The sequence below is a fragment of the Giraffa tippelskirchi genome, chromosome 3 (genome assembly GCF_054371585.1).
Source record: "Giraffa tippelskirchi isolate mGirTip1 chromosome 3, T2T-mGirTip1v1.2.pri, whole genome shotgun sequence".
NCBI classification, from domain to species: domain Eukaryota; kingdom Metazoa; phylum Chordata; class Mammalia; order Artiodactyla; family Giraffidae; genus Giraffa; species Giraffa tippelskirchi.
In genome coordinates this window covers 173,779,407-174,275,647 of record NC_137277.1, presented here as the reverse complement: position 1 = coordinate 174,275,647, position 496,241 = coordinate 173,779,407, and the positions used below count along the sequence as shown (strand labels likewise).

The 496,241-nt window shown below is 40.1% G+C and overlaps 1 protein-coding gene, 2 long non-coding RNA genes and 1 pseudogene across 3 annotated transcripts; all 4 read left to right on the top strand.

Moving 5' to 3' along the window:
- Nucleotides 1-24,198: 24,198 nt before the first annotated feature.
- Nucleotides 24,199-278,915, top strand: PID1 (phosphotyrosine interaction domain containing 1). The gene is made up of 3 exons (XM_081579669.1): nucleotides 24,199-24,491; nucleotides 138,750-138,896; nucleotides 276,771-278,915. Exons 1-3 carry the CDS (start codon nucleotides 24,462-24,464, stop codon nucleotides 277,245-277,247), a joined length of 654 nt encoding a protein of 217 aa, XP_081435795.1. The 5' UTR covers nucleotides 24,199-24,461; the 3' UTR covers nucleotides 277,248-278,915.
- Nucleotides 149,833-171,699, top strand: LOC145541923 (uncharacterized). Its single transcript, XR_014079415.1, has 2 exons — nucleotides 149,833-150,264; nucleotides 169,363-171,699. It is a non-coding gene; the product is annotated as an uncharacterized LOC145541923 (long non-coding RNA).
- A 65,091-nt stretch (nucleotides 278,916-344,006) lies between the features above and the next one.
- LOC145541921 (uncharacterized) lies at nucleotides 344,007-420,213 on the top strand. Its single transcript, XR_014079414.1, has 4 exons — nucleotides 344,007-344,101; nucleotides 352,403-352,943; nucleotides 355,427-355,547; nucleotides 417,955-420,213. It is a non-coding gene; the product is annotated as an uncharacterized LOC145541921 (long non-coding RNA).
- Nucleotides 398,390-408,875, top strand: LOC145542519 (large ribosomal subunit protein eL8-like; annotated as a pseudogene).
- Nucleotides 420,214-496,241: the final 76,028 nt, after the last annotated feature.

Here is a 496,241-nt window from a genome sequence, read left to right as displayed (position 1 = left end):
CTTGGGCTTCCGTGGTGGCTCAGATGTAAAGAATCCACCTGCAATGTGGGAGACCTGGGTTTAATCCCTGGGTTGGGAAGATCCACTGGAGGAGGGCATGGCAACCCGCTCCAGTATTCTTGCCTGGAGAATCCCCAGGGACAGAGGAGCCTGGAGGGCTACAGTCCATGGGGTGGCAAAGAGTGGGACATGACTGAGCCACTAAGCACAGCACAGCAAAACTTTCTCATATCACTTAGTGATTTCTTTTGTCCAGATTTCCATATTCACAGGCAAAGACTGAGCTGTTTTCTGTCTCTGTAGGTTAGCTTGCATTTTCCAGGATTTTATATAAATCAAATCATATAATATGTATTCATTTTTATCTATCTTTTTTCACTTATACTTGTTTTGAGGATCATGTGTGTTGATGCATGTATCAATAATTTGTTCCTTTTTCTTAGTATTAGTCCATTGTATGAATATACTGATGTATCACAATTTGTTTATCCATTAACTTGTTGATGAACATTTGAGTTGTTTCAAATTTTGAGCTATTTGTGGACTTCCCTGGTGGTTTAGTGGTTAAGAATCTGCCAACCAATACAGGGGACATGGGTTTGATCCCTGGTCTGGGAAGATCCCACGTGCTTTGGAGCAACTAAGCCCAGGTGTCCCAACTACTGAGTCCACGTGTTGTGACTACTGAAGCCTGTGTGCCTAGAGTCCACACACCACAAGGGAAGCCATTTGCCATGAGAAGCCCATGCACCGTAATGGAAGAGGAGCCTGCACTTGCTGCAACTAGCGAAAACCCGCAAGCAGCAACGAAGACCCAGTGCAGCCAAAAAATAAATAAAATAAAAATGTACAACATTGTTTTAGCTATTTCAAATACAGCTGCTGTGAACTTTTGTGTACAAGTCTTTCATAGACATACACTTTCTTTTCCCTTGGGTAAATTTCTAGGAGTGGAATGACTGCATCATGTGGTATGTGTTTGTTTAACTTTTTAAGAAACACTTAGACTGTTTCCAAAGTGGCTGCACCATTTGAAATTCCCACCAGCAGCAAGTCAAAATAATTTTTATATACTTCACTTAAATCAATTCATCCAGAATATCACTTCAACATATATCCAGATTTTACTACTGAAATATTTCATTTTTCATACTGTCTTCAAAATCCCATGTATATTTTGAATTTATTTATAGCATATTCCAATCCAAAATAGCCACATTTCAGATGCTTAAAAATCATGTATCTAGTGTTTCTATTGAGCTTCCCTGGTGGCTTAGACGATAAAAAATCTCCCTGCAATGCAGGAGACTCGGGTTTGATTCCTGGGTCGGGAAGATCCCCTGGAGGAGGAAATGGCAACCCACTCTAATATTCTTGTCTGGGAAATCCCATGGATAGAGGAGCCTGGCGGGCTACGGTCCATGGGGTTGCAAAGAGTTGAACACGACTCAGCTACTAAACACAGCACAGCATAGTCAATTTACAGTATTATATTAGTGTCAGGTGGGCAAAATAGTGATTCAAAATTTTTGTAGGATAAACTCCATTAATACATATTATAAGATATTAGCTATATTCTCCCCATCAGCTTTTTACTGAATGCTGTGAGCAGGAAAGTGAGAATGTGAAAGTCATTTAGTTGTGTCCAACTCTTTGCAACCCCATGGACTGTAGCCCACCAGTCTCCTCTGTCCATGGAGTTCTCTAGGCAAGAATACTGGAGTAGGCTGCCATTTCCTTCTCCAGGGGATCTTCCCAACCCAGGGATTGAACCTGGGTCTCCCGCTACAGGTAAATTCTTTACCATCTGAGCCATCAACGAAGTCTGTCTGCTTTGAGCAGAGACTAATTGTTTCCCTAGATCAATGATTTCAGGAAGAATTGCAGAATGGTAATATTCGATCATTCCTTCTTCATTTATTAGCTGAAGTACTTGAAAAACACTTAGCCACATTAACTGTGTGTTTACCACGTGTATAGGTACTCAGAGAAATGCTAGACTCTTTCTCTTTATTTATCAGGTTTTATAATAACAAGTTGGTTTTCTAGTATCCTCCAAAAGCAAATAGTAAAGAACTTTTAAAATATGTATGCTGTCTTTAAAAATATCCTTATAAATTCATAGATTTAAACATGTTTGTTGTGTACTTATTTATCACTGTTAATGCTTTAATTGTCCCACCTTTGGACTTTGGGAGTCTTTCTTGATAAGTTTCTGAGACATTTTGGTACAAATGAAGATTTTTATGATGCCATCCCTGTTTTCTGATTTGATGAGATGTAATAGGTCCCATCACTTCATGGTAGATAGATGGGAAAACAGTGGAAACAGTGGCTGACTTTATTTTATGGGGCTCCAAAATCACTGCAGATGGTGACTGCAGCCATGAAATTAAAAGATGCTTACTCCTTGGAAGGAAAGTTATGACCAACCTAGACAGCATATTAAAGCATTAAAAGCATTAGACAGCATTTAAAAAGCAGAGATATTACTTTGTCAACAAAGGTCCGTCTAGTCAAAGCTATGATCTTTCCAGTAGTCATGTATGGATGTGAGAGTTGGACTATAAAGAAAGCTGAGCGCAGAAGAATTGATGCTTTTGAACTGTGGTGTTGGAGAAGTCTCTTGAGAGTCTCTTGGACTGCAAGGAGATCCAACCAGTCCATCATAAAGGAGATCAGTTCTGGGTGTTCATTGGAGGGACTGATGTTGAAGCTGAAACTCCAATACTTTGGCCACCTCATGCGAAGAGCTGACTCATTTGAAAAGACCCTGATGCTGGGAAAGATTGAAGGCAGGAGGAGAAGGGGACGACAGAGGATGAGATGTTTGGATGGCATCACCGACTCAATGGACATGGGTTTGGGTGAACTCTGGGAGTTGGTGATGGACAGGGAGGCCTGGTGTGCTGAGGTTCATGGGGTTGAAAATAGTTGGACACGACTGAGCGACTGAACTGAACTGAACTAATAGGCTATTTCTGCACATTTCCTTGATCGCGCATTTTTTAAGGTGCTTTGGTTGCTCTAATTAGAAATGGTATTTACAGACTATAATATGGACACTACAGATGTTCATTGCTATTGAGATAGTTATTGTTTCTGGGCATTTTTGGTGGACAAGGCTAGGAAATGTACTTTTTTCACTCAGGAAAACATACATCAAAAGTTAATACAAATTACTTCTAGTTCACATGTAAAAATAACAGGACTTTAACTTAACCTCTTTGATTTTATGTTTGTATCATTTTTTATTATAAAATTCTTGGTTTCCAATGATATTAACATAAGTAATTACTTTTATATAAATACAAAAATTATTAACAATGTCATTCTTATTTAAGATTTCTTTGTAGTACTTTTTGTCTCCAGAATATATCCCACTGGGGATGTCCAGTAAAATCACTTTGTTTTAATGTCACTTGCAATAATTCATCACTATGTGACTGATGTAATATAATTGACTCTTGAACAACATAGGTTTGGACTATGCAGATTCAAATATATGTATGTTTTTTTCAATAAATAAATACTTCAGTATTACATGATCTGTGATCGGTTGAATCTGTGGATGTGAAACTCCAAATACAGAAAATGAAGTGAAAGTCATTCAGTTGTGTCTGACTCTTTGCAACCCCATGGACTATACAGTCCATGGAATTCTCCAGGCCAGAGTACTGGAGTGGGTAGCCTATCACTTCTCCAGCAGATCTTCCTGACCCAGGTATCAAACCAAAGTCCCCTGCTTTGCAGGCAGATTCTTTACCAACTGAGCTATCAGGGAAGACCCCAGGTACAGAAGGCAGAATGTAAATCTGTATGCAGCTTTTTGACTGCATGAGGGTCAGGGCCCTTGACCTCTACATTGTTCAAGGGTCAATTGTACATGGTTTTGTTCATTCTATTTTGCATTTAATATTTGGTAATTGTTTTTTCCATTTTGTCATAATTTTATTTAATAAGTATGTATGTGGAACATTTACATATTTCCAAACTTGTGCTCAGTAGCTCAGTCGTGTCCAACTATTTGTAATTTTTTGGACTGTAGTCTGCCAGGCTCCTCTGTCCATGGAATTCCCCAGGCACGAATATTGGAGTGGGTTACCATTTCCTACTCCAGGGGATATTCCCGACTCAGGGATCAAACCTGTGTCTTCTGCATTGCAGGTGGATACTTCACTGCTGAGCCTTAGAGGAAGCCTAATATATATGGAGAACATTTACATATTTCCAAACTTAGATATGCAAAATAAGACCTCAGTGAAATTTTGCTTATCCTGTCTCTGTTTTGTGGTTTTGTGTGTATTCACTATTCCCTTTTTACATTAAGGGTACCATACTATTTATACTGTTCTTCTCCTTTGTTCTTTTATTTAATAATATATACCAGAGAACTCTACAGCATGTAGAGATAGTCTCCACTACATTTTATGGCTGTATAGTATTGTATAGTGTGGGTGCACCACAGTTTATTAACCTGTCCCTTATTAACTAGTACAACCAATCCCGTATTTACTACTACAAAAATGCTGCAATTAATAGCCTGTGCATAAATCTTAATATTTTCCTGGGGTGTCTTTCCTGGTAGAGGTAGGACTACTAGGTCAAAGGGTATATGCAGAGACAATTTGTTTAGATGTTGCTCAATTCCAACAGAAACGGTTGTGGTTGTGTCATTTGCAATGCCATCAACAAAGCATACGAAGAGTTGCTTCCTCACAATGTCACTAACAGAATATACTGTCAATCCCTTACATGTGGAATCTAAAAAGAAATGATACAAATGAACTTACTTACAAAACAGAAAAAGACACATAGACTTAGAAAATGAACTTACAGTTTCTGGCAAGGTGGGGAAAGATAGGAAGTTTGGGAAGGTTATTTACACACTGCTATATTCAAAATGGATAACCAACAAGGACCTGTCGTATAGCACATGGAACTCTACTCAAAGTTATGTGCCAGCCTGGATGGGAGATGGGTTTGGGGGAGAATGAACGCATGTGTCTGTGTGACGGAGACTCTGCTGTTCACCTGAAACTACCACAACATTGTTAATTGACTATACCCTAACACAAAATAAACAAAGTTTGAAAAAAAAGCTATTCTATTTTGTTTTTATAATAGGTTAGAAATAATATCTTTATCTATTGTTAGTAGCTTTAATTTGATTTTTTCTTATTATAAGCATGGTTGGACATGTCTTCACATCTTAAGAGTTACTTGAACTTCTTTTTCTGTGAAACATTTGTTCATATTTCCTGTCCAATTCTCTTTGGATTTTGGGGCTTTTCCTTTTATTTTATAAGTTCTTTATATAAAAGGGATGTTAACACTTTTCTGTGGTTAATTTTCGCATATATTTTTTAGTTTCTATCTGTCATTTTTACTTTGCTTATGATGTTGTTTGGTGTGACAAAGTTTTAAAACATATATTGTCAAATTTTTCAAAATTTCCTTTTATTGCTTGAATTCTGAATCATAATTAAGTTTTCCTATAATGGAAATTATTCATTTTTTATACCCATATGAATGTTATGTTTTATGTTTAAATATCTCTTGTATTTTTAATTTACCTTGATATACTGTGAAAGAATAAATCCAGTTTGAATCTTTTTCCCGTTGGCTATTAAATGATTCCCAACACTGCTTTTTAAAAAGTTCACTGTTTACCCACTGATTTGAGATACTATTCTATTATAAACTAAATGTCTAAATAGCTTGAGTCTAATTCTGGATTTATTGCTTTGATCTATTGATATTTTTGTCTATTTAAAAGTCTAGACTCTGAAGCATTATAATATGTTTTAATATGTGCTAGATAAAGCTAGACTCATCTCCCTGTTCTTTGTTTTCCCAAAGCTTTCCTGATTAATTTTGGTATTTTTCTCCCAACTTTATAATTAAGAATATATATTTTCCTATATAGTAAATATCAGGGTGGAAATGTAATCCTAAATATTTTATTTCTTGTCCTCAACAAATGGAATAAAAATTAGTATTTTTTTAAAAAGGAGTAAATATAGTTTGAAAATATACAAAACAGCTGTTGTGAAATTAACAGTAGAGTTAAAAAGCAGTGTGTTTGTATTTTTAAAAATCAAGAAAGTAAAAATAAATTAAATAAGTTTCTATAATAACATTTTGAATAAAAAATAAATATTAAGAAAAGCTGAAATCAGAGCACACAGAAGTCAAGCAAATATGCTACTACATTACTACGTATTTATTCACCTATAAGTTTATGATTAAAAAACAGATTTTAGATTAAAGGAAAAAGCAAAGAAAATGATACTGAAATATTAACAATAACAGTGTATAATATATCATCGAAATTTAAGTAATAAAAGTATGAAATTAATATAAGTAGTATCAAATAGAAATAAAATAACTTAAAAAGAGAATTATTTTATGTTGATAAGATTAGAATAAATAGTAAATAAATATGAAGAACGATAACTCTGAAACTATCTTTAAACTATATAGCAGCAAATTTATGTCTTATAAATTGTTTGAAATATGAGGAGAAAAAATGACATAAACATAATAGAAATGGGATATTTTGATTATAAAAGTCATTCTGGAAGATAAAATAAGGACACGTAGAAGTTGAGTAATTTGCAAAGTAAGATTAAAAGGCATATTAAACATTCTACCCCCAAAAGCAAGACTATATTTTTCTAAAGTGTATATAGAGCATTTTCAAAATACAATATTGTAATATTGTCTGAATGTAACAAAATTAAAAATGAAAAAATAATATAAGCTTTAGATATCTTGACAGTTTGTAAACCCCAAATGATTTTCTTATTTAGATTTTTATATAATCATGAAGAATATTCCTGATAAAAATGTATGGAATGCATAAAAATTCTGGCAAGGGATCGGCAAATAAAGGTTGAAGGCTTAATATATGCTAACTTTAGTGATCAATTTTGAAATGTATATGAAGCAGACAATGATATGAGAAAAGCATGTTAACAGATAACTTACAAAGGAAGAACATAACTGCTTTAAAAGAGAAAAAGGATCAACCTCACTTATAACTAAAGAAATGCAAATAATAATAAAGTTTTTCTGTTTGTTTTTAAGTTGTTAATAGAAAGAGCTTAATGGAAATACCCAATGCTAATGATATGATATTCTCATACCTTGTTATTGACTATGTTTTTGCACAATGCTTTTCGAGACAGTTTGGCAATATGTATTGAGTGATAAAAGTATTCATATCTTTAGTGTAATTCTCATTCATGGAGTATTTCCTAAGATTAAAACATGTTGGGAAAGTGGGGGATGATCATTGCACTCTTTCCTGCAGTTACATCAAGGCTGTTTTAGAAATTTCTTAAGCGGAAAAGAGATCCTGGACAGTCACTCAGGAACTGGCTCAGAGGACTATCTGAGGTCAGTGACAAACCACAGAAAGAAAATGAGATCGGATAGTGAGGAGGGAACGGTCGTTGCCAAAGCCGCCTGAGAGACACGGTATGCAGAGTCCTGAGGGTAGAGCAGCCTTCATTGTTGTTCAGCCACTCAGTCCTGTCCGGCTCTTTGCGATCCCACTTTACAACTGCAGCACTCCAGGCTTCACTCTCTCCCGGAATTTGCTCAAACTCATGTCCATTGGGTCGATGACGCCATCCAACCCTCTTATCCTCTGTCGCCCCCTTCTCCTTCTGCCTTCAATCTTTCCCAGCATCAGGGTCTTTTCCAGTGAGTCAGCTCTTCGTATCAGCTGGCCAAAGTATTGGAGCTTCAGCATCAGTCCTTCCAATGAATATTCAGGGTTGATTTCCTTTAGGGTTGACTGGTTGGATCTCCTTGCAGTCCAAGAGACCCTCAAGAGTCTTCTCCAACACCACAGTTCAAAAGCATCAATTCTGTGGTGTTCAGCCTTCTTTATGGTCGAACTCTCACATCCATACATGACTACTGGGAAAACCATAGTTTTGACAATATGAACTTTTGTTGGCAAAGTGATGTCTGTGTTTTTTAATATGCTGTCTAGGTTTGTTATAGCTTTCCTTCCAAGGAGCAAGTATCTTTTAATTTCGTGGCTGCCGTCATTGTCTACAGTGATTTTGGAGCCCAAGAAAATAAAGTCTGTCACTGTTTCCACTTTTTCCCATCTATTTGCCATGAAATGATGGCACTGAATGCTATGATTTTAGCTTTTTGGATGTTGAAGACCCTTAGAATCACCAAAAAGGACTGATGGCCTTCCCAGAGTTTGTAAGGGGTGAAAGCGTTAGTTGCTCAGTCATATCCGACTCTTTGCGACCCCATGGACTGCAGCACGCCAGGCCTCTCTGTCCATCACCAACTCCTGGAGTTTACTCATGTCCATTGAGTCAGTGATGCCATCTAACCATCTCATCCTCTGTCGTCCCCTTCTCCTCCTGCCTTCAATCTTTCCCAGCATCAGGGTCTTTTCAAATGAGTCAGCTCTTGGCATCAGGTGGCCTCTAGGGTGGGTAGCCATTCCTTTTTCCAGGGAATCTTCCCAGCCCAGGGTTCGAACCCAAATCTCCTACATTGCAGGTGGATTCTTTACTATCTGAGCCACCAGGGAAGCCCTTGCAGATGGTAGTCATGAGCATATGCTTTAGAGACAGGTTTGAATCTGGCTAATCAGCTGTGGGATTCTGTGTAAAGGCACTGTGCTCCAATGTTCTCTTTCTTAAAGTAGAGATAAAAACAGTGCCTGGAGTATTGATGAATGAGATAATAATATAATTCAGACATGCCCAGCTCTGTCCCTGGCGCATTCTGATCATGAAGTATATCTTGGTTTTCATTTGTTGTGATACGTCTGCTGAAGATTCTGGAGATCTGGTCCCAGCATATTGCTAGCTGGTAGTTTGGATACATCAGTTAATCTGTCAGAGAGCTGGGCTAGATTATATGATCTCTTAGATCCCTCCAGCTTTAAACTCTATTTATGAGACAATTTGGTGTAGCCTAGTGCCAAAGAGCTTAAACTACGAGAGTCATATACACCTAGGTATAAATAGCAGCTATGTTTATTTCTGGGCTTCCCTGATGGCTCAGGCGGTAAAGAATCTGCCTGCAATGCAAGAGACACAGGAGACACTGGTTCAATCCCTAGATCGGAAAGATCCCCTGGAGAAGGAAATGACAACTCATTCCAGCATTCTTGCCTGAAAAATCCCATGGACAGAAGAGCCTGTCAGGCTACAGTCCAAAGGGTAGCAAAGAGTTGGACACGGCTGAGCGACTAAACACATATTTATTTCTAGCAATGTGATCTGGGGCATAATATTTAAGCCTTCTGTGATTCAGTTTCTCACTTGTAAAATGGGGCTAACAAGAGCACCTACCTCACAGAATTGTTGTGAATATCCTGGGAGATGTTGGATTCAAGGTGCCTAGAAGAATCGCTCGCAAAGCTAAGGGTTCAAAAGAATTAAGTATTGTTATTACGGTTCTAACATGGTTCAAATCCTGCTGCCACTTTGTTTTCTTTTTAGCATTGGTAGGGATTAGAATTATAATAAGCATTCTGATTTCAAATATTCTATCCATTGCCCACACGAATCTATAATTTGTGGTGGAAATTCAAATATTTTATATCTAAATTTCTAGCTACTAGGTAGGTTTAGAATTCTAAACAACCTTCATGTACTTTGATTTTTGGCTCAAAAAAATAAAACTACTGTTCTTAGTGATCATTTCAGAGGCTGAAGGATGTTAAACATCAGTGTTCAGTTCAGTTCAGTTGCTCAGTCGTGTCCGACTCTTTGCGACCCCATGAATTGCAGCACGCCAGGCCTCTCTGTCCATCACCAACTCCCGGAGTCTACCTAAACCCATGTCCATCGAGTCGGTGATGCCATCCAACCATCTCATCCTCTGTCATCCCCGTCTCCTCCCGCCCCCAATCCTACCCAGCATTAGGGTCTTTTCCAATGAGTCAACACTTCGCATGAGGTGGCCAAAGTATTGGAGTTTCAACTTCAACATCAGACCTTCCAATGAACACCCAGGATTGATCTCTTTTAGGATGGATTGATTGGATCTCCTTGCAGTCCAAGGGACTCTCAAGAGTCTTCTCCAACACCACAGTTCAAAAGCATCAATTCTTCGGTGCTCAGCTTTCTTCACTGTCCAACTCTCACATCCATACATGACCACTGGAAAAACCATAGCCTTGACTAGACGGACTTTTGTTGGCAAAGTAATGTCTCTGCTTTTCAATATGCTATCTAGGTTGGTCATAACCTTCCTTCCAAGGAGTAAGCGTCTTTTAATTTCATGGCTGCAATCACCATCAGCAGTGATTCTGGAGCCCAAAAAAATAAAGTCTGACACTGTTTCCACTGTTTCCCCATCTATTTCCCATGAAGTGATGGGAGCAGATGCCATAATCTTAGTTTTCTGAATGTTGAACTTTAAGCCAACTTTTTCACTCTCCTCTTTCACCTTCATCAAGAGGCTCTTTAGTTCTTCTTCACTTTCTGCCATAAGGGTGGTGTCATTCGCATATCTGAGGTTATTGATATTTCTCCTGGCAATCTTGATTCCAGCTTGTGTTTCTTCCAGCCCAGCATTTCTCATGATGTATTCTGCATAGAAGTTAAATAAGCAGGGTGACAGTAGACAGCCTTGACATACTCCTTTTCCTATTTGGAACCAGTCTGTTGTTCCATGTCCAGTTCTAACTGTTGCTTCCTGACCTGCATACAGGTTTCTCAAGAGACAGGTCAGATGGTCTGGTATTCCCATCTCTTTCAGAATTTTCCACAGTTTAATGTGATCCACACAGTCAAAGGCTTTGGCATAGTCAATAAAGCAGAAATAGATGTTTTTCTGGAACTCTCTTGCTTTTTCGATGATCCAGCGGATATTGGCAATTTGATCTCTGGTTCCTCTGCCTTTCTAAAACCAGCTTGAACATCTGGAAGTTCACGGTTCACGTATTGCTGAAGCCTGGCTTGGAGAATTTTGAGCATTACTTTACTAGCATGTGAGATGAGTGCAATTGTGCGGTAGATTGAGCACTCTTTGGCATTGCCTTTCTTTGGGATTGGAACGAAAACTGACCTTTTCCAGTCCTATGGCCACTGCTGAGTTTTCCAAATTTGCGGGCATATCAAGTGCAGCACTTTCACAGCATCACCTTTGAGGATTTGAAATAGCTCAACTGGAATTCCATCACCTCCACTAGCTTTGTTTGTAGTGATGCTTTCTAAGGCCCACTTCACTTCACATTCCAGGATGTCTGGCTCTAGGTGAGTGATCACACCATCATGATTATCTGGGTCGTGAAGATCTTTTTTGTACAGTTCTTCTGTGTATTCTTGCCACCTCTTCTTAATATCTTCTGCTTCTGTTAGGTCCATACCATTTCTGTCCTTTATCGAGCCTATCTTTGCATGAAATGTTCCTTTGGTATCTCTAATTTTCTTGAAGAGATCTCTAGTCTTTCCCAATCTGTTGTTTTCCTCTATTTCTTTGCACTGATCGCTGAGGAAGGCTTTCTTATCTCTCCTTGCTATTCTTTGGAACTCTGCATTCAGATGGGAATATCTTTCCTTTTCTCCTTTGCTTTTCGCTTCTCTTCTCTTCCCAGCTATCTGTAAGGCCTCCTCAGACAGCCATTTTGCTTTTTTGCATTTCTTTTCCATGGGGATTTTCTTGATCTCTGTCTCCTGTACAATGTCACGAACCTCTGTCCATAGTTCATCAGGCACTCTGTCTATCAGGTCTAGTCCCTTATATCTATTTGTCACTTCCACTGCATACTCATAAGGGATTTGATCTAGGTCATACCTGAATGAACTAGTGGTTTTCCCTACTTTCTTCAATTTAAGTCTGAATTTGACAATAAGCAGTTCATGATCCGAGCCACAGTCTGCTCCTGGTCTTGTTTTTGCTGACTGTATAGAGCTTCTCCATCTTTGGCTGCAAAGAACATAATCAATCTGATTTTGGTGTTGACCATCTGGTGATGTCCACGTGTAGAGTCTTCTCTTGTGTTGTTGGAATAGGGTGTTTGCTATTACCAGTGCGTTCTCGTGGCAAAACTCTATTGGCCTTTGCCCTGCTTCATTCTGTACTCCAAGGCCAAACTTGCCTGTTATACCAGGTGTTTCTTGACTTCCTACTTTTGCATTCCAGTCCCCTATAATGAAAATATAGTGATATTTTGTGATAGATGCAAAGTCCGATGCTGTAAAGAGCAATATTGCATAGGAACCTGGAATGTTAGGTCCATGAATCAAGGCAAATTGGAAGTGGTCAAAGAGGAGATGGCAAGAGTGAACGTCGACATTCTAGGAATCAGCGAACTAAGATGGACTGGAATGTGTGAATTTAACTCAGATGACCATTATATCTACTACTGTGGGCAAGAATCCCTTAGAAGAAATGGAGTAGCCATCATGGTCAACAAAAGAGTCCAAAATGCAGTACTTGGATGCAATCTCAAAAACGATAGAATGATCTCTGTTCATTTCCAAGGCAAACCATTCAATATCACGGTAATCCAAGTCTATGCCCCGACCAGTAACGCCGAAGAAGCTGAAGTTGAACGGTTCTATGAAGACCTACAATACCTTCTAGAACTAACACCCAAAAAAGGTGTCCTTTTCATTATAGGGGACTGGAATGCAAAAGTAGGAAGTCAAGAAACATCAGTATGGTCAAGTGTAATAATATTCTTTAGGAAATACTACAGAATAAATGGAAATGGGTTCATGAATTAAAATAATCAGGTGGAATTCCTTTGCAGTGGGACTATGTTTGGAATTAGGCAATTCTAAGGAAACTTGTTGTAACTGATAACACCATGCTTTTAGCACCAAGAGTCCTTGTTTTATGGGATGAGGTTACTTGTTTTAATACCCCATCTGCACTATATCAATATGTTGCAACTAAAATACCTTTAATCTCATTCCATTTACCCTTCCCACCCTGTCCCACCCATATGTACCCTATTTGGAGCTGGAGATCCCTGAATGGCAAATGATGTGGCTACTACTGCTTTAAAAATAGATTTGAATGATGATGGAAAAATCTGAAACAGGCATGGTCTTAAAGAACTCCATTAGTGTTATTGATGTACCACATTATATACTTTAATAGGATCATTAGCCAAAGAAGAGAATAATAAATTTTTAAAGCTGGAACAAAGCTTAGAGGTAAACTAATCCAAATAATTTATTTTACAGATAGGAGAAATGAATCTAGGCGAGCTGAAGTGACTTTTTCAAAGTCACCCAGTGGCAGCAGACCCTACACACGTTGGTATGGATGTCTGAAGACCTTAAACTTTCCTAAATTTCACGATGACATCATAGTGTTCTAATTATAGAATAAGTGACAGATATATATGAAATTTATAAATTAATGGAATATATTGAAGAAAAAAATGTAGGGACTCCCTTTTTCATACTCTTGCCATTATTAATGAACCTCTCCAGGAAAATATCTCAAAATTGTGGAGTGATGGATATCAGCCCTGAAGCTTAGTATTGAAAAGCTCACTAGAGAATGAAACCATAAGAACATTACCACTATATCCCTTAATTCAATGCAAGGTTCTAAAATCTGATTTTTAGCTCCATGGAAAAATTAGATATCAGAGAAGGAAGAAGAAAAAGTTGACTCACTGTAAGTGGTCTGAGAAAAGCCAGCATGACTGCTGACTGTGACAACCTCAGTGGGAACATGACTGAAGCATTTTGCTATTCACTCTTTTTTTTTTTTTTTTATAAATTTATTTATTTTAGTTGGGGGCTAATTACTTTACAATATTGTAATAGTTTTTGCCATACATTGACATGAATCAGCCATGGGTTTACATGTGTTCCCCTTCCTGGACCCCCCACCCACCTCCCTCCCCATCCCATCCTTCTGGATCATCCCATTGCCCCGGCCCTGAGCCCTTGTCACATGCATCGAACATGGAATGGTGTTCTGTTTCACATATGATAATGTACATGTTTCAATGCTATTCTCCCAGAACGTCCCACCCTCACCTTCTCCCTCAGAGTCCATAAAATTGTTCCATGCATCTGTGTCTCTTATTCTGTCTCGCATATAGGGTTATCGTTACCATCTTTCAAATTCCATATATATGCATTAGTATACTGTATTGTTGTTTTCCTTTCTGGCTTACTTCACTCTGTATAATGGGCTCCAGTTTCATCCATCTCAGTAGAACCGATTCAAATGTATTTTTTTTAATGGCTGAGTAATATTCCATTGTGTATATGTACCACAGCTTCCTTATCCATTCGTCTGCTGATGGACATCTAGGTTGCTTCCATGTCCTGGCTATTGTAAACAGTGCTGCGATGAACATTGGGGTACACGCGTCTCTTTCAATTCTGGTTTCCTCGGTGTGTATGCCCAGCAGTGGGATTGCTGGGTCATATGGCAGTTCTATTCCCAGTTTTTTAAGGAATCTCCACACTGTTCTCCATAGTGGCTGTACTAGTTTGCATTCCCACCAACAGTGTAAGAGGGTTCCATTTTCTCCACACCCTCTCCAGCATTTATTGCTTGTAGACTTTTGGATAGCAGCCATTCTGACTGGTGTGAAATGATACCTCATTGTGGTTTTGATTTGCATTTCTCTAATAATGAGTGATGTTGAGCATCTTTTCATGTGTTTGTTAGCCATCTGGTCAACCACTTGTAAAAGAATGAAACTAGAACACTTCCTAACACCGTACACAAAAATAAACTCAAAATGGATTAAAGATCTAAACGTAAGACCAGAAACAATAAAACTCCTAGAGGAAAACATAGGCAAAACACTCTCCGACATAAATCACAGCAGGATCCTCCATGACCCACCTCCCAGAATATTGGAAATAAAAGCAAAAATAAACAAATGGGACCTAATTAAAATTAAAAGCTTTTGCACAACAAAGGAAACTATAAACAAGGTGAAAAGACAGCCTTCAGAATGGGAGAAAATAATAGCAAATGAAGCAACAGACAAACAATTAATATCAAAAATATACAAGCAACTTCTGCAGCTGAATTCCCGAAAAATAAACGACCCAATCAAAAAATGGGCCAAAGAACTAAACAGACATTTCTCCAAAGAAGACATACAGATGGCTATTCACTCTTAAAACTGGACAGAAGAGATCTCAGAGACACCCCTGTGTTTCACATGGGTGCCAAGATCTATTCCTCTCTGCCCCCACATTCATGAGCAGCTCTATATCCTCTTGATAACATAAGTCAATTGCTTCCAAAGCAGAGTAAATCCTACCTTTGACTGCTTATTTCTGGGCATACGGAATCAGAAGTAATTGGACACTAATTGGCTATTGCTTACATTAAAAAAATAAATAAAATCTTTTGAGGTCTAATTTATATAGAATTAAATTCACATGTATTAAGTATACAGCTTGGTGAGTTTTGACTCATCACCACCACAGTCAAGAAATAGAATATTTCATGCAAGAAAAGTCCCCTCATATCCATTTGATTTCTATTACGGATCCCCCACCCCCAACTAGGAAACTACTGATTTTCTACTGTCAATATATGTCTAAAGATAAACTTTGCCTTTATGATATAATGGTGTTTGGTGTGTGACTTCTTTTGCTCTGAAGAACATTTTTTTTTTAACTTTTTATTTTGTACTGGGGCATAGCTGATTAACAAACAATGCCGTGATAGTTATGTGAACAGGGAAGGGACTCAGCCATACATATATGTGTATCCATTCTCTCCCAAACTCTCCTCCCATCCAGGCTGCCATATAACATTGAGCAGAGTTCCCTGTGCTATAACATAGGCCCTTGTTGGTCATCCATTTAAAAAATAGCAGTGTGTGTTTATTCTTTAAGTCAGTGAACATTTTTAAAGCCTCCGTGTTGCTACATGTTCTAGTCATGTGTTGCTTTTTGCTGCTGGAAAGTAGCTCATTATGAGGATAAACCATGATATGTTCAATTGTTTACCTGTTGATTGATATTTGGTTGTTTCTGATTTGACTTAGGATAGATAAAGCTGCTGTGAGCACTTGGGTACAAGTTTTTGTGTGGACATAGGTCTTTATTTTCTTGAGTATATATATATTCAAGAATTGCTGGATCACACGATAAACACATGTTCAACTTTATAAGAAACTGTCAAACTGTTTTCTGAAATGGTCGTGCCATTTTATATCCCCAGCAGAAATGTTGGAGACTTTCTGTGACTCTACTTTTTCCCCTAGATTCTTAAGGTAGAAGCTAAAATAATTGATTCTAGACGTATTTTCCTTTCTAAATAAAAGCCTCCAAGTCTATATATTCCTCTCTTAAGGCTGCATTAGTTGTATGCAACAATTTTGATTGGCTCATTCATGTTCATTGTTCTTTAATTAAAATATTTTAAAAAGTCTTCTGTGATTTCATCTTTGAGGCACACATTATTTAACAGTGTGTAGCTTAATTTCCAAATATCTGTGGATTTTCCAGGCATTTCTCTGTTATTATTTCCAAATTAATTCTGTTGCAGCCAGAGACCATATTCTATACTGTTTCAATTCTTTTAAATTACTGAGGCTTATGTTATGGAGCAGTTTATGAGTATGTGGTCTGTCTAAGTGGGTGAATATTCATGGGTACTTAAAAAGAATGTATATTCTGCATTTGTGGCATGCAGTATCTTATAGAAGTCAATTACGTTAAAATAGTTACTTTGCAGAGTTCAATACATCTTGAGCAAGGAGGGCAGCACTTTGGGTCACGGAATCTGAGAATTCAAGATTTCCAAAGGCATCAATCTGTATTCTCATCTCAAGCATCAGGGGCTCACTCACTCCCAATCAGAGTTGTGAACTACAACACTTTTTGGAGAGGAGAGTTCAAACTTCCTGGAGCTTTACTCTCCACAGAGCTCATTTCTGGGTCTGAGCTTCAGCTTTCTCCACCACTTAGTTGCAACAAGTTTGCATCCCTTAATATGCCGGGAAGGAAGCCCCCTGGCCATGATCACTAGCTGTATTTCTTCGTCTTTCTCCAATGCATCCACAGCACTCAGCAATGACCATTTGATTCCATAATCCTGGGAATTACCGTTTCCCCTAAAACTCTCTAATACCCGAGAGACTGCAGCCCTCAGCACATTCCCTTTCATTTGTATCTCATTCCATTCACTCCAAGTTGTTTTAACAACCACCCAGCGATAGTGCCCAGGGATGACCAGCACTCTGTCTACTGCCATCCAGGGGGTGGTTTGGCTCCCACATCCCCACTGTAGAGTCTGCAAGTGAGTGAGGGGAACAGCTCTGGACAAGGAGAAAGCTTGAACGTGAGGCAGCTGCAACTAAGGCTTTGGCTGATCCAACAGGAGGTGCTGGAATGGCTCTCTGCAATTGTCCCCTGCTGGAGGTCAGTGTGAACGCCACATTGACCCATCACTGGAAGTGGGCTACCTGTGAGGAGGGAACGTATTGGGCAAGTTGCCTCCCTTTGGCTAAAGGCAGTGTCTAGAGGGACTCAGCTGTGGACCATTGGCTCATACTCCCAACCTTGGCCCACCCTCCTTGCTGCCGAGACCATGAACACAGTGATCTTGAAGTGGGGAGGGGTCTGGATGGCACATTAGAATCCCCACTACATCGTTCCTAACAAATCATTCCCAAATGTTGTCTGCACTTCAGAGAGGTCATCGATGATTTCCTGCTCCTTTTCTCTGCCACCTACAACATGACCAATAAGAGAATAGCATTGAAACATGTATATTATCATATGTGAAACAGAACACCATTCCAGGTTCGATGCATGAGACAAATGCTCAGGGCTGGGGCAATGGGATGACCCAGAGGGATGGGATGGGGAGGGAGGTGGGAGGGGGGTTCAGGATGGGGAACACATGCAAACCCATGGCTGATTCATGTCAATGTATGGCAAAAACCACTACAATATTGTAAAGTAATTAGCCCCCAACTAAAATAAATAAATTTATTAATAAAAAACAAAACAAAACACAGAACACAGAGCCATGGTTTCTGCTGCTCTACCTGCAATTCCAGGTAGTTTGTTAAAGGTGAAGATTCAGGTTCCTCTTTATCTCTCTCCCAACTCTCCATCCATAAGATCACTGGCCTGATCTCTGCCACTCCCTGATGATCTCTGAACCTCTGCAGGAAGGGCTGCCTCATCCATCAGAGAGGGTTTTACTTGCAGAAGTGCACCTGGGCTTTGAGTTAAGCAAAGGCCAAGATGGATCCAGGGCTTCCCAGGTGACACAAGTGGTAAAGAACCTGCCTGCCAGTGCAGGAGACATGAGACACGGGTTTGATCCCTGGGTTGGGAAGATACCCTGGAGAAGGAAATGGCAACCCACTCCAGTATTCTTACCTGGTGAATCGATTGACAGAGGAGGCTGGCATGCTACAGTTCATAGGGACACACACACGACTGAAGTAACTTAGCACACACATAAGATGGATCCAGAAGCATCTCTCTTTTCATGAATGTTCTTTTCTAGATAACCTAATTTCTACAAGTTATGGCCAGCACATTTCCTATAGGTTTGAGGACAGCAATTTTTGGCTTTGATGATGAAAGTGGGAAGAAAGAGAGAAAAAATAGAAGCAAAGAAAGACTGGTTTGGTGCGAAATCAGCTCAGATGGAGAAGTGATGAGGTGGGAAGACAGCATAAGCTATCGCTTTACCCCAGTCCTGATGACAGTGTATATCACTGAGGCAGGACTGTGGTCCAGGGCAACAGGGACCCTTAGAAACCAGGCCACAAAGGACAAGAATAGTTGCCTGTTTCTGGGCTAAATGTGGTAGAAACAGATCTGAGCACCATCCTCCATGCCCTTCTCAGCTTCCCCAGGCTCTGGTTGGGAAAGGAACTGTATTCACTCTTCATCTACAAAGATGGGCAGGGTATTATTGACTGAGACTGTGTCTCAGAAAGAAGGAGGAGGACGGTGAAAAAGCAGGTACCTTCATGTTCACTGAAAATTGTGCTTGAAGGACTCTACCTTGATCATTATGTGATTGGAGCTTAGCCCACTTCCTGTCTTCCCATCAGAAAGACTAGAAAAATTAGTAAGGTTCGGCAGCATGGGTCACAGAGTCTGATAACAGGACCTAGCTGTGCACGAGGGAATTTGGAAAGCAAGAGTAAAAGAACAAAAGAAGAAATACGTCTTTTTTCCCTATTGTTTTGCCACACATCGTGTTGGGATCTTTGTTCCCCGACCTGGGATTGAACGTGTGCCCTTTGTAGGGAAGCATGGGGTCTTAACCACAGGACTGCTAGGGAGGTCTCAGGAAAGGTCCTTATGTTAGACTATGAGGCTTCATTTTTGTACCAGCTCTGATAAATCAGTTGTTAGGAGAGACTGAGAAAGATGCGAGGTTTACCAGGAAAGACTAACAGGTATTAGTGATGCTTTCTGAATCAATTATCTACCCCTACCTAACAAGCCACTCCAAAACTTCAGGCTTAAAAAAACAGCCATGTTATTTTTTCACGATTCTGTGGGTCAGCAGTTTGGGCTGGTCTCAGCTGAGTGGTTCTTCTGCTGCTGGTCTCGCCTGAGTCATCCATGTGGCTGCTGTCTTCCTGTGGTGTGATTGAGCTGTTGGCTCACTCTGGTGCTGTCGGTTTGGCTTGGCTTCCCTCTACAAGGTCATCATCTCAAGGAGGCTAGACTGGCTTCTTCCCACCATGATCTCAGGTTCCAAGAGGGTAACAGTGGGAGCTGCAAAGTGTTTTGTGACCCAAGCTTAAAAGTGCCATAGTGTCACTTCTGAATTGTATTGATCAAAGCAAGTCACATATCCAACGCAAATTCAGAGGGGCAGGTAAATTCATTCTCATGATGGGAGAAATGAGCAACCCACACTGCAAAGGGCACGACTTCCGAGGGGAGTGGAATGATTGTGACTGTCTTTGAAAATAATCCACCACCTTTTTATATTTGTTTTTCTTATTTATTTTTGCTACACGACGTGGCTTGTGGGATCTTAGTTCCCCAACCAGAGATTGAACCCAGGTCCTTGGCAGTGAGAGCAACGGAGTCTTAACCACTAAACCACCAGGGAACTTTCACTAATACACTGCTTCTCTAAGTCTGGTCAGAGGATGAGGGGTCCTGAGTAGGGGAATGACAACTCACATACTAGGTACTGACTAGTGCTGCACCATTTGCCTTTTAGCCTAGTTTGCAAAAACTACTGTGAAAGCTTCCTTTTATGGGAGAGAAAGGGCTATCTAAACACCCTTATAAGTACATAAGGACAAGAGCTAGTGGCTCCATCATTATAGGCAGGTTTAAATGTTTTAATGAATTGTTTTTATATTGCTCATCTACAGCTGTTTTGGTGATTTTGAAATCAAGTTAATGATACCAGAAGGACTTTCCAATGCTTGCTCTGCTAAACATAATAAATATCTCTGGCCGTATGATTAAATTAGAAATGGAAGTGAGCTTTAATATGGCTTATCGCTTTCATGTGAAAAACTAAATCAAACAGTTGAAGTCCACAAATATTCCAAGTGGAAATGACTGGACCACAGGAAACACAGGCCACTTCGCCACTTTGTGAGAATTTGATCATTCAGTAACAAAAAGAGAGAGAGAAGTAAGGGGATGAAAACTAAAGTTTTCTGCACAAGTACTATGTCCACGGCATGTTGCATGCATTCACTCATGCATGGCCTCCAATAACTCTTATCATCCTTTTTATAGATGAGAAATCTGAGGTTCACCAAGGCCAGTGACTTGCTAAAAGTTCTCACCAAGGTAGTTCAAAGGCTAAGATTCAGGCCTTATTGTCCTAGGTTCTCTCCAATACTTACTGAAATTGGTACATATTTTCTACTTGTATTAAAATTATATACACTGTAGCTTACTTTCAACAAATCTATTATCACAGCATAAGCATTTTAAAGCTGCAATGTAGATTCATAATTTTCCTCTTCAATGGCTGCATAATATTTTAATGTTTTTGTGATTTGCTGGGTCACAGCTTAATTCACCATCCTTCTGATGGAAAGACATCTAGGTTGCTCATCTTAGGGCTCAGATCATGAACTAAATCTAGACTAAATCTGATTTATAAGAACTTCTGGACGTGGCTGGAATTCTTTTTCTGGACGAAACATTGTGTTTATAATTCATCTTGGCCTTGCTAATTTTTTTTTTTTTTTTTTGGTGTGGTCCTTTTCCTTGGAATGGTATTTATTAATAAGATTAGACCTGCTTAGATAATTACAGGAGATTAAGTACATGAAATTACACACATACCTGTCTGCCTAATATTTCTACTCTCTGCACCAAAACAAATCCTGCTTATTTCAGGAATGATTCCTTGCTCAGAACCAACCTTTTTTTTATTTTCAGACTCACCAGGAGGTCGAGGTGGCTTCTCCCAGAAAGGGGCTGGGAGTGATATGGATGCACATCCTGGCTTTGGCCAGTAGGTGTCTCTGTTTCATTCACCCTCTATTGCAGGTTCCTCCTGAATGGAAAGGCTTGGGAGCAAAACTGATAGAGTTGCCCCATTCCTTTTGCCACCTACCAGGCTCCACTTCCACTCTCATGCCCCTGCCCCAGATTCCTGATTCTTGACATAAAGGTCATTAAAACTAGGGGTGTCCTCTGAATTTAAACACTACTTTACCAAACCCGCTTGCAAAGTGGAACTGGCAACTGAAAACCAAATCAACAGAGCCCCGAAGCCTTTTCTCCTTAAATAGCATCATACTCTGAACTAAAAGCTGTATTACTGAGTCATAACAATTAATTACACTCGGAGGTGAGAAGACAGGATTTAACGGTCTAATGCGATTTGAATGGAGGCCGTTATCTCATCCCACTGCTATTTAAAACAAAGTCACTTTTCCACGGGAGCATCTGCGACCAAGGATGGCTTCAAAGCTTAAGTCGGAAAACATCCCTGGCAATTGAGTGGTTCTGTTTTAGCTTCCTGAGAGGTTTAACAGGCACATTTGGATTTTCTAGATTTTCGTAATGAAGTGCCTCTCTCTCTGCTTTGGGATCTTTATAAAAAAAGAATTAGTCTGGGGAGGTCTATTATTTGCAGCAGGAAATTTCTAGGTGTGGGAAGTGTGCTGGATGAGTTATTGGAAAAGTAAAAATATCATCTCCAAACAGAGAGCACATGACCAAGCATCTGAGATGTATTTCCATGTAGGGCTGACATTCCAACATCTCGTCAGAAAGTAGCTATTGGTAGATCCCGAACAGGTAGCAGGGACTGGGGAAGCAGCTGAGAAAGTCTTTGTGGTTGTCAGGCAGGAGTGGGAGGTCCTGTGGTCATGGGTGGTGACGGAGACCAGCCTTTTAGAAGCATCTCTGTGGCTCTGCTGGCTCTTAGGGCATCGAGGGTCTGCCTGGGTGGGTGGCATCAAGCAGCAACTGTGTGGTTTGGAAGGAGCTGTCTGGGGCCCTGGAAAAGAGCCCTGGATAGGCACTGCCACTGTGTGACTCTCCTCATCGCCTGTTCCCCAGAGCCTGGGAGATGTGTGTTTGTCTCCCTTGGAGAGTCCTGGGAGGGTCTGGTGAACTGAGTGCTCTAATATATGGAAATCACTCTACCTATGCATGACCCTGATGCTGGGAAAGATTGAAGGCAGGAGGAGAAGGCGGCAGCAGAGGGTGAGATGGTTGGATGGCATCACTGACTCGATGGAAATGAATTTAAGCAAACTCTGGGAGATGGTGAAGGAAAGAGGAGCCTGGTGTGCTGCAGTCCATGGGGTCGCAGAGAGTCGTACACGACTTAGCAACTGAACAACAACAACAATGCATGATGATGGGCAGATCCTTCCAGACATGGGGTGTTAGTTTGGACAGTGCCCGAACAGCTCAGGGGCCAGGCTGTGCACATGCAGTGCAATATGCCCTCGAGACCCTTCCCCTGCCAGCCCTCACTGCTTCGTGGGACTCTCCTCTCAGGAGCTTTGGGTCCTCCACAAACATCTCCTGGTCCTTCCCCTCTCTCTGTTGCTTCTGTTCTCAAGCATCTCCTACCACTTCTCCTCCCACCCTCTTCATCAGTCTCCAGACTCTGCTTAGCTTCCCCATCCTGTTCAGCTCTCCCAACCTCCAGCCCCGGAAGGTTGCCCTTCTCCCACGGTGTTTCCCTGGACAGAGCAGGAGCCAGGTAAGCGCTCCAGCCTTCAAGCCACCTTGAAGCCACTCACTGGCTGTGTGACTTGAATGGTCACCTAAACTCTGTGAGCCTCGATTGTTTCATCCAAGTGATGGGAATGTTTGTGCTTGTCTCAGCCAGTTGTCAAGGGCATCGGAGGAGCTGGGTTTCCTTAGGAAAGGGAGTTATTTCAGGGAGGCCAACACCACCCTCCACAGCCTGGAGTTCAGGGTGGCCCTTGGCTTATGTTTGGGTTCACAGAGCTTCCTGAGGGACCTGGCAGATCTCAGAATGGATACAGGATGGGGGACTTCGGGCCGCCTTCCTCCTCCAGGTTACAGGTGCCCCAGTCCTCTGCCTTTCATGTCATCTCTCACCTGGTGGGCCCATCTTTCCCTCCTACTCCAGACACCGCGCAGACCCACCCTCCGCTCCCGCAAGACGCTCTCCTCTCCCTTTCTTCATCCATTAGCCCCGTTTTATTATCTTCGCAACACGTCTCACTCAGCATCTGACCGAGGAGCGCCCTTTCAGGTGTCTTCTCTGCCGTTGACCGTCTTCTCCAACTAGGACGGAGCTTGGGAGAGGAGGAACAATTCTATTCTGTGCCACTGTATTCTCAGAATCTAGCACAAGGGCTGGAGCCTAACAGATGCTCACTTAACTCCAGGGGGAGGCATGAATGGGATTCTGTGGGCACAGTGCCAGTCAAGACCCAGGCTGGTTCAGAGATCCCTGCTGACCGATCGAAAGCCTGGGACCCCCAGAGGAGGGGGGATGACGCGAGTTCTGGCTTCAGGAAGCCCCCTTCTCCCAGGCTCTTCAGTCTCCCAGATCGCATCCCACCCGGGGCTTCCTCGAGGGTCGGGGCGCGGGAGCAGGCTGTGGGTTCTGGCCTGCCCACACCCTCCGCGCCGGGATGCGGGGTGCCCCGCGGCGGGGTATGCGGGCCCCCCGGGCGGGCGCCGGCCCCGGGCATGCTCAGAGCGCGCAGGTCCGGGCGGCGGCGGCGGCGGCGGCGGCGGGGGAGGAGGGAGCGGCCGCCGCCGCCGCCGTGCGCTCGCGGGCCCGGGCGGAGCTGCGCAGTCCTCTCGCAGCTGCGCCAGGACAGCCGGCGAGCGGCCGTGCCCACAAGTTGCCGGCCGCCGAGCGCCGCGCCGCCTCCTCGCGCTCGCAGATCCGAAAGCCCACCCCGCGGCGGTCGCCGGCTGCGGGACGCACCTCCCGCGGACGCCCACCCCAGATGTGAAGCGGAACCGCAGCCCCTCGCCGCCCCCCACGCTGCCGGCGCCCATCGACAGAGTCTTGCCAGCGTCTCCTGTGCCCAACCCCGCGGCTGGAAGATGTGGCAGCCGGCCACTGAGCGCCTGCAGGTAAAGGGCCGCTGGGGGCTGGGGGCCAGCGTGGAGGAGGAGGTGCTCGGACCCAAGCAGCAGAGCACCGCTGCAAGGGTTTGCCCAAAGCGGTCATGAAAGACACAAGGATTAGAACCTGATGCTGTCGGTTTCACCCAGCCGCCGGGTACCAGGTTGGGGTGCTGGGGATGATGAAATCGAAGAAGGCTTAGCTCTGGGCATCACAACTTTTGCCTTGGGGGATATAAGATTGGACTTTCTGACCAGCAATTTTAGATTGCTTTCTACTGACACAATTTACTGGTCTGGGGTTAGGATTTTTGCATCCAGATTATTATTATTATTGTTGTTATTTTTTGTCTCTGGGAAAGACAGAACAAATGATTTGTGAAAGCATTTGTTTGCCAATATAATTTGGAAATACTCAAGCTTGGTTTGGCTTGGTCATGGTATGCTACTTATTCTATTTTATTTTTTCTTATTTGTTGGCCCTCTCGCCTCATCTCCCCTGAACCCAAGCTCCCCCAGATATTTGAAAATCAAAAGTGAAGTTCAGCCAGAAATAGTTATGCCCTGGGGTCATCTCTTTAAAAGTTTTTTTCACTGCTGTCTGCTGAAATGCCAAACTGCCTTTAATTTGGATTCAGGAGCCAGGGAGCTGGGAAGGGGGAGTCAAAGTGAGAAGGTGGGGCGTTGTTTCAGAGAGGGGCTCATTCAGTGACACTTGGAACCCCGAAATCACCCTGACTGTAAGGTCTGACGACTGCTTTCCCTGGAAAATATTCTGCGGAGGAAGGGCAGCTGCCCTGCCAGATAAAATCTACTGAATCCTGCAGTTAAACTTTTGGCAGGCTCAGAGCCACATTGTTTCGTAGTAAACTTTGAAGAAGTGTTTAAGTGGTAAAATACAGCACCGTTGGATGCCGAATGTATCTGAAGTCTTGGGACAGGGAGTCCAGGAGCCCTGGCTGGCTTCGGAGGTTTTCAATGAAAATTCAAAGGGCCAGACTGTCTCTGAGATGCTAGGAGAAGCTAACTAACCTTTGCCTGTGGGTTCTCATGCTGAGGATTAACCTGCAGAGGGCATTGCTTTGAGCAGAAATAGATGCCCCACGACCCCCTTCCAAGCCTCCCTGGGCCCGTCATTTTGGGGAGGGGGTTCATAATAAGAGCTTGAGACTCCAGGCCAATCCCCAAGGGTCTCAAACCCACTGAGCAAGAAAAGAGATCTTTAGCCTTGAAGATGGGGAGGTGGGTGACTGGCTTCCTAACTCCGAGAGTCAACATCAGGCTCTGAACCATTGGCCAGAGGTGATGTAAGTGTATTTCGGGACTGGCATCAGCTGCCAGTTGTACATGTGCGTTTTTCCTTTCGTTCAGGGCAGTGAATTTATGCTAAAGGAAGGAGTGACTGAGCCGAGGTGGAGGGTTTCCCATCTGAGTGAGGAATGGAGCTCTTGGAGAGATGAGGCTAGAATTCCTGCGGGTGGCTTTTATGGCCTGGGCAATCCGTGCCTCTGCAGAGTTTGTGGATTTTTGCCCCTTGAAGTTATTTCTATCGGCGTGTTTCATGTAGGGACTCCTGTGTGCTCCGCAGCACGTGACCCTTGGCGGGGGCTAGCTCTGGCTTGCGTTCTGCATGGCAGTTGTTCCTCGCTAGAAAGGGCCTTCTGGCTCTTCTGTGAAATGTACACACGTGCATTTGGCGTGAGCCTGGTTTATTACAGTGTGCATTTGCAATGCATTCTTGTTTTCCTCTTCAAGGGTCAGATTGAAAGAGCAGGGGGGTTCCACATTTGAAAGCTCAGGTTAAACACGGCTTGTCACTAAGATCAGGTCACCCCTGGAAGGTATTTTTCAACACAGGGCTTAACTTCCTGCTCCCCCAATTTAAATGATCCACCAGGCCTGGTCCTCTTTTTAAAAGTATGTCTCAAACCTTGAGATTATAAAAGTGGAGAAAAACCTTCCTATTCATAGCTTCTTCCCAATAGCAGCTCTGCTGTTCTTTAGAACACAATTTGGATGTTTTTGCTTTTTGCTTCCGGGGGAGGGAGTTGTTGAGGGTGAGGTGGTGAGTGAGTTACTTGTAATAATATTTTATTTACATTCTTTGTGGTTATCTTTGTCACGGGCTCTGTTTGCTGTCTGGGATTTTTTTCTTCCCTTTTTTTTTTTTTCCCCGCCCTTCAAGGCACCACCATATAGCAACGCTGGTTTCTGATTCTTCAGTGAATGGGATGTTTTCCATGACCAGATGTTGTGGCCATGGTGATGGCGATGGAGAGCGTGTTCAATGGGGAAATGATGATGAATCCCAGTTGTTAACAGAGTCGAAACCCCACCCTCCTTACACACATCTTTTTAACTGTCTCATGTAACCTCATGAATTTTTTCCTCATTAATTCTTAATGCAAACATACTAATTTAGATGAGCTTGAGTGAAGAAACTGCTTCACGAAAGTGTTCCCACGGCTTCCTAGCAGGACTAAGGAGTCAATTTCTTGTATCAACACCTGGAAATGGAAGAGGTGAGGGAGCCAAAGGACATCTCCATGAATTGACTTGATTAGTCCCTATGGGTTGACGTCCGTTCAAAGGGTTTGTGGTCCAGGGAGTGTGGCTGGACTTTATTTAAGCTAGAAGGTCACCCTCCAACTAATTTGAGTCCAGTATCCAGCTCTCTTGCTCAGGAAATAGCATCCCCAATCAGAGTGGATTACCGTTATCAAACCCCACTCCTTTGTCAAACAAAATAATGCTGCTACTTTCTGATTTGAGGCTTCACTCTTTGACCCAAATCCAGGACAGGCAAAGGGACCTGTTGCTTCGAGCAGGGCTGAGCGGGGGAATTTCTCATTCAGTCACACAGTTCATCTGCTCCCCTGAATGTTAAAACTTCTGTTAACATCCCACTGGAGCCCTCGCTGGGAGATTCTGCCATTAAAATTATAACAGGATCAAAGGGGATGTGAAGATTTAAATCACCACCTCAACTTTTAGAAATGAATAAATATGAATTCTTCGCTTTTTACCTTCTCCTTTGCACAGCAGACTTTTTTTTTTTTAGAGGGACTCGGGAGAATTATGAATTTTTAAGAAGCTGATTTGAAACAGGCTCTTCTCAGAAAAGTGAAAGGGGACTTTCCAGTAGAAAAAGTATTGGTTTTTTAAAAACAGAGATGAGATTACTTTGGGCCTCGATATATTACAGTTTGCTGGGGTTGCCTGATTATCTTCATTGTCAGGCCAGGTAGATGCATGAACAATGACAGACTCACTGTCCACGCAGGAGTGTGGACTCAGCCATAAGGAATGTGTCTTTGCTCAGAACATCTGACTTCTGTATGCTCCCAGACAGACTTTTTGGAACCCTGGAAAGGTGGAGAGCAGGAGAAAGATGACTGGAGACTGAGTTTGGAACGGAGGAGACCAGGGCATCCTTGCCTGTGGTGTAGTTATTACAAGGACAGAGTGGGATGTGGTAGTAGAAAGGCATGGGAAAAAGTTCTAGCAGATTCTAATTGTGGAGTCTGTGTGTGACCCTCTTCTTATGAGGCAGTCGATAAAGGTTCCAATAGTTTTCCTGTTTTGGCTGATCTTGAACTGTCTTCATGGCAGATTTCCTCGTAGCTCAGTCAATAAAGAATCTGCCTGCAAGGCAGGAGACTCGGGTTCGATTCCTGGGTCAGGAAGATCCCCTGGAGAAGGAAATGGCAACCCACTCCAGTATTCTTGCCTGGAGAATCCCATGGACAGAAGAGCCTGGTGGGCTGCAATCCATGGGGCTGCAAGAGTCGGACACGACTTAGTGACTAACCCACCGTGGCAGATCCAGAAAATACAGAACTTGCATTGATAAAGTTGGCTGTTGTCTCCTCCTTACCATTTTGTTTATTTATTTATTTTCATTCACATTTTGGTCAGTGGCTGTAACTTAGAATCTCCAAAAGTGTGAAATGAGGAAGGGTAGGGAGGAGAAGGCAATGGCACCCCACTCCAGTACTCTTGCCTGGATAATCCCATGGACGGAGGAGCCTGGTGGACTGCAGTCCATGGGGTCGTTAAGAGTTGGACGACTGAGCGACTTCACTTTCACTTTTCCCTTTCATGCACTGGAGAAGGAAATGGCAACCCACTACAGTACTCTTGCCTGGAGAATCCCAGGGACGGCGGAGCCTGGTGGGCTGCCGTCTATGGGGTCGCACAGAGTCGGACACGACTGAAGCGACTTAGCAGCAGCAGCAAGGAGGAAACCAGATCCCGAAGAACCTTTCCTTTGACTTCTTGTTCAACTTTTGGCCGATAGAAAGGTTGGCATTTGTGCCTAAATACCACTTGGAGATTATAGGAGTCAGAGTGCTTTTACCATAGGATCTTCCTGCCCTTTCTGTGCCTTGTCGTATCGGCCTGATCTTGCCTTGATGTGGATCTTCAATTGTTATCAACTTATTTCTCTGTGGTTATCATTTCCACTTTTCCCCAGAGAAAGTAGACAGGAGATCCTTCTAAAAGATCAGCTGGAGCCCACTAGACTGGGTCCATCAGGCAGAGAGAAAACCTTGGTAAATCTGACCCTTTGCCAGGCAGAGAAAATTGACAGGGGAAACCAGAGCGTGGTGGGTTGCGACAATAGGCACTTTTATGGTGCACGTGCTGGGTGTGTGGCACAGCGTTAAAGAGTTTTATTTGAATTATCTAGCTCATTTACTTCCCATAACTGCTTTTATCCCCATTTTATAGATAAAGAAACTGAAAGCCAGAGAGTTCAAATGATCTGGCCAGAGTCCGGAAGCCAGGTGTGAACTGAGCTGGAATTTGAACCAGGAGGTTTAGCTCTGGATCTTCTTAAGCAGTTATTTTTATTATTTGGAAGGATAAGGTGGAGTATGATGCTTACTCGTGTGGGTGCTGTTGTTATTAGTCAGTAGAATGAGTGGTGGTCTTGTTGGCTGAGAGAGGCCACTTTGATATTTCTTGCTGAATCGATGTGGTTACCTGTGTTGACCAAAGGTTACCCCATATTTGGTGGCCCAGATCTCTGGTCGGGAATAAGCTGCTGTGTCGTCCTCAAGCTGTAATTCCTAAGTGCCATTTAAGAGTCTCTTGAGCCGGGGCACATGGCATTTATCCAAACTAGAGACCTAGAAAGCTGGCAATAAAGCCTGATCACGTCTGCAGTCATTCCCCATTGAAGCCAAAAACGGGGAGAAGGGAGGGGGGAGGTCGAAGAGTTCAAGAGCAGTTGCTTAGAAATAAGCAATAGCTGCTCTTACGGACTCACAGGTTTCTCACTAAATCGATCCTACGTTTTGCTATTCTTTTCAACCCTCATAGCTGAGTAAGCGCAGAGCATCTGGCCTTATCCTTCCTAAAGAAAACTTGGCCTTCTCATTAATTTGAGGTCTTGCAGAAGTAAAATGTTATCTTACAGCGTTAGGTCTTTCTCAGAGTTTTGACAAACTAGAGACTTTGAAAGCTGGCGATAAAGCCTGATCACGTCTACAGCCCCCATTTAGACCAGAACTTCTGGGAAGGGAGGGAGGAGGTGGAGAGTTCAAGAGCAAAATCTCTACCAAGTGACTTGCAAAATGCTTGCCTTGGAAAATTAAAAAAAAAAACAACAACTCTCTGCCCTTTGGTTACCCGTTGCCTAATGGGGCTGTTTGATGTTGACTGTCCTGGGTTATCTTGGAGCATTAGGCAACGTTTTGCACTTTGTTTGATGTTCCGGATTGTCCCTCCCTCTTCCCTTGCACTGACTGCATTCCATAAAATGAATTCGTCCTGTAGATCGGATCCTGAAACAGCTGACACTGGCCAGCCCCTTGGCTACTGGCAATCAGGCTTCCTTGTGCAGGGCTATCTGACTCCTCGAATAACAGCAGTTTAGGGACTCGTTAGTGGTCAGCAAATAAAACCAATTCAGAAGCACTCAATAGCTGCAGTGTGCTTCTGCTCAACTACCCCCCTCCTCCCTGCCTGGGGCACAAATCTAAACGAAGGCTTTATATAAGTAGAGCAAGAAGAAATAGTTGAGATGTTTGTCCCAAGACCTCCTTAGAGACTAGTGGAATCTGTTACCATCATTTTATGTTAACTTAAAAAAAAAAAAAAGTTGTGATCCCAATTTAGCTGCTCTCCAGTGATAAAGCATCAGTGCATTCACCAGGTCCAAACCCTCAGGCCAAGAACTGGAAGAGGATGCTGTTAAGGATAAAGCATAGACTTGCTGCGTGCGTTTGGCCTGTTTCAGTGCTGCCAAAGTCACAGTGAGCTCTCTCACTTAGTCCGTCCTGCTGTTACTGGGTGCTTCCTCTTGCTCTTCCATGTCTAGCAGCCTAGGTCTTCTCCTTCTCCCCTCATTTGTTGTAACTGAGGTCTTAATTTGATAAGGGAGGTTCTAGTAGTGAAAAAAAATACCATCTCCTTCTGCTTTTTGAAGCCTCTCTGTTAGTTAGATTGTTTATTACTTGTATCCAACTGACATGGCTACTTAGGGACCAAGATTCAGATTAACCCCTGGTCTCTGTGTCTTACTCATCGTGATGCGTTGAGTCGCTTCCCTTCCCATCAAGATATGTTGAAATCCTAACCCTGGGACCTGTTAGTGTAGCCTTATTTGGAAATCGGGATTGTGCAGATGTAACTGAGTAAAGGTGAGGTCATACTGGGTTAGGGTGAGCCCTAAACTCGATGTCTTTATAAGGAGAGATTTGAAGACACAGAGGAGACTCGACAAAGAGGGCCAAGTGAAGATGGAGGCAGAGGATGGAGTTGTGCTACTGCAAGCCAGTGATCAAACCAGTCCATCCTAAAGGAAATCAACCCTGAATATTCATTGAAAAGACTGATGCTGGAGCCAAAGTTCCAATACTTTGGCCACCTGATGTGAAGAGCTTACTCATTGGAAAAGACCCTGATACTGGGAAAGATTGAGGGGGTAAAGGGGTGACAGAGGATGAGAAGGTTGGATGGCATCACCGACTCAATGGATATGAGTTTGAGCAAGCTCTGGGAGATGGTGAAGAACAGGGAATCCTGGTGCGCTGCAGTCCATAGGGTCGCAGAGAGTTGGACACGGCTTAGCGGCTGAACAACAGCAACAACAAGCCAAGGAAAGCCAAGGCTGGCTGGCAACCACCAGAGGCTCTAAGAGTCAAGCAAAGATTCCTTCCTAGAGCCTTTGGAGGGAGGATGGCCCTACCAACCTCTTGGTTTTGGATTTCCAGCCTCCAGAACTGCCAGAGAGGACATTTCTGTGGTTTTAAGCCATCCAATCTGTGGTGACATGTTATAGCAGCCCTAGGCATCTAATGTGCTAGTACACTCGTGAAACCTGCTGCCTTTTTATTTATTTATTTAGGGCTTCCCCGGTGGCTCAGTGGTAGAGAATCTGCCTGCCAATGCAGGAGACAAAGTTTCGATCCCTGGTTCAGGGGGCTCCCCTGGAGGAGGAAATGGCAATCCACTCCAGTATTCTTGCCTGGGAAATCTCATGGACAGAGGAGACTGGCAGGCTACAGTCCATGGAGTTGCAAAGAGTTGAACATGACTTAGTGAGTAAAAGAGCAACAACAACAACAGCAACAAGAAGGAAACTAACACACTAGTACACTCATGACATGAAACCTGCTGCCTTTGTCTCTGTCTCTGTACTTCCTGAGGCTGAGATGTACCTGACTTTCATAGCCTGGAACTAAATCACTGTGTCTGTATAGCATTTTCTTTTTGTGCAGAGTTTGAATTTGTTTATGGTGGATTTGGAAAATAATAAGAACAGGTATTAGAGGAACAGTTAAATGCCTGCTCCTTTCTTCCTACTGGTTTTCTTCTACTTCTGGTCAACATCCTGGGAAAATGAAGCAAACACCAAGAAGACCATGTGTCTTGAGGGAGGGCCTCTTGGCAGTAACTGTGCTTCAAGAGATAGTTCACTCTGGTACTTAAGATCACGGGCTGGGATGTGGAAGACAGTCCCTTCAGGGCGGATCTCGGTGACAGTTTTCCAGACCGGCAGAACCAAGGGATTTTATTCTCAAAATAATCCATGTTGTTCATCTCTGCAACATCCCTGGTTGGATAGCCAGCCTCTGGGATTTGCCTCTTCCCAACTAGGATGTTATGGGCTTCCCACGTGGCTCAGAGGTGAAGAATCCGCTTGTCACTGCAGGAGATGCGAGAGACCTGGGTTCGATCCCTGGGTCGGCATGCTCTCCTGGAGGAGGGCATGGCAACCCACTCCAGCATTCTTGCCTGGAGAATCTCATGGACAGAGGAGCCTAGCCTGTTGTATAGTCCATCAGGTCGCAGAGTCAGACACAAGTGAAGGACTAACACTAAATGACATTAGGAGTCATCATTCTTGATTTCCTGTGCCACCTCTTCTTTTTCATCTAGTAGCCACGACGGTTGCTGCCTGTGTGCGAAGGGAGAGAGAGGTGCCAGGAGAAAGGGGCTCCTTAATCGTTATCCTTTCTTCACGGTACATCCGTCTTAATCCTTTCATGACAAGCCCTTCCTCATGGTTTCTTTGTAATTGTGGGTCTGAGGATGAACACACAGATTCTGTAGACTCTTCTGCCCACTGTGTGCTTTGATGTGTTTCCATCAGGAACCTGCTTCCCTCAGGTGTGTGTGGCATCCTGGTGTTCAAGTCACCTATGATGCAGGGCAGCAGACACTGCTGTTTACCTTCTGTGTCTTCTGAGAATGTTCCCTGGGCACGGGACTGGGGGCTGTGGGACCATGGTAAGGATGAGGGACTGTGCTTTTTTTTTGCTTGGATTTAACTTCTTGGTACCTTGTCTGTGTATAGTTGCTCAGTTGTGTCTGACTCTTTGTGACCCCATGGACTGTAGCCCATTAGGCTCCTCTGTCCATGGAATTTACCAGGCAAGAATGCTGGAGTGGGTCACCAGTTCCTTTCTCCAGGATATCTTCCCGACCCAGGGATTGAACTTGGGTCCCCGATAGCTCAGTTGGTAAAGAATCCGCCTGCAATGCAGGAGACCCCGGTTCGCTTGCTGGGTCGGGAAGATCCACTGGAGAAGGGATAGGCTACCCACTCCAGTATTCTTGGGCTTCCCTTGTGGCTCAGCTGGTAAAGAATCCACCTGCAATGTGGGAGATGTGGGTTCAATCCCTGGGTTGGGAAGATCCCCTGGAGAAGGGAAAGGCTACCCACTCCGGTGTTCTGGCCTAGAGAATCCCATGGACTGTACAGTCCATGAGGTCACAAAGAGTCAGACACGACTGAGTGACTTTCACTTTCACTGCCACATTATAGGAAGATCCTGCCCAGGGATCACACCTGCAACCCTTACACTGGAAGGTGAAGTCTTAACCATTGGACCACCAGGGAAGTCTCTTGGTCCCTTAATTATTAGTTTCTCAGGGCTGCTGTAACAAAGTACCACAAGCCAGGCAGCTTACGCAGCAGAAATGTATTGTCTCACAGTTCTAGGGGATGGATGTCTCAAATCAGAGTGTGGGGAGCGTTGATTTCTTCTGAGGGCTGTGAGGAAGAATCTTTTCCATGCCTCCCTCCCAGCTTCTGGTGGTTTGCCGGCCATCTTTCCCATTTCTTGGCTTGTGGCAGCATCTCTCCAGGCTTTCACTGCATTCTCTCTGTGTGTTTGTCTCCATGTCAAAATTTCCTTTTTTAATAAAGACACTGATCACATTGGATTGGGGGCCCACCCTAGTCCAGTATGATCTCATTCTAGCTTAACTATTTATATCTGCACTGATGCTATTTCCAAATAAGATCACATTCTGAGCTACTAGGGAATAGGACTTCTACCTATGGAGGGACACAATTTGTGGAATTTATTTTTTGAGTCCCCTTCATGGACTGAAATATTTCACCCTACTTGAACCAACCACCAAAAAAATTAAAAAAAGGTTTTATTCCCAAGCAGTGGTACAGATGTGTGATAGAGTGGAATCTTATACATGTCAAAGTCATGACTACTATTTTAGACTTGATTTGATTAAAAATTGCAAAATAATATTGTCTTAGGGTAATGAGCTAACACACCATAGAAGTATGTGAAGTGTGATCTTGTTCCTTAGTGCTTGGTTATGTCTGATTCTTTGCCACCCCATGGACCATAGCCCACCAGACTCCTCTGTCTATGGAATTCTCCAGGCAAGTATACTGGAGTGGGTTGCCATTTCCTTCTTCAGAGGATCTTCTGGACCTAGGGATCAAACCCAGGTCTCTTGGGTCTCCTGCATTGGAAATGGATTCTGTACCATTGTGCCAGCTGGGAATTCTACCCATGAAGGAGACTCATGTGATCTGTCTGGTAGTTATTTTCCCATAATTTTCTTAGTTTTTATAAACACATGCAAATATATTTTAGATTGGCCAAAAAGTCCATTCAGGTTTTTCCGTAAGATGGTAGATGTTACCTGAATGGACTTTGTGGCCAACCAGTATTTAGTTTTTTTCTGCATGTGTTTAAATAATATAGTCATTATACATATAAAACTCTGTAATTGTTTTCACTTTGCAGGATATTTCTTGGGTATTTCTTTTGGTTAGTCCATGTAGCTCCAACCCATTCCTTTTCCTCCTTGCATAGAATTTTGTGATGGAGCTGGACTATAATTTATTCAGTCTTTCCTATATCAGGCAATATTTGGGTGGCACCCATGTTGGGTTTTTTTCCCATAAATAATATTATAAGGATCTTCCTGCTATCCTTGTGCTTATATTTCTTTAGACAGAACTGCTAAGATTGGAGTTGCTGAATCAAAGAGGCTGTGTGTGTTAAATCTTAGCAACTGTCAAGGAGGGCCTTTTTTGAGAGTTCAGCTTTTTGATCAGAAGTTAATGTGATTTTAACAGAAGCACAAAGAAATAGTTTCCTAGAGAAAGGATAGTCTTTTCAACAAATTATGTGAAACAATCTGTATGCAAAATCGCAAAATCATCGATATCAGCAACAAACCCAAACCTTCAATCCATACCTCAACAGATTGTATACAAAAATTCACCTGAAATGAATCATAGACTCACCTGTACCGTAAAACCATAAAACTTCTAGACAGAAACGGCAGAGAATCTTTGTGACTTTGTATACATCTGTGTAGACAGTACTACAGTCAAGATAATAATCAGATTCATCACACCCAAAGTTTCTTTGTGTTGGGCAAAGATTTCTTAGAACAATAACAAAAACACAGTCAGTTAAAAGTTGGGTAAATTGAACTTAATCAAAATTGAAGACTTCTGTTTTTAAAAGATGTTTGTAAGAGAATGAAAAGATAAGATGCAAACTGGGAGAAAACACTTGCAAATCATATATTTACAATAAAGGGCTTGTATCCAGGATATATAAAGAACTCTCAAAACTCAATACTATAATAAGATAAACAACCCAATTAAAGAAAATGAGCAAATGATTTGAACAAAAAGTTATATGGATAGGAAATCAACACATGAAAAGTCATTAGGGAAATGCAAATTAAAAGCACAATGAGGTAACACTGTTCAACTATAGAATAGCTAAAATTTAAAAAGCTTCAACCAAACTAAATGTTGGCAAGGATATGGAGAAATTGGACCTCTCATGCTCTGCTGGTGGGGATATAGCATGATTGAAAGCAGAATTATAGCTGCCTGAGCCTGGGATGGGAGGAAGGGATTAGAAAAAGGCCGGAGAAAGCTTTTAAAAGTGATGAATGTGCTCAGTGTCTTGGTTACAGTGATGGTTTCATGGGCTTATACATATGTCAAAACTTAGGAACTTGTATAGTTTATTACATGGCATTTATACCTACCCAAAGCTGTTAACATCAATGTGAAATTATCATTGTATGCCAGGCACAGTTCTAGGTGTTGGGAATTAAATAATATATAGTTTCTGCTCTCACCTCTGCAAATTGTCTGTAGTTTTCATTTGCTTTTAATTGAATATTAAAATTCTCACCCATAATGTTACTAATGAACTCTGTATTTTTCTTAGAGTTCTGTCCTCTCCTTTTGAAACATTTCTTCCTTGAGTTCTTGAAATGACATTTTCCATCAATCTCAGTTTGCCCAAGGATCTGAGAGAAACCAGTAGTTGAGCAAGAGAAGAAATCCAGACTGGAAGGTGGAACGTTCAAGGTGATGCCTTGCTGAATCTTCCTCATTCTGGATGGCCCTTTAGCCTCCATCCTACCAGAGATGTACTTCTTACTTCTTTCTAGCAGGTTGGTTCTCCAGCTGACTTTTCCAGCTGCTCCAGTCTTCTGGGCCCTTTTTAGCACTGTATCTCAGCACCTGGCTCCTGATCTAGGGGCCAGTAGACTCAGGAGATTTTGCTATTAAAAGGGTGAATGTCTGGGATGGTGGGTCCTGCTGTCGGCTGGGCCACCTTCTTGCCATCCTTCCTCTCCTGATAGAAAACACAGAGAGAATACATCCTGCAAAACTGTTAGTGTGTTTTGACTCTAGTTGGTGGACGTCATATGCCTAGCAAATATAGGGTCTGGATTTCTTATGGGATGATTCATTTTTCTCAAGAAGATAGCAACTAAAAAAATTTGGATAAGATGCAAAAACTTTACCAAAGGCCACTGAACTTTATTAAAAAAAAAAAAAAACTCTTGAGAAACATTCAGGAAAATAACTTTAGGAAACATTTTTCCCTTCAGGAAAGAAAATTTGAGCAATTTGACTTAATCTCCTAAAGTAAAGGGCAAAGAATATAAGACTTTTTTTTAATAAATATGTAATGAGATCATGCGGCCTTTTGTCCAATCTGAGGTCCTATTGAAGTGATGGGGGCGCTATTTATAATTAATGGGAACAGCAGGCACGAACTGTGAGTCAGGCTCCTGGCAAAACAGGATGGGTGGTCACTCCTGAGTGTGACAGGTAAAATGCCAGATTTCTTCTGTTCCTGTGATCACTCTGGGATGAAGGAAAGATATGAACTGGGTTGGTGAGGGATGGCAGGTGGGTGAGAAAACCAGGCAGAGGGGAGATAGGGAATTGAGGGGATAAAGGATCTGCACACACAAAACAAGGAGGAAAGGGAAGGGGGAGGGCCACACAGGCAGGGAGCCTCGTGTCCCTGGCCCATGTGTGTCCACCGTGAAGGTTAGCTGTCCGTCCTGTGTTTGGTGCAGCTGTTGACTTTGATACCTTGTTCCTTTCAGCAGAGCCATCAGATGCTCACACCGGCTCAGGGATGCCGAATATTTTGGTGGATTATCTGGCTTCCTTGGAAAAGCAATGCTTTGCAGATGAAGAGCCTGGAAGCTTTGCTGTAGGGAAGAAGCTAGATCCAAAGCCGCAGGAGCAGAAGGTTAGGGAGAAATGGGAGGGCGTGAAAGAGTAAGGTTGTCCCTTGGTACATGTGAGGGGTGTTTGTTCCAGAACCTCCTGTGGGTACCAAAATCCATGGATGCTCAAGGCCCTTATATAAGTTGGCACATTATAATGGGCCCTGTGTGTCTGCGGATGCTGAACCGAAAGATACAGATGGCGACTGTATTTCTTTCGGCTACGGGTCAGTCTTCCTCTGACACCTACAAGCTATTAAATAGTAGAAAGACTATTGATAGGGATTTTGGCTTCCCTTGTGACTCAGCTGGTAAAGAATCTCCCTGCAGTGAGGGAGACCTGGGTTCGATCCCTGGGTTGGGAAGATCCTCTGGAGAAGAGAAAGGCTACCCACTCCAGGATTCTGGCCTGGAGAATTCCATGGACTGTATAGTCCATGGGGTTGCAAAGAGGCAGACGCAACTGAGCAACTTTCACTATAGGGTTTTTAATCACAGACCCATGGATACAAATCTCGGCTGCTTCATTTATTAGGGGTTACCTCACAGCTTCTGATTTATACTTTTTTCAACTTTAAAATGGGGTAACAACATTCAGCTCCTGACTGTCACCTGAGATGTAGAAGACACGGTATCTGGCATGTTACTGGGAGTTGGTGAATACTAATTTCTTTCCCTACTTCCGATCCAAGGGAGTACTGGGAATAGCAGTGTAGCATTTTGGAGCCGAGCAGGTAAGTTTGCTGTTTCCCAAAGTGTGTTCCATGAAGCAGACGCTCAGCGAGCTGCTCGTATGAGTCTTGCCACAAAGAGTTCAGTCTCTAGATAGGTTAGGGAGATGCTAGGTGAAGCAGAGGGGGTCTGGTTTGCTCCAGGACTTCTTGTGGCCTTTCAGGTGTCGCTGCCTGGTGAATTTCCATAGAAGAGGAAAAGGTGATGCCTCTGCCAAGGAGCACCCAGCTTCCAGGGCACTTCTATACAGAACTTGAACTTGAAGTTGACAAACTGTGGGCCTGAGGTTTGGCTCTAGTTTACAAAAATGTTTCCTTTGGCCCCTTCAGTGTATATAAAAATTTTACAAATTAGTCTCCAGGATTGAAAAATTATAGGAATTTATATAGAAAACTAGGCTTTCTGATTCTCTCAAAAACTGGGACGGTCCAACCACGCTGGGCCAGGATGCTCCCACAGCGACCACTGACCAGCTACTGCTCCATTGGGCAGAATGTGGCCTCCAGCTCCACCCAGGCCTCAGGGAGCACACCTAGCTAATTCATGTTGCCTGCTGGGTCTTGCAGGTACTGGGCTTGGGGACCCCGATCCAACTTAGCAACTTCATTTGACTGATGGGAGAATTGAATGCCAAATTCACGTACTGTTGGACTCAAGACTAGATCCTTGGTCTCCTCACTCTCAAAGGCCAAGGTAGTAAATAACTGTGTGACTAAGTTCATTTGTTTAACATTCACTTTTCTCCACGGGGCTTCCTAGGTGGTGCTAGTGATAAAGAACCCACCTGCCAGTGCAGGAGAGGTAAGAGACATGGGTTTTGATCCCTGGGTCGGGAAGAGCCCCTGGAGGAGGAAGTGACAACCCACTCCAGTGTTCTTGCCTGGCGAATCCCAGGGACAGAGGAGCCTGGTGGGCTACTAGGGTGGCAAAGGATCGGACAAGACTGAAGTGCCTTAGCACACACATGCACTCTGTTCTCCATTCATCACTCTAGGAGCCCGCCGTCCGCTCAGAAATTGCCCCTGCTCCTCCCATTTTCTGCCCTCTCCCACTTCTGACTAAACACCAATCGCCTTTCCTACATCTCAGGCCTGGCAACTAAGATCCCTCATTGTTGTGGTATTGGCTTTTGAGGGGCATTTTTACTGCTGAAGCAGATTGCCTCCAGGAAAAAAACAAATGGGTAAATTTAGAGGTTGGAGAGTAGTTTTAAATTGAGTGGATTTCCACATTTTCATCACAGATTATCAGCCTACAAAGAACCTTTCAAATGCTATTTTAGGAAACCCAAATTGAAAGACATCCCTAAGGGTGGCAACACCTTTATAATTAAGAGTCCCCTTTGCACCAAAAAGATACCCCAAAGCACCTTGCAGCTGTTTTCTGAACATCCTGGGGGCAGATCTGCTGCTGTTTCCCCTTACCTTCCAGGATTACCACTGTTCTACTTAACTCTTCCCTTTTCCTGCAGTGATAGGGGATTCTGATATTTTAGAATGGAAAGTACCTGAAATTAACTCAGACCAGGGCTTGAGCTAGAAAACAATGAATTAGACCCCCCTCTAAATCAAGACTCTAGTTGGCTCATGAAGTCACAGATGCCCTATGCTTCCTGGTGCCCCAGCTTTACACCATCTATCTCTCTGGGTTAGGCTGTCTAATTATAGGTTGGAGAGAGTTCCCTGTTGATCTTCCAATAAAGGTTTATGAACTGCATTGATAACTATTCTAATAATTATTGCACACTCTAGTCAGACCTAGAGTTAGATCTTTCTCTCTGTCTGCCTATTTATCTAGTTAACTAGTTGTTAACTAATTGTCCTTCTAATTTAATCTATCCTAATTGAATCTAGCAAAAGAAAGGAATGACTTTGGCTGCAGAATACAGAAGTCCTGGCCAATCTACAAGCTCAGAAAATGTAATTACACATGAAATACTTATATTGTTCTGAAAAGGTTGACTTTTACCTAGGAAGGAAAATATCCAAATGATTTCGATGTGTGTATACATATATATATATATATATATATACATACACATGTGTATATATATATGTATGTATGTATATATATAGAGAGAGACCATTTTTAAAGTCTTTATTGAATTTCTTACAATATTGCTTCTGTTTTATGTTTTGGTTTTTATGGCCATGAGTCATGTAGGATCTTAGCTCCCTGACCAGGGATCAGACCCTCACCTCTTGCATTGGGAGCGAGGAATCTTAACCACTGGACTGCCAGGAAAGTCCCTGAAACACTTTTTAATGAAACACAGTTGTACCTTTGAAACATTGAAATAAGACTAAAGTAAAACTACCCTCAAATACCAGTCCTGTCATGAAGGGAGAGAGTTAGCTGTACCTGAAAACCTAGCCTAAGGATAGCTACTGCCACTGAGCCTAAAACTCCTAGCTTTGAGCCTCCTGGCAGCCTAAGTAAGAAAAGAAACATGATGAACTACTTGGCCTGAATTACTTATTACAACAGAATGTACATCAGCTCATCTGGAGCCCCAGACTTTTATTTTTTTAATTGAAGACCCTGGAAATTACCATTGATGCTATCATAACACAGACTATTGGACAATAACATTATTTGTAACTTTTGCTAAAGTTGTCCTTCAGTTCAGTTCAGTTGTTCAGTCATGTCCAACTCTTTGTGACCCCGTGGACTATAGCACGCTAAGCCGCCTTGTCCATCACCAACTCCCAGAGTTTACCCAAACTCATGTCCATTGAGTCGGTGATGCCATCCAACCATCTTATCCTCTGTTGTCCCCTTCTCCTCCTGCCTTCAATCTTTCCCTGCATCAGGGTTTTTTTCCAATGAGTCAGCTCTTTGCATCAGGTGGCCAGAGTATTGGAATTTCAGCTTCAACATCAGTCCTTCCGATGAACACTCAGGACTGATCTCCTTTAGGATGGACTGGTTGGATCTCCTTGCAGTCCAAGGGACTCTCAAGTTGTCCTTAGAAGCTGAAAAAGTAAGCAATTCTGTAGGAATGCTGACTGTTTCTGTAGAAGTGCACCTCTGTGTTTTTTCTGCCCATCTTCATTTCTCATCTGCTGATAACAGCACCCTGATTTTGCTTTTGGGAATTGTTCTTCCCCTGGTCCAGTGGAGGGGACTCATTCAGTTTAGAGAAGCCTGTCAATCAGTGTGCCCTCCTTTCACTGTAGGGTTGATGTGTACCCGTAATGTCTAGATCAATTAATTTCTCCCAGGAGTGGGAATCCAGAGCAGGGTGGTAGAAAGGCTGAAAGCTGCTAATACGATAATTCTGTCCATGGTGATCAGCAGAAACTCTGTTGTCCTCCAGCATGGACTCTGGGGACCCCTTGATACCTGTCCTTTCTGAGCTTGCTCCTTCCAAACTTCTTTTAATCCAGTGTTACTCCAACTATTTATTATTTTTTTCTGGCTGATGAGTTGAAACCACAAAACTCTGATATCAGGTAGATTTTTTCTTGAACCCATGGACTTTAAGTCTTCAAATTCCATTTCACAGAGGTGATGTGTGGAGCAGAGCTTGTGTGTGGAGAAAAGGAAGGGAGCCATGCATGCTTGAAGCATCTCCAGGATACTAACTAGAAGCCCGAGGGTGCACACGTGTGCCTCCTTATGGGTATACCTCTTTGTAAAAGTTGCACTTGCTTGATGAAGAATGGATGCAAATATTCCCCCCACCCCAGAATTTCTTATGCATGTACCCCTGCTTTAATAAGTTATTGTTGTTCAGTTGCTAAGTTGGGTACGACTCTTTGTGACATCATGAACTGCAGCACGCCAGGCTTCCTTGTCCTTCACTGTCTCCCAGAGTTTGTTCAGACTCGTGTCCATTGAGTCAGTGCTAAAGTGGCACTTACTAAATAATCCTAATTATCCTATAATCCTGGTCCACAGCTTCCATGATCTGGCCCATCTCTGGGAAAAGATTTTTGTCCTTGTTGTTTATAAGGGTGTAGCCCTGCTATTGGCATCTGCTATAAATCTTAAGGTTTTTATAACTTGGATGTCATTTTCACCTTCTTGCCAAATCCCTGCACTGAAAAAGCAGAGTGTCATGTTAAGTAATGATGCTTTTACTGCATCCAAAACAAATAAAGTAATTTTGGTACACATCATAAAGTGAATCCCTCTTGTCTCCGAGTCTGGGGTAGAAATGGTGTCAGGGACACAAACAGCTATTTTGGCCAAAATAAACGAAAAGACATGGTCTCAGGCTGTCTGAGCCTCTGTTCTTGAGAAACATTTGTAATTGTTGGTTAAAAATGTGAATGGTTAAGTTCACTCTAGGACAATGTGGATTCTTGAGCCCAGAAAGTTAAATACCTCCAACTTTGGCAGTCCTGACCTTCTGAGTAGAGAATATAGTTCCCTAGTTTTCAGGACCTGCTTTGCCACTTTGATTTAATACAAGGCGGAAATCTTCAAAACAAAGCTCTGGGGATCCAGGAAAAGTTCATCTGGCATCAGTTAGCTCCGGCAGGCCCCGCCCCCTTCCCCACCCCACCCCCTTGTCTTTTCTCTAGGAGCTTGATGCTTTGTAGAAAATGAATAGCTTTGCAAAAGTGCAAATTTGGGAGAGTGTGGTACAACCAAGGAAAATTCAAATCGGCATTCCCCCTGTGGGAATTCGCTGGGGGAGACTGAAATTATATTTAAATATTCATTAAACAGCCAATAGCTGTTTTAGGATGTTGACAGACTGTCTGAATGGTAAAGCTCAAATGGTTTTCTGGAAGTAAAGCGGTCTGGAGAGTGAAGAAAACAGTCTAAAAAGCCTACTAATTGATGTGCCCTGCTCTCTGCTGTGTTCATGGTAAATAGCACAGGCTCGAGGCTGATTTCTGTACTCGTTGGCCCAGAGAACTGGCATTTTTCTTCATCGTGTAGTTGAATGCCCTTGTTGAACAGAGGCTGACCCGTGAGATATGTGTGTGCTGTGAAGAGGAGGGGCTGTGTGCTGGCAGGCTACCTACGAGCAGGGCAAGCATTCAATGAAAACTTGGAGGAAGTCTTTTGGAAATAAAACTTAATTTGCAGGGATCTTAACTTCTCACATGAGGTAGGCCTGCTCTGCGATTTGGGGCCGTATCTGTTTTCTCTCTCTTTTTTTGACCTTCTTTTCTTGCTTTTCTCATCCTCCTTTCCTCACAATTAATAGGAGTGAAGTTCTTTCCATTCCTGAATGTTTTTGAACTCTCTTGCTAACTGCTGAATCTTTAGACACTTTTTATAGCTTTCCCAAGGGGTGAGCATCACCTCTCTTTTCTCCCATCTTCCTGTTTCAGTGACTGAAGGCTCTCAATGGGCTGGAAGTCACAGCTGAATTGGACAGAAAGAAATTTGGCTGTGGCTTCAAAGACCTTGCTTATTTGGGGGAGATTTTTTTCCTTTCTTTTTTTCTTCCCTTCCTTTCTTTTTTGGCTTATGGTTAAGAGGATATTATCTTTGCATTAGATAGTCATCAAACTCATTTCTTGGGTTGTGAATGCAGAGAACAAATGGATTCATTTGGATCTGAGGACTGGGAGAAATTGATACATTGTTGGTTTCTTGTAAAATGCACTAAAAAGTCTATCATGGAACTGAGCAGATGCCTGCCTTTGTTATGCTAAAGAACTGAGGCTATTTATCTTTTTAATTTCAATGATTAGCCCCTCTAAATAGGAAATGTAACTTTCATTTGAAACTGTTAATGCATTATGGTAAATAACAAAATGTGTGCTGGAGAAAATTACTCTTCATCTCTTGCATTTCTGTGGGCATATCAGACTCAGGAGAATTTTTAATATAGCATAACAATTTCTTAAGTGTTAGCATGTTTTTTTTAAAAAAAAAACTTCACGGTATAAATAGGAGCAGAAGCCTGCTTCACAAATTTAAAACTAGATTAAGGTTGGTCAAAGCAGAAGGCAAAGCTATGACTGTGTTACAGCTCACATCCTTGGGGTTCTGAATAGTGGTTGGACAGTGGAATAGATACAACTAAAATGCTCTCATTGGAAAAGACCCTGATACTGGGAAAGACTGAAGGCAAAAATAGAATAGGGCGGCAGAGGATGAGATGGTTAGATAGCATCACCAACTCAATGGACACAAACTCGAACAAACTCCCTCCTCGAGATAGTGGAGGACAGGGAAGCCTGACGTGCTACAGTCAGTCCATGGGACTGCAGAGTCAGACATGACTTAGTAACTGAACAACAACAACAGCAAAATGCTCTTATTATGGATGAATAATTCTTGACCTATGGACCTTGGGTCTCAAGAGGGTCGTGGAATTTTAAGATATCTATGAACCTGGTGTCCTTTATACAGTTGCTATAGCCTCCAAAAATATACCTTGCCAAACATCAACTGCTTTTCAAATCCTGTCTGTTGTATTTAAAGAAATTATTTATTAGAAATCATTATTGATTCATAGTGGCTCTTGGACTTTATGCCTCTTTTCCGTTTGTGGGTACCAAAGTTCTATGTGTGAGTCAGCAGCATTTTGGACTTAAAAAGGATTGTGATACTTGAAAGAGGCAGGCACAGTAGATTTCATGCATACCAATACCAGGGTAAAAATGCCCTGGCCGGCTGAGACTTGTCAGTGCTTCGCCTAATGTCCCTTTCTTACAGAATTTACTTTCAGCAAGTATTTTGTTGTAGTCCTTTAGTCGCTAAGTTGTGTCTGACTCTTGTTATCTCATGGACTCTAGCCCACCAGGCTTCACTCTCCATGGGATTCTCCAGGCAAGAATACAGGAGTGGGTTGCCATGCCCTCCTCCAGGGGATCTTTCCGACCCAGGGATGGAACCTGTGTTTCCTGTGTCTCTGGCGTTGGCAGGGGGTTTCTGTACCACTGAGCTACCTGGGAAACCCTCAACGAATGTTTATTGACCTTTTATTCTTGGGTAAGGAGCTGCGTTAATTGCTAAGGTGGATCTAAAAACTGGTCCTGTGCTCAAGAAGGTTGTAATCAGTTAGATACAAAGTAGGTTGTAATCATACGGGAGCTTCTGCCCTAAGATGCTGTGGCAAAAGATGAAGGCCTTAGTAATCTGTTTTTTGTTTTTTGTTTTTTTGGTATATATTAGGAACATGAGTGCATTCCTTCAAGTCCTACTCAGGAGGATTCTAACATCTCAGGGATGGGGACTATGGCACGTAGTTATCTGTTGCTTGAGAGAGCAGATATTGTCACTGGGCACATTTTTGCCCCAAATTGAGTTGTTCTTGTTGTTGTTCAGTCGCTCAGTTGTGTCTGACTCTTTGTGACCCCATGGACTGCAGCATGCCAGGCTTCCCTGTCCTTGACAGTCTCCCAGAGTTTGCTTAAACTCACGTTGATTGCGTCGGTGATGCCATCCAACCATTTCATCCTCTGTCACCCCTTTCTCCTCCTTCTTTCAATCTTTCCCAGCTCAGGGTCTTTTCCAATGAGTTGGCTCTTCACATCAAGTGGCCAGAGTATTGGAGCTTCAGCTTCAGCATCAGTCCTTCCAATGAATATTCAGGGTTGATTTCCTTTAGAATTGACTGGTTTGATCTCCTTGCAGTCCAGGTGGGTTGGAGTTCTGTTTCTGTGGCCAGAGGGAATTATGGTGAGCAGTGCCCCATCTCTACCACAGGTACTAAGTTTAAACTAACAGCAGATGTGGATGGTGTGGGATCCCCAGATTCTGTTCCTTTTTTGTTTTCCTTAGAACTTTCATGCTTTTCTTCCCCATGGTTTGTTGTGTGTTCCATTGCTCAGTCATGATTGACTCTGAGGCCCCGTGGACTGTGTCCTGCCAGGCTCCTCTGTCCATGGAATTTTCTAGGCAAGAATACTGCAGTGAGTTGCCACTTCTGCTTCAGGGGATCTTCCTGAACCAGGGATTGTCGAACCTGCGTCTCGCATCTCCTGCATTGGCAGGCAGATTCTTTACCACTAGTGCCACCTGGGAAGCCCAGTGGTTTGGTGTAATCACATTGTAGTCCACACAATCCTCTGACTTGAACAATCAGTTGATGTTGGTCTAATGTAGTATCAAATGGTTTTCTAGCCCATCATTCAATAAAAGTGTTTTGTCCAATAGCATGTGCTGAGAATTGCCAAGAATACTAAGAAAGGCTTTGTGAGTAAAATAAAAATCTCATCTAAGTGTTTTGATGTTAAAAGTTTTATGTTTGTTTGAACAGATGCTATTTGGCTAATTTCTTATCTGGGAAACTGTCATTTGGTCAATATTATATATCCCTTTTTGTTCCTCTTTTTACACATTGCATGTGAAAAATTTGTATGGAATGAGGCCAGATGAACTAAAGCGTTAGTAACTAGGCAGAACCTTTTTATTCCTTCCCTTCTGTGGTTGGTGCTTGTAAGAAGTGCCCTTTCCAGGTGCCAAGGAGCTGTGTTGATTCATTGGTTCAAGTCATATACCAGCTTCATCTCCCTCTACATCTTTTAATGTGCCATGGACTATTTTCCACACTTCTATGTGTTTTGATTCTGATGCCTTTGTTACTTGGTGTTGTTTCCTTAGTTCGAAAGGCTGAAACTGCCTCTCTTCTGCCTTTCCTGATCTCCAGTTGCAATGAATCATTCCTTTTTTTTGCACATCCAGTTTGTTCTTATGCCTCAATTATACTCCTTACTTCATTCTAGTTTTTTTAATTAGAATTATTGGTGGATTTCCATCTCCTAAAAGCCTCTAAGCCCTAGATGATGGGGACTAGGTCTTTATTCCTCATTGTATGTCTGATTGCACCTGGCCTAATGCTTGGGATATAAATCTGCAAACACAAGTCCAATGAATGTATTTGTTAAACAGTGCTTTGGTGAATTCGTGGTATTTTATAATTCGTTTGCCATTTCTCTTAATTTCTATTCAAGGAGCATTGACAGGTAGAATGGTATGCATGCGTTTGTAGGTCAGGGAGGATGGTAAGTGTAGAGCTTCACTTTTGTGTTGAAAGAGAGAGAGCCAGGGAAAAGGAGGGAGGAAGGGGAGGAGAGAGGAAGAGGTAGAGAAGCTCTCTTGTATTTCTCTTTTCTATTAATGGAGATGCACACAAGTGTTTGCCTGTATTAAGCTCTTTGGAAAATGTCCTGAATCTCCTTGACATTTAAGTCAAAATATCATACGTTGTATCTATCTTGTACCTAAGTTATTGCCTGCTTACTTTCGGGATATTATCTTTGTTATATTTAATATCTGGAATGCAAGTCAACAGGCAGGGCTATTCATAGTAAATGATAATTACTTGAAAATATAAAGTGTAAAAACTGTCTTGTTTAGCATTACATCTATTTCTTGGTAATTGATCACAGTTATAGACAGGGAAAATTTTCAGGTTGATTGATTTTCTTTATGGAACCAATAGTGAACTCCAGTTGGGCATCATTAAGACACTTGGAGGCCTCCAAGATTGCTAAGCATTTATTGTTTCCTAGGAAGTTCTCAACAAGCTTTTTTCAAAAGACACAGAAGCATAGAATTCAGCTTGGCTTCCATTGGCCAAATATGGTACATGTTGAGCCTCAAAATAATTAACAATTGTTGTGGGTCATGTCCCTGAATAAAATTACACTCTCTGAGGGCATTCTGATGCAAACAAACAAGCAAACAAACAAATAACTAAATAAGCGAGGAAGGAAAGTTCTTCCTTAAAGTAGAGTATCAACTAATAAATAAAGCAGGAATGTTAGAGTTAAAAAAATCACCATTTTGCAACCAGTATAGTAATCATTGGTGCAGGCAACCATCATTAGTGAATGTTGAAACTAGTTGATGGATATTTGATGTGGAATAGGATGTTTACATAGTCTCAAAGATCTCCCCACAGATTATCAACCGAAAAAAGAGAAAATGTAATTTTTCAGAAGAGAAATCGGGACATCACCTCGAACAAATCTCAAAGTTTGCATCATCCAGAATGGAGCAAACCATTATTATGTGATTCTTGATAACACTGCTACTTAAAAACGTGTATGTAGATGAGTACATGAATGTGATTTTTAGTGACTTTGGGGAGCAGTGGTCACTGAATGTCTGAAGCGTTAGGTCAGAGGCTGTCCTGCTCTGCTTCTCACTGCACATCTAGTGCAGAGTCTGGCAGAGGTCGGCAATTCGGAAATATCTGTTTGATGGCTGCTTGCACCCCAGGGCCTGGAATTCCCGCGAACTGTGGAATCTGGATCTTTGCACATGTATTTTGCTATTTTTAGGTTCCTTTGTGGCTGGTTATCGCCTTGTAATAAGTTAGTTGTAGTAGCCAGTGGGTCATAAGCAAAAAGGATCTTTTTATTTAAAACTACCATTACTGTAAAAAAATTATTTATTTATTTGGCTGTGTCAGGCTCAGTAGTTGCTGTGTCGGCTTTAGTTGCTCCAAGGAATGTGGGATCTTACTTCCCTCATCAGGGATTAAACCTGCGTCTCCTGCACTCCAAGTGGATTCTTAACCACTGGACCAGCAGGAAGTCCCAGCAAAGGGATCTTAAAGGGAGGACACCTGCTTCTCTGCCCCTTCTTCCTCTGTTCTGATGGGAATCTGGATGTCCTGGCTGGGGGTTGAGAGGCCCTTTCAGACCATCTTAGGGGAGCCTCGTGCTAAGGATGGTGGAACAGAAAGAGAAGCGTCTAGGATCCTTGATGCCAGGGAGCCCTGTAGCCCGGGGCTTCTTCCTCCAGACCTCATTTATGTGAGAGAGGTGTAAGCGTCTGTCTTGAAACCACTGCTCTTTTGCTTCTTTCATTTGCAGCTGGAGCAAATCCTAAATGATACACTGTACTTTCTAAAAATCATCGCTGTTGAATTTGTGTTCCTCTGTGGAAGTCTGTATTCAGTTTGTCCCATACACGTATTCATGAGAGAAATTCTCTGCCCCCCCCCCTTTTTTTGTTTGTTTTTCTTCCTGTTTTCCCTGAGTGGGATTTTTCTGATTATCATAGGGATTTTCTTTCTGTCTTTGAGTATCTGGGGCTTGGGGTACTTTTCAATGCTGAGGGCACCCTTCTTTTTCCTCCCTCGTGACAAACCTCCGTTTTGCAAATTGCTCGGCTGATCTGAAAAGATTGATCCTGAGGGACTGACTCTCCTAGGAGATCTCTTGTCCTGACACACCCAGCTGGAGACCGGATGTGCTGAGGTAAGAACGTGACAGAATCAGGAAAAGAACAAAAAAAAAGGGGAGGAAATTTTAACTGTTTCCAGTTGCCGAAATCATTTTGCTTCAGTGGAAGGATTCGGAACAGATTTTTAAAGTGCTCCTTCTGCCTGGTGAGTTTTGTTTAGCAAATCTTTGTGCTTTTTGGAATCCACTCATGTTATTACTTGTTCGGTGGACAGTTCTTCCTTTGCAACTCTTTATTGCCACTAAGGTCTCTGGTGCCTTCATTCCCACAGATAATAGATGGGTGTGTGTGCCCACAGCCCAGCGTAAATAGAGGACCTGACTTTCGGCTTGTTTATTGTTCGACTGGTATGTAAGCAATGGGGCTTAACGCCTCAATTATGGGTAGGTGTGTTTCTGTGCATTGAAATTCAGAAACTTGAAAATGAACCCTGTAGCGATATTGGATGGTGTTCAGTTCTTTCTTTTAAAGTATTTATTGTAAAGTTTTACATGCGTAATTTACTTACATTTACTTGAGTAATTCCCATAATAATGTTATTTCATGATCTGGTGGCTCTGTAATTTGCAGCATCCTTTCCTTCTCATGGGTCGGGTTGACTACTGGTGCTCTCTCGCTCACTCGGTTACTCAGTCATGTCCGACTGTTTGCGACCCCGTGGACTGTAGCCCTCCAGGCTCCTCTGTCTGTGGGATTCTCCAGGCAAGAATACTGGAGTGGGTTGCCATTTCCTTCTCCAGGGGATCTTCCCCACTCACAAACCTGCCTCTCTTGCATCTCCTGCATTGGCAAGTAGATTCTTTACCCTGGGCCACCTACTGGTGCCCTGGCTAATATAAATCTGAAAGATAATTGATAATCAGTTGAATATAGAGGATGATATTCGGCATTGCCATGGGCGAGTTCTTCCAGCTCTTTGAACTTCCAGTAACCTAGATAAGAATCAGTGACTGCTGTTGTATGCAAAATTTTATTTTATTCTTACAGAGAGAAAAAAAAGAAGTAACTTATTTCTAGCACATTTTGGTCTGGAAAAGAAAGCAAACAAAACACTGAAGGAAACAACTACTCAAAAAACTGGAGCCAAAATGTAGAGGGGTGCATGATGAGAATAGCTTAAATATTCTCCTGTCTTAAATGAGCCTACTGTGATGGGAACAGGGCACATTTAGGATTTTTCATGTAAATTTCAGCCCCTCTCGGCACTTTGCATATGACCTTGGGGAAGTATGTAAACTTCTGAGACTCAGTTTCCCTATTCAGTAAAATGGATTTAATGATATAGTTCTTCTGAAGGTGAAGTGAGATGGGATATGTAAAAGTGTTTTGTAAACTGTGAAATATGTTCAAGTACTGATACTTTGTAGCAGTCAGCTCAGGCCTCCAGTGCTGGTTTTCCTGGCATGGAGCCCTGTAGTTTGTGATCTGTCGTTGTTGTTGTTTAGTTGCTAAGTCATGTCCAACTCTTTTGTGACCCCGTGGACTATAGCCCGCTAGGCTTCTCTTTCCATGGGATTTCCCAGGCAAGAATACTTGAGTGGGTTGCCATTTCCTTCTCCAGGGGATCTTCCTGACCCAGGGACTGAACCTGAGTCTCCTGCATTGGCAGGCGGATTCTTTACCACTGAGCCACCAGGGAAGCCCAGTTTGTGCTCTAGGTAACAGTAATTGTCAGAACTTTTATGTACTGGGCAAAATTATACTCTGATTAAAATGAGTAGCATTTCCGTATCTTCAGGATTATTTCTGCTGGTGAAAACTTTATGAGATGGAAATTTGGCAAAGTAAAACAGATCTCCTTTTGCCCTTGCACTTAAGCATGTAGAGACAGCTATGGCATTCACCAGGAGGCTTGGGGCATTACAGGAGCATCATATTCACCTTGGCCTTGCTTGGAATAGAGAGAAAGCTTTGTCCAAGAGAGAGGCTTTACGAATTTGTGTGTTCAGAAAACAGAAAAAGCGTAGTGCGAGAGGCTTGGTCATGCAAAAGGGTTTTGAACAACAGTCCATGGGGTCGCAAAGAGTCAGACACGACTGAGAGACTTTCACTTTCTGGTTATGGAACTTTGAAATTTTGCCTGGACGATTTCCCTATTTCTCTAAGCACCAGAGTGACTAATGCTACTGCCAGAAGCAACGCATGGGTTGGGAAGGGTTTTGTAGGGACCCTCTGATGCAAAAGTCTGGGAGGTGAGGCAGTTCAGAGAAAGTGAGAAAAGAAGAGTATATAGCTTTACTTTAAAAAAAATGGAAATTGCTTTTGCTGATTAGACAACACTCTGAGATTCTGAGGATGGAAAGAGAGATTTTGTTTGTGATAAACACATTATTCGGGAATACAAACTACACACCAAATGGTGGAAAGATAATTGGGCTTCTTACAAGAGGTTGAAGACAAAATTTTGATTGTGTTAAAGAATTTTCAAGGATTGAGTTTTTCTTTTCTTTTTTTTAATTTTAATGAGGTGGTCTGTGAAGTTGAAATTTCGGGAAAGAGGGTCATGAATGTTTGTTGAGGAAACAGTCATGCTTGGTAGTTTTGAGGGGCTCCCTGCAGGCAGACTTCATCCCTAGTTCTAGTTTTCACAGCTGGCTGCAGTTGTTTGGATGATATAAGAATCAGGGATATTTGGTTGTGTATTTGGAAAAATTGATGCCAAACTGCTTACAAGTGTGACTGGAAAAAGGCTACAGAGGTTGAAGTGCCCTTGGACCTCACTGAATGCTTGCTTCCCTTCTTTACATTAAAATCCCAAGTCGCATTGAATTAGTGGTTAAATAAAGTTGCACTAATTTTCAATTAGTTGAGAACTAAAACGTAACATATTTTGTTTACACAATGCTGTTTTTTGCTTTATATTATGTTTGTATTAGAAATGAGCGATTTAGTCCCAGAGAAAGTACACGTGGGTCTTTCTGCCAAATTCCAGTGCCAAACATGACTTTCATGATTAAAGTATCTACCGTTCATCCTTGCTTGACAAAAATCAAATTAGGATTTTTTTTTTTTTAAAGCTTTACATGATCTGAAAAGAAAGCGTTATAACTAAAATGTCTAAGAGCTTGGAAAAGTTAAGAGTTACTAAACTGGGCTTTGACCAGTATAGCTGTAACTTTGATTTTGTAAAAGAAAAGGTTTTCTTTCCTCTTGGTATTGGAGACATGCAGATAAAAATGATTGTGATTAATCTAAGTCTCCCTGTTTCTTTCTTTTTTCCTTAATTGTGGTCTTTGGGTGGGAGGATTTGCTGTGAGGGAAATATTTTGTTGCATTCTTATTTTTTGTCTCTCAACTTTAATATTTCAGTGCCACATATCTGCAGAATGCCAGCTATAGAAATGAAAAGATGGTATTCATTTATCAGTGCAACGGATGTTTATTGAACATCTACTATGAGCCAGATACTATTCTGAGCTCACTGTCTTGAGAACGCAATAGACATACAAACATGTCAATTACACTACAGTGCATACCTACGGTAAATACAAACAGAGAGAAGGAAGTTATGAACCCTGTCCTAGACAAGAATGCTTCACAGAGGACGGGATGTAAGCTGTGCAAGAAAGAATAGGCATTTGCTAGGTCAAGAAGATTACCCTAGGCATGGGGAAGAGTGTGTACAGAGCTGTGAACTCAGGCTTGTCGGGACAACAGTGTGAGCACATCTAGTGAGGCTGAGGAGTGGGAGAGAGACTGGGGTAAACGAATGAAGAAGCCAAGGCATAGCTCAGGCTCCATTGAGAATGGCCTTGTATGGGATGTTTATGAGCATAGACTCCAACCTTTAGGCAGTGGGAAACCACTTGGTGGCTAATAGGAGACAAAGGGCTCGGATATATAGGTTTTAGGAACATCATTCTGGTTGTGGTATAGCAAATGAGTTAAAAAACAAGGAAATGAGGACCATATTGGAAATGGTGCAGAAAAAAAGTGGCGTGAAAATATCATGTAAAACAGTGACTCTTGGAGGTGAGGAGGTGGCAGAGGGTTTGAGTGAGAGTTAAAAGGCAGAGTGGGTTGATGGCAGATTGGGGAGGGGAGGGAATGTGAAGGGTGACATTCAGGTTCCTAGCCTGGGTGGCTGAGTAGAAGGTCGAGCGGCATATGGAGCCAGCCGGGTTCTGTCGTAAGAGGAACAGATTTCAGGTGGCAGTGGGTTAGGGTGGGGGCAGCATTACGAGTTTTCCTTTCCCACCTGTAACTAAATATTTCAGCTTGTGGGCATGCCATTTCTGGTTGTTATGTGGAGTGTGCTGAGTCATAGCAAGTGCTGTGAGTTTTGATTTGAGCTGGTCTCTAATTAGGCAGAGCAGGAACATCGTATTTTAGTTGTTGGATTCAGTTTTTTCCCCCACCTTGAGTCCCAAATGCAGAAGTCTCTGCCTTTAAAAATAACATTTACTGGGCAGTAGCTCTGTACCTGCTGTTGTGCTCAAGAGGTGCGTTCGTGCGTGCCAAGTCGCTTCAGTTGTCTGACTCTTGGCTCGAGGGGTACCTGTTATGAATTTTTACAGGTGAGGGAATATGCTTATAGAGGTGAAGAAATTTTCCAAAAGTAGTGAAGATGGAATCAAATCGGGCGTGGAATACATGTAAGCATATTCTTGTATTTGATTCTTGAAAAAATGATAACTTTTGGAAAAAATTGTTCAAGAAATAAAACAAGGACTCTATTTTAACTGTAGCAGATAAACTGTAAGGTATTTTGGTTCTTATTTAGTCATTTATGTTGGTTATTGAAACTTTTCTGCCCATATGGGGGAGATACAGCCTGATTTATGCATGCTGTGCGTTTTGTACTACTTAAAAGTTCACCAACTCTTTAGAAAGATATATAGTGCGAATATCTTTCAGGATTATAATGGAAGAATTGGACACCTTGAAAACCTGTGTTTGCCTGAAGAAGCCTTTCTTTCTATTTGTGCAACGCTCAGATTTCCTGTGACTAGGTAAACAGTACTTATTTAGTCTTTTTCTCCTAGGTAAAACACATTTTTATCCCTTGGTCTGAGGGCAAAACTGAAACAGGCCCAACATGCCTCAGTGTGAAAACCAAGCCTCCACAAGTTCAAGGCTATTAGCTAGTAACTTAACTGAGTTTCAAAGCAAAAATCAACATTCCTGTTAAGATAGAATGGGAATAGAATCCAGAGTCTTAAAATATGTCATCCACCACATTCATTGTAAGATAAAAAATTCTGGCAGGAAAATGTAGCATATAGCCAAGAGAAATAGAAATCAGTAAAAACAGACCCCAGTGATGGTTGGGGCAGAGTGTTGGTTGATCCCCTTTCAGATCAAGTGAAATATTCTAAATAATACCAATAACAACAATTAGTAGTATTCACAAAGAAATAGCAGAACCTAATTTTTACGGCATATTTTTCTGTAGGTCAAATCCTCTGCTTGCTTTATCTCCATTAATTCTCACAATATTCCTGGAATCAGTACTAATGTGATTGCTTTTATAGTAAGTAAATTGTTCAGGGAAAAAGCTGGCTAAGTTCAAGGTGTTTAGTAGGACAGCCAGGGTTATGCTGGTCAGACTAGTTCTAGCAACAGTGTCTTGACCCACTTAGTAATACTACCTGAGACTTCGGACATTGCCCCTCTCCTCCCATCTCTGCCTGTATGTCCCCATGAGGCTAGAGATCTATTTGTAAATGCAAAAAGGGGAGCCAGAGTTCTTGTCTTTGCATGCTTCCGCCTGTCTTACTCATCTGTGACTTACCCCCTCTCCCAAGTTAATAGCCCAAGTCACTTTGATCGAGTTGAGGGAATGTCATACTTTATGCCCTGTGCAAACATTTTTATAGCCTGTTTTCTTTCAAAAGTTTATCTCATTCTGGAAGTAACTAATTCACTGACCTTTTATCTTTGGGCTCTAGTTTGTGGTTTTTGAAGCTTTCCAAGATCAACTGAGCAATGATGTGGTTTGGCAACTTAAACAGTTAATACAGTATCAAGCTGGATGATTTTGAAAGCAATTAATGCTTGAATGAAGTCTTATCCTGCTGAGTTATGGTTTCCCCCCTTTAAAAAAACTTTATTGGATGATTAGAGACAAGCTTTCAAATTCCGTTCCTCATGATTGAGGGATTTATTTTACCTCCAAGATATTTTTGCTTTCTGGACCAGCAAGGAAATAGAGCGTTTTAAAGAAATAAGACAAAAGCATTTTAAATCGAAAGAAAGGGCTCTCTAAATTGAAAGTTAATGTCACCATTTTTAATATGAAAGTAGAAACTTAAATGAACCTTCAAAGTTACTAATTAATTTGATGCTAGCTCCCACCTCTCCCACCATGTAGATTCCGTTTGGTCGAGGAGTCTGAAAGAAGGACATTAATTAAAATTGGAATGATTAATTTTATTATGTGTAAGTCAGAATAAATTAATTCCAGTGTCAGTATAAATTAACTCCAGTGTTAATAATTCCATAGACCTCCTTTCCATGGTTTGCTTCAGTAATTGAGAATTTATCAGAATTTCCTAAGAACTCAGAAATACTTTTGTGTATGTGGGGAGGGGGTGGATATTGCGGGGCACAAGAATGTATAGTGAGTCAAGAAATGTCATTTAATTCCAAATTTTATTTATACTAGAGTATCCTTTAATTTTAGGGATTCCCTGGTGGCTTATCTGATAGCTCAGTTGGTAAAGAAGCTGCCTGCAATGTGGAACACCTGGATTCGACCCCTGGGTTAGGAAGATCCCCTGGAGAAGGGAAAGGCTACCCACTCCATTATTCTTGCCTGGAGAATCCCCATGGACAGAGGAGCACGGAGGGCTACAGTCCATGGGGTTGCAAAGAGTCAAATGCAACTGAGCGACTAAGCACAGCACACAGCAAACAAATGGATAAGACTGTGTTTCAAGAAAACTTCATGTATAACAGCAAATGTGGGTTGTTTTGTTCTGGACGGTAATTTGCTGATCCCTACTCTATAGTAAGAGCTGTAGATTTATCTGGCCTCTAGGACATGGTCTTCTCCCTTTAACCTGTTACCTTCTCCCTTACCTTCTACTCGAAGAGGATGCTTTGTTTTCCTTCTTCTCTCTCTTTATTCAAGCTGTCTGCCTCACTTTAGCATGATTTCTGTTTTGAAAGAGATTATTTATTTTGACCGCATCTGGTCCTATTTGTAGCACATGGGATCTTTCGTTACGGTGCACAAGTTCTAGAGCGCACGGGCTTAATTTCCGTACAGCATGTGGAATCTTAGTCCCCTGATCAGGAATCCCACCTGTGCCCCCTGCATTGGAAGGCAGATTCTTAACTACTAGATCACCAGGAGGTGGCAGTGGTTTGTGGTGGTTTAATTATGGTGTTCCAACTTTTGCGACCCCATGGACTGTAGTCCATCAGGCTTCTATGTCCATGGGACTTCCCAGGCAGGAATACTGGAGTTGTGTTGCCGTTTTCCTTCTCCAGGGAATCTTCCGGACCCAGGGATCAAACCTGGGTTTCCTGCATTGCAGGTAGATTCTTTACCTACTGAGCTACTGGGGAAGCCCAGAACCACCAGGGAAGTTCCCTTAGCATGCTTTCTTATGTGTTCAAGGAAAAGGCTGCGTCTTGAAGGTTCCTAGGTTGTGACAGTGACCTGGCTGGCGCCTCTCTTCCCCACTGATAACCAAGGTTTAGTCAGTTGTTCTATCAGTTTTCTCCATCCTCCTCCAGCATCCTAGGAAGGTCCCTCCTGAAGTTGCACTCCCGGTAGAAACGGGTTAATCTTCTCAGATAAAGGTGGCTGTTTCTTGGTAAGGATAGGGGAACAGTGGTTTTGCTCCTTGACATAACAAGGCTTATGAGAGAAGCATCTCCAGGAATCTCTGACTCATTGCTCCATCTGAAATGGCTTCCCCTGCCCCTCTTAATCCTCTAGAAGCTTTTGGACCTACCATCATGAAACGCTTCCTTTTTCTCCCTTCTCTTTCTCCTGTTACTTGCCTTACTTTGGGGTGAGTTTATGTCAGAGAGGCCTCTGTTCATAAAAGAGGGCCTCTTTCTGCCAAGTGTACCCCTGAAATGACCCCTTCAGTGGCTATTTACATGTACATGGGTTTCTTAAAAGCTGACACACATTACTACTATGTTCATACAGCAAATTGTTTGCAACCTTGTACATGTCATCTTTGTGATGATGTATTGCCACCGGCTCTCATGGAGTCTTGTTTTAAGAGGATATTTAAGCTTTTCCCTCCAAAATACAGGCTTTGGTTTCATTCCATTGAGCATCTACTGAAGAAGACAAAAAAGAGCTATGTATGGCTTTTTGGCTCCATGAACCCCTTTTGTCTTGCTCCCTGGGTGCCTGTTTGTCTTCACCTTGACTCTGTTTTCATGGAGGTCCCTCTGGTCTAGGTTTCCCCAGTGCAGTCACTGTCAGTGAGTTTCCTCGAATGATTTTAATCCCTCATTCCTCTGGCCCATCCATTTGGAGTACCTGATAGGATTACAGCATCGCTGTCATGACCTTCTCCCCTTGCTAAAGAACAAGGCTAATAGGGGTCAGTTATAGAGACATTGCAGGAAGATGATGATGCCAGGGTTCCAGGGGCTAGTTCATGGATTAATATCCGCATGTAAGAAAGAGAAGTGCTCAAAAATTAGCAACAGTCAGTGAAGATAAATCTGAAACATCAAATTAAAAAAATTGTGAACTTACTAGAAAACATCCATCTGGCTGCTGGTGGCTATACTGCATCGTTGTCTCCTACACTATCTCCATGGAAGCTGCAGTCTTTGGGGATCTTGGACAGCAGACTTCAGGACTTCCTGCAGTGTTGCTCCCCTGAGTGTAACTTTCAGGACCACAACCTCTGGGCAGCTCCTCTGCTCTGCCTGCTGCTTCTTTGAGCGAAGTAGTGGCTGTTTTATTTCTCCTCCTTAACTTGGTCTTTTCCGTTCATCTGTTGGAGAGGTTCGCTGCTTCCAAGGGCTTCTCCTGCCACCAGGGTCAATCTTTTGATGTCAAGAGGTTGGGGATAGAGGAGTGTACCTGTGAACTGAGTGGTAAAGCAAAGCAGAGAAAGCTTGTGGGGAGGGTGTTAAGGGTGCGAGGGAGAGGAAAACCTGGAGAGGGTCAGATGTGGGGGACTGGGGAAGCTGTTGATCTGTATGAAATAACAGTATCACGACAAGCATTTCAGCACTTCAAATAAAGCATGGCATATCAGATAACCAGGATCCTGAAAACTGGACTTGCAATCAGTGAAAATGTGAAAATAACTATTAATGTTTATGGAGGGTTGTTATGGGTCAGAACCCATGCTGACTCAAAAGTACCCAAATCTGTTACAATAAAATGACCTTTCAAAATAGGTCCAATAACATGGCCGTCAGAAATTCCAGGGTTGCCTTGCTAGTGCTGTTAGTTTGCTGTTCAGTAAAAGAGATGAGCACGCACCTGTAGACCACTGCCCCCCACCCCCTCCGCCCCTCAAAATGTCTACATTTTAATACCTGAAAGTTGTGAATGTTATATGTATTAGTTCCCTCTTCCTGTTGTAATAGGTTGTCATGCACTTAGTGGCGTAAAACACAGAGTTATTATCTTACTGTCTAAAATGGGTCTCACTGGGCTCAAATTGGGGCTCCCCAGGAGAAGGCACTAGCGACCCACTCCAGTACTCTTGCCTGGAGAATCCCATGGACAGAGTAGCCTGCCAGGCTAGAGTCCATGGGGTCACAAAGAGTTGGACACGACTGAAGCAACTTGGCACGCATGCAACCATGGACTCAAAACAATGCGTAGGGATGAATTTCTTCTGGAGGCTCAAGGGGAGAATCTGTTTCCTTACCTTTTCCAGCATCTTGAGACTCCCCTTGGCTCGTGACTCCTTTCTGTCTTCAAAGCTGGCCACGACCTTCTCATGTTGCATCCCTCTGACCCTGAGTCTTCTTCCTTTCTCTTCCACATTTAAAAGACTCTTGTAATTACATTGAGCCCACCTGGATAATCCAGGATACTCTTTCTGTTTTAAGGTCAGCTGATTAGCAACCTTAATTCCATCTGCAAGTTTAATTCCCCATTGTACTGTAAGGTAACAGTCATACCCAACATTTATGGCACTAGGGACTGGTTTCATGGAAGACTATTTTTCCACAGACCAAAGTTGGGGGGATGTTTTCAGGATGATTCAAGCACATTACATTTATTGTGCACTTTATGTCTATTATTGTTACATCAGCTCCACCACAGATCATCAGGCATTAGTTTTTGGAGATTGGGGACCCCTGAACATATCCACAGGTTCTGGGGATTAGGATGTGGTTATCCTGCAGTGGTTAGGGGCAGATATTATTCTGCCTACATCTGATTACACAGCAAAAGGAACTTTGCAGATGTAGTTAAGGTTGTTGTTCAGTTGCTAAGTCATGTCGAACTTTACGAACTCATGGACTGCAACACGCCAGGTTTCTCTGTCCTCCACTGTCCACTGGAGTTTGCTCAAGTTCATGTCCATTGAGTCTGTGCTGCTTTCTAACCATGTCATCCTCTGCCGCCCTCTTCTCCTTTTGCCTTCAATCTTTCCCAGCATCAGAGTTATGAATCTTAAAACAGGGAGATTGTCCTAGATCGTCCATATGGGCCCAGCTGAATCAAAAGAAACCTTAAAAGTAGGGGACTTTTTCTAGTTGGAGACAGAAAGATGTGGTGGAAAGGAAGGTGTTAAGTGACAAACATGGATTCTGATTCAACTTATACAATGTTGTTGGATGCATCTCTCTGAGTATTTGTTATTTCATCATTTTTTCCCCAGAAACTACAATGGCTTTCTTTCATCTCTCTTGCAAGCCCAAAGTTCAGCTTTAAAATCTAGCAGTCAGAGCTCACCTATCCAATTTTGGATTCTGCACCTGAAGTCCAACCAATCTCCTTGTATTTCTTTGAGAGCCCTTAAGGTGGTGTGCTCTTGCTGTCTTCTCTTAATTACCTGCAAGATAACCTGTCTTGTCTCAAGGCCTCGAATTTTTCCTCATCTTTCAAAGTTAAATTCAAGTTACGTCTTTTCCATGAAGCTCTGGCAGTTCTGGGTAGTTGGTTGATTTCCACCATAGCATTTATATTCTTTGACATATGGTGTTTAGCTTATTAATGAGGCATCATGCCTTATTTTCTGGGTATTTCTTGCATAAGTCTTAGCCTTCCAAAGTATATGCTTCTTGAGAGTAAAGACATTTTTCTGGATCTTCCAACACAGTGTGGCATAGTTCATACTAAATGCGTGTGTGCTGATTGACTAACTGAAATTAATTCTATAAAAATAATCGAGACATATGCTTAGTAGTACAGGTTTCCTCATTGCACAGTAGTCATTACAAATCTCAGATAAGAGGTATTTTTGGTTACTAAGACCTTCCATTTCTCTAACTCTTTTCCATCTTCAACCCCATCTCTGTTACCCCCACATCCACCCTGCCCATGTACATCTAGAACCAGTAAGTGATTCAGACACCCTTTTAATGGCATGATGGCTATACTGTCACCCTCTGAATTTTTCCATATTACATAATTTATTATTCTCATCTTCTCACTCTTCCTGCTTATCTAAAAATCTCTCCTTCCAGCTTTGAACAAGTAATCTTATCAGAATAATCCATAATATCTTATGAAAAACTACTAGGCAATCTTAACCATTCTAGTTTTTTTTTCTTTTGTAAAAAAACTGCAAGGAGATCCAATCAATCCATCCTAAAAGAGATCAATCCTGGGTGTTCATTGGAAGGTCTGATGTTGAAGCTGAAACTCCAATACTTTGGCCACCTCATGAGAAGGGTTGACTCATTGGAAAAGACCCTAATGCTGGGTAGAATTGGGGGCGGGAGGAGAAGGGGACGACAGAGGATGAGATGGTTGGATGGCATCACCGACTCGATGGACATGGGTTTGGGTAGACTCCGGGAGTTGGTGATGGACAGAGAGGCCTGGTGTGCTGCAATTCATGGGGTCGCAAAGAGTCGGACATGACTGAGAGACTGAACTGAACTGAAGAAATTTTATTTTAAAAATTTAAACTGAAGGATTGTGGTTTGTGAAGAAATCCACTGTCTCCTCTTGCCTTACTTGTTCATAAGAGTATCTTGACATTTTCCATCTAAACTCTTACAATTTATGGGTATATAGGGCACACATTTGTTTTAGTGGCCATGTGATGCTATTAAAAAGTGGACTTAATGAGTATATCCTCCAGTCTTGATTCAGAGTAATTTTCTGATGCTTTAGTTTGCATTTCATGTTTCACATACTTTCTTTCCTGTCATCATGACTGTGACTAGAGGCATACACATGTGTGTATGAATATATATATGCACACTTGCATATTTTTGGTGGAGTATAGATGGGAGAGGGTGGGAAGGGCTAAGTTTTGACTTTTCCCATGCACATGCTTAAAGGAGGAGTTTAAAGAAGAGTTGTGGTGGACTTCCCTGGTGGTTCAGTGGTTAAGACTCTGTGCTTCCACTACTGGGGGCCTGGGTTCAATCCCTGGTCAGGGAACTAAGATACTGCATGCCACATGATGCAACTAAAAAAGAGCAGAGGGAAGTGGATTATACATAAGGGGGTTACATAAAATGACACCCCACATCTGGAACATTGAGACACATTGGTGGCAACTCGCATTATGAAAATTTGATTATATTATGAGTCCAAGCTTGTACTGCTCACTGCGCAACAGGTCAATAAGTCAAGAGACAGGTGTTGGGACAAAGAATAGCAACTTTATTCAGAAAATCAACACACTGATGTGGCACTAGTGTCCTAAAGAACCATCTTAACTCAGAATAAAATTCAGGCTTCTTTTCTGTTAAGAGTAAGGGGAAGCAGGAGAGTTCGAGATTAAAGGATAGAAGTGGAGTGCAGGCTTCTTGGAGATACCTGACTTACAAGGGAAGCACAGCACATTTCTTTGTTTGCCTGCCTGCTCATGTAGGCTGGATCCCAAATCTCCTGCAAAAACTTCGAATTGTTAGCAGTCATTTTTGCTCCACCATTCTTCTTGCTGCTTGTTAGCAAGGTTTCTGGGCCAAAAGCGAACTCATCTATAACAAGTAATAGCCATAACTAGCTTGGAACTGTGGGACAGGAGCTCTTTAAGGGAACTTAATGAGCTATTTTGGCATGAGCAACATTTCTCTAATATTTAGCTCTTTATAGACAGAGGAGCCTGGCAGGCTACAGCCCATAGGGTTGCAAAGAGTTGGACATGACTGAGCACGCACGCAAGTAGGGCTAGTGCAATAGAACATATCAGCTAGAGAATGAGGGCAGCAGTTCCAGCATGGTGTTAGTTCTGTTCTTCCTCTGTTACAATTATGGGCAAGAACTGACACATGTTCAGGAACTCAGCTGACAGTGCTTTGGAGCCACATGCATTTGGGTTCATTTCTGGCTCTGCCGTTGACCTCGGGCAGGTTTTCACAGAGTGAGCTCCATTGCCTTCACCTGCAAAATGGGGCTGCTGGGGGAAGGATGGGGGAATGGATAATCAGGCAGTTTGGGATCGACAGGTACACACTGCTATATTTAAAATGGATAACCAACAAGGACCTACTGTATGGCACAGAGAACTCTGCTCAGTGTTATATGGCAGCCTGGATGGGAGGGGAGTTTGGGGGAGAATGGAAACATGTGTATATATGGTTGAATCCCTTTGCTGTGCACCTGAAACTATCACATTGTTAATCAGCTATACCTCAATATAAAATAAACAGAAAAAAAGGCAGTGGCTAGTGCTCACCTTGAAGGGTTAGAAAGACTGTTGCATATCTGCTCCATGTCCTCAGTTGTATTCGACTCTTTGTGACCCCATGGGCTGCAGCTCACCAAACTCCTTTGTGGAATTTTCCAGGTAAGAATTCTGGAGTGGGTTGCCATTTCCTCCTCCAGAGGATCTTCCCGACCTAGGGATTGATTGAACTCAAGTCTCTCGCATCTCCTGCGTTGACAGGCAGGGTCTTACTAGTGCCACCTGGGAAGCCCTACCTGCTCCATGGTGGCTACTAAGTAATTGGCAGACATGATTTGGTGTGTCATATTTGTGTGATGGTGTATCCCAGGATGACTTGATGAGCAAAGGGATCTGCTTTAATTACAGAAGAGGCCCACATGTGGGGCTTAGAGGACAGTTCCTTGTAGACCAGTGGGACAGCTTGTATCTGTTTACTGAGTTCGAGAGACTGTGTGGTTTATTTGAATAGATCTGGTCTGCTCATGGTTTGGCCTCCTTGGCTGCTCCTGGACTGCGAGAGTTTGCCATGACCTGCGAAGCCCTCGAATCCTTTTTAGCCACACAGATGAACTCAGGTGCAGATGTCCTGTGTTGTTCTTGACACTTCGGGGTTGGATTTCTTTTGGGACATTGGTTGGGCTGAGAACACAGTGCCTCATGCAGCTGTGATGTTCCCATTGCCAGGCAGTCCTCATAGTTAAAAAGTTAAGAAGAGTTTACTTGTTTCTAGTATTGTTGGAGAAGGCACTGGCACCCCACTCCAGTACTCTTGCCTGGAAAATCCCATGGACGGAGGAGCCTGGTAGGCTACAGTCCATGGGGTCGCTGAGAGTCGGACACGACTGAGTGACTTCACTTTCATTTTTCCCTTTCATGCACTGGAGAAGGAAATGGCAACCCACTCCAGTATTCTTGCCTGGAGAATCCCAGGGATGGCGGAGCCTGGTGGGCTGCCGTCTATGGGGTCGCACAGAGTCGGACATGACTGAAGCGACTTAGCAGCAGCAGCAGCAGTATTGTCTTATGAGGAGGTACTGATGAGACTTTTCAGCTTAGTAAACATTTCTCAGCGTTACGTGAAACAGAGAGAAACAAATCAAGAGGATTGATAGCTTAATTTATATATATGTCTATATGCACATGAGGGCCTGCATATATATTTATTTATGTTTCTAGAGTGTATATATTTATGCATGGAAAGTATATCCCTTTAGAAATTACAGTGTTGCTCTCTTTTGAAAAGGAGACTTTGATTGGATGTAAAAAATGAAGAAAAATTAACTTTCTTCATCCCCAGTAACGTACATGCCTTCACAAACAAATATTACCAAAGCCCCAGAGACAGCAATAAATTCCTCTTGCTGAATTAAATCCCATTAGGGTCCAAGCTTGTGAGACAAATGTTGAAATTATACAGCTGACAAACCAGATGATTCAGGGGGCTTTATACCAAACGGGCTTAGAGAAGTTATTCACAGAAAACCTTCCAATTGTAAAATAGATAAACAAGCTTTGGGTCTGAGTGGTGTTTAATCGGAGTGTGTGGTGAGAGCCAAGAAGGGTTCATATTGCAAAACACAGGGCTTATTGCAGATTTTCAGCACTTTAAAACATCAGTAATCTCTGCTTCACTGACCAAGGTTTATTATTTTTATCTTTCTTTCATTCTTCCCTCCCTCTCCCACCTCCTCCTTTCTTTCTGATACTGGAGTGCAATATAGTAGCTGTTTTTAGCACCACATTACAATTCCAAACACCTTTATATACCTGTGGATTCGTCAAAAGATCCTTTACTGTATATTAGAAATGATTATTCTCTTTTAGGTTAGCAGCCTTTCCCAGGCCAGGGTTAAACACTGAAGTTACTCCAAGAAGAGTATAAGCAGTAAATTGAAGTATCGGAAACCAACACATTCTTTAAAAAAATATATTTATTTATTTGGCTGCTCCAGGTCTTAGCTGCTGTGCTTGGGATCTTTAGTTGTGCATATGGGATCTAGTTCCCTGACCAGGATTGAACCTGGGCCCCTGGTATTGAGACCACGGAGTCTTAGCCACTGGACCACCAGGGAAGTCCCTCAACACATTTTCAAAAAATAAAATGTTATAGAAACTTATTTCATTGAAGTATAGTTGATTTACAATGCTGTGTTAATTTCTATTGTACATCAAAGTGATTCAGATACATATATATATTTATATGTGTGTGTGTGTTTCCTATTCTTTTCTATTACGGTTTATCACAGGATTTTGAATATAGTTCCCAGTGCTATACAGTACAACATTGTCATTCATCTATCCCATATACAAAATAGTTTGCATCTGCTGGCAGTTGTTTTACTTCATAAAGTCCTAGCAGAGCCTTCTCCCAGTATGCCCTGTGTCTTTACAAAAATCTTAATATGTACCATATGTGTAAATAGAAGAGCTAAATTAACCTTAGTAGATCACCTGGGTGAAGTTCTGTACTAAAACATCTACCTTCAGCCTAGTTCAGATGTGCTCTTTGTAGAATCAGCATGTCATGAGAGAGCACCTGAAGCAGAAGAGGGCTTCTTTTGAAAATTTAAAGGTAAGGGGTTGTTCTACCAGGAAAGAAGATGCATAGAGGAGAAGTCTGGTGGAAGATGACAAAGGATGAGATGGTTGGATGATATCACTGACTCAGTGGAATCTGAGCAAACTTTGGGAGATGGTGGAGGACAGGGGAGCCTGTCGTGCTGAAGTCCATGGGTTCGCATAGTGTTGGACATGACTTAGCGACGACAACAACAACAGGTGGAAGATAAGAGCTCCCCACCTGAAAGTGTGTGGATATCCTGCATTGGAGTTGTCTGTATGGTAGAACATTTTGATATGAGGAAAATTATGCAGTAATTTGGGCTTCCCCTGTGGCTCAGCTGGTAAAGAATCTGCCTGCAATGTGGAGACCTAGGTATGATCCCTGGGTTGGGAAGACCCCCTGGAGAAGGGAAAGGCTACCCACTCCAGTATTCTGGCCAGGAGAATTCCATGGACTATGTATAGTCCATGGGGTTGCAAAGAGTCGGACACGACTGAGTGACTTTCACTTTCATGCAGTAATTTACTTATCACCATGATTTGGCCATAATGTTGCCTTTAAACATTTCTTGTGTTTAGGACAGTGTAAGGCTATCCCATCAACTTACAAGTTGGGGTGAAAATAAACATGATGCACGGCTGCAGAGAATGCAGTATGAAGTCTCGGAGACCTCAGTGCCTTCAAGGGTAGCCTGCTGGCAGCCTTTTGAGGCTAGGGGTGTTGGAGAAATTTTGTGTTCCAGGGCAAAAGTTGGGTTTTGTTATGGGTCGTTCATTCATTCACTCCTCAGCTTCCACCGTGAGTCTCAGTTTTCCTATATACAGAAGTTTAGTGATGACCCTAGGCCATACCAGATAACACTGGGACTAGGATGACAAGGGGAGTCAGCCAACCTTTCTCTGTCATTCCACTTTGATGAGACTTCAAGCCAACTCCCTCAGAGTGACAATGTGGTGTTTCTTTGAGATAAGGTGTATTTCTGGCACCATGTAATGTAAACAACCAAACAAGAGCTACATCCTCTCCTAAAGGAAAATTGTGTTTTTAACAGGCTTCAAAACTCCTGTTCTGTTTAAGCCAAGATATTTATGATGATGAGATTTAAGGCACCAACACATGGTATTTCTATTTATAAAGGGATCTTTCAGTTAAACTCTAAGATCATTTCAGGCAAACATTACCAACATGGTTTTAACAGATCCCTTTTTGTTTAAATATGAAAGAGTGAAAATCTCCATCCACATATGTTTCCTGCAGGTTTATAAATTGTACATATATACACAGAAAGGGAGTATATGCTCATTAAAGAGCATTTTTAAAACAGAAAATGTATCCATATACTTGAGTTCAAAGATATTTGTTAAAGCTCCAGTGTATTGCTATTTGATCTATAATTTCTCATCATACTTTAAAATAGTATCCCATGTTTGCGATATATAGAAGTAGAAGAAGTCAAAGTCGCTCACTTGTGTCTGACTCTTTGCGACCCCATAGACTATACAGTCCATGGAATTCTCTAGGTCAGAATACTGGAGTGGGTAGCCTTTCCCTTCTCCAGGGGATCTTCTCAACCCAAGGATTGAATCCAGGTCTCTCGTATGGTGGGCAGATTCTTTACCAGCTGAGCCACAAGGGAAGTCCAAGAATACTGGAGTGGGTAGCCTATCCCTTCTCCAGCAGATCTTCCTTACCCAGGAATCAAACTGGGATCTTCTGCATTGCAGGTGGATTCTTTACCAACTGAGCTATCAGGGAAGCCCAATAGTGGCTTAAATTGGGATACAATTCCTCATGTAACAAGTGTAGAGGTGAGTGATTGGTGCTATTGGTTTGACTAGCTCCTCAACTATGCCTTCACAATTGCAGGTTTTTTCTGTCTTCCTTTTCTATTGAATTGGGTGTTTTGCCCTTCATCCTTCTGCATTTGCCTCTTGGTTGCAAAATGGCTGCTGCAACTCCAGTCATCATGTTTATATTCAAAGATGAAGAAGGAGCAAAGTGCAGTACCTTTATGAGGAAAATGCAAGGTTTCCCAGCAGTCCCCAGTAGACTTCTCTTTATATCTTATTGGCTGGCCATTGTATCCCAAGCCTGCCAAGTCTATTCAGCATATCCAGCCTCTGAAGAGGAATGTTGTGATAGAGGTGGATGGATAATTACTGCCATCCACATGTCTGCAGTCTCAATACATTGCGATTGCTGCTACTGATCTGCCATCAGTGAAAATGTACCTGTGCACAGAACATGGCATGAAGTAGTTTGACTCAGTGCTCCCCAGTAGAATTTCTTGGGGTGATGAAAATATTCAATAATCTGTACTGTCCAATATGGTAGCTTTTGTCCACATGTGGCTATAGAGCACTTGACATGTCACTATTCTGATGAAGAGGCTGATTTTTAAATTGTGTTGAACTCTGATAAATTTGAATAGTAGTATGACACTTGATTAGCGGCTGCTGTGTAGGTAACACAGTTTGTTCATTAGACTTATTTGAATAATTTTGAGGAGCAGTGTTGACATTTGAAAGATCAAGCCTTTCTGTGGTTGTGATTTTATAACTAAATATTGCAAAGTGATTATTTCTCCATCTGTTTGTCTTTATTTTACATTTATTTATTTTTGCTTTTAAAGTTAGCCCAAAGATCAGTTTCTGTGACTTAGCACAGATTTCTTTGAAAGAAAATTTCTATTCTGGAGATTGCTGTTTTATAGTTAAAAAATATGACACCACTGCAAATTAAAAAAAAAAAAAATCTAAACACCCCGTTTTTGTCCATGTCAGCACTATGGCAGTAACACTGGAACAAAATGATCCTTACTGGGGTGGGGTGGGGGGGGGTGTCTTTCGAACAGTTTGGCTCCTTATTGTCTGCTCTTGTATTACCTGAAAGTGTAGTTTTCCCCCATAAAATGGTCCCAACTTCTGAAATGTGTGAGTTTATTTTGGATTTATTTTTTTCCTGGCAAGTTTCATGAGAAAGAAAGATTAGAGGAGACCAGGGAGGTTTCAGCATTGGGATTCCTCCCGGTTCTGATTCCCTCATAGCCGTGGGTGTTGGTGGAGGTTCTGGCAGCGCTCTTTGGCCAAAGCTCTGATGAGAGAACATGTCCAAGCTGGAAGAGTGCAGACCTCAGATACGCTAACGAGAAACATCACTAGAGCTCAGAGGTCTAACATCTTGGTTGAGTCACGCGGATGGAGGCGGTGTCATCCGTGCTCAGTCTTGGCGGGAGAGAGGACAGCAACATGTCAGCTTAGCCTCCAGCTTAGAATGTTCACTAGCCTTGTAGGTTCAACAGCAATGCATCCTTTGCTTTCTCTTATAGTCAGAACAGGTCTCTGACATGAAATTCTGTGCCCTTAAAGTAACCATTAAACATTCTAGAAAGTTGCAGTCCATGAAATTCTCCAGGCCAGAATTCTGGAGTGGGTAGCCTTTCCCTTCTCTAGGGGATCTTCCCAACCCAGGGATTGAACCAAGGTCTCCCACATTGCAGGCAGATTCTTTAACAGCTGAGACACAAGGGAAGCCCAAGAATACTAGAGTGGGTAGCCTACCCCTTCTCCAGGGGATCTTCCCAGCCCAGGAACAGAAGACTGTTCCCTCCAGGAGACTGGGGTCTCCTGCATTGCAGGCAGATTCTTTACCAACTGAGCTATCAGGGAAGCCCTGGGAAAGTTGAGAAGCTTGAAAAGTGTTTATTTTTAGACTGAGCCACCCTTCTTGCTGGGATGTGGACACTGACTCGTAAGTGTCAGACCTGCAGTCCTTGGAGGACTAGGTGAGTATTGTTGTTTAGTCGCTAAGTCATATCTGACTGTTTGCTATCCCTTAACTGCAGCAAGCCAGGCTTCCCTGTCCTTCACTATCTCCCGGAGTTTGCTCAAATTCATATCCATTGAGTTGGTGATGCTATCTAACCATCTCATCCTCTGCTGCCCTCTTCTGCTTTCGCCTTCAGTCTTTCCCAGCATCAGGGTCTTTTCCAATGAGTCAGGTCTTTGCCTCAGGTGGCCAAAGTATTGGAGCTTCAGCTTCAGCATCTGTCCTTCCAATGAACATTCAGGACTAATATCCTGTAGGACTGACTGGTTTGATCTCCTTGCAGTCCAAGGGACTCAAAAGAGTCTTCTCCAGCACCACAATTCAAAAGTGTCAATTCTTTGATACTCAGCCTTCTTTATGGTCCATTTCTCACATTTGAACATGACTACTAGAAAAACTATAGCTTTGACTACACAGACTTTTGTTGGCAAAGTGATTTCTCTGCTTTTTAATACTGTCTAGATTTGTCATAGCTTTTCTTCCAAGGAGCAAACGTCTTTTAATTTTATGCCTGCAGTGACTGTCTGCAGTGATTTTGGAGCCCAAGAAAATAAAATCTGTCACTGCTTCCACTTTTCCCCTTCAAATATAAGGTTTGCTCATCAGTTAAGATCCCCTGGAGAAGAGAAAGGCTACCCACTCCAGTATTCTGACCTGGAGAATTCCATGGGCTGTATAGTCCATGGGGTTGCAAAGAGTTGGACACGACCAAGTGACTTTCACTGCTACTACTTTCTAGAAAACCTGTTATATCTCAATGAAATGAATAATAATAATGTAGCTGCAAGCCAACAATAAAACCAACTGGGAAAATATTTGCATCACACATGACTGTCAGAAGGTTATATTTTATAACAGATATTTTAACTGGCGCCTAAGAAACACCATGCAGATAAGTGGATGAGGGATATGAATTAGAATTAACACATTAGAATGTGCTTAGTAAACAAATTTGCAAAAAAAAAAAGCTCATTAGTAGTAAAAGAAATTCACATTAAAATAATAATGAGGTGTATTTTACATGCTTCAAATGAATAGTAGTTTTTGTTTGTTTGTTTTTGTTTTTTAAGACCAAAGCTAGGGAAATTATGAGATTGTTGGTTTAGTGGCTATGGAATTTATATGGCTTCTTTGAAAAAGCAATTTGGCAACAATTATAAAGAATCATAAAATTTCCACACTCTTTGACCCAGCAATCCCACTCCTGGGAATTTATCTTCAGGCAATTATTTAAAAGACAATAAAAGCCATGTGTAAAAAAAAAATTCATTGCAGTAATGTTTATATTAGCAAAAAATTGGAAGCCACCTAAAGATTGTAAAACAGGGAAGAATTTCACTAAATTATGGGTCTACACAGCCATCAAATTAACTATGGCAGCTATACAGTAATATAAACGTATTATGATGTTAAGGAATGAAAAACTGTTTTTTCTGTGCCTTTAACTGGAATAAAGTCCATATAGGAATTAGCATTGATAATAAACACAGAAAAACAAAAATAATGGATGTAACATGATGGGGAGGTTAAAAGCTCACGTGAGACCAGCGAACACATGAAATGGTTACAACTGCACGTGGAGTTCTAGGTAGGTGAAATGGAAGTGTCCCAAGATTAAGCTGAATAGGTAAGTGGAAGCCAATTTGGGGAACGTTTCAGATACCATTGTAAAAAGTTTGAGCTTGGTCCTTAGAGGCATTGGAAAGTCATTGAAAAGGTCATAACTGAATCTGTTTGGGGAACTCTGATAGCACCGGCAGCTTCAGAGTGGGAAGGAGGCACTTAAGGAAGGCTTTTCATGGCCTGGGCAGGAGGTCATGAGAGCCTCCAGCAGGCAGGGCAGGAAGGGGATGGAGAAATTTGTCAAGTGCTCAGATGTGGGATGTGGGGGAGAGAGGAGACAAAGAGGATGCTGCCTTCTTAGCTTGGGAGGGGATGCTGTTAAGAGGAGTCGGAACAGAGGTGAGATGCTGGTTCCCTTTTGAAGGTGCTGGGAAGATAGTCATCCTGAGGTGTCCTGCAGTACAGCCATCGGACGGTGGGGATACAGGTCTTATCCTCGGGAGAGAGGGAAGGGTTGGTGGTAGAGCCTGGGCAGGTAGGCTTGTGGGCATAGTTGCCATTGGGAGAGTGGAGGATGTCTGGGGGTGGTTGGTGTGAGGAGGGAGGAGGATGGCTGTGGGCAGAACCCTGGAAAAGTCCGAGGTCTAGAGATGGATGGCAAGGGGGTGGAGGAAGCCGTCAGAGAAGAAACAGTTGGAGGTCCATGTGGAAATAGAACAGGTACAGAGTCCTGGGCTTCCCTGATGGCTCAGAGGGTAAAGAATCTGTCTGCAATGCAGGAGACCTGGGTCGGGAAGATTCCCTGGAGAAGGGAATGGCTACCCACTCCAGTATGGTTGCCTGGAGAATGCCATGGACAGAGGAGCCTGGCGGGCTACAGTCCATGGGCTCCAAAAGAGTCAGATACAACTGAGTGACTGGCACTTTCATGTTCAGCATCCTAAGAAGAAGTGAGTGGATGGTGGGACTAAGAGCTGCAGGTCCAGAAGTTTGAAGCTTCATTGGAGGCTTTTGGTTAGGTCTTTGGATTTTGGACAGAACAGGTTACAGTCAAGCATGGAGAGGGGAAAGGGTGGCGGCAGAACCCAGATTCATGACTTGAAAGTATGTCAGACTTTAAAAGGCTCAGAATTAGAGTTTCCTGGGACTGTGGGTGGGGGTGGGGGGGCATTCCCAGGATGCAAAAATTTCAGTGCTCCAATTGGGAAACTCCCAGGCCAATCAGACAAGTTGGCCACCCAACTTACACAAAAATGTGTCAGCTAAAATGTCTGTTCTCTAAGGGCAAGTGAAGCTGGACGAGGACACCAGATATATACACATAATGCAGTCAAGTAGCGCCACAAGGGAACAAGGCTAGGTTGAGCTGCCAATTTAGTGGGATGGAGAGGAGAGTTTGGGAATATTTTTGAAAATATTTTTGGGTTGAAGCAATCTGGAGAAATTCAGGGAAAAAGAAGTTGTTTTTCTCTTAAATTTTTAGTAAAAAAATCGAGTCAAAGTGGCACAATAAAACCGTAGAAAGGAAAGCGCTGGTGTCAACATTGATAGTTTTACACTAAATGGTTTCCACATTTAAGTTTTCCAATTACTGTTTTATTTATTTAGTTTTAATTTGACACTACAGGGAATAAAACCCTATAACCACACTTCATTAATTTGTATTAATGGGAACATGGTATGCTGTTTGTTAAGTAAAAGCGCTGAGTTTCAAGACAGAGGGCTCGTAAAACCTTGGGCCTGTTGTTGCTCTTGAGATGCCAAGTTGTGTCCGACGCTTTCAAGATCCTGTAGACTGTAGCCCCCCCCACCCCAGGCTCCTCTGTCCATGAGATTTCCCAGGGAAGAATACTGGAGTGGGTTGCCATTTTCTTCTCCAGGGGATCTTCCTGACCCAGAGATAAAACGCGAGTCTACTGTATTGGCAGGAGAAAGGTTCTTTATTACCGAGCCACCAGGCAAGCCGGTAGACCCTTAGTCCTAGAAAAGCCCTAAGTCATCTTCTTGTGGAGCTGACAGTATATATAGAAACACTTTTCTCTGGGCTAGGCCCTGACTGCTGCCGTCTCCTGGGTAGTAGAGTTCTAGACCCTCAGTCTTATTAGGGCTTCCCAACCTCACTGCTTAGCTGATTCCCTGGAGAGCATGGGCCACTGGACTCCTGGCTTCCAAACCCTGTGGACTTGGGGTCAACCTCTGGTTCTCTAGGACTCCTTTTCCTCATTCCTTGTACAGCTGTTTGGTTAACATTAAGTAGAAGGTGTGAAGCAAAGGTATTCCTCTGTCTGGGGCTCGTTTACCTGGCTGTTTGCCACTGGCTAGGTCTGTACAGGCTTCCCAGGTGGCTCAATGGTAAAGAATCCCCCTGCCAATGCAAGAGACACGAGTTCGATCCCTGATCCAGGAAGATCCCCTGGAGGAGAAAACGGCACCCTGTTCCAGTGTTATTTCCTGAAAAACCCCAGGGGCAGAAGAGCCCAGTGGGCTGCAGTTATGTCCGCAAAGAGTTGGGCGTGACTGAGTGTCTGAGCATACACTGAGGTCTGTACAATCATGTGAAATTTCTGGGCCTTAGCTTTCAATGGAAGAGGGGTTTCAAGACGCTGTGTGGGTGGTTCAGCGTCGATCACATATATTAAGTGATTAGTGTGGTGCCTGGCTTCTCTTGTAGCTCAGTCAGTAAAGAATCTGCCTGCAGTGCAGGAGACCTGGGTTCAATTCCTCGGTTGGGAAGATCCCCTGGAGAAGGAAATGGCAACCCACTCCAGTATTCTTACCTGGAGAATCCCATGGACAGAGGAGCTTGGCAGGCTACATATATGGGGTCACAAGAGTGAGACACGACTGAGCAACTGAGCACTGTGCTATTTATTATTGGTAGCGATCCCTGGGTCAGGAAGATTCCCTGAAGAGGGGGATGGCTACCCACTCCAGTATTTTCTGGAGAATTCCATGGGCCAAAGAGCCTGATGGGCTACAGTTCATGGGGTCACAAAGAGTCAGACATGACTGAGTGACTAACACAGCATGACCCAATCACTTGTATGTTAACCACGTGAAGAAGTGAAGTGAAGTCGCTCAGTCGTGTTGGACTCGTTGCGACTCGTTGGACTACATGCTGCCAGGCTCCTCCATCCATTGGATTTTCTAGGCAAGAGTACTGGAGTGGGTTGCCATTTCCCTTATACAGTTCTCTCACCATTTCCTTACCTTTATAAAAAAAAAACCAAAAACTAAACTGGATGATCTGTGGTGTCCTGCCCAGTTCTTGAAGCAATTCAGTTTTCTTAATACTGTTTGAAGCTTGTGCTGAGGTGAATAGTTGTTTGTTTATGTGCTGCCTTGAGAGACTGACTTTAAGGGAAAGTTTCAGTGTAACACATCCTGACATTTGAAAATGAGAATTTAGTTGAGGGAAGAAAGACTTCAAGAAGGCTACAAAGATGGGAGTATGGATCAGATCAGTTTATCAAACTCTAGGAAGATCTGCACAGAGAGCTTCTATTTAGCAAATCAATAGACTCGGCAAATTGGGGGCTTTTCTCCTGTATACCTGCTACCCGTCTTTCTATTGATTAGTGTAGCTCCTTCTCCCATGCTTCTTCTGGTCCTCTGTGCTTTGGACCCTGTTTATCTGTCCAGTCTCTTCTCCCCTGAATCTCAGGACTCCAGGCTTGAAATCTGGACCTGGGTGGGGCCGTCCCCTTTGTCCAGATCCTGGATGTCCAGTCTGTCTGCTCCGCTGTCCTCCAGGACCTGTCTGCACTATCCCACCTTTGGGCAACATTTCTGCTCTCTAGGTAATTACTCACTGTGACCTTGGCCGCTACCCTGCCCTGTTCTGTCACTGCCCAGGCTTCAGCTTGTCTCCACTATTGATCTCAAAAGTATGTGCAGCAAGACGTACCCAGTGATTATAACTCGTACAGCTTGACCCTGCGTGGACCTGGGATAAATGAGAACAAAAGGACAGGTGTGACGTGACTGGAGGGTTCACGATAAGAGGTAGAAGATGAAGCTGTGAAACAGAGCTGGGGCAGGTTTAGAAGGGCCGAGGAACACTGGGATAAGGAGAGAGTCTGGTGGTGACAAGGAATTATTGCAGAATCTGAATGAGTTAGGTCTAAGTTGATGGCATTTGACTGTGAAGAGCTGGGGAAGTAACCACTGATAGTGTCGTGTTGGGTATTTCAGTGTTAGAAGCTTTTGGAGGTCTTGTTGATCAGACCGGTCATGGTTATCCTGGCTCCTCTCCACAAGCCACCAGCCATGCCTTGACCTCCTCCGACTGTCCTGGGGCTCGAGCTGGGTCTTCTCTTTTCTCTAGCAGTCGCCCTGTGTACGGGTGGAGACACCTGTTGCCTTTGCCCCCGCCTCTCTGTCTCCAAGGGAGATTAATGAATCTTGTTCCCTTCAGAGCCAAAGGAGAGGCTTTGAACAGATCAGTTCTGTGTTTCTTCTCGGTACTGGTTTTCTTTCCAGAAAGGCACTATTATTAATTAGAGCAAAACAAACAGAGCAAATCCTAAACAGCTGAGCTTCCTATTTTCAAAGACCCCCTAAACCTCATCAGCATAAAAGAAATTAAATTTTTAGCTTACTTAGTGCAGACGTTTCTTTTGATGGAGTGTTCCGCACTTTGCATTACTGTCTGGAATAGAGTTTTCTGAAGTCATCTCAGAGCTCTGATGAGTTGCCCTGTAGATCTTTGATTCCTGGATAAGAATGAGCTCTGTCCCCAGAAGGCTACTCCAGCAGAGAGGCTGATGGGAAGTGAAGGACATTTGTAGCCAGCCTGTCCCAGCAGGTTCCAAAGGAGTCGGACATCATTTAGTGATTAAACAACAACAAACAACAGCAACTATACAACCACTTCCCTGGACTTCCCTGGTGGCTCAGACAGTAAAGTGTCTGCTTATAATGTGAGAGACCTGGGTGCAATCCCTGGGTCAGGAAGATCTCCTGCAGAAGGAAATGGTATTCTTGCTTGGGAAATCCCATGGATGGAGGAGCCTGGTAGGCTACAGTTCATGGGGTCACAAAGATTCGGACACGACTGAGCGACTTCACTTTCTTTTCTTATACAACCACAGCCCGAAGGTCCATATCCCAGTTGCCTGGGACAAAGTGAAAGTGAAGTCACTCGGTTGTTTGTTTAATCACTAAATCATGTCTGACTCCTTTGGGACCCCATGGACTATAGCCTGCCAGGCTTGTCTGTGCTTGGGTTTCTCCAGGCAAGAATACTGCAGTGGATTGCTGTTGCCTTCTCTAGGGGATCTTCCCGACCCAGGGATTGAACCCAGGTCTCCTGCTTGGGAGGCAGATTCTTTACCACTGAGCTGCCAGGACAGTCTGTTTGCCTTTTTAAAAGTTCAGTCTGTTTGTACTTGAGATCTATACATTTCACTGTGTGTTAGTTATATCTCAGTACAAATTCTAATTTTTAAAAAAGTATCTGTTCACTTTAAAGAACCTTTTTTAAAAACAATAAATTTGAGCTGTCTTTTTCAGAAGATCTTGAAAATCAAAGGGACAGTGACAATAATAATATCGCTTGTTGCTCTGGGTCTGTTTCTTCTTTTGTGTGTGTATGTGTGTGTATCAGTTTCCTCCTTTGAATTGTGGCATGCTAGGTTTTTCTTCTGGGTCTTGCTTCTGGTTGACTTTTCCTTTACAGTGGAATACTATTTAATAAATACTTCATAAAAAAACAAATAAAATAACACAGCAACAAGAGTTTTATTTATTAAAGTTCAGGGACTTGATAACTTGAAGACTACCCACACATTTTTTGGAAAGATCAAAATCAAAGACCTTCCTCCTTAGTTGATAGGATCTCCGTCAGTTGTCTGATCTTCTCTCTGGGTTGTGTGGTTGTTTAGATGCTGATCATATTGATGTGGGATAGTCTGCTACCTTGAGTCCCTGTGTTGCTTTCTCACTCCATCATTTTGGAGCTAAAGCCACAAGAACTCACCAAGGACAAAGATGCTGCTGGTTGGAGTTGAGAAGCAAAGTGGTTGGGATTGAAAAGGAAGGTGGTTGAGTTTGAGAAATAAGGTGGTTGGGGTTGAGAAGTAAGGTGATTTGGGTCGAGAAGTGGCCTGGCAGTATCATGCTTTGAACTTGGAGGAGAAACCATCAGGTGAATACGAGTGTCTGCTGTTCCTACAAGATGCTTATGTGCATGGCCCCTGGGAACTGGACCACACGACAGGCAGCACATTTGCTGTTAGCCATTTTTACAAGTGATCTTTGTATTTTATTCTGCTACTGCTTAGGATCCTATGGGCTGGGTCACAGGACAAGTTTGAAAGGTTTCACCTTTCAAGAGCTCTTCTTCTAAAAGCCATGTGCCAGCTGTCAAGTGACTTCCTGGTGGCTCAGTGGTAAAGAATCTGCCTGCAGGACAGGAGATACAGGAGGCTCGGGTTTGATCCCTTGGTTGGGAAGATCCCTTGGAGGAGGGCATGGCAACCCACTCCCGTGTTCTTGCCTGGAGAATCCTATGGACAGAGGAGCCTGGTGGGCTATAGTCCATGGGATCCCAGAGAGTCAGACACGACTGAAGCGATTGAGTGTGCACACACGCACTGGCTTTCAAAATGAGAAAAACCTGTTCACGAAGGGGGCACACTGTCTTCCACAGGATAAAGGGATGTTTGCTGGCCTCTTCCTGGTGCTCGGTGATTTCCTAACTATGCTAGCAGAGGTGGTTCAGGATGTATTTTCACTGCTTAGAAGTTGTCGTAACAAGGCAGTGTGAATGGGCTGTAAACATTTTAACAGGTTGCAGACGACCGGTATGTTAATTGGAGACCGCAGGTTCAACTTTTTAATTTATACTTTTCTGACTTTATAGTAAGATTTCTCCTCTCATGTCTGTGCACGTATTTGGACTTAGGAAAAAAAGGCATCCCTGGCTAGAAGTCAGCTCTCCATAGTTCGTTTTATAATTCAAGCCTACACCTGTCCATACACATGACCTTGTCATGGGAACACCTGGCAGTGACATGATTGACTGCTGGGTTACATGCCAACAGGGCCCAGGTGCCCCTGCCTGGTCCTTGCTCTGCTCACGATCAAGTGATTTTGTGAGAATAAAGAGACATGCTGTCATCTAGTATATTGATTAAATAAGCATTTCAGACTCTAAGGTAGAGTTACTCTGAACACCACCAAAGCATAAATAACTCATTGGGGAAAATGTAATGCAAATCATTCGACCAACCGTCTGTTTTGTTCAGTTCAAAGTACTTTCATGATCAATAAAAGACAAGCAATCCAGTAGAAAAATGGTCAAAAGACTTAAATAAATAGGGTCACAGAAAGAAAGTATAATTTCTGATAAACATGTAAGAAGATGATCAGCTCATTTAGTTAAAGAACCAGACAATGTAGCAATAGTTGGATCTTCCCCACCCATAGATAGCGGTTACAAAGAAAGATAAAACCCAATGCTCTTAGAGCAGGGGACGCTGGTCACTTTCAGACCCCACTGCTATCTGTATGACTGTAAATTGCTGCTGTGATGGTTTTGGAGGGTTTGGATGATGTGTCCAGAAAAATGAGGCACGGTCTTTTGACAACAACAGTTTCCCTTCCATAAATTGATTTCACGGTCTCCTAATATGTGTCCTTCTCTACACTGATTGTGATAGTAACAATAACCTTCCCAACCTGTGAGAAACAACTTCAGTATCCATATATGATGAGTGAAATTATGGAACTATGATTTAATGGAACACTGTAAAGCTTGGAAGAATAAAAGAGAACAGGAGGAAGAGAGAGAGAGAGGGAGGGAGGAGAGGTGAGGCGAGTGGAAGGGAAGGACAGAGACTGATTGGATGTCCTGTGTGCTGCTGTTATGGGAAAATGTTCACTGTATACTCAGAGAAAAAAGTAAGCTATGAAATAGTTCAGTTCAGTTCAATTATCACATTTATATAAAAAAGAAACAGAAAAGGAGAATCTTCTTATGTTTTAACTGCCTTGAACATTTCTGGAAAGAGCTCCAAAAAAAACACAAAATGTAAGACAAAAATAAAAACCCTGCTGATAGTGATTGACTCTGGGATTTGACGTTAAAGTTCAGAGAAGGAGGAGGGGTCTTTTATATTTCTCTATCTGCCCTTCTGTGTTAATTCAGTTTCCTTTTTTACACTGAGCATGTGGGTATCTTTAGTGATTGGAAAACTGATAAAAAGGCCTCCATTCTTTCTCAGTCATTCTCTGTGTGCTAAGTTGCTTCAGTCGTGTCCGACTCTCTGCAACCCGGTGGACTGTAGCCTGCCAGGCTCCACTGTCTAAGGGATTCTCCAGGCAAGAATATTGGACTGGGTTACCATGCCTTCCTCTAGGGAATCTTCCCAACCTAGGGTTCGAACCCACGTCTCTTATGCCTCCTACGCTGCCAGGCAGGTTCTCTAAAACTTGCACTACCTGGGAAGCCCCGGTCGTTTTCTCTTAATGCCTGAATCCTTCCTCATATTTAGTCCTAGAATTCTATTTTTTTAAGATTCTAAATACTTGTAGACTTTTTTTTTTTTCAGTTGACCAAGGCTTCCAAGGCTCAGCAGGTAAAGAATCTGCCTGCAATGCAGGGGACACGGGGTTCGATTCCGGGTTTGATTCCTGTGTTGGGAAGATCTCCTCCTCCAGGAGGAAATGGCAATCCATTCCAGTATACTTGCCTGGAAAATCCCGTGGACAAAGGAGCCTGGTGGGCTACAGTCCAAAGGGTTGCAAAGAGTGGAACAAAACTGAAGACTAAGCACTCCATAGCCTTAAGATATACTTACTTCTTAAGAAGTGATTATGTTTTGAATGACTTGTCCCGAGGGCTCACTGGGCTTTCCACCACAGGATTGGTTGGGGACAACCCAGCTTGTCTCCTGGGTGAAGGAATCCACTCTGTGGGTTCTCAGTCAAGAACCATGGTCATGAAAGCGGACTCTGAGTCAGGTGAGTTGGGTTTGACTTGGCTCTACCAGCTGCTAGGGAGAAAGCAATGGCAACCCACTCCAGTACTCTTGCCTGGAAAATCCCATGGACGGAGGAGTCCGGTAGGCTGCAGTCCACGGGGTCGCTAAGAGTTGGACACGACTGAGCGACTTCACTTTCACTTTTCACTTTCATGCATTGGAGAAGGAAATGGCAACCCACTCCAGTGTTCTTGCCTGGAGAATCCCAGGGACGGGGGAGCCTGGTGGGCTGCCGTCTATGGGGTTGCACAGAGTCGGACACGACTGATGTGACTTAGCAGCAGCAGCAGCAGCTGCTAGAGATATGTCACTGGGCAGATTATTTAGCCTCTTTCAGTTTCTGTTGTGCATCTGTGAAATGGGGCTATTAATTGTATCTGAATAATGCTGGAAAAAATAATACCAACTGCAAGTCATGCCGCTTACTTCTAAAACACTTAGAAGGAAGCCTGGAAAATAGTTGTCATCACATCAGATATTATTGTTTCATATTATATTTATAGTCATGTCTACCTCCCCTTTCGGAGAAGGCAATGGCAACCCACTCCAGTACTCTTGCCTGGAAAATCCCATGGACGGAGGAGCCTGGTAGGCTGCAGTCCATGGGGTCGCGAAGAGTCGGACACAACTGGGCGACATCACTTTCACTTTTCACTTTCATGCCTTGGAGAAGGAAATGGCAACCCACTCCAGTGTTCTTACCTGGAGAATCCCAGGGACGGCAGAGCCTGGTGGGCTGCCATCTATGGGGTTGCACAGAGTTGGACACGACTAAAGCGACTTAGCAGCAGCAGCAGCTACCTCCCCTTTATTTTCAGTTTTCTTACCTTTAAGATGGCTGAACAGAATGAAATGGAACACCACATCCAGCTCAAAATTTGATACTTAAATATCTGCCTTTCTGGTATGTGTGTGTGTGTATGTATGTTAGTTGCTCAATCGTGTCTGACTCTTTGGGACCCCATGGACTGTACCCCGATAGAGTCCTCTGTTTATGGGATTTTTCCAGGCAAGGATACTAGAGTGAGTTGCCATTTCCTTCTCCAGGGAATCTTCCCAAACCAGGGATCGAACCAGGGTCTCCTGCATTGCAGGCGGATTCTTTACTGCCTGAGCCACCAGGGAAGCCCTTACTCTTTATTAAATCCTATGGGGCTTAAGGTTGTATATAGTTGTTGTGGTGTTTGACAGTAATTTTACTGGCTTGATTTTTTTTGATCAAAGCTGTTTGGCTAGCTTAAGTGATTGGCACATTACATGACTTACAGGTTCCCCCCCCCCCACTGATAAAAATCATATGTGTTCTGTATTTGGTAGTGTCAAGAATGTGTTGTATTGAGGACCAAGAATGGAAAGAAGATAGACTGTCTACCTCTGAGAGGTTTGGGGACATATGACTTGTATAATTTGGGGGGGAGTGGCTGCCCATAAAATGAACTATGTCAGTCAACATGTTACTTGATTGAGAAACTGGTTGGAGGACAATTGTGAGTGATTTGTTATTCTTTCGAGGAACCCTGGAGCTTAAGATGGGAAATTGCCTTTCCCTGAATCAACACTTTCTCTGCCTTTCTGAATTTTTAAGTTTTGCCTTTGTATTTGGCTCAGATCCTCTGAATTTAATTTTTCTAATTAAAAAACGCCAAGCCTGGCAGCGGATGGGTGCTGTAGACAGACATATCCCTTGAGATAGCCTGGGAGCCTGCTGAGCTGAATGAAGGCTGTGCTTGGGGCAGCGGTTGAGCGTGGGGTGGAGGCTGCCCTGTGTGTGTTGGTCTCCCTGGCTTGGCTTATTCATTTCACTCAGTTCTCAGAGATATCCTGGAACCTGGGCATTTTTCCCATGAAGAGTGGAGGCTTAGAGGGGGTCAGTTTTCTTGTCCAAAGTTACAGTGTCGGTGAGTCACAGAGCCTGGATTGGATGGAGTCCAGGTCTTACCTGCTCCTTAACTCATGTGCATTTTTCTCTCTCCCTCTAGTCTCCTTGGTTAACTTCTTTATTTGAAGAACCGCAGAGTAGGTATTAATCTCTTCCTCTGGCATCATTAATTTGTGTTGTTGGTTACAAAGGGAATTAGACTTGAGAGTGAGTTTGGGAAAGGAGCTCAGGGTCATGGGACAGGGGTGAGGGGAGATGTGTATTTACTGGTGGGTCAGCTATGACACACAGGCAAGGAGAATGACTGGGGTGTGGAGGTTAGATATCCTGCTTCTGTCTCACTTGCCTTGCTCTACTTTGAATTAGTAACTGTCCATTTTCTCGTATGTAAACAACAACAGCAAAACATTATATTACCTGTCTAGCAGGGTTTATGTGAAAAGTAAATGGCAAAAGCCTGTAAATGTCCCATATGGTTTTTGGCCAAATGCACGTGCAAACACTCTGCATTCGTGCTCAATCACCTCAGTCATGTCTGACTCTTTGCGACCCTGTGGGCTGTATCCTCTGTCCATGGGATTTTCTGAGCAAGAATACTAGAGTGGGTCACCATTTCCTTCTCTAGGGGATCAGCCCGACCCAGGGATTGAACCTGTGTCTCCTGCGTCTCCTGCACTGCAGGTGGATTCTTTACTGCTGAGCCACCAAGGGAAGTCCCCCTACTCTGCTTAATAAACCTTCAGTGGCATCAGTAGCCCTGAGGTCTAGCCCTTGAAAGAGAAACCTTCTGGAATAGCTCTGTGGCCTGTTCCTATTAGCATTTTTACAGGGTCATCTTTGCATGGAAATAGATATAAAGTAGCCTGTTAGAAAGCACAACTTCTCCAAGTTTAGCCCCCTTTCCAGCTGCAGGAGAACTCAGAGAGCTGCGTAAGGCTGCTTGCCTCCAGTTCTTAGTGATGTTTCCCCAGGAATTACCTCTTTCTGCTATGTGGGAACCTGGGCTGTGTTCTTTGGACAGAGGAGGAAAAAATAAAGGAGTCACATAGCATGTGACAGCAACAAAACATCTCTCTGTGATGGCTGACTACTTAATCTCTAGGTGAACTTTAAAAAGTTGCCTTTTGAAGGGGAATTATCAGTCCGTTCAGTCGCTCAGTCTTGTCCGACTCTTTGCCACCCCATGAACCACAGCACGCCAGGCCTCCCTGTTCATCACCAACTCCCTGAATCGACCCAAACCCATGTCCACTGAGTCGATGATGCCATCCAGCCATCTCATCCTCTGTCATCCCCTTCTCCTCCTGCCCTCAATCTGTCCCAGCATCAGCTAGGAAATGAGTCAGCTCTTCGCATCAGGTGGCCAAAGTATTGGAGTTTCAGTTTCAACATCAGTCCTTCCAATGAACACCCAGGACTGATCTCCTTTAGGATGGACTGGTTGGATCTTCTTGCAATCCAAGGGACTCTCAAGAGTCTTCTCCAACACCACAGTTCAAAAGCATCAATTCTCTGGCACTCAGCTTTCATTACAGTCCAACTCTCACATCCATACATGACCATTGGAAAAACCATAGCCTTGACTAGATGGACTTTGTTGGCAAAGTAATGTCTCTGTTTCTTAATATGCTATCTAAGTTGGTCATAACTTTCCTTCCAAGGAGTAAGCATCTTTTAATTTCATGGCTGCAGTCACCACCTGCAGTGATTTTGGAGCCCAGAAAAATAAAGTCAGCCACTGTTTCCACTGTTTCCCCATCTATTAACCATGAAGTGATGGGACCAGATGCCATGATCTTAGTTTTCTGAATGTTGAGCTTTAAGCCAACTTTTTCACTCTCCTCTTTCACTTTCACCAAGAGGCTCTTTAGTTCTTCTTCACTTTCTGCCATAAGGGTGGCGTCATCTGCATATCTGAGGTTATTGATATCTGTCCCGGCAATCTTTATTCCAGCTTGTGCTTCTTCCAGCCCAGCATTTCTCATGATGTACTCTGCATATAAGTTAAATAAGCAGGGTGACAATATACAGCCTTGACATACTCCTTTTCCTATTTGGAACCAGTCTGTTGTTCCACGTCCAGTTCTAACTGTTGCTTCCTGACCTGCATACAGATTTCTCAGGAGGCAGGTCAGGTGGTCTGGTATTCCCATCTCTTTCAGGAGTTTCCATAGTTTATTGTGATCCACACAGTCAAATGCTTTGGCATAGTCAATAAAGCAGAAATAGATGTTTTTCTGGTACTCTCTTGCTTTTTCGATGATCCATTGGATGTTGGCAATTTGATCTCTGGTTCCTCTGCCTTTTCTAAAACCAGCTTGAACATCTGGAAGTTCACGGTTCACATATTGCTGAAGCCTAGCTTGGAGAATTTTAAGCATTACTTTACTAGCTTGTGAGATGAGTGCAATTGTGCGGTAGTTTGAGCCTTCTTTGGCATTGCCTTTCTTTGGGATTGGAATGAAAACTGACCTTTTCCAGTCCTGTGGCCACTGCTGAGTTTTCCATATTTGCTGGCATATTGAGTGCAGCACTTTCACAGCATCACCTTTGAGGATTTGAAATAGCTCAACTGGAATTCCATCACCTCCACTAGCTTTGTTCGTAGTGATGCTTCCTAAGGCCCACTTGACTTCACATTCCTGGATGTCTGGCTCTAGGTGACTGATCACACCATTGTGATTCTCTGGGTCATGAAGAACTTTTTTGTACAGTTCTTCTGTGTATTCTTGCCACCTCTTCTTAATATCTTCTGCTTCTGTTAGGTCCATACCATTTCTGTCCTTTATTGAGGCCATCTTTGCATGAATTGTTCCCTTGGTATCTCTAATTTGCTTGAAAATATCTCTAGTCTTTCCTATTCTATTGTTTTCCTCTATTTCTTTGCACTGGTCACTGAGGAAGGCTTTCTTATCTCTCCTTGCTATTCTTTGGAACTCTGCATTCAAATGGGTATATCTTTCCTTTTCTCCTTTGCTTTTCACTTCCCGTCTTTTCACAGCTATTTGTAAGGCCTTCTCAGACAGCCATTTTGCTTTTTTGCATTTTTTTTTCTTGGTGATGGTCTTGATTCCTGTCTCCTGTACAATGTCACGAACCTCCATCCATAGTTCATCAGGTTTTCTGTCTATCAGATCTAGTCCTTTAAATCTATTTCTCACTTCCACTGTATAGTCATAAGGCATTTGATTTAGGTCATACCTGAATGGTCTAGTGGTTTTCTCCACTTTCTTCAATTTCAGTCTGAATTTGGCAATAAGGAGTTCACGATCTGAGCCACAGTCAGCTCCTGGTCTTGTTTTGGCTGACTGTATAGAGCTTCTCCATCTTTGGCTGCAAAGAATATAATCAATCTGATTTCAGTGTTGACCATCTGGTGATGTCCATGTGTAGAGTCTTCTCTTGTGTTGTGGGAAGAGGGTGTTTGCTATGACCAGTGCGTTCTGTTAGCAGAACTCTATTAGCCTTTGTCCTGCTCCATTCTGTAGTCTAAGGCCAAATCTGCCTGTTATTCCAGGTGTTTCTTGACTTCCTACTTTTGCATTCCAGTCCCCTATAATGAAAAGGACATCTTTTTTGGGTGTTAGTTCTAGAAGGTCTTGTAGGTCTTCATAGAACTGTTCAACTTCAGCTTCTTCTACCCTGGGCTGGAGGTCAGGGGTGGCGGCCGAGAGGAGCTACCGCACGTCAGAGGTAAAGGGCGGCAGGTGTGCTTTGTTGGAGCAGCCGTGAAGAGAGAACCCGTGCCCGTGGTAAGAGAAACCCAGGTAAGACGGTGGGCACTGAAAGAGGGAATCAGGGGGCAGACAGGCTGAAACTACAGTTACAGACAACTAGCCAATCTGATCACACGGACCACAGCCTTGTCTAACTCAATGAAACTAAGCCATGCTGTGTTGGGCCACCCAAGACAGGTCATGGTGGAGAGATCTGACAGAATGTGGTCCACTGCAGAAGGGAATGGCAAACCACTTCAGTATTCTTGCCTTGAGAACCCCGTGAACAGTATGAAAAGGCAAAAAGATAGGACACTGAAAAATGAACTCCCCAGGTCGGTAGGTGCCCAATATACTACTAGAGATCAGTGGAGAAATAACTACAGAAAGAATGAAGGGATGGAGCCAAAGCAAAAACAACACCCAGTTGTGAATGGGACCGGTGATAGAAGTAAGATTCGATGCTGTAAAGAGCAATATTGCATAGGAGCCTGGGATGTTAGGTCCATGAATTAGGGCAAATTGGAAGTGGTCAAACAGGAGATGACAAAAGTGAACATCGAGTGAATTTAACTCAGATGACCATTATATCTACTACCGTGGGCAGGAATCCCTTAGAAGAAATGGAGTAGCCATCATAGTCAACAAAAGAGTCCGAAATGCAGTACTTGGATGCAATCTCAAATATGACAGAATGATCTCTGTTTGTTTCCAAGGCAAGGGAATTACAAATTTCTCCAAAAGAAACTTCTGGACACCTGATTCAAGGGCATTGAGGACAAATCTATTTTAAACGTAACTTAGGAAGCACACTGGTATAGGAAAAGAAAAATCAAATATGTAGAACTCTTGATATTTCCTCTTTGTTTTCTATTTTTTCCCCCATAATATGCTAATTCTAAGAAAAAGAGATTATGATAAAGGCCTGACTTTAAAACACATATTTAGTTCTTCTCAGGTTGTTACACACTAAGCTAGTTGGACACCTTCTGTATCTGAGAAACTAAAATTAAAATTGGTTCAAAAGTGTGACCTTGAAACTCCCTAAGTTTCTTACTTGTTAGAGGAATCTTCAGTTTAAAAAAAAATGGATTCAACCTCAAGCTGAGAAATATATTCATTTTATTAGAATGTATTATTTTCTTAAAAATTCTGATTAACCAAAATGTGGTAATAGGGTCATACATTTCATTCTGATGCTGTTGGAAAGTATGAATGAAGCTGCCTTATGGTGCTCTCCTTCTTAAAAAGTTACTTTTCTGACAACCTCACCCATCCCAAACCCTAATAGGAGGGTGTGGCCAGAAGCATATGAGAAAGCCCAGTGGCTTCCTGCCTCAAAGCTCATGCGTCGTACTCTGTGGAAGTGATAGCATAGACGTGCATATTGAAAATATAGCTTGATATCATGTGGTTTAGGTGCTTCCCTGGTGGCGCCGTTGGGAAAGAATCTGTCCGCCAATGCAGGAGATGCAAGAGATGTGGGTTTGATTCTTGTGTCAGGAAGATCATCTGGAGTAGGAAATGGCAACCCACTCCAGTATTCTTGCTTGAAAAATTACATGGACATTGAAGCTTGGCAGGCTACAGTCCATGGGATTGCAAAAGAGTCAGGAACAATTTAACGAATAAGGATAAGGATGTGCCTTAGGAACAGAGAATCATACATGTCTCAATAACCCATGAGAGCATTTCTCTACTTAAGCTGAATAGTGCCATTTATGTTCACAGCAGAAGTAAACAAAGTCAGTGAACAACTACATTTTACTTACATACTTTAAGAAAATCTCAAGTATGCAAATAAAGATGTTTGCATACACTTGGCGCTTGGAAACATCAGCTTTGTATTTAGACCACTGTTCTCATAAATGTATTGAATGACTAAGTGAGTGAAGGGCGGAAGAAATACAGACATTTGATTATGCAGAAACCTCATTTCTGAGTACTTACATGAATGAAGTGTTACTTTAATTTTGAATCTAGAAAATTCTTCTTTGCTTAACCCTCAGAATTATGGATGACTTTTCCCCAAACCACACATTTGCTTGTATAATCTCTTTTATATAATCCTATCACTACTCCCCCAACTGCTTACCCTACTTTTGAGGAGAGACTACAACATCACCACAATAAGCAGTTCATTATTGGCAGTCTTATTTGGAAAGGGGTTTTAGAAAATACTAGTTAATGAAATTTTCAGCCAAGGCTGTCTGTGGCCACAAAAAGCATGATTAAATTTTAATTAAAATATACTTAATTAAATCTTATTGGCTGAAAATAAATGGAAAAAGGTATTAATCTTCTTTAACTGTTTTCACGAAAGCCTTTAGATGCCCTGCCTGGAGGGGACTGCCTGGCAGATACAAACCCTGTGTGGAAGGATGGATCTTATTTCCTGACCTACCATGGTTTGGTTCACTGCTGTCTTCTAGCGCCATATTGGCTCATGGTGTCCAGCCATTTTTTTCTCACTTTCCCAACAAATTATCTGCATGTAAATCAAATTATAAGACAAAAAGCAGCATTTTTTGAATTTTATTTAAAATCACTGCAGATGGTGACTGCAGCCATGAAATTAAAAGACGCTTACTCCTTGGAGGGAAATTTATGACCAACCTAGACAGCATATTAAAAAGCAGAGACATTACTTTGTCAACAAAGGTCTGTCTAGTCAAGGCTATGACTTTTCCAGTAGTCGTGTATGGATGTGGGAGCTGGACTATAAAGAAAGCTGAGCACAGCAGAATTGATGCTTTTGAACTGTGGTGTTGGAGAAGACTCTTGAGAGTCCCTTGGACTGCAAGGAAATCCAACCAGTCCATCCTAAAGGAAACCAGTCCTGAATATTCACTGGAAGGACTGATGTTGAAGCTGAAACTCCAATTCTCTGGCCACCTGATGTGAAGAGCTGACTCATTGGAAAAGACCCTGATGCTGGGAAAGATTGAGGGCAGGAGGAGAAGGGGACGACAGAGGATGAGATTGTTGGATGGCATCATTGACTCGATGGACATAGATTTGGGTGGATTCAGGGAGTTGGTGATGGACAGGGAGGCCTGATATGCTGTGCTTCATGGGGTCGCAAAGAGTCAGACACGACTGAGCGACTGAACTGATGTAGCAAAAGGTGTTGGTAAAAGTACATTGAAGCCTTCTGACTTCCCCACTCTGAGTTTTTTTTTTTTGCAAACTCTTCCTTCTAATTTATCAATGTCTATTTTCCCAATCTCTTTCCATGTTTGAAAGTGTGAAAGTGAAAGTGTTAGTTGCTCAGTAGTGTTTGACTCTTTTGGACCCCATGGGCTATAGCCTGCCATGCTCCTCCGTCCGTGGAATTCTCCAAGCAATAATACTGGAGTGGGTTGCCATTCCCTTTTCCAAGGGATCTTCCTGACCCAGGGATAGAATCCAGGTCTTCCCTGATTGCAGGCGGATTCTTTACCTTCTGAGCCAATAGGGAAGCCCATATTTGAACCATTTTTAAAAAGATAATTTATTCCCTTTCTGATACTAGACTTTCTGGGGTGGGGTCATATCAAGTGAAAGAAAGGGCAATAAACAAAAATTTAGGCAAGGAGACTCGATAAAACGTATCACTTTGTTCTTGGGAAATTTTTATGGCTTGAAAAAAAAAGTGTTAACATGAGAAGATTTCCAGGATGTTTGCACATTTTGCTCCGTAGTAACTTTTCCTTAATAGAAATGTTATGATAATCCTGTTTCTAAATCTAATCTGGTTCTGAGGGTTCTGGAAAAGTCATAACTATTGCCCTTAAGCAATTGATAAATAAAAATTGAACTCATCTGAATAGTCATGGAGGGCCTAGCATAAATCAGTATTAAAGATAAGTGTGTCTAGGAGGGAAAAATGAAAGCATTCCACTCATATTTGAAGGGACAGAGGAAGTAGGCCATTTCAAGGAGAATAAAGGATCGTTGTTTTTCCAAGTTAAAGGTGAAGAATCCTAGAGACTGTATTACATAAGTTAGGCTGTGTATGTGTGTGTTAGTCGTTCAGTCACACATCTGACTCTTTGCGACCCCGTGGACTAGCTCACCGGGCTCACCTGTCCATGGGGTTCATGAGGCAAGAATACTGGAGTGGGTTGCCATTTCCTCCTCCAGGGGATCTTCCTAACCCAGGGATTGAACCCGTGTTTCTTGCATTGCAGGCAGTTTCTTTACTGTCTGAGCCCCCAGGAAAGCCCACGTCAGGTTAGGATGCAGTAACCAAAAAGCCCTAAAATAGAAAATGTATAAAACACTGTCGATGTTTGTTTTTCCAGCTCACAGTCCAAAGCCATGTTCCTGGACAGTTCGTGGCTCTCTTCCATGTGGTGATTCAGGGACCCAGGCCTCTTCCATGCTTGGGTTCCACTGCCCTTAGGGCTTTTGTTGTTTACAGAAGTGGAAAGACAGCATAAAGAGACACAGCTGCTTCTTTAGGGTCTTTGCTTGTAAGAGGCACGTGTCAGGAGACTTCCCTGGTAGCCCAGTGGCTGCGGCTCCGTGCTCCCAGTGCAGGGGGCCTGAGTTCAGTCCCTGGTCAGGGAGCCGGATCCCAGACATGCTGCAACTGGAGGGTCCCACGGGCCATGATGAGGATCCAGGATGCCATGTTCTGCAGCCTGGACCTGACATGGCCAAATAAGTGAATAAATAAAATAAATATTAAAATAAAAAAGGAATAAGTATTTTAGAAAAAGAAGTCAAAAAAAAAAAGAAGAAGAAGAAGAGGCATGTATCCTTTCTGCTCACGTTCTGTTGGCTGAAACTCAACCATCAGTTCATTCCTAATTCCAAGGAATGTGGAGAGACGTGGTCCAACCGAGTGCCCAGGAAGGAGAAAAAACATTAGGAGACTCTAATGACAGCCAGCACCTGTGTTACAGAGACTATCTAGGTGGAGACTTGAAAGTGACCAGCCAGTAAGCCACCTTGGCCTTGCTGATGTATTTCCTTTGGTGCTCACGGTGCTTGCAGACGTTTTAAACTGCAGCAAGCACCAAAAGACCAGGAGATTTCATATGAATATATGGCCTTCAGACTCATCTTGGAAAATTTGACTCTGGCAGTGTTTACCTCTATTTTTGCTTCATTCTTGTCTAGAGTTGAGTGGGGGCTCTGCCTCTACAGTGGGCTTGCGTTGTTTCCTTTGCATAGTTCTGGCCACTCTCGGTCACACCCTAAGAAAGCCAAGCACTGATTGCCACTTATCTTCTCATAGCAGACCTGCTTCTCTAATTCCTGCGTCACTCCACAACTGGAAAGTGGAACACTGAATCACAGCCCTAAACTCTGTCTCGGTCTCTCTCTGTCAGTCCCTCTATCTCTCTTCTAACACCTATTTATCTACGTACCTACTACCTGTCATCTACATATATTTCTCTCTTTCTCCATCGCTTTCATTACACTAGATGGATTATAGGTGACACCCACCTATAACTTAAATGTTTGTGTGTTAGTCGCTCAGTTGTATCTGACTCTTTATGACCCCATGGACTTTACCCCACCAGGCTCCTCTGTCCGCAGGATTTTTCAGGCAAGAATACTGGAGTGGGTTGCCATTTCCTTCTCCAGGGGATCTTCCTGACCCAGGGATCGAATCTGGGTTTCCTGCTCTGCAGGCAGATTCTTTACCTTCTGAGCTGTAGGTCTAGTAAATAGTATTCTGTTTGGTTCAGAATGGTTTCAGTGAGTTTATAGAATTGCAAATACTGTTGAGAGGAAGGAAGAAAGGGAGGGAGAAGGGGGAGGAAGAGAAATGAAGGAAACAGTGAAGGGAATGCATTCTATGATTTTGGAAAAGCAAAAAGAAAACTGTTCTAGGTCTCTGCATGAACACTGGGCTGCATTCTGCATACATGTGTTTTATAAGCCCTGTTCTATTCTATTTAAGATTTGCAATAGGAAATGGGATCTTCACCCTCTAAAACTAGTGTGGAGAAATATATGTTTCTTCTTGTGACAGTTGTTACTAGGACCAATTATAGGCACAGATGGGAAGTGGTAAAAGAGCGGAGACATAGCAGTGAGCCGAGAGAAAACCTTCCCGTCTGAACTGGAGTCTCTTTGTGGGGTTTATGAGATGCTGCTCTAGAGAGGCGAGTGACTGGGTAGTGGTGGGGTGCTTGTCTTTCTACTTTGCAAAGCAGTGGTAGAGAAAGCCAGGGTCCAAGGACACCTGGCAGGTCTCGCACACTGAAGTCATGAGCAGGAGGACTCGAGGAAGCCGTCTCCATCACAACCCAGCTGGCGTTGGGATTTAAAAGAGGGAAACATCAGGGACTGAAGCTTGTGATTGCCTCTGATGCAGGTGCAGCTAGAGCTGTGAAGTGGGGATGCTTTCAGACAGGCGAGGGGGGTTCCTGTGAGTTCCTCGTTTGAGCCTATAGATGAGGGTAGTAATGACAACATAGTCACAGCCATAGCAGCTTACTGTTTCCTAAGTAAGCCCTGTTTTAAAAACCCGGTGATAGGTGATCAGGCATGGTAATCAAGGCATCTGGGGCTCTAAAGATGAAGACAGTGTTTTCTAGCCCTTGCTACAGATCGGAATCACTACAGAAGTACTGAATAATACAGAAACCAAGGTTTTATCTCAGACTTGCATGAAAACAACTCTGCCTAGCTGGGAGGAGGCAGAGGACTCTGAATTTTTATCAAGTGATTATTATACAGCCAGGTTGGTGCAGGTCTGACAGTCCGCATCTGAGAACCACTGGGTGAGGTGATTTGCCTCAGGATGCATAGCACATCAATAGCAGATCCAGGTCCAAACTTGGCTGCATCTTTTACTCTAAATTGAGTTCATCTGCTGGAGCTAGGGTTCACTGACTGATAGGTTTAATAAGGTTTGATAATAATCAAAGACAGCAAAAAAAAAAAAAAAAAAGAAACTCATTGTTGACAATTTCCTGTGCTAAAGCAGTGTTCATATGTTTTTATTTCATCCTGTGCTCACACTGCAAGGTATTTTCCATTCACATTTAAAAGATTTTTTTTAATTGGAAGATAATTGGTTTACAACATTGTGTTGGTTCTGCTGTATAAGAATGCAAATCAGTTATAATTACTATCTATCTATCTATCTATATATATCTTCCCTCTCTCTGGAGCCTCCCTCCCCCCTTCCGTTCCACCTCTCTAGGTTATCACAAAGAGTCAGGCTGGGCTCCCTCTGTTACACAGTAGCTTCCCACTAGTTATCTATTTTACACATGATAGTGTGTGTATATCAGTGCTACTTTGCAGATCAGGATACTGAGGCCAAGGGAAATTCAGTGCCGCATTTATGCCCCCATGGTTTTGTTTAATGGTAGAGTAGAATAAAATTCAAAATCAGATCATCAGTAGGGTGACCTCATACCAGTGCCATAGAGGTATTTCTCCAGATTTCTGCCCTTTAAATCTTACTCTAAATTTAATGATGTAAAACATGATTTAATTTTTTCTATTTATTAAGTCAATAATTACATTAGGAATAGGAAAAGCAAAATTAAATAGAAGTGTTTCCATTTCATGTCTTAAGGGGAATCAAGCTATTGGTCTCTCAAGCCTTTATCAAAACGTAGTCATCTCCCACCTTGCTTCTCAAAGGATGGGCCAAGAATGCAATGTCAGGGCCACCTGGGAGCTTGGTAGAAAGCCAGACTATTATCAGGTACCACCCAACACGTGTTGATCCCGCATCTGTGTTTTAACAAGATCCCCAGGAATGCCTGTGCACATAAAGTTTGAGAAATACTTGAACAGTTGCTGGAAACCAGATACCTTACAGGCTTGTCATCTGTCACCACAAATGTGAGAAGTGATGGTTGACAGAGCAGAAGCCTGGGGTTAGACCCTGGAGATGTTTTGTAGGTCGAACTAACGGTACTGATATGGAAAATGAGATGTTTGATTTGGTTGCTTTTGTAGAGCTGTCAGTGTATTTATTAAACTTACAATGTTAGAGTTAAAGTTCAAGAATTAGATCCATTTACCTTGGAACATAAAAACATACAGCAGAGTGCTTCTTATGTATGAGTGTATATCCAGTACTTTTTGATCCTAAAGAGGTTTATTGTTTAAGTTTTGCTGGGAGAACTGGATTTAAGAGACCTGTCAGGACGCAGAGTCTATTTAACTGAAATAATTGTTTTTTGTCCTGATTATTGTTTCTCTATTATTTATACCACTTTCCTGATGACTCTTAGGCAGAATATAATAAACAAAGAAATGCTAAAAGGCCATATTAGTCATCTCTTATTACAGTTGTTAGGGTCTTGGGGTATTGGTAGTTATGCAAGTAATCACTTGTTACCAATATTTATTTCTGTAGGCAATAATTTTTAATTTGTTTTCATGAGGAATGTCCCTAGAGTGTAGCTTACAGAGGAATCTGAGCAATAAAAATCACTTCAACAAATAGTTTTGTATGTACGTGTATATTTGGTCTGAGTAAGGAAAATCTGCATTTCATCCAAAGCACAGAGGATCTATTTCCGCATCAGCCTGATAATGAGGCAGTAATTGGTGTGTAAGCCGTTCATTCTCCAAGTTTTCTCACGGGGCATAATTTGTCTCTTATTTGTCAAGGATGGGTTCTGGGAAACAACGCTGCCATTCATGATGGGCAGAGCAAATGTACTAAAACATTATCATAGCTGGGATTAATGGTCCACTATGGATTTATGTCAGGAATGTTAATGATTTGTTTGTGAATAAGTGGGCCTGTCGCATGCTGAAACAGTGGCCTGCAGAATTGCTGAACGGACAGTTTGCTTGCAGAGGATTCTTGGAGGAAATAAATACTTTTGCATCTCTTAAATTGCTACTGTGAATTGACTTTGGGATTCAAAATGGTGGCATTTACCTTACAAAATTCTGGGCTTGCAGTTGCTAATCTTGTAAATCTAAAGTTTCCTGATATAGCGCAAAGAAAGTGTATCTTTTTAGGATTGAATATAATTTGTTTCTGGTAAAATTTTTGAGAAAATAATGATTTGTTTTAATCTGTCATTAAGCAAAGTCTCAATTTTTTATTTTCTTTATTTTTTGGGGCTCCAAAATCACTGCAGATGGTGATTGCAGCCATGAAATTAAAAGACGCTTACTCCTTGGAAGGAAAGTTATGACCAACCTAGATAGCATATTTAAAAGCAGAGACATTACTTTGGCAACAAAGGTCTGTTTAGTCAAGGCTATGGTTTTTCCAGTAGTCATGTATGGATGTGAGAGTTGGATGGTGAAGAAAGCTGAGCTCTGCAGAATTGATGCTTTTGAACTGTCGTGTTGGAGAAGACTCTTGAGATTCCATTGGACTGCAAGAAGATCCAACCAGTCCATCCTAAAGGAGATCAGTCCTGGGTGTTCATTGGAAGGACTGATGTTGAAGCTGAAACTCCAATACTTTGGCCAACTCATGCAAAGAGTTGACTCATTGGAAAAGACCCTGATGATGGGAAGGATTGGGGGCAGGAGGAGAAGGGGACGACAGAGGACGAGATGGCTGGATGGCATCACTGACTCTATGGACATGGGTTTGGGTAAACTCCGGGAGTTGGTGATGGACAGGGAGGCCTGCTGTGCTGCGATTCATGGGGTCACAGAGAGTCGGACACGACTGAACGACTGAACCGAACTGAACCGAGCAAAATCTCTCCACCACTACCAGCACCCCTACCCTGTCACCAGATTAATGTATTTTTTTTGAAAAGCATGTTAATCTGTGGAAGACATGAATTTGGAGTAGATTTTAATTGGTAGATGAAAGTCAGTTATTGCCAGGCAGAGTTTAGAAAATGAAAAGTAAATCAAGATTATATAATGATTCATATACATACACATAGACAGATATAAAATATATATGTGTGTATGTATAGTATGTATGTGTGATGGAGTGTGTGTGTGGGGGGCTTGCAGTACAAATGTTTGTGATGTAATTTAATGATGTGTATGTTAGCTACTTTTTAAACATCTACTTTTTATGAATGATAATGTTGGCCTTCTCTTAAAAAGAAATTTAAACTTAACTGTTATTCTATTTACATTAAAAAAGATTAATTTCTTCCTTTTGCTTTGGGATAAAACTAGTATAGTCAGGTTTTTCCGACTTGTGTTCAAAGGGTCTTAACTTAAATACCAAGGTAACTTTATAGAAACTTCTGATTGCAATCTGGGAAGTTTCATACCACAAACATGACCTAAATGATATTAACACTTAGGGTCCTATATAATAAAAAGAATGTATCATACTTGTTTCATGAAAGGGACATCTATCTGCATTTGCTAGCCAGAGAGCATCCATAATGATTAACTCCCTTGATCCTTAGAGTAGTCCTAGCTATTCTGTGGTTCTAAAGCTACAGTGTCAAGTCTCAACGTAGGGTTATTTGAGTCCAGATCTCATGTCCTTTCTGTTGCATCACAGAATCAAAATTCATGTAGCCTCTCTCCCCATGTCCCTCTCTCCCCTCTGTATTGCTGTCAGAACTGTCATGGATGAGCTTATCAAATGCTGTTAAATCAAAAGGGTGGGCACCAATGGGCTTCTAAGTATCAGAGAACTCCTTAGCATAAACCCAGTTTATCTGATTCTTCAAGGGGTCCATGATCACCCCAAAGATCATTTTTTTGTATACCAAATCATTAACTTAGTGCACGTCTGGTCATACTGGAGTGGATAAACGTGTGCTCCCTGTTCATTTGTAAGTTGCTCTCATTCCTCTCTAGTAATTTACCCTGTGTGTAAATTATACTCCATCCTGAACTTGCAGCTTGGGTAACATGCAGCAAATATATAGACTTGACCTCTTCTGATCACTGCAAAGTTAATCATCTTAGAAGGGATTGAGAATAGACAAGTGAGTATTGATCAGGGCTCTTTCAGAATTAAGAGAAGAACACGGTTTGTCAAATTTTCAGCTTTGTGAAACCCATTGTAATACTGTAATGGACCTCAATACAGTCTGTTATGTGGCACATGGTTGGATTTGGAATGAGGTTGTTAGCAGAGACATATTAAATCTGAAGGGGATGTGTTGAGCGTCTGTGGTTGACAAGGCATTGTTCACGTGCTTGGCAAGGTGAGGAGGTATGAGTGCTGGGTGGGATACTCGGGGAACTGGGTACATCCATTCATATGTAAATTGTGATTAGGGTTCACCTGTGTGCAGACTCCTTCATATTCCACTGCTCACATTTGCATCCATTGACTGTTAACATGTTAACCACTTCAAGGTAAGAACCCTTCACTAGAAGTACTAAATTTTAGTAGTATAGCATAATGTCTCCGGTATAGAAAGCATCTGTGGTTATATGATTTGTTTCTCTTATATTCATATATCTTAGATTTAGGATTTCCTTTCCTCATCAAATTGACAGATGTGATTATAATAAGACTAATTCTGCAGAAAGTTACAAACCCATTCCATTACCTTGTGGCCCCACCTTCTATATCAGAAATTTTCCACCTGGTTCTATCAACCTCAAGTCTGTTATCCTCTAGGACAATGATTCTTAAGTATTAGAATAACCAGGGGCTTTCATTAAAAATGGAGATGCCTTTCTCCTACTCAGAAATCTTCTGTTGTAACTAGCATCCCAAAGGATGCTGATATAGAATAGGCTCTGTGCATGGAGTCCATAGATGGATAATCGACAAACCTGTGAAATGGTTTTCTAGATTTGGATTTTGTCATTTTTCTGGGGACAGGATCCAAAGTTTTACTTAGATTTTCAAAGGGGTCTGAAATCCAAAAAGAGTTTATAAGCTCTTGTTCTGGTGACTGAAATGAAGGCCATTAATTGTAACCTTGCACTTGTTAGCATTTGAGCTTGGGTGGAATTCATAGGCAGTGAGATGAAATCATACTATAATGGGAAAACTGTAACAAGAAACCATTTTACTTTCAAACAAAAAAAAGGACTACTTCTGGAATACTACTTTATGTACTTTGTCAATAGCACTTAAAATGTAATAATAGTTGATGGCCAGGTGACATTTATGGAAAGGTCAGCTGATGTTATAGATGCAAAAGTACATTATTTATACCTTACCTGAGCCAGGTGAGATGGACTGTGCAGATACCTTATGTTCCTTTAGTAGAACAGGCAACCTGAAACCCCCTTCAGTCAACTGGCCATCCCATCCTACTTCCCCTGGAAGTTTTGAATTCATGGCAAACATCTCATTCATTTTTCACAGGAATAGAATAGTAAGAAGGCATTAATAACTCAGAGCAGACATGGTCTTAGTATGGATGTAATAAACATGTTATCGAAGTAATTGACTTGAATTCTAAGAAAAATTCCACTTTGAGGTTCAAAGAGAGAAGCGACTAAAAGCCAAATTGATGCCTGCTCTGGATTCATGGCTTCATCAGTTCTCTAAGACTTCTTGGTAATGAGGACTTTTTGCAGAGTGGTGATAAGACCCTCATAGTCTTCACACATGTTTTCTCTGCTTCCAGACAATCAAATTAATAGGTAGTTTTTCATTAGGGATTAGGTGCATGTTTTAAGAAATATTTGATGATTGTTCTCTGAAATTATCAGGGTGCTCTCTGTGAGTGAAGATACAAATAATTTAACTACCAGCTTCCTTTCTATGTCTCTTTACATAATGGCAGGTGGCAGAGAGGAAGCACAGGCCTAAAGATACTGTGGGAGCTGCAGTAATGTGGCTTTGGCTGCTTAAGACAGGAAAAATCTATCATCCTCAGAGTCAGAAAAACTGCTGTTGAAGCAGACAGGAGTATGATTTATCGTTGTGTGTCTGCGTGCTAAGTTGCTTCAGTCGTCTGACTCTTTGCGACTCCATGGACTGTAGCCCGCCAGCCTCCTTTGTCCATGGGGATTCTCCAGGAAAGAATACTGGAGTGGGTTGCCATGCCCTGCTTCAAGGGATCTTCCCAACCCAGGGATCAAACCCAGGTCTCCTGCATTGCAGGCAGATTTTTTACTGTCTGAGCCACCAGGGAAGCCTGAGAATACTGAAGTGGGTATCCTCTCTCTTCTCCAGGGGATCTTCCCAGCTCAGGAATCAAACTGGGGTCTTCTGGATTGCAGGCAGATTCTTAACCATCTGAACCACCATACTACAGTAAAAATTAATTAATAATAATAAAAAAGAAATATACAACATACAGAGGACCAGCTCTTCACCAGATAACACACACCAGTTATAAGGCTTCAGACAGGGGAGAGTGCCTTTGTAGCATTTGTATGTACAAGGCCCGTGCTGATGTTAGTTCAGCCATCTGCTCTTTTCTCAGAGCCTGTTTGATAAAAAGGAAAAAATAAAGCTTTGGGATATACTTGCTGGGAACAGCTCTCTGTATGTCTTCACTAGGTTGGCCCCAGTAAAGAAGGGAGAGGCAGGCTGTTTTGCTTACTTGAGAAGGAATTATAATATTGATAGATTCATACCTGGCCAGGGCCTCTCTTTGCACTGGACCCAGCATGAGTTGAGAGAATGAAGCAGTGGAAAAACCACTCAGTTCAATAGCTTTGCAAATAAATCAAATTCCCTTCTCCAAGTTCCTCCTTGTGGTGGGATCTGTGCTTCCTGCCGGAATGAGATCAAGTAGGCATGGGATTCAAGTTGACTTCCTTAAAGTGTTTATGATGGAAATTATATTTGAGTGTATGTGTGTGTAACCATATGTAGGAACATTTTGCTATTTGATTGCAAAGTTATATTTCTTTGATTATGGCATGTGTTTCATTATACAGGCAAGCTCTGACTTGCAAAATACTGAAATACTGTTGGAATACTGTAAGAATCGATTGGCTTTGGTAGAATAATATTCTCATTTTTCACATTAATTTTTTTAATTAGAAATTTCCCTTTCAACTTAAAGGGGTGTATTCCATGGAACTTTAAGCAGATTCTTTCAAACTCAATTGTGGAGATGGTTTTATAGATTTTATAAATCCCAAGCTTCCTTGTGGAAGCATATGCTAATTAACCTCAGTTGTACTTTATGATCTGTCTTTATTTTTTGAAAACATTAATTTCATTGTTTTATAGCCAACCCCCCAAATGTGTATTTATTAAAAGTCTTCTAGGATCCAGGCCCTGCTGTAGGAACCAGAACAATGATATCAATACAACTGTGATGGAAAGCCAGCGAGTTCTTGCTTCCCAGGGACTATTGCTCCCATAGTGGGAGACATGCAGTATGCATACCAACAAAAATGAAAATGTAAATTAATGTAGTGCAATAATATAACCTAATACCTGATGCGAAGAGCTGACTCATTTGAAAAGACCCTGATGCTGGGAAAGATTGAAGACGGGAGGAGAAGGGGACGACAGAGGATGAGATGGCTGGATGGCATCACTGACTCGATGGACATGAGTTTGGGAAAACTCTGGGAGTTGGTGATGGACAGGGAGGCCTGACATGCTGCGGTCCATGGGGTCGCAAAGAGTCAGACACGACTGAGCGACAGGACTGAACTGAACATCAGGAAAATGAAATGAGGTAATGTGATACTTGGTGGGAGCCAGGTTTAGTTCAGGAAGAGATGGGAGGCCTCTTTGAAACTTGTATATGTGTTTATATATGTATATGTTGTCCATGTACAACACACAAAACCAAATTATTTGTATAAACGAAAGAACTAAAAAGTGAGGTTACTACAGAGAAAGGAGGGACAGGGTAGAGGAGCTAGGAATAGAAACTAGAATTTTCTAAATATAGAAAAAGTTAGAACTTTTTAGAAAAATATAGAACTATATAAATATTTTACATAATCATAGATAAGATTAAAGCAGAGTAAAATGTGTATTTTCTAAAAACTAAAGGTAAAATTTAAATGGTGAGATAACTGTATCAAGTTGGTGATTTAACTTCATGGAGAAAAATTACTTAAAATGATTGTAAAACATTTTCATCTTTCTGTCCATCATTAGTGAGCTATAACCAAAAAGAACAAAAAAAATCTGCAGAGATATATTAAAATGTTTTTATTAATCATTTGTTTTACTGATATTTTTATAGTAGTTATATTGGCATTGTTATTCTGAGCTGATTCCATGTGTATATTTATATGTATAATATATACATATGTTTTTACATTAAGTATACATGTATATGTATATACTCATAATACATGTATGAATAATCATTTTTCTAATATTTCTTATTGCACAGTATCCTATACTTTATTACTCATTTACTTTATCTTGCCTGTTCAGTTACACTCACATATATTAATACACAAATAGTAGTATGTATAATATACTTTATTGTATCTATTCTGTGTGTAGAATAGAATAGACCTGGGTTTGATCCCTGTGGGGTAGATCCCCTGGAGGAGGGCATGGCAACCCACTCCAGTATTTTGCCTGGAGAATTCCATGGACCGAACAGCCTGGTGGGCTACAGTCCACGGGGTAGCAAAGAGTCAAATACGACTGAGTGACTAAGCACAGCACCTTCTACGTGTATCATAAAATGAACCAAATTAGCAATTATGTTCATGTCCTTAAGGAACCAAGATTTGAGTAAATACGCATTCCAAGAATTAAATGTAAGCCTTATAATCCTAAATTGGAATTGGAAATATTTCTGTATTTAATGTAATCCTATTTTCATTTCATTGCAAAACTCATGTTTTTTAGTTTTTAATTTCCTTGTTTCTTAGAAGTGATGTCATCATATATGCTATTGAACTTGCAAAATGGTTTTCTAAAATTTTCTTCAAGTTTCTATAGCAAATAGTGTGTGAAAGCTAGGTGATTCTTCTGCTCCACCTCTAAAAACTTCATCTAAGTTTTTAGAATGACATTCTGTTTCTCTTGTTCTAGAATATCTTTGAAAGGTTCTGTGTGGGTTTGTTTTTTAAGAAAAATGTCTAAATCATAAAGATCGAGTTAGTAATAAATCATCTTTGGTCTTTTGTTGCTTTAATTCAATTACTTAGCTTGTATGTGTGTTCTTTTTTTTTTTTTTTAACTTCCTCTGACCTTGAGATTAACTAGCCATTTTGAAATTATGTTTTGAAAACTCAGAAAGTTCAGTATACCCTTGGAATAGCTGTGGGTCTTCCTGAAGCCCAGAGCAACAAATTAAATTTAATTCCCTCTTAGAATTTTCATTAGGTTTTCTGGACCATAGCTCAGAGGCAAGGGACTGGAGATTATTCTTGTTATGCACGGAGGTAATAAGTCCTCTTTGACAGTGTCTTTCCATTTCACAACTTCAATGCCTCTTCACATTATTGCCTGCTCTCTTGGGAGGCCATTTTGAAAATAACATATGGCTTCCCTTTCATTGTGTGAAACCAGTGTTTAATTTGGCTGGGAGAGCAAATTGTACTTGACATCAATTTTACTTGTTTTTATTTCTGGAAGAATGACTGAAAGGTCATTTTCCAATAAAATTATAATATAATTTTATTAAGTGCATTGTATTTATTTATTACATGTTAATTAAGTTCTCATACACATGCACACCTATTCACACGTGACATGAGACATAACAAAACAAAACCCTTGTTTGTACACTCCAGAGACCTGACTCACAAGAGCAGTAACATTATCTTTTGTGTCTACATGGAGTCTGTGACATAGACCAACAATGGCTACAGATTTGCTGCTGTTTCTCCATTGGGAGATTGATTGGGAGGTGGAGTCTAATTCCATCCTTTTTGAATCTGAGTTGACTTTAGTGACTTCACCAACAGAATGTGGCAGAAATGACTTTCTGAGACTTTTGAGGCTGGGTCAGAAGAAGCTTTTCCTGCAGCAGTTTCTGCCCAGGACTTTCTGAACACTCTCTTTGGGAACTCTGAGCCACCAGGTAAGATGTCTGACTACTTTGAGTTCATCCCGGAGAAGTCATGTGCAATAGTTCTAGCCAACTGTCCCACTTGAACCTAGCCTTCTAGCCATCCTTACCAAGGCATCAGGCAAGTGATTGAAGCCTTTCTGATCGACCTGTCCTGAGCCATTTTAGCATCAGGTGGAGCAGACGAATCACCTAGCTGAACCCTGCACAAATTCCTGATCAATCAAATTATGAGATTTATTAAAAAATAAAAAAGGATGTTGTTTTAAACCACTAAATTGTGGAGTAATTTGTTATGCAGTAAAAGGTAACCAGATTAGAATATGTACACTAATCTCTTAAATACTGTTTGAATGTGATGAATCAATAATCTATTGAGGAAGCAGCATGGAAGAACGGATGTGAAAGTCTAAATTCTAATTTTATTCCTAATAACTTGTGTAACTATGAGCAAATTGATCTCTTTGAACTTTACTATTTTTAGATATAAAAAAGAGAATTGTAAAATAATAACAATAAGAATGATTGTTTTTCAACTATATTAACAATTATTATTGTTGAGAGTCCCTTAGACTGCAAAGAGATCAAACCAGTCAATCCTAAAGGAAATCAACCCTAAATATTCATTAGAAGGACTGATGGTGAAGCTGAAGCTCCAATTCTTTGGCCACCTGATGTGAAGAGCCAGCTCATTGGAAAAGACCCTGATGCTGGTAAAGATTGAGAGGAGGAGGAGAAGGGGGCAGCAGAAGATGAGATGGTTAGATAGCATCACCAACTCAATGGACATGAATCTGAGCAAACTCTGGGAGGTAGTGAAGGACAGGGAGGCCTGGTGTGCTGCCGTCCATGAAGTCACAAAGAGTCGGACACGACTGAGCAACTGAACAATAACAACAATAAGAATAGTAAGCCTCAATGTAATAAAAGCAAGTACTTACTGAATGCTATTATACAGGACACTGAAACTGAACTAGGTGTTTTAATGCATTGTTTAATTTATTTCCCGCAGTGATTCTGTAAATTAGAGGTATTATTATTTTATTATTAATGCCAGTTTATGGATGGTAAAATAGACTTCAGGAAATCAGGAAGCTGCTCAAATATCCTCTATAAAATATACTTTTTAACCTCTAGTGTTCTATTGTCCTGTTTCTAAGATTCTTCAAATCATCACCTGCAAATTAATATCCTATTTGTGAGAGGTGAAGAATTTCTTTTTTATTGTACCAAAGTAAATTTCAGAGTTGTAAGGTAAAATCAGTGGTGGAAAGGGAATGCCAGAGTCTTTAGTGCAGTGCATCCCAATGCTGCTTATATACTGGAGCAACAGAAGGAACTAGAAACGCCGAAAGGTTACTCTTTTGGTCTTCAGTCATGTTGTAAGGAAGTCACACTTGAAAGTGTGAGGTACACCTTACAAGTGAAGCATACTGGTTACAGCAGTTGCCATATGCATAGTCCACCAAAATGCATCTTGGCAGAGAGGTTAAAAAAAGGTACTTCAGTGACAGTTGGTGAGCTGTCTTGTGTATAAAAGAACGATGTCTTCATTTTAATTAATAGTAAAATATAAATTGCCCCAACATGCTAAAATTTTTTTTAAATCTTCTATTTTAATGATTTTTCTTTACTTTTATGCTTGTAGTTACAAAGAATATGTGTTCACATGCATTGGAGGAAGGAAGGAGGCAGGGAAAGAAAAGCACTAATATTCATTGGGTAACTTGTCAGGCGTGCTGCTAGGTTCTAGCACCCGTGCTGTTAGCATAGCACATATGCTGTTTCAGGTTTAAATTGTAAAACATTTAGCATTTAAATTTTGGAGATTATTTTGGTTTTCCAAAGCCACAGAGTTAGTAAAAGATGGGACTGGATTTTGAATTTATCTTCTAAATCCTTCTTTCTGCTGTATAAAATGCCTCACTATCTCTTATAAGCCTGCTCTTTAGTTGACGAGATTTATTTTACTTTCATTTGATTTACCAATTCTTTTAAAAATCTTAATCCAATTTAAGAGTGCTGATTCACATACTGCAGGGTGCTCTGAACCTGTTCATTTTGGTTGAAGTATTAAGAGGGTCTAAATATAAGCTCATGAATGAACTTGCTGAGTGGATTGAAAAATACCCCTAAGCCTTTGAGGCCTTAGGTTACAGGGTGTGTATGATCGGTTGGGCTCACATTTATTTTTGGTGAAGATCTCTTTGAGTCACTGGTGGATATTTTGTGTGATTTAGTGGGGATTGCTGCACTGTGCCAGTGAGCCCTGGGGGAGGAACTCGGATGCATAAGACTTTCCTTTCATTCTCTTTAGAGAAAGCGTTCACATCCTTGGAAGATCCCTCTTCTCAGAGGCCTAGGTCAGGTGGCTGACTTACTGCCTACCGGCATTTGATACCTGTCGACAGTTTCCTCTAGCCCAGCTGTTCTGTAATGAGGGCAGTTTTGCCCTCTTCCCAAGAGATACTTGGCAGTGTCTGAAAACAACTGGGAGATGCAACAATTATCCAGTGGGTAGAAGGATGCTGCCAAACATCTCACAACTCTGGGATGTGCCCCGCAGTACCACTTGTCAACAATGCTGAGCTTGAGAAAGTATAGTAGGTTTTCTCAACTCTATTTTTTATTATTTCTCCCTAAGAAGCCTTTCTAGACATCTTCCCCTAATTAAACCCTCCCCAATGAATTTCAATATATTGTACTTTATAATAGTTTATCTACTGTAGTCCCAGGACTTCCCAGGTGGCTCAGTGGTAAAGAATCTGCCTACCAATGAAGGAGACACAGGAGATGCAGGTTCGATCCTTGGGTTGGGAAGATCCTCTGGAGAAGGAAATGACAACCCACTCCAGCATTCTTGCCCAGATAATCCCATGGACAGAGGAGCCTGGTGGGCTGCAGTCCATGGGGTTGTAAAGAGTCAGACGTGACTGAGCATGCGTACACACACTATATTTACATCTGTGCTTTATACATAAAAAGAATAAGTGTTCTTTTCAGCCACCAAAACTAGTTTTTGCCCCTTTGGAGGTGATATGGTTTCCATTGAGAGTGCCTGGCCTAGTGGACCACCTTGGGAACAGAGAGGCTTGTAAAGAACCCAGTTCACAATTAATTCTTGAAGAAAATAGAACAACCCTAAGCAAAACAAACAAAAGTCAATATGACTAGGAAATTAATGGGAATATTTGGAAGCAAAACATCTGCTCAATGCAGTATCATCAACAGTCAACTATGACTTGTAGAAAGGCTCACCAAACAGAGTGCCACTTTCTCTTTCTCCTCGAAATGGGGAAAAGGCCCCCAAATTTCCCTCCACGCAAACAATCTACAGACAGGAACTTCACCTTCATGTTCTCTCTACGTGCCCCTCTCTCCTGGAGTTGGACAATGAGTGGGCATCTCTGCTTTCCCTTGTCCATTCTAGCCATGCTTAGTGACATCTAATAGATGTCTGGCAGTGTGCCAAGTGCTGGGAGTACCATGAGGGCAGAGAGACATGGACCTACTGCTCCTGCAGCCAGGGCTGGAGCCTGGTACTCATCTGGTTGTCATCTGTATGATACAATCAACAGGATTTTGATACCGTATGCCACTCCTGCAGTTTTTACATAACTGTGCTAACTAAAATATATACTCTCTATTGTCATTAAATTGATACACCTTTTTAGGTGATACATTTATTTTAAAAGACATTTATTTCATTGCTTTACATGGGGAAGCAAGAGCACTGCTGTAAATATTTGGAACAATAAAAATTAAAGTGGGAAAAATTAATGAGGTGTTAATGCTTTCTGAAGCCTCTGAACTGGGAGCTGGTACCCTTTGGGCTAAAAAAGGAAGATAAGCCTGGAAGAAAGATGTTCAGGATATACTGGCACCAAACCAAGACTTTCTCCCTGATACTGTGTGAGAGAGAGTTGAAGTGGGCATGACTTTCTTACAAGGTGATTGAATGTTAGGTCATGCTGTGCCTGTGTGCTACCGAAAATCATCTCATGGACTCCAGGGGTCTCTCCTACCTTTTGGGAACACTAGTCCAGCTAAGCCCCCATGGTTCTGTGCCTTTCCCTTTTCTGCTGCTTGACCGTCTTCTCCATGGAGTGTCATCAACAGTCCACTAGAACCAACTGATGTTTCTTACTTCCCTTTGTGCTCCTGGTACCAAGCACCATGCCTGGCGCCCACGGAGCAGCAGCTCCATGTTTATCTGTCACTTGAATGACTGAATGAAGATGTGTGCTCACTGACCGTGCGTGGTCCCAGGTAGTCCATAGGTCAAGTTTGTGTGAAGCAGGGTTGGATCCCACTCCCTGGGTGTGTGATTGGTCAACAGACCTTCAAGTGGATTTCTGCCTCCAACCACCTTTGGTTGAGGGCTACAGTGGTGCAGGAGTAACCTACCCAGCCATACTTGGCCGCTCTGTATCAAGGTCGAGGACATGTGGGTTCATAGATGTGGAGAGGACTTTTGCAGGTTCTTCTCAAGATTTAGGGGTAAGTGGAGAAGGTCAGTCTTGTCTCGTGTGCCTTAGATATATTCTCTTTGTTCTGAGGAGTGCTTGAGAAGCAGTTACCAGTAATTGTCATTGAGAGAAATTGAACGTAGAAGAAAATAGACTTACATAAATGTTTAAAGGACTGCTTACTAACAACCAAAAGGTTTGAGGAGAAGTTGTTTTATATGATCATCTCTTGTTCTAGGATTGACTGTTGTTCAGTCACTCAGTTGTGTCTGATTGTTTGCGACCCCATGAACTGCAGCATGTCAGGCTTCCTGGTCCTTCACTGTCTCCCAGAGTTTGCTCAAATTCATGTCCATCGAGTCAGTGATGCCATCCAACCATCTCGTCCTCTGTCACCACCTTCTCCTCCTGCCTTCAATCTTTCCCAGCATCAGAATCTTTTCCAATGAGTCGACTCTTCTCATCAGGTGGCCAAAGTATTGGAGCTTCAGCATCAGTCCTTCTGATGAATATTCAGGGTTGATTTTCTTTAGGATTGATGGGTTTGATCTCTTTGCAGTCCAAGGGACTCTGCTCTAGGATAAGGATATAGAAATGAATATTTCTTTAACAGAAGAGTCTTCTGAGTGGCGCTGCCTTCCTCTTCTTCCTTTCTTTATTCCTTCTCCTCTCATCCTTCTGCACCTCTACTACTCCCTCCTCTTTCTTTCAGGGGAGAAATATATGCACCCTAAACTCTCCAATCATGAGACTATTTTCCCCATGAGTCAGGCACAGGTAGACCATAGCTGACCACCAGGGAATCAATGGAAGCCGATCATAGAAAGTCAAATCAGGAAGGGTTCAGAGTCAACTCTTAGCATTTCTTTTTTAAAGACGGAGAAATCTGAAGAGAATGATTGACTTATCTCCAGCATACTGCTTGTGGGTTGTGATCCTGTATGTTTTATGATGTATGTGCTGTGTATGAGGTAGGTAGGGTTTTAGGAATTATAGGAATAGGAATGTGAAGGGTAAGAATATTCCCATGGATGGAGCAATACCAGCCTGTTGTTCAGCAAATATTTGTTGAGCCAGTTCACAGGAAGGATGCGGCAGAAGCCTGATTAGAGTGGGTTTAAGAGAGAGTGGCGGAGAAGGCAATGCCACCCCACTCCAGTACTCTTGCCTGGAAAATCCCATGGATGGAGGAGCCTGGTAGGCTACAGTCCATGGGGTCGGTAAGAGTCGGACATGACTGAGCAACTTCACTTTCACTTTTCCCTTTCATGCACTGGAGAAGAAAATGGCAACCCACTCCAGTATTCTTGCCTGGAGAATCCCAGGGACGGAGGAGCCTGGTGGGCTTCCGTCTGTGGGGCTGCACAGAGTCGGACACGACTGAAGTGACTTAGCAGCAGCAGCAGCAGCAAGAGAGAGGGGAAGGAGGGGAACTGGAAAAGAGGGTAAACAAACTTAGTAAACTCAGTTTTTCTTCAGATTGGATTGAGACAAATGGGAAAGCAGCCATTGGGAGCAGGGCCGGGAGAGGTCGGTTCAAGGAGGATTTTTTTTTAAGCTGGAGAAATCTACAGTATTTTTTTCTGCTTTATGGAAATGATCCTGTAGAGAGAAGAACATAAGTGATGAAAGGAAAGAAAGAGTCTAATGTGTCTGAGTGGATAGGAGGGGATGGGATCAGTGAGCAAGTGGACTGATTAACAAGCAACACCTAAGAGTAGGTGGGTATCTATGGCAACGGGAGGCAAGGCAGGGTCTCACAGGACAGATGCTTAGAGATGCTTGCTTCTCTCTGCATCAGCTTTCTAGAGATACAGGAAGTATGTTAGCTTCGTAGGACTACTGTAACAAGGTACCAGGAACCAGAAACTAGTTCCCTAGTTCCCTAGGGAACCAGAGTTAAGAGCATGTATATAGAGAAAGAGAGTTACTGTAAGGAATTGATTCACACAATCGTGGAGGCTGAAAAGCTCCCAGACCTTTGAGCAGCCTACTGGAGACCCTGAAGAGTCCAGCCTGAGTTCTGAGTCCAGTCTGAGGACCAGGATGGTTGAGTGCAAGTTCCAGTCTGAAAGCTGGAAGGCTGGAGACCCAAGGAGAGCTGGTGTTTTAGTTTGTTGCTCAAACACAGGTAAAGTTGAATGTCTTAGCTCAAGATCATCAGGCAGGAGGAATTCCCTCTTACTCCAGGGAGGGTCAGCCTTTTTGTTCTAATTAGGCCTTCACCTGACTGGGTGCTGCCCATCCACGCTGGGAAAACAATGTATTCTACTCAGTCCACCGATTTCAATGTCCTCTCCCCACAGAAACATCAAGAATCTTGTTGGACCAAATACCTGGTCACGTCATGGCCCAGTCATGTTGATACGTAAAAGTAACCACCACAGAGGCTTAAAACAGTAGCAATTCATTCTCTCACAGTTCTGGAAGCTAAAAGTCTGAAATCTGGGTGTGAGCAGGATCAGATTCCTTCCAGCGGTTCTGAGGGAGGGTCTGCTCCAGACCTCTTTGTTTCCTGGCTTCGGGGGTTGCTGGCAATCCTTGGCATGCCTCAGCTTGTACACAGTACTCCAAACTCTGCCTTCATTATCACATGACATAGTCTCATGTGTGTCTCTGTTTGAATTTCCCCCTTAGAACACCAGTCATTGGTTTAGGGGTCACCCTAATCCATAATTGTTGTTGTTCAGTCACTCAGTCATGTCCCACACTTTGTGACCCCATGGACTGCGGCATTCCAGGCTTCCAGAATAACCTCACTTGAATTTGATTATATGTGCAAAGACTCTGTTTCCAAATGAGGTCACATCCACAAGTTCCAGAGGTTAGAACTTCAAGCATAGCTTTTGGAGGGCACAATTCAGCTCATGGTAGGAGGCAAGACACTCAGCTGAGGGTGAGGACAGGGAAAAGGGGAGGTTAAAATAGTCGGATGAGAGAGTGTGTAAATACGGACTTCCCTGGTGGTCCAGTGGTTAAGGCTCTGCACTCCCAGTGCAGGGGGCATGGGCTTGATCCCTGGTTGGGGAACTACGATCCTGCATGTCGCGTGGTACAGCCAAAATTTTTTTAAAATTAAAAAAAAATAAGAAAAGATTAAATACTATATGAGAAATACTTTTAAAAAGAGAGAGTGAGTGCAAAAGTCAATGATTAATGAATTGCAGGCAGTGCTGAGTAGCTCCAGAGAAGGCAGTGGCAACCCACGCCAGTACTCTTGCCTGGAAAATCCCATGGATGGAGGAGCCTGGTAGGCTGCAGTCCATGGGGTCGCTAGGAGTCGGACATGACTGAGTGACTTCCCTTTCACTTTTCACTTTCATGCACTGGAGAAGGAAATGGCAACCCACTCCACTGTTCTTGCCTGGAGAATCCCAGGGACGGGGGAGCCTGGTGGGCTGTCGTCTATGGGGTTGCACAGAGTCGGACACTACTGAAGCGACTTAGCGGCAGCAGTAGCAGCAGCAGCAGCTGAGTAGCTCAAAGTATCTGCTTGTGGTTCATAGTCGTGAGCTCCATGTGAGACCAGCCAGCATGGATGCATGTGTTTTCCCAGCCATGTGCATCTCTGTGTGTGCAGTGTTGACTTGAAAGAAAGTTTATATTTTACCAGAGTTGATTTTCCAAGGGAATTTGATGAAGTGGTCATTAAAGGTGTATAGAAGGGAATTGTTATGATGAATGACCTTGAATATTAAGCTGTAAGGAGAACTGCGAAGACATGAGAAAGTGGATCAGGGGGAACAGGCGACAGATGAATGGGTTGAACTTCCTGTCTAGTTGAAGATGCTGAGAGTCACAGATACTAGTAAGAGATCGCGTTAAGGACTTGGATGTTCAAAATGGAACTATGGGCTGGTGGCCTTTAAGAACCTAAGATTTTAAATACATTTCCTAAAATCACCTATCCCTTGTCCTAGGGAGCCTCTTGTATTACTTTTAACTGTGGTGTTCAGTCTCCTTGCCCTAGGCAAATTCAGAGGGTTATTCATTTTCATTACAATAAGTAATCTGTTCATACAGCTGACACTTGCTCTATTTCTTGTCTTCATCAGTTAGGGGAGAAAATCTCTGGTAAAGTCTACAAAGAGAAATGATGCAGAGTGTCATTTCCAAGCTGATCTATTGCAATTCAATGGTTCAGGACTTCTAAATGTAAAATTAAGATGCTAAGGATGTTGTAATTTATGAGTTGGAATCCTTTGATTATCCGTGGAGGTGTTTTCCTCAGAGGAATATTTGGAGATAAGGCATCAGTCTAAGTTCTTGGCTTCACTGTCATCTTTTGTTATTTTATAATGTGATAGCAAATATGACTCCCAAAAGTATTTCCTGATGGGTAGCTTTGATCTTGTTAGACCCTCCCATCAGGCTCTCATCGACTCCTCATGGATGGTGAAATCCAGTATGTAGTCTTTCTTTACCTGACACATATCTGCTTTTTGCAGCATCGTCTTCTGTTCACCTTTTTGTACCACCTACTCCAGCCAAACAAGACCATCTGCTAGTTTCTAAATATAAGATTTCCTTTCTGCCGCTGGGTTCTTTCTCTTCCTTCCTTGGGTCTGTTGATATCTTATTTGCTCACTTGACCTTCAAGGCCCTGATCAGAGGATGCTTCTTTAATGCAGCTTCCCTTGAGTCTTGTGATTCTCAGACATTAGTGCATGCCAGAATCACCTGGTGAAGTTGCTAGAAGGCAGATTATCCAGCCTCAGCCCCAGAGTTGGGGCATGAGAACCTGCAGTTCCAGTGAGTTCCCAAGTGATGCTGATACTTGGTCTGGAGCCTATACTTTGACAACCACCATGCCAAAGTCTTTTTTAGTTACGTTGACATTTTTTTTTTTTCTACTAAAGCTTTCTTCTGTCACACTGCAAACATAATATTAGCACATAGTAACTGAACAGTGATTATTCGTCTAATGTCCTAATGTCTTCTCTATGCACACAGATTATGCAGGTTGGAAAGACTATGCTGTGCTGAGTCGCTTCAGTCGTGTCTGACTCTCTGCGACCCAATGGGTCATAGCCCACCAGGCTCCTCTCTCTGTGGGATTCTCCAGGCAAGAATACTGGAGTGGGTTGTCATTTCTTCCTCCAGGGGATCTTCCCCACCCGGGGATTGAACCCAAGTCTCTCACATCTCCTACACTGGCAGGTGGGTTCTTTAGCACTAGCACCACTTGGAAGGATTAATCATTTCCAATAAACCACCATGTTTACAATACTCAAAATCATACTGAACATAGTTTAATCTTAGATGAGTCAACTGGCATATCTGCTTCGTTTGATGCATTGCCTAAGGTGTATCCTTATAATTGTCAATCACAATTTTATGGTGCTCTAGAAAAAAAAAAAAATTAGATCATTTGAACTTTCTGTATAAGCTGATAAAGCAGAGATTTCAATGAGGAAGGAGAGTTCAGATTTGGAACGCGTATACTAAGTGCATGTGGATGTAATTAACGTCATTTATTAGAACTACAGGAGGTTTAGCCAGACTCTTTGACCTGGCTCTTGTGTTTGACCTGGTGCAGATTTGGGCTTGTGCTGGGCAGGGAGATGGGCAGGGCAGGTTCTGTGAGAGGCTATCTTGAGGAGAAGAGAGACAAGGTGTCTAGGCAGTGTGGGCTCTTTCTGAGCAAAGGTCATTGTGGTCAAGAAGAAGTCAGCCTGTTTTGTAGCTTTTGTGCTGCTCCATACTAGGGCTAAGTCCAGGACAAACAAATGACCTCCGCACAGCTGCCTTTGCTGAAATCAGCTCAACAGACAGTGTTCTCATACAGCCAGATAAAATCTGGCATTTATCCTGTAGCTAGTGACCTTTGCTTTTAGGAGTTAAAAAAGCTGAGAATCTTTCATGATTGCATTTTATAATAATGTTGCATTAAAGAGAAAATATCATTTTAATAGTTTAGGAATGAGAAGGGATTGGTTTTTTTAAGAGGGATGTTATCATCTGCATGTAAATGGTGTAGAAATTTAAGGGTGTCATACTTTCATCTGCTTTTTTTATTGGAGTATAATTGTTTTCCCATGTTGTGTTAGTTTCTGCTGTTCAGTGAAGTGAATCAGCCATATGTATACATATATCTCCTCCCTCTTGGACCTCCTTCCCGCCCTTACCCCATTGCCACCCCACTAGGTCATCACACAGCACTGGGCTGAGCTTCCTGTGCTTTACAACAGGTTCCCACTAGCTGTCTGGCTTACACGTGGCAGTGTAAGTGTGTCAGTACTAATCTTCCAATCCGTTCTGCCCCCCTTCAACCCTGTGTCCACACGTCCCTTCTCTACGCTTGCTTCTCTATTCCTGTCCTGCAAATAGGTTCATCTGTACCATTTTTCTAGATTCCACATATATGTGTCTCTCCCCATTTATCTTTGGTATTTCCTATTCATCACTCCACTGACTTTAAACTTAGAATGGGAAGCTTTTTCCGCATGAGCTGTAAGATCAGCAGGGTGAGGAGCCCGGACTTTCCGCTTACGTCTTAGAAGAGACGGAAGTGAACAGGTTCTGTTTCTCAAGGCCCCATTGGGCTGATCGGAGCTCTGAGGGGCCCCACTTTGCAGGTTCTGTCTTTGAGGACCACCCATTCTTTGGTCAGTGTTCCACTCCACTCCCTACTTTGCTCTGAGTCATGGGAAGCTTGAGCCTGGGGCTCCTTTCTGGTGTGAACAGGGTGGGAACTCAGAGCCTTAGGCCGAGGACTGGCAGAATTGAGCTCAGGGCAAGAGTTATTGAAGGTCTTGGGACTAAATGGGAAGTGAATTTTCACCTTCTCTTTCCAAACATGTACAAACCAGAGGGGTGAGTGTGTGAATGAGCCAGTGGTTAAAGAGATGACATGCAATTTCTTTGGACAGAGTTTTTGCATCTGACCTTTACAGAGAGGGTCCGGCTTGTAGTTGGGGCCTCAGTCTGTGTAAAGTGTAATTGAGCCTCACCCTGAGTTGACTTGGCTGTTGGTACGGTCAGGGCACATGTCCTGCTGTCCCTCTCCCTTCTGACTCATGCCCAGTACACATGGATGGTTCCACTGCCCTTTCATATCCTTCTCTGATACTGCTAGACCATAAGACAGTCTTCCCTCCTCTGAATTTTTAAAGCGTGTATAGCCTGGACCAGGCTTCCCTGATGGCTCAGATGGTAAAGAGTCTGCCTGCCAATGCAGGAGATGCAGGTTCGATCCCTGGGTTGGGAAGATCCCCTGGAGAAGAAAATGGCAACCTGCTTTAGTATTCTTGCCTGGTGGTGGTTTAGTCTCTAAGTTGTGTTACTCTTGCGACCCCATGGCCTGTAGCCTGCCAGGCTCCTCTGTCCATGGAATTCTCCAGGCAAGAATACTGGAGTGGGTCGCCATTTCCTTCTCCTTTTTATTCTTGCTTGGGAAATCCCATAGACAGAGGAACCTGCAGGACTACAATCCATGGGGTTGCAAAGAGTCACACATGACTGAGAAACTATAGTTTGGCTCTATTTGAAACCAAAATGGTAAAGATTAATTTCAATTTGGGCAATTCAAAATGACTTTGTAAGTAATAAAGTCCATTTACTTGAGTATAGTTAATAAGCATATACACAAAATGAATGGGATATTTTCATCCTGGCCAATTACAAAAGATGAACCATGGAGCTGAAGGCATGATTTCAAGGAGGATTTGAGTAGCTGAGTAAGATGGGTAGACAGTAGAAATTAAAGATGAGAAAACAGAATATCAGCAAAAGAATTACTACCTTTTTTCCTTAAAAAATGAAATGAAGCAAATATGCTAAAACCTTTATATACCACTGTTAATCAAGATGCCGTTTGAGATTATGGCTCACCAGTTTAGGCTGGATAAGAATGAATGACTGCTGGAAGGAGCAGGACACAGAAGGTGGCCCTGTTGTGAGCAGCCACATGCCTGGCCTTCCCCACTGTGACGTTGTAGTCACTCTGCTGAGGTTAGAGCAAAGAAAAAAAAACCATTAGTCATTCAGTTGTGTCCAACTCTTTGTGACTCCATGGACTGTAGCCTGTCAGGCTCCTCTGTCCATGGAAGTCTCCCGGCAAGATTATTGGTGTGGGTCGGCCTTCCCTTTTCCAAAGGACCCTCCTAGCCTGGGGATCAAATCCGGGTCTTCTGCATTGAAGGCAGATTTTTTATCATCTGAGCCACCAGGGAAGCCCAAGGATAGAGAATCTGAGGGGGGAAATCACACCCATAAATTGAAGATCACCTTAAGTAGGAGAGGTTCTGCCTTTCTGCCTTGGCTTCTGATAATATAAAAGCATACTAGTGGACAGATTTGATACAAAAAACCGGTTGGAGAGTCTGATTCTGTGGATATGCAGTTTGAGAAAAAGAGAGAAGTAAGAATGCAGTCCTGGTCTTTGACTTTGATCTCTGCTAGTGGTGGGGCTGAGATAGGTACCCTGGAGAGAGAAGTTTCCTGGAGGAGCCCTGGAGAAGACAAGTAGCCCAGTTTTGGGTGTTTTGACTTTGGCTACATGGAGGATAAATTATTGAACCTCTTCATTCCTTAGTTGTGAATTCTGCAAAGTGAATATAAGCATTTTCTGAGTCATTACACCTCAAATAGCACCTGAAACACAGTTCAGTAAATGTCAGACAAGATGATAATGATGATGTAAGATGTTAGGGCTTTAATTAGGTAGTCATTTTCCCTGGCCTGTCTGATCAACATGTTTTCATACTAATCTTGTATTTATCAGAGGTCAACATTAGCAGTCTGCAGAATTCACCCATCAATAAATAGGTCCCTCATGGAAATAGGTCACTTGGTTTTTCAGACAGATGAAAAGAAGAGATGTTGAAATCAGTGCACTAGGGAAAGGGAAGTAATGTCATGAAGAATTAAGAGAATGAGAAAAACCAAAACGAAACCAAAATCAAAGGAAGGAAAGAAGAAGATAATTCTGGTAATGAATGTCAATAATTATGTATTGATTTGCATTGTAGTTATGGCTAACTTCCCAGCTCTCGCCCTGAGTCAGGACCTGTGCCCTATGAAGTGTTGGCACTATGCATGTCCCCATCTGCAGGTGAGGAGCCTGCATCATGGGAGGTTATGTGAACTCTCAGGTTCATATATCTAGGAAGAGATGGGACCAGGATTCAAATTCAAGTGAACCTCACTGGCACAGAAGTGGAGCTTTTTCAATGCATTCTTGATCTACTGGCACATTCTTCCTAGCTCACACTGAGTTATTTTACTTCCTTTTGCTAATTGCATGATTAAGAAGAAAGCATATGAAAATACCTGTTTTACCAGAGAAATATTTAGGTACATAAAGCTTCTACAGTTCCTGTCTCTTTTTCATGGTTGTGCATGATCAATCGTGTCCAATCCATTGTGACTCCATGGACTGTAGCCCACCAGGCTCCTCTGTCCATGGGGTTTCCCAGGTTAAAATACTGGAGTGGCTTGCCATTTCCTTCTCCAGTAGATCTTCCCAATCCAGGGATAGAACCCACATTTCTTGTGTCTCCTGCAATGGCAGATGGATTCTTTTACCACTGTACCACCTGGGAAGCCCCCTTTTCACAGCAGGATTGAGTAAAACATTAGTTGGTGAAATACTGCATATAGACATCACCTTGCCAACAAAGGTCTGTGTAGTCAAAAATATGGTATTTCCAGTAATCATGTATGGATGTGACAGTTGGACCATGAAGAAGGCTGTGCACTGAAGAATTGATGCTTTCAAATTGTAATGCTGATTAAGACTCTTGAGAGTCCCTTGGACTGCAAGGAGATCAAACCAGTCAATTCTAAAGGAAATCAACCCTGAATATTCATTGGAAGGATTGATGCTGAAGCTGAAGCTCCAAATGCTTTGGCCACCTGATGCGAAGAGCTGACTCACTGGAAAAGACCCTGATGCTGGAAGAGACTGAAGGTAAAAGGAGAAGAGAGTGACAGAGGATGAGATAGTTAGATGGCATCACTGACTCAATGGACATGAATTTGAGCAAACTCTGGGAGATAATTAAGGACAGGGAAACCTGGCATGCTGCAGTTCATGGGGTCACAAAAAGTTGAACAAGACTGAGTGAGCAACAGCAACAGATATAGACATCCTTCAAGGATTATTGGAGTCATGGAGAAGGCAATGGCACCCCACTCCAGTACTCTTGCCTGGAAAATCCCGTGGACAGAGGAGCCTGGTAGGCTGCAGTCCATGGGGTCGCTAAGAGTCGGACACGACGGAGTGACTTCACTTTCACTTTTCCCTTTCATGCACTGGAGAAGGAAATGGCAACCCACTTCAGTACTCTTGCCTGGAGAATCCCAGGGACGGTGGAGCCTGGTGGGCTGCCGTCTATGGGGTTGCACAGAGTCGGACACGACTGAAGCGACTTAGCAGCAGCAGCAGCAGCATGGCTCATCTGTAGACTGTATGCTATAAGAAAAGATCTTGTATTAGCATCATCAGTGTTAAGTATCAACTAAAATTTTTCAAACTTGCCAAAAAGTAGGCTTTTGAATTTGGGGACCTGGTTACCTAATAGAAATAAGATGTAGCACAAGGTGTATTGAAAATGTGTACTGAATCCAGAAACTAAAAAGCATATGTCCCCTGGTCAGAGTCTACTGGGCATGTGACTATGAGCTAAAGGGAGCTCTGAGCCAAATGGAACCAATTAGTGTACCGTTGGCTGTGGACCTCAGGGTGTTTACCAAGCCAGTTCACTGGTGGGAGTCAAGTTTCTTTATCCTTCTTGTTTATAATTTAATTTCCAAATTGTCCTTAAAAAAGGTTGTAGGAACTTTGTCCTAAAGTACAAAAACCTAGATTTTTATGAGCATGCTGAATGAAACTCAGGAAATGAGTTCTAAACTTGTATGCTAAATATGTACCTGCTTTGAATTTGTAGCTTTGATGGTATTATTTTTTGAAGTAAGTGCAGGGAGCTGTGTTATATTTGAGGGGCGTAATGGAAGGCAGTGAGCATGGAGTAGTAAAAGTCATCTTAAGCAATCACAGAATTTCCCTCTCCCCCTAAAAGTCCAGTTGGCATCAGCATGAGATTTTAGGAGAGAAAAATCTTTCCCAAACTCACCTTTTGGCTGCAAAACATTATAGAAAGCCCACTTGAATCAGTTTCTTGAGAGAGGAAATGGATGAAATGTGTGTCATTTGTATCAGGCAGTTGTGATACCATGATTCTTCATGTTGGTCCTGTGAAAATACCTTTTCTAATAACTCTGAATCATAATATTGAATGCCCCGTGTTTAGTATTTGATTGAAGATGGTAAAAGGAGACAATGATAAGAAATGGGCTTATTTGTTTTAGATCAAAAGATAATTTAGGACCAGCAGCCCTCAGAGAGGGATTAGGGTACCAGGAGAGTGAGAGTGGATTAGGATCATTTATTTATTCCTTTCCTTCATCCCTCATTCTGTTGTCCTCCAGAATGAGGGTGAGAACAGTTTGCCCGCCATGTGTAATTGAAAATATGTTCCACTTGATTCTGTCTGTTCTGAACTACTCTTTCAGAGCTGGTGGTTTATTTTCTTTATTACTTGAAGGTATTTATTGTCTTCTTGATTTTTGGAAATGCAATGATGTTGTTGTTCACAGAGACTTGTGATGGTTTCTACTGACAAGCTAATTGACTCATGAACAAGAACAACCTGACTTAAAATAAAAAAAAAATTATATATTGACAAGCAAAGTACGACCTGTAACCGTATTCATGAGTCAGTCACTTAAGCTTATTTACCCAACTTGTTTACCCAGCGTTTGCTTGACTTTCTCAGTGTGCAGCCCAGTCAAAAGTAATGAATAAAAACCTGGTTAAGACTGTGGTGGGAGCCTGTGCAGTGACTTTGCTGTGAGATTTGGGAGCTTGGAGTAGTGTTTACAAGCACTGTGTTCTGGTTATGAGGTGGTGGTGGTTTAGTCGCTCAGTCACATCCAACTCTTGCGACCCTATGGGTCATAGCCCACCAGGCTCCTCTGTCCGTGGGATTCTCCAGGCAAGAATACTGGAGTGGGTTGCCATTTCCTTCTCCAGGGGATCTTCCCAACCCAGAGATTGAACCCTGGTCTCCTGCATTGCAGGCAGATTCTCTACTGATTGAGCTACCAGAGAAGCCCCAGTTCTGTGTTGGTATGTAATATTATTATTTCCAAACTTAGCTGTGTCAAGCAATAGTAACCAATTATTTTGCTTATAAATCTGTAATTTAGGCAGAACTCTGTGGGGTCAGCTGAGGCAGGTCAACTGGGCTGAAGGATTCACTTCAAGATGGCTTATTCGTGTGGCTGGCAAGTTGGTGCTGGTTGTCGGCTAGGAGCAGAGCTAGGTCATGCTGTTTCCTTTCTATGCGTTTCTCTCCTTAAGGCGATTTGATCTTCCTCAGAGCATGGTGGCTGGGTTCCAAGACCTACTGGTGAACAGGCAGCAGCTGGAAGCTGTCAGTCTCTTAAAGGTTGAACTGGAAGGATATAGGCTCTTCCTCTTGAGGTGAGAGGTGTTAAAGAATCTACAGCCATTTTTCACTTACCACAGACTACTTAGCTCTGGCTCTGTGAGCTATGTGCGTTCGTATCTTTTGGCACTTCTCAAGGTGTTTTCCTACCTATATTGTCCTCCCTTCCTTTTTATTTCATGCATTTTCAGTGAGGGCAAAAATTCGTTCTAGAAATGGGGAAAAAACTTAGATATTTATAATGGGAATATCTGTACCACAGAACATAAACAGATGCACAGTATACCTGTGCTACAAAATTTCATGGGCATGAGAGAAGCCATTAGAGAAAGCAAAGTTTAAAAAGGGCTCCTTAGGTGGGCAACTATTTTTTTAAGGTTTTTTTTTTTTTAAATGAACCATTTGTATAGTCTTTATTGAATTTGTTACAATATTGCTTCTGTTTTATGTTCTGGTTTTTTGGCTGTGAGGCATGTGGGATCTAAGCTCCCAGACCAGGGGTCAAACCCACATCTCTTGCTTTGGAAGATAAAGTCTTAACCACTGGACTGCCAGGCAAGTCCCTGGATGGGCGATTATGAAAAACTTTGAGAAACACAGCTTTACTTTCAGCCCAAATTTGTTATCCTCTCTTTTATAAAGCCTATCCTAACCCAGTCCTAGAAAACTCACTTGTTCCCTTTTTATATACTTATAGACATTTTATTTGTGTGTATGCATGTATTTAAACTGATTGTTTTTAAGCTTTTTCTCCCTTACCTAACTATGAACTTCTTCCATGGATATGATCATGTACCAATAAAATGCCTGTAATGGTAAAGAATTCACCTGCCAGTGCAGGAGACATAGATTCAATCCTTACGAGATCCTTGGAAGACCCCCTGGAGAAGGAAATGGCAACCCACTCCAGTATTCTTGCCTGGAAAATCTTATGGACAGAGGAGCCTGGCAGGCTATAGTCTAGGTAGTCGCAGAAGAATTAGGCATGACTTAGTGACTAAACAACAACAATCAGCATTTAGTGAATTAATAAAAATGGACTAAGGGGAAATTAGGTTTTATAATAGTTTGGATTCTTCCAAAAACAGACCCTGAGATTTAAGGGCATATAACCTTTTGGAAAGTTCAGAAAACATTGGTGGGAAGCAGGGAAGTAGGACAGGGAGAGAGAGGAGGCAGTGAACTGTGCCATCAAGCCAGTTATCACATGTGAGCTTAATCCTGCAGGAAAATTCTTAGAACTATTAAAAACAAACAAACAAACACCAAGCCTAAAACTAAACTGAAACAAAAAAGTACCTGCAACTCCGAGTTTAAATCACTTTTAAGGATGGGGTTTTGGGGTATTTATACTCTAGCTTTCATCATTCATTGATTGAGGAATCTCAGGGATGCTCATCCACTGCTCTTGCTTCTTTGGCTTCGGAAAAAGCCCCCGGCAGAGAGAAGCAGGTACTCATGGGGACATCATGGGGCCTCCCAGACATGGTAAGGCCTGAGAGCTAAAGGCAGGGCACCCGAGGGGTAAAGGCATTGTCAGATGTAGGCTTTCTTAGCACTTGGTGACTGAAACAGTAAAAAGAAAGGTGGCAGATGATTTTGTTTGGAATGGGGGAACTCTTACCTTCTCAATGTCAGTTTCCCTGGTTGAAGGGAAGATAAGAAACATGCCTGTCTAATTCAATACTGTATACCCAGCTGAGTCTCTGATTCAGCAAATAGGATTAATAAATAAGTGGCTGAATAAACCAGCACCGGGTTTAAAAAGTGTGTTCTTTATTGTGTTCCAGTTCCAGGGAGGTCAGAGCAGGTAAGGTGCAAGGTGGTAATGAAAGCTGACAAATGTCAGGTGTGGTTTGCTTTCAAGGACTCTGAGAAAACGGACTGACTGCAGGGTAGAATTGCTTCTGGTGGTACCTAGGGCTGCTTATTGAACCAATGGCATTATCATGACTATGTAGCTTAGACTCAAGATTCAGATTCACTGAACTCAGATAAGCCCAGTGCAGGTCTTGCTCACTTTCCTTGTCTTGTCCTAAGACATTTAGCATTATCTTTGGTTCTGGTGCCATGTAAGCAAGTACAGTAAGTCCACTGCATACAAACAAGTTCGGAGAGCTCCAACTTGTTTGTAAGTCCAACAAAATTAGCCTAGATACCCAACGAACATTTACAATCAGCTATTTACTGCTGCTTTTATGCTGGCTTCCAGACAGCCTGGGCTTGAAATAAAGATGCTGTACTCGGTCTATACCGTACTTCAAAGTACACACAAGTATAACCACTTGTAGAGGATGCATGCACATGACAGTGTACACCAGATACATGAACTAACTGACGTGATTGGACATTTGGACACATGTTTGCATCTTTGAAAGTTCCCAATCTGAAGGTTCACTTGGAAGGGACTTACTGTAATAGTGACTGGCAGCAACTAGTGAAATATCTGTCTACATGCTAAGTACCTTCTCTGTCGGTTACAGGATGAACTGTGTCCATCATTCCCTCAGAAAAGATATATGGAAGTCTTAATCCCCATTGACTCAGAATGTGATCATATTTAGAAACAGGGTCTTTGCAGAGGTTATCCAGTTAAAATGAGGTCATTAGGATGGCACCTAATCTGATATGGTGTCCTTCCAAAAAAGAATTCAGACTTGGAGACAGACACATCCAGAGGGAATGTGATGTGAAGACACACAGGGGAGACGGCCACGTGCCTGGATGGATGCGTCTAATAGCCCAGGAAAGTGAGGCTGGCTTTGCTAGAAGCCAGAAAAGGCAAGGAAGGCTTCTCCCCTCCCGCCACCAAAGAGGTACAGCTCTGGCGATGCCTTGATTTGGGGCGATGCCTTGATTTGGGGCTCTTAACTCTAGAATTGTTTGACAGTACATTTCTGTTGTTTCAAGTCACGATAGTTTTTGGTACTTTGTTATGGCAGCCCTAGAGAAGTAGTGTACTTTAGTATACTTTCTTTTCTTTTTTTTTTTGATGAAGACTTTCCTAAACAATTGCCCTCTCCCTCCCTCTCTTCTTCCTACCCTTTGCTTGCTTTCTTAAGTATGCTGCATTGATTGTTGACATTTACTTGTGAATTTCCTGGGGTAAGGAAAGACATTCCATTCCCAAACCATTTGGGAGGATGGCAAAACAAACAAACAAACAAAAAAACCCTTCTTCAGAGTTTGGACCTTTTGGCTGTTACTCAAGGGGAAGTCATTTTCCTCATTGAAATGTTATGCCATCTCTACCAGGACTGGGTGGAGATGAGCCTTTCGTGCTGCTGTAGTTTGGTGAGACTGGCCTGAGAGATGGCTGGCATCTCCTACATGTTGCTTCTCAAGGGGCTGAGGGCAAGGAGCCCTTTCTTCCTGAGGAAGTTTGTGTAAATTTCAGTGACCCAGGTGTGGCCACTAGTTATGGTCCCATGCTGAATGTTGTCAGCATTCTCCACGTGAGGCTGGAGGCTGTCTGGTTGTGGACCTGAACCCGAGCTGATCGCTAGGGTGATTTTCAGAACATGGTGGTCTAGCTGATGGTAGTTGGTGGTGTGGAGTCAAGGAGTGGAAGGGAGTGAAGGGAGATGAGAACAGACTGATTTGGGCATGTGCGTAGTTTGATGGCTTTGTTTTTTAATTCCAGTTATGCTGTTTTTCTTTACTCACTTAATCATTCATTTATTCATCAAATAGTCATTTCATTACTCCTTTTTGCCAGGTGCTTTGCAAGAGACTAGGGTTACAGAGAAGAAGCAACCTTATAAATGTACTTACATTCTGGTGTTATAGGTGGTATGATGAAAGTCCTATTGTACAAGATATGGTTCAGGCATAAAGCAGGTAGAGAGGTCAATTCTACCTGAGCTGGGAGGTGAGGAGTATCCAAAAAGCCTCTATAGATATGATCATAGTTGAGAGAATGGTCAACAAAATATTAGAATTGCTGAAATATGAAGCCGTAAATATCTGAGCTGGAAAGAAATAGGGTGGGAGGAAAGGACCTTTGGAAATGATAGATAATGTTAACACATACTCCCTTGATGTGGATTAATTTTTAGTCCTAAAAAAAAATACAAACTCTGCTGAAGGTATCATGTTTAGCAAATGGATTCTCTGTTCTCTGTAGATGACTCTGCAGCATGATGCTCCCCCCTGCACCATGATCAAAGTGAACTCTGGGTTTGCCAAAGTTCTGGCATGTCACCTTCCTGATGATTTGAAGCCCGGGAACAAAATTATTTTTAGTTTCCTTCCAACCTGCCGAGATAATGTTCAATCCAACATCAACCAAAAAAACATTGTCCTGCAGAGGCATTTTGTCTAGCAAAAATGAAGTGAAAATAAAACTAAATGCATATGGACAAAAATGTGTGTGTGTTCATAACATTTGCTTGTCATGTCCTGAGGAATAGGGTATTCATGACACCAGAAAGCCAAGCATTTCAAATGGGAATGTGTGGGTGCCCCAGGGGCCACACTCAGGGACTGAATGAAGTCCCTTGGGGGAGTATGACAGTCATTGGGATCTTAACTCATAACATTTGGTTTGGTTTCCAAATCTTATGTTGTTTTGTCTGACTTCTTTTCATTCTTTTAAAAGTGTGTTTATGCTGTTTTGTTTTTATTCTCTGCCCTGTGCCCTCATTTGTTGCTTGGGAAGAAGATAAGCCCTCAGGGATGTTTCTGGCTGTGCACTTGTTCTGGTCAGGTTTGTAAAGGCTGCCTTGTGTTTCCCTCACATACACGTGTGTGTCAGAGTGACCTGAGAAGGCAGCCACTCAATCTCTGCCTCACCTATGTAAGTTAATTACCAATAACTTACATTATATGTTACATAAGATTAATGCACGTTGACTTTTCAAATGGTAGAAAATATGCAAATTAACTTAGAGAGCAAAGGAAAGAGAAGACAGTTACATGCAATTCAACAACCTAGAAATGGCTACTTAATACTTTTGTATATATGCTTCCAGATATTTAAAAGTGGCTGTCTATGGGACTTCCTGGATAGTCCACTGGTTAGGACTATGCACTTTCACTGCAGGGGTTGTGGGTTCAACCCCTGGTCAGGGAACTAAGATCCCACATATTGCATGATGCTACCAAAAAATTAAAAAAAAAATTTTTATTAAAAATGATTGTCTAACTATAAATGGCAGAAAATGAGGGAAAAAACTAAAGATAATTTGAGCCATATTAGTTAGTGAAAGTGGAAGTCACTCAGTCGTGTCTTTCTGACCCCATGGACTGTAGCCCACCAGGATCCTCTGTCCATGGGATTCTCCAGGCAAGAATACTGGAATGAGTTGCTGTTCCCTTCTCCAGGGGATCTTTCCAACCCAGAGATTGAACCCAGGTCTCCCACATTGCAGGCAGATTCTTTACCATCTGAGCCACCAGGGAAGCCCATCCTATATTTAGGATCACGATTAAAGCTAGGAGTTTCTGATTCTAAAACCTTCCTTTTACTTTGTGCCTTATACTGTGTATTACAGAATTTAGGCCATTATGCAATTCTGAAAGATGAATTGGTAGCTATCTTGTCAGCTCTGGACAGGAGGGCAGGGGTGCAGGTGTGCAGAAGTGATCCCGAATGACATGCTGGGTTGAGAACTCAACTAGTCATCAGATGACTGGACTTCGAGGCTGGTTGTCTTTGAAGCCTGCAGCTCGGAGTGACCTTGGACGAGTTGCTTCACTTCCCTGGGCATTGTTTTCTTCATCAGTGAAATCAGGGAGCAGATTTAGTTCATGTGGAAGGAATAGTGTGTGTTGCTACCTAGTTCCTCCCACAGAGTTTCTTGGTTCATCTTTCTACATTTGTTTATGAGGGAGGATAGAACCAATGTATCTGTAAGAAGAGGTGTCTGAGGAGGGAGATAGGAAACTGACCACAATCAGATAGTGGTTGGCATTGGTGAAACCATAAATATCAAAGCTGGAAATAAACAGGGAGGGAGGAAAGGGCCTTTGGAAATGAGAGATAAACCTAATATGTACTTCATGACATTTGTGTGGCTTCCCAGGTGGCACAGTGGTAGAGAATCTGCGTGCCAGTGCAGGAGACATAAGAGACACAGGTTTGATCCTTGGGTCAGGAAAGTCCCCTGGAGAAGGGAATGACAACCCACTCCAGTATTCTTGCCTGGAGAATTTCATGGATAGAGGAGCCTAGCAGGCTACAGTCCATGGGGTCGAAAAGAGTCAGACACTACTGAGTGACTGACACTTGCAGATTCATAGAAATGATGTTAGACAACAAGCAAATTCTAGCAATTTTTTTATACCAGTTCAAAATGGGTCTTAAATCAGCAGAGACAATTCGCAACATCAACAATGCATTTGGCCCAGGAACTGCTAATGAATGTACAGCAGTGGTGGCTCAAGAAGTTTTGCAAAGGAGGAGAGACTCTTGAAAATGAGGAGCTATCAGAAAATGGCCGGCTATCAGAAGTTAACGGCGACCAATTGAGAGGGTCATCGAAGCTGATCCTCCTACAGCTACACCAGAAGTTGCCAAAGATCTCAGCGTCAACCTTTCTACAGTCAATTGGCATTTGAAGCAAATCGGAAAGGTGAAAAAGCTCGATAAGTGGGTGCCTCATGAGCTGACCACAAATCAAAAAAATCATTTTGAAGTGTAGTCTTCTCTTACTGTACGCAAAAACAACAAACTATTTCGTGATCAGATTATGATGTGCGATGAAAAGTGAATTTTATATGGACAACTGGTGATGACAAACTCAGTGTTTGGACCGAGAGGAAGCTCCAAAGCACTTTCCAAAGCCAAACTTGCATCAAAAAAAGGGTCATGGTCACCTTTTGGTGGTCTGCTGCTGATCCCATCTACTACAGCTTTCTGATCTGCTTGGGAGCTTCTTCTTGGAAAATTAAAAAACAACAACAACTGTGATTAGTATATTGCAGGCTCTAGAGAGAAAAGTGAAGAACACACAAGAGTGTATGGGGAATTTCACCAAAGAGAAACTGTAAGGAAGAATCAGATGGAACTGTTAAGGAAAACAAGGACAGGAACAAAAACAGCAACACAATGAGAGGGTTGAAGAGGGCCTTTAATGAGCTCATCAGTAGACTCAACACAGCCAGCAGAAGAATAAGGGAACATGAAAATAGGGTATTGTCTTGACTATATTGATTTTCTCTGTTATATTTCATTGATTTTTCCTCTGATCTTTATTATTTGTTTGTTTGTTTTTTTTACTCACTTTTGGGTTTCATTTATTCTTCCCCCCCTTTTTTTCTCTGAAGATTGAAGCTGAATTTATTGAATAGAAAACTTTTGCATTTCTAATCTATTATTATTTCTAATATTTCTAGTATGGACATTTGTGCTATAAAATTTCTCTTAAGGACTATTTTAGTGTCATCCCAGAATTTTTGATATGTTATATTTTCATTTTCATTCAGTTCAAAATAATTTCTACTTGGCTTTTTGATTTATTCTTTCATCCATGGGTTATTTAGAAGTATAATATTTAGTTCCCATATATTTGGAAAAATGTACAGAGATTTTTCTGTTATTTCTTAGTATAACCTGAATTCTAAATTTGTGGAGTTTTTATTTTATAGTTCAGAATTTTGTCTGCCTTGGTAAATGTTTATGTACACTTGACTTACATTGTTTTTTGGTGAAGTGGTTTATAATTATTAATTATGTCAGGTTCGTTGATGCTGTTATTCAAAACTTCTATATCTTTACAGATTTTCTTCCTACTCATTCTATGAATTTTGGAGGGAGAGGTATTGAAATTACCAATCAGATTTGTGTTTTTTATCTATATTGAAATTACCGACCATATTTGTGGTTTCTATCCTTGTGGTCTATGGTTTTTATTTGCTTCTTTATATTTAGAGTGAATTTCTTATAGGCAGCAATAGGGTTGGGTCTTGTTTTTTATTTAATCTCACTATCATATATATCTATCTGTATCTATATCTACCTATCTATCTATCTAACTATATATATATATCTGTGCTGGGAAAGAGTGAAGGCAGGAGGAGAAAGGGATGACAGAGAATGAGATGGTTGGATGGCATCACCAACTCGATGGACATGAGTTTGAGCAAGCTCCAGGAGTTTGTTTTGGACTTCCTGAAGCCTGGTGTGCTGCGGTCCATGGGGTCACAAAAAACTAGACACGATTGAGTGAGTGAACTGAACTGAACTGCTATGAACTTAAAGGCCTAAAAGAAAACTCAGTGACTTGAAGTTCCCTGAAAAGCAAGCCAGGAACAGGCAAAAATGAAAAAGTGGTTCAACCTATCAGGTTGATGCATGGTCACCTGATGCAAAGAGCCAACTAATTGGAACAGTCCCCAATGCTGGGAAAAATTGAAGGCAAAAGGAGAAGGGGGCGGCAGAGGATGAGATGGTTGGATGGCATCACCGACTCAATGGACATGAGTTGGAGCACACTCTGGGAGACAGTGGAGGACAGAGGAGCCTGGTGTGCTGCAGTCCATGGGGTGGCAAAGAGCTGGAAAAGACTTAGTGACTGAACTAGCTGTATCTTTTATTTGGAGTATTTAAACCATTTACATTTTATGTAATTGTTTAATTTTAAACCTATCATGTTATTTGTTTTCTATTTGTCTTATCTTTTTTTTTGGTTAACTCTTTTCTCTATTTATGCTTTCTTTTTTATCTTCTTTATTATTACATATAACTCTTTGGCTGTTTATTTTTCTCATTGCTTCATGGTTTATAGTACACATTTAACTTACCTCAACCTACCTTCAAATGATGTTAAACCATGTAATATATACTGTTGGATCCTTAAAATAGTATACTTACATTTTTACTTTTTCTGACCTTTGTACTAGTGTGGCAATACATCTTACTTTTATGTATGATGAAATCCCATAGCACATTGCTATTATTTTTAATTAAATTGTATAAAATATTATATATCTATTATATAATATAATGGATATATATATATAACAAATATGTTTATGATATTACGTATTTAATTAAATGATCAATTATCTTTGAATGAATTTTAAATTGTAAGAAAGAAACTTATTATCCGTATAGTTACCCTCTTCTGTGCATTCATTCCCTTTCTAGATCTATAGTTTCATCTTTTCTTTTGCTTGACTTTCTTTAACATTTCTTATGGAAAAGTCTCAATGACAATGAATAATTTGGATTTTTTATATCTTTAATATTTCTGCTTAACTTTTAGAATATTTAATATACAGTTTTAATGTCTTTATCTGATCACTATAACATCTCTGCCATTTTTGGTTTATTTTTATTAATTTATTTGTCTCTATTATGGGTTCTGTTTTCCTGCCTTTTTGTATACCTGGTGATTTTTGATTGAATGTTAGACATTTTGAATTTTACCTTGCTGGTTGCTGGATATTTTTGTATTTCTATAAATATTTTTCAACTATTTTTCTGGAATTCAGTTAAATCACTCTAAAGTACTTTGATTGTTTTGGATAATCTTTTAAAGATTTACAGGTGGAATCAGAGTGGTATTTAGTCTAGTGCTGATTATTTCCTACTACCGAGTTTAGACATTGAGTACTCTGCCTGCTGCCCTGTGACTCACAAGTTTTTCCATTCATTGGTGGAAACAGACAATATTGCTAACTGTGTGAGCACCAGCACGTTAATCTCTAGTTCTTTCCAGAGATTTATTTCCTTTTGTTACTTTCCTTTCATGTATATTCTGATTAATACTTAACTATTTAAGGGGATGCTGTGCAGATTTCCAAAGTTCTCTGTATGTGAAGATTTTTCCTTTTTTTTTTTGTCTCCTTGAACTTGCATCTGTGTCAACTTATCAGGGACTCTGCTGGGCCCTGTTTTCTTCCTCCCTGCATGGCAGCCTGCAAACTCCCTAAAGGTGGTGAGCTGGACAATTGTATAATGTATCTCATTTGTTTCACATCTTTCGGGGATCACTGTCCTCTATAGCCTGATATCCAGTGTCCCACAAACTGTTGTTTCATATTTTTTCTAGTTTATTTGGTTGTTTTTAGTGGCATAGTCTATTTGATTCCTGTTACTTGATTGCAAATTAAGTAAAAATATTGTCCTTTAGCACTGTAATTGAATTTAGTGCAATAACATATTAATATCACCATATTTATGGGAATAACTTAGAGAAGAACAGATTTCTAAATGCTTATTCTTGTGTCATACTTATTATGTGGAATGACCAGACAATTTTATTTTCAGTTTTTTTTATTTTTTTAATTGAAGGATAATTGCTTTACAGAATTTTGTGATTTTTCTGTCATACATCAGCAAGAACCATCCATAGGTACACCCATATCCCCTCCCTCTGAGACCTCCCTCCTATCTCCCTCCCCATCCCACCCTTCTAGATTGTATTTCCACTTTACTCTGTCCATACATCTCACCCTCTCCTTCCTCCCCTCCCCCCATGTCCATAGGTCTGTTCTCTATGCCTGTTTCTCCATTGTGCCCTGAAAATTAATTCATCAGTATGATCTTTCTAGATTTCATGGATTTGCATCAGTATACAATATTTATATTTCTCTTTCTGGCTTACTTCACTCTGTATAATAGGATCTAGGTTCGTCCACCTCATTAAAACTGACTTAATTGTGTTCCTTTTTATGGCTGAATAGTATTGCACTGTATATATGTACCACAGCTTCTTTATCCATTTATCTTTCGATGGGCATCTAGGTTGCTGCCATGTTCTAGCTATTTGTAAGTAGTGCTCCAATGAACGTTGGGATATATGAGTCTTTTTCAATTTTGATTTCTTCAGGGTGTATGCCTAGGAGTAGGATTGCTGGGTGATATGATGGTTTCATTCCTAGCTTTTTAAGGAATCTCCATACTGTCTTCCATAGTGGCTGTATCAATTTACATTCCCACCAGCAATCGTAGATGGTTTCCTTTTCTCCACACCCTCTCCAGCATTTATTGTTTGTAGACTTTTTGATGATGGCCATTCTGACTGGTGTGAGGTGGTATCTCATTGTAGTTTTGATTTGCATTTCTCTAATAATGAGCGATGTTGAACATCTTTTCATGTGTTTGTTAGCCATCTGTATATCTTCAGAAATATCTGTTTAGGTCTTTTTCCCACTTTTTGATTGGGTTGTTTGTTTTTCTGGTATTGAGTTGTGTGAGCTGCTTCTATATTTTGGAAATTAATTCTTTGTCAGTTGTTTCATTTGCGATTATTTTCTCCCATTCTGAGGGTTGTCTTTTCGCCTTGTTTGTAGTTTCCTTTGCTGTGCAAAAGCTTTTAAGTTTGATTCGGTCCCACTTGTTTATTTTTGTTTTTATTTCCATTTTTCTAGCAGATGGGTCACAGAGGATCTTGCTTTGATTTATGTCATCGAGTGTTCTATGTTTTCCTATAAGAGTTTTATAGCTTCTGGTCTTACATTTAGGTCTTTAATCCATTTTGAGTTTATTTTTGTATATGGCATTAGAAAGTGTTCTAATTTCATTCTTTTGCATGTAGCTGTTCAGTTTTCCCAGAACCACTTATTAAGGAGGCTATCTTTGCCCCATTGTATATTCTTGCCTCCTTTGTCAAAAATAAGGTACCCATAGGTACATGGGTTTATCTCTGGGCTCTATCTTGTTCCATTGGTCTATATTTCTGTTTTTGTGCCAGTACCTTTCTATCTTGATGACTGTAGCTTTAAAGTATAGTCTGAAGTCAGGAAGGTTGATTCCTCTGGCTCCTCTCTTCTTTCTCAAAACTGCTTTGGCTATTCCGGGTCTTTTGTGTTTTCTTATGAATTGTGAAATTTTTTGTTCTAGTTCTATGAAAAATGCCATTGGCAATTTGATAGAGATTGCATTAAATCTGTAGATTGCATTTGGTAGTATAGGCATTTTCACAATATTGATTCTTTCTACCCAGGAACATGGGATATCTCTCCATCAGTTTATGTCGCAGACAGTTTGACTCATTTATATTATTACTTCTCTCTGTCACCTACTCACACTCTATTAGTTCAGTATTCCTAATTTAAGTATGTGTGTGTGTGCTAGTCGCTCAGTTGTGTCCGACTCTTTGTGACCCCATGGTCTGTACAGCCCACCAGGCTCTTCTGTCCATGGGATTTTTCAGGCAAGGATACTGGAATGGGTTGCCATTTCCTTCTCCAAGGGATCTTCCTGACCCAGGGATCGAACTCAGGTCTCCTCCATCGCAGGCAGATGCTTTACCATCTGAGCTACTAGGGAACAGTTAATTCAGCTATTCTTGAATTTTTTTCTTGAGTGGGTGGAATTTTTGTTCTATGCTCCTAACATTTGTCATTTTTCCCTCAGGGTTTGCAAATTCAAATGTCTATAAGGGTCAAGCAAGTCAAATGTCCTGGAGTAGGAAATGGCAACCCACTCCAGTATTCTTGCCTGGAAAACTCCGTGGACAGAGAAGCCTGGCAGGTTACAGTCCATGGAGTCGCAAAGAGTCGGACACGACTGAGCACACACACACAAGTCAAATGTAGGAGTGAAGTTGGTAAGGCGTAGTCACTGGTGTTTAGTATAGAAGAGAAAGCTGGTATTGGGGGAAGAGGGGACATGGTGAATTGTAGAGGAAAACGCTTGAGTAAATAAGGGCATTTGAAACAACCAGCTGGAGCTAATTGTTGCCCTGAGGGAATGTAAGTTGCTTTTGTTGGTCTTCTGATCTTTTAAGAGAAGTGGAAATGCAAATTTTCATCATTAATAGCTCAGTTTTTTAATACTACTTCAAATTTTAATCATAAAACAGTCTGTGAATCAAATAAAGCTTATTTATAGGCCAAACATGCCTTCAGGCCATGAGCTTGCAACCTCTGTTTAACAGTAAATTGTTTAACTGTTTACATATAGAAAAATAATTCAGAAAATTGCAGAAACTACTTAAGCTAGGGATACAGCACATGTGTATTTGTGTGTATGTATCTCAGATCAATAACAAAATAAAGAAGTGAATACACATATACACACTCCCCTGAGTTAAGTCTTTCACAAGACTTTCACTTTGGGAACTTTCTGCATACTCTGGAACATGAAGTTATTTTTATGTTTCTCCCACATAATCTCTTGAGAAAATCTGTGATGTGTAAAAGAATGCTTCCATAATTAAAAACTGCATGAATAAATATGGGTGTGTGAACATGAGTCTTTTCAGTTAGTTTAATAATAGCTATCACTTTAATAGAGACAGAGAAATTTATGAATATCTGGATGGAGGCCTTTAAGCTGTAACATTTTTTGAATATGGCAGTCACCAGGAAAATTTGCAGCGAGACAGTTCATCCAAATTGATGTATGTCTTTCTTTTCTTAAAATACCAGATTAACACAAATTGCATTAAAAATTAATTCTTGAAGTAAAACAATTTTGTGTATGCCTATTATATTTGATGAGATTATCCAATCCTGCTTTACTTTTAAAAAGAACAAAAAATAATAGATAACAAGACCTTTGCACTAAAATGTGTTTACATGAAAGTTGAATTTAAGTAAAATTATCTTTTATTCACTCATATTATTACTCTTAACCGTCTAACAAATCATTTGCTGTTTATCTAACAAAATATTTTTCTTGTTTTGTGGGGTTTTTTTTGGTGAAAGTGCTAAGATAAATATTTAAAAGCAGAAATCTAAGAATATACATTAAAAATAAGTAAACGATTGTTAGATCTTATTAAAGGACACAAAAGATTATCTCACTTTTTCCATAATTCATATGTGGGGCCTGGTTACACTTTTTTTTTTTAAGACAAGTGGTATACAGTGTAAGGACACTACAGATGAGTTCCAATAATTCTTACAGAACCCTAAAGTATTAAAATGAAATGATGAAATGTGATTATGCGTGGAATGTCAAAGCCCTACTGATTTTTGTATACTTGTACAAATTAACATTTGTTTGGTTTATTGAGTTTTTCCATTAATTCCATTCACCCACTTGTTCCTTGTGGTTCTCTTGAGAACATTTGCAATATTTTTGAAGCTTGATTAGGGCATTACTGAGTCAGTAATTTGCAAGTTAAAACTGACCATTGTAGTCAGCCTTCAAAATGCAAAGATGAACCAGGGATTAAAACCTTTAATGTCTTCCCTCTAATTTGAGTGAAGATAGTGTTCCAGTTATCTTAGAAAAATGAAAAGGCGGGATTTGCCTTTGGAAGAAGTTTTGTATTTTGGATACAGAATCAATACAAAGGTGAGATACACTGGATTTGAATTGGTAAAATATGTAAATCCCTGCCTGCTAAACTGCCAGAGATTAATGTCTGAATAGGAGTAGGAAGCGCCAACTGTAAAATTATACAGGGCATGGCGATTACCCCATCTGCATAATGGGGCTTGATTTAGAGGCTCTATTTTAGGATCCCACATAAAGCACCAAATGTAGAAAGCAGAGCTTTGTTGAATTTGTCCTGGGCAGTGCCCTAATTTTCTACAACACTATTCACTTCCTTTCTTTAAGGATGAATAACGCATTTTCTTTATGGAACCTTGTGCATCCATCATGTGGGAACCATAGCTTTTCTGAACTACTCTATTAGATTGCTCTTGTGTTGCCTTTTTATGATGCTACTAGTTTATGTTATTTGAGGTTGCATTATCTTTACATACTTGTTTGTCTATGCAAAGAACAAGTGATATCATATTTGACTTATAACAAGCATTTTAAAGTTAAAAAATGAGAAAACTGAGGCCCAGGAGGTACAAGGTAATGCAGTTCTATCAGAGCTAGTGATGGCACATGGGTTTTGGCTACTCAGCAAGAATTGAATATCATTGCACACACAGTATTTCACTGTCTCTTGATAGTTGGGATTCATGTTATTTTGGCAGCTCAAAGGGCTTTATCTTAGACATGAATAACCCGAGGACTGTAATACCTTCTCTGGATTGTTATTGGTGCTTGATCATTAAGGCTCAGCCTATTCAAATAACTAACTGCAAGATTCACTATTTTTTTAAGAGATAATGTTGCTATTCATTTATGCAGATTAACATTTTTGAAGTCCTTTTAAAATTTTTGTATCTCCTTTTTATTTTTGCAGATGATTTTTTATTAGAAAGTAACATTTATTGCTGAGACTCTTGGGTTCTGGGGATCAGACACGTAACTCAAGCTCACTTAAGCATAAAAGGCAGTGTATTGGTTTACACTGTCAGTAAGTCCATCACTGGATCTGAGTGTAGATGCAGCTGGATCCAGGGACTCAGCCTTGTCAAGTCTGTGACTCTCCATTTCTGAGTTTTCCTTGTCTCTGTGTGGTATCATTCACAGACTGACCTTGGGGGGAAAGAAGGTCAGCCACAGCTCTGGACTCTTTACTCCAGTTTAGCAGTCCTACATATCAACCTTCCAGAAGATTCTGTTCAGCCAGTCTTGAGTTTCCTCTTAACCAATGCCTTTGGCCAGGGACATGGGGTACTCAGTCAACCTGTGTTACATATTCTTTCCCAGTGTTAGTTCAGTTCAGTTCAGTTGCTCAGTCGTGTCCGGGGGTGGGGAATTGTGATTGGCAGCCCCATTTCACAAAGCAGCATATAGTTGTGGAATTTTTCCCAAGGGAGGGGCAGAAGAGTGTTCTTATCAGAAGCATCTTTAGCTATCACACTTCTACAGATGAAAGTTTACAAGACAGATCCAGAGTTATATACAAATGTTAATTTTTTGTATAAGTGGTAGACTCAATGATTCATCATGTAATCCAGATTTTATTTCTCTCTTTACCTTCATCCTTTCACAGTGGACAAAAAAGACAATGCCATCCAAGTAAAAAAACCACTTTTCAAAAAAAAAAAATAGGAATAATTTTCTCTATTTTAAAGGAATACAGATAGAAAAAGAAGAAGTAAAACTCTCACTGTTTGCAGATGACATGATCCTCTACATAGAAAACCCTAAAGATTCTACTAGAAAATTACTAGAGCTAATCAATGAATATAGTAAAGTTGCAGGATATAAAATTAACACACAGAAATCCCTTGCATTTCTATACTCCAATAATGAGAAAACAGAGAAATTAAGGAAACAATACCATTCACCATTGCAACAAAAAGAATAAAATACTTAGGAATGTATCTACCTAAAGAAACAAAAGACTTATGTATAGAAAACTATAAAACACTGATGAAAGAAATCAAAGAGGACACAAACAGATGGAGAAATATACCATGTTCATGGATTGGAAGAATTAATATAGTGAAAATGAGTATACTACCCAAAGCAATCTGTAGATTCAATGCAATCTCTATTTTACTTTCAAATATTTTGTTAGCCTTTTTCTTTAGCTCTTCTAAGAAACTTCTCATGTAGAATTGTAGCTGTCATTTGATTTAACAGTCTCTACTGATTGTGAAAAACCTTTCAGGAAGAGGCTCTCATTTTATTTCTGCTCCAGCTATGCCTCTCACAGTGCTGGCTGAGTGGGAGTATTGAGTAAAGGTGAATGGTGGAGGTTATACAACAACGTTGTGTTGCATTTGGAATTTGAACTCCATTATTTTCCTATTCACATTTAAAAGTTTATTTTTTTTTTTTTAATGTTTATTTCTTCTGCTTGGCTCCGAGGCAAGTAATCAAGGTGGATGCACATATAACTGTGACTTCCAGTCTCTCCTGTGCCTAGTGATTGAACGGTTTGGTTCTGATAGTAATGACAGTGGGGAAAGAAAGACAGTCTCAGAACTTCTGGGCAGTGTGGTTGTCTAACCCGCAGAAGAATAGGGCCATTAATGCCATCTTCAGGACCTTCCTGTGTGGCAGAAGTCAATCTGAGTTGAGCTGCGGCTTCATGTACCTCTCTTGGAGCCCCAGCAAAATGGCGGCCAGGGTAGAGTGTCCCCACTTGCTCATTATCCCATCTTCTGAACCCCTCTCCCTTTACAGTCTTCATCCTGTGGCTCCAGTTAGTTGTCCACAGAGGCAAACCAACTTCAGCTGTCACTCTCAGTGATCTATGTTTTTCTTCCCAGACCACCTTGCAGCCCCAAATCCACACTCTCTATTGGTTGGGAATCAATTAGGAGCAAAGATGGAAACTTCAGATTAATACAAAGACTTGCAATTTATGCAGTTATCAAGAAGACATCCTTACATTTAAAAAACTGTACATCAATACTCCTTGGGAGAACTGAGTGAAAGTCTTGTTTCCATTTAAAATGAAGGCCTTGTCCTGATACAGATTCCAAAACTTCTACTTCCTTTATATTGAATTGTATGGAAAATGTTTTTGGCAATTTATATTTAGGTGAATGCACTTGTGTATTCAGGCTTCCCTGGTGGCTCAGTGGTAAAGAATCTGCCTGCTAATGCAGGAGATATGGATTTGATCCCTGGGTCAGGAAGATCCCTTGGGGAAGGAAATGGCAACCCACTCCAGTATTCTTGCCTGGGAAATCCCACAGAGGAACCTGGTGGGTACAGTTCATGGGGTTGCAAAAAGAGTCGGACGTGGCTTAACAACTAAATAACGATAGCAACAACTTGTATATTCACTTCTTTCGGTCCTGTGTTTATTTCACAGTCTATAACATGTTCAGAAATGTCAAGTTGGATGAAGTTGTGAGCTGGTATATTCCATGATCCCTGGTAGAGATCATTATTTTTATATTTGAGCTGTGTATTTTTTTTTTTTTTTTCATTTTATTGTCTGAGTTTACCTTCCACACATACTTGGGGGCATCTGTGATGTTTCAGTTGATGTTTTAGGTACTTGGGAGACTTCATTAATTAAAACAGTTTCTACTTATATGGTGCTTATATTCTAGTGGATGGTGGTAGAATAGTAGTAGATGATAGTAGTAGTAGTCTAGTAGATGGTAATAAAACACATTTCATAGTGGTGATAAATAGTGATAATAATAAAGCAGGGGAAGGAAATGGTTATGAGGATTCATGTGTACCAAGCTTAGCTACATAATCTATGGGGCCCAGTGCAAAATGAAAATCAATGTCCTCCATTCAAAATTAGGAAAAAGTGCCATTAAAAGTACTAAAAATAAAGCTTTTTTTCTTTTCTTCCATGAATCTCTCTTTGGAATAATTATGGTGGTTTTTCTTTTTAAAGCTTGCTGTTTAATGGTGTTCTAAGTTTAAAGAAAAATTAACTTTCAAATTATTAACATGAATTTGTCATTCATCATTTGCTGGGCCCAAGTAAATGAGAGGATAATGGGTAGGAAATGAGATTAGAGCTGCTTTGGGCTCCTGAAGCATGCGTGGGCTTGAAGGCCAGAGTAAGGACTTAGAATTTTTCGATGAGAAGAGGGGAAGACTTGGGAATCTTTTGGCAGAAGGCTGACAGCTGATTAGATTTTAGAAGGATTCCCTTAGGCTGCTGTGTGGCAAGGTTGAACGTGGCAGGACTAGGTTGGAAGCTGCTATAATAGACCAAACAAAGATGGTGCCTGAACTGTGCATATAGAAAGACAATGGTGATTAAGTGTGGTTAGATTCTGGGCATATTTCAAAGTTAGTGCCGATAAGAATGGAGAAGGAAATGGCCCCCGTCTCCAGTATTCTTGCCTGGAGAATCCTGTGGACGGAGGAGCCTGGTGGGCTGCCATCTATGGAGTCACACAGAGTCGGACACGACTGAAGTGACTTAGCTGCTGAAGCTGCTGCCAATAAGAATTGAATGTAGACTAGATGTTTACTTCGAGTCCTGGCTTAGACAGCAGATAAAATGGTCTGTTGAGAAGCAGCTAATTTTCTAAAGTTCTACAGCCAAGGCATGACACAAATGGAAAAGGCAGACAATAAAAGTCAAGTTTGTATGTTTTGCATCAGTTCTTTTTCATTATCTCTAGACTTCCTCCAAATAGCTCCTGTAACATCTTCATTTATTTAGCTGATTTTAGCATGGATTACATGTCTAGAATCTCATCCATACATAAGAACCTCTCAGGACAAGGTTCTGGAGAGGCTACCTCTGCCCCATATTTTCATGGCTTAGGAGTGGGTATTGGCTGTCTCCCATAGTTTCATTTTGGTAGTATCCTGACAGATTTTTTCCTTCCATTTTGCTCAAACCTTTTGGCCTGACCGAGTAAAATAGAATTAACAAAACAAAAAGTTTCCTCCTGAGTTTGCTGTGCAATGGCACCTTGTACAATTCCAAATGATTTCACTCTGGCCTTTTTCTTTTTTCCTGCTTTTCAGCACTTTCAGACCATGCTGAAGTCCAAGTTGAATGTCCTAACACTGAAAAAGGAACCTCTGCCAGCAGTCATCTTCCATGAGCCAGAGGCCATCGAGCTGTGCACCACCACACCCCTGATGAAGACCAGGACTCAGAGTGGCTGCAAGGTAGGAGGCTCATGGCCAGCAGGGAACCTGTTGGTGGGACAGACAAGAGGATGCATAGCCTTAAGGCACTTGTTTCATAGTGGTAACTTTTGTAAAGACTGAAGATTTCAAACGACTACCAGAATAAGCTCACTGAGTGATGGTAGTATGAATCTACACCCTGCTTTATTTTTCTTGATGATATAACACTCTTCATCATTTGGTGGTACACACGAAAGACATGAGTTTTACCATGTGTGAATGAAATAGTAATTGCCCCATATTTTCTGTAGCCCTATGGAACGTTAGGCTTGACAAGAAAAATTCTGTCCTTAACGATAATTCCTCCCTTTGTATTTGCAATCTGAATAAAATATATCTTAAAGACCCAAAACCAAAACAAGTTTCTCAATAGTTGTTCTCTCTGAATCCTTTGGGGGTAAATTTACATTTTCATTTTGCCGTAGCTCTTAAAATTTATTCTAGTATTCATGCCTCAGAATCCATTTAAAAAGTGTTTTTTCATTTATGTAAACCATAATGCTGACTTGGAAAGAGAACTAGAAATGAAATACATAATTTTGGTAAGTTTTTGGCTTCTCTCTCACATAGTATTCTTTTTTACATGTGTTGATGAATATAGTCATCGCTCTAGAGGTAACAAAGAAAATATGTCTCATACATATTTTGTCATCAGAACTTTGTTTTGAGTCCTGAAAGTAAATTAAGGGGCGGGAAAATGCATGTTTGCTTGTGGATTTCATTTATAACCTCGTAGTACACTCTTTCCCTTATTGTCTTCTGGGTTAGGGAAGCAGAGATCCATTGATCTTTCTCACCAGAATATTCCATCCCCTCCCCAGTGCTTGCATAGTTGTGGTCAGATTGGAGCAAGCCTGAGTGATGGTATTTGCACAAAACCTCACACATGTCCATTCATCGCACAAATACTCTGGGTGTGCTCAGTGTCTGCCTTGCAGGGGAGATAGTGAGAGCCAGAGCCCCTCCCCAGCCCCAGCATCTTTATGGAGCTTAACTGTTCCTTGGAGGAGGAGAGAGGGAAAAGTACAGACAAACAAACATTGGCTGATGAGAATGTCAGTCTGTGAAGAACTTGTGGAAGTATCTGTTAGGCAGAGGGAGCAGGAGAGCTAATTCCCTGGTCTTGTGCATTTTAAAAAGAGTGGGCCAGTGAACATGGGAAGGTGAGAAAGTTGTGGTTTGTAGTGGAGCCCAGTGAGGGTCCAGGTATAGGGAGCTTTGATACTATGGCAAGGAGTTTAGATTTGGTTTTAATTTCTAGGGAGAAGTAGCAGAGGGATTCAGACAAACGAGTTAAATGACTCCATCTGGCGAAAAAAAAAATTAAACGATAACTCTGCTAAGGTGAGCATCTAGCTTCTCAAAAGCAGTGGCCAGTGGCTCTGCTTCAGCAGGGGAGAGTGGCCCCAAAGAACTGCCTTTGGTCCTCTTGTATGAAGTGCTTTTGGTGAATTGATGATGTGAAGGAATTTTAAAGCTACTCATTAAATTGTAAAGTGATAAGAAATCAAATTAGGTTATATTTCCTTTAGAGATTTCCTGAAGTCTTTTTGAATTCTGTTCCTGTTGGGGACAATGTTCCCTCAAAAGCATGATGAAATCAGTAGGAACAAGTATAAGGAGGAGTTTGGTAAAGTCTGCAGGGCATGTTTAAATGGGAGGGAAAATGCAGCTACAGAATAAAAAGACCTAACAATGCAGTCCCACATACAAAAGAAGGATGGGTGTGTGTGTGTGTGTGTGTGTGTGTGTGTGTGTGTGTGTGTGTGTGTGTGTGTGTGTGTGTGTGTGTGGTGGGGGGAGGGAGAAGGAGGAATATTTGCTAGGATAATATAACATTTCTAATAAGAAATACAGGATTCCAGATTCATGGAGTAATTTTTCTTTCTATGCGTTGCTTTAGATCATGTTCATTTATTTTACTTCTAGAGGGATGTTGAAAAAGACATAGAAGGAATTGAGAAGAGCATGCCAAAGAGAGTGAGAGTTGCCCAGGCATTGGTCTATAGGGCTATTTAGACAAAGAGAAGTCAGCAGTGATTTCAGCTGGGTACAGGGAAGAACTTATGCATTCAAGGTGAAAACCACGTTCCACTGGGCTATAAAAAAATTTATGACCTCTCCAGCCCTAGAAATCTTGAAGAGGAGATTCCAGGTGCAGATAATCATAATCCTAGAATCAGGCATCTGGGCCAACACCTCTTGAGGTACTTTCCAGCTTTTTTATTCTGTTTCAAGGATGAAAACCTCTAATGTATCCTTCTTTAGACTGTGCACTTGAATCTACTTTACATATTTAAATGTTAGCTGCAAATATACTGGAGTTTCAGCCTTTCATTCTCAGGGACAATGTCACCTTTGTGTTCAGAGTCATAGTCTTTGGTTCCAAAACAACAAAACAAAGTTAGATTTTTGAGCCTCGAAATTTTGATTTAAAATCTTCAGACCTCCCCCATTTTTTTTTTTTCAGATCATCCCCAGGAACAAAGTGTAGTGTTTCCTCTCTGATTCTTGTGACTAACTTAGCTCCCCAAATGCCAGCTGCAGAAGGATCTCCCTCCCAAGCTCTGGCCTGCCAGGCATAATGAGCACAATGTAGCCAGGGCCCAGCTGCAGTGCCGGCTTCAGGGACCCTCCTTCCTTCACACAGTGCTGGTTCTTTTTGCCTCACAGCTCTCAAGTTGTGCCTGCATAACTTTAGGTTTGGAGAGGGACAGAGGCAGGAGGAAGCAAAGGAAAGGGGAGTTGCAAATGGATTCTGGTGAGCGAGGTCAAGGCCCTGGCTCTTCTCAGATTTCCCATTTCCCTCTGATCTGTATTCTCCGTGGGTCCTTGGCGGGATGACCCTGCCAGGCTATTCATGTTGCGGGCAGCTGGGTCTTTGTGTATTCTCCTCCCTTGCTGCCACTTTTTTTTTTCTTTTTGGAGTGGAGTTATTTAACTGTACGATCCACTGCATACCATTAGGATGCTTGTTGGAGCTGTTCCGAGTGTCAGATGCTTGTGTCTGATTTTGCAGCGGAGACAATGGCTTATCTTGCCTGCCTTCGCCTGTCTAAACAGTGGGATTCTAGATAGCTCAGGCTTGTTAGCAAACATTTATTTAATTAATAGTCATGGAAACCTACTGTGTGCATGGAATTGTGGAGAAAGGTGTCAAAGTAGGTGCTGTGAGTGAGTAGGTGGCTCAGGGGTAAAGAATCCACCTGCCAGTCTGCCTTCCTGATCCCTGGGTCCAGAAAGATTCCCTGGAGGAGAGAATGTCAACCCACTCCAGCATTCTTACCTGGAAAATCCCATGGTCAGAGGAGCCTGGTGGGCAACAGCGCATAGGGTAGCAAAGGGTCAGACATGACTGAAGTGACTGAGCATGAATGCACTGTCTGCCTTTATTCTGGATTCACCTGGTTATCTTATTCGACACCCCCTCAGCATCTCAGGAAGGAGCCAAGGTCCTGAGCTAGGTCTTGAGGGATGGTCTCCCGAGGGGATGCTCTTCTTGGCCACATCTGGCCTTTGGGAGTTGCCGGTGAACAGAGCTGGTTGAGCATGTGTTTCTTTCCACTCCCTCCCTTTCCATCCCCTGTTGTTGATGCTGAGGGCACCCTTGACTTCATTCTCCAACTTGGTAGCTGTCCAGCTGCCCCATCCCTTTACTCTTCACCTTAGGCCCTGCCAACGTCTCACCTGGGTCTGCTCTCCAGGTGATGCTTTGTTTTCCAAATCTTGCCTCCTCCTGAATGAGGCACTTGGCCTGGCATCTTCTCAATTGTGAGAGCAAGAACAAACTAGTCTCCAGGAAGGAATTAATGATTCATAAACCATGACTGTTTTTACTTTACTCTCTGAGATTTCTGTGTTCTGGAGTGTCAATGGTAGTCCCCTGGCTCTAAGAAAGAATGTGGTTGATTTATAGTTTCGTGAGACAGGGAGGAGAGTTTCTGAACTGAAGGCGTGGCAGGAAGTCCTCAACTTCCTCAACTCCTACCATTTTGCGTACTTGTGAAATGGCCAGTTTGAGAAGTGGACTTGAGCTGTCCTGCTTATCTTATACTGTGCTGTGTGCTGTGCCTAGTTGCTCAGCTGTGTCCAACTCTTTGTGACTCTGTGGGCTGTAGCCCACCAGGCTCCTTTCCTAACTTGAATTTAAACATATTTAAAATTAGCATCATATGTATCTACTTTCTACACATATTTTGTATTTATTGGATCAGTTGTGTATTTCATTAGAAATATAGTCATGTTTTCTCACTTTACACATTAACAGAAGGGAAACACATTGATTATATTAGTATCCTCATCAAATGCATTTTGTAGCCCTTTTTTGGTATAGGTCATTTTGGACATGGGAACCTAAGTATGTCAATTATACAGACTTTCTTTCTGCAAAATAAGTTTCTGATTGCGATACGAAGGTAAAATACAAATAAAATAAAGAATAGTGATATGTGAAGTAAGAGTTGGGCCCTTGGTCTTTATGGTTTTTTTCCCTCCATATTCAGAGTGGATGTTATCTAAGTCTAATTTATTTTCCCTTCATTCTTTCTCATAGTTCCCTGTAAACAAATCAAAGCTCAGTTACTTCTGCTTGTCTCTCCAAATGGAGAAGGGTAAAAGTTGATAGGAGCTTACAGTTTGTTGGTTTGTATCAACAAGCTTTTATTTTTCTGTGATTTTTACTCTTGTTGATTTGCAAATTTTCTGACCTTCTCCTTCCCTCCCTTCCTTCTCCCCTCCTCCCTCCCTTCCTTCCTTATTTTCTTCTCTCATTTCTTCCTTCATCCATAAGAATGTATTGCACACCCTCAGGATGTTCTGTGTATTCATAGGGACACAAAGATAAACAATGGTATTGAAAAGTCTACAAGCAATAAATGCTGGAGAGGGTGTGGAGACAAGGGAACCCTCTTACACTGTTGGTGGGAATGCAAACTAGTACAGCCACTATGGAGAACAGTGTGGAGATTCCTTAAAAAACTGGGAATAGAACTGCCATATGACCCAGCAGTCCCACTGCTGGGCATACACACTGAGGAAACCAGAATTGAAAGAGACACGTGTACCCTAATGTTCATCGCAGCACTGTTTACAATAGCCAGGACATGGAAGCCACCTAGATGTCCCATCAGCAGATGAATGGATAAGGAAGCTGTGGTACATATACACAATGGAATATTACTCAGCCATTAAAAAGAATACATTTGAATCGGTTCTATTGAGATGGATGAAACTGGAGCCCATTATACAGAGTGAAGTAAGCCAGAAAGAAAAACACCAATACAGTATACTAATGCATATATATGGAATTTGAAAGATGGTAACGATAACCCTATATGAGAGACAGAATAAGAGACGCAGATGCATAGAACAGTCTTATGGTCTCTGAGGGAGAAGGTGAGGGTGGGACGTTCTGGGAGAATAGCATTGAAACACGTATATTATCATATGTGAAACAGAACACCATTTCAGGTTCGATGCATGAGACAAATGCTCAGGGCTGGGGCAATGGGATGACCCAGAGGGATGGGATGGGGAGGGAGGTGGGAGGGGGGTTCAGGATGGGGAACACATGTAAACCCATGGCTGATTCATGTCAATGTATGGCAAAAACCACTTCAATATTGTAAAGTAATTAGCCCCCAACTAAAATAAATAAACTTATTAAAAAAAAAAACAAACAATGGTATTGGATGCTTCATGCTGAAATAACAGGAAATGTAATCAAAATTGACTTGATTCATTGACATTGATTTGCTTTTGAATCCGCAAGTTCCAGAAGAAAGGAAGAAGGCAGGAGATGCTAGAGAGGGAACAGAAGTGTCCATTGCAAAAAGTTACCCAGGCTTAATGACCTGCAAGGAGACACATATACTCTGCATGAGGGGTGGTGGTGGTTGATGATAAAGGCAGAGTCCTCAGGTTGCCGAGTAAAGGCTGCTTTTTTCTCCATGTTATAGCCCGTTTTATTTCCTTGGTTTCTAATGGAGGATGTTCCTTTGTAGATAGGATGAGCCTCGGTATGAGTACAGGCTACTCTCTTGGGCTCCTCTCACAAGCAGTCATAAATGGCCATCAGCTGCCACATGGTTTGGCCTTCTGCACTGAGAGGCTTTCATCTTACTGGTGGGGAGGGTGTTCTCATTCACTGGAGAAACTCCCATCCCCCTTTTTAGTCCAGGTTTCTAATTTTGGCAGCCCATTAGTCAAGGTTAGAAAAGAGAAAGAGAGTCAGGATTTCAGAAGTGATCATGGGTTCAAGCTTATGGAATTTGAGATATCTGTGGGACCGCCAGTGGCAACACCCAAAGGGTGCTATATTAAGTGGGTTTGGAGCTTCATGGATGCCTTGAGGATGTCCTTATGGAGGATGGGGATGGGAGAAGAGGAAGGAGTGAGACAGGCCTGCAGAAATACAAACTTACACACATCATCATGCTTGGTTTTTTTTTTTTTTGACTGAAGAGATTATTCATTCAATGACTTTCCTTTGGCAGAATCCGATATGGTGTTCCCATTTTTATGCACACACTCTTTAGGGCTTAAATCCACTATTCAGACCTCTCAGCATGCAATGTACAGGAGAGGGTTTCATGTTGAATTCATTTAATCTAAGACACTACCAGTTATACCACCAAAAAGACAAATGCTGCCACTAATCATTGCATGATGCCATTGACACTAATACGTGTTCATCTTTGGGGTTTTTAAAACGTGAAAAACAACAGCTATCTTAGACTGGGTTAAATATATAAGCACCAGTAACAATAATAACACATTGAGCATGACTGGGTGGACCAAGCACTGTTCTGAGTGCTTTTCATGATTAACACATTTCATCTTCACAAGCATCCAATGAGTAGGGACTATTATATAATCACACAGTTTAAGGATGCGGGAGAGAAAGAAGAATCACTGGGAAAGGAGCACCAAAGGAGCACCAGGAACACAAGAGGACGCTCTCCTCCCCACCGGGCACTGACTCCTCTTCAGTCTTTTCCTCACTTCATCCTGCACACACCTCCCAGGCACTCTCCTCACCACCTTGTTCAGCTCTCAGATACATCAGAAAGAAAAATAGATATAACTCTGGTTATATCAGAGTTATATCAGACAGCTGAAGCCCCTGTATATTGTTTTAGGGTTAATCTCTCTACATATGTTCAAAATACAGGCTACTTATGCTGTGATACTTAGCATGGAGGGATATTTCATTTATGGTTTTAATGTAAACTTCTTGGCTGCAAGTCCCAACTTATGACTTTGAATTCTGTACATTGGTCTTCCCAGTGACAACTGTGGTGACTTCAACAAAGTTCTCCATCCTTCATGAGCTCACTTTTGTTATATGGTGACTAAAATCTTTTTGTCCTGGAAAGTGTCTTTATTTGTGCCAATGAAAGTGTTGAGGATATAGATTATCGTTCTGCAGGAATGCCTGTTGAGTAGAATGGCAGATTTCTTTATGAGGTTCCTCTTTCCCATGATTGATTTGTCCCATTAAGGGTTTCTCTGGGGATCCTTATACCTTCAAACTATTTATTTCCTGCCACCCTCCACACTGTGAGAGCTGTGGCTGAAAATGACCATTTTACTCTAGGGAACCAGATTTGACATTGCAGCTTAACCTTTGTTTAATGTTAAAGATGGTATCTTCCTATATTTCTGAATTTGTAATGTTGCTGCCTGCTTTACTTCTTGCCTTTGAAAACTCTTGGGAAATCAGCAAAGATGTATTAGTGAAAAATGGGAAAATAATCTACATGAAAGAAATTAAAATATTTTTGCTCTACAATACTATGTATAACATGCAGTCATTAAAAAATATTTGTAGAAATTGTACTAATGAGAAAAATGCTCATAATGTATTAAATGAATTTAAAAAGCTGGTTGCAAATTGTTTTTAGATCCTATTTTAGTAAAATAAAGTAAAAATAAAAGAATTATATTCAAATATCCATACTAGAAGGATCACACTAAAATATGAACAGAAATGATCCCTGGATAGTCAGATTATAGGTATAACTTTTGATTTTCTTATTTTTTGCATTTTATAAATTTTCAGCAATGAAAAAATATCACTTTTGTTATTAGTTTTTAAGAATAATTATTAAATTAAGTTAATAATTATTTAAACATTTTAAATAAATTGTTTATTTAATTAAAGAATTAAATAAAAGTAATTAATTGGGGGAGAAGGTCACTTGGAAAATTATCTTTAAGCAACTCCATTCTCCTTTGACCATTTGGAAAAGAGTTCCCTCTAAGTCACCAACTTAGACATTAGTTTCTTCTCTTTGCCCAAGTCAGAATTTCCTTAGCTTCAGGGTAAGTGACATTTTTCCATCTAACGTGTGAATTCTCCGGTGGCAGACTAGTCTGGTGTGTTTGGCATAATAATTGTAAGTCCTACTCATATACATTTGCAAGGATGGAGTGCTTGGTTTCCTCAGAGCTGCTGGGTAGCAACCTTAGTACCTGAAACTGCAGAAATTTATTCTTCACAGTTCAGGAGGTCAGAAGTCCACAATCAGCATCACTGGACAGAAACCACTGTGTTAACAATTTCATGCTCCCTCTGGAGGCTCTGCGGGAAAATCCACTCCTTGCCTCTTCCAATTTATGATGGCAACAGGCATTACTTGGCTTGTGGCCACATCACTCCAGTCTCTGCCTCCATGGCAACACTGCCTTCTCCTCTTCTGCCTGTATCAAATCTCCCTCTACCTTATTAAGACATATGTGGTCAGAAGTAAAACCTACAAGATAATCCAGGATCACCCCCCTCATTTCAAGATTCTTAATGTATTCAAAATTTGCAAAGACTCTTTTTCCTTTTAGAGTAACATTTATAGGTTCTAGAGATTAGGACGTAAATATCTTTGTGTGTGCTCACTCAGTCATGTTTGAATCTTTGTGGCCACATGGACTGTAGCCCACCAGGCTCCTCTGTGGACTTTTCCAGGCAAGAATATGGAGGGGGTTGTCACTTCCCACTCTAGGGGATCTTTCTAACCCAGATATCAAACCCATGTCTCTTGCCTCTCCTACATTGGCAGGTGGATTCCTTACCACTAGCAACACTATAATTCCTCCCTTATAAATGGGGAATTTTAGAAGTGTAAGAACTTATAGGCAAAAATGTAATGCTCAGAGGTATAAGTTGTTTAGGTTAACTTTATTCCCTCTTGGGCCTAAGAAGACTCTTTCACTGAAATTCAGAAAGCTAGTTAAAAAATAGATGAAGAGAGTTAATCCTATATTGGGCCACATTTCTTTGACGTTTTTACTTCCTTAATCAATATTTATGAAAAAGAAGAGATGTCTTAACATTTAAATGAAATCAGATTTTTTAAAGAAACTTGTGAGCATTTGTAATTTGTTATGGTTCAGTGTTGTGAGTATGTTAAATATTGTTTGTTAAAAAAAAAAAAAGTCCACGATTCTGCCACAGGGAGTGAGAACAGTGTTTTTCCTCCATTCCCAACAAAGCTTTAAGGATAATTTTGAAAATGATTCAGAAGCTATCATCAGTATAATGTGTGTGTCTGAGAGAAGTATCTTGTTATGAAGTTATTTTTTCCCTCGTGGTTTCCTCATTAGATGGTTTGTCTTTGAAACAATTTGTTGGTTTAGTTCTGAAAATTTAGCTTAATCATTATGTGAATATAGGGTTCATTTATTCAGAAAACATTTTAATTATTCTGCATGTTTCCTTGGATTAATTCTGTGGATAAAATGTAGTTCCTCTGTGGTGGACTTCATCTGTTAAGGCAAAGTACAGAAGCACCACACAGAAAACCAATTAAGTTGGCAAAAACTCATTAATAATATGCTTTATGGTTTCTTTCCAGCAGCGTTGTACTACTTGTTAGAAATGGTTGCAAGGTTATGATACTTTGTAAAATCTACTTTATACAAATACAATGCTCAAGTATAAGTAGTTAATGTTTAAAAGATGTTCTCATCTTTATATATATTTATATACATTTATATATACATTTTTCCCCTAGTGTTTTATTCACCTTTTACATTGGAGGTGTCTCTAATGAGGAAATGAAATGTTACAGCAACAGTCAACCTGATACTCTAGGGTTAGTTTAATTGATTGTTTGTTAAATGGAAAATGAGTATTAAATAAGGAAGCATTAGACTATACAGTAATGCTTAAAATTCTCCAAGCCAAGCTTCAGCAATATGTGAACTGTGAACTTGCAGATGTTCAAGCTGGTTTTAGAAAAGGCAGAGGAACCAGAGATCAAATTGCCAACATCAGATGGATCATCAAAAAAGCAAGAGAGTTCCAGAAAAACATCTATTTCTGCTTCATTGACTGTGCCAAAGCCTTTGACTGTGTGGATCACAATAAACTGTGGAAAATTCTGAAAGAGATGGGAATACCAGACCACCTGACCTGCCTCTTGAGAAACCTGTATGCAGGTCAGGAAGCAACAGTTAGAACTGGACATGGAACAACAGACTGGTTCCAAATAGGAAAAAGAGTACGTCAAGGCTATATATTGTCACCCTGCTTATTTAACTTATATGCAGAGTACATCATGAGAAACGCTGGGCTGGAAGAAGCACAAGCTGGAATCAAGATTGCCAGGAGAAATATCAATAACCTCAGATATGCAGATGACACCACCCTTATGGCAGAAAGTGAAGAAGAACTAAAGAGCCTCTTGATGAAAGTGAAAGTGGAGAGTGGAAAAAGTTGGCTTAAAGCTAAACATTCAGAAAACTAAGTTCATGGCATCCAGTCCCATCACTTCATGGCAGATAGACGGGGAAACAGTGGAAACAGTGGCTGACTTTAATTTTTTGGGCTCCAAAATCACTGCAGATGGTGACTGCAGCCATGAAATTAAAAGAAGATTACTCCTTGGAAGGAAAGTTTTGACCAACCTAGATAGCATATTAAAAAGCAGAGACATTACTTTGCCAACAAAGGTCCGTCTAGTCAAGGCTATTTTTCTAGTGGTCATGTACGGATGTGAGAGTTGGACTATAAAGAAAGCTGCGCGCTGAAGAATTGATGCTTTTGAACTGTGGTGTTGCAGAAGACTCTTGAGAGTCCCTTGGACTGCAGGGAGATCCAACCAGTCCATCCTAAAGGAGATCAGTCCTGCATGTTCATTGGAAGGACTGATGTTGAAGCTGAAACTCCAATACTATGGCCACCTGATGCGAAGAGCTCACTCATTGGAAAAGACCCTGATGCTGGGAAAGATTGAGGGCAGGAGGAGAAGGGGACGACAGAGGATGAGATGGCTGGATGGGATCATCAACTCGATGGACATGGGTTTGGGTGGACTTAGGGAGTTGGTGATGGACAGGGAAGCCTGGTGTGCTGCGGTTCATGGGGTCGCAAAGAGTCAGACATGACTGAGCGACTGAACTGAACTGAGACTATATAGGTCTTCCCTGGTGGCTCAGTGGTGAAGAAACCACTTATGATGCAACAGATTTGAGTTTGATCCCTGGGTAGGGAAGATCCCCTGAAGAAGGAAATGGCTACCCACTCCAGTATTCTTGCCTGGGAAATCCCCTGGACAGAGGAGCCTGATGGGCTACAGTCCATGGGGTCACAAAAGTCAGACACGACTTAGTGACTTAACCACCACCCAGACTGTATAGACTGTGAATATAATCTCATAAAGCCTTAAATTTCTTTATAAGTGATTTTTTTGCCTTAAATTAAAAATTTTTATCAAAGCATTGTCTATATAGATAAAATGATGACGATGAAAATCTATCATTATATATAATGATATCTATCTATCGTTATAGATAACGATGAAAATGGAACATAAAATATTTTTAACTGCCTTCTTTATCCTTCCCTCACACCCTAGTCCTGTTTAAAAGGAAAATGATAATTATTTCAGCTGTTTGTTCTTATGTTTACCTTCATATTTTACATACTATGTTTTCACCCATTTTAGATATCTTCTGTCTGTTCAGGAAGGTAAAAATTTAGGCTCTAATAACCCTGCCCACTTTCCTTCTTCCATCTTCCTAATATAATTACATCTGAAATTTTAGTTTATTCAAATAGGTGCGTAATAACTAAAACACCCATCATTATACCCTGATTGTATTTAATACATTAAAAAAAATCTTATATTGAAGTACAGTTGTGTTAGTTTCAGGTGTACAGCAAAGTGATTCAGTTATGCATATACATCTATTTATTTTTAGTTCATTTTTCTTTGAATTAAAAATTTACAGGTTTAGAATTAGCATGGTTTGATATGGGCTTCCCAAGTGGCCGAGTGGTAAAGAATCCACCTGCCAGTGCAGGAGACACAGGAGTGGTGGGTTTGATCCCTGGGTCAGGAAGATCCCCTGGAGGAGAAAATCGTACTGTCTGCAGTATTCTTGCCTGAAAAATCCCATGGCCAGAGGAGCCTGGCCGACTACAGGCTATGGGGTCCCACAGAGTAGGATGCAACTGAGCAACTGAGGATACAAACATAATTTGATATACATTTATAGATAATTTTCACCAAATACTGTGTCAGATTTGTCATGTACTTGTTAATATGTTACTCAACTAGTAATTATAGAGGTTCTGTAAATCTTTTTAATCTTCTCGAAGTCTCACCCAGAGTCCTTTGTCCTGCATCAGACTAGACTGTTTGTTTCTGAGCAATCTTCTTGCTGTAAATCTGGGACTTCTCTCTCCTGTGGCAGATATGCTTCTGTTTTCTCCCCTGCTTTTAAGAAATGATACCTTTGCTTTTCTAGAGCACATATTAAGAAATAAAAATCGTGTGCTTTGTATGTCTGAATTTTTTTTTTTTTTATTCTGCCCTCACCTTTTGGAAAATTTGACTGGATATAGAAACATAAATTAGAAATAATTTCAGATTTAAATTGTGAAGGCACTGTCCATTTATTTCTCTGTCTTCTGTGTCTTGGTGTAAAATTTCCACCCCCAACTCATTTAATTGGAAGGTAATGGGTCTTTACAATTTGGAGACCCCTATTTCTTTTCAATTTGGAGACTCTTTTACTTAAGTAAAATTTCTATTTCCTCCCTTAGTTTTGGAGCCATTTGAGAAATAAGAAATAATATAGGTAGATTAGATGAAAATATCAGCTTTATAAAACTTGCTTGGAAGGATGGGGTTTGGATGTGTAGGCTCACTGGGCTTTCTAAAGTTTTTAAATCTTGCTGGAACCTCTGGTATCTTATTCTGTTCTCTCCCATTCACTTTGTTCTTATGACTTAAAAGTGTTCATTATGATCAATTTAGTGGAGTTTGGAGATAATATATACATTCAAGGCCTGCCCACCATCTTTATCTCGAAATCCTCTCTGAATTGTTAGTTCAGTTCAGTTGCTCAATCATGTCCAACTCTTTGCAACTCCATGAACCGCAGCATGCCAGGCCTCCCTGTCCATCACCAACTCCCTAAGTCCTCCCAAACCCCTGTCCATCGAGTCGATGATCCCATCTAGCCATCTCATCCTCTGTTGTCCCCTTCTCCTCCTGCCCTCAATCTTTCCCAGCATCAGGATCTTTTCCATTGAGTCAGCTCTTCGCATCAGGTGGCCAAAGTATTGGAGTTTCAGCTTTAACATCAGTCCTTCCAATGAACACCCAGGACTGATCTCCTTTAGGATGGACTGGTTGGATCTCCCTGCAGTCCAAGGGACTCTCAAGAGTCTTCTGCAACACCACAGTTCAAAAGCATCAATTCTTCAGCACTCAGCTTTCTTTATAGTCCAACTCTCTCATCCGTACATGACCACTGGAAAAACCATAGCCTTGACTAGATGGACCTTTGTTGGCCAAGTAACATCTCTGCTGTTTAATATGCTATCTAGGTTGGTCATAACTTTCCTTCTAAGGAGTAAGCATCTTTTATTGTTAAACCCTCTCTAAATTGCTAATTTAGACTTTCCTTGTTTTATATTTTTATCTAAAACAGAAAGGGTGATTCTTAGCTTACTTTCAGGTTTAAAGAGATATTTATAAAGTACTTTGAACTTTTTCCAAGAGCAGGGCTGTATAAAGTAGCATTGTTATTCAAATACAGCTCCCCTTGATTTGAATGGAAAGGTCAATGAACTACAGACAAAATGGTGGCAAATGAGGTAAAGATGTTAAAGTGGCAATAAATTACCCGAATTATAGAAAGGTCATAAACTGTACTCTTAAATAGGAACAGCTATTTCTTATTACATCTCTGAGTATTTCAACTCCCAATTACCAGAAAGTAAATTATAAAAACCACTGTGACGGCAGGTGCAGATGTGTTCCTTGGTGTGCTGGCTGTTCATTTCTTTGTTTTTACTGAAAATATTATACATTCATTTCTTGGCAGGAGGAACGATGTCTAGGCTTCCGTGCATACTGAGTTCTCTAAGTGAGGCATTAGTCAGATTGGCGTTTATGAGTCACCAGTCATCTTCATAAGCCAAATCCAGGAATTATAAAATAATTTACTCAGGAAGTAATGGGGATAAATGAAGTTTATCCTGGGAAACAGGAAAGCTACCTTGTGAGCTAATGATCCTACTGAAATGAAGTTTTTCCACCCACCATTGATGGATGACTCCGTTGTCTTTAAAACTTGTTTTTGTGACACTTATGAGTGGTGTTAGAATCTAGCTGTAGCTATAGTATATGGTAGGGCAGGAAAGGTGCTGACTACTATCATAGAGACATCTTACTATTAGTCTGTTCATTTGTTTTGTTGTATGTGCTTGGTCGTGTCCGACTCTGTGATCCCATGGGCTGAGACCCACCAGGCTTCTCTGTCTGTGGGGTTTTAAAGGCAGGAATACTGGAGTAGGTTGCCATCCCCTTCTCCAGGGGATTTGACCCATAGATCGAATCTTTGTCTCTTGCTCTACTGTTCATGGTATGGTACAAAGCAAGAATTTACTTTTCTCCTTGAATAGCTTGCCAGTTCATTCAGAGCTCACCTTGCTTGTGTCCTAGTCCCTTGTCTGCTCTCTCTTCCTCATTCTCATTCCAAAGTGACCTGCTGCTACTGCTGCTAAGTCGCTTCAGTCATGTCCGACTCTGTGCAACCTCATAGATGGCAGCCCACCAGACTCCGCCGCCCCTGGGATTCTCCAGGCAAGAACACTGGAGTGGGTTGCCATTTCCTTCTCCAATGCATGTAAGTGAAAAGTGAAAGTGAAGTCGCTTAGTTGTGTCCGACTCTTCGCAACCCCATGGACTGCAGCCTACCAGGCTCCTCCATCCATGCGATTTTCCAGGCAAGAGTACTGGAGTGGGGTGCCATTGCCTTCTCCACCAAAGTGACCTAAAATCCTTTAATTGTTTTTCTCTTCTTTGCAGCCACATCCTCCAAGGGGCCTGGCTTACAGGGAACTTTGGGGGTTAGGAGACAACTACAGTGGGCTTGGTGGCTCGGTGGTAAAGAATCTTCCTGCCAAGCAGTAGATGCAGGTTCTATCCCTAGGTTGGGAAAATCCTCTGGGGGAGGAAATGGCAACCCACTCCAGTATTCTTGCCTAGGAAATCTCATGGGCAGAGGAGCCTGGTGGGCTACAGTCCATGGGGTCGCTAAGAGTCAGATAGGACTGAACAACTAATACTTTCACTTTCTTTCTTTAATTACACTAAATGTAAAACCAAATTTCAGAGGGCTTTGATGACTTCAGTATTGTTTCACTGATCTTTCACATCTAATCAGATCATCAGTTTTCACCCTAGAATGAGGTAACAAAGATTCTATGACAGAAGGGGATGTGTCAGTTCTGTCTCTTTGTTGTGTGTGCATTCTTTTTATATCTTAAATCTGATGTTTATTGGCAGGAATCTCAGCTGGGCTTTGTTAAAACCAGGTTATGAAACCCTTAAATCCATTGAGATGAGCAAATGTAAACAGTAATATTCTCAGTGATCATGACAGTGAGATGGCGCATCAACTCCTTTTCCATGGTCGTCTGCTTTGGAGACTTCGAGTTTGGCCTGTGACACTGGTCATCTGAGATATGCACTGGCCAAAGGTGCCAGTGTCCATTTGTATATTAAGCATGAGCTGTGTTGACTTTATTTAACATTTTTGAAGATAAAATAACTCTAAATAGAAATTCTAACACATCATCCCTAACCTAGGGGATTCTATTCACACTTCTCAGGGTGTACTTTGGAGACAAAGGACCTGGAAAACAGTGGTAAAGACCTTGAGGCTGCTTCTTGGCTTTGCAGGAGACCATGCCGGGATCATTCATTGATACTTGCTATTGTTTCAGGAGGAAAAAGTGATAGGCTGGTGTCAGATACTTAGATTCAGACCAATGCCTTCTTGGGGTCCATGTAGCAGATGAGAAAGTCTAGACCCATCAGGCTGAGTGATGTTCTTAACAAAGGGGTGGAAAATCAGAATTACCATTTCATTTTTTTCATTTCTGGACCAATCCAGTGACACTGCTCTTCCTTACTGTATCATGGGGGAGATAAGAAAAGAAATCATCATCACTCATGTGGATGTTAAAGGCATCCATTGAAATGCAAGCTCATCTTGCTTTGGCCAAGCTCTGAAATTTATTGACACCTAGCAGACAGTTATTATAACCAAGAAGTTCATTAGCTAGGGCAAACTTGGCATTTGTGGATCAAGATGTCTTTTCAGAAAGTAGAAGAGACTTTCTCAATGATGAGGTATTTAGACTTGGGGATATTTTGTTCTTGTGCAATAGATCACAGCACAGGTTTTTGGAATAGAAAGATGCTAAGATCAGCACTATCTAAAATACAGAAAATTCAGGATTCTGTGAAAGAAGCATAATGTTATTTTCATTGTATTTGCAGAATAGATGGGTTCTTCACCTCGCTCATCCATAGTGGTTTGACTCCAGTCTGTAGGTTTCAGTATTTGACTTAATAACTAAAGATTATGCTGTGACTATGAATAAGGTGATATGGGGACATTGCATCCTTTTTACTTTTAATTTTGAACAAAAGTAGGTTAAGTGCCTTGACAATGATGTTGAAGCAAGGTTAAGAATCCATGTATTATGAGGGTATGTTTGGTAGAAAGAGAGCTTCCCTGGTGGCTCAGACAGTAAAGTGTCTGCCTGCAATGCAGGAGACCCAGGTTTGATCCCTGGGTCGGGATGATCTCCTGGAGAAGGAAATGGCAACCCAGTCCAGTACTCTTGCCTGGAAAATCCCATGGACGGAGGAGCCTGGTGGGCTACAGTCCACGGGGTTGCAAAGAGTCTGACATGACTGAGAGACTTCACTTTCACTTTCTTTTGGTATAAAGAAGCTGTCTTTTTTCCTTTTCCCTTTTTCTCTTGCCTTTCTTTTTCTCTTTTCTTTACTCCACCCTTTCTTTCAGTCCTTTTTCTCTGTTATCGCTTTCTTCCTTTTTCCCACTACCCACTTTCCTGCTTCCTTTCTTCCTCCTACACCCTGGAACTCATTTGTCCAGAAGATGCACCAGAAGGGCCTCTGATTTGACAGGTTCACATCACCTTCTCAGCCCAAGCAAATATCTTTGGTCCAGGGATGGAAGGTACCAGACTGGGAACTTTCTTCTGTGATGGAGCTTAACTCAGACTACCTGGACTTCCAAAGGGAATTCGGGTACATTAGGACTGTAGAAAAGGTAAATGGACAGTATGAAACAATAGATCTATGTCTACAGCAAATAGCATCCTTTGTACCGTTATACATGGTGAAACAATGATGGAGAAGAACCTTTGATCTTAGGCCACAGTTGTCTTGTTTCTGATCCAGTTTGAGTTCAGTGATCACCCAATAGTCGAATGAGTATTTAGTGAAATTTGGATATGATGCAGGGAGATAAGCAAGAAGGAGGCTCTTGGCACTATTTTGAAGAGTATGGATTTCAACTGGGTTCTCATGATGGATAGATAGGGAAGAAAAACTGCATGCGAAATCCTAAGAAATTTAGAAGAACATGAGTGAACCTGGCAGATGTTATGCTAAGTGATTAGAAGTCAGACACAAAAGCAAATACTGCATATTTTCACTTATAAGTAACATCTAAACTTTGGCCACCTCATGCGAAGAGTTGACTCTTTGGAAAAGACCCTGATGGTGGGAAGGACTGGGGCAGGTGGAGAAGGGGATGACAGAGGATGAGATGGCTGGATGGCATCACCGACTCGATGGATATGAGTTTGGGTAAACTCCGGGAGTTGGTGATGGATAGGGAGGCCTGGCGTGCTGCGATTCATGGGATCGCAAAGAGTCAGACACGACTGAGTGACTGAACTGAACTAGTCAAACTCATCAAAGAGTCGAATGGTGTTTTCCAGAGTTGGGATGTGGTGGGGGTCATGAGGAGATGCTGGTCAGAGGGTACAAAGTTTCACTTTTGCAAGATGAGTAAATTCTAGGGATCTAATGGCTATCTCTGGGCTTTCCAGGTGGTGCTAGGGGTAAAGAACCAGCCTGTCAATGCAAAAGACCTAAGAGACATGGGTTCAATCCCTGGGTCGGGAAGATATCCTGGAGGAGGGCATGGCAACCCACTCCAATATTCTTGTCTGGATAACCCCATGGACAGAAGAGCCTGGTGGGCTACAATCCTGGGGTACCAAAAAGTCAGACATGACTGAAGCGACTTAGCACACAGTGGTTATCTGCAGTTAACAATATTAGACTTTATTGCCTAGAATTTGCTTAGAGGGTAAATCCTAAGAGTTCTCATTGTTGTTGTTGTTTAGTTGCTAAGTCGTATCCGAGTCTTTGTGACCCCATGGTCTGTAGCCCACCAGGCTTCTCTGTCCATGGGGTTTCCTAGGCAAGTATTCCTGGGTCAGGGGATTTTCCTGACCCAGGAATTGAGCCCATGTCTCCTGCATTGGCAGGCAGATTCTTTACCACTGTTCCCCTAGGGAAGTGTTCTCACCACACCCAAAAAGACAGGCTACATGAGGTGATGAATATGCTGATTAGCATTGTTGTGGTGATCATTTCACATTGTATCCATCTATCAAAGCCTCAAGTTGCATATACCTTAAATATATCCCATAAAATCTTATAGGAAAATTCAAATGAACTTTTTGGCTAACCCCTATATACCATTTTCATTTGTCAATTCTACTTCAATAAAGCTAAAAAAAATGCTTAACAATGTTTTTATAAGTGCTAAGGGTTTTTAGAAGACAACTTGTATACCCACCTCTCTAATCTGTGCACCTGTGATGTGAACATCGCTCCTATTTCCTGGTTCCTTCTGAGGGTCCAGGAGAGCAGCGGGAGTGGGCAGGGGATGGGGACTGCTTTCTGCTCTCGTTTGACAGTGGAGGCAAAAGACCACTTGCTGTCGTTATTCTCTAGGTTTCCAAGAACTTGTTTGCTTTTCTCTAAGCACCTGGTTTCTCATTTTCAGCGCCTGAGTGTCCGATGTTTTCTGCAGGGTGTGGTGTGAAGGAGACCCATGTCCTTTTGTCTCTGGATGTCTGCACAAAGGAAAAGCTTTGTCTGGTGTACTCAGAGAAAGGCTGATGCATTTTCTTGTGTTCCATTGAATTCTCTCCTTTGCTTTCTTCCAGTTTCTCAAACAGAACAATGGAGACCCTGTTCCACGGAACTTTCAATGGCTTTGATGTGTATATATTGATAAGCTAGCTAAGCAAAGTGCTTCATTTATAGAAAGCATAACTCTTGGTTCTGGTCTATGGAGATTCAGTTACCTATGTAATTGATGCAGTTGCATTACGCCTAAGTCCACCTGTTTCATTCATCCCTATGTAGAAGTATCTGGGCGTCTTTACAGTTATTTTGTTCATTTCTGTCTTTCAGCACTTGAAAGTTGATTTACTTTACAGTGTATTGAGTTCAAGCATTTTTTCATTTCTCTGCCTCCATTCAGAAAATATATTTAAGTCATTAACATCTAATGGGATACATCAGACTGAATTTAGTGTCCTTCATTTGAAATTCAGTCCTCAGGTAAGAGATAAATATCATCTTAACTGTTGGAAGTTAACTTAAATATGTTTTGTGGCAAAGAATGATAAAAAAATAAATGATGATGCTTTATTTTCCATTCTCAGGGCTCCCAGCTCTTTTCACTAAAGCACATATGTCACAATTAAGCTACTTGCCATACAAATCTGCGTGGCATGTTTGATAGAAATCATTTAATTTCCTCTATTCTTTTGTTTCTGAGACTTTCTTATATGTTTTAAATGGAGCAACTACTTATGAGGATTCAAAAGAGGGTGCTGCCTTGTGCAGTTTATTTTACTTGAAATTGATGACATATGGAAAGGTTTGTGATTAAAGAAAAAGGATCATGAACTTAATTTATTAAAGCTCTTAGATGTGAAAAGTAATCCCTCGTCTTCCACTTGCAGTTTTTCTTTGCTGTAATGAGCACCTCTTAGCGGTAGGAAATAGCCATTTGTCTTGAGAGAGTTGAATTTTTCTGCTGCATTGACTTTAGTTTGTGACTCATTTATCTAAGAAAAACGTGTTTACCACAAAGACACATGATAATATCTGGCATAGGATGTATGAACCTTCTATTTGATGTTTTCCATCTCTGCAATGTGTAGTTTTAGGTTAAGGTAGGGCTGATAATGTTGGGCGAATATTTGTCTAAATTTTCTAAGGGGTCAAACAGTACCAATCATTTCCTTAGTCAATTTATGCCCCTGAAGTTCAGGATAATCAGCCACTAGATTTAAATCAAAGAGAAAGTGCCAATACTTCATTGATTTTTTTTTAGTGGAGGGTAAATAGTCCATTATCCTTAATTCACATAAAGAAGTAGAAGAAGCTATTTTCACAGGAAGTAAATAGGCTTGGGGGCATTAACATGTGGCCAAGTCCAAGGGTGAGGAATATTAGATTTATGAAATGATTCTCTTTATTAACCAGTGAAATATCAGAAAACTCTGTTACACTAGTTATCCTATTGCTGCATAAAAATGACTCCCAAATGAGTGGCTTAAAGCAGCAAACATTTACTATCTCACAGTTTCTGAGGTTCGAGGATCTGAGCATAGCTTGGCTGACTGTCTCTGCCTCCGGTCCCTCCTGTGGCTGCCGTCAGCGGAGCTGCTGGCTGGCCTGCGATGTTGTCTCAAAGCTCAACTGAGCGAGCTTCCACTTTCAAGGGCACTCAGGTGGTCATCGGCGGGATTCAGTTCCTTCCAGGTGGCTGAACTGAGGGCCACAAGAGCCTCTCCACAGGGCAGCTCTCCAACATGGCGGCTGGCTTCCACATAATGAGTAAGCGAGAGAGCCAGGGGGATGAGCACGACATGAGACAGCATCTTTTTGTAACAAACTTGGAAGTGGTATTTAGAAGCCAGTCACAACTAGATCCAGTCGACACTCAAGGAGAGAGTGAATACTAGGAAGTGAGGATCCTTGGGGGCCCTCTTAGAATCTACTACCACATCTCTGACTACTTTTCAGACCTTATCCCATGAATCAACAAGCATAAATTGAGCTTGCTGTTTACTGTCTAATCATTTGAGTTCTGCATTTCACATAATTACTCTTTTCCTGCTTTAAAACATACCCATCCTTAGCTTCAGCTCTTTGATGCTTGAGTTTCCTTCATTTTCTGAACAGTAATTCATTTAATTGCTATTGTTGTTGTTCAGTTGCTAAGTCGTGTCCGACTCTTTGTGACTCCATAGACTGCAGCATGCCAACCTTCCCCATCCTGTACTATCTCCCAGTAAAGTTGCTCAAACTCATGTCCACTGGAGTAAAAACAAAAAACAAAATAAAAATGAGATGCTTTTCTTGCGGCCGAAGTTCCTTCTTGATTCAATGAGATGCTTTCAATTCCCTGCACTGCTCCTTTGACTCCCACCCTGTTCAGTGTTGCTTTGAGAAGCTAGACCTGCTGGAGACCTGCTGGTTTTTCTGTGGCCATAGATTTTGCTATAATTACACCCTAAGCGTTTTTGTATAGAACTTCTGCATCAGGTGCCACTAAGGACGGTGCCACCTCTTCATAAGACAGTCCATTGTGCTATATATTTGCAGACCACAGAGCTCACAATCTGAAGCTATGAAGTACCGTGGCATTTTGGAAAGTGAAGCTTCCACCAGGGTTGGAGGGAGGTGCTGATGTATTTTAGGATTGACCAAACCCAACAGGAACCACGTTGGAGAGCCCTGTCCAGATCATGAAAAGTAGATATTGGTATATATGGGACTAGCTAGTCACTGCTGACAGCATCAGCTAGATCTCTTTTTCTGTGTATCACAGACAAAAAGTAGGCAATTGGGTAAAGTGCTGACTCTTTGTTAGCTAATGAAATGTTAATGAAAGTTCTGTGCATGAGATATGTCGCTTTGTCAGTGATTCCTGTTCTGTTTGCTTTTTTGGCTTTGTGCTGCGTGTGCTTAGCCGCTCAGTCGTGTCTGACTCTTTGCAGCCCTACGGGCTGTAGCCCGCCAGGCTCCTCTGTCCATGGAGATTCTCCAGACAAGACTACTGGAGTGGGTTGCCATGCCCTCCTCTAGGGGATCTTCCCAACCCAGGAATCGAACCCAGGTCTCCCACATTACAGGGGGATTCTTTACCGTCTGAGCCACCAGGGAAGCCCCATCATGAAAATACATGATTTCTTCATTACCTTGAAGAGACATTTACACTCCCATGTCAATTACAGCATCGTTCACAATGACTAACATGTGGAAACTACCTAGGTGTTCACTGACAGATGAATAAATAGAATGTGATATCTACACACAATGAAATATTATTTAGCCACAAAAAAACAAGGAGGTTCTCTATTTGTGATAGCATGAATGAACCTTGAGGGCGTTATGCTAAGTGAAATAAATCAGAGAAAGACAAATAGTGTATGGTCTCACTTATATGTGAAATCTCATATAAGTGAGAAGCAAAGAGCAGACTCATAGATTCATAGAAGCAAAGAGAAGAATGATTGATAGTTACCGGGGGTTGAGGGCAGAAGAAATGGGAAGATGCTGGCCAAAGAGTACAGACTTTTAGCTATAAAATGAGTAAATTTCAGGGATATAATGTACAGCATGGTGACTTTAGTTAACAATACTCTATTTATACTTGAAAGTTGCTATGAGAAGAGATGTTAAATGTTCTCACCATCACAAAAACAATAACAACATGATAATTATGTGAGATGAAGAATGTGTTAACTCACCTTATTGTGGTAAATATTTCACAATATATACCTGTACAAATCACCACATTGTACACCTGAAACTTACACAGTGTTGCAATTATATCACAGTAAAGCTTGGCAAAAAAGAAAATATGATTTCTGGTTTCAGTCATATATGCATAAATCTTTCTATCTTCTCCTGTGGTGTTCCTTCCCGGCCTCAGTGATCTAGCTAGTGAATTTGGTTGAGTTTGTCTTGTTTGGCAAAAGTAAGAGATTAAGTCTTTACTTTGCCCATGAGATGTTTGTGGACAAAAGATTGAGATTGCTTTGTTCTGTTTTCCTCCTGTTTATTTTTCTGCTGAGAAATAGTGCCTCCTTTAAGATGGGGCATTTCAATGAGGCTGATGGGGTCAGGGCTTTTCTCCTTTCCTAAATGGCAATGTGGATGATTTGTGTCCAGTTAAATCACTAGGTTAGTGCACGTGTAAGCCCATCCCTGGTGGCTCAGTGGTAAAGAATCCACTTGCCAAGCAGAAGATCCAGGTTTGATCCCTGGGTCAGGAAGATCCCCTGGAGAAGGAAATGGCAACCCACTCTAGTATTCTTGCCTGGGAAATCCCATGGACAGAAGAGCCTGGTGGGCTGCAGCCCATGGGGTCACAAAGAATTGGACATGACTTAGGGACAGACTTTTTTTTCCCAAGGCCACAGTCAAGCCATGTAGTTAACCTGGCCTTTTCCCCTGGTGAATGGTTTTTGAAGTGGGAAGTGAATTCTGATTCCACCTCTTAGGAGTTGCTTATCCTGAATCAGCATAATCATCTTAGTCTCTCTTACATCATCTGTAAAATGGGACTAATACTCACCTGGGAAGGTTGCTGTGAAGGTCAAATAAGATAGTGATAGGTATATTGTTCAATATGAGGAATAGAGGCAATATTTTGTAACAACTGTAAATGGAACGTAACCTTTAAAAATTGTGTAAAAAATTAGCTGACTTGTAGACACAGCTGGGGAAGGAAGGGTGGAACAAATTGAGATAGTAACAATGAAACATATACATTACCATATGTAAAATAGATAGCTAGTGGAAAGATGCTGTATAACACAGGGGGTTCAACAAGGTGCTCTGTGACAACCTAGAGGAATGGGAACAGGTGGGAGGTGGGATGTAGGTTCAAGAGGGAGGGAACATATGTCTATTTATGACTGATTCACATTGTTGTATGGCAGAAACCAACACAACATTGTAAAGTAATTTTTAAATTTAATAAAATTCTAAAACATATAAAAAATAAAATACCTTCCTTACAATTGAAGAATGTTTTTTCTTACCAACTAAAATGCTGAAATAAATTATCATGTTAGAATGCAATAAAACTGTGTATTTAAAAATTTTTTTTTTTAAATCAGAGATAGTAATAGCAGATGGCAAATAAAACAGCTATTACTTTCTTACTTTTATTTTTATTTATTTTTAAAATCCCCTCAACTTAGCTCAGATACTTAGAGAGATTCCTTTATTATTTGTTTCATTCTTGACTTTTGTTTTAAACGCACATTATCCAGTTTACCACTTTTACCATTTTAAAGCATATGTTTCAGTGGTGTTTAGTATGTTCACCCTGTTATGACTGTCTAGTTCCAGAACATCGTCATGACCCCAAAGGATGTCTCCTGCCAGCTAAGCCGTCACTCTCGGTCCCCTGTACCCCAGCCCCTGGCAGTCACCAATCCACCTTCTGTCTCCACGAATTTGCCTTGGCTGTATATTTCACACGAATGGAATCATACAGTACGTGGCCTTTTGTGTCTGGCTTCTTTCACTTAGCATCATGTTTTCAAGGTTTCTCAGTTTTATCTCCTGTAGCCGTTTCACCAATGTATCCTGTATATGAGGGGAAATAATTCAACATGTGTGCTCTCTGAATGCTGGGCAAGAGCAGGGTCATCTTAGTAGCAGGATGAGCCATAGGAACCATTGAAACAAAGAGAGAAAAGAACAGTGGGAAGGATGCCAGCAAATTCATTTGTACATCAGCTTATACAGAAATGACTTCCCTTCCCTTAATACCCTTGCCTCCATCTTCCCCTGCTTTGCTGCCTTGCATCTCTTCAAGCCTTTCTCCCCTTCCCAACCCCCTCCTCCTCCCCTCTCTACCTCCCTCCCTCCTTCCCTTCCTTTTGCTCTTGATTCTCCCCTCTTCATTTTCTCCCCTTCTTTGTTTCTTCGTTTCCCTCTTTTGTTCTCTTTGTATAAAGGTAGAACTAAAATAGGTTAGTACTAAAATATTCTGTTGCTGGAGATCTATCCCTAGAGCATAGTAAAAGTAATTAACATTACCCTTTGGAATCAGAAAAAAAGTTCAATAAAAGAGCTTGGTTTTAAAAAAAAAAAAAGGTCACATTTATCTCTTGAAAAGAACATAGCCATGAAAAATCATGCTTCATTGAGTGTTTAATGACAGAATATATATGTGTGCTTGTGTGTGTTCAGTTGCTAAGTTGTGCCTGACTCTTTGTGACCCCATGGACTGTAGCCTGCCGGGCTCCTCTGTCCATGGCAATTTTTTCAGGTGAGAATACTGGAGTGGGTTACCATTTCCTTCTCCAGGGGATCTTCCTGACCCAGGGATAGAACCCAGGTCTTCTACATTGGTAGAAAGCTTCTTTACCACTGAGCCACTTGAGAAGCCCTGACAAATCATATATTTAGAGATAAAAAGACCTTGTTCATACAAAATAGTGCTGCTGTATGTCTCTCAGATTTTTAACAAACCAAATGATTACTACACATAATCTATGTGCATCTTCTAGGAAAAATTAAGGTCATGCAATTGGAACCGTCATTATATCATAATATAGGGCAATTACTGGTGCTTTTATTTTTCCTCTTTGTGGTTTTTTTGTCTTCAGAATTTTCAACAAAGTATATTCGTCACCCTTTGGAATCAGATAAAAAAGGATAATAAAAAATAAGATATAAAAAGATAAAAAAGAACCATAAAGAAGGCTGAGCACTGAAGAATTGATGCTTTCAAATTGTGGTGCTGGAGCAGACTCTTTAGAGTCCCTCAGACAGTAAGGACATCAAACCAGTTAATCCTAAAGGAAATCAACCCTTAATATTTACTGGAAGGAATGATTCTGAAGCTCAAGATCCAATGCTTTGGCGACCTGATATGAAGAGCTGACTCATTTGAAAAGACCCTGATGCTGGGAAAGATCGAAGGCAGGAGGAGAAGGGGTTGACAGAGGATGAGATGGATAGATAGCATCATCGACTCGGTGGACATGAATTTGAGCAAACTCTGGGAGACAGTGAAGGACAGGGAGGCCAGTCCTTCATGCTGCAGTCTATGGGATCACAAAGAGTGGAACACGGCTGAGTGACTGAACAACAACAAAAGGATAACGAACATTGGTATTGAATGTAGCTAGTGATGGCACCCCACTCCAGTACTCTTGCCTGGAAAATCCCATGGATGGAGGAGCCTGATAGGCTGCAGTCCATGGGGTCGCTAAGAGTCGGACACGACTGAGCGACTTCACTTTCACTTTTCACTTTCATGCATTGAAGAAGGAAATGGCAACCCACTCCAGTGTTCTTGCCCGGAGAATCCCAGGGACGAGGGAGCCTGACAGGCTGTCGTCTATGGGGTCGCACAGAGTCGGACACGACTGAAGCGACTTAGCAGCAGTGGAATAACTCCACTCTGGACCATGAAGCCAGAGATCTGTCTTTAGTATAAAGGAGCAGCATTCATTGAATGAAGGCTTTGAGATGGGATGATTTTGTCTCCAGGACTATTTGACAGTATCTGGAGACATCTTTGGCTGTCACAACACAACTGGGAAGGTGTTACTGGAATCCAGTTGTTAGCTAAACATTCTAAATGCACAGGGCGTCCTTCCCCTACTTCCTCACCAACAAAGAATTACCCAGCCCACATGTCAATAGGGCTGAAGAAGAGAAACCTGGTCATTCGTTAGTTCAGATATTTTACATTAGCTCATTGGATTGTGTCAGTAGAAAAAGTCATCATTTGGGTTGTTTTTAGTGGGTATTGAAAATTAATTGACTTTCAAGTAACCCTCCACTGACCTTATTATTTAAGAACTTGAGATGAACTCTTTTCTCTTACACTTGCTGTCTGTATGATTTTTTTTTTTTTTAATCTGGATGTGTATCTCCTAGAGAAGAAGCCTGGCAATATATTTGAGGTTAGCATGTTGATACTTAGGTCACAGAATTCCATGGAAGCAAGGAATAAAGGGGACTGCCACGTAGAGAGTCCTCAAGTCCTGCATAATGAAAGATAATTCTGGCTGAGGGAATAGTGCCACCTACTGAATTGTGTTTGTGTTTTCGACAGGTTCTAATTTATGCAGGTTGATGCCTGGAAGTGTTCCTTTCAATTATTGATCTCCGGCATCTTCTTAAGTAGTTACTGCCAGAGTGTTAAACAATATTTAGTTATTATTGGATCAAGGTGTAATTAGAAACAGCTGTGAGCAATTGTATGCCATCCAGCTTCTGAAGTAGCAAACGAAATTGTACTTGAAGACCTCAGATTGATTACTAGAAATTGTATCTGGCAGTTAAAACAAATCCATCTCCAGTTTGAATGCTACCAGGCAGTTCTCTTTTAGGAAGATAACCAGAAAGGTTAAAAAATGCATTAAATGCACCATTTCCAAATATCATCAAGTTTAAAATAAAGAAATTAAAACATGCAGTGTTTGCTGCAAAAAGTTGTCAACATTTCATCCCTTTTTTCCAAATTTTTGGCTTTGAGCTTTACTTTCTGTATATTTTTAAGTGCCCATTTAAATCTCCTCATCTTTTACCCAAGTAATTTTTAAGAAATTCTACAGTGTAGTGCATATATTTTGATATATCTCTTTAACAACTACATTTTTAGATAATTTGAAAAATTATTTTGAAGTATATATTGAATTGGATGGGTCAGATAATTTGTTACCATGGTGAATCTCTTTATTGAAATTAACTAGTTTGTCTCATAAAATTATATGGCTCCGTGTAATATGTTAATTCTTGCTCCTAATCAAACATTTAATTACATCATGAGCTCAAATTAATTTGTAACTTGAATCTAGAGCTCATTTGTACAAAATTCAAAATGCGTATGTATTGGGGAGATACCAAGAATTTAGCATTTTGTTTCAAAGTTTTAGCAATATATACTGATAGTAAACCTGAGAATTTGTGACAGGTTTCAAGTCCAGAAAAGCATAGAGTGATAATGATGACCAAAAGTTGAATTTCTCGTGTTGATTTATTTATTCTGTGCTGTGGGTTTGAAAGCCAGTTTTATCATGGTGACTGTTCACTCGATTTCTCTGGGAGGGTGACTGACTGCCTGTCACATGAGCACAGAGGGGCCAGTGTGTGAAGGGGACTCCCTCTTCTCGAAGTTGTCGCTTGGAAATGGGGGCTTGTGGTCCTCAGAGAGTTACTGGAGATGTGAATTAAGAAGATGGGAAAGGACCGTGTTCATTTTCTGATCCTTTACTCTCTAAGTGTATCCTTCTGTTCCTGTAGCCAATTTTAAGCTTCCTTGCTGCCAGAAGCGAGTAGTGTATACACCTTTAAAAGGAGATGATCCTACTAGGTGTCGTTAAATGAAAAACAAGCCACCATCTGGATTCCTGGGAAACACAGAAGTTAATACTCAGAGATTGGTTCCAAGAACAATACAGATGTCAGTGTCTCTTGTTTTCTACTAAGACTGCTTAACACCCCTCCAGAGAAGGTTTGCTCCCAGATCTCAAGATAACATTAGTCATCATTACCAGCTTCTCTGCACTGTCTCCTTGAAATTGCTTAACAGTGATTGATTCTGAGTTAGAGAAATATTTCGTACTCCTTTCAACCCAGAATGAGTCTTGTTTCCTCCTTCAGAAAATGTTAAGACCCTTCAAGAGCTGAATTTTGCCTGTTTGACCTTTGTGATTTATTCAGAGCTATGCTGACACCTGAGACCTTGGTTTTTAATTGCTAAATAGGATTAATTAGTGGAATTCATGTCTGGCCTGAGTATTTTATGGTGCCTTTTGGGGGAATGGACATTTTGCCTGCACTATATAGTCTTATAGGAAATAAATCTCTTCTAAGTCTAGCTGCCATGGTCATTTTTGTGTGTGAGGGGGATTCTTTACTCTTTTCTTTTTTTTTGCATAGAGCAACCTGGTCTTTATGTACAGTTTATTTATGCTCAGATGTTAGAGGTTGAATTGTGTCCCTTCTAAACTAATATGCTGCTGCTGCTGCTGCTGCTGCTGTTAAGTTGCTTCAATCGTGTCCGACTCTGTGCGACCCCATAGATGGCAGCCCACCAGGCTCCCCCATCCCTGGGATTCTCCAGGCAAGAACCCTGGAGGGGGTTGCCATTTCCTTCTCCAATGCATGAAAGTGAAAAGTGAAAGTGAAGTCGCTCAGTCGTGTCCAATTCTTAGCGACCCCATGGACTGCAACCTACCAGGCTCCTCCATCCATGGGATTTTCCAGGCAAGAGTACTGGAGTGGGCTGCCATTGCCTTCTCCAAAACTAATATGTAGAAATCCTATTTACCCAGAACCTCTGAATGTGACTTTATTTAGAAATAGGGGAGTGGTTACGGGTAATTAGTTGAAGAGAGGTCATGTCGGAGTGGAGAGATCCTCATCAAATGTGACTACTGACCTTATAAAAAGGGGGAAACTTTGGGCACAAGTATGCACACAAGAAGAACGCCATAATAGGCATAACTGTTATGGACAACAGGATAACTGTTATCCTGCCACAAGCCAAGGAAATTCCAGAACCCAGGCTGGAGATCTGGAACAGACCTTTTCCTGGCACAGTCCTGCTGACAAGTCCTGCTGACAAGACTGGACTTCCAGTCTCTTGAACAGTGGAAGAGTAAACTTCTGTAGTTTAAGCCACTCAGTCCATGGTGCTTCATTACAGCAGCCCCAGGAAACTAATGCACTAAATGTTAGGGGTGTTGTCATTTTCAGTTGAGTTCCGCTACCTTTTATGAGCAAGTTCTTTGTGCTAGAGTTGAGCTAGGTGCCTGTGACACAGAGGGAATTAAGCTTTCCAGGAGCCCTGTCTCCTGAGAGAGGTGGGCAGAAAAGACCTGGGAAGTTTGATATGCCTCTGAATGGACCCAACTTGAGTATATATATATATGAGCTTCCCTGGTGGCTCAGATGGTAAAGAATCTTCCTGCCAATGCAGGGGCCCCAGGTTCAATCCCTGGGTCGAGAAGATCCTCTGGAGAAGGGAATGCAACCCACTCCAGTATTCTTGCCTGGGAAATCCTGGGGACAGAGGAGCCTGGCAGGCTACAGTCCATGGGGTCGCAAAGAGCTGTACGTGGCTGAGTGAGTACTCATGTGTGTGTGTATGTCTAAGTAAGGAAGAAAATAAGGACTTTCCAAAAGGACTGAGTTTCCTTTTCCGGCCTCAGCATCACACAGGCATCACTTTGCCCCTGTCCTATGTGGTTCGCACACTTCTCCTCTCCTGGATGCATGGCTTGGACCCGCACAGTCTATAGGGAAAGTTCTGCCGCCTTGGGCAATGAGGGTACATGTGTGTCTGCAGCATCCCAGATGGGCTTGGGCTGTAAAGCTGCTGGGACGACTTCTTATCCTGCGCTTCATGACATAAGAGTTTCAATTTGTAGTTCAGTCACATTGAAGGCTCAAGTGTACTTTATTTAACGACTTTGAACACCTTTCGGTAAAAGACAACCGACATGTATTTTGGTGATAAAGCTGAGCAGATGCAGGATTGCCAATGGCTACTTAAGAGCAGAGTGTCCTTGAGAAATATTTCCTTCTTTGTGCGACTGCTTCAGTGTCTGGGTGGAGCCTGTCTTTGCTTCTTTGCTCTAATTTGTGTGAGTGATGTTGCTGGTAGGTTGCCATGGTGACTTGAGCCCACTGGGCAGGAGGACAGATTTTCATTATAATGAGTGTGAACACGACAGCCCAACCGTGGGGGCTGCTCTTCTGAGTAGCCACCTCCCGCATTAGCGCATGAGGTCACTGCAAGGGGGTTTGGGGAATAGGATTTGGGGGGCAGATGAGAAAGAGAAGCATTCTGCAGATACATCAGATTGCTGTTAGAAACATACTTGTTAATAATACTCTGCATAAACTACTATCCCAAGATAGTAATGAAAGAACTCTTTCAAAATAGCTGGGATGCAATTTAATCTACTTATGCAGAAAGTAACATATCCAGTTGAGAACCACTGGGTAAGAAAATGAAAATTTAAATATCGATTGCCATGGTGACATTTAAATTTTGGTGTGCAGATGTACCTGTGATTGCCAATATGGGGTTTTCAAAGGATGAACTTCCTATAGAGCCATCATACCTTGGTCGAAATAGTATAAACACAGAGGGTTTTGCAGTCGGGGGACTTGTTTTCAAGTCTCAGTTCTGTACTTACCAAGCTATGCATTCCTGGACCAATCAGTTGCTTTCTCTAAGCCTCAATTTGTTCATCTTCTGAAAATATGATATAAATAACTACCTACCGGCTGTTTGTAAGCATCAGAGATAATGAATATAGAGGCCTGGGAAATAATAGACACTCAATGCATGGTGGTGATTATTATTATTATTATTTTTGTTTTGTTTTTAGTTTAAAAATAAATTGAAGTGAAGGAAAGCTCACAATTCTTTACCTGCAGTGTTCATGAAATATTCATTAAATAGCTTAGGTTTTCCAAGCATTATCATCCTAGAATAAGTCCACTCTGTTCAAATAAAAGCATTCCTTGGCTTTCAACGTTTTTTTTCCTTATCAAAGATTCTCCTTTGAGCAATGAAAGTAATAAATAAGTCCCTTTGCACATTTCAACTTGAAATATTGGGACTTGTACAGTTATACCAGCATCAGAGAGTCTTTCCCTAATTGCTATGATGCAACAGCTAATTGAAGGGAGACAAAGAAACACTACTTGAACCAAGACTTAAAAATACTTTTCAACTTGGGGTTTTAGAGGAAATTTAAAGAAATTGTTGTTGTTTAGTTGTTAAGTCGTGTCTGACTCTTTTGAGGCCCCATTGACTGAGACTTGCTTGACTCCTTCTGTCCATGGGATTTCCCAGGCAAGAATACTAGAGTGGGTTGCCATTTCCTTTTCCAGGGGATCTTCCTGACCCAGAGATCAAAACACATGTCTCCTGCATTGTCAAATGGATTCTTTACCACCGAGCCACCAAGGAAGCCTTTATAGGAATACATTTCCCTAAGCTGGATTTTGCTCTTTATAAGGGTCCTACAATGAGGTTGTAGATGTTGAGTTTCTTTATTGCCTTGTTGGAAACCCCTTTGGCTGTTGAGAATCAGTGAGTGACATTTGGTGGGGAGACTTGGGTGTAAAAGTTCCAATCCATTGACCTGTGGTTGGAAGCTTATTGAGTCATTTAGTCCCTAACAAGATGTGTAACATCGATATCCTGGGGAAGTGGGAGACACAGACAGAACCCCTGACAGCTCTCACCGTAGAGGAGAAACATGTAATCTCATTAATGGAGCCAACACATCTGAAGGAAGTATCCTTTGAGGAAGATGAACTGCATGAAGGCTAGACAAAGCCAAAGAGGATGTACCTGACAGTGTTTTCCAAGAGTTTGAAAGATAGAGAGAGAGAGAAAGAAAGACAGAGAAGCAGGGGGGAAAGGGTACTTAGGGAGTTTGGGATGGACATGTACACACTGCTACATTTAAAATGGGTAACCAACAAGGACCTCCTGTACAGCACAGGGAACTCTGCTCCATGTTATGTGGCAGCCTGGATGGGAGGGGGGCTTGGGGGAAAAAGGATACATGTGTTAGTGTGACTGAGTCCCTTTGCTTTTCACCTGAGACTCTCACAGCATTGTTAATCAGCCATATCCCAATATAAAATAAAAAGTTTAAATTAAAAAAAAGAAATACAGACAGACAAGTACTGCCTCTGGCATATAGGAGTTTTTCAGCCACATGGTGGATGATATTAATTCATTCCACATTCTTTTGATTGAGAACACTGGTTCCCAAAGCTAAAGGGTACAGATTTGTTCTCTAGGGGACACTTGGCAGTGTCTGGAGTCATTTTTGGTCTTCAGGACTGGAGAGGTGTTAATGGCATCTAGTGTGTAGAAGCCAGCGATGTTGTCTGACAGCCTCACATGTGTAGAACAGCCCTGCATCAAAGAATTATCCAATTGAAGAGGTCCATAATGCCAGGGTGAGAAATACTTGGTGTAGGAAAAAAACATACCTTCAGATTGGCCCATGTCCTTCTCCCATACCTCCGCTTAGAATGTCACCTTCTGATGCCTTACTTGGAATTTTAGACACCTTAACTGAAGAGGCAGGTTGTCTAGGCTTGCACTGCTATAGCAAAATACCATAAATTGAGTGGTTTATCCACAATAGAATGCATTTCTCATAGCTTTGGAGGCTGAGAAATCCATGATTAAGGTGCTGGTTTGATATGGCATCTGATGAGGGTTCTTTTCCTGGCTGCAGGTGACTGCCTTCTTGCTGTGTCCTCACCTGGTCCAAAGAGCGAGCCAGCTGTCTGGTCTCTTTTTATAAGGGCACTAGTCTGTTGATGAGGGCCCCAACCTCATGACCTAATTATCTCCCAAATACCCCACCTCTGTATGCCATCACTTTAGGGACCTGATTTCAACATAAGAATTTTGGGGGGAGTACAAACATTCAGTCCCTAACAGGGGTGTCCTAGCTAGTAACTGATAAGTTCTAGCCTCCAACAGAAATAAGCTGGCAGTCATGCTTATTTGTAAGTTTCTTAAAATTCAAGTCAGTTCTGAGTCAGGTCAGTTTTGGAAACTTGCGGGAAAATGGAGGTAGAATAATAATAAGCAGGTATTAAAAAGCAAAGACATTACTTTGTCAACAAAGGTCTGTCTAATCAAGGCTATGGTTTTTCCAGTGGTCATGTATGGACGTGAGAGCTGAGTGATAAAGAAAGCTGAGTGCCAAAGAATTGATGCTTTTGAACTGTGGTGTTGGAGAAGACTCTTGAGAGTCCCTTGGACTGCAAGGAGATCCAACCAGTCCATCCTAAAGGAGATCAGTCCTGGGTGTTCTTTGGAAGGACTGATGTTGAAGCTGAAACTCCAATACTTTGGCCACCTCAAGCGAAGAGCTCACTCATTGGAAAAGACCCTGATGCTGGGAAAGATTGAGGGCAGGAGGAGAAGGGGACGACAGAGGATGAGATGATTGGACGGCATCACCAACTCAATGGACATGGGTTTGGGTGGACTTAGGGTGTTGGTGATGGACAGAGAGGCCTGGCGTGCTGCGGTTCATGGGGTCGGAAAGAGTCGGATACGACTGAGCGACTGAACTGAACTGAACTGACAATTTCTATGCCTATTTGGTAGAACAGAAGACAGAGAGGTTACATCTGAGCAAGGGGACAAAAGCGTCACCAAATCCTTTCCTTTTCCTCCTGGACACACAGCTAGATGACCTTTCCCAGTCTCCTTGCCAGGTGAAGTGAAAGTGAAGTCGCTCAGTCGTGTCCGACTCTTTGCGACCCCTTGGACTGTAGCCTACCAGGCTCCTCTGTCCATGGAATTTTCCAGGCAAGCGTACTGGAGTGGGTTGCCATTTCCTTCTCCAGGGAAGGCAGGTATGTGTCCCATATAACTGAGTCCTGACCACTGAAATGCGGGCAGGAGAGATGTATTCCTTGTCCACGCCTGGCCCATGAAATGTGCAGCGTTCCTCCATTCTCCTTCTTCTCCTGCCATCTGGATGGACAGGCTCCAGATTCCAGGAGGAAGGTGGAGCCACAGGCTGTGGGAGGACCCTGCTGCTTGGAGGACAGCTGTCTGACTGGGAAGCTCCGTCCTGGAGAGTTCCTGGGGCACAAGTGAAACCTTTATTTTGTTGAGCCTCCAAAATGTTGGCTAAATAAGTTATTAGCTTGCTCTGACCAATAATACAGTGAAATAGACAAGCACCAACATGAGGGGGCACCTGGCTTGTAGCTGTCTTTCTGGGACTGTGGAGAAATTCAGCTCAACCAGATGTGCAGACATTCAAAGGGAATGACATTTTCGGAGATGCTGGCGTTTATATTTGCCATGCTGTCTTCAGAATCGTGTTTTAAAATGAAAGTATCTGTTAAGACCTCTTTATCAGTATTTTACACAGTGGATGAAAGCTTATTTATTTCTCAGGCTGTCGTTTTAGTGATTTCAAGTTCCTAAGTCTTGCTCAAAGATTGCTAAATTCTCATATTATCTCCTAAATGCTAAATGTTGCATATGAGTCTGGGATTTCGCTGAGAAATGTGGAATATAAAGATTTTTTTGCCAGACCATCCCCAGTTGGTTGTACATCTCAGGAGCCAAAGCTTATTACTTTCCAAGTTGTAATTTAAACTTGTTAAATTGCCTCCAGACTCATCGTCTTTATGTAGCACAATGGGAAAAACTCAGTGCTTTGACTTCAGATGCATTTTTCTTTTAATTTTCTCTCTCCAAAATCTTAACATCCTTTGGGACTGCATCATCATTGTTTCATAGAAACTTTGAGCATAAGCGTCTTTTTACGAAAACTTCTGTTGTTGTTGTCTTCTGTTTTTTTCTTTTTCTCTTGAGGCAGAGATTTGCTGTTGCATCTGGCACATGGTGCGGCTCTTTTTGAGAGTCTTTCAAACTCATGATGTAAGTCACATTTTAAGATCTTTGTGGGATGACTGTAAGGAGAAATCAGCTTTTGTAACTATGCAGAAAATTGTCCTGGTAAACACATTAGAGTCAGATAATCCCCTGCTGCTCCCTAAATAGCACCCAAAGATTGTGCAGCCTGTAGCCCTCTCAGAACATAGCAGGAACTTTGTTGCTGAGAGACAGAAGGTTCACATTTTGCTCAATATGCTCCATGTATCTCGATGGAGAAAGCCTTTAGCGGTCTACCAGCTGCCCATCTGAAGACCAGCCTCCTATAGGCATACAATGCACATGGGGAAATGAGCTCGGTGTGTTCATAGCAAGTATGGTAAATGCTCAATGGCCCATATTTAAGTATTTAAGAAATGGGATGATTTTCAGCTTAATTGCCTGTTCTCATCCTTTATTTTCATGGAGATGAGGCTCCAAGGTCTGTTTTGAGGGCATGAGGGGAGAAGGAAAGGGAGAGCTGCTTATACGTTTCAGTACTCTGGCAGTTTTTCCTTTGGTGTTTCTTTAAGTTCCAAGAGGCAAAAGAAGGTCAGATCAAGTTTGATTTGCTTTGTCACTTGCCTTGATAATTGATAGAGAATGTTTAAGTGTGTGAAGGAAGGACTGGACCAAAAATGAAAGCTGCTCTTTTTTTTTTTTTGCTGCCTGCATTAGTCAGGATGGGATGTTATACTCTGATGACAAACATTTCTCAAGTGTCAGTAACCAAAACAGAGCAGTTTTATTTCTTACAGCACATATCCACTGGTGGAGCGCTCCGATTCATGACATCTGTAGTCTGAAACCTCAGCTGCTGGAGGCTCCTGCATATCAGTAATGGGCAAGAGAGCATGGGGAACATGTGGATTCTTCAGTGCTTCAGCAAAAGAGAGGCACACATCACTTTTGCTCAGTTTTATTGGCCAGAGCAGGTCTTATAGCCAAAACTAACCTCAGAGAGACAAGGGAAGGCAGATGTCCTGAATACCAGAAGCAGAAACTGGATAGCAGTGAATAGTGGTAATACTTTTTAACAGTTCCACCCTGACAGACGCATTTACATAAATAGACATTTAACCTTAAGCCAATCATGAAATTGGCCCCCAAGGCCAAATGAAGAAGTCTCATGAGAGGAAATTTTAGAAATACTGTTCAGAATAGAAGACATGCAGTTAGATTCTTCTTCCAACTCAGGAATCTTTTTTTTTTTTAATTTACTGAAGTAATATAGTTGCTGTGCAATATTTTATGAGTTACAATTGTAAAATATAATGATTCACAATTTTTAAAGGTTATACTCATTTTATAGTTATTATTATAAAATATTAGCTATATTCCTCATGTTGTATAATACATCCTTATAGCTTACTTTATACATAATAGTTTGTACCTCTTAATCCCCTACCTATATGTTGCCCTCTCCCCACCCCTAACCACTAGTTTTTTAGGTCTGCTACTTTTTTGTTATATTCACTAGTTTGTTCTATGCTTTAGATTTTACATATAAGTGATATCATACAGGGCTTCCCTGGTGGCTCAGATGACAAAGGTATCATGCCGTGTTTACCTTTCTCTGTATGACTTATTTCACTAAGTAGAATATCCTCCAAGTCCATCCATGTTGCTGCAAATGGCAAAATTTCATCCGTTTCTGTAGCTGAGTCGTATTCTATTGCAAAGGAAATTGGTCCTGAATATTCATTGGAAGGACTGATACTGAAACTCCAATACTTCGGCTACCCGATGTGAAGAACTGACTCAGTGGAAAAGACACTGATTCTGGGAAAGATTGAAGGCAGGAGGAGAAGGGGACAACAGAGGATCAGATGGTGAGATGGCATCACTGACTCGATGGACATGAGTTTGAGCAAGCTCAGGGAGTTGGTGATGGACAGGGAAGCTTGGTGTGCTGCAGTCCAGGGGATCACAAGGAGTCAGACACAACTGAGGGACTGAACTGAAATGATTCCACTGTATATATATCTTTAGTCAACAGTTGGTGGAAAAGCATTTTGTTTTAGGGGCTATTCCTCCACCTGAAACTCAGTTATGAGCTAGCGCAGTATAATCTCTGAACTGGGAACATTTAGTGTAGTCATTTCTTTTTAAAAAATAAATTGTTGCGACTCAGACTAAATTTTGATTTTTCTTTTAATTTTTTTTTTTTCTAAAAGGTAGGTCAAATATCAGTGGGAAATGTGTCCACAGATGTGAGACATAGTCACAAGTATCATTTTCAGGGTCTATTTTAAATAAAGACAAATATGAAGCAGAAGAAAAGGACTTTAACATGTAATTATGGAGAATTAAAGGTGATGCTATCAGATTTACTGCCAGATATAACCTCAGTTCTTTCTTGTTCAAAACTGTTTAGAGAATTAAGATAACCTTTAATCAATTTTTTCTTCTTTTGTTACAGTTAAAAAAAAAATTCTTTACCCCAAGTAAGTAAAATGTCAGTTGCCTGGGAGAAGTCAAAAGGAATGCCTCAACTATAAAATAGAGCCATCCCAGGACAGATGGACAGATTATGATAGGAAAATAGATTGCCTAATATCCAACTACTGCAGCTACTAAGAAAAAACAAAACTCCAGATTTCTCTTTTGAAACTCCTCACTGGGTCAAAAAGAAAATAATAAAATTAATTCAGCATGATGTCTGAAGAATAAACATTTCATTTTATTTTGTCTTTGCCCCAGATTTTAATTTAACAAACACATACACAGAAAATCTCTTATGCTATTCTCAAGTATTTCTGTGTTTTATTTATCCTGTAACAGAGCCTGAGAGAAATATGATCTGCCAAGGTAGTGTCCCCAAAGGGCAGTAGATTACCTGGCATTGATCTGCTTTGTTCACTAGCATCATAGAGAAAATACTTGCAAACCAGATAACTGATAAAGGATTTGTATCCAGAATATATAAAGAAATCTTACAACCCTAATAAAAAGAACAAATACCCAATTTTAAAAATGAGTAGATGATTTAAATAGCCATTTCTCCCAAGAATATATATACAAAGGGTCAATATGTACATGAGAAGATGCTCACAGTCTTTCAATGCTAGGGAAATGCAAACCAAAACTATCATACCCCAAACACCTGTCACACCCACTAGAATGGTTAGAATCAAAAAGACAGATGATAACCAGTGTTGATGAGGATTTAGGGAAAGTGAAAACCTTATACACTGCTAGTGGGAATATAAAATGTCACTGCCACTTTGGAAAACATTGACAGTCCCTTAAGCAGTTAAACTAGAGTTGTTAAATCACCTTAAAAAGTTAAAGTAGAGATATTTTTTCACCCAGCAGTGATTTCATTCTTAGGAAACAATATCCAAGAGCAAGAATCCCAAAAGAAATGAAGATGTATGGCCCCAGAAAAACTGGTACACAGATGTTCATAATAGCATTATTCACAACAGTTAAAAAATGCAAATAACCCAAATATTCATCAACTGATGAATGGATAAACAAGATGTGGTATACTCATAAAATGGAAAATTACTCAGCTGTATGAAGAAATGAAGCACTGATACCTGATACGTCATGGATGAACCTTGAAAAGATCCAGCTAAGTGAAAGCAACCAGTCACAAAAGATCATATGTTACATAATTCTATTTATATAAAGTGTCCTAATGGGCAAATCCATGAGACACATAGTACATTACTGTTTGCCTGGGGTTGGGCAAGGGTGGGCAGGTAGTGGGGAGTGACCGCTCAGAGGTACAAGGTTTCTCTTTTGGAGTGATGAAAATGTTCTAAGTTAGATTGTGGTGATGGTTGCACAACTCTGTGAACATACCAAAGCACTGAGCTCTACTTTTTAAATGAGTTAATTGTATGATATGTGAATTGTATCTCAATAAAACTATTTCTATTTTTAAAGTAATTTTGTCCAGCTCCAATACTGAAATATAACCCTGCCTGGGAGGATCTGCTGGCTCAGTAATTTATAATGCTGTACAGTGGGTTCCAAGTTCTGGTTCAAAGTTGTCTACAAGAAAATTGGTAACAGCTTGTGGCTGTTTCAATAATCCCTTTCTAAGTTCCTAACCCTTTCTGTTACACATGGTTCACACTGAGGTGTCTCACTTCTTGATTCAGGACAGAAGGCTGGCTGAATGTTCATAATATTTGCTAATGAACTTGCTCGATGAAGTACAGTATGCGTGTGTGCCAAGTCACTTCAGTCTTGTCCAACTCTTTGTGACCCTATGGACTATAGCCCACCAGGCTCCTCTGTCCATGGAATTTTACAGGCAAGAATAATGGAGTGTGTTGCCATGCCCTTCTCCGGGGGATCTTCCCAACCCAGGGATCGAACCTACATCTCTTACATTTTCTGTATTGGCAAGTGGCTTCTTTACCACTAGTGCTGCCTGGGAAGCCCTGGGAAGTACCGTGTGGAAGCCCTCAAACCTGCCTTCTAATTGTGACCATGGTAGATTTGCTTTGCTTCAATATTCTCTACAAGTGCTGACTGACTGCCTGCTTTACCAGTGACCACAACTGGCAGTGTGATGGTGGAACTACCTAGAGCTTTCTTTAATCTGAGTTCCTTCAGTCTGGGTCTTGGTTTCATGGTAGGGTGACCCATACTCCAGTGATATTCTCCAGGCAAGGTGGCCTTGGAGAAAGGAATTGCAAAACTCATTTAGAGGGAAGAGTAACTTTCTGATTGGAATCTCAGTGGAAAACCATTCAGCCATCACTGTGTGCCTTTGCAGACTCTGTGTGATGCTGTTAGAATTTTCTCTAGCAGAGACATACATAGATATGGCTGTTTAAACCTTTAAGCCTACTAGTAAATGGACTACATTTATTTGAATATTGTAGACACAGAATAAGTTTTGTTGACTTCATTAAAATTGTATATAAACCATTTTTCTTCCATGCTGTGTGAGAGAGACCTGGATTGTTATCAATTATATAAACTTTTTTACTGACTTTTCAGATATAGAAACTATTATCTCAGTAAGAATTTACTGTATAAGGAAAGCAAATACTGGTTCTCTTATAGATGTTTATGAATATTGCATTTTTTAAGAAACAACAGTCCAGCTCCTTCATCATCTTCATTCAGGCCTCTTCTTGATGGGACATTTTTGCAGTCTCGTTCCCTGATCACCTGTCAAAATCTGCAAGGTCCCTGTTACTCTCTATCCTCCATTGTTTTCTCTATAGTCATAATTACTCCTTGTTTGCTTCTGTATTTATTTCTATATTGTTTATCTTCTCCATAGAATGTAAGCCTCATTAGAGCAGGGCCCTTCACATCTTTTTTTGCTGTTCTGTCCCTAGTACCTTGATCAATGTCTGGCTTCTTATTCTTGCTGTTGTTTAGTCACTAAGTTGTGTCTGACTCTTTGTGACCTCGTGGACTGTAGTCCACCAGCTCCTCTGTCCATGGAATTTCCCAGGCAAGAATACTGGAGTGGGTTGCCATTTCCTCCTCCAGAGGATCTTCCCCACCCAGGGACTGAACCCATGTCTCCTGCATTGCAGGCCGATTCTTTTCCACTGAGACGCCAGGGAAGCCCCACTCTATAGGGTCGTGAGAAATAAATGTGGTAATATAGGTAAAAGGTTTGTTATAGAATGCTCTGTTCAAATACTGTCACCATGGCCATAGCACAGACTTTTATGGTAGTTTTATTTCTTTAGAAAATGACTTCATGAATTCCCCAAACCTCCTGTCCAAGGCATTGCTTTTAGTAGCTGAGACTCTGAAAATGATATTCACCCTGGAGTGAAAAAGGTGGTCCAGGTAAAGAAATCAAATTATGTGTAATAAGTTAGAAAGCAACTTGAGAAATAGTCTGCCCCAGCTGGATTTTCTTTTGAGCAGGGAAGTGGAGTTTCATCAAATTGAATAAATACCTGTGTTCAAGACTCTCTTGCTACTGAAATACACCAGATTTCTTTTCATATTTACACTGGTCAAGATCTTGGTTTTTACTGACTCAAAAAAACAACATTCCATTGGCAGAGATCCTACCCTTTTCAGTAGGACTGACACATTTTGCCTTCTGGATATATTTTATTTTGAATCCTTTTATGTTTAATACTTTCCTGCAAAGAAACAGCATGTTAACATTGTTTGAATAGGCCAATAAATGCATAGGTGGCTTTTGATTGCTTTCTCATTTGTGTGGATCAGATAATGGTTTCTCTTTCCTGTTTCTTTTGCTGTTCCAAAGTATTGCCATCATAGCATCTCAAAATATGGGATCAGTGGGATTGCTTTTCCCCTTCATAGAAGAAAGATTGGGATGTGGAGCTATTAAATGACTTACCCTTAGTCTCAAAGCTGGCAATTAACAGAGCTAGGGTTTTTTTCCTTCCCTGTTATGGTACTCATTACAAACTTTTGGCATTCTACTCATTATATACGTTTGTGAATAAGTAGACATAAGGATTCTTTGTTAAGCCTAGAGAAATGGAGAATAACATTCTAGTGCTCCTCGAAAGGGAACTCTCTTACTCTGTTGGTGGGAATGCAAACTGGTACAACCACTATGGAGAACAGTGTTGAGATTCCTTAAAAAACTGGAAATAGAACTGCCATATGACCCAGCAATCCCACTGCTGGGCATACGCACCAAGGAAACCAGAATGGAAAGAGACACATGTACTCCGATGTTCACTGCAGCACAATAGCTAGGACTTGGAAGCAATCGGATGTCCGTCAGCAGACAAATGGATAAGGAAGTTGTGGTCTGTGTACACAATGGAATATTAACTCAGCTATGAAAAAGAATGCACTTGAGTCAGTTCTAATAAGGTGGATGAAACTGGAGCCTATTTTACAGAGTGAAGTAAGTCAGAAAGAGAAACACCAATACAGTATATTAATGCCTATTTATGGAATTTAGAAAGATGGTAATGACAATTGTATATGCAAGGCAGCAAAAGAGACATAGAGGTAAAGAACAGACTTTTGGTCTATGTGGAAGAAGGCGAGGGTGGGATGATTTGAGAGAATAGCATTGAAACAGGTATGTTACCATATGTAAAAGAGATGACCAGTGCAAGTTTGAGGCATGAGGTAGGGCACTCAAAGCCGGTGCTCTGGGACAACCCAGAGGGATGGGGTGGGGAGGGAGGCGGGAGTAGGGGTTCAAGATGGGGGGACATGTGCACCTGTGGCTGATTCATGTTGATGTATGACAACAACCACCACAATATGTAAAGTAATTATCCTCCAATTAAAATAAATAGATTAATTAAAAATATTAATTAGTTAAAATATTCTAGTGCTCCTCTAAAGTAATACTGTGTATTGCCACCAATCCTGAGTGAGGGAGACTTTTCATATGTGTCCTTTTTTTTTTTCTTTTGTTAACCACTGTCTACATTGGGAGGACTAAAACAGATGGATGGTGTGAATGCAAAAGGAAATAGAAAAAGAAAGTGAGCAAATCTCATCTCCTTCCCCTTGAATTGTCCATGTATTTATTTTCTCATCAAGTACTTCCTGAGTGCTTGCTGAGTGCCAGGCTCTGTTTAAGTCACTGAAAATACAAGGGTAAAGAAAATAGAAACTGTTCTAGCCTCCTAGAACTTCCAGTCTATTGACAGGTTGGCAGTGGATCATTAACTATGATTGCAATGAGAAAAAATGCTTGAAAGGAAAATGTGGGGTGTCATGAGCCACCATAACAGAGAATCTCAGCTGAGCATGGGAGTTCAGGAAGTCTCCTAAAGAAATGCCATGAGACAAGACTCCTCTAGGAAGGAGGTGGCAAGTGGTGGAGGCTTGGTGGCAGAGAGGGCGAGAAGAGACCAAGCAAAGACAAGAAGATGCTGAGACAGCAAATGTCTTGACATATTTAAGACACACAGAGCTTGAAATGAGAGAACAAGAGGAGGGAGTTGATAACAATAAGCAGGGAAGAGCCACTAATGATGTTTGGTCTTGCAACAGCCTTGGTGTTGATGCAGAAGATTTTGACCTCTGTTATAGAGCACTGGGAAATTATTTAGAAGCTCTGAGCAGATAGATGAGCATCAACACTCTGGCTCCAGAGAAAGGAAGGATCGGGGAAGGCAGAGCTGTATAGAGACCTGTTAGGAGATTTTGGCAGTAATCCCAGGGAGGAGTAATGTTGGCTTTGACTGGGGGTGGGGCAGTGGAGAGAGACATGATAGATGTGAAGGCAGCCTTGATTGGAGGTGACGCCTGAAGGAGAGGAAAAATTTTGGTGATGACTCCTTGGATTGGGGCATGGGAGGCTTGGGGGTATGAAATGATTCCATTTACTGATAAAAGGATGACTGTAAGAAATTTCTGTGGGGGGACAGCAACATAAATTATCTTTTTGAAGAACTAAAATTGGTATGTGAGCCACTAAAATAGGCATTAATCTTGGCTGTATTGATCCAGGGTTCAAAACAGAGAACTAGACTGAAAATGTACATAGCTGAGCTATGCACGTATAGATGATATGTAAAACCAGGTAAGGGATGAGGTAACCAAAGAGAAACACCAGATGAGAAGAGGAATGGATGCTTGCTGTGTTAAGATGTGCCGTGACAAGCAATCGTGTCAGGTAAGGATTAGGGTAGATGTGGCAGAGTTGTAGGCACTGTTTAGAGATCAGGACAAGAACCTCACAGAGGATACTGAGAACAAGCAACCATGGTTGCAGGCAGGCGCAAAGCCAGGAGGAAGAGATGTGGAAGGCAAAGGAAGATGTGTAAGATGCTGCTGAGGACAGAGGGAGGACGTGGTACCATAGGGAGTGGATAACCCAACTCAAGCTGGCTTGAACACTAAATTGGAAGATTCAGGATCTGACTTTTCTCTAATATCTCAATGTCTCATTTCTAAACTATGTAGAATTTCCCCTACTGAATACTTCTAATGATGAAAATGATTCATTTTTTTGAGTTTCACTTGGAAGCCAGTTGGAAGGTAAAGTGAAATGCATGAAGTGATTAACAACTGAACTCAGTTGATTTGCTTCTGGATTTGGGGCCAGCAGAAAATCCGTGTGGTAACTTGTTATAAATGCTGTTTTGGATTAATAAATTGAAGACCTTGACAAAATAAAATATTGGAAATAGCTTTTCCAGTATCACTGGGGCATGCCTGATATGTCTTTGCTGTGAACTGATGTTCCCGTGGTTTCCTGATAGGTATTTGAGACCTGCCTATGAATAGGGCAGAGTCTGAAATACAGGATTTAGAGGCTTCCCTAGTGTCTAGTTGTTAAGACTCCACATTTCCACTGCAGGGTGCATGGGTTCCATCCCTGGTCGGAGAACTAAGCTGCCATGTGGTGCAGCTGATGAATGAAAAAATAAAATAGAGAACAAGACTTAAGTGAAAGATTATTTAAAATACAGATTAGGAAATGAAACCTCTTGAAGAATTCATGCTATGTATTTCTTCTCCTTAAATTCTACTTTGAAATGGGTGGCTTACAGTAAATTTTTGAAAATGCTCAAATTTGAGGTTGATTTTATAGAACCCCAGGCTTAAGGACTGCACAGTTTAATGGACAATGTAGCTGCTTGTTTTGGTTGATTGGTTGAGTTCATAAAATACAGGACTAGATTCTCAGTTGGATAGAAATTTCAGACATCTGTTACTCTTTCAAAGAATTAAGATGAGTTTAAAATCTAAACTCGGATTTTTTAATCTCTCAATAATAACATGTAAAGGAAGGAGATAACTAAATTTTACATTTCAAGTGAAATTAAGTCTATCATTGACTAAGAATCGGGAGACTTGGTATTTATAGCACCAACAAAAATTTATGGAAAATACACTGTACAAATTCTTAGAGATTCTTAAGACATAAGTCCTGATTTCAGGGACTTCACATTTAAATACGACAATACAAATAATTATAAAACAAGGAGGTAATTTCTATCACAAAAATGGCTTTTAGGAACTCAGAGGAGGAGCCTGGAATGGTGTAGGGAAGGATTTGCAGAGGATGTAACAACGTGAGCTGAGTCACAGTGAATAGTCAGCATGAAGAGTAAAGACTCAGAGGAAGGGGTCATTTGGCATATTTAGCACAAAGTTGCATCTAGGGGAATGGAGTAGGATGTCAAGGTAGAGAGGACCCAGATTCTGAAGGACCTGCAGGCCAAGTTAAGGAGCTATTGAAGGGCTTCACGCAGTTGCTTAGTAGGTAATTTATGCATCATGGAAGGTCATCTGTGACAAGGGTTTGAGTGGGGAGCAGGTCTGGAGGTAGGGAGACTGAAAAAGATGCTACTGCAATGGTCCAGGTTCAGTACAGAGATGCAGTACAAGAGAAAATGAGCAATGGAAAGATGGCTGTGCCTCACAAAAGCATCCCTAAGAAGTGAGAAACAAAGATCCAGGTTATAAATTCAAGTTCATAACTTTTAGAGTTCTCCAGAGAAGAGAGAGAAATTTATTTCAAGGATTTGGCTGACATAGTTGTGGAGGCTGGCAAGTAGGGTGGACCGATAGGCTGGGGACCCAGGGATGCGGTGATGTAGCAAGTTTGAGTCCAAAGGTTCGAATTCCCCTGGCAGAATTCCCTCCTGCTCAGAAAGGCCAGCCTTTTTCTATTCAGACCCTCCACTGACTTAATGAAGCCCGTCCACATCAGGGAGGGTAATCTGCTTTATTCAAAGTCTGCCGATTTAAATGTTGCACACGTACTCGGTCTCTCAGTCATGCCGGACTCTTTTGTGACCCTGTGGACTGTAGCCCACCAGGCTTCTCTGTCCATGAGATTTTATAGGCGAGAATACTGGAGTGAGTTGCCATTCCCTTCTCCAGGGGGCCTTATGGATCCAGGGATCAAACCTGCGTCTCTTGCATCTCGTGCATTGGCAGGCAGATTCTTTAGCACTAGCAATCCCTTCAGGATAATTAGGGAATTTAGGGGCGACATGTATACCATGCTAAATTTCAAATGGATAACCCGTAAGGACTTACTGTGTAGCACAGGGAACTTTGCTCCGTGTTATGTGGGAGCCTGGATGGGAGGGGAGTTTGGAAGAGAATGGATGCTTGTATATATGGCTGAGTTCCTTTGGTGTCTACCTGAAACTATCACAGCATTGTTTATTGGCTGTACTCCAGTATAAAATACAAAGTTTAAAATATGTGTATAAATCCTTTCACAGAAACATCCAGGATAATATTTGATCAAATATCTGGATACCACGTCAGCCAAGTTGACACATAAGATTAACCATCACATTGAAAAAAAGACTTAGGTGATCAATAGGCAAACTGCTTTCCATTTCTATATCCTTTCCCAGTTTTCTCATATAAAATTATGATATTGGACTAGGTACATCTAAGATCCAGTTTAGCTTTGAACCAAATAATTTTATTCTTTTTTTTTGCCACAAAGTTAAGAATATATGTTGCCTAATTCATTCTAAGATTCTAGCATGTTAGCTCCATGAGCTTCCTTTGGTATCTGCATCAGCACATTTATTTGATGCATGAGGAGGTCAGGTGACTTGCTTAATTCATACAAAGAGGTGATCCATTGCTGTCATGTCAGGATGCTATGCTGTGCAGTAGCCATAGTCAGCAAAGTGCACAAAACCAAATTTCTATAGCTTAAATCATGCTTGAAACATGCTAGAAAGTTCTTCTTAAACCCCTCAACTAGGTTCTGCTGGGAAGTCAGATATTAGCATACAGCATTGGATTTGCATGTGGCAGAGATCCTTGGTATGGAGACAGAATCTTCCAGGACCACAGACAAAGGGAAAAATTATTCATGCTATGAGGCTGAATCAACCAATTCTGAGCAGGAAGGTTTCATGTGCAACGGTGGCATCTGTGAGCTGATTTTAGGGACCCCTTGCTCCCCTCCAGTGTGAGGCTGTCAGAGATAGAATAACTCATTTTTCTAAAAAGATGTTAGAAATACTTTCCCCCTTCTCTTTGAGACAAGTGTTTCTAGATGTGAGGTGCATTGATACAGTGAGTATATTACTCAGGAGGTTTAGAAGTGTTAGTTGTAAAACCTAACACTAATGGAAAAATGAATCATCAGAAGCATTTTTTATTGGCAGAGAACCTGGGAAAATGACTAATAGACTCAAAACTTTTTTGTCATTCCCTACCTGCCGAGGGTGAGATTTTGGTTTAATTCTGTTTTGCCGAAAGTATATGTGGACCAATGTGAGATGAGAGCTTTGTATGGAGGAAATAAGTTTTAGCATTGAAATGATAGATGTGAAGCTCTTAACAGGGCTAGTGCACATATTTTAATCAGTTGTTACAGGCCATCCAATGGTTGGAGCAATGTGCAATTCACTGTCATACGACTCTGAAGATTTTAGGACCTTCAAACTCGAATCTTCTCTCTCAATCACAGCTATTTGAGCATAATATTCATCTTTGAAGCTTTTGGCCAACTTTTCTCTTTTCTTGCTAAGCTCCCTAGAATTCTGTCTCTGACATTTTGAGACAATTTTGAGGAAGATAATTTCCAAGTTATTTCAAATTACCTTTCATTCTTATTTTGATGTCATTCAATGTATCATATCATCAAGACTTCAGGCTCACTGCTGCCCTTGGACAGGCTATTTTAAATCTGTTTTACTTCTCGTCAGTATATTCCTTATTAAATGGCTTAAAGGGATTTAAAATAAGTCCATTAAAAATTTTAATCCTCTGTCTCATTTTGGAATATTATTTCTGTTGTTTCATTGACATGGACATGGAGTATTCAGTCTGTGCAGAAAAAAAGATCAGAAAAAGGAATTCATTTTCTGTTAGTTAAGCTGGGATGTAGGGAGTCAAAAGTGGCCCAGTTTGAATTCCTTGGCCTTAATCCCCTATCTTTCCTCTATCCTTTTTATGTTTTTGAAAGGCATATTTCAAATAAATAAACAACACATTAACTGAAGATTTTCTGGGTCAGAAGCTATCACTCTATCACTATATCTTCTTATGATTTAATTTCTGAGACAATAAAAATTCCAGTCTAGTTGGATGTCAGTTTTATAACAGAGACCCATGGGAGGCACCTCAGTACTTTTATTTGAAACTTTTTGTCCGCTTGAAGCCTTCCTGTGCCAATATCTGGAAGGGGTGGCTCTGCCCCCCTGCTGGTCCATGCCGCTCCGCCATCTTTCCTCACTGTGTCCGGCTCCCTCTTGACTGTCCAGGTGAGTCCGGGCGGGGAAGAGGTTGGAGGGGACGCAGAGAGGAGGAGGAGGCTGATGGCATGGACCATCTATCCCCACCGCTCCATTGATGTTACTCCTCACACCCCAGCACGCCTAGACCTTTTCCAGGATGCGATAGGCTAGTCTGTATTTAAGGGTTTTGTTTGTTTGTTTCTTCGCTTTTCAGGGAATATAAATAAGATATAATAGTTAGGAAATTTGGGGAGTAAGATGAAAGATCAAGCCCTACAAAAATGATCAGTGGCCTTATTTGTCTTTAATGTTACATATATATTATATAGTATTATATATTGTCAATAATACTTATGATATTATATAATTATTTTCATTAATAGATGTAGTTTTCCTTATTCATCCCATATAGTTAATGATTTTTTTTCTGTTGTCATCTCTGATTTTTAAAGTTTCTCGACTTTTTAAATTTAAATTTGTTTATTTTTAATTGGAGGAAAATTGCTTTACAATATTGTATTGGTCTCTTCCATACATCAGCATAAATCAGCCATAGGTGTGCATACATGCCGTCTGTCTTGAACCTCCCTCCCGCCGCCCACCCCATCCCAACCCTCTAGGTTGTCACAGAGCGTCAGATTTGAGCCCCCTGTGTCACACAGTAAACTCTCACTGGCTATCTAATTTTGCATATGGTAATATACATGTTTCAATGCTACTCTCTCAATTTGTTCCACCCTCTGCTTCCCCCATTGTGTCCACAAGTCTCAACTTTTTGATTTCAGTTCTTCTGGCTTTTCCCAGTGGCAGGACTCTTCCTCCTTGTCTCTGCCCCTTGAGAATGCCCTCCCCACTGTGGTAGCCTGGGAACTGCTCCTTGGTTCTGCCTCCTGCTCCCTCACTTAACCTTGCCTTCCTCTGGCACAGACCCTGCTGGTCAGATGGGACTGTTATCCTTGTCCTAACCTCTCCCAAGTTTGGCTCTGGAGGCTTGTCTTTCCCAGTAGCGGGTGGGCCGTCATCACTCCCACACCCAACTCTGTCTCCAGGGTCTCCAGGACTGCTGAGTCCCGATTCATCCACCTGGCCAGGAAGGTACTGGAGCATCCCTGGCTCATGCCGTAGGATAAAGAACAAGGATGCAGAGCACAGAACACTGAAGGATCTTGCTGCTGTTGTTACAGATCCTTTAAAGTTGACCTAAGAGTGTTGCTGGGTCCCCAAGGCACTAGGTCTGAGCGTGTCTTGCAGGGTGAGAATCTGGGCTGCTGCCCCAGGTCCTTCCAGAGAGTACAAATGGGTAGAGCATCTCCTCCAGTTACAGAGAAACTAATTGGAGTTCTTATTAATGTGTTTTGTATGATGAGGTGGAGTACTTTAAACAGCTTGGGTATTTTTTAAAGAAAATTGCTTTATAACATAAGGCAGCTGCAGTGAATCTGCTTTCCCCCATGCGTCTCAGTCCTGGCCAGACCATCTCTGCAGCTGCTGTTTACTCACCAGATACAGATCGGTTGGACTTGCTTTGCTCATCTCTTAGACCCCCAGACACCAGGCCTTGCCATGATGTAGTAGATTCCAGGTACCGCATCTGTGTTCTTTGGATGCACATGCTTTGATGAAACATATGAAATATGATTATGTTAAATAATCATAAAAATAGATCGCTCTTCACTTTTCTGTTCATGAGGATTATGCCACTCACATTCCCCCAGTAACTCTCCCTCGGTGGTGATTTTGGGGTTGATATTGATGGAGGTCCTGAATCGCCCACCAGCTCTCGCCTGATGCCTCCTGGGATGGAGACAGTGCACTTGTAGGATTACCGGTGGGAGGTAATTATGCAGTTTGTGACTTCGGACTGGTCCACGTGGGATTCAGCACCACTGCCTCCAGTTCATTAGCATGCCAAGTAGTGTGTGGCTGACACACAGGCTTTTCTGCCTCCCTGACTGCCTGGAAAATTCTGTGTTATTTTTCTGACTCTTGGCCACAAACACACAACTACAGACTGTATTAGAATTCAGAGGTTTCTGCAGCCTGAAGAAGCTTGTGCATGCGTGCCAAGTCACTTCAGTCATGTCCGACTCTCTGTGACTCTATGGCTCCTCTGTCCATGGGGTTCTCCAGGCAAGAATACTGGAGTGGGTTGCCATGCCCTACTCCAGGAAATCTTCCCAACCCAGGGATCGAACTCAAATCTTTTGAGTCTCCTGCGTTGGCTGATGAGGTGTTTTTAACTAGCACCACCTGGGAAAACCAAAGAAGCTTGTATGTGCTCTCAAAGGCCTCCAGTGCCTTATCTAAAGAAAGTCCACAGGATCACCTCAAATAGGTGATTTGGCTGCCAAATTACCACAATAAATTTCATGATTTTTTTTTAGCAGAAAATGATTTTGAGGATTGAGATCCATGTGTACATTTATCCCTATTGAATCACCAAGACCTATAAGTCTTAGTGAGCCTCTTCTCATAGCATTTTATTACATGAATTATTATTAATATTATTGCACTGAATTAACCATGTGATAGGACCTAAAATTTCCAATCTACTGTGTCATCATAAAATGTAATTGATAGAAGTGTTTCTTTTAGAATTGTCCCATTTTATTTTTTCATGTTGTAATAAGGACAGTCACAGTTTCATCTCTCCATTATTGAGTCTGATTTGTGGATTCTCCAGAAAGGAAGGGTTCAGGCTTTTTATTTCCCACCATCAGTAGCAGGAAGATGGACTGCCCATCAATCGTACAGCAGCGCCCTCTGTCGCACTTAAGCCTGGACCACCCAATTCTCTCCACAGACTGGCCTCTAATGCCTGTCCAGCTTCATTTCCATCACTCTCTGACTCCTATTTTGTGCTCCCTGGTTGTTGTTGTTTAGTCACTAAGTAGATTCCTTCATGCTTCCATGTCTTTGCTTATGCTCTTCCCTCTCCCAACTTGCCTCTCCATTGCTGAAATTGATCATGTCTGTTTCCTCTGCTCTGTGCAGGGTGGAGTCATCGTTTGTCACCAGTGCCTTGGTTTCATCTGTCACCCAGAGCATTGTACTCATAGGTGGTGGCCTGAGAGGGTGGTCACCAGCTGAGCTGTCATGAGAGCCTTGGGCTCTTCTAATAAACTGAATTAATAATAGATCAAAGCCACAGCTGAAAAGATAATTAAAAAACATGCTTCTTCTGATCCCTTGGATTTCTGGGTCTAACTCTTTTCTAGGAGTCTAACCCAGTTAGAAATATTACATTCAATAACAGAGTGAAACACATAAACTATTCTTTTGCATTTTTTCTTTCTTTCTTTTTTTTCAAATTTCAAGATTGTGTGCTTTCTTTTGCCACAGTCAAAAGGGCTGAGGAGGGCGAAGCATATGTGAGTGGGTGTGTGTGTTACATGGATTTCTGGCCATTCTTAAGATGGCATAATTTCATGGCCATTGAAAAAGCTGTCAAGTAAATACTGCAGTAGAGGGCATCTCAAATTTTCATGTACCAACCAGACACCTGGGGCTTTTATTAAGAATGCAGATTCGGACTCAGTAGATCTGGCATAGGGCCTGCCGTTGTGCATTTGTAACAAGCTCTCAGGGAATGTTAGTGCTAGCAGCCCGTGGACCGAATTTAGAGTACCAGGCGGTAGCATTCAGAGGATGGTTCAGTATTTTCATCTGGTGGGACTTTTAAAGCAAAATTGTTTCCTTCTGTTTCAAAATGCTCAAGTAAAAAAGCACCAGAGATGATCTGATTATAAGAAACCTGAGCAAAACACGTTTTGTCTCTCTGAGCTCACACAGGGCGTTTTAGAATCTAGGCAAGCTCTTGTCACGTAAACAAGACAGGCAGTGTCCTGATGACTTTCAGCTCTTTTTCCTGGTGGTTGGGTTTAGACTGAGAGGAAACACATCTCACTGTTCTCTCTAGTAAAATTTTACTACGAGTTAGCTGGTCATTTTGAGGCATTCACCAAACCAGTAACTGGCTCCCATTTCTATTGGGTGAGGAATAGAATATTCTCGTAGGAGAAGATCCTTGAGTCCAAATGTTCCGGAAAACCCCTGTGTAATCATTTGTTAGAGCTGCCCTAACAAAGTACCACAAATTTGGTGGCTCCAAGCAACAGAAGTTTTTTCTCTCACAGTTCTGGAAGCCTGAAGTCAAAGTCAAGGTGTCTGTGGAGCCATGAGGCCATGTTCCCCGCAAAGTCTTCAGGAGAGAATGCTTCTTTTCCTCTTCAAACTTCTGGGGACTCCGGGAATTCCTCAGCTTATGGATACATCACTACAGTCTCTCTTTCCATCTTCACATGGCCTTCCTCTCTGTGTGTCTCTTATGAAGACACCAGTCATTGGATTTAGGATACACCCTGAATCCAGGATGTCACTAGGTCATGTCATTGATACCTCTGCAGAGACCCTGTTTTCGAGTAAAATCACATTTCCCTGATGTTGAGGACTGGGACTTGGACATGTATTCTGGGGAGACCCTAGTGGCTCAGACAGTAAAGAATCTTCCTGCAATTCAGGAGACTCGGGTTTGATCCCTGGGTCAGGAAGATCCCCTGGAGAATGGAATGACATCTCACTCCAGTATTCTTGTGTGGAGTATCCCATGGACAGAGGAGCCTGGTGGGCTACAGTCCATTGGGATTGCAGAGAGTCAGACACGACTGAGTGACTAACTTTCACTTTGAGGAGATACTGTTCAATCCACTGTACCCTAGTTTCCTGAATCCATTGTGAAATCAGGACGTGAAGGTTGGTGTGAGAGAATAATACATGCAAACATCCTATTCTGTGCAGAGCAGAGTTGTTGTTTAGTTGCTAAATCACGTCTGACTCTTTGTGACCCCATGGACTGTAGCCCATCAGGCTCCTCTGTCCATGGGATTCTCCAGGCAAGAATACTGGAGTGGCTTGGCCATTTCCTTCTCCAGGACAGAGCAGAGTGGGAGGTGCTTTGTATTGGTGTATTGGAGGAGGGGATTGGAAGATGCTAACACCTTTGTTCCAACCCTCCAAATAATTATAATGATAATTAAAGAAATAGCAATGAACAGGTATTAGATTTTTATATGTGGCAGAGCCTGGGCAAAGAACATTTTAAAAGCATTCATTTAATCATTGCATCTGTGAGATACCTGTCTTTGAATGCTATTACAGATGAATTCCTTCATCTGTAAGCTTTCTTTTAGATAACTCACCTTTGTTTATTTATTTGTTTCTTCCTTTCCCCCTGATCTGTTTCTCTACCTCTGTACAAGCCTCTGTTTTTCCTTTTTATTCTCCCTTCCTGACTGGCCACTGATCAAACTACGTAGCTGTCCAGCTGGCTGTCTGCTGATCTATTATTTTTTGCTGCATCTCATTCCAGAAAGCATGAAGACATTTTTCAAGAATATGGGTTATTAGTGCCTATAAGAAGTCTTGATTTGTCATTTGTTAATTACTTAGACAGCAATATGAATTTAGAAGTCAATGTTGATTAATGTGAAGGTGAAGTATTTCTAAGGTAGTTGAAAAAGATCATTCAATTGATCAAAAATTCAGCACCTATACAGCTTTTCAGTTGCCAGTGGATCACATAGAACATGATGAATTTTTCTCCTTGCATAAAGTAAGGTTCGTATTTCACCACCTTCCTCCCTGGTCAACTAGTTTTACAGGGAATAAGATAGTGGATGTAAAAAAACAAAAGACAACTGTATCATTTCTATAAAGTTTCCTGACGATGTTAATGAATTGTTCCGCTGTTTGCCATCAGAGAGGAGGGAATTCGTCCTCATCTTTCAAAACAATGGCTAGTTAATAAATGAGTTAACAGAGAGAAAATACACGGAGAGCAACCTGCCTTGTAGGTTGCTTCACTGTGTTTTGATATTCGGAGTCCCAGTTGGCCCTGAGGCACCCCTCAGGATTTAGCTCTTTTATTTCAGGCTTCCTTTCAGGATCTGGAATCAGTTAAATTCAGATTTTCCAGAAATCAATATCATTGCATAGATAGGATTCCAAGACTCTAATTGTGTCCACAGAAAGGAATATACTGTCTCTTTGCTGGTGGACAATGAGAAATTAACCAGACTCAAGTGGTTTTAAGTGTCTCCTTTTAAAGATGAGAATATGTATCTTGTGCCAGACTTACTATTGCTGAAATATTTCATCACCAAAAAAATGTGCTACCTCGGGTTTTCAAATTATTTTGGTCCTAACACATGAACTTGAATTTATATGTAGGTAGTAGATCCTCTGGGCTTCCCTGGTGGCTCAGTGGTAAAGAATTCCCCTGCAATGGGGTTCAGTCCTTGAGTGGCGAAGATCCCTTGGAGAAGGAAATGGCAACCCACTCCAATATTCTTGCCTGGGAAATCCAATGGACAGAGGAGCCTGATGGGCTATAGTCCATGGGGTTGCAAAAGAGTCAGACACAACTTAGCAACTAAAACAAAACAGCAAAGTAGATCCTTTGGCAAAATAATGGACAACAGCTTATTTTCTTTAGGTCTTCTTTACTTATCCAACCTACACAACTTCCATCACACAAAAAGAGGGAAGGCATTGTGCAATGTGGTGCTTTTGAATAAACTGGGCTGTGTCTGTCTGGAGCACATCTGGGCTCCACTTCCTACCAGCTCTATGGTTTGGGGCACGTTACTTCCACCATCTGTGCCTCAGTTATCTCATCTGTCAAATGGAGCTGTTTAGAGTCTCCACATTATAGGGTGGAAGGTAAATGGATGGGATGGTTAAATAAGAAAACACATGTGAAATGGTAAGTACAGACTTACCCTAAGGCAGCTCTATCCAATACAAACATGATGGGCTCTTTAAAAAGCAAAAATAATCAGGTGAAAATAATCTTAATAATATATTTTATTTAACCCAATATATTCAAAATATTTTTTATTTCAACTTGTGATCAAAATTATTAATGTGGCATATTACTTTATTTCTGGCTACCAGCCATAGTGATTCTGATTCTCTTGGTCTGGGGTACAGCCCTGGTCTGGGTGTGCATGCAGAGTTCCCTGCTGATTCTAATGTACAGACCAAGAATCGGCCCAGTGTCCAAGGTGAATCACTTTTCCATACCCACAAAATGGACGATGCCATTGACTTTAACAACTTCACAATGTTACTGATAAGAGTTGAATATGATACTGATAATGCAGTATATTTTAAAACATAAAATGCCACAGAAAGGGAAGAGCTTACACTTACTGATAATTATGTCAAAATGAAAAGAGTAAGCAGCCCTCAATGGAATTTCCGTCTGAAGATACCCTAAGAACCTAGGTGGTCTTTCTTTTGATTCCAACTACTCCTGTCTTTTTCTTCAAAAGAGGTGCATTATTTTTTCTTCTGAAACTGATGTTTACTAAGCATTCTTATTGCCAGGTTGGATGCATAATGGACAAAGCGTGTTTTCATAAGTGATGTTCACTATTGGTGAGTGCCAGCTCCATCTGTTCCCTTGCATTCTTTGGGTCACAGTTTCCTTGTCTGTAACTGGGATGATATTCACAAGGCTGGGCTTCTTCATATATGTATATATAGTGTACATGGCTGGGCTTTTTTGAGGACTGGTGTAAGTAATGGACATAAAGCACTTAGCTCAAGGTCTGGCCTCCTTCCCAGGCATTCTGCTGGGTCCTGGACATGAGTGTGATTCTGGGTGACTTGGGGAACAGCAGTCCTTGTAGCAGTGACTAGTGGCACTTGAACAATTACAGTGGCTGGTGAGCATTCACTTCCCAGAGCCCATGCTTCTGGGCCCTCCTCTCTCACACACTGATATAGAAATTCTGTTTTCCTTTCCATAGATGCTATCTCAGGAGATTTGTCCTAATCTGTGTTCAAATGGACTATTTCCTTCTGTCCTGAGGGGACAGATCAGGTTCTGCGTGGCTGAATTGGTTATTCAGCTTTCATCAGCCTGCAGCCAGAAAGAAGCCCTTTGTTGCTGATTGAATCTTCCCTTGGGAGGGCAGGAAACTGTTTGAGTGAAGTGTGCCCAGATCAGATTGGAGTCCAGGCTAAAGGAAATGTCCCCATCTCCCCTGCTTATGGAAATTCCTTCCTATTATTCTAAAACTGAGATAAACAAACAATGATATGGTTCAACACTGTGGGCTTTCTTACACAAAGATAATATCAAAAGCTTGTTTGCTGTTGTTTAGTCGCTAGGTCATGTCCGACCCTTTGCAACCCCGCGGACTGCAGCACTCCAGACTGCCCTGTCCTCCCGTATCTCCTGGAGTTGGCTCAGATTCATGTCCATTCAGTCAGTGATGCTGTCAATCCATCTCCTCCTCTGTTGCCCCCTATTTCTTTTGTCTTCAATCTTTACTAGCATCAGGGTCTTTTCCAATGAGTTCACATCTGATGGCCAGAGTACTGGGGCTTCAGCTTCAGCATCAGCCCTTTCAATGAATATTCAGGGTTGATTTATATATAAAATAGATAGCTAGTGGGAATTTGCTATATGATGCAGGGAGCTCAACCCAGTGCTCTGTAACAACCTAGAGAGGTGGGATAGGGTGGGAGATGGGAGGGAGGTTCAAGAGGGAGGCTGATTCATGTTGATGTATGGCAGAAACTAACACAATATTGTAAGGCAATATCCTCCAACTAAAAATAGACAAATTAAAAAAAAGATGACTGACCAATTAAAAATTGTACGCAGAACATGACTGTTCTGTGGGCCCCGGTGACTCCACAGGTTCTGTTTACTCTTTGGGAACTTAGAGGAGTGTACTTGGTTCTGTGATTCCAGACACATTTGTATCTATGCTACCTGCTACCTGCTAAGTCACCTCAGTCGTGTCCGACTCTGTGTGACCCCATAGATGGCAGCCCAGCAGGCTTCACCGTCCCTGGGATTCTCCAGGCAAGAACACTGGAGTGGGTTGCCATTTCCTTCTCCAATGCATCCAAGTGAAAAGTGAAAGTGAAGTCGCTCAGTCATGTCTGACTCTTAGCGACCCCATGGACTGCAGCCCACCAGGCTCCTCCATCCATGGGATTTTTCAGGCAAGAGTACTGGGGTGGGGTGCCATTGCCTTCTCCGTTTGTATCTATACCTCTCTTTATTTTTCTAGGTGAAGAAATTCAAGTTTATAGAGAGTTGGGGACCCACCTAAAACCTCACGCCCATGATATTTACAGCTGGCATTTGTGGAAGTCCTCCTTAGTCAGGTGGAATGTGAAATGCTTCCTTTCATCCCACCTCTATGAGTTAAGCACTAATATTATACCCATTTTTTTGGTAAGACATTTCTCCCAGGTTCAATACCTAGGAAGCAACAGAGACAAGTTGAAAACCTAAGAATCTCAGCAGGGCATTTCTGAGTGAGCAGAGCCTGTATTGGATTTATCTAAGTAGGAAGTTCACTGTGATAATTAACAATTTCCTGAGTTCAAATCCACAGGGGAAGTGTCATAGGACAGCATATGATTAACTCCTCTAATGAGTGACACAATCAATAATTGCTGTATGAATTCAGACTAACTTAAGTCTAGTTCAGTTCAGTTGCTCAGTTGTGTCCGACTCTTTGCCACCCCATGGACTGCAGCATGCCAGGCTTCTCTGTCCATCACCAGCTCCCAGGGCTTAGTCAAACTCGTGTCCATCGAGTCGGTGATGCCATACAACCACCTCATCCTCTGTCATCCCCTTCTCCTCCCACCTTCAGTCTTTCCCAGCATCAGGGTCTTTTCCAATGAGTCAGCTCTTCGCATCAGGTGGCCAAAGTATTGGAGTTTCAGCTTCAACATCAGTCCTTCCAATGAACACCCAGGACTGATCTCCTTTAGGATGGACTGGTTGGATCTCCTTGCAGTCCAAGGGACTCTCAGCAGTCTTCTCCAACATCACAGTTCAAAAGCATCAATCCTTTAGCACTCAGCTTTCTTTATAGTTCATCTCTCACATCCATACATGACTACTGGAAAAACTATAGCCTTGATTAGACAGACCTTTGTTGGCAAAGTAATGTCTCTGCCTTTTAATATGCTGTCTAGGTTGGTCACAGTTTTTCTCCCAAGGAACAAGCATCTTTTAATTCCATGACTACAGTCACCGTCTGCAGTGATTTTGGAGCCCCCCCAAATAAAATCTGTCACTGTTTCCACTGTTTCCTCATCTATTTGCCATGAAGTGATGGGACCGGATGCCATGATCTTAGTTTTCTGAATGTTGAGTTTTAAGCCAACTTTTTCACTCTCCTCTTTCACTTTCATCAAGAGGCTCTTTAGTTCTTTGCTTTCTGCCATAAGGGTGGCGTCATCTGCATATCTGAGGGTGTTGATATTTCTCCTGGCAATCTTGATTCCAGCTTGTGCTTCATCCAGTCCAGCATTTTGCATAATGTACTCTACATATAAGTTAAATAAGCAGGGTGACAATATAGAGCCTTGACATACTCCTTTCGCAATTTGGAATCAGTCTGCTGTTCCATGTCCAGTTTTACCTGTTGCTTCTTGACTTGCATTCAGATTTCTCAGGAGGCAGGTAAGGTGGCCTGGTATTCCCATCTCTTTAAGAATTTTCCAGTTTGTTGTGATCCACACAGTCAAAGGATTTGGCATAGTCAATAAAGCAGAAGTAGAAGTTTTTCTGGAGTTTTTTTGTTTTTTCAGTGATCCAACGGATGTTGGCAATTTGATCTCTGGTTCCTCTGCCTTTTCCAAATACAGCTTGAATGTCTGGAAGTTCATGGTTCACGTACTGTTGAAGCCTGGCTTGGAGAATTTTGAGCATTGCTTTGCCAGCGTGTGAGATGAGTGTAGTTGTGCGGTAGTTTGCGCATTCTTTGGCATTGCCTTTCTTTGGGATTGGAGTGAAAACTGACCTTTTCCAGTCTTGTGGCCACTGCTGAATTTTCCAAATTTCCTGGCATATCGAGTGCAGCACTTTACCACATCATCTTTTAGAACTTGAAATAGCTCAACTGGAATTCCATCATCTCCATTAGCTTTGTTCATGGTGATGCTTCCTAAGGCCCACCTGACTTCGCATTCCAGGATGTCTGGCTCTAGGTGAGTGATCACACCATCGTGATTATTTGGGTCATGAAGATCTTTTTTGTATAATTCTGTGTATTCTTGCCACCTCTTCTTAATATCTTCTGCTTCTGTTAGGTCCATACCGTTTCTGTCCTTTATTGTGCCCATCTTTACATGAAATGTTCCCTTGGTATCTCTAATTTTCTTGAAGAGATCTCTAGTCTTTCCCATTCTATTGTTTTCCCGTATTTCTTTGCATTGATTACTGAGGAAGGCTTTCTTATGTCTCCTTGCTATTCTTTGGAACTCTGCATTCCAATGGGTATATCTTTCCTTTTCTCCTTTGCCTTTAGCGAGGACTTAGACTTGAGTCTAAGGTATTTTTAAAGATCAGATAAAACATACAGTTGGCTACTCACCACTTCACAACCCTCTATGTTTTCTACCACGAAGTCAGTTCTTAGTCTCTTCTTAGTTATATTTTCATTAATGCTGCTCACATTAAACATTTCTTGACAACATTTGTATCTATAGTGTTGTTTGGTCAAGCAAATTAATAGCGGCTACACAGCAGCATGTGCAAAGGCAGTTCAGGGGAAATCTAGTGAAATGTTGTCTGTAACATAGGCTGGACCAAATTAAGTGAGTGACATTGGCAGAGGACCCATATTCTTTCATTCCTTCATCACAGATGGAGTCCAACTCATTTGGTACCATTGCTTCAGAGGAGGAAGTGGAAGGATAAATTAACCAGCTACCTTGAGGAATTCAGTGTCTTGCAGAAAACATAAATAAGCCAGTTAAGGTAGAGTTTCTTGAACAGGGAAGTAACAAGCCTAGTAAGAAATATCAGTCTCATATAGGAGAGCATCTTGCTGTTTTTGTGATGCCAGGGTGGGTAATATTTTTAGCAGCTGCTGATTCATCAATCTGGGAAGAATTCCTTGGTTTGTACAAGTCCAGCATATTAGTCCAGAGTGCTATCTTGAAACTCCGGTAGTTTGACACAATGAGCCTTTGTTTCTTGCTTCAGGAAAATCCAGTATGGATTGTCCGAGAGGAACTCTTCTCCAAGGTGTAGGGTCTCAGCTCTTGTCATCTGGTTGCTCACTCACCATGCCCAGAGTCCTTGGCTTCCTTCCCTGCGTCCTTTGCATCCGGTTGACAAAGGAGGGGAGAATGTGGACCCTCTGTGTCCTCCTAAAGGTGACTTGCATCAGCTCTATGAACATACATTGCTACAGGGGGCTGGTGACTGTCCTCTAGCAGAGGGCTCAGGTCCAAGACTGGACCCTGATGTTGCTAGGCACCGGAGTCACTCCTGCACCTAGAGTTGTTTTTTTTGTTTTTAATAGACATCTACCATCTCCATAGCATGTACTCCTGTATCCTTTTATGATGAAAAGTAAAGAGTCTCAGCCTTAAAGAGATTAAACTCTGTGAACATATCTGATGAACAAAGTTTATCTTCCCCTGCCTGTCAGACCTGCAGTTTGAACACTGAGGTAACCCCCATCTTCACTGGGTTCCTTGGTGCCTAGGGACTGGATAACATCTCTGCTACAACTACCAGGAACCCAAAGGATCTAGTTCCTGAGAGACGGCATTTCTGCCAATCCCTTAATCAAGTTGCCCTGGAAGCCCATCTGTGTTCCTGGCTGCATGGCGTATGGAAATCAGTTTTGGTGGCTTGCATCCTCCCAGAATGCTCTGCACCTGGTTCTGCCCACCGAGCATCAGTCTTGACTCTGGTTATGTGGTAGATAATTATTCCATGTGTTAACTCCCCTCTTCCATGTAATATAACATATTCACAGGTTAACTCCCCTCTTCCATGTAATATAACATATTCACAGGTTCTGGATTTACAAGTAGCTAATCATCCAACCTTAAAAGAGGAAGATTATTCTGGATTATCCGAGTGAGCCCAATGTAGTCGCTGATGGAGGAGGAAGGAACCCGGCCATGTGTGTGTGTGTGTGTGTGTGTGTGTGTGTGTGTGTGTGTGTGTGTGTGGTTGTGTATTTGTGTGTCTTTAAATATTATTGTTGCCTGTGTCAGAAGCAAGGAGGCAATTGTTTTGTTTTGTTTTAACCTGAGTTGCACTGTGTTATATGTGAGAAGCTTGCTTTTTATTCTTTGGAAAGAGATACACTAGATCATTAGGGAGATATCATTTCCTTTGTAGTTTTCTCATTCCCTTTAAACAAAATGTTGTTCGATATGATAAAAAAAAAACCTATTTTAAGTTGTAAACTACTACATATAAACATTTTATTAAACTGTTAAATATATGCTCTTACTCAACTATTATAATCCTATTGAAACTTACCAAACTATCACAATCCTATTGAAACTGAGTTTGCAGTATAAAATAATTAGAAGAGTATAATGTTCTAGTTTTACAATATAAATTGAGCTCAATTGTCTTTTCCCCAGTTACACTTCTTTCAGTTTGACTCTTTTATGCAATGAGAGGATATCTTGACCAAGAGGCAGGTCTTCTAGAAAGGAACCTCAAATTTTAAGCTTTGATCAGATGGTATGCCCTTTCATGCCACTTCCTCTTGGGCTGAATTTAAACCCACTGTTGGACAGTCGTGTTCAATCAGAATGCCATTCTAAAACAGGATTTAACTTTTACATTAATGTGCTTACTCCAGGCTTCTAATGGAACAGACTCTCTTGCACTTCTCTAAATTTCTTATGTATCTGTTTTTTTTTGGCATGTTTAGTTCAACATTCATGGAATCCTGCAATAAGTTAAGCTACCGGTGCCCTGCCTTCTGCTGTTGAATTTCCTGCCTCAGAATGGCCATGTCAAAACCATTGGGTCCGAATCTGCCCATGTAACATGGTTCATATAAACAACATCTGCTGCCTAATGTGTGGGAAGACAGGAAACCAAGGAGGAACCAGTTCTCTGTTTCTACCCACCCTTTCCCCAACCTATCTGCTTGGTTACTTCTTTTTGAATTAAAATTCAAATTTTCTTCTCTTGCAAACATATATTTTAAGAATTCCTCACCTGGCTTCTAATGTACTGATTATATACATGAAGATTTGGGGAGTGGGTAGGTGGGAGGAGCCTTGAATATCCAGCCTTGAAATGGGAAGGCTGATTTTTAAATGGTGCCCATGGTTGAATGATGATGCAGAAATTGTAGAGACGGAGTTCTGGGTCCTGAGAGTTCCCAGGCATCAGCGAGTTTCCCCAGCACAATCCCAGTGCCCTGGGCAGGAACTGGTCCTTTTGCTGTTTGCTCTGGCAGAAGGAAAATCCTCGGCATCCTTTTAGCATCAGAGAAATGCAGTGGAGCAGAAAGCCAAAAACTGATGGTGGAGATTCAGTTGGAAAGAGGAAGACAAGTGGAAAAAAAATCATCAACATAGTGAGAGCAAATTGCCCCAGGCTGCCAAAGAAAATAGCCTGTTAACTCCTAACTCGCTTTGAATAGGAAAGCTGGTGTCCAAAGCAGGAGGGCTGCTATTGGACAGAATGGAGGAGTGAGCTTTGGAAAGGCAGGTGAACCTGATCTCCTAAAGGGAGAGAATTGAGATCGAGGAGGTGGTTGTAGGAGCTGATAATGAATGGAAATGAGGATGTCACTCCTGCAGGTGAAATTTCACTTAGCCCTTATTACAATCCCAATTTCTTCTCCACCAACCATAGGAAATAGCATTTACTATATGTTTTTTAAAAATTTTAATTTAATTAATTTTTACTGGAGCGTGCGCACTTTACAATGTTGTATTAGTTTCTCCTGAACAACGAAGTGAATCAGCTATATGTAATATGTATATACCCTCCCTCTTGGACCTCCAACCCCCATTCCACCCCTCTAGGTCATCAAGAGCACTGACCTGAGCTCCCTGTATTTTAACCATAAAGAAGATGTTCTTGTGAGAGAAATAGAAAATTCAGGGCACTTATTGGGCACCTACAACTTTAACAAATAGAAACTCCTTGAATGTTTGATGATGGTTTAGATCCTAGTACATTGGACAAGTAGACTTCAGTTAAAGGCTCTGAGAAGTCCAGTCCTAAAGAATGTTTCCCCTTTACAACATTTTCCAAATTTATTTCACCGCAGTAGATCTTTCCCCTTCTTTTAGCTACTGCTTTTTACAGAGGCATTAGCTGGCGAAACAAATTCAGAAGGAATGCTTATCTATAGTTTTCATTTTATAAATAAAGAAATGGGTCAGACTATCCAGTCAGTCCTAAAGGAAATCCACTCTGAATCTTCATGGGAAGGACTGATGCTGAAGCTCCAATACTTTGGCCATCTGATGCAAAGAGCTGACTCATTGGAAAAGACCCTGATGCTGGGAAAGATTGAAGGCAGGAGGAGAAGGGGGAGACAGAGGATGAGATGATTGGATGGAATCATTGACTCAATGGACGTGCGTTTGAGCAAGCTCTGGGAGATGATGAAGGACAGGGAAGCTTGGTGTCCTGCAGTTCACAGGGTCACAAAGAGTCGGACACGACTGAGCGATTGAACAACAACAGCATGTAATTGTCCAAGGTTCCCTATTCTTCAAGGACTGAGCTGAGATTAGAATCCCAGTATTTTGTACAAAACTCGACCATTATTAGCTGTTGGCCTCTGAGATGGATAAGTGCCCAGCCCACAGCAGGAGCACTCTGGGTGACATATAGTGTAGACTCATCCTTCTCTCGGCCCCTTGGAGGATGGTTTTGCATTTTTGTGGGACTTCAAGCTCATGTCTGTGGTAAGAGACCCAAGAGACTGTGGCAGTGTAACAAGAGGTTGACCTCACAGAATTCCTAGTTCACATTTCAGAACGATTCTGATGAATCCCACATTCCATCTAGCTTGCAGCAGAGGTTTTGTTTATTGAAAGCAAATCTGAGGACATCCCATTGTTTCTCCTTTCTGTAGATTCGGACCATTGTGGTTGCAATGCAAGTTCCATTTTCTTCAGTACAAATAGAGTGGACAGCTTTAGGCTTGTTAGGTTGAGAAAGGAAAGAGGAATTTATAAATGTTACAGGAGAAAATTTGATTAGAAGGTTCTTCTACAGAATGGCTTAAAAGAGCCTAAGTAGCCATTACGATTAGTTGAAATCTATTCCTAATTATGCTTGCCTCTTTAAAATACTGTTTTATTTTTTCAGAAGAACTGTATTTGATGTTGCCAACTAAAGAATCCTTTTAGACAGAAAACCTGGGATTCATGTACTATCTGATTCTCATGCTTTAGATGGAGATAATTGGCAAAGAAAGAAAGTTAGTGACTTCCAATTAAAGACATATATTTCCCTTATAACTGCCAAGACAACCCAAGACAGCTATGTTAGCAATGATTTCCCAAGTTAATATGCTCAGTTTTTTTTTTCCTCTTTAAACCTTTTTTTTTTTTTCAGTGTGGATCATTTTTAAAGTCTTTATTGAATTTGTTACAATGTTGCTTCTGTTTTATGTTTTGTTTTTTTGGCCACCAAGCATGTGGAATATTAGCTACCCAACCTCAGATCAAATCTGCATGCTGGTGTTGAAAGGTGAAGTCTTAACCCCTGTACTGCGGGCAAATCCCCTATGCTCAGAGTTTTAGTCAAAATGTTCTAGACCATGATTTATATCTCTCTTGACTTTCTTCCGGAGAAGGCAATGGCACCCCACTCCAGTACTCTTGCCTGGAAAATCTTCAGTGTATTCAGAACTCAGCATGGCCATTTGTGGTGGAGATCATTGGACAGAAGACGTGTGTCACTACTATGATGCTCTCCCACCAAGTCAAACTTGCTTAATTTGAGGTTTTCAGTAAGATACTTATAGATGGGCTAAAGTGTGATCTCACACATAAGGTCAGCAGAGCTTTGTTTTCCTAAACACTTCATGTATTTCTAACTTGAAAGTTCCTTATAGGCTAAATTTTATCTTGTAGCAGTGGTTGGACTTCAAATGCAGCTGTTTTTGTAGAAATGTTTCATTTTTTTAATCAAACCCGATGTGGTTTTAACAAGCTATTTTCACAGCTGAGTTCCCAGTGTTGGAGGTTTATGGTGTGTTTCATATGTTCTTACTTTGCCCTCCCCTTTTGACTTGTTTATTTTTCATGACACATCTGAATGCCTTCTTGTAAGCAGAACTCTCTTCTTGAGATCCAACTGTGGGGTTATTAGTACAAAGGCACGTTACAGGGATCCTTAGCGAGGGGTTAAGAGGCACGGTTCAGAAATTGTTTTCTTTTCTGACCAAACATATGCATGATGTTTTTCTTCCCATGGAGATATAACCCAGACTCGAGTTTCTGAAAGTGTTGAGTACTTAGGACTCCACAGTGCTTTTGATATTACCGGTCTGATTCTCCTTAGAGAGCCTCACATCACTGTCTTTCAGTTGAACCCCTAGGTGGGAAAGAGAATTCTAAAGCTAAAGTTAAGAACTATAAGGCAGTCCTGAGTCAGATGTATAATTGTCAGGCTCTCTTCTTTATGTCATATGGTCAATTTTAGTGAAATTACCCCATGACATGGACCTCAAGCGGGTGAAATTGTGATGTCTTTATTTATGATGTGTTAAGGAAAAATTGCTGAGTGAAGACTCTTTTGAGTGAAGGCTCCAAATTGTCTTCACTCCATTTAGCAAGGATATTGCCGCCAAAACAAATTATTTAGACTAATGCTGACTCTGTCCAAAAAATGCCATCCCCTTTTACTCAATAAAATGGGGCATATGAAGGAATATATTAGCAAGTGTTAGAACTGTGATTTCCTTTCCTAATTCAAATTAGTCACATTTTTTTCCAAAGCAAAAGAAGGAAAAGCCTGGTATTTCCTTAGATCTAGCCTCCAAGTGAATGTCTACTTAAACTTGTAAGAGTAATTCTAATACAAATGTGGCTACTTTGCTTATAGACAAAATTATAGACTTTGCTTACGGACATTGCTCTATTACTCCTATGACTGTTCTCCAACACCATTTGACGTACTTACAGATTTCCCCTGTAAAAGTCACCTATAAGATAAAGCTCGTATAATTTACTTTCTCTTATCTCTTTTTCACCTCAACACTTGGAAATCAAATCAAGTAGAACCAAGTAGATCAGAAAAATCCTGTGATTATCACACGTTTAAGGGTGAGGGTTAACTTTATGGCTGCAAATGAAAGACTTTTTCTGACTGTGCCCATATCCCGAAGAAGCATCTTTTAGTAAAAGACATTTTATAAGTCTATTTGCATTGGGCAAATGTTGGGTGCAGCATGATTGGGGTGTACAGCGTGTGATGTACTGACAGATTCTAATGTCTATAATGAGCATCTTTGTATGAATCATTTCTGATATGAAAAGAAATTTGCTTATCAATGCAAGAAAAACCATTGGTATGTTAATTTTATGCAAGCATGTCTTCACTTTCTGATTTGAGCCTCCCAATAATGGAATCGTAATTGGATTTCTGAAAGACCACGCATAGAAAACATTTTAAAAGGAATTTGTTAATCAGAAATTGCTCCAAATTTGTGGAGTACAAAAATGAAGACATGTAACCTTTGTCTGAAAAAATGCAAGATGGGCAATTTTCCCTAAATGCTGTAATTTGAGGGAAGCTTACCTTCCACAACAATGAAACCTCAGTGTTGCTTTGAATTATACCATTAGAGAATTGGAAAGTTCATCTCTTTGAGTTAAGCCTTTTTCTCTTACCTTGGCCTTGAGGTGCAGAAACCTAAGATAGAGGTAATATAACAAATTGATAATATCTGTATCTTTCAAAATATTTCCCTTTTTTCTTTCTCTATAAGGGGAAACCAAAGTCTTTCTGGGCTTGTGTGATTGAGGGATTAGGGAAGGACACTAAAGAGTAGCTTCACTCACCTTTGATGTAGGAAATGGGAGGGACTTAGAGCTCTGGGATTCACTAGCTGTGTGTCTTTCGCATGTGACTTAATCACTCAGTCATTATTGCCTTTGTCAGTAGGATGCTGTTATTATCACAGTGTGGTGGGGATTTTATCAAACAATATATGTAATGAAATGTGGATAGCATAGCACCTGATTCAAAATAAATGGTCACTGCGCATCTCTTCAGGTTTCCCTCGTGGCTCAGATGGTAAAGAAACTACCTACAGTGCGGGAGACCCGGGTTCAATCTCCGGGTCGGGAAAACCCCCTGGAGAAGGGGATGGCTACCCACTTCAGTATTCTTGCCTTGAGAATTCCATGGATAGAGGAGCCTGGCAGGCTACAGTCCATGGTGTTGCAAAGAGTTGGACACAACTGCGGAACTTTCACTCACTCATGCATCTCTTAAGTCATGGTTCTCTGTTTTTCCATCCTTGTACCATCAGCTTACAGCAGAAACCCTTTGATGATTAAGCACTAAATAAATACATAAATATTAAGACATGAGGCTGAGAGTTGTAAACTCATCCTTGAAATAAGTAGGTAGCAACTTACTAGTAAACTTGTCTGATCAATCTGTCTGTGAAGCAACAGACATTTGTAATGACAAGAAATCAGTATACGCTGGGGTAACAGGCATTATTAACTTTAAGCAGGTTGGATGTGCCTGGGGCTTTCAAGGTTAGATATAATTAGCTACACATGCAGTGGACATTCGGAGAAGGCAATGGCACCCCACTCCAGTACTCTTGCCTGGAAAATCCCACAGACGGAGGAGCCTGGTAGGCTGCAGTCCATGGGGTCGTGAAGAGTGGGACACGACTGAACGACTTTACTTTCACTTTTCACTTTTGTGCATTGGAGAAGGAAATAGCAACCCACTCCAGTATTCTTGCCTAGAGAATCCCAGGGATGGGGGAGCCTGGTGGGCTGCCGTCTGTGGGGTCGCACAGAGTCGGACATGACTGAAGCGACTTAGCAGCAGCAGCAGCAGCAGCAGTGGACATTATGCATCTTTAGTATTTGTTTGTACTAGGTTCATGAAGGACAGTGCAAGTCGTTCCTACTGACATGTGCCAATAAAAATGCAAAAGGATTCCAGCCAAAAGGTTACCATTGTCACTCACTGTGAATATCAGGCTGATGTACAGGTTGTCTGATTAATATAACTCTCCGATAAATTAAGAGAGTTGGTTGGTGTTTCTTGAAAATGTAATAACTCAACGTTTTTTTTAAACTAAACCAACTTCAGGAATATGTCTTTCCTTTTTTTGTGCCTTTATTTTTTAAAATTATATTATTTACTTGTTTTTGGTTGCTCTGGATCTTTGTTGCTGTGAGCAGGCTTTCTCTAGTTGCTGTGAGCTGGGGCTACTCTTCATTGCGATGTGCGGACTTCTCATTGTGGAGGCATCTCTTGTTGTGGAGCACAGGCTTTAGGCACAAGGGTTTGATAGCTTACAGTGAAGGATGTTGGATTCATGATCCCTGAAGAAGATTTAACTTAGGACCAGGGACAAGGCTTGATCGCTCAAGAGCTTTTGTGTAGCAGAGTTTTATTAAAGTATAAAAACGGACAGAGAAAGCTTCTGACATAGACCTCGGAAGGGGATCGGAGAGTGCCCCCCTTGCTAGTCTAAGCAAGGGAGTTATATACTTTTTTAATTGGTTATTACAATGAATCAAAAGAATGTCACAAGGTTGTACAAATTTTACCAGACCCACTCCCACAATTTACATTTTAAGATAACAGGATTAGCCAGAAGGTTTTCAAGAAAGAGAAACTGTCCTCAAGCAGGATACATTGCTGTTATATAATCCTTACTAAGGAATGTAGGGAAAAAAACGTTGTCCTTTTCTCCTCCTTGAGAATTCTAGACCCCCATCTCTTCAAGAGCCCCAGACCCCTTTCTCCTTAGAGACCCCCGACTTCTTATCAACCTGCCTGGGAATTGACTCTCTCAGCTTCAGTAGTTGCACCACATGGGCTCAGGAGTTGTGGCAAAGGGGTTCATTAGCTGTGGTTCTCTGGCTTTAGTTGCCCATGGCATATGAAATCTTCCTTGACCAGGGATAGAACCCATGTCGCCTTCACTGGCAGATGGATTCTTATCCACTGTATCACCAGGAAGGTCCTATTTTAACCACAGGGAGTTTTTGTGATTCTGACTTATAGTAGATTCTCTTACACTTAGTTGTGGCAGTCTAAACACCTGGCTCTTTTTAAATGCAATTGAATGCCATTTTTGCTAGTTAACAATTTGTATGGATTTTAGTACACTTTTTAAAAAAAAAATAATTTAATTCTTATATTCTAGAATAAAAGAGTATACTTTATTCCTAACAAGTCATGTCATATTAATTGTGTCTAACTGGGAGTATGCTTCTTCTTGTATTGTAAGATGTCTAGTAAAATTAATTATTTACAGATACTCATTGTAGAAGAGAAATAATTCTGGAAAGTCCTGCACAGGGCTTTCATCTATGTAAAATGTTTTACAGGAGGAACTGTAGCAGATAATAGAGAGAACGGGTAATTGATACAGAGATGAAGGCATACTAACCAGTTATCAGAGCTTTCAAACCTGGGACATTGTAAAGGGACCTTTGCAAGAGGGTTTGACATTAATGGATGTTATCAGCTCTCTCTTTTACTCCCATCTTTACCCTGATTCCTTGAAAGGTTAAAGCTATTTAGCAGTAACATACTGCCTGGCATGTAGTACCTACTTGATAAATTCTTGTATGGGTGGATCTTGTAATGAATGCATGCATGCATGAATCAGAATCAGTGGTGACAACTCATCAACTGATTTTTCTCCCACTTCAGCCCTGGTTTACCAACATATAGCACTGGGCCACTCAGAAGGATTAACAGCAGAAAACGAAAAGCGCTAAAGTCTTGTAAGTGGAAAACGATCTAATACAGGGGATGAAGTACTGAAAAACTGCTGGAAAGGTTGAAGGAGTGGGATTCAGGAGGCCCCTGGCACTGAGTTCAAGAACACTGATCTAAGATCAGGAAGCTGGACGCTATAAGCCACTGACAGTGTAACTGCCTCTTGACAACCACCTACCCCCCATGAAGTGGAGACAAGAGACACAGTTGAAGAAGCTGGGCCATGATCTCCACCTTTCTTCCAGATGAGAGGATAGAAAGTGCTAGGACCTAATTCTCATGGGTGCCTGACTCAGTGCCTTCCATGTGTTCAAAGATTCAATAAAACTTGGGCTTCCCGGGTGGTTCAGTGGTAAAGAATCCGCCTGCCAATGCAGGTGACATGCATTTGATCCCTGGGTTGGGAAGATCACTTGGAGAAGGAAATGACAACTGACTCCAGTGTTCTTGCCTGGGAAGTTCTATGAACAGAGGAGTCTTGTGGGCTACAGTCCATGGGGTTGCAAGAGTCATACATGACTTAGCAACTAAACAACAGCAACAAAAATGAATTTAATTAATTATTCTACAGATTCCTGGTTTATCTTGCTTGAATGTTTTTTATTGACCCTTTTCTTTCATTTCTAAGTTGACTAATTTAATTAGATATAAAATGGCAAGGAGAAATACACGACCTGTTGTTGTTGTTCAGGCACCTAGTCGTGTACAACTCTTTGCGACCCCATGGATTGCAGCACACTGGGCCTCCCTGTCCCTGACCATCTCCTGGAGTTTGCCCAAGTTCATGTCCATTGCATCGGTGATGCCATCCAGCCATCTCATACTCTGACACCCTCTTTTCCTTCTATCCTCAGTCTTTTCCAGCATCAGGGACTTTTCCAATGAGTCAGTTGTTTGCATCAGATGACCAAAATACTAGAGCTTCACTTTCAGCATCAGTCTTTTCAATTAGTATTCAGGGTTGATTTCCCTTAAGACTGAGTGGTTTGATCAGTCAAAGACTCTCAAGAGTCTTCTGCAGCACCACAGATCGAAGGCATTGATTCTTTGGCACTCTGCCTTCTTTATGGCTCTCAAAACTGTATGTGACCACTGGGAAGACCATAGCCTTGACTATACAGACCTTTGTCGCAGTGTAATATCTCTGCTTTTCAACACACTAGGTTTGTCATAGCTTTCCTGCCAAGAAGCAATCATCTTCTGATTTCATGGCTGCAGTCACCATCCTCAGTGATTTTAGAGCCCAAGAAGAGGAAATCTGTCACTGCCATCACCTTTTCCCCCTCTATTTGCCATGGTAGTGGGGTGGATGCCATGATCTTAGTGTTTTTTTTTAATATTTAGTTTTAAGCTGGCTCTTTCACTTTCCTCCTTCACCATCATCAAGGGGCTCTTTAGTTCCTCTTCACTTTCTGTCATTAGAGTGGTATCATCCACATATCTGGCAATGTTGATGTTTCCTCCCACCTGTCTTGATTCTGGCTTGTAACTCATCCAATCTAGCATTTTCCATCATGTGCTCAGATTAGAGGTTAAACAAACAGGGTGATAGCAGACAGCCCTCTCACACTCCTTTCTCAATTTTGAACCAGTCAGTTGTTCCATACAAGGTTCTAACTGTTGCTTCTTGACCCGTATACAGGTTTCTCAGGAGACAGGTAAGAGGGTCTGGTATTCCTATGCCTTTAAGAGCTTTCCTCAGTTCATTGTGATCCACACAGTCAAAGGCTTTGGCATAGTTGACAAAGCAGAGGTAGATGTTTTTCTGGAATTCCTTAGCTTTCTCTATGATCCAGCAAATGTTGGCAATTTGATCTCTGGTTCCTCTTCCTTTTCTATACCCAGCTTGGACATCTGGAAGTTCCTGGTTCACATAATGCTAGAGCCTAGAATGCAAGATTTTAAGCATGACCTTACTAGCATTGGAGATGATTGCAACTGCCTGATGGTTAGCACAGTCTTTAGTACTATCCTTCTTGGAAACTGGGATGAGGACTGACCTTTTCCAGTCCTGTGGCCACTGCTGGGTCTTCCAGATTTGCTGACATATTGAATGCAACACCTTGATGGCATCATCCTTTAGGGTTTTGAATAGTTCCACTGGAATTCCATTGTATCCACTAGCTTTATTAACAGCAGTGCTTCCTAAGGCCCACTTGACTTCACTTTCCAGAATGTCTGGCTCTGGGTGACTGACCACACCATTGTAGTAATCTGGTTGATTAAGATCTTTTTTGTACAGTTCTTCCGTGTATTCTTTCTATCTCTTCTTCATCTCTTCAGCATCTACTAGGTCTCTACAGTTTCTGTCCTTTATTGTGCCCATCTTTGGGCAAAATACTCCCTTGATATTTCCAATTTTCCTGAAGAGATCTCTAGTTTTTCCCTTTCTGCTGTTTTTTAATTTTATACACGGTTCATTGATTCCTGGTTTGTCTTACTTGAATGTTTTTTATAGACCATGTTCTTTAATTTCTAAGGTGATTAGATGTAAAATAGCAAGAAGAAATAGGAGGCTGATATTTAGATGTTCTGATTGGGAACCACATGAGAAAATTGTGGTCATTGTTTTTATTTTAGAGTGATTTGAACCGAAGCGTCTGGATCGAGTTTGAGCTTTGCATGGTAATTAAAGTTGAGATCAGATTTAACTGGGATGAATTAAATAACAACCTTTGACCAGGAAAGATCAGGAGGAATTGCTCATGTATGTGGCATATTTGAGGTGCAAAGCTATTTCAACCAAATGCATCTTTTATTTACCTAGAGAACCACAATCAAATCTAGATTTTAGCCTCTGGCTCTCCTTTATTTTCCTTCTTTCCAGCCTCTTCCCCTGCTTATCCACCATGGAGTGCTTTACTGCAGTCCACACAGGAATATACCTTTTAGTTGCTGATAATAGATATTTTCCAGCTGGCAAAACAGAAATCACCACTGCACAAATCTATATTGCTTTTCTTTAGAAACAAAAGCTCATTTCCTAGGCAAATGACTGTGAATCAGCTCTCTAGTATTTCAACTATAAAGTGCTATGATATTTGGAAATTAATTATGTATTCCATGAATGTTTAACATTGCAGGTATTAATTAATATGCCCCCTAGCACTTTACAGATTTCATAAAATACAATCTGCTGGAAGAGTTCCCTCGTGTAAAGCATTGGGAAAGCCTTTATGTTTTGACTTAATTAGGGTGACAATAAGAATTGCTCACTCAAGGGAAATGCCAGAGTCTAGGGATCAAGACTGTTCCAATGGCTTGATTATTAGCTTTTCTTTCTAAAGAAGCTCAGTCTTTTTTCCAAGGTTGATACAACTAAAAAAATCTTAATAGAGATTAACCCATAGGGTTTAAGTGATTGAGGACTAAGTGGAATTTTGAGGAACAGGAAATACAAGAATACAGTTTACTCAGTGCCTCTCAAAGTGTATCAAGAAGCCAATGCCTTCAGTCATCTTTAAATAGATGCTTTACAGAGCTTTACTGACATGTAGGATCTAGTTGCCTGACCAGGGATCGAACCTGGGCCCCCTGTATCGGGAGTGCAGAGTCTTAGCCACTGGACCACTAGTTCAGTTAAGTTGCTCAGTCGTGTCCAACTCTTTGCGACCCCATGGACTACAGCACCCCAGGCTTCCCTGTCCATCACCAACTCTTGGAGCTTGCTCAAACTCATGTCCATCGAGTTGGTGATACCATCCAATCATCTTAGCCTCTGTCGTCCCCTTCTACTCCTGCCTTCGATCTTTCCCAGCATCAGGACTGCCAGTGGAATTCCCTAACATGTTACTGGTATCAGCCTAGTAATGGCTGCAGGCAAATAACCAGGAAAAGAGCCATTAATGAGCAGTTATGGCTACTGATGGGATAAAACAGAATGAAGAACTATGAAATCACTTCTCTCTTTGTCCTTCATGCCTTTGTTTACTTTTGTATGTCTTACAGTATGAAATGTGAGTGCTCAGTCCCTCAAGTATGAAAAACAAGGCTTTTTTCCTATCCATCTTCTGTGTGCCAACTTGAACTTAGAATTAAAATGTCAAATGAGCTTTCAAGAGGAAAGGTTAAGAATCTCCTGAGAAACTCATTGGAGTCGCTATTGCCAACAATTTTTTGATCCTAAAGGCAAAATAATTCATTTTGATGGTTCTAACTTTATAATCTACCATATGGCTTATAAATAGGCTTCCCTGGTGGCTCAGATGGTAAAGAATCTGCCCACAGTGCAGTAAACCCGGGTTTGATCCCTGGTTTGGGAAGATCCCCTGGAGAAGGGAATGGGTACTCACTCCAGGATTCTTGCCTGGAGAGTCAACAGAAGAGAATCTGGACAAAGATAAATTCCTGCAATGACAAGAATGCAATCTCAGGCAGTTTCACAGGAAATAGTGAACTGTCTTTTGATAATTACTCAGGAGGGCAGAAGTACAGAGCTCCAGCATATTTGTGGCCTTTTATAAAAAGTTATTTTGTAGTCAATGATAATAAAACACAATTGGAGAAGGAAATGGCAACTCACTCCAGTATTCTTGCCTGGGAAATCCCATGGATGGAGGAGCCTGGTGGGCTACAGTCCTTGTGCAAAGAGTTGGACACGACTGAGTGATTTTACTTTCACTTTACAGTACAGTACCATATAGCCAATTGTGTGAGTTGGGTACCTCGACTAACTTTGTTGGACTTGGGAACAAATTGGCTTTATGAATGTGGTCTCTGAACAGAACTTGTTGGTGTGTGGGGGACTTACTGTAGATGATGTTTAGAACTCCCAGAACTGTTGGCAAGAGCTGTTAGTGAGAAGAACTAGATTCCATCTCTTGGGGTTCAGTTCCTATTCCTGGCTGTTCTCATGGACCTCCTTGAAGGAGGGGACCCCATAGCAACTTCTGCTCTGGGATACCTGTACAGAGCGAGTCTTCACCAACAGCTTCAGAATTCCCCATCTCTCTGTCGTGTGGCAGGCCTTGACCTGACCCTGCACTTCCAGTGGGCTGGCCAGTAAAATGCTACAAAGCAGATGGCTGGCCATGAGGTCAGGATTACCTAAGATGCAAATCTCCATCCTTTCCTTGACTATGCGACAGTGGCCATGTTCCTCACCTTCCCTACTCCACCTTTGGTGGCTGCACAGCTATTCTTAATGACAGATTTAAAATGTAAATAAGGAGTGAAAACTCAACTTTTGAATGTATCTTCGTTGTCAGTTTTGAAGGTCATGAGCCAATTGAGAATCAGGGTGTAAAGGACAAGACTTCTTTATATTCACATTCTTTCAGTTCAGTTCAGTCGCTCAGTCATGTCTGACTCTTTGCGACCCCATGAATTGCAGCACGCCAGGCCTCTCTGTCCATCACCAACTCCTGGAGTCTACCCAAACCCATGTCCATCGAGTCGGTGATGCCATCCAACCATCTCATCCTCTGTCGTCCCCTTCTCCTCCTGCCCCCAATCCTACCCAGCATTAGGGTCTTTTCCAATGAGTCAACCCTTCGCATGAGGTGACCAAAGTATTGGAGTTTCAGCTTCAACATCAGTCCTTCCAATGAACACCCAGGATTGATCTCTTTTAGGATGGATTGATTGGATCTCCTTGCAGTCCAAGGGACTCTCAAAAGTCTTCTCCAACACCACAGTTCAAAAGCATCAATTCTGCGACGCTCAGCTATCTTCACTGTCCAACTCTCACATCCATACATGACCATTGGAAAAACCATAGCCTTGACTAGACGGACTTTTGTTGGCAAAGTAATGTCTCTGCTTTTAAATATGCTATCTAGGTTGGCCATAACCTTCCTTCCAAGGAGTAAGCGTCTTTTAATTTCATGGCTGCAATCATCATCAGCAGTGATTTTGAAGCCCCAAAAAATAAAGTCTGACACTGTTTCCACTGTTTCCCCATCTATTTCCCATGAAGTGATGGGACCAGATGCCATGATCTTAGTTTTCTGAACGTTGAGCTTTAAGCCAACTTTTTCACTCTCCTCTTTCACTTTCATCAAGAGGCTCTTTAGTTCTTCTTCACTTTCTGCCATAAGGGTGGTGTCATCTGCATATCTGAGGTTATTGATATTTCTCCCAGCAATCTTGATTCCAGCTTGTGTTTCTTCCAGCCCAGCGTTTCTCACGATGTACTCTGCATATAAGTTAAATAAGCAGGGTGACAATATACAGCCTTGACAGACTCCTTTTCCTATTTGGAACCAGTCTGTTGTTCCATGGCCAGTTCTAACTGTTGCTTCCTGACCTGCATACAGGTTTCTCAAGAAACAGGTCAGATGGTCTGGTATTCCCATCTCTTTCAGAATTTTCCACAGTTTATTGTGATCCACACAGTCAAAGGCTTTGGCACAGTCAATGAAGCAGAAATAGATGTTTTTCTGGAACTCTCTTGCTTTTTTGATGATCCAGCGGATATTGGCAATTTGATCTCTGGTTCCTCTGCCTTTTCTAAAACCATCTTGAACATCTGGAAGTTCACAGTTCACGTATTGCTGAAGCCTGGATTGGAGAATTTTGAGCGTTACTTTACTAGCATGTGAGATGAGTGCAATTGTGTGGTAGTTTGAACATTCTTTGGCATTGCCTTTCTTTGGGATTGGAACTAAAACTGACCTTTTCCAGTCCTGTGGCCACTGCTGAGTTTTCCACATTTGCTGGCATATCGAGTGCAGCACTTTCACAGCATCACCTTTGAGGATTTGAAATAGCTCAACTGGAATTCCATCACCTCCACTAGCTTTGTTTGTAGTGATGCTTTCTAAGGCCCACTTGACTTCACATTCCAGGATGTCTGGCTCTAGGTGAGTGATCACACCATCGTGATTATCTGGGTCGTGAAGATCTTTTTTGTACAGTTCTTCTGTGTATTCTTGCCACCTTTTCTTAATATCTTCTGCTTCTGTTAGGTACATACCATTTCTGTCCTTTATCAAGCCTATCTTGGCATGAAATATTCCTTTGGTATCTCTAATTTTCTTGAAGAGATCTCTAGTCTTTCCCAATCTGTTCTTTTCCTCTATTTCTTTGCACTGATCGCTGAGGAAGGCTTTCTTATCTTTCCTTGCTATTCTTTGGAACTCTGCATTCAGATGGGAATATCTTTTCTTTTCTCCCTTGCTTTTCGCTTCTCTTCTCTTCCCAGCTATTGGTAAGGCCTCCTCAGACAGCCATTTTGCTTTTTTGCATTTCTTTTCCATGGGGATTGTCTTGATCCCTGTCTCCTGTAGAATGTCACGAACCTCTGTCCATAGTTCATCAGTCACTCTGTCTATCAGATCTAGTCCCTTAAATCTGTTTGTCACTTCTACTGTATACTCATAAGGGATTTGATCTAGGTCATACCTGAATGGACTAGTGGTTTTCCCTACTTTCTTCAATTTAAGTCTGAATTTGGCAATAAGCAGTTCATGATCTGAGCCACAGTCTGCTCCCAGTCTTGTTTTTGCTGACTGTATAGAGCTTCTCCATCTTTGGCTGCAAAGAATATAATCAATCTGATTTCGGTGTTGACCGTCTGGTGATGTCCACATGTAGAGTCTTTGCTTAACTAGGAGGACATCCTGATGTTATGTGTGTGTGTGCATGTGCTCATACACGTTTATCGATGCAAGATGTACATACTGAAAAGCATGGAAATGGAAAATAGACAGCCAGATGCATTTTTACAAAGTGAACACACTTATGCAACCAGCCCTGGGATCAGGAAATGGACCATTATGACCATCATCATTTCATGCTCCTTCTTATCACCTCTAGTCACTACCTCCTAAAGGCGGGCGTATCCTGATTTGTAACAGCAAAGATGGAGGTGTTCATCTTTTGAACTACGTTTACATGGAACCGCACACTAAGTGCTCTTTCCTGTCTGGTTTCCTTTATTGAACATCATATCCTTAACAGTGACTCTTAAAAAGTTGTGCTGAATTCCACAGCACCTGATTTGAAGCATGCCTGAATTCTCGCAATCATGATAGATTTCTTTTTTTTGGAATCAAACTTTGCTGTGATAACTAGATTTTTCCATGGTGCTGGGGGAACACCTAGTGTAATTTGATGAGCAGTTAGTTATGCAGTAAATTTGATCAGCATTGAATGTACTGTGGTGCCCTAAACTGTGAACCCTTAAGTGCATCAGCTGTCTTCTTCACTTAATCTGGCATTGCTTCTAGTTATTTGAAAAGCTAAAATGCAGTAAACATTCTAACAGCGGTTTGTGGTTGGAAACTCCGTGGTAGTCATTGGCTGCCTTCTTGGTGTGTGTTTGTGCATGTGAGTGTATGTGTGTAACGATGGTGTGGTGGAAAGAATGTCATGTGGACACGTACGCTCTGCAAATATGAGGTCTGCTACCCTGAAAGATGCTGTTTCTGTTTAAAAGAGTAAACTCTACAAATACTATGTACATAAATCACTGTTTCTGTCTCACCAGAAGCCTTTAATTGGCACCTTTAGTTTTTGTATCTTTTTTCACTGTTACCTGGACTTCTGTCTCACTTCCAGTAAGGCCTCGGTTAAGTTTCTTACAAACGTAAAACCTAACTTTCTGCCGGATTAGCATTTATGTCATTTAAATTCTCTCTGCTTTACTTTGACAAAACTTCTGAAAGTATAGAAACTTCAGCTTATAGAAAATGCAGTCAGAAATCATCCCAAGGGAATGACCTTTTAAAAATAAAGATATATTGTTTTTTCTTGTTCACTAAATTTTTGAACATGTCCAGAATTGACATTAATATAATTGACATTGAATATAATTAAGCAGCTCAAGAAAAGTATGTGGATTATAGAATCTATAAAATATTGGCTCTTATTTTTTAATATTGAAGAAAATACTGAAAAAAAGTATCATTTTTTAAAATAAAAGTCAAATTCTCCCTAGATCAATTTTTCTAACTTTTAATCAGTTCTCTTTTGAAGACCTGCTCATGCAATCAGTAATTTCAAGTTTGCCCAATTCACAGTATCATATGGATTAACAGGATTTGGTATAATAGGATCAACTGGAATTAACTGAGTTTTGTGGTCTGATAAACTGTATCTCATTGGCTAACTGAAGGACAAAGGAGCTTGCTTGACTGGCAAAATTTGCTTTTCCATTTATGTCACTGGTTCCATGTGTTAGGAAGATATCACAAATATACATTTTTAAAGCAATGTTTCTTCATGGGTATCTTCTGACTACCATTTGGCTGATGTTTCCACAATAGTTAATCATATCATCCTAAAGCTTCTAAATGTTCCAGAAACTGAATGCCTGGTTGGTTGGTCAGTCAGCTCTCTGTTCAATTCAGTCTAACACAGCTTCATTAAACACCTCTTCCAAGTACCAGGGAGAAAGCAATGGCAACCCACTCCAGTACTCTTGCCTGGCAAATCCCATGGACAGAGGAGCCTGGTAGGCTGCAGTCCACGGGGTCGCTAAGAGTCAGATACGACTGAGCGACTTCTCTTTCACTTTTCACTTTCATGCATTGGAGAAGGAAATGGCAACCCACTCCAGTGTTGTTGCCTGGAGAATCCCAGGGATGGCGGAGCCTGGTGGGCTGCCGTCTATGGGGTCGCACAGAGTTGGACACGACTGAAGCGACTTAGCAGCAGCAGCAGCAGCAGCAAAGTACCAGGCATAAATGCAAAGATGAGTGAGATAGTTATCCTGACTTTAAAGACTTATGCCCTTGTGGCAATCAGAGAAGTCTAGGATCAATCCCCAAGATCTTTCATGAACTTCCTGAAGGACTATGGAAATCACATTCATATCCTGGGGTATTTGCATAAAGACAATACTTATTCTTTGTTTTCCACTAGGATATATAGTGTGACGGTAAGAAAGCGGTGGATGCAGTAGAATTATTATGGTGATTCTAAGCTGTCTGTATCATGAAAATAATCACAATAAAATAGATCAATCATGGGAGCTTATTCGCAGAGAATATTTGGTACATTATTTCATTTTGCTAGTTAGGGAGCTTTGTCTTAAATTCTTTAAAGAGAGGTTCCGAATCCAGAAAATACAAGGAAAGAGCAAAATGGAAGAAGAAAACATCTTTTTGAAAAGAGGTGACTTGATTTCCTCCTGGCACTAACCATCTCCTTTGAACTGCTAAGGAAAATAAAGCAATATTTTTCTTGGGCCATATCCTAGGAGAGAAATGAACTGCTCGCTAGTGTGAATTATGCAGCTTTAATGCACTAGAGAAAATACTGCTTTTCTCAAGTGATTTGAGAGTTAATGCCCGGTATTTCGTCTAATGTGCGTTGCTATATTAGAGTTTGCCACAAAGCCCTGTTCTTGCTCTTTGTTCTTGAGAGGTTTGCCATCTCTGCTCTGAGTTTGGTGAACCTTTTTTTTTTTTTAATGATTATAAAACAAATATGGTGGTTATGAATAGATTGCCGTAGCCTTGCTTCAGAGTCTGTGTCTTCACATTTGTTATTAATCAAGAACATAATTATGTTTGCAGCAAGAAAAATAAATCATTTATCATGGCAGGCTAGATGAGACAGTACCAATTCATATGGTTATAAACCTACCAGCTGAGTCAAATCATTATTGCCAGCTCAATCATTTTGGGTTAACCTGGAGGCAAAACGAAGAACTGTCAACACCATTACCAGTTAGAAAGAAAAAGTTTTGTTTTTTACCACTTACTGGCATGATGAACAGTGAAATATCCCATAGACGTGTGCCAAGAGAATATTTCCACTTTATTTGCAATGACGGCCATGTGGGCATTGAATAAATAATAACAATAAGAAAATAACACAAGAGGGGCCAGCTGCAGAAAGATGAGCATTCTCTGGCTTTCAGTTCTGACCTTGTGCCCTGTTCACCCCCAGATAGCCAATGGCATGACCTGAGAAGCCAGGTACCCTTATTGTGTGTAGATATTATTTAGAGCTTGCTTGAAGCAACCAAAGTAATAAACATTGGGTCTGTGTCAGCCAGCAGAATGTAAATATTTAAAGGATCCAATGGGCTGTGAGCTGTTTTAAGAGCCTTCTGTTTATAATCATTCACTGAAGTAAATGTTTCCTATTATACAGACAGCATGTAGTAGGGTATTGAACTTCACTGTCTGGCTAAGGGAACACAAGTAATGTAAAATCTGGCTATCTTGAATTCCTTGGCTACTTCTTCAATATTCAGCCAGCCTTTCGCTCACATCTTTCTGCCACGAGGGTTGCTCCCATGGCGGGTCCCATGTGGTGCTAGGTTTTTTGGGCTAATGCATATGACCTAGACTGTTGCATTCTGAATTACCTCTGACTGCTTGCTTGGGTTTTTAAACAGTGATTGTACTTGAAATAAACATGTTAGCTCTGAACAGATAAAACTTTAGGTCCCAATAGCATCCCCAGGTCTATTTCACTTTCATTGGACCAAGAGATCTTTTTGTAGTAGAATCATTTCTGACAATCCTCAAGGGATGGAAAAAAAAAAAACAATACCCGAATATTTTGATTGCTTAACCAGAGAGAGAGTTCTGAATCAATTTTTTTTTGCTAGTATCATGTTTTACACCTATTTTAAATGATAATCCTTTTTGTTCTCAGGTTAATTTTAATTGCCTCAAGTTCTTCACCTCCATACTAGTGTTTCTGTGAACAAATTGATTCAGGTTTCAGGCAGATGCTCTAGGGCTCCCTTTGTTTACCTAATTTAACTTTTTTTTTTTTTTTTGCTGGTAGCACTGGATTTCATTTTTCTTTATGTAGCATAGGCAATGATGTATTGCAGCATAGCAGAGTTACCTACTATAACCAAGCATTCTTGGTCTGGGTATGGTGGTCACTCTGTCATTGGGTCAAATGAATATTGAATGAATGAATGATTGACTGAATGGGGCCTATGTTATCAGAAAGTAAGATGTCAAATTGGATTACAGAAGGAATGGGTTCTCTGAACAGCAGGGTAGAAATTGTACCTGTGGGGGCCGCATTTCCTCATCGGTACTGTTTCCAAATTTGCCATCCTCAATGCTCTTCTGATTTTTTACTCCCTGTGCCATTGCTTTATGAAATTAGGATGAAGTCTCTATTCAGATTCAGGAACTTCAGGTACATCAATTAATGTATGTATTAATTGAATAGTAATTATTGGAAGGCCTATGAGTTTTCTGTGACTGCTTGCAACAAATTACCACAGACCTTGTGGCTTGAAATAATGCCCATTTATTATCTCACAGACTGTCGATTAGAAATTCTGGTGAGCTTGGCTAAGCTCTTTGCTTAGGGTCTATAAACCTAAAATCAAGATATCAGCTGAGCTGCCCTCTCATCTGGAAGTCTTGACAGTCAACCCACTTCAAGGTTATTCAATCAAAATTCAATTCCTTGTGGTTGTAGGACTGAGGCCCTTGTGGCTTCTCTGGCTGTCAGCCAGGGGTCACTGTCTCTTCCTAGAGGTTGTGTACATTCCTTCTCATGAAACTTCATTCCATCTTCAAACCAGCAGCAAGATTGGGATGCTCTTCATGTTTCAAATCTCTCTGACTTCCCCTGTGCCACACTGGAAGAAAATCCTGTGTTAAAAGACTCACATGATTAGACCCACCTGGTTAATTTCCTTTTCTTAAAGTCAACTGATATGTCACATTAATGACATTGGCAAAATCCCATTTACCCTGTAATGTAACATAATCACTGGAGCAGCACCAGGGAGTAAAGTCAAGGATTCATATTAGAATTAGAATCCTGCTTAACCACAGTAGTTGAAGAGGAGTAAATACCAGATTCACTGCACAGAAGAGTGTGTTTTTCTTTTTAACTCACTGGCAGGAGTGTGCATTCCTCTTCACAATATCGTTTATCCTTTTCAGCATCACAGTCTGCATTTCAGCCTCATCCCCTTTGCTTCCAGAGTCTAAAAGATGCTCTGAATCTCTTGTAGACATAAGCAGTTAATTATGTCATGGCAGCATTTCAGGAACTCGTGGGTCCTGACTGTGGCAGCTCTAGACTTGGAAGTACAGTTTTGAGACGTAAGAAAGAACCCTGAGGTTTTATGTGCATTTTCTGTGAGGTTGAGCTTATAATTTTGTGCTTTCCTCAATTGATTTGAGTACTGGTTGAGATGAAACAGTTTCTTTGAAAAACCAGCTGGAAGTACCAGACAAAGTGCTTCTTGATGCAGTTTCCTCCCACCGAGCTCTCCTGGCTTTGAGAATTCTGTGCTATTTTTCCTGAGCTATTTGGCAAGTTTTTGTGCTTTTAACTACATGGCCCAGTAAATGCCATGTAGTAAATGTCATGCCCAGTAAAATACACCATCTTCTGCATATATCACACCTCTTGTTTGCCCAGTGTTTAACTGAGAGCAGCGTGAACTTCTTGCCTTCCCTTGCTGAAATGAGCACCTTTCCCGGCAGAAACTAAGGTGAATTTATAAAGTGGAAAGTCTTATTTTGTAATGCAGGACAAGGAGGCTTAGGGGATCTCATATTGCACCTTCTCCTTGCTGCAGTGATTTCTTCCTGCTGCCTCAAATGGTTCTTCTTAAAATATCATTTGCATCAGTGTGCCATTCCTCTCCCAAGCTCTGCAGTGGCTCTCTGCCGGCTGCTAAACCAGCTCAGTACCTCCTGGACAAATTTATTTTTCTGTTTTCTAGATTAAAGCCTTTGCTCTACTTGAGTTCTATCTTAATATTTTCTCCCACATACTACTTCTGAATCTAATATATACCTTAGTGCCATACATCTTATGTTGCATTATATTTATGTTTTACATACTTTTTCTTTCCTGCAAAACTCAAAGCTTCTTAAACATAATAACCATGTGTGCTAAGTTGCTTCAGTCGTGTCCGACTCTTTGAGACTCTGTGGACTGTAGCCTACCAGGCTCTTCTGTTCATGGGATGCTTCAGGCATGAATAGTAGAGTGGGTTGCCATGCCCTCCTCCAGGGGATCTTTCTGACCCGGGATCTAACCCGAGTCTCAAGGTCTCCTGCATTGTCAGGCGAGTTCTTTACTACTAGCAACACCTGGGAAGCAGTAACCATATCTTACCCACCTTTATAACTTCAGGATTTGCATAGGTCTGCCGTGTGGTCAGTACTCAGTAAACATTGGCTGAACTGATTTGAATGTACTGTTGCTGTTGTTTAGCTGCTAAGTCGTGTACAATTCTTTTGCAACCCTATGGACTGTAACCTGCCAAGCTCCTGTATCCATGGGATTTCCCAGGCAAGAATAGTGGAGTAGGTTGCCATTTCCTTCGTCAGGGGATCTTCCTGACCAAGAGACCAGACCCAGGGATCAAACCTACATCTCCTGCATTGTTGAGGAATTCTTTATCACTGACCCACCACTGATCCATAGTTTATTTCATAAACTTTATCTATTGAGTCCCCACCATGTTCCTGCACTGTGCTAATGACAGAAAGATGCAAGATGAATAGAGGTGACGTCTGACCTTGAGAAGATCCTGGGTTCCTGGACAAAGACATGGATTCCATAATTCTATGACAAGAGTTCTAATCGAGGTATGCGTGATGTATGAGCACAGAAGTCGAAGCACTTTATTTTGCTTGATGAGATAGGAGAAGGCTGGATAAGCACTTGGAGGAGGTGATATTTGAATGTGTCTTAGGATGAGAGGGCATCACAGCATGAACCTCAGAGCTAGGACTGGGGATGCGGGAGCCATTTGGGGAGGAGAACACAGGAAGTGTGAAAGAATAAGAGTGTGTGTATTAGGGTGTGGTACCATCCATGTAATGTGCCTAATTTGTGAGAGCCACAGATGAAAATAAGACTGTAAGGGTAAGTGGAGGATGGGTCAGAAAAAGCCTCAGATGCTTTGAACTTTGCCAGGTAGACAATGAGCACCGATGAAAGGGGCTTCAGGAAGTAACAAGATGAGATTAGTATTTCACTTTCTTTATTCTTTCACATGAGCCAGGAGAAGATGAGAATGTGCCAGAGTCTTACTCCTGGCCAGACAGCCTGCTGGAGGAACCTGTGCTCCTTGGAACCCCCACAGAATGGGCTAGAGGTGGTGGGGACAGGAGAGGGCTGACCCTGCCTTGCCCTTCCCTGTTTGGGGGTCTGCACAGCCACCTGGATCTCAGCCCCCACACTTCCTCTAGTAGTAGAATCCTAGGCAAGCCTCCCACCGAGACCCCATGCGATGGCTCCTTACCTGTCACCTTCTTCTTTGCTTCCTTGTGGCTTCAACCTCACTGCCCATTCTTGAATATCTGATGCAATTTCTGCTTCAAAATCTTCTTTTTCCCCCCAAGTACATTTGGGGAACTATAAATACTTGATAGATTTAATCACTTGGTCCAAGGCTCTATTCTTTCAACTTCTGGATTTATTGATTCTTAAAAGAACACAGAGAAAGATTTGTCTAATCTAATTTCTTTACATGCCACTGTTTTATCTCCTCAAATGGAACAACTGGAGGTGCTAAAAAATCCAGCTCTTGAACATAAGGGAAGGATAGGAAACATTTAACACTCAACCTTCTTTCCCATGACTTGAGTGCCTTAGGCACTCAATAAGTACCAGTGCTTGAGCGAGAACAAATTATAAAAGTCAAATGGTTCTAGAGAAATTAAGACACTGGGTAGTATAGTAACAAAAGGAAAAAGATTCAAAGGAAGTGGTTTCATGAAACCTTTTAGCACTTCCTCATCTTTTGTTCCTCAGAGGATATATTCTTGGTAAGTTGTAAAACACTTAATGGACTTCTTTTTTTTTAATTGAAAAGAAAAACACTCTCAAATCCTTGAAAAGTCTTGTTATATAGGGCAAAATAAAAGCAATGAATAAATATTTTGAATAAAACAAGCCGTATGACAATCGTGGCAAATGAGAAATGTCCCAATGAGGCTTTTCTGGAGCTAAAGCAATCTCAGGGCCAGTCCTGTTCCCCCTCACTTAATCTCAGGCTCAGTTTAGGCTTTGATTTACAAATGTGCTTTGGTTTCTGTTTTCTAGTAACTTAACTATAAAAACAGAAGGAGATCTTTTAAATAAACTGTTCTCGGTTATTTTCAATTTAGTTTCTCCCTCTGTAGTTTAAACTAGTGTTCCCACAGGTACTTGATATTGCAAACAGTTCTACCTGGGAAACTTAACATTGCTTCTTTTCTTTAATCAATATTATAAAAGCATTTTTATTCAAACTACACTTACTCCAGCATTTTTTCCAGTTTTCCTCATTATCTTCTGCAAAGTGATACTTTGTTCTTTGCAAAAAAGTTGGGGAACAAGAGTAAAAATTCCTTGTGACCTGATACCAATACATTTAATAGGAACCAGCCACTAAGAAGGTTTTTCTTTTACTTCCTTGGAAAAAGTTGGGTTTGGTATTAATCCTTTTCCTATTATGCTACAGGATTGGGGACTATTTGATTGGATCTTTATTTTGCCTCTAGAGTAGAGTTTGCACTAGTCTTAAGTGTATGTACCATTGTCTATATAGCTTATCTTATCTCCTGTTCTAACCTTAGGTCTTCAAGGACAAGATTTAAGGTTCTTTGGGTAGCTGATTGCAGTCAGCATGGTGCTCTGGGTCCAGTAGGTTCTCAGGGATACTGCTTTGAGGAATTCACAGATGTATTTTCCTAGCATTGCATATGTAGATTTCTCAGTTACATGGGAGAAAGAAAATAGCCTGAGGAAGAAAAGAGTTACAGTACATTTTGATCATAGAGAGTAAGAGGGAACAACAGATTAAACAGGGGCAAGCAAAGATCACACAGATCATTTGGCATCTGGGCTAGAGTTTAAGGGAAAGATACGCATGTATTAGAGATGTACCTTTGTGAGTTGACAACAATCTTCGAAGTCATGAGGGGAGGAATTATTTAAGAGAGACGGTTTCAATGACAAAGAAGAATGGGAAAGAGATGAAGAAAGAGCAAAATTCAGCCACAAAGACCACCCAGAGTGAGAGGACTAGTAGGAAACAAAGGCAGAACAAGAGAAGTAAAACAGGGATGGTGCCTTCTGTAAAAATAAGAACAAAAGAGAGTTACAGGAGGCTCAGCAGAGCAGTCCAGGGGAGTTAATGGGAAAAAAGGCTAAGGGCTTGGCCACGGGGAGGTTATTGAGGATTGAAGAAAAGAGCTAGAGGGTTTTCAGGCAGAGAAGCCATTCCTTGGAGGATTAAGGAGAGACTGGGTGTTGAAGAAAGAGAACAGTGGTTCTGAAAATTTACTTAATAACTCCAGGAAGCTTGTTAAAAATATAGGTTCCTGGGCCTTACCCAAGGAAACTCTGATTTAGGAAGTCTGGCATGGGTTAATAGACCTGCATTTTAAGTTAAGCATTCCTCCTGATTCTGAATTTTAGGTGGTCTGCTGACCACTTTTTGAGAAATACTACTGCAGGGGCAACCAGTGTATCTTGATAGTTTTTTTGGAAGTGAAGCAGGGAAAGGGAAGCAAGAGACAAAGCAGTGGGGAGAAGTAACAGTGAGGTGATACAGTTACCACCTTGGAGGAAATGATTCTGATTTACACTCAAAGAGGTACCAGTGGTGGAAGACAAGGAAGATAGCAGGAAGGACAGGAACATGTATGAGAGTAGCATCCTTAAGTTATATCTTGGGAAAAGAGGAAGAACTTAGGAGCTGAGTTGATTTTTAGTGAGTGTTGGGCATCTAGTTTGAGTGACAGGTGAATGAAGGAGAACATGGAAACAGTGCAGCGAATGGTGACCTGCTTCCCTGTGATTGTTGTCGTTATGACCTTGCTCTGTACATAGCAGACATGTATGCTTCTTCTTTGTATCTTTTGCACAACCATGTGGATATCTTGATTGCATTCATGATTCAAGTCACTTTTTAATGTCTCATAGCATTTATGCTTCAAAATTCAAACATTTAAAATGAGACTTTTTTGTATAAAAGCATCCATCTATAAATCTGTCACTGTTTACTAATATGTGATGGCATAACAGATGGGCCAGGCTTTTGTGAAAAACATGAGTAACTAAATATTATACTAGTATATTTTACTAGAATAATAATATAGATAAAATCTCCCAATGCATATATATTATATAATTACAAAATCTATGCTTTTAGCTACATGGAGGGAAAATAAATTAAAATAACAAGTAATGGTTGAACTAGTTTTATTCCTGTCTTTTCTTAGATTTCCTCTAGAGCAAGTTCAAATCATCATGAAATTTTATTGTATATTTTGCCATCTATTATAGTCTATTGGGCTTCCCTGATAGTTCAGTTGGTAAAGAATCCGTCTGCAATGCAGGAGACCCCAGTTGATTCCTCGGCCGGGAAGATCCACTGGAGAAGGGATCAGCGACCCACGTCAGTATTCTTAGGCTTCCCTTGTGGCTCAGCTGGTAAAGAATCCGCCTGCATTGCGTGCGACCTAGGTTCGATCCCTGGGTTGGGAAGATCCCCTGGAGAAGAGAGAGGCTACCCACTCCAGTATTCTGGCCTGGAGAATTCCATGGACTGTATAGTTCATGGGGTCGCAAAGAGTCAGACAAAACTGAGCGACTTTCACTTCACTTCACTTATAGACTGCTGCTGCTGCTGCTAAGTCGCTTCAGTCATGTCCGACTCTGTGCGACCCCATAGACAGAAGCCCACCAGTCTCCTCTGTCCCTGGAATTCTCCAGGCAAGAATACTGGTGTAGGTTGCCATTTCCTTCTCCCACACTTATAGGCTATTATAAGTCATTTATAGAATGTAGAATACTGGTGTGGGTTGCCATTTCCTTCTTCCGCACTTATAGGCTATTATAAGTCATTTATAGAAAGTAGAGTTACTATTTTTTTCATAATTCATTTACATAGTTTATCATCAAAATCGTATTCATAAAAACTATTTTATACCTAAACATATTCTAGACCAGTCTAATCAACTTGAAAAGTGAAGATGTTAGTCGCTCAGTCGTGTCTGGCTCAGTTATGTCTGGCTCTTTGCAACCCCATGGACTGTAACCGCCTCCTCAGTCCATGGAATTCTCCAGGCAAGAATACTGGAGTAGGTTGCCATTCCCTTCTCCAGGGGGTCTTCCCAACCCAAGGATCAAACCCAGAGCTCCTGTATTGCAGGCAGATTCTTTACCATCTGAGCTACCAGAGAAGTCCTAATCAAGTTATTTCTACCTTAAATAATTAAAAATAGATAAATGCCATGTAACCCTTGGTATCCATCTAAGTACACTGAACTAAGGGTCATGAGGAATCATGAGATTTTATTCAATGTCGAAAATTATCCTTATCTCCTAAATGCATTAGTTCTTTGCATTTTGCTTTTCCTAATAATATTGTATTAAAATATAGTGTGAAAAGCTCCCACGTATGTTGAGTTTTGTATTGTTTGCTTCTCATTCTCTCTCCCTTCCCTCCCTTCCTTGCTCCTGCTTTCCACTAGTTTCTAATTCTATGTCTATCTTACTGCTGCTGTTTCATTCTTCTTTCTCATCTAAGTAATAATATTTCTCCCTTGGGGTGTACTTTGCTCTGAGTTTCCAGAGAACCTAGAAGAGTGAGTAACTGTTGACAGAAAACAGCTATCTTAAACATCATTGACTGAACAACCTGTAGTACTTGCTGAAGCTTCTTGCACTGTTTTCCTAAATAGGTTTTATTATCAGATGTGCCATTTACAAGCCCTATAAGACCCAGATGTAGGTCTTAGTTTTTCAGTCTGTAAGCCCTTGATTTGTTCTTTAATGATGTCTGTTTTGGAGGGGCTTTAAGAACAATGTGTTGAATTTGCATGATGCAGAAAGAGAATGTAGCCCCATTATAGGGGAATCTGTGCTCTCTTACAATAGCATGGAAATTATATGGTTTATATACTTACACATACTAATTTCTCTGGGTCATTTTGCAGTCCCTAAAATAATAAAATAAAGTTTTTTTTTTTTTTTTAAACAAAACAAAACAAAACAAAAAACTTCTGTTCTTTCAGCTCTATTCCCAATAGCCAAAGCCTTTAAGGATCCAGATGTTCTGACTTCCTTCAAAATTGCCTTAAATAATAAAAATTTATTCATTAACTCGGGACAGTTTATACTAAGTTCAGTTTTGCTTAAGTCCAGTAGAAACTTGTTCGGGTCTGCAGTAATGTTTGTTGATTTATTTAAAAGGTGATTCCAGTTCTGTGATACCACATGCTGTCTAGACTTCCTATTGAATATTTACAAGTCAGGACAGAGGAAGTCATGTACCTACTGTAAAGGGATGGTGTTAAATTTACTAAAGACAGGAAAGTATTGATCTTGCAAAAAGACATGTTTGTTCCAAACTCCATCAATAAATAGAGCGGGACAATGCATGAAAGCATGACCTAATTCTCTCATTTTTGGATAAAGCTTCATTTTGCAATAAGTTGTCTTTTAAGCTGACAGTAATTATTTGGTCAAATACCAGTTTGAAGATGGCGTCAATTACTCAATTTGTGAAGATAGCCCCATTTAAGTCTTACAGTTTAGTTTAAGCATCTTGCTGAGTAGTGCTGTCCATATGACAGCACTGGCATGGTGAAGAGATCTGTAAAGTTTGGTTTCCAATTTTGCAAGCACTCTGATACCTTTTAGAAAGTGCTTATTTACCCAAAGTTTCTTTTTGCACCCTGTTACCATCTTTCTCACCTGTTTAAACTACCGTCTTAGTGTTCATGGTTGTTCAAACCCTACATCAAGTTTGTGAACATATTGGCTTGAAAAGAGAGAAGCAGAATACATTTTTAAGGTGGCAACTTTAAAGCCACAGCTACAACCTGAATGTCTGTCACCCTAGATTTGAGATGTACATTTATAGCTTTATATAAAGTTAGTAGACACTTGGATATTAAAATTTTAATAGTATAACTTGTAAGATTAACTACCATTTCCAATTATGTATTATTTTATCCTGTTATTGTTTACAAATTTTTTTAAAGTACAGAAAAATGTTTGGTTTATAATGAAATAGTGAGCTATATTATTTGATTCCTTGACATTTCTAGTGCTAAATTGATAGACATATGTGCCTTTGAAAAGGCAAATTCAGCTGTGAAGAGAAGATTGTAACTGTTATTTGCATTGGCTTGTATATAATCCCACAGGGCTTCAGAACTATAAAGAGTGATCTAGCCATTTGAGAATATCAAATTAAAAATTTCAATATTATGACTGTTAGAGAAATGAAATTGCTTTTGTAAGGGTGCTGTGGAAAATGTTACCATTTATTGAAAAATGATGTTTGGAAATAAAACAGGGGCTTCCTATAATGGGCAGTTACTTATTCTTCAACAGTGAACTTTTGCCCCATAGATTTTAATCATTTCAAAAAGTTGGATGTGGTTATAAACTAAGAGATACTGTGGTTTTCTTATACTGTAGCTTTTCCTAGGTACCCTCTTTTTTTCTAGCTATGTACTTTCCAAGTCAGAATTACAGATTCCTCCTGGGGGTTGTTAATCACATCTAATAAAACTTAGTGATAAGTGAAGTGAAAGTGAAAGTGAAAGTTGCTCAGTCATGTCTGACTCTTTATGACCCCATGGACTATAGCCTGCCAGACTCCACTGTCCATGGACTTCTCCAGGCAATTCTACTGGAGTGGGTAGCTGTTCCCGTCTTCAGGGGATCTTCCCAACCCAGGGATCAAACCCAGGTCCCCAGCATTGCAGGCAGATTCTTTACCAACTGAGCTACCAGGGAAGCTGACATGCTTATAAATCCATGTGTGACAGGAAGATGTTAAAAAAAAAAAAAAAAAAAAAAGACAGACATTTCTGGTTATGTATATAGAAGCTGTTAAAGGATGGTCAGTTGGACTCCATCTTTTCTCAGTTTTTTGCCATCTGTAAAATGGGATAATAATATCATCTGCCTCATAGGGTTGCTGTTAAATGACTGAGGAATGTAGAACCATTAGCAGAGTATCTGGTAATTAGCACATGCTCAGAAAATATTAAATTATAACTACAATAAAAGCAACAAAAACAACAAGGACTAAACCTCAACAATGAAAAATATCCTCACTACAGCCTGTGTGATACTGTCACTTCATTGTTATGTTGCTTCAAGAACTCTGAAGGGATAGAATGGACTTTGCAGGGAGAAATGGTAACTTCCCTCCTGGTCAGTTTAGAGAGAATCCATCTACAAGTCAATGGATAAAACTCCTCGATTCAGACATACCTCTTACTCCGAGGTTTGTGTTTTTTGTGTGTTTTTTTTTTTAAATCATAGTGAAGATGCATGTAAATAATATAATTTTCTTCTGTTCATTAGTTTTATTAATATTTATTTGTTTTCCAAGAAATGAACCCAAGGCAAGGAAACATTAAATATCCACATTGACTTCGTTGATGGAACAGACGAGCCTAAAATAGATGTAGATTTCTGAAAAATCACAGTGCATGAAGCATGTAGTAGGTTGCAGAATTCTTTTCATTGAGCTATATATGGGTTGTTATGGAAGGTTTGTATATACCTGTAATGAAGAGTCTGACTACAGTTTTTGACGTGTGACTGCTGACAATTTTTCAGTCTTCTCTCACATCTGGGAAAGCTGATAAGAAAGCCCAGGTGCTCCCTCTTTTGGTGTAGACAGGAAACCACATGCAGAAACCTCACCCCCTTGCCCCCACCCCTCACCATTATGGAAATCTCTCGCCCTTGCCCTTCCTTGCCTTCTCAGGCTATTGGACCTGCTGTTGAGAGCTGCCCTACCCTCCCAGCGAGGCCATTTCATACCCTCTTGATTCTTGTGTAGCATCTTCTCAGCATTCTCACCAGATCTGGGTGGAGGTTTACCCTCTTCCTGCAGAATGACCACAGCAACATAGAAAAAAAGATTTACTATCAGAGCTTCTTATCTGCACTGCATGTTATCTGTATGTTCTAAATATTCTCAGAAGGACTTTATTATTATTCTGTTATTTCCTTCTGCTAAGTTGGATATTAAGCCTTTACAGGGATTAGTGATCTCATTTAATCTTCACTCTAGTTATTTGATCCTTATTTTCCAGTTTTCAGTGACAAAACTGAGGCCCAGGAAGATTAAATAACAAACCCAGGGTCGGATAGTTAGGAAACAGCCAAGTTAGGATCAGACGGTGTGGGTTCAGTACCACTGTACTGTGTTGTCTTCCCTTTCAGATAAACCTAGTATGCGGTTTTCATAAGGTACTTGATTGAGGAAGTCATCCTTGCATTTCCTCTTTTCAGCCCTCACATATTTAAAAAAGGTGACAGCACACATCCAAAGCTCTATGCATATCGTGGTCTTGAGGAAATCCTCGTGTCCTGAGGGCAGTACCGGTTTAACTGGCTTTTTTCCTCCTGAGCAGACGCGCGGGTCCTGTGCCTCGCAGACCCCATGAATGTTTCTTGAACTGAACTATATGCTAGCATTTAGAAAGGAGTGCTTTCAGTCTGTTGGTTGTTTCTGTTTTCCTCATGACTTCTCTTGTGAAATTCTTGATTTGTGCTTATGGGTCAAATGTCCTCAGAAAAAGTTCAGTTGGAATAATAGATTATTGAAAAGATTTCATACCTAAAGGAATATGTCATTTGCCTGATATAGCAGTAATGATCTTTTTCATGCTTGGTACTTCCGTGGTGGCTTGTATTACAGGTAGCTGGAATGACACCTCTTTGTATATGCATAAAATTTCCCATCCAGGTTGTGAGTTCTGAAATTTCAAAGCCAACCTTTCCTTTAATTCTGTTACATACTGCACTAACAGACCTTCACACATGGGCATTTCTTAGTAAATTTCTCAGTTATTTTAGTTGGTTAATAGTGATCAAACTATATCTGAAATGCATAGATTTTACCTTAAGGAACTAGCCACTAGCTTACCCGTGGCTTAGCAGTAAAGAATCTGCCTGCCAATGCAGGAGCCGTGGGTTCTATCCCTGAACTGAGAAGATCCCCTGGAGAAAGGAAATGGGAACCCACTCCAGTATTCTTGCCTGGAAGATACCATGGACAGAGGAGTCTGGCGGGCTATAGTGCATGGGGTCACAAAAGAGTCAGTTTAGTCAGAGCTGCGTGACTAAACAACAGCAAACAACCAGATGTAATCCTGTTCCATTTACTTTATGCCTATTGATTCCAGTCCTGATGGGAAGGTAGGACTATTTTCTCCATTCCCTAAAATTTCTTAGGTAGTAAATTCTAGAACCATGACTCATTCCCGGTCATCAGCATCACATCCATGGCCATACCCTCTGCTGTGCCAGCCACTGCTCTGCCTTACTGTTGAATGAAGAAATATTGGAACCCTAAGCTTGCTATCCTTTGAAGGAAAGATTTTTTCATATGCATTCAGCTTCATTTTATATAAACTTACCTGAAAATCCTTTGTTTTTAAAAAGATGGGATATGGGAGAAGATTATATAATTTCTCTACCTCACCCTACATCCCTCTCCCCCATCATCTCATCTCAGTCCCTCTTGTTAAAGAAAGGAAAGAAATTTTGATGATGGTTGTTTAGGAAATAAACTTTAAAAGACATTTTAAAACTGGAGGTAAGATTGGTTAGTGTGAGAAAGATATTTTTCCTTGAAGAGATAAAGGGCAGAAGATGTGGCTTCCAGGAGGATTTCTGAGAGGGTGGTGCTGGTACTGGCTGCCACAGTGAAGAGTACTTAGACTGGAACCAGATGGTCAGACCTGGGGTGCAGTCCCAGCCTTTATTTTCCTGAAAGTAGCGGGCCCTTCTGCGGGCAAATTACTGAGCCTCTGTGGATCTCTCTCTTTTCCTCTACTACAAGGAGACACTAATTCTTACCTGCAACATTGTTGAGAGGAGAAAAATGATTGGTGCCTACAAAATCCGTTTTCAGAGCCTTCTGCCAGCAGCCTCTCCGTCCGAGTAGGTCTCTGTGTCCACAGAACACAGCTATTGTCACCCCCTCAGTGCCTGACATCGTGGGTTGAGTTCATGGTCAGACCCAGACATGCTTTTAACCTCAACTAAGTCAGAAAGCTGTTGCTCGGTTTCCCCACCGACGAAACAGAGACAAAAACACACTTTCTGTCTAATTTCCTATAACTGAAAAAATGACCTAGCCGAAGGTTAATGACACGCTGATTCAGTGGCTTGTCAATTTTTTCATAAAGGACACTTGTCCTTCCAGAGTCAAAGCCAAGGTGCTGTTGTCAATACAGCCGGACAGTGTAATTTGGAAAAATATCATTTTTTTTTTTTTTTGCTGCGTGCTGCTCTGAGGAATCAAAGTGAAAGGGGAGATAAGCCTCTCACCCCAGCACTGAAGACAAGCCCTGAAGCCCTCCAGCTCCTGACCCTGCGGCGACTTTTTCCTGACCCTGCGGTGACTTTATCTTGACTGTCTGCACCTCTCCTCTCCTCGCTCACACTCCCTTCCCTAGAAGGAAGCCCTCTCTGTCTCTGCTCCCCTTTGACAGCCCTCTGCTGTCTCTGCAGCAGTCAGCTTGGCTCTGTCAGAGCCTAAGACGTGGTGGTCGTCAATCTGGGTGGCTTCTCAGCTGACAAAGGCCTGGCTCTGCCATCTAAATGTTCCCAGTAAGATGTGAGAGCAACACACCTGGGCAGAGATGTCCATAGGTTGGGCACAGTGCAGAGGAAACCTACAGTCTGGGGAGTTACCAGGGCACAGAGAACTGAGTCCTGTTGGGGATTTCAGGGAAGGCTCTGGAAGTGACCTTTGTTTCAGGAGGATGAATAGAGAGAGCTTGTTGCACAAAGTGGAGGAGGCTGTTTTGGGAGGTGGAACAGCTTGATCAAAGCCCCTGAGGATGGGATCAGCTCTGGGTGTGCGGGTGGGTCAGGGAAGCATCACCCAGCTTCCAGTGTGAGACCACAGCCTGGAGGGAGGCAGATGCAGGCTGTGGATGGAGAGGAAAGGTCTGATTTGCCACGCTGGGAGCTTAGACTTTATCCTGTAGGTGGGAGGCATTGGAACTCTCTCTCACTGGTGACTTCACAGGGGATTCAAGAGGGAAGGGGTGCAGTTGGAAGGAGGCAGGAGACCAGTGACCAGTTAGTAAACTAGTCCTGTCCCCCATGTGAGGGATGTTGAAGGCCTGGAGTAGGGCAGTGGGAGCAGAGAGGGTTGTTTTTGCTCCAGTGGCTGGAGGGAGGTGGCCTCAGTTTGACAAATGAGCAACTGAGTCTGAAATTGACACACCTTCCCTCCATCCCTCCTCTTCTGCTACCTGACACATCAGATTCAAACCCTTGCAGGTCTTTGATAAACCTGATCTTCCTGCAATGACTTGAAACCAAAAAAGCAAAAGAGTTATTTAAAGGTAATTTTGTGTGTGCTTAGCAATGCGGGAGACCCAGGTTTGATCCCTGGGTCGGGACGATCTCCTGGAGAAGGAAATGGCAACTCACTCCAGTACTCTTGCCTGGAAAATCCCACTGATGGAGGAACCTGGTGGGCTACAGTCCATGGGGTCGCAAAGAGTTGGACACGACTGAGCGACTTCACTTTCCTTTTCTTTAGTAATGCCAAGTCTTTGTGGTCTATGGACTGTTGCTCACCGGGCTCCTCTGTCTCTGAGATTTTCAAGGCAAGAATACTTGAATCAGGTGCCATTTCCTACTCGGGATTTTCCTGACCCAGGCCCCAGGTAACAAACCCACGTTTCTTGCGTCTCCTGCATTGGCAGGTGGATTCTTTACCGCTAGTGCCACCTGGGAAGCCCGAAAGGTAATTATGAAATACTTTAATAAATTGGTTATAATCAGTTCCTGTGGAGTTAGAAGAAAGCCTATGGAGATATTTGTGGGCACTAAGGAGCCTTATTTGGGTGGGTCAGCAGACCACACTGAGTGTTAAGACAGTGATGTCCCCATTGGCTTGCTGCGATGAAGCTGTAGCCATCTGATTACCCAGCACAGAGGGATTTATAGCTTCACATTCAGAAAGGAGTCTTCAGTATGCATGTAATATATCCCCAAATAGAAACTTGCTCTTTTCCAAAAGTCTGTCTCCAAAGGACCAGAGAATCAGGGAGGAAAATTCTGAATATGTTCAAATCTAGCCCAAGTGTCCTCACACTTTGAGAAAAGGGCTGAGCATCATGAACCAGGCTCTGACTTCAGCCAGGATACCAAGGGCACTGCTATTTTGCCACTGTTTTAGTTCATCCTTTTATATATAAAAACAAGAGTGGTTTTCAAGAAGTGACTGTTCTAAGTCCTTAGGAAGCTTCTGGGTAGGCTTCAAATTGCAACTCAGGTTTGACACCCTCTGATTGGCTTCCTTTGATCCCTGCAGTCCCACTGAAATACTTCCTCTCTGTCCCACAACACTTGGAAAATTGAATTGTCTTCCTGATTGATCATGAGGTCTTTGAAGGCAGGGACTTTCTGCATTTTGAGCTTTCATCACTTAGTGCCTCAGTTCAGTTCAGTTGCTCAGTCATGTCTGACTCTTTACAACCCCATGGACTGCAGCATGCCAGGCTTCCCTGTCCATCACCAACTGCCAGAGCCTACTCAAACTCATGTCCATTGCATCGGTGATGCCCTCCAACCATCTCATCCTCTGTCATCCCCTTCTCCTCCTGCCTTCAATCTTTTCCAGCATCAGTGTCTTTTCCAATGAGTCATTTCTTCGCATCAGGTGGCCAAAGTATTGGAGTTTCAGCTTAAGCTTCAGTCCTTCCAATGAATATTCAGGACTGATTTCCTTTAGGATGGACTGGTTGGATCTCCTTGCAGTCCAAGGGACTCAAAAGAGTCTTCTCCAACACCACAGCTCAAAAGCCTCAATTCTTTGGCACTCAGCTTTCTTTATAGTCCAACTCTCACATCCATACATGACTACTGGAAAAACCATAGCTTTGACTAGATGGACCTTTGTTGGTAAAGTAATGTCTCTGCCTTTTAATATGCTGTCTAGATTGGTCATAGCTTTTCTTCCAAGGAGCAAGTGTCTTTTAATTTCATGGCTGCAGTCATCAAAGTGAAAGAAGAGAGTGAAAAAGTTGGCTTAAAACTCAAAATTCAGAAAACTAAGATCATGGCATCTGGTCCCCTCACTTCCTGGCAAATAGATGGGGAAACAATGGAAACTTAATGCCTAGAATTTGATAGATGAATGAATGCACAGAATCTTGGATTCTATGAAACGCTGTCTCCTATTGTGATCATTTTGACAATTTAGTTCTTTTTATGATTTTTTCCCCTTGTGTGTATGTGTGTGTGGTTTAAAAATGAAAGTGTAATTGCTTAGTTCTGTCCAACTTTTTGCGACCCCATAGACTATAGCCCTCCAGGCTCCTCTGTCCATGGAATTCTCCAGGCAAGAATACTGGAGTGGGAAGCCATTCCCTTCTCCAGGGGATCTTCTTGACCTAGGGATTAAACCCAAGTCTCCTGTATTACAGGCAGACTTTTTACTGTCTAAGCCACTAGACTTAAAACATAGTTCTAAATGCTTGATTTCCTCCAGCTATAATATAGTTACAGGCAGTATGTTTGTCTATGAATCACATGCATTTCCTTGGGCTACATGAAAAAGTGCAAATTATGCTGTTTCTGTACTCATGAAATATTTCAGTTGAGGCCAGCACTTACATTAATAGCTTACTGTCAAACACACAAATTACTTTCATCAACCATGGGCTAATATGTGTGACCACTGGAGCAGAACCCTTGGAAATGTGTTGGGAGAGACTTTGAGAGGTCAAGACAGTAGCTACAGTCTGCTGAATTTGCCATCCAGGCCAGTGTCTTAGAAAATTCTCTTATTTTTTTAACTTTTGCTATTATTTATTTTTTTAAACCACAAAAAGCCCATTTGTAACTTTAGTTTAAAAAGATACAGTGAAAACCTTTTCTCAAGAGGAAATTATGATCTCAATAAACCTTGGAAAAGTACCCTTACAGTTTTCATTCTTTGAATTTAAGGATTGATATGCATGCATTTGCGTGTGTGTGCTTTGCATGCAAGTATTTGTGTTTTACTTGAATAGCCTATGTCGTAGAGTGCAGAAGGATTTAAGAAATTGTAGCGCCAATGGAACTCCGGTTCCTTATGACAGCAGAAACCTCTAGCACACAACCATGCCAAGCATTTCTACTATTTACGGAATCTCTGTTGAAGACCTAACTGGTCACGAAAGTGGGGAAAACAGCCAACAACTTTGCTTATTGTGTATGTTACATCTAGTCTGCTTTAGGAAAAAAAAAAGTATTTTTTTTCCTATTTCATTAAAGATTGTTCTAGAACTTAACATTATCTGCCAAAGGAGGATGATTCTGGAATCCTGCATTCTTGCTGGAGGTCAAAAGAGTTCCCCTTGGGGTACTTGAATGAGTAGTTTAAGTTGAAAACAAAGTTTCTGAACATCTCGAGTGCTTACCACCCAGCCAAGATCTTTCTTTCCAAACATCTTGAGAATGTGTTGTCCATCTGTGAGGACTGTTAAAGTAAAACGCAAACTGTCAATATGGGGCCAGTGATCTGGTTACGGCTCTCTGGAGTCTGGTCCACTTAAAAGGCTACTCTAGGCTCTGTACATTTCACAGTTTTCCTAGCCGCCATCTGTTTGCAATGCAGACTCACCATACCCTTCCATGACTCCTGCCAGCTCCATTATGCTGGCTTTAGAAAGCTTACATTATTATAAGGCTTTGGAATCAGCATCTGAGTAAAGTCACTTGTATTTCCCTTTAATTATGTTTTGACTCCCAGAAGTGAAAAATTAGAATGAAAGCTTCTAATATGATCATGTCTTCTGATCATGACTTTCCAAAATTTCTCTTCAGCAAGGGGAGAAGGGCCACAGTTTAAATAATTTTAAGCCTTTAACGGTTGTAGGTAGGTGCCCCGTGGCTCTTCAGAAACTCCAGACGGGTAAGCTCTTTTTACAGATTCAGAGATTTAGTTCTGAGACTGTTATGCTTTAAGGAAGGCGAAAGAAAGTTCATTGCTTACTGCCATTCAAAAGAGTTTCTTAAAAAGCATAATTTATAGGCAGCCCAGACCATACCCTCTCCTCTACACTGCCCGGTAGATATACAAACTCAGCTTATTCAAAATTTAATTCATCATTTCTCTTCCCAAGTTGTTTTTTCTTCTGGGGGTGGCACTAGCCCCCTTCCCCCACTACTTGAATCACTCACTGTCCTCACCTCCATGATCACCAACAGCTAGTCAGTCATGATCAGCTTGACTTTACTTCCACTAACTTCTTCTTAGCCCCTCTCCACCCAATTCAACTACCACCTTCTTTTTCTCCAACTATTGCTGTAGCCTTTTAACTTGCCTGCCCACTGCCAGTCCTTAAATCCATTCATCCCATCGCAATAGAAAGGATCCTTCTCAAACAAGAAAACCTATGACTACTTTTGCCTACTTGAAACTCTTGAATGGCCACACCATTGAAGTCAAAAATGCGTTAGTTGCTCAGTCGCATCCGACTCTTTGTGTCCCCATGGACGGTATAGACCACCAGGTTCCTCTGTCCATGGAGTTCTCCAGGCAAGAATACTGGAGGGGGTTGCCCTTTCCTCCTCGATTGAGGTCAAGACACAGTGCAAATGTCTTCATGTGACTATACACGCCAGTTTCTTCTCCAGCCTCAATGTGTCCTCCCCCTTCTTTCAGTTCTCTGGATCTCAGCTTCGACTCCTTTCCTCTGCGATGCTTCTCTGTTCCCCCAAGTTTGGGTTTGGAGTTCTTCCCTGAGCCTCAGGACACCTTGTATTTCCTGGAACACAGCACCCAGCACACTGATTGCAGGGGGATGCTTATCTCTCTATCATCCACTGGACTGTAAACTCCATGAAAACAGGGAATCTGCTCCTTGTGAAATCCCTAGAACCTAGAAAAATGCTCAGCACATGGTATTTACTCAGTAAATACTTGTTGAATGAAGGAAATTCCATTTTGGGGAGATGTTACAAGGTGAGATAAAAATGTCATTCAACAGAATTTGCAACTGGTTTATCGAATTGTATTTGCTAGATATCCTCACGTGAAGGGAAGGCATCATAGCGCTTACATAGTAAACTTGTTAGCTGAGATCACTTGGTCTGATTTAGTGTTCAGTACCTACATCCTTTTAGCATGGTTAGATGAAAGCACACTGAAATTGGATTCAGAAAATGCTTGGGTTCAAGACCCAGCAATGTCCCTTAGACTAGAGGACTGGACAAATTAATTGACCTCTCTGAGACTCAGTTTCCTCCTCTCAGGTGAAATGACCCTCAAGTTTACATGTATGATCATATGTGAAAACACTTAGCTTGACGCCACTGTATAGTATGTACTGCATAAATGTTAACTTCATGTATTTTCATGAGTAAGAGCTAGAGATGCCGGCATTTCATTTTGGTCAAGATGCTTCAGTATTTATTACATGAATTTAAGTCATTGTGTTTGATATAATTTACTAACCCTTAATGTCCTTCTTTACTCTAAAAATGAATACAACTTCAACCAAATTAACCACACACACACACACACCCATATTCATCAGTTCCACTCTGTTCCTCATCCATTGCCTCATCTCTTATCCATTTCTCCTTTTGTTTCTTATCCTGTAGAAAATGCACAGTTTAGCCACAAGAATTGGTTTCTAAATTACCTTTGTTTTGTTTTAAACTAAAGACTCTTGAAATACCTTCAGATTTATATTTTAAAAACCATATTGACGCTAAAGAAAGACAGCATTATATCCTTACAGGTCATTTCACACGTTGCTCCTTTTTGAAGTATTGTCACTTTTTCGTTTTTGGCTACATCACTTTTCATGGATTTTTGAAGCTGTGGGAATGGACTTTTTTTTCTCTGTAGTCTTGTGTCATGGTTGACAAATATACCTTAAGGACATGATACAAATCAATGGTAGAAAAAACCAGATTCAGTCTCTGTCCTCATGGAGGTCCACCTCTTTTTTTTTTTTTTTTTTTTTTACAAAAAAAGCTTACTCTCAGGTTAACTTAATGGATGTGATCAAAGACACATTTATTGACTTGGCATGTTGGTCAAGTCTCTTGGAAGGTGCAGTATAACACTGAGGTTGAATGGAAATGAGTGGCTGGCAAAGAGCTGTAGTTCTGCAGCTCACCCTCAGGAAAACCACCAGGAGAGTTCCAGATGTGTGTCAACAGGAGGGTCTGACATCTGGGCATATTCACAGTATAACCAGTTTATAACTGTGAACGTTCGTTTAGCCAGAGGAGATTCCTTTTTCTCCCACTAGCTCTCACTGAGTTGCAATCACTTATAATATGGCTTGGTACCTTCTTTGCTGGAAGAGGAACAGCCGCTAAAGAGAAACCCAAACAAGTGAAGGAACAAAGAGAGACCATTGAAGAGTGCCTGCTGTGAACTCATCTTTTTCTCTTTTTTTAGAATGTGGTATTTTCCACTAGCAGATTTGAATCCTCTGAAGCTGGTGGGTAAAGATGCTGGAGGTGTTTTTATTGATTTCCCAAGAAGATATTCAGCAATATTCTATTGTAACTCTCCTGAGATGGTGTGATGGAGAATAGGTTTGGGAAAGAGTTCTCTGGTGTTCAGGTGTCCAGGTAGTGAAGCCCTGGGCAAGCCCATGGGGATTATATTTATTCTGGCCACTCTTTACTAAGGGGACACACAGCCTTTGAGCACGGCATAATTGACCTTGATAATTGTATCCTCCCTCGGAGGAAGAAAGGCTTTGCATTTCTAATTGCCTTTTAATTATTTTGTAAACATTTAGGTCAGCAAAATATCACTGTCCCATTTTCAATGCATACTGAATACTGATTTTAAATATCTTCTGCTCCTTTCCAGCTCTCAATGAATATGGGTAGAAAATGCTGTGTCCATGCTCTGTGCCATACTTTTGAGATGAGCATTTTTCTGTTAATATATGTGAATTCTCAAGTGCCTTCTCAGCCTCTCTGGAACATTGAAACAAAAGCATAGCTAGTCCTTAAGGTTGAGCTGTTCTACTGACTAATGGAGCTGAAATATCATTTTAACCAGACTTTCATTCACTAGTGATATTTATAACATATTTAGTAATTTACTTGTTAAGTCCTGATATTTGCATAGATAATTTTAGTTATCATGTTGTAGGACATTTTCTCCCTTAAATTAATTCTGTTTTCAGTGTTTATTTTGATGAAGCAGGGAGAAAAAGGCGTGCTTGCAAGAGGAAGGAGCAATCAACAGAACCAAAGATAAAAAATGAGTCTTTTTTATTATTTGTTTGCATGCTGGTTGTTTTTGTTTGTTTCTGGTTTTGCCTCAGCGGTATTCAGCACATCTTGAGGTCAGTAAAATAATAATTTCTGTCTGTTATGTTAATATTACTTTCCACTTGGAAAAAACATCCTGGAAAAATACCATGTCCTGTGAAGCCAGTGATTCTTTGGCCAAATAGACAATTTTGCCTCATCTTCCTACAAAGAAAAGAATAGCTCGTCTTCTGGTACACAGATGATTCTGCTTCTCTTTTCTTTACTTCAGGTCATAAACATTCAGGAAATATGGGTCTCTAGTACTGGAGTATGTTAGAGGATGGACCACTAGGATCACTGATGTGAACTGGTTTTAATCATGCAGGCAATGCAATTTATTACCTTGGAAATTGATTTGAGCAAGAGGTGTGTGAGCATCTTTGACTGTTACACTGCTTGGTCATTGTCTTGGCAAGTAAACAATGAAACAAATCAGGTGAAACAGATTAATTCTGGACTATAGTCAGAGATAAATTTTTATTTTTTAAGAAGATTCATTTATATGATATTTTGCTGAGGCCATATTAATATGCTGCATTTACCATTTCAGAGTCCAGTTTCCTAAAGAGAGATCAATTAATTGTCCAACTTTTTCTTTCTTCTTAAAGAGACATGTTCAGGGGTCAAAGCCAGGAAGGTAGTGTGCCTAAGAGAAGACAGAGTGATTAGTTATCTATGGCCACAGTGTTGCTGCATAACAAATCTCACCAAACTCACTAGCTAGTTAAAAGCAATATTGTGGTCATACATGACCAAGGGTTTGGCTATTACTTGGGGCCAGGCCGTCTATGGGGTCGCAGAGTTGGACACGACTGAAGCGACTTAGCAGCAACAGCATGAATCAGTCAGTCTCCTAAAAGGTGACTCTTTCTCTGTGACTTCTGTACTCCCGTAATACTCTTATTCTTTGGTTAATCTGGATTTAAGAATTTTGAAAAGGATTCCTGAGAGCAGCCCTTGAGATTTCACTGGGAATGAGGAATAGTATCTGTGAATAGATATGCTCCATTACTCAAAATAACTGTGTACAGAACACAGATAATGTGCCTTTGCTGGTTAATCAGGAGTTCACTGGAATTGAATATTTTTCAGGATTTGAATTCCAGCTCTTAACAAATTGTGCCCACTTGAGCAAGTCACCCAACCTCTCAGCCTCAACTTGCTCATATGTGAACTGGGAACTTTGACTTACAGGTTAAAGTTGAGTTAATAATCTATATGGAAACACTTTGCACAGTTTCAGAATGTTACAAGCAAGTTATCATTATTGAAACCAGGCTGTGTTCTTGTAAAAGTTCTAATCCAGCATTTATGGTTATATTCTTAGAACCTATCCTGAGTTATAAAACAATGGGTAGATATGTTGGTGAGTTAACTTGTTGAGCTGTAAGCATGGTGTTGTCTTCAATTTATCACATGATGTACTTTGTGTATTGAATTAAACATGTATTATATATATATGTGGATAACTTAAAAGACACCAATATTTGGTTTTCTTCTAGTTTGAGTCTATGGGCAGGAGAAACTGTGGTTATGGTCAGTCAGTTTCTAATTATCACTGTATAGATTAATCAAATGGGAAGATATCTGAGGCAAACTTAACCTTTTATCTTTTTCCTGTTTCCCTACAATATTTATCCTCTGCTCATTTTTTAATTCCCTCTTTCCAATTGTGTCTTAGCTGGAAACAAGGAAAACTTTTTCAACATGTTAAATTACCCTTGTTTATTTCTCCTTCTTCCTCCTCAGGGAAGGTTGAAGCAAAGAAATAAGTCATAGGTAAACTGGTGTTTGGCATCAGTCTCAGAAGGGTAGCTGTTCTTGAGGAGCTGGGAGGAATTGGGGAGGACTTGCAAAAAGTAGCAAATGTCAGGAAACTAAGTCGCTTAAAATTCTTTGTCTCTCTTCTCGGTGTATTGGCACCTGTGCCGAGTCTCACAGTTTATTGAAGATTTGTAAATTTTGTAGTCGTGAATGCCAATCATGAATGATAAGACCACGATGAGAAGTGGGGAATTACTCACAGTCCCTATTGATTCACCATGCCTTGTCCATCATTTTCTTTGAAGAGTCTGGTTTCTCTCCTTCTCTCCATTTGCACTGATACTCACCTCTGTCCTGTGCTATGACTTTACCCTTCAGAACAGGTTTCCAGAAAGGCAAAATGCTGACTTTCATATGGGCATAAAATGAACATGTGTTCAGAATTGATGATACTCATCAATCAGTGAGGGGACAAGGCAGAAGTTACAGCCAATTCAAAGAGAATCTGAAGAACAGGCTTACTGATAGATCAGGAATGTTGAAATGAATGTACAAATGGAGGCAAAGTTCCCCCCTGCCCCGCCCCCAGAGGGCGTAGAAGTAGCTCAGATTGCTCTGGACAGGACAGAATCTATGCAACAATTATTTTGCATTGCTATCACTTACAACTCAGAGTTGTAAAAGACTGCCACAGAACCAGAATCTGGTAACTTAGAGTGCTGTTCTTGAGAGTCTAGACAGTGTGTAGTTTTCCACTGAGGCATAGCATTTTTCTCTATGACTGGTTGGTCATATTGTGGTTGACTTTGACCCCATCCACCAGATTAAACTTCCGTGAGCAGTGCTCTCATTATTTGACTCACCCCAGCCAAATTTTCCGTGGCTTCCTGACATCGGTTCTATCTAGCCTGAACTCTTACCGGTCATCAGCTTCTTTCATAATCTCTTACATTTCCAGCACTGCACCCTACTTTTCTCAAAAACACAAGCCCTACTTTAGCCAGACAACCTTCTGCCCTCAACATGTGCTCACGTTTAATTCCTCAGCCAAACTTCCTGTGGAATCTCTCCTTTTAAACCTACTCAACCCTTCGTTCAAGGTCAGCTTACCTCAACCTCATTAAATCTTGCCTCTTATGACCTATGTGGGGTGTATGGATTATAACAAACAACCCATCACTTAATTACCTTTTGTTTTGTATTATCGGTGATCACTTCATGTTTGTTGATTCCAACTCGATTGAAAACTATTTTTTTTTAATTTTATTGAAGTATAGTTGATTTACAACGTGTTAATTTCTGCTGAACAGCAAAGTAATTCAGCATATATATGTATATATATACACACATATATACTCTTTTTCATATTCTTTTCCATTATGGTTTATCAGAGGATATTGAATATATTTCCCTTTCTATATAGTAAGACCCCACTGTTTATCCATCATATATATATATACACACTAGTTTGTATCTGCTAGTCCTAAACTTCCGGTTCTTCCCTTCTCCACTTCCCCCTCCTTTGGCAACCACAAGTCTGTTCTCTATATCTGTGAGTCTGTTTCTGTTTCATAGATATGCTTGCTTGTGCCATAGTTTAGGTTCACATATTGTGATATCATATGATATTTGTCTTTTTCTTTCTGACTTACTTCATTTGGTGTGATAATCTCCAGGTCCATTCATGTTCTTGCAAATGGCATTATTTTGTTCTTATACATGTCTGAGTAGTATTCCATTGTATATATTCCACATCTTCTTTATGTATTCATATGTTAGTGGACATTTAGGTTGTTTGCACATCTTGGCTATTATAAATAGTGCTCCTATGAACATCAGGATGCATGTATCTTTTTGAATTGTAATTTTGTCTGGGTATGTGCCCAGGAGTAGGATTGATGGATCTTATAGCAACTCTACTTTTAGTTTTTTGAGGAACCTAGATACTGCTTTCTGGCCTTCCCTGGTGGCTCAGACAGTAAAGAATCCACCAGCAGTGTGGGAGACCTGGGTTCGATCCCTGGGTTGGGAAGATTCCCTGGAAGAGGGCATGGAAACCTACCCAGTATTCTTGCCTGGAGAATCCCAATGGATAGAGGAGCCTGGAGGGCTGCAGTCCATGGGTTCCAAAGAGTCAGACACAACTGAATGACTAAGCATAGCATAGCACACACTGCTGTCTGTAGTAGATATACCAGTTTACATTCCCACTAACAGTTGTAAGTGGTTCCCTTTTCTCCACACCTTCTCCAGCTTTTATTGTTTTAAGACTTTTTAAGGGTGGCCATTCTGACTGGTCTGAGGTGGTACCTCATTGTATGAAAACTCTGGGCTTTTTAAATTTTTTTTTTGTCACACCTCACCTTGCCTTTTATGAGCATTTTAAATCCCCCATTATATACTTACTGATCTTGGTTACCATCCATTTGTATGATTTAAGAGCTGGCTTAAAACTCAACATTCAAAAAACTAGGATCATGACATCTGGTCTCATCACTTCATGGCAAATAGATGGGAAAACAATGGAAGTGACAGACATTTTTTGGGCTCCAAAATCACTGCAGATGGTGACTGCAGCCATGAAATGAAAAGATGCTTGCTCCTTGGAAGAAAAGCTATGACAAACCTAGACAACACATTAAAAAGCAGAGACATTACTTTATCAACAAAGGTCCATCTAGTCAAAGCTATGGTTTCTCCAGTAGTCATGTATGGATGTGAGAGTTGGACTATAAAGAAAGCTGAGCGCCGAAGAATTGATGCTTTTGAACTGTGGTGTTGGAGAAGACTCTCGAGAGTCCTTTGGACTGCAAGGAGATAAAACCTGTCCATCCTAAGGGAGATAAGTCTTGAATATTCACTGGAAAGACTAAAGCTGAAACTGAAGCTCCAATACTTTGGCCACCTGATGCAAAGAACTGACTCATTTGAAAAGACCCTGATGCTGGGAAAGATTGAGGGCAGGAGGAGAAGGGAATGACAGAGGATGAGATGGTTGGATGGCATCACCGACTCAATGGACATGAGTTTGGGTAAGCTCCAGGAGTTTGTGATGGACAGAGAAGCCTGGTGTGCTGCTGTCCATGGGGTCACAAAGAGTTGTACACGACTGAACAACTGAATTGAACTGAACTGAAATGAAAGAATGTGATTTTCTCTTCCTTCCTGAAGGCAGAGATTTTGTCTGTTATTCACTTCTGTCTCTGCATGCCTACAGGAGCATCTGGCATAGTTTAGATGTTTAGGAAATATTTGTTTTTGAATGAACAAATGCTTGTTTTTCATTTTCTAATCAGTATAATGTATTTATCATTTCTGAATTTACCGTTTTTGGAAATTCTGTTTAGGTGGTGTTCAAAATGTTTCCCTTAATGTGTGCTCAGTTGCTCAGTTGTGTCCCACTCTTTGCGACCCTATGGACTGTATAGCCCTCCAGACTCCTTTATCCGTGGAATTTTCTAGGCAAAAATACTGGAGTGGGTTGCCATTTCCTCCTCTAGAGGATTGTCCTGACCTGGGATCAAACCCTTGTCTCTTGCATCTCTTGCATTGGAAGGTGGATTCTTTACCACTAGTGCCACCTGGGAAGCCCATTTTGGTGGTGTTCAAACTAGTTCCCTTAATAGATTTAGAAAATCAGATAAGAAGTTCAGTTTTATGAGAGATGTCCAGTAAGAAAAAGACAGTTTGAACCAAAATATAACACATATTATACATTTATATACATTTATATGCCTCGTAGATGTTTTCATTGATAGGGATCTATTTTCTTCCTAGAAATGATCATATTACATGTATGTTTACAAATGTCCTGTTAGATTTTTGTGGCACAAGTTTTTGTTGCTTCAAATCATGGTTGACTAAAATGCCACTTAAAATCATTAACTTATTGAAAGATAGTTTTTTCGAGAATTATTTTTGGTACCCAGAAAAGAATATAAGTTGTGTGAAACAAAGATGTGTTTTAGTCTTAGAGCCCTTTGTCATTGGGTTAGCCAAGAAGTTCGTTCGGACTTTTCTATTCCATCATATGGAAAAACCTGAATGAACTTCTTGGCCTGAATGAACTTCTTGGCCAACCCAATAAATACAATTCCTACTTCTAAAGAAAACTTTCAGTTTGATTAAAGAAAAGTTCTACTGATTTCTTATTCCTAGAGCATTGTTGTTCTAGTCGCTAAGTCGTGTCCGACTCTTTTGTGACTCCACGGACTGTAGCCTGCCAGGTTCCTCTATCCATGGGATTTCCCAGGTAAGAATACTGCAGTGGGTTGCCATTCCCTTCTCCAGAGGATCTTGTGACCCAGGAATCGACCCCAAATCTCCAGCACTGGCAGGAGGATTCTTTACCACCAAGCCACCAGGGAAGCCCTTCCTAGTTCATGCAGTCCATCAGTCTTCTCATGGTATCAGCTCCTGAAATTATCATCAATTATTTTTTCCTTCATGTTAACTAAGTGCCAAGTAACCTCCAGGGAGTTTTAAATTCAGTTTTTTTTTATTCTTCCTGTTTGAGATAAGCATCTCCCACAGGAAAAATTAGACAATAGATAGCCAAATAAATATATTTCCTGTAGGAGGGTTTCTGGAGGAGAAAATGGCCCAACACATAAATCTATCTTCAAGGTAGCAAATGCTTTATTGATCTCTATTTGTTGGAAAAGAGGCTCTCAAAGTCAAATTCCAGCCATTAGGTAGGAAGGCCTTTGGTAGCAAGGAGAAATGGTTAATCAAGTCTTCACAGAAGTAGAAACTTATTATGGAATCTTGGGGCTAAATGTGTTCATTAAAATAGGATTATATTCCAGTAGTCATGCATGGATATGAGAGTTGGACCATAAAGAAGGCTGAACGCCAAAGAATTGAAATTTTTGAATTGTGGTGCTGCAGAAGACTCTTGAGAGTCCCTTGGACTGCAAGGAGATTAAACCAGTCAATCCTAAAGGAAATCAAACCCGAATATTCATTGAATGGACAGATGCTGAAGCTGAAGCTCCAATACTTTGGCCACCAGATGTGAAGAACTGACTCATTGGAAAAGACTCTGATGTTGGGAAAGATTGAGGGCAGGAGGAAAAGGGGATGACAGAGGATGAAATGCTTGGATGGCATCACTGACTCAATGGACATGAATTTGAGCAAACTCTGGGAGATAATGAAGGACAGGGAAGCCTGGTGTGCTGTAGTCCATGGGGTCATAAAGAGTCAGCCATGACTTAGCAACTGAACAACAACAAAAGATTTAAAATAGAAAATTTAACTGGAGATTTTCTCCCTATATCTAGCATCACAAAAAAATGTCTAAAACTTCTTGGACAGGAACACTCATACATGAACACTATCACACATAGATGTATATTTTTTATGTGATTTTTTTCTCCCCAGTAGCCTTGAGAAGATGATTCCCTGTGTGTACGTTTTTCTGGACTGTTGTAACCTTGGGAGCCACAAGTTTTAACAGTTCTACATTAGGTTAATTTCTATTACTGAATATTTTGACATTATAATATTGTCAAATTGCTTTAGCAAAATTATCCTTTGCTAGTGGCTGCGGAGGGCAGGAACTAACCAGTGTCCTCTGGACATGATCAGCAATGGGACCCTAAGCCAGGAAGTTTCCAGATTTTTGTGGGACTCTGAGTCCACACATTTCTCTGTCCTTCCATTGAGCTGGAAAACTGAAGGATGCTCTTGAGCTATCACTAGACAGCTGGAGCTTTTCTGAAGGAGGTTATTTAGCCCAAGTCTGTCTGTAGACAATATGGGAAAGATTTAGGCCAGTATTACAGGAGGGAAATGTTACCTACCAATGGCCTGGAAAGCAGGAAAAAAGAGAATTTGGGAACTAGAGGAGAATCCAGGCTGGCCCAGTAAGCTGGGCCACATCAGTTTGTAACAGTCATAAAGACAACCTCCTCTAGCCCTGCTTTTTTTTTTTTACTGAGAGTTTATAGTGCACTGTACATTTATTCACATCATCTCATTTAATTTCCTCCTTGTCACAATCCTATATTATAGGTATTATTATTTCTTTTATTCCACAAATGATTGTTAACTTCAGTTGTCTTTTTTTTCCTGATGCATTCTCAACCTCTGACAGCGTAAACATGCAAACATTTGCTAAATGAATCCTCATTTTGTAGGTGATGAAACCAAGATTGAGTAATTTTCAGTTTTCAAAGACCGTGCATCAGTTAATTAGCCCAATTACTTGCTATAAAATCGATGATTTGGATGACAGTAAGGATTCAACTATCTTAGGGTCCAAAAGCTAGTGTTCCTTTTTTTTTGGATAAAATGTTGTTAGTCACTGAGTTGTGTCCAACTCTTTGCCACTCCATGGACTGTAGCCTACCAGACTCCTCTGTCCATGGAATTCTTCAGACAAAAATACTAGAGTGGATTGCCATTTCCTTCTCCAGAGGGATCTTCCTGACCCACAGATTGAACCCAGGTCTCCCGCATTGCGGGCAGATAACCATCTGAGCCAGCAAGGAAGCTTAAATGGAATATAAATTTCTGTGTTTCCTTTTTTGTTCCTTTACTTTTTATAAAATTTTACAGACAGTTTGAATTTATTTCCTCCATGTAAGAAGAAAATGGAGAGGAAAAGAAGTTTGCACATCAAATAGTCATTAAGTTGGACTAGAGTTCCTACAAAGCCCAGGAATCTTGGTGATTGTTGAGAGTGTCTGTAGAGAACCTTAAAAGAAAATTAGAAATCCAGGAACACTGGAATCAGACCACTGTTTCACTTGGCTTTCATGCCTAGTTTCTGTTCAAATCTTTTCTCCTGTATTGTATGCACTGCCAGTCTGATGGTTTTCTAATCTATTCTGCATAGCCAATAGTTATTTTCTTCATAGGAAATATTAGGAGATCCTCAAAAAACAGTGATTGACACTTAAGAATGTGATTTCTTTTGGTTTTATGTTACGACCCTTAGACCACTGCCCAGCTTATCATGGTATTGTGGCTTATTCCGTAGAGAGCTTTCAGTGGCTTAACTACAACTTCACTCTAGTTGGAGGTGGGGGCATTGATGGGCTTAGGGATGGGACAGGTGCGTTTCTCTGTAAGTGTCCTGTACAGAGATACTGTGCACACTCACCAGTATCCACACAGCATTTAAGTAGTGTGGCCACGGCTTCACGGGACTCTTCCAAACCCACCGTTATTTGGTAATTACCATACTGTGCACTGAAAGTGTATTTATGTAAATATTGGAGAAGGCAGACGTTTTCTTTTTTGAAAGGTTTTTTTTTTTTTTTGTATGAACCATTTTTAAAGTCTTTGCCAAATTTGTCACAGTATCGCTTCTGTTTTGGGTTTGGGTTTTTTGGCCCCGAGGCCTGTGGGATCTTAGCTTTCCCACCAGGGATCAAATCCACACTCCCTGCATTGGAAGGCGAAGTCCTAACCACTGGACCTCCAGGAAGTCCCAAGATGGACTTTTTAGAAGACAATATTAAGGACCAGTGACTTGTTTCAGCTGAATCAAAAACTGTCTATATGTATATAGTCGGTCTAACCTCAGAATAATGGATTTGTTGCTTCAGCAGTTCTGAGTCCTTGATTTCCCAGTTTAGAATTATTGCCATTTTAGAACTCTGCTGGAGAAGCTCTGCGTTATGACAGCTAGAGAAATCACAAAGGTTTTCATCAGTCATGGCCCTCATTCTGCACTGTAATGGGAGTGGGAGACGGGAAGCTAATGACCACGTGCTCCAATGGGCAATTTCACAGATAGGGCTGCAGGATCTTTTGTACGGTAGGCTGGTTCTCACAATCTCTTGTCTCGCTTCAGGGAATGCACTTCTGTTGGAGATTAACAAAAAAATAACCTAAAGAAACAGGAGCTATTATCTTGGAAAAGCTCTGTAGCCAAATGACTTATTATTTTAGCATTCTTTCATATTTTCCCTCTTCTGTAATGAATATTGATAGGACTTTGACTCATGAGTTTAATTACACATCATGTATACATGTAGATATGAATGTATATATGTTCATATTGATACCTTAGTGCATGAATTTTTTCCTAAGAGCATGGTAAGCTACACTGTTACAGAATTAGGTGCTTCTGGGAAAAGAACATTCAATAGAAAGTCACTATAATGAAGCAATTTGTTCCTAGAGTTTTGTGTGCTCTTTGTGGATGACTTTTACTGTTTTCCCCTGAATGTGAAAGTGAAAGTCCCTCAGTCGTGTCCGACTCTTTGTGACTCCATGGATTATACAGTCCATGGAATTCTCCAGGCCAGAATATTGGAGTGGGTAGCCTTTCCCTTCTCCAGGGGATCTTCCCAACCCAGGGATCGAACCCAGGTCTCCCGCATTGCAGGCAGATTCTTTATTAGCTGAACCACAAGGAAAGCCCAAGAATACTGGAGGGTGTAGCCTATCCCTTCTCCAGCAGATCTTCCCCACCCAGGAATTGAACCGGGGTCTCCTGCATTGCAGGTGGATTCTTTACCAACTGAACTATCAGGGAAGCCCTACTCTGCTGGAATTTTAAAATAGAATGCATACAGTCAGAAAGTTTTTTCTCATCTTCTGAGTGCTAGAAAATGAATTTCAGGTTTTCTGAGATGTTAGAGTTGGGAAAGAAATTAGAAGATGCCTCTTGTATCATCTTATAGTATAGTAACTCTTGATTATCAGTTGTATGAGCTACTGATAATGGCTCACTAGGTAATACAGAAGTTGTTGCCATGCCTTTGGCTGCTTGTATTTGCTCATGGGTGTGTTTCTAGTTCTGGAATTGTCTTGCATTTTAAATAAATGACAAGGTTTGCCACTGTCATCAGTATTACTATCGTTGTTCCGAACATACTGGCCAGTGGAGTGAGATGTAAAACAAGTAGTGTAGTGTTAGTCGTTCAGTTATATCCAACTCTTTGCAGCCCCATGGACTGTAGCCTGCCAGGCCCCTCTGTCCATGAGATTCTCCAGGCACGAATACTGAAGTGGGTTGCTACTCCCTTCTCTAGTGGACCACCCTGACCCAGGTATTGAACCCAAGTCTCCTGCATTCTAGGCAAATTCTTTACCATCTGAGCTACCAGGGAAGCCCTATGTAAAACAAGGTGAGATACAAATATTGTAAAGAAGATAACCCTCTGTAGAAGCAAAACAGGACCAACAAATTGAACACGTCATTTATCAAGGAAGAAATAAACATATAAAAATTAATCTTATTTGCAAAATAACAGGATAATATTTTTCATCTGTTAAATTGGCAAAAATGCTAGAGATGATGATCACCGTTGTTGAAAAATGTCTGGTATGTGTAAAGGGTTGCATACACAACTATTAGGAATAAAACTTGGCAAAATGTTTCTGAAAGGCATTTTAAAATTACATCAAAACCTTAAAAGCATTCATATTCATTGCTGCCTTAGTTCTACTTCTAGGAATTTACTATAGGCAAAGTGTCTTCCTTTGCATTGCTAATCCCTTTGAGAATCTGATTAAAGTGATGACTCCTCTCTTGGAAAAATGCAAATGTACAATCAAGTTTGCATTTGATTCCTCAGGTCATGTGGTGAATGCCAAGCTCCAGCAAAATTACACTACTGTTTATCACAATATTAATTTGTGTAACATTTAAAAAGGACTTTTCCTGTTGACTCAGTTGTAAAGAATTCGCCTGCAATGCAGGAGACCAGGGTTCGATTCCTGGGGTGGGAAGATCCCCTGGAAAAGGCAATGGCTACCCACTCCAGTATTCTTGCCTGGAGAACCCCGTGGACAGAGAAGCCTGGTGGGCTACAGTCTACGGGATCGCAAAAGAGTCAGACAAGACTTAACGCCTAGAACAACAGCAACACCAAAATACTGTTACTTTAGAAAATTACAAAGAAATCCATGAAACAAAATCTGTGAGAATTCATGTTAAAGTATATTTCATGTAGAAAATTAAAAGATTTACATTTAAAAAAGTTAAAATATAGCACAGCACAAATCATCATTTTAACTTATGTCATCAGCCACTGCTGCTTCTGCTCTTCCCTTTGACTCCATGGAGCTGCTGGGATTTCAGCCCCTTCCTGCCCTGGTTAGCACCCCTGAGTGGAACTTTCAGGATCAGTCTTTGAGTTGCTTCTCTCTTCTGGCTAAGGCCTTGGAGTTGCAAGTTTTGTTTTGTCTCCTCTTTTCTGGAGAAGGAAATGGCAACCCACTCCAGTACTCTTGCCTGGAAAATCCCATGGACGGAGGAGCCTGGGAGGCTGCAGTCCATGTGGTCACAGAGTCGGACACGACTGAGCAACTTCACTTTCACTTTTCCTTTGTACCTAAGTTGAAAATGTGTGACTCAGATAGGGACTTCAACCCCTCGGCCAGGACTCAAAACCCATAGTCTTCCAACTGAGACCACAAGCCTCGTTTCAGGACTTAATGAAGCTCAGGTTCTTGATGTCTCATCACAGAAAGAATTCAGTGAGAGGCAAAGTGATAGGTAAGAAATGGATCTATTTAGAGAGAAACATAATTCACAGACAGTATGGGCCATCTCAGAAGGAGAGAGTGCCGTCAAAATATGGTGTGGTCAACTTTTATGGACTGGGTAATTTCATAGGCTAATGAGTGGGAGGATCAGTCCAACTATTTTGGAGAAAGGGTGGAGATTTCTAGGAACTGGGTCACCACCCACTTTTTGGTCTTTGGTGGTCAGCCTTGAAGTAGTCAGGGCGCCTGTGATTGTGTCATTTAGCTTGCTGATGTGTTACAGTGAGTGTATACTGAGGATCAAGATCTAGTGGAAGTTGGCTTGTCCACCATCTTGGACCTGTGTATGTGCTCAGTAGCTTAGTCATGTCCAACTCTTTGCAGCCCCAGGGACTGTAGCCCGCCAGGTTCCTCTATCCATGAGATTTTCCAGGCAAGAATACTGGAGTGGGTTGCATTCTCCACTCTAGGGGGATCTTCCTGACCCAGAGATCTAACATGAGTCTCTTGCACCTCTTGCATTGACAGGCAGATTCTTTACCACTGAGTCACCTGGAAAGCCTTTTTGGACCTATTTGGTTCTAATCAGTTTATGGCATGTCCTTATAAAGTTTGTGCCCTTCCCTCTTCCTTCCTACTTCAAGAGGTGTTTATAGGAGAGAATAAATACATGCCAGCCCAAGATGAATCTGATTCCTCTTTGCAACTGAGAGACCTGTCCCCTTCAGTGAGTGCCTGCCATCAGGGCCAAGAAAGAGTTGGCAAGACCACATGAGTAGGAACTGAGCTTGGTGGTAAAGAGGGTTGGGATATGTTCATACTGCTATTCCAAAGAGACCCTTTGGTCAGGAGACTCTCCATGACTTATATCCATTAGGGAGGTATTTCAATGAGATGCAATAACTGGCAGTAATTGAGGAACATTCAGGGCTGTCTCTAAAGAGAAGGGATAATGAGTAGCAGACTTGTAGGGTGTGAACAAGAGAGGACAGATGGTGATCAATTGGTAAATCCTAACTTTATTCACTGGGGTCATCAAGAGAAATTGAACCAGTAGAATGTGTTTGTGTGTGTATGTGTGTGGATAGATAGATCTAGATCTAGATCACATGACCTATTTACCCAACCCTTGGAGAGAGATCATTTACCTATTACAATCCAAGTTGTCTCTTCAAAACTTGTCATGGCATGAAAGATTTGGACCACCAGCTAAGAATCCACAGGGAGGATGGAGAGGGATTATAGGTTAGGCTGTGATGACAGTGTCCATCTCAGTGACAACTGAAGACTGCTGTGCTCATCCCAGCATCCCCCAGAGTCAGTCACAGTGGTCTTCTCTTCAGGACCCAGCTGGCCTCTGGAATGTAGCAGGTATAGATTAATGAATAGACTTATCTATATAAAGGTCTTCCTTGACTTACAGTGGAGTTGTGTTCATGCTGAATCTCCCAGTCGTGTCTGACTCTTTGATCCTGTAGACTGTAGCCTACCAGGTTCCTCTCTCCATGGGATTTTCCAGGCAAGAATACTGGAGCAGGTTGCCATTCCCTACTGCAAGGGATCTTCCCAATCCAGGGACTGAATCTGAGTGTCCTGTGTCTGTTGCACTGGCAGGCAGGTCCTGTAGCACTGAGCCACCTGGGATGCCCTACAGTGGGATTACATCTTGATAAACCCATCGTGAATTGAAAATGTTGTCAGTCAAAAATGCATTTAATACACCATACCTACCAAACATCAGAGCTTATTCTTACCGACCTTAGATGTGCTCAGAACACTGACATTAGCCTGAAGTTGGGCAAAATCATCTAACACAAAGCCTATTTTAAAATAAAGTGTATTGTCTCATGTAATATACTGAAAGTGAAAAATGGAATGGTTGTATGGGTCCAGAATGTTTGTAGGCATATCAGTTGTTTACCCTCATGGTTGTCTGGCTGATTGGGAGCTGTGGTCATTGCTGCTGACCAGCATCATGAAACAGGATTGTAATGCAGGTCTGGGAAAAGTGCTGAATTCAAAATTAAAAGTACCGTTTCTATCAAATGCATGTCGTTTTTGCAACATCATAAAGTCAAAAAAAAAAGTAAGTTGAACTGTTGCAGGTTGGGGATCCTCTGTGTATTACATATATAAAATTAAGAAATTTATTCTAAGAATTTGACTTATGTGACTTTGGAGGCTGAGAATTTCCAAAAGTTGCAGTCAGCATGCTGAGATCCAGGAAAGCCAATGATGTAGTTCGAGCCTGAGTCCAAGTCTGAAGGCAGGAGAGCAATGTTCCAACTTGAAGACAGTCAGCCAAAGAGAGCAAATTCTTTTGTTGTTGTTCAATCACTAAGTCGTGTCCGACTCTTTGCGACCCCATGGACTGCAGAATCCCAGGTTCCTCTGTCTTCCACTGTCTCCTGGAGTTTACTCAAATTCACATCCATTGAGTCAGTGATGCTATCTAAGCATCTCATCCTCTGCCGCCCGATTCTCCTTTTGCCTTCTGTCTCTTCCAGCATCAAGGTCTTTTCCAGTGAGTCAGCTCTTCACATCAGGTGGCCAAAGTATTGCAGCTTCAGCAACAGACCTTCCAATGAATATTCAGTACGATTTCCTTTAGAAATGACTGTTTTGATCTCCTTGCAGTCCAACAGACTCTCTTTTGCTCCACCTTTTCTTCTATTCAGTCCCACAGTGTGGAGGGCACTTACATAGGGGAGGGCCATCAGCTTTACTCTAAATATTCACATGTTACTCTCCTTCAGAAAGACCCTCATGACTATGTCCAAAATAATGTTTGAGCCAGTATCTGGACACTCCAGGACCCATTTGAGTAGAAAATGAACAGTCACATCCTCTTCCTGGTAGAACAAGGGGGGTGAGCTGAACCAACACCAGCTCTGTCAGTGACAGGGCTTTGTACTCTTGCATGTGCATGGACTGGCCTTTAGGTCTGTCTTGGTCTCATCACATTAAGCATTTCAGCTTCCCTGTGGGACTGGGGATGGAGATAACATGAGAACATGGATGCACATAGAAGCCACTGGAAGAATAGAGCAAGTTCAACCAAAAAAATCAATAAGAGAAGACCTATATGTAAGATCCAGTGAATTTACAGGGAAAACATTCACCTCTATAAGGATATACTCAATTAGTGAATATAAGTTCTTTTTCAAAAAGGTCTCCTGCCCTCCTGGCCTGAATCTGGGAACTATGGTTTCTGTAATATTTGCTTTAAGTGCATATGCTCTCCAGGGTCTAGAGAGTCAGATAAGGCCCTTGCAAAAGGTTTCAGAAATTGTGGACAGGATGTTCTCTTTGTTCTCCCATTGCTGTCCACACAGATGTCCTGATGGTATTCATAGGTCTCTTCCTCGAGTTGTCAGGCTGCATTTTCTGTTGATTGTTGAACATTTGAAGAGAAACTTCCTTCCTTTTTTTTCTCCTCTCAAGAATATACTCATCAGAGGTGACTTTAACCAGAAACCCTTCAAAGCTACAATACATAAACCTTTATAAGTCCTTGTTTCTGTATTTCTAAATGTCTGATATCATTATCCTTTATTATAAAGAAATCTAGTATGCGAATCCTATAGGATTTTTTTTTACAGTGTGATAATTTTGATATGGAGACAAATCACAATGTTTTCAGAGTTAGAGAGCAGAAAAGGTATGTTTCCAAGATGAGTTTTAGCTAAGACTGTGATGGTTATAGTGATGAAAGTTATCTTTCCATCATGCATTGGTTTCTATTTGGAAATAGAAGGTAAATATAGCATTTAAAGCTCTTGAGTCATCACAGATTTGATTACTAAAGGTATTGCTTGCTTATGGAAAATAATTTAACTTGTTATATGCCCACTTAAATACCTGAATTTAGGTGCACCAGGAGGATTAGAGTAGAATTTGTCACATATCACTAAGATAGATAGGCTTCCCAGGTGACTCAGTGGTAAAGAATCTGCCTGCCAAGCATGAGACTTGGGTTCAATCCCTGGGCCAGGAAGATCCCCTGGAGAAGGAAATGGTAACCCACTCCAGTATTCTTGCCTGGAAAATCCCATGGACAGAGGAGCCTGGTGGGCCACAGTCCATGGGGCTGCAAAGACTTGGACCTGACTTAGCAACTAAGCAGAAGCACTAAGATAGATAAATCCAGTCAGCATGAGGAAGTGGATCTTGATCACAAATAGGTTCTTGAGTGGATACATATTAATACAAGTTTATTCCTCAGGATATGAACATGGCTTAGTCAACTACAAATGCTCACTCATAAAGATCTTTCTGTTTTCCTTTTAAATTAGCATTGAGCCAGGGGCAAATGTACTCATGTATGTTCCTAAAATTTTTCATGTGAAATAATTTTAGGACAAAAATTGAAGTTATTGTAACTTATTTCTATACGTATCTCTCTTAGTTCAGTTCAGTTCAGTCACTCACTCATGTCTGACTCTTTGTGACCCCATGGACTACAGCACGCCAGGCTTCCCTGTCCATCACTAACTCCTGGAGCTTGTTCAAACTCATGTCCATCGAGTCGGTGTTGCCATCCAACCACCTCATCCTCTGTCGTCCCCTTCTCCTCCCGCCTTCAATCTTTCGCAGCATTAGGGTCCTTTCCAATGAGACAGATCTTCGCATCAGGTGGCCAATGTACTGGAGCTTCAGCTTCAGCATCAGTCCTTCCAATGAACATTCAGGACTGATTTCCTTTAGGATTGACTGGTGCTTGACTAGGATTGACTACTGTTGAATCCTGGCTTGGAGAATTTTGAGCATTACTATGCTAGTGTGTGAGATGAGTGCAATTGTGCGGTAGTTTGAACATTCTTTGGCGCTACCTTTCTTTGGGATTGGAATGAAAACTGACCTTTTCCAGCCCTGTGGCCACTACTGAGTTTTCCAAGTTTGCTGGCATATTGAGTGCAGCACTTTCACATCATCTGTTAGGATTTGAAATAGCTCAACTGAAATTCCATTGCCTCCACTAGCTTTGCTCGTAGTGATGCTTTCTAAGGCCCACTTGACTTCACATTCCAGGATGTCTGGCTCTAAGTGAGTGATCACACCATCGTGATTATCTGGGTCATGAAGATATTTTTGGTATAGTTCTGTGTATTCTTGTCACCTCTTCTTAATATCTTTTTCTTCTGTTAGGTCCATACCATTTCTGTCATTTATTGTGCCCATCTTTGCATGAAATGTTCCCTTGGTATCTCTGATTTTCTTGAAGCAATCTCTAGTCTTTCCCATTCTATTGTTTTCTTCTATTTCTTTGCATTGATCACTGAGGAAGGCTTTCTTATCTCTCTTTGCTATTCTTTGTAACTCTACATTCAAATGTATATATCTTTCCTTTTCTCCAACTTCTCTTCTTTTCTCAGCTACTTGTAAGGCCTCCCCAGACAACCATTTTTCATTTTTGCTTCCCACAAGGGAAGTGTATCTCTCTCTAATGCTTATTTGGTTGATCATTCATCCAACACCCCCCCAACCCAGTTTTGTAATAAGAGGTGATGCCCCTATACTTTGGGGTATAGTTCTCAGAAACTGAGTATTTATCTTATACAACCATTCTTATATATCCTTATATCTATCTATCTATCTTCTCTCTCTATATATACATATATATAAGCATATATACATATATAGCTGAGCACCGAAGAATTAATGCTTTTGAACTGTGGTGTTGGAGAAGACTCTTGAGAGTCCCTTGGACTGCAAGGAGATCCAACCAGTCTATCCTAAAGGAGATCAGTCCTGGGTGTTCATTGGAAGGACTGAAGCTGAAACTGAAACTCCAGTACTTTGGCCACGTGATGCAAAGAACTGACTCGTTGAAAAAGACCCTGATGCTGGGAAAGATTGAAGGTGGGAGGAGAAGGGGACGATAGAGGATGAGATGATTGGATGTCATCACTGACATGATGGACAGGAGTTTGAGTAAGCTCCGGGAGTTGGGATGGACAGGGAAGCCTGGCGAAGCTGCAGTCCATGGGGTTGCAGAGTTGGACACAACTGAGCAACTGAACTGAACTGAACTGTTTTTTGGACATATTTCTGTCATTCTTTGAGCACTTTCCTACTTTCTGGCACAGTATGATATTTAAGATTATCTCATACCTTTCATGTTCCCGTCATGGAATCAACTATTTCATTTCTCTGAGGAGGGCTGGTTCCTTTCAGTAGAAAATGGTATTTAGAAAAAGGATTTAGGTTTCAGGCATGTGCCTTGCTACTTGCATGTCACTGCTCACAGAGTCTCAGTGGTCACTGATGAGAAATAGGAGTATGTGTGTGAATGTATATAAACGTAAGTCTTCATTTTTCTGGAATACTTGGTAATCCCATGTTTAGTTAACCTCAGAGTGACTTTCTTGTTTCAAACTTCCACTGGCCCTCTAGTAAGAGCTCTAGACTTACAGCCAGTAGATTGGTATGTTTATTTTATTCAGTCAAAGATTGCCTCAACATTATTATTTCTAAATCTTTGGTACCTTTTCTGGTCTATTCCCAACCAATTGTGTCCTAAGGAAAATGAATTGATACAGTGCTACAAGGACAAAATTTGGTGACTTTTTTACCTGACCCCAGTGTTTGTCCCTTGGATCCACTTGTCAGGATAACCCTCAAGCAGTGTGCTTGATATTGATTTGTCATTTAGAGAATTTTCTCATTGTGAACATTTTAGACCCTAGAGAGCTCCACTGAATTTCTTTCTTTCTGGTATATTCCACTGATTAGAATACAGAAGGAGGGGAGCTTTCAGACTTGTCACAAAATAAATTGTTCTTGTGCCACTGAGTAGAACAGTGTTTTAACCATCCTTGGTCCCGCTTACCAGAAGGGGCCAGATGAGGGAATGTATGTTTTTTAATGTGGTGTCATTTTTATTAAGTGACTTTGTCTTCTGAAGCGCACTTCAGTGCCTTCCAGATAAATTGCTTCTGTCTTTGACAGTGACAATGACAATATTTCCAAGCTTCACACATCCAAAAGCCAATTGACAGGACAAATTGCACATTGGGATTGCTTGATAAATGCAAGATGGGACCCAGCATCTCAAAGCACTCTGCATCAGTGGAACTAAGTTGTAATATGAATAACAGAAATAAATCTGTCACTTAAGTTTCTAATTGTGAGACACATGCTGTATTTAACAACTGAAGCAGTGTTCATGCCTTTGTTAGAATACAAAAATAGCACATAATTGTTTCTTGATATTGGGTCTTAGTAAATTTGTTTTTTCCCCCATGACATAAATTTACATAATAAAAAGAAAATGTATCTCCCAGTAAAATTTTTATTAATATTTTTATAGATTCTATCAGCATAACTCATGCAAATACTTGGGAAGAACTGCTTAACAACAAAAAAGTATTCTCAGTATGTGTGACATTAGGAAAGCTACTGAAATAAATAAATAGCACTAAACAAAGGCATATGCATAAATGTGCCCCAGAGGGTATGAATTTTATAAAATCTACCTTCTACTGCCAGCATTGTTGCTACTATTGGAAAAGATATTAAGAGTAAGTCTGTAAGCCTTTCTGGGTCATCACTAGCCCCTCTAGGGCAGGCTTCCCCTAGGCAGCCTTGCTCACCCTTTTAGTCAGCTGATCAAGCCTGGCCAAATAGATATAAGGCAAAAGACGTTGCAGGATGGTATTATGGGGAATGGCCACAATTGGTCCTCATCCTTGTCTAGCCATAGGATAGCCGGGTCTACTCTTATCCTGATAAGGGTGAGGAAGAGCTGCCATAAAAAAAAAAAAATAGGTGCCAGAATGGTCAGTCAGTCAGTCAGTTCAGTCGCTCAGTCATGTCTGATGCTTTGCGACCCCATGAATTGCAGCACGCCAGGCCTCCCTGTCCATCACCAACTCCCGGAGTCTACGCAAACCCATGTCCGTCGAGTCAGTGATGCCATCCAGCCATCTCATCCTCTGTCATCCCCTTCTCCTCCTGCCCCCAATCCTTCCCAGCATTAGGGTCTTTTCCAATGAGTCAGCTCTTCGCATGAGGTGGGCAAAGTATTGAAGTTTCAGCTTCAACATCAGTCCTTCCAATGAACACCCAGGACTGATCTCCTTTAGAATGGACTGGTTGGATCTCCTTGCAGTCCAAGGGACTCTCAAGAGTCTTCTCCAACACCACAATTCAAAAGCATCAATTCTTCAGTGCTCAGCTTTCTTCACCGTCCAACTCTCATGTCCAGAATGGTACCCAAGACTTACTTTGGAGAAGAAAACCCTAGTTTTTAACCACAATCATCTGGGCTTCTTGGGGATGACTCGCAGGAGACTGAAGGGCTGAGGATGGAGAAGCACGCCAGGCTTCCCTGTCCATCACCAACTCCTGGAACTTGCTCATACTCATCATCAAGTCGATGGTGCCATCCAACCATCTCATCTTCTATCATCCTCTTCTCCTCCTGCCTTCAATCTTTCCAAGCATCAGGGTCTTTTCCAATGAGTCAGTTCTTCGCATCAGGTGGCCAGAGTACTGGAGCTTCAGCTTCAGCATCAGTCCTTCCAATGGATATTCAGGACTGATATCCTTTAGGATGGACCAGTTGGATCCCCTTGCAGTCCAAGGGACTCTCAAGAGTCTTCTCCAATACTACAGTTCAAAAGCATCAATTCTTTGGCGCTCAGCTTTCTTTATAGTCCAACTCTCACATCCATATATGACCACTGGAAAAACCATAGCCTTGACTAGACGGACCTTTGTTGGCAAAGTAATGTCTCTGCTTTTTAATATGCTGTCTAGGTTTTGTCATAGCATTTCTTCCAAGGAGCAAAACGTCTTTTAATTTCATGGCTGCAGTCACCATCTGCAGTGATTTTGGAGCCCAAGAAAATAAAGTGTGTCACTGTTTTCATTGTTTTCCCATTTATTTTCCATGAAGTGATGGGACTTGATGCCATGATCTTTGTTTTTTGAATTTTGACTTTTAAGCCAGCTCTTTCACTCTCCTCTGTCATTTTCATCAAGAAGCCCTTTAGTTTCTCTTTTCTTTCTGCCATAAGGGTGGTGTCATCTGTATATCTGAGGTTATTTATATTTCTCCTGGTAATCTTGATTCCAACTTGTGCTTCATCCAGTCCAGCATTTCATATGAAGTACTATGCATGTAAGGTATGTAAGCAGGGTACATTATGCAGCCTTAAGGTACTCCTTTCCCCATTTGGAACCAGTCTGTTGTTCCATGTCCAGTTCTAACTGTTGCTTCTTAACCTGCATACGGATTTCTCAGGAGGCAGGTCAGGTGGTCTGGTATTTCCATCTCTTTCAGAATTTCCCACAATTTATTGTGATCCACACAGTCAAAGGCTTTGGCATAGTCAATAAAGCAGAAATAGATGTTTTTCTGAAACTCTCTTGCTTTTTCAGTGATGCAGCGTATATTGGCAATTGATCTCTGGTTCCTCTGCCTTTTCTCAAACCAGCTTGAACATCTGAAATTTCATGATTCATGTATTGCTGAAGCCTGGCTTGGAGAATTTTGAGCATTACTTTGCTAGCAAGTGAGATGAGTACAATTGTGTGGTAGTTTGAACGTTCTTTGGCATTGCCTTTCTTTGGGATTGGAATGAAAACTGACCTTTTCTACTTCCTGTGGCCACTGCTGAGTTTTCCACATTTGCTGGCATATTGAGTGCAGCACTTTCATAGCATCATCTTTTAGGATTTGAAATAGCTCAACTGGAATTCCATCACCTCCACTAGCTTTGTTCGCAGTGATGCTTCCTAAGGCCCGCTTGCCTTTGCACTCCAGGATGTCTGGCTCCAGGTGAGTGACCACACCATCATGGTTATCTGGGTCTTTTTTGTATAGTTCTTCGGTGTATTCTGTGTATTAGAAATTTATTGCAATATATTGTGAGCAGTTTGAGTTTAAATCCTTGGGAAAACTTGTTTGGATATCTCAAATAAAAGAAGAGAGCAAAGAATACTAGAATAGAGAAGTAGAATAAAGCAACTTAAATTTTACTATAAGATTTCAATGAAGACAAATCAGTCTGATGTGCCTGAAACATCCTGAGAATGTTTCAGGTGTCATCCTGAGAATGAAACACAGGTGTCAAGTGAGGCCAGGTACCCAACCTGTCCATTCAATGTAAAGTATCCACAGCAATCTAGCTGCCAGTCTATCTTGTTCAGGAGGCAGGATAGGCCTTGTATCTCCTAAGTCCTTTATTTCCTAGTTCCCATCTGATTTCCCCTCTCCCTTGGCACTCTTCTGAAGCCATTAGCCTGCCTGATCCTCTACCACAGTAGCATCTCAGGAAGCCAAACCACAGTGAATGTAAAGGCTAATAACCCTGCATGTGACACAGCTTGGGCCAAGGAATAGAATCTAAATGGGGACTTTTTTGGTCCAAGCTATGCTGTATGAAGTGAAAAAGCTTTTTTAAACCCAGGAGAAGTTTTCCAGTTCATCAGAAGCACTCTTAGAAGCCCATACCTGTTCTCCTCCCTGATACCAGCCTTGTCTACATAACTTTGAATTCTATAAACTCAGTCATAAGCATCTTCTGTTTAGCTGGAGTGTCAGCCCCAAGAAGGCAGGGGGATTTTATCAGTTTTATTCGCTGATATATGTGGTTCCTAATAGGTGCTCAGTAAATAGTTATCAAATGAATATACAGGATAAACAAATTTAATTTTCAAACCCAAGCTTATCACTTTCATTTTTCTCACAATAACTTCTTAGATTTCACTGTGAGCAGTATTAATCCTTTGATGTTGTCTTCGTAGTTTAAAGCATGTTATACAAGTTCAAGGTTATGGTTACCGTCACTTTGGTCTTTGCATTGTGGATTGTTAGGTCACTGGCATATTGGATCCATCCCCACTCTTCAGAGTGCCTAGTGGATTCTTGCTCCTCTGTGACCAGTCAGGAAGGAGTAGATTCAAGCCTGCATCATAAACCTCAGGATTTTGTCCTTTACCTTTTCTCTGAAATGTGCAAAAGGGAATTAATGTGAGAACAGAACAGCTTGGCTCTGGAATTTGGCCCAGGAGTATGAGTGGCTCTTTTTCTCATCTTCTGCCTTATAACCCAAAGGCTATTAGAATTCCCAGCTACGTCTTCTCCATCCTGTGTTCGTATCATGTTGTTTTATGTCAGCAGGGGAAAGGAAGTCTCCTACAGACAACGAAGGACAAAAAGATCTTTTATATCCCAAGAAAGGCCTCTGGAGAATCTTTGTTCTTGACATGTGTTCTCAGAGAAGCCACATAGTAAAGTGAACCAAAGTTGAGCCTCTGAAGTCAGGTAGTTGGGTTTATCCAGCCTGGAAGGTTGAAGACTGCAGAAAACCAGGTGCTTGGTTTCTTAGGTCATCATCCATCTCCTACCCTCCTTCAGGGACCTCTTTTAGCACCCTTTCCATCTGGCTATACAGTCTAAGGGGAGATGATCTTGGGTCCTCACCAAGGGTGTTTCAGGCCAGAATGAAATACGCACAGGCCACCAAGAGGAAGGAATGGAATGGTGCTGGCTCTGCCAGTAGGATGCACATCGGGAAACCAGGGTTGTTTTGCCACAGAGGTGGGAACAGTGATTCATGAATGGAGAGCTGGCTGGGGTGTTGGAAAACTCATGGGTGGGAAGGAGAGATTCTGAGGACACTGGTCTCTCCTGATCTGACACTGTTAATGATGCAGACACTCTGGCAGGCCCCTTGGCTCCGTGGCCTCTCCACATTTTCACATGCCACGAATATCCTCAAATACTTCAACTAGGACTGGGCAAAGCCCATTCACACACATTACAGACGTCTGTGTCTGGGCATTGGCTTATGCCATTGAATGACACAGAGGGGAAAACTTTTCAATTTTTTTCTCTGTTTGTTTATTTCTCTCTGAATGATTCATTCTTAATAAGTTTCTTGCCCAAAGCCTGTTTCTGCAACCATGGGAAAGATTCCAGTATTTATTTCCAATGGGTTGTGACTCCTCCTGAAGAATCTTCTCGTCTTCTTCCAAGTCCCTTTGTCTCAGCACCTCGGGAAGTTGTCTTGAAAAATATCTGTCTACCATTTTGGACATTTTAGGGAACAATTTCGTGACTCTGTGTTTCTCATCTACTTTGTGACTCTGGAAGCTCGTGGCTCCTGAGAACGAGGCTCAGAAGGGACTTATTCATGGAGAAAACATTCACCTCTTTCATAGACAGGCAAGATGACAGGGTGCTCATTCACAGACCCTCCATCGGCGCTTAGCTATGTCAGTGGTAGAAGCCTAGAAGCAGCCTTGCACATTGAGTCCTGTGTTCTCGCTTACAAGGAGGACGTGCCTGGAGAGGGGTGTGAAAACAAGTCTCCCACACGAGAAAGACTGGGGCAAGAAGGGATCCCTCTATATGTATATTTAGAGTAAATCCCTGCTGGAGTGTTGACATAAGAGGATACCTGGCTAAAACCCTGTATTTCAGGGTTTCTATTTATTGAGACGCATGTTCTCTGTGGTCCCATAAGCACAGAGGGTGCGGCTGCATGCAGAGCATCACTAAATCGTTGGTATTTTGAGAGAATTAATTTTTAAAATAGTTTTTATTTATTTCCCTTGAAAAGCAGAGCCATAAGGCACAGTTGTGTTAAACTAAATATAAAAAATTAAAGAGAAAATCACTTTAAAGCCTGATTTTTTTTCCCCACTGACTTATAGTCAACAGTATGGGTGAATGCCAGACACTGGGGAACTTAATGGGAGAATTAGGAAATCTGCAGGCAGGTAGTAAATAATTGGCATATTAGGGGAAAGTGCTCAGAGACAGAATTTCAGAACTCAGGCCAGTTAGGATGATAGCCGGGTTGATTTAAAGGGGTTGTTCTAAGGGGAGACTGTCTTGGTACATCATTTTATCATTTTTGCATTCCATTTTCAAGGAAACTCTACTTAGAGAATTCTTTTTATTCCATTTCTAGGGAAACTTATTCAGATAATTCTTTTCCTATATTTCCGTAAGGCAGCAATCCCCAACCTTCTTTGGCACCAAGGACCAGTTTCATGGAGGACAGTGTTTCCACAGATGGGGGAGGGAAGAGGGTTGGGATGGTGTCGGGATGATTCAAGCACATTACGTGGATTGTGCACTTGATTTCTATTATTGTGACATCAGCTCCACCTCAGATCTTCAGGCATTGGACCCCAGAGAATGGGGATCCCTGCTCTAAGGATATACCAAATTATTAACCATCTAAGCCGCCAGGGAAGCTCAGATGGTAAAGAATCTTCCTGCAAGGCAGGAGACCTGGGCTTGATCCCTGGGTTGGGAAGATCCCCTGGAGGAGGAAATGGCAACCCACTCCAGTATTCTTGCCTGGAGAATCCCATAGACAGAGGAGCCTGGCAGGCTACAGTCCGTGGGTCACAAAGAGTTGGACATAAATGAGCAACTAAGCATACACACAGATTATTAACATATTTTTTTAATTGATGTAATCTCATGGGATTTCAGACAAAGCTATCTGTTCCCCAGAGGTAACAAAGTAGAGTTTCATTGACTTCCCAAGGTTTACCCAGTGGCATAAGTTGCACTCTCTGATTTATGCTTTATGTTGGCCACACCTTATAGGAAGCAGAGACGAATTCATTACTGGGACTGTTTAGGAAGGTTTGGGCAGTATTTTTCAGGGGGACTTCCCAGGTGGCACTAGTGATAAAGAACCTGCCTGCCAGTGCAGGAAATGTGAGAGACAGGTGTTCAATCCCTGGTTGAGAAGATCCCCTGGAGAAGGGCATGGCATCCCATTCCAGTATTCTTGCCTGGAGAATCCCATGGACACAGGAGCCTGGTGGGCTACAGTCCATAGGGTTGCACAGAGTCAGACACAACCAAAGTGACCTAGCATGCACACATGCAGTGCATTTTTATCAAAGAGAGGATACAGCTAAGAGCTTTGCCAAAACCCTGGTATTGGCAAGCAGCAGAACTGGAGCTGCCATCACTGGAAAATCAGCCTTTCTCTGGTGTTTTAGATGCATGTTTACTAATTCTGTGCTTGGAGGAAGGGCATGTCTTCTGTTCACTGCAGCCTCTGGCCTCCATGGCATATCCCAGTTGAGAGCAGACATAAGTTGCAGTGCTCCAGCGAACAGTTGGTGTGAATGTTGGCCCTTGTCAATATCACAGTTGAGAGGCGTCATCACATAATCCGCTCTTAGCCCGTCTCCATCTGCAGGCTTAGTGATACTTTGCGAGATGAAGCTAATGCAATATTTAGGATTAGTGCTGTTAGAACATGTTTATGCCTCTCTGTTCACAGGAAACTTTTGGAAAGATGCCAAAAGTCTGAAACTCTTTAGATTGAAAGTTTTTTTTAATTAATTTATTTTTTAATTGAAGGATAATTGCTTTACAGAGTTTTGTTGTTTTCTGTCAAACATCAACATGAATCAGCTATAGGTGTACATATGTCTCCTCCCTCTTGAATCTTTGGTTTCATTGTAAATAGATTATATGTGTGTTTGAGTTTTAGAAACCAGATAATATATACATGAGCTTCCCCAGTGGCTCAGTTAAGAATCCACCTGCCAATACAGGAGACCAAGTTCGATCCTGGGTTGGGAAGATTTCCTGGTGAAGGAAATGGCAACCCACCCCTGTATTCTTGCCTCGGAAATCCCATGGACTATAAACAGATCATATATAATAAATATTTGTACAAGTATATAATATACATTTACATGAAGCATATAAATATATATTTCCTTATTTTTTGTGTTCCATTTTACCTGAGAAGTCTGGGTTTTTGAATCTTATTTTCTGCAGTTATAAAACAAGAATAAAGTTGTAAGAAATGCCCAGGCATGGAAGGGAGTGTCATTTACAAAAGCACCAGACAATAGAATGTGGTGCTTTCTTTGGGAAGACGCATGGTTTCTAGGGTGTTCATAAAATGTTAAAATTACTCTTACAGCTCCAAGATGGGAAAGATGAATAAATGGCTGAAAAGTGAAGCTACATGGAAATGATTCTCATATAATAATAAAGTGGTCTAAGAATTGAACGAGTGTCTTTTTAGGCTGTCTTTTCTGTGCAGCTTTCCTGGATCATCACAATATTGCTGAATTCCCAGCACTTCGTAGTATACACTATGTACCCAGAACCACCATCTGATCTATAGTTCTTGTCTTTAAACACAGGTTGGGAGATTAAAATTGACCTATACACCCTTCCATGTGTAAACCAGATAGCTAGTGGAAAGTTGCTGTGTAGCACAGGGAGCTCAGCTCAGTGCCCTGTGATGACCTAGTGGGGTGAGACAGTTGGGGTGGGGTGGGGTGGAAAGGAGTCCAAGAAGGAGGGGATATGTGTATACATATAGCTGATTCACTTTGTTTCATGGCAGATACAAACACAATGTAAAGCAATTATATTCCAATAAAAAAAAAAAAATCCAGGTTAGTGATAATAAAATTCCATTCTTAGCTACAGGGCTGTTGATGGATCTGATGGACATAAAGTGCTTTTCGCCTAAAATGTGATGGAAGTATTTCTTGTTACTATTCAGTGTGTGGCTTGATTTGGCTGCAGACCTGTGTAAACAATGATGTGGGACTTTGTGCTTAGTGAGTTGTTTAGGTGATAATAAAAACAGGCTGCTAAGATTACTTTCCTGGTAAGTTTAGTACCAAGAGATTATATCTGTGTGTACGTTGAACCTCAGTGTTTTAAAGTAGTTTTTTAAGAAATGTCTACGTATTATTACATAGCATTCATTGTTGTCTCATTAAACTCTTCGAGCTAATCATCTCAGCTCTATGCTTCTCTCAAGCAAACTTCCAAAAATAAAATATTATTTTCCTTAAAACCTTTAGTTTTTAAAGAATAAATATTTATGAGGAATACATTTTTCCTTAATTGTCAAAATATTATTATTGCTAATTTTACTATTACTGCTTTTCATTGGAAGGAATCATAAACAACTTATTGTAACAAAGTTTTAAAAATTTATTCTTCATGTCACGATAGAAGTCACTGTATAATTTTTTTTAAATTGTGTGTGCTTAAGAGAGAGGAAGAGAGAGAGATGAAAGCACATCAAAGGAGATTGTCTCCATCTGAAGAATGTTTCTATCAAATATAACAGATATAAACATAGCTATTTCTAGTCTCAGGGGACAGTAAGAAAGAATGCTTTTCACTTCAAGCTCTCAAATTAGTTTCCTCCATTTGCTTTTCTACTTCAAAAGTAAAGATGTCATAGAAAGGAAAGGGGTATTGATACATGGTACATCTTAGATGAACCTTGAAGACATTATGCTGAGTGAAAGAAGCCAGACACAGAAGGTCACGTATTTTGTGATTCCAATTGTGTGAACTCTCCAGAATACTAAATCTCTAGCAACAGAGATCATATTAGTGGTTTCCAGGGTCTGGATCAAGGGGAAAGTGAAAAGTGACTGCTTAATGGATACTGGATCTCCTTTGGTGGTGATGAAAATACTCTGGAACTAGACAGAGCTGATGGTTGTATAACATTTTGATGGCTATGGTCCACTGAATCATAAATGGTTCACATTATGTAATGTGAATTTCACCTCAATTAAGAAAATAAAGTTGTTAAAAATAACAAAGGTATCATAAATACCATACACAGAAAGCATGTTTTCAGTAAGTCAAGACCCTTATGTTGTGCGTTTCCTGACAAACCCATCTTTATAATGTGACTCGAATCCCGAGTGACAAAGGGCTATTCTGCAGTCATCACCGTGGAGGGTGCGGGCACTTGCAGGATCTTTCTGAGTCATTTCCCTGCTTCAGTGTATTGCCAAGGATTTTCAGTTTGATCTTTGAATATCATTCCCATCTGTCTCCCCTGTCCTTTCCACCACCTCCACTCCTAAGTCAGGCCACCCTTGCTTCTGAGTTGTGCTGTTGCAACACTTCCTGCCTGAGCAGTCTTCTGCTAGGCAGCCTCCTGACCTGTCTTTCCTCCTGGCATCCGTAAAGTCTTCCAAGTTCACAGCCTCCATCATATCCAGGTACCCATTGGACTCTAGACCGTCAGTGGCATTCCATCCAGAGCAGAGAAGGCCCTACTCCTCAGACTGTATGCAAGACCACTTTTCAGAGTTCAGCCTGTTTTTATCCAGCTGTCATAGACCGTCTGTTTCTTCTTCAGGGCTGTCTTAGGCCAAATGTGTGGTCAGGCCAAAGTGCCCCATGTGCCCAAGAAAGTGAGGACTTTCCCCACTGCAGCACTTACCTTCCGCTCCTTTCTACCCTTCATCATCTAGTTGCTGGGCTCCTGTCTGAGCTTTGAAGCCCTGATGCCTTGAAATCCATTGAATCCTTCCCAGAGGTGTTCCTTAAGCATGGTGGGTGCCATCACTGGCTCTGTTAAATGCTCAGAATACATCATGTGAAATGCCGGGCTGGATAAATCACAAGCTGGAATCAAGATTGCTGGGAGAAATATAAATAACCTCAGATATGCAGATAATACCACTCTAATGGCAGAAAGTGAAGAGGAACTAAAGAGCCTCTTGATGAGGGTGAAAGAAGAAAGTGAAAAGGCTGGCTTGTAACTCAACATTCAAAAAACTAAGATCATGGACTTCATGGATCATGAAGTCCCATCAGTTCAGTTCAGTTCAGTCAGTTGTGTCCAACTCTTTGCAACCCCATGAACCGCAGCACGCCAGGCCTCCCTGTCTATCACCAACTCCCTGAGTCCACCCAAACCCATGTCCATCGAGTCGGTGATGCCATCCAGCCGTCTCATCCTCTGTCATCCCCTTCTCCTCCTGCCTTCAATCTTTCCCGGCATCAGGGCCTTTTCCAATGAGTCAGCTCTTCACATCAGGTGGCCAAAGTATTGGAGTTTCAGCTTAAACATCAGTCCTTCCATTGAACACCCAGGACTGATCTCCTTTAGGATGGACTGGTTGGATCTCCTTGCAGTCCAAGAGACTCTCAAGAGTCTTTTCCAACACCACAGTTCAAAAGCATCAGTTCTTTGGTGCTCAGCTTTCTTTATAGTCCAACTCTCACATCCATACTACATGACCACTGGAAAAACCATAGGCTTGACTAGACGGACCTTTGTTGGCAAAGTAATGTCTCTGCTTTTTAATATGCTATCTAGGTTGGTCATAACTTTCCTTCCAAGGAGTAAGTGTCTTTTAATTGCATGGCTGCAATCACCATCTGCAGTGATCTTGGAGCCCAGAAAAATAAAGTCTGACACTGTTTCCACTGTTTGCCCATCTATCTCCCATGAAGTGATGTGACCAGATGCCATGATCTTAGTTTTCTGAATGTTGAGCTTTAAGCCAACTTTTTCACTCTCATCAAGAGGCTCTTTAGTTCTTCTTCACTTTCTGCCATAACAGTGGTGTCATCTGCATATCTGAGGTTATTGATATTTCTCCCGGCAATCTTGATTCCAGCTTGTGCTTCCTCCAGCCCAGCGTTTCTCATGATGTACTCTGCATATAAGTGAAATAAGCAGGGTGACAACATACAGCCTTGACATACTCCTTTTCCTATTTGGAAGCCGTCTGTTGTTCCATGTCCAGTTCTAACTGTTGCTTCCTGACCTGCATACAGGCTTCTCAAGAGGCAGGTCAGGTGGTCTGGTATTCCCTTCTCTTTCAGAATTTTCCACAGTTTATGTGATCCACACAGTCAAAGGCTTTGGCATAGTCAATAAAGCAGAAATAGATGTTTTTCTGGTACTCTTTTGCTTTTTTGATGATCCAACAGATGTTGGCAATTTGATCTCTGGTTCCTCTGCCTTTTCTAAATCCAGCTTGAACATCTGGAAGTTCACGATTCACGTATTGCTGAAGCCTAGCTTGGAGAATTTTGAGCATTACTTTACTAGCGTGTGAGATGAGTGCAATTGTGTGGTAGTTTGAGCATTCTTTGGCATTGCCTTTCTTTGGGATTGGAATGAAAACTGACCTTTTCCAGTCCCGTGGCCACTGCTGAGTTTTCCATATTTGCTGGCATGTTTAGTGCAGCACTTTCACAGTGTCATCTTTCAGGATTTGAAATAGCTCAACTGAAATTCCATCACCTCCGCTAGCTTTGTTTGTAGTGATGCTTCCTAAGGCCCACTTGACTTCACATTCCAGGATGTCTGGCTCTAGGTGAGTGATCACACCATCATGATTATCTGGGTCATGAAGATCTTTTTTGTACAATTCTTCTGTGTATTCTTGCCACCTCTTCTTAATATCTTCTGCTTCTGTTCATGGCAAACAGATGGGGAAAAAGTGGAAGCAGTGACAGATTTTATTTTCTTGGGTTCCAAAATCACTGTGGTCCATGGCTGCAGCCATGAACCTAACAGACACTTGCTCCTTGGAAGGAAAGCTATGGCAAGCTTAGACAGCATATTAAAAAGTGGATACATCACCTTGCCTCCGTCCATATTGTCAAAGCTCTGGTTTTTCCAGTAGTTATTTATGGATGTGAGAGTTGGACCATAAGGACGGCTGAGCCCAGAAGAATTGATGCTTTTGAACTGTGGTGCTGGAGAAGACTCTTGAGAGTCCCTTGGACCTCAGGAAGATCAAACCAGTCAATCCTAAAGGAAATCACCCCTGAATATTCCGTGGAAGGACTGATGCTGAAACTCCAATAATTTGGCTACCTGATGGGAAGATCTGACTCATTGTAAAAGATCCTGATGCTGAAAAGACTGACAGCAAAAGGAGATGGGGGCAGCAGAAGATAAGATGGTTAGAGAGCATCACCGACTCAATGGACATGAATTTGAACAAAGTTGGGAGATAGTGGAGGACAGAGGAGCCTGTTGTGCTGCCATCCATGGGGTTGCAGACAGTGGGACATGACTTAACAACAACAGAAACTTTATGGTACCACTTGCCTGCCCTTTCTACCATCTGCCTCACATCATAGCTGTATCTGTGTATGTGCAAAGGGCTAGCAGTTTCTCCAGAACCACCCACTCAGTGAACTGAGGAGCTAGGATTTACTTTCAACCTCACTGGCCTCAAAGACGCCACTCTGAACAAATATTCAGCTACTTTCTTCCCACTAATTTTGGACCTCTCCATCTTCCCCTTCCCCCATGTCCACCTGGCACCTTGCCATTGTGCATAGTAGGTTCCCAAGAAATATTTCTAGAATGGGCACCATTTGTGCTTCTTTTTTAAGAAGTCATCTTTTTAAAGGGACAACACAGTGAACTCTTGTCTAAGAGAGAAGCGAAGCACAAAAACATGCAACAGGACTCAATGTCTGTATCCTGAACTTTTTGTATGTGGCCTTTATCATCCACTTAACAGAAACATTGATTTAGAATTGTTGTGGCTAAATGTCCTCGCTCAGTTCTCACCATTTCTCTGGACCTCTTTCTGGTCTCTTCCAAAAAGTGTTTGGAAGAGTGTTCATATCTGTGCCTCTTATTTTGAGCCAAATTACATACTTCTTGTTGTTCAGTCGCTAAGTTTTATCTAACTCTTTGTGACCCCATGGACTGCAGCATGCCAGGTTATGTGTTTGCATAATGCATGTGCCAGGTGATAGAGGGTCTGTCTATCTTGATGAGTGAAAAATAAAGTGAGAGAGTGAACATCTTTTCTTGATATATTATAAATCAATTTTTTAAAGGATACTATTTGAATCATTTGGGAATTACTTTTCTTTGTTTTAGTACTGCTCATCTAGCTATTTGATAAACCTGGGTTTTTATCTTAACCTATCTGTAGATCTTTCATTTTTATCAGGTGGGACAAATTGGGAGAATAGTATTTACGTGTATACAGGTAATTAGTGGAAACCTCTGCTCTGTGATGACCTAAAGAGGTGGAATGGGGAGATGGGAGGGAGGTGTAGGGGAGGGAGGGGTTATACACACACACACACACATACATGTAGCTGATTCATTTTGCGATACAGCAGAATACATTTTGCAACACAACATTATAAAGCAATTACACTCCAATACAAACAGTCATTTGGGTTGAAATGCAACTGGTTATTGCTCCATTTTTAAACATTACCTTGGCGAGAAAACAATCATGTTTTAGACCATCAGTTAAATAGAACAGTTTTTGTGTCCTTGGCATTTTCTAAGAAATAAGTAGCTTAAGTGAAATCAAACATTGAGAGATTTACAAAGAGAATCTGTCTAGGAGATAAGTTTCGTCAAGATTTTGTTTTTCAGAGGCAACATTCCTTTGACTCTTTCTTATCATTAAATTCTTTGTATGTTTGGTCAAAAATCAACTTCAAGTGGATTTATAATTTCAAAGAAATGCCAAATCATGTAAAAGATCATAATCATTCATTCTGAGTTTAAAAGGAGATTGGGGGAGGGAGAGTAGTCCTCTAGAAATTAAATTTTAAAAATCTCACCCTGTTTTAAAAATTTCAGTACCTTTGTCAAGGGGTCGACTTGTTAGGGAGAAAAAAAATATAAATTTTGACAACAGTTATTATTTTTTTAAATATTTATTTATGTATTTATTAGCTGCATCATGTCTTAGTTGCAGTGCACAGGCTCTGTAATTGTGGCCCATGGCTTAGTTGTCCTGTGGCATGTGGGATCTTAGTTCCTCAGTCAGGGATCGAACCCACATCCCCTGCATTGGATGGCAGATTTTTAACCACTGGACCACCAGAGAAGTCCCAACAGTTCGTCTTTTAAGGGGCAATAAAGATATCTCTTCATTGTTCTAGAGTGAAACCGTGATTCTTTGGGAACACAAGTGAACAGCTAGACTCAAGAGCCTACTGTTGACCTCTCTCTTTTTTTTCTTCTCTTCCATCTGCAGGTGACCTATCTGGGTAAGGTGCCCACCACAGGCATGCAGTTTTTGTCAGGCTGCACAGAAAAGCCAGTCATCGAGCTCTGGAAGAAGCACACACTAGCCCGAGAAGATGTCTTTCCAGCCAATGCCCTCCTGGAAATCCGACCGTTCCAAGTGTGGCTCCATCACCTCGACCACAAAGGGGAGGCCACGGTGCACATGGATACCTTCCAGGTGGCCCGCATCGCCTACTGCACCGCCGACCACAACGTGAGCCCCAACATCTTCGCCTGGGTTTACAGGGAGATTAATGACGACCTGTCCTACCAAATGGACTGCCATGCTGTCGAGTGTGAGAGCAAGCTGGAGGCCAAGAAGCTGGCCCACGCAATGATGGAGGCCTTCAAGAAGACTTTCCACAGTATGAAGAGCGATGGCCGGATCCACAGGAACAGCTCCTCGGAAGAGGTGTCCCAGGAATTAGAATCTGATGATGGCTGAGTGAACTGAGAAAGCTTCAGCAAAGGCAGCATTGGTCAAGGAATTCAAGACGACAGACGGATAAGTGATGATTCAAATTTGGGATGAAAAGACTGCCAAATTATTGGCCGACCAAGCTTTTTAAATTCAGAAGAGCAATTCTAAATCTAAAGAAATGTATTATTAAAGTAATTACATTACATTGAAATCTGCTGCTGCTGTGACTATGAGGAGGGTGGGAGTGTGGATGGGGAGGGAAGTTCTAGACTTTTTTCTTCTTTTTTTGGCTCATTTTCCAATGCCTCCATTGTAGGAGTTCTCCATGCTGATTTTCGCCACTCTCGGGCAAATACACTGCAGTTGTTATTCAATGCACCATTCCAACTTGCCTTATGAAACCCAGAAAAAATGTTAGATGCACTTATAGAATCCCTGGTTGTGGGGGGAGATGGTGAGTGCTGATGCTGAAGAGGAGGCCTCTGGGCTAAAGGAACAACGCAGAGCTCCTCTCCCCTGGCTGGTTTCAGATTCTCTCCTCAGTAAGCAAATCAGCACAGCTTTATTGAACTTTATAACTAACAACCTGATAGTTGGCAGTTAATTCACAGTTAAAGGCGATGCTTTTATTACATAGTGTATCCTGTAGCACCCTCTTCTTATTGTATTCACTTCATCTATTTTCTTAGAATACTTGCAACTACTAACAGCCCCTTTCCTCCGCCCGCCCCATCCACCCTCTCTGCCCTTCCAATCCACTACACCATCCCTACAGGATTGCAGTCTCAACCTATGTGGCACGACACCAAAAGGGAAGACAATAATAACCAAGGAAATGAAATAATCAAGCAAACAAAGTGGGAGCTTCAAACCACCACCACCACCACCACAGAAAGTTTGGAAAAAGGGAATGAGTAATTAGCGAATATATAAAGCCCATGTGGGCTGTCCTTTCTTCAACTGCAATTTATGGTAACTTATTTAGTTGATGGTCCTATCTGATGACTCTTTCATGGCAAGCTTCATATCTGAGCTGGTATCACTAAGGAAGCATTGACCCATCACTCAACATGGCACTCGAGTAGGGAACGGATTCTATAAACCAGACTTATCCAGAGAACCTATGTCCATTCGCAAGGGAAATCTGACCTTCTTCTCTTCCAATTGGATTGATATCTTAGGGTCAGAGTTGCTGGTTTGTTGGGTATTTCTAATGAGAACTTCTCACTAAGACAGCCTGACTTTTATTGGTTTGATGGATCTTTAAATATCATAAACGCAAACAATCAACTTTGAGTGACATTGGTGAAAATCCACACATTTAAGGCCGAGAGCAGATGATCAGTTTTCCAGGTGCTGCTGCTCCTTTCTGAGAGTCGGTTTTGAATCCTGGTAACCATGTCAGGGGCCCTGGGACACCTTACAGAAGCCTTAAATGAGAGCTTATAGAATCCAGAGAGCAGTGGTGTCAGTGTTTTGGTCTGTGTATCTGTGTGTCCGTGTATGCATTTGTGTGTGTGTACGTGTGCCCCCGAGCGTGGGTCCCGTCGTAAGGCATGTAGAATAAGCATGGAGTTGTATTGAGGGGAGCACACCTCCTGGAGATCCGCTTGCTGCTTCACAACAAATGTAAACTACTCTTTAGCATAAATGCATTCATTCTTTAATAAAAAATATGTTTGCATTAAAAAACCTGAGGAGTTTCATATTTTATATGCTGTTCCTTTTTTAAGCAAAGAAAACCTGAGGGACAAAACAGATCAAATTGAATAAATGTCTATTTTACACATGAAAAGCGTTAGTCGCTCAGTCGTGTCTTCCTGTTTGTGACCCCATGGAGTGTAGCCTGCCAGGCTCCTCCGTTCATGGAATTCTCCAGGCAGGAATGCTGAAATGGGTAGCCGTTCCGTTCTCCAGGGGACCTTCCCGACCCAGGGATCAAACCCAGCTCTCCTGCATTGCGGGCAGATTCTTTACCATCTGAGCCACCAGGGAAGCCCCAGTTTTACACATGGTAGTGTGTATATGTTAATGACACGCTCTCAATTCATCCCACCAGGCCCAAGAGGAAGGGATATATATACACATATAGCTGATTCACGTTGTTTAGCAGAAATCAACACAACATTGTAAAGTAATTATACTCCAATTTAAAGATAAATATAAAAAATTAAATTGAATAAATAGGGAATTCTCTCTAAAACATATGTTAAAATTTGATCATCAATGACTTATTCCTTGATGGTGTTTAAAAGCATCTTGCTTTATTTTTGAATACTATACCTATAGATAATGACTGCCCCTTCATTGAGATGGTAACATGTCAACAATGGAAAGAGTTACTTAGTGTGATAGTCTTATTTCAGAGGAGAATCATCTGGAACATTTTGCAAATGATGGCTATTTATAAAATCTCACGTACCTCTCGGGAGAACCTGCACTGAAATGGTGGAAGGTAAACACGGAGTGATTCCTTCTGACAGAACTGGTTAAAAATGTCTCCTCCAGGCCATGATTTCTCAGAATAGCCCCATTAATCAAATAAGGCAGATGGCCCTGGAGCCTGTGTGTCTTGAGCAATGCCCTTCAGGGGATCAGTCACAAATATAAAGGCTTTGAAAGTGAAAATATCGCTGCCTCCTAATGAGAAGAACTCAAGGAAGAATTACTACCTCACTCCTCCAAGGAAAATGGCATTTTCTTTCAAGTTGAACTTTTCTCATTTTCAGGTTCACTCTATTGTCCTTGAATATGCTTTGAAGAGGGGGAGAAAAAAAAAAAGAATCCAGCCAGCATATATTTCCAAACAATGCCATTTTCCTCTCTCAGTAAAATTTGGATTGCAAGGGCACATATGGTTATTTATTGCAGAAAGCATTTGCTGGTACTTTTTTCAGGGTACCAAGTGTGACGTGCTATGTAATAGGCTCTGATAACATTGGCATGAGCATGTGTTTAGCGATTAGTAAGCAATTTAGAGATAAATACAGGACAACATCTTTCAAATAACTAATGAAGTCTTCTGGGACAGCCAATACCAATTTCCCTCAGAGGGGAGACTCAGACTTGCATTATTTTTTAACCCTTTTATTTCTCCATTTTTGTAATATACTTTCTATATCAGTGGTCACAAGCATTTTTCTCAACGTCAACTGGTAAGCCCCTCAGAAGGATCCTATTGGTGGGTATGGCATTTAATTTAGAGATGAAGAAACTAAGGTTCAGAGACATTGTATACCTTGGCCAAAGCAGCCCACCTTGGGCATGTTTAACGGGGACTAAGACCCACTAACTTCTGATCCAGGGCAGTTGCTCTATTTTGGATATTTTATTTTCATTCCTTTTAAAACCCTCCAGCTTATTTTAAATTAGCATACTAAGCCACTAGAAATAAACATCTTTGCTCTTCATTTTTGAAGTATTTTTTATAGCAACAGAAAAAGTTTTAAAAGCAAACAAAGGCCCAAGAAGTTTTATTTGAGCACAAATAACATAATATGATATTTTTGCATCAGTGTTTTATTGGCTGTGATCAACGGACAAAATACTCTTCTCTACCCTAAAGAATGAAGATGAACGCTTTGTTTTTCTTCTCTCTCTCTCTTTAGTTGCTAAGTCGTGTGCGACTCTTGGGACCCCATGGACTGTAGCCTGCCAGGCACCTCTGTCCATGGAATTCTCCAGGCAAAAATACTGGAGTGGGTTGCTATTTCCTTCTGCAGGGGATGTTCCTGACCCAGGGATTGAACCTGGGTCTCCTGTACTTCAGGCAGATTCTTCACCAACTGAGCTACTAGGGAAGCCCTTTGTTTTTCTTAGGGTATGTTAAAACTTGGAATCAGATCTTTCTATTATAGGATTCCATAGCATCCCAGAATTTCCCTTCATGTCACTCATTGAAATTTGCAATTACACATTTATTTGTATAATTATGTAATAGCTTTATAAGCCCCTGGAGTGGAAATGTCTTTAAGATGGGGATTTTTTCTCTTTTGTTCACATCTTATCCTCTGCTTTATCACAGGGCTGGTCACCTAAGAGGAACTCAGTAAGTTTCTGTTAGCAGGATGGAGGGAGGGATAGGCAGAAGGAAAAATCTTTTTATGAGGCTTTGGTTTGCAAGTTCCAGCACAAAACCCTGGAAGGAACCCGAGAGACATTTGCTGATGTCCTGCAAAGGTGAGCAAATGGGCTTTTTACTAAAGGCAAATATCATTCCTTACCTAATTCCAGAACAAGTTTGTGGCTGCTTATAGATAGAGGAAGAATGTTCGATGTGAGCTATATGATTGAAATAGAGCAAACACTATCCCAGGAAAGTGGACAGATAATGTATTTTGAGGCACCTGAATTTAATAGATTACAGAATTCTTGTCGTACATTTGACTTTGTTTATTTCTGTGTCAGGAGAGAGAGAGAGTGATGGGGAGGATGTTTTAATTTTCTGATAGTATGAAGCATATGAATTGAACTTCTTCCCCCAAGTTTATACTTCAGAAAATACTTTTTTCTTTATCCTGTCTATCTGCTTTTCTCCATTTTGGCTCTCCTCCTCCCCTCCCTCCTTTCTTACTTTTCAATTGAATTATGTACATCACGTCATCCTAGACTGTCTCTGATTTTAGCAGGAAAGAGCATATATTATACTCTGAATCTGAGATTACTTGTTTTGGTTCATGGTCCATTGATGCAAAATTTGACAAAATTATCAGACCCTGCCAATGACCTTAAATTGCTTTTATTATTTTTTTTTCCCAGTCAGATGGAACATGATGACAGTTCTCCATAGCCTAGTATTTCTTAGGCATTCCTAAAAATGTGATATCTTCTCATCTCTTCAATATACCTTAGACTAAACTGCAGTGAAGGGAAAGAGTCCCTTAATTGTCATACTCTTATTGATCTTTAAGAAGCTTTAATGTTAGATGCCAAGGTTGGGCTTTTAGAGTAATTCTATGGGATTCCTTGTTCAACTTAAGAACTTTTGTTGCTTTTTTTTTGAAGAGTTCCAGCTGCTAATAGTCACCAGAGAAGAACTATGTTTATTACATAAACAAAACAGAATGAAAAACAATTGATGGGTAAAATGAATCACTAAGAGGAAGAAAAAATCTAAACCATCTTCATTTGGACAATTGGAAATAAACTATATTTATTAAAAATGGATCTAAGACATGCTCTTGTACACTTGAGCAAAGCTGGCATTCACAGAGAGATTTGGGGAACTGTTTCTCATGGTATGTCCTCATAAGATTAGCTTAGGCTTTGCTTTTGCACCCAAATTTAGGCATTGAAGCAGAATGTGAATAGTTTTTTTGCTTAGGAAACTTAATGATTTTCATTCAAAAATGTTCTCAAGTTTCTGCTTTTCAATAACTTGACTTAGAGGCTGCTACAAGAAGATGCTGATGTATTCTGAAAATAGAACTAGTGATGTATTACACATAGTTTCAAATCCTTCATAAAAATCCCCAATAATGAGGCATACTTTCATATCTACAACTTCATTTGACAACTGTTTTCTTTATGTTTTTACCCATTTATCTAAACATACATAACAGACTGAGGTTGAGTCATTTGAAAACGTTACCAGATTTGTGAAATAAAATGTGACATTACATGGGACCTGCTTGATTTCAACCCTGTCATTAAATGGCCTGATTACCATTCCGAATATTTTGTCTTTGGAGGGCAAAGCTTAATAGAAACATTTAAGGTAACACCTACTTGCAAAGAAGAGCCAAGAGTTGACTCCATTCCAAGGTAACTTTTTAATGTAAACTTGGGATCAAGTGAGACCAAGGCTCATCACAGGCCTGAACACAATGGTTCTGATACCAATTTTGCATAGAAAAAGTATAATAATAAATGTTATTATGTTCATAATTGAATTACCTTGGTGTAGATGCTATTATGGTTATGAAAACATTTTAATTGGGGAATTAGGATGGAATTAGACCTTTAATTCAGTCTTTCACCAAATTATCTATTCCCTTTCTCTATTTTAATTGCAACAGCTTTTCCTAGGCTTTAGACCACACTTTTAGAAATTAGCACAGTAAAACTTCATTAATTTAGCGAAAACCAATTAGGAGTCTGTGATTTTTGGCCTTGAAAAGCTCAAGTTTTATGCTTATTTTTAATAAGCAAATAAATAAGATTAATTAACGTTGTTATTGAATGTGTTTGCCTATTTTGGAAAACACTGTTTTCACATATTCAAATAACAATTTGCTAAACATAACATAATTTCAGCATGAGTAGAAGCTGGTATGACTGAAAGTGAGGCTTTGATTGCTGGTTTCAACCTATTCTTCTCTATTTATTAAAGTGAGTTCTCCACAAAGCAACAGATGGTTTATGCAATTCTAGAATTCAGAGTACTTCATGGTAATAAAATGCCTATTTTTAAAAACTACACAGTATTTACATATATCTTTACCTTTAATTAGCATAATTGTTTGATTTAACCATGACCCCCCAAAAAAAATCCTTAAGTGACTAACTCTTCTTTTGTCTCACAGAAACATCAGTATCAAAACAATTGAAATAGAAGTTATTTTCTGATCACAAGCTTTAGTAATTTACTCTGTTACTAGTTGTTTTCCCCTTAAATTATCAAGATGCTAAGTCTTTGTGAATCACCCTAAGAAGCTCAGAAACTCATCAGGATCATGTAAAAGTCAATTATTACCAATTATCTTTAGTGGCTGGTTTATATATGAAGTTTAACATTTAATAGTTTTTTCCAGACCTGTGAATGTGTATATCACTTGCAGTGATACATCAACAAACTACCTGATCATCATATTTGCCCCATCAGTGTGGTGTATGAGGTTCTGAGGGTAAAAACACACGGAGTGGAGCTTGTGGTAGAGAGAACCAGGGGGCAATTAAAACAGCTGTGATCTTTGAGGCATCACATTCTAAGCACCATTGTATGAAAAGCTGTGCTTTAAAGAATCAATAGCATTGCTTCCTGAGAGTCATTTCTTCTTTATTACTATTGGAGGAAAGATGTGATACATCCCACACATGAGGAAGCCTCAGAAATGGGAAAAAAATATTTTGGGGGACCCCAGAGAAGCTAAAAAGGCCTGGAACCTGGAGGTAAAACCTAGCATCACTCTGGTGCTGAGGTGGACCTCCAAAGCAGAAGTCTCCTTTATTTCTTCTGTTATCCTGCTCTTGATGCAAGCCTTTCCCATGACTGGAAGTGTCGTCCGGGGTGGGTGATGTCAAAGAAAAGCAGCTTCTGAGGAAGACAGGAGAGAGCCCTGCGTTGCCTGCCATTGGCCTCAGTCAGGCCAGCTCTGTGTCCGTCCTCAGATCACTTTGTCTTCTGTCTGCCAAGTGCCTCCTGAGAGCACTATATCCCTCATAGCCCATGGTAACAGAAAGCTCTCTGGATTATCTTATTTCCGAGTTAGGAGAAAGAACCAGCTTCTTATGTGAACACAGACTCTCCAGTCCCACCACTCTTCACAGACTCCAGAGCTCCTGCTGTTCTCAAAGTCAAATCTGCTCATGCCAGACTTGTGCTTTAAACTTTTCTGTAGCCTCCCCATTGTCTATGAGATAAATGAATGAATGTCCCCACTCTCTCCTTCCCTTCTGTGCACCTACCTTAATTTTATACATTAGTATGATAAACAGCTCCTTCAAGAGCAAGCTGGTTCTTACCTGCTAGTCCAGGCTCAGAATTAAACCCTTGTCCTGCATTGTCCCGGGCAATGAACTTAACACTTCAGGCCTCGGTTTCCTCATCCATAAAGTGAGAATAATGGGCGCCTAACTCATGCAGCTGCAATGAGCGTTAAACTAGGAAAATATATATGAAGCATTCAGCCCCATGCTGGCACCCTGTGAGTGTTCAGTTGATGCCACTATTTCAGGGTTTTCATTTTCACCTCTCACTCCTCCACAGAGAACTGTTGGATAGCCTAGAGAGTTCTTTGCAGTTCTCCCAAAGGGCCAGACCCTGGGCCTTGGCACACCCTGCTACCCTCTTTCTGTTGATGTATTCTTTTCCTCCAGGCTTCTGCAGACTTGTAAAGATACTTTCACAACCTCCTTGACACAAGGCTATTACTTGGTTCTGGGTTTACTCCACCCCTTGATCTGGGAGCTCCTAGAGTAATGCTGTCCTATAGATTTATCCTGACAATGACACATATCATTGAAAATATTTTCATAGTCAAATTAAAAAAATTGAACAGACATTGGATAAGTTAATTTTAATAATGTACTTTATTTAACCCAACTATCTAAAATATTATCATTTCAACACATAATTAATACAAAATGTATTAATGAGATATTTCACATTCTTATTTAAAAAATTACTCTGGTTTTCAGTACATAATTTACACTCTATAGCATATCAAGTGCTAAATAACCATGCCTGCCTTATACTGTTGTTTGAGATCGCATATTCCAAGAGGTTGAGAACCATGGCCTGATGCCCTCTGCATCCACAGAGCCCATCTCAGTGGCTGACACACAGAGGGGCTTGTAGACTGGGTTTAATTAATCAGAGGACTTGCACAACTCCATTAGGTATGTAAGTGTATTTATGTGCTAAGACAGTCATACCGAAGTACCACAAACTGGGTGGTTTAAACAACTTTAGTCTCACAAAGCTGAAATTTAGAAAGGTTGAGTAAGGTGTCAGTAGGGTTGGTTGCTGCTGAAGTTGTGAGGAAAAATCTGGTTCATTGCCTCTCCTCTAACTGCTGATGGTTTCCTGGCGATTTTGGCATTCCTTGGCTTCTGCTCCATCACCTTGCTCTGTGTCTTCAAGTTGGGATGGTGTTTTTCCTCCATGTGTGTGTATATATGTGTGTGTGTGTGTGTTAGTTGCTCAGTCATATCCGACTCCTTGCCACCCCATGGACTGTAGCCCACCAGGCTCCTCTGTCCATGGAATTCTCCAGGCAAGAATACTGGAGTGGGTTGCCATTTCCTTCTCCAGTATGTTTGTCTACCTGTCTCCAAAATTCCCCCTTGAATAAGGACATTGGTCATATTGTATTAGGGCTTCATTTTAACTAATTACATATGTAATGATCATGTTTCCCAATGAAGTCACATTCTGAGATACTGGGATGAGGATTTCAACATATGAATTTGGGAGTGGGCACAATTCAACCCATAATGCCAAGGGAGGTAATAACATTGAGTCGTGTTTGGAGTTCATGGCTCAGAGGAGAAGAACCTGGATTGCTCTACTTTGAATTCAACACTTTTCCTTTTCCTGCCCCCGTGGGAAGCCCACGTTGTCTGTGCTTGGTTTCTCTTGGCCAGCTAGGGTTGTGGTTGGGTTATCAAGGTCAGAGCAGACAGTCCTTTGAAGTATATTTTCATTTAAATGCTTTGAATTTCCTTGTGCAATAAAATTAACATGGTTCTTAAATACACAGGCATTTCACAGAGATGAAATTTCCCTGTATTTGTCCTTGCCCATCTTCCATTTCTCTTTTGTAATTGTTTTCTTTCATTAGGTCGGTATCTGGTGGTAATCATTAGTTTTGGTTGTCTGCTGAGAGAAATGAGGTTGTGAGAGAAAAGAAGTTTGAAAACTAAAAAAATAAGAAAGTCTGAAACAGGCAGGATGGCCTTTTCTGTGTGTGTGACAACATTAGCCAACTCTTAAGGCCAAGTTTTACAGGCCAAAGTTGGTCTAAGCCAATGCCTTCATGGAGCCCCTTGTGTTTTTCATTGGGAATTGGTGTTTTCCAGGCATCTCAGTGTAATCCAACTAAAATCCCCACATCACAAAAAGAAGAAGACTTTGAAGGCCAGAATTTGGGATCTGCCAGTAACTCGGGGACTCTGGTGCATTTCGACGTCTGCAGCTCCAAGTCATGTGGCTGTGCCTCACTTTTTTTTTTGTAAGCATATGCTCTGTACCACACTGAAGAATCAGATTCCTCACCTTTCCCCAGTATTTAAAAAGCAGCTTCAATGCCACTCTGCTAAGATAAGCCTATACCAGTATTCCACTGGCCAGCAACCAAAGGACTTCTGTGCAGCTGGGAGAATTTATTACGAAAAATTATTTTCCAGGCTGATTATTCAATTCTTTCTTTTAAAGGTCAGACTTTGTTATATTTTGATTAAAGATCCCTTTTTTATAAATTGCCTTTTTCTCCACAATGGGCCATGATCAGAGGACTTGGAAAGCTTTGTCTTTCTCCTTTTCTCTGCAAATTTAATGAGCCTTGCAATTCTTTCCAACTTAATGGTTTTAGTTGTGCTAAAGTTTTTCTTTGTTTTTAGGCAAATCCAGCTGACACTGTAAAATAGCCAGTCTCAGTTGGTGATTGTCTTAGGAAACATTTAAGCATTAGGACCTGGGATTGGGAGCAATTTATTCTAGGGTTTCTTTTTTAGGCTCAGAATACCCTAGGAAAGGAAAACACAGAAATATGCATTTCCTGAACACATTGCTGGAGTGAGAGTCAGGTGCCAGGTGGTAATTAGTAAGTTACCTCCTTCAGACTCAACACTGTCCACTAATAGCTCCATGGACTCTACCAGGGCTGAAGGTGGAGTTTGAAGAGAGAAGAGCATTTTGAAATAACTGAAATAATAAGATCTGATACTTTTGAGCATAAACAAGGTGCCAAACACTTTGCATCATCTCATTTAATTTTCACAGAACCCCTACGTGGTGAGAATTTTTATTCCCCTATTAAGTATGAAGCATGTATTTTGAACATGCTTCAGCAAGTTGGCTGAAGACCACAACTACTAGAAAGCAGACTTAGGACTGAGGTCAGGACACCGATCCTCAGACCTAGGAGATACCTAGGAGATATTCCAAGGACCCTCTCACGTCATTTCCACTGTCACAGTCCAATCTCCTCAGCTTTGGGTCTCCCAGATTGAGTCCCAAACTGTTCCTACAGATCCAAGTGCCTCGTGCTCAGACCTGAGGACCCAGTGGCTCTGTCTGTTCAGCTGCTGTTGCTTCGGTCATTAGTATCTTCTCATGGCCTCACTTTCAATACTTGTGCCCAAGGAGCCACCAGCGAGCTCCTGCAGTGGCTTATCACCAACATGGACCTTGTCCACAAAACCAAAATGCCTAACTTGCCCTGCACAATTTTGATGGTTCTTTTTGATCTCTTCCCTGAGACACCCCAATATATTTCCTTGGCCCAATCAGAAAATTCATTTCAGTCTTCCTCTCCTTCTATGCATATCAGGAATCTGAATCCTGAACCTGAATCATGTGAGATTTAAGTGAGATAAAAATAGAAGTGAACATTTATTGAATGCTTACCATGTATCAAGATTTAAGCTTTTCACCATCATTTTCTAGTGCTATGTCTCACAAAACCTATATGCAGAGTGAAGTAAGATTATCCTTATTTTATAGTTGAGGGTAGTTAAATTTAGAGAGGTTAATGTCACCATTCTAGGGAGGCGATCTGACTCCTGAGTCTGCATGTCTTTTCCAGATTCTCAGGTTAGTAAAGACCCTTAGCTCAGGGCCTGGCATGGGGTATCGTCCATTCAGTTAAGTTACAAAGGTATTTCTATAGCAGCTCTCTTCTTGGCCATTTCTATCAGGCCAACATCTTTCTCCTTGGTGAAGTAAATTACACCTTGGAGCCCCCTTCAAAGACTTTATTCCTCAAGGATAGAAGATTGAGAAGAAAGATATTCCAATGTCTTGGGCACATTTCCGTATTATCTATTATAATACCATGTGGTTTTAAACTTTTTTGAGATCTAGAGATATAAAATAATTTCTCCCCTTTACATAAAGCTAGACCAGCACTCAATTCTTGGTGCAAATGGCATCTTCCCAATTCTTTGTACAAAGGGTATCTTCTATAACATGGTAAAGATGTTTTATAAATTGTTGGGGTTATAGGTGTCTATAGTACACATCATTCTTTTCATTTTTCCTTAAAATGTTTCATTTCTCATCCAAGAAGTTCAGGGAAATGTAGAATCTATTGTAAATTAAGGACACTAGTGCTACTATCCTTTAACACTGTACAAAATTAAACTATAAAAAAGTACTAAAGCTGTAACTGTACTGGGCATAGTTGGATCTTAAAACTGGGATCTTTGTTTCTCACACATTATTATAAACGTGTCATTTCTTGCACTGTTCTTTCTTTCTTTATTTTTATTAATTAATTTACTTTAATTGGAGGATAATTACTTTACATATCATGATGGTTTTTGCCAACATTGACATGAATCAGCCACGGTCTTACACTGCTCTTTAGTCAAACATACCATTTATTCTAATAAATCTTGAATAACAGGCCACTAATTTTTATGACTTCATTAAAAATGGGGGCCATTGTATCATAGTTACTATTTAATTTTTAAAACCATACAACTGGGGAGGAATTCCCTGGTAGTCCATTGGTTAGAACTCTCACTTATGGGGCCTATTTTCATAATTGGTCAGGGAACTAAGATCCCACAAGTCTCACAGCATAGCCAGGAAAAAAAAAATACAGTTTTCAGGACCTGTTATATCAATCTGTGATTAGCATTTTGTACAAATAAACTTGAGAAGGCTCTCTTGTTCTACAGTGTTGTCTCTTCATCATTTTATCTTTGATTTCTCAATTTTAAAAGCAAATGCTGATATTTACTACCAGTTTGTTATTTCCAAGGAAGATTCTGGCTTTATCTAGTAGTAGTCTCTTTTATAACTTCATTTTATAATCTAAGAAAACATGTTTATAACAGAGAAAAAAGGAATTGATATATCCTTATCATTATTTCAAGATCAAATTTTTCAAGTTAATGTGATAGGGAATGGATGTTCCTTCCAAATTTTTTTCTCTTGTTTGCTTGCTAATAAATATGCAATACCTTTCATATACATATATAAATAGATTCATATACATATATATTTAGATATTTTATGAATATATATGTGTATAATCATATTCATATAGGATTCACCTTTTAGAACTTTTTCTGTTGCTCTTTAATTCTTTGATTTTAAGGGGAAAAATATACAAAGCACAATATTCGTTTCCCTAGTGAAAATTTTTCCCAGAAGACACAATATGGTGTGAGCTATTTCCCTAACAGCAGGTAATACACAAGTCATTTCTACTGGAAAATATGCCATCTGGAACAAAACATTTTGTGGAAATGGGTGTCAGTATGATTGTGTTATCTTAGGTTAAAGATGTTGGTAATTGCATCATCAAAGTAGTTTTTTAGTAGGAAATGTAAGAGATGTAAGCTCTTGGAAAGAGCTGTTATGGGTAACCTTTGGTTAAGTTTTCTGGCAAGTGCTTCATGCATTTCAAAGTAAGAGAGGTTGAACCAAGACCATGTGGCTGCTTGCATGTGCTGGATAAGATACAGGAATAAGGATAGAGGGACACTTGAGTATTACTGTAACTGAAAAAACTGTTTTGTAGGGTTATCCTTAAATAAACCCACAACGAACTGACTCAGAATCCTCTGGGCTTCAGGGTCCTGGTCATTCTCTGGTTCCTCAAACGCTGATGGGCTTTGCACATGTTATTCACATTGCCTGGAGCAGTGCCACTACCTGTCTTCCAATCCTAAACCCATCCCCTGTGACACAGAGAATCCTTCTTTAGCCTTTGAAGGAAAGGTCAAAAGTCCTACACTCTAGTTGCATGGCACTATGTGTATTTTCTTCTGAGCATTTATCATGGTTGTTATTGTGCTTTTATTGGCATGACTCTATGAATAATGGCTGTCTTTTCCTCTCTAGATTGTAAGTTCTCTAAGTGCCTACCGCAATGCCTGCTGCTTAGATGGGACCCATAAATACTTTCTGAATGAATAAAGGATTTGGCCTTAGAGTATGATGACTGTGGCCTTGGACCACCTTGCTGAGGTTCACCGCGAGCTTCACTAAAGCAGCCGAGGCATGGCTGATGGGGCAGCAGTCTTAGCTGGCTGTCTTTAAGGGTGGTCAGTGACTGTGGGACAGAGATTTCATCTGCTTGAAACTATCTGGGGATCAAAGTCTGGGGATTAGAACAACTGATTCCTTAATCAACAGAGTCAAAATGACTTCAAAGCGATTTCTTCATGGGAAAGATTGGGCAGGAGTACAGAGCGAGGTCAAAGCCCGGTTGTAGGAAATGTTAAATCTCCTGTTCTGACTTTATGAAGCTCTATTTCTACTGAATTGCAACTATTTCCAGTTTAGTTACAGGCATGCACCCAAAGAGAACAGTAATGACTGGAGTTACAAGTTGTGAGAACACAAAAAGTCTGGAAGATGGTTAACTGCTTTGTTGTTAGATGGGGATCTAGAGAAATCCAGTGACTTGCCCACAATCCTTGGGCTAGTGATGAAGTTAAGGCTGGAAGCCAGAATTCTTTTCATCAGGCTAACCTCCTGCTTCTTATGACAGCAAGTCCACTACTTATATGCCTTGGGCCACTCATATGGATGGCTTGCCCTGCCATTTAGATGGGAGGGTGATCTGAGCATGCACTTAACCTCTTTGGCTCTTAGGCTTTAATTTCCCACACAGAAAAGAATGGGCTATGTTAAATGTCATGAAAGTGAAAGTGAAGTCGCTCAGTGGTGTCCAACTCTTTGCAACTCTATGACTATAGCCTGCCAGTCTCCTCCTTCCGTGGGCTTTTCCAGGCAAGAATACTGGAATGGGTTGCCATTTCCTTCTCCAGGGGATCTTCCCAACTCAGGGATTGAACTCGGGTCTCCTGCATTGCAGGCAGACTCTTTATCATGTGAGCCACCAGGGAATCAGAATTGATCATTTGTTATTCTATATCAACCCTCTGCTCTTCCCAAACTGTGATTTCCTGGACATCGTTTCTAAACCAAAACCCTAGAAGTTCAACAATAACCACAGTTAGTGCTTTTATTAGTTATTATAAATACTGTAAGTGATAGACACAGTTCTGTGTAACATATAGTAACTAATTTGACCCCCACCATGACTTCAGGGGAAATACTAATATTTATTTGCTTTCTTGGTGGCTCAAAAAGTAAAAGTATCTGCCTGCAATGCCTGCAGGAGACATGGGTTCCATCCCTGGGTTGGGAAGACCTCCTGGAGAAGGGAAAGGCAACCTACTCCAATATTCTTGCCTGGAGAATTCCATGGACAGAGGAGCCTGGCAGGCTATAGTCTGTGGGATCACAAAGAGTCAGACATGACTGAGAGACTAATATTTTCAGTTTCACACTTTCATACTACAGATGGGGAAATTGGCACCCAGGAAACTTACATGTCCTACCCAAGGTGTCCCAGATCCTAAGTGATAGGGCTTAGATTCAAACCTAGGCAGTCTGGCTCCAGAATTCATGCTGACTTGGTTTAGAGACACATGTACAAAGTAAATTTTTAAAATTTGTTTACATACTACTCCCTTCCCCAAAGGTTTTAATATCTTACAGAGGTATGAACTATACCACATACAGAATATGTGAATAAATAAGGGAAAGGTAAATTGATAAGTTCAATGTCCCAAAATCTTTTGAACGCTTGACTAAATGTAGGTTCGAAATACTTGGCTTTAGGTGTACTAGTGGTGAATGAAGAAGAAAAGAATAAGAAGAAGGGAAGAAAAAGAAAGAAAGAAAGAAAGAATCATAAAAATGAACAAAAAATAATCACCTGGAAACCTCCACCCATCCATCTGAAGCAGGGCTGGAAAAGCTATTTTTAAGTATTTCCATTGAGTTTCAGAAGTTTCTTATGTTTTACTTTACAGATCAACCCTTTTCAGTTATATATTTCAAGCAAATATTTTCTTCCACAGTGTAGGTTGATCATTTCCTTTGCTACTCGCAAGCCTTTTATTTGCTGCAGTCTGACTTGTTTATCTTTGTTTTTGTCGCCTGCACTTAGAGTTTCATATTCATGAAATCATTGCCAAGACTGAAGTCATCACGCTTTCCCCCTATGTTTTCTTCTAGGAGTTTTGCAGTTTCAGTTCTTACATTTAAGTCGTTAATCTAGACTTTTTAGTCTTGATTTTTGTGTGTGGTGTAAGATAAGGCCTTAGTTTCCTCTTTCACATGTGGATATAGAGTTTAATCAACACCATCTGTTGAAGAGAGTATCCAGTCACTGTTGTGTATCCTTGGCGCCCTTGTCCAAGACTGTTTCCTGTTCTAGCCACTCTCCAGTCTTCTCTGTAGTGAAGGATTATATCCATCTGCTCACTTGCCCTCTGGCAGCATCTGGTTTTAGCTAATAGGGATCACTGGCCAGAGATTGGAAGTTGGGAGAGGGTGATGTCAGTTACTAATTCCCCTGGATTTCTCCCTGCAAGGTCATCCTGAGCCAAAATAATAAGAAAAAAGTTCCCCAAGCTGTTTTTAGCACTATTATTTTTTATACATAAACTTTTTCTGGTACTAGATTTCATTTTTGTGTAAGATTTGAGGTAGAGATTCATTTTAACTTTTTTCCGTATGGCTACTAGCTGACCCACCAGTCTAATTCCAGTTCCTTCCTACTGATTTGAAATGCTATCAGATATTGAGTATATTGGTTTGTTTGATCTCTTTATTTTTGTACTTTTTTGTAATAGGTTTTTATCTTTTTATTCTGTTGATTTCTCTCTTAAATATATTATCTAAAGCAATCATCTATTTCATCACACATAATTTATTCCTTAATTTGAATGATAATGAAACGTGTCAATATTTGGTTCCTTCTCCTTTCCCTCTCTCCTTCAAAATTATCTAATTTTAATGGAATATATTATTTTCTTCAATGTTTACCTTTTTCTCTTTAAATTTTCTCTTTAAATACACTTTTATCTCTATCATTTGATTTTTTGGTTTTAAATACTCTTTTTCTGAACATGGACTATAACTTAATTAGAAAGCAGCATATTCATATAACCTCCATCCCACCTTCTCTCCAACTTCCTCTCTCAGTTTCTGTCTAATCATTTTAATTCTGTATTGTTGAAGTTTATTATGTACAAATGGTTCTTCAGCCATAATTTGTTCTCGTCAAAGTCTTGTAATTCAGAATATTTAAGCTCACCTTGGATCACTTTTTTATTACTTTTTCCTTCAAATAGATTATTTACCTAAGGAGATTTTTAATCAAGAAGTTCCTTTAAGAAGAGCTGTTTTCCAATACAGTATACTAATGCATATATATGAAATTTAGAAAGATGGTAACGATAACCTTATATACAAGACAGCAAAAGAGACACAGATGTAAAGAACAGTCTTTTGGGCTCTGTGAGAGAAGGCAAGGGTAGGATGATTTGAGAGAATAGCATTGAAACATGTATATTATCATACGTAAAACAGATCACCAGCCCAGGTTTGATGCATGAGACAGGGTGCTCAGGGCTGGTGATCTGGGATGACCCTGAGGGATGGGATGGGGAGGGAGGTGGGAGGGGGACTCAGGATGGGGAACACATGTACACCCATGGCTGATTCATGTCAATGTATGGCAAAAACCACTACAATATTGTAAAGTAATTAGCCTCCAATTAAAATAAATTAATTAATTAAAAAAAAAGAAGAGCTGTTTTATTTCTGAGTTCTCACATGTCCAGATTTTTTGTTCCTTTTACCCTTGGATGGCAGTGTGTCTTCATATAAAATTTGTTCTTAATGCATTCTTTCCTTGAGAACTTTGTAGAGAGTATTCAACTATCTTCTTGAACTGATTCTCTTCTACACCTGATGTGGAATGAGATGGTATGTGGACCATGAAATTTCTTTTTAAATGGTGGCTGGAATTTTTTCTTGGCTTCCTGAAGTTTCTTTATTGAAAAGATAGATAACTTGTTCTCCAAACCCTTAAATTCAATGTTGACCTTCTATTCCAGTGTTTACTGCAACATAGTATATGCCTTCATCTGTAGAGACACATTTTCTTTTATTTGGGAATATTTTTCTTTAAATATATCTTTAAACACTTTTTTCTCTTTTACCATATTGGTTTTCTTCTTTGAGGGAATCAATTAAACTTTCAAAACTTTGTCTCTATCTCAATTTTGTTTGATTACTTTTTCTCAGTTCCATGTTGCCCATATTTTACTCTATTTTCTTTTATATTGTTACAGAAAGGACTTAGGATTAGTTTTGTTTTTCTTTTCTTTTTTTTTTTTTCACTTTTTACTTATTCACCTTTTACTTATTTATTTATTTTTTGGTCTGCCTATATTTTTCCTAAATTCTTTTATCTCAGATTTGAACTCTTGTTTTATAGAGGCAATAGCTAAGTTTTTCTCTGTTTTAAATTCATGATAATACATTTAGTTATAGTATTAATATTCATCTACTGCTTAGAAACATAATTCTGGTGAGTTTATATTCATCTGCCATTTTTTTTCTGTTCCTTGCTTAAGCAGCTATAACCAAATACCATAGACTGGGTGGCTTAAACAACAGAGATCTATTTTCTCTAGAGCCTGGAAGTCTGAGATGAGGGTGCTGACATGCTCAAGGTCTGGCCAGAGCTCTCTTCATGACACGCAGACAGACACCTCCTCACAGTGTCCTCATATGACAGAGACAGAGAGACACGGTCCTCTGGTGAAGTCTCTTCCTCTAAGAGCACTGATCCCATCATGAAGGCTCAACCCTCATGACCTCATCTAAACCTGATTACTTCCCCAAAGACCCTTCTTTAAATATCACCACATCGGGGAATAGGGCTTCAGCATATAAATTTGAAGGGACACAAACATTTAGCTCATAACACATTCCTTCTTTTCTTCTGTAATACCTTTTTATGTACACTGTACCTGTTCATTTTAAACTTTATAGGGAATATAATATGCCTCAGTGTTTCTCAAAGTGTGGTTTGCAGACTCTTGGTGATCCCTGAAAACTTTTAGGGATTCTGCAAGTTCAAAACTGTTTTGGTAACAGTGCTAAAACCTTATTTGCCTTTTCATTATTTATACCAATGGTGCCAAAATAATGGTGGCTGAATCTATTGGTCCTTAGCAACAGTAACAAAATGTATTGCTTGTCACTGTAGTTTTCACACTGATAAGTTCACAGTTTTAAAAAACTCCTAGTTTTAGCTTTCTATAAGAATGTTTTTAATGAGGCATAAATAATTTCTAATTCTGTTAAATTTTGTCCTTTAAATACATGTCTTTAAAATATCCTGCACAATGAAATGAGAATTTCACATAGAGTACTTCTGCTGAGAATGAAGTCTGGTGGTTGTCTCAAAGAAAATAAGCTCCTTTTTCATGGAACACCAGCTTTACATGAAAGAATAACTGACAGAAAATCTAAGATTATTCAGATTTGAGCATTTGGCAGATACTTTCTCAAAAATAAATCGAGACTGTCACATGAACGAAGATAAGTGACAATGTTTGTTGCTGATAAAAAAGTCAGATTTTCAAGCAAAAACTAGAAGTTTGGAAAAACTTTGTTGTGTCATTCTGAGCTGGACAACTTCCCAACACTTAATATTTCTGATGAGTTTAGTAGTAATGTTAACAATATGATTTCTTAATATTGCACAATGAAATGAGTCAACATTTAAAAGATCTGTCTTACTCAACGAACCAGATGACCAGTGCATCATGTTACAAAATCATGCATGGGTAGGAGTCATTCAAAGGACAAGTTAGATCAATGGATTTTAATACAATAGAGTAAGAAATGTTCATTGTTGTGGTTTCATATTCCACACTGCAACTGCCTTTTAAGAAACTACAACTTTGTAAGTTTTCTAGTATTAAAGAATAATACACACACTTATTTGAAAAGGTTTATTAAAATAACTGCTCCTTTTCCAACTACATAATGTGTAAAGCCAAATTTTCTTCATATGTCCCAACCAAAGCAACATATCTTACCAGATTAAATGCAGAAGTATGTATTAAAATCCAGCTTTCTTCTATTCATCCAGATATTAAAAGATTTTTAAAAATGTAAAACAGTGCCATCTTTTCACTAATTATTTTATTTTGGTTTGTAAAAGATAGCTACATTGCATTAAAATTCATGATAAACTTTAATGGGCTTATTATTCATTTTTAATGAATTACAAAAATAAAAGCTCTTTGAGATCCTCAGTAATTCTCAAAGTGTAATGAGGTCCTGAGACTAAAACATTGGAGATGAAGGGGACAACACAGGATGAGATGGTTGGATGGCATCACCGACTTGATGGACATGAGTTTTGACCAAACTCTGGGAGTTTGTGATGGACAGGGAAGCTTGGAGTGCTGCAGTCCATGGGGTCTCAAAGAGTCAGACACGACTGAATGACTGAATTGAACTGAACTTGTGTAGTTAGGAGTGTGGATTCTGGGGCCATATTGTCTGGGTCTGCATTCTGACTTCTCCTTTCTAGCTACTCAACTCTTAGAAATTTACTTAAACCCACTAGGTCATTTAAGGCTTCCCTGGTGTCTCAGCTGGTAAAGAATCAATCTGCAATGCGGGAGATCTGGATTCGACCCCTGAGTTGGGAAGATCCCCTGGAGGAGGGCATGGCAACCCACTCCAGTATTCTTGCCTGGAGAATCTCCATGGAGAGAAATTTGGTGGGCTACAGTCCATCCAGTCACAAAGAATTGGACACGACTGAGCTACTGAGCACACAGCACACTAGGTCATTTAACCTCTCTGTGCTTCAGTCTCCTCACCTCTCATACGGAAATAATAGGAATACCTAACTTATAGGGTTGTTGTGTGTAGGGGCTTTCTTTGTAGCTCGGACAGTAAAGAATCTGCCTATAATTCAAGAGACCCAGGTTTGATCCAAGGATCAGAAAGATCTAGAGAAGGGAATGGCAACCCACTCCAGTATTCTTGCCTGGAGAATTGCACGAACCGAGCAGCTGGATAGGCTACAGTCCATGGGGTCACAAAAAGTAAAAATGACTGGGAGACTGGCACTTCACTTCAGGGGTTATTCTGAAGATTAAATATAGGTAACGTTCCTAGCGTGTTATTTTCACATAGTATGAGCCATACGTGTTACTGTGTGATTCATAGTACTAATGATTATCATTACCCAGATTTGATTGACACAATTATCCTTGATCAGCTATTTCATAAAATTTAATTAATAAAATAGCAAAAGGCCCTGTTGTAAGCTAGTGGGGGTTCTCCTCATAATCCAAGGTTGTATATGTGAATTACTGTAGCCTTTGCTACTTCTCAGTTCACTGACATGAGCTCGTGCAGGGCTCCTCAACAAGGGGAGGTCTGTCTGTTTCCATCACCTGTCTCCTTGGTGAATAGAGTTGGGATTATTTGATTTACCAGGTGATTCTTCATTCATATGTTCTTTCCTGCTTCTCAAAACTTCATGCCATGAGGTTCCTCACCCAGCCACATCTTTCACTGCCTCTTTGATCTTCACTGAATCTGGCAGCACTTACAGTGTGTTTCAGAGTTATCAATTTTATCTTGTCTCATCAGTGATGGAGTTTGCATTTCATCTTAACACTCACTCTCTCATTTTTATTGCCACTTTTAAGACATTCTCAAGGAGAAAGTTGGAAACAAAAGGACAAACCTTTATTGCTTACATAAGACTAGGGATCTGGGTTTTGTTTTTGGTCTTTTTCTGATTTTGATTTTTTGTTCATCACCAATTTTTTTGCATCAATTTTTATTTTTTATTAATTTTTTGGCCATACCCTGTGGCATGCAGCATCTTAGTTCCCCAGCCAGGGATTGAACCCATGTCCCCTGCAGTGAAAGCCTGGAGTCTTAACCACTGGACCTATAGGGAAGTCCCAAGGAGTCTGTTTTAATATTAGCAAACCCTATGTTATGACACTACTCTAATGGCAGAAAGTGAAGAGGAACTAAAGAGTCTTTTGATGAGGGTGAAAGAGGAGAGTGAAAAAACTGGTTTGAAACTCAACATTCAAAAAACTAAGATCATGGCATCTGGTTCCACTACTTCATGGCAAATACAAGGGTAAAAGTGGAAGCAGTGACAGATTTTATTTTCTTGGGTTTCAGAATCATTAGAGACAGTGACTAAAGCCATTAGATTAAAAGACACTCCTTAGAAGAAAAGCTATGACAAACCTAGCATAGGTGTGTGCTAAGTCGCTTGTCATGTATGACTTTTTGCAACCCCATGGACCGCAACCTGTCCATGGGAGTCTCCAGGCAAGAATACTGAAGTGGGTTGCTGTGCTCTCCTCCAGGGCATCATCCTGACCCAGGTATTGAACCCATGTTTCTTATATCTCCTACATTGTCAGGGGGGTTCTTCCCACCATCACCACTTGGGAAGCCCAGACAGCATATTAAAAAGCAGAGACATCACTTTGCTGACAGAGGTCCTTATGGTAAAAGATATGGTTTTTCCAGTAGTCATGAACGGATGTGAGAGATGGACAATAAAGAATGCTGAGCCCCAAAGAATCAACGCTTTTGAATTGTGAGGCTGGGGAAGACTCTTGAGAGTCCGTTGGACTACAAGGAGATCAAACCAGTCAATCCTAAAGGAAAGCAACCCTGAATGTTCCCTGGGAGGACTGATGCTGAAGCTGACACTCCAATGGTTTGGTCACCTGATAAGAAGAGCCAACTCATTGAAAAAGATCCTGATGCTGGGAAATATTGAAGGCAAAAGGAGACAGGGGCAGCAGAGGATGAGATGGTTAGATAGCATCATCGACTCAATGGACATAAATTCGAGCAAACTTTGAGAGACAGCGGAGAACAGAAGAGCCTGCAGTCCCTGGGGTCTCAAAGAATTAGACACGACTTGGCAACTGAACAACAACAAATGTTAACACAACTCATGGAGTAGAATATCTTCATGTTCTGAACATGTGTTTGAACTTCTGAAAAGACAGAAACCTTAGGGGAAGAGTAATATAAAGATTTTCCCTTATTATTAAGTGATATTTGTGGCTCGATGCTATTCTCTCACTGAATGAAGAATAAGATGTAAGGTTGTTTCAGCTACAAGGTCAAGCCACACATATGCTATGGAAACAGAACATCAAAACAAACATTTTCTCTTCAAGATATCAGCTTTGGGACCTTCTCCTAATTCTCATTCCAAGGTCGCCAAGTGTAAATTTCATGCGGTATGTCTCCATTTCTTTCCCAGAAATCGCATCACTCATTTGACCTCAGCCATGTTGCTCCCAACAAGATATATATAAAAGATGGAAAAGAAATAATTTGGAAACATTTAAAAGGGGGGAAGTAAAAATTGGATGATTTTGAGAAAGATGTTTAGTTGAAAAAGCTTCCCTTGACTATACACCTTTGCTTTTTCTCTGGTGTTTCAGACTTAGCAAACATGGCTTTAATTTTGCATCCTACCTGTTATTAAATGATTTTCCGCCAAATTAAAAAAAGAAAAAGAATATGTAATGGATTCCAGATTCAGCGCAGCTTCAAGAAACACAAGATATTTCAGAGCCCTGTGGGATAATGAAATGCTAGAAAGACTTCAAAGCAAACCCCCAAGAAGAAAGGCTCAAACTCACATCTTGAGTTCTCTTGTCTATTTTTCTAACTGTAAGAGAGATCAGCCTTACTCAACCATAGAAACAGGTGAAAAATGGATGGGTAACCTAGCAGAAAATTTTCCACGACTGTACTTAGGGCTGCTTTTTAACTCTCCTCCAACCAGTCTACAAGTAGAACATGATGGATGTCTATTCTTCTCTCCTGGATGCAGAATGAATGCCAAACAGAGTTTTCATCATATTAATTACAGTTCTCTTCATGTGTCAGTGACACATGGCAGGAGATGTGTACTTCAGTCTTGAGGGGGACGGGCCAGGCAGGGCTTTTGGGCTTCTGTGGACAGCCTTGTTCATGCTTATCACTGCTGATTACTGGTGTGAGCTCAAGAGAGGTTATAGAATCTGGTGAGTCTGGATGACCACTACTTATTGCTTATTGTAATAAAACAAATTATTACATAATTAGAAGGCCTGGAAAATAAGAAGAACTTGCCAGAGAAAACCAGTTGGATTAGGAGAGTTAGATATTTGTAGAGTCCGTTGGACAGCAAGGAGATCAAACCAGTTAATCTTAAAGGAAATCAACCCTGAATACCCATTGGAAGGACTGATGCTGAAGCTGAATTCTAGTGCACTGGCCACCTGATGTGGACTCATTGGAAAATATCCTGATTGAGGGCAGGAGGAGAAGGGGGCAACAGAGGATGAGATGGTTGGATGAGAAGGGGGCAACAGAGGATGAAATGGTTGGATGGCATCACTGACTCAATGGACATGAATTTGAGCAAATTCCAGGAGATATTGAAGGATAGGAGTCTGGTATGATGCATTCCATGGGGTCGCAGAGTTGGACACGACAGAGACTGAACAGCAACAACAATAGGGAACCTATTAGATCATTTTTCTGGAAAGGTTTACCCAGAGCTATCCCTGCTTTAAAGTGACGTTCCACATTCCTTCTCTGATGGATGCTGGAGATTTCTGAATTTCCAAAAAAGTGGCATTAGAGAATTTAGCACTCATCTTTAGAGCCAAAGAGTGCTAATCACATTTTCAGGGCCACTGCATGTATTGATATCCTATGCTGCTATGAATGTAAATGTGGAAAATAACACAAAACACAACTTACAAAGGCAAGAATGTAAGAAGAGCAGTGTTAGGTGATTTAGGTGGAAGAGGAAGCTGAGTTACAGGAACCCCAATGATAATTAGATGGCCTACAAGATATAGATGGCCTCCCAATGCCCTCAGTGAGGAATAAAATGCTGGTTCCATCAATTTATATGACTGTGAATCTTGGGACCCCATATGCTTGGGTTCAAATACCAACTCCTCTACTTATTAAGTAGATATTAGATATATGGGTTCTCTCTGTACCATCTTTATACATTTCCTTCAGATGTAAAGCTATTCTCTGCAAATATAAAACTATTCTACAATGAAACATTTATTTAAAATGTGGCACCTCCTATATATATATACAACGGAATACTACTCAGCCATAAAAAAGAATGCAATAATGTCATTAGCAGCAACAAGAATGTAACTAGGGGTTATCATACTAAGTGAAGTCAGTCAGAAAGAGGAAACCAAATACCACATGATATCACTTATGTGTGGAATCTATAATATGACACAAATGAACATATCTGTGAAGCAGAATCATAGACATAGAGAACAGATTGGTGGTTGCCAAGTGGTGGTGGTGGGGGTAGGGATGGAGTGGGAGGTTGCAGTTAGCAGATGTACTCATTTATATATAGAATGGGTAAACAACAAAGTCCTATTTAAAGCACGGAGAACTATTCAATATCCTATGATAAACCACAATGGAAAAGAATAAAAAAAAGAATGTATTTATATGTATACAACTGAATCACTTTATTGTACAGCAGTAATTAATACAACATTGTAAATAAATTATACTTCAATAAAATAAATGCTAATAAATACACAAATTCTAACATAAAAAAAAGAAAATGTGATACTTCTTGTTTAAAAAGCAAGACAGCATTGAGGGAGTGGATGGACAATAATCTGCCTCAGGGAGGCAGGAAGATAAAGATATGGTGTAGAACAGACCTTATCTCTTGAGCCAAGACTCCAAGTCCGTGGCGCATGCTTCATTCTCCCAATGAACTTCTTTTACAAAATCAAAATTCACAATTTCAAGATGGTGACTGCAGAGCATGAGCCTCAAACACAAAGTTCTCCTTTGAGCTTGGGGTCCTGTTGTGACTGCACTTGTCACATGTCCATGTGACATTAGGTGGCCCTGATCCAGGTATGTCCTTGGCCTCACCAGCCCTTCCATTATCTCACCAAAGAAAGGCACAGAACAAATCACTATCAGTGAGCAGGAATTCTTAATCAGAGCGGGAGTTCTTAACCATTTTTTTCCATGTATTCGTTAGGGGGGAGCCTGGAGAATACTGCTGACCTCTTCTAAGAATGATTTTTATCACATTAGTACATGACATGCAGTGTCTTTAAAATATGCCCCTCTACAGTGCATAATCACATTTTTTTTTTTTTTACAGATTCTTGTACATTGTAACTAGCCAACTAGAGTGATTCTATGCTCAGTAGTCCTTTCCTACCAACCAATTCAGCCACATGTTATCATATCGGTGTTGCAAATATCTACAATGCATTCCAGTACATCCTACTTAAAATCATGTATTGATCAATATTTGGATAGAGTTTAGTCAAAGACCTTTCCACAGTATAATGTTCTTATTTGAATTAAGCAACAAGAGCCTTCACACTGAAAGTTTTTAAAAATGAACATGACTCTGAAGCTTTGGAATTTCAATTGTCTTGGAAAGTGCAGAAAAGAACTGAATTCATAACTGGCTGGGTTCCCTTGGGTTGGCTGAAATTATGTGATTAAAAAATGAAGAGAAAAGGAGAGAGAACATAAAAGAGAGTGAAAATAAAATAGGATAGAAGACAGCACTTCATTTTCAGAAGTTTCTAGAATAATATTTTAGATTGAGAATAAAATGGAGGAATTGCTAAATTTTGAATAGAAGTTAGCAAAAGATGGAGACAATCTGTGCCATCCAAATTAATGTAATTTTATTCATGCTTAACTTAGAGCTGAGAACCCTTCAGTAGTGAGCATGCAAGAAGTAGACCCATGATGGACAGGCTTGAACAGTCCCGCTCCTCTCCTCTTTTTCCTTGTGCAATGGAAAACTTGACTGACATACCTCTTGCTATAGCAGGATGAATGGGCTGTTAGGTCATTGACAGCTGGGCCTATAATTCAGGTGGCGATGGAAGTACCAAAACTGCTTCCTGTCAAGGCTGTGCAGAAGAACTGAGAGTAAAACACCGAGAGTAAGGTGAACGTTGATAAAAGTCTTTTGAAGTTTCTGGTAAAGTGTGATTCTTTGATTGATTGCAGAAGTACAAGCCCAGTTTCTTTATGTTCTCTGCTGTTGAGTCCTGAGCCCATTTTGTTGGCTTTCAATAAAAACTGGAAAATACATCTAGGAAAGAAGATAAAAACTCATTTTAAAATCCCTTCATTCCTTGGAGGAACACGATCATTTCTCATTCATATCTATTCTTTCATCTGAGGATCATGAAGTGTGACCTCAAATGTTTTCCAGATGTCTAATGGAATGTGTGTTGGAGGAAAATTATTTTGTTTGCTGAACAAATTCAGCTCTGTTACTAACATTGCAAAAGGAAACAAACAAATGGGATCTGAGAGCATCTTTTCTACTGTATATTACTTTACACAAAAAATAAAAGTAGAAGGTATATAGTAACAGATAGTCAAAGTGAAAATGTTAAGGGCTTCCCTGGTGACTCAGACAGTAAAGAATCCACCTACAATTCTGGAGACCCAGGGCTGATCTCTGGATCAGGAAAACCCCCTGGAGAAGAAAATGACTACCCACTCCAGTACACTTGTCTGCAGAATTCCATGGATAGAAGAGCCTGGCAGGCTACAGTCCTTAGGATCACAGAGAGTCAGAAAATGTTATCCAGGAAAAAAACAAACAACTTTTATTTGTAATTCTCCCTCTTTGACTATTTTTGAACCTAGGCATGAACCCCCTAGACCCTTTTGGAAGTTCTCAGCAAACTAGCTTATTTCTGATTCAATAATTAAATCATATTTTTGTCCCCACCCAACCCCACTCAAAAAGTTTAGTATTACTACTGATTTATTACTTAGCTATGGTATCTAAAACATTTTGCTTCTTAAAATATTAAATATCTATATCCTACTTGCTTTTGAAAGGGCTCAAGGTAGCTAGTAACCTTTATTAGTGTAAGCAGACCATGGTCATTTTTCTCCTTGCCTATAACATGGAATTCTGTCTGTTTCCATGAATACAAATCATCTCACTTCCTGCTTATGCAGCTGATGAGGAGGTCATGAAATTCAAAGGAAAGTCACTCCCTAGTTCTTCAAATTGACATCACTCATTCCCCACCTCTTTGTGACTTGGCAGTCGAAGTGTAAGGTAATATCTTAAAGAGGAGAAATCCCAAACTTACATTAAGTTGATTTTCTGTACTGCCACAATATGACATGATATCCCCTAACCATAAAACACTCTGAGTCATCTGGCCCCTTATTTACTCAGTAATTCCATTATTTAATATGATGGGCTGTCAGAAAGAGAATTTATAGTGTTGTTGGAAACACATTGACTTCAAGTCGCGAAACTATCATAATTTTATGCTTCAGGTGCTGAACTAATACGTGGGAAAATAGTTCCAACCAACACATGCTGGTGTTTCCTCACTGATAACCACTCAAATGTTCTCGCCCAAGTGTTGTGAACTCATTTCTGCCTCTTATGGGCTATATTTTAGTGGTTATATTATAAGGAACTCTTCAAAATAGGATTTCCAATTTAAGGGTAGGAAACACCAGCAAGCTGAGGCAAGAGGAGAGAGCATTATGAGAAATATTTTAATTCTGGACCTGGCTTTCACTAGATCCCAGTTAAGTCACTAGTGGTTATAACCAGCTTAGTAATTTGATGGTAATATAAGAATGGACAGCATGGCTAACTCCATAGTGCTTGCATTAGTACCTATCTATCTATCCATCTATTGGTATATATGTCTATTCCTAAAGTGTCTCTGAAAATGATGTCATAAAACAATGGGTTTAAAATGTCAGGAATAAATATTACTATTATTCTTTTAGTAGAAGTTTAATTTCTTGAAAAAAGTGACTATTATTTTTTTATTATTGATATCATTATTAGAAAAGAGATTCTAAAAAATGGGCTTCAGTGAGTGTGTCTGAAAGATCCACAGCTATTTTCACCACCATTACAATAAAAGCAAGAATAATATTGCAACAATAGCAATGCTGATGATAGCTGCTACCACTGATGTGCATTTGCATTAAGCTCTGAGCTCCATGTGGCATTACTTCTTTTTATCCTGTTATCCAAACAATGGAATAAATGGTCAGATAACTTGTATGCATTATCAATAATACACAGTTAAGTAATGACCAAGTAAGTATTTCAGCCATGAGAATATGGTCTACTAGGCTGTTTTTTTCATCTCCTTCTTGATCATGTAACCATTTTTTGGTACTTTGTCAATGTATCTGTAGAAAAAAACATTGTAACTAATGGTCAGCCTCCTCAGAAATTCTACTGATAACAAAAGCAATAGAACAAGGGAGCATGCCACACACATACACACACACTTACACTCACATTCTCACACACACACACACACACAGCATGCCAATCTCAAGAAACTTCCATGAGTATTCAGGACTTAGGGAAAATGGAAAGTTATTTCTCTCTCTAGAAAAATCTTGTAGACTTAACCCTTCAGAATTAATTAAAGCAAGTAAAGATAATTCATCATATCTATTTAAAGACAGGAATAAGTTGTAACAATCTGGATAAGAGAAGTAGAGAGAAAGCTTAATAATAGGTTTTCAGATACTCAGGTAGGACCAGTTAATTCCCATTTCCTCTGTAAACAGAAGAAAAAGAAACCTGGCTTAAAATATAGCATGGATGAAATTGAAAACTAATAATTAGTTGTGGAATTAAGACCTAGGATAGGGTATTGATAATGCTATGGAGTCCCCAGTTCTCTTAGTCTTAAAAAATAGAGAACTTATTTCCTAGAAATGATTCTTTAATACTTGAGAAATAGTACACCACAATGTTTAAGAGTCAGAGTCCTATAATCTGATCAGCCTGGTTTACCTCTTGGTTTTACCATATTTATGAGCTGTGTGATTTTGAATATGTTATGGAAACTTCTTGAGCCTCATTTTCCTCATTCTATAGGCAGAATATATCATCCATGACAAAAGTATGGATCATGCTTTTAGCACAGTGATTGGCAGCTAGCTAATATATCTCAGCTATCTTTGTTGCTGTTTTATTGAGATATGGTCTGGCTTGAAGACAGGATTGTGGGTTCCACTGCATTTCCATCTGTGGTTTAGTTGGTAAGTCGTGTCTGATCTTATGACCCCATGGGCTATAGCCTGCCAGGCTACTCTGTCCATGGGATTTCCTAGGCAAGAATACTGGAGTGAGTTGCCATTTCCTTCTCCAGGGGATCTTCCCAACCTAGGAATTGAACCCAGGTCTCCTGCATTGTAGGCAGATTTTTTACCGACTGAGCTATGAGGGAAGCCTTCAGGTAAAAAGACATATAATGGACATTTGGCTTTTTTTTGGCTACCCAGAATTTAAATACCTTTTATATTTGGCATGGGTCACGAGATTGGGACAAACCACAAGGAAGCAGTTATTCCTTCTCCCAACTTCTTGGTGTTAGAGTGGAGATACGTGACATTGGCTGGCTGACTAAATGCTCCAGTTTGGGTTTTGAATACAGAAGAGAGGCCAATGAGAACAGAGGTCACTGGAGATGATTTTCTGGAGCTGTGGTGTAATTGACAGCATAGCGGACTCCCCATGTGTTCCTGGGGAGTGTGGAGTATGGTGAGACAATAGCCAGTCTCCAGTAGTAATTGTACCTATAGTAGCATCCTAGACTTTTCTGTAGTGGAGTCTTGGCCATTCCTAAATTCCTGTGGCTCTTGTCTGTACTCCAACCTTGGTTCCCTTGTCATTCTAATTAGTTTATGATGTTTTTATCAACTATATCCATAATAATTTTGCAGAACAATTCTCCACTCACAAAATGCTGGCATTTAACAGTGGCATTTAACATGGACATTTGTTTCAAACTCCTATTGGTAGAAGATTGGCTCTTCTTGGCTGGAATTAATGGGGCTTGACTCCAAGCTGTGCTTAAGTGCAAATCTAGTCTACATTTTCCTCATCTTCACTTGAAAGGCAGATATTGAATGCATATTATTGTGAAGGTGAGAGCAATAATGGAGACAGCAGGTCCAACTGAGCAAGCACATAGCAAATATATCTGCTAACATTCAACTGGTCAACTAAATCACATGATTAAGCCCAATATCTGTGGCACTGAAAAATATACACCTCCTCTTTCGGAAGGAACTGCCAAGTCACAGAGAGTGGATACTGCAAAGGCTAAGGCTGTGCCTACAAGGAAGGGTGAAGAATTGAGGACATTAAAGCAATTGACCATGGATAGGTTCCTCAATATTCTGTCAGCCAAGGTATTTTGTTTAAATTAGAACTTAGTTCTATTTTTTGTAACAAAGAATACACACACACACACACACACACACACACACACACATATGCAAAGATTTATAGTGCAGATTTATTAAGGGAGTTGAGTTTCATTTCTTTATAGAGTTTAGGGACTCTCAGATTATTATTTGGCTTTCATAGAACTGAAAGTGTTGAAAGCAATGTAAATCTAATGTCTTCCAGTATTAAAGAATAGGGGTCTGGCAGCCTATGATGTATGGTCTCAACATAATTTATTAAATCATTGCCTATTGTGAACTGGAATTGAATATCCATGGAAGGCCACTTAATGACCACTGCTATAGATTAGCATAAGGACATGCATTATCCAAAGAACTCAGGTGGAGTATTCATACAAAAAGCACAAAGAACCATAAATTCAATTATTATATTCTTGTCTCAAGGTACAAACTCAAAACTGAGAACTTTCTATGACTGCTAAAATAATCTATTTCATTATTTTTTATATCTGCAGTGCTGAGGCCTTAAAGTGAAAACAAATGCAGAGAAGATTTTGTGCTTTTTCAAACTACCACGTTGGTGAAATATACAATTTCCAAATCTCTTAGGGCATGCATTGAGAGAGAATGGGCTTCTGGGAATTTGAATAGTAGCATCTGGAAGAATTAGGGTTCCTCAAACTTCACAAGGCTTCTGAGCCTACTGAGCCACCTGAAACAAACTCATTTTCAGTGTCTAAAGAGATTATTTCAATTGGCTTAAAGATACCACATGTCCCTTTTGTCTATTTGGCAAAAGACTTCCATCTTCTCCATTCCCTTGTCTCCTACCTCTTGTTCTGTCCAAACCTATGGGTGGAGTCAGATTGCAGTATGTCTCAAGTGTCTGAGGAAGTCTCACACACAAAGAACATTTTATTCTTTGTTAAGTTGTATAGCAAAAAGTCTGAGCAATATGTGTGGGAATGAATTCCAAGGATGCTAGAACAAATAGTCATGTGCTTAATCTCTCAGTCGTGTCCAACTCTTTGAGACCCCATGGACTGTAGCCCTCCAGGCTCCTCTGTCCATGGGGATACTCCAGGCAAGAATACTGGAGTGGGTTGCCATGTCCTCCTTCAGGGGATCATCCCAACCCAGGGACCGAACCCAGATCTCCTGCACTGCAGGCAGATTCTTTACTGTCTGAGCCACCAGGGCAGCCCAGAACAAATAGGGAAGATGAAAAATATAGTTCGGACCATGTTTTATTTTAAAATATGGAAGGCACAAGAGATTCTGGATTCAAAGTATCAGAGTGGTGGAAGTGGTTTTAAATGTAATTAGAGATGTTATGAATTCTTCTGTGTAACAAAGAGGGAGACCTGCTGGAGTAGATGCATTGTGTGTAACCCTCTTACCACTCACTTTCTATCTACAGTGCATAGGAAGGTACAGAAGACCTGCTCTTCCTAAGGCTCTAAGAAATCATTTGGAAGGGAAATACTAGTGTTTCTGAAAGATAGTTTAATGTTTATTGTCACTAAGCTGATAGTGCTGGTGGAAGACAATGAAGTTGAAAGGCACTCTCTGATTTCAATGCTGTAAAGGTATGTGGAATGTCAGACACAAATAAATAGCATCTGACAACTAGAAGCACAGTGGGAAAAACACTCATACATTCTGAATGGGGGGTAAACTAAGTGTCCTGACTCTGAAACTGAGCTTTGATTATTGCTTTCAGATCATGGGGTCCCAGGGACTGAAATTAAGGATAACTCACTAAGCAGCTGTTTGATTTATATAACTTAATCAAAAAATGAAGAAAAAAAATGGAGATCTCTTTGAAAGTCACAACTTCTTATCAAATTCCTAGATATGAGTCAGTTCCCAGATCCAAAGTCCTAGTAAAGTGAATACTTAGGGACCCTTAAAGAATGACCTTAGTGGAGCCTGACAGATTACAGTCCATTGGATAGCAAAGAGTTGGACACAACTGATTGACTAATACACACAGGGCTTCCCATGTGGTTCAGTGGTAAAGAATCTGCCTGCCAATATTGGGAAGATCCCCAGGAGAAGGAAATGGCAACCCATTCCAGTATTCTTGCCTGGAAAACCCCATGAACAGAGGTGCCTAGTGGGCTACATTCCATGGGATTGCAAAAGAGTCAGACGTGACTTAGCAACTAAACAAGAGCCACAGCAAAGAATGACTTCACGGCAGCATCACATGCGTGCACTATGGACCTTTGGTTGATCTACCTTAAAGGGATTTGCAGCCACTCAACAAGACTGCACTGGGAGGTTTGCGGTTCTTCTTAATAGTTTCAGAGAGATCCAGAAAGAAACTTCACTCATATTCAGAATTTGAGGGGTCAAGGTGATAATTGGAAATTTGACCTGAGTCTGTCTCACATTATGTCCTCCCTTGAGCTCATCCTAGAGTTATTTTTCTAATTGCCAAATATACAAATGCTGAGAAGCAAAGAGAATTCTCATTCTCCTTTGCTGATTCATAGAGTAAGTATTCTGTTTGTAACAGAAACTTTTACCAATACTGTTGTTCAGTTACTCAGTCATGTCCCACTCTTTGTGACCCCATGGACTGCAGCATGCCAGGCTTCCCTGTCCCTCACCATCTCCTGGAGCTCATGACCATCGAGTCAGCCATCCAGCCACCTTGTGGTCTGTCATCCTCTTCTCCTCCTGCCCTCAGTCTCTCCCAGCATCACAGTCTTTTCCAGTGAGTTGGCTCTTAGCATCAGTTTGCCGAGTATTGGAGCTTCAGCTTGAGCATCAGTCCTTCCAATGAATATTCTAGGTTGATTTCCTTTAGGATTGACTAGTTTGATCCCCTTGCAGTCCAAGGAACTCTCGAGAGTCTTCCCCAATACCACAGTTCTTACTAGTGAAGGCAGTGATGGGCACATACTGTGCTGCCACTTGGGTAACACAAAGACTATTCTGGAAAAACTGCATTAAAGGAGTATAGGGGATTTTGTGGAAAGCCTGAAATTGAAAAACCATGCCAAAATAAAGTCCACACGGATACAGACATACTTAAATAGCATACTGAAGAGCACAATTCACAGGGAAGAAGGTAAGTATGAGTATTATATGAGTATACCTAATGTATATGTCTATATATACATATATAGTATATACAGTATATGGGTATCAGCTATATTTTAGTGGGAGCCTATTTTTTAAGCATAAGAATGAGGAAGAGGATTTGTGAGACTGTTCCATATGCAAAGGTAAGATTGTGGAGGACATTGTCATTTTTGTGTGCCCAGCACCTAAGCTGAATCATGTGTAATTTAAAATCTGAGGATTTCACCTTCCCTTTTCCCTCCCCTACTTTCTATTTTTCCTCCCTCTTTCCTTCTCCTCTTTCTTTACCTTCTGGTCCTCAACCTCTCTCTCTTCTCCATGGTTAACAGTAAGAAATTTGGAATGAAACTCAGCCAAGTAAATTGAGGAACAGAGCAGTTCATTTCCTGACAGACTCTTTTAACTCAGATTCCTTGTGGAAACAAAATTTTATTTCAACTTCATGAATCAATATGTTGAAGAGACAGCTTTTTTTTCTCAGGGGGCAATATTTTGTGTGTGTGTGTGTGTGTGTGTGTGTTACTTGCTCAGTCACGTCCGACTCGTCGCGACCCCATGGACTGTAGCCCGCCAATCTCCTCTGTCCATGAAATTCTCCAGGCAAGAATGTTGAAGTGAGTTGCCATTTCCTTCTCCAAGGGATCTTTCCAACCCAGGGATCAAACCTGGGTCTCCTATATTACAGGGAGATTCTTTACTCTCTGAGCCACCAGGGAAGCCCACTTGGCAATATTGAGTTGGCCCAAAAGTTCATGCAGGTTTATCGGTAAGACGGTATGGAAAGGCTTGAATGAACTTTGGGAACAACCCAGTGATACTGAACATCTAAGGCTGCTTTTGTAAAATAAACAACAGGCAAGATTATCTTCTGAGGACTTAAAATAAAGTGGCAAGAGGCCAATTTGATCACGTTTATGAGCAGATCTTTCACAACATTTGCTAATGGAGAAACTCGGATTAGAACTCTATACCCTACAGCCAAACTTGCCAGTACCAGGAAGTAAATTATTAATAATTAGCAGTGGATGCTGGTCTTACAAACTCTTATGATAGTGACTTCTATGGTTCATTAAAAAGAATTTGCTATCTCTAGGCAAATAAATGAAAAAACCAACTAAAGTTTTATTTTATTTTTTGTACTTCATTTTTTTCTAATTAATTAATTTATTTTTTTAATTGGAGGCTAATTACTTTACAATATTGTGGTGGTATTTGCCATACATTCACATGAATCGGCCATGGGTGTACATGTGTTCCTTTCCATTAGATTTTGTCACAGATTTTGAAGGCATTGCAGGTAGGTTTAACTTAAGTGATACACATCTGTAAGCATCCTAAAATAGCAGTGAATTTTTCCATGATAATTTTGTCTTCCAGGAAAGACAGCATTGTTCTCTCTTTGAACCATTGCTTGTTGTTATTTAGTCACTAAGTCCTGTTCTACTCTTTTGCAACCCCATGGACTATAACCCACCAGGCTTCTCCGTCCATGGGATTTCCTAGGTGAGAATACTGGAGTGGGTTGCCATTTTCTTCTCCAGGGGATCTTCCCAACCCAGAAGCATAAGATGATATTCTTAAAAAACAAAGTCCTATAAATGAGCATCACAAAGGCCCTGCCTGGAGAGTTTGGTAATTGTATTCAGCTTGGATTTCTGACTGCATTCCACAAAGGGTTTCTTTTTTAACAGTTGAAATTCTTTACCTGCTCTGTTCTTTCTGGAAAAAATGCTACTATTAAAATCAATGCCATGATTATTCGTACTGTCGGGATTTTGTTGCTGATCAAGAAGCAACCTTATTTCATGACTTGATGCACACACCTGCTAAATTATTGTCATAAACATCATCAGTGCTGGGGTTGAGAAATGGAAAGGCAGGTCTCACCAGCACAGATTGGCAGCAGTGCTTGAAATCCAACGTGGGATTGGGAACCACAATTATGAAATTGCTATCTAGACTTTGTTTAGAAAGATTTTAGACAATTATGTATATGGAGGATAAAGTATCTATATAGTCATTAGAAACATTTTATCTTATTGAAATTAAAGTTATTTGGTAAATAATAGTTTAATATTTAGGCAGAGATTTGGAGGGGAGATAACACTGCTGACAAATTAGATAAACTTCCTCGCTGATTCTGCAGTAAGTATTTCCAGAGACTAACAGAGCATCTTTGTTTTGTATGTAAGGCAATTTTTATTTTTACAGTTATGAATCAAAATCATTTAAACAGGTGACATTTTAAAAGATAAACTTTATTTTTAGAGCAGTGTTAAACATTTACAGAAAAATTTAGGATGGATCATATTGCCTGCACTTAGTGTCCCTATTAGCATATTAAATTGGTGTGGTACATATGTCACAATGAATGAACCAAAACTGGTGCATTATTGTTAACTCATCTACACTTTATTTAGATTTCCTTAGTTTTTATTCAACACCTTCTTTTTGGTTCTGGAGTCAATTTCAGGAAACCACATTACATTTAGTCACTATGTCTTGTTAACCTTCTCTTGGCTTTGAGTTTCTCAGACTTGACCTCTCAGTCCAGGTATTCATCTTCTTATCCTCCTCCAGCAGATCCACTAGGACTAGGTTTATAAGGCCACCATCAACAATACACACACACACACACACACACACACCACCTCTGTAACTTCTGTAACTTTTCTTTAGAAAATCAAAACTAATATAGGACAGTGAGAAAAATAAAAACCTTATGGTTTCTAAGATTTTATGGAATAAGATAATGAAGAAGTATAGTGTGCTAATGTTGCTTCTCACAAAACTATTCCACTCTTTGTGTTGGTCTAGTCAACTCAAGTGTTGAGTTTTGTGGGTCAACAGAAGAAAGTCTTAGTAGCATCACAGGAAAAGTGTCAACTTGCTTTAGCTCAGCAAGCAGAGGTTATGAACAGGAGTAAATGCACTTCTGTAACTTCAACAGCTCTTCTAGGTCACAATGCATGTGCTTTAGTGATTTATACGACTTGACTTAGCAATTCGGAGTGGGACGATTGTTCAAAGCAATTGTCAAGAGCTGGTCCCTGTTACTTCTAAATCAAAGGAGATTTTTATCAAGTCAAAAGTAACTTTATACAAGTAAACCAGATGCCAGTGTAAAATTTTCCTCGGTTCAGAAATATCCAGATCAAATGATGAAGACAACAGACACATTTTCATATTTGACTTTCCTAAACATTAAAAGCTCCTAAATATTAATATTTAGGAAATATTAATTTCCTAAATATTAATGTTAATACCTAAACATTAATTAAGCATTCCTAAATGGTAATATTAATTAATGAATATTGATCTAATATTAAAATATTAATATATTATAGATTATAAATATAAATATATATATATTCAGCCTGTCTGAAACATACTACCTGTAGTAATTCCTGAAAAAGATTTTCCAGAGAGTCAAATTTGTTCATCAAATGATTAGAAACTTAGAAAAAAAGTTTTACAGTAAAGAGCTGGCAGTGATTTTAAAATCAATTTTGTATGTGTTTATATAATTGTAGGGTTATAATAGTTTAAATTATTGTTCAGGTGATTATTTTTAACTTATCATGTTGGAAAATTTTAAGTATATATAAAATAGATAAAATAGCATGATGAATTCCATATACCCATCACTCAGCTGCAACAATTATCAACTCAAGTCCGATTTGGTTTTTTCTGTATTCCAACCCATCCTCCCCACTTCTATCCCTCAACACCAGGTATCTAGTAAAAAAAAAATCCAAGATCATATACTTTATTAATAAATATTTCAATATGCATGTCTAAAAAGAGAAGGACTTTTAAAGCAAACCATAAATGTAATGACATAATTCCAGCAAAACAGTAATTCCTTAACTTTATCTAATATCAAGCCATGTTCACATTTGAGAGGAATCACTCATTTTTTATTTTGCAATGAAATTACATAAACTGAAACACAATAAAACATCATGTCAAACATCCAGTTTGACACTGGATGTTAAAAATGTATATTTTGATATATGTACTATACACATATAATTTATATGCCAAGAAGAATTCACCTTTTAATTTTTTTGCAGAAGATAAAGAAAATGTAACTTTTTTTAAGGATAGAATAAAAGCAACTAAGAAAACAAAGAGACTAATGTGTTCACAGGAAATAGAAAGCATTCCTGTCTGATGATTTCTTGTGCATGTATGTGTGTGTGTATGTGTATGTATGAAATAAGAGAAGGGTTTATCTGCTAAGAATGAGTGTAGATGTGCTAGAGAAGAGTAGAGGAGTTCTGAAGTAGTCTTAAGTAGATGTTTTGTTGAAAATGAGAAATGGACTTTCACTGGCAGTCTCTAACATAGATTTTCATAATGTCTCTTAGAATATCTTTGATGGAAAAAATAAAAGAGCAACTTTCAGAAGTCTAAAACAAAAAGTTAAACTATAAAATAAGTGACACTCATTATAAGGGAGAAAAACTCTTTAAAACTTCATCTCATTGTGCAATCTGGTTCCATGTCATGGAACAAATATAATATTCTTGATCTAAAACTTCAAATAGATTAATAGATGAAGGAAAGTGAAAGTGTACTAAACTATTGATCTCACATAAAGAGAACCAAAAATGAACACTTTATTTTTGGTCTTTGATATTTAGATAAATGTAAGTTAAGGAGGGCTTATGAAAAATTTAAAGGGAGCTATGTAAATTATTACTAGCATAGAGACCCTCAAAAACGTTGATTAATTTAAGCAAAATGGCTAGTGACAAAGGCAAAAAATAATTCATGTATAAAAATACAGAAGAAAAGATATCAATGAACAATTAAAGAAAAAAGGAAAGCTTAGAACTAAATGATTATAAAAGCAAAAGTGAATTGATTAAATCTCCCAATTAAAAGTCAACCACTCTCAGATCAAAGTATAGTAATTAAATGATATTTACAAGAGACAGCTTTAAAACAGAGATAGAAATGTTAAGTGTGAAAAGTGAGGAAAGTTGTATCAGGAAAATGTAAAAGTACAGTACCACAGCATTAATATTAAGAATGCAATAAATACAATAAAAATCAATCGGGACTTTTCATTACACTAATTTTTCAAAAGTTTCCCTTAAATTGAATTTTAACAAATTCAATTTAAAATGAGTATATAACTACTAAGAAACTTTTTCACAAAAACATTAATTTGTTCAAAATCAAAATGGAATGAAATGAAATACCATATGTACAAGAGATTTTATCATTGCAATCTCAGTTTTTGAAGTAAATAAAATATAAATGAGTTTCTATAGGGGTTGAATTATATACTTTATCATATTAATTTATCAGAGTGTATCATGAACATAGATGCACATTGCTTTTTTCAGCAACCATATAATATTTACAAAATTTGATTATGTATTAAGCCATAGAAAACTTGAAAGTGAAAAGTGGAAGTGTTAGTCTCAAGTGTAAATGTAAGTTGTGTCCAACTGTTTGCAATCCTATGGACTGTAGCCGCCAGGTTCCTCTGTCCATAGAATAGAAAACTTAATAGATCTTAAATATTGGAAATTTTATAAACTTTACTTTCTGTTCAAGACAGCATTAGAAAAAGGCTTATAACGAGAACCATGATAAAAATATATCCAATGCTGTGTAAGGTCAGAAAAACTCTAATGTCAAAAAAGAAATTAACAACTGCGATTTATTTTTGATGTATTACTTACCCTCCCCCCAATTTAGAGACTTAAAACAGTAAAGGTTTATTATTTCACAGTTTCTGAGGGTTAGAATTCAGAAGCAGTGTATCTAGGTGGTTCTAGAAGAAGGTTTCTAATGAGACTGCAGTCCAGGTGGGAGCCCGGGGTGCTGTCATCAAAGGCTTTTCTGGACCTGAAAGATCCACTTTCAAGATGGTCACTCACATGGCTGTTGGCAGGAAGCCTTGGTTTCCTGCCACATTGTCTTTTCCATAGGGCTGCTTTCAACATGGCTGCTGATTACCCTGAGAGATAGTATTCTGAGAGAGAGTAGGAAGCTTTTATGACCTACGTCAAGAAGTTACCCCCTGTTCCTTCCACCTTATTCTATTCATTGTAAGTGACTCCCTGAGAACAGCCACATCTAACAGGAGGCAAATGAGACTCCACCTTTTGAAGAGAGTGTCACAAAGTTTGTGAGCATACTTTAAAGAATCACATTAAACTGTTTTAAATACAATGATTATAATCCCATAGCACATCAATATTTGTGGAATGTAGCTGATGCTTTGTTATTTAATAAGAAAGAACGAAGAATTTTCAATTCAAGAGGCTCAGAAAACCAAGAGTACCACACTACTAGGGAGAAAAAAAACAGCATTACCACAGATCAAAGCAAAAATTAATGAAGTTTATAAATAAATAAAAGACAAGAAATATTGAAATATATGAACTAAAGTCCCAGTGCTCTGAAAAATTCAATACAGTGGGCTAACAACTGAGAGGTAGAATGAGTAACCATAGATACACCGCATTAGAAATCTGAAAGTAATATAACCAGAAAGGCAGAGGTTCTTTTTTTTTCACTATGAAAGAGTATTATTTAAAATTTATATTAATACATGTTTAAATTTCAGTTAAATGGGCAATTTATTGAAGATACAAATTTGTAAAACTGCTTCAAGAAGAATTTTTAAAATCTGAATTGACATGTTAACTATGAAATACATTGAAACTCATTATTAAAAAATGTACTATGTTCTCCTCTCCTTCAACTTCAGAAAGTTTTACTTTGAGTTCTTTCAGATAGTCAGGGAGTTGATTACTCTCATGACATTTAAACTTCCGAGAACATAGGAAATCAGAAAACTTTCCAAATTGACTTTAAGAAATAAATGGAACTCAGTCAGTTCAATTCAGTTCAGCTGCTCAGTCGTGTCCAACTCTTTGCGTTCCCATGGACTGCAGCACCCCAGGCTTCCCTGTTCATCACCGACTCCTGGAGCTTGCTCAAACTCGTGTCCATCAAATCAGTGATGCCATCCAACCATCTCATCCTCTGTTGTTCCTTTCTCCTTCTACCTTCAATCTTTCCCAGCATCAAGGTCTTTTCCAATGAGTCAGTTCTTTGCATCAGGTGGCCAAAGTATTGGAGTTTCAGCTTCAGTATCAATCCTTCCAATGAATATTCAGGACTTATTTCCTTTAGGATTGACTGGTTTGATCTCCTTGCAGTCCAAGGGACTCAATATCCAAAATGAAATAGGACTCAGGTATCCAAAGTGACAAGATTAGAAGGAAATTCATCAATTTGTAGATCCATTTTAATTATAAATACATAGATGATATCCTCAGTGATACCAGAGGTATAGTGGTATAAAAATGGTGGAAAAACAATATGAGTTTGTAAGACCTTTAAAATCAATTCAATAATTTACTGCTTATAAGTGGTAGAGCAAAACCAAAAAGACACTGGAGGGCTAAAGTAAAAGACTGGACAAATGTAACCTAGGCAAATGTAAAAAAAACACAATAACAAAAAGTAATTTAACTTGATGGCATTAAAGTTAGATGAGTATAGTTAATTATTAGAAAAATATTTGATAGAAAAATTGGGGAGTCATTTCTTGTTGATCAAAGGAAAACACAAGAAAGATAGGATAGTCTTGAATCTTCCTGGTGGTGCTGCTTATAAAGAATCCAACTGCAATGCAGAAGATGTGGAGACGTGGATTCCATCCCTGGGTTGGGAAAATCCCTTGGAGTAGGAATTGGCAACCCACTCCAGTATTCTTGACTGGAAAATCCCATGGACAGAGGAGCCTTGTGAGCTACAATCTATGGGGTCACAAAGAGTCAGACAGGACTGAGCACACACACACAGAGTCTTGAATCTCTAGAATTGAATACATGATTTCACAACATGGAGATTTAGGAGAAAATGATGGTACAATATTTGTAACAACTGAGGAAGCAATTCAGCGATCATACTTTGAGAATTTTGAAATGTTCATTTGGTCTTGTCTATTTATTATACTTCTCAGAGAAATCTATCTTAAAAACAATCCTAAATAAAAGAAAAATAAATTATTTCTACACATAGTCGATATACAGTAATGATCAAAAGCATGGACTCAGGGCCAGATTGACTGGGTAAGAAACCTTATTCCACTACAGTAGCTGGTGAATGCTTTGTGCCTCAGTTTCTTCATCTGGAAAATGGGGATAAAAGCACCCACTTCACAAGGTCTCCTCCCTTGGGTTAAATTAATTAATATATAAAATATGTCTCACATACTGATCAGTATTCAGCTGACCCATCCATGAACAACAAACTTAAGGATGAGGGGTGATGACCCTCCATACAGCTGACAATTTACATATAGCTTCACAGTTGATCCTCCATGGATTCAACCAAGCTTGGATTGTATAGTACTATAGTACTTACTTAGTGCAAAAAATTTATATATACATGGACTCATGCAGTTCTAACCCATATTGTTCAAGGGCTAACTGTATATGTGTTTATTATTATGAAATTTATCAATAGTACTAATATTAATGGGAAAACAATAAGGAAAGAAAAGATAGCTAGTCAATATGATATGAGGGAAATTAAATATATCTATTATAGGGATGCTATTTCTGTAGCTATTAAAAAATAGTGGCTAGGAAGACAACATTAAAATACTAATAATATAACATTAAGTAAAAAGCAAAAATACAAATGGTAATGTGTGTCACAACTAACACCATATACACTAGGTTTTCTGTTCATATGAAAAAAATGGAAGTTTATGTCAATGTTTATGTCAATGTTGATTGCTGAATATTGAAACTGTTTATTTGCCCATTACGTTAATTCAATCTTTTTTTATTTTCTAAATTTATCTTTCTTGAATTAAAAAACCCCAGGTATTTCTTCTTTAAAAATTTAATGTTCAGATTGAATGCTTCATAATCTTTCTCATTAAACTTGAAGAAGGACACTTTGTTAGACCTTTCATTTTTTAATTATTTCTCTCAGTGATTCATTATTTGATCATCTCTCAGATCAAAGTGATTGGAAGAAAATTCAGATAAGGATTCAGGGTTAGTGAAATCATTTTTATTTCTTTTTAGGTGATTAGACCAGCTCTGGAACCACAGCTGCAGAATCACCTTGGCATGACCATCACACTTTCTGGCAAATGTGTATTTACTCGCCCTATTTATTTTATGTTACATTGTTATAATTGGATATAATTGAATTCCTCGTACCTGCAGCTTTTTGCTAAGTCATTTTTGAAATGCAATTTTTTTGCTGCTTATTCACATATATGTTTACTTTACTCTGCTAAGGAAGGGGTTTGGATTTGCCGCACTGGAAGCTGATGGCCTCATTGTATTCTATCTTTCTTTTCATCTGTGTTCAATCCTTCCCACTGTTCAGACACAAAAACATCAGCACTTTGGGTGTTTTTGAGACGCATGTTCTGATCTGATTTGTGCTGGGAAAAATGCTGGTTGAAATGCACAGCACATCTATACAGTTATGGTCTTTTCCATGGAGGGCAGACTGGTGCTGGGGCAGCAAGCCTTCATGGGCATATCATGTGGATGCTGGGTAGCTCAGCTGAACTGTATTGACCAAATTTGGATCCAGGGACCATTTTGTAACCTTTTACACTTCAGACAGATTGTTATCTTCCTGCTTGTTGACCAGTGCAAACAGAAGTTTTTGTAAAACTCCAGCTGACCTCAGCAGGTCTCCTAGAGATGAACACTTGTAACCAGAAGTAAATGGTTTCAGTGAGCAGTGGGGACACTTGACTTTGCATTAGATGGTGTTTCATGTTTCTTGCGATGTGCTTCAATTTGGGCCCAGTAATTCCAGAGATGTGACTCATCTCCCTCTTTATTGATCACAGGCAATGCTGAGTATCTTATAACTCTTCTTTAAAAACTGGCTGTGAATTTAAACAGCTGCCGTGCCTGCAGGAGGCTGACAGAGTCAATCTGGCTTCCTGGGAAGACCATTGCCATTGTTTTGTGGAGAGGGTAGAGAAGCATGTCTAATCTAATTGTCTCCCAGTAATAGAGTCGCTTTAAAGACAATCTTTTGTAATGGAATTTGTTCCTGTTTTTTAAATACGTACTATAGTGCTTTCTGAATAATCTAGAAAGGCTGGCTTACTCCTAGTGCTGTGTGGTCTAAAAAGTGAGCTGGTCCATGAGTCCCTTTCCCAATACCAATTCCTGCTTTTTGTTACTCTCTTAGATCCTGGAGGGGTGGTGTAGATTCTCCCCAACCCCAGAACTCTGGGGATAATGCAGTGTACTAGGCAGATTAAATCCTATGGCCATTTGTTATTCAAGGCTAAAATTTTATTCTTTATTGTATTTCTGATCCAAAACTACATCGAGGCAAGTCAACCTCTCCGAAATTGTCAAAGAAGTCATGAAACAAGTATATTCCAATTTTAAAGTCACAATATTAGATGTCTCAAACTTTAGATTCCCTGGTGGCTCAGACTGTAAAGAATCTGCTTGCAAAGCAGGAGACCTGGGTTCAATCCTTGGGTCCGGAAGATCTCCTGGAGAAGGGAATGGTAACCTACTCCAGTATTCTTGCCTGGAAAATCTCATGAACAGAGGAGGCTGATGGGCTATACAGTTCATGGGGTCGCAAAGAGTCAGACACGACTGAGCAACTTTCACTTACACTTTCATTAATTTCCTGTGGAAACCTTAAATCGTCTCGCAGGTAGAGATAATAATAATAATAACTAAAGAGTAAAATGAAGGTCTCATCCATTCATGTCAAATAAAAGGGGAAAAAGTGGAAGCAGTGACAGATTTTGTTTTCTTGGGCTCCAAAATCACTGTGGACTGTGACTGTAGCCATGAAATTGAAAGATGCTTCTTCCTTGGAAGGAAAGCTATGACAAAATTAGACAGCATATTAAAAAGCAGAGACATCACTTTGCCTATAAAAGTCCATATAGTTAAAACCACGGTTTTTCCAGTAATAATGTACGGATGTGAGTTTTACCATAAAGAGGGCTGAGTGCTGAAGAAATGATGCTTTCAAATTATGGTGTTGGAGAAGACTCTTGAGAATCCTTTGGCCAACAAGGAGATCAAAGCAATCAATCCTAAAGGGAATCAACCTTGAATATTCTTTGGAAGAACTGATGTTAAAGCTGAAACACCAATACTTTGGCAACCTGATTTGAAGAGCTGACTCATTGGAAAAGACCCTGATGCTGGAAAGACTGCAGGCAAAAGGAGAAGGGAGTGGCAGAGGATGAGATGGTTAGATAGCATCACTGACTCAATGGACATGAATTTGAGCAAACTCCTGGAGATACTGAAGGACTGGGAAGCCTGGTGTGCTGCAGTCCACGGGGTTGCAAAGAATTGGACAGGACTTAGAGACTGAACAACAATAATAAAATGAGGGTAAAAGGACAAAATCTTAGTTTTAAGCTTCTCCGTGATGATTTTCAGCCTAAGCCAGTGACCAGCCAGGCTCCATGACCTGTAAAGTTAAACTGAGTTGGGAGTACTTTCTCAGCAGGAGGTAATACTAGATACTTTGATACTTTGCAGTTACCTTATCTAGCAGGAAATCTCTATAAGTGTACATGCAAAGCACATTAGAAATGTTGATACCTTCTTGCAAAGCTCCGAAATTTGCAATAGTGGAAGGGCCAATCACAAGGTTTAATTTGAATTTATTTTTTTCTTTATCCAAAATCTCTTAATTTTTATTTCTCAGCGCTCAAGAAGATTGGCTAGAGTGAGGGCTTGATCCAGTGGCCTAATATCCATACATCCTTGTAAAGTCATATTATTTCCTTAGGAGTGCTGCAACAAAGTACCACAAACTGGGTACCTAAACAACAGAAATGTATTGTCTCACAGTTCTGGAGACTACAAGTCCAAAATCAAAATATTGGCTGAGTTGGTTCCTCCTGAGACCTAGGAGTGAAGGATGTATCTATTCCAGGTCTCTCTCCTTGGCCTCTAGATGGCCATCTTCATGTTCACCTGGTATTCTCTGCTTATGCATTTTTCTTTCTAAATTTCCTCTTTTTATAAGGCCAGTCATATTGAACTGGGCTTCCCAGGTGGTGCTAGTGGTAAATAACCCATTTGCCAACGCAGCAGACATAAGAGACAGGGGTTTGATCCCTGGGTAGGGAATATCCCCTGGAGGAGGGCATGGCAACCCACTCTGGGATTCTTGCCTGGAGAATCCCGTGGACAGAGGAGCCTGGTAGGCTACCGTCCATAGAGCCACAAAGAGTCAGACAGGACTGAAGCGAATTAGCACACATGAGCATATTGAATCAAGGCCCTTCCTAACGACCTCATTTTAACTTGATTACCTGTGTAAAGACCTTATCTTCAGGTAAGGTCACATTATGCTGTACTGGGAATCAGCTCATTGACATATGAATTTTAGGGGAACACAATTCACCCCACTAGTGAGCATCTTAAGTCCTAGACTTCTTCTATCACATAGGATAGGCCTGTGAAACCTGCCTCCCTGTGAAAGATTCCCCTCAATCTCATCTGTGTTTCAGCTAGGGATGGCTGCTTCCTGGTTCCTGAGTTGAAATCACTCTTAATACTCCTGAAATTCAGAGCCAGGTCTGCAGAGCTCCCCCAGCCACGCTGCTTTTCTGTCTCTACATCCCTTGTGCAGGAGTGGGAGGTACCTTTCAGGTGTGACTTCCTTCTGCTCATCCCCTACTTCTTCAGAAGGATCCAGCTGAAATAGTAACAGTTAACCCACTGGTTAGGTAGCCTTCCCACTTTTCAGCACAGATGTTGTTTGCTGGAATGACTACCTTGTTTTCCTTACCTGCTTCTTTTGATTTGGAGTGTTTCCCAATTTCTGAACCTGTGGAGAAGCCACATGAATCTGAGGTTGATCTTACCATAATTCTTTCCTTTGGCTCTATAAGCAGAATGGAATTTGGGACTCCTAGACCTACAGTTAGATGAGCTTGATTCTCACTAATGTGTCATAGACCACAGAGTATTTGGTGGCCTTGCCTTTTGAAAAAGGCATGTAGTTTTCTGTTCAATATAATCTCGGGTGGCCTCAGCCTGAAGCGGCTTGAAGCAGGATTTTGATTCCCTGCCAGAGGCTGAAGTCAGCTGAGACAGTGAGGGTGCTGAATCCTAGCCACTAGACCACGAGGGTCAGTGGCTGGTGACAAGGCCCTGGCCTGTCAGCTTTGTGGAGATGTGTTTCCACAGAGACGGAAAACAGTGAAACAATAAAAGCATATATTAGGAGGAAAAAAGGTACATGTAAATAGACACATGGGTGGACTCAGAGAGTTGTGCCTAGTGGTAATTTGAATCACTCACAAGGGGCATTTTTTCCAGATTCCCTCTGGCCAATCATCCTGCCTTGCTTGGCTTTGGGTCCATATTTGGTTTAACTCAGGGTCCTCCCCTGTGTGCATACCTATCTCTTAACCAAGATGAATTCTAGTGAAGAGGCTTATGGGTAGGTTGATACAACCTTCTATGGGGTGGCACCCCCTCCCTTTTTGATCCTTGAGGAGTCTTTTGGACATGTGCAATCAGGAATTTTATTTTCTTGGACTCCAAAATCATTGCAGATGATAACTGCAAACATGAAATTAAATGACACTTGTTCCTTGGAATAAAAGTTATGATAAACTTAGACAGCATATTAAAAAGAAGAGACATTACATTACTGACAAACGCCTGTATAGTCAAAGCTATGGTTTTTCCAGTAGCCATGTATGGATGTGAGAGTTGGACCATAAAGAAAGCTGAATGCCTAAGAATTGATGCTTTCGAACTGTGGTAGGAGAAGCCTCTTGAGAGTCCCTTGGACTGCAGGGAGATTCAAACCAGTCCATCCTAAAGGAAATCAATCCTAAATATTCATTGGAAGGACTGATGCTGAAGCTGAAGCTCCAATACTTTGGCCACTTGATGTGAAGAACTGACTCATTAGAAAAGACCCTGATGCTGGGCAAGATTGAAGGTGGGAGGAGAAGAGGATGGCAGACGAAGAGATGGTTGGATGGCATCACCAACTCGATGGACATGAGTTTGAGTAAGCTCCAGGAGTTGGTGACAGACAGGGAAGCCTGGTGTGCTGTAGTCCACGGGGTCGCAAAGAGTCGGACACCACTGAGTGACTGAACTGAACTGAACTGAGTCAGGAAGATCTCCTTGATATCTAGAATGAGAAATATGTGGTCTCCTTATCTCTTATATGGGCGGGGCTCAGCTCCGCTCTGTCCCTTCCATTGCCAGTATCCACTGGAGGCAAAGTCCAGCTATTTCCCCTGTTTTGTCATTGTTTCTAACTGAAAATATACAAGGGAGGCTGGTTGTAAATTGTCTAACCTGGAGTCCATCTATCTCCTTCCTCAATTAATGTCTAAAAGGCTCATATAGGGAAAAAATGTTCTTCTCTACAATAAATCTTTGTCTCAGCTATGCTGTCTGAAAAAAAGCTTAAGAAAAGGCTTGCACACTTTTATAAGTCAGGCTATTTCTTGCAAGGGTCAATTTCCTAGTCGACATCTGGCCTGGTCTCTGGGGCCTGAGCCTCCACTGAAGTGCTTGGATTTGTCACAAACAGGTAAGATTCAAAAACCACTTGCTTTCAGCTTAACAAGCACAGCCCTTACTTTATCAACAGCGGCTTGCTTGTGAACAGAGTCACCATCAAACTGCAGTGTTCTGTCAAGGTAAGAATTCCAACTGACACACAACTGAACTTGGACTCATCTATCAAGCATCAAGACTAAAAGGTCAATTGCAAACTCAGATTGCTACCATTAAGTAATGGTCCAATGTAAGTCTCTCAAGCTGCAAAGTCAAAACATCCCACTCATACATTACGTACTGAAGTTCAAGGCCCAAAGCCATGTGTCTCAAACTCATCCACATCTCTCTATGTGCTATTTTGATCCACAGAATACATTCTTTCTTGAAGTTTCTGACTCTCCACAAAGAAGCTAGAGCTGGAGAGGGAACCGTGAGTAGCACTCATCTTCTCATCCAAGTTCTGAAGCAGTTGGGGAATAAGGCAGATGATTGACCAAAATACTGTCTTAATTTATAATAATGCTGATTTTGAAGAATGTGACAAGTATCTAGGGGGAAATGAACTTAGTCAAACTGAACCACTGAATTAGGTATACCTACTTGATAACTCAAACATAAAAGAATCTGCCTGCAATGCAGGAGACACTGGAAAAGTGAGTTTGATCCCTGGATCAGGAAGATCCCCTGGAGGAGGAAATGACAACCCACTCCAGTATTCTTGCCTGGAGAAACCCATGGACAGAGGAGCCTGGTGGGCTATAGTCCATGGGGTCATAACGAGTTGGACACGACTAAGACTTACTGTTATAGGAGTGATTCAATAATTCTCCATATAGCTTACTTCCAGAAAACAACAGTTTTCAGAAAGCATTTGTTTGTTACCAGTTACAGGAGGGCTGGACCATCACAGGTACCCTCACGCCATGAGACTGTCACTGTAACACTAACAGCATGAAAGAACAGACCAGAACCCATGTTTCCTGGGCACAGAGGTTATGGAGAGCAAAAGGAAAAGGAAGTGGAGGGCTCTACATGTCCTATTCCACTGTTTACTTCATCAGTAAAAACCTTTTTCCCTCCAGAAAGGAGGAGGTGGGAATGTCATGGTAAGGAAGCCCCTCTGCATGGAAGGACCCATCAGGCCTTGAGGGGAAAGAGTTTCTGGCAATCATCTGTTGACTGCCAGAAGATGCATAACCTAAAAGTTGAGAGTTACGATTTATTTGGCAGACTTTCTGAGGACTTCAGGCCTGGGAGGCAGCCTCTCAGATAGCTCTGAGGGACTGCTCTGAAGAGGAGCTGGGATACATAGGAGTTTTGCAACAAAGACCAGGTAGTCAGAACACCAAAATATTACTGTTAATTAAAGAAAACCAGATATCTCAAGTTAATGAATTTAGCACTTTTCTATACATGGAAAGATGCAAGAGTCTGGGCTCATTGAGATCATTCCTTTGATATGCAGTTTAGCTACCTAGGGCCAGTAGCCTGCTTCTTTCCCATTCTGAGTTCCCTCAGGGCACACCAGTGGGGGCAGCAGCAATGGCTGAAGGCCACAGTAACCTTTGCTTGCTGATGTGGAGGCAAAACTTTTCGTTCACACATCCCATCCTACACCTCACCAATGGCATAACAAAAAAATACTAGCTATTTCACACTAGCTGTTTTCGTCTTTCATTTCTGTGCTTTCTCGTTTTATTCTGGATCTCAGGACTCTTGGGCTGCATCTTAAATACATACAGCCCCTGAGTGTGGCACTCCACAGAGGCCAGTTATCCCTGGAAAGTGATGCCATATTCCTTGACCCTCTATCAAAATAAACCCTCGAACTGTGGTGCTGGAGAAGACTCTTGAGAATTCCTTGGATAGCAAGGAGATCAAACCACTCAATCCTAAAGGAAATCGACCCTGAATATTCATTGGAAGGACTGATGCTGAAGCTGAAGCTCCAATACTTTGGCCTCTTCATATGAAGAGGCACCTCGCTGGAAAAAATGCTGATGTTGGGAAAGATTGAAGGCAGAAGGAGGAGGGAACCATAGAGTGTTAGGTCATTGGATGGTAACACTGACTCAAAGGACATATTATTGTTGTTCAGTTGCTCAGTCGTGTCCAACTTTTATGACCCCCACGGATTGTAGCATGCCAGGCTTCCCTGCCCTTCATCTCCCGGATCTTGCAAAAACTCATGTCCATTGAGTTGATGATGCCATCCAACCATCTCTTCCTCTGTCATCCCCTTTTTCTCCTGACTTCAATCTTTCCCAACATCAGGCTCTTCTCTAGTGAGAAGGCTCTAGGTTTGTCACAGCTTTTCTTCCAAGGAACATCTTAATTTCATGGCTGCAGTCACCATCTGCAGTGATTTTGGAGCCCAAGAAAATAAAGCCTCTGTTTCCATTGTTTCTATATCCATTTGCCATGAAGTGATGAGAGGTGATGGAATGATCTTTGTTTTTTGAATGTTGAGTTTTAAGCCAACTTTTCCACTCTCCTCATTCACTGTCATCAAGAGGCTCTTTCGTTCCTCTTAATTTTCTGACATAAGGGTGGTGTCATCTGCATATCTTAGGTAGTTTATATTTCTCCCAGTAATCTTGATTCCAGCTTGTGCTTCATCCAGTCCAGCATTTTGCATGATGTCATCTACATATAAGTTAAATAAGCATGGCGACAATATACAGCCTTGACATACTCCTTTCCCAATTTGGAACCAGTCTGTTGTTCCTTGTCCAGTTCTAACTGTTGTTTCTTGACCTGCATACAGATTTCTCAGGAGGCAGGTAAGGTGGTCTGCTATTCCCATCTCTTTAAGAATTTTCCACAGTTTGTTGTGATCCACACAGTCAAGGTCTTTAGCATAGTCAATGAAGCAGAGGTTTTTCTGGAATTCTCTTGCTTTTTCTATAACCCAACAGATGTTGGCAATTTGATCTCTGGTTCCTCTGCCTTTTCTAAATACAGCTTGAACATCTGCAAGTTCTTGGTCCATGTACTGTTGAAGCTTAGCTTGGAGAATTTTGCGCATTACTTTGCTAGCATTTGAGATGAGTGCAATTATGTGGTAGTTTGAATATTCTTTGATATTGCCCTTTGGGATTGGAATGGAAACTGACCTTTTCCAGTCCTGTGGTCACTGTTGAGTCTTCCATATGTGTTGGCATATTGAGTACAGCACTTTAACAGCATTATTTTTTTTAGGATTTGAAATTTCTCAGATGGAATTCCATAACCTACATAGCTTTGTTCATGGTGATGCTTCCTAAGGCCCACTTGACTTCACACTTCAAGTTGTCTGGCTTTAGGTGAGTGATCATGCTTTTCACCTGAAGTGCATCTGGTTGGTATGGCTGTTGTGAGAGGGCTCTGTAGAAGCATAGTGTTAATTTGGCCCTTATTTGGGGGTGATGATTTTTATTAGACTATCTGGGGAAGACTAAGAACAACAAGAGCAAAGCCACATTCTCTTGATAGATAATGAAATGCGTTCTTATTTTGGAATATAGGGCAAAATTTACATGGATTATTAAGTAAACTAGTCTTTAAAGGAAACTGAATCTGAGGCTCGTTCCATTAAGCTATTCTGCTGTTGTTTCTGAGACACACAGTCACTCCCTGTTGGTGTGAAATGGAATACGTGTGTGTGTGGTTTGTATGTGTGTGTGTACTGGGGGGTGGAGATAGATATCATGTTTCAACACTGGGAATAACACTAAAGTGGTAGAAAAAAGAAAGACTTTTGAGTCACATAAATCATGTGAACAAAGTCATTTTCTTGCTGTAACATTTTACAAGTGTCAATTGAAAAAAAGGCACAACCTAAAAGCTGAGAGTTATGTTTTATTTGGCTAACAAAACCTTCTTAGGGGTGACTGCAGTGGCTGAGGATTTGATGGCAGACATTATATTTCCATCCTGAGTTCCCCCAGGGGTCACTGGCAGGAGGAGGTTGGCATAAGGGTGGTGAGAGCGGGGAGGTGGCTGTAGTGGCTGACAGTTGCAACATCCTGCTTCCTAATATGGCAGGTGGCATTTTTAGTTCACACAAGTAACCTAAATGAACTGGGTTCAGTTATTTGTATAAAGAGACACAATTAAATTTCCTCACCTCCTAAGGTTGATGTGAGGAGGGATTGAGTTACTATCCACGTAAGTCATTGATAGAGAAACTGTTATCTAGTGTGGGTGTAACTGAGCAGGATCCTATGGGGCCTTCCCAGCGGAGACCCCTCCTCCCTTCTCCTCTGCTTTAGCTCCTCTCTGAAGATAACAGTTCAGTTCAGCTCAGACACTCAGGTCCAACTCTCTGCAACCCCATGGACTGCAGCATGCCAGGCTTCCTTGTCCATCATCAACTCCCGGAGCTTACTCAAACTCATGTGCATCAAGTCGGTGATGTCATCCAACGAGAACCACCTCACTGGAAAAGATGCTGATGCTGGGAAAGACTGAAGACAGGAGGAGAAGGGGACAACAGAAGTTGGACATCACTAACTCAATGGACGTGTTGTTGTTGTTCAGTCGCTCAGTCATGTCTGACTTTTGCGACTGCATGGACTGCAGCATGCCAGGCTTCCAGCCCTTCATCTGCTGGAGCTTGCTCAAACTCATGTCTGTTGAGTTGGTGATGCCATCCAACTATCCCTTTCTCTGTCATTCCATTCTCCTCCTGACTTCAATCTTTCCCAGCATCAGGTCTTCTCTAATGAGTTGAGTCTTCGCATCACGTGGCCAAACTACTGGAGCTTCAGCTTCAGCATCTGTCCTTCCAATGAATATTCAGGACTGATTTTATCTGATGCAGATTTCCTGATGAGAAAACCCCCCATCAAACAAAAGATGTCAATTACCTGATACCATGAGCACATAGCCCTGGGCCTCCCGGAGCCTAAGGACTGATAAAGTTAACCCCCGTGACATCATTCTGTCACCATCAGCCAATCAAAGAACTGTGCATCTGTTTATAATAGCCAGGACATGGAAGCAGCCTAGATGCCCATCAGCAGATGAATGGATAAGGAAGCTGTGGTACATATACACAATGGAATATTACTCAGCCATTAAAAAGAATACATTCGAATCAGTTCTAATGAGGTGGATGAAACTGGAGCCTATTATACAGAGTGAAGTAAGCCAGAAAGATTAACACCAATACAGTATACTAACACATATATATGGTATTTAGTCAATCAGTAAAGATAACCCTGTATGCGAGACATCAAAAGAGACACAGATAAATAGAACAGTATTATGGACTCTATGGGAGAGGGTGAGGGTGGGATGATATGGGAGAATGGCATGGAAGCATGTAAATTATCATATGTGAAACGAATCGCCAGTCCAGGTTCAATGCATGATACAGGGTGCTCGGGGCTGGTGCATCGGGATGACCCAGAGGGATGGGATGGGGAGGGAGGTGGAAGGGGGGTTCTGGAAGGGGAAAACATGTACATTCATGGTGGATTCATGTCAATGTATGGCAAAACAAATACAATATTGTAAAGTTAAAAAATAGAAAATAAACTAATTAAAAAAATAAAAATAAAATAAAAAAAAAAGAACTGTGCATGAGCTGATCACAGACCCTGCAAATCCCTCCCTTACCTGGCTTTTAAAAGTGCTTTGCCGAAACTCTTCGGGGAGCTGGAGGGATTTTTAGAGCATGAGCAACCCGTCTTCATGCATGGTTCTGCAATAAACCTTCCTGTGTTCCAAACACCAACGTTTCAGTTTGTTTGGCGTCACTAAGCATGAGCGTGGGGCAGAAGAACTTGTGCTAATTGAGGTTGCTATTGAGAGGGGGACTATATTCATTCACTTGTTTATATATTAGTTTGTTTATTCAGTCAGCTGACCATCCATTCACTTGTTTACTCATTAACCCACATCCATAAATCTTTCAGTCTTTTCTGTACATACATACTTTGTCAGCATAATATGCACTAATGCAATTCATTATCAATGTCAATAGTATCCAAGTCCTTAGCTCAAACTCACTAAAAGCATTTGGAAGTACAGAGGAAAATAAAGTAACAGTCTTAAATATTTCACTGCTATTGGTATTAATTGTAGAAATTAATAGAAAGGAGACAATGAAAGATTTTAAAGTATTTTCAGAATGATCAATAAATACGTATGTTTGGAATATTATTTTTGAAAAATATTATATTTTATGTAATGAAGTAATTATTTTATATTTTAATATAATATAATTTTTTATTTTGACTTTCATTATATTCATATATTATGATTATTATATAGTTACTTTATAGAAATCTACAATCACAGAAGGAAATGACGTCCCACTCCAGTATTCTTGCCTGGAAAATCCCATGGACAGAGGAGCCTGGTGGGCTACAACAAAGAGTTGGACACAACTTAGTGACTAGACAACAAGGACAGATTATATTTAATACAATATTTGTGAGGTGATTGACAAAAGAGAAACAGACTCTAAGATAATAAACACTGAGAGAAGGAACTCTATGGGCTCTTTGGGAGCAAGCTTCTTGTTTTAGCAGCTCTGAGGATTCAATGGCAGACACTGAGGGATGTGGTAGGCAGACTTCTGGGGCATTCTTCCAGCAAATACAGTGATTCAAGTCTTGTGTAGTGTCTGATGGAGATGAGAAAAATGGACCCGGAGACTTCAGGAAGGAGTGAGTTGATGCTGATCCAGGGTGATTAGTAAAAGTATCAGAAATAGGAGGAGGTATAGCGGGTCATACTAAGAGTTGGGTTGTGCTGGTGTGAATCACAGTCTTGTCCTGTTTGTGGCATTGGCCGTGCACTTGTCATGTGCCAGTCACTGTGTGAACCATGCTTCCTGCACTTCAGCTTATTTAGATCTCACAACCACTCTTTGAGGTAGGTAATAGGCTTATGGCATTTTCTTCAGAAAAAGTAAATGAAACATTGATTTACATAAAGCAGTTAATAAAGGGCAAAGTCAAAATTTCAACTCAGATCTAATGAACTCTGGGGAGACCATCGAGTCATTTCTTCACATTCCTGTGACTATTATAGGAGTTTGTTTGTGGAACATGAGTGTAGAATAGTTGGAAAATTTTCACCACTGCACAATAAAGCAGTGACTGCTGATCTTCTGGAAAGAGGTCAGAGTTTGGATGGCATTCTGGAAGGCAAATTTGCATGGCAGAGAAAAGCAAGAAAGAATGAACATGATTAGTTGTTCTGAACACGATTAGTTGTCTGAGAGCCTGCAGTCTGGTAAATCTCTGTGTGTCAGATCATAAGAGAGACAGTAAAGTAAACGGTCAAAATCAAAATCAGACTTATTGTATTCTTTGCAGCCAAAGTGGAGAAGCTCTATACAGGCAGCAAAAACAAGACCAGGAGCTGACTGTGGCTCAGATCATGAGCTCCTTATTGCCAAATTCAGACTTAAATTGAAGAAAGTAGGGAAAACCACTAGACCATTCAGGTATGATCTATATCAAATCCATTATGATTATACAGTGGAAGTGACAAATATTCAAAGGATTAGATCTGATAGACAGAGTGCCTGAAGACCTATGGATAGAGGTTTGTGACATTGTATAGGAGGCAGGGATCAAGACCATCCCCAAGGAAAAGAAATATAAAAAGGCAAAATGGTTGTCTGAGGAGGTCTTACAAATGGCTGAGAAAAGAAGAGAAGTTAAAGGCAAAGGAGAAAAGGAAAGATAAACCCATTTGAATGCAGAGTTCCAAAGAATAGCAAGGAGAGATAAGATGATCTTCCTCGGTGATCAATGCAAAGAAATAGAGGAAAACAATAGAATGGGAAAGACTAGAGATCTCTTCAAGAAAATCAGAGATACCAAGGGAATATTTCATACAAAGATGGCCACAATAAAGGGAAAAAAATGTATGGACCTAACAGGAGCAGAAGATATTAAGAAGAGGTGGAAAGAATAGACAGAAGAACTATACAAAAAAGATCTTCATGACCCAGGTAACCACAATGGTTTGATCACTCACCTAGAGTCAGACATCCTGACTGTGAAGTCAAGTGAGCCTTAGGAAGCATCACTATGAACAAACAAACAAAACTAGTAGAGGTGATGAAATTCCAGCTGAGCTATTTCATCTCCTATAATATGATGCTGTGAAAGTGCTGCACTTGATATGCCAGAAAATACGGAAGACTCAGAAGTGGCAGCAGGACTGGAAAAGTTCAGTTTTTATTCCAATCCCAAAGAAAGGCAATGCCAAACAACGTTCAGACTACCACACAATTGCACTCATCTCACACGCTAGAAAAGTAATGCTGAAAATTTTCCAAGTGAGGCTTCAGCAGTACATGAACTGAGAACTTGCAAATGTTCAAGCTGGATTTAGAAAAGACAGAGGAACCAGAGATAAAAATTGCCAACATCCATTGAATCATCAAAAAAGCAAAAGAGTTCCAGAAAAACATCTGCTTCTGCTTTGTTGACTATGCCAAGCCTTTGGCTGTGTGAATCACAACAAACTGTGGAAAATTCTTAAAGAGATGGGAATAGCAGACCACCTGACCTGCCTCCTGAGAAACCTGCATGCAGGTCAAGAAGCAACAGTTAGAAACGGACATGGAACAACAGACTGGTTCCAATTCGGGAAAGGAGTACGTCAAGGTTGTATAATGTCACCCCGCTTATTCAACTTATATACAGAGTGCATCATGCAAAATTTCAGGTAGGATGAAGCACAAGCTGGAATCAAGATTGCCATGAGAAATATAAATAACCTCAGATATGCAGATGACACCACCCTTATGGCAGAAAGGGAAGAGGAACTAAAGAGCCTCTTGATGAGAGTGAACGAGGAGAGTGGAAAAGTTGGCTTAAAGCTCAACATTCGAAAAACAAAGACCACTCCATCACCTCCCATCACTTCATGGCAAATAGATGGAGAAACAATGGAAACAGTGAGAGACTTTATTTTCTTGGGCTCCAAAATCACTGCAGATGGTGACTGAAGCCACAAAATTAAGACACTTGCTCCTTAGGAGAAAAGCTATGACAGACCTAGATAGCCTATTAAGAAGCAGAAACATTACTTTGCTGACAGAGATCCATCTAGTCCATGCTATGGTTTTTCCAGTAGTCATGTATGGATGGGAGGATTGGACCATGAAGAAGGCTGAGCACCAAAGAATTGATGCTTTTGAACGATTATGTTGGAGAAGACTCTTGAGAGTCCCTTAGACTGCAAGGAGATCAAACTAGTCAATCCTAAAGGAAATCAATCCTGATTGTTCATTGGAAGGACTGAAGCTGAAGCTGAAGCTCCAGTACTTTGGCCACCTGATGCACAGGGCTGACTCATTTGAAAAGACCTCGATGCTGGGAAAGATTGAAGGTAAGAGGAGAAGGGGGTGACAGAGGATGAGATGGTTGGATGTCATAACCGACTCGATGCACATGAGTTTGAGCAAGTTTTGGGAGTTGGTAACGGATGAGGGAAGCCTGGCATGCTACAGTCCATGGGGTCACAAAGAGTCAGACACTGCTGAGTGACTGAACTGAACTGAACTGAAAAGAATTTACTTCCAATGTCAAAGACAAATTTATACATTAAATGCTTAGACTCATGTTTGTTCTTCTGGTAAGAAATTTTCATAGCACCAAAGAATAAGAGCTAAAATGAGACTGTTTTAGAGTAAATGTTATTTTTTTGTAATGATTAGTTAGTATCTAATCCATATATGTCAGTTAATATTTACTTCTAATTTCAAGTTATAGAAAGCTCAACTCATACTAGCTCAAGCAAAGTTCAAAAAGACCCTGGGCTTCAGGTAAGGCCAGAATCCAAAGGTCAAATAATGGCACCAGTTGCTCTTTCTCCTACTTCCCTTTGATTTTCTCTTGGTTGACTTAATAATCAGGCAGAATTTTGACACATAATCTTGGCTTAAAATGACCAGTTCTTTCCCTATTGATCTAAGGAAAGTCATAGGAAAGACCTGACTGGGCCATGGACCTACCTGTGATGAAAGACTGACTCTGGAACTCAAGAGCTCCAACCTGGAGATGGGAAAAAGGAATGTCCCCAGAGGAAACGATTCCAGCAAAGACTAACTATTGCATTTGAACCATATACTTGGCATTTATAAAGGATGAGAGCTTTATACCACTGAGTTTTTGCTTTCTGTAAATAAGTTTGGTATTGGATATGTGATAAATCTGTATAGTCAAAGCTGCAGTTTTTCCAGTAGCATTGTACGGGTATGAGAGTTGGACCATGAAGAAGGCTGAACACAGAAGAATTAATAGTTTCAAATTAGGGTGCTGGGGAAGACTCTTGAGAGTCCCTTGGAAAGCAAGGAGATCAAGCCAGTCAATCCTAAAGGAGATCAACCCTGAATATTCTTTGTAAGGACTGATGCTGAAGCTGAAACACCAATACTTTGGCCACCTGATATGAAGAGCCGACTCACTGAAAAAGACCATGATGTTGGGAAAGATTGAAAGCAAAAGGAGAAGGGGGCAGAAGAGGATGAGATAGTTAGATGGCATCACCAACTCAACTGACATGAATTTGAACAAACTCTGGGATATAGTGAAGGACAGGGAAGCCTGCAGTCCATGGGGTCAGAAAGAGTCAGATATGACTTATTGACTAAACAACTACAACAATGTGATAAATGGTATAAATTAAGATGTTTCAGAAATATCACTCATTTGGATTATGTTTGGGACATGAGTATCTTCTTCCATGAGACACTATTTTCTTTTATCAGTCACTAGCTAACAAGTCTTTATCAAGCAATTCCTATAACCTAAGTATCCTGTTCACACCACACAAATCAAATTATAGCACAGTCAATACCACGATAATGGAAATGTCTCCTGACAAGCAAAGCCCAGGCCTCAGCTGCGAGCACGAGGTTTAGAGTGATATTCAATAACCTCATTTCAGAGCTGTCCCAGAACGTGGCTGTCTTTGTAACAGTGTATGGCAGGTAATCTGTGTTGAGTAGATCCTTAAGATGCTTTGTTTTTGTTTTTTTCCTTTGTGTCTTTCATTTGGATGATTTCCCAACTGATTAGCATTGTCTGGGAGCCAAAAAGGAAAATGAGTCTCTGATTAGTGTGCATAATTGTCACTGGCTTGTCAGAGGGAGTGTGAAATCTCAGGATAGATTAGAGATATTCATAGGGCATGTCGCCATCAGGGGCTTCCCCCCGTGGCTTAGCGGTAAAGAATCCGCCTGCAATGCAGGAGACCTAGTTTCAATCCCTGGGTTGGGAAGGGCCCCGGCAGCCCACTCCAGTATTCTTGCCTGGAGAATCCCATAGACAGAGGAGCCTGGCAAGCTATGGTCCACAAAGAGTCAACACAGCTGAAGGTACTGAGCACACACGCACACATGAACGTCACCATCAGAGGAATTCTAGCTAGGTAGATGGACACAGCCTCCTTTTCCTACAGAAAATCATGTTGAGTAGATTTCAGACTACATGCAGATGCAGACTTCAAGCTCTGCATGAAGTCTTATACCAGGAAAGGCAAGTCTGGAGAGTTAGTCAGGATCTGATTGTGCTATCTAGGGAAACTGGGCTTCATCCCCGCTGTAGGGAATGTTTAAGAGAGTTTGAAAAAGTGATAAAATGAGATTTTCAGTTGAGAAAGAACATCCTAACAATGAATGAGGAATGGATTGGAGGAGCATTCCAGAACCAGCACCCTTTCCTGACCCTCCTTGGCAGTTGGGCATACAACCCAGTTTGGGCCATTTACATCCTCTTCCTAAGACTTTGAGACTTAGACCTCTGGGTCATCTGGGTGGGACCTGATTTTCCCAGAACTGATTGTACAACTTTCTATTTGACTAAAAGAGTATCCTGAGAGCATTTCAGTAACTTATTTTTCTGTTTAAATTAGCCAGTGCTGACTTCCATTTTTTATAACAGAATTGCTAAAAAAAGTTAATTGCCTGCTAAACTTAGGTCACCTTTCACAGAGATGCCTGTAGACCCTGAGATTTAACTTCATCCATGAGTGAACAGAAAAGAGCAGTTGCGTACCATAGTATTAGGCAAGATGGAAGGAGTTGGTTTAGCCCAACAGATACTAGCAAAGTTATCACAACCATCATCAAATAACAATTTGAAGCTAACAATAACTGCTTTTCTAAATTTTCTACCATTTTACCACAATGTGGGCCTTTTGAAAGCATTGCTTCTCTCAGCTTGCTCTATATTAAGTGGCAAGAATTTTTTTAGAACTGGGTCATCTGTGCACTATACTTGTTTTCTGTGAAAATGCCAGCCAAATAATCAAAGGCAAATTGAATCAATTAAGTGTATAATAGGCCAAATTTATCCTAGGAGGCCTATCATACTCAAGAGATGATTTATTCACATTTTACTTAGCAAAAAAATAAATGTGAAAATCATACAACCAAATGTCAGATGGATCCTCTTTGGGAGATGTCCAGAGGTTCAGTGCCCACAGGAGATGGGTGTGGGAGCTAGGCTTATAAGCAAAGTCTTCCACAGTCCCTGGACATGCTTGAAGTACTTTCAAAGAGAATCACCTGATAAAAACTAAGAGCTGTTTAAAGAGCAAATTATTTAAATCATTATTTAAAGTAATGTTTTAAACTACCACATATGCTTTGGGAAACAGTCCTTTGTGTTACTTGTTCAGTTGTGTCTGACTCTTTGCGACTCCATGGACTGTAGCCCAACAGGCTCCTCTATCCACGGAATTCTCCAGATAAGAATACTGGAGTGGGTTGCCCTTTCCTTCTCTAGGGGATCTTCCCAACCCAGGGATCGAACCTGGGTCTCTTGCATTGCAGGCAGATTCTTTACCATCTGAGCCACCAGGGACGCCCCTAATTATTATTCTAATTTTGTCTTTTTTAAATTCTCTCTTGACTTAAAACCTTTCTCTTTTCTTCTTCTTGACCGTCTTTTCAAGGCTAAGAACCACTTTTTCTTTAATTTTCTTAATCTTTCTTTCACACTGCTGGTTCACTGGGTTTAAGGTTGCTCTCGTATGTTAACTTTGTAACACTTGATTTCCAGTTTCCTTTAATTTTCAAATCTTCAGTAGCCTAAATATTTCTCTTGGTAATTTTTAAATTGGTGTAAGTCTCTCTCTGAAAATCAATTTATTTTTCCTGAAATAGGTTATTACTTTATACTTAATTTTATGCTTCAATCAGCAGATTGTCTTCAGTCTTTCTGCTAAGCTTTCTCTTTCCCCTAAACTTTGTCTTGGTTTCTATTTCTTATTCATCATCATTCACTATATAGAATGAAAAAAAAAAGTTTCTGGCTGTTCTTAAGTTTGTTTTTTTTTTTTTTCCTCTTTACAACACAAAGCTGTTGTGTCAGCAGAGAAAGATGTTTCAACAGAGAACTGTCTTGCTGTTGGCATCACCCAAGGCAATGCTGTTTAGGTCAATGAGTTCAGTGAATGTAGTTTGGACATGAGTAGCCCTAAAATCAATTCAAAGCAGTTTCTTTATGTTTAACAAATAGTCTCCAGAAAAATCAGTGAACTACATATTTTTACACCTATTGCTGAGGATTTGGATTATAGTGTCTAAAAGTACTCTTTTGGCCAAGACCTCTCAAGGGAGTGACGGAAGATTCTGGCCTAGAATGCAAGCTTCTCAAATGTATTTCAGTGCTGCTGGGGGCCTTGGACAATGTTCCATGGCTTCACGTTTCAAACTGTGGCTTGACCACTCATTTAGTTTTGTGTCTTTGGGCAAGATTAGTAACTTATTTTCTGCATCTTAATACTTTCCTGAGGAACTGTTGAATTAGACATGTTGTCTATGAAGTGTCGGGCTTCCCTGGTAGCTCAGTGGTGAGGAATCCACCTACGATGCAGGAGACCCAGGTTCTATCCCTGGGTTGGGAAGATCTCCTGGAGAAGGGAATGGCTACCCACTCCAGTATTCTCGCCTGGGAAATCCCATGGACAAAGGAGCCTGGCGGGCTGCAGTCTATGGGGTGGCAGAGAGTCAGACACAATTGAGCGACTAACACTTTCACTATGGAATGTACATAGTATGCATTTTTAAGATCATGGTTATTACCATTATTGTTGTTAGCAGCAATGTTAGCTTTAGGATAAGGTTTCCCAATACTTCTGTTCAGCAATAGGAGTACAACCCAAGTTAACTGTTTCCTTACTCCTGAGGAAGTTTAAGTATCATTAAAGATATTTCGAACTCTGATTTCTGAGCTCTAACATGACTATGAAAAGATAAAATACAATACAGTTCAACCTTACTCAATGTCAGCCTACTATTGTCTCTACTTGAATGTCTAATGAATGTACGGAGCTCAAAATGCCCTAAACTAAATTCCTGGTTCCTGATCCCCTCACACCTGCTCTACCCATGTCCTTCCTCACATGGTTGCTGGTACCTCCAACCTGCCAGTTGCCTAGACAAAAAGCTTTGGAGTCATCCTTTAATTCTCTCTTTCTATCATGGCTCATATAAAATCTCTCAGCAAATCCTATGAGTTCTACCTTCTTACTGGTTTATTTCACAGCCTCCCAACCAGTTTCTCTCCCAACCAGCTTCTGTCCTTCCCAAAACCAAGGAAATGGCTTATTCTATTTTATTCTCTGGAAAGGAAGTGGTGTATCAAGGATGTCTTTTCAACACCTTGACATATTATGGAGTGTCTCTTCTCAAAAATGTTTAATGCTTCCATTTTATCCAGAGTAAAAGCCATATCTTTGCTAAAACATACCATGCCACATGGTCTAGCTCTCTGCTTTTGCCTCATTTTCATAGGTGATGTGCCTGAACTTTTGCCACTCTTTAGGCTTGTCAACTTTTTAAACTGATGTTTCTGGACTACCTTATCAAAAGTATTTAAGGACACATCTAGAAAACATAAGCATCTTGATAATGATTTTTAAAAAGAGTCTCTGGACATTTCTCTTTTGTATCTTTGATTCTTTATACCCGTGACTTGGTAACAAGATGGTTTGTAACTGACAAGAACTTTTCACTTCCACTGAAACCTTGCCAATACTGATAACCTTGAACCATCATTTTTACCTTAGAGGTGAGACATTTTATTTATTTAGTTAAAACATTCGTTAGAGACTATTTTTTAGCAAGGGCAAAAATGATGGAACTGGGGAGAACAGCACTTATAAACTGATCATGATACCAGAACTCAGAATAAAATACTGTTCACTGGTCAGTATCTCTATCTGTGTGGATTTATATCAATCATATGTGCTCGAATGGTATGGTCCTTATAGCACAACACTCTTCTATGCCTTTTTCTTTTTTCATATGAACCTACTCCAGTGAGCACTGGTATTTATATGTAAACACATGCATCCTAAAAATAGTAGTGAGTACCTTTTGGAAGTAATAACCATTTTCTTAATAAAATTCTTGATGACTGGTTGATGCTGTCAGGAACAAAACATTTTTTTTCCTTCATAACAGAGAACAGATTATTTATAATTAGTTTATTGGTGAGAATGCCTTTCATCTTCTACACATTTATGAGGTTAATAGCTTTTGGGCAGTCCTGTGTAATTTTTAAAACATCTTCTTTGGCATAGTCACACTTGTGTGCTGTTGAACTTGTGAACTCAGCTAACTTATCTATCTAGCATACTTTGTTAGGCTCTTTTGTAAAGCATTTCTGTTTTGGCATCAGAATAAAACAAACAAAAAAAACCCAGTTGTATCTTATAGATGTAATGGAAAAAGAAACAGAGTATTATGGCAAGCAGTGTCTTTCAAATTCTTGTTATATAAGTGAGTATCCACAAAAAACATACAATTTCAGATTTCCATGCTAAATCTTCATTCATTTGTGGGCTTGCTCTGGTCATCAACTTTTAATATAAAGAGTAGAGTGAGAGCTATACTGCAGGATAAACAGTGGAGAAATAGTTACTGGTGGGAAGTTCTGACCAAGTAGGCATGAAACTGAATGAGTTTGAGTTCAGATTTCATTATTTAGAGTTATTAAGCACAAAACTCAAGGACTAAAAGACTGGTCAAGCTTCCTTCCTCAGATATTATGTGGGTCTAGCTTTATAGGAACCTTCTGGTCTTCATGGATAATCCACTTTTATCCTTTTTGTTCAGTGGAACCACCAAGTTGGGAAACTTCGAGTAAACAACTGAATAATTAAGTAAGCACTACACTACAGTTACAGAGACACATTGTGGCAAACTTCTCCAATCCTAGGAATTTTTTGCCTCTCCTCTGTACTCATTTGCCATATGGTTAGCTTCTTTAAAGCTCTTAAGAGCACCAACTAGGAAGGCATTATAAGTAATTTTTAATCTAAATATCTATGTGTTCACATAGATTTGAGTGTTGCCATGATTGATGGTCATTTCCAACACTTCCCCAATCCTTGCATGCTAAGTGGCTTCAGTCGTGTCCAGCTCTTTGCAACCCCATGGACTGTAGCCTGCCAGCCTCTTCTGTCCATGGGATTCTCCCGGCAAGAATACTGGAGTGGGTTGCCATGCCCTCCTCCAGAGGATCTTCCTGACCTAGGGATTGAACTCGTATCTCTTACATCTCCTGCACTGGCAGAAGGGTTCTTTACCACTAGTGCCATCTGGAATGCCCTCCCCAATCCTTTCCACTGACTTGTTTTATCTTTATTCCATAGCATTTTAACCAGACTTGTGCCTGATCAACCAAATTAATTTTCCTTTCTTTCAAGGACTTTATCCTGATCTTACTTGAAATGTGATGTGCCATTTGAATGGAAGATAAACCAGTCTCCTCTTATCACACAAATTGCAGGAGAGAAAACAGAGAGTTGACTTAGCTCAATTTACATTTCCTTATCTCCTGTTGAAGGCAAAATATATTTAGACCTGTGGGAAATAAGGTATCAAACATTATCCTGTGGTGGCACTAGTATGTTATTTTACTTTGTTCCCTAAGGATGGAATATTGTGGCAAGATATAGGGAATGTGATTCTCCAAAAATGCTAAGCTTCATTTTAGTTTCTATAGTAGTTTTTTTCTTTTCTTCATAAGCTTATGGCATTTACATTACTTTTCTCATATTTTCCTTCTTATTCAGTCATTTAATTCAATGGTCTATGACATAGTTTCAAAGAAGGTGTAAAATATCTCCATCTGACCTCCTCTTTGGTGATGAGAGCTTCCTGCTTTTGCATTCATGAGTGGACTCAAAATCCATTCTCCTTGAAACTGGACAGAGACTCACTTTAAATTCTATTTACAGGAAAAAAAAATCAGAAAAATATATGAGATTGAAGATTGCAAGGAGATCCAACCAGTCTATCCTAAAGGAAATCAGTACTGAATGTTCATTGGAAGGACTACTGCTGAAGCTGAAACTCCAATACTTTGGCCATCTGATGCGAAGAGCTGACTCATTTGAAAAGACCCTGATGCTGGGAAAGATTGAAGGTGGGAGGAGAAGGGGACAACAGAGGATGAGATGGTTGTATGGCATCACTGACTCAATGGACACGGATTTGAGTAAACTCTGGGAGTTGGTGATGGGCAGGGAGGCCTGGTGTGCTGCAGTCCGTGGGGTAGCAGAGTCGGCCACGACTGAGCGACTGAACTGAACTGAACTGAAGATTACAATGGACAACAGGACATGATGGAATTAAGATTGTATGTCTCTTAAGACTAGGTCAGAAAAGTCTTAGGGCTTCCATTTGGGTCTTTGGGTCTCTTGAAATGTTTCCTCTCTTGAAGTTTCTTGTTGAAACCTAGCTTCTTTCTTTCATGAAGCCTCAGTCACATGGAGAGAACATGTATAAGTGTTCTGGTAAACAATTGCAACTGAGGCCAGGCTTCTGGTCACTCCTGCATAGTATCAGGCATCTATTTGAAATAACTTTCAAATGATTCTTGTGCTTGGCCATTTGAGTCATGCCTGGTCAATTGAATATTCTCCACTGTGGCCCAGACATCATGAGAAGTAAAGAATCATTCCTTCTCTGCCCTTTCTGAATTGTTGACCACAGAATCTGTGAGCATATCAAATGGTTCTTGCTTTACACCAGTGTTCTATGATTGGTTTTAATGTCACAATAGATAATTGTAACAGAATTCACCCAAGAACAGAGTGTTCCCATAACAAAAACTTATCACTGTCTTCGAGATGAGATTACAAATGGAAAATGAAAGGGTTTTGCAGCTTCTGCTAAGGAAATTTGGAAGGATGTCAAAGACAGTATTAACAAATACTGAAAGGTCAGTAAAATAATTATTAAGGAAATTGGAAAAAAAAAGTTGGACGACACAGTTGAGTATTCAAATTATCATATAGTGATATAGAAAATAGAAAATAAGCCTAATAAATTGGTGGGTTTTGTAATGAAATTTCCAAGCAGAATATTCAAAGTACCAACTTGCTTCTCTTAGTAAATTATAAGTACACTATAAGATGTAGGGAACGAGAGGATAAGGTTAAAAAGGAAATATTTAGTTTTCAAGCAAAATTTAGTAAAAATGTTCAAAAAAACAAACAAAAAAAAATAAAACCCATGACTTCTTGGGCTGAAAAATTTAACTGATTTTAATTCCCAGCCTCTTCAAATGGCAAAAGCTTCTCAAAGGAAGAAAAGAACTTGGGGCAAAGATCAAATTCAGAGCACTGTTGGGAAAACATAGTCTTGGAGTAAGGATGAAGCTAATGGTTAATGGTGTGGCTGTAAAACCTTTTGTAAACTATAGAAAGGATTTAAGATAATGCCTCAGGGGTCGGGACTCCTAGGCATCTAAAGGCATACTTTACAGACACTCTCTGTTAGACAATCTAAGGAAATTATCCCACTGCAGCTTCATGAGGGGCTGTGGAAAAACAAAAGCTATCTCAAAGAAATCCGGATATTAAGTTTTTTTCAAGTGGCTTGAACACCAAAAGATAATTCATAGAACTTCCACAAAGTTTTAAAGAAATTATATTGGCAGAAATGCTATTGCTGCTATTGTTCAGTCGCTCAGTCGTGTCTGACTCTGCAACCCCGTGGACTGTAGCACACCAGGCTCCTCTGTCCTCCACTATTTTCTGGAGTTTGCTTAAATTCATTTCCATTGAATTAGTGATATTATCTAACCATCTCATCCTCTGCTGCCCCTTTCTCCTTTCGCCTTCAGTCTTTCCCATCATCAGGTCTTTTCCAGTGAGTTGGCTTTTCGCATCAGGTAGCCAAAGTACTAGAGGTTCAGCTTCAGCAGTTGTCCTTCCAAAGAATATTCCGGGTTGATTTCCTTTAGGATTGACTGGTTTGATTTCCTTGCAGTCCAAGGGACTCTCAAGAGTCTTCTCCAAAGATATCAAAGGAATCAGTTCTTTGGTTCTCAGCCTTCTTTATGGTCCAAATCTCAAATCCATAAATGACTACTGGAAAAACCATAGCTTTGATTATACAGACCTTTGTCAATAAAGTAATGTCTCTGCTTTTTAATATGCTCTCTAGGTTTGCCATAGCTTTTCTTTCAGGGAGTGTCTTTTTCAAGTGTCTTTTATTTTCATAGCTGCAGTCACCATCTGCAGTGATTTTGGAGCCCGAGAAAATACAGTCTGTCCCTGTTTCCATTGTTTCACCATCTATTTGCCATGATGTGATGGGACCAGTTGCCATGATCTTAGTTTTTTGAATGTTGAGTTTTAAGTCAGCTTTTTTCACTCTCCTCTTTCACTTTCATCAAGAGGCTCTTTAGTTCCTCTTCAATTTCTGCCATAAGGGCAGTCTGCATATCTGAGGTTATTGATATTTCTCCCTGCAGTCTTGATTCCAGCTTGTGTTTCATCCAGCCTGGCATTTCACATGATGTACTCTTCATATACGCTAAATAAGCAAAGTGACAATATACAGCCTTGACATACTCCTTTCCCAATTTGCAATCAGTCTGTTGTTCCAATTCCAGTTCTAACTGTTACTTCTTGACCTACATACAGATTTCTCAGGAGGCAGGTATGGTGGTCTGGTATTCCCATCTCTTTAATAATTTTCCACAGTTTGTTGTGATCCATACAGTCAAGGGCTTTACTATAGTCAATAAAGCTGATTTTCTGGGATTCTCTTGTGTTTTTCTGGAAGTCTCTCTAGTAAGCCAAAACAGAAGAAAAATATTTTGTGTGATTGACTGGAATTAATTAGATGAACTGAATACACAGTGACTTCAGGTTTCATCTCATCTTATTATGTCATAATAGGGGTTGTTTGACACTGTCCCTGGGCCATAGCTCCTTGTTATTGTCTCAGTATTTGTAATGCCTGCTGAAAGGACTTGAACATGGTCATGACAAGGTTAAATCTTCCTTCTCTTTATACTGTCCTTCAGTGGAAGCTGACAGTGTTTTCCCTCTGCTATTTTCATTTACTCTGCTTCCAAGGCTTAACATATTTCCCTATTGATTAAAACATTCTTTTAAACCTGTCAGTAAAATCAATCAGGCTACCTTGGAGACATTGGTATCTGAGATCTTTCTGTATTCTTAAAATGCATTTGCACTTTTATTTTTCTTTATGCTTTGTGTACTTCACCAATACTTCCAAAGCTTTCATTCTATGCCTGTCCATAAAGTTATACTACACTAGGGAATGATCCATATATCTATGATCCACAGTGTTTATGAAGCATTCTGTGCTTTTAAATATTAATTCAGATGCAATGTCATAACATGTTGAAATTTTTTCCTGGTAGCTTGACATTCTGTAATTTTTCTGGCAAGCCCGTGTCCACAAATTGTTCCTTATTTCTTTCTTAATCAAGTCAACAATTGCTACATTTATGATACTGGCATGTCGTACTCTTTGAAATTGCCTCACTTCATTGTGATTTTGTCATATTTGCAGTGAAATTTTATTTTCCAAATCCGTTTGTTTCCAAGCACTGGAAATCCAATTTCCTGTAGATATTAAAAAGAGGAAGATTTATTGTTGTTTTTGTAACTGAAGGCGTGATCCTGGGCCTCAGATTCTGTCATTGTAATGCTGGATAGTTCTGTCCTTTGATTTCATTGATCTCATTTGCTGATACTATTGATGATTTCATTCATGTAGCTTTGGAAGATAATTCTGGAGTCCCAAGTTACATTATCTTTATGGCCTCATATCTCAGAGAAAGAACAATGTTATCGCTCCCTCTGTGCATACATACTCAAAGTTTTGTAACTTGCTCTTATCTTTTTTTTTCTCTTGTCTTTGAGCTAATTTTTTTTTTTTGACTAGTAGAATGGAGTGCTTTAATTTGCCTATGTATTAATAGACTGCTTATGATTAATTGGAAGACAAACTATGAGAACCACTTCAGGATTCATGTGATGGAAAGGAATGGTATCCCAAAGGCAGACTGGACTTTTAGCAGATGAAAAGCAAATGACACTCTGGGAGTGATATTAACAGACAGTCACATATTTATATACACATGCTATGTCCTATATTAATTGCAAAGGCACTTATGATTTCAGCTTTTGTTCTTTGTATATGTGATATGTATAAAGTAATTGTGAAAGTATCTGAAAACATAATATGTGACCAAAACAAAGTTCAGTTATAGGGATTGACAAACTATAGCTCATGGGCCAGACCTAACTCTCTGCCTGTTTTAGCGAGTAAGGTCATATTGGAACATGGCCACACCCATTCCTTTACTGTCTGTGGCTGCTTTCACTTTACAACAGATTGAACAGCTGTGATAGAGACCATTTAGCTTACAAAGCCAAAAGTATTTACTCTCTGGTCCTTTACAGAAAAAGTTTTCTGATTGCTCTTCTATTAGAAAGATTTTCTTATTCAATTGAGTAATCTCTAACTAGTAAATAAGACCAGGAAGAAGCAGTTGATTAATCATCTGAGTCAGCAGAGATAAGTGATATGGGAATGTATCTTGCGGCTAATCTATCTTTAGATTTATCTGGGTAAACTGAGATTAATTCATTACAGTGAATTTTTGTTCTTTCTCACACTGTTATTTCAGAAACAAATCCTGTTCTGAGACATTTCCAGAACTAGGGACCAATAGACTAGCAGAAGAAATTTTCTGAATATTGCCATGTGGAGAGGATGTAGAGATACTTCCATGGGGTTTCAGATGACATCTTCAATAAAAGCACCTGGGGATGAATCAGAACTGACATGGCACCTGGAGTTTGTCGATTCATTAAATTCCACTTCACAAGTTAACTTCATATCTTAGTCAGCTTCAGCTTCCATGACAGAATTCCATAAGATGGGTAGCTTAAGCAACAAAAAATTATTATTATGGTTCTGGGGGCCAAAAGTCCAAGATCAAGGTGCCAGAGAGCTAGGTTTCATTTTGAGGCCTCTTCCCTTAGCTTGTAGGTAGCCATCATCATGTTTCTGTGCTCACGCGATCTCTTCTTTATGTGTGGACAGAAAGAGGGAGAACAAGCTCTCTTGTATCTCTTATATTTGTAAGAGCACCAATCCTGTCATGAAGGCTCTGCCCTCATGACCTCCTCTAACCCTTATTATCTCCTAAAAGCCCCATCCCCAAATACTATTACATGGGGGCTTAAATCTCCAATATATGAATTGTCAGGTTGAGGGGAACCCAGACATTCCATCCACAACATTTTCAGTGTCAAAATTTTGCATGTGATTGTGTGATGATGATGATCCATGGTCAGAAAAATTGGAGAGAAAATTACTCTAATCATTCAACAAGTACTTATCAAACTCTTTAGATGTTTTAGTTTTTATCCTTCAGTAATGTACATTTCTGGACCTCAAAGGTCCACAGTGAAACTCAAAATTTTTCAACCCAATTTGGTATACTCAGAGAATTCCATAATAAAAACTAGAAACTCAGAAGTCATCCTTAATACCTTCTTCTCACTTCTGCCAAGTCTTATCAATTTTGCCTCCAAAAGAAAGTGAAAGTGAAAGTTGCTTAGTGCTGTCTGACTCTTTACGACCCCATGGACTATACAGTCCATGAAATTCTCCAGGCTAGAATACTGGAGTGGGTAGCTTTTCCCTTCTCCAGGGGATTTTCCCAACTCAGGGATCAAATCTGGCTTTCCTGCACTGCAGGCAGATTCTTTACCAGCTGAGCCACCAGGGAAACCCAAAGTATATTTTAAATCCATCCATGTTTTACTATGTCCATCACCGCCCACTCTAGTCGACGAAACCAGGAAACAATTTCTTACTATTTGAAACAGTCTCCAGATTACTCTCCCTTCTCTCATTCTTATGATTCCCATGTGTTTATCTTCTGGGCAGTCAGAGTAAGTTTTCAAAACGCATCAGAAATATCTGATTGTATTATCTAAATTCTGTGAACACTACTTTGGCCATCCATTGTTCTTCAGAACTAGTCATGGCCTTAAAGGCTCTTCCTTGTCTGTCTCTACCTGCCTTTACAACTTCTCATCCTTACTCTTACTGTCCAGCCACACTGTCTATCTTCTTATTCCTTTTCTCCCTTTACTTCCCTCCTTTCCCTACTGTCTTAGTCCATTCAGGCTGCTATAACAAATTGTAATAAACTAGGTGACTTGTAAACTATGGAAACTTATTTCTCATAGTTCTGGAAGCTGAGAAATCTAAGATCAAGTCACTAGCACATTCATTGCCTGGTGAGGCCCAGCTTCAGCACTGACCATGTCTTTTCACTGTAACCTCACATGGTGGGTGATGCAGGGGTTCTCAGGGACTATTCTACTAGGGTACAGTCTCATTCACAACCTACTTACCTTCCAAAGGCCCTACCTCAAAGGACGATCAGACTTGGGATTAGGTTTTCAACACAGGAAATGTGGAGGGATGTAAGCATTCAGCCCTGAATCACTTCTACCTACATTGGAGATTATTTTTCAAGCTCATTCTCAACTCAAGGTCTTTGCCCTTGCAGTTCTCTCTTCCTGGAATACTCATATCTTCACATGGTGGACTTGTCCTTGACATTCTAACCTTGGATCAAATGTCATTATCTGAAGGACATCTTCCTCACTAAAAAATCACTACCCTTTTAATTTGGATTCATTTTCCTGGTAACATCTCTTCTTTGTTTTCTTGCTGCTGCTGCTTTTTTTTTTTTTTTTGTAATATTTCTAGTCTGCCTCTTTCACTAAAGATAATGTGACTGTGTATCTTCAGCGTTGGCATAGTGCAAAACTAAGTAAATGGATGAAAACATTAAAATGAAAACATGAAATATTATTGTCTCCCCAACTTGGTTTTAAAAACAAAAATTCACACTTTATGGAAAGTCAGTACAATTGAGTAATTAATATGTATTCTGAAACAAGTAGCTTGATTTGAAATCCAAGGTCTGCCATTTACTAGTTACATAATCTTAGGTTCAACCTTGAAGTTTGATTTTCTTATATTAAAAAAATAGCTATAATATTTACCTTGTAGGGTTTTTATGAGAATCACATGAGTTAGCATAAGTAATGAACTGAAAATACTCTGTAGCACACAGTCAACTCAGTATTAGAGTGTACATTAAATTAACATTCATAATATTTATAATATTCAATAATAGTATTTTATTAGTGAGTTATACTAAAATGAATCTAGCAAAAGTTTATTGACAAAATGGCTGAACATAGTTTGCAATTTTATACTTAAATGAACAGGAAAATAACAGAAACTTTTTTTTAATTATTACAAAATAAGACTGAGAAGGCCCTAAATTCTAACTAAAATATTGACATAACATTTGTATGGTACTATGCTATATACAAATAATGTGCCCTATGGCAAGTAAAGTCATACTCCCACCATCCTAAGAGGTATATATTATCAATAGTTTAAGTATTGGAAAATAGAGGTGTCATGAAATTCATTCAATTGCCTAAGGCCCCTGTTTCTTGACCTATAGAGTCAAACCTTGAACACAACTCTCTGGACTTCATATTCTGAACTTTCTCAGTATGCTGTCTCACACCTTTTGTTGTAATATCCATCAGGCAGTCTATGCACATGTTTGAGGCAGCAGCAAAGTAGGAATCTCCCATAAATGAGAAAACCATTTGAAAATAGATATTTCTGACTGGTGCTGAAGCTCCAATACTTTGGCTCCTTGATATGAAGAGCCAACTCATTGCAAAAGACCCTGATGCTAAGAAAGATTGATGGCAGAAGGAGAAGGGGGCCATGAGATGGTTGGATGAAATCACTGACTCAACAGACATGAGTTTGAGCAAATTCCAGGAGATGGTGAAGGACAGGGAAGCCTGGCATGCTGCAGTCTACAGGGCCACAAAGAATTAGACATGACTTAGTGACTGAACAGCCACAAAATGTTGCAGTTTTGTTTTATTAAACTTCCTTTACTTTCATAGTTTAGTCTGTTTTCATTTTGATCACTATGTGTGTACGTGGCATCATAAAATTTTCAGTTCTTAGACTCTCTAAAGATCCAGAGAAATAAACATCTGACCTTTCATGTACCAATATACTGGCTTGGCAGAAGTAAATTCTTGGGACTTACATATCAATGATAACTGTTAACACTAGTTCTCTTGGCCTTGAAGATATCTCTGAAAGATAGGACCACACATGAAACAAAAATAATGATTTAGTCTTTATATCAACCCATTTCTTGGCTTTGGTGCTGCTGAAGGCAGTGGGAGGTAGAGGGGAGGGGATGGTGATGAAGAATTGATACTAGTGACATTTGATTCACATGGAGTTGAATCACATTCACCCCTATATGGAGACTTATCCATTCCCCTAATCTCTCTCATCCTGGCAGGCAGACGCCATCTGATAATAACTCAAAATTCTTTCTCATTGGAGCCAATTCTGAACTGGTGGTCTGGAGAGAAACTCTGTATTGAATTACCAAGTAGTTCCAATAGAATCACTTCCAACAGTCATTAACGCTGATGGAATACCCATTTTTGAAAAACAGTACGGAATTCCAGATTTTTCCAAAAAGAAAAATTAGAGCTCAACTCCTTTGTTCATGTTCCTCTTTTTAAGAGTGTGGAAAGACCTTTTTTGCAAGAAAGTAAAACATGCCCTCATGTTTGGGAGAATGCGTGGAGAATGCCTCCATAGTCTCTTCATTTCTGCTACCATGAACCTCCCACAGTATTCAAGGTGTAATGGGGAAAGCTCAGACACTGAGGGGTTGGCAGAGGGTTTCTGTAGCTCAAAATACAAATAGCATCTTGGCTGTGTGGTCCAGTGGTGGCTACATATATCACAGTTTTGTGAATCTAAATCACATTCTCTTTAGTGGAGAATTACCTCAGTTGATAGAGTGAAAAGACTGTGTTATACTGGACACTATTCTAATCAAAGGAAGAGACACCATTCTATTTAGGACAAGGATGAGGTAATGGGAGTTGTTTGCAATGAGAGGACCAGTTCTTAATTGTTAGCATATGGCTGGGAAATTCCTGAGGCATTGGTGTGGTTTGATATTTGTTTTAATAATCCTTGATCAGAGCCTAGAAATTTATATCAAAAGGAGAGGTAATGTGTCATTTAAAAAATGACCAGAATCCTTTTCTCTTGGCTTATATATATATTTTTTTAATTTTTATTTTTGTAATTCTAGGATGCTTCACAGTAGGGATTGGATATACCTTATCCAATAAGGACCAGATGGGGCTGGTGAAGCAAGCCGAAAACACATGTGTTTGAGAAGCTGATACTAAGATTATAAGCCATTTCTGTTGGCTTGAAATGACAGAACCACAATTATCATGTTTTTGAGCCAATTCTCACATCAAGAAATTTCTCGAAGAAACTAGATCCTTCTATTTTTTTCTTTTTTACTAGATAAGTTCCAAGGGAACTTCTCATCCTAGATTCCTAAATGCTGTTATGTTGTTGTTGTTGTTCAGTTGCTCAGCTGAGTCTGACTCTTTGGTGACTCGTGTCAGCCTCATGGAGGTGATGGAATTTCAGCTAAGCTATCTCAACTCCTAAAAGATGATGCTGTTAAAGTGCTGCACTCAGTATGCCAGAAAATTTGAAAAACTCAGCAGTGGCCACAGGACTGGAAAACATCAGTTTTCATTCCAACCCCAAAGAAAGGCAATGCCAAAGAATGTTCAGACTACTGCACAGTTGTGTTCATTTCACGTGCTAGCAAGGTAATGTTCAAAATGCTGTTATCACATAGCTCATTTAAATAAGTGTCTCAAAGGTTCAAGTTTTCTCATTCCAGGAGTAAAAGACCAACTTGAGTTAATAGTTTCTGTCACTCAGTAGTGGCATTTTCCTTTCTTTTTTCATGCTCTATTGGTGCTGTATAAGACAGTGCTAAGGATTAATTGCAATTATCATCTTCAAGGCAGAAATGCCACCTTATGAAGCACTACTGAGTGTTTTATAAGCTGCACTGTGAATGCATGTCCAAGTCTTATATCATGTACGTGTGTGCTCAGTCCTGTCCAACTCTTTGTGTTTCTATGGACTGCATGTAGCCCACCAGGCTCTTCTGTCCACGGGACTTATCAGCCAAGAACACTGGAGTGGGTTGCCATTTCCTCCTCCCGGGGATCTTTCCGACCCAGGGATTTAACCTGTGTCTCCTGTGTCTCCTGCACTGGCAGGTGGATTTTTACCACTGAACCACCTGGGAAGCCCTTATGTGAGAGGAAGCTAAATTTGAAATCCTGCTAGATTATACAAGTTGAAAGTTTATCCATAACTCTCTGACCCCACAGTCCATCTGTAGACAGATTTGCACTTTGTACAGCTCTGAAAGGCGACACATCTTGATTTGCATTGAAGTGGGAGGGATTGCCAATGAATGCATCCAAATCATGAAATATTAATAAAGAACACACAGGGCTAGTCAGGAGGTGATTTGGCAACATGGGGTTGGGTATAGCATATTGGGCTTGATTTTAGGCTCCATCCCTTGACAGCTGTGTGATTTCAACAGCTTCCTTAACTTCTCTGTTCCTCACTTTCTTGAAATCAGAGACAAAATAATAGAGGACTCATGAGTGCTGGCACTAAAACACATAGCCCACCTTCAAAGCCTGTGTCTGTCTTGTACCATGGCCAGCTGTGGCACCGTGGGCAAATTGTTTCATTGAGACTCCCTGGCCCTTGGTTTCCTCATCTCTAATGTGCAGATAAAAACAATGCTTATCTTACAGGGTCTTTGTAAGTTTTATGTTTATTAATCAAATACTCTTTATAAATGCTTAACATGGTGGCAGACACTTAGTAAATGAGCCATGAATGGTCCCTGATTCACATATTCGAGCCACTAGACTCTGTTTTATCAAGAAAGAGAATAAGGTGACAGTCTCTTCATGTTTGTAGAACCCTTCTTCTAACTGACCACGACATATGAGGGTTTATGCACCCTGGATGGCAGATTTTATAAAACTGTTTTTCCAGTGAGCTGGTCTAGAAGACTGGGTCTGAGTAATCATTATGTATGGCAACTGACCTGAAGATTCCATATTCTATTTTCTTATGAAAACTGTCAAGTTCTGGGAGGGAAAGCAACAACTCCCACAAACACTTGAATGGAGATTCTGTTGTGCCACAGATTAACTGGGCCATTTCTTAACAATATATTAGTAATCAGCATGAATTGAGTAAAGATATTTTTGAGTCCATGCTAAATCTCTTTCCCTCTGTCACTTAATCTTCAAACAACCCTTGGGAACTGCATCTCTGTTTTAGGGGATGAAAGATAAATTCCATGACTCAGTCTACACAGCCTGTGTGGTTTGATTTCTGCGTGCTTCAGAGCAGTTATTCTCTCCTCTTCTACAACTCTCTTTTCACTCATTCATTCACCCATTAGCCTTTCATTCATTCATTCTGCACACAGGTACCAAGCACACAGGTGATGCTCCAACAGTGAATATATTAAGTCCATGTCCCATTGGTCCTCATGTTCTAGTGGTGAAAACAGGCAACCGAAATAGATGTATAATCTTATGGAAATAACAAATTTGGAATTCAGGAAATGAAGAGATCTGAGCATTAACTGAAGAAAATATAGGCGTGAAACATTCCATGCTGTAGGGAATAAAAGCATAATAAGCCTGAGACAGGGGGTGCTTGCCATATTCAGGAGTGGGTGAGTGATAGCAGAAGGGGTACCAGTGTCACCCCCACTTTATAGTCTAGAAAACTAATCATTAAAGAGGTGATCCATGCTGCTCTCCGTGCAGCAGGCACTCCTTTCTTTCCTCCTCAATTCCTTATCCAAGTTAACAAATGCATCTAGTTTATCATTAAATGCTTCTCAACTTCTTTGTTTTGTTGTGTGTGCATTGCTTTATATGATTTCTCCTCTATATTCTTCTCATTTTAATGAGTTTGAATAGGCTTTCCAAATCAATCTGTGGTTGGGATTGGGAGTTAGGTACAGATGCAATGCTGTGGTGATTTTTTTTTTTTCTTTCCCAGTGGAAGAGTGACTTGTTCACTAAAGCAAATAGCTCTGCCCTCCATGACTTCATCTGGTGGTAACAGTAGTTCCAGTGATGATGTAGAACTGCCTCTTCTTTCTCTTCCATGGATGAATGTGAAACGTATCAATTTTTTTGTGTTATGATACAGGAAACAAAAGATCATTTTCCCTTGTTTTTTTCTCCTACAGTTACATAGCTTCATCCATCCATGATTCTTGTTAGACTAAAAATGTCAAATGAAAGCAACCCAACCCATACATTGGGATACATACGTATTTTCCAGAAAACTGCAACCTTCACTTTGGCTGGGTGAGTCAAGTTTGGTGTTTCTCTTTTTGCAATACCACTGGTTGAGTGTGCACATGACTTGAATTTCTTTGAGTTGTGAGAATATAAATCCAGTAGATAAATGTGAACAGTGGATGTTTTAAAGGGGGAGAGATTGATTAAGAGTCTACTAGCTTCATTTAACCCATCGGCAGGAATAGAGAAGCACACATAGAGAAGGAACATGTAGACATTGGGGGTGGGGAAGGGAGGGTGGGAAGAGCTGGGAAAGTAGCAATGACGTACATATATACTACTGTGTGTACAATAGATAACAAGTGGGAACCTGCTGTTTAGCACAGGGAGCTCAGCTCAGTGCTCTGTGATGACCTAGTGGGGTGGATTGGTGGGGAGGGAGGCTCAAGAGAGGGGATATATGTATACATATGGCTGATTCATGTTGGTGTACAGCAGAAACTAACACAACCATGTAAAGCAATTATACTCCAATTAAACAAAAAAGGAGTACTTCATTTAAAAATTTTTAAACAGAGAAAACAGTTGTACAAATGAGTAAAACATAAAGTGGCACACTGATACTCTTTGTTGTCTGGGACTGAGGTTTGTTCCTTGCAGTTATCTTATAAATGGCCTCCTAATGAGTCATCTAAGCAGATCAATAAATATGCCACTAACTGTTCCTTCCATAATTCCTGAAACAATGGTTGAAGTTACAAGAATAATACTCAAGTTGACTGAAATATGGACATTACTAATACTTACAGAATACTCTGACTCTACTGTCCTGAGGCACAGCAGTTTCACTAGTGTGAGCTTTTAGTTGCAATGATCTTTCTCTTGTCAATAGTGTTGATTTATTTATTCAGCACCACCTGGCATGAGCCATGTGTCCAAATACTATACTAGCACGAAAAGCTTTGCTCTATTCTTATGCCATAAAATATCACTCCCAAATCCCAGCAGCTCTGTGGTTTGTAGCATTCTTTGCAAAGACTGCAAATGGTTCATATTTTTAAATTGTTCTTTATGTGAAATTCTACTGAAAAGCCAATGAGTCTTGCCAAAAAGAAGTTGTAGGAGATGTAGCGGACTCACACCTAAGGAGCAAAGCATTTTTATCTCATTTTAAGAGTATTTACACATTCTAGAGGTAATTAAAAGATTCATGAGTATAAAGACCTTAGTAATAGATATTGATTTTGGGGGAACAGATCCTTAGAGTAATGGAGAAGATGATGGTTTATTTTTTCGCAGAGCTCTTAGAGTCATTTTGATGCAAGAAGGCAGAAATGATGTGTTTGCTGTTTTGCTGACTTGACTAGATCTAATTAGATATTGATTCTGAACTCTGTGTAGAGAGGACAGGAAGAGAAGCTGGAGGAAGGTAATGAGTGAGGGCCCAAGCTTTCTTTAGCTTCCCCCAGAAGAGCTCTTGAGCAATGGGAAGTCAAGGAATAGCCACTTTTTGCAGGAAAATGTCTAATACAATATAAGCTCACAAACTTACTGTCAGTTGAAATTCAAAAGACAAATGAAGTATATTTCAATGCACTTCCAATTATTTGCTTCTAATTATAGCCATAAAATCAAATCCAGACTAGCATAGTTCTAAAGGAGTAAATTTTGAACTGATCAACTTAACAATTAGAGTGTCAATTATATATGTGTTTAGAATTTGAAAGCAGCAAGCTTTCCTGCAGATTTGAAATGTTATTTCCACATAAAGTTTGCATCTTATTTATAAAAACTATTCCTGATTCTTTGGGAATAAGAAACATCAGGCTAGGTACTATCAATTTATCAAATCCTCTAATTACGTATAGGCAATAAAACTGAGATTTTACTATATTGAAAATGATATTAGGCCATTATTCTACTTTATCTCTCTCTCTGTGTGTATGTGCGTGTGCTCAGCTGTATCTAACTCATTGTGGCTCCACAGACTGAAGCCTGCTAGGCTCCTCTGTCCATGGGATTTCCCTGCCAAGAATACTGGAGTGGGTTGCCATTTCCTTCTCCAGGGGATCTTCCCAACTCAGGTATTGAACCAATGTCTCCTACATTTCCTGCATTGGCAGGCAGAATTTTTTACCACTGAACCACCTGGAAACTACTTTCTCTGAGTATGTAATTGCTCCTCTTGGTAGCAGAGGAAGATTTCATCCTCATGGTAAAAATGGAAGAGAAAATATTTATGAGGAAAAATATATTCATCATCCTAGATTCTGTCTGTGTGACTACCAACAATGTCATTTAAAACTATTTACATGTGTCTGACACCCTTTGGCGTACAGCAGAAACTAATGCAACATTGTAAAGCAACTATACTGCAATAAATACATAAATGTACGTTAAAAAAAAAACTACTTACAAAAAGATATGGTACAGAATGAGATGAAAGGATGTGACATTTCTCTAGCCCTGTGCTAAACCTGCGTCTTACTTGAAGAAGGAATGAAACCCAAAGAAGGCTCAAATTCTGCTCCAAAAATATGCTGCCTCTTCACATACATATCTCTGAAGAATGTCTTGTTTCATAAACAAAACAAAACACAGTATTGAAATGATACTTTCCATACATTAAGCTGCATTTTAAATGGCACCTTGGATTCTTCATCAAGGAGTAGGTTTCAGATACTGAGCTTCAGATTCTTTCAAAATAAAGTGGGAAAAGTGCCTGCTTACAGAAAAATTCTAAAGGGAAATGAGATGGTCTGTAGGCGTGTTTTAATTTCCTGGAAGAAAAGAATGGTCATCTGAAATCAATCTTATGGATGTCTTTTTTAAAAAACAGTGGATCCAATAAATTCTATTTGACCTGCAAAACTGGCATTGGGCCTTCACACACTTACCTAGGCCATCTTCCTTTTTTGAGTTTCAACCACACTAGGTTGAAACACCAGTTTACAGAAAACTAACCTAGATTCCAGGGAAATCAAAACAAAATGGAAGGTGAGAATCAATGTCTCCATGTGTTCCTCAGGATTTCCACTGAGTCCATCTAGTTTATCTCAAGACAAGAGCTTCATAGAGTGTTATCAATATTTGATCATCTAGAACTGTAGTAAGTTCTGCAAGCCACAGAAAAATTAGTATGTAAGATATATGTTGGGAGAAAGTTCAAGTTTCTAGTTTTCTAGTTTTATTCGCTGTAGTGAATGAGTTAACAGGAACCTATTCTAGTTTTCTAGTTTTGTTCACCATGGTGCATGAGTTAATAGGAATTTATCTGCCACTCCATACATATAGAAATGCTAGATAAGTTATAACAAAAACATCTGCAAATCTCATCTCAAGGAAAGAAATAGAAGCCCAGTATTTCATAGATTAGGAAAGAAAGCAAAGCCAGAATGATAGAGAGGAAGTATGTCTGACGGTCAAGAACACAGACTCTGGGCCAGAAAACTTGGGCCCAAAACCCAATTGCCACTTATTGACTCAAACTAATATTAACATCAACAACAAATCAAACTTCTCAGTGATTTATTGGTCAAAGTAGATAGCATAATGGAAGGTGGAACACACTATGCTTAGAAATGAATGCAAGTGTAAACACCACATATCAAATTGAGCAGGATGCATCCAAAGTGCTAAGCAGGCAGAAATTTCTAGTCTTCAATCTATGTACTAGAAATGAAGATTAAAAGTTAGTAATTTAAGAATCCAAGTCAAAAAATAACAGCAAAACTCTGGAGAAAAGAAAAAAGTAATTATAAAAAATAAGAGCAGCAAACATTAGTGAAATAGAAACAAATAAAAAATAGAGAGGATCAGCAAAGCTCAAAGTGAGTATATTAAATGTGGATAAAATGCAACAATGTATGACAAAATTGAGCTATAGACAATTAAGAATATTAGGAACATAACAGACATTGCAAGAGTTAACGTAGAAATGTTTTACGATTATGAGCATACACTAGACCATTCTTTGTCAACGCATTCAGCATTTTTAAGAAAGCAATATTTTTCTTAAAAAATATTAAAATACATTACCACCACAAGTGATTCAGGAGAGCATAGAAAATCTAATAGTATCATAACACTTTAAAAAATCATATTAGTATTCAAAGCAGCATCTATTCCTCCTCCTGTGAAATGCATGCACAAAAATACACACATTAACTAACATAACAAACAAAGGAAACAGCAGCCCCAGACAGTAAGCCAAGTTATGGCAGATGTTCAAGGAATAAGCAATTCAAGTTTGCTACAAACTCTTCAAAAAATAGTGAGTGAGAGATTTTTTCCATCTCCTTTTATGATGCTGTTATATCTTTGGATATTGACTGTATAAAAAGAGAAAGTATAGGGCAATCTTACTATGGAATATAGATTCAAGAGCTTAAATAAAGTTAAGTCAACCTGAATTTTGGATGATATAAAATATAAAACACATCAAGATCAGGTAGGGTATGTTCTGAGACGCAAGAATGGTTTAACATTAGAAAACCTAGAAAAGTATATCAACACATGTCATGATGCGTTTCGCTTCAAGTAAGAAAGAAGCCAACAAAATGTAGCAAGTATTATTTCACAAAACATGAGATCCAGAGGTTGAGCAGTTTCAGAGTTAATTCTGGAGCACCATTGTGATCAGATTCCACTCATCTTTTCTCTCTACAACATTCAATATGTGGATGGTTCTCTGCATAGGTACAAGATAGTAGTAGACATACTAAGAATATTCAGAAAAGTAAGGTGAGTCCCTGTCATGCCCTTTTGCCAGTTCCCCAAGCAGAATATGTTTTATGTGTTATTTGCTACAGTTGCATCACTCTACCATGTTTAAACCAACCACTGGGAGAGATAATAGATTTACTATAGTTTTAGTAATAATCAAAATTCATGGTAGGAGGTGGCGCTAGTGGTAAAGAACCCACCTGCCAAAGTAGGAGTCATAAGAGGCACAGGTTCAATCCCTGATTCAGGAAGATCACCTGGAGAAGGAAATGGCAACCCACTCCAGTATTCCTGCCTGGAGAAGCCAAAGGACAGAGGAGCCTGGCGGGCTATGGTCCATGGGGCTGCAAATAAGTCAGACACCACTTAGTGACTAAACAACAACAAGGTAGACCTGGAATAATGGCTTGGGTATAGGCTGCAGTGTTAAAACATACAGAGGAAAATGTGAAATCAGTTTAGTAGTTACAGCAAGAAGTGAATGAAATCCAACTCCAAATCCTGAGTAAAAGTAACAACAATGAAAATCACTTTAAAGAATGGGGGGAAAAAAAGGAAATTAACATGATAAACTTAATCCTCCAAAATTCTTAGTGTCTTAAAATGTGCATCGAGGAACTAATCAAGAATGACAACCAGCTCTTTTCACTTGTATTAAATATTTTAACGAATATTCTCATCTTATATCTGAAATGAAATGCATTTGAAATGAAATGTAAGGATTGGCTAGAAAGAGACAAAAATGTTATTTTTTGTGATATATGATCATTTGCATGAAAAATGTTAGAGGATATATTGCCAAATTAATATAATGCATAAACTGGCATAAAGAGCTTCTGGATACAAAATCAATATACATATGTAGGACACATATGCCCTTTTACATAGCTGAATTTAAAATGTATCTAATGTACAAAAAGATCTAATTTACAATACCAATAGTGAGATATCTAGCAATAAATCCTTACAAATATTCATGGAGAGGATTATAGAACTTTATGGCTGCAATTGAAAGTTCTATTTTCTCAAATTCATAGGTAAAAAGTAAATAAATACACTAATTTTATAGTATTTTTTAAGGATTAAGTGATGTATTATATAAAAACCATTTAAGACTCTTTCTTAAATAACAATTAAAATAGAAGCTTTTAAATAAATTTTATAGAAATATTTTATTATTTTAAGAGCCTATAAAGTAGTCTCTTAAGAGCCCTGGAATTCCTCAGAGCAATTTGAAAACCACATGGCAGCATTTATATTTTTCAGGTAATATAAACCAAAGTTCAACATCCCTTTTCTGACCCAAGCCAAAGTCGGACTTTTCCCTTGGCTATAAATTCTCTCAACCTTTATGGATACAGCATGTCCCATGACTACTTGTCAATTTGCGCTTTTCATCTTGGTTTTTTGTATATTTATAGGAATGTTTTGGCCCCCCAAAGAGAACAAATTCTCCAGTTTTATGGAAGATCCCTTCTTTTTTTCTGTCTCATGAAACAATCTGTCTTCATTTATTACACAAATATTTTAAGTGACTACTCTGAGTCAGGCACAGTCTATATTCATGGGATAAATCAATAAATGGAATCAACAAAATCTCTTGCCCTCATGGATATTTCAGGTTAGTTCTATGCTGTGCTTAGTTGCTCAGTCCTGTCCAACTCTGCAACCCCATGGACTGCAGCTAGCCAGGCTCCTCAGTCCATGGGGATTCTCCAGGCAAGAATACTGGAGTGGGTTGCCATGCCCTCCTGCAGGGGAATCTTCCCAACCCAGGGATCAAATCCAGGTGTCCAGCACTGCAAGTGGATTATTTTCCTGTCTGAGCCACCAGGGAAACTCTTGCAAGTAGTAAGGGGAGCAAATATTGAACAATATACCTAAGAAATTAGCTAGTTGTGGCAGAGACTGTTAGCTGCCCACCAGAATTCTATTATCCATCTTTCCTGGGCAGCAAGGTGCCCTTGCAAAGTGTGTTCACATGGCTAAGTTCTTGCCCATATGATACGTATAAAGTGATGTGTGTCATTTCTTGGCCAAGGCAGATACAACCTTCCATATCCTCCTATATTTTATCTTCTGTTGATTGAATACATAAAAAGAGCAGGTCCCTAGCAGATAATGGAACCACAGAATAGAAGTAGCCAACCACTGAATTACAATTAAAAGAAAAAAAAGCTTCCCTCTACTAAGGAATATTGCTCTGATCTGTTTCATGTGTGACATATAAAGTTTATTGTGTTTGGCTCTTAGATACATTTGGCTTTACTTGTACTGCAGTCCATTGTGTCCTGTGTACAATAAATACATAGTATACTTGAAAATATTCATTACAAAGAGAAAAATAAATTGAAAAACAGAGCAAGGTCAATGGGCATGGATTGCCCAAAATGTGAGGTCATTGCTGTTTTAATAGAGTGGTTAGGGTAGGTCCCTTATTGGGAGGGTGATATTTCATTCTTGAAAGAAGGGAGGGAATTATTCAGGTTGATACCTTGAGGAAGAACATTGCACTAATTTCAGCATGATGGCTGTAGAGCAGGAGTGTACCTGGCGTGTTCAAGTCATACCTGGGAGATAGCTCGTGGTAAAGTTTTTATTCTGAGTAAAGTCAAAGCCAGTGTAGGGCTACGACTAGAGGAGTGAGTTTGGTTTGAAAGGATCATTCTGACTGCTTTGATGAGAAGAGCTGTAAAGATAGACCTAGTTGGGAGGTTATCACAGTAAACTACTAGATGGGGGTTGACAAGGACTCAGTCTCTGATTCGTTTTTGGGTTTTTTTGGACATGCCCTACGGCTTGCAGGATCTTAGTTTCCTGACCAGGGAACAAACCCACACCCTTGGCAGTGAAAGCGCAGAGTCTTAACTACAGGACCACCAGGGAATTCTCAGTAAGAATCAGCCTGGACTAAGGTTGGAGGCAGTGATAAATAACTAGATTTTGCATGGATTTTTAGAGCAGGACCAACAGTATTTACTTTAAATTTGAAATCAGGGTATAGACAAAGAGAAGAGGTCAGGCAAGGATTTAGGCCTGATTAATAGAAGGTGTAAATGCAGCATCAGACTGAGATGAAGGAGTCACTGAAAGATAATGGGAAGAAATTCTGTTATGAAATTGTTAAAATTGAGGGGCCTGTTAGTCTTATGTTAGTATTGGATCATATGAAATTGCTGATATTCAAGCTGATACCACTGTAAAAATGGCATTTTATATCATTTGACCTGATACAAGTTTGGAGTTCAGGAAAAAGTTCTGGAAATCCTCAGTATAAAGGTAGTATTTCAAGCTATGTGACTAGATTAGATCACTGTATAAGTCAGGGTTCAATCGGAAATCAGAAACCACATGAATGTTCTTAACAGGAAGGTGTATTATAAAGAGATGGTAGCCAGGTACTAGAGAGCTGAAAAGACAGCAAGAAGACACAGTGTCCAGAAGCAGTTACCATTCCTTTGCTGGGGATGCAAAGGGAAGAGGTTGGGAATAATTAAACGTAAAGTCTTGAAAGAGGGGTCCATGGCACTCAGACCTCTGAGGAGGTGGCATCATTTGCCTGGTATTTAAGAAAGGGCTGATCCTGATGATGTGGAGCGAACTCTAAAACCTGGGACAAATTGCTGCTGCTGGAATCAGCTGCTCTTCCACGGTCTGTCTCTTCCATGGTCATTCATGTTTCTTCTCCCTAATTTTCCAGTTTACCTCTTACACCCCCATTGTGTGTGTGTGTGTGTGTGTGTGTGTGCATGTGTGTGTGCGCGTGCTCAGTCGTGTCTGACTCTTTGCAACCCTGTGGACTGTAGCTCGCCAGGCTCCTCTGTCCATGGGATTTCCAAGGCAAGAATACTGGAGTGGGTTGCCGTTTCCTCCTCCAGGAGATCTTCCCAACCCAGGGATGGAACCTGGGTTCCTTATGTTTCCTGTATTATCAGGCAGGTTCTTTACCACTAGCGCCACCTAGGAAGCCCTGATACATTAGATATTTAACTATATTTGGGGGTTGCTGCAAAGAGGAGCAGGGAAATGGAATGATGTTTAGGGAAAGAAGTCAAGTAGAAGGATTTCTTTTTTTAAAGAATGAAAGACATGGTAGCCTGTTTGTGTGCTAATGGAATGATCAAGTAGAGAGGTAAGGAAAGATACCATAGAAAAGTAAGAGAACTCCTCCTAGAACAACATGCTTGGGATGGCAAGAAGGGATGGAATCAAGTGCCTGAGTTGGGGGATTTGCTTTAAGTAGGCTCATGGGTAGTTCATCTGTGATAACAGAAGGGATGGTGAGTTCTTGAGGACAGATGCTGAAAAGCCTGCAGATGTGGTGGTGGAATCTGTCAACATTCTTTCCCAATTGCTTAAATGACTGCTTCAATTTTTCATGTCATCAACCGAGAGTGAAGAAGGCATAGAACATATGTAATAGTGAAGAGCAGCAGAATCCTTGGCCAAGGACAAGGCTTTAGACACTAATTCCTGGAGCCTCAGCTTCTTCATCTGAAAAATATTAAAAAAAAAAAAACCTTTTGCAATATAAGTGCTATTAAATCCTCTTGCAATATGGAAAAAAATGTAATACTGATGTCAAATATTATTAATGAAAAAATCTATACAAAACAAAGTGGAAACACTTTTTTAATAAAAATATCATGGAGATATACATATATATACACACACACACACACATATATATATATACATATATATATATATACATATATATACACATATATATATCTTTGAATTTTCCTGTAAATACAGCAACATGAAAAATCATTTATTACTTTCCAATGAATATGTATTTTAAATTGACTTGTTTTACCTGCATTCTCTGGGAATCTTTTCTAGCAATGTTTGGGTTAAAACTTAAATCATTACGTTGAAAAGTCCTTGATGTCAGAGGTATCTTGTTAAGTTTTCAGTATTAAATGACCTCACATATAGTAGGAGTGCAGTAAATATTTTGAAATAATTTAATATATCAATGCTGGTCTGTTAAATAGTATTTATGAGAGAGAGGGAGGGAAAAAGTAGAGGAGGAGCAAAAAAGAGAGAGGGAGGAGAGAGAGAAAGGGAGAATTTATCAGATAAAGCCACATCCTAGATAGTATGAACATTTCTTTTCTGATGTGATAAAATCTATCCTTGTGTCCCTGAAGCTATTTTCAAGTCTAGTAACAAAATGTCTGACAACTAAAGTTACAAGAGTGTTCTCTCTTCTTTGAGCCATCAGTGGATTTAAATTAGATATAAATTACAGGCACCCAGGGAATCCTGAATTATTACTAGTGGGATGAATTAATATTTCAGGTTTAATTTTTTCATTTAAAACTTCTTCATGGAAGGGAAAGGCTTTTTGTGCATGTGGGTCTTAAATGAGATGTTGAAAGAAATGGCAGCTGAGATTAATGAATAAGCAATCTCTGTGCAAGCACTAATCTGGGCAGACAGCATGACTGTTTTCATGTTTGGACCGTGTTAAATCTGTCTTTTCTGCTATTTGAAAATTAGCTGTCTGTAAATTACATGCTCAAAAGTTTGAGGCAAAGGGACTTTTCAAACAAATTCATAATCCTTGCTCTTTTTCTTGTTAGATGTCCCAGACCATGGCCATATCAGGTCATCCTTTGGAATAAATCAGTTTTTGTTCTGATCATTTTTTGAAGATTGGATGAAGGAATTGAGAAATTATTTGTAACTTATCTGACTTATTGCATCATGCTGTACAAAAATGCCAAATATCTTTTTTAAAGCAATTCCATGAAGTACTATTTATATATCATAAAATTCACTCATTTTAAGAGCAGGAGCCAATGAATCTTAGTAATTTTATAGAGTTGTACAACCGTTGTTGCAATAAATTTTCAACCATAACTGTTATCCCAGAAAAACCCCGGATTCCATTTGCAGTTGATCCTCATTCCCACCCTTAACCCCAGGCAACCACTAATCTACTCTCTTTCTCTATAGATCTGCCTTTTCTAGACATATGGTGTAAATTAATCCTATACTACACAGGCTATTGTGTCAGGCTTTTTTCACCTAGCATGTTTTTGAAGTTCGTCCATTCTTTAGAGGTCTTTCTACATGTAGTTGAGATTCTTAACAGAACTTTTCGTAAAGACTTCACGTTGCTGTTGCTGTCACTCAATCACTTCCGACTCTTTGCTGCCCTTATGGACTGCAGCATGTTAGGCTCCTTTGTCCTGCACTATCTCCCAGAGTTTTCTCACATTCATGTCTATTGTGTCGGTGATGCTATCTAACCATCCCAGCCTCTGCTGCCTCCTTCTCCGGTGGCCGTCAATCTTTCCCAGTACCAGGGTCTTCTCACAGAGTCAGCTTTTTGCATCACATGGCCGAAGTATTGGAGCTTCAGCTTCAGCATCAGTCCTTCCAATGAACATTCGGGGTTGATTTCCTTTAGGATTGCCTGGGCTGACTTCATAGCATTTATTTTATTGTGATTCACAGTTTCCGTTGTAATTCAGTCATCCTCATTGGACTGCAAAGTTGTTGGGGCAGGGACCCTTTCATTCCTTGCAAACAATCGCAATTTAATTTGCTCTATTACTGGCACTCAATTAGTGTTTGTCATGAATGATGGAAAAGTTGATTTTTCACTTCTGCCCTCTGCTCCCTGTTGCAGATCATTTGCTGGGAAGCAGATTAGAAGATGGAATTTAGTGTGCAGATGTTTATTAGGGAGTATCCTTGGAAGGGAGGAAGAGGAAGTGGGGTTGGGTCCAGGGAGAATTGAGCTGGGATATATACTCTATGATAAACTTAGCCAAACCTACAGGGAGCTCTGAAGCTGAAATGGCCTGTCAGGGTTGTCCTACGTTAGGATGAAATGGCCCAGCCTTTGTAATTCTTTCTCATTAGTCACTGGACCTGGGCCAGCATGTGAAGGGTGTGGCCAGGACCCAGTGGCTTTCTTCAGGACGTGACAGGATGTCCTTCATTATAGGGGACCTGAACTGTGCAACTCTGTGTTTATTGAGTTTCTACAAGTTCTTTTCCCCTAAATGTTAGTTAAGGCAATACCATGATCATATTCTGCTAAGTCATCCAGATTTTCTATATCTGTTACGAAAGATCACTGCAATATATGTTAAATTCTGCCGTACTGCTGAAATAGTATTTTTGTGCATAACAAATATTTTTGAAAGCTACATCAAGTCCTTGTCAGAAATGTTTAATAGTTTCAGTGTAAAATTTAGGACAAATGAAGCTTAAAAGACAAACGGATTTTCTAGTCGTTTTCGAAATACCCTAAAATTATCCTGTTTCATCATTTTTGCTAGAAAGTTCTTCCCCCGTCAACATATGTGGGAGAAGTTGTTTTAGATTATTGAAACTCTTGGGTGAATAATTTATCAAATTGTCAGCAGCTGTTTTTTTTCTAACAATAGATTTGAATGCATCAGTTGTCTTTCACTTTTCAAACTTTAAAACAATTTTAGAATGTACCAAAAACATATTCATGAAACTTTTTCACAATGTATCCTGTAATATCAAATTGGGCAGTGATGCTTTTGGTCTCCCTAAGTATAGTATCAGTGCTAAGAGAATTTTACTCAACATTTAATATTTTATTTAAAAAAAATTAAATTTCCATTTGCTGGCACCCTACTGATCTTCTGGATTTATAACACGCCTCTCTTTTCAGCATTCACCACTATTATCTGTAAAGTATTTGTAAGCCAAGAAGGGTTGGGCCACTTAGAATTCACATTGTGAGTCTTCTGGGGATTACTGGTGGATCTCTTCTTGCTGCTGATGCTCTCATTCTAAGGACTAATAGTAATGATAGGGTGCTTTCCACATCCTAGGGTTCTTTACTAGGTATTTTCCAGGATGTGTACCTAACCAAGAAGGAGAACTTTTGTTCCCTTTGGTGCCACCTCATTGGTGATGCTGGCCACTTGTTATTTATTCCAAAGGCTCCATAAGTTCTACCAACTTGAGGAACTAGTCTGTATAAGAAATTTTATGTGCATTATCTTATATTAATTCTCATATCAGCTTTCTTTTTGCCAAGTACTTCAGTTGTTCTTTAGATAAGAGAAACTTGAGGTTCACAGAAAGGTCAGGTAATTTATCCAGAGTTCTATAATAAGGAAATAATAGATCTCATACACCAAAGCTGAGGCCAATTCTCTAGTGATCATGTTCACAAAACTTGAGTTGAGCCAGTCAAGTTCTATTACATTTTCTGGGTCTTACAATGCAAACGGCTGGGCAGCTTACACAGTTGTGTGGACCTGTCATAAGACTTCTCTACTCTGGGCCTTATTAGAACATTCTGAACTAGCAGCCTTACAAAGTTCTTGGTAAGTGGACTTGCTTCATAGTCATTATACATGAGTGAATGTTGCCTCCAGAATTCAAACAGTCTTTTAGATATTGTGCCTCCTTCTTAGTGAAAAAAGATACTAGATGCAATAACTTGTCATCTAATATTCAACTTTGGAGGGTGTATCTCAATTTGCCTTGGACCTCTAGAGCCCCAGAAATTTCACTGAAGTGGCAGGCTGTTTAAATGTTGTTGGGTTTATTTCCCACTCTCTGGTATGCATGTGTTTCGCCAGGATATTTGTACTTCCTCCTCGGCACATTCAATCAGCATACCATCATCAGTATGATGAACTGACATCATCTCTTGTGCAATGCAGGATGATAAAGTGTCTCTGGACTGGATTTTAATATAGGGCTATAGATCTGATGCATCCCCAGAGTAGTACAGAGAAAGAGCATCACTGTCTTTGTCAGGTGAAAGCAAACTGCTTGTCAGAGTATGTATTAATACAGAGGATAAAAGCACTCAGACCAATAGCTGCATATTTTGTAATAGAGACTGGGTTGATTTGCTCCAGCAAAAAAACCACATCCAGAATGTCATATTCAATTTAAGTTGTCATCTGATTAATTTTTCAGTAATCCATTTCATTCCTCTTACACATAGACTAACTGGGGTAATTGAATTGGGAAGTGGTTGGGATCTCTGAAATTTTCCAGAAAAGCAGTTTTAGTTTTGATTTACTATTTTGACAGGCAGAGGCAGTTCTAGAGGCTTCTACATAGCTTTTCCTACAATAGCCCTCACTTTGTACGTCAGGGAAACAATATGGGGATTCTGCCAGTTGCTGAGAATGTCTTTTTCAACGTTGATTTCCAGGACTCGAAAAATAACCATGCAGTGGGTTTAGGAACCCACGAGACCTATTGTGAACTACATCATAGGCAAACTGCTTAATCACATGGATTTCATAAGCTCCTATCCTGGATCTTATTAGACCTTAATCTTATTGACCTTAATCTTATTTGAGTCCCTAGGAATCAGCATCAGTTAAGCCTCATAATTAAGTGTAGTCTAGTCAGTTAAGTCAGTGTCTAGTAATCCCCTCAGTTTCTGAGTATTTTCTTTTATTCAATTTACTTCTCTGTTAAGTTACTCTGGGTCCCATTGGAGAGGACTAAGAAGAAAATACACAGTGTAACATTTTGGCATGTTATCGTATATTTCTTTAAGGGAAGCCAGGCTTCCATTCAGCAAACTCTGAGCCAATGAACTGGGTCACGTCTAGAAATTGGCTAAGACGTCTTGATTATTTTGTGGTGATTCAAGTCAGATTTCTGTTCACAAGGGTAAGAGTTCATCACTTGGAGAAGTCAAGTAAAACTTGTGTTCAGTTCAGTTCAGTCGCTCAGTCGTGTCTGACTCTTTGTGACCCCATGGACTGCAGCACTCCAGGCTTCCCTGTCCATCACCATCTCCCTTGGCTTACTCAAACTCATGTCCATCGAGGCAGTGATGCCACCCAACCATCAGTCTTAAATTGAAGAAAGCTTCCACAGACTATCTATGTATTTCTGTCCTAGGAATACCACTAACTTTGCAAATCAAACCATTCTGACTCCAGCTTCAGTCCTGGTACCTATTACAGGAACCATGCTTATCCCGTCTCTACAAGTTAAACCCCATCCCTTGCATCCCGTCATTCTGGAATCCCATCAATCCCATGGGATTCACAGACCTCATTTTTATATCAACATCTCACTCTTCTTCCTAGGTTAAAGGTATCATTCACTAGAAAACTTATCATGGATTTTGGCATTCTCCTCACAAATGTATTTCTCAGAACTCTGGTGAAAGGAAGTAACTTCTGGAATATCCTGGGTCCGTGGATAAAGTTTAAAAAAGTAGATGATAATAATATTACTCTAACATTCTTATTTCCCTAAGCTTTTAGCTAGCTCCTTAAAGTCTTAGATCCCTTTTTTAAGCGTGTCTTCTTGAGTATATCAAGGAATTTTGGGTACTTCAACTTCATTTAGCAAAGGCCACTATTATGTTCAAGAAAACCATTAGATTCACTTTGCAACTCAAACTATCTCATTGCATCTAGACTCCCTGGATTGCATACCATATCTATTAATTCACCTGAATCCAATATTTTCAATTTTCTATCACAGTCTAACTTTAGGATCCATTCTCATACATATTTTTCAGGTTTCTTTCAACATAAATAGTGGAAAGTTTACATTATTTTCATGTTCATGAGACCTCCAGCTAATTCATTCCTGTTTTGTTGGAGCTTGCTGGGACTTGAGTATGGCTTAAGTCTTGAAACAATCAATGGCGATGAGAGTGAGTCTTGAGGATCATTAAGCTCCTTGCAAGTCAGCTACATTAGGATAGCTTAATATGAATTTTTAGATAAGAGCGGCTAATGTTCTCAGATTAAAAAGGAAAGACAGTTCCTCCCATCAAGCCTGGTCATGTGGATTTGGGTGTTCAAGGTATATCTTTATAAAGCTCATTGTAATTTTCATGTACCACATTTCAATTTTCAGAATCTCATCCCTTTCCAGCTTCAACACAAGAGGCACCACAAGATTTGAATTTAGTTTGTCCACCAGTAGGATCATATGTTAAATTTGTTTTACAGATATTGTGGCTGTATAGCTATAGGAGATGAAGAATTTGTTTAGGAAAGTTATAGGAGAGCTCTGATTCTTTACCTGAGCCATGGCCTGGAAATTTTCCATTCCAAGCTCATCTTTTTCTTATTCTCCATTCATTGTCTCACTCAGAAGCCATCAACCAATCTTACAGTTTTATACTCTAATTACCAGTACAGTATTCTATTAATTTTAGCCCTTTTTATCTTTCAGAGGTGAAAGCCTTCTATAGGCTTTTCATTCGTGGTGACTAGAGGTGCTAAGTTGCAATCAAATTGCCTCTGCGGAGCATATAACTTCCCATTTGCTACAGGACATAAGTCACTGCTATTTTTGTTTTTTTTAATTTTTGAATCTAGTTCTGTCAGAATCATATTCTCATCCTTAAGTATTTATTTCCCTGGAATCAACTCCATTACCAAAAACCATATCAGTCAGGGTTTGGTCAGGGTAACGGAAACTTTTCTCTGAATTCTAGACCTAGAATGTTTGTATAGAATTAGGACGTTGTGGTACCGAGGGCAGCTCTGGAGTGGATGAGAGAGAAAAATCATCAGCAAAATTGCTCCTAAAATTCAGAGAGCAGCTGGAGAAGGGTGGGGATGTGACAGGTAGGATATGTCTGAAGCAATAGAGTGACATCTGACACCTTTGATACACGTGTCAAGGACCACCCTAATGCTCATGTCTGGACACAGATCTGACCATTCTACCTTCCCAGAACAATCAGTTCTGGTGCATTTCTTATTTTTATTTTATTTATTTATTTTTTAATTGAAATGTTATTTTTCAGTGTTGCATTTGTTTCAGGTGTACAGAAAAGTGATTCAGTGATACATATGCATATATTCATTCTTTTTCAGATTATTTTCCCTTTTATGTTATTACAATACATTGAGTATAGCTCCCTGTGCTATAGAGTAGGTCCTTGTTTGTTATCTATTATTTATGTATGGTGATGATGATGAAAGTCGCTTCAGTCATGTCCAGCTCTTTGCGACCCCGTGGACAGTAGCCTGCCGGGCTCCTCTGTCCATGGAATTCTCCAGGCAAGAATACTGGAGTGGGTAGCCATTCCCTTCTCCAGGGGAGAGAAAGGGTGGGTAGCCATTCCCAACCCAGGTCTCCCACATTGCAGGCAGATTCTTTACCATCTGAGCCACCAGGGTATATGTGTTAATCTTAAACTCCTAATGTAGCTCCCACCCCACCTTCCTCTTTGGTAACTAAATGTTTGTTTTCTATGCCTGTGGCTCTGGTACATTTCTGATTTTCAAATCTCCTGTGATGTCAAGCTCTAACCTAGACCACACAGGATAGATGACCTTGGAGAACATAGCTCTTGACCTTAAATGAGAACAGTAGTGATGCTGTGAGTTGACAGCAGAAAATCCTATATGATGTCTAAAACTAACAAATAAAAGAAATAGAAGGAATATGAAAGTGTTACTTGAAAGAGATTGCAAGAGGCCGGGTACGATTTCCTTAATAGAGTGCAAAATGGGAGTAGAATGGAATCTTATAAAATATGGCTGAGTCCCTTCACTGTTCACCTGAAACTTTCGCAGCATTGTTAATCAGCTATAATCCTATACAAAATGTTTCGGTGTTAAAAAGTAAATAAGTAAAATTTTAAAAATGAAAATCTTAAAAAAAGATGCTGCTATTTATCTTATGAAATTATTTATCTATTAATACCATTTGGCTTTTTAAAGAATATGAAAATACTACTTTAAAAATGAAATCTAGGGCAATAGTGTTAAGAGAATGTCATTATTCACGTAAATTAGATGATTTTACTGCACAGATTGAAAAGTTCCTATATATATTTGGGCTTCCCTGGTGGCTCAGCAGTAAAAGAATCTGCCTGCTGATGAGGAAGACTAAAGTTCACAGTTTCGATTCCTGGGTCAGGAAACTCTGCTGGAGAAGGAAATGGCAACCCACTCCAGTATTCTTGTCTGGAAAAATCCCATGGACAGAGAGCCTGGCAAGCTACCGTCCATGGGGTCGCAAAGAGTTGGACATGATTTAGGGACGAAACAACAACAACTATGTTGATTTAAAATAATTTTATGACTCTTTCAAAAGAAATGGAGCATTCTGATGGTTGCACTACTGTATTTAGTCAAACTTGTCCTTCTCGAACCTGGAAGGCACCTAATTTCCCTCCAATGGCCCACATACTAACATGGGACACACTGCATATCACAGGGATTAGTTTCTTTCTGTGGAGACAAGGTCTGAATAGGCAGCTCTTTGGGGCAAAAGGTCAGGTGTCAATTTTACCAAGAACATGAATTTGGCTGGCTGCTCCCAGGGCTGGATAGAGAAGTGTGATTTCTGCCTTCCGTGGCAAATTCTGGACCTGGTTGCACTGGAAGTTCCAGCAGGGCCAACGTTATTTAGATGGAGATTAAGTGCTAAATGCAACTGTTAGCTTGAGGTTTTGTAGGAAATCAGAACAGGGAGAGCTTGGCTTTGTATGTAGAGGATATACAAAGAACTGTATGCAAACTTATTTAGATTCTTAAAGGGTAACTGTCAAAGCTTGGAAAATTTTTTGCTTAAACATTCTTTTGGAAGAAGTGATGTTTGGAATGGAACTTATTGAGTTTTATTGTTGCTGAAGGTTTGTCTCTACGTATTAACCAAAAGTGGCCCATCTCAGAAATTAGAAGTTTTCCAGAGAAGCAGAATTGCATAACTTATTAAACATGCATGCTTTGGAAGCAGATTCTCCTAGTTCAGGTCCTTGTTCTGCCTTTTGCTAGCTAAATTGCTCCTGAATCATGCTATTTAATCATGGGTTTCTCCTGCTTAAAATGAAATTGAGACTCCCTATCTCACAGTTCAGGAAAATTCAAAGAACTGATGATGCATATAAATCGCTTAACAAAGTTTCCAGTGCATAAAGTATTAGCTCTCATGCTTATGAATAGATTTAGACTATTTTTTCAAAATATATCACAAAAGCATGTTTATACAACATCAGGAAGTTGTATGTGTGTACAGTTGAGAACTTAGGAAATTTCAAGTCATGGCATGACAATATTCAGACTTTTATCTCTTGGTGCTCTTTGAAGGGTAGATGATTAGAAACACTGTACAGCTGTTGAAAGGAATATGTAAAATTATGTAAATAAAATATTTCTGCAGAGACTGTAACAAAATGTAAACAGATATTGCAGAGTTCAGTCTAGGAGAGCTCTAACGGACAATTGTTTCAGCATCCTTGTGTCCCAAGGCACTGAGAGAAAACCGCCATGCTCAGAGAATGCTCCAAACAAAGGTTACTCTTATCATCATCATTATCGGACAAAATAAAACAAGAGCAAGAATAAATGTCAGAGTTCTCTTAGTCCAAGTTTTTAATTTTATTGATAAGCATATGAGACTTACTCAAGGTCACAAAGGTATCATTCCGTGATTCTGTAATGGACGAAAGGACTCCCTTTTCCCCTCTACTCCACGTTGATAATAGCCTACTGTTAGTTTGTTAGGGATGCTATAACAGAGTATCACAGAGTAGGGGGCATAGACAACAGAAGTGGATTTCCTCATACTGGAGGTGGGAAATCTAAAGTCAAGGTGGTGACCGGGTTGGCTTCTTCCTTCAGCTTCTCTCTTTGGCTTGCAGATGGATGCTTTTCACTGTGTCCTCACATGGGTATTCCGAAGTATATACATGTCAGTATTATCTCTTCCCCTACCTACAAGGTCACTGGGCCCTATCAGATTAGGGCCCCACCCTGATAATTTAACCTTAACTACCTCTTTAAAGGGGGGTTAAGTCTTCAACATATAAATTTGTGTGGGAGGACACACTGCTTTTCCAATATTGTTCTAATATTCTTCTAAGTTGAAACATTGCTGGCTATGTCTGTGTCTAGATCTATATAGACCACATATGTAAAAGGTCATCCCATCTTGGCCCTCAACCTTCAGGACCAGGTCAATCTGCCAAATAGAATAAACAGAAACCATATTTTCATAACAATTGAAAATGTTAGTTCAATTGTAAATCATCAGCAACTTTGTTATATTTGAATAAGAAATGCATGTCAGATTAAATGGTTGTTAGTTATATTTCTTATCAAGGCTTTATTTTGAAACTAGTTTAACAGCAGTGATGAATGTTTCTGCATAAGTGTTTTCTGTGTTTTTAAAGTTTAGTTTTCCAGGATGAGTCTTTATCAGAAAAAAACAAATCTGGATGGGTAGCATGATTGGCACGATTTAAGTAAGTATAGCTGTAGATGGAGACAAATCACAGAGATGCACATGGGGGTAAGGATAGAGACAGGGATAAAGGTAGAATGGATATAGATATTTCTGTGTAAGGCTACACTTTTTTTTTTTTTTTTGGTGCAACAAAACATGTTATTTTCATTCATGAACCTGTATGAAGGCAAATCCATTTCTTTTTCACAAATTTATGTCCATAGTATGGTCTTCCCTGATAGCTCAGCTCGTAAAGAATCTGCTTGCAATGCAGGAGACTCTGATTCATTTCCTGGGTTGGGAAGATCCCCTGGAGAAGGGAAAGACTACCCATTTCAATATTCGTGGGCTTCCCTCGTGGCTCAGCTGGTAAAGAATTCACCTGCAATGCTGGAGACATGGGTTCAATCCCTGGGTTGGGAAGATGCCCTGGAGAAGGGAAAAGCTTCCCACTCTAGTATTCTGGCCTGGAGAATTCCATGGACTGTATAGTCCATGGGGTCACAAAGAGATGGACATGACTGAGTGACTTTTACTACTCACTACTACTACTGTGTCCTTAGTATAAGACAGTCATTTACAGAGCCTAGTGAGGATGCAGAAATTTCAAGCTCACTTAAAAGGAAATCCATGTAAAGGGTTTAACTGCTAGAAACTGCTTTCTTGCCTAAAAGAACACAGCAAGTATTTTCCATAAATGTTATAATTATTTTATATCATAGTGGAAATGCAGAGCATTTTGGTGACTTGATCAGAGCTGACACTTGAGGGAAGATGTCCCCAGGAACAAGACTCTCTGCCAAGGTAGGCAGGGCTGCTTCTCCTACAATGCTTGGCTTCATTTTGTAGAACAGGAAACTGAAGCCCAGAGAGATGAGTGCTGTTTAAAAATTCAACTGATGAGGAGGTGGTAGAAATGAAATGAAAGCCAGGGAGCTTTATTCTCATTGAATGAGATAGAATACAGATTGCTCAATGTTTAGCATTGTTATTTTTCTTAACTACTAGGGGAAAAAAACACCAAGATCTGTCATGATAAATTAAACATTACTTGGACTTATACACTCCCACCTCTAGCAGGCTTGCACCATCCTGTGGAGAATGAGAATGTGTAAAGGTAGCTGGTGTACACGGGATAGCCAGCAAGCAAATTGTCACTCAGTTATGAGAGAGACCACACTCGACTGTGGCCCATAACGGAGATATTCATATTGGCTTAGAGTCCCACCTAGGCTATAAATTACTACTTATTTCTCACATAATCTAAATCCATTCCATTGAAAATAAGGCTCTGAGAAGGTACCTCAGAACTGGAAATTATTTGTCTATGTTGAAAATTCTGGACATTTCTTGTACAGAACTGCCAGACTGTCGGTACAGAAGTTTGCTTCTCTCCTTGCTTATCACATGCCACTAAAACATACAATCAAAACCAAATTCTTGGGACTTCTGTGGTGGTCCAGTGGTTAGGACTCTGTGCTTCCACTGCAGGGGGCACTGGTTTGATCCCTGGTCAGGGAACTAAGATCCCACAAACTACACAGTGTGGCCAAAACCCACCAAGAAACAAGTTCTTTGTGTCTTTTCCTGAAATATGATACAATTTAGTGTCATTGATGCTTTTTTTTTTCAGTCATAGAAGACAGATTTTTATTGCCTAGGTGAACAGTGAGAGAAAAGAAAGAACCATGGAGAATCTGTGATCACCTAAAGACACATTTTATCCCTTGGGTTTAACCTTCTACAGTAAGACATTACTCAGAAAGTTTTTTTACGAAGAACTGTAACTGGTTTTATTTTTTTTTCTTCAAAATTTTATTTATTTTTCTCTGAGCCATTTACCCTCTGTTGGAGATGCTGGAGGGTAATAAGAGTGTCACAAGACAGCTTAGTAGTTGGAAGGAGAGTTCTAGATTGTCTGTAGATGGGGAAAAGTGAGCATCCATACAGTGACTGGTCAGCTGAACTTGGACATGATTTTACACACTCTGCTCTTTGCTCCTCTGCACAAGCCATGCAGTGTTTAAATGATAACGTGATGTCAGCATTTTCTTTACCGTTGAGACAAAAGAAACCCCAAAGAGGTATTTCTAAGCCTGCACATGAGTTTCCATAGCAATCTTTGGCTAGGAATTAAATTAGGATAAATAATTCCTTAACATAACTTTAAAAATCTCAACTAACCAACAGTGACAGGTTTTGCCATAAGACAGACATTTCTATTGGGGATACCAATTTGATTAAGTGTCCACAATAGAGAACTTTATTTAGAGGTACCATCTGCAGCTATAATTAGTTTGAACTTGTGAAAATGAAGATTTTGACAGGAGATATGACATTCATTTCTGAGAAAGGAGAACTTTGCTATTTTGCATCAATGAGAGCACAGAGGTGGAATGAAACTGCATTCACAGAGATTCTTATAGGAACTTGTTAGGAGCTTTTATACATGGAGAGGGAAAAAACTAGAAAGTTACTCAGGACTGGAAGTTGACTTAGTAAGCAGCTGACATGCACTTCTAACTACAAGCACAGCTTCTTTTCTAATTGGAGCCAACGTGGATGACTTCAACATGAACCCAGAAGCTAGAGCTTCCCAAGGATGTAGAGCTGCTAACCAATTGTCTAAGCCTCAGTGGACATCTGGATCCCCAAGATGCAGACACCTGAACAGTGTTTCAGAGAAACAGCTGATGGAGACCACCTGTATTTCCAGGTCTTCTTGATTTTAAATGAGCGCCCCTATCCCTGGTGGCTCAGACAGTAAAGAATCCACCTGCAATGCAGGAGAGGCAGGTTCCATCCCAGGGGTTGGGATCATCTCCTGGTGGAGGAAATGACAACCCATTCCAATATTCTTGCCTGGAGAATTCCATGGACAGAGGAGCCTGACGGGCTACAGTCCATGGGGTCATAAAGAGTTGGACACGACTGAAGCGACATAGCCCAGCCTATCACCTGGGAATCTTGTGAACATGCAGATTATGGTTGGTCTGGGATGAGATGGTGTTGAAGCCTGCTTTTCTAACACAGTGATGCTGTCTTTTACTTTGAGTAACAATCTAGAAAATTGGGAATAGGAGAACCAGAGGCTCATCAGCAGCCTTCTTTCCCTGCTCTCACTCTAATCACAAAGTAGGCAAAAGAACTTTTCTCTTTTATCAAATTTCTTATTCTCTCTGTGGCTTTCCTGCCCTGCCTCATTTGACATCTATGCCATCTTGAGGTTTATGAATGGATTATAAGTGGTGATTTGCCAAGACCTAAGGAATCCTCCATAAGGATACTCACAGCCCATTTCTTATCCCTTGCATATGTCTGGGGACATAAATTTTTGCCCTTGGCTATAATCCCATGTGCCACAATCCACCAGGATAATACTCCTGACCACTCCCAGTGGAAAGAAATTTTTGTTTTTCTTTTAATATGGGACACTAAATTTAATATATTGTATGCATTAAATCTGGGCTTCCCAGGTGGCTCAGTGGGTAAAAAATCTGCCTGCAACGCAGAAGATGCAGGAGATGCGGGTTCAGTCTCTGAGTGGGGAAGATCCCCTGGAGGAGGGCATGGCAACCCACTCCAGTATTCTTGCTGGAGAATCCCACAGACAGAGGATCCTGGTGGGCTACAGTCCATAGTGTCACAAAAAGTCGGGCATGGCTGAAACCACTGACCACGCGTGCATGCATGCATTAAATCTAGCCTTTGTCTTTAACATAAATCAATATTTTAAGAAAGACGTATTTCCTTTTTCCTTTTAAAATAATAGCTGAACCTGTTATCTAAGATCTTTATGCTCTAAATACATTATCTAATTGACTTTCTACTGAATTGGAATTCAGAAGGTCTAACTTTTGTTCCTTGCTCTATCTCTTATTCTATGCCTAAAGGCCAAAGATTTAACTTTTCTGACCTCTGCTTCCTTATTTTACAAAGTGGAAGTTTGATGAGGTGATTACTTGTGTCCTCTGAAGCTGTAATTCTAGAATTCTAGTGAACATAGTAATTGTGTTCATACACTGAAAGAGTAATTTCACTATTGCCACCATTGTATTGTTTGGAAAATTGCTTCATTTTTGCCCCCTTCAGTTTCCACATCCGCGCTGAGGGCTTCATTAGCAACATGTGTAGCTCAATGAGAGATCAGTTTATTCTGGTCTAAGTACTTGACCATTTCTTAGTAGTTAGACATCTTTCATTGTGGGGAGAAATATGCAGATATAGGAATCATAGAGTGCAATAATCTCTGTTAAGTACCTTTACTTGAAAAACAAGTTGTGGTTCTGGGACTTCCCTGGAGGTCCAGAGGTTAAGAGTCCCCGCTTGCAAAGCAGGGGGTGAAGGTTCGATCCCTGGTCAGGGAAGTAGATCCTACACACTGTGCCGTGTGGCAAATAAATACATCAATAACTTCCCACTATAGTCTGATAAAATAGGTAGTTTTTTAAAAAGTAAAAACAATGTGGAGCAAATAGCTTTATTGAGATATAATTTAATGCCATATATAATCATATAAGTCACACCTGTAAAGTCTACAAGTGAATGGTTTAAAGTATATTCACAGAGGTTTGTCTCCATTACCACACTCAGTCTTAGAACATACCATCATCTCAAAAAGAAACTGCATACCCATTTAGTAATCACTCTCATTTCTCCTCATATCTCTCCATTCCCATCCCTAGGCAACCACTAATCTCCTTTTGTGCCCCTGGATTTGCCTACATTTCCTATAAATGACATCATGCAGTATGTGATCCCTGTGACTGACTGCTTTCATTTAGCATGATATCTCCAAGGTTCACCCGTATTATGGCATGAATCAGGATTTTATTTCTTTTTATTACCAAATATTGTTGAATCATATGGATATACCATATGGATAAATGATATATCCATTTATCTATTTATCCACTGATGCTCATTAGGACTGTTTTCATTTCTGGCTATTATGAATAATACTGCTATGAACATACAAATGTGTTTCTGTGTGGACATGTTTTATTTTTCTCAGATACCTAGAAGTGAAACTGTTAGGTCATATTATAACTCCATGTTTAACATATATTTTTGGCCATGCCATGAAGTATGTGGGATCTTGGTTCCCTGACCAGGGATCAAACCCCAAACTCGTGCACTGGAAAATGGAGTCTTAACCACTGGATCGCCAGGGAAGACCCCTCTATGTCTAACATTTTGAGGAATTACTAGACTATTTCCAAAGAAGCTGCCCCATTTTACATTCCTACCAGAAGAGTGTGAGGGTTCCGATACTCCACTTCCTTGACAACACTTGCTATTGTCCATCTTTTTGCTAATAACCACTCCCCCAGTGTAAAGTGGCATCTCATTATGGTTTTGATTTGTGTTTCCTTAATGTGAATGTAAATAATATTGAGAATATTTCCATGTGGTTGTTGGCTATTTGTAAATCTTCTTTAGAGAAATGTCTATTCAGATTCTTTATTCATTTTCAAATAGGTTCTCTTTTTATTATTGGGTTGTGAGAGTTCTTTATATATTCAACATACAAGTCCCTTATCAGATGTATAATTTGAAAATATTTCAGACTAAAGACTGTCTCATCATTTTGGTAATGATATACTTACAATAACAAAAGTGTTTAATTTTGATGATGTTTTCATCTGTCTTTCCTTTTGTTGCTTGTCCTTTTGATATCATATCTAAGAGACCATTGTACAAAGATTTATACTAATGGAGAACTCATACCCTTGATAGAAACATTAAAAAACATTTCTAGAATATTCAGAGTTCCAGAAACTGACAAACTAAACACACAAGTTGATAAACAATTTAGAGTAGTTTTGACAGAAGGACAGCTGGCCACTTGGGAAATTTTTGTATCCGTAGGCCATATGACACTTTGACCATTCCCTCTGTCACATCATTAGGCCAGATTGCAAAAACACATTAAAGATGTAAGTGCTTAATTATTTGGGGAACAACTTATCTCTTAAGGAATATAAGCCAGTTGGAAATCATGCTGAGCTCAAAATTCATAAAGCGGGTGTCTTGTTATTTCTCTGTGATTGGTTCATACTGAGAGTCTTTATAACAGTTTCTAACACTTATTGAATATTTTAAAAAAACTCAATTAACTGATGAACAGCTGGATGCTCATTTGATCCTGTCTGCTCTCCTGAAATCTCTTAGACTTCTGTAAAGTGATAGCTTATTAATTCAAATTACCGACATTATATCTCATGGTGCTTTATATTACCTAGACCCAATGAAATACTTTGAATAAAAATCAACGTTGCTTTCTATTTTACAAATATTGAGGCATTTCTTCCTAGTTGCAAATATATGCTTTGATACCCTAAAAGCCCAAAATGGATTTTCTTTACTCTAAAAACATTATTATAACATTGACAAGACAACCAAGTATTTCCTTATGGTACCATCTGAACGAAATATTTCATTTGGCACATTCTCTTCCACTCTTTGCTTTATACCTGTATAGTTCACTCATTATAACCACAATGAACATATTATTTTCAAATAGTATTTTAGGATATTGTCTTTCCAGTACACCTGAGCAAGGAGAAGGTGATATCTACATGGGTTCAGAGAGCTACAGATTTGCCAAGTGACTTTGCTCAAGGCAGCAGCATCCTATTTTTAGAGAGAGCTGTGTTTGATGACCTCATTTCCCCTCTGCAATGCTGATGGTGAACTTCACACACCTTCAGGCTACAATCCCTTTTCCTGTTGAATTTTCTGCCCACCCACCCTTTTACAAACAGGGAAAGTGATGGCCCTGTTCTTCCCTTGGGCTGTGCTATTCAGCCCCTGGCCACGTCTCAGATTTCTTCTCACACAGCTCCCACGAAGCTGGCTCTGCTCCAGACACCATGGCCAAGAGCTTTCTTTTCTCAGAGCTTGTTACTCGCTGTCCCTTCCACTGGGAACACTTTGTGCCTGGATCTTGCGTGTTTGGCTCCTTCTTAAGCTTCGTCTCAGCTGGACATTATCTCAGGGAGAGCTGACCATCCTAATCGAGAATTCCCCTCCCTTCCCTTTGCCCCCACATCACATCACTAGGTCTTATTTTCTTCATGATGCTTATTATTGTCTATGAGAATCTATCATCAAAAATCTGATATTTACTTGGACTTCTTTATTGTCCCATCCCCTTCTGCTGACAAATTAATATTTCTTGAAATGGGAATCAGGTCTGTCTTCTTCTCCATTATAAACCTGCACTTCTTAACACACTTGGCATAGTAAGCCCTCCATAAATATTTACTGAATGAATAAATGAGTAAAAGAGTTTATTTAAGCAAAGCTTCCCCCCAACCCCCTACCCTTTCCCCTTACTTTCCCTTCTGAACTGCGTGAGAGCAGCTTACTTCGGTTTCTGCGTTCTGTTATAGGTGTGAAAAAACAACCCAAAAAAGAAAACATTGGAAATACATGGATGGTGGGAAGTGAGGTTAACAAGTATTGTAATGTCTTTGAGGAGAAGTTCTGGTGTTACAAGTGACCAAAAAGCATTTCCTTGAGATACATTTTATATACCTTTAATCAGGCAAAATGACAGTGTAATGGTAACTTTCTTGATATATGGATGATGTGCTTCAATACTGCTTATGGTATAATACTCTGTTTTGATATCATTTGGTGCATCTTCTGCCTGTGTTTGAGCCTAGAAACATTATCCGGTGATAAAAAGAAAGAAGAAAGCATTTTAGTACTTTGATTGTGAATCTGATGCAGAAATAAACAAAGACCAGTTGTGACTGGGTTTGAATGGAATTGAGGTGCTGAGAGAAAGTAGGTGCTTTATGCATCGAAAAACTTTAGGTAAAGAGCTATTTTATTCTGAGATTGAGTCTCACGAGCAATTGAATTGTCACTTCTGTACCAATCTGAACCTCAAACTATAAAGTTGAATGTGTTGTCATCCTAGGTCAATCAGATCTCTCAGAAAACAAATTAAATACATTAAAAAATGGAAGAAAGTTGGCTTGGCCAAATAAACTGAAAAGAGACTCCAAAGAAAAATCTTTTTTCTTAGAAAAACCATTGTTCTCCTTCCTTTCCCTGGGGGACATGACTGACTGCCCTTTAAACAAAACAATCATCTTGGCATTCACCTCAGGAGTTCCTCCTAGCACTGAATATTATCCCCCGATCACCCTGTAAGCCTTTTCTGCTGTCCTATTCAAGCTCTTAACCAGGATGAGGGACCAGTTGTCAGAGAATTCTGCAGGTGTCTATTTCATCTTTCATTTCAAGGTGGGAAGTCCTTGGCAACAGGGAGCTCCCTGCTGTGATCAAAAAATAAAATGACAAATTATAGGTCTACATGTGAGGCTCTCAGGTTCAGTTTTTGTCAAGATGGCAGCTGGAGATCAGGGAATGATTTAGTTGGAGGTGGGGCGGGGGTGGAGGCAGGGAGAGGGTAGAGGGGAAAGGATGTACTAGCAAGAAGCAGCATGTAAGAGTTTCCAACCCAACACTTTTCTTATGTTCTTGGTCACATAGGATTTTAATTCTATGCTTGCATGTGGGATAGAAATATAAGAAGAGAGAAAATGGAAGAAGAATAGGAGAAAGAAAGAATAAAAGAGTAAGCTATTAGGGGGCCATTGGTTGACTGAAATATTCATAAAAAGGAAGACCTCCTATCTTACACTGCTTAATTCAGAGAGTGCATTTTCTGATACATTGTTCAAAATGCATAAAGGAATGGAAAAAATGCAATGTTTATTTTTAAAGTAAGTTTCTTCAGTTCTTAGAGGAATTTTACAATGTTTATGAGAATCACTTATTTATACACCTGTTTTTCCAATAGTCATGTATGGATGTGAGAGTTGGACCAAAAAGAAAGCTGAGCATGGAAGAATTGACACTTTTGAACTGTAGTATTGAAGAAGACTCTTGAGAGTCCCTTGGACTGCAAGGAGATCCAACCAGTCCATCCTCAAGGAAATCAGTTCTGAATATTCATTGGAAGGACTGATGTTGAAGCTGAAACTCCAATACTTTGGCCACCTGATGTGAAGAACTGATTCACTGGAAAAGACCCTGATGCTGGGAAAGATTGAAGGCAGGAGGAGAAGGGGACGACAGAGGACGAGATGGTTGGACAGCATGACTGACTTGATGGACATGACTTTAAGCAAGCTCTGGGAGTTGGTGATGGACAGGGAAGCCTGAGTTGCTGCAGTCCATGGGGTCAAAAAGAGTCGGACATGACTGTGTGACTGAACTGAATTGAAACCAATGTAAAATATTTTAATATAATCATATTTAGATTTTATTTATTGTTCATTGGGCTATTTTGAATGTCTCACTTTTATCGTTGTCTTCTTCCTCAGACCCTCCCTGTTAAGACTTCTAATAGGTTCTATTAGTGTTTTCATTTTATTATATTAGAACATTGAGCCATGGTATACATGAGGAATTTAACTCAAAAATGATAAAGAAGTCTCTAGGAATAGACTTGAAGACATAAATGTATTAGAAGATGGGTATCATTATTAGATTCTAGAAATTTGACAGTGCTACAATAGCATTATATAATACACAGCTGAACTGTGGCAACTTAGTAGAGTTTATCCTTGAAGCTGGCACTAGATATCTTTTTCTGCTTTGATTGAACACATTTTAAGGGTGTATTAGAAAGTGTTTCTTAGAATATATTGTCACATCTAGGTGAAAAAAGTGACCATCCAGGTTTTTTTTTTTTAATTTCTTTTATTTTTCATGAAGGAGGTATGCTTGTTGGAAAAAAAGATATTAGAACACTTGATGCTTGGTCACACCCATTCAAGAGCAGATTGGATAGCTTTTCACTTTAGGAAGAAAGGTATCAGCAGAATTTTTTCCAGGGGTCCTAATTTAGGTAGGCTGAGCAGTGAGTGAGTGATTCATTCATTCATTTATTCATCAAGTAATGTTTGAATACCTATTATATATTGGACACTCTTCCAAGTACTAGGAATAAAAAGATGAATAACATTACAATATATATTATTGCCATAGCCTGTTTCCTTAAAGAGCTCAGTTCACTGAGAAGGTTGACTTGGAAACAGAAAATTGCAATACAAATTGATGTGTTGTCATGAGATGCTATGGGAGGATGAACGGAGACTGAAGGCCATCTAATCTTTCCAAGGGAGCTGGGGTGATGATGAGAGGTGGTAAGCATTTCAGGAAGTCAACATAGTATAGTTGACAAGCAATTAACTCCTTTCTTTAACTTTGACCAGAATGGAATGAGTTGCTTGTTGTTGTTGTTCAGTAGCTAAGTCATGTCTGATTCTCTGTGACCCCATGTTTGTGAACCATGGCAGCACAGCAGGTTTCCCCATCTTCCACTATCTCCCAGGGTTTCCTCAAGTTCATCTAAATTGAGTCGGGGATGCTATCTAACCATCTCACCCTCTGCCCTCTCCTTTTGCCCTCAATTTTTCCCAGCATCAGAGTTGCTAAAGTCTAGTAAATCTGAAAGAATGAGCAACAAGACTGGTAAGTTTTAATGGGTATGGAATGATCTAGATGATCCAAGTCTGAATCAGTCCTGGAATAAGCTTCCTGGTGGTTAGGAAGTAGAAGGAAGACAAAGGAAACTGACAAAACTCTGCATATATTCACTCTGTCCCAGGTTGGTCCCAAAGCTTCCCACTTGGTTGGTGAAAGGACAGAGCTGCCCTGAGCAGTCAGGCAGGCAACAGCCAGATGCATAAGATTTATGTGCCTGCAGAGATATTAAGCAAACTCATCCACAGAAAATGAAAGGAAAATTCAATTTAGTCGAATGGCATCTCCCTTTTAATGAAAGGGGAGGAAAGAGGATATCCTTCGGTCTCTCAGTCATATTCTGAAGGGAAGGATATTTATAATTAGTCAAGACAGAATTTGCTATGCTTAGGCTTTGGGAAAAGTACAATGTAAATGAAGGATGAGCTTCCCTTCTGTCATGGAGATATATGCTACAATTAGCAGAAGTTGATGGAGCAGTTTGCAAGAAGTTATAATTGACTTGAGCCAATAGCACAGAAGGAGAAGGGGGAGAAGGGGGCGACGGAGGATGAGATGGTTGGATGGCATCATCGACTCAGTGGACATGAGTTTGAGCAAACTTCGGGAGATAGTGAAGGACAGGGAAGACTGGCATGCTGCAGTCGGTGGGGTTGCCAAGAGCAGGACACCACTGAGTGACTGAAGAGCAAAATAGCACAGAAAGCACAGCTCCAGCTTCTACTGCTACCGGGTAGTTATTTGATACATTTCAGGCTTGGTGAACAGTCTCGGGGACCATGAGCAAGTATCGTGTTCAGTCTCCTTCACAGTAGAGCTCACAAACAGGGTTTATCTCCCTTATGTAAAAAAATGTTAGGCGAGCTTTCTTACAATATACAGATATAATTCAGCAGCCTGAGAGTGCATGAAACTCAGGCTGGCGGCAGAGGCTGAAACAATTCATAAATAGTACCACGAAGCCTTCGTTCCATTTCAGCCTTTGCATTAAGGCAGAATCTTGTTATCGTGTGGTGGTTTTAGAAAGTGATGATCATTTCCAAGGTAAGCTTTAAGGAGCACACTGGTTGATCATTTAGAGTTCACGTTCAGAGTGATGAATTGATTTACTATTTCACAAACACTGCTGCTGCTACTGCTAAGTCGCTTCAGTCGTCTCCGACTCTGTGCGACCCCATAGACGGCACCCCACCAGGGTCTGCCATCCCTGGGATTCTCCAGGAAAGAATACTGGAGTGGGTTACCATTTCCTTCTCCAATGCATGAAAGTGAAAAGTGAAAGTGAAGTCGCTCAGTCGTGTCCGACTCTTAGCAACCCCATGGACTGCAGCCTACCAGGCTCCTCCGTCCATGGGATTTTCCAGGCAAGAGTACTGGAGTGGGTTGCCATTGCCTTCTCACAAACACTGGAAACAAACAAAACACTTTGGTAAAAATAGCAAATTAGAGACTATTATAGATGAATGATTTCACCAAGTTGAATGGACAGCTTGAGTATCGATGCCTGGGAAGAACAACGAATTCTCACGTTCCGTCTTATGGAAATGCTTTGGTAAGCGAACATTTAGAACTATGTGTTTATAAAAGAGTCAGACATGACAACAACGACAACTGGTATTAACATATGCTAACTGTCAATAGTCTATCATTTACTCCAAAATGGTTTTAAGTTTGTTGCTGTTATTGTTCAGTTGCTAGGTTGTGTCTGACTATTTGAGACCCCATGGGCTACAGCATGCCAGGCTCTCCTGTCCTCTCTATCTCCCGGAGTTTTCTCCAATTCATGTTCATTGATTCAGTGATGTTATCTAACCATCTCATTCTCTGCTGCCCCCTTCTCCTTTTGCCTTCAGTCTTCCCCAGCATCAAGATCTTTCCCAATGAATAAACTCTTTGCCAATTTGTTGTTTACAGCATAGGAAATAGCATTGAAATAAATATAATAGAGACAGAAAGTGAGAACCAAGGGAAGAAGGAAAACCCGAATGAGTCAACTTAAGGGTTAAGGGAGTAGTATGACCAACTGCAAGCAGGGCACTGAGATTTCTAGCACCTGGGCACTGTTTTCTCCCTGTCTACTCTAGAGCCTGCTCTGTGTTGGCTGTGTTCTACTGGGGAAAGCTAAAATGCTGCTAAAAGCCTTTAGTCTCAAGCCTTCTCTCTTTGCCTATGTGTGAACAGTTGGCCATTTCACTCTTTATAAGCACTTCACTAGAAAGAATGTGATGGCAATAAGTCATGCACTGTACTAAACTATAAATATGAACTTTATTGCAGAGTGATATAGTAATTCAGTGTTGGTTAGATGGCTAACCAATTGCCTCATAACCATTTTCTAAATAATTCCTATTATATGTACTGATAGAAATATCCTAAAACAAAATCACTCATGTCTTTGGGTCTATGTATATATTCTTTCTTTGATCCATCTATGTATTCACAATAGGACAGTATAGTAATCAGTTACACTTCCTAATGCAATTCATTAAACTCACTCAAATATTATGTGGATGTATTTTCTTGTTGATTTTCTATGTCAGCTTTAGAATTGGCTTGCCTGTTTTTTAAGGCCTAGTCATTTTCTAGGGAACGTTACAAATTTGCAGGTTAAATTAGAAACAGTTGGTAGTTTAAAGACATTTGAGTTTTCTTGTCTACGATTATGATATATATTTTCTTTAAGTCTTCTGGGTACCTAAGTAGTATTTTAAGTTTTCTTAATGTAGATTTTGCATAATTCTTATAACAGTTGGTCTTTGATCATTTACTTTCTTCGTTGTAATTGTTTCTTTTATTACACCAACTTGTTTTAATACATGATATAGATATAGCTACAGATACATAGATTTTACTGATTTCTTTTATTCTAATGGCTTTCTGAGTTTCTTGAGTTTTCTGAGTAAATGATTGTATCATCTGCAAATAATACTTGAATCTCTGTCTTTTCCAGTTTATATACCTCAATTCTTTTTTCATTCATAGCGGTCATCTCAGTTTTTAAGAGGAAAATTTCCACTGCTTCTCATTTTGTATAATTTGGGCCTTTAGTTTGATAAAGACATATTAAAGGCTTATCCTTACATTACCAGGTTTAAATTTTTTTTCTTATAAATAATGGATGTTGCAATTTTTACTTTTGAACAATTGTTATAGTGAATTACATTAATATATATTTATCAGTGATCCATTCTTATACTACAATAAAGATCACTAGATTATTTATTATTGTTATGTTCTTAATGTACTGCTGAATTTCATTTGCTAATAATCTATTGAGATTTAATTTTTTTAAGATTGTTTTTATGTGGCCATTTTTAAAGTCTTTATTGAGTTTGCTGTAGTATTGCTTCTGTTTTATGTTTTGTAGTTTTGGCTGTGAGGCATGTGGGATCTTAGTTCCCTGACCAGGGATTGAACCCATACTCCCAGCATTGGAAGAAGTCTTAACCCCTGGACCACCAAGGAAGTCCCAAGAGTTATTTTGAATACACTTTTAAGAGGGTGGTTTTTCATTGCACGTATTTGCAAAATGTTACATTCCTCTTTGGAGGCTTGGTGGAAGCCATGAACTGTATTTTAGGCTGGCAGAAATTATTTTACAATGTACAATTTTATGTGAGAGTGAACTTATCTTGGTGCTATTCTTCCCAACTACTCAAACTGGTAGCAGCCACCTTGTCCATCATGTGGAATGTGTCTCCTCTCACTTTTCCATTGGCAGATCTCTTCCTACAAATAGGGTGTATCCCCATGATGTCTCTTACTGTCCACTATTTTTTTTTCAGTCCTCTTCATATCAGCACTGATTCAGCCTCTGCCACAAGTCTGATTGCCTCCTTCCATTCCTCACTTGCTAGCCTTGCTTTGCAAGCTTTCTCAAGAGTTGCATCTGGTCCTCTCTGCTTCTTCGGGCACCTTGTGTGAACTTCCCTTCTTTTGGCTGCCTTTTCCTCATGGTTTGCTCTCGTGAAAGATGTCTCTTGGTTTCTTTAGACATGAATATATGCACTGTATTTGTCCTCCTGGATGTCTGGTTAACATCATCTTTACCACGATGGTCAAATCCCAAGAGTAGTATTTTTGTTGTTTTTAATTCCTAATTCTGGCAACCAGTTTTGGTGTGGGCATGTGACTCTGTGAAAGCAATATTTCCTTTTCCTTGTCATTGTGAGCCGCCAAGCCTCATCATTTTCCCTTTTCTCAGTCATACGATACATTAAAGAAAAGGATTGCCACGTTCATCATTGAACAGTCAGCTCTAGCTCCATCTTCTATTCCTTTCCTGCCATGGGACCTCAGCCAGGGGAGAAATCACCTCCTCTTGCTCTTCTTCCCCACTGATCTGGCTATTTATATCCTGCATGCAATATTTATAAGATAAAATGTCAGTGGACTTTGATCTAACTCATACTGTAAAGAATGTCACCAAAGACTGGACAAATATCTTCTCAGGTTCTTTCATGCCTGGCAGCATCAGCTTTATCTGAGATACACTTCTACTCTTCTCTTTTTCCAAAATTTCCCTACCTTTCAAAGCTCAGCAAACATCTGGTCTTTTTAAAAAGACTTCCCTGACTGCCAAGCACAAAGAGAAGCCTCTTTTCTGGATTCTTTAATTCCTTCTTTTGTTTCTTTTATGGTGGTATGTTGTAGGAGTTAAAGACATGCACGGAGACAGACTGCATGCATGGAAGGCTCAGTTCTGCAATTTACTGACCAGATAACCTTGAAGACTAGGCTCTTGGTGTCCTAACCTAACATAGAAGACATTTGCACAATATTTTTTAAATTGTTGTAGTAATAAAATTTGCTTTATAGAATTATATTAATTAAATTAACAAATGTTATTGATAGATAGTAAGCATTACGTAAGTGCTAACAGTTATTTACAAATGTGTATTTTTCAATAATGATGTATTTAGCACCAATATGTACCAAACAATGCTAGGTGCTTCAGCCAGTGCTTTTTCTTGGGGGGAGGTGTGGTTTTAAAATTCTTCTTCTCTTTTTTTTGTGATAGATTTTGGATGGTATGTATATTTTTAAAATAGCATTATTGAGGTATAACTTTTGTACAAGAAAACGTACATATTTAAAGGGAATAATTTGATGAATATTAGTAGGTGAATACTCTCATAAAACAGCACCACAATGAGGATAACAAATATTTCCATTACTCTTAAAAGGTTCCTTGAGCCCTTTTGCAATCCTCACTTTCCTTTTTTCGTATTTCCAGGCAATGACTGATCTGCTTTCTGTTCCTATGAATTCATTTGCACTTTCTAGAACTTATATAAATGGAATTACATCATTCTCTTTGTATTTTTTTCCCCATTTAGCATGACAATTCTGAGATCCACCCAAATTGTTGCATGCATCAATAGTTTGCTCTTTGTACTATTCATTCTTATTTCATTGTGTGGATATACTACAATTTGTCTACTCATTGAACTGCTGAGGGACACTGGATTATTTTCAGTGTTTGGATATTACTAATTTAGCTGTTCTGAATATTCAGGTACTAGTCTTTCTATGACTGCTGTTCATTTTTACTGGAGTGAGGCTTCTCGGTTATGTTTGTAAGTATGTATTTAACTTTTCATGAAATAGGAAAGTGCCTTTCATTGCCATTGTACCTTTATTCTGCTTCCTCGTATAACTCACAATATTTGACAAGTAGACTTTGAAGATACTCTAGTTATAAAGGGAAGTATGCTTCTGTGATGAACAAAAACAAGGAAAATGTTTCAGTTTTCCCTCATCAGTTAGTTGGGTCAAAGCCCAAGTAAACCATGACAGGCTGTATAAGTGCAAGTTCCTGGCCCTTCTCACCCACAATCAGAGCCTATGTCTTTGGAGCTCTGCCTTGTACATGAAAGGCTCACAGAATCTATTTCTCGAAGAAATATTTCAATAAATGGAATTTAAATATTTATTTTGTGGTCATCTTGTATGTTGACGTGTGAATTTGTTTCTGACAAATGAATAGAATTGGGACTTGCTTTCAAAAAATAGAGTTTAGAATGATGTATTTATGTCTTGTTTAGAAAGATAGCGGTGATATATAAACAATTGTGATTCTTATATGCCGTTGTTCTGTGTTATGTTGACAGTGGAGTATAACTTGAAAAAAAAAAAAGATTCATTTATTTATTTAATTTCTTTGGCTGTGCTGGGTCTTCCCTGCCACCTGTGGGCTTTCTCTAGTTGCAGCGAGAGGGGGCTACTCTCTAGTTGCTGTGTGTGGGTTTCTTACTGCAGTGGCTTCTCTTGTTGGGGAGCATAGGCTTTAGGAGCATGGACTTCAGTAGTTGCAGCACGTGGGCTCAGTAGTTAATGGTACATGGGCTGCATTGCTCTGCAGCGGCATGTGGGATCTTCCCTGACCAGGGATCGAACCTGTGTCCCCTGCATAGGCAGGTGGGTTTTTAACCAATGGACCACCAGGGAACCCAGGAATATAACTTCTTAAAATTCTTTTGAAGGAAGCTATCCTTTACATTTGTCCACCGTAGCACTGAACACACAACCATGAATGTTGTAGGTTGTCATTTTATGTTTGCCATCAGATAGATGAACAATGTCTTTGATTTCAAGACTATCTGAAATTCATCCACTCAACGCTTATTTACTGAGTAAGCACTGTATTGCCAGACATTATTTTAGGGGACAAGGAGACTTCAGTGAACAACAAAGGTAAAAAATTCCTGCACTTGTAGAGTTTAAATTTTTTTGTATGAAGGTGGTGAAAAGTGAAAGTGTTAGTCACTCAGTCACGTCCAACTCTTTGCGACCTATGAACTGAAACCCACAAGGCTCCTCTGTCCATGGGATTCTCCAGGGAAGAATACTGGAGTGGATTGCCATTTCCATCTCCAGAGGATCATCCCAACACAGGGATCGAGCCCGGGTCTCCTGCATTGCAGGCAGATTCTTCATCACCTGAGCCATCAAGAGCTGGTGACAAGCAATAAATAAAATAAGTAAATAAAACATCTGAGCATCTTAAACACCACATGGCAGCAAGTGTGATAAAGAGAAATGAAGTAGGGTGGGATGGTAATGAGTAGGCAGCCCGCATAGACATTGGCAGAGAAACATTTCAGGCAGAGAGAGAAGCATGTGCAAAAGACTTGAAGTGGGAGAGTCCCTGGCAAGGAGCATCTGGGTAACATCATGTGACTGAGGTCAAGCGAGGGGTAAGGATAGGAACTCAGGTCAACAAAAACCTAATGAATGAGGTCAGGCCTTCATGGTCAATGTAAACACATTGGGCTTCACTCTGAGTGAGTTGGGAAGATATTGAGCTGATAAGTAACTTGATTTATCTTCTATTTTAAAATCAGTCATTTTGGCCATAGTGTCAAGAATAGACTATAAGGCAGAAATGGATCCTCAAGGAGATGGGTTGGGAGTCTACTTTAATTGTCCAAGGGAGAGATACTCATAGCTTGAACTTGGGTGGCCCCAATGGAGGAGGTGAGAAGTGCTAGCAGTCAGGTGATATCTAATGCATGTTATTGCCAAACCTCTAGACACTGGAGTGACAGTGTGCAGAGGCCAATGGGATATAAAATCTGGAGTTAAAGAGAGAAGAACAGGGTGAAGATTTACATTTGGGAATCAGCTTGGCATGCAGGCTTGGGTGATGGTACCAATGGAGTGCAGTAGTTAGGGTAGATGTCCAAGGCCTGAAACCTAGAGACTCTAATAATAAGAGGTCAGAGCGATGAAGACAAATCAGCAAAGGAGACTGAGACAGAGAAGCCAGTGAAGTAGGAAGGACAGCAGAGTTTAGAATTCTGGAAAGCAATGTTGAAGGAGGACAGATATGAGATCAAGGCTGAGGTTTTTAATGATGACAAAGGATGGACTTCCTTGGTGGTTCAGACTATAAAGAATCTGTCTGCAACACAGGAGACCTGGGTTCGATCCCTGGGTCAGGAAGATCCCCTGGAGATGAGAATGGCTACTCACTGCAGTAAAGTCCCATGGACAGAGGAGCCTGGAGACTACAATCCCTTAGGTCGCAAAGAGTTGGACATGATTGAGTGACTAACACACGCAAGGAATAATGGTACAGAAGGCCAACGCTGAGCAAAGAGAGTGTCCACACTATCTCTATGGATGCTAACACAGCAGATATAAAATAAAAGGTCTGGAAGTTCTTGAAGACAGTGAGGACTTGATTTTTAGTTGCAGAGAACTACTACCAGAACTAGCTTAGTGAAATCAAGAATGAGTTATCAACTCCTACTTGCTATAGTCCTAGGGGAGCAAGCAGTGTTGTTGGGGCTGTCCATACATTTTGATTTAAAAATATGGTATAAATAAAAATAATGCTTCAACTTATGAATAATACACACAGGTTATGAGTGCCTGGACAACCTGTTGAAAGACAGAAGTACTACATTGTTCCCCAGGTTCAAGTCTTACACATGGTCATGGACTTCAAAAGACCTCCTTTGTCTGATCAGTTGATTTAAGAACCAAAACCAGCAAGGAAAGAAGACACAAAATAAGTCTTCTGAGGATGTAAAAAAGATTTTCAAAACTTTTATTGAGTGTTCCTGGGATGTTTGCTAGTTTAAGGATCTCATGTCTGTTTTAAGAGATTAGTTTTGGAATCATAATGAATTTAACTGTGGTTGTTAAAAAAAATATTTTTGTGCCCTGGAAGATGTATTCATCTGAAGAGTATAAGAAGCTCTTTCTTTTTTGATTTAATATTTTTCATTTTATAGAATTATATTTGTGGCAGAAATGAAATATTCTATATATTTTAACATACGCATTTCAAATAACAAAGAATCTAGACTTCACTGTGTAAGATACTCCCTTGCTCTGTTATGGCATCTTTATTCTATTTAAGTTTCCAATTAAATTATTTTAATGAGTATGAGCAAACTCTGGGAGATAGTGAAGGACTGGGAAGCCTGGCATGCTGCAGTCCATGGAATGACCCAGTCGGACACGACTCTGCCACTGAACAACAGCAATTAAGTTTTCAAAAAGTTCATACACATCAAATGTGATAGGCTACCTACATTTATAAGATATAGTTCCTAATTTCAATTCTTTCTTCTTTAACTTTAAAATTTAACTGTGAAAACTCCCCATCTCCATCAACATTCCCGGTAAACAGAAGTAATTCTATACTTACAGTAATATTGCTTTCAAGTGTATCTTCCAGAATTTACTACTTAAAATGAAAAAAAGTAAGGAAAGAATTTGAAGAATTCCCAGAAATTGCAACAGGGTCTACTTCTGGGCTGATGAATAGCTCCTTGAGGAAAGTTAGCTCTCTTATTAATATAACATCTGGCTTGCATCTTGCATAAATAAAAACACAAGAGCAGGATAGAAATATCGGAAAAGGGAAGGAGGAGGAAGGAATGTGTGTTTTCTAACATAATAATCTCTAACAGCCAAGAAATCTAATTAGAAGAAATGTCATCTCATGGGATTCTAGTCAAGAAAATTCCACAGGAGAAGGCAAAGCCTCAGGGGACCACAACAAAAACAGTGAATCGGGTAATTAAAAAAAAGAAAAACTAAAACAGCATGCATTGACTGAAGGACTCCATTCAGTCCAAACGGTGATTATCAATGGCTTCTCTAGGGACTATTTATGACTTTAACCACAGAAATTCCATGGCTTGGTTAACATGTTTTAAAAAGCACTCTACTGTTCTCATCTGCATGATCGGATTTCTGTTTTTTCCCTTTGTGAATTTGTCAGTCTGGAAGAAGAGAACACACCTCATTAAAGACATAAACAGAAGCTAACTCTCATTCTATTACATGGATGAGTGAAATGGTTCCTGTTCTATAGGAAACACCATTTCTGACAATTTTGTTGGAGGTCAGCTTATTGTTAAAGTTGAATGTCACTGACTTCCAAACTTAATCTCGTTTGCTTTTTCCAGATCTGGAAACTGAAGCCATGAATTGAAATTAAGTAGTAACACCGACAAGTGTTGAGTAGTAAATAATCAAATGATAAGAGAGTGCAAATATAAATATATAAAAATGAGGCTGAGGGCTTTTGGTGGTGTTTGTTCTTGTGTTAGAAATCTGTCAGCTACTTTGAATTTATCAAGGTACGCCTGGTGTTACCTTTTATCTATGCTGTTCCATTGTATCCAGCAAGAAAGAGTGGAAAAGAAAAACCCAGTTTCTGGTTTCTGTGCTGCTTAGTGAAATTTCCATGACCCTGGAGACATAAATTTGCCACTTAGTAGAGTCACACAAATAAGTCTATGTAACAAAATAGATATATAAAAGGAAATATTGGAAAAGTGGAAATCATTAAAAATCAAAAGTAGAATCAATGACACAAAATATTTATTTCTCTGGGTTTCCTGAAATCAGACATCAGTGTTATGCTGCTGAACTTTTTCTCTGCCCTCTTGCTAATCAGTTTTATTTTATTTATGACTTCATAAGGACTTTCATAAAATAAAAAGTCAATTAGCATTTTCAGTGATAAATTGGCAATAAGTATTCAGTTCAGTTGAGTTCAATTGCTCAGTCATGTGTGACTCTTTGCAACCCCATGGACTGCAGCACGCCAGGCTTCCTTGTCCATCACCAACTCCCAGAGTTTTCTCAAACTCATGTCCATCCAGTCAGTAAAGTCATCCAGTCATCTCATCCACTATTGTCCCCTTCTCCTCTTGCCTTTAATTTTTCCCAGTATCATGGTCTTTTCTAATGAGTCATTTCTTTGCATCAGGTGGCCAAAGTTTTGGAGCTTCGGCTTCAGCGGCAGTCCTTCCAAAGGATGTTCAGGACTGATTTCCTTTAGGGTTGACTGGTTTGATCTCCTTGTAGCCCAAGGGACTCTCAAGAGTCTTCTCCAACACCACAGCTCAAAAGCATCAATTCTTTGGCACTCAGCTTTCTTTATGGTCCAACTCTCACATCCATACATGACTACTGGAAAAACCACTGCTTTGACCATTTGGACCTCTGTCAGAAAAGTAATGTCTCTGCTTTTTAATATGTTGTCATATTAAAAAGGTTGGTCATAGCTTTTCTTCCAAGGAGCAAGTGTCTTTTAATTTCATGGCTGCAGTCACATCTGAAGTGATTTCGGAGCCCAAGAAAATAAAATCTGTCACTGTTTCCACTGTTTCCCTGTCTATTTGCCATGAAGTGATAGGGCCGGATGCCATGACCTTAGTCTTTTGAATGTTGAGTTTTAAGCTATCTTTTTCACTCTCCTCTTCACCTTCAAGAGACTCTTTAGTTCCTCTTTGCTTTCTGCCATAAGGGTGGTGTCATCTGCATATCTGAGGTTGTACTTTTCAATTATATGTACCAATTTAGCTAATAATTTGCCTTTGTAATGCAGAACTCTCCACCCACTATTTCTGTTTCTAAGAGTTTTTCCTAACTGAATAACTATGCAGAAATATGCATAAGAAGAGTGTGTTTATTTTATTATTTTTATAATACTAAAGATTGGAAGCAAACCAAATATATATTTTTAAAATTTTAGTATTTAAATCTTATTGGAGTATAGTTGATTTACAATGTTCAGTGTACACAAAAGTGATTCAGTTATACATATACACATATCCATTCTTTTTTAGGTTCTTTTCTCTTACAGGTTATCACAGAATATTGGGTAGAGTCCCCTGTGCTATATGACAAGTCCCAATTACTCATCTATCTAGTATGTAGTAGTGTGTGTGTTTTATCCCAAGTTCCTGATTTATCCCTTCTCCCAATGTTTCCCCTTTAGTAGCCATACATTTGTCTTTGATATCTGTAAGTCGGATTCTGTTTTGTAATTAAGTTCATTTGTATCTTTTTTAAAAATTAGATTCCTCATGTGAATATTTGTCTTTTTCTGACATATCTAACTTAGTATGATAATCTCTAGATTCATCCACTTTGATGCAAATGGCATTATTACATTCTTGTTTATGGCTGACGAGTATTCCACTTTACATACACCATATCTTCTTTATCCATTACTCAATCGATGGACATTTAGGTTGCTTTCATATCTTGGTTATTGTAAATAGTGTTACAATGAAGACTGGGGTGCACACATTCTTTCAAATTATGCTTTTCTCCAGATTTATGCCCAGGAGTGGGATTGCTGGATCATATGGTCATTCTACTTTTAGTTTTCAAAGGAACTTCCATATTGTTTTCTGTAGTGGTAATTATGTTAATGCTATTAGGAACCTTGAGTTTCAGTATAAAGGAAAAAGATACATTACAAGATCAAAATGAAGTAAAAAACTAGTTAATCCTAAACCTGGATTGAAAATAACAGTATAAATTCAGGGTATATGTTTATGTTTTTTTTCCTATCTCTGTCCACTAAAAGCACATGGAAGTAATGGTTAATCTGTGGCAAGGAATACCCGATTGAATCCAGACTGTGATGTCAAAATGTCATTTGTCACTTCAAGAAATAGGAACACCATGTAGAACAGCTGATTCCAGGTCTGGGACATGAAATGGCCAAGGTGAACCAGGAATTGTTCTTCGTATCAGATGAAAAGGACACTGTTAAAGACTCTGGATTGTGTCAGGAGTGGTTGGGAGCCAACCCAAAGAGTCCCCCTTCCCTAACCTCCCAGCAAAATGGTGGAAAATTTGAGGCCAATAGGTAAAGACAACTGCAGTAACTAGAAAGAGAATACCTATGTTTAAATGTACACGAATTTTCAAAATGAAACAAAAGGAAACACTTCCTAGACAACCTTTGGAGGAAGTGAGGAATCACACTCAGTCTGAAAACTGGTAAATAAATAGAATGAAGCTTTTATCCTCTTTTCTGTGTGAACTGTCTTCAGAGCAATCATTATGAAAAACAGTTTTGGTTATCAAAATTACTCTAGATGATTACTGCAGAAATAATAATGAAATTAGAGAATAACAATTTTGCTCCTCCTAATGTAATAATGGATGAAGGTATGATCATGAGTGGCTGTCCAAACCATTAGGTGAACGCATTTGAGTCAGTTCTAATGAGGTGGATGAAACTGGAGCCTATTATACAGAATGAAGTAAGTCAGAAAGAAAAACACCAATATAGTATATTAATGCATATATATGGAATTTAGAAAGATGGTAAGGAAGACTCTATGTGCAAGACAGCAAAAGAGACACAGATATAAAGAACAGACTTTTGGACTCTGCGGGAGAAGGTGAAGGTGAGATGATTTGAGAGAATAGCATTGAAACACATATATTGCCATATGTGAAATAGATGACCAGTCCAAGTTCAATGCATGAAACAGGGCACCTTAAGCCAGGGCACTGGGATGACCCAGAGGGATGGGATGGGGGTACACATGTACACATGTGGCTGATTTATGTGGCTGTATGGCAAAAATCACCATAATACTGTAAAGGAATTAGCCTCCAATTAAAATAAATTAATTTTTAGAGAAGTGGATGGAAATCTTGTATTTTTTTTTACTGTGCATTTTAAATTGAAGTATAGTTAATTTACATGTTGTGTTAGTTTTAAGTGTACAGCAAAGTGATTCAGTTATACACATACATATATTCACTCCTTTAAAAATTATTTTCTCATATAGATTATCACAGAATATTGAGCAGAATTCCCTATGCTATACAGTAGGTACGTATTAGGTAAACAGTATAGAGGTTCCTTAAGAAACTAAAAATATAATTATGATACAGCCCCAAAATCCCATTCCTGGGCATATTTTCAGGAAAAAACATAATTTGAAAGGATGCATACATCCGAATGTTCATCACAACACTGTTTACAATAACCAAGATGTGGAAACAACCTAAATGTTCATTGACAGATAAATGGATAAAGATGTGGTATATATACCATGGAATATTAGTCATCCATAAAAAGAATAAATTAATGCCATTTGCAGCAACATGGATGCACCTAGAGATTATCATAGTAAGAGATGTAAGTCAAAGAAAAACAAATATATCATATGATACCACTCACACATGAAATCTAATTAAACAAAAGATACTTATGACCTTGTTTACAAAACAGAAACAGACTTACAGGTATCAAAAGCAAACTTATGGTTACTAAAAGGGAAACGTCAGGGGTGGGATAAATCAGGAGCTTTGGATGAACACATGTATACTACTATGTATAAGATAGATGACCAACAGGGACAGTTTTCCCCAGTGGCTACGCCAATTTACATTCCCACCAACAATGTAAGGGTTTGCTTTTCTCCACACTATCTCCAGCATTTATTAGATGGAAATTTTTATAATGGATGAATCAAGCTTACCATACCTGAATCCATTGATTAATTTTATCTATTTTTATTTTTTTAATTAGTTTATTTATCTATTTTTTAACTTTACAATATTGTATTGGTTTTGCCATACATTGACATGAATCCGCATCTTTAAAAATGTCTTGGAGAAGTGTGCAATGACAGTATTTAAACAAAATAAAACACAGATTCAAACAGTAAAATCCAGAGCTTGGGAATTCTACAAGACAAAAACTTGGTGTCCTCAAATAATAAATTGCAAGCAGGACAAAGAAAGAGGGAGAAACTGATAGAACTGAAAGAGACTTATAAGGCATATCGACCAAATACCACGTGTGAAAGTTTTTTTTTTAAATCTGCATTCAAAAGTATGAACTGTAAAATCATTTATGTGACAATATTTATAAGATATTTGGGGGAAATTTGAACACTGACTGAGTATTTGAGGATGTTACAAGCTTATTGACAGTAATTTTATGTTTGAAAACGATATGTTCATGGTTAAAAAAGAATTGCTCTTATCTTTCTATAGGTGTTTTCCTAAATGTTTACAGATGAAATGATATGGTGTCTTGTATTTGCTTCTAAATATTCTGGGTATGTGGGGGACATGGGTGGGGATTATAAATAAAACAGCCTTGACAATGTGTTGAAAGTTATTGAAACTGAATGATTGAAATTAATGTTTGGGATTTTCCCCTTAAAGTATGTTTATGACACTCAGGGCAGATTTAAAAATTATGACTTTTGGTTTGACTTATGTGCCTCTATAGTACAAAGCCTTTTAAGGATTATTTGATTTATGATAATGTTGCTGGGTGTCTCTGTTTCCGGTCCATAATTTATTGACCATGCTAATGACCTCCAAGAATCAGAATCTGTAATTAAAAGAAACCATTAACATTAGCCACAGAAGTAGATGGATTTTTTAGAAGCAAGCTTGAATTTGAGATCAACCAAAAGTGCCACATACTAGAAATTTTTAAATGTATCCATCTTTCATAAGTCAAAATAATTGACATCTGAAATTATGCTTTTAAAGTGTGTACTTCACTTTCAAGAGCTTGGTAAAGAATCTACCTGCAATGCAGGAGACTTGGGTCATGGATCACTAGTGAATAAATATGTGCCAACTTATTTTAAGTAGTGATCTAAATTTTGTGGAATAGCTATAGTCATATTTCTCTTTGTAAAATAAAACAATTGAAAGAGATTCTGTTTCAATTCCCATACAAATTAACCTCTACCTATTACTGCTGACCAGACCCAGAATCTAAAATGGTTGCCCTTATGGACCAGGGAGGATTGTCATCATTCCAGTTATTTTCAGCATCACTGGAAATTTTGGACCTTCTGCTTAAGATGAAAGTGAAAGTCACTCAGTCGTGTCCAACTCTTTGTGACCCCATGGACTATACAGTCCATGGAATTCTCCAGGCAGGAATGCTAGGGTGACTAGCCTTTCCCTTCTCCAGTGGATCTTCCTGACCCAGGAATAGAACTGGGATCTCCTGCATTGCAGGCGGATTCTTTACCAAATGAGCTATCAGGGAAGCCCTCTGCTTAAGACAATATCTCTTAAAACAATTACAGCCTCCCTGCCTCCAAACAGTCAGCATATGCACATGCTTTCCCACCTTGGGAAGTAATGTGTGACAAGCTTTTAAAAATTAACTTGTATTTTATCAAGTGATATGAACATGTATTTTAACATGTCCAAAAGGACTAAAGAATTTTAGCAAAACCCAGTGGTTTTCCTCCCTGTACTTCCTATAAATAAGTGCTTGCCCAACAAAGGCCACCAGGAACACATTTGTGGTGGATAGAGTTGGTTTATTATTTATTGTGTTGATGGAGACCCCACACCATGGGGAACTGTGGGAAGTCCCAGTAAGAAGGTGATAATTAAATATACAGGATTTGAGCTTGTATTGGATGATTTGTGGTAAGGTTTAAGGAAGTGGGTCTTGGTTCTGGATTGGATGCTGTCTGCAAGCATGGGAGATTCTATGGCTATCATCATAAATTTTATCTTGAAGAAAGGGAGACTAGAGTGAGGCCAAAGTTGATTGATAAATAGACAGCAATGACTCTTATTAAGCAGGAAGCAGAAAGTTTGGTCATTTTGTGGCTTGAACAATGTTCATGTCTTCTCTGTGTTCAGGTATGATTATGGAGAGTTCTTCTTTTCGTTTGGATCCCTCACAGGTACAGAACAGCCTTGTCGGACATTGATGCTCTGTAAAGTTCATGTTCAAGGGGAGGATATCATGCCTGCCAGCTCCAAGTTCTCCTTTCTTTCTCTCTCCTTACTGCCTCAAGTCCCTCTCTTTTACTCTCTGTTGGAATATGGAGATGTCCATGTAGATCATATGTGCATGGAATCTCATATTGATTTCCTTTTATGCTAGTGCTTGTAAATTGCCATCACACCCCTGCATCTCTTTACCCCCTTCCTAATAGATTGATTGCAGAGTTCTAAAGAATATCATGGAGAGATAAGAAAGCTTTCCTCAGTGATCAATTCAAAGAAATAGAGGAAGACAATAGAATGGGAAAGACTAGAGATCTCCTGATGAAAATTAATGATTCCAAGGGAACATTTCATGCAAAGATGGGCACAATAAAAGACAGAAATGGTATGGACCTAACAGAAGCAGAAGATATTAAGAAGAGGTGGCAATAATACATAGAAGAACTATCCAAAAAAATCTTCACGACCCAGATAATCATGATAATGTGATCACCAACCTAGAGCCAGACATCCTGGAATGTGAAGTCAAGTGGGCCTTAGGAAGCATCACAACAAACAAAGCTAGTGGAGGTGATGGAATTCCAGTTGAGCTATTTCAAATCCTAAAAGATGATGCTGTGAAAGTGCTACACCCAATATGCCAGCAAATTTGTAAAACTCAGCAGTGGCCACAGGACTGGAAAAGGTCAATTTTCATTCCAATCCCAAGGAAGGCAATGCCAAAGAATGTTCAAACTACTGCACAATTGCACCCATCTCGCACGTTAGCAAAGTAATGCTCAAAATTCTCCAAGCCAGGCTCCAACGGTACATGAACCGTGAACTTCCAGATGTTCAAGCTGGTTTTAGAAAAGGCAGAGGAACCAGAGATCAAGTTGCCAACATCCATTGGATCATCAAAAAAAGCAAGAGAGTTCCAGAAAAGCATCTACTTCTGCTTTATTGACTATGTCAAAGCCTTTGACTGTGTAGATCAAAACAAACTCTGGAAAATTCTTAAAGAGGTGGGAATAATAGACCACCTGACCTGCCTCCTGAGAAATATGTATGCAGGTCAAGATGCAACAGTTAGAACTGGACATAGAACAACAGACTATTTCCAAATTGGGAGAGGAGTACGTCAAGGTTGTATATTGTCACTCTATTATTTAACTTATATGCAGAGTACATCATGCAAAATACTGGGCTGGATGAAGCACAAGCTGGAATGAAGATTGCCAAGAGAAATATCAATAACTTCACATAGGCAGAAGGCACTATCCTTATGGCAAAAATGAAGAAGAACTAAAGAGCCTCTTGGTGAAAGTGGAAGAGGAGAGTGAAAAAGTTGGCTTAAAACTCAACATTTAGAAAGCTAAGATCATTGCATCTGGCCCCATCACTTCATGGCAAATATATAGGGAAGCAATGGAAACAGTGACAGATTTTATTTTGGGGGGCTCCGAAATCACAGCAGATGGTGACTTCAGCCATGAAATTAAAAGATGCTTGCCCCTTGGAAGTAAAACTATGACCAACCTAGACAGCACATTAAAAAGCAGGGGCATTACTTTTCCAACAAAGGTCTGTCTAGTCAAAGCTATGGTTTTTCAAGTAGTCACGTATGGATGTGTTAGTTAGACTATAAAGAAAGCTGAGCACCGAAGAATTGATGCTTTTAAACTGTGGTGTTGAAGAGGACTCTTGAGAGTCCCTAGGACTGCAAGGAGTTCAAACCAGTCCATCCTAAAGGAAATCAGTCCTGGATATTCATTGGAAGGACTGATGTTGAAGCTGAAACTCCAGTACTTTGGCCACCTGATGTGAAGAACTGACTCACTGGAAAAGACCCTGATGCTGGGAAAGATTGAATGCAGGAGAAGGGGACGACAGAGGATGAGATGGTTGGATATCCATCACTTGATGGACATGAGTTTGAGCAAGCTCTGGAGTTGTTGATGGACAGGGAAGCCTGTGTGCTGCAGTCCATTTGGTCACAAAGAGCTGGACATGACTGAGTGACTGAACTGACTGAATAGATTGATAGTTTTTAGTTACATGAATATCCAGTGCTTCTTTGATGTCTTTGCAAATATTATTCACAGTTGAACATCCAGTGGTCTATAATGTTTTCCTTCTTTAGTTTCTGTCTTTGTTGAGACTGAAGTAGTTCCTTTGATTTTGGCTATCTTTGCACTTCTTGCTAATTCTTCAGACCTTCTAATAGCTCCACAGAACAATTTTCCAAAAGGTCAATAAGATCAACTGATCTATCCAGCCTTTTTCTCTCCCAAAGACTTCTTGGTTCTCTCTGGGCCAGTTTTGCTCCAAGTTTTCTGCACACTGTCTTTGTGTTCCTTCTTCTCTGAATTATTATCCTTGGCATGTGGAGTTTGATGCTCTGTTTTCTGGAGGGTAGGCCTTCCACTTTCTTGGTTTACTCACTTAGTCTGGAGCATATCCTCCAGTAATTTGATCATATTAAAGATGGCATCACCACAGAGGGCATGGGGTGGACAGCCCTCCACATGTCTGTTTCCTATGTCACCTTGGTCCAGGGATGTCTAGATCTGGAGTAGTCATCTCCCTGAGATCTCCCTCCCCCACTATTTTGAAGACTTTTCTCACTTCTCTCCTGGGTAGCATCTTTTCTGTTATGAATCTCCTTCATCTCCTTTTCTTGGTCTGCTCCTTCTTAAGGCAGAAATCATCTTCCAGTAGCCCCTTTAGCATGAATGAAATGGAAGTAAATGTGTTGGGAGCTTGCATTAAGAAAATATCCTTTAAACTTCCCTGGCAGGTGATAGATAGCTTGAGTATAGAATACACAGTTGGAATTTTCTTTGGCATTTTAGAGTCATGATTTCATTGTTTTGTTGTTCCTTTTGTTGTTATTGAGGAGCCTAAAGTCATTCAAATTCCTGATTCTCTGTGCAAATTTATTTCCTATCTAGAAAATCATAGAATACAATAATAATGAAAAAGATTGAAATAAGCAAGAATTACCACAGTGTGACACAGGAATACAAGATGAGCAAATGCTGTTGAATAAAATGCACTGATAGACTTGCTCCACGCAGGGTTGCCACAAAACTTCAATTTGAGTGAAAAAAAAAAAATGCACCATCTGCAAACTGCAATAAAGCAAAGTGTGAAAACAGAGGTTTGCCTGTACTTTGAGGTGCAGATCTAAGTAGGAAAGTGTGTATGTGACATAGTCTTCAAAGATCCATCAGAATTGTCCAAGCCAGGCTTTAACAGTATGTGAACCAAGAAATTCCAGATGTTCAAGCTGAATTTAGAAAAGGCAGAGGAACCAGAGATCAAATTAACAACATCTGTTGGATCATAGAAAAAGCAAGAGAATTCCAGAAAAAAACATCTACTTCTGCTTCATTGACTGCACTTTTAAAGCTTTTGACTGTGTGGGTCACCAAAAATTGTAGAAAATTCTTACAGATAGGAATACCATACCATCTTACCTGTCTCCTGAGAAACCGGTATGCAGGTCAAGAAGCAACAGTTAGAACTGGACATGGAACAGCAGACTGGTTCCAAATTGGGAAAGGAGTATGTCAAGGCTGTGAATTGTCATCCTGCTTATTTAACTTCAATCCAGAGTATATCATGTGAAATGCCAGACTGAATGAAGCACAAGTTGGAATCAAGACTGCACAGAGAAATATCAATAATCTCAGATATGCAGATGATACCACCCTAATGGAAGAAAGTGGAGAGAACTAAAGAGCCTCTTGTTGAAGGTGAAAAAGGAGAGTGAAAAAGCTGGCTTAAAACTCAACATTCAAAAAACGAAGATCATGGCATCCAGTCACATCACTTCATGGCAAATAGATGGGGAAACAGTGGAAACAGTGACTGACTTTCTTTTCTTAGGCTCCAAAATCACTGAGGACTGGGACTGGAGCCCTGAAATTAAAAGACGCTTGCCCCTTGGAAGAAAACCTATGACAAACCTAGACAACATATTGAAAAGCAGAGACATTACTTTGCCAACAAACATCCATCTAGTCAAAGCTATGATGCTTCTAGGAATCATGTACGGATGTGAGAGTTGGACCATAAAGAAGGCTGAGTGCTGAAGAATTGATGCTTTTGAACTGTGGTATTGGAGATGACTCTTGAGAGTCCCTTTAACTGCAAGGAGACCAAACCAGTCAATCTTAAAGGATTCAATCCTGAATATTTATTGGAGGGATTGATGCTGAGGCTGAAGCTCCAATACTTTGACCACCTGATGTGAAGAACTGATGCATTGGAAAAGACTGATGCTGGGAAAGATTGGAGGCAGGAGGAGAAGGGGACAACAGAAGATGAGATGGTTGGTGACATCACCGACTCAATGGACATGAGTTTGAGCAAGCTCCAGGAGATGTTGAAGGACTGGGAAGCCTGGCATGCTGCAGCCCATGGGGTCGCAAAGAGTCAGACATGACTGAGCAGCTCAGTCATTTCAGTTGCTCAGTCATGTCTGACTCTTTGTGACCCCATGGACTGCAGCATGCCAGGCCTCCCTGTCCATCACCAACTCCCAGAGTCCACCCAAACCCATGTCCATTGAGTCAGTGATGCCATCCAACCATCTCATCCTCTGTCGTCCCCTTCTTCTCCTGCCCTCAATCTTTCCCAGCATCAGGGTCTTTTCCATGAGTCAGCTCTTCACATCAGGTGGTCAAAGTATTGGAGTTTCAGCTTCAACATCAGTCCTTCCAATGAACACCCAGAACTGATCTCCTTTAGGATGGACTGGTTGGATCTCCTTGCAGTCCAAGGGACTCTCAAGAGTCTTCTCCAACACCACAGTTCAAAAGCATCAATTTTTCTGCCCTCAGCTTTCTTTATAGTCCAACTCTCACATCCATACATGACCACTGGAAAAACCACAGCCTTGACTAGACAGAAACAACAACAAAAGGCACTGATAGACTTGCTCCATGCAGGCTTGCTGAAAACCTTCAATTTGTATTGAAAAAATGCACCATTTAAAAAGTGCAATAAAGTATAGTCCAATAAAGTTAGGTCTGCTGTATTTTGAGGTGCAGATCTAAGTTGGCAAGTGTGTGTTTGACATAGTTTTCAAAAATCCATTGGAATTTCTTCAATCTAAGAAATGTAAGAATAATTAAGAATGGTAATGGCACTCTAAGGACCCCTGGAGAATGGAAAGGCTACCCATTCCAGTATTCTGGCCTGGAGAATTCTGTGGACTATATAATCCTTGGTGTCACAAAGAGTCAGACATGACTGAGCGACTTTCACTTCACTTCACTTCACTTCATTTCACTTCAGATCACTAATACAGATGTACTCTCCTGTGTGGTTCTTAACACAAATTTGACAAGGAACTTGTCCATCACTCACAGTGTTGCACTTTACTTCTCAGGACAGAAAGTGTTAGTCGCTCAGTCGTGTCTGACTCTTTGCGATCCCATGAGCTGTAGCTTGACAGGCTCCTCTTTCTATGGGATTCTCCAGACGGGAATACTGGAGTGGGTTGGAGATGGAACCCTGGTCTCCTGCACTGCATGCATATCTTTTACCATCTGAGTCAGGACAGAATATCAGACCAAAAGGGACGTCACTATCTTTGTCAAATGACTTCACTACATCTGATTGCAAGGCCAGAGAGTCAGCCTCTATAAGTTGCTGAAAATGCCTCCCTTGCTTAACCAGTTAACCCAGGCCTTGGACTCCCAAGGACTTCCCTGGTGGCTCAGATGGTAAAGTGTCTGCCTACAATGCAGGAGACCCAGGTTCAACCCCTGGGTCAGTAAGATCCCCTGGAGAAGGAAATGGCAACCCACTCCAGTACTATTGCCTGGAAAATCCCATGGACAGAGGAGCCTGGTAGGCCCATGGGGTTGCAAAGAGTTGGACATGACTGAGCGACTTCACTTCTCTTCTCTTGGACTTCACTTCTCTTGGACTCCCAAACAGTTACTCAACTGATCAATGTCTCACAAGTACAGACCAGACATGAAGTAAGAGAAGAAGCAAAGGTTGTTAGCTCAGGGTGAGAAGAAAGCTGCAGGCAAAGGGAATGGCCCTGCAAAAAGGCCACTTACCCTTCCGGCAGGGGTTAATGCTGTCATCACATTGGTGGAGACCAAAAGTTTCAGCTGGAGGTGATTACAAGTGATGTGGATCCCACTGAGTTGGGGGCCTTCCTGCCTGCCGTGTATCATAAGATGGGAATTCCCTATCTCATTAGCAAAGGGAAGGCCAGGCTGGAACGTCCAGTCCACATGAAAGAATTGCACCATTGTCAACTTCACATGAGCTAACTTGGCAGACAAAAAACCTCAGGCTAAGCTGCTGGAAGCTATTAGGACCAATTACAATTACAGATATGATGAAATCTGCCATCACTGGGGAAGCAACATCCTGGGTCCAAAGTTGGTGGTTTGCATTGCCAAGCTAGAAGAGGCAAAGGCCAAAGAACTGGCCATCAAATTGAGCTAAGTGTACACTATCAAGTTTTCTATACCAAAAAAGTTAAAAAAAAAAAAAAAAAAAGAAGAATGAATTAAGATCATGTGAATGGCAAAACAAACAGGGAATGTTTTGAATGGCTGAACCCCAGAATGTGAGGACCAGGAAGAAAATACATTTATTGGGCAAGAATCATGAGTTCATCGTTATGCATAATGTCAAAATGACCTTGTAAATATTATTATCTCCATATTAAAAGTGGAGAAACAGGCCCAGAGGAATTATCTAACTTATTCAAGGTTTCTAAGCTGGTAAAATGAAAAGAGGTATTTCAAGCCCAGGTTTGTTGAGTTTCCAGTTCATTATTTCCACTATACCTTGAAACTGTCCTAGACAAAAGAAGATGGAATTTTACTATGTGGTATAAATTCCACTAAGGCCTAGTAGTGGAAATGAAATCCTTGATATATAACTGAATCCATACCCCTTAAAACTGAAAACAGTAGAGCTAACCAATTTAAAAAAGTATTAATTTAACTGAATATATTAATATCCATGGAGAATTTGATATGGGTGAAAGATAAAGTAATGGAGATTATTGTTCCTATTTTTTAATATGCATTCAAAATGCAAGATACAAATACAAAAGATAGGCGTATATCTCATTTATATTGATAATAACTACATATTGAACTTTATAAGTTATATCAATATAAACTAAAAATACTAGACACAAAAAGGATATGCAAGTTCCGGTATGAAAGGAAATCCTTTATACATAAATCAAAATTAAATTTCAAAGTTATATTTAGGTTACAAAAATGTTAATATGTATTTTTTGAATTCTTGGTTTACTTAAGATAACTGATGCAAGTCCTGGTTGTTCATTGGAAGGACTGATGTTGAAGCTGAAATGCCAATACTTTGGCCACCTCATGTGAAGAGTTGACTCATTGGAAAAGACCATGATGCTGGGAAAGATTGGGGGCAGGAGGAGAAGAGCACGGCAGAGGATGAGATGGCTGGATGGCATCACCGACTTGACGGACATGAATTTGGGAAGACTCCGGGAGTTGGTGATGGACAGGGAGGCCTGGCGTGCTGCGATTCATGGGGTTGCAAAGAGTAGGACACGACTGAGCGACTGAACTGAACTGAACTGAACTGATGGTTTATCTAAATACCTTTCTTTTCTTTTAGCCTTTGAAAGTAGTTTCTAAAACAGATAAAATGAAAACTTTAAAAAGAAATCATGGTTATAGCTGATATTATGAAATAGGACTGGTCACGTATTAGACAATGTATAATTTTACTTGAATGTGTTGATTATGTATTGTGGGACAGTTTTCACTTGTCTGAACAAACATGTTTTGTCTTTAGTTTGTACATACAATGGTAGAAAGCATAAAGCCATGCTTGATCCTAGTTGGCTTGTAACTACTATTTTCGTTTGCAAGAAGGCTATGTTTTTACATTCTTGGTTCTGAAGCCAGCACAAATTATGCCCCCTGTGATTAAAAGATGATATTGGCTATCCTTCCCTCAGCCTTGGGGCCACCTTGTCTGGGCCAGATAAGTGTGAGAAAAAGCTGACACTCACTCTCTTTTTCTTTTCACCGTTAGCAGCAGACTTCATGTTCTGAGGAGAAAAGTGGCAATTAGTCTCCCCACTAAGTTAAAGGATAATTAGAGATTTCACCATTTCTTTATTTAAATACCCTTGAAATTTTCATTAGGGAGTTCCTATGGTTTCAGATTAAATGGGCTATGATGGTTTTTACTCTTTTTTGGTGTATTAATTATCTAGGACTGCCATTACAAATGCCACAGGCTGGGTGGCTAGAACAACAGAAATATATTTTCTAACAGTTCTGAAGGGTGGAAGTTCATGAGCAAGGTGTTTTCAGTTCAGTCACTCGGTCGTGTCCAACTCTTTGTGACCCCATGGACTTCAGAATGCCAGGCTTTCCTGTCCAACACCAACTCCCAGAGCTTACTGAAACTCATATCCAAAGAATTGGTAATGCCATCCAACCATCTCATCCTCTGTCGTCCCCTTCTCCTCCTGCCTTCAATCTTTTCCAGCATCAGTGTCTTTTCAAGTGAGTCAGTTCTTCGCATTAGGTGGCCAAAGTATTGGAGTTTCTGCTTCTGCATCAGTCCTTCCAATGAACATTCATGGCTGATTTCCTTTAGGATGGACTGGTTGGATCTCCTTGCAGTCCAAGGGACTCTCAAGAGTCTTTCCAACACCACAGTTCAAAAGTGAAGAACTAAAGAGCCTCTTGATGAAAATAAAAGAGCAGAGTGAAAAAGTTGGCTTAAAACTCGACATTCAAAACACTAAGATCATGGCATCTGGTCCCATCACTTCATGGCAAATAGATGGGGAAACAATGGAAACAGTGACAGACTTTATTTTGGGGAGCTCCAAAATCACTGCAGATGGTGACTGCAGCCATGAAATTAAAAGATTCTTGCTCCTTGGAAGAAAAGTTTTGACCAACCTAGACAGCGTATTAAAAAGCAGAGACATTACTTTGCCGACAAAGGTCCATCTAGTCAAAGCTATGGTTTTTCCAGGAGTCATGTATGGATGTGAGAGTTGGACTATAAGGAAAGCTGAGCAAGGTGTAAGCAAGTTTGTTTTCTTCTGAGGTCTCCCTGTTGGCTAGCAGGTGCCCACCTTCGCCCTCACGTGTTCTTCCTTCTGTGTGTGTGCATTCCTGATATCTCTCCAAATGTCCTCTTCTTATAAAGACACCAGTCAGATTGAGGAAGGCCCACTCTAAATACATTTCAACTTATTCATCTCTTTAAAGACTATCTTCAAATACAGTCACCATCTGTAGCATTTGAGGTTGAGATATCAGAATATGAATTTTGGAGAACACAGTTCAGCCTGTAACTGTTGGAATGTTCATTTTTCAAGACAAACAAAAGACATTGGAACAAGCTAATTTTGAACCTTTGGGACAAAATGTTGGCAACTCCTCAAAGTTTAGTTGGTGAAAATATTTCTGAAGATTCTCTGTGTTTTCCTATGAATTATCAAGTATCTATTCTCTTACCTATTCTTTTGTAGTGAAAATACTCTCCCAACAAGTTTGTCAGTTTTTAAATTATGCTGAATTTTTTTCCCTAATCCTTTCCATTATTTTGTTAACTCTGATGATTTTCCATTGCACTCAGACACACACTTCTTAAAGATAATATGTATATTTCTCTCTATATACCCTCATTGGCAGCCTCATTCCTTTTATGTTTTATAGCTCCTTCACAGAAGTTATGTTTTCCAATATGTAAATATATAATCTCTTTCAGTAATAAAAACAACAGTGGATTCCACTTCCATTTAAGATGGAATGACTATCACTTCCATTACAATAGCAAGAAAACAACGGATAAACAAAAAATTATATAGTTTTTAAAAGCCACCAAAGAACAGTGGATAACTAGAAGTCTAAATGAACTAAATTCCAGGTAGAGAAAAGCCTTTCTGAAAAGAGTGAAGAATGGTAGCTACCTTCATACATGGCACCATTGCCTAGTCTTGGTACTGGCAGAAGCTAGGGAGATACCTAAACAGGGAGACTTTTCTGGGCAAAGAGAAATGAGTTAAAGTTTAATTGACAGCATGACCTGATGCAATAGAGGTCTGGAGAAGCTCAAGTGCCAAAATAAATCCTTAAAGTTCTCATGCTCTGAGAATCTAGCTGATTTCCCAGTGGAAAATTATCAGGAGAGCAAAAGGAGATACTGCATCACACACAAGACTGAAATTTAATCTAGAGGTGAACTGAAACTAACCTATTTCTTCCCAGCTCAAGTTCTAATAAGATTAAAGAAATGGGCCCTTCAGAAAGCAGTAAGGAAAATCCAGGAGGTGGGCTAAAAGGCAAAGAGAGATTTATATACAGTTTGTCCTTCCCATTGTGAATGTGGAACCTGTGGATACAGAGGGCTTACCGTGCTATGCAATTTTATATAAAGGGTCTGAATATTCCTGGATTTTGGTAGACATAGGGACGGTGGAAGCAATCTCCTCGCACATGCTGAGGGATGACTGTAATCTCATTTGAAACCAGATATAAATGGAAAGGAATTAAAGTTTTGACCCCAAATTGTATCTAAATGATCAGCCTTTACCCTTGTTGCCCATCAGAGAAAAGTATGAATTCTCTCAGGAAAAATGAAACAAAACCATACCTTAGTCTATACCATTTCTTTATCCAAAATATGTCCAGTCCTGTGCTCACTGCCGAGTCTTCCAAATATGCTGGCATATTGAGTGCAGCACTTTCACAGCATCATCTTTTAGGATTTGAAATACCTTAACTGAAATTCTATCCCCTCCACTAGCTTTGTTTGTAGTGATGCTTCCTAAGGCCCACTTGACTTATTCCATGATGTCGGGCTTCTGGTTGGTGATCACACCATCATGATTATCTGGGTCATGAAGATCTTTTTTGTATAGTTCTTCTATGTATTCTTGCCACCTCTTCTTAATATCTTCTGCTTCTGTTGGGTCCATACCATTTCTGTCCTTTATTATGCCTGTCTTTGCATGAAATGTTCCCTTGGTATCTCCAATTTTCTTGAAGATATCTCTAGACTTTCCCATTCTATCGTTTTCCTCTATTTCTTTGCATTGATCACTGAGGAAGCCTTCCTCAGTGATTATTGACCAAATTAGTAAGGTGGTAAATTGTAACTCAGCTCTACTAGTAAACACATTAATTGTAAATAAAATAAGTAGACAGGCTTCAGAATGGGAGAAAATAATAGCAAACGAAGCAACAGACAAACAATTAATCTCAAAAATATACAAGCAACTCCTGCAGCTGAATTCCAGAAAAATAAATGACCCAGTCAAAAAATGGGCCAAAGAACTAAACAGACATTTCTCCAAAGAAGGCATACAGATGGCTAACAAACACATGAAAAGATGCTCAACATCACTCATTATTAGCAAAATGCAAATCAAAACCACAATGAGGTACCATTTCACACCAGTCAGAATGGCTGCTATCCAAAAGTCTACAAGCAATAAATGCTGGAGAGGGTGTGGAGAAAAGGGAACCCTCCTACACTGTTGGTGGGAATGCAAACTAGCATGGCCACTATGGAGAACAGTGTGGAGATTCCTTAAAAAACTGGGAATAGAACTGCCATATGACCCAGCAATCCCACTGCTGGGCATACACACCGAGGAAACCAGAATTGAAAGAGACACGTGTACCCCGATGTTCATCGCAGCACTGTTTATAATAGCCAGGACATGGAAGCAACCTAGATATCCATCAGCAGACGAATGGATAAGGAAGAAGTGGTACATATACACAATGGAATATTACTCAGCCATTAAAAAGAATACATTTGAATCAATTCTATTGAGATGGATGAAACTGGAGCCCATTATACAGAGTGAAGTAAGCCAGAAAGAAAAACATCAATACAGTATATTAATGCATATATATGGAATTTGATAGATGGTAACGATAACCCTATATGCAAGACAGAGTAAGAGACACAGATGCATAGAACAGTCTTATGGACTCGGAGGGAGAAGGTGAGGGTGGGACGTTCTGAGAGAATAGCATCGAAACATGTATATTATCATGTGTGAAACAGAACACCATTCCAGGTTCGATGCATGAGACAAATGCTCAGGGCTGGGGCAATGGGAGGACCCAGAGGGATGGGATGGGGAGGGGGGTTCAGGATGGGGAACACATGTAAACCCATGGCTGATTCATGTCAATGTATGGCAAAAACCACTACAATATTGTAAAATAATTAGCCCCCAACTAAAATAAATAAATTTATTTAAAAAAATAAAAAAAATAAAAATTACTAGTAAAATAATAAGGTGAATCTCATTATAGAAAATGTAACAAAGTAGGAAAAAAATTTTAAAAATTACAAAAAAAAATGTAAATAAAATAAGTACTCCAATTTGAAGGCATAGATTTAAGAGATAGATTAGGAAATACCCAAATATATGCTCTTTAAAGCAGAGACATTTTAAATGTAAAGACATATACACTGAATGCAAAATTATGAAAGAAGGCTATACATCATGGAAACACTAATCATAAGAAAGCTGGTGAAACTATTTTAATATCAGGCAAATAGACTTAAAGATAAGCAACACACTATCATAAAAAGCTTACTTATAATGATGAAAGGGAACTTCAACAAGAAAATATAAAAATTCTAAATATATATGTATTGAATAACACATATTTGCAAAAAATGAGTCAGTAATTGACAGTACTAAAGGAGATATGTGAAAATTCTACTTGAAACACTCCAATCTCAGTAATTGATAGGATCTGTAAGAATCTGAACAAAATTTTTAACTGAATTGATCTAACTGATATGAAGAGAACACCTTATATCCAAGATACACAGTCTTTTCACTTGCTCATGGAACAGTCACCAAAATAAACTTAAGCTGGCTCATAAAGCAGGCTTCAAATTTCAAAGAATTGAAAACATGTTGATATATGTTCTCAGACCTATGAAAGTAGAATCTAAAAGATAACTAGAAAATTTCCAAGTATTTGAAAATTTAAAACCACACTTCTAAATAGTCCACAGGTCAAAGAAGAAATTCCAAGAGAACCTTAAAAAAATTTTAAATGGATGATAATGAAAACACATGTCAAAATTTGCTGGATACAGTTAGATCAATATTTAGTGGGAGGTTTATGGTTTTTAGTGCATATATGGTAAACTGTATAAATCTAAAATCAGTGATCTGATTTTCTAAATACACCATGGAGCTATAAAAAGAGACACTTAAGTTCCATAAGTAGAAAGGGAATAATAATAAGAGCAAAAAGCAACTAAATTAAAATAAATATGACAGTTGAGAAAATTAAAAACAACTATGAAAACAAAAGTTGATTCTTTGAAAATATTAATGATACAGCATGAGTGATCAAGAAGAGGGAGTGACAATGTAAATATTTAATTATCTATAATGAAAGATGGACCTCACTATAGATTGTACATATTTAAAAAGAAACTAGGAGCTATTATTAACAACTTTTTCCCAATAAAATCAACAATTAGATGAAATGAGCAAATTCATTGTATTCACTTTATAAAACTAACAGAAAATGAAATGGAAAAAATAAACTCTGGTGGTTCAAGCAGTAATCTGCTTGCAATACAGGAGACTCAGTTCAATTCCTGGGTAGGGAAGATACCCTGGAGAAGGGAATGGCTACCTATTCCAGTATTCTTTGCCTGGAGAATCCCATGGACAGAGGAGCCTGGCAGGCTACAGTCCATGGGGGTCACAAAAAGTCAGACACCACTGAGCGACTAATACTTCCATTTTTTTTCACTTTTTTCATATGTTGTAGATAATACATGAAAAAACAAAATAATGGTTTGAAAAAACCAAATAATTCATTGAAGAAAGCTCCAGGCCCAAGTGACTTTGTTAAAGGAAAAAAATATATCACTAGTAAATATTTTCATAGACAGAAGGGAAAACTTTTCAACTATGAGGCTAGCATAACTCTGATGCCAAAAACTGAATAAAATATTACAAGAAAAAAACATTGCAGGTGAACAACCTTATAGTTTTAGATAGAAAAATCCCTTTAAAATATTGCTAAATTGAACATATGACCTGGAGAAGGGATAGGCTACTCCCTCTAGTATTCTTGGACTCCCAAGGGGCTCAGATGGTTAAGAATCTGCCTGCAATGCAGGAGACCTGTGTTTAATCCCTAGGTTGGGAAGATCCCCTGGAGTGGGTTGCCAGTTGCTTCCCCAGGGTATCTTCCTAATATAACCTACTATATATATTACTACATGTATATAATATATATATATAATGACCAAGTGAGGTTTATTCCATTTATATATTCCTAGATTCAATTTAACAATATTTTAAGGGATATATATATGTTAATAATATAACATTAATATTATATTATGAATTAATATAATCAATAATTAATATAATAAATTATATAATAATTAATATAATATATAATATTGCTTTCCTATACCCTAGAAACAGACATAACATTATAAACCAGCTATACTTCAATAAAAAAGAAAGTGAAAGAAATAATAGGTATAGAAATGAATAAAAGATGAAGTAAAACTGTATTTATTTGCAGACCACTTAATTGTATATGTAAAAAATCCAAAATACTCTTCAAACAAGCTACTATCAGAAGTAAATTTCATGAGGTTGTAGGCTACAAGATCAATAGAAAACATGCATTTCTATATACTATCAATATGCAACTGGGGAAAGAATGTTTAAAAATAAAACCACTTACTGTAACATGAAAAAACATCAAATCCTCAGGAAAATATAGAGAAAATTGTTACATCTTTACCCTGGAAACTGCAAAATATTACTGACAGAAACTTAAAGAAGACCTAAAGAATGATTTGGAGGAATCAGTTGTTACAAGATCAATTTGATTCAACCTAATGCTGGTAATTCCCAGCATTCTCTGTAGAAACTGATGTATTAGTTTGCATACGTGCTAAGTCTCTTCAAAAGAACTAAGTCTCTTCCATAGGCTACTAGGCTCCTCTGTCCATGGGATTCTCTAGGCAAGAATACTGGAGTGGGTTGCCATTTTCTCCTCCATGGGATCCCCCAACCCAGGGATCGAACCTGCATCTCCTGCATTGCAGGCAGATTCTTTACCACTGAGCCACCAGGGAAGCCCATATTGATTTGAAGATATACGTAATTCCAAAGGATCTAGATAGGTAAAGAAATCTTGAGGACAAAGAATAAAGTTAGATTTACTCCACTGCTTTACTGTATGATTCATTTATACATGGAAAAAAGGAGAAGTCAGAAACATGGTTAGTTAGGAGAGGGATTTTCTGAAAAGGAAAAAGAAAAGAAAGAATATTGTGAGATGAACCATATCGATTTTTGGTCTTGTCCAACTAAAATTAACCTTTTATTCCTGACTTGAACTAACCCAATGATTTTAAATAAAGTAAGGAAATAATGAAGAACACCTATAAAACATTAATCAACAGACAAGTTTTTAGTGAAATCCTAATTGTCTTTAAACATATTCCAAGATTACTTTCTCTCTGCCCTCAGTTGGCCCCTTTTAATCTTCTTCTGCTTCAATATAAGAGAGACGAGGAGTTTCTCTAATCTTTGAACCACTTCCTCACCTGACAGCTTCTAAAGCTAAGTATGCTTTTGTGAATTTTCCTGATGAAAACCCAGCCGAAGATTAGTTTCATTTATAACAGAGTTCTGCTAGTGACTGGTGGGTGGCTGAATGCAGTATTTACAATAGTTATAATTCAATGTTTCCTCAAAGAGTAAATTAACTTACTACATGTGCTTCCTCAATAGACAGTGGAGCCAAATATGGAGACTTTCTGAAAGAGAAGGCAGAGGCTTTTGAGAGATTCATGACATACTGAACTATCAGACTTAAAACAGGCATGAGGGCAGAGAGGTAGATAGCTATTTTGAGCAAAAAAATATATTTGAAATTAACAACTAACCCAAACTTATGGAGTTTATTGAGGGATTGTTTTTAATGTTTTGTTTTTAGACGAGAGTTTAGCAGAGTTAAAAATTTATATTGGCCTGCAGCTGTGGAAAACTTCCTGGGTAACTTTTCATTTTTTAATGCATCTCATTTGTGTTGGTCAGATACTATACATCACCACCAACACTTTTATGCCTAGTCTGTGTCTGTTTATAACAATATCCTTAAATCATAGTAATTGGGTCCCTTGTATTTTCCATCACAAATCTTGTATAAGAGAGCACAATTCCTTTACTTCTACCCATATCTCCCTTTTGGCCATTCCCATCTCAGCCTAGACTAGATAACTGTCTCAAGGACATTGTTTGAAAATTTTACATTTTATTTTCGGTCAGGAAATATTTACTCTTTTATTGCTTCCATGTTACTCTGATTTAAGCTATCCAAGTCTATGTTTTAAATTAAGGATCCTGTCTAACCATCATGATAAGTTCTGTTTCAGTTTTTTGTGTAGGATTAACATTACTGATATGAATTCTTCTGATCAAGTTAAAGAAAATAACTAAATGAAGCCTCAAAGACTCCTTATCTTGAATCCTGAATAATAGAATCACTTGATAATTCTCATCTAATAAATTCATGTGCTCAGTGGCTTCCAAAAAGAGCAATCTATTACAATAGACGCCAAGTGAGTGTTAGGGACGGTATGCGCTGTCGTATGATTTTAATTTTGCGTGTTCAGTACTTCCTAATTTATTTTTCCTGTTGGTATATTGTTTTCTCTCTCTGCACTTTGTCAATAATTAAGACTGTAGAAAACTCCTTTCAGACAACAGGCAAGTCTCACCCTTTCTCTTGTGGATCATGTAAGAAGAGGGACGGAGATAGGGCAGAAAAGTCAAATCATAACACAATAAAGTAATGTTCTCTAGAATATCCCCTGTCCTGGTGGCCATGTGCAGCCTGACATGGGAAACCTTAATTAGTGTTGGTGGCAGGAAGCGGCTGCCTATGAGCCTGAGATAAGGCTTCTGGAAAATCATGGAATTTAACATTTACTAACTGCCTGGTGAGAAGGTACAGAGAGTTAAGGGAGACGGCAGACCCGTAGGAGTCTGGGTTGAGGACAAAGAAAGTTCCATGTGTGAGAACTTGCAAGTGGACAGTCAGTTGGCCTGGACCACAGAATCCACCTCCCTCCAAAATCTAAAAATCCAGGCCTGACCAGTTCCCTTCCATTACTCATCACTCCAGGGAGCAAACTGGATTAAGCGCTGCATAGTGCTCATCACAGAGGATCCAGAGAATACCATTGGGAACAGGGTTTGTTTCTACCCTTCACTCACTGCCACATGGAATCTTAACCCGACTTCCCACACACTCCCAGACTTCATCTGGAAGGGTAAGGTGGGGGGGGGGGGTAGGGGGGAGGTAGAGCTACAAAAGACTGCTTTAGACTGAAAAGAGAAAGAGCCTAATTAAACAGAAGACATTGAGATGGTATATATTGGCACATCTAACTTTTTTATTGTTCAGTGAGGTGTGTGTGTGCTAAGTCGCTTCAGTCACATCCTACTCTTTGCGACCCCAGGCTTTCCTGGTGGCTCAGTGGTAAAACATGTGCCTGCCCATGCAAAAGACACTGGTTCAATCTCTGATCCAGGAAGATCCCACATGCCGCAGAGTAGCCCATGTGCCACAACTATTGAGCCTGTACTCCACAACAAGAGAAGCCACAGCAATGAGAAGCCCACTCACTGCAACAGAGAGTAGATGCCGCACACCACAACTGGACAAAAGCCGATGCAGCAATGAAGACCCAGCACAGCTGAAACTAAAAATAAAGAAATAAATTTTTTTAAAAAAGGAAAAAAGTCTAGGAAATAATACTTGAAAGTGAAAGTCATTCAGTCGTGTCTGACTCTTTGCGACCCCCTGGACTGTAGCCTGCTAGGCTCCTCTGTCCATGGAATTCTCCAAGCCAGAATACTGGAGTGGGTAGCATTTCCCTTCTCCAGGGGATCTTCCCAACCCAGGGATCAAACCCAGGTCTCCCACATTGCAGGCAGATTCTCTACCATCTGAGCCACCAGGGAAGCCCAAGAATACTGAATCCCTAAGCCAGTATTAAACAACTTAGGGACACACTAACTTCTGGACGAATGCTCTGCATGCAATTTTCCCCCACTTGTTTGTCCCCAGAAAACTTGGCAATTCTTGAGATATTTCACCAGATCAATGGGGGCCCCAGGAAGCTACACCTCTGAAATGGTAAGACTTAGGCTGGATTTATCCTAGGATCCTATCCCTTGGCAGAAGCTTTACCATCCCTAGATTTTGTGGTTCTCACCACACCCCACAAGCTGGAATCTTACCTCTCTTTGTAAGTCAGAGGACACGTCCACAAGCAACCACAAGATCATCTTTTCTGACAATTTAAGGCATGCATGAAAAGGTTAGGAACAAAAACGGAATAAATACATTAAAAATAAGGTTAGAAAGAAAGAGATCTCTGTTGCCTCATGTTTCTTTTTCATTATTTTCATTTTCAGTCCTTCAAATGATATGCTGGCATATCATAATGAATATTTATTGAATGAGTTATTGAAGGAGGAGGAAAATAGGAAACAGAGTTTAGAAGCCATGGTTCTCCTGAATACAGTATGTTGAATAGTTCTTAGGGTCAGTTCAACTCACTTTCATAAATACATACTTTGGATATGGTGAATAAAATACCCAGAATTCTAACCTTCAAAGATCTTTCTGTTTGCTCTGCTTTGGTATTGGCACTCTAAGTGGAGGTCATCCACACTTGCAATGAGCTCTTTTTCTCTAGGATTCAGCCAGGAGACCTTCTCATTAATCCTCCTGTCCTGCTGCTTCTTGAGTTCATCATTCTGTCTGTCTCATCAACTTTGGGGGTCTACTCTGACTCCTGATTTCAACACTGCTTTCATAATCTTTTTGGACCTATACATCTGGATTTTTGACCTTGTTTCCTCTGTACGCAGATGCTGTCATGAAATGAATACCTTTATTAAACTCATGAGGAGGGAGTGGAGGAAAGTCAAGAAAAACAATTTTGCAGAACTTAGATATTGATTGGATATGAAGTATGAGCTTAATTACATTAGCACAATGGTTTGGATCCTAATTGACAATAGGATTTTGGTAAAAATAGGGAAAAGTGCTTAGAGGTGGGAAGAAATGATGGGTTGGAGAGAGTGGGGAGAGAGGGAGAAGAATAGCTAATACTTTGATGCAAGGAGTGAATTATATCTTCTCATGTATCAATCCTAAGTTAGTCAATCTTTTCATATACATTGACTCATTTCACAATATCTGTGTGAATTAAGAACTGTCATAACTACTTTATGAAGAAAGACGACTGATTTTCAGTGAGCTTAAATGACTGACTAAGATTCTAGAACTAGCAAATAGTAAATACAGGTTTTGTTTCACCATGACTGAGTTGACCAGTTGACTCTAAGCTTCTATCCTTGTTTCAGTGTTAAGCTGTATTCATGTCCACCAATTCAAAAAAGGTATAAGGCTATATTGAAAAGAATTAGGACATCTGGTTTCCTCTTTAGCTCCCTGCCTCTAGAATATTTGTCTTGTTTTGAGTATGAGAATTCTAAACGATCTATGACATGTTTGTCCTGAAATCTCTTGCCTCCAGACCTCTTCCTTTTCTAAGAGTCCAAGATTCATTAAACATGATGTCCAATAAAATTTGTATGTGAAAGAGCCAACTTATAAGACAGGAGAAGGGCTCATCTCCAGGACTGTGCAAGACTTCCTTGCAGTTCTAACATTGTCAAAATGCTAGTAAACATGAGAAATTCTTAAATAATAAGGAAACTCATGAGAGGTGAATGACTTGTCACAGATGACATTCTAGGTCACAGGAAAGACCTGGCATAGAACCCAAGTCAGATATTAGAATTTAGAATCCTGCTGTAACTGCCGGAACTTATTATCCCTGATATATTAGCCATCAACATGAAAGCAGCTGGAATCTATTGATATTTGGACTCTGTTTGGAATTCCTTTGTTTCTAATGTATTCTAAAAGTATTTTTTGAAAGCTTTCTTAGTAATGCAGGACACTGAAAGTGTTTTCTGTGGGCTATTTGTAAATGTGGGTTGGGTGATACACATCTGCAAGCTACACGATGAAGTATCTTGTATTCTATGCTTCATATTTATCATTTCCTCAATCTGATGTTTTGGAAAAAAGAACTGTGTACTGAGGTCTCATGTGTTTGCTGGTGGTGCTCAGCTTGTTTAAATTATCAGATGTTTTTACTAAATTATAATTATTCCTTATTGAGACCAAAACACTATTTGGCTTGCAGCAAGTCTCATCTGACTGGTGAATCATGAGGAAATGTTTTTGTTTCAACAGATTACAGAGAAAGCATTCATTTGTACACATCATAACTAACTAACTCTTTTGGTATTTCCTAAAAGTTAAAATTTGCAGCAACCAACAAGTTGTTGATTTAACCAACTTCTGACTAGCTCTAAATTCAAACTATACTTGTTTTAAAAATCTAATGAATTTTAGAGGTCCTAGCAGGGGGAGTAAATTTAATCATATCCTCCACCAAAGAACAATTCTTTAATTGAGAAGAAAAAAAGTTTTTTGGTTTCTATAAGGAGCAGCTTTCTGAGTACATAAATAGTATACTGAGGAAAAAAGACAAAATCTTATCGAGTCAGCTCAGCTGGCAAAGTCAGTCCTGTCAGTGAATGGAGATATAAGACTCAGCTTTTGAACCAGCTTTTGTACAAACGCGTATGTGGAGAAGACTTTCTTTCCTTGTTACCTAGTCTTTTTTTTTTTTTTTAATTGGGATATAGGTGCTTCACAATATTGTGTTAGTTTCTGGCTATACGCAGAGTACATCATGAGAAACGCTGGGCTGGAAGAAACACAAGCTGGAATCAAGATTGCCTAGAGAAATATCAATAACCTCAGATATGCGGATGACACCACCCTTATGGCAGAAAGTGAAGAAGAACTAAAGAGCCTCTTGATGAAGGTGAAGGAGGAGAGTGAAAAAGTTGGCTTAAAGCTCAACGTTCAGAAAACTAAGATCATGGCATCTGGTCCCATCACTCCATGGGAAATAGATGGGGAAACAGTGGAAACAGTGTCAGACTTTACTTTTTTGGGCTCCAGAATCACTGCTGATGGTGACTGCAGCCATGAAATTAAAAGACACTTACTTTTAAGCATCTGTACACATATGTACACATATGGCAGATGAATGGATAAAGAAGATATGGCACATATGTACAATGGGATATTACTCAGCCATTAAAAGGAAAGATGTTGGGTCATTTGTGGAGACGTGAATGCACCTAGACTCTATTCTATTGTCTTTTTCACATGCATTTAGTAGCTGTCTTGAGAACAAACTCTAGGTAAGCATTGCAGTAAGGACAAGAGGTGAAAAAGATGTAAAGTATCACTCTATTCTCAGGAGCTGAGCTGATGACTCCAGTTAGAAGCAATAATGCAAAGGGCCAAATGGGAAGGGAGAAAAAGTCACAGGACATAGCACTATCACAGGTCTGAAGTGCAGCATAATAAATATTCTATTTTGCTCATAGATCTCAATTCCTTTAGAAGCACCTATTCGAGCTCAGCAATGGCAAGCTATCAGACCATAGCCTCGGATAAAACTTCCACCTCAAGTACTTATGTTTTTGAGTCTACTTCCTTCCACTGTTCAGTTCCCAGCTCTCTGAGACCTGGGCTTGTTATCCAGATGCCTGTATCCACTGTAGTCTCTCTCGCATGGCCCAGAAAACATGTGCCTTTAAATGAGCTTCTGGCACTCAGCCAGACACCTGTCAGCTTCCTGGGTGGATGTTACCACAGACGAAGAGCTGCTTCTGTTTCTTGTCACCAGCAGCTGCTTCTGTGGATTTTAGCCTACTTCAGAGGCACCCTCTTCACCTGTGAAAAGATCTGAAGCCCATGGGAAAGTTGGCAGACCTAGCTTCATGGAAAGTGGAGCCTGACTTGGCCGTCTCCCACTTGGCCATGCTACTCTTCCGCAGCTCTACTATTCACCCCTAGACCCAAACAACCCTGACTAGATCATCTCTGCGTGTCTCACTACTCTGCAAGCCTGAGACGTGAAGCAATCTGAGCTTCACGTTCAGCATCCTCCCCAAAAGTTAAGGGAGAGCCTCCCCGTTCCTCCCCAGACCTCCATAATCACTAAGTTGGGGAGGGCAGGCAAGTGGTTTTCACTCTCCTTCACCCAGACTCTTCTTCTTTGAGCAGCTTTTCTGGGGATGAGAGGCAAATCATTTTTGCTGATTTCATATTGCTGATTATGTCTCCATTAAACAGTAGTCTTTTATTCTTAGAGTTGAGCTGTCTCCATAGCAATCTATGCCCATATAGCTTTTCCACCAGAATTAGGGTGGAGGTGGGTAGGGAGACAGGATGAGTGGTGGAGAGAAGGGACCAAGCTATAACACAAGGAGCCTGAAACGGATATTGATATTTCACAAGATTGTGCTACAGTAATAATTTATTGGTGTTCAATGGTTGGGTGACTTGACAGTTTGATTTACCCAGGAGACATGCAGACCTTTTGTTCTAGTATTTTTCTTCCTTCTTTTCTTTTTAGCTTTATTTTATTCTGGTAAGAACATTTAACATGACATCTACCTTCCTAACAAAATTTTAGGTGTACAGTGTAATATTGTTAACTACAGTGTCAATGTTTCAGAGTAGATCTCTAGATCTAATTTGTCTTTCACAATTAAGAATGTATGTCCATTAACTAGTAACTACCCATTTTCCCTACCCCAGCCCCCATTTACTGAGCACCCACAGCTAATAATTTATATTTTGATATAAATATAATTAAAATATAAATGATATATTTACAATGTTATAAATAAATAATAATAAATAATAATAATAAATAATATAAATATAATTTATATATTTGATCTTTTGACAAACTGATTTAAAGGGTATCATACACAAATGGGAATTAATCTACAGGTACCCTAAGCTCAAATGCTAAAAATATACAGACCCAAAATTCTAGTATTCCTTCCTATCACATCTAACTATATCTTTCTATTCATCAGTTGTCTCTATTACATTTGTATGCATGTATGTATATATGTACTCAATATCTATCTAGCATCTGTTGCTTTGTATCTTCCGATTAAGGGCAGTAGAAATCACCCTCTTATGGAAGCTTAGAAATCTGTGGTTATTTTCTTCTGTGTCCTTTCTCTCATTCCCATGCCAAATTTATCATCATGCCATGGTCTGTGTATCTTTATTCACTCCTATATGTATCAAAAATTTATCCTTTATTATATACCCCCTCAAGAACAGATCAAGTTCAGATCTAATCATCTCCCATTCAGGCCATTGGCACAGGACTTCAAATTAATTACTCTGCTTAACACCCTTAGAGCATCCTTTCCAATCTGACACAAGAGCAATCTTTCAGAAACAAATGTTTTCTTACCTTATCCTCCTGTTTAAATTTTTAGAGCATTGAAAATGTATAGAGCAGTGGCTCTCAAAATATGGACCTGAAACAGCAGCATCAGTATTTCTCCGGAAATGTAATTTCTTGGGCCCTAACCCAGACCTGCTCTAAATCTGTATACAAGGACCCAACAATCTGTGTTTCAACAAATCCTCCAGATGATTCTGTGTACACTGGTTTAGAAGCTAAAATAGCCTCCTAGACAACAAATTGCTTTTTTCAGTCTCCTTTGATGCCATGCCAATTTTCTCTTACTCCATTCATCTCCTAACCGCAAGTCACATCTAACTGTTTGCTTTTTCTCCAGTGATATTTCTCTATGTTTTGTACATGCTGTTTCCTTGCTTGGGATGACTTTTCCCTCTTGGTCATCGGCTATAATCCTTTCAGATCAAATATAATTAGCATCTTTTCTAACTGTGCTGGCCTGGAAGGGGGTGATGAGATCAGTGAAACCTCCACTCTTTCCCTTCTGATGTGGTCTTTTGTTGTCCCTGTGGTCCAGCACCATGCTCCAGATTCACCCCCAGGTTTGACGATTTTCTCAATGGTGTCTTGTCTATGGAGTTGTAAGTTGGTCTTCTTATGAGGGGGACCTAAGTTGGGAACGACCTCTGTTGCTATCTTGACAACATCACCTTAATCTAGGTTCATTCAATTTGAGTCCCTTGCCCAGAACGTTGTATCAGAAGCCAGTGAAGTAAACACACAAATCTGGAAAAGCAGCTGCTGTGGCAGTGCTTGTGGCTCATAGTCATTGTGGCGATAGTGCCCGTGGGAGAAGCCATGCCATGTGCCCGTAGCTCAGTGACGCTCAGGGTGGTGGCAGCAGAGAGCTCACAGGTAGACGTCTGTAGAGTGAGTGAGCCTTTGCTTTGTCTGTCTGCTCTTCCTCTGTTCTTGCTCCTCTAGCCCACTCAGTGATTCTAAGTTTTCATACACTCTTTAACAGCTTCAGTCAACCACTTATTTCCTATTACTTGCAGGTAAGAACACTGGCTAGTACATTGCTCCAACTAATCTTCTAAGAGGAGCAGTTTTTCTATTCTATTATTATTATGGTTTATTTACTTTTAAATGTTTAAAAGTTCATTTGGAAATTAGAAATAAAGTAGGAAATCCAGTTCTTTTTTTAAAATTTTTAATAGCTAGCCATTGTCCTGACTCCCCTTACTAAACATTCTATTTTTCCTCCACTAACTTTAAGTGCAAATTTAATCATATATAAAATCCTAAGTGTATTTCTATAATCAATTTGGTTTCATAGATTGCTCACTGTATTCTTATAAAAAATCTAAGTTCCACCCCCCCCCACACACACATTTTTGAATTATTCAGGTTGTCCTTATCAGCTTATTTTTCAAGATAGAACTCAATACCTAGTTGCCAAATCCCTTATTAATTCACATAGCTATGTGTATTAAATTGCACTCTCTTCATAGATTGCAATCATGAGGATTTGAAGAACTGCTGTTTTTATAAACGTGTTCCTATTTAAGAGCAAAATAAGCCTTTTATATTCTTCTATTTAAAAAGAAGGTAAGTCTTTTCATATTCTTCTGTAAAGAACATTCTTCTCCATTTCTCTTTCTACTTTCCCTCTTTCTGATGATAACAATGAACTCATGGTTTTTTTACAAAATTATGTGCATTGTAATTCATCATTGTCATTCTGTCTGATGCTCATATATTCCTGCATTTGGCCAATGGGAGGCCCCAGCAAGCCTGTTCCTGTGTCCTTTTGACATAGTTCCATTAATCTTTAAACATTGATCCCATTAATCTTTCAGGCTGCATTCCTACTGTGGGTGGGAAGTTGAATAATGTATGATTAAATTACAGGATGGGATACATGAAATTGGCTTCTCGTGTCATTTTACGTTACATAATACTGCATCTACTCCCTGTGTATGTTCCCCAAAATTGTTTTATTTTATTCTGTTCTAATAGCTTCAGCATATTGCAGGCTGGAGGTTATGAGATTACTCCTGTTTTTACTGTGATTCATAAGATCTAAGCATTCAACAATGACACTAACTGTTCATTTTAAAGATATTTGTGACTCTAGAGTCTCACTTGTCTGGGATTTCCCCTGACTTGGGGGCAAATTGTATCATGTACTGGAGTTTCTGAGAGGTTTCAGGCTCGATAAACTGAAAGATATAACTTCTATTTGTACATAGAGTAGAGATCTCACTTACAAAGATGGACACTTGGTTACATAGAATTTGATCTTAAATGTTGACTCTCCCCCCAAAAACTGAAGTGAATATTATCTTTAATTCATTTAAAAACTAGTTAAATTAATATATACCATGATTTAAAATGTATTCTTACAGAAGAACTTTTAATGAAAAGCAACTAACTGTTCTCTGCCCCAGCCTTTCCCACCCCTATTCCATCTCCAGTGGAAATTAATTGAGTTTGTTTCTAGTAACAGAGAAAGCTATTCCCATCTCTCTAAACGTGTGCTTAAAGCTGCTTTTTTTTTTTTTTCCATCAATTTTAGATATTCTCACTTGGCTTTTTGCTTTGATAGAAAAAGATGAAGTGAATACAAAGTACTTTCTCCTTTTCCTTCCTTTCTCCACTATGGGACTATACATATTTTCCAGGTTTTCTATTGAATGGTGCTCAGTAGCTCAGTTGTGTCCTACTCTTTGCAGCCTTATGGACTGTAGCCTGCCAGGCTCCTCTGCCCATGGAATTTTCCAGGCAAGAATACTGGAGTGGAGTGTCATTTCCTACTCTGGAGGGTCTTCCTGACCCAAGAATTGAATCCACGGCTCGTCTGTCTCCTGCATTTGAAGGCAAATTCTTTACCACTAGCGCCACCTGGAAATGTATAATTTTCAACTATACGGTTCTGTTAGTTTGCCGTGGCTGCCACAATAATGTACAATAAATTGGATGACAAAAGCAACAAAATTTTATTTTCTCAGAATTCTGGAGGCTAAATATCTGAAAGCAATATGTCAACAGGTTGGTTCCTTCTGGTGGCTGTGAGGGGGAAAAATGTTCCAGGCATATCCCTGTGGCTTATAAATGACCCTCTTTTCCTGTGTCTTTTCACATTATCTTCCTTCTATGCATATTGAGTCTGTGTCCAAATTTCTCCTTTTCATAAGGGCACTGGTCATTTTGGATTGAAACCCACCCTAATGATATCATTTAATTTATCATTATCTCCATAAAGACCTCATCTCCAAATAGTCACAGGTATGAAGGGTTAGGACCCTAACACATCTCTTTTGGGGGACACAATTCACCCCATGAAAGTGTTAGCTGCCCAGTCATGACCAACTCTTAGTGATCCCATAGACTGTAGCCCTGGTAGCTCAGCTGGTGAAGAATCTGCCTGCAATGCAGGAGACCTCGGTTCCATTCCTGGGTCAGGAAGCTCCCCTGGAGAAGGGGTAGGCTCCCATTCTGGTATTCTTGGGCTTCCCTGGTGGCTCAGATGGTAAAGAATCTGCCTGAAATGTGGGAGACCTGGGTTCGATTTCTGGGTTGGGAAGATCCCCTGAAAGAAGGCATAGCAACCCACTCCAGTATGCTTGCCTGGAGAATCCCCATGGATAGAGGAGCCTGGTGGGCTACAGTCCACGAGGTCGAAGAGTTGGATATGACTGAGTGACCAAGCACAGCAGAGACTGTAGCCCACCAGGCTCCTCTGTCCATGGGGATTCTTCAGGCAAGAATACTCAAGTGAGTAGCCATTTCCTTCTCTGGGGGATCTTCCTGACCCAGGGATCTAATGCAGGTCTCCCATCTAACAAAGATTATATCTGTAATTCTCTCTGAACTCTCCACTTAGTAAGATGACACTATTAATATCCTGGCCCTTTTCTTAAGTTCTTCTAAAGCATTCATCTCTCAATCTGTCTTCTGTACTCTACTTTTAAATCGACAAGACTGACCACATTTATAGCCTGTTTTATAAAATTCAAGCCTTTCAGGTAATGTTTGTAGCTTCACTCCAAAATTTGAAATTCCATAAATGGTGTTTTTATTGTTACAATCGTATAAAAATTATTCACTATCAAATCAGTGTAGTACAGTTACATTTCTTTTTTGTTCTTCCTGACTTTCATAATTGATTTTGTATTAACTGCCCTTGTTGCATGTTGGTGTGTTCTAGAGGTCTTTCAGTTATAACAGTGTTTTGAGTATACTGGGATCAAGGTGCCTGGGGTAAAATCCCAGCTTAGCACTGGCTATGTGATCTTGGTGGTAGTGGTGGTTTAGTTGCTAAGTTGTGTCTGACTCTTGCAACTCCATGGATTATAACCTGGCATGATTCTCTGGCCATGGGATTTCCCAGGCAAGAATACTGGAGTGGGTTGCCATTTCCTTCTGTAGGGGATCTCCCCAACCCAAGGATTGAAGTTGGATCTCCTGCATTACAGGCAGATTTTACTGACTGAGCCACCAGGGAAGCCCATATGTGATCTCAGGCCTACTTATTTAAATCTCTCATTTCACAATTTACTCATAAATTTACTCACAATTTGCTCATTTGTAAAACGAGTATAATGATGATAGTACTAACTGACTTTGTAGGATTAAATATGTTAGTACTTACATAGCTGTTAGAGCTGTACCTGAAACACACTACACTCTTAACATGCATTAGCTGGTATTATTAGGATCACTCTTCAAAGAAAACAACAAATTTCTAAAATCCCCCTACTCTGAACTAAATTGTGCCCTGAAAAAATTCATATGTTGAAGCTCTAATCCCAAAGTGACTATGTTTGGAGATGGAGCCTATAAGGAGGAAATAAAGACTAAATTAGGTCATAAGGATGAGGCTGGAATCCTGTAAGACTTTTTCTTCTTCCTATAAGAGGGAGAGGCACCAGAGATCTCTCTCTCTCCACACATACACACACACACACACACACACACACACACGCACGCAGCAGGACGGAGGGAGAGGGGGAGAGAGAGAGACAGAGACAGAGAAAAGGCCATGTGAGGACACAGTAAAGAGGTGCTTTCTTCCAGACAGGAGGGCTGGGACTTCCTTGGTAGCCCAGTGGTTAAGACTTCGCCTTCCAATGCAGGGGGTGTGGAGTTGGATCCCTGGTTGAGAAACTAAGGTCCCACATGCCTCACAGAAAAAACTCCAAACATAAGCGGAAGAAATATTGTAACAAATTTAGTAAAGATTTAATTTTTTAAAACATCTTAAACACACACACACACACACACACACATAAGGAATGTCCTCACCAGAAACCAAGATTACTGCTGGCTTGATCGTGGACACTTGGCCATCAAAAGTGTGGGAAAATGAATTTCTGTTTAAGCAACAGAGTTTGTGGTATTTTGCTACATTAGCCTCAGCCGAGGAAAATACTTCCTTTCCCTAGATTTCTGGCCTTGGGAAGCCTCCTATCCCTAGCTCCACACTGAGCACAGTGCTCTCCCCACCTGTAGCACAAACGGCAAGGTGAGATTTCCTGTCTCTGCTCTCCTGCACTGCAACTCTCACTTCCCAGACCCTGTCTTCCTTATGTTTGGTTTCTTCCCTAATTTCCTGGGCATACATCCTAACAGAACTTCCTGAAAAAGCATGCCCTCAGGATAAATTTTCTGTCTTTGCATGCTGGATATATCTCTACTTTTCCTTCATGCTTTACTCATACATTGGATAAATAAAGTATTCAAGATTGAAATTATTATTCCTTTAGAAAATATTCTCATATATTGTTGATAAAATATGTTTTCCTTTACATGATGAGAAACCTTTTTATTCATAGGAAATCATTGTTTTATAATCTGGGCACTTTCAGACTTTTTGTTCTTATTTTCCAGTAATGTATCTAGTGTTTCTGTATTTTTAGCTTTTTTTAACCATTTAACATAATCTGTTCATCTAAAAATGCATAGCTCATAGGAGCCAACTAGAGGTCAAATGTAGGACAAGGTGAGTCTCTAAAGTAAAAATAGTAATTATGGATGACAATACGTTGACTAAAAATGAATAAAGATCCATGAGTCCTTAGTGAAGAGAGGAGAGGCAGAGCCAGACAATAAATGTAAAAGTAATGATAAAATTTGAAAACTTCATGTTGCTATTTTCAATAGAATAATTTATTCAGATAATGATTGCTAATAAGGGCTAAAACCATTGATTAGATATAAACTGGTCGTGAAACAAGATATTCACTGTCTCAAAATACCACCCCAGGAATTATTTCTTAATTACATCAGGAAACATATATCTTTCCAATGTATATTAAGGTGGGTCTTTCCAGTGTTCCCCACCTTAATTAATCAAACTTAACATCAGCAATATTGCAAGCAGTATTTTGTATTTCCAAAACCTCTTTATGATTGTCTGATGTTTTTTCTTTGACAATGTTTTATTTTTTATTTTTCTAAATGTAGTCTCTTCTCCAACTTCTCTGAGAATACTAATTCATGTTATTTTAGACTTCTGAATTCTTCAAGAATCGTCTTTCTTTCCTCCAAGGATATGCTTTATCCATGATCATATTGGTCTTTTCTTTGCATCTCTCACAGGTTTTACCTAAATGACTAATATCTCTTTTTATCTAGGAATGGGGCAGTAGCTAACCATGAGCATTGTCTCCTAAATGGGGCTCCTTAACCCAGTGCTTAGGTTGTGTAAGTACTGGAAACTGAGATTAGTGGCTTCATAGGCTTTGAGCTCTTTTATATCTCAGGGTCAAAGCTATTCCCGAGTTCTTCAAGTCAGGTTGCTTTCCAACCTGGCAGCGGTAGCATGTGTTGTAAACTGTGGTGGTGGTGGTTTAGTCGCTAAGGCGTGTCCATCTCTTGCTATCCCATGGACTGTAGCCTGCCAGACTCCTCTGCCCAGGGGATTCTGCAGGCAAGAATATTGGAGTGGGTTGCCATTTCCTTCTGCGTTGTAATCTGTAGTTTCACCTAAACTGTTCCAGTCAACCATTCTCCAGCAACTTCCCACCTTCCAGACATTTTTGAGTCTTTGTACCCTCTGATGGCTTCTCTCTAGAGCTTTTTATAGTTGTAGTTTTTTCTTTCCTCGTCTACTGTTATTTTTTCAATCAAGCTTTGCTGCTATAACCACCAACCACATTAATTCAGTTGCTTGCAATGTAGTTTTACTTCCCACTTGTGCTGTATGAGGGTTCTGGATCAGCCCCTGTTCTTCCTGATGATGCTGGCTTGGCTGGGCTCCCCGTGTCCTCTCATGGTGACACCCAGGGTGAAGGAACAGCACATATCTGGCGCAAGTTGCTCTCATAACCAGAGCACAGGAACACAAGAGAGGCACTGTCAAATCACGTAGGTACACTTTAAGTCCCTGCTTGGACTGTGATATACAAATTTCTAGTCTTGTTCTATTGGCCAGAGAAAATCACATGGACAAGCCCCAAGTCAACAAGACTGTTAAACATATGCCATCTAGAGGGAAGCACGGCCACAATGGGGCAAGGATAAATAATGTGAACAAATAATCAGCCTTTTACCACCAATTTAGTGTACTGTGGAAGCGAAGGAGGTAAGAAGCACACTCAATCCATGATTCATATCAAATTGCTCTTGATCAAGACTGTTTTTTGGAGAGCTTTTAAATTCTCTCTGAAAGAGATATTCCTTCAAAACAACATGAAGAAATTTCAAGAGTGGGAAACTATACAACTTGAAATATATATAAAGCATGTACTCATGCTCACATTTATAAAACCACTTCACTTTTCATCACCACTGGAATTACAGCAAGAAACACTCAAAAGATCTAGGGCATATGGCGATGGGTGTCTATTTTCAGAACACACAGTGATCAGTTAAAAATGATTCAAATTCAGAACCCTCCACACTAACAATAATTTCGCATCTTTTGTTTATGTTGCATGAAACTTAAATATTAAACAAAGTTGACAATTTGGCAGGGAAGCAAAGCTTCATTCTGCATCTGGTTTCTCTGAACTAAAGTATGTAAAGGAAAAGGAATGTGATTATTTCTGCTCCATTATTCTTGGAAAGATAGTATCAAATAAATGTTTGAGAGTTTAAAATGATTTTTCCCAGCTTGAGGATATATTTGTTCCCTTTCATTTCTTGCTTGCTTTTATTACGTGAAATTTATTTATTGTACTTTAATGAGTTTTCCATTTTTGAAATATTTTTATGTTATGTAGCCAGACTATCTGACTTCGTGATAAGTCTTTCAGAAAAGGTACCTTCTTACCAATGCCTACTGCAAAATGCAAAGGAATCATGACGTTCACAAACCTAAATTCTACACCTTCTCTGATTCCTGCTCCTAAATAAAATGTATTTTTAAACTTTTTATTATCTTTTGCATATTTTGGATGCAAAAATACCTTTATGTAATAAGAGTAAGAAATTTTAATGTGGAGTCACCCCAGATTTGCTTATTCCTGATACTATTTTTCTCTTGGAAAAGTGTGACAAGTTAATTGTAAATATCCTAAGATAATACTGAAATCAAATATCATTAGCCAGTTAGCTTTGAAAGTCTTTGTAGATGCGGCTAAAATTGACATTCTAAGTGTTTAAAACACAGTAAATGTTTCAGTGAGGCTTCCTTGGTGGCTCAATGCTAAAGAATCTGCCTGCAATGTTGGAGACATCCCTGGAGAAGGAAATGGCAACCCACTCCAGTATTCTTGCCTGGGAAATCCCATGGAAAGAAGAGCTTGGCGAGCTGCAGTACATGCGGTTGCAAAGAGTTGGACACGACTTAGCAAACTGAACAACAACAAGATTTTTTAGTAGGTTTGGAAAAAAGTGAGCTAAACATATCTAGCATGGGAGAGAGAGAATATGAAAGTTGAAAGATGTAAAAACCAAGTCCTAATTTAGAAATTTCTGAAGTCCAGGGATCATTTCATTCACTAAATCCCCTGGGGAAGTAGCTATGGGATATTTGATAACAGCAGAAACGAAGCACAATTTGCAAATCCTTAGATAAAATTGCCAGTTCTGTAAACTGAGTTTTCCCAAAATGTTGACCAGAGCTTTCTGTTCATAAACACATAAGTGGGGAAAAAGTTAGGGATTATTTTTGCACAGGACCACCAGGTCTTGGTCATCATCCTAAACTGTCCAGCCAAGTGACTTTCACAATTCACCTTCAATTCTTCTGTCAAATATAAACATTAACTGATGCTTGAAATCATCATAATAGTATTAATATTTTAAAATATCCTACATACCACAAAACTTAATTTTTCATTGCAAATTTGAGTTTTATTTTACAAGATAATCACAAAGACATGTGCACTCCTAGTTTTACCTAGCAGGAGTATATGAGTACCCACCCAGTGTATATCATGCCATTGATAGCCCTAATATGTATTTCTTGACATAGAATGTGCATGTGGTTGCAAGCTTAGTCCGTCACAGGTATCTAAGCCAAGCTGAGTTACAACGGGGCTATCATCACATTTCTCACACATCCATTCACCATTCGCCTCAAATGAGAAGACACATACTTGATGTGACCACCATCAAGAAGTTAACTCTCTGCCCCTCGGTTTTTATGTTTTCTTTAGCTGATGAGGACAGGGAAACACATTTGAGCTGATTGTCGACATCTGGTAATTTGTAAGGTCTTGAAACAATCACATTAGCCTCGCAGCAGAGTAATTAAATGCAGACAGCAGCCTCTCACTGCACAGCTATGCATCCCTCAGTACAGTCTGCTTTGCAGAAGGGAATTCTGGCAGCTTCTGTCAAGATGAAGCGCCTCAGCTGCACTCGTCTGGGTGCTTTGGTGACGATGACCTCAAAGACAGGACAGTGGTTTTGGAGACTAAGGATGGCAGCAGCGAGGGCAGAGTTACTGTACTTAAGAAGCAGGGAACACAAAGTATTTCTCAGAAATGGAAGACAACAGAAGAAGCTTCTGGGTTTGTTTAATATCTGAGACCTAACTTGTTTGTCCATTTTATGGATCACGTAAGATCAGGAAAGGGGTGGCGTGCTTGTGAGTGTAACATGTGTCCACATCCAAATTTCCAAGCCTCAGGCTAGAGCTGCCTCAGGTCACAAGTATTTGATGAAGGCACACTGTGTCCTAAAACAGGGCTAGCTAAGAGAAGCACAATAAAACATAACTAAAATCTGACGATACAGAGTACGAGGCAAACGACACTCTCATACACTGGTGATAGAAATATAAATAAAATTTAAAAAGAAGAATCTTGATAGAAAGTAATAAAAGTACTTCCAGAAAAAAAATGAGGTATACTATTTGGGATGATCACATCTAGGCTACCCACTCCAGTGTTCCTGCCTGGAGAATCCCATACACAGAGGAGCCTGGCGGGCTACAGTTCATGGGGTTGCGAAGAGTCAGACAAGACTGAGTGACTAACAAGACAGAAAAGTAACACGTACAAAGGACCAGATAGTCCATCATTTTTAATAGTTTAATCTAGGCAATTATTGTAAAATAGCTGAGGAAACGTGAACAAGGATACTCATTTTAGCATTATTTATACACGCATGCTATGTATGAACATTTAAGAACAATTTTAATGTCTACCACCAGGAAATGAAAAAATAGCATGTGGTCTTAGGTCTTACGAGATTTGTAAGTAGCAATGTGGGGAGATTTCAAAAAAAGGATTCTGAGCTAAAAAGAAGATAAAGAAAGTGAAAGTGAAAGTGAAGTCACTCAGTTGTGTCTGACTCTTTGCGACCCCATAAAAAGAAGATGCATAAAACAATATTTACATATGGAAAACTCAAGCAATTCAATACTGAATGTTACATGTAGATATATTTGTGTAAAAGTATGAAAACTTACTGTAAAGATGACTACTTTATTCATTATTCTGGTTGTCTCTGGGAGTAAGAAGTTGAATGAGAAAAGATTTAAAAGTTTAGACTATTTTTAATGGTATATTTATTTTAAAAATAATGGAACTTTAGTCCTTGCTAATCCTGGTCATAATTCTGTGGTTGTATTACAGCAGGCTTCGCACTTTTCTGTATTTGGTAAGCATTCATTATCTCTGCCTTCCTAGTATTTACAATTTAGGTTGGGAACAAGTCTTATATGCATGAAACAGTTGGAGAATAATCAAGTGGTAAACTCTGCCACTGGGTTTCTTAATACAAAAGCATTTCAGAGAAGAAAGGGAAAGACCACCAAGAGTCCCCAAGATCCTTTCAGGGGTGCACAAATTCAAAGCAATTTCCATAATCACACTAAGATGTCATTTTCCATTTTTACTCTCTTACCCTCACAAGTATACAGTGAAAATCTTCAGAAGATATATGATGTGGGATATTCAGCAAATTGAATGCAGAATCAGATAAGAGAATACAGCTGTCTTCTCTTAAGCCAGACATTAAAGAGATTTGCAAAAATGTAAAACAATGCCACTCTCAGTAAAAATGTTTTCATTTGGAAAATATAGGTTCTTTTTTCATAAAATGTGTTGTTTACATTCACATGTAATAGGTTTATTATTGCTATTTTAAGGAAAAACATAAATATGTATTTTTAAATCTTCTCAGTTTTAATTTCTTAAACAATAAATGTAAATAACTATCTTCCATGTAAACAAAAATTCTTTGGACTCTTAAGAGTGTTAAGTGATCCTGAGACCACACGGTTTGAGAACCACTTGAGTTGGATTACATTTGGAAGTGATTCTGGAGGAGGTAGAAAGAAATTCATCAGAGGGATCTAAGGAGCATATTTCAGATGGGGAGAATATTATAGACAAAACGTGCTAGGCTGAGGAACCCAAGAATCACATCAGATAAAATTCTAAAGTTGAGGCAAGGGTCATATCAGCTGATGGAATTTTGCACCTGTAGGAGAAGTATTTTTAGAACAAGTGTATTTAGGAGGAATTATTCGGTAAATGTTTGTTGTCTTGAAAGTTCTGTGGTAGGCACTGGGATATCTGGGAAGAAGTGTAAGTCTGACGTTTTGTAATAGAGATAGTTACATTGTGAAATGAATGATCCAAACACACTATAAATGTGTCTTTGATTTTTTTCGCTAGTGTTTTGCTATATTTATAAAAGTTTCTGGAAAAATAGAAACTTTTGCAATAGCTTTGGAGGAAGAAATGAGTACAAAGTGGCTGTTTGTTATAACCACTTTAATTAGATCTGTTTTACTCTTACCCATGGCTATGAGCATTGAATCTGTCAGGATAGGCCAGGCCAGCTGTGAACAAACAAACCCCAAATTCTAGTGACTTGAAACACAAATGTTTACTTCTCCCTAATGTATATGTCTGTCCACTGCAGGTATGTGGGAAGTTCTGCTCTGTTTATTTATTCCATATCATTTTATGAGACCACAGACTCACATGCATCATCATGGTGCCATGTAACAGGGAAGAGAGGTTGAAAACTCAAGCTCTAGCAATTATTACAAAGTTTTCCTGGAAAAGAGACATATAGCTTCTACTCCTAATTCATTCGCCCAAAGCTAGTTTTAGGGTCTTGCCTAACTCCTGAAAATAGAGATACTGGTGGGGGAAGTGATGTTTCATTTAGCTAGAACTACACCAGATATCAGAGAAATCTAGAATTGCCTACCCCAAGCACTGCTTAAGAAAAATAAATTACAGTAGAAGTCTAACTCTGTACCAGAAAATTTCTCCAACTGAATCAAATTCAAGAAGGATATTTCTCCACCTGAACTAAATTTTTTCAAGTTGAATCAAACTTCCTTGGGTGTCAGTTTCCCCTCTTCTTCAACCTGTATAGCTTCATTTTGGGGGCAGAAATCTCAAGGTTTATAGTAAGTATTGGTTAATACCCATTTGCTGAATTAAGATGACAGGCTGAGAAATTGTATTTCCACTACTGAATCAGTCTTTCATTACACAAATATATCTGGGGCTCTGAAGTCAGATAGACCTGGGTTTGGCACTTGGATCTTCTTTTCAGAAGTAAAAGAGCTACATAAAACTGTCAATCCTGATGAACCTATCCAGGTTGGCAGGAGACTAGAGTCACGTTCTTTTGGACCGTCAGAATTTATTGACTGAGCATGTCAGAAGGGTCAGCTCATGGCCTTTTCAAGGGTATTTGGGCAAAGAGTACAGGTTGCTGTTGTTTTTATGTTTTATTCATTCTGGGAAAAAATAAAATAAAAACTTCACCCAGGGAAAAGCTATGAATCATGAACAAGCCAACATAATAGAGTTAGAGAAGGGGAATCTTGAAATTCAATTAGTCAAACCACCCATCTGATGCCTGGATCTCCTCTGCAGCCTTCTGTCCAAGGGATCATAAGCTTAAAACTTCCCAACTGCAGCAATCGTGACTGCCCAGTGCCTTTCCTTCTCTCCTGGAAACCTCTGATGGCTAGCATTATATTTCATTTTGTGCCAATATCTGTGATTCAGTAATGGAGATATGCTTCCACAGTTGGAAAGAACTATGCTATTTGATTCCTGAAAAGACATACTTTATTATTCCATTTGCTTCTCATATCATCTCCAGGAACTATTATCATTAGATGATGAGAAAGCCAAGGCTTGGTGAGGCTAAGTAGCTTAGTAAAGGTGACAGTACTGAGTTATAAACTGGGAACGAATGAATGATTGTGCTTTTAAATATCACTGCGACAGTGAAAAAAATTCAACTTTGCTTGAATACAAACATGTGTTTGTGACAGTGATTTTGTTGGCAAGAATGTGTGATACTGTTTTATCAAGAATGTGTGATAATGATCTCAAGTAGACCACCATTGCTTTATCTCCTTTCATGCTAGCTTTTAGAATTTCTTGGGATAATTTCTGTGTTTCCAATTTTTTGGTAAAGCTCAGTGCTGGCCACATAAGCATGCAAAACAGAGTTGAAGAATGACTATACACATGAAATATTCTTCCTATAAACCTTAACAAATGGGCTATGATTTTTGCAGAAGAATTTTTTAGTTTAATAAAATTAGAGCCTGCACTTTGTTTGGGGACAATGTGTCTAAGAGAGTAGTCATTTTCAATGAAATATGCATGAAATCAGCTTCCTGTTGGCTCAGATGGTAAAGAATCTGCCTGCAACGCAAGAGACCCAGGTTCAGTCCCTGGGTAGGGAATATTCCCTGGAGAAGGGAATGGCTACCCACCGTAGTATTCTTGCCTGGAGAATTCCATGAACAGAGAAGCCTGGCAGGCAACAGTCCGTGGGGTCACAAAGAGAGAGGTTAGCACTACCCAACTATGTATGAAATCATCAAGAGACAGAGCCCACTCACCTCTTAGGGGTCATTTCTCTAACAAAACATGTCCACAAAACCAAGCAACCTATAATCAATCAAGCAACCAAAAACAAGCAAAAGAGCTCTGAGTCACAGTGATGCTAAAATTCCATTTATTTACTGACTTTCCTGTGCTGCCTGCACCTGATAGTGTCTTTTTGCTTTTCCTAAGGGCAAAATCAATATTCCTAAATCAATATTCCATTGCACTAAGTCAATATTCCTATAACAAAGATTATTTTTTAAAAAGGAGAATGGTGGAAAATGTGAACCTTGGCTTCCTGATGCTGGGACAGAATCATTTCTCCCCATTAGGGCTTAGAAATAGGATCACTTTGGCCAGTTCCCCAGGAAAGCAACAACAGGTGTGGAAGGGACCCACAAAAGGAAAGAATGCAGCACACGTCTACTTTATTCTGGCATGCGAGGAAGGCTCTGGGATTCTCACTTCATTTCTTCTGTTTTTATTACTTCTAACATTCATCTTTTCCAAATTCAAGTTTCTGCCATGAATTACACGTTCGTAGCTGCTTATATTCAGAGAGGTTTAGATTTACATTCAGTTGTGACCCAGAGTTCCAATTTCATTCAACACAATGTGAGCCTGGTGAATGCCTAGAGCCTTCTGAGTGAACTATTAAGCAGAAACAGTCAGGTTATTCCTTTCTCCTGGAATAGAAACACTGCATCCAGTGAGTATATAAGACCACAACTAACTTTACAATATGTTGTTTTGCCCCTTAGATGCAAATTATATATCCTTCAAGGCTTAGAGCTGTGGAAGTGAATTTAAAATTACACAGAATTTTAGTTATCAGACTAACACTTCTTTAAAAAGAAAGTGGGTTAGCTTGCAGAAAGCTGTAATCAATAACAATAGAGAAATTTCATTTAACTACTCATTCAAGCAGAATTAGAAAACAAAATGGATTCTAGCATGCTTTTGATCTACATGTAAATTAGTGTTTTTTTCTCTCATCATTTTAAAGATGGGTTTACAGTTTTAAGAGTGATATAATCAGTTATTTTCTTAAGATGAGCATCTTTAGATAGCAACTATATATTTATACACTAAGGGGCATCCCTGGTGGCTCAGTGGTAAAGAATTTGCCTGTCAATGCAAGAGATATGGGTTCAATCCCTGGGTCAGGAGATCCCCTGGAGAAGGAAATGCAACCCATTCCAGTATCCTTGCCTGGGAAATCCCATGAACAGAGGAGCCTGGTGGGCTGTAGTCCACGGGGTCACAGAAGAGTCAGACACGACCTAGTGACTAAACAACAAACAAATACATTTACTATCAATACCTGTACATTCTTCCTTTTCTTTAATTCTTATTGTCACATCACTGTAGAACCAAATTTTGATTCCTTGTTTGAATATGTATACAATTCATTTTCCTGCACTTTAATTCTTTGGAAAATTTTCTCATTTTCCTTCCATTCTCTAGTATTGTATGCTGAAAAAAAAGTATAAGACTTCCAGGATTTACTGATAGGCTCATTAGAGAAAAGAAAATAGCTGAAATAAACAGATTTGTTTTTGCATAGGCAAATTACTTTTCTTCTTTGTGGCTTTGATTCCTAGTCTGTAATTAGACTAATAATAGTATTTATCTCTAAGGATGTGATGCTTTAATGATTCCTATCAACTACTTCGTACAATGCCAGGCACACAGTAAACTCAATAAATATCAAACTTATTACTAGCATTATTTTTGTCTTTGTTATTCAGTAAATGCTGTACAAAGTACTGAGCTAAGTGTCATTAAGGATACAAAAGATTAATAAGACTTGGTTTTTGCCTTTGAAGAAAATACCTTCTAGGGGTAAAGATGAGATTTGTGCACAGATAGCAAAGAAGAATAGTAGAAAATGCTACAAGAGTGTCACCATTGAAGGGCATGGGAGAGAAGGCTGGAAGAAGAGTTAGGATTCCTTCCCTTTAGAAGAATCATTGAAAGTTTTAATCAAGTAATAGCATTATTTAGCTGAATCTTCACAAGGCATCAAAAAAAAAAAACAAAAAACCCTGAGAAGTAGTTATCTATAAAATTAAAATTATCTATAATTTTAAAGGTTAAAAATAGTACTTTAATTGACATGATCTTTGTTTATCAAATGAGGATGCATGTTTATCCATTGGTTATTTGTATTTGTGTGTCTATGCCACTTACCAGTTTATGTCTGTAGCCTTTTCCCATGAGATTCTGTTTTTTTTCTATTGTTTTGTAAAAGCACTCTGTATTTTATGGGTGATGAATATTATGTTAATAGATTTCTAAATATTGACCCATCCTTAAGTTTCTAAAATTAACTCCACTAAATTTAACTGTGCTCTTTTTATGTGCTGCCAGATTCCACCCTCTAATTAATGAGATGTTTATATGCGACTCTGTTTCCATTTCAGCAGTGTCTCCAAAGAGACTTGCATCCTCTTCCAGTTTCCTGATTCAGGTGCCAGACCACTTGTACAGGGTTTGCAAGGGATATGAAGACCTGTTTTGCCTCCTTAGCCTACCTTGAAAGTAAAAAATGGTTACTTTGGAAGCTGAAAAGAGATTTTCTTTGGAGAGTGTTGCTGGCATTTGTGGCATTTTTTTCTCCTCCACATGGAGAGGATGGAGGTGCTTTTCCTGACCCTATCAGTTTGGAAAAGAAGAACTTTTAAGCACACTGTCTTTCCTTAGAAAGGCCAGAGGAATATGTTCTTCCGCAACCTGACCAGTCATCAGGAAAGGCATGAGTCTCTTTGCCCTCCCACTAAAACTGGGTGGGAAGTGTTCATAGAGAACAGAATGATGTTGTGTGACTTCTCGTTTATGATCTAGTCTCCATTTGAATCCTTCTAAGGACACTTGTTCTGGGGGAAGCCAGCCCATAAACTATGAGGAAGTCTAATTTAACCCCCATAGACAGGTGATCTGGAGAGGAACTGAGAGCCCAGCCAACAGCCCACACGAATGACCAGTCATACCAGTGAACTGCCTTTAGGTCCTAACCCCTAACCTTCGAGTTTTGCTGCTGATCACCAGACATCATGGAATAGATGCTATTTGAACTCTGACTCATAGAATCCTTGAGCATCATAAGTGGTCATTTGGCATGTGTAAGTTTTAGGTCATGTTTTACACAGTCTTAGTAAGTGGAAGAGACACATACTTGATTCCTATTTTCTGGAAACTAGAGATGAAAACCTGAAGCTGGAATTACATGCTTGTGGCAAAGAAAAGTTGTAAAAGGCAATAGGTGAGCTGGCTACATGGGCACTGGTAGCTGGCCAAGGTGGTGGGCTCTTTATAATGGGAAGAGGCAAAAAAAAAAGCCAACCTGAAAGAGATTCCACCCACAAGGGACACACAGATAGAGGCAGAGTGACCTAGTACAGGGTTGACGGACATTGCATGAAGGTGGAGGGAAACAGCCAGGGTAAGGAGAGATATTAGATCACCTGAGGTAGACTAGCTATAAAGCTCCAAGCGATGTGAGAGAGGAGTCTTTTTTTCTCTTTCTCTTCAAAGTCTTGAGCCATTGGTGTCAGGCTCCAAGTGCTTTCATTTTCTCTTGCTGTATTGTTCACCACAGCATCAAAGCTAAGCTGAAATTATACCTAGCAAACAGAGGAAAGAAATTAAAGAGCAAGAGAAACAGAGACACAGTTGATTATGTGTCCCTAGCCCACGGCAGCCTTTCCAATAAGTGGTGGTATGCAAATGAAGAAAGAGAAAAGCTTTAAGAAAAGTTCAGAATGATTATTGTTACCATGGAATAGCTGTTTTGATTGTTGGAATGAGGCTGTTCTCGTGACTAAAAGTAGCAGTAAAGCTATGAGCTATCGCTACATCCAGAGATCCAGAGTGCAGTTTGAACAAAGAGTCAAAAGAAAGATGCTGTCATTTACTTTCACCCTATGAAGTCTGTCTCATTTATCTTTCATGGTTCTCATTTTGTTCCATTCAGAGATATTCCAGGAATGTGTATTCTGGGGCCACCAAATGCAAGTAGGGTTGCTATGATATGAGGAGGGATATCTGTCTGGTCAATGAATGGATGTTGTCTGGTTAATTAAATGAATGTTGACAAGCTAGTTAAGCATCTAAACTAAGCCTCTAAAATGTTGTGAAGGAGATTAGAAATGGCAGTGCAAATACAGCTTTCCTTCTTAGCCCTCCTTCCCCTGAATTTATGCTGGTCAGCATCACTCTCTTCAACACTGCATCCCAACCCCCTTCATTGGTATGGAGGATCCTGGGTTTGAAATAATTTGAAGTCGGACCAAGACATACTTCACTGATAATCTCCAAGATATTTTAAACAGGAAAAAATGTAGTACCAAGAAATAGATGGGTTTTGTTTGTTTGTTTTTTAGGCATTAAATGCTTTATTTTTTAAACTTTTTATTGTGGCAAAAGTCACATAATATAAAACACACTTTTTAACCATATTTAACTGTGCAGTTTGGTGGCACTAAGCATGTTCACATTGTTGTGCAACTCTCTCCCTCATCTATCTCCCAAATTTTTCACTTTCCTAAACTGAAACTCTATCCCCTTTAAACATGAACCCCCCATTGCCTCTGCCCCCCTTTCCCACCCCTCACCTCTTAGAATCTACTAATGTATTTTGTGACTATGAATCTAACTATTCTATGTATCTTGTATAAGCGAAATCAAGCAGTATTTGTCTGCACCTAATGTATATTGGAATGTATTGTAAAGGTTATATTTATACATATATCCCAGGTGGCATTAGTGGTAAAGAATCTGCTTGCCATTGCAGGAGATGCAAGGGACAAGGTTCGATCCTTGGGTTGGGAAGAACCCCTGGAGAAGAAAATGGTTGCCCACTCCAGTATTCTTGCCTGGAAAATCCCATGGACAGTGGAACCTCACAGGCTACAGTCCATGGGGTCATAAAGAGTCAGACATAACACACACATACACACACACACACGTGGAATCTAGAAAAATAGTACAGATGAACCTATTTGCAAAGCAGAAATATGGACACAGAAGTAAAGAACAAATGTGTGGACACCAAGGAGGGAAAAGGTGAGTGGAATAAATTAGGAGATTGGGACTGACATATATACACAACTCTGTATAAAACAGATAACTAATAAGAAACTACTGTATAGCACGGGGGAGAAAAAAGAAGGTACAATCTGTTTGTAGGACATATATTAAGAAATAGATGCTTGCAGAACTATTTGGAAAGGTTGGGAAAGTGAAGGTCAAGGAAAACTACGGCTAACATTTAGGAAGTCAGGAATTACAGGAATCATACGATGTTGCCTCCAATTACGTCTGCTCTCTGCTGCTGTGAGTAATTTATGGAACCTCTGGGAGCCACTGACCTCCTTGGGACTGCAGTCCATCCACAAGTCTGCCAGTTGCTGCCAAAAGAGAATAATTGCTTCTGCTTCTCTTCTGCCTTCCACTTTTCACAGAATGTTTTGCTTTGGAAGAATTTGTACCAGTATCCAATGAGTGAGGGCCCCTGGGAAATGAATGAGGGCTTCTTGGAAATGTAGACATGAGATTTTAGCCATTGAAATGTAAGGGATAGTTGGAGGGACAGGGATGGTGCTGAGTTGTCAACAGATTTTAAGTTCAGTTGCCTACCTGTCATCATTTCCCATTTCCTCCTTTAAAACAGATCCCTGCTTGTGTTCAAGCATCAACTTCATTTCTGGCCTTAGAAAGAGGTTGGATTTAGTTGACATGGCATGCCCCAGTGACTGTTTTTAAATTTATTGTTTATGTTTAGGGGCGTGTTTTCATATCTCAGTCTTCTATTGAACATGACAAAGAAACATAACTTTCACATGCAGCATTTCGAAGCCATGAAGAAACCAAGATGAGGTTCATATTAAAGGAAACCTAGAGAGGAGACAGAAAAATAAAGCTTTGAAATGAAATGGTTTTACTTCTCTTCATATTATGCCCAATCACTGCACTACTCCTTAGTATTATATGTTTAATAATTGTTTCATTACTGTTTAGGTTAATTTCTGTTCCAGTTTCTGTTGCTTGCTGTTTAGGGCATCATAATGAATAAACTTTAAGTATGAGGGTTGTGGAACCCCTAGATGCTCTACAGACTACGTTTCAAAGGCAGCTACAGCTCTGAGTGGACACAAGGTCACATCCTTCCTTACTTTTCTTTTGAAGGAGTCTCTGCCATGAAATCTCTTATGTTCCCACTGAATGGACTGAGATGGATGACGTGGAAGAGACCTCAAGGCAAGATCTGATCATCAATGTCACCAAGAGTGGAAGGGGACCCACCCATTTATGGAGTGCCTTTGCAGATGCTGTATGTCACCAGAGTGTTGTGACACAGAAAACATATTTCTGTGGTACATAGCAGTGGCTCAAGGAGTTGGAAATGGGCTGACCTTCCTCAGGTATACAGTGCATCCCAGTTTGCCTGCAAATTTCTTGGTGCTAGCCCTGGAAATCCTGTGTTCTGGGAAATTCCTCTGTGCCTGGAAATCTGAGATGGTTCATCATCCCACCTGGGACATTGTCCTACTTGTCACTTGTCAGTCATGAATCCTTGAGACATAGGCTTGCCTCTCTGGGCTTCTTTTGCTCATCTGTTAATTGAGCAAGACTGAAAGGCTGGTCCGCAAACCCATGCTCAGTTCTTTGATCATGTACGAACTTCAAGGCTGGCTTCATCTGTTAAATGAGAGAATTAGACTCATTGCAATCACTTAGTTCTATCATATTTTACAGACAAGGTGGCCATGGCACTGAAGTTAAGGGATTTTTCTCAAAGTAATTCAGTCAAAGTAGGGTTTCGAGGGTGAGTCTCAGTTGACTACAAGCAGTTCCATCTCCATATCAGGGAAAGAGCCAGAGTTGAATGATTGTTCTCATGACAAATACTCTGGGGCCTGAAGGTTATTCAGCTGAACTAACCACCTCCACATTTATTTTTAACTCGCCAGACACACCTCTTCTCCAGGCTCTTCTCTTTGCAGTCACTAGTCATATCTACCTTCCGTATGATGCTATCTTGACTCTGCATGTGGCACAGACCAACCAGAGTCAATTTTGTGTCTGTGCAAAGAACTATTTCCTTCTCTCTCCAGGCTTCTTGTGGCAGTCATTCTGGGAAAATAGCAGCAAAATCCTCCTGCATAATATTATGTTTCTTATCTTCTCTGAATCCCTAAGGGCAACATATTCTGAAAGATCTGAGACACTGTGGCTTATTACACTTCATGGTTTCCAATTTTCTTTGATAAACATCAAAAATACGATGCAATGTATTAGTGCATTTTACTTAAAAATACTTTACTAGTCGTGATTTACTTCAGGAATGGAAAAAGAAATCTCTCAGTCTTAGCTTTTCCCATATTAACTTCAGAGGGGGAGAGATGCTTTTGTTTGCTCATAAGTGCTCTTACTCTGAACCTGGCCCTTAATTAGACCAAATTTGTAACCTATATCACATGTTCTATTGTTTCTCTACTTTGTCCTTCAACACGTCCCACAGCTAGCTGTTTCAATGGGCAGTGACTTCTGGTGATGCAAAATTCTGATTTTTGTCTGTTGGGTGAATATTCCAGTCTCCCTTCACATAAAAGCTCTTTTGTACTGAATCTGAACTCCAAGAAGGATTTTTGCAGAACTAAAACAAGCCACATGAAACTTTAATTTCCAAGTATCCTCGTGCTTTATAATATAATCTATCAAATTTTAGATTATTTTCTCCGCTTATTTATCATGTAGAGATTTGGTAATGGCCTGTGAATATTATTCTGTGGAGTATTAACGAAACAAGTTGGTGATAGACAGGGAAGCCTGGCGTGCTGCAGTCCATGGGGTCGCAAAGTGTCGGACACGACGGAGCGACTGACTGAACTGAATTGAACAGAGTACCTGAGTCTTGTGGCTTGAATGGTAGGTGTTTCTTAATCTCACATAACATGTTGTTTGTAGGGTGGTCCATTTCATGGTTGGGGTACAGGCTCCTGTCATCATTCTTTCCTTCACCTTCAATGATTTATCACCTTTACAGTTGCAGGATGGTGAATATTTACATTCTCTTGGACAATGTCCCAAGCAGAAAGGAAGGTGGCAATGACAAGAGGTGCCTTCTCTTCTTGTTTTCTTTTGTAACAGGAGGAAAACATTTCCCAGAAACTCCAAGCAAACTTCCTCTTACGTCTTTGCCAGAACTTGGTCCCTTATCCAAGCCTACGTCAAAAGGAAACTGACTCACCATGATTGGGCTTGGTCTACATGCAATTATGGTCAGTGTTGCTACCCAGACAAAATTGGGGGTCTGGGGGCAACGGAGGGGAGCAGTTGACAGCTATGCCCCTTTGGTTTCCAATTATTCTACCAGGGATAGGCTTTCTGATTTTAAACCTTCTGGTCTAACCTAAGCAGAGAAGGAGTGATTTTTTTTTTTTAATGTGTTTGATTTTTTTTAATTTCATGAATGAATCAATGCAAGTATTTTATATGCAAAATGATTTTTGATTCAGGGGTGAAGATTTTAAGTAAAGAATTGCTACTACTGTGCTATGCTCAGTTGTGTCTGACTCTTTGCAACCCTATGACTGTATCCCACCAGGCTGCCCTGTTCATGGGATTCTCCAGGCAGGAATACTGATGCGGGTTTGTGGGTTGCCGTTTTCTCCTTTGGGGGATCTTCCCCACCCAGGCATCAAAACATGTGGATCCTGCATTGGTAGGTGGATTCTTTACCACTGAGCCACCCAGGAAGCCCAGGTAAAGAATTAAGGGTCCCCAAATCAATGCATAATCACGATGGTGTGATCACTCACCTAGAGCCAGACTGCCTGGAATGTGAAGTCAAGTGGGCCTTAGGAAGTATCATTATGAACAAAGCTAGTGGAGGTGATGGAATTCCAGTTGAGCTATTTCAAATCCTAAAAGATGATTCTGTGAAAGTGCTGCACTCAATATGTCAGCAAATTTGGAAAACTCAGTAGTGGCCACAGGACTGGAAAAAGTCAGTTTTCATTCCAATCCCAAAGAAAGGCAATGCCAAAAAATGCTCGAACTACTGCACAATTGCACTCATCTCACACTAGTAAAGTAATACTCAAAATTCTCCAAGCCAGGCTTCAAAAGTATGTGAACCATGAACTTCCAGATGTTCAAGCTGATTTTAGAAAAGGGAGAGGAACCAGAGATCAAATTGCCAACATTCGCTGGATCATCGAAAAAGCAAGAGAGTTCCAGAAAAACATCTATTTCTGCTTTATTGACTATGCCAAAGCCTTTGACTGTATGGATCACAATAAACTGTGGAAAATTCTGAAAGAGATGGGAATACCAGACCACCTGACCTGCCTCTTGAGAAACCTGTATGCAGGTCAGGAAGCAACAGTTAGAACTGGACATGGAACAACAGACTGGTTCCAAATAGGAAAAGGAGTACGTCAAGGCTGTATATTGTCACCCAGCTTGTTTAACTTATATGCAGAGTACATCATGAGAAACGCTGGGCTGGAGGAAGCACAAGCTGGAATCAAGATTGCCGGGAGAAATATCAATAACCTCAGATATGTAGATGACACCACTCTTATGGCAGAAAGTGAAGAAGAACTAAAGAGCCTCTTGATTAAAGTGAAAGAGGAGAGTGAAAAAGTTGGCTTAAAGCTCAACATTCAGAAAACTAAGATCATGGCATCTGGTCCCATCACTTCATGGCAGATAGATGGGGAAACAGTGGAAACAATGGCTGACTTTATTTTTTTGAGCTCCAAAATCACTGCAGATGGTGATTGCAGCCATGAAATTAAAAGACACTTACTCTTTGGAAGGAAAGTTTTGACCAACTTAGTGTATTAAAAAGCAGAGACATTACTTTGTCAACAAAGGTCCATCTAGTCAAGGCTATGGTTTTTCCAGTAATCATGTATGGATGTGAGAGTTGGACTATAAAGAAAGCTGAGTGCAGAAGAATTGATGCTTTTGACCTGTGGTATTGGAGAAGACTCTAGAGAGTCACTTGGACTGCAAGATCCAACCAGTCCATCCTAAAGGAGATCAGTCCTGGGTGTTCATTGGAAGGACTGATGTTGAAGCTGAAACTCCAATATTTTGGCCACCTGATGCGAAGAGCTGACTCATTATAAAGGACCCTGATGTTGGGAAAGATTGAGGGCAGGAGGAGAAGGGGACGACAGAGGGTGAGATGGCTGGATGGCATCATCGACTCAATGGAGATGAGTTTGGGTAAACTCTGGGAGTTGGTGATGGACAGGGAGGCCTGGCATGCTGTGGTTCATGGGGTTGCAAGGAGTCAGACATGGCTGAGCGACTGAACTGAACTGAAATCAATTGCTCCTGGCCACTGCGATGGCTTCAGAAATGCATCACATATTTGAACTGGTTAATGCTCCAGATTCTTTACCAGTAAAAAAGGATTTCAGTTCTTTTTGTTTGTCACACTGAACATGGGTAAGGGATGTCTAAGGTTTGAGGTGCTATGTAAATGTTAGTTGAATACGGAGAAGGAAAGTAACTTAAGGATCTGGACATTGGCAAACTCAATTAAGAAAACATAAGTGATGGACCCAGTGCTTTACATGATCCATGATGTGGAGCTGGTGGCTTCATGCGATAGCTTTTCTCTCTGTTTACCCTCTTCAAGTCTAACTCTCATCTGACTTGTTTGCATTTTGACCCCAAGGGCCGGAGGGACTTCTCATCCTGTGTTCGGAATAATTCTTAGTTTTTTGGGGCTATAACTCATAAATGATCGATGACAACAATAATGAAACACACAGCAGGATGTTCTTTTTGGCAGTCATTCCTTACAATTTGGGGATCGTGCTTAACTGTTCACGATACAAGGCTGTTCAATTTTGGGAAAAAGCAACACAGGTAAAGTGATCTCCTTCTTGACCTCTTTAGATTCACAAGGGCCAGTTTCTTCTCAGTCTTATTTTAGAATCTAGCAAAATCAGATATATTTTAAATGCACTGAACAGGAATTATAACTGTATTAAGAACTTTTCACTCTCACATCCCCGCTTCTGGCAAGACGTCACCTCCTGAGATGTTTTGGGAGTTACCAAATCTTAATACTTAACTGTAAAGTGTTCCTCTTTCTCAGCTATACATATTTATTAATTCCCAAATATCCAGAATAAAGGTAAATTAGCCTGCTACCTCCTTATTTCCTTGGAGACAGCATATTTTCTTGACAGTCTGCTGTAATCTAGCAGAGAAACACACCAGTTTTGTACCTCTGAGACCTCTTTGTTTTCAGCATTTTGGTGTGTATCTTGATCTGGAGATATAAGATACACAAGATCTGGAGATCTTGTTTCCTGGTTCCATCCCCAGAGATTGTGCTTAAGTAGGACTAGGTGGAGGCCTGAGTCTCTGAATTTCCAGCATGTTCCTTATGATGCTGAGACTAACTGTTCATAAACCACAGCCATGGAGGACAGAAAACTGACTTTTTATCTTGAAGTTACAGTGATATGAAACCAATGAACCCTCATCCTAAGGCTAGTGAAGGCCTATTTTGTGCATATGATAGTATATGAATATATAGTTGCATATATGCAGTGCAGTGCTAAGTCGCTGTAGTCGTGTCCAACTCTTCACGACCCTATGGACTGTAGCCTGACAGGCTCCTCTCTCCATGGGATTCTCCAGGCAAGAATACCGGAGTAGGTTGCCATTTCCTTCTCCAGGGGATCATGGAGAATTAGATATACGTTAATATAGCTGGCTCATACCTCCTGCAATACAGTAAGTTACAGAAGAAAAATAGTGTGACAGTGTTGGTCTTTTGACCAAGCATATATATATACACATGTATATAAACATGGGCTTCCCTGGTGGCTCAGTGGTAAAGAATCTGCCTGTGATGCAGAAGATGCAGGAGACCAGGATTTGATCCCTGGGTTGGGAAGGTCCACTGGAGGAGGAAATGGCAACCCACTCTAGTACTCTTGCCTTGAAAATTCAATGGACAGAAGAGCCTGGCAGGTTACAGTCCAAGAAATCACAAAGAGTTGGGCACAACTGAGTGACTGAACACACACTATTATATATATGTTTGCACAATTTACATGTATGCACACAAGTAAAATCATACATGTTCTGTGGTATGAAAGTATACCAATGGGCTATTTTATATATATGTATGTATACACATGGACACCACCCATACACAATCAACCCACTAGTACACTTTCATTCACATGCATCTTTAAGTGGATGGAATATTTTTCTCTTTATCTTCTTGCCTTTCTCAGGATACTCATTGCCATTGTTTCCTAATTTCCTCCTCAGAGTTGCCTTGAGGAGGGGTTGTCAGGATCTAAGACTCCAGACTCATTGCTTCCCAATGCCTAGTTCAGGGATTAGAGGAGAGCCTTCTGGAGTATATGCTTTTGTCTTTTTCTCTAGACTCTTTAAATTCTATCTTTGACTCAGCAACACCAACTGGGAGCTGCTATTAGATCAAGAAGCTAGTAAAACTCTTTTAACTCAATGATACTTTTTATTTGCTAGATATTGTTTTGTAGTCTAATTTGGGATATATCAATAAGAGCAGGGGGTCTATTTATCCCACCAGCTGAATCAGCTTTGAGAAGAATAAAGTTGTGAATAGCATCTTGGGAGCTCTGCAATCAATATGTTCTCAGGATTCTCTCTTTCAAGTGAATCTTCGACTTAATGAGATTTAATTTGTGACTTGCATTACCAAATCCATCAAGTGAAATTCTTTTAAGGCAGATAGACTTACGGTAGTGAATCAGGAATTTACTAATAATGTCTTTATTATGCAACTCATGTGAAACACAGGGCTCTACATGGCCTTTTTTTGTTGTTATGGAATCGTGTTCATTGAAAGTGTAAAGTGGTATAATACCTTTAATCACAGAAAGGCAAATCTTTAAGTCTTTTGAAAAAATGCTAGAATGGAAGTTTATCCTTTATGCCTAGTAAACTCTTTCCTGGCCTTCCTTTCTGTCTCGACTTCCTCATAATCTTGAAGGAAACAGCAATGGCAATAACAAACTCGCTCCAATCTCGTTCTCTCTCTGTTTCCCCAATTCCCCCTCTTCCCAGCTGTGAGATGAGGGGGAGACTCTTTTCCCCTGTAGACCTCTCCCATCACACTGCTCCCCACTCTTCTCAATGAGGGGCTCCTGGCCATAGGAAGTTCTAACACCTGACATTTCCCGTTGGGAACAACAGCCTGGACATGTAGTTCTTCCCTAGTTCCAATTAATTTCCAAAAAGAAAACCACTCTGGAATTCTGGAATAACATTTTCCCTGTTGAATACTTTGCATGTCCAGCCTACAGGGCTGGCTTCAGGAACATATGATTACACCATGGCACAGGGTCTGGTCCTCAGAAGGGAGTGACACTTGATTTAAGGCTCTATGGTTGCCATCTTGAAATTCTTGTTAATTGTGAACAAAAAATCCTGGGTTTTTGTGTTTCAGTGTGACTGGCGATTCTATAACTTGCCATGTGGCCACAGAATCCCTGGATCCTGATGTGTTTGAGTAGGGAGTTATTAACCAGGTGTTTAGACAGAGGAAAGGGAGCTGGGCTGAAAATGTCAGCAGCTCTGGGCTCAAAGGATGGGAAGAAGGGAAGTATTTCTCTGCATCTTTTCAATGCCCCTTCCCAGCAAGCCAACTGTGCTTGCTTTTTGGTGCTAAAGTGCTAGAAGACAGAGTTTCTTTCTCTTCATTCTGCATCAGAGGCTGAGCATTCAGACTTTTATCAAGAATTATTAGGATGTGATTGTGTCTTGGGGGACTTTGAAGCTCTGATGAAAGAGCCGAAGAGACGGTTTGGATGTACACTGAGAAGGTCACAGAGATCTAGCCTCCTTCAGTACTTATCCTTCTAACTCACATTTCAAATCACTTAAACATCGTAACAAATTCTCTGTAAGTTTCCTCTGCTAGGAAAAAAGAAAAAAAAAAATAAGCATTTTCTTCACCTCCAAATAGACTTAAAATTTATTTGTGAGTTGAAATTTTTGCTCCTCTTTCTTTTTTTAAGAGGATACACAGAAGCACACATCAAAATCAAAGACACCTTTTGTCTTTGATTTTTGTAGAAATGATTGGAAACATTATTCAGAACTGCATGGCTTATGTAAATTTCATAGTTATTATTTCTGGATCATCATGTTGGATCAGAATGGATGGAGAGTTTGTCACCTGAACCCATCCTCTTGACATTTCTTGGGAACAGGATCTTGTTCATTTCTTCCTTATGTCCCCATTGTAACACAAGATTTGGCATACAAATAATTTATTGAAATATGAATTATATTTCATATAATAATTTTTGAAAACTATTTTTCCATAAAAATTTATTGAAAGCAAGATATTAAAAAAAATTTGAATTCCATAAAAATACATTGTTTTATATTCTGCTTTATAGTAATTGTACTATTTATTGGTATATATAATGCCAATTATTTATATAAGTTACCTATAGTATTATATTCATATAAAAGTGCATATATAATATACTGTAATAAATTACTAGTAGTAGTTCTATTTAATAGATTTGGACACTGAGGTCAATCAAATTCAAGAGTCTTTTCCAGGTTTACCTAAAATGTTTATAAAAAAATTTCTGAATAGATTCTGTGTGTGTGTGTGTGGGTGTTAGTTGCTCAGATGTGTATGACTTTTTGAAACCCCGTGGACTATAGCCTGCCAGGCTCCTGTGTCCATAGGATTTCCTAGGCAAGAATACCGGAATGGGGTGCCATTCCCTTCTTCACAGGATCTTCCTGACCCAGGGACTGAACTGGGGTTCCTGCATTGCAGGCAGATTCTTTTGGTTTATTAAATATTTAAGCTAAGTATGAATAAGTGTGCTTTTTAACCTGAATCAGGCTGTGGGTTAATAAAACATTTTGCACTTAACTGTATAAAATGAAAAGCCAATAAACAGAAAGAAAACTACATAAATTCGCTGAAAAGAATTTATGACTAATTTTATTTGTGTCCTTGAATGAATTGAAACGTTTTAAAAATGTAAAATAAAACCCTATAACTTCTAAAAGAAAACCTTTTCACTGACTCACCATCAAAGGAAGAACAAATGGAAAGGGAATAAAATAGAGAGGACACATCCTCTGAGGTGTTCAATGAGTCCAAAGTCAGCCTAGACCCACAAGGACCTGGTGTAGCCTCAGTCTTCCAGGGATGTAGGAAATTAAGTTGAGTAGCAAATGAAAACAAATGGCAGTTTAAGATTTGTAATGACTCTGGTTTGAAGTCATGGCCAACTTCCATTTAAATATTAATTGAGAGATGCAGATTAAAACCAGTAAGCCCTCATCTTCTTTATCCATTAATCTGTTGAAGGACATAGGCTAATTCTATATCATGAAAGTTGTAAATAATGCTGCTATGAACACCAGAGTGAATATATCTTTGCTAACTATTGTTTTTATTTTCTTTCAGATAAATGAACAGGAGTGAAATTTCTGGGTCATACAATAGTTCTATTTTTAGTCTTCTTGAGACTTCCATACTCTTCCCTGGTAGCTTAGTTGGGGAAGAATACGACTGCAACGCAGGAGATCTGCCTAAGTGCAGGAGATCTGGGTTCAATCTCGGGTTGGGAAGATCCCCTGGAGAAGGAAATGGCAACCCACTCCAGTATTCTTGCCTGGGAAATCCCACGGACAGAGGAGCCTGGGGGACTAAAGTCCATGGGGTTGCAAGAGTTGACATGATTTAGTGATTAAACCACCATCACAATCTTTTCCACATTGGCTGCACCAATTTACATTCTCACCAATGGAGCAAAAGCATTCCTTTTTCTCCACATCCTGGCCAACATTTTTTACTTGCTGTCTTTTTGATAATAGCCCTTCTGAAAAGTGTGAGATGATAGCTCATTGTGGGTTTGGTTTGCATTTCCCTGATGATTAGTGATGTTGAATATCTTTTCATGTGACTGTTGGAAGTGAAAGTGACAGTCATTCAGTCATGTCCGACTCTTTGTGACCCCATGGACTATACAGTCCATGGAATTCTCTAGGCCAGAATACTGGAGTGGGTAGCCATTCCCGTCTCCAGAGGATCTTTCCAATCCAGGGGTTGAACCCAGGTCTCCCACATTTCAGGTGGATTCTTTACCAGCTGAGCTACCAGGGAAGCCCCATGTGCCTGTTGGCCATCTGCATTTCCTCTTTGGAAAAACGTTGATTTAGTTACTCAGCCCATTTTCAATCAGATCATTTATTTCTTTGATGATGAGTTGTATGTGCTAATACTGTATTTCGAATATTAATCCCTTATTGGAATACCATTTGCAAATATTTTCTCCCATTCTGTTCATTTTCTTTTCATTTTGTCAATGGTTTCCTTTGCTAAAACAAAAGCCTTTACATTTAGTTAGGTGCCATTTGTTTATTTTTGCTCTAATTTCCTTTACTTTAGGAAAGAGATCCAAAAAATATTGCTGTTATTTATGTCAAAGAGGATTCTGCCTATGTTTTCTCCTAGCAGTTTTATAGTATTTGGTCTTATATTTAGGTTTTTAATCCATTTTGACTTTTTTTGCGAATGGTGTTAGAGAATGTTCTAATTTCATTCTTTACATGTAGCTGTCCTGTATTCTCAGGACCTCTTATTGAGGAAGCTTTCTTTTCTACATTGTACATTCTTGCCTCCTTTGTTGTAGGTTAATTGAATGTAAGTATGTGAGTTCATTTCTGGGTTTTCTATTCTCTTCTATTGATCTATGTGTCTGTATTTTATGTCGGTACCATACTGCTTGTATTACTATCACTTTGTAGCATAATTTGAAGTTAGGGAGTATGACTCCTCCAGCTTTGTTTTTCTCAAGATTGTTTTGGTAATTCAAAGTCTTTTGTGTTTCCATAGAAATTTAAATTTTTGTGGTTTAGTTCTTTAAAAGATGGAAAGCTATTCAGCCATAAAAAATGAACACAATTATGCCATTTGCAGCAACGTGGATGGACTTGGAGGATATTATGCTAAGTGAAATAATTCAGACAAAGAAAGAAAAATACTGTATATTAATTATATGTGGAATCTAAAAAAATACAACAAGCAAGTGAATATAACAAAAAAGCAGTAGACTCACAGATATAGAGAATAAACTAGTGGTTATGGGGGTGGGGGCAATATATGGAGTGGGCAGTAGGAGGTACAAACTATTAGGTATAAAATAGGCTATAAGGATTATTATACAACACCCTGAATATAGTTAATATTTTGTTAAAGCTGTAAATGGAATATAACCTTTAAAAATTGTATTAAAACGATAAAAACCAAACAAACAAAAACAAAAACAAGTAAACCTCTCTTGGGGAGATAAATCTCAAATAATTTATGTAGATACCTAGTTTTTGGAAAGTTGACTCTGAACTCCCCACTGAAGCATGGGCTGTGTGGCTGTAGTGACTTCCTTCCAAAGAGGACAATGTGAAAGGGGTGGGAAAAAAGAGTAGCTTTACAGTGAAGATACCTGATAGACATGACCTCAGCCAGGTGATCAAGGCTAATGTCAGTTGTGATGCCATGTTGATAGTATGTACCCTTGATATGCTGTGATGAGAACAACACTTTACCTCTGCAGTCTTCCTCCCAAACACCCACAGTCTTCATCTGACCATGAGAAAAAGATCAGACATTTCCTACTTGTGGGACATTTTGTGAAACATCTGACCAGTACTCTTCAAAATGGTCAAAAAAGGAAACATCAAAAATGGGCCATGAGATGTTGTCACAGTCAACAGGAACCCAAGGAGACATAACAATTAAGTGTAACATGATATTCTGGACAGGGTCCTGGGAGAGAAGGACATGAGGTAAAAACTAAGGAATCTGAAAAAGTTAGTAATACTGTCTCAATACTGTTTCATTAAGTATAACAAGTGTAGGGGACAGTGTGTGCCTGGTGTTAGGACATCTCTGGACTATCTCCACAATTTTTCTATAGATCTAAAACTATTCTAAAATTAAAATTTTTATTTAAAAAAGTAAAAGTAAGTTTTGCCATATGCTTAGTCATAATAAATTGCTGGAAAGCTCTCAGGATTGAGTTGTTTTTTCTGAGAAACAGAAAGACATGCTTGGTGAATGTTTCATAACTGATTTAATGATGATTACCATCCATAAAATGAGAGAAACCATGCTGTCTCATAATAAACCTGCTTCCTCCACCACCATGTACTCAGCCCGGAGGCAGGGAGCCAGAGATAGTTGGATCAACCAGATGGTGTCTGATGGCCAGACTGTGGCTTTGGGTCCCTGGAGCACCCAGCTCCTTCCTAAGTCCCTGCCCTTCCTGAAGCACGGATTGACAGAGCCAATAGAGCTTAATTCAGTGTGTTCTGAATGAGTGTGTGGGTGACAGATATCAGTGAGTGTATTCCATCACATTAATTTTAGTGTATTCTACACGTCTAATGTGAAAGACTTGAAATGACCTTCCAATGTTCCTAATTAGTGCTCTCAGTACAACTTCTTTATCGTGTCTTGGAAGTGGCTTACATTTCCAATTTTAGCAAATATTACAATTTATAATTTTTTATTTTATAATTGAAGGATCAAAGGAAGAGAGATTTATGTGAAATTATCATAAGGAAAATAGCCCATTGGGGTAATGCAGTATTTAAGATTTCATGTGACTTTCCTGAACACATGTGAACCACTAATCTTCTGATAGATGAATATATACATATATATATAGGGCTTCCCTGGTGGCTCAGCAGTAAAGAATCCCTCTGGCGATGCAGGAGATACAGGAGATGTGGGTTCCATCCCTGGGTTGGGAAGATCCCCTGGAGGAGGGTATGGCAACCCACTCCAGTATTCTTGCCTGGAGAATCCCATGGACAGAGGAGCCTCACAGACTATAGTCCATGGGGTTGCAAAGAGTCAGACACAACTGAGCAAACATACACAACACAACTGCTGCTGCTGCTGCTAAGTCGCGTCAGTCGTGTCCGACTCTGTGCGACCCCATAGACAGCAGCCCACCAGGCTCCCCTGTCCCTGGGATTCTCCAGGCAAGAGTACTGGAGTGGGTTGCCATTTCCTTCTCCAGGGCATGAAAGTGAAAACAACACAACTATGTATATATATATATATATATACACACACACACATACATAAATACATATATATCTATATGTGCTGATACGCACACACACACATATATATATATTTATTTAACATATATATATATCTTACTGTTGGAGCAGCAATTGAAAGCTCTCTTGACAATTGAAAGGATAAGAAATCTGTCTGTGTTAACATAAAAATGTAAAATTAACCATAGTATAAATCAATAATCTCAATTCTGAAAACTATTCAAAGATCTGTATTTTTATTTGCTACTTAAACATTATTTTAGGAATTCACCAATGATATCTTGACTTCCATATTGTTATGCCTTGTTTTTCTTTTGTGGTTCACTGGAGAAGGGAATGGCAAACCCCTTCAGTATTCCTGCCTTGAGAACCCCATGAACACTATGAAAAGGTGAAAAGATAGGATGATGAAAGATGAACTCTCTAGGTCAGCAGGTGCCCAATATGCCACTGGAGAAGAGTGGAGGAACAGCTCCATAAAGAATGAAGAGATGCAGTCAAAACAAAAACAACACCCAGTTGTGGATGTGACTGGTGATGGAAACAAGGTCCGATGTAAAGAGCAATATTGCATAGGAACCTGGAATGTTAGGTCCATGAGTCAAGGTAAATTGGAAGTGGTCAAACAGGAGATGGCAAGAATGAACATCGACCTTTTAGGAATCAGTGAATTAAAATGGACTGGAATTGGCGAATTTTATTCAGATGACCATCACATCTATAACTGTGGGCAAGAATCCCTTAGAAGAAATGGAGTAGCCCTCATAGTCAGCAAAAGAGTCCAGAATGCCGCACTTGGGTTCCATCTCAAAAATGACAGAATGATCTCTGTTCATTTCCAAGGCAAACCATTCAATATCACAGTAATCCAAGTCTATGCCCCAATCACTAATGCCAAAGAAGCTGAAGTTGAACGGTTCTATGAAGATCTACAAGACCTGCTACAAAAAGATATCCTTTTCATCATAGGGGACTGAAATGCAAAAGTAGGTAGTCAAGAGATAACTGGAGTAACAGGCAAGTTTGGCTTTGGAGTACAAAATGAAGCAGGGCAAATGCTAACAGAGTTTTGCCAAGAAAACACACTGGTCATGGCAAACACCCTCTTTCAACAACACAAGAGATAACTCTACACATGGACATCACCAGATGTTCAACACCGAAATCAGATTGATTATATTTTTTGCAGCCAAATATGGAGAAGCTCTATATAGTCAGCAAAAACAAGACCAGTAGCTGACTGTGGCTCAGATCATGAACTCATTGCCAAATTCAGACTTAAACTGAAGAAAGTAGGGAAAACTACTAGACAATTAAGATATGACCTAAATTGAATGCCTTATGATAATACTGTGGAAGTGACAAATAGATTCAAGTGATTAGATCTGATAGATAGTGATTGAAGAACTATGGATGGAGGTTTGTAATCTTGTTTGGAGGCTGTGATGGAAACCATTCCCAAGAAAAAGAAATGCAAAGAGGCAAAATGGTTGTCTGCGGAGGCCTTACAAATAGCTGAGGAAAGAAGAGAAGTGAAAAACAGAGGAGAAAAGGAAAGATATACCCATGTGAATGCAGAGTTCCAAAGAATACCAAGGAGAGATAAGAAAGCCTTCCTAAGTGATTGATGCAAAGAAATAGAGGAAAACAATAGAAAGAGGAAGACTAGAGATCTCTTCAAGAAAATTAGAGATACCAGGGGAACATTTCATGCAAAGATGGGCAAAATAATGACAGAAACAGTATGGACTTAACAGAAGCAGAAGATATTAAGAAGAGGTGGCAAGAATACACAGAAGAACTATACAAAAAAGATCTTCACAACACAGATAATCACGATGGTATGATCACACGCCCAGACTCAGACATCCTGGAATGTGAAGTCAAGTGGACCTTAGGAAGCATCACTATGAACAAAGCTAGTGGAGGTGATGGAATTCCAGTTGAGCTATTTCAGATCCTAAAAGATGATACTGTGAAGTGCTGCACTTAATATGCCAGCATATTTGGAAAACTCAGTAGTGACCACAGGACTGGAAAAGGTCAGTTTTCATTCCAATCCCAAAGAAAGGCAATGCCAAAGAATGTTCAAACAACCACACAATTGTACTCATCTCACATGCTAGCAAAGGAATACTCAAAATTCTCCAATCTAGGCTTCAACAGTACATGAACCAAGAATTTTCAGATGTTCAAGTTGGATTTAGAAAAGGCAGAGGAACCAGAGATCAAATTGCCAACGTCTGTTGGATCATAGTAAAAGCAAGAGAATTACAGAAAAACATATCCTTCTACCAAAGAATTGATGCTAAAGCCTTTGACTGTGTGGATCACAACAAACTTTGGAAAATTCTTCAAGAGATAGGAATACCAGGCCACCTTACTGCCTTTTGAGAAATCTATATGCAGATCAAGAAGCAACAGTTAGAATCGGACACAGAACAATGGACTGTTCCAATTGAGAAAGGAGTAAGTCAAGGATGTATATTGTCACCTTGCTTATTTGACTTCTATGCAGAGTATATCATGCACAATGCTGGACTGGATGAAGCCCAAGCTGGATCAATACCAATATCAAACCTGGAGAAATATCAATAACCTCAGATATGCAGATGACACCACCCTTATGGCAAAAAGCGAAGAGGAATTAAAGAGTCTCTTGATGAAGGTGAAAGAGGAGAGTGAAAAACCTGGATTAAAACTCAGCATTCAAAAAACTAAGATTATGGCATCTGGTCCCACCACTTCATGGCAAATAGATGGGGAAACAATGGAAACAGTGTCAGACTTTATTTTCTTGGGCTCCTAAATCACTGAAGATGGTGACCTCAGCCATGAAATTAACAGATACTTGCTCCTTGGAAGAAAAGATATGACTAACCTAGACAGCATATTAAAATACAGAGACATTACTTTACTGTCAATGTTCCATGTAGTCAAAGCTATGGTTTTTCCAGTAGTCATGTATGGATATGAGAGTTGGACCATAAGGAAAGCTGAGCGCTGAAGAATTGATGCTTTTAAACTGTGGTGTTGGAGAAGACTCTTGAGAGAACTGACTCACTGGAAAAGACCCAGATGATGGGAAAGACAGAAGGCAAAAGGAGAAAGTCACAGCCAAGGATGAGATGGTTAGATAATATCACTAATTGAATGCACATGAATTTGAGCAAACTCCTGGAGATAGTGGAGGACAGAGGAGCCTGGTATGGTACAGTCCATGGGGTTGCAAAGTTACACATGACTCAGCAACTGAACAACAACAACAATGGCATTTCTGCCAATATAATTACTTTAAAACTTTGTGGAGGTTCTTTGAATTATCTTTTGGTGTTCAAGCTGCTCAAAAAACTTAATATCCACAAATCTCTTGGACATAGCCTTTCTTTATCCTGTGCTCTTCATGAAGCTGATGCCGCCTGATGTGAAGAGCTGACTCATTGAAAAGATCCTGATGCTGGGAAAGATTGAAGGCAGGAGGAGAAGGGAACAACAGAGGATGAGATGGTTGGATGACATCACCGCCTCAATGGACATGAGTTTGAGCAAGCTCCAGGAGTTGGTGATGGACAGGGAAGCCTGTTTTGCTGCAGTCCATGGAGTTGCAAAGACCAGACATGACTGAGTGACTTAACTGAATTGTTTTTCTTTCCAATCTAAGGAAAATTGTTTTTAACCATATTATTTTGGCTAAAAGAACACATGTTCTAAGAACCTGAATTTGGTTATCAATATCAGCAGAAATGCATATTCTGGTAATAATTCAACTCTTAAAAGACTGGCCTCTTGTTTCGCATTTTTCCTGCTGTTAGTGACTGCAAAGCATACACAAGGAGAAAATTCCCAAAGGATGTATACCTGAGCATCTTAATGGTGATTACACGTGGGTTATATGGTTGCAAATTATTTTACTTTTTAAAATATCTCTTTTCTTTATGTTATCTTAATATGCTTTTACTCTGAACATACATTACTTTAATAATTGAAAAAATGGTACTATTTTCATATATCATAAAACATATCACAACTAAAATTTTTTCTGCTAGATATTTACTATTCAGAATATTTAGAATGTTGTGAAATTGTTAGTTTAAACAGAATAAAGTGCTGCTATAATAATTATCATTACTGTGATATAGAACAACCTTATTAATTCTGAACTGGATAGTTTCCATGTCAGCAAGAAGATTATCTTTGCCTTATTTTTAATAAAAGAAGGATTTTCTAAGTAATCTGAAAGTATTTCTATGCTTATCAGAGAATGTTAATATACTCAAGTGAATATTGAGCTTGGTGAAATCCTGAGGAATCCTCATTTGCATATGGTTATTTTACGCACAGTTATTTTGTGTACTGAAGAGTTGCCAAAACACTCTGCCAAACCTCATTTTTCTCATAAAGTGCTTATGACTAAGGAGATGTGACAAACTGCTTGCAATTTTGCATATAATTGAAGAACAAAGGGTCAGACAACTCTTAGGTATAGGCCAGTGGTTGATTTTTAGATTTCCAGAAAATTCTCCTTTTCTGCAGCATTATCTTTCATCTCTGCCTGATACTTAGGATTTCTCTTCTACATAGCAATTGCCTTTCATCTAGAACTAGAACTATAATTCCACATATAAATATCTCAGGGACAGGATCACACTGGATGAATGATATTAAAGTAGAACTTACTGATGGAAAATTTTCTGAGAATCATATTCCCTTACTGATTTCTTGGCTTTATTTGGGTCAAGAGTATGTTGAGGGTGTGGGGGATAGGGATGGGGGCCCTGAAGTAGATGAGTAGAAAGAACAGAAGGAAATGTATAATTAGGAAGAAATACAAAGGAAAATTGGCAACTAACATAAAGAACAAACAGGTTTCTGAACATTTTTGCTAAGTCACTTCAGTCGTGTCCGACTCTGTGCGACCCCATAGACGGCAGCCCACCAGGCTCCGCCATCCCTAGGATTCTCCAGGCAAGAATACTGGAGTGGGTTGCCATTTCCCTCTCTTTGCATGAAAGGGAAAAGTGAAAGTGAAGTTGCTCAGTCGTGTCCGACTCTTAGCGACCCCATGGACTGTAGCCTACCAGGCTCCTCCGTCCATGGGATTTTCCATGCAAGAGTACTGGAGTGGGGTGCCATTGCCTTCTCCGCTGAACATTTTTACTTGGGCTTTATAGGTCAATTTGTTCAAGAATTGAAAGCAACTTCTAAATAAAGATGGGTGGAGTAAATGCCTATTTATTCATTCCTCCTTAAGTTCACTCCAAGTAATAAATAAGAGAAATTACTAGAAAAATAATATCCTCAATGAAATAAGAAAATGGCCACAAACGTTTCTGATGAGTCTTACCCTCTTTCATGACTTACCTCATCAAAGTCTTACCCTATATGATGTCTACCTTCCAAGTAATGTGAATTCTACACTAAAACAGGTTAAGAAACTCTGAAACAGGATTAATCTCAGCAGTCAGGATTGTCCTGCCATAGAGCCTTTGATTAGACTTGGGAAGCCTAGAGCCACTGTCACCCTTTGGAAGAATTAGGAAGTGGCCTTCTAGAAACCACAGAAGTACGAGAGTAACATCATTTCCACCTGATTGTGATCCAGTCACCTAGCCGAAGGAGATGACAAGTGAGGTGAGGATAACAGGGAACAGATACAGCTTGTCTCCTCAAAGATGCTACTGGCTTTTGGACATAAAAATTAAGGGAACACGTACTCATGGAGCAAAGGAGCGAAAATGAAGAGAGATGTACCAACAGTGTGTGACTTGATGTTTTGGGCAACCAGACTCAGTAAGAGTTGTAGACACTTCAAGCTTAATTCCCCTCTCTGTGACAAAGGAAGAATCAGCATAAAAACTGTGAGGAAAAATACAAAGGAAAAATACATGAAGGAAAAAATAATAATGCAAAAATAATATATAAAAATACATAAGCAAACGTTGAATGAAAAATGGGATGTGAGTAATGAGCCTTATCATTAAAAAAGAAGGAAAATGAAGAAAAATGGCATCTCATAGTCTCAGAATAACAGACAGCATGATTTATTACTCTATTCTTTGAAGGAATGCTCAAAGAAACTTAAGGATTCAAAGAAGAGAAAATAAGACAAAGCCAGGAGACAAAAAGCCAGCAGGCTGTGTGTAGAAAATCCAAAGAAGCATAAAGCAAAAAATATTAGAGAGATGAAAAAGCATGCTAGCAGCAACAAAAGAAATAGAACAAGGATGACTAAAAACTTTTCTCTTGTCCTCTAAATCTACCTTAAAATAAATAAAGAACAAAAACATAAAAGTCATAATGGAGAATATTATATATGGATATATGACCAGAGACCCAACACACAAACCGAAAAATGAATCTGAAAAAAAATGCTGAAAAATAAAATAGAGAAAAATTTTCCTGAAGTAAATTTGTTAAATTGCACATTGAAAGTGCAGTGTCTGGGAGAAAAACAATTAAAATGGAATGATCAGCAATGAGATACATCCTGAAATTCAAGAATGAAAGAAATAATTATACAGGTATACAGACTGAAAAGTAAGTCACCTATACCACACACACACAGGAGAATATCAGATTGATTTCAGAATTCTCCACTACTACACTCACTGCTGGAAAATCACGAGTAATGTTTAAAAAAAAATACAGACTCTGAAAGGAATGTGGAAGGTAGGCGGGACAGTATTACCAAGAACTTTAGATCCAGTTAAGCTTGCATTTGGGCTTCCTTGGTGGCTCAGTGGTAAAGAATCAGCCTGCAATGCAGAAGATAGGGCTTCTATCCCTGGGTCAGGAAGATACCCCGGAGAAGGAAATGGCAACTCACTCCACTGTTTTTGCCTGGGAAATCCCATAGACAGAGGAGCCCCGTGGGCTATAGCCCATAGGTTGACAATAGAGTTGGACATGACTTGGCGGCTAAACAACAACAAAGCTTGTATTTAAGTATAGAGGCAAAGGACAAATTCTCAAGCATAAAAGAATTCAAATTTCTGAGATGAGTGCTCATCATTTTAAAATGTAGCATTAGGTTTAATCACTTCTGGAATTATTGTACAACTACAAAACAGAATTTAAATGCTAATAATATGGACTATAGCCTGCCAGGCTCCTCTGTCCATGGAATTCTCCAGGCAAGAATACTGGAGTGGGTAGCCATTCCGTTCTCCAGGGAATCTTCCTCACCCAGGGACTGAAGCTGCATTGCAGGCAAATAATTTACCATCTGAGCCACTAGGGAAGCCCAATAATAATAATAATAAAGTTTAAAAATCAGGACAGGACAGTGAGTGGAAGAAGCAAAGTATGTTTATTCCTTTTTCATTCATAGCAAGAGTCAATTGATACACATTAAAATAATAAACACATGCTAGTCTCATTGTTGTCATGAACTCCTTTCTTTCTTAAATTTTGGTGTTGCTCTCAGAAATAGTTATCTCTTATGATGAAGAAAGATGTATCTGCATTTTAACAATTATTTCACTTTATTATTTTTATTTTTATTTTTTTGAATTTCTTATACTCAAATGCCTTTATTATTCAGCTAAAAATATAATAATAAAAGACTTCCAATTTATGATAGCCACAAAATTGAATTATGTGTTAATTAAACTTGTGTGAGAGTATATAAAACATATTAAAAAAAAACACAAAATTTTCATGGTGAACAAAAAGGCCTGAATACGTAGAAAAATGCATCCCTTTTGGAAAGGAAGGTTGAATGGAGATGGCAATTTTTTCCCGTTTGTAGTTTTTTGTTTTTTTTTTAGTTAGTTTATTTTCTATTTTTTAACTTCACAATATTGTATTTGTTTTGCCATACATCGACATGAATCCACCATGGGTGTACATTATTTCACTTTAACTGCAATTAATTTTGTTTCTGTGAAATCCAAGTATAATTAAATGTAAAATCCTGTAAAGTAAAGATAGCAGGGTAAGTTTGATCAGAATTTCTGACCAGTTTCCCTATACTTATTCAGGGGTTCAATGTGGTCAACGTCATAGACTCTGGAAACAGATTTCAAACCATAAATCTACCAACTATTTTTTATCTTCTTGAAAGCTGCTTCACTTTGCTGTGTTATTACAGTTTTCTCGTTAGAAAAGTGAGGATAATATTTAGTTCATAGAATGTTTCAACAGATGAAAATGTCCAGGTGCTATCATACTTCCTGGCATATTGTTAAGTGCTAAATATGTCATTTTTATGTGCTATTTTACCTTTGTTTCTTTTAGTTTAGCTTAATATGTATTTGGAAAATAACATCATTATTTATTTAAAAAATAAATGTTTCTAATCCAGTGAAAGGCAAAACTAGGACACAATTCTTTCCTGGCACTCAGTCTCATGCTCTGTTTATCAAACTATGTCACCATGACCCTTCAGGAAAATCTTCTCCAAGATTTATTGGTATATATCAGTTCAGCATGGCTGAGAAGTTAAAAATCTATCACTTCTATAAATATTTCCTTTGATACATTATGTTTTCTCCATCCATCTGTGTGGTTGAGAATTTAACAGAAAATTGGTTCTGAGTTTGGAGTTTATTTACCCTTGGATTTAGTACTTTATTTTACATTCTCTTTCATATGTCACCCACCAAACTGTGATCCTCAGTATATTTCAAATATGAGAGGTAAACTTTTAAGCAACAAAGTTAATGCGGATTTTAACTACTGTTAACTTCAGGGTGCGTGTTTTAAAAGAAAATAATAATAAAAAAAATTACTTAGCATGCTATTGTTTTTTATTAAATGGCACTTGAGACCAATGCTAAAGTTGAGAAATTTCCATCTGTTTCTCTAAACAGCATGATATCAAATTATTAAACCTTTATGACTACTGGCATTTCAAGAGCAGTTTTAGAAATTAATTTGGTGTCACCATTCTGTTGCTAATTAAATTTGAGACAACCCAAAAGTGCTCGGCATCTGCAGATACCTGCCCAACTTACAGGAAATTCTGAAACTAATAATTGGTTCAGCTGGGGACTGTATATTCTTATGGGCTAACGGTGTAAGTAAGTGATATCGTGAGAATGTCAGCTTGCTAGCCCAACAATGAAGCAAGGAAGTTTTGAATAGCTCTGAACTTTGAATGAACATGCCAAACTGTAGAACTTAATGTTCCATTCCCTTCAAATCTTAACATTCTGAAGTAGAAGGGTCTTAGCTCTATTGATAAAGTCCAATTGTACTAAAGGACAAAATCTGAAGAGGCTCCATTAATGAAAGAAGAGATAGTGACAGAAAGAAGGAAGATGAAAAAAAAAAAACTGTACTAAAATTGTTTCTTGCTTACCTTTTCCAGTTTTTCTATCTTGATAGAAATTTGGTGGGGGGGAGGATTATAAGCCAAGCTACATGAAGACCTCTCTAGAAGGAAAATAGAAATATAATGGAGAATGGTGACCTTGAGAGAAACAGTGGAAGGCTCGTAGAAGAAAAGAAAACCTGAGTCATTCGAACCTTTCACAAGTGGGGTTTACATTCTGAGCTGGCTTATTATTATTCATTATTTGTTAAACATTTGCAATGAATGAATTTATTTTTATTTTCTGAAACTCTTCAAATTTGAGAATCCCCAAGCAATGGACATAAAGCTAATAGCTTTTGGTATCATTTCTAAAAAGGCCGCAAGTGTTCAAAAAATAACCAGTGTCCATTTAACTTGGCATAGTTTATCAAGGAGTTGAACCAACTTCTACCTAGGTCTGGAGGTTGCAACTTCTCTAAGACTGCCTGAAAATGTCTATATTTAGTTTTCCATCAGGTAGCTTCCTTGAATATCTTTCATGCCCATATGGTATATTAACAACAAAATAAACCATCCACCATCTCCATGGAAACAAGCACAGATGTTTTGAAATATGCCTACACAAAGTACCCACGAATGAACAACCCTGCATTTCTCTAATTAATTCAAATATTTTTGCTGTTCGCTCTTTCTCTTTGAAGTTGCAGATTGTTTTTCATTCTGAGATTCACTTTATTTATAATAATAGAAACAGATATCTCTTTGGTCCCACTGTCTCAAGATTCAGAAATAAGATTCCTCTTGAAAATCCCAGTCTATGGAGTAGTTCATCTGTAATCACCATTTGGTTCTTTTTATTCCCTCAATAAAGGTCGCTTCATAGTCATATGCATGCCATCATTCTTCTTTTGCTATATCAGGTATTTTCTTCTGGAAACATTTCTCTTGAATGGGCCAAAAAACATATTTTCATTTAATGAATTCAAAATCTTAGACAGTTCTGCTCAATCAATTATGCAAGCACCACCTAAAATTTTTCTTACGTTCATCCAACATGCATGTTTCACCAAAATATTACTGTGTGCCAGAAGACCACAGACCATTTTTTTCCTCTTCTTGATTTTATTGTTCATGTGGATATGGTGTCTGAAATCTGATATGGGAAATAGATTTTACCTGCCTGGATTCTAGTTTGGAAATGAGTTGCATTTTTTTTCTCCCAAAGCTTACCCTGTCCTAAAGGAATATCAATCAAGCCATAAGACAACAGACTAAGGCTTAATGTTGAAAGAAATCACCATATGGATTTATTTGATGACATGGAATTATTTTAGAGGGAGTATAGTTTTATTACTTGTCTATTATAAATAATAATATGCATTATCGATTATTTTACTTACTGACCAAATTCACATGACCCTGAATAAACCTGGGTCTCCTAGAAGTAATACGGATGGGGAGAGTTTGGATGAGGCTGAAAGACAATGAAGATTAATGTGACGGATGAGGATGGAGCTTTAATAATGCTATTCTGTGGACCAAATAGTAGCTCTCTGGAGAGCTCAGTGGAAGGAAAGCAAGATTCTCACACACAGATGCTAAGAGCACACCATCTCTTCTTCTGGGTCCCCAGATGAGTTTAGGCAAAGAAATCAGAGAAAATAAAATCCTTGCTATAATCTTCCTTGTGTGGTTTGTTTACATGTTATGGAAAGCAAAAGAAACCCCAAAAACAGAAGATACAATTTCTGATTTCGTGGATTTTGTCACGTGATAGGGAATTTGAGTCAGTTATAGTGAGGAGGATGGACCTAGAGTCTGTCATACAGAGTGAAGTGAGTCAGAAAGAGAAAAACAAATATCGTATATTAATGCATATATGTGGAATCTAGGGCTTCTCATGTGGTGCAGTTGTAAAGAGTCCGCTTGCCAATGCAAGAGATGCAGGAGATGAGGGCTTGATCCCTGGGTTGGGAAGATCCCTTAGAGAAAGGAATGGCAACTCACTCCAGTATTCTTGTCTGGAAAATTCCATGGACACAGGAGCCTGGAGGGCTACAGTCCCTGGGGTCACAAAGAGTTGGACACGACTGAGTGACCGAGCACACACACGCACAAACACATATGGAATCGAGAAAAATGATATTGACGAACCTATTTGCAGGGCAGGAATAGAGACACAGAAGTAAAGAATGGACATGTGGGGATTTCCCTGGTGGTACAGTGGCTAAGACTCCACACTCCCAATGCAGAGGGCCTAGGTTCAATCCCTGGTCCGGGAACTAATCCCACGTGCTTGCAACTAAGAGCTGGCGCAGCCAAATAAATAAATAAATATTAAAAAAAAAAAAAAAAAGAATGGACATGTGGACACCGCAGGGGAAGGAGAAGGTGGAACAACTTGAGAGAGTAGCATTGATGTGTACATATGACCATGCTTAAAGTAGCTATCTGTTGGGAAGTAGCTATATAGCACAGGGAACTCAGCTCAGTGCTCTGTGATAACCTAGAGGGGTGGATGGGGGTGAGTGAGAGGGAGGATATGAAGGGAGGGGATATACATATACTTATATAGCTGATTCACGTTGCTGAACAGCAGAAACCAACACAACATTATAAAGCACTTATCCTCCAATTAAAAATAAATATAAAAAATAATCCCATGTATCAGACTCATAATATTTCTAAAGCTCTGTATCAACAAACACTGACTTGCTTGTTAGTGACACTAAAGTGAGATTAGGGAAGCTTATCATAAATTACAACTCATTAATTATATTATCATTCTTAAAATTTTTAGAATTTAGTGTTATAATAACTAAATTCTTATTAGATGAAAGTTTATAGTTCTTAATTAAGGCAAACTTGTAACTTAAAGTATTGCTTCACTAAAAGAAATCTTATCTTCAAAGTTTATATACAACAGTTTTGGTTTGGGTGGAGTGAAGTGCTGATGTGTATTTATGCTTTGCTAATGCATCATGTGTATAAGTCAGAAATCAGAGTTAGAGTTAGTTAAGAAAGATGAGACATGATGCATTTTTTAATGGAAACTTTACCCCAGAATTTTAATACTGTCATGATCAAGGAATCCACAAGTTTCTGTCTTTTGGGACATCTGGAGCTACAAGTCAATGCCTCTGGATCTGATTTCTTAATAAATATCTAAAAATCATAAAGGTTGTTGTATGACAATTTCTCAGAATTCCTAAATATCTTAGCACCCAAATTTCTATATATTAACACTACACTGAAACAATGGAAAAGGAAAGAGACTCTGGAAATTCTATAGGATCAGACAGAGATGAGAAATTGCTGTTAGAGGTTTAATCTTTTGGAATCTTCCTATTTATAGAGAAAAGGATACAAATCATGTTTCATGACGAAAGAACCATTTTACAAGGCAGATATCATTCATAAGTAATAGTGAAGACTATGTCTTATTCTACATAGTCACGTGGTATATCAAGAAGTCAGCAATCACCATTCACTCTAAGTTTGGTGACTGAATTAAGAAGAGAAAAATAGACCATTACCAGCTAATTATGTATGAGTTGATGGAAATCAGGGCAACCATGGACACCATAAAGGAAGCTGAAGGAGGCTGCCTGGGTGAGGGAATTGGAAAACTAGGTTTCTTGGGAAAGAGAAAACTCATCTGGCCTGGCCAGTGTGGCCTGTTATGGTGGTGAAAGTATGGAAGGTCATAATGGGCAGAAGTCACTTACGACTCAGTCAGGGAGTCAGGATCTAGAGTTTTCAGGGTCCCCTAAAGAGAGTTGTGGCATGCAGTGGCATTGATCAGATGTATGTCATCCAGCAGACCAAACAGAAGTTTTTGAGCACTCAGAGAAAGGGTCTGAGGGCAATACTGATTCATAATGCTGCCTTCAAAGAATGACGACGCGTCTCACATGATATGGCTATTGTCTTCTCTCAGACTGTGTCTTCTCCCACCTGGCTCACCCAGCTCTGCCGCTTTTGCTGTTTCCTTGGGTTACTGATGCAGACTGCTCCTCTCCCAGACATCTGCTGGCTACATCTGTCACTTTCTGTGTCTCAGGCCAATGGGCACTTTCTCAATCATGTCTAACTTACCTTCATGCTTTAAAATTACAACTTGTGTGCCCCCTTTCCCCTTTCTGCCATTCCCTACCTGGTTTTCATTAACTCCCCAGCTTCCACCATCTTTTACAAATTATGTAATTAGGTTTTCCATTACTCCCTGCGCCCCGAGAATGTAAGCCCCACAAACACAGAGATCTCTGTCTATTTTGTTCAGTGATATATCTCAAGTACTTAGTGCTTCATAATGAAAGGAAGGTAAGCAAAAGGTGGGAGAATGAATGAATGAGTGAATTGGCTGCTGATTACATGGTAGGTGAGTGGTGGAGAGAGGATTTGTATTCAGGTTACTTTCCTCCATTCATACATTAGATGCAGGCTGAGCTATATCACTGGATGCTAGGCAGAAAAGGGAATTTATGCCTAAGCCACTTCTGCTGTCCCTGAATACAATATTGGCTACAGAATGGCCTTGAACCCTGGACTGTTAGGTTAAGAGTGAGGCCATTTAAACAATGAGCCCTTTGTCCTTGTCAAAGAGAGGAGTTTGGTTCCCTGATGGATAGCTTGTAATCCTGTGTTTTCCCAGCATAGATTGCACTCAAGCCTTATCAACCCAGAGGAACTTCTCCTCTGCAATTCCATGAGCTAACGACATTGTTCAAGATGCAATAATAAAACTGTCATCGACTGAAAAATCCAAGCTGCTGTTCTGTGAATGCCTTCCTTCCAGGGTCGGTTGTGAGCTATGTCAGCGTCTGCGCTCTACAGAGGGGAGGGTATGGGTGCGGGGGTCAGCCATGAACTTAATTAAATCATTAACCTTCACCAGCAGTCCTTTTACACTACGAGAAAAAAAATCCCCACTCGATATGTAATTTGGTATTAATATGAAATATGGATCTTTTAAGACTTTCTCATATTCCATTTTTAGAACACAGACGTAATTATCACGCCTAGCTGAGCATGCTCTGGGAGGTGAACTAAGTCATGGCGCTAGAAGGCATGCATAATTGGGATTAAGCCCTCTGAGAAATGTGATGATGATTTTTATAATTCTGCCCAAATGTGAGTCTCTCTTTATTGAGGCAGCAAGCCCAGCTTTCATGGCATAGATAAACTTACTGGATCATAACAGCTCAGGCTCCCTTGCCAATAACATTTAAGCCACTTAAGTCACTTGGAGACCCTTCAGCCAAGGTCATCACTGGAGCTGGACTTGCACCTAGCATCCAAGCTCTAGACCTTGGATGAGAGAGTGGAAAACAAAATGAGTGGTCACTAATTTGCATGAATACATGTGTTCGGGACACGTAACAGGCAAAGGCTCCTAGCCAGGATCCTTCAACCTATTGACAAAGAGGGGACTTCAACACCAGCTTTACTCCTTATCTTGTCGAAATCTTTATTTCTAGAATCTCTGCTGAAGATGGTTCCTTTATTAACAGTGTCCTGCAACCACCTTTCTGGTCCAAATGATAAAAAGAATGTGTGTTAAATGAAACAGAGGAGGCTTATCTATCTTCAAACCCTATTTATAGCATCAAGTATTATCATACCTCATAGTTCCATTTTGACGAGGATTTTGAGTGAGAAAGTCTTTCCTTCCTTTGTCTTCTTTGTCCTACTGGGCTGGAGTTAGAAGGAAGAAAGGAAACCAACATGTGAGAATGTTGAGTCCTAACAAGACCTGGCAGGGCATTTATTAGCATTTCTAAATGTGTTCAAGAACAAAGGGTTCAGCGTGGAATTAGGGAAACCAGCCCCGAGTCACACATCTGGAAAGGCCAGAACAGGAAGCTGCCTTTGCCCTCACCTTCAAGCCCACCTCTCTCTCTTCCCAATCAGGACCTGAGGAACCATTCAGTTATTTCTCTTGTTGCCACTTTCATCCTTGGCTTAGTATCTATGTATGCAATGCAAGGCATAAGTCAGAGAATTGTTGCAGAGTCAGTGTTCAGAGACTATACAATGAGCTAAATTTACAAAAGCATCTACATGATCAGATTTCTCTGCTACAGGAACAATCGTGCAGAAAATTTGGGGTTTATTTGAAAATTCGTGAAAAGCAGAATAGAGGAAACTATGAAGAGATGAAAATAGTTGACAATAAAACTAGAGGGAGAGACTAGTCTGCCTGCTTGTCTAGGCCACATATTCTTAGTGTCTCCCTAAAACTTTGCCCAAATTGATGGATTTCTCAGTTCAATTATAGCCTCTAAAGGTTCATGAAACAGGGATGCTTTCAGTTTGGTAAGCCTCCACATTGGATAATGCAAGTACCTCCAAGTCTTCTAATGGGCTGTTAGTCATCAACTCACTATGAATGACTTTTAGGAGATTGCATCCAATGCTCTGTGTGAGTTCACCTGCACTGGAAGAAGTGGAGTCAAGTTTAGGTGGCTGCTGCTGCTGCTGCTGCTGCGTCACTTCAGTCGTGTCCGACTCGGTGTGACCTCATAGACGGCAGCCCACCAGGCTCCCCAGTCCCTGGGATTCTCCAGGCAAGAACACTGGAGTGGGTTGCCATTTCCTTCTCCAAGGCATGAAAGTAAAAAGGGAAAGTGAAGTCTCTCAGTCATGTCCGACTCTTAGTGACCCCGTGGACTGCAGCCTACCAGGCTCCTCTGTCCATGGGATTTTCCAGGCAAGAGGACTGGAGTGGGGTGCCATTGCCTTTTCCGAGTTTAGGTGGGGATTGATTCAAAACATGAACTACGTTGAATTTAACCAGAACTGAGTGGAATAAGTGTTACCAACCACAGGAAGGCTCTGTCTGCACAGGAGTAGTGGAGATGCATGATGTCAGTAGGAGATTTGAGGTCAGAAGAAAGAGTCAGTACATATTTGGTCTAGTGATGATTGATGGCCAGGTAGAAGAAATATGTGAATAATCAAAGGAGGCAAGAATATGCATGACTTTGACATTTCATGGGGCACTCTTGTCCACACATTGGGAAGATGGCCTTAAGGTACATGACCCCCAACAACCCTGACCTCTGACACTGGCCCAAGCTGTCCCCTTGCCTGATCATCTAGACTTCTGTTCCTTTGCTATACAATTTTTACCTTTCTCTCCATCATGTTGGGGCTTCCCTGGTGACTCAGATGGTAAAGAATCTTCTTGCAATGTGGAAGACCCAAGTTTGATCCCTGAGTTGGGAAGATTCCCCTGGAGAAGGGAATGGACATTAAATCCCATATTCTTGGGGCTTCCCTGGTAGCTCAGGTGGTAAAGAATCTGCCTGCAATGTGGAAGATCCGTGTTTGATCCCTGGGTCGGGAAGACTCCCTGGAGACGGGAAACTCTATTACTTCAGTCCTGTGCCTTCAGGATCAGACCCCTGAAGGTCACCTCCTTGTTCCAAAGCTCCCCTAAAGTTTCTCCTCTTCCTTATGGATCTTGTTCTGCTCTTCTCTGATCTTGAATATATATATATATATATATATATATATATATATATATATACAACCCTGATTTCAACACACTCACTGCGCTGGGAAACACTTGCAAGACAAACTTTGGGCCCTTTCTCCCCCACCCTCCAGACCATTAGAACTCAGCATTTCTCACCACCCAACAAACTCCCAACCTTCCCAGGGGAGGGTAGAAAACTACTCTGCAAGATTTCCTTACTAGTTTTCCTTTCTTCTTGCAGTGCTTTTCATATGACTCCTTAATCTATTTCCAAAAGTGCATTTTAGGCTTAAATGAACTTTCATGACTCATCTGGGAACCAATGTCCATGTCTAATGTTGTTTCTATGGGGAACTATCTTCCAAGTAGAAATAACTGACTTAAGAATTATTTGTCTAAAAAAACTTGATTGAAAGTTGTAGTTCTGTTTGTTTCCTAGGACTGTTGTAACAAAGCACCACAAACTGGGTGGTTGAAACAACAGAAATCTGTTTTCTCACAGTTCCAGAGGCTAGAAGGTGTCGGTGGGACTGACAATGAGGGAAGAGTTGATTCCAGACCTCTCTCCTTGACTTGCCTGGAATTCTTCCTACGTGTGTCTGTATGTCCAAATTTCCCTTTTTGTAAGGTCCCTGGTAGATCAGCAGTAAAGAATCTTCCTGTCAATGCAGGAGACGCAGGAGACACGGGTTCAATGCCTGGGTCGGGAAGGTCCCCTGGAGGAGGAAATGGCAACCCACTCCAGTATTCTTGCCTAGGAAATCCCATGGACAGAGGAGCCTGGCGATCTACAGTCCATGGTGTCCACAGAGAGATGGAAATGACTGAAGCTACTGAGCACACGTGCATGCACTAAGGATCTCAGTTTAACTTGATTAATCTGTAAGGACTCTGTCTCCAAATAAGGTCACATTCTTTTTTTTCCCCCTCAGTATTCGGTGTTTACTTATTTAAGAATATCAGACTTATTTGTTTTTTTTAATTTATGAGCTACAATTTAATAGAAACTTAAGTAATATCAGCTGACATTTATCAAGTGCTTAGTGAAAGTCACTCAGTTGTGTCTGACTCTTTGTGACCCCATGGACTATCCAGTCCATGGAATTCTCCAGGCCAGAATACTGGAGTGGGTAACCTTTCCCTTCTCCATGGGATCTTCCCAACCCAGAGACTGAACCCAGGTCTCCCAAATTGCAGGTGGATTCTTTACCAGCTGAGCCACTGGGGAAACCCAATCAAGGGCTTGCTCTGATATAAATAAAGCAGTCACTGAACTAAGTTTGTGATCCCACATTATCTCATACACATATTTATGTAATTTAATTCTCATAACAACCCTAGGAGGCAGATACTAAAAATATCCCCCTATTTTCTTTTTTTTGAGGGTGGGGGCAAGAAATAGCAAATATCATAGTGAATGAAAGTCGCTCAGTCATGTCTAATTCTTTGTGACCCCGTGGACTGTAGCCTGTTAGGCTCCTCTCTCCATGGAATTCTCCAGGCAAGAATACTGGAGTGGGCAACCATTCCCTTCTCCAGGGGATCTTCCCGATGCATGTATCGAACCGAGGTCTCCTGCATTACAGGCATATTCTTTACCAGCTGAGCTATCAGGGAAGACATAGTGAATACATGTAATTACTGATTCACTTTGTTGTACAGTAGGAACTGACACAACATTGTAAATCAACTCTACTCCACTAAAAATTTTTAAAAAAGTAAGAAACTAGCATCCAAGCACAGGCAAGATGGTTCTTTGGAACACTACTCCAATCTTCTTGGTCTGAAGGCTTTCCAGACAAAATACTATTTATCCCTTCCCTGTCCTCACCCAAAAAATTAAATTCTGAAGTCCCATTCTAACTATGGGTTAAAATGCCAGCATATGAATTTGAAGAAGACACAATTCAATCCATAACATGATCTGTTAATGATATAGGTGCCTTCACTAAAAATTGTATATTTATTGATGAAAGAGAACAGCAATCTGTGGATGCCAGCTGTAGAATTACCTTAACAATATCAGAGTTTCTCTAATTATTATGCGTAAAGATTGATATGACTGCATTTGTATAGAAGCAAAGACTGTAAGCACAAAAAAGAATGCACAAATTGAAACCATAATAATAAGATGGTGCCGGAGTCCTGCTCCAGCTGGTCCAGGGGTTCCCTCAGGATGGAGGGCGTCGGCGATGTGAATAAGAAGACACAGCGAGAGTCTCGGTGTTTCCAAGTGTCTCCTGCCTTTATTGTTTTTTAAGACAGCTTTTATATCTTTAGTGGTACATAGAAACAAATGTATAGAGTCATATCAAATCAGCTTAATGGGTCAACAGTGTTGACCTTTACCGACATCGTTTGCATATCTTAGTTCATTTTGTTTACATCATCTTCTGGCCTGGGGGCCTGCCAACATCTTGTGACTCTCCTATTGATAAGGGTTGATCAGTCAGAACACTTTTGTATCAGGCACAGCAGGAAAGAATCCATCAATAGAAAGTTTCAAGGCAAAACCTGTTTTCGGTAATTTACGCCTTGAGCTTAACAGAAAAGAATGTGGTCCCATAAAGTCATAGAACAGCAAGCTGAAGGTCAGCTCTAAGTAAGAATCCTCAGTTAAATCAATTGTCTCACTATTTGTATTACAGCTAAACTTCTATTTATATAAATCTTCAACTATTATGCTTTTATTATATAGGCTAAATACGTTAAGAGTAAAAACATAGCGAGTAAATATAGACTAAGCAACAGTTTCACAAAGCAACATTTCCTATATTTCCCAACAAGCCTTTTTTCCTGCGAAGGGTTTTGTGCCCATAGGGGCTTTCCGTGTGGAGGCTCTCAATGCTGTTTTATTATTAAGGAACAGTCATGCACATTAGCTCCAAAGGCACAGGTACATTTATTAAACAAACCAATATGTTAGCAAAAGGAATTTAGATCAGCATACTCTATATCCCAGATAATTTTATTTAGGGTGCTACCATTCAGGGGCCTTGTTGATTGGGGTTTCAGACTGATCTATTTCAGAAGAGAATCAGGAAAAGCCTTTTGTCCAAGTCACAGAAGACAAGAAGAGGTCTATTATAGCAAGCGTCAGAAAGAGAGATCTAATTTTTAAGGTGAGCGCTGAGGCAGCCTCTCGAGAATCCCCGAGGCCTGAGAAGCCGTGCTCAAATCAGTCCTCCTTCTCATGACTCTGTCATGGGTGGGATCTCGTGAGCTGGCTCCCAGCAAGATGGCTTCTTTATCATATTTTGAGATTCTCTTTTTTAGGAATACTTTTAGACTGTTTTCCAAAGTCTAAATGGGGGTGGAAAAATTCCTTTTAGCTTAGTATCTCTTAACGTGACTGAATGTTAGAACGGCCTGAGGGAGAGTTTAATAAAACATGGATATCCAGAGATTCTGACGTAATTGGTCTGTTGTGGGGTTCGGGGACCAGTATATTTTAAAGGCTCCCCAGGTGATTTTATTGTGCATTCTGCATTGAGGACCACTGCTGTAGATTAAATCCATATAAGGTGAAGCATCAGTTAGTGAGTAGAGGATCAAAAGCATTGTTTTTCGTCCACTTGCCGCATGTGAAAATAAAAAGCGAAACACTTTCCCTTTGCCAAGGGAGCATACATCGCTGTCTCTGCAGCTTGAGTAGGAGGAAGGTGACGGCGTTTTCAGAATGCAAGAGGTGGTGCTAACAAATTATAACTGAGGGTGTGGGGGCAGATGTAATTTTGATTGGATTGCGCTTTCTAATCATCGGGTGGAAATTGTGTTCAGCAGACTGTGTCTGACTATATCAGAGGATGGAATAGTGCATGGAATGAATATGTGAGAAGCCCGGAAAACATGCGAGTTAAATTCAACATCTGGGATAAATGTGAATAATAGGGAGACCAGAAAACAAAACAAAGCACACAGTTCCTTAGGGCTGTTCATGGACCAGACAATGTCCTGGGCCCTGGGGATATAAAAATGATTGAGGCAGAGGCCACATTGTGGGGAGCCCACCCATTTCAGATGGATAGACAACCACATGGCTGTAACATAAGGTAGGAGAAAAGATATCATCTGGAGACATCCAGAGGGAGGTGAAGGAAGGAGTAGAATGCTAAGGAAACGGAAGAGGTTTCAGAACCAGACATACCTTGGTTTTCATTCTACCAGTTTCAGCCACTTAGTGTATATGTGGCTTTGATTAAGGCAGTTAACCTCTACCTGAACCTCAGTTTTCACATGGGTATAAGGAAACGAAGCTTGATGTGCTGTGATAAGGATTAGTAATGAAGGGTGTGACATGTCTTGTCCAGTTAACAGGCACTCTGGAAATGGTAGCTTTTTAGAGAACACAGGAAGAGGGAACTATAAAGTTAGCAAGACTACATAATTTATCACCCAAACTGGGACATGTTTTAGCAAAGGGCTACTTTGAAAATCATGCTGTGACAACAGGCTCAACTTGAAAGTTCTTAGGCAACCAAAATATAGTCACCCTATAAACTGTGCTGAAAAAGATTGCTTCTAGGTGTCATTTACTAGGGGTTAGGGACACAGGATTTGAATCAGACTGTTGTTGTTTAGTCACTAAGTCATGTCTGACTCTTTTGCAACCCCATGGACTGTAGCCCACTAGGCTTTCTGCCCGTGGGATTTCCGAGGCAAGAAATACTGAAGTGAGTTGCTATTTCCTTCTCCAGGGGATCTTCTCAACCCAGGGATTGAACCCAGGTCTCCTGCATAGCAAGTGGATTCTTTACCACTGAGCCACCAGGGAAGCCTGAATCAGATTACATGGGTTCAAATCTCATGTACATCACTCAGTAACTGTGTCACCTTGAATCGATTAACCAATCTGAATTTCAGTTGCTCAATTACAAAATGAGGATACCAGTAGTACCTATTTCATAAATAATTATGTGCACTCAATATTTAATAATTATAACGTTCTTAAGATGAATCAATAGGATATAATAAGGACTCAGGAAATTTTAGTCTACCTTACCACTACCAGGAACTGGTGAAAGAGTTATTATCAGAAACAGGAAAAGGAGGAAAAAATGGAAGATAATTGTTGCACAAGAAGTAGAATTTACAATTCACAAGATGCACAAACTGGAGGAGTAGTGGTAGCTTTTGAGAGAATAATATCTTGGAGGAATGGTATCTAAGGACTGGTTGTAAACACTTAAAGGAATTGAGGCAGCCTGGGACCTGGGACCTGAGACCCTTTTGGGCAAGAAAATACAAAGAATTGATAAGGAACCAAAAATAACTCTGTGTCTGGGCAGTTGGGACATATTGTAGATAACAAGATACAAAAAGACCAAACACCCAGCTGCCACTTCTGAAGAGCCAGGAATAAAAACAGGGTGTCAGGGGCAAAAGCAGGGTACTGGACATGTCTCCTGCCCTAAACATCATCAAAAGGGTGGGCAAACCACCTAGGTCACCCCTCTGGCCTGACCCCTGGACACACCCCTATGCTCACCCCATATAAGGAACTACTAGCTCATCCCCCAACGTGGGGAGCCAATGAGGGAACTTGTTATTTGTTTTCATGCCCCTCTGCTGCAGCGGGGGATCCAATAAAGCCTTGCCTGAATTTCTTGTCTGGCCTCTGATCAATTTCTATTGACTGGGGAAGGCTAAGAATCCCATTTCATCAAAATGAACAGAAAATAAACCCAGTCTTTGTCTGTCTACCAGTCTTCCTAAAAGCTTGGCAGGGAAAATTAGAAGTTAGGTGATTGGAAACTGGAGGGGAATGTAGAATTGAGGAAAGGGAGTGTGGTTTCTTTGAGACCAAGAGGAAAGTAGTTTTTTTTTTTTTTAATTTATTTTTTTTAATTGAAAGATAATGGCTTTATAGAATTTTGTTTTCTGTCAAACCTCAACATGAATCAGCCATAGGTATACATATCTCCCCGCCCTCTTGACCCTCTCTCCCATCTCCCTCCCCATCACACCCCTCTAAGTTGATACATACAGAACCCCTCTTTGAGTTTCCTGAGACATACAGAAAATTCCCATTGTTGTCTATTTTACATATGCTAATGTAAGTTTCTGTGTTACTCTCTCCATACTTCTCACTCTCTCCTCCCCTCTCCCCAGGTCCAAAGGCTATTATACAGAGTGAAGGAAGTCAGAAATAGAAAGACAAATATCGTATACTAACGCAAATATACAGAATCTAGGAAGATGGTACTAAAGAATTTCTTTGCAGGGCAGCAGTGGAGAAATAGACATAGAGAACAGACTTATGGCCAACAGGAAAGTATTAATGGATGGGATGGGCTAGAAGTATAGAGGATGGCAGGCATAATTAATATTAAGGTTCTTGAGGCAGGGGTATAATCGAGGTCCGATAGGTAGCATCCAACCTTAGAAAGATGGAGAGAAATTGCCCTTATGCTTATTTGCTCTACTTCCTGCTATTGGACTGAGCAAGCAAAACAACAGGAGAAGTCACAGAGGCATGTATATATATGAAAGCCCATCTTCTCCCATGAGCTTCATCCCTTGCTGCTCTTCTAAGGGCAGGAGGATGTTCTTCTGTAACCATCCCTAGATTGTCTTCATCTTCTCCCTGTAGATTGCTAAATGAATGATATAAACAATAAACTTCCTCAATTCTACATCTTTTAGCTGTCACCTAATCACTCTCCTCTTCCTAAATAAGCTTTTAGAAAAGTAATCTAAATTTGACTTAACACTTAACACCTCCCATTTATTTCCAAGCTTGTTGCCATCTGGCTTCTGCCCTATCTACTCTTGCAAGTTTTGGGTAATTATTTTTATGGGACCACCAATTACTTTCACATTGAGAAGCACATGGAAGTTTCTCAAAGCTTATCTTGCTAGACCCTCCAACAGCATGACTCTTACCTCCTCCTTGAACTTTCCCACCATGTACTCTTGCTTCTGCTTCTACATTCCTGACTGTTGCTTCCTTCTTATTCAGAGGGTCTCTTATTCTGATGTCTTCTGTGTTGCTATTCTTCAAGTTTCTGTCTTGAGCCCACTCTAAATCTCACTCTCCACAGTTCCCTGAATTCTGTCATCCACTCAAATATTGTCTAACGTGACCTGCTGTTAAGTTATTAATTATTCTCTCAAATCTCTAAGTTTATCCAGAGACTCAAACTATTATAACTAAACTGTTGCTTAAGAAAAACTCTGGGATCTGAAAACTAGCATCTATAAAATGGAACTCATCACTGCATCACTTCTTACCTCCTCAAGTCCCCAAAACCCTGCTTTGTAAAACTGAGTACAGGTTCTGAGGTCAAGAGAGTCTCAGTACCAATTCCTGTTCCATCATTCCCCAGCTCTGTGACCTTATGTAAGCTAGTTGACATTTCTGTACCTCTCATTTGTCGTCTGAAGATGAAAATAATAAAATTTAGCCTCTTTAAGATGTTATGAGGATGAAAGGAAATCATGAAATTCATGTTGAAGAATGCTTGGTATGTAAGTGCTCAATTAATGATGGCTATTATTGCTATTTCAACTTTATTATGCTTTCTATTTTGGGGGCCATTAATTCCTACTCATAACTCAAGCTAGAAGCTTGAGTTATGGAGAAATGTTTCTGACTCTGCCTTCCTCACTCTGTATCTAATCAGTGACTAAACCCCACTGACTTTACTGTCTAAGCATTTCCTAAATTTGTCCACCCTTCGCATTTCTGATACTATTGCCTTCATTTAAACCCTCACCAAATATTTTCTGGATTACTGGCACAGTCTCCTGAAGGGCCTCCTGTATTCCAGATGTGTCTGTCTCAAGTACATTTTATTAATAAACCCAGCTTTCAGCATGACTGATTTAAAAGTGAAATGTGACACAATCACATTTAAGTATAAAATCCTTAGATGGTTCCTATATCTACCTAAATAAGTTAGACCCTTAGAATGGTATGTAAGCTATGAGTTTGATGTCGAATTCCTAAAATGTATCCAGGAGTGTCTTGGAGTCTTGAACATAAATAATGTAAAGGCTAAACGGATACTGATTCAGTTAGAACTTCTGAAAAAAAGAGGTTGATCGTTGAAATGGAGAGTGTAATAGCCCCCTTTCCCTTCAGTCTCTTCATCAAAATGCCACCTAATTCATGCAGATATGTGCATGTGAACACACACACACACTCAAACACACACAAGTGAACATATGCACACATGTGTGCACACATACACACAAATGCTAGAAAAAATAACAGTGGAAGATGATCATTCTTTACTAACATTTTGAGAGTAGAAGTGTCATTGAGGTGGGGCAGCCAGGTTTTAATTAAGGAAAAAGAAAAAAAAAAGGTTAAAACAAAAAAAAATTGGAAATATATGAAAGTTAGTTCATAGTAGAAATACAAAGAGATGGTTAATTCATTAGATGGTGAAGTCATTAGAAAAACCAAGGATGGTAATTTTTGACATCAGGAGAACTTTTAAATATAAGATATATATATATATATCTCACATAAAATTATATGTGATATATAACATAAAATATACAATTTTGAAATAATTATTAAAATATATAATATAGTGATATATAATATAAAAATGAAAAATTGTTGTTGGTTAGATGCTAAATCATGTTCAACTCTTTTGTGATGTCATGGAGAGTAGCCCACCAGGTTCCTCTGTCCATGGGATTTCCCAGATAAGAATACCAGAGTGAGTTGCCATTCCTTTCTCCAAGGCATCTTCCCGACCCATGATTGAATCTGAGTCTCCTGCCTTGGCAGGCAGATTCTTTACCCCTGAGTCACCAGGGAAGCACACCAAAGTTATGAGTCAAGTTCAAAATTGAGAACATGCTATACTGTTGTGTGAATGACAGTGGGATGAGACCACACGGTAGAGGTTGGGATTGTGTGGAAAACCAAACAGGAAATGCCAGTGAGGTTACTGAGACCTAGGGAATGGGTGGCAGTGCCCAGGGAGGCCAGCAGATGCAGCACAGAGGCTGAGGCTCTGTTCCTGGCTCAGAAGATCAGGAGGCTGACAGGGTTGATGGACTTCCAATTCTAGGACAATAGTACTTCTGCTATTTTTTGTGCTTTTTATGCTATCTTCTACCTCTGGAGTGGACCCATGGATATTAATTCCATCAGAAGGTAATAAAAGGACTGCCAATTACCCCTGTCTTGCTGAAAACGAAAGGTTAAAATCATTTCATGTAAAATTAATTAAGGGTGTACATATATGGGTGCTAAGTCTCTTCAGTCGTGTCCAACTCCTTGCCACGCTACAGACTGTAGCCCGCCAAGCTCCTCTGTCCATGGAATAGAGTAATAGAAGGTAATTTGGAGCCTGGAATACCAATGAGCCTAGAGTCTATTGGTTACAGAATCAGTTTGCTCAGCAATGTGACAACAGCTTCAAAGACCCAGCTCCTTTCCTTATGTCCACTCTGCTGTCGGCACCGCATTGGTGATCATCATCCAGCCTCTTCCTTCGCGGTCATAAAATGGCAGCCGTGCCTTCAGATATCCTACTCGTAGACAACTGTCCACATACAACCTCACTGGGAGCAAGAAAGTATTGGAGTCTCTTCTTACATCTTTTCCTAAGACTTTGAGATTTTTCACCTGCATCTTGTTGAACAGAATTTTTGTCATGTTCTTATTCCTCTAATGATTATTGGTAAAGGGCATGAAACCACCATGACTAGACTATACTACTTGCCATTCACAACCTATAGTTATGGAGTAAGTCCCATTCCTGAGCACATGACAGGGGAAAGTGAAACCTGAAATAGGAAAGGAATGAACCACCATGTGGATTGTGTCTGTCTTTGGAGTCTTTCACTTTCATTTGCAATTGCAACATCAGGGAAGAGAATTACATCTGAATTAAACTTCACAGAATAGCTCTTCTAACTCATTGCTATAAGGTCTGATGTCCACATTAGTTGGTATTTCATTTGGGTCAGGACTGAGGAGAGATGTCTGGTCTGCACTGCCATTCTCATGGGACTTTGTAGCAAAGGGTTGGGGCAGGTACAGATTTTTGGACAGTGCCCCCATTGCCAAAACATGTTGGTGGTCTCTTCTAAATTGCAAAAGAAGAGATTTCAACTGAATGTACCTCCAGACACATGTCCTCAAACCAAGGCTGGAAATGTACTTTGTGGTTGTGCTTGTGCCCAGTCGTGTCCAACTCTTGTGACCCCATGGACTATAGTGAGCCAGGCTCTCCTCCCTGGAGGAAAACATGGCAACCCACTCTAGTATTCTTGCCTGGAAAATCCCATGGACAGAGGAACCTAGGGGGCCATAGTCCTTTGGATCGCAGAGTCGGAAACAGCTGAGTGACTGAGAACACACACACACACACATTATATCCCTAAATTCACAATACTTTCCATTCCTGGTACAAAAAAACCCAATTCATATTGTCCAGTATCAGTTGGACTGTTCCTACTACCATCAAACTTGTAAGACCATGAGCATGATTTCTTTGGAATACAGAAGATCAGTGGTAACAGGTCGGTCCTCTCCTCTGTTATCAAGTGTGGATGGATTCCCGAAGGAGAAATCAGGGTGGCATTTAGTAGAAGTGTTCTCTCCCATCACTTTCTGCCACTTTCAAAACAAGGGCTGGGAATTGGAAAAATTTGTGTTTAATATGTGTGGGAATGAAAAAAAATAGCAGGTTCGCACAGGATTCAGAGCTCAGATTTTGTCATCACAGAAGGAGCTTCCTTCAGCCCTGCTGCAGGCACCCACCTTTGCTCTCCTGAAAATATACCCTCACATAGCTAATCTTCAGTTTTATCCTCACGAAATTCAGCTGATACTAGCTAACCTTCTGAACTTTGATTAACAACACTCAAGAAAATGTAGTTTGAATATGAGAACAAAGGAATCCAAGCAAATAATCTAGCCTGTAACCATGCATAGGACAAAAAATAGTCATCTGATAGAAAATTCCAATGTATCCACACACTGACCTGTATTCAGTTCTTCATCTTTTTTTTTTTCCTTTCCTTTGGATGAAATAGAAAAGTTACCATCTTATTTCCTGACTCACATTTTTGGTATTTCCAACTCTACTTTCTCCTATGTTCTGAAAAAAAAAATTTTTTTCTGGTTGTTATCTTTCCTTTGATTATAAGTTCTTTCCTGTCAATATTTAAATATGGTTATTATAACCACTTCCCTCTTCTCTTAGACTTCCTCAGCTATTACATAAATCTCCCTTCTCTTTTCAGTCACAGTCAAGCCAAAGAGCCATCTATTCTGTTTTGTCTCAAATGCAGTTTATACAACTCAGTTCTCAATCCACTTTTTGCTAGTTTCTGCACTCCTCAATTCTTCTAAAATATCCTTACCAATAATAAGTCTACTATTTATCGCCCCAAATGGGATGATTTTGGTAATGAAAGGTGGACCACTGAAAATGATGTTTTTACAGAAAAAATTGGGACTTTCCTGGGAAAACTGGTACTTCTAGGAACACCACATCTCTGTTTTTATCTGATTGGGTTACTTGGGAATATTGCAGACCCTCTATTTTTTAAAGCACTCTCTCTCCTACTGTGACTACACACCTGATTTTCCCATATCCTTCTGGTGGTTCTTTTTCATTGTTCTGGGATTCTACTCTCCAAGCTATTAGATTTTATGTTCCTCAGAGTTTGTTCTAAATCTTCTCACTGTCTGCACCTGTAAATGCTGTCCATTCCCAAGGTTTGAATGATCATCTAGTGATGCTTATTCACAAGTTCACAACTAAAACCCTTAAATATATTTTGATATTCAGGTCTTTGTATCTTATATGATAAGATAATATAAGATAATATATATTATATTATATATATTATATTGATATTGATATATTATATCATATTATTATATATAATATTATACCATATAATATTGTATCATATATTGTTATTATATGATATATAATATCATATATGAATATATGATATATTCTATCATGTCATATATCCTATAATATTGATGTAATATTATATCAATATAATACAATTATAATATATTATTATAATATAATATTACAATCCTTGTAATATTATAATATTAACATTCCCAAATCTAAAACCATCTTTTACCCTAAAATCATTCCTCCACCTGTGAGTTCTCTTTGGTACCTCCAGTTCTTCCATCATCCAGGTCATGAGACCTGGCACGAGACTTCCCTCCCCCCTCACTCCCTCCTATACATCCCATCCAGCAGCAAAGCCTGCACTCCACCACTAAAGTCTCGACTTCTCAGTTCATTCTTTTTACACTTCTCGAGTTTAGGCCATCTTTGTTTTGTATATGGACTTCTGCAAGAGCCTCTTATTTCAAGTTTTCACTTCTTTAAGAAGATTTCCTTAGGCAGCCAACACTGTTATTTTCACACACAATATTAAAATGTAATATTTTATATTCTTATAAAATAGAATATTTATTCTATTCTATCCTATTCTGCTTAAAATATTTCAATGAGTGAGTGAAAGTTACTCAGTTATGTCCAACTCTTTGCAACTCTATGGATTATGAAGTCCACGGAATTCCCCAGGCCAGGATAATGGAGTGGCTAGCCTTTCCCTTCTCCAGCGAATCCTCACAAACCAGGGATCGAAGCTAGGTCTCCTGCATTGCAGGTGGATTCTTTACCAACTGAGCTATCAGGAAAGCCCCTAAAATATTTCAAGGGCTCCTTATTTCTTTGAGGATGGATGCATATCTTGTTTTTGCTTAGTTGCCAAGCCTCAATTTTCCTTTTTTTAGTTTGCCATTATAAAGTGTCTTTAGCTCCTTAAAAGTGCCATGTTCTCTCAGCTATAGATTTCTCTACATACATTCCCCTTCATGTGGCTCATTATCCTATGCTCCCTACTGTTTTTCATCTATTTTAGTTTTAAACTAAATGCTACTTATTCAATAGCCTTCTCTATTTCCGATAAGCTGATTTTGAATGTTTCTCTTACAGAAACTCAGAACAGTCTGTATTTCCCTGTACATGATAGTAGTCACATTATAAAGCAATTGCCTGTTCAATCACTTTCCTTCCCAATTAGACTGTAGGCATCATGAGAGTTTGAAATATATAACAACAAGTACAATAATAGTAATAATAATAATAATATTATAGGGGTATCTATCCCTGGGCTCTAATAGAAAGCTTGGGATCTAGTATGTGTGTAATAAGTACATATCACTGAATGAATAATTCAGTGAGTGAATAATAATATTTCAGTTGATCCCTGAAGGATTAGTAATCAGTTCGGTTGCTCAGTTGTGTCTGATTCTTTGCAACCCCATGGACCGCAGCATGCCAGGCCTCCCTATCCATCACTAACTACTGGAGTCTATCCAAACCCATGTCCATTGAGTCAGTGATGCCATCCAGCCATCTCATCCTTTGTTGTCCCCTTCTCCTCCTGCCCTCAATCTTTCTAAGCATTAGGGTCTTCTCAAATGAATCAGCTCTTCACATAAGGTGGCCAAAGTATTGGAGTTTCAGCTTCAATATCAGTCCTTCCAATGAACACCCAGGACTGATCTCCTTTAGGATGGACTGGTTGGATCTCCTTGCAGCCCAAAGGATTTTCAAGAGTCTTCCCCAACACCATAGTTCAAAAGCATCAATTCTTCGGTGCTCAGATTTCTTTATACTCCAACTCTCACATCCGTACATGACTACTGGAAAAACCATAGCCTTGACTAGATGGATCTTTGTTGGCAAAGTAATGTCTCTGCTTTTTAACATGCTATCTAGTTTGTTCATAACTTTCCTTCCAAGAAGTAAGAGTCTTTTAATTTCATGGCTGCAATCACCAACTGCAGTGATTTTGGAGCCCCAAAAAATAAAGTCTCCCATGGTTTCCCCATCTATTTGCCATGAAGTGATGGGACCGGATGCCATGATCTTAGTTTTCTGAATGTTGAGCTTAAAGCCAACTTTTTTCACTCTCCTCTTTCACTTTTCATCAAGAGGCTCTTTAGTTCTTCTTCACTTTCTGCCATAAGGGTGGTGTCATCTGCATATCTGAGATTATTGATATTTCCCCCGGCAATCTTGATTCCAGCTTGTGTTTCTTCCAGACCAGAATTTCTCATGAAGTATTCTGCATATAAGCTAAGTAAGCAGGGTGACGATATACATCCTTGACATACTCCTTTTCCTATTTGGAACCAGTCTGTTGTTCCATGTCCAGTTCTAACTGTTGCTTCCTGACCTGCATACAGGTTTCTCAAGAGGCAGGTCAGGTGGTCTGGTATTCCCTTCTCTTTCAGAATTTTCCACAGATTATTTTGATCCACACAGTCAAAGGCTTTGGCATAGTCAATAAAGCAGAAATAGGTGTTTTTCTGGAACTCTCTTGCTTTTTCGATGATCCAGTGGATCATCATTTGATCTCTGGTTCCTCTGCCTTTTCTAAAACCAGCTTGAACATCTGGAAGTTCACGGTTCACGTATTGCTGGAGCCTGGCTTGGAGAATTTTGAGCATTACTTTACTAACATGTGAGATGAGTGCAATTGTGTGGTAGTTTGAACCTTCTTTGGCATTGCCTTTCTTTGGGATTGGAATGAACACTGACCTTTTCCAGTCTTGTGGCCACTGCTGAGTTTTCCAGATTTGCTGACATATTGAGTGCAGCACTTTCACAGCATCATCCTTTAGGATTTGAAATAGCTCAACTGGAATTCCATCACCTCCACTAGCTTTGTTCATAGTGATGCTTCCTAAGGCCAAGTTAGGAAAGACATTCCAAGTAAAAGGATTACATGTAGCAATGAACAGAGTTAGAAAATTTGGGGATATGAATAAGAAGCTATGAAGACTAATTTTTGATATGAATAGCCAGTAAGCTAAATTGCAGAAGGATATATCTGGAGTAGAAAAAAAAAACAGTCAAAATGCTAGCCTGATAATAAAGGTGAGAAGAAACAATATTTTGATCAGCTAATAGATATTACATGGGACCTTGAAAAGTATCAGGCTATTACGACACATAAGACAAGTCACTCAGACTGATTTTCTGTATATGCCAATGGAAACAAATCAATAGACAAAAGATTTCAGATCACTTTATATGGTTCTGTCCTGGCTGGCAGCTTGACACACTGTTAGAGAAAGGACAAGCCTCTATTAGTTAACAAGTGTCCAGTGATTACTGATGCCTTTTTCTTTCTATCAGCAAAAGGCCAATGAAGTCTTTTTGTTTTCCTAGGTGGGAATAAGATGCTGGAAATTCATGGATAGATAGGTCTAGGTGATGGGTTATGTATTTTGAAAGCTGGCTTGGACAGCAATGTTATTATTATATGTTTCTTCATGTATACCAACCTCTTCCTTCCTGGAATATTAAACTAAATCTTGAACATTAAAGCCACAAATCAAATGCCTATTTCTATCAGTTAAAAACATTTTGAACAAGTGGAAACCAATGTATATTTTCTCCAAGTCACTGAAAATGATTCTACATCATCTTCCTTTTTTAGACAATGTTTTTTTTTTCTTTTTTGAAAAGGGAAATAATCAAAAAGCAGAAAATAGAATGACCACCCTAAGTACCTTCATGAAAAATGTGCCTGACACATAACAAATACTTGATATACCTCTACTGAAGCAGAAGATAAAAGTGATGAAAAATTTCAGGTGTCAGAGAAGTGATGAGGAAAAGGCTTGGATTTTTTCGTGTTTTTGAAATCACATTGCACACAGGGAAGTTGTGCACCAAAACCATTTACTATCACAGCTCCCTATCCTAACCCCAACCCTTCCAAAAAGGCAAAATTTCATCTCTAAGGAAGAAAGAAGGTAAGACAGATCCACCATAACTCTCAGAATATTTCTTCTGATGTGTTTTTCACAGGGACACACCCAATGTAGCCTGTCACTATCATATTTTATACAAAATGAAATAGAATGGAATAGAAAATGCAAGCCTGAATCACATACTTTAACGCTAAGTATTGCTTTATAAATTTTTGTTTCAGTCATGTGTGTCTGTTTGAATCTGTGTGTGTATGTGTGTGTGTGTGGTTTTACTGGGTCATAATGCAAAACAAAAGGCAAAATATTATTTCTTTCAGTCCATCATGGTCAAAAGCATTTGAAAAATCTTGCCCTTCCCTAGCCAGTGCCCTTGTTCTGCTCCACATCCAACTGAATGTGTTATTGCCAGAAACTTCCACCTCCACGGAAACATTCCTGCCTGGTGTCTCCTTCCTCGAGCACTGGGGATGAACACTGGCTCGTTTTAGAGCTTGTCTGTCTCTGTGTTGATGAACTAACAGGAGCAGATGTGCTTTCTACGTGTCCCTCCTGTGTTCTAATCCAATCATTTCCAGCCACCAAAGATGTCCAGTGAAAATGTTTGCAAAGGGCCAGTCCTTGTTCTCAGTGTACAATATAAACTTCCATTAGAGAATCAATAGTCAAAGAATCTTACTATTTGAAAAATGTTAAGCCTAAGTAGACCTTCATGCTATATTTCCATTTACTGTCTGCAGACTCCCACCCTTGATTTCCTTGTTCCTCTCTTGGCTAGTTTTGGAGAGTCTAAGTCATTCAGTTTCCAAAGACAACTTGGCCTTGAAAGTTGTATTGGTGAAACTCTCCAAGGTTTCAATGTCATAAGGAAGATAAATATACAAATGACTAACAAGAAAACATTTTAAACACTTAAGAATTTGAATGTAAAATAGAAATGGAACCATGACCAAGAAAGAGTCCCAGTTTTCCTGATACTGGGGAGTTCAGCAAGCTCCCTAATTAACAAAGAAGTTTAATGATTGTTGTTTGATTCTGCAGCCCTGAGCTAAGTGGCCACAATCTCTTTGTTCCTATGAGTTTATTGTTTATGAACGGAGAATCTGGTCAGGTCCTTCTCCCATTCTGGAAAGTGTGGCAGGGTTGACTTAGTAGTGGCTATCTCAGAAATGCCTTCTGCCAAGCCCTTTCAAAGGCTAAGGTCCATCTTTGTGAAGTGGTTCCTGAGCTTGTCTGTTATGAGGAGGGTGGTACCATCTGGGTATTTCCCTCTATCTTAGTTCACTTGAGCAGCTATAACAAAATATCACAAACTGGGAAGCTTATAAACAAACAGAAACTTTTTTTTTTCAATTCTGGAGCCTGAAAGTTTAAGATCAAAGTGCCAGAAAAGTCCCCTCTTTCAAGCCACAGACTTCTCCTTGTGTTCTCACAGGGCAGAAGGGGCATGGGTCTTTCTCAGTCCTCTTTTATGAGGGCACTAACCCCTTTCAGGAGGGTTCCACCCTTGTGATCAAATCAACTCCCAACTCCCTACCACCTCCACCTCCCAATAACATTACATTGGAAGTAAGATTCCAATGTATGAATGTATGAATTTGAGGTGGGGGGGCGCAGAGTCAGATCACATCACCCTCCTTCATGGGTTCTCTGCAGAGGGGTTAGCTGTCAAAGCAGAAGGAAGCTAGTTGGTTCGCTAGACAGTGGCAGGCACCAAGGAGTTACAGACTTATGCCTCAGTCCATCCAGTTCAAGAGCTTGATTTGCTGGTGGGAATGAAAACTGTAGACCATGGAAATGGTAAAAGCAAGTGATACAGAAGCTAGAATGATGAAAGTCCATGTGAGATGATTTGCCCAAGACGTAGGGAATGATTGTGACAGTACTCGGACCTGGGTCTTCAACTCACAATACCAGCATGCTACTGTCTATGCTCTAATAATAACATCAGAATAATGTTTTATAGTTCACAAAAAAATGCTTGCATATATCATTTCTCCCTCTCAACAGCACTGTGAAGTAATTAGAGGATTGTTTTATCCAGGTTTTACACAGCAAAGAAAAGAGAATCTGAGAGATTAAATGACTTAACCAAGTGTTACAAAGTGCCTTAATTTCAAAGCTGAAGCACAAATGAAAAGCTACATAAAATGAAATACCTTGAAAGACACCAGTGGAGCAGGGATGTCAGTCATTGGGATTGCAATCGAATGGATGATGGGTTGATTTAAAACTCAAGAATAGCAGAAATGGGCTAGGGAAAGAGCAGGCTGATGTTGTCAGTGATCTAGGGTGGGGGAAGCAGGATGAAGAACAAGTTCAGAATGTGTCAGAGAATAAGGAAAATGACAAGTGAGCTGCATGCTGGCAAGAAGGAATGCCAGGTTAGCATCACTCAGGTAACAAAGTGCTTCAATTATTCAATGTCAGTTTGGATTTCCCCCTACTCCCACGGCAGCCTGAGAGCAGCGACCTTCCAGATTAAACCAGCTCTCCTGAAGAAATGTCACCGTCTCATGACACGTGGTTGAGACCACAATTCCACGACTTCTGGGAACTCAGTGCTAATGAGCTAAAACCTCAGATCTCTTCTGGGCTCAGCCTCATGCAGAAGCTGTTATATTGAAAGAAGCTCAGGATACCAAAGAGAGAAAGCTGCCCACTGGATGGTCTGCATCGTGTGTTTGAAATCTGGAGCTGAATCTTCAACAACGATAGCAGATACTATCCAGAAGCTGTATCAGGAAATAACTGCAGAAGTTCATTATTTCTAAATACGTTAGAAGCAAAGCTGCTCCTGAGAGTGGACGTGTGGAAGGAACAGAAGTGGCCTGATTATATGTATGTGCATGTGTGTGTCTATACGTGGGTGTGCACATGTCTGCATGACTTTGGTACAATCAAACATTTTTAGCTCTGTGTATGCACTCGACTACAGTCTGTGGGTTCACAGAGAGTTGGACACGAAAGAGTGACTGACACTTTTACTTTCTCGTACATTACTTGGGGCTTCCTGGGTGGTGCGAGTGGTAAAGAATCTGGGTTTGATTCCTGGATTGGGAAGATCCCCTAGGGAAGGAAATGGCAACCCACTCCAATGTTCTGTCCTGAATAATCCCATGGGAGCCTGGTGAGCTACAGTCCATGAAGTCACAGAGTCGAACATGAATTAGTGACTAAAACAACAACAAAAACAAAGCAACTGTGATGATTTCTTGGGTGAACTTGACCTAACCAGGTACACCCTGTAAAAGTGTCCATGCCTCCCCAGAAGGCCTAAGTCCCCTTTTGCTGGCCTGGAAGAAAGCAAACAGCCATGTTGTGATCCATCTGTGGAGGGAATCAGTTAACTAGGACCTGGGGGTGGCCTGTGGTTGTTGAAAGGCACCCTGGTTGACAGGCATTTTAAAAAAGGAAGCCCCCATTCTACAACCACTAGGAACTGAAAGATCTTGGGAAAGGACAGAAAGCTCCAGACGAGACCACACCTGGTGGACATCTTGATTTCAGTCCTATGAGACCCTGAGAGAGAATGCAGTTGTGCTATGCCTGGATTTTGGACCTACAAGAACTGTGAGACTTGAAATGGGTGTTGTTTTAAGACACAAAGTTGGTGGTAATTTGTTACAAAGTGAAGGAAAACTAATAGAGCATTATATTGGTAGTTACCAATTTGATTTTGTTTTCCCCAAAGGCAAGCCACTTACCCCAGCAACTTCTAAAACACTACTTGCTAGATTCCACCTCTCTAAGCTTAAGAATTTCACTTTGAAGGAAAATGCAGAGAAGCCAGAACAACCAGAAGCTCTCATGGGACATCTTTCCTTAATCTCATTGGAGAATACCTGTCAGCCAGGACCTTGGCTCTTCATTGGCTTGGTGTCCTCCCCTGGCTGAGCGGGTCCTGGCTCATCACTTTTTGGGACTTGTCTGGTCATCAAACACGTGGAACACAAACATGCCACAAAGACACTTGCTCCTGACTTGAGTAGGAGGTGAGTTGGCTCCATTTATCTCAAAGCTTCTTAGCATAATGATGCTTTATGGCTCTTTATGACAGCCCATTAACCCCCCAAAAGGGAGGAGAGCAGAAAATGAATATTTTATTGGCTCCCATGCAGTGGGCATGCCCTGGAGTAAAAATAAATGTCCTATGACATTCATCTTTATAAAATGCCTTCTCCCTAATCATAAAAGTGATCCAACGATTTATCTCTTGAGCTGTCTCTCAGGGATAATAAGTCAATAATTGTGGTCATATTCTGAGATGGTCCTTGTGCTAGGTAAAGTTCTGTTCATGTAATCACAGTTTCTCTCACACAAAGGAAAATTATGAAATGCTGGTTGGGGATCTGCTTTATTTTAATATTGCTGTGAGATTTTTCTCAGTCAGATGAGAACTGAATTTCTGTTATAGAGTGACCTAGGGTTTTCTGCAGAATAATGACTTTTAAAGCCTTGGTATCTCAGCAAAAATATAAAACAGTCAATTAAA

What these genes read in the sequence shown, in the direction of transcription:
- PID1 (XM_081579669.1), top strand. Translation starts at nt 24,462, where the DNA reads ATGTGGCAGCCGGCCACTGAGCGCCTGCAG. An exon ending in CGGCCACTGAGCGCCTGCAG is followed by an intron (nt 24,492 to 138,749) that starts GTAAAGGGCCGC and finishes CCTGCTTTTCAG; the next exon opens with CACTTTCAGACCATGCTGAA. An exon ending in GGACTCAGAGTGGCTGCAAG is followed by an intron (nt 138,897 to 276,770) that starts GTAGGAGGCTCA and finishes TTCCATCTGCAG; the next exon opens with GTGACCTATCTGGGTAAGGT.